Below are 499,304 nucleotides of genomic sequence, written 5' to 3' on the forward strand. Positions count from 1 at the left end.
CAGTGTGCTCTCTACTGGACCCAGGCCCCCGGAGAATGCTCAAAACTGATACCCTACCCTCTGGGTGCATTTATACTCTTTGAAACAACTAACTCTACTTGCAGCCCTGCATCCTTCAATACTGGGCTCTTGTACTGGGATATGTAAATCATGAATGCAATACAGCAGAAAGTGCCTTTTGCTAGGAGATTAATGTTCTGGATGAGATGCAGCACAGTCAGAAGTTCATTACCGATGAAAAAGTGATCGAAAGTATTAGGAGGAACAAAGAAGATGGCCTGCTAATTTATGGATCAGCACGCCTGTTCACGGATTTGTTGGCAATATAGACTGTCAAGCTTGGGAGTCTCTTTAAATTTTGACGTTTAATTACCAATATGTGCTTCTGTTCTGGCTGTCAGCCAATTAAAAGGTTTTTCATAGATCGACTCTGGCTTTTTAAAGCGACTGCTCAATCCGTTCTATTTGCATACACTTGGATGTTGATAAAGCTCAGCACAGATAGTTTTGCAAACTTCCTGGAAGAAGGAGAGGGGTGGGGACTGCATTTCACAAAAGAGGTTTGCTCACTGTGAAATACTTTCCAATGATAATTCGAGGAGTGGGGCGGGGATGCTCTCTTATTCTTAGCTATGCGCCAATTTGGATTTGCAATGCCAACAGTGTGACTCTTTCTCATGCCTACTCAGAAGTCCTACTGGTCACACTCCCGCTACAGCTCTGCACCCTGCCCAAGGGTTTTTGCCCGGCTAGAATGTGTCTTTGAACTCTGATAGTGCCTCTTTCTTGCCTACACACATGCAGAGACGTGTGTGTAGAAACCTCTTGACTTTTTGCGTGGACGGAATCTATCCCACTGTGCAAAGGAGTGACACATGCTGCTCTAACCACATTTATGTTAGGGGCTGGACTGAGGAGGAGCCTTCCCAAGAACAGGAGGACAGCATAGAATTACAACAGCCATAGTTCAGAGGCTGCAGAGGGGAAGAGCTGGGAAATATCGTAAGAGGAACAGCAGGAAACAGCAGCACCAGGGGAGAGACAGCTGACAGACTCAGTGTCTTTGGAAAACATTCCTGACCCCACCCCTCCCAGGACAAGGCGGGCATTGAGAGTAGTAGAACAGAAAGCTCAGAGGCAGAAAGCTCAGATCAGCCAACATAGGGTTGATGTATATGTTAGCAAACCAGACCTCCGAAACTGCATTATGTGATGGCCTGGGACTCGGGCTCGGACTCGGAGCCAGAGGAGACTCAGTCTGCACCGGATCCTTTGCCTCAGGCGGCATCTGAACCAAGTCTGGGCCTGATTCTGAAGAGCCCCTGCAACAAGCACCAGCTGGGCCGAGTCAGGGGCCTGAGCCTGCCCTGGCTCCAGATGCAGGGAGTACCTTGTTGCCTCCAGCTGGGCTATCACTTACAGCTGCTCCACTACCAGTTGGGTCAGGGGAGGCTGAGGTGGCCCCTGGGTCTAGTAACCCACCAACATCTCCTGAGCTGTAGAGACTGAGGTCTGAGAGAAGGAGAGACCTGAGTATTCGCAGGAGGAGTGCTTGCCTTTGGGTGAGACAGGGAGGTGAGTCACCGGAGGATCAGGACTGGCTGTTACCCCGACAGAGATAAAAGGCTGCTGGACCCCGCCCCAGGTTGTGGGAACAACATTGCTGTTTGCCAGAACCTGCCTGTGATCTTGTGACTGACCTTGCCTGGTTTCCTGCCTTGGCCCTGTTGGACTGACTCCTCGCGGAACCCTTGGATTCGCGACCGGACCTGGACCGCGTTACTTGGGTTACCCCCGGGCCCAGCACACATTGTATGCTTTGTGTGATTCACACACCTGTCTGTGAGGAGCGAGAGAAGGGAAGACAGGCTTATCTCTCTTCCGGTATGAGACTGTAAAACTGTACTTTCACTTTTATGCTGTGGATTCTTCTGCTTTCGGAGCTGAGAGAGAGCACCATGATTACTTGTCTGTATGTTCTGTAAATCTTAAGGAAATCAGCCCTGAGTGCTCACTGGAAAGACAGATTGTGAAGCTGAGGCTCCAATACTTTGGGCACCTCATGAGAAGAGAAGACTCCCTGGAAAAGCCCCTGATGTTGGGAAAGATGGAGGGCACAAGGAGAAGGGGACGACAGAGGACGAGATAGTTGGACAGTGTTCTCGAAGCTACAAACATGAGTCTGACCAAACTGCGGGAGGCAGTGGAAGACAGGAGTGCCTGGTGTGCTCTGGTCCATGGGGTCACGAAGAGTCGGACACGACTAAACAACTAAACAACAACATATTCTGTAAATAAATTAGGAGTTCAGAACTACAATGTCTCTAACTTCTTGCTGTGTTGAGCCAGAAGGATAGTGTGCTTACACCAGCTGGTGTAGGTCGCTGGGAGTGCCCTGGAAAAGAAGGAGATGCCTTTTCCAGAGCTACGCTCACCGGAGTACGTACAGAGGAATGGGGGCTGCAGGCACCCCAGGGTGTTTTCTCCCAACAGTATAATAGGAGAGACGGAGGGGGTGGTACTTGGAGCATCACCGTTATTATAAGAGAGACCACATTCCTTTGCCTCTCTCTGTGAATATTGAATAAATGACTTGGTAAGAACTCTTCTTGTTTACCTGCTTCTTGGCTGCTGCTGTGGGAGGGATAAGATTCCCTGAAGCCTGACAATTTACCTTTTCCCCTGCCTAATTTTTGCCTCTGGCCTTACCTACGCTCTCTCCTCAGGAGGTTGGCTATAAGCAGCGCCTTTTTTTCTGGGGGTACTCATGGGTACCCAGCACAGCATATATTTTTTTCCTTAGAAGAAAAGCACTGGGCTGAAGACAAAGGAGCATGGTACTTGGGCCTAAGTGAAGGCAAACAAGCCTCACCAAGCTTTACCCCAGATTTCAATGTTAGCTAGAAATAATAAGTTCTCCTCTCCTTCATCTCTTCCAAATCAGTCAACTGCTATTTCTCTTTTTTAAAAAAAATATATAAATTTTATTAGTATTTTCCACACAACAACACGAAACATATCAAAAAATAACAATACACAACACACAAAGATCAACATTCGAAAACTAAAGAAAGTAACAACAACAAAAACAAATCCATATCTTACAAGTTAATATTATAAACATTAAAACAACAAGAAGACATTCCCACAGCACCTCCTTTATCTCTCACTGCGTCTTCCTGTTTTCTTTATCATCTCTATCCTAACATCTTGATATAAATCCCTCTTTCATATCCTTTCACTTCACAAGGTTATTCCAGACTCAGCCAGATTTCTGTCCTCGAACCTTGACTTTTGAGGTATTCATTTAGGCACTCCCATTCTTTTTTTACTTCACTTTTTGGTTTTTGTCTTATTATGTCTGTCAATTTGGCTAATTCTAAGTATTCTGAAAGCTTACATAGCCACTCTCCAAACTTCTATTCATATCAGCTACTGATGGAACACCAGTGGGACATTGTAGCCTATTAACTAGCAATCAGGGATGCTTTCTTTGCATTCTGAACCGCAGATCCGGAATTGAGCAGGGGGTGTTTATAAAAGACCTCGATGTCCCTTCCAGCTCTAAAATATGCTCAGTTTTGCTGTGTCCTGCATCCATCAGGTTGGAAATCTTATTTTCTGAATTCTCGGAGAATTCTCATTATCTGAATTCACCGTGTGTCTCTCATCTGGCTGTCTGAAAAAAGCACTTAAAAAATAAATGGCATCTAATGGTTTAGATGACCCACAGGCCATTTAGATAGATGAGGTTATTCTGTGTGTCACAAAGATGATTACCATCACAGTTGGCGCTAATTAGCACCTTTGGTCCAAGCCCCAGAACCCTACCTCCACTTCAGATTTATTGCATCTAGATTTTTATCTAGCTCAGTTCCATGAGCCTGGAGCAAGGAGCAATAGCATGGAAACAAACCATTGATTAAATTCCAAATGCTGGGATTTAAGCCTCCCTGATAGACTCAGCTTTGGTAGCTATAAGATGCCAGGGGTCCAGAAACAACAGGAGCCAGGAATGCAAAGTGCAGGTTGTTTAAAACTCTTTGTAATATTGTGTTTTAATGTTGTAAACCACATTAGGGTGACGGGTGGGTAAATAACAATACTAATAATAGTATCTTAATTGTGTTTTCAGTAGCAGTGCATTAAGGAAAGGATGGGGGAAATGTAGATCTGGATCAACTGGATCTCTGGGTGATTTGTAGCAGATTGGCCAGGGTTTCTGACTCCCGGTTGTCTAATAATTCCTGCATTGCACAGGGTTGGTCTACATGACTCTTCCAACTCTTCTACAATTCTTTGAATCTCCATGTCCCAATAGAATAAAAATAGTTACGAAAATAGCAGAAGATGAGGTTAAACAATACAAGATGGGCACCTATGGAAGAGACCGGTTCATCCAGCTGGGGAAGGTTGTGTGGTCCTACCCCGCAGGGGAGGTGCCACCATTTCCCAAGTCCCTACCCCTGCTATATGAGCATAGGCAGCTGCATGATACCAAGTCAGACCATTGGCCCACCTAGATTAGTTTTGCCTACACTGGCTGGCAGGGGAGGACTTCCAAGCCTGACCTGGAGATGCCAGGAATCAAACCTGGGTCCTTCTGCATGCAAATCCAGGTCCTCTGCAATTGAGCTACAGCCCTTTCCTTGCTGGCACCACCAGCATATGAGAATCAGTGGTTAGGAGGCTCTCATTGAGTTGGATGCCCATTCTCACTTGAGCCCAGTGCAGGAGAAGGGCTAGCTGCCAACCAGCTACAGCCAACCTGTTTGATGGCCTAGACAAAACATCCAACTTCAAAGGAGAAGAAAAGAGGCCACAATTTTCTTGGCATGGGTCCCTTTTCTTTTTTAATGAAATAATTTTTATTGGTTTTATGACGTACACATAAACACAGACTAATAAAACATATCTATATATAAAGAGATTCTCCGAATCTCGAGACTTCCCCCCATCCCCTCCTTGGAGTCTCATTTTAAACATCTACAACTGCATATAATAATATAATAATATTTTATTATTTATACCCTGCCCATCTGGCTGAGTTTCCCCAGCCACTCTGGGCGGCTCCCAATCGAGTGTTAAAAACATATTCATCCGTACTCCAATTTTTACATCAAACCCTACTGTCCATAGTAATTTTACACCACAAGCGAATCAAAGTCCTGCTCTTGTTTCCATCTGCTTACTGTGGTCCCCTAAGTAACTTATGAATTTTCCCCATCCTTTTATAAAGTTTTTGTCCTCTTGGTTCCTGAGTTTTCCAGCCAGCTTTGCCATCTCAGCATAGTCCATCAGCTTCGTTTGCCATTCTTCTCTGGTAGGGACTTTATCTTCTTTCCATCGCTGGGCTAGTAACATCCGGGCGGCAGTTGTTTCATACATAAAAAGTCTTTTCTGCTCCTTTGGTATGTCGGTACCTGTAATTTCTAATAAAAAATGCTTCTGGTTTCTTAACAAAAGTTATTTTAAGCATTTTTTTCATTTCATTATATATCATCTCCCAGAAAACTTTTATTACCACTATATATGATAAAAGGCACCTTCTTTTTCTTTACATTTCCAGCAGATATTTGAGCTTGTCTTATACATTTTTCGCTAACTTCTACTAGTCAAATACCACCGGTATTTTCATTTTCATATAATTTTCTTTCAATGTAAAACATGCCATAAATTTCAAATCTGATTTCAATAACCTTTCCCAGTCTGCCATCCGAATATTACGTCCCAAATCCTTTGCCCAATGTATCATGTATTACCGACTTGACCTGTTCATCTTTTGTATGCCGTTCTAAAAGTAAACTATACATTTTGGATAATAATTTGACATTCTTTTCTAACAACCCTTTTTGAAATCTTGATCCCTTTTCTAAGCACTTCGTTGCCACATGCTGGCGATGGTCATGTTTTCAACATTGCAAAGGAGTCCCTGCAGATTTCTCCCATGAAGAATCGAGTAAGCCTCTCCAGTGACTGAGCTCTGGGGCACAGTGGAAACTCTCTCTGTACTGCTTGCCTAGGTTTATGGCTGAGATACTGCTGTGCTTTTCAATCAATAAACTCTCTGCTTATCTGATTCTTGGGCCTTGTACACATCCTGATTGCAACCTATGACATACCCCACACAGAACTAATAACTTGTTGAAGGTCAACCTTACCCCCAGCAAGAGGAGGTGGACTCAGCAAGGCTGTCCGGGACACAATAAGAAATATGATGGATACTTTTCCCTCCCTTCAGCAGCAGTCATTCAATAATATCTATTTTTTACAAAGTTTTCAACCCCCCACCCCCCAAAAAAGTGCAGCGAACGATATTGATTTTCTAGTCTAAATTTGTTTAAATGTCAATAGTTTGCTAACCTGTGGCTCTGTGGAAATGCAACTCACCCAAAGCTATTTTTGTCTACCTGTTTTGTCTCCAAATGGCACGTCAAGAAAGGCAAGGGGTTTAAGAGGGAAGAAAACAGGTATCTAAAATCAGTCGCTAAGGCCAAAGTTGAAAACCAGTTTCCTCCTCCTCCTGCTTGCTTGATGGCTTAAGTAAGGATCAGAGAACCAGCAGGTAGAAAGCTTTTAAAAATGAGCACTCACACTTTACATTGTGGGTGCCCTTACAGTTCCCAGGGAACTTACTGGCAAACAGGGACTGGCCTGCCTCTCAGTGTTAATTTTTGGAGGTTCACGCCCAGCCTCAGTAGGTGTGATGGCCTGGGACTCGGGCTCAGACTCGGAGCCAGAGGAGTCTCAGTCCGCACCGGATCCTTTGTCTCAGGCATCATATGAACCAAGTCTGGGGCCTGACCCTGAAGAGTTCCAGTCTGCACAGGTTCCCCTGCAACAAGCACCAGCTGGGCCGAGTCAGGGGCCTGAGCCTGTCCTGGCTCCAGATGCGGGGAATACCTCGTTGCCTTCAGCTGGGCCATCACTTACAGCTACTGCACTACCAGTTGGGTCAGGGGAGGCTGAGGTGGCCTCTGGGTCTAGTAACCCACCGATGTCTCCCAAGCTGCAGAGACTGAGGTCTAAGAGAAGGAGAGACCTGAGTACTCGCAGGAGGAGTGCTTGCCTTTGGGTGAGACAGGGAGGTGAGTCACCGAAGGATCAGGACCGGCTGTTACCCCGACAGAGATAAAAGGCTGCTGGACCCCGCCCCAGGTTGTGGGAGCAACGTTGCTGTTTGCTAGAACCTGCCTGTGATCTTGTGCCTGACCTTGCCTGGTTTCCTGCCTTGGCCCTGTCAGACTGACTCCTCATTGAACCCTTGGATTTGGGACCAGACCTTACGCGTTACTATCCCTGGGCCCAGCACAGTAGTCAAGTTTTATTGCTGGGAGGTGGGGCCATTCCCATATATATATCGGGGTGGAGCCGACAGTATCCAGGCAGTCGGCTTAGGAGATTCACCCTCCCTTAGTTTAATGTTTTCTTGTTTGCAGGTTAACTTTTTCTTCCTGTTTAGCGGGTGCTGCTATGGTCTGTGACTGGTTGCTGTAGTGTTGAAGGACCGGGAAGAATTTTTCCTGCATTGGCAGGTTTTGTCTTCCCTGTAGCAATTTGTCAGAACTTTGGCGGTTATGGCCCTGGGTGGAATCCTTTAGTCTTTTCTTCTCTATATGGTGTGTGTGTGAAGTGGTGACTCACCCCCCTGTGACGGCGATTCCAGGGTCCCCCTCCTAAAGCAGTTATATATATGGGTGTCACTGGCCACACACTGAAAGGTTGTCAGTGAACTACCCTGCGTGTGGGGATATGGGCTGGGCTGCCTGCTACACTTATGTCTTGCAGAGCACCCCCATATCCCATTTACCCTGATGAGCCCCAGTTCCCCCCAGCTGGGGGCCTGGGAGGGATACACGCCCAAGGCCTAAGCCAAGGTCTTTCTACATTTGGAAGTTTAATAAAGTTATGGACTATTTTTTATTCCATATAATGTTGCCAGAGTCTTTATTCCTTCCTTATGATCCCTGGGGGCTGGGGCTGTTGCCGCCTGGTCATGCAATGGTCTGGAAATCTCAGTTGGTTCAAAACAGAGTCACAGGATATTACCCGGGATGGGCCAATTTGATCACACTATGCCAGTGCTTTAAGCACTTCCAGTTAGTTTCCAGTCCATTTCCAATTTGCAGTGCTGGGATTGGGTGCAAGGGGAAATTCACATGGCAATTGTTGTTGCTTTCATTGCTTCAAAGGTCCAATATGGATATTAAATCCAGGGAACTACTTTCCTTTTAAATCACAGCAAGGGAATCTCCTTCTCCAGCTTGTCTCCAACTCTGATTTCTATGAGGCATAAATGTTAACATTCTAGCCAGCCATGCCCTTTGAAGGATACTCCATTCCATCTCCCCCACCTCTTGATTTTCCTTCCCACAACTCTGCAACCATCAGGCAATATTCTGTGGCCGCTGAACATACCCAGTGTCCATTGAGTTGGGTCTTTTTGATGGGAGAGGGGGTCCCCTTTAAGTTGTCCCCCAAAATCTTTTTTATACTTCTGTGAACCTTGACATCCCCCACCCCAACAAATTATCAGCTGATAGCCTGATACCTTCGTCTTGCACATGGATGTTACTGCATTAGCTACATATAAACCCATGCTTGTGAAATGTGTTTGCAATTAATATACAGGATAGCAACAGTAGGGGTTGACCAGTAGATGGCAGGAAAACTGCATATTCCTGTTGTCTTGTTTGACGAAGCTAAGCACAGTCTGTCCTGGGATAATGATCAACCATTCACCGAACATATGATGGCAGGATATACTTTTGTTTAAACTTAGCTCTGCTCCAATTAGTTGCAAAGGAGCGCGTGTCTGCTATGTACATGGCTGAGAGGAGCTGCAGCCTTCTGTTACTCACTGCTTCACTCCCTTCAGCCTCCCCTGCCGGATGGTATTCTCCTAGTCAGACACTTTTCTGGTACTCTGGAGAAAAGTCCCATTTGGGTAGAGACTGGGCAGAGGTCAGCACCCTGTTTGTCTGTGTTTCCTTTGTCCAGCCCCCACCCAAATCTTTCTTTGCAGATTGTTTAAACTCATACGTATCTACCTCAATAAACAGGTTCTCTCCAGCTACAGCTGGTTCACTAGCCAGAGCTGTCCTTGAACCATAATAATAATAATAATAATAATAATAATAATAATAATAATAATAATAAATTTATACCCCACCCATCTGGCTGGGTTTCCCCGGCCACTCTGGGCAGCTCCCAACAAAATATTAAAAATACAATAAAACATCAGACATTAAAAACTTCCCTAAACAGGGCTGCCTTCAGATGTCTTCCAAAAGTCAGATAGTTGTTTATTTCCTTGAAATCGGATGGGAGGGTGTTCCACAGGGCAGGCACCACTACCAAGAAGGCCCTCTGCCCAGTGCCCTGTAACTTCACTTCTTGCAGTGAGGGAACTGCCAGAAGGCCCTCAGTGCTCGACCTCAGTGTCTGGGCTGAACGATGGGGGTGGAGACGCTCCTTCAGGTATACTGGGCCAAAAACCTACAGGGAGCCAATGTAGGTCTTTCTGGACCAGTGTTATATGGTCTCGGCGGCCACTCCCAGTCACCAGTCTGGTTGCCACATTCTGGATTAGTAGTAGTTTCCAGGTAACCTTCAAAGGTAGCCCAACGCAGAGCGCATTGCAGTAGTCCAAACGGGAGATAACTAGAGCTCCAGTAAACTCTTTGTCAGACTACTGCAGTGTGCTTTTGAGGGCACTTTGAAGATGTCACCCCAAACGTCAATTAGTGCAGAATGCAGCCAACAGAATCACATAACACAAGTTCTCCACAACATGTACTCCCTGCCTGAATGCTAACAGGCCCAATTTCAGGAGTTTTTCCCAGTCAGAACTTGTTGGAACTCAGTTCCAGCAAATCTCAGGTGGGCGACATTGCCATCCCAAGAGTATGAGGGAGGTGTTTATGGGTGAGTTCTGGCACCTCCCCCCCCCAGTAAAATACCCCTGGCTGGATCTGTACCCTCCAACATTCCTCAGATGAAAATAGGGGCAAAATAGGAAGGAAGCCAGCAGTGGCGGTCCTGGAGAGACCACGGAGAGGTCATGGGAAAGTGACTGGGCAAAGGCCATGGGACCCATGGCTAGAAAACCATGGGACAAGCAGGACACTGTTCAGACCCATGCTTTATCGGGTCCTCCCTTAAAGAGGGCATGTGTTGCAGTAAGACCTGGCAACCAAACCCTGTGTTGTGGGTGGGTATGATCGGATAGCCACAACACCCAATTGGTAGGTCCCTTGATGCAGGGTTCAATCAGGCCAATGGGAAGCAGGCTAAACGGATCAAGGGACCTATTTATACCCATGCATGTGACCCAGAGCTTCCTCTTTCGGTGTGTGCATCAAAACATCCGCCCATCTCTCCCTATTTTTAGGGCTTTGCGCTTGACCTTGCTATGCTGTTGTGTGTCGTCTGTCGTTGGGACAGGGGCACAGCAGGAATTTTCCCCACTTGGCAGATTGGCTGTTGCCATTTGGATTTCGCCTGCTGCGTAGCAAATCGGCACAACTTGTAAGGTTTCAGATAGGCTCTGGTTCAGGTGATAGGGATGGGAGAACAGAGGAATGCAGTGATGGGTTCTGACCATAGCTGTCAACCGTCCCTTATTTGGTGGGGAAGTCCCTTATCCCAGCGCCGTGTCCCGCTGCTGTCCCTTATTGATGATGTCCCTTAAATTTCCCAAGTTTCAAAGGAAGCAGCTCCTCTCCCTCCCTCCCTGCCAGCCAGGGAGGAGGGAGGCTCCAACTGTGTTGCTTGGCTGCGTTGCTCACCCAATAAGGAGTCTAAGAACGACTGGGGAGTGGAGCTTGCATGCCTTGTGCCAATCAAATCGGCCACATTGCCTGGGGACTCACCTTTGCTCAGTACTTCCCAGCGGAGAGGTGACAGTGGTTTTCCTTGCTGCATCCCCTTTGCCAGGTTGCTGCGCTGTAGGAACCACCGCTTGAGGCTTCGTTTGGCTGCTGGCTGGGCTTTCTGCCTTTGGCTCAGAGGGGCTCAGAAGTTGAACATACCTGTGCCTGGAAAATCCCTTATTTTGGCTGCTGATCCCTTATTTTCGAGGCTGCTGGTCCCTTATTTTCAAATCTGTAAGTTGACAGCTATGGTTCTGACAGAGTTAGACATGGTCTCCTCTTGGAGCTATAACTCCAGCCTTTAGCTTTTTCTTGTAGTTACTCTTATTTTCCTACACAGTTGTGTGTTAACCTGCACTCCAGTAAAAAAAAAGCCTCTAGTTCTGGGTCTACAAAGCGAGTAATCTGCTGCATATGAAAAAAGGACTGAAATACTGATTGTGTTTATAAAAAGGTGCCTATCGGAATGCCCATGGGGACAGGTGTTCAACTGTGTGTTGCCCTGAAAGCTATTCGGTGCAGGTAGGTGGACATCATTGGGTTGCTGTTGTTTTTATCCTTTTCTGGAAAATATTTCAGTAAAACAAAATAAAATGAGAAATGAAAAAGAAACAAAGAGTGTGTAAAAGGGGAAAAAATAATAATATACCTTCCCACTATAATTCTATACATACTTACCTAATACAATATTTTATAAATGAAATGATTGTTCTAATACATATACAATTATTTATAACCTTCTATATTTTTTATAAATGTTTTCCAAATATCATAATATTTGTCTATATACAGTCTATGTCTGTATATGCTATCCATTTGTATGTTGCAAGAGTTGTCATATCTTCTATCCATTGCTTAAAGGGGACCATAGATTTATCTTTCAAGTGGATCAATATCCATCTTTTATCTGTAGTGAGGGCATGAAGAATCCATTTACATTGACCAGTTGTCAAATTCCATGTAGTAGGTATATAATTTAAAATAATACGATCCCTTGACAATGCATTATTCTTCAATATTATGATAAAAATACTTGACGTTCCAGTGGTATATGATTCCGAATGGGTGCACATGGACCTCTTTAGCCAGATCCGGTGGATGGAGAGGAAAGCGATAGGCGTCTGGTGTTGGCAGGGAAGGCAGCTCCACCAAGTGAACTCATGAAACACATTCATTAAAATCCAAGGGGTGGAAGAGATCCGGCAGATTTTATAAACATCAACAACTCTAACCACATTCTGATCACAAACAGTTTCTTCAGGTTGTTACAACAAACCGGAAAAACAGATATCATAGAGCACACCACATCTCAGTGGTTAAAAATGGCACGTGGGCCTTGATTATACAGTTTGAGGCAAAGTAAGGCCGAGATTATCATCTTGTGCGAAAGGGCAACATGCATGAGGGAAGGGCCTATCGTTTCGTTATGAAAGGGCCCATTTGATCTAGGAAGTGGTCTGGGCTTGGCTGCTTTCAGATGGGTTTGGAAATGTCCTCGTTATGTAAGCCTGAAATAAGATCGGATGACACAGCCCAAGAATGCAGTCGCTTTCAGAGATTTATCGCAAGCATCCAGGCCTTACGAAGAAGGGTATACTGGAACGCCAAATGCATAACTAAAGCAACAACATTGCAGCAGCATAATTGTCTGGAAATGTTGGGGTGTACCCAGCTAAGTTTTGCACAGAGCTGTCCCATTGAAATCAATGGACATGCCCATTAATTTCAATGGGTCCACCCTGAATTGGGTTAAGCACTGGAGACAACCCCCTTTTTTTTTGCAGCAAAGGCATACCCTCCAACATTTCTGCGATGAAAATAGGGACGTCCCACTCCATAATGATAATTTTGCTATTTATACCCCACACATCTTACTGGGTTGCCCTAGCCACTCTGGGCAGCTTCCAACATATATAAAAGCATAAAACATTAAAATAAAATACTTCCCTATACAGGATTGCCTTCAGACGGCTCAGGGGCCACATAACTCCATACCCTCCAACATTTCTCCAATGAAACTAGGGACATCCTAAGGAAAAATGGGACATTTTGGGATTAAATCAGAAACCAGGATGGCTTCTCTAAATCAGGGATGCCCCTGGAAAATAGGGACACTTGGAGGGTCAGCAACTGTCAGACTCCAGATTCAGTTTATTGCACATCATTTCTCAGGCACTTTGGGGGTTTGCAATGTTTCATAAACTCATTAACGAGGTGTTTAAGCTAGACAAAAAAATAGGATTCCAGGTGGAAAAATCGAAACTTGAGACAGAGTTGTTAGAACCAAAGACCAAGTTATTATCGAGAATGTATAACTTGCTGCTTAAATGGAATACTCAGGATGAGATAGTCAAATCAGCCATGATAAAATGGGCTCAGGACATTGGTTACAATATCATGTCGGAGGACTGGGAAAGGTTATGGACCACCGGTATGAAGTTTACTGCATGTAATGCTCTGAAAGAAAACATTATGAAAATGGTATACAGGTGGTACATGACCCCAGTCAAGCTTGCTAAGATATACCATTTGTCTGATAATAAATGTTGGAAATGCAAGGAGGCTGAAGGGACATTCTTTCACCTGTGGTGGACTTGTCCAAAAGTGAAGGCCTTCTGGGAAATGATCTACAATGAGTTAAAAAAGGTGTTTAAGTACACCTTTCCTAAGAAACCGGAGGCCTTCCTCTTGGGCATTGTCGGCCAAAAGGTGTCAAAGAAGGACAGAACGTTTTTTATGTATGCTACTACAGCAGCAAGAATTCTTATCGCTAAGCATTGGAAGACTCAAGATTTGCCCACACTGGAAGATTGGCAGACGCAACTGATGAACTACATGGAATTAGCCGAGATGACTGCCAGAATCCGAGACTTGGGAGAAGAGACGATGGAGGAGGACTGGGAAAAATTTAAAGATTATTTACAAAAACATTATAAGTTATATGAACTATAATATGCCGCATGATTTGGAAGGTTAGCCCCAGTAATGAAAGTGGATTTTATATGAAATTGGATAATATCTTTGAAAGAACCAATGTTTAAATAGCTAAAAGTGATAATATGTTATGTTTTTAGAGTAATTGGAAAATAAGGGATTTAAACTCAAATTCTAATTGAAAGTACAAAGAAACACGCGAAACAAGGTTACAACTTGCTGATTAAATTTATTGATAAGAATGCATTATGCGGGAGATGTGGGGAAGTCCGATAGAAGATTGAAATAAGTTGTTGGAAGGGTTTGATTTTTTTCTTTTTCTTTTTATCTTTTCTGTTTTTTCTTCTTTCTGTATTATCTGAAACTGGAAAAATGCAATAAAAATTATTATAAAAAAAAAAAAGTAGAGACATCACCTTACCAAAAAACGTCCATACAGTTAAAGCCATGGTTTTCCCAGTAGTGATGTATGGAAGTGAGAGCTGGACCATAAAGAAGGCTGGTCACCGAAGAATTGATGCTTTTGAATTATGGTGCTGGAGGAGACTCTTGAGAGTCCCATGGACTGCAAGAAGATCAAACCTCTCCATTCTGAAGGAAATCAGCCCTGAGTGCTCACTGGAAGGACAGATCCTGTAGCTGAGGCTCCAATACTTTGGCCATCTCATGAGAAGAGAAGACTCCCTGGAAAAGACCCTGATGTTGGGAAAGATTGAGGGCACAAGAAGAAGGGGACGACAGAGGACGAGATGGTTAAACAGCGTTCTCGAAGCTACAAACATGAGTCTGACCAAACTGCGGGAGGCAGTGGAAGACAGGAGTGCCTGGCGTGCTCTGGTCCATGGGGTCACGAAGAGTCGGACACGACTAAATGACTAAACAACAACTCCTCCAAGGCCAAACTCAGCATTCACTCAAGCACCACTACATACATACATACATACATACATACATACATACATACATACATGTAATTTGTATGCTGCATTTCCACAGTTCAAGCCATGCTCAAGGCTGCAACTTAACTACAACATAACAAATGTAGCCATAAACAATAAATAAAACATTTTTAGAAATGCACAACTAAACTGAACCATTTCCAGATAAATCACAAGGTCTAAAATAAAGTTACAGAAAGCCACCAGCAGCAGCGCTCCTAAATCATGGGTTTCCCCAGCCCATGATTCTGTTCAGCAGCTTCAGCTTTTGTAGCTGGAGTCAGTCAAGGCCCCACCCTCCCAGTCCAGATGGGAAAAGGCCTATAAGGCAAGGAGCAGGTATTCCAGGACTCACAGCTAAGATGGTGTTTTCTGGTGCTTTTAGGTGCAGATGCAAGGGGAGCCATTTCATTCCCTATTCTGCGTTGTGATAGAAACAGAGACACAGCAGCTTTGGCCAACCAGGTGCCTTCAAGATGTATTGGACTTCTATCAGCTCCAGCCAGTCCCTGCTGGCCGAGGCTGATAGAACACATAAACATAGAAAACTTCCTTATAATGAGTGAGACCATCAATTCATCTAGCTCGGTTCAGACAGCGCTTACTGGTAGCGGCATTCTAGGGCTTCAGGTAGGAGTCCTCCCTGGCCCTACCAGGAGATGGTGGGGATTGAATTTTGGATCCTCTACAAAGCCCAGCTCTACCGCTGAACCTCCCCCTCTCTCTTCTGTGCTTTTTGCAATCCAAAACATCTGGCGGGCACCTGGTTGGGGCAGATAAGGCAGGAATGGGAGAGATGTCCTAAGGTGGTTTAGCAGGTGGTCATTTTGGGTGGTCACGAACAATGTGGAGCCATTGCTCAGTGCCTTGGCAATGACAGCTCTGCATTAAGTGAGGAAATGTCTCACCTGGGGTGGAGGGTTGTGACGTCTCCCGTATGAGAAAGCCTAATTGTGCTTCCTTCCGATTTGACTGGGATAACAAGCACAGCTCTGGAGTGTGCTGTTTGTCTAGGAGAGCAATCTTTTCCTTGTTGTCTCGCCGCCCCTCGGCTCCTTGAACTGAAATTCTCACCAAATGCTTTCAAGTGGCTATTAGTGCTTGGAATAACTAAAGAACATTGCTAGGTTGGTATCCTTTTGGTTAGCATGACTGTGCTGTTACCCTTTTGTCTCCCGGAAAAGCAATTGTGGAGCGGGGGGAAAGGAACACTTGGGCTGTTCTCTTTTCTCTTTCCTGAGAACATTGCATGTGACTCATACAAAGATGAAGGGGCTGCCAGGGTCCCCACATCTACCAGGCTTTTCTTTTTTCGTGCTTATTTGCATATGCCTTTGGAATGAAGACTTGGATTTTTAAAAATACAATAACTGACCTTTTATACAAACTCCAGAGCATCGTATGGTGGAAGAAACCAGAGAATAGCATAACCAACAGAGCCACCTATCTGCTTTTCATACTCTATGAGTATGATAGGGTGGCAGAAAGGGGAGCCAACAGTTGGTGGCGCTAGAGCCAACGGTGCTCCATTTGCCCCAAAGACCACCTACTCTTCTGCTCTGGTCCTCTGTAAAATGAGAACAAGGTTGGCCCGTTTTCAGAGAGTTGTTGTGAAGATGAATGAGACAACTCTTCTGGAAAGCTGATGGTAACGTATCTCATAGAAGTTGGATCCTCCTAACAGAGGGTCCATGTTGTGCTCAGCCCTGGAACTCTTCCCCAACTGGCTTGTGGGCAGGGCTTGCCCCGCTCCAGCCAGTGGTGCCACAGTAATGCCAATGGCCTTTAGCCAATTGGCAGCATTGGCAAGGTTGGGGGTATTTATTTGGTAGCACGACGTGGGGACCTCCTTTTGCTTCACGCTGCTGAACACCTGCCCACCCACCCGTTAATTAGATCGTGTTTGGCCTTGCTTTGGACTTCGGTTGGTCGCCTGTTTTGGAATGGGGGCCAGGTAGGAATTTTTTCCAATGTGGCAGATTGGCTGTGGCCACTTGGTTTTTGCCTACCCCTTAGCAATCACCACAACTTTGTAAGGTTAGGCGGTTAGGCATTGATTTAGGGGAATGTGGGCAGGGAAGGTGTGGCCGTCACCTGCCCCTCCAATTAATAGGGTATTCCGTTAAAGGAATCCGGGGGTCTGGATCTCGTCCGAAGCCCGGAGAGGGGCTAGGGCCATGCCAGGACCCCCGGGAGCCCCAAGGGGTGAACACCAGTCAATATACATTGATGGATCTCCCCCTGTTGGTTGTTTACCCTTCCAGGCTTCCTGCAGGGTGGGGCAGGAGCCAGTTATAGTTTTGATACCAATGCCTAAGTCAATACCAGTCGCACTTGTGTATTTAATAAAGTTGTGGCCAAAATCTGCCCATTAACATTTAAACTAAATTCTGTCTCCACTGTGTCTTTATTTCCATGAGGGATGGGTTTTGGGGTTCGGAGCACAATGCTTTCTTCCACATGAAATTGCCTGTCTTCATAGCCCCATCTCGAGGAGCTGCCCCCCTTTAAAGGCTGAGTGGGCGGCTACTGGAGAAAGGTGAGATGCAAATGAAGTTACAAGCAAATGCCTCTCCAAGGGAGGCAATGCTAAAGAGATCCAGCAGGATGAGCAGCTTATTATGCAGCAGATCTCTGGCTCCACTGCCTGATTCTGGGATCAGGCGGGCTCATACTGTGTCAAGCCCACAACCCTGGCTCAGCTGAGGACACACCGACTGAATTTGCTGATCAAAGCCCAGCCAGGGTTCGGCTGATGGAGCCAAGTCTCCCCCAAAGGGGACATTCTGCAGCTGTGGCAGGACTCTTGCTAGAAGTCCTTTCTAAACTTAATTCTCTACAACAAAACATGCACACACCAGATATGTAAATTGTTTTGCATTGTTTGTTACTGTTATTGACATAGAAATATTGAAATACTTTATTGTCACTTGTACAACTTGTATACAGTGAGATTACACGAGCACCCCCCACTCAGCTCTCTTAGTCTTAATTCCCCTCGTTTACTGACGCACACCCACCAAACCCGAAAGTCAGTTGTCCTGTTGTTATCTTTTCATTCAGCAGCCTAACAGCCCACGGATAAAAGCTATTCTTTACCTTGTTGGTGCTTCTATATCTTCTGCCCGAGGGCAGGAGATCAAGAAAGTGCCGGCCAGGGTGTGAATCATCCCTGAGAATTTTCCTCACTCTCCTGAGGCAATGTTCTTCCATTATTTCATCCAGCGGATTCACAGGACAGCCCATAATATCTTGTGCTGTATTCACCACCCTCTGTAGGCACTTCCTATCAGTTGATGTCAAACCAGTGTACCACACCACGATGCAGTATGAAAGGACCCTTTCTATTCTTGACCAGTAGAAGGAGATCATTAAATGTTGATTGACATCATTCTTCTGCAATATTCTGAGGAGATGGAGTCTCTGTTGGGCTTTCTTAACCACCTGGGTTGTATTTATTTTCCAAGAAAGGTCTTCACTGAGATAAACTCCTAGGAATTTAAGGGAAGAGACTCTCTCTACACAGCCCTCCCTGATGTACAGCGGGGCTAGTTATGTACTAAGCTTGGATCCTAGAACAACAGGCAAGTAGAATCTTAGATTGCAACAACTGATTGGCTTGCAGGAAAAGACCAATCAGGCACCAGGAGGGAAGCAGAATCAGCCAATCAGATGGGACTCATTGTGTAAATAATGTATATAAAAGCCTGAGGTTTGGGGGACAATTCAATCACTGTTTTACAAGCAGCAATAAAGAGCATGAAATCACTACAGGACTCCCAGTATATTTCAGTTACTTACATATTCATTGATGTGTAATTACTGCTGTGCTGGTAGGTACCACATTGCTTTGCTATTTTTCCTAAAGTGTAGTTTTGTTGACTTCGGCAAATTGTTTGTTGCTAGAGGCAGCCTTTATGCGCTAAGGCTGCAAGCCTAACCCCATCTACTCACAAGTAAGGGCCATTGGATTCAATGGGGCTTACGGTACTTCCAGGTAAGTGATAGTTAGGAGTGTAGCCTTAAACTGCTTTCTACTGTGGAATTTAAAAACCAATGAATTGCATTATTCATTAATGGCTTTTTCGTATGGGAAGAAGTGATCTCTTTTGTTCCCTGTGGACTTTAGCTGTGCTCCTAAAGTCCAAGCATCTTTGTCTAATCCTCTTTTAAGGCCATTCAGGTAGGTGACCATGATTGCCTTCTGTGGGAGGAAGTTTTATAGTTTTAACTATGGGCTGCCTGAAGAGCTACTTACTTTCATCTTCTCTCTGCGCCCATAGCCTAAATCTTTGTTTTAAAATGTTGCCCAGCTTCCAGCCAAATCCCAATATTTGAAACATACATCAACGTGGACATTATGTTTCAGCAGAATCATGCTCACGACCATTTTCTGAATAAAATATGCATTTATGGGGGAGGATGTTGCAATAAAAAGGGACTTATATGTGGCGGAAAAGTATTACAAATGAGAGAAGGAGTAATTTATACAATCTATGGTGCAAAGAGCAAAATGTCAACAGGGGTCAACTGTTCCCCCATGATGCCTGAGTGATGGAAAGGAGAAAATACGAAATCAATTTAGCAAGATAGGCTGCAATCCTAATCTCATTTCTGCCAAGCAACCAGACACCCAGGACATATCTATTTTTTAAATATCAAGTTTTTATTTTTTTATTGAGTAAAATACTGCCCCTTCCAGTTATTCTGAACTACAGTGGTACCTCGGGTTAAGAACTTAATTTGTTCTGAGGTCCGTTCTTAACCTGAAACTGTTCTTAGCCTGAGGTACCACTTTAGCTAATGGGGCCTCCCACTGCCGCCGCACGATTTCTGTTCTCATCCTGAAGCAAACTTCTTAACCTGAGGTACTATTTCTGGGTTAGTGGAGTCTTTAACATGAAACATCTGTAACCCGAGGTACCACTGTACATAGAAAGGGGGATAATTTAAAAACCGGAGTGGGGGGGGGGTAAGAAGGAAACAAACTGAGAGGAAGGAACTTTGATGGGATGGAAGAATGGATGAAATTCAGACGTTGCCGAGACGGCACATAAATGAGGTTGGGGCCTCAGTTGCAGGTTGCACAGGTGTGCCCCACATACCGTATTTTTCGCTCTTTAGGACGCACTTTTCCCCCTCCAAAAATTAAGGGGAAATGTGTGTGCATCCTATGGAGCGAATGCAGGCTCCTTGGCTTCAGCGATAGCAACGCAAAGCCTCCGAAGGGCAGAGGGAGCGCTCCCTCTGCGCTTCAGAGGCTTCGCATTGCTTTCGCTGAAGCCTGGAGAGCGAGAGGGGTCAGTGCGCACTGACCCCTCTCGTTCTCCAGGCTTCAGGAATAGCCGCCTGAAGCCTTCGGAGCACAGCGCGAGAAATGAAGGGACTCCATTTCTCCTGCCGCTTCGCTGAAGGGGCGCTGAGCAGAGAGGGGGAGAATTTTTTTTCTTGTTCTCCCCCTCTAAAACAAGGTGCGTCCTATAGAGCGAAAAATTACACTATGAATTTCCTTGGCCCTCTCAACAACAAGCACAGATAAGCAGCGAGGAAAGATGACAGAGCAATGCGCTCCACTATCAGTATTGTGGTGTGTGACTGCCATAATGTCTAGCCTTGCCCTTGCAGTGTTGTGTTTCACAGATGTATCCAAGCACTTTAAACAACCACCAGAGATCTCCTTCTAGGGATAATATGGGGATTTTTCCCTCTCTCTTTCTTAACGCTCGTGAAACGTAAAACAAACACGCACGGCCTTTCCAAACCTCAGGCCATTTACTTTGGCCACCAATACACCCACAGAAAGAGGGCTTTTCGATTTATATATTTGTACTTTCCTTACTTAGTATTGATTCTAAATAAAGAGGAAACCATGCTTGACGGGAAGCCTATGAGTAAGGGCCTGCGAATTAAAGAGTTTGTTTTATCTGCCCACTTTCCTTTTACCGTTGCCAAAATAAAGACGACATCCCAGCCCCAAGCCTCTTTGTAGTAGTGAGAGGGACAGTGTTCTAGATAGAATGAGTATTTAACAGAAGTTGACTTTTCTGAAAGACTTCTTGACATGCAAGCCCTTATCCCTACACCTGAGGCTTGGTAGGGAAAAGGGGAGAAGGACAAAAACCTGAAGTCAAACTTGGAAAGGGTTGCTAAGAGAAATCTCCAGGCCAAAGAAGAGGAAGGTCACAACCCATTGAGCAGCTGGTGGGAAATCCTTTGGAACCGCAGAGCTCATTAAGCCCAAGCCTTGAAAACAATACAACAGGCACACAGGAAGTGAGGGGAAGGAGGCCAGAGTTATTCATTCTTCTGGAATCTCTGTGGCGCCGTGCAAGAGGCGAGGGTACTTTTGGGGTCTCCATGAGTTCTGCTGGATGCCTGTTTTGGTGGACAAGTCAAAACGTAGAGCTTTCACAGTGAGATCATGATCCCGGAGCAATTGCCCAGAGGAGGCAGTTTTGAGGTCTGGTGTCTCTTTGTGGGCCACAGATGTATGACCACAGCACTTTGTACGATTGAAGTGGTTCAAGGAAAGGGCTGTGCAATTGTGTGCAGACTGAAGCAGCCACAGGGCATAGTAATGGGCACCAACTTGGATGGTTTTAAGAGGGGGATTAGGAAACTTGGATGAAGGGCTATTAATCATGATGGTTATATTACCTCTGCTTTCAGAGGCAATACACCTCCTAGGGAACAAAAGTGAAAGACTGCTGCCCACTGAACTTGTTGGACTCATGTCCTGTTTGGGGTTTCCCCTAGGCATCCGATTGGCTACTGTAGGGCTTTATTTCAGCCGGAACTTACAGGAACTCAGTTCTGGCACACCTCAGGTGGGCACCATTGCCATTATAAGAGAACAAGGAAGGCGTAGTGAGTTCCGGCACCAATTTTTCTTTAAAAAAAAAAAAGGCACTGAGTAATATACTGTAAGCATTTCTCCTAATATAGGCATTTTTGCAAACGCTTTCCCTTAATATAATGCATGCTTATACAGTGGTACGTCGGGTTACAGACGCTTCAGGTTACAGACATTTCAGGTTACAGACTCCGGTAACCCAGAAATAGTACCTCGGGTTAAGAACTTTGCTTCAGGATGAGAACAGAAATCGTGCTCCACCGGCGCGGGGGCAGCGGCAGCGGGAGGCCCCATTAGCTAAAGTGGTGCTTCAGGTTAAGAATAGTTTCAGGTTAAGAATGGACCTCCAGAACAAATTAAGTTCTTAACCTGAGGTACCACTGTACATTATTTTCACTTGCATTGGTGTGTACACTTTTCCAGAACAGATGAACTGTGGATTTTGAAGGACAGCTGCTTTTCAGTTTGCATATTGGCTGAGGAAGTGCAAATTAGGTAGGTTCACATTAAAATGTGAACTGAATGGATTTGCCCCCTTTCCCTTCCCTTTTGATATGCACTGCAGCCTTGCCAGAACTATTTCAAGCTACACTAAGTCTTTTGTGTAAGCCATCTACCTACCTACCTACCTACCTACCTACCTACCTACCTATCTGCATCCAATATACACGCTGATGTGGATGATCCAAATGTGAAGCCATTCAGATCAAGCTAAAGTACAGATGGGACAAAGTATTGCATTCTGGGAGCAGACCTCAGAACAACTTTCCCAACTTGGTGCCCTCCAGATATTTTAGACTACAGGGGTACAGGTGGAGGGGAATTATAGTCCAGAACATCTAGAGGGCACCAGGTTGGGGGAAATTGCATTGAGGGGGTTTGTTACAGATCATTTGAAACTCTGCGAACAGAACCGCTGGATCTGAGTGCAGCTGCACTGCATGGTGAACTTTTGAAGAACAGTTGGTGGCATCTCAGTGAAGAGGACCGTCAGACTGACTCTGCCCACCCTGGCTGTCCATGAGGTCCACTTTTTCCAGGACATGTCCTCTTTTCAGGGGTAAAACTTTCTGGATGAGCTAGGCATAGTAAAGTTAAAGGACCCCTGGACAGTCAAGTCCAGTCAAAGGCGACTATGGAGTGTGGTGCTCTCATCTCACTTTCAGGCTGAGGGAGCCAGTGTTTGTCCACAAAAAGTTTTCCGGGTCATGTGGCCAGCATGACTAAACTGCTTCTGGTGCATGGGGGACCGTGGCGGAAGCCAGAGTGCATAGAAATGCCGTTTACCTTCCCGCTGCAGTGGTACCTATTTATCTACTTGCACTGGCGTGCTTTTGAACTGCTAGGTTGGCAGAAGCTGGGACAGAGCAACGGGAACTCACCCTGTCACGGGGATTCAATCCGCCAACCTTCCAATTGGCAAGCCCAAGAGGCTCAGTGGTTTAGACCACAGCCCTATCCGTGTCCCTTGTTGTTGTTTAGTCGTTTAGTCGTGTCTGACTCTTCGTGACCCCATGGACCAGAGCACGCCAGGCACTCCTGTCTTCCACTGCCTCCTGCAGCTTGGTCAAACTCATGTTCGTAGCTTCAATAATACTGTCCCTTACATAGACATAACTGGTGGTTGAAGACTTGCTTTCCTCTTCTCGTCTCCTACCCCCTTCAACAATATATCACAGCTTCTGCAGCCTACATACAGCAGGGGTATTTAAAATGAGAGTTGTCATAGCGTCCTCTTTTTTGCTCTTCAAAATATGGCAGGAGGGTGTCTTGTTCAAGGTGAGCCTTTCCTGAATAATAATGTCTTCCTGAGCTCTGGCGTGCTTGTTGCTTTCTTGTTGCTTCCTTGTTGTCCTTTGTTCCTGACATTTGGTTTGCTCCTTGACCCTGCCTGATACTTGGCTTTGTAGTGCTAACTTGCCCTCCGAATCTCCAAGTCTCAGACTATAAGGCTCAGAGGGTAACAAGGATGGTGGTGGTGGTGGAGAGTTAAAGCACTTGTCTCCGCTCTGCCACAGCGCATGAGGGATTTGAATGTCTGAGCACGACTTGCGTTGTCACTGTATGAACTTGGCGCACAGACCTTAAGAGGGTGCTGTTTGTTAATTTAAAAATTGCATCAGGTATGTAAGTACATACACTTGTTCCTTAAAATTGCACCAGTATATAAGGGAGGTGTCTCCTACACTTGAATCACCAACGAGTTGGTGACTCAAGCCTTGAGGGATATACACATGCAATTGGTTATCAGACCCCATTATTCTATGTGGCATTGGGATCGGGGAATAATCATTTTAATTTAAAAATCACAGATTGTCATCAATTATATAAGGCACCCACATTTGTTCAATGGATAAGTTTAAACCAATATTTTTGTTTTGTCTGTGAGATGCTATAAGAACATCAAACCAGCTCCCAGATGCAGGTTACACCATATAATTAGGTGCTCTAGATAAACATTACTGTAGCAGCTGGAACAGAACGAACTTTTAAGGGACATCATGTTGATCCATTGGTAGGAATATAATTTTGACTTCAGCCAAGTAACGACGACTTGATGATAGCTTTACTCTCTTGTTTTAGTAAACAAAATTATATGCTTAGGAAATAAGTGAGATTTTTAAAGTGGGTTACTCAACTATACAGCTGTGCATTCCAGTTTGGCAAAAGTGTGGCGAGGAGGAAGGAAAGGCAGGAGGGATGTGCAAGATAACAGTTTTAATTTAATAATTCCGTTTGCTTTCGTTTGGGGTGGGGAGCCTGTGGCCCTCAAGATGTCAGTGGACTCCCATCAGCCCAACAAAACTGGAAGGGCCAAAGGTAGTTCAACAAAATCAGAAGGGCCAAAGGTTAGCCAGCCCTGGCTTACACTAATAAAGACCTGCTTGGCCTTGTTATTCATTTGCTAAATTTATATTCAGTTGATTACTTGTATTCATATCATGTATTTGCTTTACATATAAATGTGTAAGCAATCTGTCATGGCCTGGCTGGAAGCAGAGGAGTGGTTGGAGGCACCAGCTGGGGAATCCCCCAAGGGAACCCCCAAGACAAGAAGGCTCAGAGCTAGGGGTTGGGTGGTGGGTCTGATGAGTAGAGACTATGGAGAATAGCTCTGAGCAGCTACGGTAGTAGAGAGTAATTTCTTGCTTATCTGTTTGTTGCACTTACATCACCCTTTTCTCCAAGGACCTCAAAGTGGCATACATGGTTCTCCCCTTCCTCATTTAACCCCCACAACAACCTTGTGAAGTAGGCTCGGCTGAGAGGCGGTGATTGGCCCAAGGTCACCCAGTGAGCTTCATGGCCGAGTGGGGATTTGAACCCTGATCTTTCCCAGGTCCTGGTCTGCCGCTCTAATTAGTCGGCATAGAATCTTAGGGTGCACCCCCAAGCTTGTGATTTCATTCCGTAGAGAAAAAGACTACTCTCAAGTGATCCCCAAATATCTCTTTGTTAATGGCTCTCACTGTCAAGTGTATATTTGCATGCCTAAAGAGTACAAGTCACTGGTTGCCATGGAAACTACCAGCTGGAGGATCTTCCAGAAGATGGGCTAAATAGGGCACCCACACAACTGGAGGTGATGATATTGATGAGTCTAAGAAAACAAGAGTGTGAAAGCCAATCTCATCTTGGATTGGGAAGATATGCACAGGCTTGGCTTGATTTCTGTGCTGATCCCAAAGCTATGGCTTTCCTTCCTAATGCAGTTGGGGTGGAGGGAGAGTAAGAGTTCTTGGAGTGCTCATGCTGTGAAACTTCCAACTTTTGCTCAGCTTGTGAATATAAATATATATATATATGTAAATAAAATTATATAATAGAAACACCACAGTCTCCAATGACTTTCATACCAAGGAAACCAGCCTGTGTTATGTGCTTAGACCCTTGAAATATCATGTGGAGATTGTGGCGCATGTAACACCACGAAGGCAGAAAGAGGCAATGGCAATTAATTTAATTTCTGGCTGGATAATCAGGGGTAGAATACTGAATTTCCCCAGGTGCAAACAATTACTCTTCAAGCATCCAGAAAAGGGAACCCCACAACCAAAATGCAACCTTGGAAGAGAGACATGGTTAGGTGCTTAGCCAGTGCACAAAAAATGCACATCTATTGCCCCCTAAAGTCTAAGGCTTCAAGACTGCAGAATGTTTGGGAGATGGGCTTGTAAGATCCAACATGCTTCATTGCCATGTTTATGTCTCTTTTGTTCAAGTGAAATTCGGAAGGGAAAGCAGTCCAAACCTTTATGCTCAATTGTATGCTAAGGAGTAAATAAAGCATTTTCTGGGAACAGGGATATGTCTGGTAACGCTATATTTAGGGAGCATTTAAAGAAACAGAAAATAAACAGGGCCATCATTCTGCATATGTCCAATAAACACAGCTTGGTTTTGATACCTGGGGCTATATTGACTCCAGAGCATCAGAGAACATAGCATTAATTCCAACTTTGCCAAGCCCCCTCCCCCTGAAAAGTTTGTAAGGCTTAAAAATAATGGATCTATCTAGCTATATATGTGTCACCTTACCTATATTTAGGAGTTCCTAGCGCGTGAGGACTAGACACTGCTGTGATAATAGTCGTAGTGGGTGTGCAGCAGGAAATCCATTTTTCCCCCATGGACGGAAGACTGGTCCCCACAGATGCTAAAAATGCAGGATAACTAACAAAGGAGGAAAATGCCCTTCTGAACTCCACCTGAACTTTGGTGTGTCTGCTTCATAAAAAGCAAACCTTAAAAATAATCTTGATGAATTATCTGTGCAGCCTTTTGAGACAACTGAAGAAAGGCAGGAGTGATGTGTCTGGTCGACCTGAATTCTTTTCTGGTACAAGAAACATTGTGAAGGTTGTATTCAGGTGAGCAGGCATATCACCTGGCACACTACCTTTTGAGATTGTCTCTTCCACTGTTGAACACCTCATACCACCAGGAAGTTCATCCTGATGTTTAGTCTAAAACCCTTTTTCTGGTCTTTTGAACCTACTTGTTCAGGTTCTATCTTCTGAAGCAACAAAAAACAAAGTTACTTCATTATCTATGCCAGTCTTTCTCAGCTATGGGCCCCCAGATGTTGGTGGACTACAGCTCCCATCATCCTTGTCCACTGGTCCTGCTACCTAGGGATGATGGGAGATGTAGTCCAACATCTGGGTACACAAGGTTGAGAAAGGCTGATCTTTGTGATGCTCCTTCAGATACTTGAAGAAAGCTGTCTTACTGCCTCTTCGTAGTCTATTGTCCAGGCTAAACATACCCAACCCATTTATCTCACCCCACTTTGTGGATAACCTTGTGGAGACCATCGGTTGATATCCTTCTTAACCCTTTGAGGCAATCAATCATGTATCCTTCTTGCTGGTCTGCCTTGGTTGGGGTTTGGAGGTACATGCTGTGGTGGTTTCACCTCTGCATGGTCAACCAGTTTCAGAAGATGGTGCTGGGGGGGTATTACTTGACTTGCTGGCATCTATGGTGTGGGTCTTGCAGAGTTTTATTTATCGCTCATGCATTTTAACATCTGCATGACATGGATGAGATAATATGGAGGTTTGGCATGAGGTGTCATCCATAGGCAGATGGCACCCAACTCAATTTTTCACCCATCATTTAAAAATCCAATTCATGTGAGGTGGTGATGGTGCTAAACTAGTGCCTGGGTGTGATAATAGACTGGATGAGGGCTACTTGAAAGAATCACAGGTTGGTAGATGAGGAAAGACCTTCTTCACCACCACCCTCTGGCCTCAGGTAGCTATTGCCCATCAGTATAATATAAAATGGACCATATTCTAACAGCATAAGGTTGATTCACATGGAAGACTCATGGCTTTTTAAAGCACCACCACTTTTGTCCCTGATGGTGCCAGTGCTTTGCTCCCTACCATCTCTCCACTATGTATCACTCACTGGATAGCTCAGCTGGTTAGAGCCTGCTGCTGATAACACCAAGGTTGCAGGTTCGATCCCTACACAGGACAGCTGCATATTGCAGGAGGTTGGGCTAGAATTATCCTCAGGCTCCCTTCCAACTCTACAATTCTATTATTTATTTTTATTTATTTATTAAATTTGAATACCACCCTTTACCTGTGGGTGGTTCACAACGTAAAAATACAAGATAAAAACACAAAACACAAAATAAAAACAATAGCAAATTGAAACAACAACCCCCCCAACCCCCTCCCACATTATTTCATGGTCTTCAATGAAAGCCAGCAGGTGAACAGGAATAGAGCAAGATAGCTTTGCCATATTATTCTGAGACAGGACAAAAAGCGAGGTTGTCTCGTGGAAGTGCCACACTTTGTCATTCATTATTATTTCACACCTGAGGCAGTATTCCCCCCCCCCCCAAACACTGATGTGTCTTGGGACAGTCATATGAGGTTGTCTTAGATTGAACAAAATAAAAAAAAATCCTTCCAGTAGCACCTCAGAGACCAACTAAGTTTGTTATTGGTATGAGCTTTTGTGTGCTGGAACACTTCTTCAGATACCTAGGCACACAAAAGCTCATACCATTAACAAACTTAGTTGGTCTCTAAGGTGCTACTGGAAGGAATTTTTTTTTTATTTTGTTTCGACTACTACGGCAGACCAAGATGGCTGCCTACCTGTAATTAGATCGAACAAGTTACTGGTTCATTTAGTACTCTATCAGGGGCATGCAACCTGAGGCCTGGGAACTGACTGTGGCCCTCCAGGCATTTCTATGTGGCCCTCAGAAATCTCCTTAGGCCACATCCCTCACTGGTCCTGTCTCCCACCCTCCTCAAGTGTTTTCACCGGTGACCTTGAACTTGATAATGCTTCTCACTTATCTGGATGCAGGATCGATGTGGGAGCATGTGTCTAGTTGTAATGTACACAAGTGGCCAAAATTGTGGAAACCTTTCGGAAAAAGTGTATTTCCGAGGTTTGATGGCTCATAACACCACTTTTTGGGGGGAGTAATACTATAAAAATTATATGTCAATGGAAAGATAATTTAGTGAAGAATGTAATGCAATAACTTTTATGAGGGGTTATTTATTACAACAGCAGTCATAAAGAAGAAACACGAAACGCATATAAAAATGAATGCCTTCCCATGGAGTGAACCAAGTTTTTTAGTTCTGTAGCTGTAACAATGTGAAACCAAGATTGAATTATTGCCTCTATTAACTGGGTTTTGTTGCTGGTTTGCTTCTTTCTATTGATATATAAGTTTATGGTACAATGGTACCTCAGGTTAAGAACTTAATTCGTTCTGGAGGTCTGTTCTTAACCTGAAACTTTTCTTAACCTGAGGTACCACTTTAGCTAATGGGGCCTCCCGCTGCCACCACACAATTTCTGTTCTCATCCTGAGGTAAAGTTCTTAACCCGAGGTATTATTTCTGGGTTAGCAGAGTCTGTAACCTGAAGCGTCTGTAACCTGAGGTACCACTGTATTACTAAAAAAAAAAGTGGTGTTATGAGCCATCAAACCTCGGAAATACACTTTTTCCAAAAGGTTTCCACAATTTTGGCCACTAGTGTACACTTCTTGTTGGGCCTTGACTCGGGCCCCATCCACCACCAGCCTGCGGCCCTCAGATGGTTCCCTGGAATGGAATGTGGCCCTTAGCATAAAAAGCGTCTTCTGCCCCTGCCTCACGTTGTCTTTTCAGAGAAGCAGTAGCTCTCCAGGGTCTGAAGGAGACATTTTTTATAAAGAAAGTATTGCTTCCTGAGATACTTTTAGTCAGAATGATTGAACATTGGGGCCACCCTGAGGGCACTTCGCATAAACGACTTCTCCCTTTGTTTCTGAGGACACTGTCAGGTTTATTCCATTGCCTGAGGTGCTTGTAGCAGCCTGTTTGTGGCCATTTCTCACCCCAGGCCCACGAGACTCTTCACGACAACCCAATCGAAAGAAAAGATGAAAATTGTGGAGTCCATTTCCCCCCAATCCAACACTTTTTCTCTCTCCCCCTCAACAACTCTTCTCTCACATCGCCAGTAAATGTCACTTCTCACTAAAGACATCCATTCTTCCGCTAGACAGTCTTTTAAAAACTCCCTGCAGATTAGACAGTGCCGTTTGGGGAGAAAGCAAGTCTAATGTCTTGTGACAATGAATCAATATGGATTTGATTAAAACTTTCAGAAAGGCATCTCGAAGCATCTGCACTGCGTGATGCATTCAGGGTTAAGCCGATGGCTTTTTATATCCCTCCGTCCTGCGCTCTCCCCGGGAGATGGCAGGAATGGATTCGACACCGTCTCGGAAAACTCCAAGATCAGCACTTTAAGAAAGAATTGCGCCATGCACAGAGCAGTAATTCAGAACGTCCCGAGAGAAACATTGTACCAGGTAAGTGGGTGTAGGTTTGCAGAATAAACCTATAAATAAGTATAAATAAGTTAGGGTTTAGGGCCATTACCTATGGTTTTCCCAGTAGTGATGTATGGAAGTGAGAGCTGGACCATAAAGAAGGCTGATCGCCAAAGAATTGATGCTTTTGAATTATGGTGCTGGAGGAGACTCTGGAGAGTCCCGTGGACTGCAAGAAGATCAAACCTATCCATTCTGAAGGAAATCAGCCCTGAGTGCTCACGGGAAGGACAGATCGTGAAGCTGAGGCTCCAATACTTTGGCCACCTCATGAGAAGAGAAGACTCCCTGGAAAAGACCCTGATGTTGGGAAAGATGGAGAGCACGAGGAGAAGGGGACGACAGAGAATGAGATGGTTGGATAGTGTTCTCAAAGCTACTAGCATGAGTTTGACCAAACTGCAGGAGGCAGTGGAAGACAGAAGTGCCTGGCATGCTCTGGTCCATGGGGTCACAAAGAGTCGGACATGACTAAACAACAAGAAAGGGCCATTACCTGATAGGGAACCAATATGTATTAGGGGCATTATATAGGTAGTGTCATCTGCTTCCTTTTTTGCATTTATAATTGAATTTATCAAATTCACACTTTCTGAAACAAGAACCAAAACACAGCTATCTTTTGAAAATTGTGCTTATCTGAATCGTGTGATGTAGTTCTCCGATCCGAGTTTACAAAAACGCATATATTAGGGGAAGGTGTGCGTGAAAATGAACGTATTTGTGAAAAGAACATAAAAATGCACTATGGTTGGGGAAATTGCTTGCAAAAATGTGTACATTAGCAAAAAGTGTATATACAATGGGCTTGATGGAACAATGGTCTAATTCTGTGCAGGGCATATTCACATGTTCATAACTGTTGCAGTAAAGAGGGTCAGAAGTTGCAGAACCACAGATATCTCTGAGTGAGGAACTGGTGGAAGTGAAACAGTGTGTAATTTAAGGGTTAAATCTGTTATCAGTATGTCAGCTAGGCAGGGTATACACGGAGGTGTCACTTATCAAGCAGAGTTGTATGATCTCTACTGAGAAAGCACATACGCCAATTGGCTGTGTAGTTCTGAGGGAGTTCTCCCCTGTATACTTCGTTGAATGTCTTGCTGCTCTGTACAAGGACTGAAGTCAGCAAGACAAAACCTCCCACTCTGTTTCTCCTCAAATTATAGACTCTTTACTATCCAGTTTCCTTAATAAAATATTATCAGGGGGTCTTCTTTCTCTGAAATATGCTTGCATTATTTTCGTGACTGTGCTGACAGAGATTTGCTCCAACGAAGTTTGAGGACAGACTGCAACTTTTTAAAACTTCTGCCCACCGTCTCCACCTCCTATCCAGAGAGGCATTCCTCCTCTGTTCCGCCTCTCACCTGATGTGCTTGCTGAGCCAGTGGCCTGGTGAGCTATTGAGGAAGGACTTTGGTTTCTCAGTCTTAAGGAAAGACGGCTGTTAGGGTACAGGTTCGGGTATGGGAGGTTCTTCTGAGCTGAAGTCTTGCGACCACATAACACTGGTCTTGAAAGACCTACATTGGCTCCCAGTGCCTTTCTGAGCAGAGTTCAAAGTGTTGGTGCTGACCTTTAAAGCCCTAAACAGCCTCGGTCCTGTATACCTGAAGGAGTGTCTCCTCCCTCAGCTCTGAGGGCCTTCTGGCGATTCCCTCACTGCGAGAAGCGAAGTTACAGGGAACCAGGCAGAGGGTCTTCTCGGTAGTGGCCCCCGCCCTGTAGAATGCCCTCCCACCAGATGTCAAGGAGATAACTTTCTGACGTTTAGAAGACATCTGAAGGCAGCCCTGTTTAGGGAAGTTTTTAATGACTGATGTTTTAATGTACTTTTAATCTTTTGTTGGAAGCCACCCAGAATTGTTGGGGAGACCCAGCCAGATGGGTGGGATATAAATAATAAATTTTTATTATTGACATTAACTTAGTTGTGGTTCCTGCATTGCAGGGGGTTGGACTAGATGACCCTTGCAACTCTCCACTTCTGTGTGAACGGCCCAAAAGACCACACAAGTCATATTATTGTGGGGAAAATGGTTTATAAAACATGATCAACATCCAACCTGGAAATCCACCTTTTTAAATATGGTACATTCATCTTCTAAAACAATACTTCATATACAGCTTGTTTATGATATACTTCCACCATATAACATTTTTTTTAAAAAATGAGCTGAATTAGGAAATTACATCCACGAGACCTCACAACCTATACAGACGAACCTAAGAAACAATCTTTAAAAATCCACAGAATAAGAATGAAGGGTGGGTCCAATATGAAACACCACATATGTGCAGCTTATAAATACACCTCCTCATTCCCTTTAGCTTGAAAATAGACAGTGTACAATCCATTCCTCTCTCTCCCCCCCCCTTTGAGGATGGAAACAGATGAAAAGCTTCCTAACACTGCAATTCAGTCAGCATTAAAAGTTGGCCAACGACAATCTATGCAACAATTGTTGCTGGGCCAGCCAATGTAATACCATCCAGTTGTTTTGAACTACAACTCCCATCACCCCCTGAAACATGCCCAGTGATCAGGGATGCTGGGAACTGCAGTCCACAACAGCAGGAGGTCACCCCTGCATTACTGTGTCCCTGCTCAGTTGACCTCCCCATTGCTCTACACCTGGTACCAGGGCCGTCTTACCCATAGGCACTAGGGGTGTGAGGCACCCGGGTGCCGGGCTCTCAGGGGTGCCAGGCCGAGAGGCTGGGGCCCAAGAGTTGAGTCTGGGGAAGAGACGGCCCGTCAGTTGGAGCGCCACAGTGGGCTCTTCTGTTGCTGTGAGTTCGGAGGTGACCAATCCAGCAAGACGCTGAGGTGGCCAGCTGGCTCCGCTCTCCTACACGCCTGGGAATGGGCAACTGGGGGGAGGGCTGCCAGGTGGATCTTTGCACCCCAGCGCCGCATATGCTTAAGACAGCCCTGCCTGGTACACAGGGGCACTATTTTCAATTTCGTTAAAAAGAACCAAGTATTTTACTCAGGGAGAGGGTAAGGTTTGCAGCATGGTTCAAAGGCTGACTTTTGTCAATATTCATTATTGTCATTATTAACCCCCCCAAACCCCACAAATAAACCCCAAACACACAACTTTTAAAAGGTCCATTTTAAGAATTTTTGGGGCCTGGGGCAGATTCATATCCACCATGTGTGAGCACTCACACCTAGGAGAAGGGGGGAAATCCTTTGGATGGCAATATTTCATACCTAGGAAATAGGCCCTGCTGAATCAGACCAATGGCCCATCAACTCCAGGATCCTGTTCTCACAGCGGCCACCCAAATGCTTGAGGGAAATCCACAAGCAGGATAGGAACACAAGGTTACTCACCCTTCCTGTGGTTTCCAGCAACTGGTATTCGGAAGCATTATTAATTGAGTTTAGGGGAAAGATGGTTGGTGTGTGTGTGGATGTGTTAGAGCAGCCTTTCTCAACCTGTGGGTCCCCAGATGTTGTTGAACTACAACTCCCATCACCCCTAGCTAGCAAGGCCAGAGCTCAGGGATGATGGGAGTTGTAGTCCAACAACATCTGGGGACCCACAGGTTGAGAACTGCTGCATTAGAGGTTGGGAAGGGAGGGTTTTTTTGGGGGGGCAGGGAGGCTAATGTGGAGCTGCCACTTGAAGAGGGAGCTGAAAAGCTCTTGTGCGTGAGTCAAGCAGCGCCTCACACTGCTTCGGATCCTGCTCTGCAACAGAGATAGGGGTGTTCCTGAGAAATAATCTGAAACTCAAGCTCTGTATAGGCACTGGGGGAAAAAGGCACAAGACTGCAAACTGGGGTGGGTACATTGGCGCCACAAACACAGGCCTCTGTGTCTTGCTTTTGTGTGTTGAGTGTGAAGGCCTGAAGGAGAACTGGGTTTGAATCTTGCACAACCCTAGTACCCAGTGGTGGGGAGGACCCTTCTAAGCATGTTCAACAGGACATACTTCAGTGTTCCTATTGGGGGTTCATGCTCATCATGGAAAGGCCAGGAGTGAAGGGGATGTTGGCATGGGCATGAACATTGGCCCTGCATCACCTACAATGGGGGTCAACCTGAAGATGCTGTGGACCACAGCTCCCATCATCCCTGATGCTGTGCTTGATGGGGTGATGGGAACGTACTGTATTTTTCGCTCCATAAGACACACTTTTTCCTTCCTAATTTCCTTCCTAATTTCTAGCCTTTTTTTTTTAAAGCAAAAAACTGCTCCAGCTAAGGAAAAGACACTAAGGCAAACACGAGGGAAGGGAGTGTTGAAAGGAAGCAGCTGATTGGCAAGCGATCGGGAAGGGAGATAAGGGACGCTAGAGATAAAGGAGACTGCCTGGGAGGGGGGAGGTAAAAGCCCACGGATCCTCAGGATTTTTGCATTGGGTCACCCCAAATTCACCATCAGATCACATAGCACGTCCATGGCTACAGGCTGCACCAAAAAAATCACGCACCCACTGTTGTGTGGGGCAACAATGGCACAAAAACACGGATCCACATGGATTCTTAGGATTTTTGCATTGGGCTACCCCAAACTCACCGTCAAATCACATGTCTGTGGCCACAGCATGAACCACAAAAATCATACATCCGCTGTTTCGTTTAGAATATTTTTTTTCTTGTTTTCCTCCTCTAACAACTAGGTGCGTCTTATGGTCAGGTGCGTCTTATGGAGCGAAAAATACGGTACTTCAAAGCATTTGCAGTGCACCAGTCTGGCTAGACTTGCCCTGCTCAGTTGGTGCCCTCAAACACTCTTTTGAGCATCTGAGTAAGAACTAAGTTGGGGGAGTGAGTGGAAGAGCAGCTGCCCCCAGGAAATGACACCCTTGTTCTCCACCCCACCCCACAGATTCACCATATGGGATGCTGCAGTGCTGAGCTCTCAGCAAGCGGGTCATCTGTTTCTACCCTTAATCTCAAACTGCGGCCATTCAAGTTAATAAATATGTACAACATTCTGGAGTTCAGTGAATATAAATAGCAAATATTTGTTCTGGTATTTCTCTGCACATCTGTTTGATTTCACTGGAAATCTTGGATGTCCTAAGATTCCAGATCAGGAGCTTAATGTAACAACAACAAAAATATTATTATTATTATTATTTTAAAATGATCTAGGATAGCTCTGAGCTATCCCAGTCGGACGTATAAATATAAATAAGCATAATATAGAAAAACATTCCCCCTCCCAATCCACATACAAAAATGTAATCGTTATTGCTAGCAGCAAGTGGAGTATGAAATATTGGATAGCTAAAACTATGCGCGCCTCACTTTCACCAAATGGATCTGGTTTCCGAGCATTTCTAAGAAAAGCTTCTGGTATAATTTGTACATCGAGAGGCTGTGGAGGAACTTGACCACCTTCCGGAGGCCTTGGATCGTCGTCTTGGGAAAATGGTATGTTTTCAAATGCTTCAGTGCATACGTCAAGCCCTTGATAGTGTCTTGGTCTCTATTTTTTACTCTCCACAAGCTGAGAAGCTTGAGAATCGGCTCGGAAGATTTGCACAGCCTCAGAATACGGTCGATTTCTTCCTTCCCCACTTTCTTCCCTGGCAAATTTCCCATCAGGATGCTGAGCTGCTCAAAGGTGATGTTGAGGTGGCCAATGTGTTTTGAGACACTGTTTTCGCAGTGGTCAATGCCTGCAAAAGACAAATAGAGAAGCTGGTTTGTTTCGTGGACTAACAGGGTCGTAGAGTTGGAAGGGAGCCCAACCCTCTGCAATACAGGAATCTCAGCCAAAGCATTCATGACAGATGGCCATCCAACCTCTGCTTAAAAACCTCCAAGGAAGAAGAGTTCATAAATAAATGTGAGCTTGCTCAGTGTATGCATACACCGCTCTGCTTGTATACTGGTCTTACCTTGCTTAATGTTCTTGACCGCAATGTGACCATTGTTCTGCTCCTTCCATAATTTCAGTAACTGAAAGGTCTGTTCCTGAGGACTGTGCCTTTGTTTGAGCCTTTCTGTAGTTTCTGTGTTGACCTTTATACCTGGCAGACTATCCCTTAGCATGTTCAGCCAGTTGGGCGTGAGTTTTGTTGGAACGGCAAACCTGAAGAATGCTTCCTCACATAAGGTCACATCTAAAGAAAAAGAAGAAGAAGCGTGTTGATCTTTCAAAGTCTGCCTGGTCTGGATCAGCCATCCAAATATTGCACTTGTGCCCTTTCGAAAAGTATAAAAAATCCCCAGTATTGCTCTACCAAGGCTACAGTCCTCTGCATGCTTACTTGGATGTTAGCCCTACTGAACACAATGAGACTTCCTTCCTGGGTAAATAAGCCTGGATTCTGTGAAACTACACTGTGTTATTTATTCATTAAATTTATATGATACCTTTTCCTCTAAGAACCTCAACGTAAATGGTTCCCTCTTTCCTCATTTAACCCCCACAACAACTCTGTGAGGTAGGCTCGGGTGAGAGATGGTCCATAGCTGTCAACTTTTCCCTTTCCTTGCGAGGAATCCTATTCGGAATAAGGGAATTTCCCTTAAAAAAAGGGAAACGTTGACAGCTATGATGGTGACTGGCCCAAGGGCACCCAGTGAGCTTCATGGCATGGGGAGATTTGAACCCTGGTCTCTCCCTGGTCCTGGTCCAACACTCTCATTAGTCTGCATAGAATCTTGGGGGTGCACCCCCAAGCTTGTGGCTTCATTCTGTAGAAAAAGACTGCTCAAGCGGCCCCAAACTTCCTCTTTGTTAAGTTAATGGCTCTCATGGTCAGGTGTATCTTTGCATGACTAAAGAGTGCAAGCGACTGGTTGCTATGGAAACTACCAGCTGGAGGTACTTTCCAGAGCTGGAGTCAAGCAACGCCTAGGGAGCCCAAAGGTTCCCTACCATAAGCTAATGAAGTGCTTTCAGAAGTGTCACTCTGGATGAGGAACAGAGCTGCTACACTAGCTTCACAGCCGGTGGATTGCTGTTGTTTACCAGAAAGGATGAGCGAGGCGAAAAGAGGATTAGACTCCTCCTCATGGAGGAGAGGGCTTTTGATGGCTACTAGGCATGATGGCTGTGATCTGCCTCAGCAGTTGGAGGCAGCCATGCTTCTGAATATCAGTTGCTGGTATTCACCATAAGTAGGGGAGTCCTCTTTTGCTCAGGCTCTGCTTGAGGGTTTCCTACAGGTACTGGGCTGGCCACTGTTGGAACAGGATGTTGGACTAGATGGGCTGTTGGCTGGATCCAGCAGGCTCGTCTTATGTTCTTATGGTGGTGGGAAGGTTGGCGCAGTGCAAACACAGTGGCAGAATCAATCCAGTGTTCCTGCCAGCGTGTTTGCACCATTCTAACTTCAGCTCTTCTGCATTCGCTCGGGTTAAGCAATGGTGACCCACCTGCTGGGAAGTTCTGCCCCACCCAGCAAGCTACATGGAGAACAACTTCTATTTCACATCAGTCAGCTGAAAACTATTTGTTGCTTTGAAGCACAAAACTTAACTAGTAGAAATACAACAACTGGTAAACTGGCACATACCGATTCCACACTTCTGATCTGATCTGTCGCTTTTTTCTCCCTGGCAAACATTGTCACGCGTGGCGTCTCCCTTGCGCACCATTTTGAGACCCAGCGCGCTGCAGTTGGTGTGCTTTTGACAAGCTTCCTTGGATGACGTTTCATTGGAGAAATAGCCTTCTGGGCATCTCTCGCAAACCGTGTCGCTTTCAGGGGTACCTTGGGACAAAAGAAAGAGACAATAAATACGCTTGGCAATCACTTTGTATACAGCACTTCAGGGGCTTCTTATATATATGGTGAAAGGCAGCATGAAAGACTGAGCAGAAAAGCAATCAGATAAGTGCCTGATTTGTGTGTTCCCAAAGATTCTCTTTCAAAGGGGGAAGCTCATTTCCCAGGACAGCTTCGTCAATTAATGTTTTAAATCTCATCTGCTTTGTTCTTGTAAATGGCACATTCAGAAGTCTCACACGGGACAGTGCATGCGCCAAGGCACTGAGCCACTTTCAAACGTAGGTGAAAGACCGCATTATTTATCGAACTGTAGAGCTGTAAGGGATTTTTAGGGTCATCTAGGGTCACCATGCAATGCAAGAATCATAGCTAAAGAATCCTGGACAGACAGCCGTTCAACCTCTGTTTGAAAACCTCCAATGACAGACAGTCCATCTTCCGAGGGAGAACAGCTCTTATTGCCAAAACGTACTTCCTAAAGCTCCCTACATATTTAAAACTAGCCCATTAGGCAGTTTTTAAATGGGGAATATTCAGATATGGAATCTGGACAAGCAAAAGGTTCACATGGAACTTGGTTGGCGCAACAGGACACCACATGCTGTGGGCAGGCACCCACCTTAGTTAAATGAACATGGGACTGGTGGGGAGCAGCAAAAAATAAACCTCAGAAATCCAACTCTGATATTCCAGAGCTGGTCCAAAGTCAACTCCACTCAGACAGTTGGATATAGTTGCTTGGCTACTGGGGTTGATTCCAATGGACCAGCCCAGCATATACCTGCCCTGAAGCCCCACCACATCAACACACGATGAGCTGCCATTTTATATTTCCCACAGTGACCCAGAGCAGGGGCAGCCCAAGACATTTCAGCACCTGAGGCAGCCCCTCTCCAGTGAAGATTAGGCGAGTGAAGGTCTGAGTCAGGAGCAAAGGTAGGAGGTGGACTGCCAAGGAGGAGGCAGGGTCAGGGCTGGCCCAAGCGTGAGGTGAGGTGAGCACCTTGGGTGGTAGGATCCACAGGACCAGAAGATCCAGCCTGCAAGAAATGCAGTGGCAGCAACAGCTACGGTGCACTCCCTGGAGTCCAGATCTTCTGCCCCTGCCAGGGAGGGCACCAAGGTATGGGTGGTATTTTTGCCCAAGGTCTTCTCAAACCTGGAGCAGAGCTGGCATTGCCCATAGATGATGGCATTTCTTTTCGCAAACTTTGAAGAAATTCTTTCACCAGAGCACTGAAACCAGTGCATTGGATAACTCAATGAAATGCCTTCTTTCCCTTAAAATCTGGCTTGTCACGCTCACGTTCGATGTGGCATGCCAGCCATGTGTTATAACCTGCTGGGTGGCTTAATAAACCCAGCCTGTGCAGGCAATCTGGATTTAACTCAAATGAAGGGTTTATCAAACACCTGATGGTCTGTGGTTCGTGGCTGCAAATTGGACAGGGCTGATTTAAGCCCCTTCTGAGCGGCTTCCCATTCCGACATAAATGGCGATAGAATTAAAACAGGTGTTGCATTTTTCAAATCAAGCTGGCATTTTCTGCCTTTCCTATGTAAATGAAAGCTCTTGCTTGCACTTAGTTGATATAGATTTGAGCTAGAGTATGAAAATTAGAGTTCTGTAGGTAAATTATGCTGCTGGATACACTTAAATGAGTTTCCAAAGATTTTAAAGGTAAGGAATAGCTCAGGAATGTGACACAGTGAAGAATATGCATCGATTCTCCTCTTTGGGCCTGGCTGGATTATTGTATGTGCCCTAAAACTACGATGCTAATATTTAATAAAAAATAATTCTAAAGAATGCATATTTGATTAAACTGCTGTTGTAAAGCAATCAACACAGAAGGTGTTATGTACGGGTGAAAATATTTTTAGGATCCTGGAGAGCAAGAAAGTTGGGGTTCTGTCCTTTACTAAAAGATCTACAATGATGAATTAAATGTGCAGTTAGGGAACAAATGCTGTCATGGTTATTAAGATGCATAGCTTCTCACAGAAAAGCAAGAATTGCGATCCATCCACATTCAACGCAACAGAAACTCTAGGAGTATATCACCCTGATTGCCAGTAAATTTCTAGCCTTCAATTCTAGTGTTCACTTTTAAGCTCATAAAGAGCATGGGTTGAGTGGTCCCTGTGTGAGTTACCCTCTGTTCTATATTTCTTTGTCAACGGTTATGTGCAGGAGCTAGCAGCAGGGCCTTTTCAGAACTGGCCCCACTTCTGTGGAATTTCTATGTCAGGGTAGTTCACAGCATTAGTCTGAATGCAGTCAATGGGTTGCATTCAATCTTCCAGGAATGGATCTAATGCTTGCATACTCCTTCCTTCCTATGCTCCTTCCTTCCACTCTTCAACTGAATGGCTTAACACATTAATTCCTGGTTTGATCGAACCATAGTTTCCTGTTACATCCAGGCTGGCAGATTATGGTTTCAGCAAGACCTTTGAACTAGAATTGCTTACTAGAACAAAACCAGTTTGTAATCCTGGAATGGAGGGACTGCTTAAATAACAGCCTGAAGTTTTTTGCACAGCAGCAAACAATGGATTGATCAAACCACACATGAGGGGGAGGGGAGATCAGATGTACACGGGTCTCTTTCCCAGTCCCCAAAAATGAATGAATGTATTTTGGAAGAATGCATTACATGAGCTCATGTAAATATTTTTATATTTCCTGTTTGGCATGCTGAAAGCATTTAATCCAATGTCTAAAATGTAGCTGTAGTTTAAAGTACAATTTATGAGGATTTTCACACCTCCGGGCATTCTGGAAGCCACTTTATATGCAGCTAGCTAATATTTTTGCAGTAAAAGAAATATATTAAAAACCTACACTATGCATCTGGAGTTGAAATGAATTAGGAGACTGGTTTTCACTCCTCCTTAGCTTCACAAAATGATGAAACTAGTATGTGCCGGGCCATTTTCAAGCAGATCCATAAAGTTTCTGCATATATTTTTGTTGTCGTTTCTAGACAAGGATTCCATTAGCCTTTATTTTCTAGATAGTGCTCTTTGGTGGCAGTATTAATTTCCATCAATAAAGAACATGCAACCTCTTTTATCTGTCTCCCCCCCACTCCTGAGAATTACTGGCTGTGCATATATATATATATATATATATATATATATATATATATATATACACATATATATATATGCTTTTCTAGGAGTATCTATTTGCGACATTGGTAATTAATTACTGCCACACATTTGCGATGACTTTTGCTATTACACTAATATTGTTATAATTACTCTCTGGGTGCTATATCAGTCCGCACTTCTGCTGTTTGTCAAGGCGCACAGAGGCTTGAAGCAGCACTCTTCCCCCATGAAAAATGTTATTAGTTATAACCCATAAATACTGCATCCCAGATAATGTCCCTGTGAATGAGGTCGATCCATCATGTTTCTCATTAGAAGGCAATTTGCTGGTGCCATTAAATTACCCATTACAGTAAGAGCAGAACATTTTGCTACTGTGAGCAACATCACTTTTGGCAGCAGTCCAGCGAGATGTTTAGGAGGACAACGGCTGTTTTTCACAGGCGCTGCAATAAATTTGCGACCCATGCATTGCCTCTGGGCGTACTCAAAAGTTGAAAGCTATGCAAGGGTCTATGTGTGAGAGCTACACAACTGTGTGTGTGTGTGTGTGTTGGTTTTGTAGTTGTACCCAGCAGCAAAACCAGGATGCTTTGGAAAATTTTGACTAGGCTGCCATGCACAGCTGTTGGGATACATTTGCCTTGCAATCCATGCAGGCACTTTCATAACTGTGAACCAGGGATGGGGAATCTGAGGCACCTCTGGTTTGCAGCTCCCATTACCCTGACCATCAGCTGGGGCTAATGCAAAGTTCAAGTCCAATAACATCTGGAAGGCCACAGGTTCACTATGTCTGATGTAAGCCAGCCTTGTAATAATAATAATAATAATAATAATAATAATAATAATAATAATAATAATAATAGTAATAAAGTCCACTAAAGTTAACAAACTACCAACCCCCAACCCACCTGCTGTCATTCCAAAAGGCTGTAAAGGAGCGCAAGCCAAGATGCCTTACTCTTTGCACCGTTGAGTCAGCATGACTCCATGCACCAGTGTCCTCTTAGGGCAAGGAAGGAAAGAAGAAGATGCCGATTTGCATGGAATCTGTATAGGCTGATTCATATGCACAGCTGCAAATTTAGAATTGGTAACTGCAATTTAAATAGCAAGGCAAGGCAACTTGGTGTTAGGGTTCTTGCCGTTTGCAACAGGATTTGGACGGGACAGAGGACTCCTTTAAAGAGGAGGCTGTTCTCTGAAAAGCAAGACATACACAGCCCTCATATACATCTACTTGACTGCTTTGATCTGGGGAACGGGCGCTGTTTACAGGTGCCGCAGATTTGTTCTGCATTTGTATGAAACTGACCTACTCATGTTGCATGCAGCACATGAACACTGGAACTCCCTGCCTATTGACACCTTTGCTTTGCAGTTCCTGCTAAAGACAGTTTTGTTCAGGCAAGCCTATCCAGGCATGCGGAAAGCCTGCGTGCATTTTAATCTGTTTTTATCTTAACTGTTAGTTTTACTGTAATTCTATTTCGAGTTTGTTAAATACTTGTTTGCAATTTGTCCTTTTCTTCTTTTCTCTTTTTTGGTAAGCAGTTTATAGGTTCTATTTGCAATCAAACGGTACATGCATCTTGTCTAATAAATACAACCATACAGTTGTTGCCCCAGGCTTGGACCCTTAAACTGAGCAAGTTGTCTGTGAGCGAAAGTGTTAAACAGACTCCCCTCCCTTGTTTCAGCCTCTCTGTATCCCGACCCTGCTGTCTGTCTCAGATCACATTCATCTTCCTCTGGCACTCTGGATCCTTGTTGACATGCTCCGGATCCTGACCGCCAGCCAGATTATACCACACTGACACTGAATCCAATGCACCTCAACAGGAGGTTAGCACAGCTAAAGGTGCCCCTTTGTTTGAACCTCACAACAACCCTGTAGATCAGGTTGAGAGACTGGGACTAGCCTAAGGTCACCCAGTGAGTTTCATGGCCAAGCAGGGATTTTAATCCAGCTCTCCCTGTTCCAACACAGGCTTCCACTAGCTGATCCCCCTTATATATAACGCTAGTGATCTGTGGTGCACTGAAGGTCCTGGGGGGGAAAAACCACATGCAAGAACCCACTCTTTCCCAGTACAGTGGTACCTCAAGTTAAGAACTTAATTCGTTCTGGAGGTCTGTTCTTTACCTGAAACTGTTCTTAACCTGAGGTACCACTATAGCTAATGGGGCCTCCCGCTGCCACCGCACGATTTCTGTTCTCATCCTGAAGCAAAGTTCTTAACCCGAGGTACTGTTTCTGGGTTAGCGGAGTCTGTAACTTGAAGCGTAAATAACCCAAAGTACCACTGTATACCAAAGGGTGTGTGTGTAATCTGATTTCCTGGAGAAGTTTCTTCCTCGCCCCAGGCGAACAGGCACGAGGCCATCTCTGGGAAACAGACACATACCTTTCTCAGCAACACCATATCCCGGCGGACATGCTGTGTGCTTCAAGCAGAATTCCAGTTCGAGGTACCGCCCTTCGATGCACTCGCAAACACGGTTCTGGGTGCTGCTGCATTCGACTTTCTCGTATTGCAGCTCCTTGCACACCACGTTGCAGTACTGGCACTCATCGTTGTTGTTCCATTCGTCTGCGTAGAACTGACTTGGGCAAGGGGCACACTCGGTCTTTGATGAAGCCGTGCAATGCTTCTCGACGTAGGTTCCAGGGGGACACTGGTCACACAATATCTGACGGGAGGTTTCCGAGTCGTAATGGAGGTACTTCGGGGGAAAGTCCTCCTGGAAAGTCCATTTCACAGATATGTCCAACAGCTAGCAGAAGAGACACAACACAGTGTTTTAGGTTACGTGGCTGGCAACACACTGGTGGTATCGCTGCTGCTATTTACATTTCTCAGAGGCATTGCCCTTAAAGCCGGTGCCAAACAGGTGTCAAGAGACAGGGGGACACCACTAAAAAGGCTCTGCCCCTTGTTGCCACCCTCCAAACACCTCTTGGAGAGGGAACTTGGAGAGGGTCCCCTTGTTTTGAGGGCAACTTTGAATGATGCAGTTTTATTTGTGTGTGTTTGTGTGTGCCATCTGGAAATCAGCCAAACAGTGAAGGACGTGCAACAAGGCAGAGATTCATGAGGGACAGGAAGTGGGCATCTTAGAAATGCTCATATACAGTACAGAATCCTTCACATAACCTTCATCTTCCTTTCTTAACATTAATGATTAAATAATTTTCTGCCATAGCAACTCATATAACTTATAGCATTGTTACATGGCCTGTAGTACCCTTAACAAACATTATGATGTTGTTGCAAAGTTCTGGTTAAAAAACCTACAGTTTTCATGTTTTCAAAAATATCCCAGGATCAATAGGGGGTTTATTGTCCCCCGCCCTGAGAAAAGGATTTTGAAAGGGAAATGACATTATATTGATTTCCTTTTCTATTGGATCTTTCACACCGTTCTCCAAACGGAAGTCAAATGACATTTGAGCTCTACCCACTCGTGTGAAATAAACGTGGATTTGGATGACAATTGCAAAGACAGCCAATGCTCCTACAGGCATCTTTCCCTTCAATCACAGCCTTGTGAAAGTAAAGAAACTAGTTTTTCAGCATACAAAAACATTATTATATGTCTTGGCTTTGGGGTTTCACGCAGACCGCAGAAGAATGTTTGGATTTACTGAAAGAAACAAATAAAGCAGCCTCTGTTTTGCATCACAAACACATCCTGGTGTCTTCTTTGCCTTTGAAAAGGACTGTCAAAGTCTGGATGGGATCCAAAGTCAAATCCCTAAACTGTGCTATTCACTGATTCAGGTAGGTAGCCGTGTTGGTCTGACGCAGTTGAAATATATTAAAAAATAAAAAAATAGTCCAGTGGCACCTTAGAGACCAGCTAAGTTTGTTCTTGGTATAAGCTTTCGTGTGCAAGAAGTGTGCATGCACATGAAACCTTATACCAAGAACAATCTTAGTTGGACTCTAAGGTTTTCCCAGTAGTGATGTATGGAAGTGAGAGCTGGACCATAGAGAAGGCTGATTGCAGAAGAATTGATACTTTTGACTTATGGTGCTGGAGGAGACTCTTGAGAGTCCCATGGACTGCAAGAAGATCAAACCTGTCCATTCTGAAGGAAATCAGCCCTGAGTGCTCACTAGAAGGACAGATCCTGAAGCTGAGGTTCCAATACTTTGGCCACCTCATGAGAAGAGAAGACTCCCTGGAAAAGATGTTGGGAAAGATGGAGGGCACAAGGAGAAGGGGACGACAGAGGATGAGATGGTTGGACAGTGTTCTTGAAGCTACCAGCATGAGTTTGACCAAACTGCGGGAGGCAGTGGAAGACAGGAGTGCCTGGCATGCTCTGGTCCATGGGGTCACGAAGAGTCGGACACGACTAAAGGACTAAACAACAACAAGGTGCCACTGGACAATTTCTTTAAAAAAAAATATTTCACCTTGCTATTCACTGCTCTACATAATACAAGTGCAAATGGGGCCCAAGATCCATTGGGCCACCAATGTTTTTCCAGCAGCGGGTGACTAGTGAGATCTCAGAAGCAGGACATACAGGGCGATAGTCCTTGCCCCTGTTTGTTTGTATCCAGGATCTAGTTTTCTGATATCTGTGGCTTCTAAACCTGGATCTATTTCTCACCTGGGTTTTTGCCTTCCCCTTTCCATGCCAGCATGTTACCGAAAACCCGTGAGGGGACAGAAGCCCACCCAAAACCAGTGACCCACTGGCTCCTTGCTGGAAAATGACATTTCCCCCTTCTCTGAGGGTTTATGTCTTTCCTAGGGGTTTTATGCCATTTTCCCACCACCTTTTCCCTACGCGAGTCAATGGAGAGAGGTATTTATCTGAGGGAGAAAATGCTGTGTACTTGAAAACCTGTTGTGGGGAATCTAATCCCCACTAAAGACCCTTGGGGTGACACGTTTCTTGTTGGGAGATGGATACTGTCCTCACTTTTTCTAAGAAACCATGCTCTTTTTTCTCACACACTCTGATTCCTAATGTACCCACCCCAAAACAGTTCTCTTTGAAGAGGAGCCACTGCAGCTGTCAATCTGAAATCTGTCAGGAGTCATCCCCTCAGTCAGAAGAGAGGTCCCTGTGAAAGGGATGCACCCCCCCCCCCACAATTTATATTGTTTGATCTGCTAACAAGAATTGCCAGTATTTAGAGATGGCTTTAAATCCTAACATCATTCTAATAATGAATTCAGTTTATGCAAACAACTGGGAAGGTGATTTCTGTTCTACTTTTCATATTGAGTATACTGTTGTTGTTTTTAATGGGGCACAATCCACTGAGAAGTGGGGCTTATACAGGGGAATATACCCAGTGGGCTGAGTCCCATTTTTAAGAAGCAGAAAATCCCTTTGTCCTAAGTGTTTCTATGTGATTGGCAATAATAAATCACTGAATACATGATCTACCAAATGCTCACATGAAGCAAAGTTGACAGATAAAAGGAAGCATTCACAGTTATCTGATCAGCTGTTGTTCCACGTTGCAGAACTTCTAGGTAACATCAAGCATCACTTGGGTTGATTAGTCACCAGGCAAACTATTCTCAGCTATGAGATCACTTTTAAAATATATTTGTAGGGTTGTTATCGGTGCTAATCACACTCAGAGAAGACCCTTGATGTTGATGGACACAATTCACTTAGGTCTATTGATTTCAATGGGTTTACTCAGATTATAACCTACTTGACCACTGCCCATAGATTTTGGATTCTTAGCTTTCCCAGAGTGGGGCATAAATAAATGTCTCCCTAATGTACATCTGAGAGAGGGTAAATCGGAGAAAAGGGTAAAGGAGATTGCAAAAATAACAGACATTCCAACTGATTGATTTTGGGGCACACCTGGCAGTGTCGATGTTCAGTGGATCTCCTTATGAATGAAGGAGCTGTCCCATTCTCTTTAACATACATCTCCACACATGCAATGGGAGCCAGTAAGAGACATTTGCCCAGTTGAAGAGAAGAAGAGATTGCATTTGCTATCCAGCTTTATCACTACCCTAAGGAGTCTCAAAGCGGCTAACATTCCCCTTTCCCTTCTTCCCCCACAACAAACACTCTGTGAGGTGAGTGGGGCTGCGAGACTTCAGAGAAGTGTGACTGGCCCAAGGTCACCCAGCAGCTGCATGTGGAGGAGTGGGGAATCAAACCCGGTTCACCAGATTACGAGTCTACCACTCTTAACCACTACACCACTCTGGTTGGGCACAGAAGATCCACAAACCGTGACCGTTTGCATCAGGAGAACTGGTGGCAGAGCAGAAATTGCAGTGCTCCAGAGATCTTTCTCCATACGATCATTTTATGGGAAGATTCCAGGGATTGTACCTTAAACCTTCTGCTCTGTCTGTCACCAGTACCTGTTCCACATCCAGCTACCGCCCTCAGACCATCAGAGCACCACGACAGATAATCCAGTGCTCTCTGTCTATGTGAGCCCCATATATCCATACATTTGTGCAATATATAAAATTAAACATGGTATCTGACAAACCAGTCCAGTCTCACAGATTTGCTCCTATTCTATCCAGCCCTCCTCTCCACAGACTGTCCTGACAATATTAAACAGATTTGTAACATCTGCAGTGGCCTAAGGCTCTCTTAGGAGGGGCAGAACTAGGAGATTTAGAAGGCACCTATTTCTTGAAAATGCAGCATATTAATTCCTTCCTCTACCCCCTACCCCAGAAGCCAGGAATGCCTCATCCCTTGTTAAAACTTCGCAGCCCACTACAATTTGAAAGCTAGCACGCTTACTGAAAGACCTGAAGAGGAAAAGTCAGCCAGCGGAGAACAGAGAATGATATCAACGCTCTGATCGTGTCAGTTCCAAAGCAATCGTCAGTCTCTGGGCAAGGACTTACCACAAGTGTGCAGCACAGGAACTTGTTCATTGTGGTTGCTTTCAAACCCTCAGGGATCTGGGAAAGCAATCAGGCAGTTAGGGAGTGCTCTGGTCTCGTAGCAGCTTGCGAACACTGGCCCAGCACATTAAAAGCTCGATTATATATATATCTGCAGCCCCATGCAACAGGAAACCCTGGCTCAGCTTTGAATACTCATTCCCTCCCCACGAGCAATTTCTTTTTGATATTTTTTTTAAAAAAGGAACCTGTTGATGATTTCATGCAACTCCTTTCAGCGGTATTTAACCACAAGCTGGGGAAAAAAAGGAGGGAGTGTCAGGATCCAGGCACAGCGATGGGTTAACTAATTACTGTCTGGCAGTCACCGCCTCTGCTGTGTTACTGCCCACCCCTTTTCTGGGCAAAGAGGGGGTGTCCAAAACAGACTCACCTCCAGGACAACAAGGGGAGAGTTATTCACAGCCCGGCTGTTCTAGAAACAAAAGTATAAAAATATCCTGCTGCAACCAGCTCATTCTTAAGGTGTCTTCCCTTTTGGGTAGTAAAGTGTTTTTTTGCTTCCGATGCCCTGAACTAGAGCTGAAACGAGCAATCCTTCTCACTTTCTGATACATGGTTTTACACTTTATCTCCTGATCCAGTTGACAATGCTATGAAGGTCCATATTTTTATTGATGCATTCAAGACATTTTTTCCAATTATGTTTGACCCTGCCATAAACCCTGTAAGATAGCCCATTCTTAGTCCCACAGTACAGATGGGGAAAGAGGGTTAAGACAGCTATAGCAGGTTTTCTTTGGAATTAAGTACAGTAGTACCTCGGGTTAAGTACTTAATTTCATTCCGGAGGTCTGTTCTTAACCTGAAACTGTTCTTAACCTGAAGCACCACTTTAGCTAATGGGGCCTCTTGCTGCCGCTGTGCCGCCAGAGCACGATTTCTGTTCTTATCCTGAAGCAAAGTTCTTAACCTGAAGCACTATTTCTGGGTTAGCGGAGTGTGTAACCTGAAGCGTATGTAACCCGAGGTACCACTGTATTTTTGTTTGGCGCATGTATCTTGTTTCTTTGAAATCGTCAGAATAGAAATATCATTTCAAAATGACGATGGGTAGGAACATATCAGGGAAGCTGTCTTATACCATCAGACCACTGATCCATGTAGCTTGGTATATCCAACTCTGAATGGCAGCGGCTACTTGAGAGTTTCAGGGAGGGGACATCCTTGTCCTACCTGGAGATGACAGAGATTAAACTTTCCCTTTAAACCTTTAACACTTTCAGCATATAAAGCAGATGTTCTACAACTGAGCTATAGTCTTTCTTTCTTCTGCTGAAATTGTCCCCAAAGCTGATTCAGGATGAATGTCCTATTCTCATCTCCCCCTTGGCCGTGTTTCCCTCCCCATTCACAAGGCTGAGAAATTAAGCTCACAATTTCAGCTAGGGATTAATGTAAACGTTGAGATAAAGGTTGCCTACTGCATTAGATTCGTCTAACGGTGTTTAAATTTGTTCCTTCACAAAATAACATAGACACGAACCAACTGTGGAAGATGGAAACTGTTTGAAAGTGGCATTTACAGACCTCCTCCAAACAAATGTACAGTTATCTGTCCTGAAATGTGGTTCGGGGGTCAGTGGGTTTGGGGAAGGTTCAATCTGAACTGGAGAAAAGTTGGCTGAACCAGGCACGTATTGGCTAGTGTCCATGTTAATACCAACACTCCTCTACACAGCGAAGCCTCAGAGCAGTTTTGCAAGTGTTTCGAAAACGTAAATGCATGTTTTGTTTTGGGTGTTTTGTTTTTTTTAAAAAAACACACTAAGGTGGATAAGCAAATATGCACAAAGAAATGTGTTACTTAAAAAAGAACTTGCGGACAGCTCTCTCAATGCAGAAAGGCTGAGGGCAGAGCTGTGAGCTAACACACCTCTTCAGCATGGGAAGGAACTTGCCAATTCAACTTTCATCTTGCTACTATGACTGCAAGCACAGGTTGAAGTAAAATGAACTCACTGTGACCACAAGGCTTCACAACAAGTCAGGCCGGGGGGGGGGGAGAGGGGGGAGAGGTGTTCCTCAGACTCTCTGTCACTGATTATTTATAATTCAGAAATTCTTCTCCTGCCCACCCCCCCCTGCTCTGAGTTGGTTCAAATGACCATTCACAAAAGGCAGATGATTCATATGGCCACCTTGACTCCAGCCTTGCTTTTTTTAAAAAAAATAATATTAGGAAATTCAGCAATACATTTTATCAGAAAACGTATCATCCTTAATTCCCCCCTATTTTTCCCTCCCCATAAAGCAACCCCCCCCCCCAGACTTCCCTCAGCTCCTCTCTCTGGTTTAACAACAACGGTTATTCTCTGCATGTTACAAAATTGTATAGATCCTTAATTTATCTAACTGGCTATTACCAATAAAAAGTTTGTGAGTGTTTATTCAAAACCTGCCAAGGAGTCCAGTTCATTTTGTTGTTTCTTTAAGTACTTTGTAAAAGCTTCCCATTCTTCCTTAAAATCACAGTTGTCCTTATCACGTAGTTTATGTGTCAGATTCGCCAATTCCACATTAGTGCATCAGTTTCCCTTGCCACAGTTCTTTGGTCGGGATTTCTTTATTCTTCCATCCCTGTGCTATTAGGACTCTTGCCGCCGTTGTCGCATACATGAAAATGTTTTTCAGTTTCCTTGCTAATAAGGTGGAACAACACATTGCTTGTAGGCCTGTGATACTTTAAAGGGGCTGTTTTCTTCCTTTCTTTTTTTTGCAATATGCAGCTATTGAGGCTACAATTTGAAAGGGATCTCTAGTGTGAGGTGTGTGTTTGTTTGTGCATGCATGTGTGTGTGTGTGTGTGGGGAATGCCTTCTCTACTCTCACCTCTTGCGCAATTTTCCTGCCGAATATCCTCCTCCTGCTGTTTTTTGCTCCCCAGCCCCATAAGAGGGGGGTGGGGGGAATATACAGGATCCCATATTCATTCCCCACTGGATTGGTGTGGTTGTGGGGGCAGCTTGGAAGGATTTTCCTTGGGGAAATGACCTGAGGGGAAAGGTTACAAAATCTCTCCTTCCTGCCCTCTCCTTCCAAACTCCTTCTAGGGGCTGCATTTCCAGAAAACAACAACAAGGACGCCTAAAAAGAATCACCAAGCTACACAGAACATGCAGTTCCGTCCTAAGACTTCAAACGTCATTGCTAGCTCACCTGACCACATATACCTAGGTTAGTCATTTGTGGCTAACGGATGAAAGGGAAAAAATAAGTAACTTTCTTCCAGGTTACAAAAGTGTCTTGTCTGGCTTTCCAGAGGTCTGTTCATATTTGCCATGATCAACCTGGTGTGCAGCTATTGACAACTCTGCTTATTATCACCATCATCATATCTAATCCGGATCTCTCTTTCCTTGGAAGATCACTAGCACTCACATTTGCTTCCGGCAGGAACCTTGGTTTTGGGATTCGCACCAGTTTAATGCTTTGAATTTGCTTTGACTTTCAGCTTTGATTCATTCACTTCTGTTAAAATCAAAGCAGGGCATTTTGTTCGCTGCTCTCTGGTCCCAACAGCAAACACCTGACCACAACCGCAGGTTCCGTAAACATCTTACATAAATCCCCGGATTCATAAACACCGATTCGCAAATAATGAAGCGACAGTAGTTTCTGCAACATAAAGTTTTGACAGGGAAATGCCCTTGCCTCGCCAAACTTAGCCCCCTTCCATCCAAAATGACTGAAGGAGGGCAAGTCTCAGGAGGATGGGGGCAAAGAGGAGAAATATCATATAACCACATGTGGCCATGGCTATCCCAGGTGACTCAAAGGTAGAGATGGGGGGGGGGGGAGTTTGGCTCAGTTAATATTTCAAAGGCGAACCTACCTAATTTGCACTCTCTGAAACACTGCATGAACCAAAATACAGCAATCCTTTGACATCCACATGCAAATTTTTGAATTTTGCAACGTTGTTCTCCAGCAAAGTAATGTGTTCAGAAATGAGTGTACTAGGTACAGTGGTACCTCGGGTTAAGTACTTAATTCGTTCCGGAGGTCGGTACTTAACCTGAAACTGTTCTTAACCTGAAGCACCACTTTAGCTAATGGGGCTTCCCGCTGCTGCCGCGCCGCTGGAGCACGATTTCTGTTCTCATCCTGAAGCAAAGTTCTTAACCTGAGGTAATATTTCTGGGTTAGCGGAATCTGTAACCTGAAGTGTATGTAACCTGAAGCGTATGTAACCTGAGGCACCTCTGTATTCATATAAATGCATATACTTGTGAAAAGAACATAAAAATGTGTTATGTTTGTGCATACAGTCATACCTCTGGTTATGTCCACTTCATGTTACATTCTTTCAGGTTACGTCCCGCAGCAACCCAAAAGTACTGGAAAGGGTTACTTCTGGGTTTTGCTGCTTGTTTATGCGCAGAAGCGCAAAATGATGTCATGCGCACGAGCAGATGTGCAAAATGACATCATGCGCATGCGCAGAAGCGGCGAATCGTGACTCTCGCGTGCGCAGACACGCCACTGCGGGTTGCGCTCTTTTCATGTTGCAAACGGGCCTCCGGAACAGATCCTGTTCGCAACCAGAGGTACCACTGTATTTGGCAAAACTGTATGCAAAAATATGTATATTAGTAGAAATTTGCACTGAAATATGAATGAGGACTCCCCCCCCAACTAATATGCAGATTAATTCTGCAATCCTAATGCTGCTACTGGTAGGAAATCCAAAGCCTACATGAGCAAAATGGCTGTCTATGGCTACCAGTCATGACGGCTACGCTCTGCCTCTATGGTCAGTTATGCTTCTGAATACTAGTTGCTGGAAACCACAGGAGGGGAAAGGTTTCTTTTGCTTGGGTGTCAGGGCTTGTTCAGCTGCAGGTCAACAGCTCAGAGATTGGCAATAAAGTTGATACAATACAAACAGAGAAACGTGCCAGAACTGATGATCAAGGCCTCCCACTTCCCCCCAATTCTCTTTCCCATCCGGCTGTTTCCCATGCAGTGTTAAACCCCCCCCCCACTTGGGGGGGGGCTGCGCTCTCTGTGCTTGTTGCTTTGCTACATGCAAAAGTCGCTGAGACCTTGGAGACAAGGGAGGAGGGGAGCTGAATACAGTAGGACTGGCAGGCTCCTGTGAATTTGTTGCAGCCTCAGCCTTCCCCTCTCCTTCAGCTGCCTGTCCTATATCTGCAGTGGTTTCTGCCTCTTCTTCCTCTCTCTCACTTAAGCCTACAGATAGGTAGCCGTGTTGGTCTGCCATAGTCAATATAAAAAAATTCCTTCCTGTAGCACCTTAAAGACCAACTAAGTTAGTTCTTGGTATGAGCTTTCATGTGTATCTGAAGAACTGTGCATGCACACAAAAGCTCATACCAAGAACTAACTTAGTTGGTCTTTAAGGTGCTACAGGAAGGAATTTTTTTTATTTTCACTTAAGCCTGTTGCTTGTTCAGCATCCCACCATTCTGCCCCCTCCTCTTCATCCTCTGACCTGCCTGCCATGTCCCAACACCACTCCCCTGGATCTCAGCCTTCCTCTTTTGTGCCTCTCCTCTGGGGGTTTCTCTGGCAGGAGCCTCCCACCAGTCCATCCAGTCTCTGGCACCAGGTCCAGGCATCCAGTTAGCCTCCGTGAGAACAAGATGCTGGACCAAACAAGCCCTTAGCAGGCTCTTCTTATGTTCTGTTTAACTGCCCATCCGAAGCCCTGCTGGGCTCTCAGCAGCAAGAGATAAGTGAGGTCAGCAGAGCTCTTGCTCTTGCACTCCTCCAGGCTTTTAAGTTTTATTCCCCTTTGTTAAACACTTTCCCTCCTACTGGGGACAATCAGAAGGAAATTCACAGGGCCAGCTTCTGAGAACATACTACAAAGGCCAACTGCTGAATTGCCTGGGCTGTAAGCATTCAACAGAGCTAGGTGCACAGCTGTACAGTGGTACCTCGGGTTACGTATTTAATTCGTTCCAGAGGTCCGTTCTTAACCTGAAACTGTTCTTAACCTGAAGCACCACTTTAGCTAATGGGGTCTCCCACTGTTGCTGCCTCGCCGGAGCACGATTTCTGTTCTCATCCTGAAGCAAAGTTCTTAACCTGAGGTACTATTTCTGGGTTAGTGGAGTCTGTAACCTGAAGCGTCTGTAACCTGAAGTGTATGTAACCTGAGGTACCACTGTAATGCCTTCTCAAAGGGGAAGAGACCCAGGTTGCCGAAAAAGCTAGATTTAATTTTTCGTTTTCCTGGAAATATAAGAATGCTGCTTATTTTATCATTTTGTAAAAGCAGAAGAATCGTTCTAGGAGTCAGCGCATGAGCCCATCTTGGCACAGGGCCACCACCCGAGTCTTCTTTTGGACCGTGCAGACGTTGTCAGTTTTTGGAAGAAATACTGTCACGTTTGGCTTTGTGATGCAAGATACTAATCAGGCCTGGGCACTGTCAAAAACACGAAGGATTATGGATAACTCAGTCACTGCCAAAAGCAACTGTCTCCCTTTGGGTTGTACAGTGTAGTGCCTCAGCAATCATTTTGGATGATCTAGCAGGTGTTTAAGCCATAGATTGTACTTGCGTTTGCCATTCTAGTTATCGGAATGGCTGGTGGGAGGCTTTTGCTACGGATTTCCTACCAGATTTCCGTGAGACATCACTGGTGTTTTTTAATTTTTTAATTTATTTCATGAAATGTATACAGTGGTACCTCCGGTTAAGTTCTTAATTCGTTCCAGAGGTCCGTTCTTAATCTGAAACTGTTTTTAACCTGAAGCACCACTTTAGCTAATGGGGCCTCCTGCTGCCGCCACGCCGCTGGAGCATGATTTCTGTTCTCATCCTGAAGCAAAGTTCTTAACCTGAAGCACTATTTCTGGGTTAGCAGAGTCTGTAACCTGAAGCGTATGTAACCCTGTACACTACTCGATTGCAGAAAAAAACATCAAAGTGGTTTCTGAAGGAAAAGGAAAAGATAAAACAATACCATTATGTCTACAAAACTTACCCCTGCTGAAATCCCTCATGACTCAGAGAGAATCTGAATTTTTGGAGGGTGCGTGAAGGACAGCCGCCTATAGGGTTGCCATAGTTTGAAGAGGAAAAAAAAGAGGACACATTTGCCAACTTTTAGCTATGGATTACTATGACGACTCTACCCATGAAAAAAAGAGGATGTGTCCTGGAAAAAACCAGGACAACCTGTTTCCTGGGAACCCTACTCCACATTCTAGGCAAATAAAATGGCCTGTATGGAATCTTACTGCCATGTTATCTGTGAGGGTTTGATTAGCTGCTTGTGCGTGAAAACGTGCTCCCTCAGAGTTTGTGCGCCCCCACAAACCTCCGTGTGTGACGGAGCTCCTCAGACATGTCTGCTCTAGTCACTAGTAGCGTCCGACAGTGGCTGCCTGCGGAAGCGTTTCCAGCAAAGAAGTTCCTTAACGGAAACGCGTCTCCTGGACTCACGGCGTGACAGTTTCCTGCGAGGTATGGGTCTCCCTATGTGAGACTCAGATACCTCCCCACTGTTTTCGCTGGAAGCGTCCCTGAGCCCTCCCTCCTGCTCACATTCCCTCAGAGAATCACTCCTCCCCCTGCTGGTCCCTGCTTCAGCAGTTGAGTCTCTTTCATCCTGCCTGAGTCCCTCCACCACCTGATGCTCTGATGGCAGTTCCCTGACATCCACTTCCCCTCCAGGGCCCCCCTCACCCCCTCCCAATTCCTCCCCCCTGGGAGGTGAAGGGCTAAAACCCCGAAACGAATCTTCCTCATCTTCTGACGTCTCGAACAATTCTCTCCATCGATCGTCGTCCTGGCCAGCTGAATCCTCCTCCTCTTCAGAATCTGGGAACCCCTCCAACTCCTCTTCCTCGTCGGTGGTGGCAAAGTATTCCCTTCGGAACCTCGCTACAGGCTGAGGTTTACGTGGGAACCTCTGATGAAAAGTCTCTATTAAAACCTCGTCATTGACATCCTCTGCCCTAACCCAGGTGTTTTCCGACTCCGGTTCCCCTTCCCACATTACCAAATACTCTACTTGATCTCCCTTCCACCTGGAATCGAGGATCTCCGCTACATGGTAGCTGTGTTCCTTCTCCTCCATTGCTGGTCCCCTAGTGACCCTCCCCTCACTGTCTCCTCTATACGGTGACAGCAACGACCTGTGAAAAACTGGGTGCAGCTTCATGTGGTTCGGTAACCGGAGCCTGAAAGCCACTGGATTGACCTGCTGTATGACTTCAAACGGACCCAGCCTTTTGGGTCTTAATTTCTTACAACCTCCTTTGAATGGCAACCCTTGGGTAGACAGCCACACCTGGTCCCCCACCCTGATGCTTTCACCTTCCCTTCTGTTTTTGTCTGCTTGCCTCTTATATTCCTCCTTAGCCCTGTTTAAGTTGAGTTGGAGCTGGCGATGGATCGCTTCCATTTCTTCCACGAACTGTTCTGCAGCTGGAACGCTCCAGTTCTCCCCCTCCCCCCCTGGGAAGGCTCTGGGATGGCACCCGTGATTAGCCAAAAAGGGGCTCATCCCCGTGGACACGTTCTCTGCATTGTTGTAGGCAAATTCTGCCAACGCCAGCTTCTCCACCCAATCATTCTCTCTGTCATTAACATAACACCTCAAATATTGTTGGAGAACCCCATTTGCTCTTTCCGCCTGCCCGTTGGTTTCAGGATGACGGGCCGTCGAGAAATTAACCTCTACATGCAGTAAGCTCATGAGCTTCCTCCAGAACCTGGAAGTAAATTGTTTCCCTCGGTCTGAAACCACCCTCAAGGGGGCGCCATGCAACCTAAACACATTCTCTACAAACAATTTGGCGGTTTCTTCTGCTGTAACCGCATGTGAGCAGGCTATGAAGTGGGCCATTTTAGTTAACAGGTCTACTACAACCATGATGGCTGTTTTCCCTCTAGACCTTGGCAGATCAGTCATGAAATCTATTGCCACTGCTTCCCACGGTCTCTCAGGTGTGGGCAGTGGTTCTAATAAACCAGCCGGCGCCTGCCTCTCCCCCTTGGCTCTTTGGCATTGTTCACACCCTCTCACATACTCCCGCACATCTTCCCTGACCTTGGGCCACCAAAATTCCCTGGTAACCAGCCACATGGTTTTGTGTTGCCCAAAGTGCCCTGCTGTGGGGCTATCGTGCAGCTGCTTGAGTACTTTCTCCCTCAATTCCCCTTCAGGTATATATAACGCTCCCTTATAATACAATGCCCCATTTCTCTCCTCAAAACCACCGGGTTTGTCTTCCTCCCCTCTGAGATCCCTGAGTTTCCCCTGGGCGTATGCATCCTGCACCGTACCCTCTACCAATTCCCTTTGCCCCACCAAAGTCGCCCCACACACCCAGCGGTCCTCTGGAATGATATGGGTTTCTTCGGGTGCTCCCTCCCCCTCCAAATATTCAGGTTTGCGTGAGAGAGCGTCCGCCCTAACATTCTCTGGGCCTGGCACATAACAAATCTCAAAGTTAAATTTGGAGAACTCTTGGGCCCATCTCAACTGCCTTTGGTTGAGCACTCGCGCCGTTCTCCAGTACTCTAGATTTTTATGGTCCGTGCACACTTGCACTTTATGTTGTGCACCAACTAGCAGATGCCTCCATCTCCGGAACGCCTCATGAATAGCAAGCAGTTCTCGGTCGTACACCGTGTAGTTCCTCTCGGATTTGTTCAGCTTCCGCGAGAAGAAGGCACACGGACGCCACTCCGACTCCTCCTTCCCCGGCTGCAGAAGAAGCACCGCCCCTATGGCTCTGTCAGATGCGTCTGTTTCCACCCTTAGCTTCTTTCGTAAATCCACATGCAGAAGTTGTTCTTCAGAGGCGAAGGCCCTTTTCAGTTCCTCAAACGCTCGCTCCGCCTCCGCCGTCCATACAAACTTCTTCTTACTGCTGAGACAGTCAGTGATGGGCGCCGTCAGATGGGCGAAGTTGCGGATGAACTTACGATAAAAGTTTCCAAACCCTAGGAACCTCTGCACATCCTTCTTGGTTTTGGGTGTTTTCCATTCCAGCACTGCCTGTACCTTGCCGGGATCCATGGCCAATCCCTTGTCTGACAGGCGGTACCCCAGGAATTCCACCTCCTTGGTATGGAACCGACACTTCTCCAGTTTGACCCACAGCCTGTTGGCTTGCAGTCTGCTCAACACTTCTCTGACGTCTCTCACATGTTGCTCCTCATTCTCAGAATACACCAACACATCATCTAGAAAGGCAACGCAATTCTTGTAGAGCAAAGGGCCCAGCACGTGGTTCATAAAAGATTGAAAACACGCGGAGCCTGCTTGTAATCCAAATGGCATAACGAGGTATTCAAACGCCCCCAAAGGGGTAAACATGGTGGTTTTCCATTCATCCCCTTTCCTTATGCGTATCAGGTTGTACGCCCCCCTTAGATCCAGCTTTGTGAAAATCTTTCCCTTCCTCACCATGGTCAAAATATCATCAATTCTGGGCATAGGGAACGCCACCGGTTCAGTCACTGCATTCAGCCGCCTAAAATCACATACAAGTCTCGGCTTGTCCGCATTTTTTTTGTCCACAAAGAACACTGGGCTCCCCCCTGCTGCTTTGGACTCTCTGATGAAGCCTCTCTTCAGGTTCTTGTCAATGAACCCTCGCAACTCCTGCATTTCCCTGTCTGACATGGCATACAACTTGCCCACGGGAAGCTGTGCTCCAGGGAGTAAATTGATCTGACAATCAAAGGGTCTATGAGGTGGTAGTTGGTCAGCTTCCTTCTCACTGAACACGTCGCTGAGATCTGCATACTGTGGTGGTACCTTCACCTTCCCCATTACTTCAGTCCCTGCTAGGGTGGCTTGGGCCCCTACTGAACCCTTCTGTTTTCGTGTCGGACTGCTGTGAGGGTTTGATTAGCTGCTTGTGCGTGAAAACGTGCTCCCTCAGAGTTTGTGCGCCCCCACAAACCTCCGTGTGTGACGGAGCTCCTCAGACATGTCTGCTCTAGTCACTAGTAGCGTCCGACAGTGGCTGCCTGCGGAAGCGTTTCCAGCAAAGAAGTTCCTTAACGGAAACGCGTCTCCTGGACTCACGGCGTGACAGTTTCCTGCGAGGTATGGGTCTCCCTATGTGAGACTCAGATACCTCCCCACTGTTTTCGCTGGAAGCGTCCCTGAGCCCTCCCTCCTGCTCACATTCCCTCAGAGAATCACTCCTCCCCCTGCTGGTCCCTGCTTCAGCAGTTGAGTCTCTTTCATCCTGCCTGAGTCCCTCCACCACCTGATGCTCTGATGGCAGTTCCCTGACATTATCTATGGAACAGAAAAAGCAGCCTCTCTGGGTCACATGCTGAGAGACATCATCTAAAAACTACAAGCAGTCGCTTCTGCCAAAGTTTTATTAAACATGAATCAGGCATTGTTGGTTACACCCTGAAACCACCCAGTGCACAGTTTCGGGGTGTGAGGAACTTGAATTAACAATGTAGCTGGTGTGTAAGTAGTTGGAAGTTTGAGAAATAGGAACAGATGGTTCTCCAGTTTGGTCTAGCAGGGATCCCACACGAATGTAAGGGCGGTGCTACCAGAAAATGAAACAGTTATTAACATTCACTACCATTTACTGGAATAATACATTTAGGTCGCCTCCAGATTGTCAGCATTTTACAGGAGGGATCCATATCGGAAATGTAGGTTTGCACAATTAGAGTGGATTTTAAAGCACAACAAATCCACTTTAAAAATTTAGAACTTTTTGTGCTTCAGAAAGTGATGGGGGAATGCGCTGAAAAATGTGGGGCTTCAGTTACATTTGAAATTTTATTTATGTTTTAAGTTAACTTTTTGAATGTTTTTAGGACTGAAATTTTTAAAAAGATTAAAAAGAAAAGAAAAGATAGAAATGAATGTGGGATGAATGAATGATTAATGGGAAGACACAGATAAACACCCTGCAAGTGAATCGGGATGAATTCAGTGTGAATGTTCATTGTCGTGTAACCTCCCAGCGAGCAAATCAGAGCTAATGCTCAATAAAGACCAGGCATAGTCTAACCTCAGTGTAAGCTTTGTGCAAGAAAATCAGGGTGAATACAGACTGTCTGTAGGAGCTCTTCAAATGATTTCCCTTTTCTCACAATGGCCAGAACTACCCTGACAACCCCAGGTGTCCTCTGAACAGCTTTGCAATTGAGGCTGAAGTTTGAAACAGACAATCGTTTAAGTAGAATATGATAGCAAAGCAGTAGCAGACCAGGGCTGCAAACAATTTCCAAGTAGCAGAGCAGGAAAGAGTAAGGGATGCAGCCACAGGTGGGAATGTGGAGGATGATGGCACCAAATTCTCTGCATTGCCCCAAAGGGACTAAATGCCTGAGTAAATAAAAACTGTATTTGCAAGGGACAAATCTACAAGGAGAGGGCATTCCATCATGTGACCCCGGGGTGGTTTACAAAAGAATACAGTGGTACCTTGGTTCTCAAACGCCTTGGTACTCAAACAACTTGGAACCCATACACTGCAAACCCAGACGTAAGTGTTCTGGTTTGCGGACTTTTTTTGGAAGCCGAACTTGCTCCGTTTTGAGAGTTATGCTTCCGATTCAAGTGCCACAGTTCCGTTTTGAGTGTTACGCTGAAGTCTTTCTGTTTTTGCTATTTTGTTTTTGTGGCTTTGTGTGTGTGTGTGTGTGTGTGTGTGTGTGTGTGTGACTGTGTGGAACCCAGTTCAGCTACGGATTGATTGATTGTGCGACTGCAGTACATTGTTTATTGCTTTCATTTTCTAGATCAGTGGTCTCGTTCAATAGTAAAATTCATGTTAAATTGCTATTTTAGGGGATGTTTTTAAAAGCCTGGAATGGATTAATCCATTTTGCATCACTTTCTATGGGAAAGCGTGCCTTGGTTTTGGAATGCTTTGGTTTTGGAACGGACTTTCGGAACAGATTGAGTTTGAGAACCAAGGTACCACTGTACAAAGAACACAATACATTAAGAACGTAATGATCGCAACATTGTAGATGTTCCTTCCCCCCCAAAAATTATTGATTTTAACAGATATAACATATAAAACATACAAAAGAAAACACACTACAATACTACAAAAAAGAAAGAAAAAATAAAAACACATATTCCTTCTAAAGTTCATTTTAAATTCCATTGTTAACTGACTTCCTCAAATCCCCGCTAACTGAGTTTCATTGTATCACCTTGTAACAGTTCTCCAAGATCATCTTTCTACTACAGTTAACTCCTTAAATTTACTATCTTCATCTCTTTTCTTATTGACTTAAATCCATATTACTATACAACATTCTTATTCTAATCCTAGGCCTGTTTGATACTTTCAAGTACTTTCTAATTATCTTATATTACAATATTTAGCTACGTAATCTTTAAATTTCTTCCAGTCTTCTTGGTTCCTCTTCTTTCTGATCGCGGATTCTTCCAGTCAGGTCGGCCAGCTCCAAAAACTCCAACATCTTCATCTGCCATTCTTCTACCGTTGGTATTTCTTGAGATTTCCAATTTTTAGCTAACAGCAGTCTTGCCGCTGTGGTGGCATACAAAAATAACCTAACATCTTTTTTGGGCAATTCCAATCCTAATATTCCAAGTCAAAAGGCTTCTGGTTTCTTTACAAATGTATACAGTGGTAGAATTAAGTTAAGTACTTAATTCGTTCTGGAGGTCTGTTCTTAACCTGAAACTGTTCTTAACCTGAGGTACCACTTTAGCTAATGGGGCCTCCTGCTGCTGCTGCACCGCCGGAGCATGATTTCTGTTCTCATCCTGAAGCAAAGTTCTTAACCTGAAGCACTATTTCTGGGTTAGCGGAGTCTGTAACCTGAAGCGTATGTAACCTGAAGCGTATGTAACCCGAGGTACCACTGTATTTCAACATTTTTTTCAACTCATTATAGATCTTTTCCAGAAGTCCTTAACCTTAGGACACAATGTTTTAGATGTTTCTAACTAGCTTCTTATTGATGTAACTCTATAAAACCCTACTTTCTCTTGCTTGATCACTGGATGATGTGGAGATGGGGGAGTCTGGGAAAAGGGAAGCTTTCATCAACCCACTTAACTTGTTTCTTCACACCTACCGGGATGGCTATTTGGGATGCGCAAGCGAAGGCAGAAAACAACAGAAGTATGAAAATTCCTGCTATATGTTGCTCTGAAGTGTTGTCCATAGAAGAACCTCCTTATTGATTCAGAACTATCCATGTTGCCAGCAGCCTTTTCCTTTCCTCTTCTTCTTGCTCCCAGTATTTGCCTTCTCGTCTTGCCTGTTATGATCATTAAAAAAAATCTATTTTCCGTCCGGCCTGTCATTATAATAACTGAATCTATAAATGGACCTGCGCTTTAATCCTTCCTTCGTTTGCGGTGAAGGGAATCTGGAAGCTGAAAACAGTGAGTCAATGTACGGAGGCAGGTGAATATTGTATCATCAAGGCAACTAAGTTTTTTCCCCAGAAGGATATTTCTGGAGCTCTATCAACAAGCAGCAGCCAAACAACAGCTTTCCTGAATCCGGCCGCATCCTTAAAAATAACTTAGCAAGCCAAGGCCAGCTCAGATGCTTGCGGGCCAACATGGTAACATAAGAACATAAGGAGAGTCCTGCTGGATCTGGCCAATGTACCATCTAGACCAGAATCCTGTTCTCACAGTGGCCAATCAGATGACCCTGGGAAGCTTGGAAGAAGGATCTGAAGGCATGGCATGTGGTTGGCAGGCCTGTTTCCATGGGAAGCCCTTATTGGGATTAGAACATGCAATGTTTTTTCCTTCCCAAATGGAAGCTCTGTGGCAGAGCCATACAAAAGAAGAAGAAGAGTTTGGATTTGATATCCTGTTTTATCACTACCCAAAGGAGTCTCAAAGCGGCTAACATTCTCCTTTCCCTTCCTCCCCCACAACAAACACTCTGTGAGGTGAGTGAGGCTGAGAGACTTCAGAGAAGTGTGACTGGCCCAAGGTCACCCAGCAGCTGCATGTGGAGGAGCGGAGACGCGAACCCGGTTCACCAGATTACGAGTCTATCGCTCTTAACCACTACACCACACTGGTGTAAGGTCCTTAAGTTCCGGCAAAGGTGCTTACCATTCATCTGAGGACTAAATAGAGGCTGCCTCTCCCTAGTACAGTGGTATCTCGAGTTACATATGCTTCAGGTTACATACGCTTCCGGTTACAGACTCCGCTAACCCAGAAATAGTACCTCGGGTTAAGAACTTTGCTTCAGGATGAGAACAGAAATCGCGGTGCGGCGGCAGCGGGAGGCCCCATTAGCTAAAGTGGTACCTCAGGTTAAGAACAGTTTCAGGTTAAGAATGGACCTCCATAACGAATTAAGTTCTTAACCCGAGGTACCACTGTATAGGAGATCTCCTACCATTGGCATTCTTCTGACTGAGTCCTGCTCCTAATACCATTGCTTTGCCAAGATAGTAAGTCATGAGGAGAAGACATTTTGCTGAGTGCTCACCCCATTGCTGAGACAGGCTTTCCTAAAGGAGTTTGGACCTCTTTACCCCTCTTGGCATTTTGGAGATAATAATAATAAAAAACCTTTCTTCTTTGAAAAGTCTTCAGGTGCAAAGGCCTGTTTTCCTGCTGTAATTGTGCTTTCACTTAAAAAAATAAAATCCTTGAGCTTTGGAAAGGTAGCTTAAAAATGTTTTAGAATAAATCTACGCTGGCATTTTGAACTGCTTTGAAACTGGGTTAATGATTCTTACCAGGGGTGCCAACTTGAATAAAATATTGGGGAGGGCAGGTTAGCTCTACCCCACACAACACAACACACACACACACACACACACACACACACACCATTTGAACGACAATGCATGCCCCAGAATAGTTTCTCTCCCTCCCTCATAACACTACAACTTGTAGACATCCAATGAATCTGAATCTGGAAAATTCAGGACAAATAAGAGAAAGCACTTCTCCACACTGCATAGTTAAACCATGGGATTATCCTTACCAGAGAAGAATGGCAAAATAAGCTGTTGGACTATGCCGAAATGGCAAAACTGACCAGAAAGCTCAGGAACCAAGAACACCAAAACTTCAGTAAAGAATGGGGGGAAATTATAATTTACTTGAGCAACCACTGTAAGCAGATGAAAACAGTAGCAGGACTGCAATAACACTTATAATGTAGAAGATATTATGCATAAAAAGTAGAAGCATATGCAGTTGAAAAGGTTTATAATAGGACCCATGGAGGGGATGGTGGGAAGTCTAGAGATTCGGAGTAATCTCCAAATATGGATATGTATTTTGTATTGTTATAGCTCTGTACTTGTAAAATCAAATAAAAATTATTTTAAAAAACCCCCAAACAAACATGGGATTAACTCCCACAAGATGTAGCAATGTCCACCAACTTGGTTTTCTGTAGGCACCTGGTCGGCCACTATGTGAACAGGATGTTGGACTAGATGGACCATAGACCTGAACCAGCAGGACTCTTCTTTTGTCCTTGTTATTTTCATTCTTAACTAATTCCTGGTGCAGGTTAAAATTTTGGGTTTTTTGACTGGGCAGTGCCCATTCCATTCTAGACTCAAAGTGATGGCCTACCACTTAATCCAAGAGATTGGTTATGTACGCATGGCAGGCATGAACTCTCACCCTTCAGGATCAAAGAGCTGCTCAGAGATGTTCCTCATCAAGGGGCTCAACTGATGTGGTCAACCTTGTTCTGCCATTAGAGGCTGAATTCCTAAGTGCCCTTATGGGAAAGGACCTTCTTCCAGAACATTCTTCTCCAATCTACCCATCTAGAAGGTCAAAGAGTGCATTGGCTTTGGTGAGATGGCACAAATATCCGAGAAACCCAATTCCAGGGAAACGACTGCTATGTTTGCTCAGTGCCCTCTTGATCATCTTGGCCTCGGTTTGCTTACTCTATAATGAGCACTATTGAAGTGGGCAGGAGTATTCCTGCAATATGCTTCAAAGAGTCTCCATCCATCCAGACGGCTTTAATCGCTTGCGCAAAGACCCACTTTGACACTGAAAGCTCATTATTCATGGCTGTATCTGATAAGCCAGATTTGGCTGGTGCCAGTTTCAACATCTCCTCCAGTTACAAGCCATTGATCCAAAAGAAGCAGCAAAGTGTTATCTTTTTCTAAATCTATTGCAAGTTATGGACATTGGAAGTGATACAAGATAAGCTCTGACCAGTACATTTTCCTGACAGATTTCTCCCGCCGCCACCTCCTTTCATCTCTGGCTAAATTATGCTTCATGACGCTGTGATTTGGTTAACCAGCGGCAGCAGAGTTCTGTTATTTCGAGAACAGTTATAATCTATACCTTTCTTCTTTTGGGGCATCAGATCAGCTCCATTAGGATGACGGGAGGAGCTCATTTGAGAACTGGGTTTGGAACTGAATCAGCCTTGGTCACTCTGATGGATGGCCATTATTGGGAAAGAGACCAGAGGAGCGTGGCCCTGCCTCTCTTGCTTGAAATTTTGATGGCTTTTGATACCATTGACCATGGTATCCTCCTGGGCCAGCTCTGTGGGATGAGTATTAAGGGTGCTGTTTTCAGTGGTTCCATTCTTATTTTCAGAGAGTAAAATTTGGAGACTGTTCCTTGGACCAACATCAGTTATGTCATGGCATTCCACAGGGCACTATTTTCCCCCCATTTAAAGGAAGGCTTTGGAAGTGGTCACGAAGAGGTTTGGGACAAGGTGTTATCAGTATGCTGATGAAACCTTACTCTGTTTCTCTGTTTCAGGATAGACTGTTTGGGGACTGAATGCCACTGAGCTCAGCTGTGATGGAGATCTGTTGCACCCTAAGCTGCACACAGTAGGGACGCAGGTGGCGCTGTGGTCTAAACCACAAAGCCTAGGGCTTGCCGTTCAGAAGGTTGGCGGTTCGAATCCCCGTGACGCGGTGAGCTCCCGTTGCTCGGTCCCAGCTCCTGCCAACCTAGCAGTTTGAAAGCACACCAAAAAGTGCAAGTAGATAAATAGGTACCACTCCAGCGGGAAGGTAAACGGTATTTCCGTGCGCGGCTCTGGTTTGCCAGAAGCGGCTTAGTCATGCTGGCCACATGACCCGGAAGCTGTACGCCGGCTCCCTCGGCCATTAAAGCGAGATGAGTGCTGCAACCCCAGAGTCGGTCACGACTGGACCTAATGGTCAGGGGTCCCTTTACCTTTAAAGGAAGGCTTTGGAAGTGGTCATGAAGAGGTTTGGGACAAGGTGTTATCGATATGCCAATGAAACCCTACTCTATTTCTCTGATTCAGGATAGGCTGTTTGGGGACTTAAATGCCGCTGAGCTGGAGATCTGTTGCACCCTAAGCTGCACACAAACGGGCTGCACAAAGGAAAACAGGCTAAGAACAAACCATAGCACTCACTTTGTTTTTAAGGGTCAAGGTGTAAATAATCTTTCTTGAACCATGAATCATGCGGCAGTTCTCCTGAACCCCCCAAACTGCCCTGTTACAAGGGCAGGAGAAACAGCTATGAAATGCAGTTTGCTGTCAAGCAACATCTGGCGTCTCTCCTTCTGCCTTAGGTGGAGAGAAGAAACTGGGATGCTGCATTTGCTGCAGGCATCTCCTTTTTATATGGATGCATTGAAAGCAAGATAAGAAGACACCTTTAGAAATTTCCCTTCTGCCTTCCTGTGCTATTCAAGTATATATTGCTGCATTTCCAATGAAAACTTCTTCTTCTTCCTCTTCTGTGATTTTCTTCTCTTTTCTCCTCTGTTTGTAGGGCTGGCAGGTCTAATGCCAAAGAACTCAAGGAAAGGAGAACAGATCCCTTGAAGTTGTTGATCAGCAGTTAGCAGCACCTGCAGAGGAACCCATGGTCACTATTCTGAGATGAATTTGTTTCTAAATGCACAACTATCCATGCAAATACATACATACATGCAAATACATACATCATGTATGTAGTGATGTATGGAAGTGAGAGTTGGACCGTAAAGAAGGCTGATCGCTGAAGAATTGATGCTTTTGAATTATGGTGCTGGAGGAGACTCTAGAGAGTCCCATGGACTGCAAGAAGATCAAACCTATCCATTCTTAAGGAAATCAGCCCTGAGTGTTCACTGGAAGGACAGATCCTGAAGCTGAGGCTCCAATATTTTGGCCACCTCATGAGAAGAGAAGACTCCCTGGAAAAGACCCTGATGCTGGGAAAGATGGAGGGCACAAGGAGAAGGGGACGACAGAGGACGAGATGGTTGGACAGTGTTCTCGAAGCCACCAGCATGAGTTTGACCAAACTGCGGGAGGCAGTGGAAGACAGGAGTGCCTGGTGTGCTCTGGTCCATGGGGTCACGAAGAGTCGGACACGACTAAATGACTAAACAACCACAACAATACATGGAAATTAGAACAAAATGTAAAATTTAAGCACACATGCATCTTCTTTGATCCTCTTTTTGGGTGATCCCTTTCCTTTATTTATTTTGGCAAGGCATAAGTGGTCAATCCAGTCTCTGCAGCCTGGCATTCAGAGGTCCCTTGTAGCATGCTAAGTACTCCCTGGGCTCTTTTGTGGGTGTCCCCCACCCCATCGGTATGTCTCCCCTAAGGATTTTCTGTACTTCTGCAAACCTTGGGGTTCTCCCGAGCCCAAAATGGGCGCTGTCATTTTGCATCCGCAAAGCAATAGCACTCACAGCCCGTTGCTGGTAATAGAGAGAAGGATTGTTCGTGAAAGTTTAGAAGCGGAAGAAGCAACGCAGTCATTTTGCCTCTGTTAGACAGCTATAAAAAAATGTTTGCTTTAAGCCTAATTATGTTCGGTTTCAGCTGCCTGTTGGTGGGCATGTATGTGGGTCCCTCCTACAGCAGATTTCTGTGTCTTGTGGTATACTTTGTTTTGCAGAAGAATAGCAGGAATACTTTTCATTTCCATTTGGAATAGACGAGGGAGGATATTTGTTGTGTGTGTGTGTGTGTGTGTTCTAGTATAAACTACCCAAACTGTTGGGTTGTTTTTTTTTTATTAAAGAAGGAACTGAATCTTTTGGAAAATCCCAGTGTTAAAAAGGTAGGTTTTCTCTGAAACTTCCAAGCAAAGTGGGAAAAGATGGGCAAAGATAGATCTTCATGTGGCCCATCTCATGAGGATGACAAAGAGGGAAAAACATATGTAAATTTATGGCCTCTTTCACCCCCTTCCATTTTTAAAAAAGTGGCACACTTCCTATTGTTTTTGCATACAATGCATAAATTGCTGCCTTAGCTCCCTGCATCATTGATATGGTATTCTGATCTCCAAGAACCCCTTCTGTGTAGCATTTGAGGGAGCGGGCTGGGCTGAGGACTAGCAGCACATTCAAGACAATCTACTGAGGTTCAAACTGCATGTGAGTCTTAACACATGCAAACAGCAGCCATCAGTCAGGATCATGGTCGTGATGGATTGGCAGGGGCATTCAATGTTTCATCCTTCGTCATTACCGAGGAGGCAGGTTTAGTCGTTGTTTGAAGACTATCCCTGCCTCCGGGTCTGGCCTTGACCGGATGGATACTGGAATCAACAGGGGAAACCCACATGACCTGAAGGTGTTGCTGTGTAATGCCAGGTCAATGATGAATAAAACCACTGCCATCCACGACCTGATTGTGGATGGAGGATTGGACCTGGCATGTGTGACAGAGACCTGGTTGGAGGAAGCAGATGGGCCTGTCCTTGCCACTGCTTGCCCACCAGGTTTCTCTTATGCACAGCAACCCAGGTCATGTGGACGGGGAGGGGGGGTTGCAGTGATTTTTAGGAAGTTATTAGTTTGCATCAGGCGTCCTATTGGGAAGACCCAGTTCTCTGAGTGCATGTTCTGGAAGTTGGGCAATAGGGGCAGTACAGGATTCCATTTGGTGTACCGACCTCCCCGCTGCACCAAGGATTCCCTGCCTGAGCTGCTTCAGGTTGTGGCGGATATGCTCCTGGAGACACCTAGCTTGGTTGTCCTGGGGGATTTTAACATCCATGCCGACACGACCTTACAAAGGGCCGCTCGGGACTTCGTGGAAAGCATGGCCTCCATGGGGCTGTCCCTGAATAAGTTGGGCCCAACTCATAGTCATGGACATGCCTTAGACCTGGTGTTCACCTCTAGTGACGTGGGTGATCTGACACTAAGTAAAAGTGAAACAAAAGAAGTGCCATGGTCAGATCACTTCCTGGTGCAACTGGACTTCTCCGCGACCCTTCCCCTCTGCAGGGAGGTGGGACCAATTCGGATGGTCTGCCCCTGCCACTTAATGGATCCAAATGGTTTCCAGAGAGTGGTAGGGGATGCTTTATCCCATGTTGATGGCCTTTCAGCTGATTCCCTGGTGGCCCGCTGGAATGCGGAGTTAACCAGGGCTATCGACTGTCTGGCTCCGAAGTGCCCTCTCATGGAGCCTGGACAGCCCTGTGGTTTTCTTCGGAGCTGAGGGCGATGAAACAATCGCTGAGACGGCTAGAGCGTCGGTGGCAGAAAACTCACTCTGAATCTGACCGGACACAGGTTAGAGCTCAACGTTGAGCCTACCAAGTGGCAATAGTGACGGCGAAGAAGACTTTCTTCACCGCCTCTATTGCATCTGCAGAAAATAGTAGCAGGAGACTCTTTCAGGTGGTCCGCAATTTAACGGAACCACCTTTACCACCGGGGCCTTGTAAAGCAGCCCTGTTAAGGCAGCCCTGTTCAGGGAAGTTTTTAATGTGTGATATTTTAGTGTTTTTTGGTTTCTATGGAAGCCGCCCAGAGTGGCTGGGGAAACCCAGCCAGATGGGCGGGGTACAAATAATAAATTATTATTATTATTATTATTATTATTATTATTATTATTATTATTATTATCCTCCGCTGTTGGCCGATCGGAAATCAATGCCACCTCTCAGAAACTGTCATTTGCCTTACAAGGGTATAACGGATCCTCACCAATTTTGTATATGCAGTGGTACCTTGGTTTACAAATTTAATCCGTTCCAGAAGTCCGTTCTTAAACCAAAGTACAGTGGTACCTCGGGTTAAGTACTTAATTCGTTCCAGAGGTCTGTTCTTAACCTGAAACTGTTCTTAACCTGAAGCACCACTTTAGCTAATAGGGCCTCCTGCTGCTGCTTTGCCACTGGAGCCCGATTTCTGTTCTTATCCTGAAGCAAAGTTCTTAAGCTGAAGGACTATTTCTGGGTTAGCGGAGTCTGAAATATGAAGCGTATGTACCTGAAGCGTATGTAACCTGAGGTACCACTGTATTCTTAAACCAAGGTGTGCTTTCCCATAGCAGCGGGGGACTCAATTTACAAATGGAACACACTCAACAGGAAGCAAAACATGTTCTTATTCCAAGGCAAAGTTCACAAACCAAAACACCTACTTCCGGGTTTGCAGTGTTCTTAATCCAAGTTGTTCATAAACTAAGCTGTTCTTAAACCAAGGTACCACTGTATATATAAATAGTACTACAATTTGCTCTTTGTAATTTTAAAAGGTATGCACAATGTTACCGACGCTGGAAGAGTGGCATACGCAACTGATGGACTACATGGAACTAGCTGAAATGACTGGCAGAATCCGAGACCTGGGAGAAGAGGCAGTGGAAGAGGATTGGAAAAAATTTAAGGACTATCTACAAAAACATTATAAGTTATATGAATGTTGAGAATTTGCTAAGTTTTGGGAAAAACATGCTTCAGTATTGAGATTTGAAAATGATGGAAATTAAGTTATGACTGTGAAAAGTTTAAATTTTAGAGTATATAATTAGATGAAAGTACAAAAACACACGAAATAAGGTATCAATTTGCTGTTTATTTTTTATTGCAAAGAAAACAGGGGATGGAAGATGTGGGGAAGTCCAGTTGATTACGAAAAAAGATTTGGAAAAGTAAATTTTCTTGTATTTAATTTTCTCTTTCTTTCTGTAAAATCGCTTTTGCTGTACCATTGACGATGTATTCTGACCTTGGAAAAAAAGCAAATAAAAATATTATTAAAAAAAAAAATTAAAGGTATGCACAATGTTAAGCATCGCATGGAATTTTGCCCTGAGCTCATGGTGGCGGCGGTGTTTTCATAACTTTATTTTTTAAACTGTAGTACAATAAAAAAACTGACAGTAAGGAAACAAATGGTTACAGATCCCTCATGGGTCGTTGTTAAAGTACATGATTGGAAAAGTATGCTGAAGTATATGATTGGGGAGGATGTGATGAGCATTAAAATCAGATGAGCAATATGGGAAACAGCTATCTGATACAGCCCCTCCAAAACCCAGCATGGCTAGTTGAAGGTCAGGCGCTCTCAAGAGAAGCATTTATAAAAGTTAGAAATGGAAGCCCATGTCAAATTGATTAGATGTAGTTTTGAGTTCATGGTTGAGGCAAAAATTCATTATTAGGGGCTTGGTGGTTGGCGGTTAAACCTCACTGGCTGCAGTCCAAACCTTGGCTTCCAACTATCAGAGCTCAGCAGCACAGCAGGGCCACTACCCCATCAGAAGCGCTGCCCCACACAATGGCCGGGATGGAAGGTGGGGGACTAGGAACATCACCACACCAGGCTGGAGCTGGTATAGCCGTCAGACCTGGAATGGGTCGAATGTCGTTGCACAACAGCAGTGAAAACAGCTGAGGATTTAACAGCAGAAAGCTGGCTTAGCCTAACACACGCCCCTCCAGTCCAGTGCAAGAGAAGGTTTGTATTGCTCTCTTAGCTGGTAGGCTACATCTTCCCCGAAATTGCTTCTTCTTTTATGGGCTGACATAAACTCGTTCTACCTAAAGGGGGTGGGAATATTCCACAAATGGAAAGCAAATATTGACTCTGGGCGTCTCGGTTGATGCCCATTAAAAAATAACAACGGTTCATTATTTCGCATTGTTGGTTTAGCTGTAAATAAAAAAAGGCATTTAGGGAACCGAGCAAGTCAGACGTGTAGATTTGATAGGTCTCTCTTAATGGGAAAATGTCACCAAAACCTGAAATCCACTTTTGTAGCACCCAGTTAACTTCTGCTTCCCAGGAACTTTGCTGCCTGGCATTTCAGGCCAAAAGGCACATTTCACACACCGTATTTTTCGCTCTATAAGATGCACCAGACCACAAGACACACCTAGTTTTTGGAGGAGGAAAACAAGAAAAAAAATATTCTGAATCTCAGGAGCCAGAACAGCAAGAGGGATCGCTGCGCAGTGAAAGCAGCGATCCCTCTTGCTGTTCTGGCTTCTGGGATAGCTGCACAGCCTGCAGTCGCTCCATAAGACGCACACACATTTCCCCTTACTTTTTAGGAGGGAAAAAGTGAGTCTTATAGGGCAAAAAAAAACGGTAATTCCCTGAAACTGTCATCTAATGGCTATTAGGTTATTGCCATTGGGCTATTATTGGGCAAAAAGAATCTTTGGGTAGGGGCACTTACATGCAGACCACCAGTAGAGTTGGGGGGCAGTCGCCCAGGGTTGAGAAGGGGGGTTTCCTTGGCAGCAACGGCAGCTGAGAGGCGGGAACAGCAGAACTGCAATCAAAGCTCAGAGCTGCCATTTAAATTTCCCACAATTCCCTAGGCCAATGGGGGATGCAGTGGGCAGTACATTACCAAGCCAGCTTTACAGTGCTTGTTTTTTGACATAGAAAACCTCGAAATACTACCTTGGCTCCCTGCCCACTGCTTCAGCAGATGCTCTTACATGTCAGAAAGTAAGTAAGCTTTATTCAACGCCTGCAGGCACAGATTGCATATGGCCACATTTGCACCAAGCATTTAAAGCACTGTTGATGGCACTTTAAACATTCATGGCTTCTCCCAAAGAATTCTGGGAATTGTAGTTTGTTAAGGGAGCTGAGGGTTGTTAGGAGGCTCCTTTCCCCCCCTCCCAATGTGATTTAACAATCCATTTCTCTTCACAGGGAACTCTGATAATTGTAGCTGTTTTTACATTAAGTTGTACCCTGCCTTTTAACCTTCGGACGTTTCTTGAAGACTGTTTTTATTGCCCACAGGCCCATTCAGTTGTTCAATTTTCTTTGTTTAGGTGAGTCAGTCAGTCTTGTGATAGTTTGGCATCCTTTCATGATACATTATGTCCTGCACAGCCTTGTTGTGTTCTGTGAGTGGGTGATACGTAAGTAAATAAATAAAAAGGTCAAGGTCAAGGTCAAGGACTCTTGACGGTTAAGTCCAGTCGCGGACGACTCTGGGGTTGCGGCGCTTGTCTCGCTTTACAGGCCGAGGGAGTTGGCATTTGTCCACGGACAGTTTTCCCAGGTCATGTGGCCAGCATGGCTAAGCTGCTTCTGGCGCAATGGAACACTCAAACCAGAGCAGCGCACAGAAACACTGTTTTCCTGTTCAGTTTCGGTTTCAGTTTCTGTTAATTGGTTCTCGTGGGAAACTTGCAGATTCTAGCTTCACCAATTAACTCAAGCTGGTGTCAATTTACTCTTGGCAGAAAGCCCAGGTCTGCTTGACCTAGAAACTACTCACTCTGATTGGTTAACGAGCAGCACTCAACTCTGTTATCTAGGGATTGCTAGCACAGTTTGATGTGAGGTGTGTTAGGAGTTAGAAGTGCTGTGTATGGTTATGAGAGAGAGAGAGAGAAAGGAAGGAAGGATTTATTTGCTTTTATTTGTATGCAGAAACTCTGCTGGTTTTATTTTTCCTTTTAATAAATCCTGTAAATAGTTATTCTGAGTCTAGCTGACTAGTCATTACTGCCGCAACTAGCTTCTTCGCTGTGCAGGAAAACTCTGCTACGTTTGGGCTAAAGCCAGTAGGGCTATGCCTGACACTTCAAAGTTCCATGAGGTTATGGGCATTGTGCTGCCAGCCTGAGTTGCGGTGGTGTCAGCATCAACGGTGTTGGTTCCAGTAGTTCCAGAAGTTGTTGTTCTCTGGCTGGTTCCTGACCGTGGTGAGCTGGTGACGCAGCGGACTCAAGGACAACAGCTGCAGCGTGTGAGTGCTGGGTGCTGTGGTTCCTGTTTTCTCTCTCGGTGGTCGTGAGTAGCTGGTTCCGGGTTCCAGGGACATCGCTCTCAAGATGGCCTCACAACCAGTTCAGATGGCTTTTGAGCGTCTGAATGACTCCAATTACTTGCTGTGGTCGGAACGCATGCAGGCAGTGCTGCAGAGGGATCGTCTCTGGCAGGTGGTGAGTAAGTTTCCTACGAAGCCTGATGATGAAGACCTCGATAAAGACCAAAGAGCAAGGGCCACAATTGTCTTGGGGCTGGAAGATTCCCAGTTGCCGTATGTGAGGGGAATCAAGACAGCTAGAGGTGTGTGGCAAGCACTTAAAGAACTCCATGTGCGTGAGACAGCGGTTTCCAAGCTGTTCATTCGCAAGGCATTGTACAAGGCAGTGTTACAGCCTGGGGTTACAATGCAGGAACACCTACACAGTTTACAGTTAAAGTTTTCTGCGCTCCAGGAAAGAGACTGTGCATTAGACCAGCAGGAGAAGGTGGCTATTATTTTGAGTTCTCTCCCGGAAAGCTGGGATAATTTAGTTTTGTCTCTAGAAGGCATACAGGAGCATGATTTATCAGTCAGTTACGTTACTGGGCGTTTGATTGAAGAATGGCAGAAGAGGCAAGAAAGGTCGTTGGCTGCAGAGACTTCTACTGGCGGGCGGTTTGGAAGGAGTTCTCATGCCATGCCAGAGGTGAAGCAAAAGCAGCGTACCGGTGAGGAGTCAGCGTTTGCTGTTAGGCGTTGTTTCCGATGTGGGTCTTCAGCGCATCTAAAACGACAATGTCCGGAGTTGGTCAAGTCTCAGTTGCCGGTGCAGGAGCAGAGACGAGATCAGCAGCAGCAGCAGCAGCGTAAAAAGAAATTCTTCAAACAAAAACAGTCGGCTCAGCTGGTGACCGGTGAGGTCAAGATTGCTGATGAGAAACAAGTGGTCTGGGTGGTCGATTCGGGAGCGTCTCGCCACATCGTGAATTCAGATGAATTGTTTGTTTCCAAGAACTCAGCACAGCGCAGCCAGGTGGCTCTAGCAGACGGAAGTACTTCCGAAGTGATTTCGGGGGGTGCAGTTTATGTTCCTTGTCTTCGTGAATGCCTGCAAAATGTACTTTGTGTGCCGTCATTAAGGAGCAATCTGATGTCTGTAGATTGTTTGCTAAAAGCTGGGTTTAAAGTGCATTTTGAAGGAGACAGTTGCATTATTAAGAAGGCTGGTGAGATTTTAGGCACTGCTAAGTCAGAGGGAGGCTTGTTTTGGCTTAAAGCAGGATCTCAAGTTGCAGCAGTAGTCAGTAAATCTCAGCCTGCAGTGAATAACAAAGCTATACATGACAACTGTGTGCACTTATTGCATAGGAAAATGGGGCATGCTTGCTGGAAAAGTGTACTAAAAATGTCTGAATTGGCTGATGGGGGTAATTTAAAGAGTTGTAACAAGTACCTTGATTGTAATGTGTGTAAAAAGGTTAAAACCCACAGAGTCTCTTACCCCAGAAGTGACAGAGTTAGTGAGTCACCGCTACAGCTGGTTCACATGGACGTAATTGGTCCATTTGCTGTAAGCAGGGGTGGATCGCGTTTTTCACTAACAATTGTGGATGACGCCACACGTTATTCCTGGGTTTTTCCCATGAAGAATAAGGGTGACGTGTTCACTAAGTTTAAAGGCTGGGTGGCATCTGTGGAAAGATTTCTGTCCATTAAACTCAAAAGGATTCAGACGGACAGAGGTGGCGAATTTATGTCAAATGCCTTTAGAGATTGGTTACAAAAGCGTGGCATTGGGCATAGAAAAACGAACGTTTTTTCCCCAGAGGAGAATGGCGTTGCAGAGCGAAAAAACAGATCTTTACAAGATATGATGTTTGCCATGCTTGATGATGCTGATTTACCCATGTCTTATTGGGGGGAGAGCATGCTCACCGCGTGTTATCTCCAAAATAGGCTCTTTCATCAAACAATAGGTACAACCCCATACTTTAAATTGTTTCAGAAAAAACCTAAAATTGACCACTTGCATGTGTTTGGATCAAAAGCCTGGGTATTAATTCCGAAACAAATGAGGAAGAAGGGAGATCCTAAGACCAAACAGTTAGTGTTTGTGGGTTACCAGGAGCTGGGAAAAGGTTTCCGCTTTGCTGAAGGGACAAATGGCATTGTGATCTCCAGGAATGCCAGTTTTTGTGAACATAGTGGCTGGGAGAGACTACATGCCAATTCTGAGGTTTGGTTTGAACCTTCCCAGGAGCTCCATGACGCTGAAAGTAGACACAGAGAATCAGAGTCTGAGGGGGAGGAAAGTTCAGATAAGAGCTCTCAAGAAAGTGGAGTTAGCCAGAGACCAGTTGCTAAGCAACAAAAGAGAGGTCGCAGTTCTGAGGAGGAAAGTGGGTCAGAAGAAAAATTTTCTCCCAGAAGATCTAAAAGACAAAACAAAGGAGTGCCTCCGGTGCGTTTTTCTCCTGATACTGCAAATGTGTTTAGTGTAAGTGCAGAACCCAAGAGTTTTCAGGAGGTGTTAAAGTTACCAAAAGAGGAGGCAGAGCGCTGGAAACAGGCAATGGAGGAAGAGATGTCCTCTCTGAATGAGCACAAGGTTTTTACACCAGTAGCAGCGCCTGAGGGGGCAAAGATTGTAGGCTGCAGGTGGGTGTACAAAAGACTTAGGCCCGGTTAGGACATATCTAGGGTTGGAAGTGTGCTGGGCCCAAGATGGCAGCTGCCTAATTAGTCAGCAGAACAAAGTTAAACAACTACTGACTACGTACAGGATGCAGGATTGCAAAGGGGCAGCGGTGCCTATGGATCCAGGTTTCATAAAAACACTTCATACAGATGAGAGTCCTGATTTTGAACACCCTGATGTATATCACTCTGTAATTGGAAGTTTATTGTATCTAGCACAGTGGTCCAGACCTGATATTAGCTATGCAGTAGGCATATTAAGTAGATTGGTCTCAAAACCCACACTAAATGCCTGGAAAGGGGTAAAACAAGTTCTGAGGTATCTCAAACAGACAATTGGCTATATGTTACAATTAAATTCTTCAGAGGATGAAATGTTGAGTTGCTACTGTGATAGTGACTGGGGAAATTTGCCAGATAGAAAATCTGTCACAGGACTAGTCATAAGGGTCGGTGGAGCTTTAATCAGCTGGCGGTCACGCAAGCAAGACGTTGTAAGTGTGTCATCAACAGAATCAGAGTACGCCGCATTGAGTGAATTGTGCAACGAGGTGATTTATTTCAAGCATTTGTTAACAGATTTAAATGTGAATTGTGGAGAACCAGTACAAGTTTACATTGATAATCAAGCTTGTATAACCTTAAGTAAAACAGAGGGTTTCAAATCGCGTTCCAAACATATCTCTGTAAAATACCAAAATGTACGTTGCTGTGTACAAGACAATGTAATCACCTGTACTTATGTGTCAAGTGAAGAAAATGTAGCAGATGTGTTAACTAAACCATTGGCAAAGATAAAGAACAAGCGAATGTGCAAGGGTTTAGGTTTGCTGGAAAAATAATCTCCTACATAGGTGTATTTGGTGTTAATTGTTCAGCAGAATCTGTGAGGGGGTGTTCAGTTTCGGTTTCCGTTTCTGTTAATTGGTTCTCGTGGGAAACTTGCAGATTCTAGCTTCACCAATTAACTCAAGCTGGTGTCAATTTACTCTTGGCAGAAAGCCCAGGTCTGCTTGACCTAGAAACTACTCACTCTGATTGGTTAACGAGCAGCACTCAACTCTGTTATCTAGGGATTGCTAGCACAGTTTGATGTGAGGTGTGTTAGGAGTTAGAAGTGCTGTGTATGGTTATGAGAGAGAGAGAGAGAAAGGAAGGAAGGATTTATTTGCTTTTATTTGTATGCAGAAACTCTGCTGGTTTTATTTTTCCTTTTAATAAATCCTGTAAATAGTTATTCTGAGTCTAGCTGACTAGTCATTACTGCCGCAACTAGCTTCTTCGCTGTGCAGGAAAACTCTGCTACGTTTGGGCTAAAGCCAGTAGGGCTATGCCTGACACTTCAAAGTTCCATGATTTCCTTCCTGCCGGAGTGGTACCTATTTATCTACTTGCACTTTTTGGCGTGCTTTTGAACTACTAGGTTGAAATAATAAATAATAGATATCAAAAGGAAATAACCATTTTCTTGCCTTTTAGGGTCGTTCCAGGCACTGTGGTAGTGTGAACAATGACAAATCATTTCCATAAATAGATAAATCACACGCTGACTCATACAACACCCAGCATGGTTTGCCCAGGGTAGATTTTGGCATCTCCAGAGGGGTCCTTCAAGGGTGCTGGGGAGGCTGCGGTTGTCCAAACACTTTCCCCAACTACTTTTGGCTTCTCCTGGCGCATGTTCAACTTTGCAAATATTGGGTAACAGTTCTGAGCAGCGGGAGCTATTGCTGGTTGCCATGATTTGGAGCAGGAAAACAACATTTAGGAAAAGAGGTGAGTAAATGCACCTTCGTCTCTTTTGCTTCCTGATCCTCAATTGTCCCTTCCTCAAATGGCCTCCCAGAGTATTTTTTTAAACGGGTGTCAGACCATGACTATGGGCCTTTGTATGAAATGTGTAGCTTGGCCCTCAGATTCCCACTCTATGTGGCTATTCAAATATTTGTGCAAGAGTTATACGCAGAAGATAGTTATGACTCAAAAGCTTATTATGTCTTGACAAAGGTATTTTTGCTAGTGATCTGCCTCTGCTTAGAAATGGCCAAACCATATCTTGCTATGGGGGAATTGTTTTGGCAAAATGGTTCATTTGTTTTATGCCACAGAATATTCATGTAAATGCTTTACAGCCTCTGGACTTATTCTGTCCATCCATAACTGCTGTTTCTTTTATTTCCAATGTGCTGCACACAGTTGTACTTCAAGCAGGAGCTTTGGGTATGGTGGGGCATATACCTCTAGGCAGATGAATAAGGGTTTGCATGCAAGAAAGGTGGAGACTTTGGGTGCCCGCATATTATATTATAATGCTGAATAATATTGTTGTTGGCATCTGTCTGTCCCAAAAGACAATGGAGTGCGCTTCCACGGGTGAAGTCAAACTGCTCCATTAGCAGTACTGAATTGACCTTCCATGGTACGCAAGCTTGGGCAGTGTGTAAAGAGGTCCTGGGCTGCCAAGACTGTCGGAGCCACCGTACGACTGAGCTGTAATAGCTACTCCTCCGGACGTATCTTCGGAACCCCATCCAGGCTTTCCTCCAACAGTGATTAATGACCTAAGTCTTTGAATGAGACTTCAGACATGCTCTCCATTGCGCAGAGTACTTAGCAGCAGAAGGAGCCAGAAATATGTGCTACATTGCTACTTTATTTCTAACTACGCAAGACAGAAAAGAATATGCGTCTGCTCTCTGCGAGAGACAGAAAACAACAGAACAAAGAAACAGGAAACCAGTAACTTCAACATCCGTCTCCCGTGAGACTTCCAACAGTCTGGAATGTCAACAGAGTCTTGTGACTCCAAGAACTGCACAGTGGCATAACAGAAACCTAACAAAGACAACAAGACCCCCCTCTTAGTCTCACTGATGTGGTCCAAAGGAATACATTTGGCACCAGCTTGGCTGCAGGAGTTGCCAGAAGGAGGCGCCATCCAACCGCCTTAGGGACTCCACTCTGGATTTGTGTAGGGTTTACTCCTTAACCTGAAGAAATCCCGCAAGAGCCTTCCTTCTCCTAGATGGGATAACTTCCCAGGTTGACGAGTCCCATCAGTCCCTTGCTTCCCTCTACAGCACGTCTTGACCATTGGACCCACTATTGGTCTTGTCCGGTCAATCTGCTGGAGCCTGTCTTTGCATGCAGGGGAAGTCCTTAACTCACAGAGGATTTGAGATCCATCGGCTATCCTCACCTGGTTTAGCCAGCCAGTCGAAGCCATTCCCCAGTGCGTGCCTGCTATCACACACTGACAGCTTCTAGGAACCACAGGTGAGTGCTGAGTGGGGCCCAAAGGTGGACCAACTACCCCAAAGGAGCATGACATGTCCCGCACCAGAGATACTCCTCCTCCCTAACATTCCATACACCCCATGGAATAATCAACACCATTATAACGGTTTGTATCCAAAGTAGTGTTAAGTAAATTGTATCATCAGCCAAAGTATTTCCATTTGTGCAACAGAACTTTCTTCCCTTCCCTCCCCCCTCAATCTCTAAATCTCTTCTAGAGGGTTCCCTGGGGGTTCCCTCTAGGGGATCCCCCAGCCCTCCACAGCAGATTTGCAGAGGGCATAGGGCATATGTAGGGGGAGGAGAGGTGAGAATGTTCTGTTGTGCAAGCAGAAATCCTTATGCTAATGGGACACGTTAACTGGATAACACCCAGTAGTCTTAATTATTGGGTTTTAACTGTTTTTAGAATGCTGTTTAAAAATGTTTTACATCATTGATAAGTTTGCCACCCTGGTCTCCTTCATGAGGAAGAGTGGGATATAAATTGATTGATTGATTGATTGATTGATTAAATAAATAAATAAATAAATAAATAAATAAATAACAATAGTCTAGTATTCATTTCCCACCCTATACCAAAAGTTCCTGTGGCAGGTTACATAATAAAAACAAAGCAGTGGAAAAGCAACGCCACCCATAACCTCAAACCCATCCAAGACGTTACAGAGATGACACCAAAATCAGTCCTTCAATTTTCAATACTAGGTACTGAGTAAGTCCTAGCATGTGTGGTCCTTGTAATTCAACATGTGTAATAAGGTTGATACGGCTAACATTGTCCCCCTCCGATGCTGCCAAAGCCTATTATCCATCTTCAGGGATGATGATGTCTCTAGAACTCCCTTGGTGGTCCTGACCATCCTTGGCAATGTCAGAGACAAAGGAAGAAGCAAACTAACAGCCTTCTCTCCTGGGTCTGCATCTTCTCAGAATGGTTTTGTGACTGCAGCAAATGAGTCTGCAGCTCTGAGCACCGGCAGAGGCGCACAGTAAGGCAACAACCCATTCCCAACAACCAATAATCAGGTTTAGAAAAGGCACGTGGTGCAGTACTCTTGAAAGGGGTGTCCACATGGAGCAACCCCAGAGCCCAAGTCCCTAGGTCATTTGTGCTGGTCCTTCCCTTGCACAAATCTGTGTCATGTTGGACCTGTTCCTCAGGTCTTTTAAATACCTGGCAATGTCCCTGTGTTCTTGGAACCACGCCCCAGCACAATCCAGAAAAGGGGCCACATGTTTGAATGCACCCCTGAGAAATCTAGCCTGTCAAGAAGCAGGGTTCTGGTTATCAAAACAAGAGGACAAGGTTGCTGTAGTTGCTCTGTGGAGATCCTGAGGCAACATTTCCCATTCAACCCCATTTTCATAATGATTTCCCTTTCCTTCCGCATTCTCTGGAACATTCTTATCTTATTGGCTTGCATTTAAGTCTTGCATATATTACTGTTTTCCCTACATGTTAGTTGAAGCAGTTGTTTTTTAGCCATTCCTTTTAGAATGTATTCCAAATGTGACATCTTAAGGCTAGTTCAGTATACACACACACTAGCCTGCTTCAGACATTCAGAGGAATGTGTGAAGGGTCAAAGGGATGGGAAAAGACTGCAGAGCATTGGTCTAGCATGCAGAAGACTCCCGATTCAATCTCTGGTTGGATCAATAGAACTGTGGTGGCCATGTGTCTTACCTAACAGACAACAGTCCTATATTTGTTGGTATCCTCTATCCAAAAAAGTATTTGCTCCAAATCCGCTTAGAGATAAAGAACCACAAGAAGGGAGCTGCCCACCTTCTGAACAGCAGACTGGCAAGGTGCGCTAGTCACCTGGTCAGTCTTTCTCACTATGGTGAATTTTTGCACCAACGGTGGAAAATCAGCCGTGTTGTCCTCCAGAAATATCCTCTCGCAGCATGTTGACCAGTAGGGGAGCTGTGATGGACAGCAGAGGCGGACTAGGGTCTGGTGATGCTGTTACTCTGAAACCAGGGTGCTTAGCCTCTCGCAGATCAGCTAAAGAGTCAGCTAGCCACAGAGGGGGAAAGAAACAGCACTTTGGGGGAGAATAAAAGGAGCAGTTTCTGAGGGAGAGAGATGTATAGGACTTGTCTTGGAGAGGGCAGTTAGGGAGTGAGATTGGGAGAAGCATAGGGTTTGACTGAGGGACAACTGGTTCTGAGTTAAGCTAAACGTACACACATAGGAGACTATCCATAGTGAGAGGACAGAGCCTTGCAGCTTGGATAGGGAGACCGGGGTGAGGGTCTGGGAAACACAGGAAAGTTCTGGTAGGGCTGAGTCTGAGCCAGGAGAGGTAGATCCTGTCAGAGTTCAGGCTACCTGGGTCTCAATATAGGCAAGGAGGGGAGAGTTCATATCTATCTATCTATCTATCATCTATCTATCTATCTATCTATCATCTATCATCTATCTATCTATCTATCTATCATCTATCTATCTATCATCTATCATCTATCATCTATCTATCATCTATCTATCTATCTATCTATCTATCTATCTATCTATCTATCTATCTATCATCTGTCTATCTATCTATATCTATATCTATCTATCTATCTATCATCTATCTATCTATCTATCTATCTATCTATCTATCTATCTATCTATCTATCATCTATCTATCTAATCTGTCTGTCGGTCTGTCTGTCTATCTGTCTATCTATCTGGTGTCATATTTTAATTCTTCCTCCCTCCCTTCTTCCCTTCCCATGTCCTTTATTATCTGCCCCTCGAATACCATTGGAGAGGGCGTGTCGGAGTTTGAATGCAGTAAAAAAAGGTAAAACACTACATATGAGCAGTGTTTCACCAATAGAGCAGCATAAAACGATTAAAAAATTAAGCAATAAAAAGACAAGGTAATAACACGTTATGAATGTAAAAAGTAGGACATCATGTGTCCATCTACGTTATCAAAACCATTCCTTAACCCTTCCTTAATGTTAAAAACCATGTGTATAGATCTGCCCCTGGAGACTGAATGTAGCCCTCCAGTCCTCTCTGCCCGGCCTTTAATACTCTCCCTAGGCCACTCCCCCTCTTCCCAGGCCACACCCCTTGCTGGCCCTGCATTGCACCCTGAGCATTTATTGCCTTTCTGGAATGCCTGCAGAAGAAGAAGAAGAAGAAGAAGAAGAAGAAGAAGAAGAAGAAGAAGAAGAAGAAGAAGAGGAGTTTGGATTTGATATCCCGCCTTTCACTCCCTTTAAGGAGTCTCAAAGCGGCTAACATTGTCCTTTCCCTTCCTCCCCCACAACAAACACTCTGTGAGGTGAGTGGGGCTGAGAGACTTCAAAGAAGTGTGACTAGCCCAAGGTCACCCAGCAGCTGCATGTGGAGGAGCGGAGACGCGAACCCGGTTCCCCAGATTACGAGACTACTGCTCTTAACCACTACACCACACTGAGAAGGGTGTGAAAGTGTGCGAAGTGTGTGAAGAAGCTAGGCTACGGGATAAAGGAACATTTTACATGAGTTGCTCCATCCACTTTGGCCTCTGGCTCTGGCCCTTGATAGGTTGCCCAGTGAAGAACGCGGCCCCCATCCCTGCTATATGAGCTATATCCCCTAATCAAGCACCGTCCCAGACATCCTATATTCCTCATTTCCTTAGATCAATAGAGGAACGAAAACTCCCTTTCCTGGCAAGTGTAAAGTCCGTGACAGACTACAATTAGAGCCAAAAAAAAGGTGCATTCTCAGAAGAAGAAAGAGATTTGGAAAAAAATATGACCCAGTGAACGTCAGTCTCCTTCATGCTGCTTTAAAAAAAATATTTCCCACCTGGCCACATGTATCTTGGCAACAAGAGGTTTCTGCATTCACATGGTGCAATTTGCATTCATTTGTCGGTGCCTTCGCTGTCTTCCAGGGACACCAGAGAGACATCATTATGGGATTTTCCAAAAGGCTCCTGGCTATATTTAGTGATGGTGTGCAGTGAGTCAAAGCATCCACCTGTGTCCTCCACAAATAGACGTTATAAATAGCAGGGACCGAAGTGACTAAATCCCAGCTCCTGTTCTCCAGTTTTAGCATGAATTCAAATAGTGTTCCTGGTTCCAAGAACTGTAGGCTGTAAACTAAGGGGGCGTGGATACTGGAAATCTCGCAGTTACTCTTACTACCGGCTGGGCTAGCGGAAGGAAGTTGGAAAAAGGAGACGTAACTTCACAGTGCTGTGATTCCTTTCGCTCCCCTCCCCACCATACCTGCTTTTTCACAAGTCTTTGCTTATTATTCATTAGTGCATTAGGTGCACAGCCAGACATACTGCAAGCTTAGGTTTGCACGCAAAAATCAGGCTTGGTTCAGAAGCTTAACTAATCTGGATTCCTTTGCATTTTTGCTCATTTCAAAGAACAGGCTTTTCTCTTGTCTGTCTTGAACCTTGACTACACATATCGCTAACCAACAGTTTCCTTTAAAGGGATTATATTCTGGGAGAGCTCTAATACAGGTTTAGAGTTTGTTAAGGCTGTTGGAAGTTGTAGCCCTGTGAGGGGTACAGTTCCCAGGATTCTCTCGGGGGAAGTCATGTGCTTTCAATGCGCATTAGATGTACTTCAAATGTATGGCATGGATTGCTCCTAGTTTAAGAAATGGCCACCCAACTTCTGTTTAAAAACCTCCAACGAATGACAGTCCACTAGCTTCTGAGGGAGTCCCTTCCACAGTCGAACAGCTCTTCCTGTCAGAAGGTTATTCTGAATGATTAGCCTACCTAATGAGAGAATGCAGTTATTTTACTGTGCCTTAATACAACCCCCCCCGGGACGCGGGTGGTGCTGTGGGTTAAACCACAGAGCCTAGGACTTGCCGATCAGAAGGTTGGCAGTTCAAATCCCTGCAACGGGGTGAGCTCCCTGCTCCTGCCAACCTAGCAGTTTGAAAGCACATAAAAGTGCAAGTAGATAAATAGGTACCACTCCAGCGGGAAGGTAAACAGTGTTTCCGTGCACTGCTCTGGTTCGCCAGAAGCGGCTTAGTCATGCTGGCCACATGACCCGGAAGCTGTACGCCGGCTCCCTCGGCCAATAAAGCGAGATGAGCGCCGCAACCCCAGAGTCAGCCTGGACCTAATGGTCAGGGGTCCTTTAAAACAACCCCAGAGTGGACATTTTCTTTTTGCAGTTGTGATTCTTCAAACATTCACCCAAGTGCCTCCAAATTCCATGCTTATGAGTTGACCAGGCAAATTCTTTGGAGCTGCCTGAAATCTAGGATCTGAGAAATTGTGAGGCTCCCATGTAACATTTCCACGTGGGAGGGTGTCCATGTGATGGATTAAAGCCCATCTTGTTGCTGCAGGGTAATGCTTGCTAGAAATTCTCAGCTACTGTAGAGCCTTCCCCAGCACAGAGCAAGGCTATCCTTGTTTCAGAAAGCCTGTAAGCCTGGGGGGGGGGGGAGAAACAGGGTGCCCATAAATCGCTCCACCAACTATTAAATTATAGCCAGCTACCCTTGAGAATAGCCAGGCTGTTCTAGGAACACAAGCAGCTATTATCATGGTGCCAGCAATACCACACAAATGGATGGGAAGGAAATAAAGACGAGCGAGCCCTGGCCTGCTAAAGCAATAAAAGAATTGAGGTGATTTTTCCATAGCGTAATGCTGGCCAGGAGACCAGGACAGACACTGCTATTCTTGCAAGCAGAAGTTGTCTGATCTCCTGTGAAGTGGTTTCGGAGCCAGGATCTCATTTTTCACAACTCACCTGAAAGTCGCCGCCCACCCACGGCAAAGCAAAGTAAGCTTCCATTGCTGGGTTCATGTGGTTAGCATCTGAATCACCAACAGCCTGTCCATTAGGGCAAATGAGGCACTGTCACACCAACCTGTCTGCCCTCAGCTAGCCCCCACCTGCCTGACTTCTGACCTACAACCAGTCCAGAAGGTTGCACTGCTGTCAGCACCTTCCTCCTTAGTCTCAGTGTTGCCCCCTGTAGAATTCAGCAAGGAGGGTGGGGACAAAACTAGAATTAGCTGGCTCTGCCTGCAATTGCCTCTGGCGCCACCTACTGTTCGGTTCCTGGTTTTCTGCCCTAGCAGTCCCAATGAGCAATAGCCACCAATGCCAGCAGCTCTACTTCCTGTAGCACTGTTTTCTAAACCTAGATTAAACCCTTAGCCTAGACCATGTTCCTCAAACTTGGGTCTCCAGGTGTTGTTGCACTACATACAGGGGTTGGCAAGGTTTACCTTGCCTGGGCCAGTTCACTCCATCAGAGATCCCTCTGTGGGCTGGATCGCACGCCCCCCCCCCCCCCACGATTTCTGGCATCTGTGTCTGTGCAGACGTGATTTCTGGCACCATGAAAGCGAGTCCCCATGCCGCGCTGCACCGGTTTAGCGCAGCACACAGGGACTCACTGAGCGGGCGGCTTGGTTCAGGGGCAGCTCGTGAGCCGGTTAAATGAGCCCCATTGGCCAGTGTGGTGTAGTGGTTCAGAGCGATAGACTCGTAATCTGGTGGACCGGGTTCGCGTCTCCGCTCCTCCACATGCAGCTGCTGGGTGACCTTGGGCTAGTCACACTTCTCTGAAGTCTCTCAGCCCCACTCACCTCACAGAGTGTTTGTTGTGGGGGAGGAAGGGAAAGGAGAATGTTAGCTGCTTTGAGGCTCCTTCGGGTAGTGATAAAGCTGGATATCAAATCCAAACTCCTCCTCCTCCTGTTGCCGACCCCTGGACTACAACCCCCAAAATCCCAAGCTAGCAGGACCAGTGGTCAGGTGTTATGTACTGAGTTGAATAGGATCCAAACTGCAGCAGTCTGATTGGTCCTAGAACAATAGGATCCAAATTGCAGCAGTCTGATTGGTCCTAGAACAATAGGATTCAGAATGCAGCAGTCTGATTGGTCCAAGAACAATGCAGCAGTATGATTGGTTGGCAGGAACCACCCAATCATGCTCCAGATATAAGTGAATCCACAATCTGATTGGCTTACAGTAGAATTCCAGAATTAACCAATCATGTGCAGCCCATTGTGTAAATAATGTATATAAAGCAGATACTTTGAGGGGACATTCATTTATTCCTCCTCACCACTATGAGCTGAATAAAGAGCATGAAATCACTTTGCGACTCTGAGTATATTTCACTGGCGACGAAGGTGGGATCCCGCTGAGCTGACTGCCACACACAGCACCGCAGCACCGCCACCTGCCGCACCGCTGCCTTGCACCGTGTATCCAGGCTTCAGCTCCGGGACACAAGGAACTCAGAATGGCAACAGACAGCAGCTTCTCGCCGTTCAACCCAGCATCTGGAGACTGGGAAGCGTACGCCTCCCGTTTCACCTTCCTCCTAGAAGCCAAAGGGGTCACCGATGAAGAAGACGCCAAGAAGAGGGCGATATTCTTCAGCATCTGTGGAGAGGAGACATTTGAAATCGCCCGGGCTCTCCTTGCACCTGAAGACGTCGCTACTGTTCCATACAAAACAATTATGGAACAGCTGAAGGGGCACTTTTCGCCGCAGCCCTCAGTGGTGGCTCGTCGAAATGCCTTCTACGCAAAGCGGCAAGCCCCTGGGGAAACCATAACTGGGTTTGTGACCTTTCTCCGCCAAGCTGCCCGGTTCTGCAACTTCTCAGAGCTGGAGAACATGCTTCGTGACTGCCTTGTCGGTGGCCTGAAGGATGAGAAGCTGCAACGACGCCTCTACGCCAAGAAGGACCTAACGTTCCAGGTCGCTCTGGAGGAGGCCCTGGCAACGGAAGCTGCCAAGAGGTCGATGCAAGAGGCACGGCTGAGCCTGCCACCCCAATCGAGGGTCTACCATGAAGACCTCACCGACGACTCAGGATCTGACAGGGAGGAGGTGCACCGAGTACAGCAGCGCACTCAAGCAGCCCACATACCACAGCTGCCTCGACGAGAAGGAGGAAACTGCGCAAGCTGCAGGGAAAGTCACGAGAGGAGGACCTGCCGTTTCCGCAACGCAGAGTGCAGGCAGTGCAGAAAATTGGGACACATCGCCCGGGTGTGTCGAGCTCGGCCCACCCGACGCCAGGCATCAGATGACCACTCCAAGAGCCCCAGGTCCCAGGGCCCAACGCACCAAGGCAACTCTATGGAGCTCACGGACTTCCAGGTATACCAGTTGCCCCACCCCAACGTAGAGAAAATTTATGTAGAGGTACAAATAGAGGGGGGCCCATGCCGCATGGAGCTTGACACGGGTTCAACTCTATCCATAATCTCGGCAAGGACCTTAAGGAAACTGTGTCCTACTGGGGGTCCCAAACTCAGGCCGGCCCCATTCACCCTCTGGGACTTCCAGAAACGTAAGGTCCCCACAATGGGGGTGGGGACCTTCAGGGTGCAATACCGAGGGCGGACGCGGCAACTGGACTTGCTCGTGGTCAACGGCCCCTACATTAGCTTACTGGGATTAGCATGGTTTGGACCACTGGGGCTAGCCATCACTGGGGTGAACCACACTACCTTACAAGTGGACGTGGACGCCATCTGCAAGGAATTTCCAGGGGTTTTCGATGGGAAATTGGAACAGTACACGGGGGCCCCCATTGCTCTACAGCTTGACCCCGCAGTACGACCGGTCAGGCTCAAGGCCCGCCGGGTCCCGTTCGCCCTGAAACCCCGTATAGACGAGGAATTGGACCGGCTCGTGGAGCAAGGAGTGCTGGAGCCGGTGCCTAATGCCCCCTGGGAAACCCCAATCATCACACCCGTCAAGCCTAATGGTTCAGTCTGCATCTGCGCAGACTACAAATGTACCATAAACAAGGCCCTCACGGCCCATGCATACCCAGTGCCAGTGGTCAGCCATGTCCTTGCCACCCTGGCTGGGTCGAAAATTTTTGGCAAGCTGGACTTGGCCCAAGCATATCAACAGTTGCCAGTAGATGAGGCCACAGCAGAGGCACAGACGATTGTGACGCACAGAGGAGCGTTCAGGGTAAAGCGGCTGCAATTCGGGGTCAGTGTGGCACCAGGCATATTCCAGAATCTAATGGACTCGCTCCTTAAAGGGATTCCTGGCGTCACCCCCTTCTTCGATGATGTGTTGATTGCCGGGCCCACACCAGAGGAGTTTGAGGACCGCCTCCGCACCGTTCTGCACCGTTTCCAGACGGCGGGTCTCAAGGTGAAGCGGGAAAAATGTCTACTAGGAGTGCCTCAGGTGGACTTTCTGGGATTTATGGTGGACGCAGAAGGGGCCCCAGCGCCCAAGAGCAAGACTGAACTTCAGGCCTTCTTGGGACTATTGAACTTTTACCATTCCTTCCTTCCCCACAAGGCGGCGGTAGCAGAGCCCCTACACAGACTCCTGGACAAGCGGGCCACTTGGGTGTGGGGCCAGCTCCAGGAGGCTGCATTCCAGGCAGTCAAGGACTTGCTTGTCTCAAACTCGGTCTTGGCACACTTCGACGAGAGGCTGCCGGTGGTGCTAGCATGCGACGCCTCGCCCTATGGCATTGGCGCTGTCCTGGGACACCAACTCCCGGATGGAAGAGAGGTACCGGTGGCATACTTTTCCCAGACACTCAACGCAACCGAGCGGAACTACTCGCAAATAGACAAGGAGGGTCTGGCAATCGTGAAGGGAGTAAAAAAATTCCATGATTTCTTGTACGGGCGGCCCTTCACCGTGATGACTGACCACAAGCCGTTGCTTGGCTTGTTTGCTCCCGAAAAGCAGACCCCCCAAGTGCTGTCTCCTCGCGTCCTCAGGTGGTCAATTTTCCTTGCCAGCTACCAGTATGCACTGATTCACCGCCCGGGGAAGGCAATGGGCCATGCGGACGCCCTCAGCAGGCTACCACTACCGGAAACAGGCCCAGCACCTGCACAAGAGGTTATGAGCCTGGAGCTGCTTCCCGACCGCCCCATTCAGGCACAAGAAGTTGCACACCATTCCAAGAAAGATAGGGTCATCTCCCGGGTCCTGGACTGGGTGTGGAGGGGATGGCCCAGCAGCAGCCCTGGGCCAGAATTCGCTGGCTACACAACCCGCAAACATGAACTGTCGGCCCACAAGGGGTGCCTGTTATGGGGAAGCAGGGTCGTTGTTCCCCAGCCCCTCCGCAAAAGGGTCCTCACAGGCCTACACGAGACACACCCAGGGGTAGTAAGAATGAAGGCCCTTGCCAGGAGTTATGTGTGGTGGCCAGGGATCGACGGAGAGATAGAGGCCTGGGTCAAACACTGCCAGGCCTGCCAAGAATCCCGCCCAGATCCCCCAAGGGCCCCAGTCCAGTCCTGGGAGTCCGCCCGAGCACCATGGTCACGCCTGCATGTGGACTTCGCTGGCCCCTTTCAGGGGAAAATATTCTTCATAGTGGTGGACTCCTACACCAAATGGCTGGAAGTCGCACTGGTACCGTCCACTTCTACATCCGCAGCCATCCGGGTACTACGCAGGCTGTTTGCAACCCATGGGCTCCCTGACACTCTCATCTCAGACAACAGGACTGCCTTTACGTCAGGAGAATTCCAAACCTTCACAGTGCTGAACGCCATCCGCCACATCCGTTCGGCGCCATTCCACCCTGCCACCAATGGCCAAGCAGAACGCATGGTGCGGACCACCAAGGACACCCTTCGCCGCATGATGCAAGGGGATTGGGAGTACCGCCTTGCCACATTCCTCCTAGCACAGCACAGCACCCCCAGCTCAATGACTGGCCGGAGCCCCGCTGAACTACTAATGGGTCGGCACCTTGCAATCAGATTGGACCGCCTTCACCCCGATAGAGCTCAGGATGAGGTAGTGGTGGGGGAAGGCAGGAACCCCCGGACCTTCGAGGCCCAGGACCCAGTGTACGCAAAGAATTTTGGGGCAGGCCCAGCATGGGTACCCGCCACAGTCACCAGGGTCACTGGCCCCGTGTCGTACGAGGTGCTATCGGATGGGGGGCAATGCTGGCGCCGCCACTGCGACCAGATACGGAGATGATTCCCAGGAGAAAACCAGGAGGAGGAAAGGTCAGAGGAGTCCCAAGGGAACAGAGGGGCAGTGAGGCCCATAGACCAGGAGGGGCCAGCAGGAGAGGCAGAATCAGTAAATACAGAGAGGACCCGTGAGGCCGAAAGGACACCGGAACCAGAACCACGACTGAGCGAGCCGGTTGCGCCAAACCAAACAGGCCCATCACAGCCAGCATCCTTGGAACACGAGCCAGAACCTGAACCCCGGACCAGGGAACACCACAGGCCGCAACGCACACGTAGGCCGCCGGTGTACCTCGAGGACTATGAATGCGACCTCCCGGACAGGACTGGAACTTAGAGGGGAGGGGTGTTATGTACTGAGTTGAATAGGATCCAAACTGCAGCAGTCTGATTGGTCCTAGAACAATAGGATCCAAATTGCAGCAGTCTGATTGGTCCTAGAACAATAGGATTCAGAATGCAGCAGTCTGATTGGTCCAAGAACAATGCAGCAGTATGATTGGTTGGCAGGAACCATCCAATCATGCTCCAGATATAAGTGAATCCACAACCTGATTGGCTTACAGTAGAATTCCAGAATTAACCAATCATGTGCAGCCCATTGTGTAAATAATGCATATAAAGCAGATACTTTGAGGGGACATTCATTTATTCCTCCTCACCACTATGAGCTGAATAAAGAGCATGAAATCACTTTGCGACTCTGAGTATATTTCATCAGGGATGATGGGAGTTGCTGTCCAACAACAGCTAGAGACCCAAGTTTGAGAAACACTGGTCTAGGCCCTTAGTGAATGTGGTCCTCTCTAGAAGTTGATGGACTCCAGTTCCCATTCAGCTCCAGCCAGCTTAGCTTATGACCAGGGATGATGGGTGTTACAAGCCCAACAACATTTGGAAGGAAAAGATTCATTGCCTCCTCCACCAATCCATGTAAACTATTTCAGAATAATGAGCTCCAGCCAGTTCATTCACATTAAATACCCACATCCTTAGGGACGCTTGTCCGCATTAACAATGAATGTTTTCTGCTTTTCATACCATATCAGAGCCAAAAACAAGATGTGCCTGAAAGGATGCTAAGAAGCAGGAATGCTTAAGGGAAGGAAACCGGAGGGGAGCCAATGAACTGAAACAAAGGAAAAGAAGGCTCTGTAGCCATTTGGAACACATTTGCCAGCATTTATATCTTATAAAATTAGACCTGTGCTGCAAACGCTGTAAGTCTTCTGAGAAAGCATCCCTCTTGTGAACAAATTTAATTAGCTGTGCTATATAAGTACTCCCCAGTCATCGAGAAGTCCAAAGATAATTCTGCTGGGCTTCGTTTGGATGTGGGAGAGAGAGCTTTGGAACAATGGCGCCTTTGTAATATTTGCTTAATTGGCAAATATATACAAAGAGAGCCTAAAGGAAGCAAGCAGGAAACAAGCATCGCGTTCCCAAAGCAGCTGGGTGGACCTCCTGCAGGGTCTCTGGCTCCCACCAGGCCAGCTAAGTGCTCTCAGCCTCTCCAAGTGCTTACAGTTGACTCTCTAGGCCTCCCTAAAACTCTATAACGTGTGTTGCATTTTGCAATCTGGAACGAGACTCCACCAAGACCATGAACATTATGTCCTTAAGAAGCCAATGAGAACTTTTGGAAAAGAACAAACTAAGCCCCATATCTATCTATGCTGGGATGGGTTGCTATTTTGGAGTTGGTTGCAGCTAGAGATGGAAGAGATGAACTTCCCCACAAATTGCATACCCATCCCTCAACTTTCCCAGGTTTATCCTGTTTCTTCTTGTGAGAACAGCTAGGGGAGAGGCAGCCAGCGGACCGTTTGGGCAGCATGGAGTCTGCGCGCCCAAGCCACCGAGTCTCACCATGCCTCAGGCACGCTGCAGGCCCCGCGGTGAGTGCCGCCCGACATTTTGTAACCCCCCTAGGGTGACACCTGGGGTGGCCCACCCCTACCGCACCGCCTTCCTCCATCCCTGCATGAGAGCACAGTAGCCATTTTGGGTGTTGTGATCTTGCTCTGAAAAAGCACTTTTTTGGGGGGCGTGATCTCATGTGGGTCACGTGACTCACACAGGAATGCAGCCTCGTAAGATGCGTATCCCAGTTTTTCGTTTTGGCATGTTGCAGGGTATGCAAACTGAGATCCTGTTGGAATAAGCAACAGCCTTTAATTGAAACCCACTGTACAAGGAAAGAGACAGACAGACAGAGACTGAGTAGCAAACATTGTGAGAGACAAAGCAGTATTTCACTTCCCAGTTTTTCTGTATCGTGATACTTCCCATTTAGAACAAAGTCCATTTCTATCATTTTAATGTAAACCCCACCTTTAGGACTCAAAGATCTTATCTACCTACTGGAATTACCCTTTCAGACAGCTCTAATATTTTGTTCTCCAGAGTAGACAGAATGAACAACCCCCTCGCCATTGTAGTCAGGGGCTACCTTGTTTGGGGGTGTCCCAGAGGGGACGACGACTGAGCTCCAGGTTCCATCTACTTGGGTCCCTAAACCTTTCTGGCTCCTTTTTAATTAGCTGACAGGACTGATGAACATGCTGCAAAAACAAAGTAACATGGAGAGACCCCAGCCACTCAGGGACCTTAATTTGTCTGTATGCACATAAATTAGCATATGCAAAAATTATGCAACTATGTGCCATGAGCCTGTGTCCCGAGTATTTTCTCTCTCCTTCTAGTGTTGTGATGGATTATTGTGATTTTGCTTATTGCTGGTATGTTTGTGCTGCTGTGTTATTGAGTTTGCCATACGGTTTTTGTCTTGGGATGTATTGTTATTTTTCTGATTTTATGCCAGTGCTTTCGAAATGTTCTACGTTGCTTACAGCCTTTCTATGAGTCGAGTGACTAATAAATTGAAACAACAACAACCTCTATAATATAGCATAGCATATCATTCATATCATATCTAGGGTTATAGCGTTCTTTCTAGGTCAGGAAGCTGTGGTTAAGGCAAAACAATTGAAAGATAACTATTCACTGAATGAGAAATACCAGCTGTCTGATAGAAACAGGCCTCAGTGAAGCCCAGGCTGTATTGAGCTCCTGCCCGGCTTCTAGTCATCTGACATATTCCTCTTCTAGAGGTCTTCTGGGAGCCAGCCTTACATCAGCGCGACAAACAGTATAACTGGCCTTTTTCTCAGCTGGACAGGAGCCACCTGTCTATGAAAAGCTCCTGTGTACTTGGGCAAAGGTGTAAATAACCCTTCTGAACAGGCAAGGAAGGACTGCCTATTAGGGATGGATGAATCTGTTAAATTCACTTTCTCCTGAACATTTCCAGCATATTAATGAAAATTTCTCCTACTTTTGACGAACATGTTTCTGCAAGCAACGTTGCCTAATATGCAATAAATATTTGTATGTTGCTTTCGCTAATATGTGCATTTTATGCACTTTTTACCCTTACATACACATTTTTCGTAACACACTGTTTGGTTGGAGAGATGTGAATTTGGAAGAATATTTAAATTCCGATTCACATATTAAAAAAAACAAACCGACACTTTGGAAATTTCTCCTTAAAATGCAAACAGAACTGAATTCCTCTCCCTGGTCCCTACTGGATATTCAGTTATTCTGCATAGCCTCAGGACCATTCTGCACCAGGGAGAGCAAATTCGACAAGAAAGGCCTGATGAGCATCACTTCCCAGATAACCAACTCCCATGTGTTTGGGGAAACATCTAGGATGTGCTTGCACTAGTAAGATCTGAATGCTCAAATTTGCTTAGGACAGAACGTGTACAATTTCAGTGCTGTGTTTTAGATTTTGTGGGCTGATGGTTTTTTAAATGAAAACAGGTTTTGGTTATTACTGCAGAAATGTTGCATAACTTGGCGCAGGAACCTGGAGAGGAGCAAGGAAAATGTAACACGAGTAGCTGATCCGTGAAAACGAACTGCCCCCCCCTCCAGCCCATCGCTTGTGTTAACTGCATTTTGCTGAATCCTCTGGTCATATTTATTAGGACCCCAAGTTTTAATCAAGCATCATGTGCAATTAATTAAGGCAGCAACACAACTAAGAGTTGAGCACGCTTGATGGAACAATCCTATGCTGATATTACGCCATGTATCCACTGTGTGCTCAGCCCAGAAGGTCACACAAGTAGAAAATACAAAAACCAGCACAAAAACGGGAGGCATCTCTGTAAACTTTGCCAGTGCCCACCAATCAGGGACTGAGCCAGCAATGCCACCCACATATGGAGCCAATGAACTCATAAAGACGAGGTACACACCCACACCCACTTCACCTCCATCACCGCAGAAACACCATGCAAGATGCCAGACCGACTGGTCCCCGTGCTAATCATCCCCAGGTGTCTCTCAAGCCAAGGGTTCGATTCCTCTTATGTTGTTCACAGACACTGTTTCAGGAGCATGCAGCACACAAAGGGAAGGAAGGATAGGCCATACAACATGACATTTGTATGGCTCACTGCACAAGACACCTGCAGAGCACACACACATGTTCTACGTTGCTTACAGCCTTTCTATGAGTCGGCCTAGGACCTACTGTGATGGCCTAGGACTTGGGCTTGGACTCAGAACCAGAGGAGTCTCAGTCCACACCGGATCCTTTGCCTCAGGAGGCATCTGAACCTAGTCTGGGGCCTGATTCTGAAGAGCCCCTGCAACAAGCACCAGCTGGGCCGAGTCAGGGGCCTGAGCCTGCCCTGGCTCCAGAGGTGGGGATTACCTTGTTGCCTTCAGCTGGGCCATCAATTACAGCTGCTCCACTACCAGTTGGGTCAGGAGAGGCTGAGGCGGCCTCTGGGTCTAGTAACCCACTAACATCTCCTGAGCTGCAGAGGCTGAGGTCTGAGAGAAGGAGAGACCTGAGTACTTGCAGGAGGAGTGCTCGCTTTTGGGCAAGACAGGGAGGTGAGTCACCGGGGGATCAGGACCAGCCGTTACCCCAACAAAGATAAAAGGCTGTCGGACCCTGCCCCAGGTTGTGGGAGCAACATTGCTGTTTGCCAGAATCTGCCTGAGACCCTGTGCCTGACCTAGACTGGTTTCCTGCCTTGGCCCTGTTGGACTGATTCTTTGCGGAATCCTTGGATTTGGGACCGGACCTGGACTGCTCTGCTCCGGTTAACCCCCGGGCCCAGCACACATACACTCGCTGCCCTCTTAGATCAAGGGTTCGAGGCCCACACAGGGAAGAAAAGGCCTTATCACCAAGACCAGGACACAAAATGAGAGTTTGAGGGTGCCGAAATCCCAAGGGAGCAGAAAAGACTATTTATGTATGTGACCACGGCTGCACGGATGTTATTGGTCCAGAGATGGAAAGAAGATAAAGTCCCTACCAGAGAAGAATGACAGTTCAAGTTGATGGACTGTGCTGAAATGGCTAAAAGGACAGGAAGAATCAGAAATCAGGAAGACCAACATTTTAATAAGGAATGGGGGGGGAAAATTAGCTTATCTTAAAGACGTTAAAATCGTGAGTAGGATTGGGATATTGCTTGTAGTTTAATGGTGAATTTAATGGTGAATATATATGAGAGTTTGAGCCTCACTAGAGATGTTGGGATGAGTGCCTACTCTTCAAAACACTGCTTCCAGTTATTGGGCGGAGGGGTACAGAGGAATCAGCCTTATACTGTGTCAGACCATTAAAACAGCTGCCTCGTACAAACCAGACTCTCAAAAGAAAGGCAAAACAACAAAAGATTTAACACCTGTCCTAAACTGCTCAACCATACCGTCAAAAACTGGTGGGCCTTGCCGAGAAATGAATTCAGAATTTGTGGTTTTGCAATAAGCCTTCATTGCCTGCAGTAGTGTCTGATGGGTGAAGAAGGACGCCATACATGGGGAGGTTCATGCAATAGTTGCAGACAGTCTGTATCCTGAGCCCAGCCCATTTACGGAAAGAGCATTACTGATCCGATGTCTGATGAAAATTCGCCGTGGCGAAAAGCAAATTTTGAACTCTATAATTTCAAGGAAAAACAAAAGCGAGAGCGAACATGACGCCCCATTCCGTGAAAAGGAGCTTTGATGTCTGTGGAGGCATTTTCCCAAAGGCCAGTTCTTCTTACTTGGCACATCTCTAAGGCTTGCACAGAGACTTTCATCAGACAAAGACCAAATTCAGACACAAGAAAGGAAGGGATCGTCCACATTGCCGTTCCACAGATGATGTGGATTTTCCAAAATGAAGTTTAGAGTTACGCTTTCTTTTTCCAGTGAGCTGGTAATGCTCAAATAATAGCAGGGAAGAAGAAACGTTGTGCCTGTCATTCCGGCTGGGAACATTTCAGTTCTTGCTGGGAAAGTTGCTTTTTTGGTAAGAGGATTAGCATGAGAATGCATCTCTTGCTGCCAATAGTATATGGGGTAGTGATTGAATTATAGAGGGGCAGAGCAGGGCATATACCCCACTTTTCACATGTGTCTTGAAGCGGCTTACAGCATCCCTAGTAACTGACCAGGCTAAACTGGGGTTGATGGGATTTGCAGTCCAACAACATCTGAAGGGTTGCAGGTGTTTTAAGCAGGTGGTAGGGATGTGGGGCATAGCTGTCAACTTTTCCCTTTTCTTGCAAGGAATCCTATTTGGAATGAGGGAATTTCCCTTTAAAAAAGGAAAACGTTGACAGCTATGATGTGGGGGGAAATCAGTTCAGTGTGTATTTAAAGCACACTATCAAATCTGCCGATCAGAAGGTCAGTAGATAAATAGGTACCACTCCAGCGGGAAGGTAAACGGCGTTTCCGTGCACTGCTCTGGTTCTCCAGAAGCGGCTTAGTCATGCTGGCTACATGACCCGGAAGCTGTACGCCGGCTCCCTCTGCCAATAAAGCAAGATGAGCGCCGCAACCCCAGAGTCGGCCACGACTGGACGTAATGGTCAGGGGTCCCTTTACCTTTACCTTTACCTATCAAATCTGCACTTTTTGAAACAGTATGAGAACCAAAACACAGTCATCCTTTGAAATCCACCCTTAGCTGAATTTTCCTGAATGAAGTTCTCCAAACAATTTTTATCACCTCCCATATTAGGGGGGAATGTATACAAAAAATGAACAGATTAGTGAAAATAACATACAAAAATGCATGATATTAGGACAAATAGCTAGTAAAAACGTTGACATCAGTCAAAACTCCAAAATGTTTCAGTTAGATTGAATTCACCCTAAAATGCTGAAGAAATTCCATGAACTTATTTTTTTTAAAATGCACATTGCTGCAGAAATGTTGAGAACTAAATTTAAGACTGGGGAAATGAGAAATGGAGAGAACCAAAATTAATAGATCCTTTCTGTCAGTTTGCATTTCTTAGTGCAGAAAGTATTGATCTGATGTGTAGAGATCTTTCCTATTCTAATTAATTCAAGACGGTTCTGGGAGCTTCTCTGTGTGAAAGAAGCAATCAGAAGGTTCATAATGTTTGGGTTATAGCTTTAGAGAAGCTGAGTACAGCTGATTTAAACTGGTTCTCTTATCTCTTTCTGTCAAGGTCATGCTGACTATAAAAGTAGGGCCAGAAAGAGGCTGGGTTTCACTTTCTCCTTCTCTTTTCCGTCTGGTGTGGTGTTCTATACATAGTATGCTTAGTGTTAAGGTTTAGACTTATTATAAGTCATTGTAAGTTTAAGTTCAATTCTGAAGGAAATCAGTCCTGAGCGCTCACTGGAAGGACAGATCGTGAAGCTGAGGCTCCAATACTTTGGCCACCTCATGAGAAGAGAAGACTCCCTGGAAAAGACCCTGATGTTGGGAAAGATGGAGGGCACAAGGAGAAGGGGACGACAGAGGACGAGATGGTTGGATGGTGTTCTTGAAGCTACCAGCATGAGTTTGATCAAACTGCGGGAGGCAGTGGAAGACAGGAGTGCCTGGCGTGCTCTGGTCCATGGGGTCACGAAGAGTCGGACACGACTAAACGACTAAACAACAACAAAGTTTAAGTTAAGTCTGCTGCAACTGGATTTCTTATGGACAGTGCCAATCCTGATTGTATTGGATTTGTGACCATTATGCTCATTTGCCTTCAGAAGCGGTAGAGCTCTGCTGGATGAAATACTAATTGCCTCTGGTCAATTTTTTGGGAAGCCTGCAACGTGTTTAGGTTTTTACTCTGCTGCCTATACATTGGAATCTGCTCTGGATCAATACTGAGTAGAATTCAATGACATTTACTGGTATCCCATGAGTGTGCCAAACCCATGGACAAATTTACCAATTCCCCACCCACAATTGCGGATAGCTGGTTACACACACTCTTGTTTGGGAATACATTGTTTTTCATAGGAATTGGCCTTTGGGACATCTTGTCTGGAAGCCGGCCTACATTTCTGCATTTTCCACTGGCCTCCAGAACTTCTGACCTAAACTTAACTCAGATGCATGTGCTGTGTCAATAAGGACGCTTTTAGAACTTTCTTCTAACTGGGATTCATCCAGATGATTCTCATGGGCCTTAATGTCCTGTTTGCAATAAATTCTTTATTTTTGAAAAGAAAGAAGACACACACACATATTTCAGGCTGGTCCCAGACATTATGCAGCAAACTCATGATTCCTAATGCTGTGTTTTCTACTTCATCTAAGTGGTTGGTTAGAGTGCAAATACAATATCAGTTGGTTAGAGCAGGGGTCAGCAAACTTTTTCACCAGAGAGCCAGTGTGGTGTAGTGGTTAAGAGCAGTGGACTTGTAATCTGGTGAACCAGGTTCGATTCCCCGCTCCTCCACATGCAGCTCCTGGGTGACCTTGGGCTAGTCACACTTCTCTGAAACCTCTCAGCCTCACTCACCTCACAGAGTGTTTGCTGTGGGGGAGGAAGGGAAAGGAGATTGTTAGCTGCTTTGAGACTCCTTAGGGTAGTGATAAAGCGGGATATCAAATCCAAACTACTACTACTACTACTACTACTACTACTACTACTACTACTACTCTTCTTCTTCTTCTTCTTCTTCTTCTTCTTCTTCTTCTTCTTCTTCTTCTTCTTCTTCTTCCCCCCTCAGACCTTGTGGGAGGCCAGAGTATATTTTGGGTGGGTGGGGGGGAATGAATGAATTCCTATGCCTCACAAGAGATGCATTTTAAATAAAAGGACACATTCTACTCATGTAAAAACATGCTGATTCCTGGACCGACACTGGGCCGGATTTAGAAGGCGATTGGGCCGAATCTGGCCCCCGGGTCTTAGGATTCCTATCCATGGGTTAGAGTGTGGTGCTGATAATACCAAGGTTGCAAGTTTGATCCCCGTATGGGACAGCTGCATATTGCTGCATTGCAGTGGGTCGGACTAGAGTAGGGTCCCTTCCAACTTTACAATTCCATGATTCTATGAAGAGAGGGGCATTTGCAGGGGAGAAGGGCAAGATGTAAGTTTTTACCACTCACCTCACAGAGTGTTTGTTGTGGGGGAGGAAGGGAAAGGAGAATATTAGCCACTTTGAGACTCCTTAAAGGGAGTGAAAGGCGGGATATCAAATCCAAACTCCTCCTCCTCCTCCTCCTCCTCCCCTTCTTCTTCTTCTTCTTCTTCTTCTTCTTCTTCTTCTTCTTCTTCTTCTTCAAATGCACATTTTGTTATGCAATTTTGCCTAATGGAATGCATTGTCGTATGCAATTTTTTCATCAATACCTGCATTTTTAAACTTGCATTCCTCCAATATACACACTTTTGTACACACTTCTGCACCGGGTAACTGCATCACGAAAGGAGAGCATCAAATCCACTTCTTAAAAAAAGAAAGAAAACCAGACATTGCATAGAGTAACAGTAGGGAGTTTATTGAGGACAGGCAACCTCTTGGTAGTCTTACCACATGAGAGACCCAGTGGAAAACTGAAAGCCACCAATGCAAATAGCTTTGGAACAAGTCAAAAGGGAGAAGTTGCAGCAGTAAGCAAAAATGGTCGGACCTCAGGCCTCCTAACCGAAAAGATAAAGTAGAAACAGACCAGGCCTACTGAGTGTAAGGAGCACGTCTTTCACCATCATAATGTGTTTCAGTGGTTTCCAAACAAGGCCATTTAGAGAATATTTTTTCTATGAAAGAGTTGACTCTTAAATGATGGTGATGTTATTGCTGGATGCTGAAGCCTACCAAGCCCTTGATCAGCTGGCATGAGCTCTGGACAAATCTCAAACAGACAGTGAGGAGCTTCAAAAGCATCTCTCTAAAATGGGAAACAGAAAAGAGGGTGAGGCTCAAATATGCTCCAAATGAATGTCTCCATCTGCTAGGGTCAGTCCACTTATTCGGCATTGTACTCGTCTTACTTTTGCTCAGAGCAGACCCATTGAAATGAATGAACATGGCTAAGCACTCATCCAAACTCATGTTGTGCAGATGCCTAATTATAGTCTACCAAAGCAACTACAGTGGTACCTCAGGTTACATACACTTCAGGTTACAGACTCCGCTCACCCAGAAATAGTACCTCAGGTTAAGAACTTTGCTTCAGGATGAGAACAGAAATTGTGCTCCAGCGGCGTGGCAGCAGCGGGAGTCCCCATTAGCTAAAGTGGTGCTTCAGGTTAAGAACAGTTTCAGGTTAAGAATGGACCTCCGGAACGAATTAAGTACCAAACCCGAGGTACCACTGTACTCTATTCCGAACTTAAAAATGGGAAATGTAATGCTGGTGGTCAACAAAAGAGTTTTAAAGACTCTCTCAAGTCAAATCTAAAAAAATGTACTATAAACACCGACAACTGGGAAACAATAGCCTGTAAGCGCTACAGTTGGAGAACAGCCTTTATCAAAGGTGTCATGGACTTTGAAGACACTCGAACTCAGGACTCAAGGGAGAAATATGCTAAGAGGAACGCACACTTGGCAAATCCATACCGTGATCAACTCCTGCCCAGGAACCAATGTCCCCACTGTGGAAGGACGTGTGGGTCCAGATTTGGCCTCCACAGTCACTTACAGACTCATTGTTAAAACTGTCTTTATGGAAGACAATCTTACTTGGCTACGAGTGATCACCAGAGAAAGAGGAAAGCAGACACTTTAAAGCTCTGTGTCAGAACACTCCTTTTTTCATCCCAGAGCTTTCCCCATGAAAACCCGCTTGCTAAAACTGAAGCACAACGGACAGCAATTCAGGTTTACCATGGATTGCTGTTTGCTCCGATTCAGCAGTAAAGAGCAGGGAAAAGCTCTGGAACAAAAAAGTGCTATGGTGTCAGGCTGGGAGTTTTTCTCAGCCCTATCTAGACATACCAGGAACTTCCTCAGCCTGTTATGGGCAAGATATATTTGAGAAGGAGATATGGGAATGATGTATATTGGACTGGAATAAATTTAAAAACATACTACACCTGTATAAAATGCATGTCATTGTAGTGGCTCACTAACTTGAGATGTTATTTTTTAGCATTATTGGATTGTTCCGTTCACAATGTTTGTTGTGTCTTCCTATGAATCACGATTGGTTTTCTCTCTCTGTGTATAAACTTATTTAAATAAAGCATTTTAAATATATATATATAGCTGCGTGAGCCTTTCATTGCTATAGACCTCCAGTTCTGGATATGTGTAGACCACTAGGAATTACTAGTAGCTGTGATGAGTAAAGGTTGGTCAAAGTGAGGGAACTTCTATTTGGATCAGGGTTTGTTTCCACAAAGTCTGTTGAGTCTTTGCCACTGGGACACACGGAAGCTGTTATCCACAATGCAGTGGTATTTGCTGAAAAGTAACGGTAGGGTGACTCACACTGCTCTATGTTGCGCTCCAATTAAAAGCACTATAATTTGGCTGAGCGGTAGCTGTTTCAGTGGTTACCTTTCGGGCTCAAGGGTTTGTTTTGATGCGGCAGTGAAAGTTTACCCAAGCTGCATGCAGCTACTAGTCATGCCCTAAGGGACTATGCCATCTCAACATTGATTTCTTTCCGTAATGACTCATGCAACTGACTAACTCCAGTGTCTGTCCAGGTCAAGAAAAATTCTGTTTGTTTGTTGTTGCTGTTTATTACTCTCTCTCTCTCTCTCTCTCTCTCTCTGTGAGATATATATAGCTATATATATCTATATCTGTATCTATAGATGGATAGATGGATAGATATAGATATAGATATAGATTAGATATAGATTAGATATAGATTAGATATAGATTAGATATAGATATAGATATAGATATAGATATAGATATAGATATAGATATAGATATAGATATAGATATGAAGTTGATGATCTTTTAAAGTTACTGTGTATTTTAACAATGGATGGATTTTATAGTTGTAAATGACTTCGAAGCCATTTTGGCATATAAGCAGTATATAAATTAAATAATATTACTGTACTAATCTGTCTTGAAATTGTTTTAAAGATGTTTCTAAGATGTTCTTATTGTTTTATCACTTGTTGGTTTGCTGCCCTGGGCTCCTTTGGGAGGAGGGGTGGGATGTAATTTCAACAAATAAATAATAGAAATAAATTTCATGTGGCCTCAGGCAGTCAAATCAATTTTAATTAAGTTCTGGCAAAAATTTTGTCTTTGGCTTCACTCACAGTGAAATAGAAAACTGTTCTCTAGTAGTACGAAGTAGAGATATTCTGCAGTTCATAATACTACATCTCTGACTGAGAAAAGTCAGCCATAGAGCTGAAAGTACTTAAGAACTTTTGAGGCTTCAATTTGGTGGCTGAGCAGAGAAAATATTACTAAAAGGTTTGCACAAACCATCAAAATTCCCTCTAACCCAGAAGATGCCAGAGTGAGGGAAGGATAGGGATGGGGGAGACATTTGATTCAGTTCACAGATTGTTCTGAAACAATATGTGAATGAAACTAAGTCATTCTTCTAAATTCACACTTCTCTGAATTTTGCAATGCAGTTCCCCAGCCAAGTAATGTGTGCAAAAGTGTGCACAAGAATGCATATATTAGGAAAATTCCTTTACAAAGATGTGTATACAGTGGTACCTCGGGTTAAGAACTTAATTCGTTCTGGAGGTCCGTTCTTAACTTGAAACTGTTCTTAACCTGAAGCACCACTTTAGCTAATGGGGCTGCCGGAGCATGATTTCTGTTCTCATCCTGAAACAAAGTTCTTAACCCGAGGTAATATTTCTGGGTTAGCGGAGTCTGTAACCTGAAGTGTATGTAACCTGAAGCATATGTAACCCGAGGTACCACTGTATTAGGGTAAAGTTCATACAAAAAAAATGTGTATATTGTATTTGGATAAATTTGCACTAAAATGCTAACAAATATTCACGAAGACTTAAAAAAATAAGTTTGCAAACTGCGGTGGAAATGTGGAGAGCTGAACATAAGATCGGAAAAATGAGAAACCGAATTTGACAAAATTGCCTATGCCAAGAGCAGGAAGTTTTGTGCTATTCTGAAACTAAAGCAGAGGGAGGAAAGAAGCAGGAAATGGAACTATTGCTTCCTTCCTTTCCCCTGGTGTCTTCTGGGTAGAAGAGATTCCGAAGAAAACTGGCACTCAATAGCAGCAGGGAATTTGAAGCTACCACCCCTAAGTGGGACAAAAACTTTGCCCCTTGCCATGCCCCTCCCCTCCCCATCTCCAAAAACACCTCCCCCAATTTTGCATCCCATTAAACGTGTGGTGAAATTAGGAGAGGTATTGCAATTCTACTGTCCCTGACTTTTAGACTGGGAACAATCAATCTGAAACTCTAGGGCAGCGTTCACAACCTTGGGTTGCCTGATGCCGTTGGACTACAACTCCCATCATCCCTAGTGAGAAGGGCCAGCAGTCAGGGACGATGGGAGTTGTAGTCCAATAACCTCTGGGGACCCAAGGTTCAGAAAGGCTCTCTCAGGAATATCCAAGTTATCAAACAGTCCACTGGTCTTGTGAGTTGATGCAAAATACATGTTTATGGGTTAGAGGATGGGGGCAAGGACAGAAGATGTTGTGAGGGTCCTTTCAGTAAAATATTTGCGCATCGTTGGGTAAAAGCAATGTTTAAAGGCGAGGGAAGCTGACTTCTCATTCCTGACCATATAAGTCTCAAAGTCCATGTATTGCTACATCAATTTGGAATGCTACCACAGAGGATAAAGATACAGTTTGTCAGAGTGCCCAGTCCATATGAAAGAAGTCCACATTAATGACGCTGCGATGGAGAGAAAGCAAAGTGCTGTGCTGTGGTGGGTATCCTGTCGCCCACACATGATGGGGAAAGACTCTGTGGGTTACTGACTCATGCCGGTTGTAGCTGTTACTCTGTAGAGGAGAACACACACACACACATTTGGGGAAATTCTTTCTGGTGCTGTGCTTGCTTGTGAAGCATGCAGGAGGCCGGAGAACGGTCGAGCCACAATTGGTTGCTCTCGCTGCCGGTTGCCAAGCAAAATCCATCTCTGGTGGAGATCGGCACCCTACAGGAATTGGCTTACCACACTAGCGCGAAGGCTTCATACCACGTTTCCCGCCAGGCGTGGAGTGTGCCGCTCCATAGCCATATGTGGGCATTGCTTAGCGGCATTTGGGGAAGAGTTCCAAGCCCAGAAATGTGGCTGAAGCTGCATGGATGGGTTTCGTTGCACATATATGGCCATTGACAGGACATGGTCAACAATAGCTGGGTAGCTGGATGCACATCAAAGCACAGATCCAATGTTCTGATTGGTCAGATCCACGCCACAGGCTTGCAGTGGTTTCGTGAAAAAGCTCAGTCATAGGAACTGGAGATCTCTAAGAGATAATGTGAAGGTAAAACATAGGCACCATTCTTAGCAGCTGTTGACAGCCTTATCTTCCATGGATTTGCCTAATTCACCTTGAAAGCCACGCAAGTTGGTGGCCAACACTGCCCCCTGTAGGAGCATATTCACCCCATAGTTAAATTATGCACGTATTTTCTTTTATCCATCATGAATTATCTTTTGTCCCTGCCATTTCCCCCTCTGCATATAATTTCTCCCATTGCTGTTCTGCCATCACCTCAGTCTCATGTATATCCCTGCATCCAGTCTACTGCCTCCAAATGCCTCCTTTTCCTTTGCTATCTGGCGTCAGAATTCCAAACGGAGGTCCCAGCATGGCATTGCTGAATTACAACTTATTTAGGTCTGAACAGAGACACTGGTTTACTTTTCGACACAGAGCCGGCCCACCCATGAGGCAAGGTGAGGTGATCTCCTCAGGCAGCAGGATTCCCAGGGGCAACGAGATCCTGATGTAGATCTTCCCTCACCGCTTTTTCCCTGGCATGGAGGGGGCTGCCATTTTGGGATCCACCTTGTTGTTTAGTCGTTTAGTCGTGTCCGACTCTTTGTGACCCCATGGACCAGAGCACGCCAGGCACTCCTGTCTTCCACTGCCTCCCGCAGTTTGGTCAAACTCATGCTGGTAGCTTCGAGAACACTGTCCAACCATCTTGTCCTCCATCGTCCCCTTCTCCTTGTGCCCTCCATCTTTCCCAACATCAGGGTCTTGGGATCCACCTTAGGTGCCAATTTGTCTTGGGCCAGCCTACAGATGCTAATCTGCATCGTCACATTGATTGTTTTGCCACTTAACGCTGCTGTGATCGGTTTATTACCTATCACACTGCTGCTGAAAAGTGTTGCCGCATTGTAGCTAAAACTGAATTATCACCATCTGTACTTTTTTACGTTTCCCTATGAACCTCACTACTTACCTACCATTTTATGTCTGCCACCTTTATTAATCTAAACTGAAGACATTTCAGAAGTTTCAGCTGGTGCAGAATTCAGCAACCAGGTTGCTCATTGGGACAAGATGGTTTGAGCACATTTCATTGATCCTGACCTGGTTGCACTGGCTGCCAATTTACTTACAGGCCCAATTCGAAGTGTTGGTTTTGACCTCAAGGACTGCTTCTCCCCATATAAACTGCCCCAGACTTTGCGTTCATCATCCGAGCTCCTCCTTCATGTGCCTTCTCTGTGTGAGGTCCAGAGGGTGGCAACATGAGAATGTGTCTTTTTTATATATAATAATTTTTATTATATTTTCTGTTTTACAATTTCAAACAAACATTTTACAAACTTTAAAATATCCTGTGGCTTCCTTTCTTTCCTTCCCTTGGTTCATTTTGCATATCTTACATCCCTGCATATTTTACTATATAACCATTCAAATCAATTTTCCACTATTACATCCATCAAGAATTATTCACTCTGTTGAATTTAACTTTAATGCTGCCAGCGTTTTCAGCTGTACACAGTTATTTTCCATATATTCAATAAATGTTTTCCAATCTTCTTTAAAACATATGTTCTTGCTCTCTTATTCTGTATGTTAAATCTGCAAGTTGTGCATATTCTATCAACTTGAGTTGCCAGTCCTCTTTAGTTGGGACCTCACTCGCTTTCCATTTTATGGCTAACAAAACACGGGCTGCAGTTGTTGCATACATGAATAACCTTTTCTGAAACCTGGGAATTTCAGTCTGGGTTATCCCCAACAGAAAGTACTCTCATTTGTTTTGTTTGTTTTTTGAGAACATGTCTTTTCTGTAGAGGTTTCCAGTTTGTGGAATGCTCTCCACATGGAGTTTTGCCTGGTGCCTTCATTATATATTTTCAGGTGCCAGGCGAAAATGTTCCTCTTCAACTGGTCTTTGGCTGATTACTATTATAAAGGTAAAGGTAAAGGGACCCCTGACCATTAGGTCCAGTCGTGACCGACTCTGGGGTTGCAGGACTCATCTCGCTTTATTGGCCGAGGGAGCCGGTGTACAGCTTCCGGGTCATGTGGCCAGCATGACTAAACCGCTTCTGGCGAACCAGAGCAGCGCACGGAAATGCATTTACCTTCCTGCCAGAGTGGTACCTATTTATCTACTTGCACTTTGACGTGCTTTCGAACTGCTAGGTTGGCAGGAGCAGGGACCGAGCAACGGGAGCTCACCCCGTCGTGGGGATTCGAATCGCCGACCTTCTGATCGGCAAGTCCTAGGCTCTGTGGTTTAACCCACAGTGCCACCCGCGTCCCGATTACTATTATACAGCCTTTTAAATGAGTCTGTGGGAAGGGAGGGGTTATTGTTTTGGTTTAATTATTTACTTGTGTTTTGTATTGTATTTTATTTTGCAAAACACCCTGAGATTTTCTGACGAATGGAAGTACAGTGGCACCTCAGTTCTCAAACATCTCAGTTGATGAACATTTCGGAACCCAAATGCTGAAAATCCGGAAGCAAATGCTTCTATTTTCGGACGTGCCTCGGAAGTTGAATGGCTCCTGTTGCGTGTTTTTAAATTTTCTCAATTGAAGCCCTTTGCTTTTGGAAGTCGAACGGTCTTCCAGAAAGGATTAGGTTCAAGAACCAAGGTGCCACTGGATATAAAAGCAATAAACAAATAAATGAGGTGCATCCTGGTCCACAAACGATTGTGTAGTAATAAAATGTGTTCGTCTTTTAGGGTGCCACAATCTGACCTCTGTGTGACCTTCTGAATGAGCGCTGTAATTACAAGCTTCCTCCATGAATGCTCAGAAATAGCTTGTCTTCCAGCACATAACGCTGCGCCGTGTGTGCTGATGATGCCATGACCCCTGGGAATCCCTGTGCCATTTTCCTATCCCGCCTCACACCACCAAAATGTAATTCCCAGCACCAGTCGTGGCACACAGCCAATTAGAAATTCAACCACAGGGCCACCCCTCTCCAAACATACTCGGGAACAGCGGGAGGTCAGCAAGGGTATGGAAGCTGACATTAAAAAAGAATGTTTGTGTATCGGCCTACAAAGCAGCGTTCTTTGGGCACCTAGCCTGCTGAATGTTAAAAATGCATGCACAGAACCAAGACAGAGAAGAACTTGGGGAGCGGGGAGGCGAACGACACTCTGTGCTGGACAAATTGGCGCTCCAAAGAATTGGGAACATGGGACACATCAGATAACCTTTAAATAGAGTCATGAGATCTTCAAAGGTGCTGCGAGGGACCTCAAAAGGCATGTGGTGGGATGGCTTATTAGGGGGATATGGAGACAAAACATTACATACAGAGCGGGCTGTTTATAGCACATGACTCCCCCCCCCCAAATCCTGAGAACTGTAGTTTGTTAAGGGAGCAGCGAATTGTAGCTCTGTGACAGAGAAAATACATTTCCCATGGTTCTTCGTTATGTGCTTTAAATGTATGGTGCTGTGTAGGCCCCCTCAGTCTGCACCTTACTCCCATGTTGCTGCCTGAGGCAAAGGGCAAGATTGCACCCCACCCGCCCCCCTCCATGAGTAGAAGCTGACTGGACTAGCACTTGAAATTTACTTGAATGGGATGGCATCCCACAGTACACCTGAAGGCCGCAAGCTAGTTAAGGGAATGTATGACTGGCATAGGGACGCAGGTGGCGCTGTGGGTTAAACCACAGAGCCTAGGACTTGCCGATCAGAAGGTTGGCAGTTCGAATCCCCGCCACGGGGTGAGCTCCCGTTGCTCGGTCCCTACTCCTGCCAACCTAGCAGTTCAAAAGCACGCCAAAGTGCAAAATAGATAAATAGGTACCGCTCCAGCGGGAAGGTAAACGGTGTTTCTGTGCACTGCTCTGGTTCGCCAGAAGCGGCTTTGTCATGCTGGCCACGTGACCCGGAAGCTGTCTGCAGACAAACACCGGCTCCCTCGGCCTATAGAGTGAGATGAGCACACAACCCCAGAGTCGGTCACGACTGGACCTAATGGTCAGGGGTACCTTTACCTTTATGACTGGCATAAGGCACACAGAGCCACCTGAGGGTGGTTGCCTCATCTTGTCTAATGGTAGGGCCGGCCACACAAAGCAGCAGCAAGAAATTACTTGCAGACGTCCCAGCTTGCTGCATCAACTGGCAGGTTGAAGGACATACTTATAAGTGGAACTACTTATGAAAAGGGCTCCACTTGCCCTATGGCCCGATAGCAAGAGTCTGTGGCGCTCCAGATGTTGTTGAATTCCTAACTCCCATCATCCACAGCCAACAAAGCCAATGGTCTAACATTAGGGGAGTTGTAGTCCAACAACATCTGGATTTTCATAGGTTCCCAACCCCAGCTATACATCAAATGGAGCTTTCCATCATTTGATTTGGTTTCCAGTTTCTTTGGTTTCCAGTGGAAGGAAAATTACTGTCCCTGTGGGACCTAACGAAATCTTGGCTTGTGATACATAGCTGGAAAACAGATTTAACTCTGAGCTTCTCCTGTGATCTGCTGTTGTATCATATTAATTTGACCCTTAAGGAAACATTTTGAAGTTACATCTGCTATATAAAGGGTGGACAGATTTCAGGCTTGCGGGATACATTTTGGGTTTTCTAACCCAACTAGATCCTCCAGCCAGAGCCAGGTGGAAAAGACTCCCACCCCAAAAAAGTCACCCAAAGATCTACCATTAGATTCATACCTACCTTCTGCCAACCTCTGTACTACATGGGCATTTCCAAAATGTTTTGCTTGGTCCAATGGAACTTGGTATTTGCTTAAGATTCACTCGCTAGCCTGCCTAGCTCTCTGATCTGGTAAATAAGGAAGTAAGAACTGCTTTGCTGCATCAGACAGCCTAGCCGAACGGTGGCCAGATGAACTGCAGCAACTGAGCTGGCCCCACCATTAGACAGAGTGAGGTGTCTGAATCTGTTAGTCTTGTTTAATTTAATTTTACAAATTAAGTGCTGTGGTTGCTGGTCACAAAATGGATGCAATGGGGCATAGCACAAAAGAAAGTGGCTGCTCTCAGGGGTTGTTGTTGTTTAGTCGTTTCGTCGTGTCCGACTCTTCGTGACCCCATGGACCAGAGCACGCCAGGCACTCCTGTCTTCCACTGCCTCCCGCAGTTTGGTCAAACTCATGTTGGTAGCTTCGAGAACACTGCCCAACCATGTCGTTCCCCTTCTCCTTGTGCCCTCCATCTTTCCCAACATCAGGGTCTTTTCCAGGGAGTCTTCTCTTCTCATGAGGTGGCCAAAGTACTGGAGCCTCAGCTTCCGGATCTGTCCTTCCAGTGAGCACTCAGGGCTGATTTCCTTCAGAATGGAGAGGTTTGATCTTCTTGCAGTCCATGGGACTCTCAAGAGTCTCCTCCAGCATCAGAATTCAAAAGCATCAATTCTTCGGCTCTCGGGGGTATGAGAACATAAAAAGACGCTCCCTTCTGGATCAGGCCAAAGGTCTATCTAGTCCAGCATCCTGTTCTCACAGTGGCCTACCAGATACCCCTGGGAAGCCCACAAGCAGGACCCAAGCTGGTGAATCTGGGAATCAGCCATCTGAGCTGGAGATCCTCTGCACTGTAAGCTGCTGATTCTGACAGGTCTTCCCAGAGGATTTCCCCTTTAGTGTTTACGCTGTCTTTGTATTTCTTGCATTGTTATCTATCCCTCATAAACTGAAAAAGAAGGGGATAAAAATGTGAACATGAATAACTAACACACGTTTATTATTAGATTCCCTCACACGCAACAGCCTTCCAGCACCATCGCAAAATGTCTGAACCTGTTCAAGGTGGGCATTAGCATTTGCCCCTAAATCTCCCCTCAGCCTAAGCAAACCACTTCAAATCTAAACAGTTATCTCTGCGACAGGAAGACGTGTGTTCGCTTTTCTCAAGGCGAAACGGGCGCACCAGAAGGAATTGCATAAATATTTATGAAAACGAAGCAGGAAATATTTTCCCAGGGTAGTTTTTCTCTTCAGAGCTTTATCGGGTCGTGGAAGTTAGCGTTTATTTTAAACTTAGATCTAAGAGCTCTGACACGGGAAAGGGCTGCCTTTTAACAAACGAAGCTGGGACGTGTACATTGATTACCTTACAGCAGGGGTCGGCAACCTTTTCAGGCCTGTTTTATTTCGTGAGCATGTGGTTCTTGGTGTATCCGCTTTGCTGTTGTTGGTTGTTTTGACAACTCCAGTTGGAAAGCGGGATAGAAATCGACTAAACCAGTGGTTTTCAACCAGTGTGCTGTGACACCCTGGGTTGCCTTGAATGATGGTCAGGGGTGCCATGGGCAACACTGGTCAATGTCCCTCTTTCCTTCCCTCCCTCCTCTGCTGCCCTCTCACATCTCTGGCTCCTAAAGGCTTGCACAGCTGTTTGCTGCAGAAGCCCTGGCTACTCCCCCCCCCCCATTTTTTAAAATTAATTTTCCATATTTTTTTTTAAAGACAGACAAACACTTTCTTTCTTTACAATTCAACTTTAAACATATTAATTCGTCACGTTGCATATTTTACTCCTAAGGCTATCTGGTATTTGCAAGCTTTCCAGTTAAGTTAATTTAACTAAATAGTCTTTAAACAGCAGCCCTGGCTACTGCTGCCTCTGGGGCTGGCCAGGGGGTGCTGGTTGCCAGGAGCTGAGGCGGCTCAGAGACCGGGGGGGTCCTGCAGCGACTGCTCAGAGGGCACCCAAGGAGAGGGGGCTGAGGGAGCACCCCACAAGGGAGGGTGTTTGAAAAGGCTGCCAGCTCGGCAGGCGGGGGTGACACAACTGGGCTCCTGAGCCCCACAGGGGTGCCACAGAAAGAATGTAGGGAGGAAGCCGTGGACTCAAAACGGCTGAAAACCTCTGTACTGAACCAAAAAGAGCAGTTCTCTGCCGCATGTTCCTTCCTCCCCACATGGGGAAAACCTCCCTCCCCCCTTCCATCATCACTACAGTCATACCTTGGGTTACAGACGCCTTGGGTTGCGCAATTTCAGGTCTGCGCATGTGCAGAAGCGCTGAATCACAACCCGTGCATGTGCAGACACGGCGCTGCAGGTTGTGGACGCTGCGGGTTGCGAACGTGCTTCCCGCACAGATCATGTTCGCAACCCGAGCGTCCACTGTACATCGTATGTCAACAGAAAGAACATCACATCTCCATTGGCCCTTATTTGGTTGGACTGTGTGCCTACGGAGTCTCCATTTTATGCTTCTAATGGAGAAAATAGCCCACAAGCAGAATTACGGAGGAAATGTGAACAGGCGGGCCTGGCTCAAGACATTTTGCTGTCTGAGGAACAGCAGCAAATGGAAACATGCATTAAGGGGGCATCACACCCAAGGCTGGTCAAGTTATTTTGGCAGCTGAGGCACAAAATCGCAGAAGAGGCTCCTCTCACTTCTCAGGCAATAGAAATTATATATCCATGAATTAAATGACCAACAGTTTGATACCCTGTCATGACCACCAATATCTGCTGCCTGAAGCAGCCGCCACACTCTGCTTATTTGTATGCTGATCCTGTGAACAAGGAACTAATTATATTATTGAGTCCCTAGCAACACTATTTATAATACCACTTTGAACAGTCATGGCTTCCCCCAAAGCACCCTGGGAACAGCAGTTTGTTAATGGTGTTGAGAGCTGTTAAGAGACCCTCTCCATTGCCCTCACAGAGCTACACTTCGCAGAATCTCCTGGCTAGAGGGCTTGTGAAATGCAACTCTGTGAGGGGAACAGGGGTCTCCTAACAACTCCCAGCATGCTTAGCAATCTACCAGTGGCGTAGCATGGGTTGTCAGCACCTGGGGCAAGTAATTTGCGCCCCCTAACCCGTGGATTTGCGCCCCCTAACCCGTGGATTTGCGCCCCCTAACCCTAACCCCCAGATGTTGCGCCCGGTGCACCCGGCCCCCCCTGCACCCCCCCACGCTACGCCACTGCAATCTACAACTCCCAGGATTCTTCAGTGGAAGCCATGACTATTAAAGTGTTGTTGTCGGCATCCATCTGTCTCAAGAGGCAATGGAATGTGCATCTGGGGGTGAAGGCAAACTGCTTACCAGCACCTCCCTGGGGCACAACCTGGGTAGTGTGTATGGAAGTCCTGAGCTGCCCAGATGACAAGACCCCCAAAAATATTGCTTAAAACGTATCGTGCAGATGTGGTCTGAGTTCAGCAGGGCTTCCTGGGTGGATCTACACACGGGGGGGGGGGGATGCTATAAATAAGTCAGAAATCAAATCGTTATAACAAAGGGACAGAAAACACTGTGAAAATATCGCATAGAATTTTTGTTGCATGTTTATAACGAATTCAAAACGTCGTTTTTTAACTAATGTAGCTGAGTCCCCTCAGAACCAGTCCAAGCCATTTTGCAGCCCAGGGCAGAGAGCAAGCTGGCACTGCCTTTCTCACATTCTATGCACAGATGTGGCAGAATGGCAATGGGACTTCCACTGCACTTGAGAGGCGCAGGTCACCTTAGCAGGCAATGGCATAGGCAGCTCTGTCCTCCAACACTTCATTCTGCTCCCTGACTCCCCAGCATCCTTTTTTCTGAAGTGCCCATGTCTCTCTCCGTCCAATGGTAGAGACGGCCGTGTCAGCCTTAGAGTGCAAGGTGTGCTTACACATCCTGGAGTCCCATTATCTCCAACAGGGATTACTCTCCAGGCAGTGTCTTTAGAATGGCTGCCTTAATGCCTTTTCTATTATATTTCTCTGAGGAACATAAGAAATCAGCTCTCAGATTCCAGCAGGCAAATACAGAGGCCGGCTTGTGCATTCAAGACATCTCCTCCGGCCAGTGCACTTAATTATTTCACAGCCAAGCGATAAACTTTAATAAACAACTGTCACTGCTGCATAAATATATTGCACAGTGTATGCTAGTACACACACACACACCCCACACAGGGCCTCTTGATGGTCTTTCTCTATTTAGCTCTAATCAAGCGGGATCTTCAATTGAGCTTGCTTTCCAGAGTTATATGGGAAATCTTATTTTAGCAATTATTAAGGCTGGAACGAGGAAGGGCATTTCCTGTGGAGCTGAACGGCGCAAGCAGCATGAAGAACCAACTTTGGAAACACGAAACCTCCCTGTTGCTTTTTCTTGTCCTCCTGGCGCAGATTTTTGGTTTGGATGACGACAACCGGTCAGCGACGGAGATCTGTTCCACTCATACCATTCTACCAGGACCGAAAGGTGAGCCTTCTGTGTGCTAAACATCTTTGCTGTTGCTGAAGAGACACAGTAGTGTGTGCTTCAGGGGAAACCAACACACTGCTTATGATTCTCCCCCCAGCTCTCGTGTCACATAGGATTGGGGAAGGAAGGTTGCCAACTTTTTGGCTGCTTCTGCAACTGTGCCTTTAAGAGCAGAAGACCTTGCAGGCTTCTGCAGCTAATCATGGTGAGAGCTTTTTTTTTTTTTTTTTTTTTTTGCTGCATCAGATTTGGTGCCGCTGAAGGTCCAAGCTCAGGCATTTTGCTAGTCAGTTGGCAATCCTTCACAGAACAGGCGGGAAACTTAATTGCATTTTAATCTGATAGACAATGCCTGTTGTGGAAGAATAATTCAAATGTCAGTTGTACAATGCTTAATCAGTGTTTCATTATGTAAACCAGGGGTGGGAAGCAGATGACCCTCCAGTCTTGTTCTGTTTTCTCGCTCGACTACAACTCCCATCATCTCAGATTACTGGTCATGCTAGCTGGGGCTGATGGGAGTTGGAGTCCAGCAATATCTGGAGGGACAACAGTTCCCCATCCCTGATCTAATCATCTGGTTGGGGAAAAGTAAAGTACTGTAAATTATAATGGAGCAGAAGAAATATGTAGTGTTTGTTTGGGTTATAAAGGGTTAAGCACCTCCCTGCCCCCTGTAGTTGGAAATATTTTAACTTGAATTAACGCCAGGGCTATGCCCCTGGTTTGAGGAGCAGTTACTCAGTTTGTGGTGTGCTGCAAAATATGGGACTTTTGCTGCAAAACTGTTGGCACTGGTTTGGAGTGATTTGGACACGGATGGTGTTAACTACAAACCCTGTGTTTGATGTATCAATCACCCATTTTGTGGGGTGCTGTGAAACACGGGTTTTTTAACGCTGCAAAACAACTGCAAAACTTTGGCACAGGTTTGGAGGGGACCCGAAATTCTGGGGTCCGTAGTTAATTATCCTGCCAACCCAATTGGAGGAGAGAGACAACTATTCTTTTTCCCACATTGCCTCAGTTCCAGCAGTGTTCTATGATTATGATTTCGCTTCCACCGTATAAAAAAAGCTAGTGCAGCACAGTGGTGGCAGTGGCTGTTTGGTTAGCATATGAAACATTGAGGTTGGAAATCCCTGCCCAGTTACGCCGCTTCTTGAGGAACCCCATGAATCAGTCTGCCCCGGCTTGGACTACCTCACAAGGCCGTTGTGTAGATAAAAAAAATAAGAGGGCAAAGACATGTGCTCACTGTTGCCCCACAGGGCAGGGTTGGATCAAAGGGGTCGTTCTCAGTTGAACAAGAAGAGGAGAAATTTCTGGATAGGAAGAGCAGTCCCAGAGATACACCAGCACAGCTTTGTTGTCTTGGCAAAGAAAGGACCATTCTGGGAATATGTCAGTATCAAAACCAAGCAGTGGGGCTTATGCAGGATCCTAACTCTGTTCAGCTCAGTCACATGACCTGGCAAATAGGGTGTTTTTACAGCCAAACTCTATTTTAAAGACTTGTTTTCGTTCTGAGAGGCTTGGAACTGCTTAGCCAGCAGCAGTCTTGCTCCTGAATGGGGTTTGGATACGGCACAACTTTATCCCGGCTTACTTGCTTAACGCCAACTCCTCATGAGTAGGAGCGCTCCCTTAGTCTGTCTCACTGTGGTACACATGGAACCCTCATACTTTTATTTATTTATTTGCTTATTATTTTTAAACCGCTTCACATTTTAAAATCCGGTAAGTGTATGCATAAATACAACGTAAACGCAACCGAAGTCTTGTGAAGACCGAGATACAATACCAAAACTAGAATTTCCTTCCCATTTCCCGTAAGTGCTCCAGGTTCCACGCCGCCCCAAGAGGAGCACAAGACCTCAGACGTTGAACAGCATCTTCCCCGCCAGTTTCTGATTGTAAGCTCCTTGGGGCAGGGGACCTGCCTTTTGCATACGTTTTTATTCTGCAAAGCACCCTGCAAGCTGCTAAACAAGGTGCACTTCCTCCTCAGTTCTGTGTGTTCACCCAGATGTTACGGTTGTGATAAAAGTCGTGGGCTAAAAATACACTGCAAGGATTACTCAGGGCAGGCCTGATAATCTCAGTGGCCCACGCTGGCTTTAAAAGTCAGTCCTTGATAAGAGCAAATGGCTCAGGCTGCTGTCCTAAGCACACTAACCTGGGAGTCAGCAGCACTGAATCAAATAGGACTCGCTTCTGAGAAGATATGGTTGGAATTAAAAAGTGCCTAATAAAAAGGACTGATGAAACCCCTTGCTTAATAGATATTCAAGGCTGCCCCCAGGTGGCCACGAGAGATACCTGTACTGCAGACCTTCATATCAACAGCCCTGTTTCAATATTAAATGTGCTACTCTCACTTCCTGCAGGCAAGACCAACCTTGACCTCTGCAGGCTCATACAATAATTGTGAAACGATTAAATTCTTTATCAAAGAAATAAAATGACTGAGACTCTAATAAGATGGGTTCCGCTGGTTTGATGTGTCTTTTGTACATTAGCCATAAAGGAAGCTCGGGTATTTAATGCAGGTATGCTGCAGAGGACACAGGTGGCGCTGTGGGTTAAACCACAAAGCCTAGGACTTGCTGATCAGAAGGTTGGCGGTTCGAATCCCCGCAATGGGGTGAGCTCCCATTGCTCAGTTCCTGCTCCTGCCAACCTAGCAGTTCGAAAGCACGTCAAAGTGCAAGTAGATAAATAGGTACCACTCCAGTGGGAAGGTAAACGGCGTTTCCGTGCACTGCTCTGGTTCGCCAGAAGCGGCTTAGTCTTGCTGGCCACATGACCCGGAAGCTGTACGCCGGCTCCCTCTACCAATAAAGCAAGATGAGCGCAGCAACCCCAGAGTCGGCCACGACTGGACCTAATGGTCAGGGGTCCCTTTATCTTTACCTTTGTGCTGCAGAGCACCTGAATAAAGTTTGCAGGCCACTGATGGTCTGGTGACCTCCATTGTCTTGGCCTAATTCTCAGGAATGCTATGAGCATGGAGAAATGAGTGAAGAATTGTACTTCATCCACTGAGAAGTACTTGGGAGATTATTAACACATTAAGGATTAAGCCAGAAGAGATCCAGGTCTCATTTTTTCACCTAAAAGCAGCTGCAGGAGAGTCAGTTAACCCTTTCATCCCATCTTGCTTCCCTGATCTCACTCACCCTCAACTCCAAAGTGCAGTTAGCCTCACATACAAGATTCCTTCATATGAACACACCAAGCTGCCTTGCATGGAGTCAAACTTTTGATACAGCTAGTTCAGTGTGCTCTCTGCTCTGCAAGCTAGCTGTTCCCCAAGGCCTCAGGTAAACAGCCTTGCTTGTCTCTTGTTTCTTATTATTTATTGCATTTATACCCCACCCTTTTCTCCAGGGTCTATTGTGGACTGGTAAAAGGAGTTCATCAGTTGTTTTTAGAAGACACCTGAAGGCAGCCCTTCATAGGGAAGTTTTTAATGTTTGTTGTTTTATTCTGCTTTTATATAAGTTGAAAGCCAGAGCCAACCGGCAACCCAGTCAGATGAGCGAAGTACAAGTAAAATAAAATTATCATCATCTAATGGAATAAACAATTGCCCATTGTGTGAAACAGAATGCTGGACAAGATGGGCTTTTGGTCTCATCCGGAAAGGCTTTTCTTACATTCATACGGCATCCTCAAAAGACTATAATCAATTTATTTCACAAGCCAGAGCCCCCTTTTGACAAATGCATGGCATCACCCAAAGCACAATCTCTTCCTCCGTTTTTAATGGTGCCTCACGACTCATCGCAGCGTTGTCTGTAACGAACCAGCACAGCAACACGCCTAGAACGTGTTGAAGGAGTGGTCTTGTTGTTTCAAGCACTATCCAAACTTCAACATGCTGCGTCCTCGTCGAACTCTCCTGAGGACGTAGGAGAGGTGCGACTCCGGAAACATATTGAAGTAATTGCACGATGGGTTGACCGCGTCAAAAAGAAAAGGAATGGGTGACCTCAGCCAAGGTTGGCGGGCTTGTTGCTGAGAACTTCAAAGGAATCTGAATTGGGTCCTATGTGTTCAGTAACTGGAATGGAAGGCAATTTGAAGGGGAATAATGGGAGTTCACCCTGCAGCTATGTGGTGTGTTTTGGAACGTTCCCCTTTCATTATTTTGACAAATGTCAATTATAAACTCCTTGACATCAGTCCGTGCCTCCAAGCCCTGCTTCTTGTGGTCACCACTGCTGCTGCTGACCATCTTCCAGACCTGATAGCGGCACTTGCACAGCTCTGCTTCTGGAAAAGGGCGAGCTCAGTCTGAAGAGTTTTCCACGTTCCGAGCTCCCTGTTGGAAGTGCAGAAAGACCTCACCCCACATCCTCCAGGCTGGCCGGACTCTTGTTCCTGTGGTCTCTGTCATCACTCCCTTCTCTTCTGACCTATGCGTTCTCCGTGCTAAAAATAACGATTACATAATATTTAATTAAAAATCCAAATTCTGTGCCAAATTCTGCAACGAGAAAATCCATGTTCTGCAACCTGCAGTGGAAGAGCATCTGGCTTGCACACACAAGGGCCCGGGTTCAATCTCTGGTATTGCTATGTGTCAGGGAACTGACATCAGAGCTAGAGGCGGAGGGAAGGCTCTCAAATGATGCTGGAGAAGGGCCCAGCAGGGAGAGAGGCAGCTCTGCAGATGGGGAAGCAAATCAGCGCAACACCAGGGATATAGAGGGGCTGATGGGGGAATCGGCGAGAGGGCTCCAGGACTCTTCACCGGACACCAGCGGGGAGAGCACGGGTCCTCCGCTACTACCCACGCCCACCCTGCGCAGAAGACTTCCGCGCAGAGAGAGTAGGAGGAGACTGGGTGTCAAACAACTTTTATGTTGGAAAGATTTAAGAAATGCCCACTGACGGATTCTGCTAGCGACTGAGGCAGCCACGAAGTGAAGGGCTGCCCAGACTGAAAGGTTTAGCAAGGCAACAAAGCCTGGAGAGGCGGCAACTTACGCATGAGCAACCCATACACATTACACTATGTAATAATAATAATAAATTATTTTTTAAAAAATATTTGTACCCTGCCCTTCCTGGTTCAAAAACCCGGGCTCAGGGCGGCTAACAACAAATTTAAAACAATTGATGCAACAAAAAACAGCATAAAATACAGCATAAAATGTGAATAACAATAAATTCAGAATTCAAAAATCACTTTAGGGGGGAAATCCATCCAGTAAACATTAGATGATCACCAGGGCTAGCTGGCTAAATTAGTCCTATTTGGGCCAGCGAGGAGACCAGGGGAGAATTAGCTGTGGGATCCCAGAGCGGGTAATCTTCATAAAAAGGGGAGGGGGAGGGAAGGAAGGGGAATAAAAGATCAGGCTATGTTCAATTTGAAAGCCAGGTGGAATAGCTCTGTGTTTCAGGCCCTGAAGAAGGAAGTTAAATCCTGCAGGGCCTGGTCTCATGGGACAGAGCATTCCACCAGGTTGGAGCCATCACTGAGAAGGCCCTGGCCCTGGTGGAGGATAATCTGACTTCCTTAGGGCCTGGGACCTCTAAACTATGATTATTCATGGACCTTAAGGTCCTCTGCGGTGCATACCAGGAGAGGCGGTCCCGTAAATACGAGGGCCTTAAGCCACAAAGGGCTTTAAAGATCAAAACCAGCACCTAGAGCTGGGAATATTCCTCAGTCTGAAACCCTGGAGAGTCTCTGCCAGGCAGTGTAGTCAATACCAGGCCAGATCAACCAACGCTCTGATAAGACAGCTTCTTACTCATATTTTAATAACAGTCGTCTTGGAACAAGGATGCCTGTGAAATCAACTTTCTGAATCAAGAAAAAACAAAATCAGCTTCAAAGCCAAGTACAGGTTATTCTCAACTCTTTGACTACCCTTCCACATGCCACCAGAATGGGACTTCCAGGCCACCTATGTTCTACAGATGATAGCTTGAGACCCACTGGTGCAGATGCAAGGCATAGAAGTCCCACCCTCTCTGCACTTTATCTTCACAACAATCCTGTGAGATCGGTAGGTTAGGCTGAGGCAGAAAGAGTGCAGGCCCAAAGTCACGCTGGTGACCTTTGTGGCTTCGGCCTGGGTCTCTCTCCAACTACAGAAGCCCCAAGAGCAGGTAATGAAGGCTAAGCTTTATTTTGGCTCAAGCACACACGCAAGTGCACAACACAAGAATGTGGCCTCTCTCCACAGCTGATCTGTGCAGCCTCTGTGCCTTGGGTTGGCCAAAGGCATAAAGGCAACAGTACTCCCTCAATGTCGCTGTCCCTCCTGCCCCAGGAAATGGTATTCAGTAGCATAATGGTGTTGAGATGAGCGGGGTATGTGTGTGTGTGCCTCTTGGCAGTGCAGTTGCCCTCAGAAACCATTGGGATAATTTATTTATTTAGTCTATTTATTTATTATTAATGTTGCAATACATTTATGAGATCTTTACATAGTGATACATATACATTATATCAGTAAATTCACATTTTCACATTTGATTATGTACCAACATTTTATCCATTTCTTATTTCTTGCCCTGTGTCTTCCCTCCACCCGTGCGTGACTTCTTTGTTATTATTTTGTAAATTTGTAATTTTGTATCTTAATAATTAAACATTCAATCTTATATATCTGCTTAGCTTAGCTTAACTTAACTTTGTGAAATCAGTCTATACATATCAATAAATTCTTGTTGGAGCATCTTTTGGTCATGTATTCTTCTACACGTTTCTAGTCCTGTTTGAGATGTTGATTACATTGGGTTCTATTTGTTGCCGTCATTCTGGCTAATTCAGTAATTTCAAAAAAAAACATGTTGCGAATCTTTCAATGTTGGTACTTCTGATTTCCAATTTTTTGCAATCAATAACCTTGCGGCGGCTGTTGCATATAAAAATATTCTCTTCGTGTCTTTGGGGATGTCATTTGTTATAATTCCTAAAAGGAATGTTTCTGGCTTCTTACCAATTGTCATTTTGAACATTTTTTTTCAGTTCCTCATGTATATTTCCCCAATTTTTTAAAAATTTTATCACATCCCCACCAGACATGATATAAGGATCACCAATGGGATAATTTATTATGCACCTGGAGAAATGGAGTTCTGCTACTTTCCTGCTACCAATCTGCCAGCAAAGTGGGTGCAGGCAGTGGCAGACCTACATTTGGGGGGCCCTGAAGCTTGAACTGTCATGTTGACTAGATGACCCTCATGGTCCGTTCCAACTCCACAATTCTGTGAGGACCCCTTCACAACCAGCAACGAGTTCTGGGTAACCACTGTTATCTTCTTCAATGGGGTTATACCACGACAGATCGCCACACCTTTACAACATCTGTGCTACCGACTCTCAAGCTTTGGGAATGTTGAAATATAAAGGTAAAGGGACCCCTGACCATTAGGTCCAGTTGCAGCCGACTCTGGGGTTGCGGCGCTCATCTTGCTTTATTGGCCGAGGGAGTCGGTGTACAACTTCCGGGTCATGTGGCCAGCATGACTAAGCCGCTTCTGGCGAACCAGAGCAGTGCACGGAAATGCTGTTTACCTTCCCGCTGGAGTGGTACCTATTTATCTACTTGCACTTTGGCGTGCTTTCAAACTGCTAGGTTGGCAGGATCAGGGACCGAGCAACGGGAGCTCACCCCGTCGTGGAGATTCAAACCGCTGACCTTCTGATCGGCAAGTCCTAGGCTCTGTGGTTTAACCCACAGCGCCACCCGCGTCCCTTTCTTGAAATATAGACAAAGACAAAAATTAATCTCTCGATTCAATGCGACTCAAACTGGGTCTGGTGTTGGCTTCTGTCAGTCTCGGAATACAATGGAGGACTGTGCCTTTGGGGGGTGAGGTCAAGCTGTAGGCAGACTAAAGTAACTTATGGGCCCCCTCTGAGATCAGAGGCCCTGAAGCTTAAACTTTGTTAGGCTCAAAACAAATCTACCCCTGGGTGGAGGATTTCAAGGAATAATTTTACACAGCTCTAGAAAAAGGAAATGGGTGAATTTTGGATCAACAAAAGACACCACGAGAGGGCAGCAAGAGTCAACTCTTGGTACACCTTCAAACTCTGTGTTGAGAGAATGTTCTTTGGAGAGGATAGTTTTTCAGGGACAAAAAAATCAATTCAAGGTGGTCATAGTTTAGTCTTTTTTCTTTTGCTGACAATAACAACTTGGCTAACACACTGCCAGCAGGGTTGCCACCTCCTCTGTTTGCCCTGGTCCTCTACCTTAAACCATCGCTGTCAACTTTCCCCATTTTTTAAGGGAAATTCCCTTATTCCGAATAGGATTCCTCTCAAGAAAAGGGAAAAGTTGACCGCTATGCCTTAAACAGTATGCTGGCGTGCAAGAATTAAGACAGCACTCTAAGGCATCTGATTGTTTCCTTTGCAGCTATGCCTTTACCTGTATCACACCTGACATCAGGTGTGGGGCAGGTGAGCTGTATCATATGACTTGTATCATAGTGTCTGTTTTCTCCCTCTCTGCCCACTCACCCTGTGTGTTTGTTTTGAAGGAGATGAAGGCAAAAAGGGAGACCAAGGAGAAATGGGCAAGCACGGGAAACTCGGCCCCACCGGATCCAAAGGTAAAGGTGTATGTGGTTATTTGCTGTGCCCTGGAAATGTCTTGGGCCCCCTCCACCTTCCCATATTCATCCCGTCTTTGGAATGCTCTCACAAGTGCTCAGTAATGCCTCTGGATTAATGGGGAAAAGCATAACCTCTCACCCTGCAATCATCATCTGAGGCCCTTTTCTGCGTGCATTAGGATGCAACTTCAGAACAGGACTTTTCAGCGGTGGCTCCCTGCTTGTGGAATGCTCTCCCCAAACCCGGCGCCATCATTGCTGTCATTATGCACAAGCAAAAACATTTCTTTTACACCAGCCATTTGGCTTTTAATTCTCTGTGGCCTCCTTCAGCGGGTGAGATGCTCAAATTCAGCACCAAAAGCAAGCCCTGATGGTTGAGGAACAATCAAGCACACTTTAAGCCTCCCAGATGTTTCCCTTGCAGCCATGGCTGTCCCACATCTGATGTCAGTTTGGTGTGGGGCAGGGGGGCAGGGTTTGTGGAGAACAGCCTCATTGGCCAAACTGAATGAGCCTACTGAAACTTGAGAGCAGCCTTCACCATCCTGGTGCCTTCCATTGGCATCGTGTGGGCAGGGCCACAGGGGTGGTTGCCCTGGGTGCAAAATTCTTAGGGGTGCAAAATTTCAAAAGGAAAAAAGAAGAGGGAAAATAATATTTAAAAAAATAGCGCACCCTCCCCCTCACACAGTAAACCTCCCAATATTTGCGTGGATGGACTGAGGAATGGATTTGGGTGGCAGCCAGTTGCTAGGGCGCCCTCTGCAGGGCTTTAGAAAGATACCCACTCCTGACCAACCTCCCCCCCCTCCATCTCTCTGGTGTGCTTGACATTCATGGGTCACCGCAACTGCCACTCGGGTAGGTTGCTGAGCTATTGACACTTCCTTCCAGCCTATCAGCAGGCGGCACCGAAGAGCCCCGCCCTGCTCTGTTACCCCCTTGCCAGCTGGTGCTGCTGGCAGTGCCAGCGACAACATGGAATAGGAGGAGAAGTTTGTGCCAAGAGAGAATGAGCGTCCCTGCCACACCAGAATATCTGCAAAGGGAAGCTGATTCTGGCTCTGTAGAGGAAGCTGTTGATCTCTGGGGGAGCAATACTCGTCTTGTCCCGGACTCTGGCAATCCATGCTATACCACTAGGCCAACAACGTCTGAAGGACACCAGGATGAGGAAGCAGTTTGTTTAGAGGAAGCAGCTAGCCACATGCTGGGATGCCCCACGGTGGATACAGAAAGGGAGCACCCATCAAATACATTACGCATCAAGGTGTGGGGAGGAGGTGCCACAGTTTGAGGTATTAGGAAGTTGGATAAAATAGGGCAAAGGGTGACCAAAAAACATAAGGTGCTAAACAGGCCATTTATTGTACCAATGGGCCCCATGCCAGCTCCATAGGTAAAATTTCGCGGCAAAATTGCTTCGTACTTCAGACAGCTAGTTGGGCGCAAATAATGGCTGTATAAATTCTGTCCACACATTTATAATGGCCTAAATGCTTCAGGTTTTTGATCAATAAGATTTTACGACCGAAATACGTTCAATACGCAGCTATAATAAAACACTCTCTGGTGCGACGCTGCTTCATATTGCAAAAATGGGATTTGACATGGGGGTGGGGGGAGATAGGCTGCCTGCCATACACATTTATTGGCTCTTAAAAGAACCTAAATTGCCGCCTCTACAAAAACAGGGCTGCTCCATTTATTCACATGGCTTGCAGCTTTAAGAGATGCTGAAGGAAGACGCTGGGACATTCCTCTCATGTGTTGTGAAATTGTTTGGAGCCAAACTAAGGCCCCGTCTGCACTATATGTTTAAAGCAGTACCATATTGCTCTTAAACAGTCTTGTCTCCCCCCCCCAAAGAATTCTGGGAACTGTAGTTTGTTAAAGGTGCTGAGAGTTGTGAGGAGACCCCTATCTCCCCCCTTCCCCCCGCCCCACAGAGCAATAGTTCCCAGAGCGATTTAGCAATCAATCCCTCCTCTCAGGAAACCCTGGGAATTATGAAGGGGATAGAGATCTAACAGCTCCCAGCTCCCAGCACCCTAAACAAACTACAGTTCCCAGGATTCTTGCAGGGGAAGAGCCATAACTGTTTAAAGTGGCATGATACTACTTTAAAGTACAGTGGTCCCTCAGGTTAAGAACTTAATTTGTTCCGGAGGTCCGTTCTTTACCTGAAACTGTTCTTAACCTGAGGTACCACTTTAGCTAATGGGGCCTCCCGCTGCTGCTGCGCCACCGAAGCACGATTTCTGTTCTCATCCTGAAGCAAAGTTCTTAACCCGAGGTACTATTTCTGGGTTAGCGGAGTCTGTAATCTGAAGCGTCTGTATAGTGCACATGGGGTCTAAAGTATATTTTAAAAAGACATAGAGCTGCCATGGAGTGGGGCAACCATCCCTGCATTAAGGTCTCCCTTTCCCCCTCCATACGTGAACAGAAACACAGCCAACCTTTGAAATTCACACGTATCCAGTTTTTGCAAAGGGTGGCGCAAGACTCTTTTAATCTCAGTGGGGTTTGCTTCCAAGGAGGCTTGAATAACAGCCTTCCCAACTTGGTGTCATCAAGATGCTTTTTGGACTACCAACGCCACCCATCAGCCTTGGCCATTGGCAATGCTCCTTTTACATACATACACATACACACACACACACACACACACACACACACACACAACCTGAGCATCATCATTATGGCAAGCACATTGCTGGTAATCAGTAAGCGCTGAGATTTACATTCCTAAAGGGGCTTGTGGATTAAGACTGTCACATTCTGGTTTCAGCATAGTCATTTTTTAAAAAACAAAAGCTTTATGAAACAAAAACACAACAAAACCAAAAAAAAGATGCCTCCAGGCTCCTCAACTGGGAACTTTTAGTTTGGCAAATAAGCTTTGAAATTTCATACTGTTTCTTCTGCAAGAGTGCCGCCGGCGGATGCGCAGAGCCATCTGTTGCCAGTCGGCACAGAACCTCCAGTGCCGGTGAATCAAAGACAGTCCCTCTGTTGGATTGGGCTCTCAGAGCATATGGGAAACCTACTGTTCGGCTGGGAAACAAGGGAAAGCATGAATGTTCACAGCTTCAGCTCCACAGATGGCTACAGCGTCATGGCTGAAGCCTTGGCTTGCTGGAGGAAACTAAATGTCCCCACTTCTTAAAAAAACAACAACAGTGTTGTTGTTCTTGTTGGCACCACCACCCCTTAAAGGGCCTCTGAGTGACAATCAGAAATGTAACAAGGGAAATCTTTCCCATCACTGCACTGGAGAAAGATTTGCCCTGATGAATTTCTGCCTGTCACACGGCTATTAACAAGAACAGAAGTCCTCTCGGAAGAAGGCGGTAGGGTCATCTAGTTACATAAGGTCATATGAAAATGGCGTGAGAATGAATAAAATGGGAACTTGTCGCTGTATTTCCTTCGCAGGAGACAAAGGAGCGGTTGGCGATATCGGCGACCAAGGGATCATGGGTAAAATTGGACCGATTGGCAGAAAGGGTAGGTTTGCCTTTAATACTTTTGGACTGTGTTGTGATGGCGCAGAGCAAAATGTGGAACATCTGCTATTTACGCTTCCCAAATTAAACAGATGGCTTTTATTGCCAAAGAAAAGAAGAAAAAAGAAAGTCGTGAATTACATTAGGTCTTATGCCTTCAACCCATGACTGGCAGAGTAGAAGACCCGAGATATACCGGGGTTGCCTAAAAGTTTTCGAAAATTCATCTTATATGAATTCATTTATTCATTTCTTTGGGATTTCTATGCAATGGTCAAGCACACAGTGACCATTCATGACACCAGTGATTGACAATAACACACCCTTTGTGTGTTCAGACCCAGAAACCTCCCCCCTAAATAAATTCACACTTGACTCAAGATTTTGGTTTGGTTTTTGGCAGAATTTAGGCCACAACTTTATTGATTACAGAAAGTGACTGGTTGAAAAGGCTCTGGTTTGACTAGCTCCCTGCCATGCAGGTAGTGCTGACCCAGGGCACCAGCATAGGTCAGCCAAGGGTGAACACCCGGATAAGCGGAAAGCCGGGCACAGAATAACTCTGCCACCCAAATGTCCCCCTGGACTCAGGCATGGGCACAACCCCCTCACAGGGGTTTACCATCGAGTCCCTGGATTCCTTTAACAGAATACCCTTCACATAGGGATGGCGAGAACATTCTCCCATCCCTATCACCTGAACCAGTGCCTATCCGCAACCTTACAAGTTGTGACGATTTGCTACTTGGCAGGTGAAACCCAAATGGCAACAGCCAATCAGCCAAGTGGGGGAAATTCCTGCTGTACCCCTGTCCCAACGACACACGATGGCATGGCAAGGTCAAGCACAACAAGCCCTAAAAGTAGGGTGAGGTGGGTGGGTGTTCCGAATGCACAAGCCAAAAGAGGAAGCTCTGGGTCACGTGCATGGGCATAAATAGGTCCCTTGAACCGTTTAGACTGCATCCCATTGGCCAGATTGTACCCAGCTTCGAGGGACCTACCAATCGGGTGGTGTGGCTAACCAGTTGTACCCACCCACAACACAGGGTGTCGGTTGTCCAGGTCTCGCCGCAATACTTGCCCTCTTTAAGGGAGGACCCAATTTGCTAGCTTCAGTGTGCTAATTTAATACCTGTGGTCAGAGAGAAACTCTTGGTATCGGTTGAATCCTAAATTAATAGAAACAAACTAGCTTACAATGCCCGTTCAGCACACTTAAGCTGAAGTATTCCTCTGAAGTTCTTCTCTTGGAGAGTCTTAACTTTAGAGCCACCAGTGGCATGTCCCGAGAGAGGGAAATGTTCTTCTGCTGTTTTCTGAACTTTGTCATTTTCCATGTGTTCTGCTTCCTTTCCCTTATGGGATATTTCAGACTCCCTATAGAGTCCATAAGTGGGTTCTCTATAGGTAGGAGAAAATAACAGAGGCCAACCAGAGTATATTGAGAAGCAAAGTGGCTAGTAAGCCTGATCTTTCTTCAAGGAACTGTTGCAACAGGGTTCCCACTCACCACAAGCAGGAGGGAGGAGAACCCTGAACAACTTTTGAAATTGTCCACCCTGTAGCCCAAGACCACCTCCCCCCAAAACATCATACATACATCACAGAAGGAGGCGGTCTACAGCAGAAATCCTGCCTGCCAGGATACCTGAAAATGGTCACTGATTGCATTACCTGGGCAGCCTGGCCATTCTTTTGTGATGGCTAATACTTTAGTCCCAGAATCCAGGTCACAGGCTCACCCTATTCAAACACAAATACGCCCTTAAAGACAGGATTTGCAAGCAAAAAGACAATGGGAAGGCTTTCCCCATTTGCCTCCCTTATTGCAGAGGAATATTTGAGGTTAAATGAGTCAAAATGACTTCAGGATTGCTCCCCCATACTATTTCAGACACATGGTTCATATATTTAGATATGTGTGCATTTATGGATATTTACTCTGTGTCTGAGACCTTAAAATTTATTCTGTATCTGAGACATTAAAATTCTTATAACGCATACCAGGCAAGAACTGAGCAGGAAGAGGAAGCAGTTTCTCATGCACTGTGAATTTGTGAGGGAATATTGACAGAAAGCTTTCACAGGCACCATAGGAGGTGTTACTGAGCTTCCTCATTCCACCAGGCACCACATTGACAATCCCCTTGTCAGAGGCAAAGCAGACGTGGCCCTAAGCAGGTACAAAAAACCACATCTGTCTTTCTTAAAAAATTAATAGTATGCACTAGGGTGGGGGGCAATTTCCTACAGAACACCTGTGCATCTGTGGTGCCATCCTCCTTGGGGGACGCCTTTAGGGGTACGCTTGGCACTTAAATCATCTTTCATGTCAACAGCACCAAGCGGAAAGCCTATTAGTTTGCCCAGGTATTCATAGGTTGTTAGTTTCAGGAATGAAGGATGCCTGTTTGTAGTTTGCAAGGATTTGTAGGGGTGCTGTTTTTTAAAAAATAAAAGAATTTCTGATTTTAATTACAGCTGTTTTTACCTGTTTTTGCACTTCACAGATTTCAGGTTTGTAATCATTTTAATGAGATTTATCTCATGGCATAACGCCATTGTACTCTGCCCTGAGATCAGTTCTGATGAAGGGCAGGTTCGAAATACCTTAAATAAATGACAAATAAATAAATAAATGGATACTCCTATTGGGCAAGTGGGACATTTTTACCCCAGGGCTAATAACAACTGGAGGAGGATTTTTTTCACCTGAGGTTGCAACAAGGGGGGAAAAATCTCCCCATCCCACACACTGAGGTTCCAGCAAAAAAACAAAAAGAAAAAACCTTCCCACTAGTGCCTGCTATTAATATTTTAAGAAACACAGGTGTGGTTTGCAGTCATGACACATTTAGCAACATGTCGGGTTTGGATCGGGATGCTTCAGAACTCTTCAGTTGGAAACGATAGCGAGATTCCCAAGAAATGGCTGTGTGTGTGTGTGTGTGTGCACATCACAAGCAATTGTGATTCTCTCACAATACCCCCATCAACTCCTTGAAAAACTATTATCTGTCTCCATTACTTGCTGCTCACGCTTGCAGGAAGGCAGTACCAGGCGCCATCCAGCCACGAAGCCTCTGAACTTTTAATGGGTCAGCTATTAAAAGCTCGCCGCTTTGTCCACTAAAACAAAAGCCCGAGAGAGCAATTCCACGTGTGTTTGCTCAGAAATAAGTCACACTGTGTTCGGTGGAACTTACTCCCATCCGAACGGGCCGGTAGGGTTGAAGCAGACCTGTTTAATTTGGCACATCCACTTAGCCCTGTATCGGGAAAGCTTTTACAGTGGTACCTCGCAAGACGAATGCCTCGCAAGACAAAAAACTCGCTAGACGAAAGGTTTTTCCGTTTTCGATTTGCCTCGCAAGACGAATTTCCCTATGGGCTTGTTTCGCAAGACGAAAACGTCTCGCGACTTTGTTTCCTTTGTCTAAAAACAAAGACATGTTTTGTTTATAAAGTTAATTTATTTTCCCTTCAATTTTTGAACTGCTCTTTACAGTATGTGTGACTTTAAAGAGCAGTTAATAAACTGTTGTTGTACCAAATTTGGCTTTGTTTGGACTTTTTTTGACCATAGGAACGCATTAATTGATTTTCAATGCATTCCTATGGGATTGCGTGATTCGCAAGACGAAAAATTCGCTAGACGACAAAACTTGCGGAACGAATTAATTTCGTCTTGCGGGGCACCACTGTAATGTTTGACGTTTTGCTGTGCTTTTATTATGTTGGGAGCCTCCCAGAGTGGCAGGGGCAACCCTATCAGATGGGTGGAGTATAAGTAATAAATTATTATTATTATTAGCCCTTTCCATCTCTCAAGCCCACTCAGCAAACATTACTCAACAGAGCAGTTCTGTTTTCTTATGTGTACATCCTGTGTTTTCTTCCTTTAATCAGGTGACAAAGGACTGAAGGGGTTATCTGGTGTATCTGGAGGAAAGGGCAAAGCAGGTAGGCCGTTTCGATTTATTTTTGGCTTCCCAAGCAGCTCCTGTCTGCGGGCAGTGATTCCTTGGTGCGTGTAAGCCAGGGATGGAGAATCTGTGGCTCTCCCAATCTGGCCACCCAGTTTCCATCAGCCCAGTTAGCCTGGCCAATGGTCAGTGATGAGGGGAGTTCATACCCTCCAGCATTCCTCAGATGAAAATAGAGACACTTCTCACTCCCCACAACTGAAAAATACACACCAACAAATACAGTCATACCTCGGGTTGAAGTAGCTTCGGGATGAGTATTTTTGGGTTGTGCTCCGCGGCGACCCGGAAGTAACGGAGCGCGATACTTCCGGGTTTCGCCACTCACGCATGCGCAGACACTCAAAATGACGTCGCGCGGAAGCGATGAATCGTGACCCATGCACACGCAGACGTGTGGACTCGGGTTGCGTTCGCTTCAGGATGCGAACGGGGCTCCGGAACGGATCCTGTTTGCATCCAGAGGCACCACTGTAAACTTTAGAAAGAGACAATATCAGACGCGGACACACAAAGCGTTTTAAAATAAAACGAAGACTCCTTGCGCTCCACTCTGCTCCCTTTTCTTCCTGCCCAGGGCAGTCCTGCCCTCTGCCTGGTCCTCGTAGTCATAGGGCTGGGCCTCACTGGCTACAGCCTCTCCTCCTCCTCCTTGCCCACTCTCCAGCAACTGCTACAAGTTGCCCAAGGGAGGTGGCCCTTGGCAATGGCCAGGGAGAGGCAATGGGATTGTCAGGAATGTTCCTTCCCGGAGTGACAGCGAGAGCTCTGAGGACCAAGGGGGGTGGCAGGCAGAAAGAGATGGAGGCTTGCTTTCTTCGAATGCAGAGAGTAAAGTGAGGGCCTCCCATCCAGGAATGCAGGCTGTAAATTCTCAGGACAGCGTAAGGCAGGCAGAGAAAAAGGAGAGATAGAAAACAAACAAACAGTTATATACAAAACCCCAGGTCAGTGGTGCAACATTAAAACCTGGCACACATTAAGTCCTGATTTCTGTTATCTTAACACACTGAAAACTTTTGTTAAAGAAAGACATAACTCTTTTTGTTGTTGTTGTCACACAAGGGCTTTTCTGTTCTAAATCCAGTTTTTTTCCTTCTTAAGGGCACCAAATTATTTTTTAAAGCACATATTGACATTCTCCCTAAAGCAGAGAGAGTACTATGCAAACAAAGGAAAGATCTTGCATAACGTAACTCTAATCCCTCTCCTTTCAACAGGGGAATTAGAAAGAGTTCAGGAGTACAGGTTGCCGGGGTGTTTTCGTTTTGGCCTTTTTTTGCCAGGCCCAAACAGAATCCAAGGCCAGTTTGCAAGGTTGAATATTTTGGGTGTTTCTTGCCAGCCCAGCTGAAGCACGTGCTGAGGACTAAAGCAGTCCAGCGAAACGGTCCTCAGCATTTTGCAACAAGCGTTCATCCTGAATACATGGCTGTGATAAACTGTGCGTATTTGAAATTACAGTATGCTAATAGGCCCAAGCTGCAAAATGACAGAAGCCCACTAGACAGTACAGCTGCAAGAGAGGACAGTTACCAAAGAGTCGTCAGTACCAAAAACTCTACAGCAGTGTTCCCCAATCTTGGGTCTCCAGCTGCTTTTGGACTACAATTCCCATCATCCCTGTCTAATAATAATAATAATAATAATAATAATAATAATAATAATAATTTTTTATTTATTTATTTTTTATTTATACCCCGCCCTCCCCAGCCAAGGCCGGGCTCAGGGCAGCTAACAAGCAATAATAAAAATAAGTTGAATGAATACAACTTAAAAACAAAATTAAAATACAACATTAAAATATCGAAACACTAAAATATTAAAATGTAGCCTCATTGCAGGAGGAGAAAGGAAAAGAAAAAAGAAAGAGGGGGAGGGAATCACTACAGTGGCACTTGGGTTACATACGCTTCAGGTTACAGATGCTTCAGGTTACAGACTCCGCTAACCCAGAAATAGTACCTTGGGTTAAGAACTTTGCTTCAGGATGAGAACAGAAATCGTGCTCCGGTGGCGCAGCAGCAGCAGGAGGCCCCATGAGCTAAAGTGGTGCTTCAGGTTAAGAACAGTTTCAGGTTAAGTACGGACCTCCGGAACGAATTAAGTACTTAACCTGAGGTAGCACTGTACTGGTCTTGCTAGCTAGGGATGATGGGAGTGCAGGAGACACTAGTTTGGGAAACACTGCCACAGAGGAAGAGTGAGGAACCTTTGTCCTCCCTGAGATGTTGCTGACGTGAACTGCAACTCCCATCATCCCTGGCCATTGACCATGCTTGCTCAGCCTGATGGGAATTGTAGTTCAACCGCAACATCTGGAGGGGCAAAGATTCCTCACAGCTGCTCTAGAGTGTGGTCAGTAACAGTGTACAAAGGTCACCCCCACAAAAAAAGAAATTACTTGCTCTCCTGTAGCCTCACCTGACTCCAGCAGACAGAGAAGCAAAAGTCAGCAGAACGCAGGTTGAGATTGCAGGTGGCAGAAAGCAAAGGCGCTTTCTGCATTTTCCTCCATAACAGCTTGCCTATTTTCCCAGCCCACAAAAAAAAGTATTTTTATCCTCCCTACTCCCACAGGAGCTTGAGGCAGCTTGCATTAAAAACACGACTGTAAAATAATCACGTTGAAACCTATAAAAGACAGAGGACACACAGCGGCAATAAACATGCTTTTGCCAAAACATTGACTAACACCGCTGGGCTGCTGTGGGAGTCAGGCCTACGTTAAATGTTCTGCCGTGTTTCAAGTCAGAGGCCTGGTTCATATATAATGAGAAAGCATGTTTTCCATTATGTGAACATGCTGTGATGAGCATCATGTCTTCAGGTCTGCCCCCTTCACATACCAGAGGAGAGTGGAAGTTTTTCTTGCTGCTGCTGTTGTTATGGAAGCCACGGTTTCCTGTTACGTCCAAACATTTGTAAGAACAAACCAGAATCAAACTAGCCCTATCCGGGCTTTCACTTCCGAACATGCAAAGAGGCCTATTGGAACATGTGTGATTAATTCTGCGCCTCTCAATGACATCAAGTACACTGGAAGTATTCCCAATCCAGTGTGTCGCTTGCTGAATCTGAAAGGAGAAACAGACTTTCCAACATGGGGGCAGGAATTCTGGCCAGTTGGGGTTTTGTGATAACTCTCTCATGATGGTAGCCTCCTTCAGACTTGCCCAATCATGTGTAGTTTCGGGACAGTATCACCAAAGGGGCAGAGCTAGCCCTGCACATTTCTTCAGGGCCCTTCGCATTTCAGACTGAGCACCTGAACAGGGCTCCTTTGGCTTCCGAGTCTGGTTTGCACCCTCACTAGAGTTTAAACAAACCATAGTCCCCTAACAAATTTTGGAACCATGAGTTGTTTAAAACTGGAAGCAGGAGTTTCTGATCTCCCCCTGGTGGGTAAAAGAGAAGAGTGTGGACATGTTAGCTGGAGCCTCGTCACTGCTGATTCCCAGCATGATGCTCATTCCTGAATTAAGAAGCAATGGCCGAATAAGCCACGATTGTTATGTCCAAATTATCCCATTGCACATTCTACCCCTGACCTTCCAGTGTTAAACAAAAAGGGGGCTTCCGTGTGCATTTGACTGAACACACTTAGAAGCATTATAATGATTATTTCAATTTCTTAGCTGCCCTAAGGTCCCGGATTGGGTTGCAGCAATTTAAAAATGCAATATTAAAAAGAGTTTAAAACAATTTGCAGTCACAAGATGAGTCTGGATCCTAAAAAAACATTACTTTCAGGTGTCAAAGGATGAGGTAAAAAGGTGCACATTCACCATACAACAGAAACTCCGCACTGAAAATGCCACATGCATTGTCCTGTCTAGAGGCAATTCTGCAATTTAGGAGCTGCCACAGGGAATGCCTTTTTCAGGGACACACCCACCCACAAAATCCTGAGTGTGGTGAAACTGCCACGACGGCCCCTTCTGCCAATTTTAGTGCCCAAGAGGGACTGTAGGGAAGGGGGCCTTACAAATGAGGACCTTGTGTTATAAGGGTTCCCAGTCTCAAGACTGCTTCTAAATCAAGCTTTGTCCTCTGCTTCACAGCTCATGGTTTGGCTGGGAAAATGGACAACATGCTACAACAAACTATGGCTTAGCTCAGTGTGGCACAGTACCAAAATGGCATGGGAGGAGCGAGGCGGCCTCTATTTCCCTTCCCAGAGCCTGTATGCTTCTGCATTCATGCTTCTGAGCCATAGTTTGGCTTCGCGTGGCAAAAGTCCCCTTTGTTGTTGTTGTTTAGTCGTGTCTGACAATTCGTGACCCCATGGACCAGAGCACGCCAGGCACTCCTGTCTTCCACTGCCTCCTGCAGCTTGGTCAAACTTATGCTAGTAGCTTTGAGAACACTGTCCAACCATCTCGTCCTCTCTTGTCCCCTTCTCCTTGTGCCCTCCATCTTTCCCAACATCAGGGTCTTTTCCAGGGAGTCTTCTCTTCTCATGAGATGGCCAAAGTATTGGAGCCTCAGCTTCAGGATCTGTCCTTTCAGAGACCACTCAGGGCTGATTTCCTTAAGAATGGAGAGGTTTGATCTTCTTGCAGTCCATGGGACTCTCCAGAGTCTCCTCCAGCACCATAATTCAAATGTCCCCTTTAACCTTAGTTAAAGGTTAGCCAACATGTCTCCATGCTTTGGGTGCTGCAAATGGTCAGTGCAATTCCATGGGATGGACTCAACTAACTCATTTCACTAGTGGAAATCAGCACAAGGACTTCCAGTCATGCAACAGAGGTTTTCCTCCTTTCCTTTGGGCATTACCCCTGCAACCCCAAACTGACTCAGGCGCACGGGTTGTGAGAACCTTCAGAGCAGCTTGCATGGGGAAAACTCCTTCCCGGGAGTTGTGTGGGGCATCAGACCACACCCAGGTCTTTCCTGACTTTATCATATGTATGTTTGTTTTAAACAGCTATGTAATGCTTACCCACTTTGATGCTTTGGGTAGCCTATTTGATTATATACCTATATGGGGTTAGGTGCTGTCTGTGACTGTGGGAAATATCGCAAAGTCGTTGGACAACTGGACATCAACGTTGCTCGGCTCAAGAGTTCCATCAAGTTTGTGAAAAATGGTATGTTTCATTTCCTTGGTTCTAAAACTGCCATTTGGGAAAGGTGGCATAAAAATGTAATTAGGCGCCAGGCAAAAGCATAACTCTTCTCCCAGGCCTTTGGCTAATTAATCAACTTACGGCCTTTTAAATTGTGGGTGGGAATTTATTGCTTTTGTTTGTTACTATACCATAGCCTTTCATATACTAACCTTTTATGTTCTTCCACATCCGTTCAATGCTCCTAACCCTTCTTTTACATTATTTTAGTCTCTTTTAGAATCTAATAGTCTTTTATATATACCTTCTGTTTTAATAATTTTAGCTTTCCAAAATGTTTTATAGATTTTAAATGATTGTTCCCCACCCTACTTATGCTTGTCTATGACCATAATAAATATTTGATTGATTGACATGTATCTTTTTGTTTTTACATTGTAAATCTCCCTGTTATCGTCGGATGAAGGGTCATGTAGAAATTTAATAAATCACAACAAGAATGATTTGGGGCTTTTGAGGATATCCTGAAAAAGTCTGCTTTGTTAAAACGGGCTTTTTGTTTTTCTTCCCCAAGTGTTAGCAGGTATCAGGGAAACAGAGGAGAAATACTATTACATCGTACAGGAAGAAAAGAGCTACAAGGAAGCGCTCACTCACTGCAGGATTCGAGATGGGGTTCTGGCGATGCCGAAGGATGAGGCTGCCAATGCCGTGATCTCTGACTATGTATCCCAAAGCGGCCTCTTCCGGGTCTTCATTGGCCTGAGCGACATGGAGAACGAAGGGCAGTTTGTGTATGCTGACCGTACTCCATTGCAGAACTACAGCAATTGGAAGGAAGGAGAACCTCAGGACACCTCCGGGCAGGAAGACTGCGTGGAAATGCTCAGCACCGGGCAGTGGAACGACACGGAGTGCCATCACACGATGTACTTTGTCTGCGAATTCCCAAAGAAGAGAAAGTAGGCGCCAGAGGGAATCTGTGGCACACCCTATGATCACCCTGTGCTGGTCAGCTATTGAACTAAGAGTCTAAGAGAAGAATCTGCTTCCAATACACCAGGTATACAGAACTGGTGGCCCTCCATAAATTGTTGGACTCCAAATCTCCTCATCCTTATGCTGGCTGGGGCTGATGGCCCTTGGAGTTCAACAAACTCTGGAGGGACATTAACGATGACACTATAATTTGGATATTTACTACTCAATAAATCTTTTAGTACTGGAGCTTGAGATCTGGGCCTTCTGCTAGGTCTCCTCATTATCTTCAGACACAGCATCCTAAGCTGTTGCCTCTGGTCCTTTCTCCTTGCTTCCAACATCTGGAGCTCATCCACAGGCCTGATTATAGACAACCACTGGCAAACACAATGAGTGCTAAAGTCACAAGAGATAGAAGAAAGGGCATCCTTGATGTATACATGTCCTTATCTGGCACCGACCCTCAGAATACTTACAGGCCAGTCCTAAGCAGCTTTTCTTGGAGGTATGTCCCACTGAGTTCAATAGGACTTAAGGCTTGGTCTACACCTATAGAAAAATGAGAATAGAATACAGCTTCAGAGAGCAGGTGGTGGAGTGAATGCTTATGAATTCTGCTCCCCTCTTAATTATTGTATTTTAGAAACTCCAGCAAATAGAGAACCAGTGTAACAAGTAAAGGTCTGGTTTTCTGTTTGGAGGCAGGATTGATTTTGTTTTTCTACACGGAAGCAATCAAAATTATTATCCCTTACTGGCTGTAGCACAATCTGTTCTACCACCACAACTGGAACTCATTCCCCTGCATGTAGGTTCCAGCGTAAGTATATTTAGGACTTTACCTTTCCTCCGACACAGCAGCCTGGCTGCTCCTGATAAATTTCTGTGCGATGTCAGTGAGATTATTCCTGGGGCTTCATTTCTCATGCCATGTACTATATCACAGAATTGATATAAAGACTATAGCATGGTGCACTATGATGTACTGCATGATAAGTAGTCCTCTATAGTAATCCCACTTCTTCTTCTTACAATCACCTAAAAAACAGACACCCACCTCCCACTCGTCTCCCTGTTCCAACTAGAGATGGAGGAGAAATTTTATTCAGTTCAAACTTCAAGGCAAACCAACATACTTCGCATTTTGCAAAACAATATGCAAAACTGAAACACTCCCAAAATTCACACTTCTCCGAATCTTGTGACACAGTTTTCCAACCAAGCAATGTGTACAAAAATGCATATATACTGGCAAAAAATGGTGTGCATGTTTATATACAGGTGAAAATAACACACACAAAAAATGTGTTAGGGGAAATTGCTTTGGCAATATGTATACAGCAGTACCTCCGGTTACGAACTTAATTTGTTTCAGAGATCTGTTCTTAACCCGAAACCATTCTTAACCTGAGGCGAGCTTTCGCTAATGGGGCCTCCTGCTGCTGCCATGCCGCTGGCACACAACTTCTACTCGCATCCCGGGGCAAAGTTCGCTACCAGGAGCACCTACTTCCGGGTTAGCAGAGCTCGTTACTCGAAGCATTCATAAGGAGAACAGTACATAACCTGAGGTTCCACTGTATTTGGCAAAAATCATGATTAAACCCTGATCAATTTTCACAAGGACTTCAAAAAACCAAAACTGCAGAAAGATGTGGAAATGTGGAGAAATCAAGATTGGAAAAATGAGAAACTGAGAGAAACCAAGATTGACAGACTCATCCATCCCTAATTCCAACCCTCGTGGGTGGGGAATGGGTTATTAGTTTCCTGTTCTTCTTAGGGACTTTTGCCAAGAGCTAGTTAATGAATCACAATAATTGTGAGTTTAAATGAGCAGAGAAACTTGATTCACAGGTTAGTTCAGGAGATATCACCTGAGTCACGAGCTTCCTGGGATGGGTGTTGACTAGTAGCGGGCATCTGCCTGCCAAATTAGCACCACTGGAGGTAGAGATGATGAAAGAGAAGACAGGAACGGCTCCACGGCTTGCAAAAATGACAAAATAGCAAAGGACCAAGTACTGTCCAAGTCTAGTTGTCCTTTAATCAGGAGGACCCCATTATGATGCACCAAGAAAACACAAGAGGGAGAGAAATTAATACATCGTCTTTGGATACTGAGTTGTCCATGCCTATTGCAACTGGATCTGAAGCATGTTTGCTCAGCAGAAAATCTGAGAGCTGCTTTTGTAAGTTGTGCATAAGATTTCTGCCTTGGGCTACTTTCACGTGTCATATAACTAAGAGCAGTGAAACCAAAGGTAAACCCCTAGAGGATCATGGAGCAATTCTAAGATATATAACCAAGGCCTTTACCATCCAAATATTGGAAGCTCTCTCTGATGCGTTCACCAACATGAAAAGCTTCGGATATAGCTGCACACTTTGTTCCTCAAACACAGGAGCTGCCTCTTTCGTCAAAGGCATCAGCTGTCAGTTTTGGGACAGAGTAAGAACAAGGTGTGAAGGCTCTTCAGTTTTGCACAGAGCCTTTGGTTCCAGTGAATCACACGCCTCATTTCTGCAACCATACCAATGAAATACAGTCATTCACAAACAGCAGAAACAACTGTGAGTGAATGGACTCTCAAAATTCGTATCCTATTTGTGGGCAGAGGAACTGGAGGGGCCATTTCACCAAATTTCTGCAGGAAAATGAGAAACTCTCCAAAAGTGTCCCTGGGCTAATGGCAGAAATAGCACAGCTCCTTTCTCCTCCTCCTCCTCCCTGTTTTCTTTTTCTTTTTGAGCAAATAACAGTGAAACAGCATCCTCCACAATGCCCTAGGCAAAGAAGTTTAGATGCAATTGTTTTGTGGAGTATCTTCTACTCAGTACATGAAGGCAGTCAACATGGTGTCTTCCAAATGTTGTAGACTTGTAGACTACAACTCCCATCATCCCTGACCATTAGCCATGTTGGCAGAGGCTGATGGGAGCTGTAGTCCAGAACAACTGGAGGGCAGCACCGGCAGAAGTACATATGGTACCCCTGCAATCTGTGTTCAAGCTCAAAAACACTAGGGTTGCCATATTTCAAACAGCAAAAATCTGGACAGAAAAGTTGTTGAGCTGTGTTTTTGTGTGTGGTTTTTTTGGCCAAAGTTGTTGAGCTTTTATTAGTTTTGCCCAAAGCTGTTGGGCTTTTTGGACAAAATTGCTTTAAAAACTGCCAGTCTCAAGCTATTTTTATGGGGAAATGGCACAAAACTGCACTGCCAACGTCCAGATTGTCCCGAAAATTTTCCTGATTTCTGCCCAGACACTGCTGCCAACTACAGTATTCTGGATCTGTCCGGGAAAAGCCGGAACGATGGCAACCCTGAAAAACACACTAATGCTGGGGGGGGGGGGACTCATTCCTTGGTGTTAAATATAGCCAAGAGGTCTTCCACTTCAGTGATGGTTATACAGTGGTACCTCGGGTTGCATACGCTTCAGGTTACATATGCTTTAGGTTACAGACTCTGCTAACCCAGAAATAGTGCTTCAGGTTAAGAACTTTGCTTCAGGATGAGAACAGAAATCGTGCTCTGGCAGCGCAGCGGCAGCAGGAGGCCCCATTAGCTAAAGTGGCGCTTCAGGTTAAGAAAAGTTTCAGGTTAAGTACGGACCTCCGGAACGAATTAAGTACTTAACCCCAGGTACCACTGTATTGATCTGTATTGATGCTAGATTTGTGTGGTGTGTGAGAACTCCCGGGCAGAGCAAAGGCATATTCCCCTCAAGTGTTGTTGCTGCACCTTGCCTGCCTTCCTGCCACACCCTTAGCCATCCCCAAAATATTTCCCCACTGCGATATTGCGCCATGCAGTTTCACAGCCAGTGTTTTACTCTCTTGATTTTCATTAAAAGGGTGGAATCTTGGAACGACTTGCAGAGTCCTGTTTAGCAGGAAGAAACAATGATCAACAGAGAAACCCTTAACAAATATTATAATGGAAGGCGCACAGGTCTGTACAAAGGCATGTCCATTCTTAAGAGATGATTCCGCACTTAAGCCTGTGTTTTATTTTAAGTGTGCATTTGGCATCCCAGTGCCAAACATTCCAGTCCTATACAGCCTCGGTGATTTTGACCGGAAGGTTAAACACAGGCTGAACTCTCCAACTGAAACCAACAGGACTTTAAAAAGGGCTTAATTGAGCAGGATCGTGTCCATTGTGTAGAAGTCATTCCTGCTGAAGTTTATATGGCATGCATATATAACAAAAGGTAAAAAGTTAAAGGTAAAGGACTCCTGGACAGTTAAGTCGAGTCAAAGGTGACTATGGGGTTGTGGCGCTCATCTCCCTTTCAGGCCAAGGGAGCCGGCGTTGGTCCACAGACAGTTTTCTGGGTCACGTGGCCAGCAGAACTGAACAGCTTCTGGCACAATGGAACACTGTGATGGAAACCAGAGCACACGGAAATGCCGTTTACCTTCCCGCCACAGCAGTACCTATTTGTCTACTTGCACTGGTGTGCTTTCGAACTGCTAGGTTGACAGCAGTTGGGACAGAGCAACGAACAGAGCTCACCCCATCACATGGATTTGAACAGCCAGCTTTTGATCAGCAAGCCCAAGAGGCTCAGTGGTTTAGACCACAGCACCACCCACATGTCCACTATGCTTTTAAAGAACTATGATACAGTCATGATTTCCCCGAACAAATTCTGGAAGCTGATTGCGTGGCATCTTTAAAACTTTGCTCTCCACCCCCCACCCCCAATTCCACTGCAGTCGCAATTCAGATCAGGGTCCCCATGCCTTCAATCTGCATTGCGAAAAGGTCCTTTTTTCCGGGGGGGGGGGGGTTCAACATGGACAGCATCATCTGAAAGAGCCAAAGCTTCCTCACAGCTGGGTTAAATGAAACAATGCACTTTGTATGCACAAGGAAGAAAAGTTACAGTCACAGTGAACTTTATTCATTTTAAAGGTAAAGGTAAAGGGACCCCTGACCATTAGGTCCAGTTGTGGCCGACTCTGGGGTTGCAGCACTCATCTCGCTTTATTGGCCAAGGGAGCCGGCGTACAGCTTCCGAGTCATGTGGCCAGCATGACTAAGCCACTTCTGGCGAACCAGAGCAGCGCACGGAAACGCCATTTACCTTCCCGCCGGAGCGGTACCTATTTATCTACTTACACTTGATGTGCTTTCAAACTGCTAGGTGGGCAGGAGCAGGGACCAAGCAACGGGAGCTCACCCCGTCGTGGGGATTCAAACCGCCGACCTTCTGATCGGCAAGTCCTAGGCTCTGTGGTTTAACCCACAGCGCCACCTGCGTCCCTTTATTCATTTTAGGTGTCTGCAAAATCTCAGCAGGGTACTGGGTCGCCATTAAATTTTGACGTTGATAAGACGGCTATCTTTGACGAAAGCAAAATCTGGCAGGGACTGCTTTGTGGCTGTGCCGCTTCACTGCTCCAGAGCTCCAGCCCTGCTGGATTTCAGGAGCACAAAACTGAAATTAAACAGCCGTGAATAGAAGCACGGAGGACCAGTTTTTCTGGAACACACCATCTGCATGGGACTATGGTCTGAATGCCTCAAGCAAGTGTGTTCCTGGCTTAAGTGCCCGGTTGAAAAAGACTTGCAGCTGCCGTGTGCCAGCAGAGGACCACAGAACAGCTGCCACTTGCAAGGGGAACCTGTCTAATGACATTCCTCACTTGCCTTCCTTCGTAGAAGGACATGATCCAGCAAGCATTATTGCTGAAAATCTGCAAAGATGAATTTACCGTATTTTTCGCTCTATAAGATGCACCAGACCACAAGGCGCACCTAGTTTTTGGAGGAGGAAAACAAGAAAAAAAAATCTGAATCTCAGAAGCCAGAACAGCAAGAGGGATTGCTGCGCAGTGAAAGAAGCGATCCCTCTTGCTGTTCTGGCTTCTGGGATAGCTGCGCAGCCTGCATTCGCTCCATAAGACGCACACACATTTCCCCTTACTTTTTAGGAGGGAAAAAGTGAGTCTTATACAGCAAAAAATACGGTAAATTCCATTGGAGCAACCCTTTTGCTGTTTTTGTTCTCAATAAACTGGGACTGATCAATGCAACCAACATATAGGCAACACCATAGCTGTGCATTGAGGCAGCACTCGATTCCATTTTCATGACAATTTCCTAACCTAACTTCTGTGTTCAATGTGATTTTTCACACAACACAAAGACTAGTGAAGTTTAGTGCTCATGTGCATATTAAGGGGAAGGGCAGGGGGAGTTTGCAACTTGGTTAACCTGGAAAATCATGGGAGTTTTGTGCCGCAATTTTCCCACTGCTTTTATGGACCTCGCCATGCGACAAAATTTAGGGTGGTATTCCAGCATACAGATATTTCCTGTGGGTGATTCATGGAGGCACAGAACGGTGGAGATTGATGCCCACTGATGCCCGCTGTTGCATCACAGCAAGCCCACCAGGTGGGGTAGAATGAATTTTCACTTGGAATGAATTTTATGGCAACATGGTGGCATATTGATCAAAAAGCTGCAGTTTCATAATGCAGCAGGCATTCCTGTGTAAACAGAATTATAGAAACCAGGAGAGAAGCAGCAGCACTCTAACCAGGAAAACAAACACAATAATCGCAATGTCTGAATCAGGCATAGACAAACTTAGCCCTCCAGATGTTTTGGCACTACAACTCCCACGATCCCTAGCTAACAGGATCAGTGGTCAGGGATCCAGTGGTCAGAGTTGTAGTCCCAAAACATCTGGAGGGCCGAGTTTGTCTATGCCTGGTCTGAATGCATTCTGAGTGGTGCTTTTGCAGTAGTGCATTCCAGACAATCAAGACCCATCCTATTCTCCTTTAATTCTCCCCATCCTATTCCTCCTTTGAGGTCCAGCTCTGAGGGCCTTCTAGCTGTTTCCTCTCTGCGAGAAGCAAAGTTACAGGGAACCAGGCAGAGGGTCTTCTCGGTAGTGGCACCCACCCTGTGGAACGCCCTCCCATCAGATGTCAAAGAAATTAACAACTATCTGATGTTTAGAAAACATCTAGGCAGCCCTGTTTGGGGAAGTTTTTAATGACTGATGTTTTAATGCATTTTTAATTTCTTGTTGGGAGCCGCCCAGAATGGCTGGGGAAACCCAGCCAAATGAGTGGGGTATAAATTTAAATTATGATTATGATTAGTATTATTGCTCCAAAAGGGTTGCCTTTTATCTACACATAAGTGTATTTTATAGCCTCCGCTTAAAAACATAAGAATAGCCCTGCTAAAGCAGAGCAAAGACTCATCTAGTCTGGAACAAGCTCCTTTAAATCCTTTTTCGAGCGTTGACACAATTTCGTTGTTGGCGGCTCATCTCTGAAACCCTCCTACACCAGAAACCAGAGTTTCTACGTCAGGGTAATTCCTATCCCAGTTCAGGATCAGACCTATGCTGTATCATTTTTATTACTATCAAGCACCTCTTTCATGCTTGAAAATTGCAACATGACTCCATAGCGAGTTGTAAATATGCAGTCCAACCAGAATGTGGTGTGCTGGTTTGGCACAACACGAGTAAGATGAATAAAGATTTTTTTAAAAGGATCTTGAAACCTGATACACAGTCACAGGCACTTATTATAGCTACACCTACTAGGGTGTGTGTGTGTGTATACTGGGTACAAGAATGAGAAATCCTGTTGGAGGTTTCTGAAACCTAGCAGAGTGCTGCAAACAGGATTGGAGAACAGGCCTCTGGTTATCTTCCGGAAGTCTTTTTCATTCCATTTAATGAGAAAAATAGCCCAAGGCTTTCAAATTAATCCCATTTCCTTTCATTTTGTTGAATGTGGCTAGGCAGAGTATATGCATACAGAGAGAGAAAGAGAGACACACACTCATTCCAGCTCTCTGAGTAGCAAGAAGTTCCAAGGACACAAAACTTACCCAGGTGTGGCATCCATTAGAAGATAGTGGCACCCGCCCTGTGGAACACCCTCCCATCAGATGTCAAAGAAATAAACAACTATCTGACTTTTAGAAGACATCTGAAGGCAGCCCTGTTTAGGGAAGCTTTTAATATTTGATGAATTATTGTATTTTAATATTTTGCTAGAAGCTACCCAGAGTGGCTGTGGAAACCCAGCCAGATGGGCGGGGTATTAATAATAATAATAATAATAATAATAATAATAATAATAATAATAATAATAACTACTACTACTACTACTACTACTGGAGGCTTGTTGGTGTCTTTAAATGCTTGCAAATATATCTTCTTTTTCTTCTCGCTCGTAGCTGAGTAAGATTGTCTTCAATAAACACGGTTTTAACAGTGAGTCCGTAAGTGACTGTGGAGGCCAATTCTGAATCCACATGTCCTTCCACATTGGGGACACAGGTTTCTGGGTGGGAGTTGATCACGGTGAGGGTTTGCCAAGCGTGCCTTCCTCTTAGCATGTTTCTCCCTTTCATCCTGAGTTTGAACATCTTCAAAGCCCATGACACCTTTGGTAAAGGCTGTTCTCCAATTGGAGCGCTTGCAGGCCAGGGTTTCCCAGTTGTTCGTGTTTATACTACATTTTTAAAGATTTGCCTTGAGAGAGTCTTCAAACCTCTTTTGTTTTTGCCACCAGCATTACGCTTTCCATTTTTAAGTTTGGAATAGAGTAGTTGCTTTGGAAGACGATAATCAGGCATCCGCACAACATATACAGTGGTACCTCGTGTTACAGACGCTTCAGGTTACAGACGCTTCAGGTTACAGACGCTTCAGGTTACAGACTCCGCTAACCCAGAAATAGTACCTCGGGTTAAGAACTTTGCTTCAGGATGAGAACAGATATCGCACGACGGCAGCGGGAGACCCCCTTAGCTAAAGTGGTAATCAGGTTAAGAACAGTTTCAGGTTAAGAACGGATCTCCAGAACGAATTAAGTTCTTAACCCGAGGTACCACTGTATATGCAAATATACAGGTTGTGCACAGCCTATGCAACAGAGGCACAGCTTAGAATCATAGAATCATAGAATCATAGAATCATAGAATCATAGAATCATAGAGTTGGAAGAGACCACAAGGGCCATCGAGTCCAACCCCCTGCCAAGCAGGAAACACCATCAGAGCACTCCTGACATATGGTTGTCAAGCCTCTGCTTAAAGACCTCCAAAGTAGGAGACTCCACCACACTCCTTGGCAGCAAATTCCACTGTCGAACAGCTCTTACTGTCAGGAAGTTCTTCCTAATGTTTAGGTGGAATCTTCTTTCTTGTAGTTTGAACACTTTAAAGTCTACGGCCCCCACATCAGATCTCCAGAGAGACAGTCAACACTCTAAGTTGCCCACACAGCCCAAACTCAGCCTTTGTCGCTCTCTCTCAAATTGCAATCACAAGCACAACCCACGGTGCTTCCGGATAGCCTGTTTATTGAGCATTCATTCCGATTTGTTTGTGGGGGAGATTCTTCAGTGCCTGGAGACAATCAGTCAGGTTGTGTAGCAGTGTCCAGAGAAGGAATGACCGCTGGAAGGATCGCAGAAAGAAACCCCATGGTGCACCTGCATCAGCACAACCAGATGCCCCAGCTGCAACAAAACATGTCTCTCCCACATTGGTCTCTACAACCACAGCAGGCGCTGTAACTCTTCAACACTTTGACTTCACCTCTAAAGGCACACTTCTCCATTGTCTCCCAAGGCAGATAGATGCCAACCAGTCCAGTCCAGATCACAGCAAGCATTATCCCATGCTCTCCAGAGCATTTTCCTGCCACAAATAGACCGATCTTTTGGATAAAGCAGATTTGTTGTGCATGAGTTTGCAGCCAACCATAATTGCACAACCTTAATTTGCTGCTATGTGGTTGAATCCTACCTGAAAATAGTGAAAGCCTGGAAGTACCTCTAGATAAGCGTTTCCCGAACTTGAGTCTCCAGTTTTTTTGTTGTTTTTTTGACTACAACTCCCATCATCCCTAGCTAACAAGACCAGTGGTCAGAGATGATGGGAATTGTAGTCCAATAAAAGCAGCTGGAGACCAACGTTTGGGAAACACTGCTCTAGATTATACATCATCCTTAGCAAAGGGTGGAAAGAAAAGAGAGAGGACTTAGCTATATTATTCAAAAAACAACTTTTGAATGTGTTATACACATACAACACCAGATGGAGCTGGAGAGTAAAAAAAAAATCTATGTGATTTTCCAAAGCATTTTTTTCTTTTGTTATAACAATTTTATTTCTGACTTATTTGTAGTGTTTTTTCCCCCTGTGTATAGATCCGTCCAGAGAAATGTATCCAGTTCTCAGTTATTTCCAATCCACTGAAAACAATCAGCTGATTTCCCTAAGAAAAGGAAGATACTTGGCAACTATGCTAGGGCGGTTAAAGCTGTCTCTGGCTCCATTGATCCTTACTGTCCCAGCCTCACAACAATATTAAAACATTGGTACATATCTATATAATGCTTTTGCAATCTGCTCAAAATGGCTTACAATCTTCTGAGAGTGGAACTAATGGCTGGCATTGCATTTATGGAGCGGCTCCTCATGGCTGCTCCACCTGCCTTTTTATAAGGCTGGAGGAAGTGCAAACACAGGCTGGGTGGGTGGTTTCGAAAAAAAAGGATTTACAAGCAATAATTTTTCAAAAAAATAATGGGGAAAACAAGCAATGCAGAAAAAACAAATAGTGTGGTGCATTTCAGGATTGTAGAAATCAAAAGACTCAGATGCAGGCATGGGAAACCTTCAGAAATTGGTGGGACTCCAATGGATTCCCTATCCAATGATCAGGGACGATGGATGTTGCAACACAACAATATCTGAAGATCCGCAGTGTCCCCTTCCTGCTGCTCTAATGCAAAGACAGTGGGACACAGGTGGCGCTGTGGTCTAAACTACTGAGCCCCTTGGGCTTGCCGATCAGAAGGTCAGCAGTTCGAATCCGCATTACGGGGTGAGCTCCCATTGCTCTGTCCCAGCTCCTGCCAACCTAGCAGTTCGAAAGCATGCCAGTGCAAGTAGATAAATAGGTACCACTGCAGCAGGAAGGTAAATGGTATTTCCATGTGCTCTGGTTTCCATCACGGTGTCCCGTTGCACCAGAAGCGGTTTAGTCCTGCTGGCCACATGACCCGGGAAGCTGTCTGCGGACAAACACCGGCTCCCTTGGCCTGAAAGTGAGATGAGTGCTGCAACCCCATAGTCACCTTTGACTGGACATAACCATCCAGGGGTCCTTTACTTTTACCTTTTTACCTGATGCAAAGACCCAAAGAGTTGCATGTAAGAACTGGTGGTCATGGATGAAGAGATGCATCCTGCTTCATCAGCAGAGCCCAGATGAATATCCGTAAGCCTCTAGAGCAGGAGTCAGCAAACTTTTTCAGCAGGGGGCCGGTCCACTGTCCCTCAGACCTTGGGGGGGACACTATATTTTTTGGGGGGAAATGAACGAATTCCTATGCCCCACAAATAACCCAGAGATGCATTTTAAATAAAAGCACACATTTTACTTATGTAAAAACACCAGGCAAGCCCCACAAATACAGTGGTACCTCGGGTTAAGAACTTAATTCGTTCCGGAGGTCCGTTCTTAACCTGAAACTGTTCTTAACCTGAAGCACCACTTTAGCTAATGGGGCCTCCTGCTGCCACTGCGCCACTGCCGCGCGATTTCTGTTCTCATCCTGAAGCAAAGTTCTTAACCCGAGGTACTATTTCTGGGTTAGTGGAGTCTGTAATCTGACACCTCTGTAACCTGAGGTACCACTGTAACCCAGAGATGCATTTTAAATAAAAGGACGCATTCTACTCATGTAAAAACACGCTGATTCCCGGACCATCTGCGGGCCGGATTTAGAAGGCGATCTAGCCGGATCTGGCCACTAGGCCTTAGTTTGCCTACCCATGCTAGAGGCACACTTGCGTCAGAAATGCCTGTGAGCTCACAAGCCTGCTTCTGCAGAGCACTCTTCCTTGCTGGAACATAAGGACATAAGGAGAACCTATCACCATGTCCATACACACAGAAAGGTCTGCAGTCTGAAGCAGATTCTGGAAACCTAACTTCAGTATGGACAAGAAGACTTTCCCCCATTCCCCCCATTCGTTCGAATTATGGGTGGAGTGATGGAATTCTGCTCTGCTGCTGAACCTTGAATAGTATCTGATGAATGTGAAACACATATATCTGCATGGAGCTACAATGACAACTCCCAAATCTCCATTGTGAGGAATGTGCAAAAGCTCACTTCTGTAATGTGCAAAGGGGCAGACCGAGCATCTTTTCCCCGTCCCAGGTGCATACTTGAAGAAGCATCTATGTGGATACCAGGTAACCTTTATGCATCCTGCAAGCTGCATACACAAGATGCAAGGGGAGAGATGCAAATTCCCTCATCTGTAGCATCATCCCTGTCCTCTTTTGCATCTGGTCAACCTAGTTCAGATTCCTGGCTGGCTGCTCTTCCCACCTCCTTGGCTATTTCACTCCCCTTTCAAAGGCACAATTGGAACAGGAAGAGAACGAAACAGTAAGAGATTACTGTGTTACTATTCTACTACAATAGTAACACAACAGGAGGGATGCGGGTGGCGCTGTGGGTTAAACCACAGAGCCTAGGACTTGCCGATCAGAAGGTCGGCAGTTCGAAACCCTGCGACGGGGTGAGCTCCCGTTGCTCGGTCCCTGCTCCTGCCAACCTAGCAGTTCGAAAGCATGCCAGTGCAAGTAGATAAATAGGTACTGCTCCGGCGGGAAGATAAACGGCGTTTCCCTGCGCTGCTCTAGTTCGCCAGAAGCGGCTTAGTCATGCTGGCCACATGACCCAGAAGCTGTACGCCAGCTCCCTCAGCCAATAAAGCGAGATGAGCGCCGCAACTCCAGAGTTGGCCACGACTGGTCCTAATGGTCAGGGGTCCCTTTACCTTTAACACAACAGGAACATGCATATATTTACATATCAATGGCGGCCAACACTCCATGCATCTAGGCCAGGGATGGGGACCCTTTGGCCTTCCTGATGTTGCTAAACTACAACTCCCATCCGTCTCAGCAAGCATGGCTAATGCCCAAGGATGATGGGAGCTGCATCAGGAGGCTCAAAGGTTTCCCACACCTGATTAAGGCCATGAAAGCTATCAGGCAGCAATAAAACGTGTACTAATCTTTACAGTACCACCAGGTTCTTGGCTGATTTTTGCTGCAGCTCAGAGCAAACCTGTTGAAATCAGTGCATTTCCGTAACTTTAGTCTTGATTTCAAGGGGTCTGCTCTTGAGTGTGACTTAGCTGGGGGGTGACTCAAACAGCATTTCCTTACTCAGAAGTAAGCCCCCATCGAGTTCAATCGGTCTCACTCCTAAGCAAGGGTGCACAATGCTTTTTAACAGGGGGCCTTAGCATCAGCTTTGCATGCATAAAGTTCCGGGTGCGTTCTCCGGGATGGACTGGGAGAGATCCGCGCCTGAAATCCTGGAGATTCCATGTGGCCAATGCAGAGCTAGACGGGACAACTGTGCGACTCAGTTTCCTATGCTCCTGAGCGTGTGCAAAGTGCAAAGTTCTGTTTCCTTCCTTCTTTCCTAGCCTTCCCCCAAACACAAATCGGGCACCAGGGATGCCCCCACCGGAAAAAACCCCTTAAAAAGGGCTCGGTGCTTAAAGACGGCCAAGACTGACGCAGGCCAAGTCTGTGTCAGCCTGTACAGCGCCGAGCACACGCTTTGCCCTGATTAAAGAGGCGTGTGGAAGAAGCGTGTGCATGCGCGCGCACGTGTGTTTGCGTTGCCTTGATCAAGACGGAGCCCCCTCTAGCTCGGCACCGGACGCGGGAAGGTGGGCGCCAAGGCCGCGTCGGCGATCGGCGAAAGGGGGCGGGCGATCGGCGGGGCGGCGCCCAGCGAGTACACTCTCCCGGCCCGCCACCTGCGCCTCCGCGCTTCCCTTTCTGGTCCCTCCTTCTTCCTTCCCTACCTGGCCGCGGCCACGTCAGGGGCTCCTGCTGCCGCCGCCGCCGCCGCTTCTGCTGCCTCTCTCTCTCTCTCCCTCCCTCCTTCGCCCGATCGCTCGATCCCTGCTCTGGGATCCCCCCCCCTACCCCGGAGGAACCATGATCTCCTCCCGAGGGGGCGCCATGCCGCCGCCCCCCAACGCCACCGCCTACTACCCGCCGCCGCGCATCACCCTGCCCTCCGGCTTGGAGATCCTGCGCACCTACTCGGGGGCCTTCATCTGCCTGGAGATCGTAAGTGGGGGAGCGCGGGTGGGAGGAGAGGCGACCGGGGCGGCAGCAACAAGTGGGAGGCAGAAAGAAAGCACTCCGGGATCTCTCTGCCATGATTGTGCTGGAGGGGATTTTATGCAGTTGTGTTGCCTCGCTGGGCGCTAAAAAAAAACAACCACCACCAGCTGCAGTTTTTAACATTGGTTGGAAAATATAGGTTTCCCATGCATGCTTTTTCTCTTTCTAGCACTTCCCTAGCAGAAATGCACCAGGTGACATGACTGCCCCACACCTGCCCCTCTTCCCCTCTCAAACTAGGGCACATAGTTTGCTGGAATTTAGCAGAGCTGCACCTGGTCATTGCCAAGATGGACCCCCACCTTGAGTTCTTCCATGGAAGAAAGGTGGAATACAAGTGTGTGTGTGTGTGTGTGTGTGTGAGAGAGAGAGAGAGAGAGAGAGAGAGAGAGAGAGAGAGAGAAAGAGAAATATCTAAACTGACACCAGGATGAAAGGTGTACCTGTTTGATTGCCGCTTACCAAACACAGCTGTTAGTCATGAGATTCCCTAACCACTTCTTAGAATTGTGTTTATCTATTCCGTCGAAGTCCCTCCTAGCTACAGCTTTTCGCATTTCCTCCTTGATTTGGATTTTTAAAAAAATTATATAGTCTTCAATCAATGTTCCATGTTTACTTGGTCTTTGAAATGATAGCTGCGTTAGGGCCAGTTATGCGTTTAAACGATGCGACACGGCCTCATTCGTAGAGCCCCCTTAATTGCTCACTTAATACTTATTTCTCTTCCCAACCCTACACGTCTTACTTGGACCCGTGCCATCTTAGTTAAAAGCTTCCTGTCTTGCCTGATTATGTGGCGCTCATCTGTATAAGCCCCACGCTGTCTGAATAGCAGCAGCTTCCCAGGGTCTCAAGTAAAAGAGATCTTTTAACCAGGAGCCAAGACCTTAACCTCTGACATTATGCATGCATCCAAAGCTCTGCTTCTGGGCTATGGCCCTTCCCCACAAATCCCTCTCCCCTCCCCCCCCATCCAGCCTTCCCAAGGTAGCCAGATGCAAAAGAGACAGGGCACTCAATAGAAGAGGAAATTTCAGCAGGTGTTGCATCCCTCTCCACCACAACGCTCTCATCCTGACCAGTTCATACACCCATTCCATTCAAGGTTAACTGGTTTGTTGTCAAAGCAGCCTCAGAGTATGTGGTGACAAGCCAGTCTTGGGTGTGGCTCATCGCAGCTACAGATTGCAACCTTCTTGTACCATGGATAGCGAACTCTGCCTGCCCAAATGTGGTTGGACTTAGCCCTAGCTAGGATAGCTAGTGGCCGAGGACGATGGAAATCGTGGTCCACAGGTTCTCCAGCCCTCTTCTGTGCTATCATAGACACTGCTAAGCCAGGTTTAGTTTTAGAGTTCCCCTGGCATGGCTCCTGTAACGGCATGCAAAAATTCAAGAGCTGGCATTTCCCGCAGCAACGAGAAAATTTTCTTCCTTCTATGCAGCTGTTAAAATCCATAGGAGCCCAGCCAAAAAACTGGGTTGGCAACCTTGTTTTTTTTCCCTTATTCTCACCTGTGTGGATGTACCCAGTCTGCTACACCTTCGTCAGACACACCCACATTACAGGAACACCTCTCCCTACTCTTCTCACCTGCTCTCATTATTTCTCGGGATCACGCATGCGCCTCCCTGAACTTCATTCTTCCTCATGCGCTCAGCTCCATGATGCTTTCACTCCCTGTTACCCACATCCCTGGACCTGCTAAAGACAAACACTGCCCACCTCCCAAAGGAGTTTAATGGTAGCCCGTGAAGGCGCTTTAAATCCAGAATGTGATTCACAAAATGGACAGTCAGTCATATACCATTTGCCTAACAAGCCAAATTGGAAATCCAGTCACAGGCTTCCCTCTCTTAAAACCTGCCATTTGATTGTAGGGTAGATTCATTGAGCTCTCTCCCACCACTGCACACACACAAATAATTTCAGCAATGGATTTCAATCTGTTCTCTCCCTTCTCTTTAAAAGTCATGTTTCCTGTACAAGTTTGCATGCTAATTGTTTGCTGTAGGAATTGAAAAACATTGCAACGCTTGCTGGTTCACAAGTAAATAAAGTACGTCTAGACTACAGTGGTACCTCGGGTTACATATACTTCAGGTTACATACGCTTCAGGTTACAGACTCTGCTAACCCAGAAATAGTGCTTCAGGTTAAGAACTTTGCTTCAGGATAAGAACAGAAATCGGGCTCTGGCGGTGCGGCAGCAGCAGCAGGCCCCATTAGCTAAAGTGGTGCTTCAGGTTAAGAACAGTTTCAGGTTAAGAACGGACCTCTGGAACGAATTAAGTACTTAACCCGAGGTACCACTGTATATTGAAGCGATCAATACATTATTTGTGTGGACAGTTGCCTTTTGCACTCCAGAGTTGTAACTCCTTAGAGACAGGGAAGTGGAGGAGGGAGCAATTGTGAAATGAATTGACTTTTGTGTTGCTCTCTCTTGGTAGAGATGCAGGGATATGGAGCAAGATTGCCTGCTTGAAATCCAAAGCTGCAAATTCCTATGCAAATAACCTGGGTGTAAGCCCCATTGAATGCGCTGGGACCTACTCCCAAGTAAACATGCATAGGATTATCTTGTATGTGCCTAGAGTTTTCCAGAATAATCAAGTGATTAAAAGCAGAACAGTGTTTCCCTCTTTGAGATCGAAAGTAAATTCCCTCCTTGTTTTCTTAGTAGGGTCATAAATATTTAGCGACTGGGAAGTGAAAACCTTGCAGAGCTCAAGTTAGGCAGAAGGCGTAAAACAGGAGCACAGGATCATGCAGATAGGTGGCGGAGTTAGTGAATTATCCAAGCGAGATCATGGACAGTGTCTACTGCGGTGCAGAGAACCCTTGGCCCTCCAGGCAGTGCTGAACTACAACTCCCAACAGCTCTTGACAGCATTGACCAGGGATGATGGGAGTTGTTCAGCAACAGCCAGAGAGCCAAAGGTTCCCCCGCACCTGGTCATAGAGCCATGGAATTGAAATGGTTCTCAAAAACCACCTACTTCCACCCCCTGCTCAACACAAGAAAAACAGATCTGGGGCATCCCTGACTGATGGCTTGGAGACCTATAGTGAGGTACAGCCCACCAGCTTCCTAAATAATTGGGAAGCTGCTCTTACCATTAAGAAGTTTATTACAAGGCCTAACAAACCCAGGACAGTTCTGACATACAGCAAGTATGGACAGAAGGAGCACACAGTTTGGCTGAAATTAAACAGGTGCGGTTAGTACCTGAATGGGAGACTGTCTGAGAACCCTGCGAATGTCTCCTTGAGCTCCCTGGAGGAATAGAGAGATAGAAGTATGTAATACAACGGGTTTGCGCCTGCAAAAGTGTTCTTGGTGGAAATGGTTCACCAAAATGCCCTACATTCTTTGCAGCTGGCAGGTTCCCCCTTCCCTGCTGCTCCTTCAGCTCTGCTCTTTTCTCCAACCAATCAGCTATCACACAGCGAGCACGATGACACCCCAACTCCACATAGCCCACGAGCGTATCTCCGTTGCTGAGGCAGCCAAGGCTAGGCTCCCTGGCAGGATGCAGCGATTCCTCTCACAGCACGACAAGGATCATTGGTCCAGTTGCCTTGGCAACAGGGACATTTCTTCTCATGCACACCCAAGGCACTGCTGCACCCTTTCCTGCCTTCCCTGGGAAAAAAAATCACAGGGGAAAGGTGTGCTTTTCAGGGTGTGCAGAAGCGCTAGCAAAAAACCGAGCCGTTTCGTTTTGACTTAGTCCTACAAAGTACTCCCTGTTTCCTCTTCCAAGCGTTTGCTTTGCCCTTCGGAAGGGGCTGAGAATGACCACCCTGCAGTCTGTGTCATTTGATCCCTGGCCAGGAGAGTACTGGATCCACCATAAACCAGAGGATTAGTGGGTGGTTGGGGAGTGCCAGAGGGCCCATGGCTCCAGGCGTGGATTTTTGAGGGGGCAAATCTTGGGCTTAGGTCTCCTGGGCCCAAATCGTTCAGGGCTCTGTCTATCAACACAAAAGCCTTGAACCTGGTGCATGGCATGTGCTGCCCACATCAGTTGTCTAGCTATTGCTTCCTATATTCAGAATGGAGTAGCAATGTTCCAGGAAGTGAGGGAAGCTCCACTTCTGGCAAACGGTGACTTTCTGAAGTCCGAGATGACACATATTTTGTAAATACAGTGTGATTATTGTGCACATACGTTTCGGTTTTAAGACCTTCTTTTGTTTTGTGTTTTCCTTTTGTGTTCTCAGCTGTTCGGAGCACTTGTCTGGATTTTAGTATCCGCCACCCATGTCCCTCTGCCGCTGCTGCAGGGCTGGGTGATGTTTGTGTCGGTGACGGCTTGCTTCACCTCCATCTCCTTCCTCTGCGTTTTCCTCTTCAGTTACAGAGAAAGAATCGCAATTGATTGGAACCGTTTGGTAAGCATTTAAAAGGCAGCACATTGTTGTTGTTATTGTTGTTATTAAATATAAATCAGTTAATAGTGTTTTCAGGGGCTGTAACATTCTCTGGAAAGTTGGACCCAATTTGCAGATGCAGTCTCAAGTTTGTTAGCAGGCACAAAACAACAAAGCTAGAAAAAACACATTTTATTTATTTGATTTCAACCCCACCTTTTGTCCAAGGAACTGAAGGTTCACCCCTCTCTGCATTGTTCACCCCTCTCTGCATTTTACGACATCTCTGTGGGGTAGGCTAGGATAAGAAGCAGAGAGTGGCCCTCGGCCACCCAGTAAGTTTTGAACCTTGTCCTCCCAGGTCCTGGGATCCTACAGGAGAGAGAGTGGTCTAAACTACTGAGTTTCTTGAGCTTGCCGATCAGAAGGTCAGCGGTTCAAATCCCCGTGATGGGGTGAGCTCCCGTTGCTCTGTCCCAGCTTCTGCCAACCTCGCAGTGCGAAAGCATGCCAGTGCAAGTAGATAAATAGGTACCACTGTGGTGGGAAGGTAAACGGTGTTTCCGTGCGCTATGGCTTCCGTCATGGTCTTCCATTGTGCCAGAAGCGGTTTAGTTATGCTGACCACATGACCCAGAAAGCTGTCTGTGGACAAATGCCAGCTCTCTCGGCCTGAAGCAAGATGAGCACCATACCCAATGGTCGCCTTTGACTGGGCTTAACTGTCCAGGGGTCCTTTACCTACCTTTTAGTCCCCCTAGGGCTCTTAACATTTACAGCTCAATATTTTGTATGTTTTCACTCCCAAGTAATGGATGCATAGCATTGCAGCAGTAATGTATAGGAGCAATCAGAATTTACTTAAAATGTCCCTCCAGTTAAATCAGAGCAGATAGATATAGACATAGACTTAGGGGTATAGATATAGATGTTTTATTTTGTATAAGTACCTCCCAAAGCCATGGATATTATTATTTAATACTATTCTAATGATTGTTGAATGTTACTTTTTTGATATCGGTTACCTTTTTTAAAGTTATGTTTTATTATCACATTTTTGTATTGCATTAGATTGTTATAAGATGTCCATTTTTTGTTTCTTCAGCTTGTAAACCGCCTTGGGTATTGTAAGATAGAAAGACGGTATACAAATTAAAAATGATGATAATCATGATGATGGATGATAAACTTCAATTTTTAAGAGAGGTATCCGTTCTTGTGTGAGAGGGCAGGGGACATGCTTGTTTTTATTAAAACCCCTACTGCAACATTGGAAAGAAGACTCTCCTCCCATCTTAGAGCGCCTGATTTCTTCAACAGATGTATAAATTAATGCTGAAACAATTTAGTTTATTATGATGCATGCAAATAGCTCCAAGGTGACAATGTGACAGCCACACTTTCCCATTAGCATTTTGTAAATCTCTGCTTTATTAGGAGGAAAAGTTGTGCATCTTTCACAACTAATTAGCAGTTACGCGGGGCAGAACATTTTCCATTTCATAAATTCATCAGTAACGAATAGATGTCAGTTGCAGATACAGTGCTAGGCAAGTCTTGGCCATTTCAAAGCTTTTAGCTTTGTTTACTGAGCACAAGTAAAATAAACATGCTACGTTAGATCGCTTCTAGTAGTCAAATAACGTACGAAGGGCACAGCATTGGCTACCTCTCTTCTAAGGCATCAGTGGGAGGAAACCACCCTTTCAAAGTGAAAATTTTAAAGTGCGAATTACCATATTCCAATTCAAAATTTCCTGTAAACTGCACATCACCGCTGATTCACAAGTGTGAGTTCATCACTTATCACATCATGGCTCTTTGCTGAATGTGTGAACTCTCTCAACTGGGAAAAGTGCATTTGAAATGACACTGAGTGGTATGGCTTCTCCTCCCCGTGGGGATTGTTCTGTGATGATTCATTCATACTTATGCAAGTCATAACTTGATGCTGCCATAAGGGAGTGATGAACATACATGCGTTTGGCTGGCTAGTGGATGTCCAGGAAGACTTAAAGCAGCCTTCCTGCGTCCTCAGACATTGTTGGGTTACAACTCCCATCATCCCAGACCATTGCCTATACTGGCTGGGGATGATGGGAGTTGTGGTCCAAAAACATCTGGAGACCCAGTTTTGGGGAAGGCTATATTACTATGGCTGTGAACATGATTGCTTGGGACGCTAATATTCTGGAACAAGGGTGGACAGAAATTAGCTTCTGATGCAGTTTTATGTCATCTGATCAAGTCCACAAAAATGTTTTGCTCTTAAGGAAGTCAAACCCTCCTGATGGGTAGCCAGGGTGATGTTCTCCAGATGTTGCATCCGTAATGCCCTTCATCCCTGACCACGAGCTGGGAGATGATGAGAGCTGGAGTCAAGTAACATGGAGCTTTTCAAGCAGAGGTTGGATGGTCATCTATTATGGATGCTTTAGCTGAGATTCCTCCATTGCAGGGGGTTGGTCTAAATCAGTGATGGCCAAACTTGGCCCTCCACATCTGTTTTGGGACTACAATTCCCATCATCCCTGACCACTGGTTCTGTTAGCTAGGGATGATGGGAGTTGTAGTCCCAAAACAGCTGGAGGGCCAAGTTTGGCCATCACTGGACAGAATGATTCTAGGAGTGCCTTCAGACTCTACAATTCTACGGTTCTACCATCTGGAGGGCACATAGTGTTGCTCTTGAAGTATTGTGGACACTGGATTGTCTACAATGCTGCTCCTGCTCAGAGCAGACCCAGGCAAGTTATTGAAACTGACTACTTCATGGTCATTCATCCCAGTGAGTCTACTCAGGGTAGGACTAATATGGGCGGCAACCCAGAAACTCTGTGAAGGCTGTGCAAACTAGCAGCTTTCAAGACCGCTCTATGCTGCAGGGCCACTGGAGAGATTGTAAACCTTTCAGACCCAAATCGAAGCATTTAGAAATTTTATCACTCCCGGGAGTGAACAATTCCATTAGTTTCAATGGAAGCAAATTTCAGCTGGGGATAGGCTTGTCACTGCCTACTCCTCAATGTTTATGCCATGCCTGCAGAGATGGAACCCTCGTGGTTTATCTGGGTGTTCCTTTGGTATTGTTGTGGCATTATATTCATCTCTTTCTCTGTTGTGTGTGCGCAGAGTGGGAGCACTCTGAAAGCACTTTTGATCTGGAAAGCCACAAACACCTCCATGTATGTTTGCATTCATCCTTTCCTTGCTTGCACAGCAAACAAGAAAGGCCCATGGCCAGAGCTCAGGCTTCGCCTGCACAACACACCCCAGTCGGCAGTGCCATGGGGAATTGTTTGCTCGTTTGACCTTTGTTTTACACCAGGCGCTTAATTTGTGTCAGCTAATGCAGGTCCAGGCCTGCCTGCTGTGTATCCCACAGCAGGGAACCATTCCTAAATTACGTCGGGCCTTTGCATCAATTTTGCAGCATAGAGTTTGCCATATTGCCTTTAACCCCACACTTTGGGCTCCATACAACCTGTTTGTTCAGCATTCATCCCGAACCACTTGCACAAAGCTCATGCACTGGTTAGAGAAGGCCCAGTCTGTATTCAGCATTTTTTTTTTTTATTTGTCTGTGGAGAAGATAAACAGCAATGAGCATTCATGCTCATTTGTTTGTTTGGTGGTTATACATCTTCCCATTAATCCATTGTTAATGACAGGAGGACCATAGCTTGGCGGTAGAGCATCTTCTTCGCATGCACAATCGCTGGCATCTCCAGGTGGGGCTGGACACACCTTCTCCTACCTGAAACCCTGGAAAACTGCTGCCAGCCAGAGTAAACAATGCTGAGCTAGATGGTTTGACTTGAGATAAGGCAGTTTCCTATGTTTATCCCACACTTTATAGCGCATATCCCTGTCATTTCCCTGTCTGCAAAAGGTCTTATTTAAAAAAAGCAGCTAATTTGTTATCCCAGAATCCTTTTTATGCAAACCTACATTTCCTTTGCATAAATTAAAAAGGACCTACATTTCTTTTGTAGGGACGCAGGTGGCGCTGTGGGTTAAACCACAGAGCCTAGGACTTGCCGATCAGAAGGTCGGTGGTTCAAATCCCCACGACGGGATGAGCTCCCGTTGCTCGGTCCCTGTTTCTGCCAACCTAGCAGTTCAAAAGCATGTCAAAGTGCAAGTAGATAAATAGGTACCACTCTGGCAGGAAGGTAAACGGCGTTTCCGTGAGCTGCTCTGGTTCACCAGAAGCGGCTTAGTCATGCTGGCTACATGACCCGGAAGCTGTCTGTGGACAAACGTCGGCTCCCTCAGCCTATAGAGCGAGATGAGTGCGCAACCCCAGAGTCATCCGCAACTGGACCTAACGGTCAGGGGTACCTTTACCTTACATTTCCTTTAGAGTGGCTTCACTGAAGTGGGAGCCAATCCTGGTGAGGGAGCTGTTCTCTCTGAAGTTTGGAGCTGTCAGTAGAGTCTGTCCTAGTATGAAGACTCTTCAGTGGTGCAACTGGAATAAATAAGGGAATGGGGCAAAATGTCTGGCAGTCTGGGGACTCAGCTATACAGCTGCAAATAAAACGTTTTAAGTGCAATATCCAATGTTACACTAGGTGGTCAATGGTGAGCCGTATGGAAAAATCAATGTATTTTTTATAAAATGCACAAAAAAGCATTTTCAGAATTTTTTTTGTACGTGTGCAAATTCCACCTGGGATTCCTTGTTTCTGTTACAGAGTGGAGGAGGTAGCAGCAGCGGTGGAGGAAGCCGCTTGGGCGCCTGGGGTGGCGTGCCCAGGGGCGGGGCGAGCCGCCCATAGGGGTGGGGCACACCGCAGGGCCTCCAGAGTCTGCCTGCCTCCTCCCACTCAGTCGCCTTACAGCTGGGGGAGAGGCAGTGGGCGGACTGTTTGGGCAGCGCGGAGCCTGCGTGCGCCCAAGCCACCGTGTCTCTCCCGGGAGAGATGTGTGGCTCGGTCGTGCTGCAGGCCCCACAGTGAGTGGCGCCCACTATTTGTCACCCCGGTCAAACCTGGGGCAGCCCACATCTGCCACACACCCCTTCCTCTGCCCCTGAATAGCAGCTGTGAGGGGCAAGACAGCTGAGTGGCATAGGGAAGCTAGTGCATGTGATCCAGAGGTGTCGAGGGCATCAAGAGAAAGAAGTAGTGGGCTTGCTGGCATGGCTGCCATTTTAATTGTCCCACAATGCAACACCCTTTTGGAATGGGTGAGTCCTCATTTTGTCAGTTCTGTTCCAGTGGTTTTCTGGTTTTGTCTGTGTTCAAATAATAGTGTGGGTTATTAATAATAATAATAATAATAATAAATTTTGTTTATATCCCGCCCTCCCCAGCCGAAGCCGGGCTCAGGGCGGCTAACAACAATAAAACAGTACAAAAGTACAGCACAAACAACACTCTAAAATCATTCATTATAAAATTAATTAAAAAACAAAAACATGCCTTTCCCTCTGGCAAAGGTTTCTGTCCTTCTACTAGTGACAGAGAACTTTATTGTACTGGTTGCCAAGGGGCAGAGGAAGTTCCAGGCGGGTAGAGGAAATGAGATCATCTACCTTCTGAAAACACCCACAAAGACCTGCGCACACTGGGCTACTCATACGGGATGCATGTGGTCCCTTCATTGGCCAGAAGTTTGAGCAAAGGTGTTGCCCAGTGGACATCTGAAGGTCTAGGAGATGAATGGTGGTCCTTAGTCCATGGTCACTACAAACTGCTTATTGTGCTGCTTGTTTCCTCAAAGGATCCTGGTTCCCTTGTGTGTTCCTAAGACAGGAACAGTAATTGAATTTCTGTGAATTGCCTTGTGGCTTCATCTATCATACTCCAGGAGAATGCCCTTTTATATGATGGACGGCGTGGGTGCCTGTGTGAGAAGGGAAGGCCTTATATTCAAAGAGGATATTGCAGTGGTTCTCTGTGAGATTTCACACAGAGGCACATTATGTACATATTTACACACACACACACACACAGCCTGCGTTTCCACTCACTGGAACCACAAATCTTGCCACACTCTGCTTCCAACTACCTCAAATGCAGTACACATCACTTTATCTCTGTAGGGTTGAACAGCAGCTGTTCACTCATATGAGAGAAACTAAAGAAGCAAACCTGAGGAGTTTGCTAAATGTTAGGAGGAAATCTGCCAGCCTACACCATCCCTGATCTTTTCCCTGGTGGGGGAAAAATATGCGGGACACATTTGGCATTTCCCGACAATATTGTTTGGTAGCTGCTGCAGGAGTGAGCAACTACCAAAACCCTAAGCACTGCAACATCCCATTTTTTCCTTTTGCAAAAGGTTGCCAAAGGAACATTGGTTGACAGAAGTCAACATCCCCCGTAACACAGGGTTAGGCCCTGAATTCATACCTGTTTTATTTCTACCATATAAATCAAGGTTGGGAAACTTTGGGTCTGTGGGCCGAAAGTGGCCCTCTAGGCTGCTGTCTCTGGCCCTTAGAATTCTCCCCAGGCCACAGCCCTCACTGGACCCCCAAGTGTATTTTCTTGGCTGAGTTGTGTTCTTGGACTCTGATAACATACCCTCCAATATTCTTCTGATGAAAATCAGGGAATGTGTCTTTTCGGTGCTGTGCTTCCATGCAAGTCAGCAGGCTCATGTGAGAGCACAGCTTTGAAAGATCTTCCTGAACGCAGCGGTGGCAGTGCTGGAGAGGGAGAAATTGGGACATTCTGCCATCCAATCAGAAGCCGGGATGGCCTCCGTAATTTCACTATTTCCCAGGAAAATACTGAGGGGTGTGTATAATGCCTCTTGCTTCCCTAGATGGAGCATACAGAGTGGGGGCAGGTGGGTAGGAATTAGCCTATTGCAGAAAGGAAAAACCCACGTGTGGTGCCCTGCCTGCTCCAAAAGAGAAAGGCTGTGTGGAGTAGTGGTTAGAGTGTCTGACTAGGACCTGGCAGGCTCAAGTCCTGAAGCTCACTGAGTGACCTTGGGCCAGTCCTTGTCATTCAGCCTTTCAGTGGTTGTGAGGATAAAATCGAGAGGGGAAGATGCACGTGCCTCTTCCTTGAGCTCTGTGGAGCAGAGGTGGGGTATAAATTTAATAACAAATATTAATCCTGCTTTTATTTATTTTATTGTTCCGCTCGAACCGACTCTTTGTTTTAATTTTTGTTCCTTTTCAGGATTTCATTTACCACGCAGGTGTCTTTGTCTGCTATTTTGGGACCTTTCTACTGCAAGCGGCAACCACCTCTTTGCATTCTCACCCGGTGAAGTACACCGTCAATTTCGACACCACCAGGAACATCAGTACCACTAGCTTTGAGAAGCTTCTAAGTGAACACGAATACAACTTGAGCATCGCAGCTGCCGTAAGTATTATAAAGGCACATCCTTAAAGGGAGAGGGGACATGTTTCTCCCTCCTCTTCTCTCTCCTTTGGACCTGTCTTCCTCTCCTGACCATGAGAGGGCTCTGATGGGATACAGTGGTACCTTGGGTTAAGAACTTAATTTGTTCCAGAGGTCCGTTCTTAACCTGAAACTGTTCTTCACTTGAAGCACCACTTTAGCTAACGGGGCCTCCCGCTGCCGCCGCACCGCAATTTCTGTTCTCATCCTGAATCAAAGTTCTTAACCCAAGGTACTATTTCTGGGTTAGCAGAGTCTGTAACCTGAAGCGTCTGTAACCCGAGGTACCACTGTACTGCAATGCCTTGAGGGCTTACCCAGGCTTCCTTCTGTGTTGTGTTCCTAGACAGTGGTCCACGCTTTAAAGCTCTGTGTCCGAGCAGTTACTTCTTTGTCCTGGAGGTTTCCCTGGGGAGGCTCACATTTAATCTTTTTCAGGCCAGAATAATAATAATAATAATAATAATAATAATAATAATAATAATAATAATAATTTTTATTTATATCCCACCCTCCCCAGCCAAAGCCGGGCTTAGAGCGGCTAACATCATACAAGTAAGGCAATGCATAAAAACAAGCGATCAGTACATTAAGATACATCCCACAATTAATTCAAACAAATTAAAATTAAAACTGGACAAGTGGCAATCTTCAGGTTAAAACTGAAGGCGGTTACCAGCTGTTTTCCACTGATATTATAAGCACCTGTGAGCGGGCTGGGAACCTCCTTCGTGCTTGTTCTTATACAAGGAGAAAATGAGTCAGACTGAACCCTGACCAAAGCCCCGGCGGAACAGCTCCGTCTTGCAGGCCCTGTGGAAAGATGTCAAATCCCGCAGGGCCCTAGTCTCTTGTGAGAGAGATTTCCACCAGGCCAGGGCCACAGCCAAAAAGGCCCTGGTTCTGGTCGAGGCCAGTCTGTTCTCTCCGGGGCCCGGAATCTTTAGGATGTTGTTATTTGCAGACCATAAGGTCCTCCATGGGGCATACCAGAAGAGGCGGTCCCGTAGGTATGAGGGTCCTAGGCTGTATAGGGCTTTAAAGGTTAAAACCAGCACCTTCAACCTGATCCTGTACTCCACCGGGAGTACCCTACCCAAGCTTTGCCCACTTTAAGTAGAGAGCCTCCAGTATACCTGAAGGAGCGTCTCCACCTCCATTGTTCTGCCCGGACACTGAGGTCCAGCGCCGAGGGCCTTCTGGCGGTTTCCTCGCTGTGAGAAACCAAGTTACAGGGAACCAAGCAGAGGGCCTTCTCAGTAGTGGCACCCGCCCTGTGGAACGCCCTCCCACCAGATGTCAAAGAGAAAAATAACTAACAAACTTTTAGAAGACATCTGAAGGCAGCCCTGTTTAAAAGGGAAGCTTTTAATATTTGATGAATTATTGTATTTTAATATTTTGTTGGAAGCCGCCCAGAGTGGCTGGGGAAACCCAGCTAGAGGGGCGGGGTATAAATAATAAATAATAATAATAATAATAATAATAATAATAATAATAATAATAATAATTACTACTACTACTACTACTACTACTATTATTATTATTGGAAAGCGCTCTTGGGCATCACCCGCTGAGAAGGCATCATGGAGTTTGAGGTGCTCAGTGTGCAAGGGGCAGCTTTCTCAGGGAAGAGCAACTTATTGGTTGGTGTCTCTGGTGGTTTGCAGGTGGGGGGAGGCTGCCAGGGTGATTTCCCAGGTGCATTTTTGGGGTGGGGAGGTGTACTGCTCACACCACTGTTCCCGAGCCAGCCCTGTTCTATCTTGTGAGGCTGGAATCTGATCAAAGCAGGGCTGGCTCAGGGAGGGCGGAGCAAAAAGGATGCAACAGCCTTGCGCCCTTCGATCCCAGCTCCTCAGTGGCGAAGCCACATGCAAGGGGCGCATGGCATTCTTCTCAGGCCGCCCTCTCCAAGCCGCTTTCCAAAGCTTCACAAAGTGGCACAGGCCTGGGGTCGCTCTGGCGGTGAGAGCTGGTATGTCATGCAACAGGTTCCTTCTGCTTTGCGTCCCCATCCCTGGGCACACACATGCGCTTTAGGCGCAGTTAAAGCATGCTCCACCACTGGTAGTTTGAGGGTCTTGGGTTGGAGGGGTTGTAGCTCAGGCTTGAAGTCCCGGTCCTAAACCTGGGTTCAACCCCTCTATGGCTTGCACTGCTGGTTTTCCTGATGCAGCTGGTACTTTCTGCTCTCTGTCAGAATCTTAGTTGCTATATAGCAGGCATGTCCAACAGGTAGATCACAATCTACTGGCAGATCACGGGGGTGTCCCAGGTCGATCGCCACCCCCCAGGTCGATCTCCCTCCCCCTCAAAAAAGTTCAACAACTTTTGCTTCCTAAAACAACCTTGGTAAAGGTAAAGGGCAAAGAGAGCCCTGACCATTAGGTGCAGTCGTGGCCGACTCTGGGGTTGCGGCGCTCATCTCGCTTTATTGGCCGAGGGAGCCGGCGTACAGCTTCCGGGTCATGTGGCCAGCATGACTAAGCCGCTTCTGGCGAACCAGAGCAGCACACGGAAATGCCGTTTACCTTCCCGCCAGAGCGGTACCTATTTATCTGCTAGCACTTTGACGTACTTTCGAACTGCTAGGTGGGGCAGGAGCAGGGACCGAGCAACGGGAGCTCACCGCATTGCGGGGATTTGAACCACGACCTTCTGGTCGGCAAGTCCTAGGCTCAGTGGTTTAACCCACAGCGCCACCCGCCTTCTCAAAAAAAAGCTCAACAACTCTGGTCCATTCTCCAATGACAATGGGTAGATCACTGCCAGGTTTTTTTTAATAGTGTGAGTCTCTTGGAATTTGGGCGTCCCTGCTGTATAGTGTCAGGATTATGACACTTCCTTGTTTGGGAAGCCTTGACTAGTGATGACCAGGCTTTTTTTTCGGCAAGTGTGAGTGCTATGGATGAGAGGGAAGGAGGGAAAGAGAGAGAGAGAGAACACCACACCCTGGTGGTTTTGCCTGTGGTTTCCGAAGCTGCAAAACAGGTTAACAGAGCAAGCGTGAGTAGGAAATCCATAATGTGGAGCTGAATTGATGCTGAGCTGACCCCATGGGTCAAGCTACTGCTCTTCATTACTGCTGCCTGTGCCACTTTTGCAGTGCTTAAATTGGGGGCAGGGCAGGGAGAGGAGTTGTGCCCCCTTAGGAGTTGCGACTGACCCTCTTGGCTACATAGGAAGCTGCCTTATTTTGGCCCATAGTCTTTGCCCATCAAGCCCAGTGCAGCTTGCTCGGACAGGCAGCAACCCTCCAGCATCTATCCCACCGCTTTCTATAACTCGACCCCTTTAACAGGAAGTGCCAGCTATTAAACCTGCGACCTTCTCTGAGGAAAGTCTGTGTTTCTCCACTGAGCCACACTCCTTCCCCTGAGAGGCTGTGGGAAGGGCTGGAGCATTTTTCTAATGTCCAGCCAGGCTTCTTGGGCCCCCTTCCCCATTAATGCTTGACACATGGGCCATTTCTGGTGATGTCCGGCTATCCAAACACTGACACATGACTATCCATGGTTCTCCTCCTGTTCTTTGTCTGTTTCTTCAAAGGGTCCTCTTGAGCTTTCTTCCTCCCATTATGGCTTTTATAGGACTCCAGTCCTCAATCCTCCCCTAAGGTGGACCCCTGGGGACACACAGTGCAGATTAATAATCATTTCTCCTCTCCAGGAAACCCTGAAAGCTGTAAGTCAGGGGTAGACAACATGGCGTCCTTCAGATTCTGTTGGACTACAACTCCCATCATCCCTTGCCATTGGGACTTCCCACAACATCTGAAATCCCACAACATCTGAAATGTGCTGTGTAGAGTACTCCTGTTGCAATGTTTCTGAGAATGACATGCTAGAGAATACTAATATTTCCCCAGACTACAACACCCAAGATTCTTTGGAGGGATCCATGACTAGTTAAACCTGTCTAAAATGTATGTTGTTGTTGTTTAGTCATTTAGTCGTGTCCGACTCTTCGTGACCGCAGCACGCCAGGCACTCCTGTCTTCCACTGCCTCCCATAGTTTGGTCAAACTCATGCTGGTAGCTTCAAGAACACTGTCCAACCATCTCGCCCTTTGTCATCCCCTTCTCCTTGTGCCCTCCATCTTTCCCAACATCAGGGTCTTTTCCAGAGAGTCTTCTCTTCTCATGAGGTGGCCAAAGTAAATCTAAATCCTCAATGTCTGCTTGGACACCCACTTGAGTCACTGCCCTGGTTCCTTGTGACCCAAAAGGTGCGAATATCATGCGCAATCAGGGATTAGTTATCTTTTTATAAGAACAAAACCTGGGTTGCATTGCTAAGCATGCTTACGTAAGGATACACTTTGAACTTGGTAGGGCTGGTGCTCAGATAGATCTGCTTTATTACCAAGGCATTAGGGAGACATCAAAGCCATTAAGCAATCTATGGAGCACAGTCCCAACGTTAGAAAGAAACCTGGATTACGTTTTCCCTTTAACCCTTGGAGTGGTTTCAGGTTGAGAATTAATGCCAAACTTATATAACCAAAGTTGATGCCATCCACATTATTTTAGGGTGACTCACCTTAATGGCGTTGATGAATAGGTAGATCAAAGAACATGTTATGCAGGGAATCTCCCAGCAAGATTTCTCTCTCTCTCTCTCTCTCTCTCTCTCTCTCTCTCTCTCTCTCTCACACACACACACACACACACACACACACACACACTTTTCCTTTGTGAAATCTGAGGAATACTTTACTATCCCACCGACCCAACAGGAGCAGTTTTGCAGGTCTTTAAAAATGTGTTGCTCTTCCCATTATTTTCTTTTAAAGTGATGATGTTTTAAGTGCCCTTTTAAGTGAGGGGAAATGGGAGGTTGGAGTTGGAAGAGAGCAGGCTCCTGCCTAAAGCTTGGAGAAAGAGGTGGGCCACTGGCGGAAGAAGAGGAGTGCGGGGGGGGAGCGCACCGCCCCCAGCAGCGTAATCCCAGTAGGGTGCCATCGCGGCTGTTCCCCCCCCCCCCACGCTGGGCTCCACACCCCTGCAGGCGGTGTGCCCCGACCCCACCTGCTCTCTGCCCTGGTGCCGGAGCATGAAGCTCTCCGCTGAGGTAGGCAAGCCATTGTGGCCAATGTTGGGGTCATTAATAATAATAATAATAATAACAATAATAATAATAATAATTTATTCATTCATTCATTCATTCATTCATTCATTCCCTGGCCAAAGCCAGGCTCAGTGCAGCTAACACCAATAAAATTACAATAAAACATAATGGGGGGGGGGGGACCAGTTGATTAATATACGGAACAGGTCTCGGTGTTTTGATTTCTGGGAATGGAGTTGAGAGATGACCTAACCTGGGGAGAAAACAGCAAAGACCTGATGAAGAGAGCACAGCATATTTTCTGAGAATCCTCCGGAAAAACAATCTCTCAAAGGACCTGTTGATGGCATTTTACAATTGTACTGTTGAGAGTGTATTAACTTATGGTCCGTGTGTGTGGTTTGGGAGCTGCACGGTCAGGGAGAAAACCATACTGTCCAGGGTTGTAAAGACTGCAGAGAGAATAACTGGGTGCACTCTTCCCACCTTGGATCAAATCTATGCTGCCAGGTGCCATAAGAAAGTGGCAGAGATAGCGCAGGATAGTGTGCACCCCGGAAATGATCTCTTTCAGCTTCTGCCTTCTGGAAGAAGGTATAGGGTTATGAAGACTAGGACTAGCCGCCTGAGAAACAGTTTCTACCCAAATGCAATTCTGGTTTTAAACGCAGTATAAGGAGTCTCTATAGGAGTATATTGTATTTTAAAATGGGGTTTCAGAGTTTTTAGGGGGTTTTGAATGTCTTATGTAGATTTTTCAATTTCATTGTTCATTGAAGCATTGTTCAGCTTTCAAAAATAGTTCAAAAACTGGAACACTCACTTCCGGGTTTTGATCGTTAGAGAGTCGATTTGTTTGGAAGCCAAGGCATTTGAGATCCAATGTACGACTATAATAATAATAATAATAATAATAATAATAATAATAATAATAATAATAAAAATCTCACTGCAAAAAACATTATGTTGTGGCAACCATAACCTTGATTTAAGGAGCCATGTGGTGATTAGCTTTTATATCTGAGTTTCTGACTGGGAGGAAAGAGGGATTTGAAATCTAGTGGAACAGCCAATTTTCTACAGGAAAACTCACCTGGCGCTTTCTTCCTCCCTCTGCAGATCTTTGCCTTTGCAACAACTGTGTGTTATGGGTGCAGCACTACCCTGGCTCTACGAAGATGGAAGCTATAGCACTAGAAGCAACAAGGCAGCTAAAGGGCACCCCGTCTCGTTTGCGTACTTGTTCCGATGATCAAATGATGTACTACTTGTGGAGTTGCAAAGGATGCTTGGAACACATTTATATTTTTCTAAGATGTTGACACACACAAACATACACAAGAAGTCTATGTCATAATTATATATGTGTGTATAATATATATATATATATATAATATATATTTGGACAAGGGTGGGGGAAAACTTGCTTGTTTATTTCTCCAGTTTTCAGTTGCTTATGTTAACTGATTTCCTGGGAACGTTACCCTCTGCTACAGATAGTATTATAAAGTTGAGTGATGGAATAGGGTTATCGTCGGCAGACAACTGTGTACTTTTTTTTTTGGTGCTAAACATCTGCTTGCAAGAAAAGCAAACATCTCTACAGACGGGCTGTGTCTCTCGCACACACGCAAACACAGGGAGGCAGCTATGAAACGATAACCCGCCGAGCATCCGCCTGAAAGCTAACTGTGTTCGCAGGCCTGCCAACATCAGCAGCTAAACACAACCTCCATTTATTTCAGTGCGGCATCCTTTGGCAACCTGGTTTCCTCCAGATGTTGCTTTGGTCCCGCTCCTATCAATTGTCATTCCACAACATCTGTAGGTTGGCAAAAGGTGCAGTGGGGACTGTGCTGGACTAGGGTTACCAACTCCCTGGGTTTGGCCCTGAGTTGGGTTTTGCAGTCAAATTCTCAAGGCCATTGGATAGTGTCAAACTGCTGCCTTTGAATCTTGAGTCTAGGAGGTTTTCAGTAGTATTCCTCTAAAACAGTATAAAAATAGCTCACCATTCTGAAAGAGAAAAGGTGTAAACATTTCTATCAATGTTTCCCCAGATTTCCAGTTTCTCCAGTGGAAAAACCAGGGAGGAAACTTACCCAACCCCATATTAATTTTTCCCTGTTTCCCTTCATCTTCACATCTGTAAGTGCCACCACTCTGAGCCCAATTTAGGTCTCTTCAAGAACTGGCCGCTCCATTCCAGAGATCTGTCAAAGGCATGTGGGATTTCCGTGGAAGTCTCTTAAAATCATTTAACAATTTCTCAGGAGCCATGCTAGGTGGATTCTCCTAATGCTCTTGAACTAATGTCTATCCCGGCAGTAAATGTAATATTTTTCAGAAAGTTGATTTCCCCCTTTTTTATTACTTTAAAAATAAAGTAATTCATGGAAAAGGTGGGTGGGTGGGGGAGTCTTTTAATATTCATTCAGTCCTTATATAAGGCTCTAGCTTTAGTTTTTAAACTGTACTTTTCACCTGTAATCTTCAAAGCATTTTAGAGAAAAAAATTCTTGCCCAAGAGGAAAAAATTAGGTAAGCAATGTACTCAAAGCTTTAACATTAGCAGAGAATGAAAGTGTACTTTTTTAAAAAAAGGCAAGCCAGGAATATTAATTAGTTGGATTTGAAATCATGACAACTAGCTAATTCAATAACCATATAGATCTCAAAAGTCGGGCTCTTTCTATCTGGTATTTGTTGGGCTGATAATATAAATATTTTTTACAGCTCTGAATTTAAATTGTATATCAAAATACCTTTTTGAAACGATTTGTGTTTCTTCAAGGGAAATAGTTATATTCAGTTTTAAAATACATACCTGTATTGATTAGCACTGTAGTTCATATGATCCACGCAAAAAACAGGCATATTGTTTCAACTCTGTGTGGGCTGTATAAACTTGGATTTTATTTCTTACTTCTCCTGGTCCTGCGTGTCTTACTGCAACAATATGGAGTCCCTTTCCAACTTTTGCAGGCAAGATCTGGAAAGTGCCAATGTCTAAACTCATATTATCTAATTTATAATGTAGACTCCCACACTTATTGGAGACGGCTTTAGATTTTGAAAGCCAATAGCTTCTTGCATTGACAAATTTTGTTTCAGCAACATGTATTTATATTGCAGAGCACCTCTAAAGCATTGTTCTCAGTGTGGAAAAAATGTATATTTGTGGTTAACTGTTGTGCAGATTTCTCCCTTGAATATAAATGTTTGCACTATTTCACCTGGATGAGCAAGTTCTTAACCGATTTATGCTTTCTGTAAGTGTGGCATTTACTCTTTCTTCTAACAAAAGTTTCTTAAAGATCATGTGAATGGAATTGAGCCCAGATCGCCAGCTTGATTCTTTGTATCGCCTCATTTTGTTGTGCTGCGAGACACCACGAATCAAAGGAAGGCATCGCCACTGGCTGAAACCAATGTTGAAATCGGAAAACGCAGCCAACACAGGCAACTGGTAGAGGATTAGGGGCTCTGGATAGGAGACAGGCTGGATCCAGTCTAGGCATGGCAGCCTAGACAAGATAAAGTTAGAAATTGGGTTTGGAGTGCAATTTTGAGAGGAAGCGGCAGAGTCCTATTGACTGGAGCAGGGACCTAAGCAATAAACAGCTTCACAAGTCAAGGGAAGGGCTGTAGCTCAGGGCTAGAGCATCTGCTTTTCATGCAGAAGGTCCCAAGTTCAATCCCCGATATCTCCATGCCAACCTAGCAGTTCGAAAGCACGCCAGTGCAAGTAGATAAATAAGTACCTCTGCGGCGGGAAGGTAAATGGTGTTTCTGTGCGCTGCTCTGGTTTGCCAGAAGCGGCTTAGTCATGCTGGCCACATGACCCAGAAAGCTGTCTGTGGACAAACACTGGCTCCCTCGGCCTGAAAGCGAGATGAGCACCGCAATCCCATAGTCGCCTTTGACTGGACTTAACTGTCCAGGGGTCCTTTACCTTTACCTTTTTTTTGCTCTGACTCAGTATAAGGCAGCTTCATATGTTTCACAGAGAAAGGGCAGTGGCGTAGCGTGGGGGGTGCAGGGGGGGCCGACCGCACCGGGCGCAACATCTGGGGGTTAGGGTTAGGGGGCGCAAATCCACGGGCTAGGGGGCGCAAATTACTTGCCTTGCCCCGGGTGCTGACAACCCACGCTACGCCACTGAGAAAGGGTACCGGGAAGGAGACAAAAGAGATCCACATGCATTGGCAAAAACAGAATCTCCCCTTCTTTCTTTGATTAGTGCGTTCAGGTTTCCCTCTTGCCTTTGAAGCTGGCTCTGAAGTTCTGCGACGTCGTTTGTACCTTACTTGAGTCACAAATGCCTTAAACCTGGGCTAGTAAGTTGGGTGAGGAGAAAGGGAGCTCTGTTGTCAGGAGGTTCAAACTGGATTTGTGACTCAACTAACTGAGCCACAGCTGCTGCGGGGAGACTTTCTCAAAAGGAAGAGGGGAATTAACCTTTTCGTCTGCTTTGCCTCCAGCCTGGATGGTTCAGCAGAAGCATTTCCTGTTTGGCCTGGGAGCGCCAGGAAAATAAACTGCCGAGGCCTCTCCCTCCAGTTAAATAATACTCTCCCACCTCGTAATCCTGCTGCTGAAGCATTTGTGCTTGTGGCACATTGTGCCAATGAGAAAGGAAACTTGAGGACTTGTAGGAGCTTTCCAAGCCATGGGACGGAGCTCAGTGGATAGGAAGGTTCAGGACAGGCAAAAGAAAGAGCTTTTTCACACAGCACACAGTTGATCTTTGATTCTTCTTGTGTTTTTATGCCTCAATTGCCAAGGTGAGTGTTTGCCATTAATGCTGTCACAGCTAATGCACCACCAGAGGACTGAGTTGCCATTTATTTTCCTGATTTGTATATTTAATTCACTGTGCATAACCCAGGTTTGTTGGTTTTTTTAAAAAAAATAATCCCTACAAATTCCAGCCCTACTCTCTCTCTCTCTCTTTGTGTGTGTGCATATGCATGTTGGACTGGTGTTGGGTTTTTTAAAAAAACAACAACAACAACACACCAATCTTGTGAAAAACAAGTTTTGAATGCTCACAAAGAAATTTATAAAACCAGAACTCTAAACACTGACTTTGTTTTCTGTGTTGTACAAAAATGACGTTTCGTTATATGTTCCGCACTACACACACGTTCTGAGCTCCATTAAAAAGTGACCCAAATATTTGGTGGTTGAAGCTACTGAGGAATTCAAGATGCACAAGAAAAGCGTTTTTCTTTTCTTTTTTAATGTTTTAGTTAGAAACAGTTCAGAATTTCAAGATGGAAGATGAGACTCATAGCAGCCTTTCCACAGCAGGAACCTCCTGTTGATACTGGAGAAGAAAAAGATACAGACTAGAATTAATGGGTCTTAAGTTACAGGAGGACAAACTTTGATTGCTAGGAGAATCTTCCTGAAACTTGGCAATGGGATTAGTTACCAACTGGGGTGTGGACCTCCCCCTTCCTGGAGGTCTTCAGGCAAAGGCTGGGCAGCCCTCACCCTTGTGAGATAGGCCCAGAGATAGTGGCTGGCCCCAAGGGATTTGAACGCAGGCCACTCCAACAAACTCAGCCTTCGGGCTTTCCCTGCTGCAGCTTTTGCCAATGTGGCACCCTTCGGATGTTGTTGGACTCCAATTCCCAGCACCCCCGTGGTCAGCCGCAACCTAGGCACTGTGGTTCCCATGGGTTCCTGCAGCCAGTATCTTCTCCTGTTTCTGCTTTTCATTATTGCACCACCCTAGCTTCAAACGCCTCCGGCCCGTGGATGAAGAGTTTGTTGTGATTCTCTCTAAGCAGGAGTTTGTCGGCCAAGACGCACGCCCCCTCTCAGCTCAAGTGATAGAAACTTGATTGAACCGCAGACAAGGACCTTGTCAAACTCCCTTTTCCAGCTGCCTCAAGTGGAGCTGTTAGATGAGTGCCAAGTGCACTTCAGCTCTTCCCCGAAATAAGAATCAACTTGCAGCTGTTGATCCTGGAAAAGTGCTGTTTGAGCTAGAGAGGATTCTCTCCAGCTGCACATCTCCCCCTTGCCTTATATAGCCGTACCTTGGGTTAAGAACTTAATTCGTTCTGGAGGTCCGTTCTTAACCTGAAACTGTTCTTAACCTGAAGCACCACTTTAGCTAATGGGGCCTCCCACTGCCACCGTGCTGCCGCTGCACAATTTCTGTTCTCATCCTGAAGCAAAGTTCTTAACCCGAGGTACTATTTCTGGGTTAGTGGAGTCTGTAACCTGAAGCGTATGTAACCTGAAGCATATGTAACCCAAGGTGTATTGTGAAATACACCGAGTGAAAATGTACCTCCAGGCTGGTGGAGGTTTTTGTTGTTGTTGTTGGCTTTTTGTTTTGTAGCCTGCAACTTAGGCCACATTCTCCTCATATATTTAAAGCACTATAATACCACTTTTTGGACGTGAGTGTCGCTGTGGTCTAAACCACTGAGCCTCTTGGGCTTGCCTATAGGAAGGTCAGCGGTTCGAATCCCTATGATGGGGTGAGCTCCTGTTGCTCTGTCCCTGCTCCTGCCAACCTAGCAGTTCGAAAGCACGTCAAAGTGCAAGTAGATAAATAGGTACCACTCCTGCGGGAAGGTAAACAGTGTTTCCATGCGCTCTGGTTTTGCCAGAAGCGGCTTAGTCATGCTGGCCACATGACCCGGAAAAACTGTCTGCGGACAAACGTTGGCTCCCTCGGCCAATAAAGTGAGATGAGCGCCACAAGCCCAAAGTCTTCCGCAACTGGTCTTAGCTGTCAGGGGTCCCTTTACATGTACCTAATACCACTTTAAACAGTCATGGATTCCCCCAAAGAATCATAGGAGCTGTAGTTTTGGCTCCTATGCCATTCACAGCCACGTTTCCCAGAGTGGGTTAAAAACCAATCCATCTTCATGTCTGAGAATTGTAGCTCTGTGAGAGGAATTGGGATCCCCTAACAAACTATGACTCCCAGAATTCAGAGGCAGGATTTAAACAAGGGACTTCTTGCTTCCTAGCCTTCTCATCCACAACACCTCCTCATTCTATCTGCTGCCACGCCACCAGAGCACGATTTCTGTTCTCATCCTGAAGCAAAGTTCTTAACCCGAGGTACTATTTATAGGTTAGCAGAGTCTGTAACCTGAAGCATCTGTAACCCGAAGTACCACTGTACCAAGGTTGCATCCTCTTTTCCTCCTTACTGATGTGTACTGTAGTATCTGGGCTTGCTGCTATTGTGCCATAAACATTGACATATCCACTAGTCTCATAAGCAGCCATTGGGAACAGGTAGTAGCTTCGCATGCCAGTGGTCTCAGGTGCAATCCCAGACATCTGCAGCTAGGGCTGGAAGACACCTCTGTCTGAAACCTTAGAGAGCTAATCCCAGTCAGGGTACTGTAGACAACCCTGAGCTAGCTTCCTATGTTCCTAAGGTGAAGCGATAGGTGTTGCCTGTTGCTGTGTCTTTGTAGTTGTTACTGAGGTGGGGAGCAGCCCCCTGCTCACTCTGCTAGCCAACCACAGACCACAGAAAAAGCACAGACTAAACCAGGGGTCTGCAACCCGCGGTTCTGGAGCTGCATGTGGCTCTTTTACACCTTTGCCGCGGCTCCGGGGCGGATACTAGCGAGGGGAGGAGGCGCATTGTGCGCCCCGACACTCCCCACTGTGGCGGGCGCTATACTGGCTGTGACGTCGCATGGGGGCAGTGCGTGCGTTAGTCACGCACCGTCCCAATGTCACCTTCCCGCCCGCCCGCTCGCTACATTGTAAGGGGCATGTACGCTGGTCACTGCATTGAAAGGGGGCATGTACGCTGGTCACTGTTTTGAAGGGGAGTGAAGAACACACACACACAAAAAGGTAACTTGGTAACTTGTTAATTTAACGTTTATTTCTATGAGGAGGAGTAATTCTGAGGGGTCAAACAAAGAAATAATAAAAAAGTGACAAAAAAGTTATTTTTATAATGATGAGTTTTGCGGCTCCCAGGTTTTTTTTCTTCAGAAACGGGTCCAAGTGGCTCTTTTTGTCTTAAAGGTTGCCGACCCCTGGTCTAAACTATTCATACTGGACCGGCGATAGATAGGGATAGAGAGATAGAGGTAGAGATAGAGACAGAGATACATACACTGTCCTGTGAACCACCCTGGTGAACCACTGTATATTACAGTGGTACCTCGGGTTACAGACACTTCAGGTTACAGACTCCGCTAACCTAGAAATAGTACCTTGGGTTAAGAACTTTGCTTCAGGATGAGAACAGAAATCGTGCAGCAGCGGCTCGGCAGCAGCGGGAAGCCCCATTAGCTAAAGTGGTATCTCAGGTTAAGAACAGTTTCAGGTTAAGAACGGACCTCCGGAACAAATTACCGTATTTTTCGGACTATTGGACGCACCGGTCCATAGGACGCACCTAGATTTGGGGGGGGGGGAACAAAGGCAAAAAAAAATCATCCCCCCCCCCGCCAGGCGCGGGGCTGGGGCGGGGAAGCCCGAGCTTCCCCCTCCCCCAGAACGGGACCCAGAGCCATACTGAAGCTGCGCGCAGCTTTGGCATCGCTCTGGGAGCTTGCGGGGCTGGGGGAGGAGGAAGCCCTCCGCCAGCCTCCAAACCATGTCGGGAGACAGCGGGATGGCGCGCTGCGCCTCTCCCGCTGTCCCCCAGGTTTGCGGGGCTGGGCCAGCCTTCTAACCAAGTCGGGGGCCAGCGGGAAGGGCACGCTGCGCCCCTGCCGCTGTCTCCCGAGTTTGCGGGGCTGGCGACGGGGAGGAGCAGGCTTCTCCCCCCGCCAGCCTTCTAGACAAGTCGGGGGACAGCGGCAAAGGCGCGCTGCGCCTCTCCCGCTGTCCCCCGAGTTTGCGGGGCTGGCAACGGGGAGGATCAGGCTTCTCCCCCCGCCAGCCTTCTAGCCAAGTCGGGGGACAGCGGGAAAGGCCGCTGCGCCTCTCCCGCTGTCTCCCGAGTTTGCGGGGCTGGCAACGGGGAGGAGCAGGCTTCTCCCCCCACCAGCCTTCTAGCCAAGTCGGGGGACAGCGGGAAAGGCCGCTGCGCCTCTCCCGCTGTCCCCCGAGTTTGCGGGGCTGGCGACGGGGAGGATCAGGCTTCTCCCCCCACCAGCCTTCTAGCCAAGTCGGGGGACAGCGGGAAAGGCGCGCTGTGCCTCTCCCGCTGTCTCCCGAGTTTGCGGGGCTGGCGACGGGGAGGAGCAGGCTCCCCCCCCAGCCTTCTAACCAAGTCGGGGGACAGCGGGAAGGGCGCGCTGCACCTCTCCCGCTGTCCCCCGAGCTTGTGGGGCTGGCGGTGGGGCTCTCCTGAAGCCTGGAGGTTGTGGGGCTGGTGGGGGGGAGAAGCAGGCTTGCTTCTCCCACCCCCAGCCTCCAGATCAGGTCGGGGAATAGCGGGATGGCGGAGCGCTGCCATCCCGCTATTCCCCGACCTGATCTGGAGGTTGTGGGGATGGTGGGGGGGGAGAAGCAGGCTTGCTCCCCCCCCCCGCCAGCCTCCAGATCAGGTCGGGGAATAGCGGGGTGGTGGCTCTGCGCCTCCCCGCTGTCCCCAGCCTTTGGGTGCAGGCTGCTGCCCGCAAGCCTTGCGAGCCCGCGGGACATCCCGCCGGGCTTGCAAGACTTGGGATAGCTTCCTGAAGCCTGGAGAGCGAGAGGGGTCGGTGCGCACGGACCCCTCTCGCTCTCCAGGCTTCAGCAAAAGCCTGCATTCGCACCATAGGACGCACACACATTTCCCCTTCATTTTTGGAGGGGAAAAAGTGCGTCCTATAGTGCGAAAAATACGGTAAGTACTTAACCCGGGGTACCACTGTATTATTATTATTAAAAAATAAAAATAATTATTATTTATACCCCATCCATCTGGCTGGGTTTCCCCAGCCATCCTGGGCGGCTCCCAACAGAATATTAAAAACATGATAAATGTGGTTGAGAAGGTAAACTACATCATGGTTACATCATGAAAGGGGAGCTCTGGTGGCAGTAATTTGAGCATCCTGGACCCTGCCCCATGGTTCCCCTTGCCCTCCACCAAACACCCATCAAGTGTAACAAAATAGATACCGGTACTGTATTTACATTTCCCTGTTTCCCAGCCAAGTTAATCACACCCTTTTGCCTACATCTGGGTTTGTTATTTCTGGAATGGCTACCTGTCTGGCACTCAGGTATCAGGATGCCAGGAATTACCCCTCAGGCAGAGGGGCTGCTGAGTAGCTGAGCTCACATGTCTACATGAATTTCTGAAGTTTTCCCAGTGAGCCAGTACATAGATACATTTATCAGTGAATTGTTACAGTTGGTATTGTGCAGCAGAGGCCCTTTGAATAGATAGGAAGAAACTGTGATGAAGTGTTTTGTGGGGACAAATCACAAAAGTCACAAGTGCTGGTTTTGGTAGTGGGCTGCATGTGCATGATATCTGCTGGAGGGGCAACCCCCCCAACCTATACATAAATTCCTGCAACAATTCTAAGGCCCCTTTTTACTTTCTCAAGAACATTTCTGAAGCCACCCCCTCTTTGTACCTTCACCCCGTTCCCATGCCTCCTCCTCCCTTCCCTCTTCCCATATCATCCCTCAAAATGCCTCCTTTGTTCTGCAACCATGTTCACCTGCCCCAGCCCCAGTTCCTCCTTCCCTCCAGCTTTCTCCCTCCAGAGGCCTAAAAACTGTCACACACATGCCTCCCTTTCTCCCATATTTCTCCTCATTCTTCCAAATGCCTCCTTTACCTCCCAGTCTCCTCCAGTTCCTTCTCTCTCCCTTTCCACCACCATCAAAGGACCCCTCCCTCTCATTCTCTCTCTCTCACACAGACATCTTCCACCCAGCCAGCAGGTTTTCAGTTGTCTTCCCCAGCCCTACCTGGGACCTTAAATCTTGTGTTCGAGTCCTACTTGTAGGTTTCCCATAATGGGCATCTTCTATATATATAATAAATGTTCATAACTGCATATATAAACCACATGTCTGAAACCCCACAGAAAAAGTCCTGAAACCATTTTGTCCCTCCCAAATTGACCTCAAATATTTCTCTGCAAAGTTGAAGGGAAATGGAAAAGCCTCCCCATTGTCTTTTCCTTCACAAATCCTGTCTTAAGGGTATGTCTGTGTATGAATAGGGTGAGCCTGTCACCTGGCTCAGGAACTATGTATTTATCATTACAAAAGACTGGCCAGGCTCCCCAGGGTATCCAATCAAGTGACCATCAACAGGTAACCTGCCAGACAGGAGATAAACAACGCACTCAGATTTCTGTTGTAGACCGCCCTTTCTGTGACGTAGGTATGATGTATCTGGAGGGTGGTCTTGAGCTACACCCCTTGCTGTGCTGTATGTATGATGTTTCTGGGGGTGGTCTTGAGCTCCAGGGCAAGGCAATTTTAAATGTCTATATAAAGGCAGGCACACCTTGGTTCAGGGTCCTCCTCCTTTCCTGCAGGTGAGGGGAGCACCTTGTTGCAATAGTTCAATAAAGATCAGGCTTACGAGCTGCTTTGCTTCCCAATATTCTCTGGTTGGCCTCTGTTATTTTCTCTGACTGATGGAGAACCCACAAAGGACTCTATTAGGGCTCTTGTGTCCCCCATAAGGGAATAAGGGCAGACTTTTGTTTATTACACTGGCCACTGTGAGAAAAGCATGATGGATTAAATGAGCCACTGGCATGAGGACAGGATCACACTTCAAAACGACCTTGACAGATTAGAGAACTGGGCCAAAACAAACAAGATGAACTTTAACAGGGAGAAATGTAAAGTATTGCACTTGGGCAAAAAAAAATGAGAGGCACAAATACAAGATGGGTGACACCTGGCTTGAGAGCAGTACATATGAACAGGATCTAGGAGTCTTGGTTGACCACAAACTTGACATGAGCCAACAGTGTGACGCGGCAGCTAAAAAAGCCAATGCAATTCTGGGCTGCATCAATAGGAGTATAGCATCTAGATCAGTGTTTCCCAAACGTTTTTGGGCAACGGCACACCTGTTTACCGGAAAAAAATCTCGCGGCACACCACCATTAAAGCCCCGCCCCGTGACGTCAGCGCGCAGCGTCACGCCGGGAGGGACGCACAAAAGTGAAAGTTTTTTCCCTCCCCCTTGCCGGGGTGGGAGGAGGCAGCAGAGCGAGGGACTGAAGGACGGCGGCAGCTGAGGCGGCGGCGGCTGTTGTGGTGGTGGCGGCGATAGCGGGCGGAGGAGGGGGCGGCGGCGGGAGTTGCTGCTGCTGTTGTTGCTGCTGCTGCCCGGACATGCCGGCCTCCTCCTCCTCCGCTGTCTCGCGCTCCTCCCTTTTGCGCGCGCTGCCCCGCCGCTCGGCACCACCACCGCGGAGCCGCCCCCGGCTCGACGCGGATCCTCGCCGCCGCCTCTCGCCGCCCGACTCGCCCGCCTCCCTCCCACGGCACACCAGCCGATGTCTCACGGCACAGTAGTGTGCCGCGGAACACCGGTTGGGAAACACTGATCTAGATCAAGGGAAGTAATAGTGCCACTGTATTCTGCTCTGGTCAGACCTCACCTGGAGTACTCTGTCCAGTTCTGGGCACCACAGTTCAAGAAGGACACTGACAAACTGGAACGTGTCCAGAGGAGGGCAACCAAAATGGTCAAAGGCCTGGAAACGATGCCTTATGAGGAACGGCTAAGGGAGCTGGGCATGTTTAGCCTGGAGAAGAGGAGGTTAAGGGGTGATATGATAGCCATGTTCAAATATATAAAAGGATGTCACATAGAGGAGGGAGAAAGGTTGTTTTCTGCTGCTCCAAAGAAGCGGACACGGAGCAATGGATCCAAACTACAAGAAAGAAGGTTCCACCTAAACATTAGGAAGAACTTCCTGACAGTAAGAGCTGTTCAACAGTGGAATTTGCTGCCAAGGAGTGTGGTGGAGTCTCCTTCTTTGGTGGTCTTTAAGCAGAGGCTTGACAACCATATGTCAGGAGTGCTCTGATGGTGTTTCCTGCTTGGCAGGGGGGTTGGACTCGATAGCCCTTGTGGTCTCTTCCAACTCTATGATTCTATGATTCTGCAGGCTCTCATTATGTTCTCGATGTGTTTCCTGCATCGACTGGAAAAGAGGAAGACTGCATGCTAAAAGCATGTGTTCTCTCTTCCCATTTGACAACACAAGATGGAGCTCTAACCTAGCCTAGCACTTTTTTCTGGTCACATTCAGTGTCTTTTACAGAACACTGGCTGGAAAAGAAGATTCTAAAGAGGCCTTTTCCTAAGGTGAAAGGGAAGGGCAACTTGGCCTTCCTAGAAGCGTGCCCTGCATAGGCAGAATTGCTAACTGTGGAAATGACCACTCGGCCACTTTTAGCACGTGGAGAGGAAGCAGGTGGCTTTGTACTAGCAGCCTTGAAGTTCTCCCACGCAAACTTTTTCTTCACCCACCCGGCTCTGTAGGTTTGCAGCAGCGCCTTCTCCTTCGGTGTGACGGCAGGGGCCATTGCTACAAGTTCTGCCCCTCTCTCAGGGTCCTGAAGTGACAGCGCCTCAGCCTGATGTCTTAAAGGGCAATCCGGTGGCAAGATCTGCCAGGAAGGGCAGCTAAAGATGCAGCAGATCTCCAGCATTCAATCCTTTTTTCCTTTTTTTCTTTTTTTTTAATTAACAATTTCAACATAACAAAATATCAGAACATATCATCTTCATTATTTCCCCCCTTCCCCCACCTCCCCAACAAACCCTTCCCCCTCCCAAAGACTTCCCTCAGCTCCTCTCTCTGATTTCTCAACACATACTGTTCTCTGCATACTGTAAAATTATCATAGGCGCCAACTCCATGGGGCTTGAGGGGGCTCGAGCCCCCTCAAAAAAATTTTTGGGGGGCTCAGCCCCCCAATAATCTCGGGCGCCGGGGGCGGGGGCTCCTGCCTCGCTGCTTCGCAGCAGCACCGCCACTGCCAAGGCACTGCCGGGGGGAATTTCCTTCCTCCTGGCGGTTTCAGCCCCCGCGAGAACAGGGGAATCCCGACTGGCCACACCTCCCAGCCAGCCAATCGGCTGGCTGGGGGGCGTGGCTTGCCCTATTTAGGGCCGGAGCCACTTTATTTGCATATTCACGAGCTTATTTATTATTCATGAGCTTTCCCGGGCCCCCCCAATATTTTTTATAAGTCCGCATCCCTGAAAATTATATAAATCCTTATATTATCTATCTACTATATTAACCATCAATAGATTTGTGTATGTTTATCCAAAACCTGTCAAGGAGTCTAGTTCATTTTGTTGTCTTTTTAGATAATTTGTAAAGAGTTCCCATTCTTTGAAGTCACAGTTCCCATTCTTTGAAGTCACAGTTGTCCTTATCTTGCAGTTTGTATGTCAGTTTAGCCAGTTCTGCATAGCTTATCAGTTTTTCTTGCCACTCTTCTTTTGTTGGGATGTCCTCATTCTTCCATCCTTGTGCTATCAAGACTCTTGCCGCTGTTGTAGCATACATGAATAAGCTCTTTGTTTTCCTTGGCAGGTCTTGTCCTACAATCCCTAACAAAAATGCTTCTGGGTTGCTTTTTTTTTTACAAATGTCATTTTAAACATTTTCTTCAATTCATTATATATTATTTCCCAAAAATTTTAAATTTCTCTACATTCCTACCACATATGATAAAAACCGGCATTCAATCCTCAGCCTTGGCTCAGCCAAATATTTGCTGGCATTAAGTTGCTTAGCCAGCTGAACCGAAGCTGACTGAATCAAAGCTGGTCCCCCAAAATGGGGGGGGGGTGGAGGGGGCAAGACCAGAGAGGGGAAACTGAGGCTGGGTCCTAAGCCTATTCAAATCAATCCTGTGACTGGACAACCTGGAATAGAACACTATGTTAAAGGCTTGCTTTCCCTCTGCCAGGCTTAGGTGAGAGCAGCAGCTCTGCTGTCTTCATTTACACTGACTTGCTGACACCAGTTTCTTGCTACCTAAGGGCTCGTACACACTTCTGCTTTTCTCATGGGACCAAACGGTTTTGTCTTTTCCCAGCAACTTTCCCCTGGAAAACCCACTCTTTAGCAATCTATTGGAAGGAAGGGCAATCCACAGGAAACCCAACTGCTGTTTGCTTCGATTCAGTGCTAAACCGCAGGAAGGTGGCAGGGCAAACGGAAGTGTGGATCACAGAATCATAGACTCAAGTTGAAAGGGATCCTGAGGGTCATCTAGTCCAACCCCTTGCAGCGCAAGAATGTGCAGCTGTCCTTGCAACCTTGGAGGTTAGGATGAGACCTTGGTCATGCTTGAATCCAAATAACACCTTGGTCCCAAACTCTTTTGTTTGGGATTAAATTCGCAGCTCTGTGCACACTCCCCCTGGTTTTGTTGCAGCAATCCTACTGATTTGTTTCTGAGAGGTGAGGTGTGTACCCCTCCTCTTAGGACATAAATACTCATCTGTTTGCACAGAATCATCCTGAGCTGGAGGATAAAAGGTGAGCAGTCCAAAGGTCACTGCATGCTCTACATTTATAGGCACACAGCGTACTCTGACTGTTTATGCCGTTTCATATGGGATGGCACACAGACAATTTCTTTTATGCTGAGTTGTTTTGGTGCAGTTAAATGATGTCGAGTCGGTTCCGGGGGTTAGGAATGTGCTTTATTGATGGGAAGTTGTTGCGGATATGTGTTGTTTTTTCTGAATCACCTGTGTGTCAAGGCGATTCACAAGCATTATCACAAAAGCAACTAAAAATAGTTTTTTAAACAGTGCGAAACGTAACTGAAGATAGGTTGGAAAACAATGCAGAATGAGCACCTATGGCAGAGAACTTTTCATCCAGCTGGAAAAGCTTGTTGAAACAAAAATGTCTTCCATTGTTTCTGGAAAGTGGAGGTAGTGGACACCCGTTTTATCTTGACAGGAATTCTGTTTCATAAAACAGGGGCCGCTACAGTGAAAGCCCTGCTTCAAGGTTGCGATGGAGCAAGCTTCCAATATTTTGGGGTCTTGGAGGAGCAACTCTCCTGAGGAATGCAGCAACCTACTGGGTACATAATGTGATGTGTATTTGGGTTTCTACAAGGGGAGACGCAGTGGTGACAGCAAGAGACTTTACTGAGCAGATGACTAACAGAACAGAACAGTCAAACAGGGGCAAAGCAACTGTTTCTGAAGCCCTGGGCCGCTCCCACCCTCAACACAATTGACTGTCTAAATCCCCAAGCTCCTATGCCATTCACAGCCATGTTTCCCAGAGTGGGTTAAAAACCAATCCATCTTCACGCCTGAGAATTGTAGCTCTGTGAGGGGGATTGAGATCCCCTAACAAACTATGACTCCCAGAATTGCTTCCTAGCCTTCTCAGCCACAACACTTCTTCATTCTATCTGGATGCGGCGACTGTATCTGATCCAGAGGCACATTCCCACCTGGGTAACTAGTCCCATGCCACAAAGTATGAGGAACTCCACAGAAGAAATAATCCACCCCACCCATCCTCCTTCCGATCTTCAGGCTGTGTGTGCCATTGCTTATGTAGCCAAAACAGCACCACCCATGGAGGAGAAGGCAGAAGCAGCAGGCTTGGGGAAACCCTCTTTCCATATGAACCTACCTGGACCCTGAGATCATCTTCTGAGGCCCTCTTTTGTGTGCCCCCTTCTCAAGAGGTTCAAAGGGCGGCAACATGAGAATGGGCCTTCTGTGGGATGCTCTCCCCAGGGAAGTTTGCCTGGCACCTTCATTACACACCTTTAGGCACCAGGCAAAAACGTTCCTTTTTAGCCAGGCCTTTGGTTGACCTGATCAACATCCCATACCCAGAAATAGACTGGAAAGAGAAGCTGCTGAATTGCAACTCATTACCAAACTTAAAACCATGGAGAGACCTGGTCTGAACAAAGACATTGGATTCTTATCTCATTATACATGACTAAGCCATTTCTCACCTTCTCACCCCTTGCCTTTTCCTGTAAGACCTATTACAGTCGTTAAGAGTCGTCAACAGGCTCATCTCAGCTATCTGCCAATCTCCCACTCCCACCACCCTTCTGAGTAATACCCCTCCCCACCTTCTCACTATATAGAAGGGTCTGGCAACTTCTGTTTCAGTGTATCTGAAGAAGTGTGCATGCACACGAAAGCTCATACCAAGAACTAACTTAGTTGGTCTTTAAGGTGCTACTGGAAGGATTTTTTTTATTTTGACTATGGCAGACCAACACGGCTACCTATCTGTAACTGATCCCATACCCTTTTAAACTGTGGCTTTATTTTTTTTGGGGGGGTATTATTGGGTTATTGCTTTTATTTTTATATTATATACTGTGATATTTTTTATTTCAACTGCCCTGAAACCTCTGGGTATAGGGTGATATATAAATTAAATAAACAAACAAACAAACAAAACAAAAACTGTTGGAGGTCGTGTGCCTCTGGGAAAAAGTGCTCATATCCTGCTTTTAGGCTTCTCATTTGCATCCTGTTGGGCCATTATGAGAACTTGATGCTGGACTAAACGGACAAGCTGTGCAATGTTTCCAAGCTTCTATTATTTTACTTTATTTTAGGGTGGAAATTTATCATCTTTGCTGTTATTGTATTTAGAGCCAATATGTCCCTTTGTATAGAATCTAACTTGCCTTGGTGCAACATTGTGATTCTAGTAGCATCTGGTATGAAAAGCCTTGCCCATCGTGAGATTCAACTGGGGTTTCTAGATCATAGGTAGACCTATGTCATAGTCCCAATGACATCACCATCCCAGGTAGGTGTCGTCCCCTGATGGCATCATCACCGCAGGTAAGCTCAGCCTGCACCTTTGTGGCTTTTCATAGGAACTTGTCCATAGGAGCTGGGCGTGGTTTCGAATTCCAACCATAAGATAGCTGGCGACTGCTAGCAGAGGGGAGAAGGGTGGAGTGTTATGAAGAAACATATCCAGGGAAGTCGAAAAGCAAGAATTAAAATATTTCCTATTGCTAGGATCTGAAAAAATATTGACTGTTCCCAAGGCTCAAATGTTATAGTGTGCCCCTTGTGGTTTTCTCCACAAGGCCTCTCCAACTATTTCCTTTGATGTGTTGCCTGTAGCGTAATAAACTTTAGCTAAGACATGGGAAGGGAGGAGGGTGGCACACAAAAAAACCCCATCCAGCTGGTCTCTTTGAAAGTGCAGAAGAAATTAAATGGGAAACACAGATTGAAACAATGCACTTAAGGCACAATCCTGCAGTGCAGATCCTCTGGCTGGTGGTGTTTGTTGCAATCCTAGCTCCATGTAACTGGGAGCACCATGCTTCTGAATTGCTGGGAATGACAACTGAGCAGAAGGTTGTTTCCTTCATTTTCTGTTTGCAGGCTTTTCTTCAAGCCTGTGAGATCAGGATGTTATTTACGAGGGTGTGTGTTTTTTTAGCAGGAACTTAGACTGAGTTTCCTTACCTTTTTAAAATTAAATTTTTTTTTTGTCAAGGAGACAGAAACGGATATACACCCCATGCTTGAGCCAAGAATCCACCTATATCTGTAATCAATAAAGTTGTGGCCATTTCTAATCCAGATCATTGTCAGCTAGAGTTTATTGATCACATCTTACATTTAGCCTGGGTGTGGGGCATTGCGACTGGGCCCGCAACAAACAAGCAAACAAACTTTGTGGTGAGTTCCCCCCCTCCCCCCCCAGAAAAAAAGCACTGGTATTTACTCTTGCTCTCGGTAAAAATTATGTCTCGACACACAGACATACCCTTTGCCCTTTTGGCAGGAACATGAATGCATTTGGTTTTTAACATTTTTTAAACGTTTAAGAATTTGTTCTGAATATTAATGGTTTACATTGTTTGTATTTGTGTGTTTATTCTTTGTGAGCAATCTTGGGGTTCTTTTTGGCCGAAAGGCAGCATATAAATAAACAGTAACAAAGCAAAGAATTCGGAGAAAGCCATTTCCCATTCCTGGGGAGATGACATTGCATGCTGGGAGCAAAATGTCCCGATGCACATGGGGCAGGATAGCCCCTGGGTGATTGGATGGTCCTCAGCCATGTCATCCTTAGGCCGTCCAATCCGGACAGTTTGGGGGTGTGGCGCGGGCTCTTTAAACTGCCCAGCGCCGAAGACTCACCCCTGTTTCTCTCCCTGCTCGGTCGGTTCTCCCACCCTCCCTCCCTTAGGTTAGGCTCTTTATTTCTTGACCTTGCTATGGACCTTGGTTGGTCGCCTTAGTTGTCCAAGGGGCCTGGTAGGATTTTTTTCCCACTTGGCAAATGGGCACCGGCCATTTGGTTTTTTGCCTACCTTGTAGCAAATCATCAGAACTTTGTAAGGTTTGGCAGTTAGGCATTAGGTTGAAGGTGAGGGGAGGTAATGGCCATCACCTACCCCTCCGAATTCAAGGGTATTCCATTAAAGGAATCTGGGGGTGTGGTCTCTGTCTGAAGCCCCAGACAGCTAGGGCCATGGCACGACCCCTAGCGGTGACCCTGGGGGAGTTCCTAGTTGGTGGGCATCAGCAGGGCTCCCCCTACTGGTGGTTAACCCTTCCAAGACTCCTGCAGATGGGCAGGAGTCAGATATAGTTGTGTGGTTTCCAGTGCCTAAATGACTTTTTGAGGAGGGAGCTTTGAATGTGCTTTAAGGGCATAGTGTGTACACAGAGCCCAAGACATCTCCGTGTCTCTCAATGTGCTGAGCAGAAACAGGGCTGGAATGGCCACTGGATTTCAGCCAAGGTGAAGTTTTTAAGGAGGTTTCTCCTCATATCGGAAGAATTTTGAGGAAAGCTTATTAATTGTTTTGATAGGTATGAGTGACTATCCACACACCCTTGCACTGTTCGTAGCTGAGAAAACCAGGGAGGAAATGAATCACTTAACAGCAACAAAGAGATACGCAGATAACATTATTCTCCGGAACAATAATATATTGCTCCAACATTTTGTGGAAAACCAAGTTGACTGAATTAATGCCAGCATCAGTTTCACCCTAATTTCATGAGGCTTCGCTGTAGGCTAGTTCCGTTTTGTGCGGAAGTGTTTGTTGCACCTTCTTAAGCATGGGGATTGATCAGCCTTGGGCTAATGGGACTCCACGTTGCTCAGGTGTGATTCAGCAGAGCCAAGATGCCTAATGGGGATGTTCATCAAGGTGCAAAAGCATCTAGGCATCCGGGACAGCTGCCTATTTAGCCAACAGGTTGCCAATCTGGGTTTCCACATATATCATCCCCTTCCATTTCTGATGCTCTGAGGCGAGTGCCAGTGCTTGTGTTGCCAGAATGGCACCACCCATGTCATGGAGGGAAGTATCAGCGAGCTTGGGGGGGAATTCCAAGGTTTGCATAAAACCAAAACATTGTTTCGGGGGGCAAAACCCTAAGTAGGGGGAAAACCCCAAAGAAGACTGCATGGGCTCAGCAGAAAGGAAGCAATGACTAACTGTTGATCAGGTGGAGGAGGAAAAAATGGGTGGGAAAGGCTAATGGAATGGAATAATATGCCAGAGGGCCTGGCTGGCTGTCTAGGATACCAAACAGAAGCACTCCATACTGCAAAATAAAAAATAAAAAATTTTGCAGGTCTCCCTCAGACCACAACTTCTATTTGCTATTTAGGTCTGTGTCCTTAATGCTAGTGGTGGAGGAGTGAACCCAGCCCCCCTTCATGCATGTGATACCTCAATCTAGGTAATCTTTCGACCTCAAAACAAGAAGGCAAAATATGCATGGGACAGGTGTTGATTTCTTGTTTTATTAGTGGGCAGTGGAATTGAAATATATTCAGAGTCGAGTGTGGATTTCATTCTCTTTATTCCGCTCAGAGTAGTGAGGAATGGAAGTTTCCCTGAACTGTCTGCTTTGTATACATTATTTACACAATGGACCCCACGTGATTGGCTAATTCCGGGATTCTCCTGTAGGCCAATTGGGTTGCAGATTTACTTCCACCTGGAGTTGGATTGGGTGGTTCCTGCGGACCAATCAGACTGCTGTATTCTGAATCCTATTGTTCTAGGACCAGACTGCTGCATTCTGAATCCTATTGTTCTAGGACCTATCAGACTGCTGCAATTTGCATCCTATTCAACTCAGTACATAACAGGTATTTTTCTAGAAAAGGAGGTGCCGAAACTCACCATGAATGCCTCCCTTGTTCTCTTATAATGGCTATGGTTCCTACCTGAGAGGTGCCGGAGAGTTCCATCTGGAAAAAAAAAAAGCCCCACTAGTGGGTATGTAACTGGGGAAAATAGCATTGCTGTAACTTGAGCTAACCCAATGAGGGTGTTCAGATGAGTTCCATATACCCAAGGGATGTGTGAGTGGGTTCTAGGCTAGCCCCCATGAGCTAGCCCCCGCCCCCTGCAGCCACTAGTAGCAGACCAAGTGGCAGGGCAGAGGTGCTTACAAAACTGCCCAACAGGAGAGTCACTGCTTCTTACTGGGAGAGGGAGAAGAGAGGCAGTGGCAAGGTCAGCGCAGTGCAAATGCATCAGCAGAGCCCACCTGGTGCTCCTGCTGGCAACTTTGCATGGCATTGCCCTCCCTGCTGCCAGCAAGCAGCGGACCTCCAGCTCACCCGCTACCACCTGCCATGGAAACATCCAGTGGTCACCACTTGAAGTTTGTGGAAGGGATGATTGCTCAGCCGCAGAGTACATGTCTGGCATGCAAAAGGTGCCAAGGTGAATCCCTGGCAATGAAAAGCATCAGGTCGCAGGTGGTGGGCAAGGCCTCTGCCTGGGACCCTGGAAGGACAATTCTGCACTTGACTGACAAAGCGCCTGGCCTCAGATGAGACCGTTTCCTGTGTTAAAGCGATGAACCTCCTCAGATGCCTGCAATGTGTCAAGATGCTTCCTTTTCAGCAAGAGCTTCCAGCTATCATGAAATGGAGCTGGGGCGAGTATGTGAGTTAAAGGGGCTTAGCTGATGTTATTCTTAATGAGTCACCAGCAGCCGAAATAAATCCACGTTTCCATTCCATTCACCACCAGATGATGCCTCTTTAAATGATGGTGGATTCCAAACAAAATGTCACCGGAGTGCTTGCCTTGGAGCATCTTTTGTTTAAAGTATTTCCCTATTATCTGCACGATGGCCAAAGGGTGTTTTCTCTGGAGAGCTTGGTGGGCATTCATCTGCTGACTTTGAATCTCTTCCCCAACATGGTGCCCTCTGGATGTTTTGGACGGCAAGGGCCAGTGGGAGTTGTCATCCGAAACATCTGGAGGACACTGGGTCTGAGATGGCTACCCTAACATTTTAGGAGCTGCAAGCCAGACATCATTTCCACCAGAATAACCCCACTTTGGTGGGGCAGAAACACAGCTCAATAACTAAGAAGGGGGCAGTTTGCACCCAGAAACACTATTTCCCATGCATCAATAATAGCCAGTGACCCCACAATATCTTTATAGGATTGGGGGATCTGTCTGGATGATATCCTTGGGTCTGTGCTTGTGGTTCTGTGTCCCTGAGGTTTAGAATCTAGTAGAAGAGCCTTACTTACCTGTCATTTGTTAAGGTAATGGCTGCTCAGCTAAGTATCCCTCAGCATCTTAAAGAGGTTGCCCTGCTGCCAGAGAGACAAACTGGTGTGTCTTTCCCCAGCTCACTTGGCTGGATGCCACATCATGTTAGGATGGAGAACCATAGGTGAAGGGAGGCTGTGGGGGGTTAGTTTGGCTGATGCTGGAAGCAGGAGACACAGAGGCTGGTCCTGCTTTGAGCTGAAAACCAAACTATGGCATGGAGGTCTCCCTGGAAACTTAATGAAGAAGCAAGATCTGTTGATGTGTAGATGCTGTGAGCCTCTCCATCCCATGTTTAGCTTGTATATACAGTGGTGCCTTGGGTTACAGACACTTCAGGTTACAGACGCTTCAGGTTACAGACTTCGCTAACCCAGAAATAGTACCTCAGGTTAAGAACTTTGCTTCAGGGTGAGAACAGAAATCACGGTGCAACAGCAGTGGGAGGCCCCATTAGCTAATGTGGTACCTCAGGTTAAGAACAGTTTCAGGTTAAGAAGGGACCTCCAGAATGAATTAAGTTCTTAACCCGAGGTACCACTGTATGTGTAAATGAAACCATATATCCTGAAGACACCACAGTCTCCACTGACCTTCATTCCAAGGGAACAACCTTGGAAACCCTGAAGTCTTCTACTGCTTGGAGACTGCGGTGCATGCAACATTATATGGGCCTTTGGACACTGGCAGTTCCAGGAATGCTGACATCCATCTCAACAAATAGCAAAAGTTGGAGATCACCCCCTGCAATTAGACCCATTTGCCAGTGACAGAATGCCACTTTCTGTTGTGACTAACTAATGATTAATGAGTAAAAGCAATTACAAGAATCACAACGAATGTCAAGCTCTTGGACCATTGTTAATTATTTCCATTGTATCTTGGTTGTGTGAGCAATGGTTTTCTGCCACTGCAGCTACAACAGTCTCCTGGGTGTGCATGACATTCTAGGGTAGAAAAGGACAGGTCCCTGCTGGAAGGAGCTTGCAATCTAAAATTTGACACAGGTGGAGAGGAATGGAGGGGAGGCAGGTAAGATTTGAAGTGTGAGACCACCAAAGCACCCATACTCCCAACACAACCCAAGGAACATCCATTCGTAGTCTAACAGCCAATTTATTAGATTTACTGGTCTGCAAAAGGGTTGTTCCAAGAGTAGGACAGGATCAGAGAGGGAGGACTTACTAAGCCCATCCGGTTTGGTCACGTCACCTGGAAAACTGGCCCATAACACTATTTTAAAGGCTTGTTTTCCATCCGCCAGGCTTAGGCCCTGCTGCAGAATGAGCTTTGGATCAGGTGTTAATTTTACACAAGCTTAAGTTACTTCAGCGTGCTTTATGCCAGCTTCCTGAACATGGGACTGCTCCCTTAGGTAGCTTCCCATCAAAATGGAAAGAATATCAACTTTCTCGCCCTTCCCTAGTTGAAATCCATAGTACTCTATTTTAAAAAAACAACAACACCACCAATTTGAAATTGCCTTGGCTTTGCAGCAAAGCCACTTGCCCATAGCACCTGGAAGAACAGTGCTTCCCCGAAAACATGGATGTTGTGGTCATTCTTTCCAGCACATTGGAACAGGGTGCAAAGCAAGTTTTATAAGCAAGCAAGGAGCCTGTGAGAATGAAGGGCTGGCATAGCTATGAATAAAAGGCATTCATTAAGATGCGATACCTTTCTTAGGGCTTCTTCTTTGGAGTTGACATCAAAGACCAAGTGCGGTAAGGAATGTAGGGAGTTTTCTCTTTTCTCTATGGAAAAGGCATTTTTAAAAATCAGAAACAGGAGGCGAATTGAACACGCTGTCCTCTCAAAAATAGTTTCAATCCTATCTATCAAGAGTTAAAATTTATGTGCTGTGATTCAACATATTCTCTTTTTAACAGGAAAAACCCCTATCCTTTTTATAAAAGGGGGTGGGGTGGGGGAATCAAGGCCAACAAAAGAATTAATGAATGACCACAAAGTCTCAGTTTCTGTTTCACATTGTGATGGAAGTTCTTTTTGGGGGAGGGAAACACGTGCACATTCTTCCACATCCTAGGAGGCTGTGCATTATTGGCATTAAATCTTCCTCGACGAAATTTGGGCAGATTTTTAAAAAGCGCATTTTCTGCCTCGCATGGGATTCAGATAATCGACACATGCAGAAACTTCATAGCCTGTCAGTTAGAAACTTGCTTTAGACCATGGGTAGGCAAACTAAGGCCTGGGGGCCACATCCGGCCCAATTGCCTTCTAAATCCAGCCCACGAACGGTCCAGGAATCAGTGTGTTTTTACATGAGTAGAATATGCCCTTTTATTTAAAATGCATCTCTGGGTTATTTGTGGGGCCTGCCTGGTGTTTTTACATGAGTAGAATGTGTGTTTTTATGTAAAATGCATCCCTGGGTTATTTGTGGAGCATAGGAATTTGTTCATTTCCCTCCAAAAATATAGTTCTGCCCTCCACAAGGTCTGAGGGACAGTAGACTGGCCCCCTGCTGAAAATGTTTGCTGACCCCTGCTTTAGACTGAGTCCATCTGTTGATTCCACCTAGCTCAGCATTACACAAGGCTGCCAGGGTTTTGAAGAGGAATCTGTGCCAGATCCTACCTGAAGATCCTGTGACCTTCTTGTGAAGTCTGGAGATCAGCTATTTATTCCTTACCACTGAGCTATGACTCTTCAATGACAGTGACAACTGTCAAGAGTCACGGATACCACATTCTTGTCCTTGGCCTCAGGCAGCATCCCTGAGCATCTTAAGACCATCTCGGTGGCCCATTTTGGCTCCTAGCCTGCCAGCACTGCTCAGCATCTGAGTTTGCTATCTGAGTGATGATGACTATAAGGAATCCCCATGTTCAGAGGTAGTATTCAGCTGAGTTAATATGAATCCCTGGAGGATCAACAGCAGGAGGGATCATGTCCATCTTGAGGGCTTCCTGGAGGTGATGTCTGAGATTAGGCAGGATGCTGGACAAGAAGGAACCTTCATTTGTTCTTACCTTCTCAACAGGATGTGAGAACATTGATGTCCCATGATGTTTATAATGCCTTGTCAACTCTCCAGTAACTAGCAGCATCTCTCATGAGAAGGAGAGAGGGGATAGAGGCCTTTCAGCTCGGCAACCAAAGTCAACTCCCAACTCTGGACTGAGGAGAGGCTGGTGCTCATTTGCTTATTCTGAAAACATGGCTGCTCTTCACAAACCCCTGTGCTAGGATGCACAGCCCAGGGCCTAGTTCGTTCTCTGTCATGTGCGCAACCAACGACCATGACGGAGACATTGTTCAGGCAAAATACTCTGCAAGTTTGTTTAGAGTTCCTGATTTATGATGATGGGCGTCATAGCTCAGCCAAGCCCTATCAACTAATAGCCAAGGGGTGTGCTTTTCTTTTCGTTTTAGAATCCGAGGGATTTGTTTTCCTTTGCACTTGGCTATTTATCGTGGCACCCAGAGCGCTGCCCTGACCTCTTCTAAAGGAATGGCAAGGGAGAGGGAAGGCTGTATCTGATCCCATGAAAAGGTGCTTGATATCATAGAATAGTGACAGGGAACCTCTGGCTCAGGGTCTGTATGTGGCCCTCCAGGACACTCTGCCAGGCCCTTAAGGGCCTTCCCTGGCCACAGCTCTTCTATAGGTCACCCCTCAGTCCTCTCCCATTGCCAGAAACTTCACCAGCCATGATCCACACCCCTCCTGCATGCTTTTGTTTGACAATTGCTTTTAGGGGCTTCCCAAAAATTCCTGAACCACTGTTCTCCCCCTTCCCACCACCCAGTAGTCTGTCACTTCTCTCTCTTTTGAATACCCAAGCTTTTAGTGGTTTTATTGTCCTTGATATTGTTTTATACTTGCACTCCATTGATTATTAAACGGCTTAATATTTAAAGATCTCTTAAGTAGTATGCAAAAATACTGCATAAGCAGCCATAAAACAGCATCATAAAATCTGAGCAGCAAACATAAAAACTACCAAACTGTAATGTAATGTAGCATTATGAAAACACGCACAGAGAGGTTCAGGAATAACAGAGTCCAATTTCCTGGGTCAAGCTAAAATATATGCTACGCCATTCACCCTTTTGCCATATAGGACCTCTCCTCCTTCCAGAGGGGAGGGGTTGTGAGCAGGAGCCGGTTCCTGCGTCGGCAGGGGGGGTGTATTCGGCCCCCTGCACCAGCTCTTCCCAGCTGCCACGCCAAGCCCTCCTGCCAGCCAATAGGGTTGGCGTGTGGCCGGGGTTTAGCCGCACTTAAGCGGCCACAGCAGGGATGCGGGTGGCACTGCGGGTTAAACCACAGAGCCTAAGACTTGCCGATCAGAAGGTCGGCGGTTCGAATCCCCGTGACGGGGTGAGCTCCCATTCCTTGGTCCCTGCTCCTGCCAACCTAGCAGTTCGAAAGCATGTCAAAGTGCAAGTAGATAAATAGGTACTGCTCCAGCGGGAAGGTAAACGGTGTTTCCGTGCAGTGTTCTGGTTTGCCAGAAGCAGCTTAGTCATGCTGGCCACATGACCCAGAAGCTGTAGGCTGGCTCCCTCAGCCAATAAAGCGAGATGAGCGCCGCAACCCCAGAGTCAGCCACGACTGGACCTAATGGTCAGGGGTCCCTTTACCTTTACCTTTAAGCGGCCGTGGCAGTGCTGGGGCTCCATTCCTTTTCCTGTTTCGACGGATCACCCTCCCTCTAGGTCATTTCTTTGCTTTTGACCTTGCTATGGACTTTGGTCAGTTGCCTTGGTTGCCCAAGTGGCCTGGTAGGAATTTTTATCCATTTGGCAAATTGGCACCAGCCTCTTGGTTTTCCATCTACCTCATAGCAAATCGTCACAACTTTCTGGTATTGGTGGTTAGGCATTGGAATATGTGTCATGTGTTGGAGGGCATGTTGTGACCATCACCTCCCCCTCCCCTTGTTTGGGTATTCCATTAAAGGGATCCAGCGGTCGTGGATCCTATCTGATGCCCTGCTGGTGGCTAGGGCCACGGCAGGACCCCCAGTGACATCAGGCGAAGCTTCCAGTTGTATTTGCATCAACAAGCTCCTCCCACTTTTTGTTAACCCTAAAATGACTCCCCAGTGAACGGGATGGAGTCATGCAGTGGCATAGCGTGGGTTGTCAGTACCCGGGGCAAGGCAAGTAATTTGCGCCCCCTAACCCGTGGATTTGCACCCCCTAACCTGTGGATTTGCGCCCCCTAACGCTAACCCCCAGATGTTGCGCCCGGTGAAGCCGGCCCCCCCTGCACCCCCCACGCTACGCCACTGGAGTCATGCATAGATAGTTTGATCCAGTGCTTAAGCCAATACCATTCACATGCTGTAACCAATAAAGTTGTGGTCTTATTTAGCCTATTAACCTAAAATACATGTGTCTTTGTGTCTTATTTTTCCCTCCGTGGGTGGCAGGTCCTCGACTCACAACCAAATTTCAACAACGTATACAGTGGTACCTCGGGTTACATACGCTTCAGGTTACAGACTCTGCTAACCCGGAAACAATACCTCGGGTTAAGAACTTTGCTTCAGGATGAGAATAGAAATCGTGCAGCGGCGGTGCAGTGGCAGCAGGAGGCCCCATTAGCTAAAGTGGTGCTTCAGGTTAAGAACAGTTTCAGGTTAAGAACGGACCTCCAGAACGAATTAAGTTCTTAACCCGAGGTGCCACTGTATTAACATTTGAAACAGGTTAGTTTTAAAAAATTGAATCTTGGCATTAGTATGTTCGCAATGTCGGTGAAAAACAAATATCTGAATGGCTGTCACATGGAAGATGGGGCAAGCTTTTTTCTTCAGCTCCGAACCAATGGATTTATGTTACAGGAAAGCAGATTCCAACCCAACATCAGGATGCTAGGAGTTGTTTGACAGTGGAACAGACTCCTTCAATTGGTGGTTCCTCGTTCATTGGAGGTTTTTAAGCAGAGGCATTTGTTGTGGATGCTTAAGTTGAGATTCCTGCATTGCAATTCTATGATTCATTCCTAAATAAGGTCTGGGAATGAAGCATAGGCTGATGTTCCTTAAAACCATTTCATTGAGACATCTTTGATTTAAGTAGCTCAACAAACGTGGCGCTACACTTCCAGGTTTGGAAATGTGGGTCACTTCAATCTGTCATCACCCTATGCCTCATGCCATATGCATTTTCTCGAGAAATGGTCTCTGAATACTTTGGACAAAGAGCAACGTCTGCTATTTATATTTTTGCCCAGAGTGCCAAGAGTGCGAGGCAGCTGTGTACCTACAAAGTCACCCCTGGGAACAGACTAATAACAAAGCATAAAGGCTGCAATCCTGTAACTAGTCAATTACCCTCAAGTAAATAATTGAGAAGACGCACAGGCATACACACTGATACCAAGGAAGTTCAAGGAAATGCTGGCTACCAGACATTACATTTGTACATTCAGTACTTTTGCCTCAAGATCAGGATCAAATATTGCATTAAATAAACCAGATGCATACAGATTTCTGTGTGGTTTTTTGTTTTTTAAAAAAGAAGAAGTTAAAAACTGCAAATTGATGCGTGGAGTGAGTTGAACTTAAAAGCTGGAAGAATGAGAAACTGAGAGAAATTGAAAATTCACAGATTTCTCCATCTTTACCCACAAAAGAATGCAACCTTCAAAAGAAGAATAGGTGCCCACTCCTGATGTAAATGGATGGAGGTGTGGACTTCTTATGGACTGGGAAGTTGAGGCACACATGAGCTTTATGGCTACAAGAGCAGTGGGCTGGTGACCCGAGTGAGAGATTTGTAATAGCAGAAATTGTGACAAGGCAGTAGTGTGGGATTAGCATTGGCCACAATTTTATTGATTACAGATGTGAGTAGGCTTTGGCATAGGCACTGGGTATGGATCCTTATCAACCAGCCAATCAGCTGATTGATTACTTCTTCAGGGTCAATCCTGGGTTCAGGGATCACCCCATGAAGCAGATCAAATGAGGTGATCCCGCCAGAATGTCATTAGGGTCCATCTGGACCATTGGGCAAAAGCCTCACTCTGGACCCCTGAATTTCGATCCCAGTTAGGGAGGGGGTGGGGCTCTCTCCCCAGCCCAGAACCTAGACCAGGCATCTCCAAACTCGGCCCTCCAGATGTTTAGGGACTACAACTCCCATCATCCCTAGCTAACAGGACCAGTGGTCAGGGATGATGGGAATTGTAGTCCCAAAACATCTGGAGGGCCGAGTTTGGGGGTGCCTGACTTAGACTATGGATCCAACCCAATGCCTTTTTTCCAACAAAGTTGCGACAATTGCTATCAGGAAGGCAACCCCACCCCCCGAAAGACCCGATTTGTCTGCAGACAAATTCCTTCCTGGCCTCAAATATGGTGACCAATTAATTCCACATCAAGGCCATGCTTCCTGTTTATCCCCAGGCAGCCCAAACTTATGGGGTGGGCAGGTGAGTTGTTTGATTGCCAACTGCGCTGGCCATTCCAGGAGCAGCTGGCACTTACGTTGTCTTCAGCTCCACCTTCCAAATACCATGATTGGCCAGTTCAAATAAAATTTTAGTGGGAAATCCCACGAGCCCCCTTGGTTGGCTGAAGCCAATAATGACATCAACCAGCTGTGCGAGTGACAGACCCCCTTCCCCTGGCTCCCCCCAGCTGCACCTGGCCGCAACCACCACTGTCCCCAAAGAGGTAAGGGGTCTTTGTCATAACAAGGTAACTTTCTGTACCATGGGCATCGCCAGTAATTCACAGTTCTCCCCTCAAGAAAGGCTATGCTGGCAGTGTGCTAACGTTCAGGGTGAGCTAACTTAGCAATTTAAATAACTCCGAGGGGTGGGGAAGAGATAACAACGTTCAGCAGAACTTAATTTAAGATGACATGATGCGCTTATTCCTTAGGTATGTCAGGGGAATATTTATTCAAAGGGGGGAACCCCATAAATATGAACACAACATCTGGGCCCGACTTGGCTGTACATGTAAGAAGACTGTTGCAATCCTCAAATACCAGGAACAAAAGGGAACACCTATTGGCACGTCTTGAAGGGGGGAAAGGGAACATCTTTAATAAGCAACATGCTTTTCGGCGTTTCCGTCACCTTGGCTATTTCCAGCTTCTGCGAAGGGATTCTGAACGTATCTCAGGGGTCATTCATGAGCAGAACTTTGAAGGACTTCTCTGGCTTTCCAGTGTGTTTCTGAATGCAATTTGAAGTGTTATGTTTACAGTCCTCTCAGGCTTGGGACTTGGGCGCCTGAGACAAAAGATAGTAAGAGGATACTTGGAACTGGAGTTCCAAGTACGAAAGCCAATCTCACGGGGGACTCAGTCCTACTTCAGCGCTGTTGATAAGTGGAGAAACTCAGGCTTGGGTGCCAATTATGGGCAAGTGCAGAACTCTCCTCAGGCCACACCCCTTCGCATCGCAAGTCTTTTTGCCTCGCTGGACTCTTGATCATGCCTCTTGTCTGGACGGTGGTCAGAGAGAGGTGTGTTGCTGTGGAAACTATCCTACTGTACAAAGGTGATAGTCATGTACAGTGCTTTTTTTTTTCTTAAAAAAACATTTAGGGGTACTCTCATTTTGACTCAAGAAAACCACCATTTTATAGTTCAAACTGGGAAAAATAAATACAGTAAATGGACAAAAGTACAAAGAACATGCATGACCTCGCATTACACAGCTGACAGCTCACAGTAACTTGCACATTGGCATGAGGTTGTGTGCACTAACATCTTCCCTATTCCCCCCGGAAACACCAGGAAAGGACATGAAGCCTCCATCGGAGGCGGTAACAATGAAACTGACCAATCACTGTGCTAGATTCCAACACCTACTTTTCACATTAAACGCTCGCTTCTGTCTGAGACTCAGGAAACACCGTGACAGGAAATGAGGGGTTAGCAATGGAACTGACGATTCACCGTGCTAGAGAAGAAACTTTGTTGTTGTTGTTGTTTCTTCTCCTGTTAGATTCACAAAATGTTTAGGGGTATGCGTACCCCTGGTCCACTTTTGGCAAGTGGCATTGGGAAGCAATGGAAGCCCTTGGGTGGTGGTGGGGAAATACACTCTCTCCTTGTTCTGCAGTAGCTGAGCAAAACAATAAACCTCCACAGGACCCTTGAAGGAGCTGGTGGTTGCTGCTTCACACAGGGAAAGGCATTCCACAGTACCAGGGCAACAACAGGAGGTGCCTATTTGGGGGTTGTTGCTAGGGATTGGTTGAACACAGAGGAATGGTGGGAGGAACCAGCTGGAGAACGCCAAGTGAAGAAGACTCAGAGCCAGGAGATTGGTGGTGGGATGACAAGGAGTGGTCAGAGGGAGAAGAAGGAGAAGACTGGGAGGATCATCATAGGAATATGCTCCTTTAGTCACCCAATGCATGTTCTATACTTTCAATGTTTGGATAAAAGGAAGTCTATGGTACTCTAGGTCACTTGCTGTATTGCAGTATAATATTACACTGCCTAAAGTTATATGTGTGATCTCAACTTCAAGAAAGAAAAGAAGAAGAGTTTGGATTTGATATCCCACTTTATCACTACCCGAAGGAGTCTCAAAGCGGCTAACATTCTCCTTTTCCTTCCTCCCCCACAACAAACACTCTGTGAGGTGAGTGAGGCTGACAGACTTCAGAGAAGTGTGACTGGCCCAAGGTCACCCAGCAGCTGCATGTGGAGGAGCGGAGACGCGAACCCGGTTCCCCAGATTACGAGTCTATCGCTCTTAACCACTACACCACACTGGCTCTTGAAAAGAAAAGAAATTAGGCAAAGAGGGCCACATGTGGCTGTTGGGCTGTAGGTTGTCCACCCCTCCAATAACATATGGGTTGCACTTGGCATGAAGTAAGGGGTTCCCTGGATCAATACATTCCTTTTTCTTGCAGGCGGAAAACATGTGACATGTTTCTTCTCTGCAACAACCAAACAACCGTTCCTGGTTGTTTACTGGATAATTTATAGGTCCCTTTTCAACAATGGTCTCTTTGTTCTCCAGAAGTGGGCAAGCTTTCAAGGAAATAATAAAACGCCAATAAAAATCACAGCAATAATAATAAAACCTTATAACTGGGACAGATTATTAAAAACAGAGGGGCAGCAGTAAAGCAGCATCTAATCATAAAAGGCTTGCATAGAGAGAAAGGTAGCGACAATGGCAACTCATCTGAAGGCATCAGAAGCTCAGGTCTATCACATGGAATCTGGTCATTGCTTGCAGGGCCTGAGATAGTGGAGGCTGGTCCATTAGAGTGAATGTGGCATTGCCATTACCAGTCGGAATGGACACAGGTGAAGACAATAATGCAGGCTTCCTCAGCCTCGGCCCTCCAGAAGTTTTGAGACTACAATTCCCATCATCCCTGACTACTGGTCCTGCTAGCTAGGGATCATGGGAGTTGTAGGCCAAAAACATCTGGAGCGCCAAGGTTGAGGAAGCCTGCAATAATGCTTCTGAATACCAGTTGCTGGAAGCCACAGGAGCGTAGAGCGCTTTTGTTCTCAGGTAATGCACCATCGATGCATCCCTCTGCATTCTTAGTTGCTCTGTGATGCCATCCCAGTGTTATTGCCATCTGGAAAGAGACTCCTGCACCACAGTGCAACAAAACAACAAAGCACCCAGAATATTTGTGGTAAAGAGAGTTACAGGGTTTTAGCAGGATGTTACGGGAGATGCACCAATTGGAAATGAAGCGGTATGGCCACCCTGAAAGTTTGGCAAGGAAACCAGTATTGAAAGTGGGATCACATCCAACTTCCCCAATACAGTGGTACCTCTGGTTACAAACTTAATTCATTCTGGAGGTCTGTTCTTAACCTGAAACTGTTTTTAACCTGAGGTACCACTTCAGCTAACGAGGCCTCCCGCTGCCACCGCACAATTTCTGTTCTCATCCTGGGGCAAGTTCTTAACTCGAGGTACTACTTCTGGGTTAGCGGAGTCTGTAACCTGAAGTGTTTGTAACCCAAGGTGTCTGTAACCTGAGGTACCACTGTACCTTCATTACAACAAATAATCACGAATGTGCAATATACAGTGATACATCTGGTTATGAACTTAATTTGTTCCGGAGGTCCGTTCTTAACCTGAAACTGTTCTTAACCTGAGGTACCACTTTAGGTAATGGGGCCTCCTGCAGCCGCTGCACCGCCGCCACCACATGATTTCTGTTCTCATCCTGAAGCAAAGTTCTTAATCCAAGGTACTATTTGTCTATAACCTGAAGCGTCTGTAACCCGAGGTGCCACTGTGTGTGTGTATCTGGAAGGACACCTAAGATGTTCTTTACAAAGGAATAATAGTATATATAATTACAATCTAATATAGGAAACCAGCAAATTCAGATATCAATTCTTACGTTCCATGAAGCTGTCGTTATAACAAACGGTTGGTTTGGTTACTGAGATGACAGCCATCTCTGGGAGGAGAGGAGCCAAGGGACAGTTGGCTCATAGGCCAGGCTGATGGAGGGTGCTTTGATGTCTCAGCTGTCCCACAGATGCAGCCATTGATGGAGGCTGTTCTAAGAGATGTGGTCAAATTGCAGTTGCCCTCAACTGGTAAGGGAGTGGGCTTTGCTAGCTCACCTCCCACTTCTTATGTAGCCAGGATGGGAAGGGCTAGGAGGAGTCAAGAAGCTACTGATCCCAGCTGTGAGCCAATGGAGCTGGGTTTTGCAGTCATAATTCTCCCCCTGGAAAGAAGGAGAATTTGTGTGAAATATGTTTGAAAGCACAACAAGACATCATAGTCTATATGTAACCCATAGCAGTAAACATCTGTAGGCAAATTCCACATTAAGTATTCTAAATTCAACTGAAATAGGCATCAAAGGCATACATTTGCACAGAGCTATTTATAAAGAGACCTATTGATCTTGGCATGGCAATAACATTCCAGCGAAACTCCTTTTCTCTTCTTCTTTTTCTAAAGCCAAGACAATTCCATGCTATTTCTTTTCTCTCTTTTTTTGTCCTGAAAAAAAAAATGTTGGGCCAAAACCATCATTTGGTTGGCCACATAGTTCTGGTTTATGGTCAACAAGGGTAGTAAAAAAAACTTTTACAGAAGAGGCAGCCAAGGAGACTTTTTTCCCTTGTAAATCACAGCATTTATTTTATTATTATTATTGCTGTGAGAGTTTGGGGACTGGAGGTGGAGATGGTCAAGTTCCAAATGCAACTGAACCTGTAAACTATCAATATGAAACAACATTCTTTCTGAATTAGAAGCATCTCCCCCCCTCCTCGCCCCCTGCAATTTTCCTCTGAGCACAACTCAACTTCCCTTTCCACCCCTAGCAAATACTAACAACTTGCAAAGATACAAGCAACAACTTGCTCTCACTGTGATTCTACCAAGCTCACTGTACCACAGTACCTGGACTGTACCAGTTCCCTCCATTTAGAACATCGGGGGGCTAGCTTGGCTGGAATCTACCCCTTTGCTAGTTTTCTGTGCAATGATTTGAGTTGAATTGTTGTTGTTGCTTAGTCGTTTAGTTGTGTCCGACTCTTCGTGACCCCATGGACCAGAGCACGCCAGGCACTCCTGTTTTCCACTGCCTCCCACAGTTTGGTCAAACTCATGCTGGTAGCTTTGACAACACTGTCCAACCATCTCATCCTATGTCGTCCCCTTCTCCTTGTGCCCTCAATCTTTCCCAACATCAGGGTCTTTTCCAGGGAGTCTTCTCTTCTCATGAGGTGGCACAAGTATTGGAGCCTCAGCTTCACAATCTGTCCTTCTAGTGAGCACTCAGGGCTGATTTCCTTAAGAATGGATAGGTTGGATCTTCTTGCAGTCCATGGGACTCTCAAGAGTCTCCTCCAGCACCATAATTCAAAAGCATCAATTCTTCGGCGATCAGCCTTCTTTATGGTTCAGCTCTCACTTCCATACATCACTACTGGGAAAACCATAGCTTTAACTATACGGACCTTTGTTGACAAGGTGATGTCTCTGCTTTTTAGGATGCTGTCTAGCATCCTAAAATGATTCTCATCTTCCAAAAGTTATGATGCTGGAAGATGAGCCCCTGAGTTGACTTATAAGAACATAAAAAGAACCTGCTGGACCAGGCCAAGTGGTCCACCAGATGCTGCTGGAAAACCACCAAACAAGATCCAAGCACAATGGCTTTGATCAGTGGCTTCAAGTAGCCATGAATAGCCCTCTCCTCCACAAATTCACCCAATCCTCTTTTAAAGCCATCTAAATTGGTGACTGCCACAGCCTTCTAGGGGAACGAATTCTATAGCTTAATAATGTGATGTGTGAAGAAGTGTCTACATTATGTTGGGAAATAACGGGGGGATTCCAATTAATCCTGAACTCCCACATGTGTGGGGAACGGCAAAGAAAAAACGGTTGGCTGCCTGATTTTATTTTTAAAGTGTGGACCTTGACTCACTCTTTATCCAAGACAGCCCCCCAGAGGAGTTTAGAACACAGATCTATGCAGCGTGTGCAAAGTGCAGAAAATATAGGTTGTTAAGCCTTTAAATGTCTCAGTATTAAGTGCTTAAAATGTGCTCCCTCAACTCTACCCCTCTTGGAGTGAATAGACCACAATGTTTCGTAAGTTAAAATGCTTTACTCACAGTACTCAAAGGTCTCACTCATGCATTCGTCAATGCTACAGCAGAAACAACACAGGCAAGGTATTCTTGGTTACAAAATGCAATATATCTTCAACCATGGAGTGTGGGCACAGGAGCTTCTGCCTCATGAAGTCTGCTTAACTTCTTTAGTTTGAAGGAGAGAGGGAGAGGGAGAGAGAGAGGAAGAAATAATACCTCCTCCCTCCTTGAAGAAGAGGGGATGTGACATCACAGAGTCTACTCTAGTAATTTAGAACTCTGTGGGTCTTAACCCCTTTCCATACTAACTAGCATGAATGCGCACTGTTAGATTTGACTGCATATTCCCCACACTACGAACCATCTCAAGTGGGACCTACAACAAAATGCTGCCACATTGAATTCTCCTGTCAGGGTTCTAGCCAGCCAGCTATGCCCTTTCCCACCTCAGTTTCCCATCCTGCTCTACAATAACCAGCCAGCATTTTGTGCCCACTGAGCACGCTTGGTCATCACCCCCAATTTAGCATTTCCCCACTTAAATATTGCTTCTCCTTCTGCAAAACTTGGTGTTCTCCTACCCTTCTGATACGTTCCCCTTGTGCATGGATGGTGCCATTTGAGCAGCCGAAGAACTACGTTTGCTATGTGATGATATAGCTCAATGAAACCTCCATGTTAAGAGGCAGCATACCTGTATTTTTTGCTCCATAAGACGCACTTTTTTCTTCCTAAAAAGTAAGGGGAAATGTCTGTGCGTCTTATGGAGCGAATGCGTGGTCCCTGGAGCCGGATTGCCCGGGGGCAAAAAGCAGATCGTGCTTTTTTATTTTTTTAGAAAGAGTGAAGTGGGTGTTGAAACAAAGCCGCTGATCGTTTGCTGATCGGGGAGAGAGATAAGGGATGCTAGAAATAAAGGAGGCTGCCTGGGAGGGGGAGGTAAAAGCCCATGGATCCTCAGGATTTTTGCATTGGGTCATCCCAAATTCACCATCAGATCACATAGCATGTCCATGGCTACTGCCTGCACCAAAAAAAACCCAGGCATCCACTGTTTCGTGGGGCCGCAATGGCTCAAAAACGTGGTTACAAAGCACAGGTCCACATGGATTCTCAGGATTTTTGCATTGGGCTACCCCAAACTCACTGTCAAATCAAATGTCTGTGGCCACAGCATGAACCACAAAAATCATACATCCACTGTTTCATTCAGAATATTTTTTTTCTTGTTTTCCTCCTCCAAAAACTAGGTGCGTCTTATGGTCAGGTGCGTCTTATGGAGTGAAAAATACGGTATCTCTAAATACCTGATACCGGGACAAACAACAAAGGAGGGCTGTTGGCTTTCTTGCTTTGTTTATAAGCTTTCCAAAAGTGTCTGGCTGATGTCTACTGGAAACATAGTCCTAGACTAAATCAGGGATGGAGAACCTATGGCCCTCCAGATGTTAATGGACTCCAGGTCTCATCTGCTACCACCAGCATGGCCAATGGTCAGGATTGGGGAGAGCTGTAGTCCAGCAACATCTGGAGAGCTGCAGGTTCTGTAGTCCAGCAACATCTGGAGAGCTCTTTCAAAATGCTGATTTATACCTGATATTGTGGCATTTTGGAATACGGGTCCACCTTCACCTCTTCCTCTTAGGATGTGAGGAGGAGAAAGCTTGAAAAGTTCTGAAACAGATATTTAGACCAGCAATAAATTACAGCGTGCGAGACATTTATTTCCTAAGACAGGCTAGAGAGATTTTGCTCTCTAATCCTTTGGCACGGCTTGATTCAGAACTATCACCACTAGCTCAGATGTGTTATGGATGGAGGCAAGTCAAGGAAGCAAATATTCACTTCTGGATCTAGATGGGGTTTAGGTTGGGTAAGGCAACGCTGTGGCTTGGAATCTGGATTCCCATTGCCAGGAATCTCACAAATGACTGATGCGTGATTTCCACCTCTTCTCAAAGAGGAATCTTTTAAGAAAAGGCAGTTTTTAAAGGGGGGGAAATACTTCTTGTGATTAGCAGTCCTGGCGCCATTCACTAGTTCTGAGGCTGCTCAACAGAAAATGGATGTGGAAGAGCTGTTTGGGTTTTTGTTTCCGTGCTGAGAGAAATGGCCTTGCAAAATTCTTCTTGGGTTTTATTCACCGTAGTGCTAGGGCTAGGGCTATGTCAGCAAGAGAAGTACCCTCTTGCAAGATGGAATGTTATTCCCCTCTCCACCCCCTAAATCTGTTCTGGGGTTTCCCCCAACCCACTGGAGCAGATTTGGGGGACGGTGTGGGGCATGTAAAGGGTGAGGAGAGTGGGGGGAACCCCCCTGCAGAAGCACTTAATTCTTGTACTAGTGAAAAAGGTAGTAGAATATGCTATTGGTGGGTGGCCCAATTGTATGTGCATAGGGAGCAGAGAGGCATTTTGTTGAATATTCTTGGTGGGGAGAGGTGAAATTCTCCAACTGTTTCTTTCAGAAAATTCTCTTAGAAATCTTGGATCACTTAACTCTGAACGAAACTCCATTTTTAATTCCTACTGGTAGATGAAGGAAGGCTTGTGTTAAAGGGGAGAACAGGAAGGATTAGGGGCCACGCCCATTGCTTCCACAGACAATATTAAAATAATCTGAAACAAGATTAAAACAGGACCCAAAATTCATGGAGGGTGAAATTAGGTAAACCTATTCATCAAATACTTTCTTGGGCTCCATGATCACTGCAGATGGTGACAGCAGTCACGAAATTAAAAGACGCCTGCTTCTTGGGAGAAAAGCAATGACAAACCTAGACAGCATCTTAAAAAGCAGTGACATCACCTTCCCAACCAAGGTCCGTATAGTTAAAGCTATGGTTTTCCCAGTAGTGATGTATGGAAGTGAGAGCTGGACCATAAAGAAGGCTGATCACCGAAGAATTGATGCTTTTGAATTCTGGTGCTGGAGGAGACTCTGGAGAGTCCCATGGACTGCAAGAAGATCAAACTTCTCCATTCTGAAGGAAATCAGCCCTGAGTGCTCACCGGAAGGACAGATCGTGAAGCTGAGGCTCCAATACTTTGGCCACCTCATGAGAAGAGAAGACTCTCTGGAAAAGACCCTGATGTTGGGAAAGATGGAGGGCACAAGGAGAAGGGGACGACAGAGGATGAGATGGTTGGACAGTGTTCTCGAAGCTACCAGCATGAGTTTGACCAAACTGCGGGAGGCAGTGGAAGACAGGAGTGCCTGGCGTGCTCTGGTCCATGGGGTCATGAAGAGTTGGACACGGCTAAACGACTAAACAACAACATTCATTGAATATTCTCCAGGGAAAGACTAGAAGTCTCCAGCACTTCAGCAGCATCTCCCAGAAAGGAGATTTTCAAAAAAAAGAGAGAGAGAGAGAGAGAGAGAGAGAACAAGAGAACACAGAAAATCTCCAGCAAGAGAACACTAGAAGTCTCCAGCACTTCAACAGCATCTCCCAGAAAGGAGATTTTCAAAAAGAGAGAGAGAGAACAAGAGAACACAGAAAATTATGTTCTGAGAAATTTCAGGGAGACCTACTGTTTTGTTTTGTGGTTTTGGAACCATTATGAAAGCCCACAAGATATCTTGGGACTATTGTAGGAAAGAAGGTGTGTGTGTGTGTGTGTGTGTGTGTGTGTGTGTGTGTGTGTGTGTGAAATGAATGGATAATTCTAGTTCAGTCGTACTGTCCACAAGCTTTTTCTTCTTAATTATTACATGTGAATCCACTTAAGCTCAATATTGAACAAGTGTTTCATTTGTTAGAAGACTTTTGTGCTTCCTTTCATTTGGAATGGTTTACCAAAAGGCTTAAACAATTACAAAGCAAAACATGAAACCAAATAAGCTATGAAAAAAAACGCCCCCACAAAACAGCCAGCAGGATTTAAATTGCAACTTCAAAGCCTGGGGGAAATTGCATGGTGCATTAAATATTATATATATCTAGGAGCGCGAGGAGCATAGAGGAATTTGGTCATCACTAGCTGTGCCCTGGGGCTGGTGGATTGGGGAATCATTTTGCATGTTAACATTTATTTATTAGTTTTCTATCCTACTCTCCCCCCCCCCAAAGAATCTCAGGGCAGCAAACAACCAAGTTATAAAACAAACAAAAAATCTTAAAAGCAGTTCCAATACAGTAACAGACCGTGAAAGATCTGCTCTTTGTTTTGTGTGGGGTGATGAAGAGGCCATGTGCATATACTGGTGGAAATAACACACAAACATGCATTATATTAGGGGAGATTGCTTTGCAAAAAAAAAAAAAAAAACATGTTCGTTAGGCAAAACTGCAAAGAAAGTTATGTATTTGGGGAGAAAGTCTTGTGAAAATGCTGAAGGGTTTTCACAAGGACCTTTGAACGGAGAAAATGCCCAAACTGATGTGGAATTGTGGAGAACTGAAATTTAGGTTGGAAAAAATGAGAAAGTGAGAGAAGCCTTTAACTTGACAGATTTACCCATCCCTTGTTGGGAGAATTTCCTGCCATCCTAAGTTCCTTGGCTCCCTTGTGAATTGCATCATGGGCTTGATTCCTGACGGGTTGGCACTGGTGGAGTTTGCAAGGACTGCCATTTCTGTGCCGTTTGGGGGTTTTCTGGAGTGGCCGCTGAGACCACATAACACCAGTCCTGAAAGACCTACATTGGCTCCCAATACGTTTCCGAGCACAATTCAGAGTGTTGGTGCGGGCCTTTAAAGCCCTAAACGGCCTCGGTCCAGTAAATCTGAAGCAGCGTCTCCACCTCCATCGTTCAGCCTGGACACTGAGGTCCAGTTCTGAGGGTCTTCTGGCGGTTCCTTCACTGTAAGAAGTGAGGCTACAAGCAACCAGGCAGAGTTTTTGGTAGTGGCGCCCGCCCTGTGGAACGCCCTCCCATCAGATGTCAAGGAGATAAACAACTATTTGACTTTTAGAAGACATCTGAAGGCAGCTCTGTTTAGGGAAGTTTTAAATGTTTGATGTTTTATTGTGTTTTTAATATTCTGTCGGGAGCCGCCCAGATGGGCAGAGTATAAATAATAAATTGTTATTATTCTCTGGTTGCATGTGTTTCCTTTCTCCTCTTGGGCCGACACTGTGTAGAGCAGCTTGGCCATTTCATTCACCGAGCAGGAACATCTCCCATCCTCTGGATTTCCCAGATCTTCAAACCCAACGTCTTAGCCACAGTGTACTTTCACTTTAGCTCTCAGGAACTACTCCGCCGCCTCCCCCCCTCCCCTAACGACGGACGAGCTCCCCTTTGGAAAATTAGAGGCGTCGATTCCCTGATCGCAGGTACCACGCGCGTTTCCACCGTTACACGGGAGAGCAGAACCTCTGCTGATCATTTACTGATCACCTCCCGCCCCTCCCCTCCCCCGAACTTGACACCAAGGCCTGGGATTGGACCCAAGTCGCCCCGGCACCGTCCAATGGCAGGGCGAGGAGCGCCGAGGCGCTGTATATAACCTGCCCCGACGGATGCGCGCGTGTGGCGATGCGCATCCATCGCGATGGGGGATGCGGAGCGCAGCGCGGAGCCGGAGTGCGCGGCGCCGTCGCGGGGAGTCAGGATCGCCCTGCGCCACGCCTTCCTCCCCTTCCTCTTCCTCTTCCTCCTCCCGTGCAAGGTGAATGCGGCTTGCTTGCTTGCGCGCAGCAGCGGCGCAGTCCCTCCGCTCGCTCGACGTGCGACCCGCGGGACGACGAAGGGCCTTTGCTGACGGTGCTTGTATCTCTCTCCTTCCCCGCCCCTCCCTTCCAGGTGCGCGGCCACGAGGAGCCCGAGTGCCGGCTGCCGTGCGATTGCCCCGCCGAGCCGCCCGCTTGCGCCCCCGGCGTGCCGACGGTGCTGGACGGCTGCGCTTGTTGCCCGACGTGCGCTCGGCAGCGCGGGGAGAGCTGCTCGCGGCTGATGCCCTGCGATGAGAGCAGCGCCCTCCTCTGTCACCGGGACGCAGGGAGCGAGGCTGGCTTGGGGGTCTGCGTGGGTAAGTGGCTGGTTTTTTTTTGGGGGGGGACATGTCCTCCCGCCCTCGATCTCTCTCTGTTTCCCCCCCACTGTTGTTGTTTAGTCGTTTAGTCGTGTCCGACTCTTCGTGACCCCATGGACCAGAGCACGCCAGGCACTCCTGTCTTCCACTGCCTCCTGCAGTTTGGTCAAACTCATGCTGATAGCTTCCAGAACACTATCCAACCATCTTGTCCTCTGTCATCCCCTTCTCCTTGTGCCCTCCATCTTTCCCAACATCAGGGTCTTTTCCAGGAAGTCTTCTCTTCTCATGAGGTGGCCAAAGTATTGGAGCCTCAGCTTCCAGATCTGTCCTTCCAGTGAGCACTCAGGGCTGATTTCCTTCGGAATGGATAGGTTTGATCTTCTTGCAGTCCATGGGACTCTCAAGAGTCTCCTCCAGCACCAGAATTCAAAAGCATCAATTCTTCGGTGATCAGCCTTCTTTATGGTCCAGCTCTCACTTCCATACATCACTACTTAATTTCTAAAATGATGGTGTAGCGGCCTGGGGTTGGACTAGATGACCATGGGATCCGTGATTCTAGGACCATTGGTGCTATATGGTCTTTCCTGACTGGCAATGGCTCTCAGGCAGGGTTCTCTCCCAAATCCTGCCTGGAAATGCCAGGGAATGAAACCTGGGCTTTCTGCCTTCCTCTGATGGTAGAAGATCATAGAATGGTAGAATTGGAAGGGACCCCAAGGGTCATCTAGTCCAACCCCCTGCAATGAAGGAATCTCAGCTAAAGCATCCATGGCAGATGGTCATCCAACATCTGCTTTTATGATATGGTGATCTTTATTGTCATTGTCCCATACAGAACAACGAAATTGGAAAAAGTCTACAATAGACTTTCAAAAACCAACAAGCCTCCTATCCCAGCCTGGTTAACCCCCTAAAAACTCTGATACCCCATAATTAAAAACAATATACTCCCACAGAGACTACCTTACACTGTGTTTAAAACCAAAATCGTATTTGGATAAAAACTGTTTCTCAGGCAGCTAGTCCTAGTCTTTATAACCCTGTACCTTCTTCCAGAAGGCAGAAGCTGAAAGAGATCATTTCTGGGGTGCGTACTATCCTTCTCTATGTCTGCAGCTTTCTTACGGCACCTGGAAGCATAGATTTGATCCCAGGTGGGAGGAGTGCACCCAATTATTCTCTCCGCAGTCTTTACAACCCTGGACAGCATTGTTTTTTCCTTGACCGTGCAGCTCCCAAACCACACACACGGACCATAAGTTAATACACTTTCAACAGTACAATGGTAAAATGCCATCAACAGGTCCTTTGAGAGATTGTTTTTCCAGAGGATTCTCCAAGGAAGGAGAGTCCACAACCTCCCGTGGGAGACTGTCCCCCTGTCTCTTACCTTCAGAAAGGTCTTCCTGATGTTTTGTTGGAATCTCCTTGCTTGTAAGTTGAAGCCCTTGATTCAAATCCTACCCTCCGGAGCAGGAGAAAAGAAGCTTGCTCCATCTTCCGGATGACAGCCCTTGAGAACTTTGAAGATGGATGGATCTCATATCTCCTCTCAGTAATGAGGGAAAGTGTATTTGTGTAATGAATGGTGTGACCAGGTGCAAAAGGAGACAGATTCTTAGCGGTGGACAATTTGCAACGTTAATAGCAACACTTGGCATTTGCAGAGTGTCTTGGTGAGACCCAGGTTCAAATCCTTCACCCCTTTTAGAAGTTCACCTGGTGAACTTGGGCTGATTGCTTTCTCTTGGCCTTACCTGCCTTGTAGAGTACTCAGGAGGATAGAATGGATGGGGAGCAGCAGAGGCTGGTCTGAAAGTGGGGTGGGACTCTGCCTCAGCAACCTCAGGCAACCCCTACTTTCCTGCCTCCCTACCAACAACCTGGCTGTCCGCTTCCTCTTTAATCTCAGTGTTGCCCTTGTAGGAGGCAGCTGGGGACAAAAGTAGAATCAGCTGGTTTTGTCTGTCATTTGCTCTGGCGCCACCTACTGTGGGCCTCCTTACCTGCCACCCCACCAGTCATAATGGGCACTGGTGCAGTCATTGGTGCCACTCTGAGCTGCTTGGAGCTGCAGAATATGTGTAATCTATCTATCATCTATCTATCTATCTATCTATCTATCTATCTATCTATCTATTCTTCCAGCAGCTGTCCTTATGGTCAGATAGGGGGCTGGAGCTGAGCGTGGTTTGTGTACAACTACTTGGGAGGCTGGTGCAAGAACCTAAAGTAGAACAACTTCGTGCTGAGGCTTCCTTTCCTCATTCTGTCACACAGGGATGGCTTGATGGGTTTCATTAATACCACTTAAAAGCGTCCACAGCTGAGCTTTGTATGATATGCCTTAACTGAGCAGGATCTAGTCAGATGTGGACATCCCAGTGCATAATCTAGATTCCTTCCCGGCTCCAAATACTTGATGACTTCACAACTCTGGAATGTATCTTGTGTTTGTAACATGTATTTGCTGCATGTTTTGAGGAATGTTGACCCGGTTTCCAATCTGGAGATCAAGAATTTCATGCAAAAACGCTTCAATCTGCAACTGGAACACTACAAACATGTGAGTCTAGTTAGCATCCTTAAATTCATGCTGGTTGGAAAGGAAGACAAATTGTACAAAGCTTGGGATTTGCTGAGGATGGAGGCAGAAGCAGTGACACAGCAGAGGGTGTAAAGGATAAGGAGATCCTGGGAAAAACAAGGAACTGAAAGGAATAAAAAGGAGCAGTGGGGAAGGGATTCTGAATAACCACAGATTAAATAATACAGATATTTGAAGGCATTGGCCTGGTTCACAGATAACACTAAACCGTGGCTTGTTTAACAAGCCACAAGTAAACCATGAGTTGTTCCACAGATGATCAGACAAACCATGGACACCCCCCCCCAAAAAAAGTTGGGTTTGCTTTCCAAGTGTTCATGCCTTTGTAGCTTGTTGAGCATCTGGAATGGGGAGGCCAAACAAACCAAGGTTTCTAAGTCAATAACAAACCATGGCTTCAGTACATGGTTTATTTGCAGTAAGCAAGCCATATCCTGACAAACGTTCACAAATAATGCTAATTCATAATATAATGAGCCCTGTTTTATAGTTGTGTGAACTGGGCCATATTTTAGGGATTTTATTTCATTATTTTTTTAAAAAAAACCTGATTGCATACTTAAAATCTGAACTGAACTCAAATTAGGAGGGAAATGCAGATTTCTTGATTTTGCAGAGCTGCTTCTGAGTTGGATTGGTTTTCTTATTTCAAATGCTTTGGTAAAGAAAGTGTTATACTACTTAGGAAAGGTAAAGGGACCCCTGACCATTAGGTCCAGTCGTGGCCGACCCTGGGGTTGCGGCGCTCATCTCACTTTATTGGCCGAGGGAGCCGGCGTACAGCTTCCAGGTCATGTGGCCAGCATGACTAAGCCGCTTCTGGTGAACCAGAGCAGCACACGGAAATGCCGTTTACCTTCCTGCCAGAGCAGTACCTATATATCTACTTGCACTTTGACGTGCTTTCGAACTGCTAGGTGGGCAGGAGCTGGGACCGAGCAACAGGAGCTCACCCCTCGCGGGTATTTAAACCACCAACCTTCTGATCGGCAAGTCTTAGGCTCTGTGGTTTAACCTACATACTACTTAGTGCAGGACATTTAATGGAAGGAACAATATAAGAAAACGACCTGGCTTGAAACCATCTCTGGAACCATTTGGTTAACATGACCAGTCTAATTTTGGGAACACTTTGGTTGTGTTTGTTATCAAAGACAGAGAACATGCTCATAGGCGATAGTTTGCTCTGATTTTTTCATGTTTGCAAGAGATGATGCAGAATTTAGAAAAGAAGTCAATCTCTTAGCTGTCTTGCTATCTAAACATGAGAAGGGAATTGCATTCCTTCCAGCTTGTATGCGTTGCCCCACCCTGAGGAGCAGGTACTGCCTGGCAGAAGACTTCCTGGATAGGAATATTTGCCCTAAGGTTGCACAGAGGAGAGAAGGGAAGAATGCTATTCCATCAGCTCTGCTGGGGGACCAGACGTCTTGAGAAATTTTGTTCAGTGATCACCTTGCAGTAGCTGTTTTGTTGGGGTCCAGAAGTGGAGCAGAAAGGAAGCAGGGCCACTACTGGAGATCCAGTGTGGTGTAGCGGTTAAGAGCGGTGGACTCGTAATCTGGGGAACCGGGTTCGATTCCCTGCTCCTCCACATGCAGCTGCTGGGTGACTTTGGGCTAGTCACACTTCTCTGAAGTCTCTCAGCCTCATTCACCTCACAGAGTGTTTGTTGTGGGGGAGGAAGGGAAAGGAGATTGTCAGCCGCTTTAGACTCCTTTGGGTAGTGATAAAGCAGGATATCTTCTTTCCCTGAACAGTTTCCAACTTTGTCATGAGAATATTTTTGTTATTTTAAGGTTGGGTTTCTGAGTTTGCTTTTTTTTCCTTCTCCCTCCTCATTCGCTTTTCCTTTTGATCGCAAGTCCCTGAGGGCAGGGGCTGCTTTAAAAAAAAAATCATCTGCAATCCCTTGTAGCTAAAAAGAGGGGTGGAAATTATTTATATGTAAATAAATAGTACCCATAAGCCTGGCAGCTGGAGCTCCAGAGAGTGTCCCAGAATCCTTTTGCTGCCCCATCCCCATCCAAGAGATGTTTTGTATCAAATTCTAGGGGTCCTCAGACTTTTCTCCCTCTCAGACCTCTGGAGGTCTTGGCAAACCACTTAATGATTTTTCTGCCTGTTGTAGCAATTGCAGTGCTCAGTGTTAGATGTGATATTATTTTTTAATCTCATTTTAATTGCTTTTTTATTATGTGCTATATCTTCTTGCATTACCATAATGAAAAATAAAATCAAAATCAATATGAATATTTAATACAACAGATGCACGCACCATCACTTGTCTTCAGCCACAAAGCACGTAAATGAAGCTTCATGGACCACAATTTGGGGGACCCCTAGTTTATTCTATTCTGTGCTGCTTGCGGGGTTTCCCAAACTTGGGTCTCCAGCTGTTTTTGGACTACAATCCCATCATCCCTAGCTAGCAGGACCAGTGGTCAAGGATGATGGGAATTGTAGTCCAAAAACAGCTAGATACTCCATTTGGGAGATTCTGAAGATAAAAAGTGGCATATAAATCTTTAAAATAAAATATATACACTGCAGTCCCTATTAAGATCTAAAAGAGGAAACTTTAAGTGTCCTGTATGAAAATGCTTTGAAACTCCCAAGAATGCAAATAAGGTTTTATTCATTTGAGCTATATTCCACCTTTCTTCCAAGGAACTCAAGGTGACATACATGGTTTTCCTAGTCCCCATTTTAGACTAACCCTGCCTCACAGGTTTGCTGTAAAAATAAGACAGCAACTTGCCCAAGGTCACGCAAACTGCTTCACATCTGAGTGGGGATTTGAACTCTGGTCTCCCAGGTCCTAGTCCAGCATTCTACCCACAACACCACAGTGCACCCACAGCTGGAGAAGGCCTAGGTCTGCCGTAGTTGACCTGCGAGCCTTCCAAACAAACTCTTTTCTGACTCTCTGTGTCACAGGGTTTCCTTTCATAGCTATATGCATGCTCTGGTGTGTGCTAGGTCTTCACACAGCTCGAATGTTTCCCTTCTTTGCTTCAGACCTCGAAGGAGACAACTGTGTGTTCGATGGGATTATTTACCGGAGTGGCGAAACATTCCAGCCGAGCTGCAAATACCACTGTACTTGCCAAGATGGGCAGATCGGCTGCATACCCCTCTGCAGCCTCGACTTGCTGCTTCCTGGGCCCGACTGCCCCTTCCCAAGGAAAATCGAGGTCCCCAAGGAGTGCTGTGAGCAGTGGTCGTGCGACCCCAAAGCAGATGTGGACGTAGGAGGATTTGCAATGGCAGGTGAGCTGTCTGGGAGTTCGAAAGCTAGTTCTTCTGGGTTCTTTTGCAATGGCCTAACTTAACAGTAGGGACGCGGGTGGTGCTGTGGTCTAAACCACTGAGGCTCTTGGGCTTGCCAATCAGAAGGTCGGTGGTTCGAATCCCCACGACGGGGTGAGCTCCCGTTGCTCTGTCCCAGCTCCTGTCAACCTAGCAGTTCGAAAGTGTGCTCAAAAGTGCAAGTAGATAAATAGGTACCACTCCGACGGGAAGGTAAACAGTGTTTCCGTGTGCTCCGTTGCACCAGAAGCAGCTTAGTCAAGCTGGCCACATGACCTGGGAAAACTGTCTGCAGACAAACGCCGGCTCCCTCAGCCTGAAAGCAAGATGAGAGCTGCAACCCCAGAGTCATCTGCGACTGGACTTAATCGTCAGGAGTCCTTTACCTTTACCTTTTTAACTTAACAGAAGGTGTTTCCTTTGAAATGTTTCTTTCCTAGTTTTCCAAAATCAACTCAAAGGGCAGCCGATGAACCAGGATGTCACATCAATCTTAAATATACTAAACCCCCCCCCCATTCCAAACCCACCCATGAGGTAGAAAACAAATTAAAAGATGAAAACCACAATACAGTGGTGCCTCGCAAGACGAAAATAATCCGTTCCGTGAGTCTCTTCGTCTAGCGGTTTTTTCGTCTTGCGAAACAGCCCTATTAGCGGCTTAGCGGTTTAGCGCTATTAGCGGTTTAGCGGCTATTAGAGGCTTAGCGGCTAAAAGGCTATTAGCGGCTTAGCGGCTTAGCAAAAGGGGGGGAAGCGAAAAAAATCGCAAGACTTGCAAGACGTTTTCGTCTTGCGAAGCAAGCCCATAGGGAAATTCGTCTTGCGAAGCGCATCGAAAAATGGAAAACCCTTTCGTCTAGCGGGTTTTTCGTCTTGCGAGGCATTCGTCTTGCGGGGCACCACTGTACTGCAATAACAATGACAATGGTAATAATAAATTTATTGTATCCCGCCCATCTGACTGGGTTGTTCCAGCCACCATTGGGAGAAAGGGTATCAGAACAAACCAGAAAAATAATCTGCTGCAGGCAGTTTTGAAACAGCTGCATCTTTCCCATCTGCCTAAAACAGTACAATGTTGGGGCCCGGGGCCCGGCAAGGCATCCCACACCAATTGGGCCACTCTTACGCTTGCTATTACAGTGCTCCCCACCTTGGAGAAATTCCAGCCTTATCCCCTCCTAGTGTTCTGCTTAATAATAATTTAATAATAATAATTTTATTACTTATATCCCGCCCAGCTGGCTGGGTTTCCCCAGCCACTTTTGGTGGCTTGCAGAATATATAAAAAATAATAAAGCATCAGACATTAAAAGCTTCCTGATACAGGGCTGCCTTCAGATGTCTTCTAAAAGTCAGATAGTTGTTTATTTCCTTGACATCTGATGGGAGGGTGTTCCACAGGGCGGGTGCCACTACCAAGAAGGCCCTCTGCCTGGTTCCCTGTAACTTTGCTTCTTGCAGTGAGGGAACCAGCAGAATATCCTCAGAGGAGGACCTCAGTGTCCAGGCTGAACGATGGGGATGGAGATGCTCCTTCAGGCATACAGGGCCGAGGCCGTTTAGGGCTTTCAAGGTCAGCACCCACACTTTGAATTGTGTTGGCACTGGGAGCCAGTGAAGATTCTTTAGGACTGGTGTTATATGGTGTTACATGGAGGAGTCAATTTAGGTGAGCATTCGGTTTTCCCCATCTGTAATTCAAAGTGGCACTGTTGATTATACCACTTCACTATGCTGCTTATGCTGATAACAGCCTCTGTTTTCTTGCCCCATGGAGTAAGGTACTTTATAACTTAGTAAACATCCTCCTGTGCTTTCTGAAGTCGGTCTGGGAGGCTATGGTGTTTTTGGACACCATGCTCTGTACAGGAGAATGAGGAAACATAATTTTATATTGGTTTCAGAGGAGCAAAAAAACTTTACACAAAACTTTCTCAGACTCCTTAAGAAGGCCATAAGTCCAAATGTGTCTTTTTAAAAGCCTTATGGCATCATAGCCTTCTCAAGGTCACTTCTCACGGTTGTCACATCCAGTTGGTTTCCTATCTCTTGATTCTCCTGCCCATAAAACCTTAGTAATGTTTACATTTTTTACAGCTTAAAGAGCATGCCATGATGTCAATGGGACAGTGTAATAAACCCTCTGGAAGTCCTTTCTCATCATTGGGCAAGAGTTTGCCTATATAAGTGTGCGTGGGTTTTAAAAATTGGCAAGTAATAATTTTATTTAGTGGAATTACTTTATGGCCCCAGACATAAAGAAATCAAGTTCTATTACGTTTGGGCAAACCATAAACAAGCATAGCTGAAATCCTATGATGGAAGTTTACGCAGCAGATATTGCTGGCAAAGCTGAAAGGTGAGCGTCATGCGTAGTTGCCCTGACAAAAACAGATGCAGAAGGTGGAGGTAACTGTTTATTTTATTCCTACCTTTTCCTCCAAGGAGCTGAAATGCATGGGCCTTTTCTCCCCACCTTTGACACACACTCTCCCCTTGCACCAACCTTGTGATGCGGGTTAAGCTGAGAGGTGTACCCCCACTCCTCCAAGGGGGGCCTTGAAGCTTGAGCTGTTATGGGGTCCCCCTTCACAACCAGCAGTGAGGTCTGGATTAACCACTGTTATCATCTTCAATGGGATTGTTCCACCACAGATCACCCGCCACAAATTTTCCGGGAGTTTACGTTTTTGGTATCCGCACAAGTACTTCCCTAAACTCCTTGTTATTCTTCTTGATCTCTGTTTAAAAGGTGGGGAAATGTCATTAGTCAACTTACTGCAACACTTTACACAATCTGTGCTACTGACTCAAACTCCGGGATCGCTGAAATATATGGAAGTGAGAGCTGGACCATAAAGAAGGCTGATCACCAAAGAATTGATGCTTTTGAATTATGGTGCTGGAGGAGACTCTTGAGAGTCCCATGGACTGCAAGAAGATCAAACCTATCCATTCTTAAGGAATTCAGCCCTGGAAGGACAGATTCTGAAACTGAGGCTCCAATACTTTGGCCACCTCATGAGAAGAGAAGGCTCCCTGGAAAAGACCCTGATGCTGGGAAAGATGAAGGGCACAAGGAGAAGGGGATGACAGAGGACGAGATGGTTGGACAGTGTTCTATAAGCTACCAGCATGAGTTTTACCAAGCTGCGGGAGGCAGTGGAAGACAGGAGTGCCTGGCGTGCTCTGGTCCATGGGGTCATGAAGAGTTGGACACGACTAAACGACAGACCCATTTTTTTTTAAAGCAACATGGACCCGAGTTGCATCTCGGGCCCCTCCAGATCAGGGACCTTGAAGCATAAGCTTCATTAGTTTTATAGTAGATCCGCCCCTGTCCAGGATTGAGCTTACATAAGCATTGAAACTGGTACAGAGACTTGGCTTCTTGAGAATTTACTTAAAGCAAATGGCTAACCACTGAGGCTTTGAGGACAGGCTTGGAAAACATGCGTAGTGAATATCTGAAACGAGACAATAGAATTATTATAGTCAAGAAGACACAAAACGAGCTGATATATGTTTCATGTAAATAACCTATTTAGCTGATTAAATATTGGGAATTTCCTCAAGTGGTAAGAAGCTAACTTCTTTATGCTGAATATGCACAGCCTTTAAAGGAGATGTTGGTGACAAAAGCTGTAAACGGAAATGTGGCTACTGAACTGCTATTGATACTAGCCAGGGTGGGTCCCTGCTGCCTCCATGATTAGACATGCGTGCCTCTGATGGACTATGCAGAACTGGCAAAATTGACACATAAACTACAGGACAAGGATAACTTTGACTTTAAAGAGGAATGGGAACCTTTTACAAAGTACCAAAGTAATATGGCAATGCTTGCTACAATGAACGTTTGAGCCAAAGATATATTAGGAATTTTTCAACGTCAAGCACAGGGACTGTGCTGAGGAGGACTGCAATGAGGAGGAATGGCAGTCCTCCTGACCCTGAATCTTCCCAAGAGCAGGAGGACAGTATAGATTTAGAACAGTAGTTTGCAGAGGGACATAGTTCAGAAGGCAGAAGCTGGGAAGTACTGGATGGGGAACATGCTACAAGAAGAAACACTGGAAGAGAGAGGGTTAACAGATTCACAGTCTCTGGACAGCATTCACCCCACTTCTCCAAAGTCACAGAAAGCTCAGAAAGTGGCAGAACAGAAAGCACAGAGGTGGTACAAACTCAGATTATTAGACATAAGAGTGGCGTAGATTAATAGGGATGGAGGGGTGGTAAGCCTTAATTGGGAGCACTGCCATTCCACTGAGACACTTTCTTTTGTCTCTCGCTGTGTTTATTATAGAAACTAACTGGTAAGACTTTCCTTTCGTTTGATCTACTTATTTACTGCCATGGAGGAGGAAGCCAATTCCGTGAAGCCTGGCAGTAACCCAGGTTTGTTTGTTTTCTTAACCACCACCTGCCCTTTAGCGTACAGACAAGAAGCCACCCTTGGGATCGACGCATCCGATTCGAGTTCCAACTGCATTGAGCAGACGACAGAGTGGAGTGCGTGCTCCACGAGCTGCGGAATGGGCTTCTCCACTCGGGTCACCAACAAGAACGCAGCGTGCGAGATGGTGAAACAGACCAGGCTCTGTGAAGTGCGGCCTTGCGAAAGTGCTCACCTGCCAGATAAGGTACGGATCAGACTCTCCCTGCGTACAGCCAGCCTGCTGCATGGTCCTTTTGCACTAGCTACTTCTCCCAGAAGGCAAGCACCATAAAACACTGGCTTTGGAGGGGAGAAAGGTGGACATTCTTTCTTAAGCACCCTTAGTGATATTATTATTATTATTATCATCTCCTCCCAAGGTGTTGCTAGTGGCAGATCTGTCCAAAGTCGATTTTGCCTGCCTCTTCTCCCCTCACAGCCAATCAAGCAGGGGCATTTAGTGAAATAAGTACACTTTTTTTTGCTTCTAATGCTCATTGCATGCCTAGAGCAAGGTTATCCTTGATTTTACCTCATTGCTTTTGGTAGTCTAGTAGTAGTAATAGTAATAGTAATAATAGTAATAATAGTAGTAGTAGTAATATATTATTATTATTATTATTATTATTATTATTATTATTATTATTATTATTATTACCCTCCCCATCTGGCTGGGTTTCCCCAATCACTCTGGGCAGCTCCCAACAGAATATTAAAAACACGATAAAACATCGAACATTAAAAACTTCCCTAAACAGGGCTGCCTTCAGATGTCTTCTAAAAGTCAGATAGTTGTTTATTTTCTTGACCTCTGATGGGTGGGCATTCCACAGGGCGGGTGCCACTACCAAGAAGGCCCTCTGCCTGGTTCCCTGTAACCTTGCAGTGAGGGAACCGCCAGAAGGCCCTCGGAGGTGGAGCTCAGTGTCCGGGCTGAACGATGGGGGTGGAGACGACGCTGCTTCACTCCCTCAAAGCTTCTTTCAGACATGGCGGTGCTAGGTCACTATTCACTTTTGCATGTCTGTTGTGTCATGTCTTCTTCTCCCTATTAGAAGGGGAAGAGGTGCGTCCGCACCAAGAAGTCTCCGACACCTGTCCACTTGAAGTACGACAACTGCACCAGCATCCACCTGTATAAACCCCGTTATTGTGGCATTTGCAGTGACGGACGCTGTTGCACCCCCCGGGCCACAAAAACCATCCACGTGGATTTCCGCTGTCCTGAAGGCAACATCATCAGGCACCCTGTGATGTCCGTCACGAACTGTGTGTGCCATGGCAACTGTCCTCAGGATAACAACACTTTCTATAGAAAGCTCCGCCGAGCCGGCTGATTGAAAACACAAAACAGATGACGATTTCCAAAAGGGGGTGAATATTTAATATGTGAAAAGTTCCTTAAAAGCGAAGCGTGGAAATCGGCAGCGAACAATATTACCCTGCTGGGTGTCTCTTTTTACTTTTTGGGAAAGAAAAAGTACTTTTAAGATGCAATGTGATTTCCATCTGGTTCTGTAAATGACCCAGCTCAGTTCCCTGTGGAGTCCCTTGAAATCTTTCTTCAAGCCTTGCCACCCCATCGTAATATTAGTCCCTGGGGGAGAAATGTAACAGCTCAACATGGGTTTCTTTTATTAGTATAAAGGTTTCTTAGAACCTCTGCAAGCACTAAAACTTCTTGTTCCTCAGCTTCATGTATTTGCTTGCTTGTTTCCACGTTCTTCTTGCCGAACAAACTGTTTGTAAAATTCATGGGCCAAGATGCTTGGATGAGCCTTATTGTCCCCCTGGTAACTGCAGCCAGGAATTGATCACAGCGTGTTTCTTGCAGAGTGATGGGCCAAGGATCTTAATGCTGAAACAAAACCCAAGTTAGGCACGTGAGTCCTTCTGCAGCCAGTTTTTAAGGAGGAACGTATTTTTTGCCAATCACAGTTGCAGCAGGCGAAAACATGCTTTCCTATTATTATTTCTTCTTCCTTGCAAAGCACTTGCCCCTTGAACCAGCTCATCCTTTTTCTGCTCCAACTGCAGCTGATGCACGCACAAACTTTCTCTCTCCCTCCTCCCAGCAGTGGCAGAGGAACCCTCTCCAGCACCCGGGGTGGGGCAGCCCATATGGACTGCGCATGTGCGGCATCCTGTACAGAGTGTGCATGCGCGGCGACCGCATGGGCTGCCGCTCGCGTGCCGCGGCTGTACAGGCTGCTGCTTGCAGTGTCTGTATGGGCTGCCGCTTGCACGGCGACCGGAGTGCGCATTTGCCGCAGCTCGTACGTACTGCGCATGTGTGGCATCCCATACGTACTGCAAATGTGCACGCCATATGGGCTGCCACTTGCACAGTATCCATACAGGCTGCTGCACGAGTGGGATCCCGTACTGACTGCGCATGTGTGGCATCCTGTACAGAGTGCGCATGCGCGACGGCCGCACGGGCTGCTGCTTGCTTGCCACAGCTGTACGGGCTGCCACTTGCACAGTGTCTATACAGGCTGCCACTTGCACAGTGTCTATACAGGCTGCCGCTTGCACAGCGACCATATGAAGTGAGCATGTGTAGCAGCCCATACGGAATGCGCATGTGCGGCCATTGTAGGGGTTGCCGCACATGTGCACTCCGTACGGGCTGCCACTTGCACGGTGTCCGTACAGGCTGCCGCACAAGTGGCATCCCATACGGACTGCGCATGTGCGGCAGCCCGTATGGAGTACGGATACGCAGCAGCCTGTATGGACAGCGCACGAGTGGCGCCTATACGGACTGCATGCGCCCTCGGCCGCTCTACAGCTGGGGGGAGGCAGGGGCCATCTTGTCACACACACACCCCGAGTGGTACCCAGGGTGGCCCGCCCCCTCTGCCCCCCACTTCGTACACCCCTACCTCCCAGTCTGCTACCACGTCACCTTCTTCTGCTGGTGCATGACGTTGCCAAGGGGGCGCCCCTGCCCTGAAGCAGCTGGTAATATGGCCAGGAGTGGGAGATTCTGGATCACGGACATCAGGGCCGGCCCACACATGAGGTCAGGTGAGGCGACTGCTTCAGGCAGCAGGATCCACAGAGGAAATCCCAATGCCAATCTCTGCCCCCCTCCCCATTCCTGATGTAGATCTTCATTCACCCCTTCTTCCCTAGTGAAGAGCAGGGTGCCATTTGGGGGGGTTGCTTCAGGTGCCAAAATGTCACAAGCAGGCACTGGCTGCTGTTATGCCACTTCACGGTTAGGCTAGCACTGGGTACTTGTATTCACAGGAAGATTAGTGTCTCTTTTTCTTTCTCCTGTTGGTCTCAACTTATGAACTGGTTCCTGCGGGGGTTTCAGAGTGTCCTGACAAAAGGAAAAACTTCTAATACTTAAAAAGTAGCTTGCAACAGGACAGAAGTTGTAACTGAAATGTGTGCTGCGCTAGTTAGCTAGCTGAAATCGACTTGTGTGGAGGTAAAGGTGATGTTAGGAGCTAATTCACATGAGCATTCAAAGGTTGCTCTACTTATGAAGCATATACATTGTGGAGCCCCAGTACAGAATATTTCAATGGGCTTCTGGGTGGCAAATGCCCCATTTTTGTACAGTTCTCCACTTTAAGTTTAGCCTGGACTGTTTGCATCCTGCTCTGAAGGATGTGGACTGACCCGCTTGATAGGTGAGAAAGCAAACCTTATAAATCTCTTGGTCCACCTTTCATAAAAAAGTAGTTCCACGTTTTATAGAAACAGCAAAGCAAACACAAGTCTACGCCATACAATCTAAGTCTTCTGTAAATGTTCAAACAATACTGAAGCTATAAACTTATGATTAGGAGAGTGCTGTGAAGCATCCGTAAGTCTGCCTGCTGTTACTCAGCTCGAAAGATGCTCAGTGGTTCAAGTGCAGTCTTTTAAATCGGGGTGTAGAAGCTGAGCTGGCTTTGCGATCCCTGCCAAACCATCACAGACCCCATTACTTGCTTGGGCTCAAGTGAGGAGGGGCAATTTTTTAAAGGGGGGGAATGTTTTAACACAGCTGATGGAACTGAAGTCGCTGGTGAGCTGTTTTGTAAAGGGGTTGGGAGAAAGAGTGTGTTTTTAGATATATATATATTAATGTCATTTTCAATAAATAGAACAATAAATTTACAGCGGCAGTGTCATTCTTTACAACAGTGGAAGAAAGGAAAGAAAAAGGGGGGCCTCCGCTGTGGCTGGGATGTCCGGGGATGGTAGAACCTCACACCAGTTGAGTCACTTTTGTTAACAAATTGGATAAAAGGATACCAAATCACCTTAACTTTTGATTCCACGCTCCCCATGCCTTTCTCCTCTCCTGGGTCAACTTTCCCCCCAAAGTTAGCTGCCAAAGAGTGCTGTATTTTGTTTATCTGCAAGTCTGTGAAACAGAGGCTGCACGAGGATCCCAAATTACAGGTAGGAAGTGGGATTACACACATACCCTGATGACGTCAGATTTGGGGCCATCCCTGGTGTGTTTCAATTATACGTGGGTGGCGCTGTGGTCTAAACCACTGAGTCTCTTGGGCTTGCCGATCGGAAGGTCGGCGGTTCGAATCTGTACAACAGGGTGATCTCCTGTTGCTCTGTCCCAGCTCCTGCCAACCTAGCAGTTTGAAAGCACACAAGTGCAAGCAGATAAATAGGTACCACTGCAGCAGGAAGGTAAACAGTGTTTCCATGCGCTCTGGTTTCTGTCACGGTGTTCTGTTGTGCCAGAAATGGTTTAGCCATGCTGGCCACATGACCCAGAAAGCTGTCTGTGGACAAACGCCGATTCCCTTGGCCTGAAAGCAAGATTCCATAGTGCTGCAATTCCATAGTCGCCTTTGACTGGCCTTAACTGTCCAGGGCTCCTTTACCTTTTTTGCTTTACACTCATACCCTCCAACATGTCACAGTGGAAAACCAGGAGACACATCTTCTCCCACATGAGTCATGTGACCTGTGAAAGATTGTACCCTGAATGTCTTTCGGGGCTGCAGCACTCAAAAAACAAGATGTCCCGATTTATTTGGGACCGTTGTGGGGTATGCACCCTGGGTACTCAAAATGCAAGCTGATTTTGAGTCATTGAGTGAAGCTGGCTTTGAAAAACCTGATGCAAAACACAGCTCATGCACTCTGCTGAAACATGGTTGCTCTGCTTAATTGAGAGCAGTTCTCCCTCTTCCCTTGCAGCAATGTCCAACTCATCCCACAGGAGTCCCCCCAACTCTCAAGAGAGGCTTTTAGGGGGGTTACTTTGGCCTGCACAGGTGAGGAGGAGAGGGAACGATTCCTGGCACAAACATGCTTTCACTTGCACATCACTAGACATCGCCCATTTCTAAATTTGCAGCTATATATGGTTTAAGGCACAGGTGGCGCTGTGGGTTAAACCACAGAGCCTAGGACTTGCCGTTCAGAAGGTCGGCGGTTCGAATCCCTACGACGGGGTGAGCTCCTGTTGCTCAGTCCCAGCTCCTGTCAACCTAGCAGTTCAAAAGCACGTCAAAGTGCAAGTAGATAAATAAGTACCGCTCTGGCGGGAAGGCAAACAGCGTTTCCGTGCACTGCTCTGGTTTGCCAGAAATGACTTAGTCATGCTGGCCACATGACCCGGGAGCTGTACGCCGGCTCCCTCGGCCAATAAAGCGAGATGAGTGCCGCAACCCCAGAGTCGGCCACGACTGGACCTAATGGTCTGTGGTCCATTTACCTTTACCTTTGGGTTAAGAAAACTTGATGGAAATCTGTGTTCCCTTTTCTGGCGATGCAAAGGTGACTTATTTAAAGTCTGGTGACTGGTCTAAAACAGGCATAGGCAAACTCAGCCCTCCAGGTGTTTTGGGACTACAACTCCCATCATCCCTGACTACTGGTCCTTTTAGCTAGGGATGATGGGTTTTAGTCCCAAAACATCTGGAGGGCCAAGTCTGCCCATGTCTGGTCTAGAAGGTTTTGAACCAAATCAACAATTACCCAGAGAAGCGAGGAAATTTGGTAGCATCCTTACCCTGAACTGGATTGCTGGTGCCAAGAGGGTGAATACAGGGAACTTTATAAATACTACACAGTAGAGCGTTAACAATTTACAGTTAATGGCTGCTTTGACTAATGTTTTCCTTTGTGCTGCCACTAGATGGTGCAAAATGAAAAAAGAAGTCGTCACTGGTAATGTTTTTATACAAAAAGCTTGTAAACAGGACATTTTAATTCACGTATTTGCAGAAATACTGGCCACTGCAGTGCAGTTTTAGCCCTATTGATTTCAATGGGACTTACTCCCAGGAACTTCAGCTTGTGTTATTGGGTTTGGAATGTTATTTGTTTTATATTGTAGCATTATTGCCATCTGCCTTGAGTTTCTTTGGGAAATATGGCAAGGCAGGGGTTGTTTGTTTTTTAAATGACCAAATAAATACCGTATTTACTCGGGTCTAATGTGACATCGAATCTAATGTGCACCTCAATTTTCAGAACCTTGAAGCCAAAAAAAGTATTTGCTGGCGAATGTAAATGTGCCATCGAATCTAATGCGCACCTCAATTTTCACAACATAATTTGGCCAAAAAAAGTGAGTATTAGATTCGAGTAAATACAGCATATAGGGCTAAAGCACATTGAGGAGATTATATAGGATTGTGCTGTTAATAGTCTTAAATATACTTCTACTTCCAATGATTCCAGTTATCCAGCAATTTGTTGGGTTACCGTGTATAACACACCTATGTACACACATACCAAATCCCAGCACAAGAAAGTTAACTGAGGGCCACTTTTTTGTATACAATCGCAATATGGCTACATTTGCCACCATGGGAGCAGCCAGAACAATTGACTAGTAAGGCATTCAAGTGACAACAAACATCTTATTTAAGCTGTTAGATCTGAGGACCATTGCAGTTTCTGAGAAATTTTGGACAGTAACCCTTTCTCTTCCCCACCTTATTATGTTTATGCATTCAGTAAATACTAGTGCAAAACACAGCACTGCAACATCCCACTTAAACGTTTTTTATTCCACTACTCCTCCCAAAAAAGCATGATCAAAGTGGCTTGCAATAACGTCAGTCATAATACTAATCACAATACAGTGGTACCTCAGGTTACATACGCTTCAGGTTACATACACTTCAGGTTACAGACTCCACTAACCCAGAAATAGTACCTCAGGTTAAGAACTTTGCTTCAGGATGAGAAGAGAAATCGTGCTCTGGCAGCGCGGCGGCAGCGGGAGGCCCCATTAGCTAAAGTGGTGCTTCAGGTTAAGAACAGTTTCAGGTTAAGAACGGACCTCTGGAACGAATTAAGTACTTAACCAGAGGTACCACTGTATCCTAAAACAGCAGCTTCCATAGGATATTCAAGACAGCAAGCAGCAATAAAAACAAACACCAAATGTGAAACTAGAACAGGGGCTGGGAACCTCTTATTCTCCCTCAGGGGCCGCATTCCTTGTAATTTTATTCTGTGAACTGCCCTGAGACCTGAGGGTATAGAGCGGTATTCAAATTTAATTATTCATCATCATCTTCATCAATGCAAAGTTATTGTGCATTTTCATTACGTCTTGATTTTATAGTCGCAAACTGCTTAGAAGACATTTTGGTATGCTAGTAGCATATCAATACAATAATAATAACAACAACAACATATAATGTTAAACCCAAGAGCCACAGGTTGTATCCCCACTTCTGAACTAGAGCAACAAACTCAGTGAACTGCTGCTTGCCTTCTATCACTGTGCCATTGAGAGCGTGCTCACTTATGGCTTATGTGTGTGGTACGGAAGCTGTACTGCCCAGGACAGGATGGGGTTGTGCAGGGTTCTTAAGGCAGCAGAGAGCATTGTTGGCTGCCCACTCTCCACCCTAGAGCAGATTTATGCCACAAGGTGCCATAGGAAGGCACTGGACATAGTAAAAGATCCATCGCATCCTGGTCACTGTCTCTTCGAGCTCTTGTCGTCGGGACGGAGATACAGGACGATGAAGACAAGAACGTGCCGTCTTAAGAATAGCTTCTTCTCCAGAGCGATCTCGGCCCTGAATGGGAAGTCATCTAATCTCCCTTGCTGTATTATATCGTATTGTTTAATTAGTGTTTTTATGGAGCAGTCAAGTAATTTCGTTGTCCCCAAAGGGGGCAATGACAATAAAGATATTCTTATTCTTATTCTTATCTAGGATTCAGCCAAATGCAGGAAGCAAATCAGGTGGTCACTGAACTGCATCTAAAAACAGTCAAAAAAGTTAAAGCTAGTAAAGGGGCCCCTGACCATTAGGTCCAGTCGTGGCTGACTCTGGTGTTGCGGCGCTCATCTCGCTTCACTGGCCAAGGGAGCCGGCGTACAGCTTCCAGGTCATGTGGCCAGCATGACTAAGCCACTTCTGGCGAACCAGAGCAGCGCACGGAAACGCCATTTACCTTCCTGCTGGAGTGGTACCTATTTATCTACTTGCACTTTGACATGCTTTTGAACTGCTAGGTTGGCAGGAGCAGGGATCGAGCAATGGGAGCTCACCCCGTCGTGGGGATTCGAACCACCAACCTTCTGATCGGCAAGTCCTAGGCTCTGTGGCTTAACCCACAATAACAATATTTTATTTATTTATACCCCACCCAACTGACTGGGTTGCCCCAGCCACTCTGGGTGGCTCCCAACATATGCAAAAACCTAATAAAACATTTTAAAACTTCCTTATACAGGACTGCCTTCAGTTGTCTTCTAAAGGTTGTAAAGTTACTTATCTCCTCTGCTCAGAATAACTCCATAACTTCCTTAGGGACATCCTAAGGAAAAGCAGGACCTTCTGGGATCAAATCAGAAACCGGGATGGCTTCTGTAAGTCTGGGACTGTCCCTGGAAAATAAGAATATTCTGAGGATCTGTGTATCCCTTTTATTGATGTATTGAACATCGAAGGGAGCTGTCCATCCGAATAATTGGATTGTTGCTTCATATTTTCCAAGGGGCTGCCAGTTCCAATCTGTTATGTACTGAGTTGAATAGGATCCAAAAGGCAGCCGTCTGATTGGTCCTAAAACAATAGGGCCCAGAATGCAGCAGTCTGATTGGTCCACAGGAGCCACCCAATCCAGCTCCAGGTGGAAGTGAATCCGCAACCTGATTGGCCTACAGGTGAATCCTGGAATTAGCCACTCACGTGGGGCCCATTGTGTAAATAATGTATATAAAGCAGACATTCTGGGGGAACTTCCATTTCTCCTCACTGCTATGAGCTGAATAAAGAGCATGAAATCCACTCTCGACTCCGAGTATATTTCACAATCCCTGGTGTCTCCAGGTCAGGTTGGGAATGCTCGCTGTCTGAAACCTTGGAGAGACACTGTCCGTCAGTGTTGACACGAATGAACAAGATGGGCCAATGATCTGTGCAGCTTTCTGTGCTTGAGAAGGACCTTGACTCAACAGTGGAGCATTCCTGGGCCTCTCTAGGTGACTATGAGACCTCAGCAAGCCCCGGTCATGCTAGAATGTCCCCTTGAACTCTTAATAATGCCTCTCAGTGGTTTGGATGGAGAACAGAAAGGGTTGCGTGTGTGTGTGTGTGTGTGTGTAGAAACTAGCCACCTGTGAATGGTTAAAACACAAACAAAGAAGCCCACTCACAGCCGAGCTGCCGAAACGTACAATTACTTTTCCAGACAGCAGATGCACAAAAGGCAAGTAATTTATGTGCGCTCGGGCCTCAGACCTATTTCTGAAGATCAAAGGTTGTTTTCAGCGGTATATTTTCTGCTTCTGGAAAATCAATCGGCATTATTTTTAGTGCCGGGTTAGGAGCTGTGAGCAAACGGCCGAGCCCTTTGCCAAGAACATGGTGAGACAGACAGACTTTCAAAACTGGAAACTGCGGTTCCCGTCCAAAGGCGAAGTGTATCGCAGTCAACTGCTGGCACTTTTCTGAGGGGAGCTCTGTGCTTTTAATCCATGTCTGCAAGAATCAATGCTCACTTTAATAGGAGGTCTATAATCACAGGCCCGCTGGGACGTCTCCTTTAATAAGGATTAGTCAGACCACCGAATGTCCTCAGAAATTGAGAATATTTGCACTTCCCCTATAAAACGGAGTGAAAAGGGCCGTCTAATAATATAGTTGGGCTATCAGATGGACACATCTCTTGCTGTCTGGGGCTTGTGCCTCTGCAAGGAGAGAGCCCGGAATACTCTTCAACAAATTCAACAGGGCTTTGTTTGTTTGTTTTGTTGCTATTTTGTTAATGTTTTAATACTGTTTTATAGATATGAATGCTGTCGTACTTTGTGAATCCTGTAATTGGTGTAACTGTGATGTTTAGCTTATTTTTTTAGTTGTTCTGTTAATAGTGTTACGTAGATGGCAATTGTTTTATTTGTGATTGTCTTACTGATGACTTGTTAAGTATTCTATACAATTTATGCTGTATTCGTGATGTTCCATTATGATATTTTTATCTTTTGTTTGTAAGCCGCTTTGGGATTTATTTGAATGAAAAGCGGCATAAAAACAGAATCAATCAATCAATCAATCTTCCAAAAGGGGCTGTGGAAAGGTATTATCTTAACTATCCCACATGGAGAAAAAACAGGGTAGATGCTCTATATCTTCTATAGAACATGTTGCCTCACTTCTCTGAAGACAATATAGAAGTGTTATTTTTAATAAGTCTTTATAAAAGAGTTATGTAAACTCTTTATTTGAGGGTTTAAAAAGTTGAGGCTGAAAACTATGGGAGATCGTGTGGCCTGGGAGTGTGCTTTTGCTGCACTGGACGAAGAAGTCCCTTCGCGGAGAGTGTCATGTCACCTGGGATAGGGCTGGTGCTTAGCAGCTGTTTCTGATCTTCTGAATCACGATTAGTTTGCACTGAGATGTATTAACGGTTTGATGAATTTGTATTCCATCATATTTATATAGTTACGATTGGGCTGGGCAATTTATCATCCAAAACTGATTTCAAGTCCATATTGTGATATTGGTTTCATAATTTCTGACCTGTCAATATATTGCCAGCCTTGACACAAAAATCACAATGTAGGGGAAACCATGAAGCTAGCTGTTGCTTCTACATACATAAAGGTAAAGGGACCCCTGACCGTTAAGTCCAGTCGCGGACAACTCTGGGGTTGCGGCACTCATCTCGCTTTACTGGCCAAGGGAGCTGGCATACAGCTTCCGGGTCATGTGGCCAGCATGACTAAGCCACTTCTGGCGAACCAGAGCAATGCACGGAAACGCCATTTACCTTCCCACCAGAGTGGTACCTATTTATCTACTTGCACTTTGACATGCTTTCAAATTGCTAGGTTGGCAAGAGCTGGGACTGAGCAATGAGAGCTCATCCCGTCGTGGGGATTCGAACCACCTCCCTTCTGATCAGCAAGCCCTGGGCTCAGTGGTTTACACCACAATGCCACCCGCATCTAAATACATAGCTCCATCCTTATTTCAGTCATTGTGATGTTTCATTATACAGTGGAACCTTGGTCCTAAAACTTAATCCATTCCAGGAGTCCGTTTGACTCCCAAAACTGTTAGAAAACCAAGACACGGTTTCTGATTGGCTGTGGGAGCTTCCTGCACTCAAGCAGAAGCTGTGTTGGATGTTTGGCTTCCAAAAAACGTTTGAAAACCAGAACACTTACTTCTGTGTTTTGGGTGTTCAGGAGCCAAAATGTACAAGTAACAAGGCATTTGAGAACCAAGGTACGTCTGTATTGCAATGTTTAGCTTTTGCTTTTTTAAGACGCAAAGCAGTCTTGGTGGCTGCAAATAAAAGCACAGAGGGCGGAGAGGTGTGGTTTACTCATTTTTCTTTCTGCTGTTCCCCAAGCTGTTTTTCACCAACAGGGGTCATGTGTCTTTTCCTCATATGGAAAACCAGCTTGGGAAGGGCTTTTGAATAATCAAATGATGGGAATGGAAGGGTCAAGCACAACCTCCTACCAGTGCTTTTTGTGCTCTCATTCAATGCTTCCCTCAGGACTATTTTCTTTAAAAATGTTCTGGGAAATAATGCAAATGAGCATCACTGTAAATAAGTGTGTTGCAAGTACACCCAAGAGTGTCTCTACTTTTATCTGTGAAATATTGGAAGTGTGTAATTACCTGGGTTATTTATTTATTTATTTATTTATTAATGCAGTAATTTTGCCTCTAGTGCTTTCTCTTCCAAAGAAAACTGACCTGGCTAGAGTTTCCGTGGGCAACCTTATTACTTTGGGACATGAAAACATTATTATTCATTCATTGAGTAGCACTACGAGACCCGGTCAGCATAGGTGCCAATTAAAATCTCTGTTATCCCTTGTTAAAACTAACACAGCATGCTTTAATTCGAGATGGAACTGGCCAGTATGCTAGGGAACAGAGAACAGAAAACCCTGCCTTGGTGTGGAGAATTAGGCTGCTGTGTTTATACCGTAATTCAAAGCACACGACTTCCCGCAAATATGCCTGCGAACTGTAGTTTACCCCTCACAAAACTACAATTTCCAGCACCCTTAACAAACTACTTTCCAGGATTCTTCGTGGAAAGTTATGTGCTTTAAATGTATGGTGACTACACAACCATAGATTATATAATGTTCTCCTGTATTTGGAAATGATGGAGAGTTCTTTTCTACTCTATTAAAAACACAATCCACTCATAAATGAGGGAGGGATGCCCACAAAATGTCCGACACCTATTCTCTTGTAAACACACAGACTTCTGTCAGAATATCAAGTTTATATAGTGAAGTGCTTATCAATTTGCAAGCAGGGCACATGAAACAAACCATGGTTTTCACATACTCTGAGAATGTTGGTTTGTACATTATTATTATTATTATTATTATTATTATTATTATTATTATTATTATTATTATTTTAAGGGCCTGTATCCAGTTGCTTCCTGGGCTGACAAAATGTTGAGGGTGTCAAGTACAGAAGAGAAAATGGAAACAAGTTTAAAAGGAAAAGAGGGATGGACAGTATCCTGAAGGAATTAGGGTGAAGTGGATCTGCAACATGGAGGTTATAGAGAGCACAATAGTGAGTGTGGTTGCAAGGATAAAGGGGGACAGAGATCCTATTTCCCATTCTCTAGAAAACTCCCCTTATGGCTAGCCACCATTTTGAGCCTTGAAGCACACCACAGCAGGGTAGGGCTTCAGGAGCATTGGAAAGAAATATGGGTGCTATTTCCTCACTTCTTGCATCCTCTTACCCAGGAGCCCTAAACATCACTATTCAGTTCCTTCCCCAGGTAGCTGGAGGGCTGAACTGGATCATTCCTGGTAGGACAGTGGCAAGGAATCTTTTTCAACTTGAGGTCCACATTCCCCACCTTCTGAATGCCATGGCAAGCATGGCCAGAGGAAAACGTAGGCAGGCTGGATTAGGGACACATGGCAATATAGTGCTACCTCTGGTTACGTACGTAATTCGTTCCAGAGGTCCGTTCTTAACCTGAAACTGTTCTTAACCTGAAGCACCACTTTAGCTAATGGGGCCTCCCGCTGCTGCTGCGCCGCCGGAGCACGATTTCTGTTCTCATCCTGAAGCAAAGTTCTTAACCCGAGGTACTATTTCTGGGTTAGCGGAGTCTGTAACCTGAAGCGTCTGTAACCTGAAGCATATGTAACCCAAGGTACCACTGTATATCAGGTCACGTCAAGTTCCAGCAAACCCAGGATTCGCTCTGCACGAAGGAATTAGGGTGCCCTTCTATATTAGGGATGAGTGAATTTGTCTGTCTTGGTTTGTCCGCTCTGAAATCCAGTTCTTCACATCGGTTCACAAACTTATTTTTTTATTTTTTTAAAAAAACCAAATCCCTGTGAAAATTCTTCAGCATTTTAGTACTAATTTCTCTCAACGTGCAGTTTGGCAAAGGAAAGTTTGCGTAATATAATGCATTTTTGTAGGTTCTTTTTACTAACACATGTACTTTTATGCTCACTTTACCCTAATATATTAATTTTGTAGATATTCCTTGGGCTGGATAACTTGCACCTCAGAATTCAGAGAAGTGCACATTTCAAAGATGGCTGCATTTTGGTTCACGTAATGCTTTGGGAAGTGTGAATTAGGTCGAGATTTGTCTATGAATGTGAATTGAATCAAATTTATCCCCCTATCCCTGGGCAGGGCTTCTTGAGAGTGACAGCAGCATTTCAAAGCATTTAGGGCAGGCTTCCTCAACCTCGGCCCTCCAGACGTTTTGAGACTACAATTCCCATCATCCCTGACCACTGGTCCTGCTAGCTAGGGATCATGGGAGTTGTAGGCCAAAAACATCTGGAGGGCCAAGCCTGGGTTAGGGCATTATAGCTCCAACCTCTGACCTCACCATGTTACCCGAATTAATTTAATTTTTCCACGGATGTTCAGTCTGCTGCATTTAAAACTAGAGGGTCATATTTAAGTCCATGCAGTAAGTTTACGTCCTGTTGGAGCCATAGAGTAGTAGCAGGTTGGAAACCCAACCTAAGGGAAAAGAATCTGACATCCAGAATTTCAAAACGCTGTGCGAGAAAGGAACACAAAGTAAAAAAAACCTGAATGTGTGGTTTTATTATATTTAAGTTTCTATTCTCTATGGAGCTTAAATATGTCTATCACATAGTTAACAGTAATTGTCATTTTACATGTTTGATACACAGTACAGGACTAAACAAAAAACCAAAAAAAAAAAAACCAGAAGGTAAGGGAGTGCTGGAAAATTAAAAAGGTTTCCTCCAAGTAATTAATCAACTCTGCAGCACCATTTGAAAAAGCTTTGACCAAGAGACTTGAGTGTCAGCAAGCACTCAAAAAATCTCAGCTTGGGGGCAAGGGAGGGCAGACAGGGAGAGACCAAAACATACACCCTACGTTAAAAATAAAATAAAATCAAAAACAACTGACACAAGACTTTAATATATTTTAAGATTTGATGCAAGATTAACAAACAAACAAAAAGTACGACTAATAATTTTAATGTCCTGTTTCAAATTAATAAATATAATATAAAAATATACACCGCTTCATGAGAGGATGGATGGGCTGAGTTTAAAGAGGAAGGTTAAATATCGCTTTCAAATGTATGCAGGTATGTCTTTAAAGAGAGGATTTCTGTGTAGCTTCGGCTGGTCTTCCGGAAGAAATCCAGGCTTGTGAGCTGCTCAATGTCGCGTACTCTGGCGGTGTGCATTTTCAATAGGTCTTCAACCCACCGGGACTCGTCCTCGGAGGAGTTCTGGAATTGAAAGGCAATGTGACTATTTTATTTTGTTCTGTATATACCGCAATGTTCTTTTGTTGCTATGGCCGATGGCTGACGCAAATAAAGTTTCATTCGTTCATTCAAACGTGCACTCTCCCTTCTTAAAGTGAGCGTCCCACTCTCCATAATTTATTTTACTTAAACTATGGTCTTTATAAACACAGGGTTTGCAATTTGTGAAGAAGAACCTGCAGGGAAAGTTGATGTCTCATAGAATGGTAGAGCTGTAGCAGGGGTCAGCAAACTTGGGGGCCGGTCCACTGTCCCTCAGACCTTGTGGGGGGCCGGACTATTTTTTTTTGGGGGGGGGGGAATGATCGAATTCCTATGTCCCACAAATAACCCAGAGATGCATTTTAAATAAAAGCACACATTCTACTCATGTAAAAACACTAGGCAGGCCCCACAAATACCCCAGAGATGCATTTTGAATAAAAGGACACAATCTACTCATGTAAAAACACGCTGATTCCTGGACCATCCGTGGGCTGGACTGAGAAGGCGATTGGGCCATATCCGCCCCACGGGCCTTAGTTTGCCTACCCATGAGCTGTAGACTTGGAAGGGATCACGAGGGTAATCTAGTCCAAGCTCCTGCAAATGAAGGAATTTGCAAAGGGCCTTCTTGGTAGTGGCACCCGCCCTGTGGAACGCCCTCCCACCAGATGTCAAAGAGAACAACAACTACCAGACTTTTAGAAGACATCTGAAGGCAGACGTCTGAAGGCAGACGTCTGAAGAATCTGAAGGCATTAAAAGGGAAGCTTTTAATGTTTGATGCATTACTGTATTTTAATATTTTGTTGGAAGCCACCCAGAGTGGCTGGGGAAGCCCAGCCAGATGGGCAGGGTATAAATAAATTATTATTATTATTATTATTATTATTATTATTATTATTATTATTACTCAAGGTGGAGCTAAAACACACAACCCCAAGATTGTCTCATGCTATCCCAGCCCCAGGTCGGTTTTGAATACTTCGGCTCCCATTCGCTATTCTACATTTGTTCCAGATTTTCGGTATTTCATAGCAATGTTTAATATAAGACGTTGACTAAAAAATGTAAGGATCCCTGTTTAAGGCTGCATTCTAAACCCAAATGTTGTATTTCACACAACACGTAGCATCACGCACCCTGGTTCTACATGGCTGTGAAGTGATTTCCAACCACACTGCTGTCACCAAGAGGCTAGCAAAGGTTGGTTTTACCTCTAGGCCCTACAGAAGGCAATTGGCTCCCCACATGGATGCAACTGCCATATTGGAAGGTTGTACGCAGCCACCAGGTGGTGCAGTGTCATTTGAAACTATCTTGAAAATCCAGAGCAGTTACATATTGTTATGTACCAAGCTTGGATCCTAGAACAATAGGCAAACAGGATCCTAGAATGCAACATCTGATTGGCTTGCAGGAAAAGACCAATCAGGTTCCAGGAGGGAAGCAAAATCAGCCAATCAGACGGGACTCATTGTATAACTAATGTATATAAAAGCCTGAGGTTTGGGGGGCAATTCAATCACTGTTTTACAAGCTGCAATAAAGAGCATGAAATCACTACAGGACTCCGAGTATATTTCACATAATTAAGACATTGTTTTGTGAGTCAAATATTTTCCCCCACCCGCCATTCCAGGACATCAGAATGTTAACCCTGATGCAAACTGAAAATAAAAAATTTCCACAGAAAACCTGCATCAACTGCTCCAACTACTGAGATTTTAAAACTGAGGTCTGGCAGGAAGAAAAGGGTTGCTTTGCCCTTTTTCCCTGCTTGCTGTTTTCTGCTCGCCTTCGTAAAAGCACACACAAGCAAACATATTTTTTTGGGGGGGACACACAGTTCGTTTGTGGAAGGGGGTTGTTTTAAACAACAAACCACCAGCAAATAGAACAGTTAAATACCTGCTCTTTTCTGATCCTCTGCTCAAAATATACCTTGCATACATTATACTTGTACAAGTGTGTATACACCTCTCTCTCTCACACACACACAACTTACAATTTGTTATTAGAAAGTCTATAAACTGCATTGGCCTTCATCCCTTTTTACCTCTCCTCTCCCCTTGAGAAATGACTTTACTTCTTCTCCTCTTTACTAATAGCACTCTAGAGATGATTGCTACTACTTGCAATGATTAATTGTGAAGAAGTAGCACCTCTCTAGCCAAGTATGGATGTGTTAAATGGTTCATCCAAGCCCTTAAGAGTGCTTAGAGGAGAGACACACACACCAAACTGTTCCCATCGGAAAGAAGCTGAGTGCAAATCTCTACATGTTTAAATCAACAGAAGCAGATGGCAAATCTGGCTGCCTACGCCTGTTTTCACAATGGAACTCTTCTGCTGTGTAAATAGGCTTAATAAGCATCACTTGTGAGGAACACAGGTAAGCAAGCCCAGAGCACTTACAGTGTTAAGTAGTCTGTGATTGCTTACCTGTGTTCCTTGGGAGTCTTACATCTCAAAAGCAGCCTTTCCCAATCTTGGTTCCCCAGATGTTGTTGGACTGCAACTTTCATCATTCTTGACCATTGGCCTGCTGGATGATAGAAGCTGCAGTCTAACATCTGGAAATGCATATATATATATATATATATATATATATATATATATATATATATGTTGGTCATCCCACCCGCCACAACACCCAATGTGTTTTGACTATTGGCAATTTTGGCTTTATGTACCATCCCCAAAACGTAACCCCCACGTAAATTCAGAGTTGCCTGTATATAGAAATTAATGAACTGCATACTTTTGCATAGTTCAGTGATTTAACATGCTTTACTGGGAAAGAGAAAGAGAGAAAGAGAAAGTCATTTCTTGTTGTTTTCAACCTGGTTGGCCATGTTTGTGAACATTCACAATTTATCACCCTGAATTATTCAAATTGGTGCTGGATAATTCTCAGGTTATTAGAACTTTGGGCATATAAGATTGCTGCTGTTCTTGTGGCATCAATTCTTCCCATTATTAAACCCTGCTTCTGTTTCAGTATTTGGTCATTAAATTCATTTCAAACCATGTTCACTGCAGTCACATTTGTTTCATTGTCCTCAATGATTTTCCAATTTGACAACAAATGTCAAAACAAATTAAAATTTGAAGTGGGAATAAACTTTATCTGGGATAGTTTTAATTCCGATTTATGAAATATGAATACAGCTCTTTCCTATTTCTTTTCTCTTTCAGGATTAAACGAATACACACTGGACACCAACATCTGAAAAGCAGGTGATGTGTCAGCAAATTTTGCTTCCCATCCTCTGAAATTCACCCCATATGCCCCCCCCCTGCACCAAAATGCAAGGGAGCAAAATTCCGTACCGCCAAATCATGGGCTGGAAGTTTCACTTTTTGGACTTTTAGCTTAATTACAGAATTCCTGACCTGCATCAGGTAGAACAAAGAGACAGAACATCACTGCAGCCGAACAAGACTGGAAGTTACTCCCTCTTTTCTTCCCGTTTCCTGGTTTCAGAAGGAAAAAAAGCAAAGGTATCTCTTCAAACTTACAAAGCAGCTCTCATCATTGTCTGGACGGTGTGGGAATATATATGACAGAACAGACAGTGGTCCATCACACTTGTCAGCTGGCTGAGTGAAATCTAAACAACTTGTTATAATACTATAGTAATGGGTTGGGACTGGGATTGAACTTCCTTCCACATACCTAGAAGAAAGGAGAGGGGTTTTGGTTATTTTTTAAAATTACAAACATACCTAAAGGACATGTTGAAACAGATTTTGGGTAAATAACAGCCCCCAGTTCAGCTACCTATTAAAAAGGATTTATAGTATATCAAGTTTTTGCAACAAAAGTTGGGATACTAGATTTTCCAGAATATGTTGTTGGACTTCAACAGCTATCATGGCCAGCAGGAATGCTGAGGGTTTGGGAGTTCAACAACACTTGGAAGGTTCCTTCTAGAATGATGGCAAAATCCTCTTCACACACATAAGGAAACAGGTATGTTAGAAGAAGAAGAAGAGTTTGGATTTGATATCCCGCCTTTCACTCCCTTTAAGGAGTCTCAAAGCGGCCAACATTCTCCTTTCCCTTCCTCCCCCTACAACAAACACTCTGTGAGGTGAGTGGGGCTGAGAGACTTCAAAGAAGTGTGACTAGCCCAAGGTCACCCAGCAGCAGCATGTGGAGGAGCAGAGACACGAACCCGGTTCCCCAGATTATGAGACTACTGCTCTTAACCACTACACCACACTGGCGGGAAGGTAAACGGCATTTCCATGCACTGCTCTGGTTCTCCAGAAGCGGCTTAGTCATGCTAGCCACATAACCCGGAAAAACTTTCTGCAGACAAACACCAGCTCCCTCAGCCTATAGAGCAAGATGAACACGCAACCTCAGAGTCATCCGCGACCGGACCTAATGGTCAGGGGTACTTTAACTTTATGCATGCATAGCTAAGTCCCAGTGTTCAGTTCAACTCCTAGATTGGCATTCAAAAGAGACTCCAGCCTAGAGGAGAAGATTCTTACAGCTTTATCTTGTCCGGCGTATCATGCAAACCATCGAAGTCGTAATCAAAGATCGGGCCACTTATAACATTGACTCCGTTCCGCTCAATGGCATATCTCTTCACCAAAACCCGTTGAAAGTAATTCCACACCTCTGAATTTAAGAGAGAGAGAGAGAATTATCTTTAAAAGCAATAAGAGGAAATGTGGTTTATAAAAGTCACTTCTCATGTGGATTAAGAAAGAGAAACTTCTGTTGATTCTACAGTGGTACCTCAGGTTAAGAACATAATTCGTTCTGGGGGTCCGTTCTTAACCTGAAACTGTTCTTAACCTGAGGTACCACTTTAGCTAATGGGGCCTCCCGCTGCGGCCACGCCGCCGGAGCACGATTTCTGTTCTCACCCTGAAGCAAAGTTCTTAACCCGAAGTACTATTTCTGGGTTAGCGGAGTCTGTAACCTGAAGTGTCTGTAACCCGAGGTACCACTGTATATGCATTTATTTATGCTTTGATTTTTTTGAAGTCTTCTATCTTGGATTAATGAAGATGCACACAGGAAGGGGATTGGCAGACGATGAAGAGCCCTGAATGAGGGGCAGAGCGGAGAGCACCTCCCAAGCTGGGAGAAGAGGGGGAAGCTCCCAGCTCCTCTTCTGTGTGTGGAATAAGGGTTAAGTTATAATTGTGATAAAGGGCCTTGTATTTACTTATTCTTCTTTTCTTCCTCTTCCTTTATTTTCTCCCTTTTCATATTTCTTTTCTCTAGATTAGTTTGGCTTTTATTGTATTTTACGTTGAAAACGTTTAATAAAAACCATAATTCTCAAGGACAATTATTTTTAAAAACATAGTACATAGTCCACCAATTCTGTGTTTATGCATTCATATTCAATAACCTGGCACAGTATTCAAAGATTCACTTCCCATGCTTTTGGGTCAAGTAACCAAGATCAGCAGATCATACAAATTCATTTTATTTTTTTCTGTTTTTATTTTTATTTTCCTGCTCCCATGTTTTGTTCTCTCAATTCCCTCCCTCTGGCCAGTCCAAAACAAAGGAAATACACAGTGCCACTCTGAGACTGGCATTGCAATGGGCACCACACAGATATCACATTGTTCTTGTCTACAAAAACAGGATGGGATTCTGTTGCTGTCCTTACACATGACCTTACGCATGCAAGCACACATAGATGCCAACTGCAGCTCCCCAACATTGTGCTTTTAGGTGGATCATGCTATTTGCCCTGTGCTGTTTTTTGTGTTTTTTTAGGATGCCTTCCGCAGGCAAGCAGTGCCTACAATGGCCCCATTTAGGCACCAAGGCTTTTACAGACTCGCTCATGAGTCGCTGCCAGTCTGTCGGCGTTCCTAGGGAGGGATTAAATTGCACACTGGAAACTCACGGTTTTGCAATTCAAGTGGTTTAAAAGTGCTTAGTCACATCAAATCCACTTGTAAAAAATAATAATCTAGGCTTCTTGCAGTTAGGAAAGTGATGGGGAAGCACATTAAAAAGTATGGGACGGCAACTGATTGACAGGAAGGCATATAGCTTCTGTGCAAGCAAATTAGGATGAATGCTCAAATAAACAATTCATCTGGAGGAGTGCCTCTGCTGTCTTCTTCAGCTCAGGGTGCCTCCTTCTCAGCAAACACCTTAAGGGAGCCCTGTATACAGAATTTTTTAATGTTTGATGTTCTACTGTGTATGATGTTTTAATTTGTTGGAAGCTGCCCAGAATGGCTGGGGCAACCCCGTCAGATGGGAGGCATATAAACAACAATTATTATTATTATTATTATTATTATTATTATTATTATTATTATTATTTCTGGTTTGCATGATGTTGGTTTTTGTATTCCTAGTCTGTTTCTGGGCCCAATTTAAAGCCATTAAGAGCTTGGGAAAAGGTTACTTAAAGACTGCCTTCTCTCAGATATACCTACCCAAACCTTAAGATCCTCTTCCTAGGTTGTGCTCTGGGTGGAGCTCCCAAGAAAAGCGAGGCAGATAGTTACCAGGGAGAGGGCCTTTTCAGTAATGGCACCTTGGTTATAGAATAGCTTTCCTAGGGAGCCTTGCCTCGTGCCATTTCTGTGGTCTTTTCAGTGGCACATAAAGACCAGGCCTTGTACACAAACTTATGAGAAGGTTTGTGAACGGTACTGTTAAAACGTAACATTAAAAGTACTGATTTAAAACATGCACGCACAATCTGATCTTTCCCTGCTTCCTGGTGCACACTGAAATTATCAGGTAGATGAAATTACCAGGTAGACTCATTTCCCCAAGGATTCTGCCCTGGCATTGAAAGCAGATGCTGGGGCTTAAGACCTAGTAAGTTCTCATACAGCTTTTAAGCCCTGTGGAGAGAACTTGCACCCTAAATGAGTTATTTTCCTTATTCACTGCCTCTCTGAAGAGAGACACATGCGCCGAAGAGCCAGAAGCAGAGTTTTACCAATGCAGGTCAGAACCAGGTACGTACTTTTGAAGGCAGGATACATCGGAATGACATTCGTTATTAGAAAAGCATCGTATTTTGCATCTGCTGAGGAACTGAGTTCTGAAAGAGAAAAAGATACCTTCTGTCGGGATTACTTTATATTGGTGGATATGGTATCTACTGAGACGCTGCAAGGACAGATATCCCCTGTACTTGGAGAAAGCATTGAATGGGGAGAGCGTTGATCTAGCCCTCTTCCCCCTCACACCCACAAATAGTGATGGTCTCTTGAGCATCCCTCTACCCTTCATAAGGTCCCAGAACAGGCTACAACAATAGAAAAAAATGCAGTATAAAAATCTGTTAAAAACAAATAGATAAATGAGTTGTTAAAGGACAGGACAAACGTCATATGAAAACTACGTAAGGAAGGTGTCAGATACACATCTGTGGGGCAGGGACTCCACAGCTCAGAGGCTGCCACAGAAAATGCCCTGGGCAACAGCCACTACTTCCAGAAATTCCTGGGTGCAACCACCAAGAGAACCCCCTCTGATGACCTTAACACCTGAGATGACACTCTTTCCGATATTTGGTTATGCATGCATGCTTCTCTATGACTTCTGTGTGCTTTTCCTAAGACAAGAGGACACTACAGCCATTTAATCCCAGGGGCTAGTAGGTAATGCCTTAGCAAGTAGAGATTCTCTTCCTTTAACTCATTCAATGAGTTGCCCTGTGGGAAGACTCTGGCCTAAGTGCCAACTCCCTGGGGCTCTGGGTACCTGCCCACCCACAAAAATCCCCATGAAGGGTCCGGGCAACCACAAATTTCGGCGCCAGGGCAATGCATGCAGTGTGGCATCCCAGGTATCCACAGTCGCGGGGCCAAGTTGGCACACCTGGACTCTATAAAGGCCAGGCCTCTGCACACACAGTACTGGCTGGTTCTTGGTCCACTGGAAAAGGACTCCTTTTGGCCACAAAACACAGACAGCCAAACTAAATGCAATGTTTGCCATAGTAAAAAGGTAAAGGGACCCCTGACCATTAGGTCCAATTGTGGCCGACTCTGGGGTTGCAGTGCTCATCTCGCTTTATTGGCTGAGGGAGCCGGCGTACAGCTTCCGGGCCATGTGGTCATCAGAACTAAGCCGCTTCTGGCGAACCAGAGCAGCGCACGGAAATGCCGTTTACCTTCCCGCTGGAGTGGTACCTATTTATCTACTTGCACTTTGACGTGCTTTCAACTGCTAGGTTGGCAGGAGCAGGGACCGAGCAACGGGAGCTCACCCCATTGTGGGGATTCGAACTGCCAACCTTCTGATCAGCAAGTCCTAGGCTCTGTGGTTTAACCCACAGCGCCACAGTAGAAGGGACTAAAATTCACACCTAAATAGTTGGGGCTATTGACAGGGGGAGGTGGAGCTGGACTGTGGAAGGGGGGGTTAATCCTTTGCCCCCATCACATATCCAGTTAGAAACCCCCTCTTTTCCCCAATACATTAGTTCCTTTTAGTCCCCAGTATAGGAACTGCAAGATCAGCAAAAGCGTGTATGTACCCAATACAACCAGCATAGTATCTTAAAATTTTGGGGGGAAGGGATCCTAAGGACTTATCTTTCCACCTTCTACCTGTGCGAAGGCAATTTTTTTGAATAAAATGTGGGGTAGACCCTAATAAGCAAAGGATTTTAGGTATACGAAAAACAGACCACCAAATTTGTGATATTACCACACAAAAATGACAAAGATTTAGTTGGGGGGGGGGTCAGTTCACTGTGCAATTAACAAGATAAGTGAGTCCCCTGGCAGGTGGTGGTGTGGTGGTGATGATGATGATGGTGATGATAAGTACCCCGCCCATCTGACTGGGTTGCCCTGACGCCATGGACCCCCTGGGTGCGTTTTTCTGGGTTCAGGTTTTTCTGCCACTGCATGGAATCTGCACCTCCCTACTTCTCCCTTTCTGTGGCATGTACCTGGGTCTGACTGCAGAATAGATTTTTGCACACCACCAGCAAAACAATAGTATAATATCGAAATAATATCGTATCCCTAAAGGGACAGTGCTAAATATACCTTGGTACCAAGGAACAGAAGACCGAGAGGTAATATAAAATAAATCAGATTTCCATTTGGTAAATTAACATCATCTCAAGTTAGTGTTAGAGGATGCAGGGTTAAAGTTTCACAGAACTCTGCATTGGGAAGAGTATGTGCGTGCTCAGCATCACCTGAGATCACTTGGGAGGATATTAAACTGAAAGAGACCTGCTGCTGCTGCCCAAGCTTATGAAGCAGCTTGCCTCTTCAGCGGTGGGAACAGCAGCAACCAAAAGCAGCAAGTTCTCTCCCATATGCATTTGCTTCCCCTTGTTTGGAGCCCTGTTCAGGTTCCATCACCATCATTCGGACTGGCACAGATGGCCAGCAAGCGTCAGAATCTGTAGCCGCTGTGCCCTATATCCAAATTTAAGCTTACGGGGAGGGAAAAGGAATCCGTAAGACATTTGTCTGTCCACTCTGTAGGCCGTGCAGCTCTGACTATTGCTTGGAGAGATGCGTAGGTCAGGCCTCACACAGTTGGCCAGCTGCTCTGTGGCTCCAGGCACCTCTGCCTGCATTGAAAGAAGAAGGAGAAGGAGAAGGAGAAGGAGAAGGAGAAGGAGAAGGAGAAGGAGAAGGAGAAGGAGAAGGAGAAGGAGAAGGAGGAGGAGAAATACTTCTGTTTATTTCATTTACTTAGATGCTGCTTACTATTCAGAATTTCTCAGCAGGAAAATATGGAGCTTCTGGATCCCCTAGCAAGCACAGAAATCTAATGCCTACTCTTCCATTGTTGTTCAGAAAAAGACCGACCCAAGTGCACCACTTCTTAAAAGAGCCTATTTCCTTGCATGTTTCGTACTTAGATATGCAATGCATACCCAATTCCCCATCTCACACCCTGGAGTAAAGGAGGAGAGCCCTGTTGGATTAGACTGAAAACCCAGAAACCTGTTACCCACAAATTTATTCATTTATCAGATCCATAGCTGCCAACTTACAGATTTGAAAATAAGGGACCAGCAGCCTTGAAAATAAGGGATCAGCAGCCAAAATAAGGGATTTTCCGGGCACAGGTATGTTCGACTTCTGAGCCCCTCCGAGCCAAAGGCAGAAAGCCCAGCCAGCAGCCAAATGAAGCCTCAAGCGGTGGTTCCTACAGCGCAGCAACCCAGCAAAGGGGATGCAGCAAAGAAAACCACCGTCACCTTTCCGTTGGGAAGCGCTGAGCAAAGGCAACGCGGCCAATTTGATCGGCACAAGGCATGCAAGCTCCACCCCCCAGTCGTTCTTAGACTCCTTATTGGGTGAGCAACGCAGCCAAGCAACACAGTTGGAGCCTCCCTCCTCCCTGGCTGGCAGGGAGGGAGGGAGAGGAGCTGCTTCCTTTGAAACCCGGGAAATTTAAGGGACATCATCAATAAGGGACAGCAGTGGGACACGGCGCTGGGATAAGGGAGTTTCCCACCAAATAAGGGATGGTTGACAGCTATGATCAGATCCCTATACTGCCCTTCATTCAAGGATCACACGGCGGTTTACAATGTTAAAATGGGGTGAAAAATGTAACATAGTAACAAACAAAAATGATACCCCACCCCAAACCCACACACGCACACAGAGTTTAAAAGGCCATAGATTCTGTAATTAGCCAAAGGCCTGGGAGAAGAGGAATGTTTTCACTTGGAGCCTAAAGGTATGCAATGAAGGTGCCCGTTGAGCCTCTTTGGGGAGAGCATTCCCCAAACGGGAAGCCACCACAGAAAAGGCCCTGTTCTTGTGTTGCCACCCTCTGGACTTCCACCCTCGTGGAAGAGGCACATGAAGAAGGGCCTCAGAGGATGATTGCAGGGCCCGTGTGTTGGTTCATAAGGGGAGAGGCAGTTGCTAGCTAAATGCTTCCAAGGAGGGCAAACCCTTTCAGTCGCGTTCTGCTTACAGAAATGGAGGGTAGTCTTTGGGGGAAGGGGGCCATAGCTTAGTGGCAGAGCATCTCCTTTGCATGCAGAAGGTCCCAGGTTCAATCCCCGGAATCTCCCAGGTAGGGCTGGCAAAGACTCCCTGCCTGAAACCCTGGGCAGCCTCTGCCAATCAGTGCGGACAATATTGAGCCATATACACCAATCGTCTGACTCTGTAAATGGGGGCCTCCTTCTAGCTTTGTTCCTGAAGTCCATGGAACCAGTGATCAGGGCACACACAATGGGGTGTTCCTGTGCTTTGGACCCCAGTAGGCATCCTAACCCCTTCATGGATCACTGCCTTGTCTTGGCAAAGGGGCTTGAATAACTCAGAGAAACTATGAGCTATGCCATACAGGGCCACCCAAGATGGACAGGTCATAGCCGAGAGTTTAGACTAAATGTGATCCACCTGGAGAAGGAACTGGCAAACCACTCCAGTATTTTGCCAAGAAAACTCCATGGACATAAAAAAGGAGAAACTTTGAGAAGAAAGTGAGAGTTTCCAAGGCATGCTCTGGTTCATGGGGTCACGGAGAGTCAAACACGACTCTGGACCGTCTAGAGGGGCTGGGAGCTGGGGGCACTGTTATACGGTGGTTCCGCTCCTTTCTCCTGGGCCGTGTCCAGAAAGTGGTGGTGGGGGATGAGTGTTCTCAGTTGTGGGGTGCCTCAGGGTTCCGTCCTCTCCCCCATGCTTTTTAATATCTATATGAAGCCGCTGGGAGAGATCATCAGGGGGTTTGGGCTGGGTGTTCATCAGTATGCAGATGACACCCAGCTCTACCTCTCCTTTAAATCAGAACCAGTGAAGGCAGTGAAAGTCCTGTGTGAGTGCCTGGAGGCTGTTGGAGGATGGATGGCGGCTAACAGATTGAGGTTGAATCCTGACAAGACAGAAGTACTGTTTTTGGGGGACAGGGGGCGGGCGGGTGTGGGGGATTCCCTGGTCCTGAATGGCATAACTGTGCCCCTGAAGGAACAGGTGCGTAGCCTGGGAGTCATTTTGGACTCACAGCTGTCCATGGAGGCACAGATTAATTCTGTGTCCAGGGCAGCTGTCTACCAGCTCCACCTGGTACGCAGGCTAAGACCCTACCTGCCCGCGGACTGTCTTGCCAGAGTGGTGCATGCTCTAGTTATCTCCCGCTTGGACTACTGCAACGCGCTCTACGTGGGGCTACCTTTGAAGGTGACCCGGAAACTGCAATTAATCCAGAATGCGGCAGCTAGACTGGTGACTGGGAGTGGCCGCCGAGACCACATAACACCGGTTCTGAGAGATCTGCATTGGCTCCCAGTACGTTTCCGAGCACAATTCAAAGTGTTGGTGCTGACCTTTAAAGCCCTAAATGGCCTCGGTCCAGTATACCTGAAGGAGCGTCTCCATCCCCATCGTTCAGCCCGGACACTGAGATCCAGCACCGAGGGCCTTCTGGCGGTTCCCTCATTGCGAGAAGTAAGGTTACAGGGAACCAGGCAGAGGGCCTTCTCGGTAGTGGCGCCTGCCCTGTGGAACGCCCTCCCAGCAGATGTCAAAGCAATAAACAACTATTTTACTTTTAAAAGTCATCTGAAGGCAGCCCTCTTTAGGGAAGTTTTTAATGTTTGAAGCTGTACTGTTTTAAATATTCAGTTGGAAGCCACCCAGAGTGGCTGGGGAAACCCAGCCAGATGGGCGGGGTATAAATAATAAATTATTATTATTATTATTATTATTATTATTATTATTATTATTATTATTAGACGACTAAACAACAAAAGGCATTTTAAAAAACCCTCAAGGTGGAAATATGCCCTTTGAATGGCATTGTGTCCTTCAAAAGCTCCCTCCCTATTACTCCTTGCCTCTGTCCTCCCATCCTCCCTTGTCCTTTTCTCTGTCAAAATGTGGACTCAACGCTGCTCAGGCCAGAGGGCGACCTCTGTGCTATTCAGTAAAGTTCTACCTAGGCAGAAGGTGCTGTACAAATCCATTGTGCCAACTAATCTCTCTCTCTCAATGCAAAACATGCCTTCATTATTTGCTCATTTGCAATGTTCGCCTTCAGGACTTTGGCAATGGCATAAAGGTCCACAATTCAAATGTAATATTGTATGGAAGAAAAAAATATTCTCCTGCCGCATGCAGGTCCATTAGTATTCAGAGGGCTGTCTTACTATGGGAAAACCACTTAAACATGGGCTGGATTTCGACACATCAAAGAAGCGTTTCAGTTTAAAGCGTTGTAAATTTAAACAGGGAAAATAGGTAGAGAAAAACAGGGCTCCACGTCACCATCTGGTGGCACAATGTTATATCACATATACAACACGTATAAATTGTTTTTTCTTTACCAATCCAGCCAAGTCAATGATGTGTCTGATAGGATGCATTAAGAGATACAGGAAAACAGTCACCTGCTTTGAAATAGTGTAGGACGTCCAGAGAGGCATCAGGAATGTTTCGCTGTAGCCGCTTTCAAAGTCGTGGTGGTGCAAAATGCTGTATTTTGTACGGTAAAGAACAGCTGGGCGACCGTAGAGGAGGTGCTTGTTATCTGCAACGTACAGAAGATTGTGCGTGGGACCCACGCAATACAATACATACATTTCATAAATGTATAAAAGCCACTTTGCAAAGAAATATATATATATATAAATTAAACCCCTCCAAACCACAATAATCAGCCACACCTATGATCTCTGCACCACTACCCAATACTAGGCAGCTTTTCCACATTAATTTGGGGAGCAGAATTGCAAAGCAGCATAAAGTATGACTGGGTAGTCCTCTCTGCTGCAAGCTGACTAGAAGAAGAAGAAGAGTTTGGATTTGATATCCCGCTTTATCACTACCCGAAGGAGTCTCAAAGCGGCTAACATTCTCCTTTCCCTTCCTCCCCCACAACAAACACTCTGTGATGTGAGTGGGGCTGAGAGACTTCTTTGAAGTGTGACTAGCCCAAGATCACCCAGCAGCTGCATGTGGAGGAGCGGGGAAGCGAACTCAGTTCACCAGATTACGAGTCTACCGCTCTTAACCACTACACCACACTGGACTAGGGGGCGTTTCAGGCCAGCGAACCTGTGGCTGAGTTAATGGATTGCAACTCCCATCATCCCAGCCCATGCCGGTTGGGGCAGGTTGGAGTTAGAGCCCAACACCTGGAGGACCACAGATTCTCCACCCCTGCTCAAACATTATGTCATGGCAAACCTAGGTTAGCCAGCCACTGAGTGTATACTCATCAGAGAGCTACAACCAACCTCGTGGTCTAATCAACGTCTGCAAGACCCTGCTTGCAAGCACACTGAACTTGTGTACACCTTAAAGAAAAATACAAGATACACACAGCTGTCTTTAAGCACACTGGAAGTAAAATCAGTCTGCTTTCCGGGGTTGAAAGCTTTCACGCAACAGCATGGGGGTTCCCTCTGAACATTAAGAAGGGCTCTAAAGATAGCCAGCGTTGCTGCAACTTGCATTCCCGGGTTCCCACACCTCAAATAAGAAACAAGTATTACAACACCCCAAAAATTCTCATCTGGTTCAGGCTCTGCTCACTCAACCCCCCCACCCCGATTCTCCACATGTGCACATACACGCAAGAACTGCTCCATCAGTGACAGGCTTCCAGGCAAGGCATCTCCCCAGCACCTAGTATTAGAAAACTACATTTCCCAGGGGAATCACAGTGCCCTGCCCTTTGGCTCATGCCTGCTGCTACCATAGCACTGCAGCCACGGCAGCTATTAAGTGTGGCAGAAGAGATGGGACCAGATAGTTAGCAAGGGATTTGGGTGAGGGGTGCATAAGCTCCCTAAACAACTTCTAGCAAAATTTGCCTGGTTAGAAATGCACAAGATGCTGGGCTGGTTTCTTATCATGTTAAACTGGCAGTTTAGTAAAGCTAAGCTTGAGAAATAAAATGGTTCATTTTACTGAGTCGGCCCCCGTGTCCTCACCTTCCGTTCCTTTGACATAAAGACGCCGATTGAGTTCGTCCAGCTTATTCTATTAAAAAAAGAGAAAGCACATACAGAGAGCACATAGGAGATGGGCAGCTGAACTAAAAGATCGGCATCTGGGCTAAGAGAACATTCTCTTATTCCCATTCTCAATATTTACCTTGCAAAGCAAGACTAGTCCCGTCAGAAGGGCTCTGGGTAAGATTTCCTAATTTGTAAGGAAACGTCTCTGCTATACCCCTTTGCAAGCAACTACTGACAAGAAAGAATTTGCTAAAGTTCTGCATGCATGCCAAATCCGCTCAGTTCTTTGTCTCTTGATGAGTGTCTGAACAGTCCTCTACTTGGTAGGATGCCCAGGCCAATTCATACAGCTAAACTGAGAAGATTGACCATACGGGTTGGATGGATTTGTGCAAGGTTCAAGCTGCAGTCAAGTCAACTGCTTTGCCCTGCAGGCCTCCTTATAGCAGAACCTTTCATTGGGCAGGACTCCAGGCCCCATCTCTCCAGGAATCTGCATGCCACATCATCTCAGCATTTGAAAACTGGCTCCCTTTGCAGCAAAAAAACATACAAAGGCTTAGATTTTTAAAAACCAAAGGGTTACCAACCTTTGGGGGCTTACTGTGACATTTGGATTTTTCAGCAAGTGCTGTAAGCCCCAGCTGCTTTTGTGACTACTCTCCCCTTCCCCTTGATCGCCTCCCTTGCTCCCGCCGAAACAAAAACACACACACAGGGAACACTTTTCCAATGAACTTGGGTAAAAGTCAGATCCAGTAGAATTAACCTGATCATTGAAAGGCACATAGAGCTGAAACAGGAAGCGGAGAAAAGAATCACTCTTCCATCTACCTCCTTCAGCTCCATGTATTTTTTAAGGGAGAAAAACTGAGGAAAAACTCAGTGAGGTTCCCGGGGAAGGGGTGCAGCTTGGAGGTTTCTTGGGTGCCACTGGACCCAGCAAGATCGACCTCAGCCAGCGCCCATCTCCTTACAACCAGTCTACGGATTGGAACTTGCTTTCTGCCTCCTACTCATCATCATGAGACTCTGTCCCATGAGACTAGGGCCGTTCAGGATTTAACCTCCTTCCACTGGGCCTGTAAGACAGAGCTATTCCACCTGACCTTTAATTTGAATTCAGCCTGATCTTTTATCTCCCTTCTCTTCCCTCCCCCTCCCCTTTTATGAAGATCACCCGCTCTGAGACCCCACAGCTAATTCTCCCTTGGCCTCCTCGCTGGCCCAAGTAGGACCAATTCAGCCAGCTAGCCCTGGAGATTATCTAATTGATTTCTGAATTTTATTGTTATTCATGTTTTTATACTGTATTTTATGCTGCTTTTATAATTAAGTGTTTTAAATTTGTTGTTAGCCACCCGGAGCCCGGTTTTTGAACCGGGAAGGGCGGGGTATAAATAAAAAATTGTTGTTGTTGTTGTTGTTGTTGTTGTTATCAGTAGCGGCAGGGAGGAGACCAGTTCAGAGTATTGCTCATTGCAAGGGGGGAAATTAGCCTACTACAGGCAACCTAAGACACATTCAATGGCGGTCCAGGAGAGAATGATTCGTATCACTTGTCAGGTCACATTACACACTGGTCACCATTTCAGACATTGCTAGCAGACATTCAAAGAGGCAATTGCCTGGTGGACCTTCCCGGTAGCTAGAGCTTCCCACGGCCTTACCTTGTCCTCACAGGTGCATCCCAGGTCATAGTCAGATGAAGGTGTTGTAGCCACAGGATAGAGCGGCCGAGTAACTTCTTCTGGCATGACTGGCTTATACGTGTTGCTCCGCAGGAGGTGATTTAAGCTTCCGTGGGTCCCGTTGTTAGGAGCAGGCTTTAATCCAAGAAGATCTGGAAGGTGCATAGAATGAAACTAAGTTCCGCATGCCAGCTCGTTGTGGCACTAGAAAGACTGCAAACTGAATGGCCCCTTGTCTCCCAAGGCAGCGACTCATGGTGTGTCGCCAGGAAATTGTTCTTTAGGAGAGCTTTCTGCCATGGCTGTTACTTCGCATTGTTTTTAAATTCATCTGCTGTTATTGCTTGTGATGTTTTTAACTGGTTTTATTGCATGTCACACAATGCCTAGAGGCATGTGTGGAAAGGGATAGATGATGGAGAGACGGGCAGAGAGACAGAAACAGTCTTCCCAGCATCAGGGGAATATCTTTTCAATCTCTGCTTAAGCCAATTTCACCTGGCCACCATGTTTTACTCCTGGCCGTTGTGACATTATCTGAATTTTAATTATTGCTTGGGTATTGTTGTTGTTGTTGTTGTTGTTGTTGTTGTTAGTCAGCCACACAGAAAGCACTTTTGCTGAAGGGCAGGTAAAGGTAAAGGTAAAGGTAAAGGTAAAGGACCACTGGACAGTTACATCCAGTCAAAGGCGACTATGGGGTTATGGCACTCATATCACTTTCAGGCCAAGGGACCCGGCGCTTGTCCACAGACAGCTTTCCAGGTCATGTGGCCAGCAGGATTAAACCACTTCTGGCGCAATGGGACACCGTGACGGAAACCAGAGTGCACGGAAACACCATTTACCTTCCCGCCACAGCGATACCTATTTATCTACTTGCACTGGTGTACTTTCAAACTGCTAGGTTGGCAGGAGCTGGGACAGAGTAATGGGAGTTAAGGAAGCATGGCAGATCGCCCTGCGAGAGGCAACAATATTGGATTCTGCTCTTTAGCCTGCAACAGAACTGCTGAAAAGAAAAATGCAGTCCTAGAGCAGAAGGAAGGAAGGAAGGAAGGAAGGAAGGAAGGAAGGAAGGAAGGAAGGAAGGAAGGAAGAAAGAAGGAAAGAGAGAGAGAGAGAGAAAGAGAGAGAGAGAGAGAGAGAGAGAGAGAGAGAGAGAGAGAGAGAGAGGGTTTCCACTTACCACACATCACATTGTAAAGTTCTATATTCTCAAAAGGAGGCACTTTTGCCCTGAATTTAAACGAAGGTCCGTAGCCTACAAAGACCGTCTAAGAGAGAAAGACAGAAAAGAAGAAACAGTAGCGTCATTGTCTAGAGGGCCACGCTGATGTTCAAGCCAGTCTTCCGAGGGCCACATGCCAGCTGCTTGTGGCCCATGTCTGCGCGTAAACACACAATGTCCACACACGCTCACCAGACCTGTAGTCTTCCCTCTGTCACAAACACAAGCAGCCAGATGCTCCTACACATAAACACACACCCCCCATAACCAGCCTTGTCCACTCCAGTGCTTGAGTGAAACGTCTGGAAATGCTGTCTTCTACTTTGAGACTTCCCACCTACTTCCACTCCTGTGCTGGAATAGGGATTAGGAAGGTAATGTCGGCTTCTCATCTCAAACAGCAGCCAGAGGCTTCATTTCCAATCTCAGCCCCATGCTGTTTAGCACCAAGAATGGAAATACGTACACAATCCCTCTGAACCTCTAATGAGAAGGGAGAGCAATATTACTACCCAGCTGGGAGACAAAGCATTCTGCCTACCCTTTAAGCTAATTCAGGAACGTTACTTTTGTGCTAACAACACCTGCCATGCCACCTCCGAGTATTCTGCTACCGCTTACCTGCATGCTATTGATCTTGTTATCGTAGCCGTGGTCTCCGTGGAAATAGCATTTTCCTGATATTTTCTTAAACACGTCTCCAGGTCTCCTAGAGGTTTTAAGAATATGTTGTTGTTCTTTTACTGCCACAAAGGAGTTCAAACGCAGCTTAAGGTTCGGTTCCCCACAGAGGGCACCTTTATAGACTGCCCACTTTTTTTACTGGTGGGATTCAATCACAGACCAGCAAATTCAGGTTGCAGGACTGAAGCGGATTTGGTCTGGCTGTGAATCAAGCCTGCTCCCCAACCCCGCCAAAACCCCCCACAAACCTAACTTTTAGCAGCAAGGGAAACGTTGCAACATTGCACTAAAATGTGGGATAACAATGGCTTGATGCAAGGTTGTGGAACCATTGGATAAACTTTGTGCAAATAAATCAGGTTGAATGCTCAATTAGCAGGTCATCTGGAAATGACCAGAATGCAGAAAGACAACTATTTACGCAAAGGTAGGGGGTAAAAGGATCTGTTAGTTTTGACTCTCTCTCTGTTTCTCATTTTCAATTCAAATTCAGTTCTTCACATTTCTGCAGCAATTTGCAATTTTTAAAAAACCCAAACCTCATGAAAATTCTTCAACATTTTTGTGCGAATTTAAACCCAACACACACGCTTTTGTATGGCGTTTTGACATGTATATATATGCAAGCAATTTATCCTAATACCACATGTTTTTGCATGTTATTTTCACCAATATATTTGCTTTCACTTGCATTTCCCCGCTAATATATGCATTTTTGTAAACATTCTTTTGACTGGGCAGCTAAAAATTCAGATAGGTGTGAATTTCAAAAGACAGCTGCATTTCTGTTTTCATATTGTTCCAGGAACTGCAAATTTGAAAGATTCAACTTTAATTGTGAACTGAATCAACCTGCCCCCAGACAGACAGACAGACAGACAGCCACCCTAGTTAAATGTTAATGAAAATCTAACACACCATTAGAATTTTTTTTAGCAAGAAACCTCTTTTCAACTCTTGAAAAACTAAGGCTGCAATCCTAACAACAGCTACTCACAAGTAAACCACAAATAAGCAGGGCTAGGATTGCAGCCTTAGTATAAGCAATATTATTTTATAATTCTGAGGGTCCTTCATGCTGTTATAGCTGTGACGCTAAGGAAATCAAAGAAAAATTATTGTGATAAGAAACTCTTCAATATTCTCGAGTCCAGCTTGCAAGATGTACGTTTTTATAATTCTCTATAGGACTCTCTTTTTGAGACTAATGAGTAACCATGCAGCAATTCTGTGTGTCAACAGCCACTGATATAGACATGGCTGGTTTCTTTAGCTATGGATAAGAAACCAAGCTCAATTCACTGCTTTTTTTTTTTACAGGCGTTAGATCTAGTTCATTGGAAATCTCGAAAGGCAAAAAGTCATAAGCGGAAGAAGACGTCTGCTTACTTGGCCACATGCCATCTTCTTTCCACCAGCAAATGAATATCCTCGATCCTTCGGTTATTGGCGTAATGCAAACGCTTAGGGAGATGCTGCTTCAAATACGGCTTGAAGTGCTGGTCAGGCTTCCTGCACTGAAACACAGAATTGTAGAGTTGTAGAGGGGACCACGAGGATCATCAAGCTCAACCCGCTGCAGTGCAGGAAGCTTTTTGCCCAGTCCAGGGCTCAAACTCACGACCCTGAGATTAAGAGTACCAACTGAGCTAGGGAGTTTATAACAGGGAATGGCAGGTCATTGTCCAAGTCATCTGCCGCCAGAAGCAGGAACCCTTTCTAAACCTATCCTTACTTAATAGCAGTGCACCCTCTATCTCTTATAAAGCTTATATCAAGTCAGATAATTTGCCCACCTCTACTAGTATTGTCGGGACGCAGGTGGTGCTGTGGGTTAAACTATAGAGCCTAGGGCTTGCCAATCAGAAGGTCGGCAGTTTGAATCCCCACAATGGGGTGAGCTCCCGTTGCTCGGTCCCTGCTCCTGCCAACCTAGCAGTTCGAAAGCACGTCAAAGTGCAAGTAGATAAATAGGTACCACTCCAGCGGAAAGGGAAATGGTCTTTCCGTGAGCTGTTCTGAAGTGGCTTAGTCATGCTGGCCACATGATCTGGAAGCTGTACGCTGGCTCCCTTGGCCAATAAAGCAAGATGAGCACTGCAACCCTAGAGTCGTCCACGACTGGACCTAATGATCAGGGGTCCCTTTACCTTTACTAGTATTGTCTACTCTGATTGGCAGCAGCTCCACAGCGTTTCAGGCAGCAGTCTTGCCAAGCACCCATGCTCAGGTGAGAACTTAACTTGAGGCTACAGGCACATAAGCAGCGAGCTGAGGCTTCATGACCCAAACACCTATAGTAACATCTAATGTAGGGCTGTCAGAGAATTCCAGTAGGAAACAGAAGCACAAATTGACCATCTCAGGTCTAGAAAGAAAATTAATCCAGTGAATATGATCGGTATCAATCCAGCTAATATGATTTGTATTCGCTGAAAACCATGTTGGTTTTTTAAAGCCCGCATCCGATACACAATGAATGACTTTTTCCCACTTTGTTTTGATGCTTCCTTCACAATGAAATGAACAGTGTGCAAATAATTACATAACTGATTACGCTAAATTTGTAAGGTGCAGAAGTGACACTAAACAGCAGGCAGCAATGTGAAAAGTTTAGTGTTGAGTGGAAACTGAACTGTGGCAAAACAGAAACAGCACCAATTGTGATGAAGAAAGAGCAGAAGGGAAATGGCAGCCTTCTTACAACCCAAATCCAATGTTAGAGTCATTGAAAATAGTGGGCATACCTACTTTAGATCCATTAATTTAAATGGGTCTCCTATGAGTATAACTTGGTTGGATACAAACACCACAGTTTGGGCTCTGAGAGTTTGTCATCTGCAATTGATTGCAGTGGGTTGTAGACTGTTTGCTTAATTTCTTCCACCAAAATCTTTAAGATTGGGGAGCTGAGGGTGGAAAGAAATTGTGTTAACACAATGCTGAGATGACTTCCATTTTCCAAAGATCCAAATTCCAAGTCTAAACTCTTTTTTCTTCTTCACTTTTTAAAAACAGAGATGTCAATTCTTTCAATGGAGTACTAGCAAAATATTTACTTGGAAAAGAGTTTTTTTTTTCCATTTCCAAAGGGATGGGATAAAGGGACTGTGTTCAGAGAATTAAGGCATTAAGTTGGTGCATGTTATCCAGAAAAGCTATAAAAATCTGTTAGCAGCAACAAAACAGTGGAAATCATGATGAGTTTTCTTCCACACCCATGAACGATCCTATTTAGAAGGCTTTATGATGGTCTGATCAGCATCCTCTTGACCAAGTTCACTGTTAGTTAAGCACTGTAAATGCTCAGCCCATAATTAGAAGCCACAAGAGTGTGTGCTAAGCAAATACTTACTGTGAGATTAGCAACGATGGCTTTTGGATCATCTGTTGGAGAAAGGGGGGGGGAGAGAGAAATCAACTGAACCTTCAGCTAGAGAAAAAGTTTTCAGAACAAGAATTAGCTTTCATATTAAAAATGCTTTTATTTTGAATTCTGGCATGGATACAAACCTTGCATTTAGATGTGTGGAAAGGGTCTCCTGCTTGTGGAAGAAACATTTATGCTTTGTGCTAGAGCACTGCACAAGAAAAGTGAAACAAAGAAGGCAGGATGATGTTCTACTTGTGTAAGCATAACTACTCTAAAACTTAATGGTTTATGGTATTGTGGGGACTCTTGCCTATTTGCAGAATAATACTACCTGCTCCCCCATTTCTATTCTCAGCTCCATGGATCCAACCCACTGGATGAAATATTATAATGACATCTGTTAGGACTACAACAACCAATGACTGATGGGATAGCTCATCAGTCTTGATATCAGGGTTGTAGGTTTGAGCCTCACGTTGGACAAAGAATTCCTGTATTGCAGGGTTTGGGGCGACATGAACTTTGTGGTCCCTTCCAACTCTGATTCTATCAGCTCCAACCAGCAGAGCCACCATTGTTCAGCCCAGACACTGAGGTCCAGCGCTGAGGGCCTTCTGGTGGTTCCCTCACTGCAAGAAGTGAGGTTGCAGGGAACCAGGCAGAGGGCCTTCTCGGTAGTGGCGCCCACCCTGTGGAACACCCTCCCTTCAAATGTGAAGAAAATAAGCAGCTATCCTATCTTTAAAGGACATCGGAAGGCAGCCCTGTTCAGGGAAGTTTTTAATGTTTGATGTTTTCTCATGATTTTAATATTCTATTGGGAGTCGCCCAGAGAGGCTGGGGAAACCCAGCCAGATGGGCGGGGTATAAATAATAAATTATATTATATATGAAAATTGTAACTCAGCAACACCTGTTGGACTATTGGTTCCCCATTCCTTGTCAAACAACAGGCAGCAGGTTATGGTTTGAAGGCACTCAAGGCTTGCTACAGCTTGCTACAGCAAAGCAAGTCTGAGTCTGGTCAGTACTGGGATGGGCGATCATCCGAGAATTAAATGTGAGCCCCCTTGTGTTCCATGGAGAAAGTAAAGTGGAAGATAAATGCAAGAAAATAAATAGGGAATTTGTCATTCCTAAACATCACTGGCAGGACACGGGTGGCGCTGTGGGTTAAACCACAGAGCCTAGGACCTGCCGATCAAAAGGTCAGCGGTTCAAATTCCCATGACGGGGTGAGCTCCCATTGCTTGGTCCCTGCTCCTGCCAACCTAGCAGTTCGAAAGCACGTCAAAGTGCAAGTAGATAAATAGGTACCACTCCAGTGGGAAGGTAAACGACGTTTGCGTGCGCTGCTCTGGTTCGCCAGAAGCGGCTTAGTCATGCTGGCCACATGACCCGGAAGCTGTACGCCGGCTCCCTCGGCCAATAAAAGCGAGATGAGCGCCGCAACCCCAGAGTTGGCCACGACTGAACCAAATGGTCAGGGGTCCCTTTACCTTTACCTTTACCTTTAAACATCACTGGTATCTCAAAATCCCTGAATTAGGAAGTGTCTCTTAAAACAAGATTACTCTCAGCAAGAGTGTTATCTTCATGCTACCATCATTTCTGGCAGCAGGAAAAGTATATATATCGGGACACACGCAAAGTTGCAAGGTGAACACTGCTAAGATCAACTTACATCTGACATTGCTGTTAGCTTTGGCACGAATTCGCCCCAGTGTTCCTGGTATCAGAATTATGTCATCCACATTAGACAGGTAGTTGTTCAAATATTCAGTTCTTTCACAAGCGGCATCCTCCATCCCTGCACCAAGAAACATGACTTAAAAGGGGGTAGGGAGACTCTGGCATCAATATTTTTTACTTGAGAGCAAACTGATGGAGAGGTTAAGACTCTGGGAGCCCTTAACAGTTTACTTCTTTAACTTCACAGCATGTACCCCCCCCATCCAATGGCAACTTCCCTGAGAACACCCCTAGTCATAAATAAGACCCACCAGAAGTGTCTAAGATTTTGTGAAGATGGTGATTGTGGTGAAGATAAAGGCATAAAATCAGGCTTAGAAATAAACTGCAGTTAGAATATCAAAGAACTATGACAAGCACAGTAAACCTCTGCTAAGGAATTCAAGCAAATTTAAGAACAGAGACTTCAGCATGTTTACTCAGAGCTTAGGTTCCACTGACTTGCATGATTCTTCTCTCTAGAATGTATACTTAAGACTGCAACCTGAACACTGAAAATGTTACTTTTAAAAGTAAACTAGCCCTACAAAACACCTGTTAGCAATAAGAGTTGGCTTAATACACCTGAGGTTCATAACTAAATTATCAACCTTGTCAAGGTTTCTGTAGTTATAGTTGTAGCTTCTTGGCGTTATTCTTGTCTGTCTTCTTGTCATACTCTTAGAAATGATTGATTGCACATTGCCCTGGCCAGACTTCAGTAAAAAGAATTCACGCACACTCACCAAAACTTAAAGAATCAAAAAATTGTATGAGGTCATCCTATCTGCCTAGAATAAGTTCAAACTGGTTTTGACATTCACTTTTGTGGGCTGCAGCCCTGACCCATCAACAACCTATGCTCAAATAAGGAATTAGATGGCCATTATCTCTGTCCCAGACTGAACTTGTATTGTGTGGGCTTGTTCCAACAGTTGTTCCAGCAGCACAAGCCGAACCTCAGTTCTTATGACTAAATTAATAGGTTTGCGAGACAAGCAGTGAACCCTTCAGGCGGGTGACATCTGAACTATCCTTCTTTGGTCGGATTGTTTTGTTGTTGTTTTTAACCTTTCAGTAGTTCATCTCTCAGCAAACTGTTTGACACATTAGTGATAAATGTGATAAAGTCAAATACAAATTGCCAAACGAGACTAGACTTCAGAAGGCCTGAAGTGGGAACAAACCACTGCAAGACAACACCTCATCCTCTTCCTTCCTTTAGATATTTGTGTTTGCACTCATTTCACATGTTTCTCCCTATTCTCCACTGAAGACACAACGATATGTGTATGCCTTAAAAACATGAAGACACATGCTGGAAGCTTTACAACTCCTAAAGAAGCAGCTCTCTCATTTACCAACACTCCCTTGACATCTTTTGCTTAACTGGATACCTTTAGATATTCAGAAAAAATTAGCTGAGACTTTTGCATAAAGTTTGAAAAATAAAATAAAATAAATAATTACCATGATCACCAACGAAGATAATGTTGACACATCGGTGCAGGTTCAACTGCTTCAGCCCATCCATTAGTTGTCCCAGGATCTTGTCAATCTCTCTTAGCGGATGCAACATCTAAATATGCATATATTTACACAAAGGGTGAAAATCAACTCTTTCCCACCCAATTCCCACACTTTGGTTCATTTTCCAGCTCAATTTTACACAGCCAGACCCCAGCTTTGGACTTGGGGCATTATCACCATACCTTCAAATGTATAGTGTCAGTAAAATAAAGTCCAGAAAGATAAAGAACATAGTCTAATCCGGTGTTGGAGCAGAGCAAGGGACTAGCAAGCCCAGCGTTCCATTTTCCATATGTTTAGTAGTCACTGATAAGGTTTACGGTGCAATCCTACACATATCTACTAAAAAGTAAGCCCCATTGAGTTCAATGGGACTTACTTCCAGATAAGTGTGTATAGGACTATAAACTTCATCTCCACTAATTTGCACTCCCCGTGATGTTATCCTTCCACGTTTTTCACATGAGCGTTATCATATTTGACACTCAAAGTGATAGTAAGATTTTCTGCGAAATCCCTCAAATGGTGGTGAAGCTTGAGCCCCTGTATGGAAATCACTGATCTAAGAAACTGGGATGATCATATGGAAATACCAACCAGCTTGTGAAGTATGCTAGAACGCAGGTCTTTTGTAGACTCGTATTCTTAAGTAACATAACAGAAGACTTCAAATTTTAAGTGAGACCCTAGTCCACTTGCTTAAACTGTTTAAAAAGGCCTTGGCTAAACATATTAAAGATGCCTGAAATCCATACTTTTAAACAATAGACATATACAATCAAAATATTCAAGCACCACGCAATGCACTACCAAGACCTAGCATGGAGGATTTTTGCCAATACCTTTCTCCAAACAAATACAATGCCTGTATTTAATAAAATATACTTCCCTCAGATTCCTCGTGGGACAATGCAAGCAGAGGACTGCATAGCCTTCATGTTTGACCATCTGACAATTTAGTTTTAGAGCAAAGTTGAGCGGCTGTCTATTTAAGAATGAAAGCTACTGGGCAAATGCTTCTTTTCCTACACAACACTGCATTTTGCCTATTTATTAGTGAACCACAGAAACAGCCCCCCCCCCTTAAACTTGGGAGTTCGGACTTGGAGTACTCATGAATTTCAAATGAGCGGCTTGGGGTGGGTTTTGCTTGTTTGCTTTTGTGGGAATATTTGCCTCTGAGGAAACCTGAAGCAGTGGTATTGGCAAGATGAAAAAGACAACTAGTCACATACATTTACGTCCAGATTGACTGAAATAATCCGAAGCTAGGCATTTTTAATACTGTAAAATAAAGCACACACAAACATCAACTTCAGTCTACTTCTGCAGGTTCAAAAGTTAGGGAACCTTCGGCAAGCCTCCACAATGTCAAACCAAGTCATTTCTATGACCTATGAAGAACCTAAAGTTTGAGTGAAGACATCCCACAGATGTCCAAGTACAGATTGCTAATCCTGGGCTGTGATTGCTCAAACAAAGAGATGCCCCAATATCAATTGCCAATTTTCACCACCTCAAAACATTCCTCAAGTTCCGAGGAGGCATTTTAGGCCTCCAAAACAAATGGCTGACATCAAATATTAAGCTGATGGACATGAAATTGAAAAGATTTTACAAACCAATTCTTGTGACCCAGCTTTTCCTCTGATGCCCCATTGTAAGGGGATGCTAATAACAGCCTTGTGCCATGCTAAGAAAGGAAGTCAACTGGTAATATTTCCTCAGTAACCCTCAGGCACTACTGGTAAGACTATTCCAGATGGAAATACACCCAGTTTCAAGAAATGATCTTTAGCCGAAAAGGATGATATGAAGTCTGGTAAAAAGCTTGACTCTAAGGGCTTGTCTAGACATTTCTATCTGTGGACAGAGAACTTTGGATGAACTTTTTTCCAGCAGGATTTATTTGCTGGGGTACCCTGTCTGTACCATTTATACACATATTTTGTAACAGTTAAGATGATTGGGCTTGTACAAGGAGAACACAAGTCCAAAAAAGAGGGAGACGAGACAGACTACCGTTGCTGATTAAACAGTAGCAGACTGTTGACATATTTTCAAGATGGTCGCAATGGAAGTTCCACTCTGAAGAAGAGAATTCCAAAGTTGAAAAAAGAGAGAATCAGACAAGAGCTTCAGAATTTGGCGCGTGTCAATTTTGTAAACTTACTTTGTTCCGACGGGATTCCGCAGAGTATTGTTCCGCTCTTGGTGCTTTTCTTCTTTTCTTGGAAGAGTCAACACGTCTTTTCTGTCTCCTCTTGGGAGTGATCTTTCTCTTAGGTCTTTTAGATGGAGTAAGAGGTGAGCCAAAACTACTCTCCTGTACTGGCCGAGAGAGATGCCTGGACTCAGAAAAAGCTCATCTCGGCTAACACCAGATGGTTAAAACCACCTGTGCCAGCAGCAGATTTAGGAATCAGTACACCAAGTCTTGGTTAAGGCCACCAGAGGTAGTTCAGAGGTCAAGTCAGGACAAAGTTACTTCAGTCAGTTACTTATAAGAATAGAACTAGAGCTCATCAGAAACAACAATTCCCTGAAGCAGAGGTTTATTTTCTAGTGGGAAAAGGGCTGTGGCTCAGTGGTAGAGGATCTGCTTTGAAGGCAGAAGGTTCCAAGTTCAATCCCTGGCATGAAAAGACTCCTGTCCTGTCTGAAACTCTGGAGAGCCACTTTCAGTCAATACTGAGCTATAGTCTCAGTAAACAGCTTTCTGTGTTCATACAGGGCCCCATTTTATGCTCTAAAATTTTATTTCATCAATTTTTTAATGAGTTTGTGCCTTAAAATATTGATAATCCACAAAATGGGAGCCAAATGTATAAGAGGCCACAAAAATGATTCTCGTTGTATTTCCATGTGGCCAGCATGCTAGTCTGTATCTATCTGTTCCATGCGCCAAGAGGCATGCCCATTTTTTTTTTTAAAGCCACTAGAAGGCACAATATTCTTGGCAGGAAGTAGCGCTACACTATTGATATTTTCTGTAAATATTGATCTTTTTTGTAAAAGAAACCCCAAACCAACCCCACACATATTTCTGAATGAGACGTAATCCCACAGTTTCCACCTGTAGGGTACCATTTTGTTTTTAGCCAGGTAGTTTTCATCAACATTGGACTTATTTTTGTTGCTGGGCAAAATCACCGTGGCACCTGTTGGGAAAGGGCCTAAAGATAGATGCCAGAGACAGGAGGTAACAGTGAATGGTCCATTGCGTTAAGAAGAGGGAGAAAACCATTTGGGGGAAAAGAACAGCCTCAGAGGCAAGCAATGCGCAGTTGTCCGAGACGACTTTAAATTGATCTTTAAAAGAAGCCACATGGCATGCAACTCCAATTGACTACTCCAATGAGAGTTTCTGGCATCTTTTAGGATCAGCTTCTCAGAAGAGTGCAAGATGACACATACAAGGAGATAGTGCAGTGCAGCTCATTTAAAAAAATAAAAAAAAGATGAAGAAAGGAAACGCAGCGAAGGAGGTTCAGACTCGGCAGTGATTTACAACGCCGTTTGTTCCTATCCGCTTAGCCATCCGCCGTCTTTGTTGTTTCAGTCGCAGACCCGCATTCTTTGAAGGAAAAACAGTGTTACCATCTGCCATGCTGTTTCATTGCTTCCCAGGCAAGCAGCTGGAAGGGAGATGCTAATCCAATTCCATTTGTCTCTCTTCAAAAAGCAACTTCAGAGTTTCTTTTTTTAAAATATATATATATATAGAAGAGGAGGAAGAGTTCAAGCTTCGTGCAGTCTTGATGAAGAGAGGAGCAGAGGAGGGAGGAAAGGAAGGATTCTCATAGTTTACTCGCTCTTTCTAAAAGAAGCACAGCCAGAGCTTTAAACTGGGCCACCAAGTGGTTCTGAATAAATCAGAATTGCCATCCCAGGGTAGCATGTTAGAGGTGCAGCAGAACAGTCCTTAAGCACATGAGTTTGTTGTCTGGTTCGCAGCTCACCTAGTAGACCGCGCATTTCGTACATACATTCGCAAAGTGATAGCTTCTCCTTCCAAAGAAGTTAGAGCTAGGAAGAAAGCCAAGTCTCTATTAACCAGCCAGGGCATCACTTCAAAAGAGGAAGAACAAGGACTATCAGTACAAGGGGTGAAAGATGGATGCATAAGATCTCTAGCTTTGTCATTAAGAGTTATAGGATCACACGCACAAAGGAGGCAGAATCTGATCAGCCAAGGGTCTACCTCAAAGGATAACTTCCCACAACAGTAGACAACATTATGGCTATGTTCCCGTCCCACCTTCTCCTGCTAGATAGCCAGAACATCAACTTTTGGCAGCTTAGTTTCACTTTCCATGAATCTTGGCTCTGGTTTACAACAAGCTCTGGTTAGTTAAACGAACCCGCTTCATAAACCATGGTTTGCCGATGAATTGTGTGAAAGCTGGTCAGAATTAGTTTTATGCTGCTCTGCCAAAGTCCTCCACTTGGATACATGCAAGGAGAACAGGGTCAGAAGTGTGCTAGCTCAAGGTCCATGGCAGCTCCTTCCCAACTGTGTGTGTAACACTAAACCATGGTTTAGTGTTACATGCAAATATGACGATTGTGATGGAAAGGGCAAGCACATGGTTTGGGGATGCTTCTCAGATGATGGAGGGTTTTTTTTAAGAGTGCAGCTAAGCAAACAAAAGAGATCTGTGACCAGATCTCTCAACATTTCCCCTCACTGGGGTCTCAGTTCAGATCAATTGCTTAAAAAAATACTCTGGAAGAACCAGTCGTGCATCCTCTGCATCAATTCTGTTTCTGGCACACTAATTCATTGGGCCTTGTCATCTACAAGCCATGTGGCAACTGGCAACCCAGTACTGATGGCTGGGGTCCAGCAGGATCACTAGGGGCAATGCACTACCAAGCCTGGAGTTCTAGGACAAAGATACCACTTCCTCACATCCCCAAGACTTACCTCTTGGATTACCAGTGAACTCAACCACAAGGGAGGAATTTACTCTCTGCATGCTGCTGTTCTAGAGAGCTGTCAGAGTCCTCACGCCCCCTTCCCAAAGCGCCTTGCTTTCCGGGCATTGAGACTGCTCCCCCTCAACTCAGTGCCTAGTGTGCACCATTCACACAGCCCTAAATCTGCCCCTTCAAGCACTTTGAACTTGAGCTCAGAAATTCGCAGAGAGTCGATGACTCTGGGTTAGCACTAGTGAGATATGATCCCGCCACAGTTTTAAAGCCAAGCAGTTTGGATCTTCCTATGAGTAAAATCTGTACTGGAAAGCCAGTATCTTAATGAAGGCATCAGTCTTAAGCACCTATTGCACTGATTACTAGAACCGTAGAGTTGGGACGGACCACGGGTTTCATATAGTCCAACCCCCTGCAATGGAGTATTCTGCCCCACATGAAGCTCAAACCCATGACCCTGATATTAAGGGTCTCATGCTTTACCCACTGAGCTATCTCCTTGAGCCAAGCAACAAGAATCTCTTGGAGCCCAGTGTGTTGCATGTATCGATGAAGGATAACTTCTTTCCGTCTGAATATTGAGGCAAACGGACCCAGTTCACACCTTCCAGACTGTAACACGCAGATCAGAATGTATTGATGCTACCGACTTCACACTTCTCCAATGCAGTTCTCTGCTGAAGAAAGTCCCCAAAAATGTGCATGCAGAAATAAGTTTGAAATAAAAAAATTCCTTCCAGTAGCACCTTAAAGACCAACTAAGTTAGTTCTTGGTATGAGCTTTCGTGTGCATGCACACTTCTTCAGAAGAAGTGTGCATGCACACGAAAGCTCATACCAAGAACTAACTTAGTTGGTCTTTAAGGTGCTACTGGAAGGAATTTTTTTATTTTGACTATGGCAGACCAACACGGCTACCTATCTGTAAGTTTGAAATGTGTGTGTCTCAACCCATGCCTTTCTAAACTTAACAAAACAAAACAAAGACCAGTGATTAATGCCAAAATGGTCAAAACATAATCATGAAATGAACACATGCAAGAATGAAATGGGTCAGAAATAGATTAATTGCCCCACCCCTGCTTGTATGTGTTTCCAAAACTCAAAACTCCCTAATGGCATTATGGGGGATAGCTCAATTGGGAGAGCATGAGACTTAATTTCAGGGCTGTGGGTTCAAGCGCCACATCGAGCAAAATATCCCTGCATTGCAGGGGGGTTGGACTAGATGATTCTCATGGTCCTTCCAACTCTATGATCAATTATCTACTATATTATCTGTTCTGCAGAGTCACACACAACCCCAATATCTTAAATAAATTGTGTAAATATACAGGAGCAACACTGGGGTCAAATACATACTGAAATTTCACCAGCTTCTTATATAACTGCAGCATGAACACAATGCAGCTATTGTGTTAACTGTTTTTACTAGGCACGAGAGATCCTTTACAACCAATATACTGGATGCAACAGTTTCCACCTGCAATCACTTAAAGTGGGGTCTAATGTACACCCCCCCCAATACCTCTCGCACACAATGAGTCAGAGGCTGAAACGTCACAGAACAGCTGGGTCCTTTATTATGCAGAGAATACATGAAGTGTCACTTGGTTAGGTGGGCTTCCTCCAAGATGGGGCCTTTCCAGCTGTTTTGTACTCTAGTTCCCACCACAGCCAGCGCAGGGATAAAGCGAATAGGAGTCAAATAGGACCCGGAGCACAATAGGTTGGGAAATGTTGGATTAGGAGGAGAAGTTTTACATAATTGTTTGAGTCTCTCTTTACGATTACCCCGAATCCGTAGGCAGGTTAAAAGCTGAACACATGATTTCCATCCCTCTAACGTTTGCCTCCAAGCTCTAATGTGCTGCTCAAACACCATATGGACAGAAAAGGCCCAGATCTGTTCCAAGTGTTTAAAGAGCAGCCAGCTCTGTACAAAGGAAGCGTTGGGGGTGGGGAGAAAGCGGTTTGCATGCAATAGCCAAACTACTATGATTGCTAAGCAAGCAACCCTGAGGGGTCCCCAATGAGGTCTTCCTCCCAGCTGATTTATGAGACATTCACAACTCTTTAAAAAAAGCAAAAAAAACCTGAAAAGGAGAAACATTAAATGCTTCCTATCCCTTTTGTAAAAGAGGGGGGAAAACATCCTGCCCCTAGTAAATCTTGACATCTGTACAGCATGCACAGCTGTACTGACTTCTTGAAATATTCATTTAGAAAATTCAGGCCAAACTTAGAGCGATATGGGAGATCTGGGGACCTGTCTTCTCCCTCCCTCCCTCCCTCCCTCCCTCTCTCACATACACACACACAAACAACAAGGAAAGTAGCAGCATGTTTTTTTGGGGGGGTGATTAAATGGGGGGTGTGGAAGCATGTGAAAGGTTAAACCCCTCTCTCAATATGAAGCCTTCACAAACTTTGCTTGTAAATAAAGGCAACTCCTCATTTAAGCGTGTTCAATATGTGCGCAACTGCGCACAAATGCATCACACCAAACCCGGAAGCATCACAAAAAGGGGCGGTGAAGGGGCACAACGGGGTGTTTGCAGGCTTTTCCAATGGTGTTTCAAATATACACAATTTCACTTAAACGTGTGGTGCCTTGGAGCCCCCATGTAAATGGGGTGCTGCCTGTAAAAGAAAGATGAAGGGGGGGGGATTTCCATGACTGATCTCGAGTGTCACGTCTAGGTTTGACCCTCTGCTACTTTAATTGCCTGTAAAGGTAAAGGTAAAGGGACCCATGACCATTAGGTCCAGTCGTGGCCGACTCTGGGGTTGTGGCGCTCATCTCGCTTTATTGGCCGAGGGGGCCGGCATACAGCTTCCGGGTCATGTGGCCAGCATGACTAAGCCACTTCTGGCAAACCAGAGCAGCGCACGGAAACGCTGTTTACCTTCCTGCCAGAGCGGTACCTATTTATCTATTTGCACTTGATGTGCTTTTGAACTGCTAGGTTGGCAGGAGCAGGGACCGATCAACGGGAGCTCATCCCGTCACGGGGATTCGAACCGCTGACCTTCTGATCAGCAAGTCCTAGGTTCTGTGGTTTAACCCACGGTGCCACCCGTGGGCTGATATATGCAGGGTTCCACACATTTTGGTTGGAGTTGGTGTCACCCAATCAAGATTGTGCATTAATCAGGACACCACCCATCTCCTGAGAGCATGGCATAAAAAATATAAAGGTATTCTATACTTCAGAACAAGGCTCTCATCCCCTGAGACTCACAGCCACAGGAAAACAGGAAGCTATCTTATGCCACTGGTCTATCTAATCCAACACTGTCTGCTGTGTCTGCCAGAATCCCTCTATTGTCTTAGGCAGAGAAGGCCCATCTCCCATCCCCCACCTACCTGCTAGTTGATCGTATCTTAATTTGGCACTTCCAGAGCGGTAAATTGTGGTGGCAGTGTACAAATTTCCCACCCTCATTCTGCCACCTGGAGCAAAGCCCTCACTGTGACTAGCAGTGAGAAAACGGATTCAAAGCACTGTATGAAACAGCGAGTGTCATTATCGTTTAAAGAGACCCTGTTATATCAAAGCACTTGTGAAACTCTAAATTTCACAAGCGGTTTGACATGCAAAGGAAAGCAGTCATTCGAAACACACAAAAACCCATTGCTGGAGCTAGCTGAGTGGTTCTGTGGATTGCGGTCAGAGAGGGGGTTTCCAGAAACACAATCTAAAAGAGGGTTGCGCTGCATTTTTAAACATCTAGTTGCTCATCAGGAGCACCAATATTTCTGGCCAACTTACTGATTCTATCTATTGAGTGATGCTCTTTATTAACAATTAAAATGGGCCTGATTATTAGGTACACATCTGCCAAATGCAAAAAATGAAGCAAAGCCATTTCCTTAAAAATGAAATGGAGGGAACCTCAGAGAGCTGCTATAGCATTAACTGCTATAGTTATTATATAGCAGAAAACATAACCTAACCACAAGAAATGCTGTTTTCCACACACTGCTCTTTAAAACTGTTTAACTTTGAATATATCCAAGAGGTGGCCTGTCAATGATAAATTTTGCTCCTGCCTAAAGCCACACGTCTATGATTTTATGACACTCCAGGAAGGACTTCTTAGAGCTGGAAGTTCTCAGGATTGTTTTCCTGCCCTTTTACATATATAGCTTTTCTATTTTCCAGAAACAGATGTGCAGATTAAACCATCAGCTTCCAACAGACACAATTCAGACAAAGGTTAGCCTTTCTATGGCTTTTGCTGTAATGCAAATTGTAAGGAAGTTGCGGCCCTCCAGATGTTCATGGCCTCCAACTAGCCAATGACCAAGGAGGATGGAGTGTAGCAACATCTGGAGAGCAACAGGCTCCCCCAACTCTGGAGTATTGGCAAAGCACTGAGCTCAGAGCCATGCTATTTACGGAAGAGGAACTATACTAACCTCAGAGCTAAAGGGGCCATATCTGTGGCCAGCGATATCTGGTTGCTCAGAGTAGAACGCATAAGCATAAGGCCTGAAAAGAAAAGAAAAATGTTTTTAAAAACCAGAAGCTTTCTTATAAGGTATTATAGGAGTGGACCTATCAAAATCACAAAATAACTTGTTTATGTATGCAACAACGGCTGCACGGACCTTATTAGCACAACATTGGGAAGAATAAGGTGTCCCATCAAAAGAAGATTGGCAAGTTAAATTAATGGAATATGCTGAAATGGCAAAATTGACTATGAAACTAAGAGGAAGAGACAACAACGAATTTAAGGAAGAATGGAAGATGTTTATTGCATATTTACAGAAGCAATGTACACAGGTCAATACATTAGCAGGGTTTTAAACTTACTTGTAATTTTGTTATGAATGGATAGGTTAAAAGTTAACAATAGACATGCAGTATGTTGATAAATAATAGAACCAAGGAAGGGATTAGAGGGAAGTCAATTTGTTTTGTTTTTGTATTGTTGTTGTTGTTATTTTTGGAAAATCAATAAAATGTTATTAAAAGAAAAGAAAATTGTTGTCTGAACAGTTTTCCCATAGCAGGTTAGCTCATACAAACCCTTTCAAACAAAGCTTGCCTTCAAAAGGAGAGAAACAAGAGGACTGCAACTCTGTCACAAGTTTTTCACAGTCCGATTAAGCCCTTCGTTGTACCACAACTTCATTAAAAATATTAGAAGGGATGCTGAGAGGTGCTGAGCAAAGACTAAGGAAGAAACATTCCACAGTTGTGTAACAGAGGTCGGGAGAAAGGGACAACAACAACAACAGCCAAAGACTGTGTCTGCTGGCAGAGTCTAGAGCTGTGTGTACTCAGCAACACAATTAAAAATCTTGACATCGGCCCAAATCGCAGGGTGCAACACTCATTAAGCCACATTAGACGAAACAGCATTTCAAACACACAGACACTCTGTGCCAACCGACCCTAGCCCATGTCATTAATAACAAGAGCGTCCACGTCCACAATAACAGGGCATTCACGTCATGGGCTGGTCAACAAGGGGCAACACAGTGGATCAAAGCTTGCGATCTACAGAGAATATTGGCAACGCTGGCATTCAGCCGCACTTAGAAGGGAAAAGAAAATATGACTTACCTTTCATTGTCTGGCAGGGTTAGCCATTGCAGGATTGTTAATATTCTGCGCTCGTGAGGGATCATACTAGAACAGAACAGAGCAAACTGAGTAAGAAACAGCTGCACAATTTTATTTTATTTTTGGCCCGTATTCACACGCAAAACTGTTGCAAAGCACGGGTGTTCTATACTGTGGTTCACATTGAGAGCACATAGACACTGCTGCTAATAATCATGGCTATGGTTCTCCCATAACAAAGCCTGTTAAATGATAGAATAGGCTTACCGTTGCTTAGGGGGTGGCTCCTATTTGCTGCCCAGTGCAGCTTGGGCCTGAGAATTGGGGAAGGAGGGGCCCTAGCGGTTAGTCAGAGGAGGCTTGGCCTCTTTGTCCAGCCACATGAATCTGGGCCACCCTCTTGGCCAATCAGGAGGGAGCTGGGGGTGGGCAAAGGGCCAGTGGCATAGCGTGGGGGGTGCCAGGGGTGCCGGCCGCACCGGGCGCAACATCTGGGGGGGCGCGAGTCCAGAGGGAAGGGACAAGTTCCTTCCTCCGCCGGGCTCCCCGCCGCCACCGCCAGCCTTGCGCCCTCGCGCGCACGCCCCGCCGCTGCTGCGGCTGCGCTCCACTCACTGCTCGCAGGAGGAGCAGCCGCTGCAGCAGCGCCGACACCGCCACCGACGCCTGGCCGGGCACGGGCAGCCTCCGCACCCGCCGCCATCCCCTCGGCCCAGCCACAGGCGGCAGCTGCTTCTGCCGACTGGGAGGGAGGAGAGCTCCGAGGGGCCTCGCTGCGCCCTGCGCTCCCCAAAACCCTCCGAGAGGAAGCCGGCGGGCGGGCAAGGGTCTCCCGGCAGAAGGGGCACCGCTGGCTCCAGCTCTCAGCACAAGTCTCAGCCGCGGGGGGGGGGGGGCGAGGACGGAGCATGGCTGGAAGCCCCCGGACCCGGCCGGGAGGAGGAGAGGCGCTCGCCAAGCCCGGATCTGGAGCTCCACCTACAGCCCAAGGAGAGGAGGGGGCGGGGAGGTGCTCGAGGGGAGGGGGCTTCGGCTGCCTCGGCCCGCGGGGGCTCCGCAAATAATAAATTTAATAAATTCCTGCTGAGCCTTTGGGGGGGGTCCTTGGCTCCTTCGCTCGCCCCCAGCCCAGTGGCGTAGCGTGGGGGGTGCAGGGGGGCCGGGCGCAACATCTGGGGGGGCGCGCGCTCGCACTCGAGTGCTAAAATCCACGGGTTAGGGGGCGCAAATTACTTGCCTTGCCCCGGGTGCTGACAACCCACGCTACGCCACTGCAAAGGGCAGAGGCCGGGGCAGTAAAGGGGAGTGGTGCCCAGTGCCCAGCATGTACCTGATTGTCGGTGGGTAACCTGCCCTCCCACCCATGTGTTTCAGCCAAATGGTACGTGGGCTGAGGTGGCATGAACCGTACTATGGATTATTTGGTCACCCTATTGAAAGCCAGGGAGCAGGGCCATCTTTACCCGGGGGGGGGGGGGCAAGGGGTGCAGGGCACCCAGGCACCGAATTCGGGGGGGGGGGGGCTGTTATGAAAGAATACATAATAGAAAAACAAAATACAAATATACCTAGGTATTACCGAAATGTATACAGTCATAGCTCATGTTACGTTTGCTTCATGTTATGTTCTTTCAGGTTATGTCCCGTGGCGACCCGGAAGTACCAGAAAGGGTTACTTTCGGGTTTTGCTGCTCGCACATGTGCAGACGTGCAAAATGACGTCACGCGCATGTGCAGAAGCGGCGAATCGCAACCCGCGTGTGCACAGGCGCGCCGCTGCGGATTGCACTCTTTTCACGTTGTGAACGGGCCTCTGGAACGGATTCCATTCCCAACCAGAGGTACCCCTGTACCTGCTGTTTCACTAAAGAACTTTCGACTTTGTGTGCTCATTTACCAAAGACGCGCCGTGCCAGTAGTGGCGCTTGTCATTCACAACAGGGGGGCTGGGCAGATCTTTGCACCCCGGTGGTGCATATGCCAAAGACAGCGCCACCAGGGAGGAATATTTCCTGCAGACAAATGGGCCCTTCTGCAACTTTTCGCCTGCCCCAGAGCAAACGTCAAGACTTGGGCAATTAAGGCAGCCTTTAAACAGCTGGGTACCCTGCTAAAAGGGTCCTGGAAGGGGTAGAACTGTTTGGGTGCCCACACCAAGGCAAATGGGCCATAGCAGCAGACAACACTGTCAGGGATGCCCCACTTGATCCATGCCTAGGGGTAGCTGTCAAGCCAGGTCCAACTCACCCTGGGTGCAACCAGCAGGCAGACTGGTTGAGGGCAGATCCTTACCCAATGCCTTATGCCAAACTGGCTTACACCTGTCGTCAATAAAGTTGCATCCTAATTTGACCCATCCAATGGTCTCCTGTGTCATATTTACACTGCCACATCCCCACCAGCCAGCAGTGCACCTTATGCGCCTTGACTATGCATATGGGGAACCTGCAGCTCTCCAGATGTTGCTGGGATTCCCAATTCCCATCAGCCTTAGTCAGCATGACCAGTGGTCTGGGCTGAAGGCAGCTATAGCTCAGTAAATGCCTGGAGGATCCCAGGCTCCCCTATGTTAAAACCACCTCGGAAGCATTAAGCTAGAAACAGACATTTGCTGTTAATGTTAAAATAATAAATGGGACTTTTCTATCTGTTCTGACCCAATTTCAGCAGGTTACTTTCATCCTACTTTAATGCTATTCTGTACACCAAGTTGCTAAGGAAAAGCACAATAACTTTTGGGGTTATCGTAGGTGGGTTTAGTCCCACAGATAGAGCCTCCACCATCTACTCCAGCTGCACTGGCTCCCGGTGGAGTACAGGATCAGGTTTAAGGTTTAACCTTCAAAGGTTTAAGGTTTTAACCTTCAAAGCCCTATACGGCCTAGGACCCTCGTACCTACGGGACCGCCTCTCCTGGTATGTCCCACAATGGAACTTACGGTCTTCAAACAAAAACATCTTGAAGGTCCCAGGCCACAGAGAAGTTAGGCTGGCCTCAACTAGAGCCAGGGCTTTTTCGGCTGTGGCCCCGATCTGGTGAAACGCTCTGTCACAAGAGACTAGGGCCCTGCGGGAATTGACATCTTTCCGCTGGGCCTGCAAGACAGAGCTGTTCCATCAGGCCTTTGGCCAGGGCACAGCCTGACTCCCTCCTTTGGCAATCATCAGAGAACCCTAGCCCAATTGGTTGCCATTAATCTGATTTGAATTAATTTTAGAATGAAATGATTTTAGAATGTTTTATCATTTTACTGTTTTTAGCCGCTCTGAACCCGGCTTCGGCTGGCAGGGCGGGATATAAATAAATTTTTTATTATTATTATTATTATTATTATTATTATTATTATTATTATTATTATTATTTACCAGTAACTTCTGAAGTGTCAATGGTGTAAAGCAGGGGTAGGCAACAGGTTTTCCAGATATGGCAGTCCATAATGCCTGACCACTGCAGTGCAACATCTGGAAGGCCACGCAGATTGCATTCCCCTCCTCACTTGATTTTTTTACTTTATCTTTCTAGTGTATCCTCTACATTGGTTCTTAGTTAATAGTTACTTATACAGTGCTTTTCGAAAACACTTCATCACATGTATCAGTGGTGGGCAAATTGGAAAACAGATGTTGCCTGAATTGAAAGCTCTCAAGAGATGAAGCCAAGGACATTTTCTAGCCCGATTCTATCCTTCCTTAGAAATTAAGACCTGTCTATTTCTGTAGCATTTGCTTCCCAGTTCTTGTTTAATGCGGTTAAGTTACTAATTCTGTCTTGAGCGGGTATACTTACGTAGACCAAAAGAATGAACCAGCTCTCACCCCTTGCTTGGCAGCCGTAATCCATATCTAATTAGGAAAATATAAGGCGATTACAAAGAGCTACATGACGGTACATTTATTAAAACAAAATGTCATAAATAAAACCTTCCCCAACCCTCAGCCCCAAACATTGGCTTCCAGTTCTACAGATTAGAATTTGAGCATTTGCATCCAACCGGGCTAGCAGCAGAAATCTGAATAGTTTCCTTGATTAACAGGTTAGAGAATCAGGGTCACGGTTATTTAATAACTGGAAAAAAATTAAAAGGAGAACAGAGGTAAAATCCTGATTGTGCAAGTTGGCGCCTTTTTCCGGATGCTGAAAATTTCAATCTCTGAAGTCACCGGTATAATGTACACACACACACACACACACACACACACACACACTGAACATCTGAAGTACAATGTTAGCTCCCAGGCTCACAACAGCAAGCCGGTTGCATATGTGAGTATTCACTGTCATGCAAAGAATTCAGCTTTTAACACAGATTGTGGAATGGCATTTTCATCACTGGGCACAAGTTAAGATCACCACACAGGCTGAGGACCACCACATGAAGGCTCTACTCCATCTCATGTTCTGAATTATCATGTGACCAGACTCTGCAAGAGATTTGCAGCCTTGGTCTGTGTTGAACATTGTACAGTCCTTAACACCCACATGCCACCTACGCAGGGATGAAAAACATAGAGGAAAAAATATATCTTGCAGTGGAACAATATTATAGGACAGAAGTGTGTGAGGCACACAGTGGTTGAGACTATCATCAACCATTTATCCTCTGTGATCTACCCATTAGCAGTTGCTGCCCAGTTAAACCCCCAGCTTGCAATTCTAAGTTAGAAGGTTCAGCTTCAAACCATCTTAAGGACCCCTCTTGGGAGTCTGGCAAAAAACACAGGACCTCCAGCCACAGTGGTACCTTGGGTTAAGAACTTAATTCATTCTGGAGGTCCATTCTTAACCTGAAACTGTTCTTAACCTGACGTACCACTTTAGCTAATGGGGCCTCCCGCTGCTGCCATGCCGCCGCCACACGATTTCTGTTTTTATCATGAAGCAAAAGTTCTTAACCCGAGGTACTATTTCTGGGTTAGCAAAGTCTATAACCTGAAGCGTCTGTAACCTGCAGTGTCTGTAACTCGAGGTACCACTGTATTTTGCTGCTGAAGGCCAAGGATACAATGACTCCCCACCCCACATACGGAAGCCAATCAGAATTGCGGTTGAATCTTTTCCGCTGCCTGACTTTTGCCTAACAGTAGGGCTGGGCCATGGGAGCAACAAGAGACTCAATAGGAGCTCAATGTCATCTCTGGGAACACTGCACAAGAAAAATGCTTCCTTTTGCCTTATTGCCTGTAGGAGCACCATGTTCCTTTTGGACACTGTACTAACAAGAACCATAGATCAATCTCCCCGGGTGAACGGATCCCTTGCATTTGCTTTCACTTTTTGAAAGTGTAAAACACCTTTTTGATGTTTCTAATAAGACTCTGTTTACAAGAGCAGGATCCTGCCATGGTGGTGTCTTAAATTATTCAAAAAGCTTTTGACCCATAGCACTCTTGGCATTGCCAGGTGGAATTGGCAATAGAAGGGCTGTAACCAGCTGCTTCCGTCCAAGTTCTATTGTTAAGTGTTAAAATGAAGGAGGGTGGGGACTGCATTTTATAGCTATAGAAACACACTGCCACAGGGATACAGTCATACCTCGGGCTACAGACACTTCAGGTTGCGTATTTTCAGGCTGCGGACCACCGAAATCCAGAAGTACTGGGACAGGTTACTTCCGGGTTTCGGCAGTCGTGCACGCGCAGAAGCATTAAATCACGCTTTGCGCCTAAGTGCCGAATCGCAACCTGCACATGCACAACTGCGGGTTGCGGGCGCTGCAGGTTGCAAACGTGCATCCCGCAAGGATCACATTTGCAACCCGAGCGTCCACTGTATTTCTAAAAATAATTAAAGAGCATTTAAACCAAATTTTAAACCAGAGTATCATTATGATGGGCACCCCAGCCTTTTGCTAAAGCCATATTTAGCAGTGAAGGGACGTGGGTGGCGCTGTGGGTTAAACCACAGAGCCTAGGGCTTGCTGATCAGAAGGTCGGCGGTTCGAATCCCCACGACGGGGTGAGCTCCCGTTGCTCCCAGGTCCTGCCCACCTAGCAGTTCAAAAGCACGTCAAATTGCAAGTCGATAAATAGGTACCACTCTGGCGGGAAGGTAAACGGTGTTTCCGTGCACTGCTCTGGTTTGCCAGAAGCGGCTTAGTCATGCTGGCCACATGACCCGGAAGCTGCACGCCGGCTCCCTCAGCCAATAAAGCGAGATGAGCACCGCAACCCCAGAGTCGGCCACAACTGGACCTAATGGTCAGGGGGCCCTTTACCTTTACCTTTATATTTAGCAGTATCAGAACCAATTTTCAGCAAGGACTTAATAGGCTTTTCTGCATAACCAATCCAGCAACCCTGATCCGGCTAGAAGTTAGCCACGACAAAGTCTCACTCAAAAACAATGGAGTAAAAGTGACATTATCCCCGACTCCCACTGGAGCCGAGTCATGACTAATTTTTGACATAGCTGGCCCCAATCATGCCAACATAAAAGCCAGAAGATTTAATACCACACACACACACAAAATGTCCATTATTTTTATTGATTCACTTTCGCTAAGGCAAACAAAACAGAAACTTACCGGCTGACCTCCCCACCACCTGTGATTGAATTTTTCTCGGCCACGGAGGCTGAAAGCAGCATCAAATACAGGATCGTACATTGAATTGCCAATGATTCCATGGGATTCAGGATAGAGGCCCTTTGTGTTGGAAATGTTGAAAAATAAAACAGATTATTAACTATTATTCAATATGACCGTATAACGAGGAAAAAAATAGCAGTTTCAGTGGAAATCATAGTACGTGGGAGGACTTCTATTTTTTTTGTTGAAGTGCTAAAAACTTGTCTTCCAAGTTAAGGTCTCCATCTCACTATGCTAATCTGCTGACTAATCTTGTGCAATACAGTACAATCACATCTTACATGGGGGTTTTGTTCTGGGGATGACACATTTATGCAAAATGTATATACTCAAATACAGTGCAAGCATCCCTAGCCTTCCAGAGCTGGCACGCCAAGGGGGCCTTGCCTCCCAAGCAAGACAGAGAACTTAAAAGCTCTTTTCTGTTGGGTTTCCCCAACATTAGTGCTTTCCCCATCACTGCTTACACCAGTGTAAGCAACACATGAATCAGGACACGGCCCAAGAGTTAAGAAAGAGCAGGAGAGATAATGCAGTTAATGGTTACTTGATTGCTGCCCTAACAAAGTCCAAATCTAGTTATATGCAATATTGCCAGCTGTATCCCTAATCACTAACTGACTTCCAGCCAGTCTAGAATGGAAGTCTTGTAATACCATTTGAAGCTGGCAGTGGATCCCTCAAACCCTTTTCCTTCCACGTGCAAAAGAGTAATGGAGAGGGGCGAGCTGTGAATTCTGAACAAGAGTGCTTTCGAAGTGAGTTTAACCTCAGGGCATGCCTCCTCCACAGTCATAATCTTACCTCCAGAACACTGTTAACTATTATGCTCCCTCAATTTCATTGTTCCCCTTTAAAAGAAATGGGTTTAACAATCCATGGCTCAACCATAGACTTCCATTTCCAGACTCACAATTTTTCAGAACCCAGTTCCTCCAGACCCCATTTTACACCACCTCTTCCCTAGTATGGAAGACAGCGTGCTGCTCATAGCAAACTCTACTCAACATTTAAGCATAGCTGTAGTTGAGAAGTAGCTTGGCCTTGCCCCCCACCCCACCCCCCAAAATGGAGCAAAGAGTGGAGTTTTGCTTCGGAGTCCAAGGTGATTCCTGAAGTTCCTTCTCCAGACAATAAGATTAGTTACTCTAATCTCTTTACTCTCAGTGATCCGAAAGACTGAAATCAAACAGATCCTGGAAGTTGACAGAGAGGTGGAGTGTTGTTGTTTTTCAGTGTTTGTGTGTGTGTGAAATTTCTCCTTTTAAATTTAGCAACACAACACCTATGACGGGTACCAACGAGTCCAAGTATGTAGAAGGGCATGAACCCAATTCACTTCTAAACTGATAGCAAATACGGAGGGTCAAATGCCTGCTAGAGGGGATGATAGCTCAGGTCAAAAGTTTTTTATACTCTCACGAAGCTCAACAGGTTAAATGCCAGCTTCTCACTTGAGCCTTCCTGGATGCAAAATCGTTCATGTTGTTTGAGCCCTAACCATGGTCTTTTTCACATGACACAGGTATATGCAAATCTGCCCTTAGGCTCGGTGAACATTCCCTTCCCCGCATCAAAGCAGGACAACAACATATCTCAGATGCTTTCCTCGTCACCAACCACCACTCATTTGATATATACAGAAAAGCAGGAGGTTTCCTATATACGCATAAAACCAGCAGCAAAACTTACCGTCGCCAGGGTATACAAGTTAGGGAAGGTTTTTGTAGGGTAGACAGGCCTCATATATGGCGCATGTGTCCCACAGGACCCTGAAAATGAAGTTTGTGGTGTGGTTTTAATATAGATCGGTGCGGTGATGTTTCCATACAGCAGATGCCATTAAAGTCAATCATGAAACATGGTGTTTCGCTGGACTAACTGTGCAATCCTGTACATGTTTATCATAATAATATTAATTTATTATTTATACCCTTCCCACCTGGCTGGGCTTCCCCAGCCACTCTGGGAGGCTTCCAACAAAATATTAAAATACAGCAATGCATCAAACATTAAAAGCTTCCCTAAACAGGGCTGCCTTAAGATGTCTCCTGAATGTCAGGTAGTTGTTTATCGCTTTGACATCTGCTGGAAGGGCGTTCCACAGGGCGGGCGCCACTACCGAGAAGGCCCTCTGCCTGGTTCCCTGTAGCTTTGCTTCTCACAATGAGGGAACCGCCAGAAGGCCCTCGGCACTGGACCTCAGTGTCCGGGCAGAATGATGGGGGTGGAGACACTCCTTCAGATATACTGGACAGAGGCCGTTTAGGGCTTTAAAGGTCAGCACCAACACTTTGAATTGTTCTCGGAAACGTACTGGGAGCCAATGTAGGTCTTTCAAGACCGCTGTTATGTGGTCTCGGCAACCGCTCCCAGTCACTAGTCTCCAGTCTCCAGCTTATCTCTGTTCAGTAGGGCTTACTAAATACATTTAAAATTGCAGTTTAAGAAGGGACGGAGACAAAAAAGGGCTTTTGTCCCAACAAAGCACATGCACTTACTTAGTTTTTCAATGTTGCGCATCACTTTGTCACCTTTCTTCATGTACGATGCACGGAAGCCATCGACCGAAAATATTATCAATGGGGGGCGAACAAAACTGTGGGAGGCAAAGCATGTTACTAATGAACTTAAAAGCTGGAGTAAAGATGTGGCAAAACAAATTGGGAAAGAAAGTCTCTTCTTTGTGGTTTCAGGACAACTTCACCTTGTGTCAAAGTGACCTAGGACAACGTTTATGCCTGAGCAGAGCCAAAAATCCCAGGCACACATGCCCTTCACTCATTTGAGTTATATAAATAAACAAGGCATCATCTTATAATTATTTTTAAAATTTATTTGTTACCTTTGTGTTTCCACGCAGATAAGTTATCTTTCGTTAAAAATCCACAGGGAAACTTAGTCCCATTGCCATCAGAAAATGGTGTTGTTATAAGTTTATAATATATGGGTAGTATTCACTGCTGGTTCGACTCAGAGCCAACACATTGAGGTTAATAAACACGACTTAGATTCATTATTTTTATTTATTAAACTTATATACTGCCCTTCTCCTGACGATCACAGGGTAGATTTACAGTGTAAAACAGTGATTTCAGAGGGTCTACTAAAAGTAGGACTTAGTTGAATACAACCCTATATTTTGATATTTTTACATTTCTCTTGGGAAGACAGGCAAACTAATGCCAGTGTACTGAAAGAAGCAAAGATCACCAGTGTTGAAGCAATGATTCTTCAACATCAGGTTCATTGGACTGGTCATGTTGTTTGGATGCGTGATTATCGTCTTCCAAAGCAACTACTATACTGTATTCCGAACTTAAAAATGGAAAGCGTAATGCTGGTGGTCAACAAAAGAGGTTTAAAGACTCTCTCAAGGCAAATCTTAAAAAATGTAGTATAAACACTGACAATAGGGAAGCACGGGCTTGCGAGCGCTCCAGTTGGAGAGAAGCCTTTACCAAAGGTGCCATGGGCTTTGAAGACACTTGAACTCAGGACGAAAGGAAGAAACATGCTAAGAAGAAGGCATGCTTGGCAAACCCTCACCGTGATCAACTCCCGCCCGGAAACCAATGTCCCCACTATAGAAGGATGTGTGGATCCAGAATTGGCCTCCACAGTCACTTACGGTCTCACTGTTAAGACCATGTTCATGGAAGACAATCTTACTTGGCTACGAGTGATTGCCAGAGAAGAAGAACAACAAGAAGATTTTGGTGTAAAGGCATGGAGAGAGAGAGAGCCAATGCAATCTTAGCACCATGTTGTGCAAGAGTCTGTGCTGTTGTGCAAGCAGTAGCAGCACAAAGCTAAATTGACAAAGAGTATAATAGTAGCTGCTGCACTATGGGCTGAACAATGCATTTTGCAAGCGAAAGACATCCATTTGATTTGGCTATTGTATATAATCGTAAATAAGTGCTCTCACTAGCAGAATGGTTGTTGTACAAATGGGCTGCTGCAACTGGATATCGTCCAGAAAATGTACACGGTATGATGGTTCTCCTTTCTTTAGATGCTTGCAACAAGCCTCGGTTTTCACAACAGGACACAAAAACGAACCGCTTAGTTGATCTGACCACCAGTGGCAGCCGACGCTTAATAGATCTCCTACAGGTGATAAAAATAAGCACATAAAACAAAGCACTTACTTTGCTGGGCATTCTGGTGTCCGTGTATCCTCACATTCATCCGCAACCCAGTGAGTCTCTCCTAAAGAGGGATGATAATAAAAACCATTTTGTACACGACCTATACAGTTGCAAGTTCCATTTACAGCAAAGGTGAGGCAGGCAACCAGATCCGATATGTTTCTGCAGGAGTCAGTCCTACTGATCACCAGGGCTTGTTCTCGAGTAAAGAGCACATCAGATTGCAGCTGCACTGCCTTGTTTGTTTTCATGAATCCTTGAATGATCATAGCCAATCTTAGAATCTTTTATTGTCTACAGATGTAGGGTGCAGGTTTGCCAAACTGTGTGTGTGTTTTAACTCAACACTTCTTTCTGGCTGCATGTTCATTGTCCAGTGTGTGCTCAGTGCACCTTTGGATGCTTAATCTCATGGTGACAAAATCCTGAAAAGAATTATTTCATCGTTTCACAATCCAAGGCCCCTTTTTTAACAGTTTAAAATTTCATCAGCGTCTTTAACAACAATATACTCTGCCTGACTAGTATGGCTGGAAGCATATATAAACAATGCCCCTCTGTTGCTATTTTCAGATGAGATTCAATCACACCCCAGCAAATTCAGGTTGGGCAATTAAAGTGTGTTTGGAGCAATACAAATAAAGTGTGGTGGGGTTTTTTGCAAGATGCAAAGGGGTGGGGAAATGCCCCAGAAACTGTTGGGTAGCATTTGCTGCATACCCATCATCTAACCTCCCCGCAAACAAATCAGGATGGATGCTCAACAAACAGGTCATCAAGTCATAGAAACCTTTTGTTATTGGCTGCTCACAAGGAAAAAGATGGGAGGCCACTTGGGAGATCCTATTTCACCTATAGAACAGCATGACTATCATTCTTGTTGTTGTTATTCTTTTACTAAGTACAAAAATATCTGAACCGTCTCATGAAAAAAAATAAGGACTTGTTAACCAGTTTCTACATGGGCACACATCTACAAAGTGGTGTCTTTAATTGGACTTTTTAAAAACCACTCTCAATATTATTTGTGCCCGCAAATGTTTTGGGGTGGCCATATTGCTTCATTTCCAATTGGTGCAAGTTCTGTAACTTCCTGCTGAAACCCATAACTAGTAACACCAAAAATGTCCCAGAAGTTTTCTCCCACTTTTGTCGCACTATAGCCTCTCCAGATAGCAGTGCGCTAACTTAGGGGAAGCATCGCAGAAGGAATGAAGCATCAGTCAGCTTGGACTAGGTGACTCACATCTCCCTTCCAAAACATGTTTAGGAGAAGCATGATCCAGAATGGTTAGATTTCTTTTGCAGATAGAAGAACGAAAACAAGTACCTTTACAAACAACTTGGTAGTTAGTACAACAGTCCCCTCTGGATAAGCAGTCTTCAGAACAGTGACAGGCATGATCTTCATTTCTCGTCTCTCCGCATCGCTCTTTCGTACATTCCCAGCCTCCAGCTAACATTATCACAAAAACAAAAAACATGAAGACAGTGGTTTCTTAAAGACAACTATGCACATGTGCCCCACACCTTTGGGGCAAAACAATTCCACAGCAATTTTCACCTTATTGGATGTTTTCATTTTGAACCTGGAGTGGCTGTAGTCCAACAATGTCTGGAGGGTCCAAGTTTAGCCACTGATGCTTTAGTTGCGCTCAAAAGGTAGCAGGGTCCAGGACATGGATGGCCTTATCCCCCAAAATCATGGGGGTTTCAGTTTGTTAGATACATGCTGTCCACCCCCCACAGAAGGGCTCACTGTTGAACCAGTTTAAATATGTACTTTTAAATGTATCCAGAGACTCAGAACTTTGAGAGAGCTATTTCAATCCCAGCTCAGCCATGCTCATTGAGAAGATTGACACTTCCTCCAATCTATAAAATGTTATGTTAGAAGAAGCAATGGAGTAAAGACTGTAAAGCATTCCATACTTGTACTTCTTTTCTTTCATAAGAACATGTTTGAGCAGTTCTATCAAGTTGGGTGTATTATGTACACTGGCTGCATCTGGCTACAATGAACATCAAACCATAGTTAAGTGTTACAAATGAGACCAGGCTAGCCATGGACTCACATACCTTTCCCTCCCTTCTCTAGCACATCCATACAAAGAGATGGGAAGCTTCAGCTAAATTCTAAACTCTGGTTAATCTGTTATTAAACTATGGTACATAGATGCCAGCTCCCTGGGGCCCTGAGCACCCACCAAATTCCCCATGTGGGGCACCCACAAATTTTGGCACACTGCATGACACCTACGGCCCTGGGCACCCACAGTTGCAGTGCCAAGCTGGCCCTCCTGCTATGGTTAGTGACAACAAACCAGTTTTATGGGCTGGAATTTGGCTCGTTTCCACCAACCATCATTAAGATTACATGGTGGTCTAAAACAGAAGTGAATGCTTCTGAATTCCACCTGGTGATTATGCCACAGGAGGGGTGACTGTGCAAGAATGGCGCTCGCTTTGACTTGTTCTTGCAATGCTGGATTGTAGTTTAGCATTATGTCCACGCCAAGGCTCCCTCCTCAACATGTGGTATGGAGTGAAGAATTGCCCCAAACCTTTCCAAGCTTTGGACAGTTTCACCTCCCCTCCCCTCTGCCTATGCCTCATTCATGATTGTTCAGGAGGGAGCCACCTTTTCCTCCAAAGAGGGTGTGTGTGTGTGTTGTTTTTTTGAAGAGGCAGTCAACCGAAGGGGGGGGGAGGAAAATGGGGCCATTTTCCTCCTGTGAACTTCACATACAATCCAAGCCATGTTGTGGTATAACTCCAAGGAAACACACAAAAGGAAAAAAAGATGGAAGAGATTGCTTATATTCTGCTTGCATACAATTCTTAACACACACGTGTATACACACACACACACACACACACACACACACCACTGTCCTACTACAAGTTGGTTATTAAGTGATTATGAACCAATCCTGCAACCAGAGTGTAAGGTCAAGTGGATCGGTAGGCACTGAATGCCAAACAAGGACACAATTCAAGCAACTTCAAGGACCTTCAACAGGAGAGGCTTAAAGGCGACACATGCTTAATTCTTTCCCCCACTGAAATCTAGGATCGTGCCCATATGAAATAGTAGCAAAAATGAGTCCTAAGATTTCAACAAGCTGCATTTCCCACTGTGTTAAAAGATGCTCAGTTCTGTGAGACGTGGACAGAAGCAATGGTTGAGCTCTCACCGAGGTGCTGAAACTGTACCTGAACTGTACCACCTCAGATTACAGACAGGTGCTCTTTTGACTCTTTGGATAGGAGCCTAACTGAAAGACATGGGCTGGGATGCAAGATTGTGGTTAGAGACTGGAGGTGATGGAGAGCAGGTAACCCGTTCCTTCAGGATGCTAAACGTGTGTTGTCAAGTGTTTTGGTTTTAGTGCTGGGAATCTTTTCCCAGACATAAAAAGGTCTGGAGATGTACTTCCCACTGTTAGTGCTCTGGCTCCTATTTCTGAGAAAACTTAGGTTAAATTTCCCAAACTGTTATGGAGAAGAATCCACAACCATGCATTTGAGAAGTCTTAAAAGCGTGTCAGCGCACATGGAGAGGTAGAAAAGGCCACGATAACGCTCATCAGCAGTAGCGATTTGTACAAAGCAGGCACTTAAGAGCTCTCCTACCTGTCTTTAAACACAGTTCGTCAAAGTCTGCACAACAACTGAAGTAGCTCTTGCACAAGTTGTCGCAGCGGCAACCTGGAGGCTCTGCCTCGTCAAGTTCAAAGCACCTGTTTTTGCAGGATCCAGAAGGACTGGTCCAAGAGGAATCGGATAAGACTGTGTTGGGGGCAAAAAAGAGAAAGAGGAAACCATGAGTCAAGCAACCAGTAGCTGGCTAAAGATAACTACTTACTGCCAATCTGAGCTAACAGGCCCACTGCATTGCCCAATAAAAGAGAGGAGAAAAGAGACTGTTTAAGTCTCGTCAAACAATCTAAGAGCTGGTGTGTTCTCCAGTCACATTTTCTTATCCTGGATTAACCTGCAATGAATCAAAGCTGTATGGATTTTGTGCCAAACCAAAAATCCAAGTTTTGCATTGAAACCCCCACAGTTTCACCAAACTTATGGTAACTGGAAACTCCGGATACTGGACATAAAACAAACTGTCGAAGACCTGAGAATTATTTTGCAAAGACAGGAGGAATGGAAGGCGAGAATAGCATGGAGATGGGGACCTAGTTGTAGACAGGAGAACAGGCAAGGCCCTGGAAGGCGTCAAGGCTCAAACCCTCTAGAAGTCTTGGCCAGCCAGTCACATGGACCATCTATGAGGAAGGTAGGATGCAGGTTTACAGCACAGCAAAACCAACCCTGGCTGCTTGTAGCAAATTTCAGTGGTGGTGTGAGGGACAGAGAGGGAGATGGTGGGCAATGTGAGTTGGAGACAAGGAAGAAGCATGTTAAATGGATCATAGCATAAAACACTGAAAACTGGGTATTCAAGCAAAAGAGTCAGTCGAGTTAAACCAAGAGCAGAAGCATTCAGCTGAAGTCATTCTTGACTTGCCATGACTAAAATGAACAGGGAAAGTAATCTAACTCATTTATACCATGTGCTGGCTAAGAAACTTTGCTCTTTACTTTCAGGTTGTCCTGCACAGGGGTGGATAACGTGCACCTCCCCGACATTTTGGACAACAACTCATCAGCCTTAGCCAAAACAGTGTCACTACCATGATCTAAAGGCACAGTTTCGCAGTAGTCTGTTAGGCTAAATTTGTGTTTCAAAAAAGATTTGAGAATCCCGCAACTACTGGTTTATGTAGTGTATAATCCAGCAACTTTTGTTACATATTCCCTAGGGAGCATCCTACCAGTTTCACAGAAATCAATTGCTAAGCTTAGCATCGCCATCCCTTATCTGGATGGTACCACATTAGACAAAATAGCACCAGAACCAAAATGGAAGTGGGTGCTCCATCGCTGGGTTCGTTAGGTTACCCCTTTGGCTTTTAGTCTCCCTTGCATCATCTCCTGCCAAATTACAGTGTGACATTTCACAAGACGATGACACGGTGTGCCATTTCGCTGTCTTTCAAGGGTTAGTTCAATGGTTTCATTTATCCATTTCATTTGGCTTACTGGCAAACCTTGAGCAGCAGAGGTCTTTGCACTTGGAACCCAGCCAGCCTGATTTTACAGCTAAGAACACCTCAAACACCCTCGGCTTAGAGGGGGGGGGTGTCCCGTTGAAATCCATGCACAATTGTTTATTTTAGGAAGCAAAACTCAGCAAGTGTTATTGCATTTCATGTAAGTGACAGCCTTGTTGCTTGTGACACTCACACAAACTAGCTATGTGTGAAGAATGGTTTTTAACATTTTCCATGTCAGAAATATTGTGCGGCCAACAGGTCGGACAGCTGTGCATCCACTTGATAAAGGATTTTAAAACCAAGTGACAAAAAGCAGCTGTGGTCTGTAGGTTCCCAGTGTTTGCTACATGGATGTACCAGGAAAAGTGCAATACCACGGGAGGAATCCCAGCAAAGCAGCTGGTCTGGATGGGTTGCTATGGAAAGTGGTAAAAAACTGCGCTGATCAACTAGCAGGGGTTCTGACATGGATTTTTAACATCTCCCTGCAGACTGCTTGTGTACCATCATGTTTGAAAGCAGCCACCATTGTCCCAGTCCCAAAGAAAACAGCAATTAACTGTCTAAATGACTACAGACCCATTGCATTAACATCTGTAGTGATGAAATGCTTTGAGAAATTGGTTTTTCAACACCTTAGGACATGTTTTTACCACCAGATTTTGATGAAGACCAGTTCGCTTACAGGAGAAATAGGTCAACTGACGATGCCATAGCCACAGCTTTTCACCTTGCAGCGAGTCATCTGGAGAGACGGGGGAATTATGTCAGATTGCTGTTTATTGATTATAGCTCAGCTTTTAATACCATCCTTCCGGACATTCTTATTAAAAAGCTGATGGACCTGGACTTTCCCCCTACCATCTGTGATTGGATTAAAGACTTTCTGAGGGATCACACATAAATAGTGAGGATTGGGCCTGTCACATCTACTTTCTAAAGCTCAGCACTGGCACCCCACAGGGATGCGCGCTGAGTCCCTACCTGTACTCGTTGTATCCATATGACTGCATTTCATCTGATCGATCCACTGCAATTATTAGGTTTGCAGATGATATCACCATAATGGGTCTAATTACAGGTGGAGATGAATCAGCATATAGGGAGGAAGTTCAAAAAGTCTCCACATGGTGCCTAGAGAACAACTTGCATCTAAATATCAGCAAGACAAAGGAGATGGTGTTGGACTTTCGGAGGAAGAGAGAGGAACTTGCCGCGTTGTGTGTGTGTGTGGAGAGAGTCTCTTCCTTTAAATTCCTGGGAGTTCACCTTAGTGAAGACCTCACTTGGAAAATCAATACAACCCAGGTGGTTAGTAAGGCCCAACAGAGACTCCATTTCCCTAGGGTCTTGCATAAGAACAATGTCAAACAAAAAATGATGACCTCCTTCTACCGGGCTACAATAGAAAGTGTACTTTCATACTGTATAACAGTGTGGTACACTGGTTTGACAGCCACGGACAGGAAGTCCCTACAGAGGGTGGCGAATACAGCATATGACATCATGGGTTGTCCTCAGAGTTCACTAGATGACATTGTGGGTACCACTTTAGCTAATGGGGCCTCCCACCGCCGCCGCGCGATTTCTGTTCTCATCCTGAAGCAAAGTTCTTAACCCAAAGTACTATTTCTGGGTTAGGGGAGTCTGTAACCTGAAACATCTGTAACCTGAAGCGTCTGTAACCCGGGGTACCACTGTACTTCTGTAAGGGAGTAGGGTCTGTGGCAGCAGCAGCAGCCATGAAGGTAACATATGAATTGAGCCCAACATACATGGGTTCGGTAAAAGAAAAGTGCTATTCATTCATAACAAACATTCTTAACAGCTCTAGTTCTCTAGTACATGCAATGGTCTATACCAAGGCTTTGGGTGAGCCAAAAGATTCTGCAAGATCTAGACTGCCCATGCTGCTAAATGGCAATATTCTGCTGGCAGAGAAAACCCAAGCCCCACTCCTGGCAATGCAAAGTGGTTTAACGACACAAATCAATCCTTTTAATAATGCCTCCTTGGTTTTATGGTAGGGAAGGGGCCGAAACAGTAAGAATCGCTCCTTTTAATAACAGCTACTTGCTTTTTACTGACAAATGGGCTCTGTGAGGAGGGGGTCCTGGTTCAATCTCCAGTTTAAAGGCTGGGAGATGCCTGCTCCCAAGACCTTGGAGAGCTGCAGGCCGTCAGCAAAGACAAAATATGAGGCTAGATGGGCCCAAGGAGCTGACTATATACGGTAGCTACATAAGCTTTAAATAGCATTGCTTGGTCTCCTTCTCCCACCTAGGGCGATTGTGTAATATCGGTTTACCTTACAGGACTAGGGCACAAGAAATCAACTGCTGTGCACAAACATCCACAGTATGAATACTGCTGAACATTACAGTCTCCTGTATCACCACAGAGGGAAAAGTCAAGGGCAAAACTACGGCTGGTTTCACAAACGTATAGATCAGCAGTTTCCTATCTGCAAAAATGCAGTAAAAAAAAGACAGGTAAGGTCATGATGCATGGCATAAAAAAAGCACCACTATAATTTGCATACTGATAATAATGCAGCGCCAGTAAGGCACATACTTTCAAGCAGCAGAGATTACTATTTTGCTCCAAAGCACGCAGGAGAGACACAAAGATCCAGGTTCGCTTTGGTGTTCAAAACTTCCCAGTACTTAAGAATATGTTTTGAGGTGCTAACCACAATAAAACTACTCATCTGGCGGCCATGAAAATGTAGGTTTAACAAGCCAATATAATGCCTATATCTAAATGAGTGACTTTAAAGGGAGAGAGAGTCAAAAAGGCTGTTCGGTCGCATTGTCCTTTACCAGTAAATGTAACAGACAAACGAGAAACTTGGAAAATCTCACCCACAACATGTGCAAGTCAAGAAAACTGCTCAAGGTAGATTGCAAGCCATGCCAAGCTGCCGCAACCTTTCAAAACACATTTCACACAGCTCAGACTTTGTTAGCAAAAAGAGTAGCAAAATGCAGCTGGGGGTACTGTTTAAAAGCCCCTTTACGAAAGGTGGTTAGCATCCAGAAAGCAGTAACCTTCCAATGTCAGCTGGGCTGTTTTAATAACTCTGGCCATATGCTTGGGTGTTTTGTGTGTGTGTGTGTTTTGCAAGCACTGTATCCAGCACCTGCAAGGACGGTGCAGGCTATCTTCTGCAACAGCTGGAGAAAACATTTTCCATGTTAGCTTAGAAAACAGATGGATCAGACAGCAGAATTTGGTCAAAAGGGATGTTAAGCACTTAAATGCACAAGCCAACTCAGCAGAGGCGCAGGAGGCCTCTTGCCGCAAACGTCCAACTTGCCGTTTATAAGAGGCTCTGGCCCATCTGCAACTTCCATTACTAATAATAGGAATCATATGTGCTTATCAGAGCCTGAAGAAGGCTCCTTTGATCAGAGCATTTGTTACCAGTTAGACGCAAGTCATCCAGCAGAACAGCACGCCCTCCTTTTCACAGACCATCGTTCAGTTCTCCCATTTATGATGCTAGAACGCAAGGCTTTCTGATCTCGGGTTTTCTACATCCTGCTTCCATTACTTTGATACGTTAGAAACAACCTTGGCAAGGAAAGCGCACAAACCTACACTTACACACCACTGCAATATAAACAGCAACTTGGCTGCAGTTTCTGCTTCTCAAATGCAAACAGGCTTGGGGTAGTTTAAAAAACGAAAGAGGATGCTGCAGCTGAAACGAGGGCATGTTTGTGTGCACCGGAAAGGTCCGCAAGGGAACATTTAAGATCTAAGGACACTATAGACATTTGTAATCACATTGGTAGTTGACAGCCAGAAATTCCCCCACAAAACTTTTTATGTATGAAACAATCCATCTTCAGCTTCTCTAATTATTAACACTGACCACTCTAAATAACAGCGAATTCTGTGAAACTTTAAAGTCACTTTCAGGTAATATACTCAAAAGTTAAAGCTATGAGTTTAACAGGTTGAAGAAAAGTGACAGCAGTATGGAGTCAACAGTTCTGAAAAACACTGAGAACTGCAGATCTGAAAGGATGGAAACACGTGACTAGAATGAGATGCTGTGTGTTGTGAGCTGGTCTCACACCCAAGAGACCAGAATTTAAATCCCCATTCAGTTATGAAGTTTATCTCTCAGCCTACCGTACATCTCACAGGATTGATGCAAGGATAAAATTAAGGAGGAGAACCATGAGTGCCACCTTGGGCTCCTCGAAGGAAGGGCAGATATGTAATCTTAGAACCTTAGAAATGTAGAATTGGAAGGGACCGTGAGGGTCATCTAGTCCAACCCCCCTGCAATGCAGGGGTGTTTTTTTTTGCCCAATGTGAAACTCAAACCCACAACCCTGAGATTTAGAGTCTCATGCTCTACTGACTGAGCCATGTGGGCATAAAGGTCTGAAATCTACAAGGAAACATAGGCTGAGCTTCTAACAGTGGTCAACAAAAGCTTCTCGGAAGCTGATAAGCATAAGCCTCCATGTACCTCCAAATACCAGCTGCTGGGGTCAGACAAAAGGGGGTGGCAGAGGGTTCCCCAATGACATCTGACTAGCCATCGTTAGAAACAAGATGACAAGTTTGATAGGTCCTTGGTCTGACCCGGTCCTTAAGGTAAACAGCCCTCCCTGCCTCATGTTTCCCCTAGCAAAAATGATATTCAGCAGTACGCTGCTTTTAACCATGGAGATTCTATTTGATTGCCATGCTCCCATTGTGTTTTCTAGTACAGCTTTTAGCTAAAAGAACAAACACCCTTTCAAATCAGTGTGGACAGACTACTGGAAACACAGAGTATTCAACATCCAGCAATGAGCCATTAGCAGTATGTAATAGGGGAGGGCAATGATCAAGATAGTGCCAAGATAGTGCCGATTCGATCCCCATATAGGAAAGCTACATATTTCTGCACTGCATGGGGTTGGACTAGATGATCCTTGAGGTCACTTCCAACGCTGCAATTTTATGAGATTTAGGGTGCTTACAAACACCCCATTTTCACTTGCTGGAGGGTATGCAGAATGCAATCCTAGGCAGTTACCTGGGAATAAGCCTCATTGTACACACCAGGTCCTACTTCCAAGTAAACATGCACATGGCTGCAGTCACAGCACAGAGAAGGCAAAGCACACCCACTGACCCATTTTCCACATCTGAAATATGTATCGCGTGCATCCTAACAGGGTTGAGGTCCCAACATACCTCCATTTTTTATCCCTCTTGAAATTTAACACCATGCAACTTTAAACGAAAACCTAACCATTAGAGAACATCTGTTTCATGCAGCACCTGTTTTCCTCAGTCCCCCTTCCTCTCCCCCACCCCGGCCTCCCAAAATTTCCTCTGCTAGTTCAGAAGTCAGCGTGATTCGCTGATAATAGGAAATCTCTTTCCATCAGTAAACACAAACTGGTCTCAATCAAACAAGAATTGCAGCGCCAGAGGGATAGACGGCGCATATCTTTAAATAAACCACCCCTCTTAACTTTTATTTTCTGCTGCAGTCGGTGTATGTATAATTTTTTTTTTGTTAAGTGACAGAATGCATTGTTCCATGTAACCACACACACAAAACCCTATATCACCCCAGACCATAATTAAATATGGTCTCATTCTCTCTCTCTCTCTCTTTCTCTATGTCACACACGCAGAGAGAGAAGTAAATAGGTTACCTATAAGCAAGAATGTCAACAGACTCAGGCTTTTTCACATAACCTTTGCTATAATCCAGAACGGGAGTGGGGGGGGGGGGAAGACACAGGAAAACTACATTTTGGAGCCATTTGCTCCTCCACCCCGATACATCAAGGCGTTGCAAAACGGGCAAATTAAATCATCATTGTACCTGGAAATGGGAACTCTTCCCCTTCGCCAGATCTCCGGACTCTATTGGCCGTAAATCCAATGCACACGTTCACCCCAACAGCAAAAGTGAAGAAGGATATTACCTGGGAACAAGGCGAGAGAGAGAGAGAGCTGGAGTTAATAAACCAGCCAGGAGCCAATCTGTTTTTGTTTGTTTTTTAAAGACATTTACAATTAAAATAGAATAAACCAGCAGTTTCAACATATTCCCCTTTGCCCACAATTCCTAACTGCTGGAAAAGCAAGCTGGCCGAGTCTGAAACTTCAGAATATTAACCATCTCGGACTTCCCTGAGTGCGTTTTCTTTTCGCGCAAGGTCTCCCCAAACCAGCACCCTCAAGAGAGAGAGACATCGCTTTACTCCTCCTTAAAGAAAACCCGCTCCTACCTGATGTAACTGGAGACCGTTTTTCTTAGCCATGCTCAAGAGGATTCTTGAAAAGCCTCCACAGTGGGTTCTCTTTTTCTTTAAAACTGAGCGCAGGACTCTGTTTGCTCAGTCTATTAGCTGCAGCTAATCCCACCTGGAGTGGCTGACAGCCTCGATGTGATTTGTCCAGGGGGAGATTTCATCATGTTCCACGCACAAATCGCAGCTCTCCAGTGCAAGGAGCTGAAGGCATCCTCCTTCTCGATTCCCCACCCCCCTCCCTCCCCAAACACACACACACACACACACACACACACTTTCATGTGGCCTCTTCTGGCAACGCACGGATTTCTTATGTTACTGTAGCCAATAAGCCCATATTCATTTTATTCTTCTCACTAATATATGGGTTGAGAGAGAGAGAGAGAGACCAAATGTGTGTGCCTATCCTGGCCAAACTGCAGAGAGAAAAACCTCTTGCGCTACAACTTTAATAATATAATTACAATACAATAAACGTTTTTTAAAGTTTGCCCACAGTGCAACCCACAAGCATGTTTTCTCAGAGGTAAGTCTTGGAGTAAGCCCCGTTGAAGATATTGTGCATTGGGTTGCACACTCATGCCCTTTTTATTCATAGAATTGTGGAGTTGGAAGGGACCTCAAAAAGTCATCTAGTCGAACTGAAGCATCCATGACTGTTGGCCATCCGACCTCTGCTGATAACCTCCAAGGAAGGAGAGTCTACAATCTCCCAAGTGTAAATGTTTTAGGTATGTTTAGTCGGAATCTCCTTTCTTGTAACACCTACAACTTTCTCATACCCGCCAGCGAATGAACATTTCCCCAGTTCTCATATCAAAAGGTCATTGTTGCCTCCCCTGTTACATATTGCTGAAGACTCCTTGCTAAATGTCGGCTACTGTCATGTGTTTACAAGAGCTTATCCACACTTGATTGAAAGCCAAGAGGTGTTTATTCTTTTTGATAAAAGCCACACTACAAACACAGCTACAGTGGTACCTCGGCTTAAGAACTTAATTCGTTCTGGAGGTCCCTTCTTAACCTGAAACTGTTCTTAACCTGAGGTACCACTTTAGCTAATGGGGCCCCTCGCTGCCACCACACGATTTCTATTCTCATCCTGAAGCAAAGTTCTTAACCCGAGGTACTATTTCTGGGTTAGCAGAGTCTGTAATCTGAAGCACCTGTAACCCGAGGTACCACTGTACTGTTCTCCACACGAGACATTTCCTACAACGTGTTATCAAACCTACCTTGGTACCTGCAATACACGAGCAAGGTGTGCACTGCTTGGTGAGGTAATGGTGGACTAGAACCTGCTAGACCTGGTTCAAGCCCCTGCTCAGCCACGAAGCTCTCTCAACTCAACCTCTCGCTGGGTTGTGAGGAGAAGAACCATGTTTGCCACCTTGACCTTCATTAGAGGTCAACCGAACAATTAACAAAGAAAAATGTGTGCTTGTCTCTAGCATCTATCCTAAATTGCTGAAGACCACAATACCTCAAAGACCGCCTCTCTCCACATGAACCAACCCAGAACCTGTGATGATCATCTGAGGGTCTTCTTCATGTGCCCCCTTCATGAGAGGGTGACAACAGGAGAACTAGCCTTTTCTGTTGTGGCTCCCCATTTGTAGATTGCTCTCTCCAGGGAGGCTTGTCTGGCACCTTCATTAATAAATAATAATAATAATAATAATAATAATAATAATAATAATAATAATAATAATAAAAAATAAATAAATAAATAAATAAATAAATAAATAAATAAATAAATAAATAATATATTATTTATACTCTGCCCACCTGGCTGGGTTTCCCCAGCCACTCGGTGCGGCTCCCAACAGAAAAAAACTTCCAACATTAAAAACTTCCCTAAACAGGGCTGCCTTCAGATGTCTTCTAAAAGCCAGATAGTTGTTTATTTCCTTGACATCTGATGGGAGGGTGTTCCAAAGGGCCGGCGCCACTACCGAGAAGGCCCTCTCTTGCATATATTTAGGTGTCAGGCAGAAACATTCCTCTTCTCTCAGGCTTTTGGCTGATTAATAATAATAATAATAATAAAAATAAAAATAATAAAAAAAAATTATTTATACCCCGCCCTTCCCGGTTCAGGAAACCAGGCTCAGGGTGGCTAACAACAAATTTAAAACACTTAATTGATGCTACAAAAAAAAACCAGCATAAACAATCTATGGCCTTTTAAACTGGAGCAGGGCTATTGTTAGTTTTGTTTGTAGTTTGTAGTATGTATTTTTCATGAATCCTACGATCCTCGAATGAAGCGTGGCATATAACGTTAATAGATAAAATAATCAAATCAAATAAATATTTGAAGTACTACACCACTTTAATAATGATGATGAGGATGATGTCACCCATCCGATCTTGGGTTGCCCCAGCCACTCCAGACAGCTCCCAACAAAATATTAAAAACACAGTAAGACATCAACCATTAAAAACTTCCCTGGCAAGCATAGTTTGTTAATGGTGCAGTGAGTTGTTAGGAGAGCTACAGTAAGCAAGTTGGTGTGATAGTCAATAGGAATCTACTAACAACTCTCAGCACCCCTGACAAACTACACAGCACACCAGATTCTTTGTGGGAAACATTTGTGAATGGAGTCCTGTTGCACATCTCAACCCTGACAAATGGCAAACTGAACAACTCTCCCCAGCAGATATTCCATAGCTATGTGGCCTGCCTACCAACATGGATCGGAATCGCAATGCCACACACAACCGTGTATTAAAAGAAATGGATTTTGTGAGAGAGCATCCCATGCTTTCAAAACACTGCTATTCGTCCTTAAAGAAAGAAAGAAAACCTGCCTTTGATAAGCAATCCTATGCACAAAGCTGATCGTCACTGATGAACACAGTTGCTGCCCAAACTGTCAGTTATGAAATTTATTTGCTCAGGCAAATTTACCAAGGTAGTGGCAGCTTTTTCTTCCCGGCCTGATGAAAACATCTTTCACTAAACTGTTTACCAACAACCACACTTAAGAAGGGACAGACTTGTGATTGTCGAGCCTGCAGGGAGGAAAGGCTACTTTCCCAAATTATTTAATAATAATTATCAGGCGTGGAGCTTGTGCTAGTGAACCCGGTACAATCGGCTTGTGTGCTTTCAATCGAAGTCAATTGCAGCTTCTGCAATGCATAGGCAGGCACCCAGTCTGGCCCACCGAAGTCAAAGGGAGCTTTGATAATGATTGCAACGAGCCCAAGGTCAAGATCATACCATGCAGCTTCATTAACCAGGTAGGTAGCCCACGATATTTCAAAGACTCGCCACTACCCCCAGCCCTGAACCGAACACACTCGTGCAACCCTGCCAAACTCAAGACGCCTGTGACTTTCAGAGCAGGCACGGGCAGAAGCCATCTGCTGGCTTCTTCCAAACGGCAATTAACAGAAGCTGCTCCGGCTTGACAAGTCATTCCCCCCCCCCCCCATCCTCAGGCAGCTCTTAGTATATACGTATATATTTTATACACAGACAAATCCACATTGTGCAGCTGTGCCTTTGCCCTGTGGTTTATGTGGCAAAGCAATTACAATTCAGCAGAGGCCAAGATTTCTCGCCCAAATGATACGTTGCGTTCTACAAAGAGATGCCCAGTTTATTCTAAACCATTCGTATTTGCTTATACTGGATGGCACAGCCTAAAAACACATATAGTTAAAAGCAGCACAAGCCTCTGCAGAGGCTCAGCAAGGCATAAACCGTTTTCTCACATCCTAGAAGAGCCTCTATACCCAGGATGAGGCGAGGAACCTGTGCCCTTAAGGCACTAGGCTGAACCCAACAGCAATCAGATGATGGAGGGCAACAAGAACCCCAAGCCTGCTTTATATCTCTTTCACACCGTGTATGTCTATGTTTTAGGGCAGAAGGGAGCCATTTTGAAAAATATTCACCCTTGGCATCGAATCACACAGAACAACTGGTGTCAATTGGCTTGCCAGGGAAAGAGACCAGCTATAGGTGGTCCAAGCCATTTGATATCACACCCTCCAACATTTCTCCGCTGAAAATAGGGGCATCCTGTATAATCATCATCATCATCATCATCATCATCATCTTATTATTTATACACTACCTATCTGATTGGGTTGCCCCAGCCACTCTGGACAGCTTCCAATATACTCAGTCCTTCAGAGTGTGGTGCCAAGGTTGCAGGTTCGATCCCCGTATGGGACAGCCACATAATCCTACATTTCAGGGGGTTGGTCTAGATGATCCTCAGCGCCCCTTAATTCTAAAATTCTATGATTCTATGATATAAAAACACAGTAAAACATTTTTTTAAAAAACCTTCCCTATATAGCAGTACCTCGGGTTACAGACGCTTCAGGTTACTGATGCTTCAGGTTACAGACTCCGCTAACCCAGAAATAGTACCTCGGGTTAAGAACTTTACCTCAGGATGAGAACAGAAATCATGCAGCGGCAGCGGGAGGCCCCATTACCTCAGGTTAAGAACAGTTTCAGATTAAGAACGGACCTCCAGAACGAATTAAGTTCTTAACCCGAGGTACCACTGTGCAGGACTGCCTTCAGTCATCTTCCTTGGCTCAGGAGTAGCACAACTGCATACCCTTCAACATTTCTCTGGTGGAAATAGGGTCGTCCTAAGTAAAAGTGGGGAATTCTGGGATCAAACCAGGAACCAGGACGGCGTCTGTAAATCCAGGGCTGTCTCTGGCAAAGCAGGGGGACTTGGAGGGTCTGTGATATCAGAAATCCTCCTCAGGTGCTACCACGGTGAATTGATGATTTGTCGCTCCTTTCTATGCAAGGTTGAGCGAACTTCAGGCCTAGGGACCAAATACGGCCCCCAAGCCTCTCGGTTTGGCCCTTAAGACACTCCTCAAGTCACATCACTCTCTGGCTGGAATGGCTCCATGAATTATGACAACGCCTCTGGCTTGTCTAAGTAGTGGATGGGGAAGAATGTGCGAGTGCATATAGAGATTAGCCTACTACTGTACCTGCATAAAGCTTACACTACGGCTCCACCCACTTTTGCCTCTGACCCCATCCCTCAGTGAAATGTGGCCCCTAGGAGATTTCCCAGAAATGAATGTGGCCCTCGGGTTCTTCGCCCCTGCTCAGGCGGTATTGCAGAATCTCCCAGCTAAGCGAGAGCATCTCAATGCTGGCTTTAGAAAAGACCACCGGTCCGCCTGGCTGTTGTTGCATTTAACAAACTGAAAGTACTCTGGGTATATTCTGAGTTATCCCAACAAGAACCCTGTGAGGTAGATCACTACAACTAGCACAAAGAAAGTGGGAATTTGCTATAAGGTGCATTTGTCGGCAAGAAGAAATTTGAAGCAGGGACAGCTCATAGCTGCTCTCTGCTGGGCTCTTATATGGGAATGCGCTGAAAACCCATTCTCTTTGGCAAGCTGATCCTAAACGGCACGTTGGCAGAAAATGCTGTTTACTTTCAGATGACCCGTTTGCAGGAGCTCTCATGTTAAACAATGTGGCTCTTGATGTTTCATAGGCGAGGACGAACTCCTAAATAGAAGTGGAGTGGCCTGCTAAGGTCTATCCAATCACAAAAGCTACAATCCCTTGAGGGCAGTCATGTGTCCATTGCAGGAAGGAAAGGACCTCCTTTGGGGGGGGGGGCGTAACTGCCCCAGTTGCTGTTCACCCACCGTAAGACCCATAGCTGCATAAACACCATACACTTAAAGCACATGCAGAGAGAGAGAGAGAGTGAGAGAGCTTGAAGAATCCTGGAAGCTGTAGTTTCCCCCTACAGAGCTACAATTCCCAGCAGCCTTAACAAACTATAGTTCTCAGGGTTCTTGGGTGTGGGGAGGCATGTACAGTGGACGCTCGGGTTGCGAACGTGATCCGTGCAGGAGGAACGTTCGCAACCTGCAGCATTCGCAACCTGCAGCGCCGCATCTGTGCATGCGCGGGTTGCGAATCGGCGATTCGGCACTTCTGCGCATGCGCGACCGCCAAAACCTGGAAGTAACCCGTTCCAGTACTTCTGGCTTTTGGCATGTCCATAACCCAAAAAAACGCAACCTGAAGCATCTGTAACCCGGGGTATGACTGTACTTTAAATCCACAGTATGTAGGCAGCCCGTGTCAACAAAAATACAGTGCCAAGATTCACTTTGAGCAAGATTATATGCTAGACATGTAAAAGGTGATTCATAAATTGACGAATAAACAACTTCTCATTTTGCTTCCCCCACCTGAGAAAAAGGCAACATTGACCCAGGCCAGGGCGTACTGCTCAAAGGGTGGGCTCCTAGTCCTAGCAATATATAGACGCTGGCTTATACCAGTTGGGCCACTAGCCCATTTATCTCAGTACTGTACTGTCAGCTCTGGCTAGCAGCTCACCTCCAGGGTCTCAGATGCCAGGGGTTGAATTTAGGACCTTTTAAATGCAAGCGTGTGCTCTTCAGCAATGCTCAGCCCCCACCCAGCCTTCTTAGGGTTTTATAGTGCCTAAAATTTGCTGCGCATCTTCTTCTGAAGTGGCCTTCTTGTTTCTGCTAATTCGGCAGCATGAATTAAGCTGAGAAAAAATCAGCACCCAAAAGCACGGTCTTCTTTCCTCCCTGAAGTAAAACAAAAACGCTCTCACTTATATCCAGCTGTGAAGGTGGTGGTGGAAATGGTAAAGGCTAGTTTTCTGAGGGCTGCTTTTGGATAAAACGCCACCGTTCGATGCATTTGTGTGATTTAAAGAGCATTTGCTACCTCTTTGGACATGGATAGCAGTTTCAGGATCTATAACTGCACATGGCCTGAAACAGGGGTCAGCAAACTGAAGGAGCATCTTCACCCCCATTGTTCTACCCAGACACTGAGGTCCAGCGCCAAGGGCCTTCTGGTGGTTCCCTCACTGCGAGAAGCCAAGTCACAGGGAACCAGGCAGAGGGCCTTCTCAGTAGTGGCACCCGTCCTGTGGAACGCCCTCCCATCAGATGTCAAAGAGAACAACTACTACCAGACTTTTAGAAGACATCTGAAGGCAGCCCTGTTTAGGGAAGCTTTTAATGTTTGATGCATTACTGTATTTTAATATTTTGTTGGAAGCCTCCCAGAGTGGCTGAGGAAGCCCAGCCAGATGGGCAGGGTATAAATAAGTTGTTGTTGTTGTTGTTGTTGTTGTCGTCGTCGTCGTCATCATCATCATCATCATCATGGCTTCCTCCCCGAAGAATCCTAGAAACTGGGATTTGTTAAGGGCACTGGGAGTTGTTTGAAGAACCCTATTTCTCCCACAATTTTCAGAATTCAGAATTAAACCACTGTGGAAGGCCTCGCTGAGGTCACATCCATACCATACATTTAGAGTGCATTTATTATACTTTAACAGTCATGGCTTCCACTGCAAAAATCCTGGTAACTGTGGCAGCGGCAATGAGACTGTCATCCTTCTCCTTAATCTTGGGTCACAGCAAACGTTTAAAGAACATGACTTCACCCAAAGTAGTGAACTGTAGTTTGTTACGTGTTCTTGGGTTGTAGCTCTATTAGGTGTCATCTACAGAGTCTAGGACTTGCCGATCAGAAGGTTGGCGGTTCGAATCCCTGCGACGGGGTGAGCTCCCGTTGCTCAGTCCCAGCTCCTGCCAACCTAGCAGTTTGAAAGAATGTCAAAGTGCAAGTAGATAAATAGGTACCGCTCTGGCAGGAAGGTAAACGGCGCTGCTCTGGTTCGCCAGAAGCGGCTTAGTCATGCTGGCCACATGACCCGGAAGCTGTATGCCGGCTCCCTCAGCCAATAAAGCAAGATGAGCGCCGCAACCCCAGAGTCGTCTGCGACTGGACCTAACGGTCAGGGGTCCCTTTACCTTTATCTTTACAGTTCTCAGGATTCATTAGGGCGAAGTCATGTGCTTTAATTGTATCGTGTGCAAACATGGCGAGTGAAACAAGCGCAGCAGTTCCAAATGCCTGGTGTGAAAGTACCCTTGCTCTCCTCAAAGGTACGGAATAGCATGATTTGTGCTTTAGAAGGCCCCAATGAGGATACAGCTGAAGACATCTCAGCAATACAGAAGGAATTCATTAAACATGAGTCCGACTAGTGCTAATTCTTATGTAAGCAGACTTTTACTGCAGGGGGTTGCATTACTAATGAACTGGCCCTTTACTGGAAGCAGGGAATGATTTAACTTTCCAAATCATTCATAGCAATCCAAAACTTTCTCGTTTGTTGTCATTTCACATAGATGATGAATTGGCCAACATTGTTTAAATGGAAGCTCTTGTTTCGTTGAATAATCAGTAAGAATGTATATTTTATTGTATTTATCTACATCATCTGTGCTCTATAATAAATGTTTCCTGTCATCTGCACTGACCTTCTCCCCCCACCCACTGGCGCCCTCCACATATTTTGGACAATGGCCATCATACCCAATCATTAACCATACTGGCTTGGATGATGGAAGTTTCACTTTAAAACATCTGGATGGCACCAGATTGGAGAACGCTGGTCAAAAAATATATTTGTATATAAGTAACTAAAAATGAAAAGTGTGATTTGAGTAAAAGGAAGGGATAGAGAGGTGGAGCGGCGGAGAAGAAGATGTCTTCCAGCTCTGGGGTTGCCTTTCTGTAGGATATGAAGCGCGGCTGTGGATTTGCTGGTCTGCAAAAGTGCTATGTAGTTTGCTTCCACAAACACTTGACTTGTTTATTTAACAATAAAAACCCCAAGTACTGCAGAAAGGCCTCAAGTCTCCAATAATCTCTCCTCCAAAATGAAACCAAACCTAACAGAGCTTGTGGGAGAGCTTAGGGCAGGGGTCAACCGTGGGCCAGTCCACCTCAGACCATGTGGGTGGCCGGACTATATTTTTTTGGGGGGAAATACCCCACAAATAACCCAGAGATGAATTTTAAATAAAAGCACACATTCTACTCATGTAAAAACATGCTGATTCCCAGACCATCCATGGGCCGGATTTAGAAGGTGATTAGGCCGCATCCAGCCCACTGGCCTTAGGTTGCCTACCCCTGGCTTAGTGGGTAGAGCATAAGATTGTTAGTATTAGTATTTGCATTTGCATTGTAAATAATTGCACAAAGAATAAAGGGTACTGGGGAAAGGGTATGGCAGTTGGCAGATGAGAGAATATGGAAGTGTGGTGACTTCAAGCAGACGCTGTCCGGAGGAGTTTGTGAGGACAAGCAAGCTATGTATTAATAACTCGGGCACTGCTATGAAGGAGTTTTGAAAACAAAATGGATTAAACCCTCTCTTGCACTCAAAAGAAAGAAACGCATTGTATATACACACACACACATGAATAATACTTGTTCTTAAAAGACATCTGAAGGCAGCCCTGTTCAGGGAAGTTTCTAGTGTATGATGCTGTATTGTGTTTTTACTACAGTGGTACCTTGGGTTAAGAACTTAATTCATTCTGGAGGTCTGAAACTGTTCTTAACCTGAAGCACCACTTTAGCTAATGGGGCCTCCTGCTGCCATTGTGCCGCCGCTGCACGATTTCTGCTCTCATCCTGAAGCAAAGTTCTTAACCCGAGGTACTATTTCTGGGTTAGCGGAGTCTGTAACCTGAAGCGAATGTAACCTGAAGCATCTGTAACCCAAGGTACCACTGTATTTCTTTTGTTGGAAGCTGCCAAGAAGAGTGGCTGGGGCAACCCTGTCAGATGGGCGGTGTATACCGTATTTTTCGCTCTATAACACGCACCAGACCATAACACGCACGTAGTTTTTAAAGGAGGAAAATCTGTAGGCATGCCACCTGTAGGCATTCCCTCCATAACACGCACAGATATTTCCCCTTACTTTGTAGGAGGAAAAAAGTGAGTGTTGTGGTGCAAAAAATACGGTAAATAAATTATGAGAAGACAAAAATTTTGGTCTTCTCGAATGGTTGGAAATTAGAGAAATGGAAAATAAGAGGGCAAGAAATCCAACAAGTGAAAATCTATAGGTATCTGGGAATCTTATTCCAGAGCAATTTAGGGTGGGCAAATCATCGCACAAATGCCATAAAACAGGCAAAGTGCACCTCATCAGCAGTTGCCCGTTTTTATTTTCAGAAAGGTAATCAATTTATTCCTGCGGCCAATCAGATATTTCAAACAAAAGTGCAAGCCCAGATATTCTATGGAATCCCGCTATGGGTCCAAGCATGTAACAGTGATCTAAAAAAGATTGACTCCAGCTTTCTGAGACGTATTCTTGGACTCCCAGCTGTGATCAAATATGAAACAATGTGTGCAGAAATAGGCATACACACAATGGAATACTGGGCCTGGTCCACCTCAATAAAGTACTGGTTACGCTGCCACTTTCGCTGCTCTCCATCAAGCCTGCTCACTGATTTGCTCAAAGACTCCTACAAATCAAGATGGTATCAGTACCTCGAAAAAAAGATTGAATCTTTAGGCATCGAGCTGGAGCCCCTGTACAATTCTAATGAGCAACACATCTTCCATAATATCCTAACTAGACTAAAGGATGTCGAGAGACAAAATATTATGCCAGCTGTAAACAAAATTTGCTCCCCCATATTCTATGATTTAAATATCTTAGATAGCAGAGCCAATTACGTCACTAAATTAATAATCCCAGTCCAACGTAGGGCTTTTATGCTGGCCCGGTTGAATGTTTTTCCCTCAGCATTTGTCTGGGGAAGATATCAAAACATCCCTAGAAACAAGAGATTCTGCAGATGCTCTATGAATGTCCCGGACACTGTAGAGCATATTCTCTTTCATTGCCCACTGTACAGTACGCTCCGTCAACGCGTGCTGTCCCCTCTTTTGGGTGGTCTGGAACCCCAGCAAGGTGAATGTGTGGCATTCTGCCTATCCGATGTTGACCAAAGGGTAACGGCGGGGGTAGCCGAGTTTTTGGTAGGAGTCCTCCAAGGAGCAGGTTAACAAGGAAAACCACTGATTCTATATGTATGTATATATATATATATGTATGTAGCCAACTGCTGCCTTTTTATATATATTCCAAGGCTTTTACATGTTATTTTCTCTTCTATGGTTTTATTTGCATAATGCCTAATAAAGGTTTGATTGAAAAAAAATATACGGTAAATAATATATTATTAGTATCGTCGTCATCGTCGTCGTCGTCAACTGTTGCCAACCTGACAAGTAAAGATATATCTTCAAGTCCTGTGTCAGGTGTCTATTTTATCACAAATAGCTAGCACCAATGTCAATAAGGATTTTGGCAAATCACGGAGCAAGCAGAAGAAAACAAGGGACAAATGGAAGTGTAGCTTTGCCCTCACCCCAAAACAGTGCCAGCCCTACCATTCCACAAGATGAAGATTTTTGCTGTGTGCCTTTGAGACCCTATCAGTGTAACGCTTCTGGTGACGGGACCAGCAACTCTTCTTGTATTGAACTTGCCGACCCTGGATTCTCCATACAGTCCTGCTGCAGCTGTTGCGTAACTGTGAACACAAAACTCCCATTTCCCCTATAATTTCTGCAACATCTGATGAAAGGTTGCACATGTAGCAGCTTCAGAAGCAAAGCCTTGCAAAGTGGGGCACTGCTAGGGAGCTCATTCCTAAAGAGCCCCACAACCGCCAGAAACCTCGCTCAAGGTCATGGGGAAATCTGTAATTTTTGTGCCACTTCTACCGCAATAAGAAACTTGAAGGAGGGGATAAAACTGAAACTTTGTTTTGAAAGAGGGGAGTAAAAGTTACATTAAAAAGTGTGCTAAGAACTAGCATTGGTTTTGGATGCAATAAATCGCCCTTTGTCTAAACATCTCACAAAAAGTGTTGCTGCAGATTGCTTGCCACTTCTGCATATTCATCTGCTGATTTTTTTTCTTTATTGCGAAAAACAAAACATAACAAAAGCAAATACAGTGGTACCTCGGGTTAAGTACTTAATCCGTTCTGGAGGTCCATACTTAACCTGAAACTGTTCTTAACCTGAAGCACCACTTTAGCTAATGGGGCCTCCCGCTGCCGCCACGCCGCCGGAACACGATTTCTATTCTCATCCTGAAGCAAAGTTCTTAACCTGAAGCACTATGTCTGGGTTAGCAGAGTCTGTAACCTGAAGCGTATGTAACCTGAAGCGCATGTAACCCGAGGTACCACTGTACCTTAAACAAAGATTAATCACACTACAACTTTGACAACCTAAAATTCCTTTCAATTCTTCACATAGTCCTTGTTCTTAAAAGATCTAATGTAAAAGAAATACATACAATCTTGACTCCCCTCCACCTATGTGTGACTTCAATCTTTCATTTTTATCTTGGTTGTTGTGTTCTCAGCCTTGATTTTCCTTATGTCTCTTGTATCCATTTCTTCCTTCTCTTAACCCTGCAAGCATTATGTATCGATATGTTTAACCCAGAACAATGTTTTTTCATATACGCTTTTACACAATCCCATTCTTTTATTAATTTGTGATCTAATTGTCCTCATAGCGCTACCGCTAATCTTGCCAAATCTATATATTCACAAAGTTTAATTTGCCACTCTCTTATTGATGGTTTATTTGGTCTATTAAAACAAGTCTCTTCGTAAGGAATGGCCCTGGAACCTGGTGGTCCTTCCTTAGCACAGAATAGGGTTTCCTAAACTTGGATCTTGGACTACAGTCCCCATCATCCCTGACCACTGGTCCTGCTAGCTAGGGATGATGGGAGTTGTAGTCCAACAACAGCTGGAAAACCTGGTATAGACCTTGATTGGAAAACCTGCAGCCCTCCAAGGTGCTGTTGGACTCCAACTTCCATCAACCCCAGCCCCACCCACCATGACCAGTGATAGAGGTTGATGGGAGTTGTCATTGAGGCATCTGAAGGGCTTCACATTCCCTAGGCAATCAGACACAGCAGTCCCCTATCAAAAACTTCCTTTCTTTCTGGGACACGCAGACTCTATGGAAGAACCTGAATGACTCTCAGAGGCTTATCTACAAGTGTGCATTGGTTTTATACTATGGCATGATCTGAAGGCATGTGAGGCTACCATGTTGCTGAAGCTAAACACATCTGGACTTGTTCAGTGCTTGGATGTGGAAGATCAACTGAGGTTCCAGGTATACAAAATCAGGTTCCATGGTGGGATATAAATAAACACCTGTTATGTTCACCCCTCACCTGTATCTAAGAAACCTACAATGTCTAACTTGGTAAAGGTGCTTAGAGTTCTATTAAGAAATCCCTAACCTCTCCTCCATATCCAAAATTTAGTTGCCATTAAAGAGGGGCCGACTATTAAACAAAATTTCAAAGGATGGCTGTGTTTCGGTTCATATGTAATTTCAGAAACTAAGAATTGGATAGTTTCACCTTCATGGCACAAACTGAACTGAATTCCCCTGGCCCTAAAGCAGAAGGATCACTCTTTGCAAACATCACAGTCACCATGACTCAGTTTATCTTTGTGTTATATATGTGGGGTTTGTTTTTTCCCCAATTACTGCAAAGCTTAGAAGAGGGAGATGTATGCATGCCTCTTGCTGGTTAGAACAATACTTTTTGTTTTCTCCCAGAAAGAAAAATAACTGAAACATTGTTGGCAAAAACAATAGATAATGTTTCCTTATTTGGTTTTTAAAATAATTTGTAACAGAGAATCTACTCAATTGTATTTCATATCCCGAAGAAGAGATGGTGCACACATGGAAGTAACTAAGAGACAAGCTGTGTGGTTTTTATTGTATCCCAGCAAGTCCCCAGAATTTACATCCAAGGACACCAGAGCTTCTTATAACTGCATACTGCCAAGATGAAGAATGGCAGGGTGCCTGCAGATGTTATTCTATTAAATAAAAAGAAACAAAAGTGACACCTTTTCAGTCCTAGTTTAAGAGCTGAGTCATTTGGTCACTGAAACAGTTGATCTTAATGTTGTTGTACAAACCATACATTTAAAGAACATTTTCACCTCCAAATAATCATGGGAACTGCAGTTTGCTAACCACAGAGCTACAATTCTCAATAGACTACAGTTCCCAGTATTCTTTTTTTTTGGGGGGGGGGTTGGGGAGATGCTGTAAATGTCCACAGCCCAAGATTTGCTGCCCAGTTAAGCGCATATATATATATATATATATATATATATATATATATATATATGCAAAACAAATGGAACTGTTTCTTTACATAATTGACCTGGGATTCTACCATTGGCTGGTTTTGGGAACCAAATGTCTTTGTTTTTAAAGACACAGACAATAGAGCAGTTGCGCCATATCAAACCTGTTTATTGTCATAGGAGAAACTGAGAAATTGAAAGAGAAATCTAGAACAGTATGTCAACAGGGTGCAAGAATAGTTAAAGAGACTGTACTGTTTCATAGAATCATAGAATTGTAGAGTTGGAAGGGACCCCAACAGTAGTAGTAGTAGTAGTAGTAGTAATAATAATAATAATAATAATAATAATAATAATAATAATAATAATAATAATAATAATTTATTATTTATACCCCACCCATCTGGCTGGGTTTCTCCAGCCACTCTGGGTGGCTTCCAATGGAATATTAAAATACAATAACCTATTAAACATTAAAAGCTTCCCTAAACAGGGCCGCCTTCTTCTAAAAATTTAGTCTAGTCCAACCCCCTGCAATGCAGGGATCTCAACTAAAGCATCCATGCCAGATGACCATCCAACCTCTGCTTAAAAACCTCCAAGGAAGGAGAACCCACAACCTCCAAAGAGAGACCATTCCACTGTTGAGCAGCTCTTGCTGTCATAAAGTTCTTCCTGATGTTGGGTAAGAACCTCCTTTCTTCTAACTTGAAGCCACTGCCATGAGTCCCACCCTCCAGAGCAGGAGAAAACAAGCATGCTCCATCTTCCATGTGACAGCCCTTAAGGTATTTGAAGATGGCTCTCCTATCTCCACTCATTCCTCTTTTCCAAGCTAAACATATGCAGCTCCTTCAACCTTTTTTTTATTTCACAAATAAAAAAAAGCAAAGCATTTTAAAAACTTCAGTTTTCCTGGGGAAAATTCCGAAATCTCTCACCCGATTCTGCCCCCAAACAGATGGCTGTTTCTTGGCACAAGCCTTCCCCAAGCTGGTGTCCTCCAGATGTTTTAGACTACAACTTCCATCAGCCCCAGCCAGCAGAGTTATGGAACGGGTCGGGGAACACTGGCGTAAACAAACACGTGTCGCTTTCCTCCACATCAGCAGATAGCGTTCCAAGCCCATCTGCACCAGGCATTTAAAGCACCACTTTAACAGTGATGGCTTTCCCCAAAGGACCTTGGGAACTGTGGTTTGCTAAGAGTGCTTAGAGTTCTTAAAGGTAAAGGGACCCCTGACCGTTAGGTCCAGTCGCAGACGACTCTGGGGTTGCGGCGCTCATCTCGCTTTATTGGCCAAAGGAGCCAGCGTACAGCTTCCAGGTCATGTGGCCAGCATGACTAAGCCATTTCTGGCAAACCAGAGCAGCACATGGAAACACTGTTTACCTTCCCGCCAGAGCGGTACCTATTTATCTACTTGCACTTTGACATGCTTTCGAACTGCTAGGTTGACAGGAGCAGGGACCAAGCAACGGGAACTCACCCCATTGCGGGGATTTGAACTGCTGACCTTCTGATCGGCAAGCCCTAGGCTCTGTGGTTTAGACAACAGTGCCACCTGCATCCCATTGCTTAGAGTTCTTAGGAGACCCATATTCTCTTCCTTGGGGAGCTCTAGGAATAGTGGTTTCTGTAAGGGAAATATACAGATACCACACAACACTTAGGGTCCAAAAAAGGTTTTGTATTAGGAGGCTTACTTCAGCCTTTTTGCAGCATGGGCTGCATACAACCTATGGGCTACTGCTTCCCTGCCCCCCAGCTTTAAATGGTGCCCCCGCTAACCACAACCCCCTAACGGAGGCCAGCTCCCACCAGGCAGGCAATGGAGAGCACAGACACCTTTGTTGGTAAGTCCTGGACACTCCTATTGGCACCAAACTCTCATGGCTCACTCTTCCTTCCAGGATCAAAGCCAGTGGACAAAGCAGAAAGAAAGAAAAACCATCTGGCGGCAACAGCTCGAACAATACTGCTTCTCTTGGATAAACAAGCATTATCTTCATGATGACATTACTTCCACCAACGTAGACATCAGAGGAGGTTGGGCTGGGGCACGCAGGATGGCAAAAGAACCTGGGTGATGTCATCCTCTCTCAATTCCTCATTCAGCTGGTTCGCGATCACATGCACTTGCAGCTGTTAGCCATTGTGCTTCACACAATCCTCATGTTTCTACTGCCCTGCTCCAGCAACTAGGCAGACATCCAATGCTAACAGGCCAAAAGATGCCCCACAAAGACAGCATCATGCAACCCACAAGCAAGGCCTATGGCAGAACCAGTTCCGGCACAGGGCTGCCACGATTTCCTCCTGTGCATTTCAAAAAGGTGCAAGTCAGATGAGGATATTAGTGGAAACAGGGAAACTTAGGATGAAAGTTCAGTAGTGATGAAGTAGCTTTGCCATACGCCCAGAATTTCCCCAGTTCAAACGGCAAAATTAGTGCAAGAACAGAAGAGAATGGGGAGGAAGCTGGCAACCCAATTCCTACACGACGCTGTCAGAACCCATTCTACGCTTCACTTCCTGTTCAATAAAAGCCACCTCCCTTCTTCCACTGGAAGGCACAGCCTTCCCAAATCATGACACCCTCTAGATCAGCCTTTCTCAACTTGTGGGTCCCCAAATGTTGTTGAACTACAACTCCCGTCACCCCTAGCTAGCAAGGCCAGAGCTCAGGGATGATGGGAGTTGTACTCCAACAACATCTGGGGACCCACAGGTTGAGAACCGCTGCTGTAGATGTTGCAAATTACAATCCCCATCATCCCTAAGCGTTGGCCATTCTGGCTGAGGCTCATGGGAACTGCAGTTCAACAACATCTAGAAGGCAACAAGCTGGAGAGGCTGGTGTAGCAGATCTCTTCATGATGCTGCTGCAGCAGCAGGAGAAGTAAGTTCATTACACAACCTAACACTGGCGCAGAACATCTGCATCTTGACCATAAGAGAGATCGAGAGATTCTATTCCTTTTCTATTCCTTTATTGCTCAGATGTTCACATAAATAGAAAGGGGGGAGGCAGGTGAAGAACACTTCTGAGCCTACTCCAGAGGTCCATTTACACCAGGGGTAGGCAACCTAAGGCCCATGGGCCACAAGCAGCCCATGGGGGTCGTTTAACCAGCTCATGAGCCACCCCCAAACCAAGCTGCCACTCAGCGAGTCCCTGTGTGCTGCGCTAAACCGGTACAGCGTGGCACTGGGACTCGCTTCCACAGTGCCAGAAATCGTGTCTGTGCATGCTCAGATGGTGAAAATCGTGTCTGCGCAGACACAGATGCCAGAAATCACAGCCGTGCGTGTTCACGTGCGCTCGCAATACAGCCCACGGAGGGATCTCCTCTGGAGTGCACTGGCCCAGGAGAGATAAACCTTGCCAACCCCTGATTTACACCCATCCCCACCCATTATGGTGCTGGAGCAGAGTCTTGAGAGTCCCATGGACTGCAAGAAGATCAAACATGTCCATTCTGAAGGAAATCAGCCCTGAGTGCTCACTGGAAGGACAGATCATGAAGCACAAGGAGAAGGGGACGACAGAGGATGAGATGGTTGAGCAGTGTTCTCGAAGCTACCAGCATGAGTTTGACCAAACTGCTGGAGGCAGTGGAAGACAGGAGTGCCTGGCGTGTTCTGATCCATGGGGTCACGAAGAGTCAGACACGACTAAACGACAACAACACCCATCCCCCAGCTGCCCTGTGGGAAATATCCCAGTACTGAAAACATCAAGAGAGACCTGCTGGGGCAAGCCAGAGACCCAACTAGCCCAGCTTCTTGCTCTCACAGTCAGATGCCCCTGGGCAGAAGCATATTTAGGCTCCCTTGAACCCTCAGCAAGGGCTTTACTGGCTCCTTCAAAGCCGGGAGGGACCATGAACCAGTCTGCTTCTTGATGCCTTTCCTGCTCTGCCATTGCTGCCATCGGGGTCAGATCTGCTCTACTCCACCTTCCTTCCTTCCTTCCTTCCTTCCTTCCTTCCTTCCTTCCTTCCTTCCTTCCTCCTCCTCCTTTGGCCCATCTGTCCGAGTGCACAGGCGGATGGGCTCCTAACCCACTCCTAGCTACGCCCTGCTTTTGGGGAGGCTGCAAGCAGGACCTGAGTGCAACGGCACTCTCCTTTTTTGTGACTTCCAGGAACTGGTATTCAGAGGAAGGAGGGCAGAGATGCCAAGTCCAGCCAGACTGGCCCCTGGCACACATGGGGTCCTCTACCACCAGCTGTTCCGTGGGGAGGATACAAAATCCCTTTTTATATATGTGGCTTTAAAGAATGCATTTTGAAGTTACTCAGCCTGCCTTAAAAGGATTGGTATCCTGAAAGGAGAGATATAAATAACTCAGATTAATTCCTCCTTGGTGATGGAAGGAGGATGGAAGTGAGAGCTGGACCATAAAGAAGGCTGATCGCCGAAGAATTGATGCTTTTGAATTATGGTGCTGGAGGAGACTCTAGAGAGTCCCATGGACTGCAAGAAGATCAAACCTATCCATTCTGAAGGAAATCAGCCCAGAGTGCTCACTGGAGGGACAGATCCTGAAGCTGAGGCTCCAAGACTTTGGCCACCTCATGAGAAGAGAAGACTCCCTGGAAAAGACCCTGATGTTGGGAAAGATGGAGGGCACAAGGAGAAGGGGACAGCAGAGGACGAGATGGTTGGATAGTGTTCTTGAAGCTACCAGCATGAGTTTGACCAAACTGCGAGAGGCCTGGCGTGCTCTGGTCCATGGGGTCACGAAGAGTTGGACATGGCTAAACGACTAAACAGCTACAACAACAACTCCTCTTTGAACTCTCCTGCACACCATTCCTCAGGAACACCAGTTTGGGAATTTCAAAACTAGGTCCAAAATTGGGGCATGGACAGCTTTCAGCTCCTTTGCATCTTTTACAACCCCCTCTACTTTTCCTTAAAAATAACCCATTCCAATTGGCTACAGTGCTGTACTGTCTCAGTGCAGCTTTTGCAGGCACCTTCTCCTTGGAGACCAACCCTGGAAGTTGAGCCTGGAGCCTCCCATAGCTATGCTATCTTGGATGCTGTGCTAATGAACCACAGTGCCACCTAGGGCTACTTCACTACTGGGCTTTATGGCTGAGAACCATCAGAAACTACCTTATACAAAGTCAGCCCATCAGTCTAGCTCAGGATCAAAGAATCCCAGGAGCTGCCAAGAGTGCATGTGCAGCAGCACAACCAGATGCCCTCATTTGCCCCAGCTGCAACAAAACATCTCTCTCCTGTATCAGTCTCGACAGCCACAGCAGGCGCCGTAACCTTCCAAGAGTTTGACTTCACTCCTCCTTCAAGGATCCTGAGATTACATTAAGGGTAGCCAAATTCTGTGTGATTGCCATAAAACTTAGGGAACAAGCTGTGCTATCATAATGATTAAGACCTTAATTTAACATATAACCTAATTTTAGGTTATATGTTAGTGACTAAGTTTTAATTTATATATTTTTAACTGTTGCTATATCTGTATTGTCCCTGTTATACCTAATTGCAAATTCAAATGTATCCCTATCGTGTTTTATGACATCCTTGATACTGTATGTGGGCTGGAACTAGTCTGTGGCCGAAATAATAAAATTCATTCCTTCACTCCTCCTTTGTCTACTGAAACAGGATAGCTCAGCTGGTTGGAGCCATGGTTGCAGGTCTGATCCCCGTATGGAACACCAGCATGCTCCTGCATTGCTGGGGGGTTGAACTAGATGATTGCCAGGGTACCTTCCAACTTTAGAATTTGATGGTTCTAGGAAAAAGACGAATGCCAACTGCTTCTCTTCAGCCTACTGTTGCTGGATGGTTACAGCATTGCTCTCTCTGGAATGGGAGGCGTTTGGTTCTGGCCTCCTTTCAGTCTAGAACACCAAGGCCCCATCTGCCCCAATCTGCCCCATCATCCCCTTTAAACAGTCATGGCTTTCCTAAAGATTCCTGGGATCTGTAGTTTGTCAAGAGTAAAGGCAAAGGTAAAGGGACCCCTGACCATTAGGTCCAGTCACGGACAACTCTGGGGTTGCGGTGCTCATCTCGCTTTATTGGCCGAGGGAGCCGGCGTACAGCTTCCGGGTCATGTGGCCAGCATGACTAAGCTGCTTCTGGCGAACCAGAGCAGCGCACGGAAACGCCGTTTACCTTCCCACCGGAGTGGCACCTATTTATCTACTTTCACTTTGACGTGCTTTCGAACTGCTAGGATGGCAGGAGAGTTTGTCAAGAGTGCTGAGATTTATTAGGAGATCCAGATTCCCCTCCCAGAGCTACAATTCCCAGAGTTCTCTGGGAAGAGAATAGTGGTCTCCTAACAACTCACCTTAACAATGAATCTGAAGATTAACTGGGGGGAACACAGCTGTTTAAAGTGGCATGGTACTGTTTTATATGTATAGTGCAGATGGTCCTTAGTTACAGGATTATCTGAAGCTTGCCTTTACATTGAGGAGGTTACCTCAAGGCTACCCAGCTGTGTGACCACTGGTGTTGTGGTCAGCTTTGATGTACAGTATAGGCAATTTTTTGTGACTGCCCCCATAGCTACAACCCTCCACAGAGAGTCCAAGAAATGCAGCTGTGTTGATCCATTGCATAGCCACTCACATCAAAGAACAGCAACACATAGCATAGTACCCAATTTATTAGGATAAGCTGACGGTCCTGGAATAGTATAAAATTTGTTGCTGTACAACAGCACAGGATTGTTGGCCAGGTTGTGAGAAGAAAGGGACTTTTTTCCACTTATGGTGGGAATGTCCCCTGGTTTCATCATTTTGGTCTGATTTCTATCAGGAAATATAATCAAATCAAGTCTCTCCTTTGCTGAACATGTGGGATGATCAAATGCAAGTTTCTCCTTCTAAAGAACTTTCGGCAGGGTGTTGGCTGCAGCCAGAGTTTCCATAGCTCAACAATGGAAAACACTACAAAATGTGCACCTTTCTTTATGGTTCAAAAACTTGTGGGGTTTGGCTAATGCAGAAAAAAAGCCCCAAACCATAAGCTGCAGGTCTGAAGAGGGATGGAAATCCCAGAATGTTTATATGACTTTATTTCCTGTTTTGCATTCAGATGCACAACACTCACTATCTGTACCATCTTAGGAAATATGGCTTTCTTGAGTTATTCTTGTGTGTACCTATGGTACTAGATGTCCTGTGCTTCTAATGTAATTTAATTTTCCAGTAATTTAATTTTCCAGTATGGTTTATTTGTATTTGTTGCTATATGTCAATAAATAAACATGATTGCACTACGTCAACAGATTTTTAATTGCTCAAACCCAAATTTCCTCTATGCACTCCTGCAAAATAGTGACAGTCTGGAGGCAGAATTGTTGTGCTATTTAAGGATGCTTGTAAGTCCCCCTAGTGTTAAAACGACACCTGTGCACTTCACCTGTGCATTCCCCTCCAAGCTCACCTACCTACAGATGACTTAATAGGCAGGTAGGTTAAGAAACCTCCCCCCTACTCTCCAAGATACACATTGGTGGAACCAGCCATATGCTCAAATGCCGTGATGTCACCCAGTTAATATCACCCCCTTTTCACTTTTCGGGGATAAATTAACCGATGATCTCGTGCATAGCTGTGAGGTGGCTCAGCCTTGACATTTGGGTGGTTTGACCTTTAAAATTCAGAAAAATTTGTGGGTTTTGCTTATAAAACAAGTATGGTCAAAGGACTAATTAATTTGCTCACCTGGTGAGGGACTCCCTGGGTAAATGAGCGCAGCTATCCATTTGCAATGAGTAAACTGTTTTATATTCCACTTGGCCAAGCCAAGAAAAGAATGTATCTTCTTTTGAAGTAAATAGTTGCTTCTTCTTTTTTGCATTTTCGCTTTATAACAATTGTCAGCTTCAGGTTGTTCCTATAGCCTTGTCATCTCCCAGTTTACCCCTTTTTTTGGATTATCGCTCATTGGTTTTATTAAAGTTTTCTGCACGTTCCAGTGTTTTGTATTGTAAAGAACTATCCTACCTGTCAAGACGCCTGCTTCTTGGGAGAAAAGCAATGACAAACCTAGACAGCATCTTAAAAAAATGCAGAGACATCACCTTGCCAACAAAGGTCCATATAGTTAAAGCTATGGTTTTCCCAGTAGTGATGTATGGAAGTGAGAGCTGGACCATAAAAAAGGCTGATCGCCGAAGAATTGATGCTTTTGAATTATGGTACTGGAGGAGACTCTAGAGAGTCCCATGGACTGCAAGAAGATCAAACCTATCCATTCTTAAGGAAATCAGCCCGGAGTGCTCACAGGAAGGACAGATCCTGAAGCTGAGGCTCCAATACTTTGGCCACCTCATGAGAAGAGAAGACTCCCTGGAAAAGACTCTGATGTTGGGAAAGATGGAAGGCATAAGGAGAAGGGGACAACAGAGGAAGAGATGGTGGGACAGTGTTCTCGAAGCTACCAGCACGAGTTTGACCAAACTGCGAGAGGCAGTGGAAGACAGGAGTGCCTGGTGTGCTCTGGTCCATGGGGTTACGAAGACTCGGACGCGACTAAACAACTAAACAACAACATCCTACTTGTCATTTTACTTGGTTGCATGGTGCCACTGATATGCAGAAACAGAACTAAACTTTGTTTGAATTCTACATTGTTATGTTGTTCTGAAGCACACTTGTACTGGAGAAAATGGGGAGCCTAACCAGGCTAGAAGCACCCACACAACCACTTGACCCCCCCCTTTTTCTTCATACACTGCTACTTCCCTCTGAGTTACTAAGCTGGGTCCATATTTTCTCCTATGCCCATGTGCTTGTAATGCGCTTTCCTCCTTGCCCATGTGGCTCCCACCCCTCTCTCCCTTCCATATGAGTGGATGTATTTGAACCACAGTGGGGCTTGCACTGCTGTCGGAGATGCCTGTAGTTCAGGGGTCAGCAAACTTTTTCAGCAGTGGGCCGGTCCACTGTCCCTCAAACCTTGTGGGGGCCCGGACTATATTTTGAAAAAAAAATATATGAATGAATCCCTATGCCCCACAAATAACCCAGAGATGCATTTTAAATAAAAGGACACAATCTACTCATGTAAAAACACACTGATTCCCAGACCATTCGTGGGCCGGATTTAGAAGGCAATTGAGCTGGATCCGGGCCCCCGGCCTTAGTTTGCCTACCTATGCTGTAGTTGTTCGAATTTGTGTGCACTGTACCTTTAGAACACATTCAAATCATATTCTGTTCCTCAAAGAATTCTGGGTACTGCAGCCCTTAAACTACAGCGCTCAGAGTTCTTTGAAGGAAATAAGTTGATTCAAATGCTTTGAAGTTAAAATGTGTATAGAGCCCATGCTGGGGTATGCCAGTGGGCATAACGTAGGCTCTTAGCTCATTGGTAAAGCACCTGCTTTGCATACAGAAGGTCCCAGGCTCAATCCCCAGTCATCTTCAGGCACAGGAGAGAATGCCCCATACCTGAAACCTTGGAGGGCCACTGCCAATGAGTGTAAACAATACTAAGCTAGAGAGAACCAGTGGTTTTACTCAGATTAAGGCAGTTTCCTTCTTCCTGGCAGCATACTTGTGGAGCAGTGTTTCTCAAACTTGATCCCCAGGAGGGCCAGTGGTGGACAGGTGAGGACATGGTACCCAGTTCCATCTTTCTCCCCAAAATGTTTTCCCTTTCTGACTTTCATGGGCATGTGAATGTCAGTCTGTCCCCGTGCGGGGTCAGATAGTTGCAACCACTCACATTGCTTGTAATTTTAATAAAGTTGTGGCCAAAATTATGCCAAAAATCTTAAACTAAAATGATGTGTCAATTGAGTTTTATTTGGGGGGTGTCTTGGTGACCTCAACACGCAAACACTGCATGGACTGTGTGGAAGAGGTATGGATGAAACAGGAACTCCAACATCTCCACAGCTTTCCTCCCATCACCATGTATTGATTGGTGCTTCCTAGGCACCCTCAGCAAGTGCCATTGTGATCAGTGGAAACACACAGCTGCCCTTTGCAGCCTACACTGGAAACTGTGGCTATTGGGCTTTCACATAGCTGCTAGAGCAGCACGGGAAGCAGCAATTCTTGCTAGCATAAACTCTGGTATAATAGCAGTCTTCCGAGGTAAAAGACTGCATGCCGTTTTGGGAACAAGTCCCACTGAATTCCTAAAAAAATAAACATGCGAAGAATCACTCATACTGTACGATTCCTTTATGAGAGTAATAAATATTTTAAAGACCCAGTTCCACTAAGAACTAAGTTAGACTTGCTGAAACTAATCTACCTAATGTAGATGTGCCTGTTAATTTTAATTTTAATTGCTGTTTTTTTGCTCAGGATTTCCTTCTCTCCCATGCCATGTGGTTTTATCTGGTAGCAAAAAGTCATGACAAATTAGGCCGCTTATTATTTAGCTGCTGAGGAAAGAAATAATCAGGTAAAGTCCTCACACCCACACCCCAAAAAAATCCATCCAGTAAAAAACATACAGCACCCCTAGAGTTGGGAGTTTTTAAAAAATTACTCTTTGTGGATCAAACTCATGTTTATTGTGAAACACAATCTACTTCTGAGGGTAACTAGGAGTTTCCTGGATATGATTCATAGCTTTTAACCGAAGTGCTGCATTGCATCTTTCAGGACAAGGGCTCCAAGAGAACAATGGAAAAGGCATTATTTAAGAACTGGGTAACAGAGCAAACCAGTCCCTTAGCAAGAAGCAATTTGGAGTTCCCCTTCCTAAGGAATTTTCCTATGATGGAAAATACCAAGGGAGTAGTAGACACTATGTCAGCACAGCTTACCAGTGAGGTACCCACCAGACAGGGGCAGCTCCTGCATGTTGTGCTGCTGGAGGCAAAATGCCTTGCTGCTGCCTCCCGCCCCCTTCTCCATCACCACAAGCTTGCCCTGCCAAAGCCATGCCACTGCTGCCACCGCCCACAGCAAAGGAGGAGGCGGCGGCAGTGAGCTGTGTGCTCCTCAGGCCCAGATCTGCCCCCTGAGGCAATTGCCTCAACTCGCCTCATGGGTGGGCCGGCACTACACCCAGTGATGGGCCATGAAAATGGGTGGTTAAGAACTCTGCAGCGACTTCACCGAGATGGAAAAATCAACATGTTTAAATCAGCGGAAAGTCACAGTTAACATTTGTTAAAGATTGGAAACCTCTCATAGACTTTTTGAGTGGGGAAAAAAATGGAAATAATGATATCTGGATTGGAGGAGTGGAGATCATGTTTGTTTATAGGAAGCGCCTTTGTTGGGGGTTGCAATGGATTGGATGAAGTGATTAATTTTTTTAAAATAGTGGACACATAAAGAATCAGAAGTTCTTTGTTTTTTGAATCTTATTTTTCTATCTTGATCTTTTAACCTCTTTTCTACACTTTTCAAAAATTTCTTTCTTTTTCTATTTCCCACCACTGGCTTTATCAGGTTCTCAGGTTTTGCTGATAAATAGCTTTTGAAGCTATCCTTGGCCTTCTCCTGTAATGAAAGGAGGGGACACACATCACCACTGCTAATTACTTAAGCAGTGTGTTGGCGAGAAACCGCAATTTAAGGACAGAAGCAAATGTTGACAGATTCTCCCTACATGGGTACCTATGTGAAAAAAACTTTAGAATAAGGATTCCTGTGCTTCCTAGCAATCAGAGGAGCACAATATTAGGGTAGGTTTGGGTATCGTTTTTTACAAAGCTAGCCAGCCCAAGATATCATCTCCATAAAATATCTCATTAGGAAATACATGCAATGATCTGTAAGGTATTTTTTATCATCGTGGTGCTCTAAACAGCAGCTCCTATTTTGTAAGCAGCAGGAAAGAGGCTTAACTGCTGTTTGAAGGCATTATCGCTTTGGGAAGGAAGTCCGCAGAAATTTCTCTGATAAAATAAGCTTAACTACAAGGGATCACAGACCCAGCGCTTGCGCAAATTAAACCCTCCAAGATCAGACATAGCAGATATAGGACGACCACCTTTAAAGCAATTTTACTCCAGAACAATGCCTCCAAATTCTTTGTGCTCTGCAAGAAAGTTGTTTCGAAGCCAGTGACATAAATCTGAAAGCCGCAATCAACTCGGAAAAGATTAATTTCTCTCCAATAGTTTGGACTCCGTCCCTAATAAGCCTGCTTAGGCTTGCGACATTCACTGTATCCAACATGGAATGCTTTTCTGACTACTGCTCTTAATACTACGCTACAATTAGATGTGGCTTGCCTTAAATTCTCCACATATTCGTGATGCAATAAGCAATCCCCACAATTGTAAATGCTTCCTGCCTTGCCTCTTAGCCTAAAACCATTTCTGCCTATGCAGAGGTCTGCTTGCAAGCCACCTAACATCTCCTCAAAAGTAAATCCCAAAGTAGGGGTGTAATAAGAGTGCAGCTTCAAAGCAGTAAAACAGGCAATATCCCTCCCCCCCCCAGCATCACATATTCATGGTGTAGCAATTAAACGAAAAACAGAACAAGGCAAAAGACATATGTGTGTCTTACCAGTTTGCTTTTCTTATCCATGGGTTGAACAAAAGGCTGATCAGGCCTATTTTCTCTTTCTGGTGGTCTCTGAAAGCTTTCCCTCTCCTGGTGTGAGATGCGGCCACCCTGAGTCTGGCTTCTGTTGTTTTGTCCAGTGTATCGTTTGCGTTTGAGACTGGTCCGGTGCAGATGAACTCAGGGTGCCAGCTGTCCCCGAAGGACAATGGTTCAATGGGAAGATGTCTTTCAAACAAAGGAGCTGCTTGCAGGATTGATTCACTCGCTCTCCCCAGACCCACACCACACACAACCTTTCCCTGAAATGACTCCGTGGAAAAAAGTGTCATCGCTTCCCACCCCCCACAGAGGCCGGCTTTTGAAAGCATAAGCTGGCTAGGCAAGTTTAATGAGTTTGACCACCACCAGCAACAGCAGCAGGAGCAAAACTCAAGGGAGGGTCTCTTATCCAGAGGTAACACAATGCATAGCTAGCCGGATTCCACTGGAATAGTTTCACGGGATGACCTTTGGTAGAATTGCTCAAAGCCCTTTTTTGTGGTAAAATGTCCTCAACTTATCAACAGCCCAGACTGAAAAATGCAAAGACTGCTTTATAGCAGACCCTCCCTGTAGAGGGAACCCAAAGTACCTGAACAGCACAACCCTACGCGTGTTTACTCAGGCCACGCACACACCATACATTTAGAGCATCCCCTCCCTGCAAAAAAAAACCCCAAACACACTGGGGAACTGTAGCACGGTGAGGGGTAAACTGCAGTTCCCCGCATTTTAGCAGCAGGCGACCTGGTTTAAACGTAGGGTGTGCTCTCTTTAAGTTGCACTCTGTTCAGTGGTATTTACTACCAGGTAAGGCTTAAGGCTACAACCCTATGCACACAGAAATGTGATGAGGCAGATCTGATAATGCCCCTAGGATTGCAAGCGTTTTATAACAGCCACCTGCCCCTGGGTCTTAGTCGCAGTCGGACCTGCACCTGCAGAAAATAAGCAGGTGGTGCTTTTTGCTGGTGCAGAGATGGATTTTTTCCCTACCCCCTTACCACCTGGCTTTCTACCTGCCAAGCTGTTCTTAAAAGCACAGGAGCTGGACCTGTATAGAAAAGGGGGGAGGATGAGAGGAGATGCTCCATGCATTCGCCTCTTGATGCGTTAGCAAGTACCAGACAGAAACTAAAAGCGTGGGTGAGGTTAACTTTAGGGGCAGACTAGGCTCAGTAAATGTTTTGTTGTGCTTTTGTGATGCTTCAGGGGCACTGTTTTCTTCTAGCTGCATAACCGATAGATAGATAGATGATAGATAGATAGATTAATTAAATTTATATCCCACCCTTCCTTCCCAAAAGAAACCAATTCTGCACAATCCCGGTTCTGCAGAGAAGTTGGAATTCTGCAACCTGCATAAATTAGGCAAAAGGAAGGGGTTTGTTTGCCAGTCATGGATAGAGGCAAGCAGCCATGTATGGCATCGAAGCCCCAATCCCTGGAAACCTCGTTCGTCCATGCCTCTCTGGCTTTTGAGGTTTCAACAGGCACTACTAGCTTTGCAAACATGAGAGCTAGAAACTTGCTATCTTAAAAAGGAAAAACATGAAAGCTGAATGAACATCGCATTTGTACCCAGTTTCAGTACATGGCGGCTGCTGGTTTTCCAGGGACTTGTGAGTTAAACGTGGAACTAAATTCCAACCCCTGCCTTATCTTGTTTTTATTTATGAGTCACCAACTCATTGTGATATTTTGAGAAGCAGAGCGAAATATACTCAGAGCTGCATATTTGGAGAAGGCATCACAAGGTCAGTTTCTTTCTGAAAACTGCTTACATGTGAAATTTGAGTGGCGTGGATGTCTTTCCGCAGAAATCGTTTAACAGCCAATCCCTCTTCCAAGGAAACTCTGGGAATTGTAGTTCTGTTAGGGGAATGGGGGTCTCCTAACATCTCCCAGCACTCTTAGCATACTGGGAGATGGTTTGGGGGAAGCCATAGAGTGGCATGATCCTGCTTTAATCCTATAGTGCAGATGGGGCCCAAGTTATCCCTTCAACTTGTGAAGTATGACAGGGCTGGCAACACTGGGTGAAGCTAGGATGCTCATCCTCTCCCTCTGAGGCACCTAGGACGCCTGCATGGGGCTATAGAATCATTTAGAAGACATCTGAAGTCAGCCCTGTTTAGGGAAGTTTTTAATAATTCAAAGTTTTATCGTATTTTTAAAATTCTGTTGGGAGCCACCCAGAGTGGCTGGGAAACCCCCGTCAGATGTGCAACATACAGTGGTGCCTCGCAAGACGAAATTAATCTGTTCCGCGAGTGTCTTTGTCTAGCGGTTTTTTCGTCTTGCGAAGCAACCCTATTAGCGGCTTAGCGGATTAGCGCTATTAGCGGTTTAGCGGCTATTAAAGGCTTAGCAGCTTAGCGGCTTAGCTGCTAAAAGGCTATTAGCGGCTTAGCAAAAGGGGGGGAGCGGAAAAAAAATCTCAAGACTCGCAAGACATTTTCGTCTTGCAAAGAAAGCCCATAGGGAAATTCGTCCTGCGAAGCAACTCAAAAACGGAAAACCCTTTCGTCTAGCGGGTTTTCCGTCTTGCGAGGCATTCGTCTTGCGGGGCACCACTATACAAATAAAATTATTGTTATTAGGGACCTGCAGCAATATTGTAACTCGAATCCAACTGTTTATTAGGAAGCCTTATACAGACTTGGGAATATAGTAGTTGTGGTCTGCAAAACCATGAAGAGCAAACAAAGAGTCCAGCCTCGAGCTGGTGCTTGAAAGTTGCCATTTGTTTTGTTAATTGGTCATACTGCACGGGACAATTTTCACATAAAAGTATCACCCCATTGCTTTTGTCATTGTTGTCCCCCCCCCCCAAATGTTTATCCTCATGTTTTCATAACACAGGCCTCGGAAATGCCTTCCGCCTCTCGAATATTTAATTCAAAAAACGAATTAACAGAGCTGGTCCTACCATTTGGCAGAGCGAAGCATCTGCCTCAGGCGGCAGTTGGTGGGAGGTGACAGGCCACTTCCCGTAATTCCCCTAAGTTAGTCTGCTCTGCATCTCCTAAGCTAGCCTACTGTCTCAGGTGAGGTGGAAATGGCTGCCCCATCACCAGTGTCGAAATAAAATTCAATTGCCAGTCTAGTCAGATTCTGTAGGAGGTTGTGATTGTATTCTGTATGTATCTTCTCCTTTGCCTCAGGCAGCAAAATACCAGAGCGGAGCCTTACTTCCCAAAGTACAGTGGTTAAGTACTTAATTCATTCCGGAGGTCCGTTCTTAACCTGAAACTGTTCTTAACCTGAAGCACCACTTTAGCTAATGGGGCCTCCCGCTGCCGCCGCGCTGCTGGAGCACGATTTCTGTTCTCATCCTGAAGCAAAGTTCTTAACCTGAGGTAATATTTCTGGGTTAGTGGAGTATGTAACCTGAAGCGTGTGTAACCTGAAGCGTATGTAACCCGAGGTACCACTGTAGTGGAGTAAACCAAGCCTGTGTCTTACAGTCAATGCATATTCTTCCAGTGTTATGGAACAATTCCGTATTCAATTTTCCAGTGTGAATCATCGTTCGAATATATTCATATTATGTTGTTAAGTCCACCCATAAACATGCCCTCGGTGTGCCAAAATTGCACAGCCGCTCATTTTACAGTAAACAAATCCTTCCTTGAAACTGATCTTTCCCACAAAGCCTTTGGTTTAACACTTTTTGACTTTGTCCCATCCCAGGAATGAAATCGTAAATACTTTTAACTGCAATTGCACACATCCAGTCTCTCTCTGTGTTTCCATTCCTTCTTTCATGGTCTTCCTGACTACTGAAATTTATACTGTAAACGTATTGGGGCATCTATTTCCTTTTGCCCCACTTACTTTGTTAAAATGCCATGTGGACTGATGACACTATACAGTATAAACAAACAACCTCATCTTATAGATATTGCGGATTATCCCTCCTAGTAGGAAACTGTTCTGCTACTATCGTGGCAGCAAGACCCTTTATCTATAGATCCCAGGGTGGTGGAACATTAAAAACACATTACAGAACATCAGTGATAAAAACATAATAAAAAGCATTCTGACAAACAGCCTTATAATATAATACTTTTGTGTGTGTGTGTGCAATTGCACGGCTAAGGGAGCTGGGCATGTTTAGCCTGGAGAAGAGGAGGTTAAGGGGTGATATGATAGCCATGTTCAAATATATAAAAGGATGTCACATAGAGGAGGGAGAAAGGTTGTTTTCTGCTGCTCCAGAGAAGCGGACACGGAGCAATGGATCCAAACTACAAGAGGGAAGATTCCACCTAAACATTAGGAAGAACTTTCTGACAGTAAGAGCAGTTCGACAGTGGAATTTGCTGCCAAGGAGTGTGGTGGAGTCTCCTACTTTGGAGGTCTTTAAGCAGAGGCTTGACAACCATATGTCAGGAGTGCTCTGATGGTGTTTCCTGCTTGGCAGGGGGTTGGACTCGATGGCCCTTGTGGTCTCTTCCAACTCTATGATTCTATGATTCTATGGTGTGCCCTAATATGTGCGCTGTAGTACAAAATTCAGAGAAGGGCAAATTTTGAAGGATAGATGAGTTTCAGTTTGCATATTGTTTCAGAAAGTGCAAATTTGGTAGATCCACTTTTAAAAATGCGACCTGAATTCAAGTTCTTCCCTATCCCTACTCATGAGTAACCATTCCCTTCTACTTCCTCAGTGTCAGCAGCTGTGGTTAGGTTGTGGTTTAGGTCGCCCACTTGTGTATCCTAGATGTTGGAAATGTTGCAGGTCCCTGGCTCGTAGTTCCTGATGCTACTCTCCCTGCCTTGCTGTGTTGTACCTTGCCCGAACTCCCTGCGATATTGACCTTGGACGGTTGCCTGGCTGCCTTGGGATCACGTTGGGACATAGATGGATTCTCTGTGCTTGGCATTGGTTTGTTTGGAGGGTGCTGCCTCTGTGAGTGGACACATACATCTTCTGCAACTGGGACCCTACTCCCTGAGGGTATCTGTCAGGGATTGGCTGGATGAGGAAGAGTGGTGGGAGCCACCAGCCCAAGAGCTCCCCAGGGAGGGCTCAAAAGACGACACCTTAAAGCCCGGTGCCTGGTGGTGGGAAACTGAAGACCATTCTGAAGAAGGGATGAGCTGGGAACTGCTAGAAGCAGTGGGGTTGAGCGATCAAGGGGCGTCAGGAGAAGGAGGGCCTTCCAGAACAGAGTTACAAGCCATTAGCCATGGTGTGAGTGCAGACACTCCCAGTCCTGCTGACTCCCCTCCCCTCCCACTTGAGGAGAGTCATGCACATTGCTGAGCAACAGACCAAACAGGCCCAGAGTAGGAGCCCACTCCCACGACACAGTCTTCGTCCGCTTGGGAGGGATCCAGAATGAAAGGGTCTGTTTCAGCAATGTCGCAGCTATATTAAGACAAACTGAGAGACTCTGCTGTGTTGTTATTTTCTGCCCCACGGAAGACGTTAAGGTCCATATATAGCAACCCCCTAGTGGTCCCGGGCCCTAAGGAAGTCAGATTAGCCTCAACCAGAGCCAGGGCCATCTCAACACTGGCTCCAGCCTGGTGGAACGCTCTGTCTCATGAGACCAGGGCCCTGCAGGACCTGATTTCTTTCCACAGGGCCTGTAAGACAAAGTTGTTCCGCCTGGCCTTTGGCTTGGAATTAACTTGATCCCCTCCCCCTCTTTCTTTTTCCTTCTGTGACGGAACTCCTACTTGGGCTTTTTCTGGCCCACATAGGACTAGTCTGGATAGTTAGCCTTGGTGAAGACTTGACATTTTCATCCCCCAAAAAGTTTTTGAGTTTCTGCTGAAATGAGGCTGCATTTTAATGTTGTATTAATCTTGTTTTTTAAGTTCTATTTCAATCAACTGTTTTATATTTGGTGTTAGCTGCCCTGAGCCTGGTCTTGGCTGGGGAGGGCAGGGTATAAATGAAAATTATTATTATTATTACTATTAATTGCATTCCATGCCCCGTGTGTGTGTGTGTGTGTGTGTGTGTGTGTGTGTGTGTGTGCCTGCCCTGTGGTTGACCTGGCTCCTTGACAGCTCCTTGACAATATCTCCTGCGACATTACAGAAGGTTCCCTGGGCTGGTAGTCAACCGCTGATTGCTGTAACAACCTTGGTTGGGGCCCAGAAGTGTTGACCCCTGAGGTGGGCCCTGCCAACATTGATCAATTATTTCTATCCCTGGTTTCCCAAGCAAGGCCCCATCTAATGTTCTGTCCCCTCGGACACTGGGAGGTAGAGGTGCTTACTGAAATGCAAGAGATTTGCTTTTCCATGTATGCATAGTCAACCTCTGAAATCCCTCCTGGAGGACAGCCAACTATCCCCAGCCAACTCGCCAACACTGCCAGCCTCCTGTGACTCAACTGATAGTTGCAACCCATCATTTGGCAATTGCTGCCTTAGATGAATGTGGCTTGAACTGGACAGCAGTACTGTGGTGCCCACTGAAGCCCAAAGGTTCAATTAGCAGAAAAAGTTTACTCTGAGATGGTATTTGAGAGGTTCGGCCTTGTGTCGCATCCCACAATCAGAATGTATGCTTTTGAGCTGCGTCTATAATTTAGCTTTTTTGGCATAGCTTCGTCGAGTTCACTTTCAAGGGGGGTGGGGAGAAAGAGGAGGAGCTTTCGTTACTGCGCTTTGATCGTCAACTCGGCAATGTCCTGCATTTTCCAAGGGATTTATTGGTAAACAAAACAAAAAAACCTCATGCAAACCAGAGACTGCAAAACAGAAAAGAAGCTTGCTAACTAACTCATTATCCTTAATGAAAGAGATTGGCAGTCCAGTCACCTGCAGAGTTAAGGAAGCTTGCCGAGTCAAAACGGTTTGAGCATATTACACCGATCCTAGCCCAATTGCACTGGCTGCCAATTAGTTTCTGGGCCCATTTCAAAGCGCTGGTTTTGACCTATAAAGCTTTAGACAGCTCAGGACCACAATACCCTAAAGGACTGCTTCTCCCCATATGAACCTACCCAGACCATGCAATTATCCTCTGAGGCCCTTCTTCATGTGCCTCCTCCATGAGAGATCCAGAGGGTGGCAACAGGATAAGGGGCCTTTTCTGTGGTGGCTCCCCATTGGTGGAATTCTCTCCCCAGGGAGATTCGCCTAGTGCCTTCATTATCCACTTTTAGGCGCCAAGCGAAACATTCCTCTTCCATCAAGCCTTTAACATCCTATAAATGTTTGAGGCAGGAGGGGAGGTTATTGTTTTGTTATTGTTTCTGTTATGTCTTTTGTAATTTTATCTTGTATTTTTACACTGTGAACTGCCCTGAAATGAAGGGCAGTACAAAAATGTAATAAATAGATAATAAATACCGAAGGTTACAGCTATAAATCTCAGGTATGTAGGCCTGGCTGGAGCTCTGTGCATGCTTAAGAAAAAGCATACTGTAATGGAGCTCACTTTGACTTTCTCTCAAATAAACATGCATATGACCAGGAGTCCAAACTTCAGTAACAACCTCCAGCCTGTGTACTGCGATTTAGGCTTATAAGTGCACATGTTAAGGTTTGTTTACAGGTGTATGTGATCTTGTGATCCTTAAACAAACTCTCCTTGTCAGGGTGCAAAGAGAAGAGCTCAGATTTTCCAGGGAATCCAATGGGAATCTCTTATTTTATTCTCTTGCTACCGGTAATTATGCTGTTTTAAATGTGTATTTTTATAGTTGACTTCCCTTAGCAATGTTTTCTTTTGTAAGATTTAAGATTTTAAAAAATATTGTTAACTTTGCTGCATTAAATGTGCATCCAGCTGTTGTCCTCCTTGGTAATGTTTTCTTTCGACATCTTTATGACAATATTTTGGTTTCCTGTTAATTATGTTGCTTTGAACCCATATTTTGACTTTCTTCAGGATTGGTTTTATTTGGGATTGTTTTATTTGCTGTTTTAATGTAGGTTGTAAACAGCTTTGAGATCCTTCAAAATATAACAGAAATGATAATAATAATAATAATAATAATAATAATAATAATAATAATAATAATAATATCACACTGCATTTTTGTATCAGATCTATGATCGCAGGGCACCTTGGTCAAAGAACCAAGCTATTTTGTAGATATGCAGGATTTTGAACCATCCACATGTATCGGAAAGACAATAGCCTACCCTTGCATATGTGAGTGGCTCTTTTATCCTCTCTTGTGTGTGTGATCTTGTAACATGCAATTGCACATAGAAAAATAAACATGAGCCAGTGTGCGCATGTGCAGTGCACAAGCATGTATGCACATATGTGCAAAGAGAGATGGCCATTGCCATAAAAAGTATAGCTGCAGGAAAGAACCAAAGCTGAGTGATGGAGCAACAGGTATTTTTTCATGCTGAAGATCTCAGGTTCAGTCCTTAGTGCAGGTGTGGGGAACTGAACACCCTCTCTGTGTGGCCCTTGGAACTTTTATCAGGCCATGCCCCTCACTGGCCCTGATTCTTGCCTAACTGGGCATGTGCTCTTGAACTCTGATAATGGGGTTTGAATATGTGTCGAAGGGGAATATTTACATTTGTTGCTGTGTGAGCAATTTGCCTTAGGCCCTGTCTATCACTTACCGTATTTTTCACTCTATAAGACGCACCAGACCACAAGATGCACCTAGTTTTTGGAGGAGGAAAACAAGAAAAAAATATTCTGAATCTCAGAAGCCAGAACAACAAGAAGGATCGCTGCACAGCGAAAGCAGCGATCCCTCTTGCTGTTCTGGCTTCTGGGATAGCTGTGCAGCCTGCATTCACTCCATAAGACGCACACACATTTCCCCTTACTTTTTAGGAGGGAAAAAGTGAGTCTTATAGAGCAAAAAATACGGTACATGCGGCCCTCAAAAGGTTGCCCAGAAGCTAATGTGGCTCTGAGGCTGAAAAAGGTTTCCCGCCGCTGTCCTAGGGTCTTCCCATCTCAGATAGCGGAGGTAGGAAAAATCTCTGCGAAACAGTATGGAGAGATAGTCAGATAATACTGAGCTCAGGCAGACCAAGGGTCTGATGTCTTTTCAGGCTGTTTCATTGATAGGAGCCATATAGCTATTACCCAGATGGCCTGTGCACTATGGCTCTCTCCTGTATATTTGCTGAGCATTAATGCTGGGGCTGTGGCGCGATTTGCTGTTGGTGAAATTGTATTTTGCAGTCGTTGCATATCCTTCTCTGGGATTGTTGGAAACAATGAGGAGCAGGTAACGAGTGCTTTAAAAAAATAAAGATTTTTTAAAAAATACTGGTCTAGTAATGCTGACAGGGCAATGCTGACATGAGAAGAGATTACATCAGTTTGCCCCACCCATGTGAGAGCTCCCCTTCAAATGTTATTGGCAGCAAGCCCTCTGCGGTGATTCTTGTTCTGTTCAGGTATTAAAGACTCTGTAATATAGGCCAGTAATCACAGGTCACAACTGGCATCTTAAATACTACTAAAGAACCAAGTATGTAATTTTTATGGATTGTTCCTGTTCAGCAAGCCCTTTTCCATAAGGACCAAACTTTCAATGAGCAACGAGCTTTGCACCAAGGACAAATCTCGGTCCAGTATATCTGAAGGAGCGTCTCCACCCCCATCGTTCTACCCGGACACTGAGGTCCAGCAAGTTACAGGGAAGCCAAGTTACAGGGAACCAGGAAGAGGGGCTTCTCGGTAGTGGTGTCCTGTGGAACGCCCTCCCACCAGATGTCAAAGAGAACAACTACCAGACTTTTAGAAGAAATCTGAAGACAGCCCTGTTTAGAGAAGCTTTTAATGTTTGATGTATTACAGTATTTTAATGGTTTTTTGGAAGCCACCCAGAGTGGCTGGGGAAGCCCAGCCAGATGGGCGGGGTATAAATAAATAATAATAATAATAATAATAATAATAATAATAATAATAATAATAATTAATTATTATTAATAATAATTATTTTTATTATTATTATTATTATTATTATTATTATTATTATTATTATTATATCATTTGGAAACCTGCGGCCACCAGTTGCTGTTGACTGCATTCCCGGTCAGTCGCAACCTCCCCTCATAGCTCACCCAAACCTTTTAAAGGAGAGGCGAGGCACTTTATAGAATGGTTTGCCACAACCCCAGCTCACTCGCCTGCCTGTTTCTGTTGTCATATTGGAGTTGGTGTGGTCGCCTATGGGCAGACACATGAACTGCAGCATGGTGACAGCCTTACATTTTTATATACAGGCAACTCCCCATTCATGCATGTTCAAGGTGCGCGCACATTGCTGCAAACCTGGAAGTGGCACGAGAAGAGAAAAAAAAACAGCCCTAAATGTGTGTGAAAGTGACAAAAATGGCACAAAACAGCATCTAGCAATCCCAGAGGCCTTTGCAAGTGCAATCCCAGGAGCCCTTGCATTGACCTTTGAGGCCAATGAAGAGTTGGGTTTTGAGCAAGGAGGTTTGGAAAGAGTGATTGTGGGTGGATCTTGTAAGTGCTGCTGGTTTTTCAAGGGTTCCCAGAGATTTAGAGGGTGTTTGCAAGCTTTTTCAATGGTGTTCCCAATATACAAAATTTCGCTTAAATGTGTGGTGCCTGGGAATGTTAATGGGGAGGATTGCCTCTCCTGGTATGTCCGACGGAGGACCTTACGGTCTTCAAACAAAAACATCTTGGAGGTCCCAGGCCACAGGGAGGTTAGGCTGGCCTCAACCAGAGCCAGGGCTTTTTCGGCTGTGGCCCCGATCTGGTAGAACGCTCTATCACGAGAGACTAGGGACCTGCGGGACTTGACATCTTTCTGAAGGGCCTGCAAGACAGCTGTTCCACCAGGCCTTTGGCCAGGGCACAGTCTGACCCTCTTCTTTGGTAATCCTCACAGAACTCTAGCCCAATGGTTGCCATTAATTTGATTTTGAATTGATTTTAAAATGAATTGATTTTAGAATGCTGTGTTACTTTTATTGTTGTTAGCTGCTCTGAGCCCGGCTTTGGCTGGGGAGGGCAGGATATAAGTAAAAATTATTATTATTATTATTATTATTATTATTATTATTAAGATGAAAGTGCTGTTGCACCTACGGGCATCTACTGGTTGCCCACTGTGAGAACAGGATGCTGCAACAGATAGTCCTTTGGCTGAATTCAGCAGGGCTCCTCTTACATTCATACCAGGTATAAATTGCTTTACTTTGTTTATTTTAAGCTGCTAAGGGAACCTTGCATTTTGGGGCAGTCCACAGATGCTGCAAATCAATAAATAGGAGCAATAAATGGGGATCGTCCAAGGCATCCTGGAGCTTGTACTGTGCAGAGTTTAACCCTCGATGTTCTAGGTCAGGAAGTGGGTCAGAAGAAACAGAGACAGTCCACAGCATCTCTGAGAGAGTGGAATAGTACTGGGATCTGATAAGCTCTGGGATGCTCAATGCACCCAAATCCAGTTCTACTTTTATCTAATCTTTCCCCACTCTCATCCGCTAATCCATATTATACCCCTAGATTCAGAAGGGGGCCTCCCAGTCAAAACATAAACCCTTATCTCCAATGCTAAGTCTAAACCTTTAGCTCAGTGGCACCTTCCCAAGCACTGCCACCCCCCCCCCAGCACCCATCCAACTTGTTCCCCCCAGCAATTCGCAATCAGTTGCAGGCTTGAGCAAACACAAGACCATGCTTTGCCACAAATTCTCATTCTTGGACATTGTGTACAAGTTTCCTGAAGGAGATAATGCCCTTCCTTGCCTCAGAACCGTAGCTAGGGGATCCTGTAAACAAAACAGTCAACTTGAGCTTTCGCATGGAGAACGGTGCCAAAACAGCCACGTCACAAACTCCAAGGTTGCGTGTTATCGGGAGCGGTGAAGCCAGCATAAAGGAACATTTGTAACTGCTGTGTGACAACAGTAATTGCCATCTTTCGAGAACAGCTGAGGGGAAAACAAAGGAAATACAGAGCCGAGATGTAACCGCATGACTAGACTTCTGTTGGCGAAGGTTGGCTGAATAGGCCCAAGATGAAGTGGACACATCCACAGAGGAATTTATCCTGCTTTCATTGGAAGGGTTTAATCGTGAACTGCCCTCTCCTTCTTCTTTTCGCCACTGGTTCCCTCTTATTTAGGTTATGTGAAAGTGGACAGCCTAGAGTAACCTGGTATCTCAGAAACTGGGTCTCTGCTGGCACAGACGTGGGTCACATCCGCACAATACATGGGAGCATAAGGTTGAGGGACACTGGCGTAAATAAACTTGCTTCCATTGGAGATTGCAAGTGGTCCCCTCCTCCAAACCAGCAAATACTATTCCAAGTAAGGCCAGTTTCACAGTCAAGATTTTGTGGAAAGAATTCTGGGAACTGCTGTTTGTTAAGAGTCTCTTAGCACCCTTAACAAACTATCGTTCCCAGAATGTTGGAGAGGGGTGGAGATCAGATCTATTAAAGCGGCATTAAATATTTGGTGTGGGTGTGAGCTTTCAACTGCAATTTCCATCTTAGACCTAGTGACTTTAACAACCACCCTAATTTTTCTACTTTTTTGCTGTTTTTTCCCCTCATTCAGCCACCTCCTGCTTTGTGAAACATCTTTGCCTGAAGAAGAGTTCTGGAGACCCTGAAAGCTCGCCACATTTTTGTGACTTTTTGGTTGGTCTTAATAAAAGCATTGCCCAACTTACTTTCTTTTACAATTACCAATGTTCCCTTAAGGCAAAGAAATGACTGGAAATTATTATTTTTTAATGATGTCCTAGCAGAATTTCAAGGAAAACATATGCACATTTTAAACCAGGGTTGCTTTACACACACAGCACACATTTAAAGCACATTTAAAACACATTCCCTGAAGACACCCGGGGAACTGTAGTACACTCCTCACAAAGCTACAAATCCCAGCACCCTTAACAATCTCACCCCCCCCCCAGCATCCTTTGGGGCAAGTCATGCACTTTAAATGTATGATATGTACACAGCCCTGGTTTTAACATTTGCTGTGCTGTGAAACAGAAAATGTGTACCTTGGTTACAGTAAGCCTGCAACTTATAGGGATTGCACCTAAAGCCAAAATTGTGTATAGTCAAAACACATTGGGTTCAATGGCAGGTGCGGTTGCCAAAGTAATTGCTCCCAGAATCCCCACCCCTTTCTATTTTTTTTCTCTTTTTGCCATGCATGTAAAGCTGAATGCACACAAGTCAAATGTGCTTAAGTTGTGGGCTTACTGAACTTAATATTCTAGATGTGGTGGAAATGCAATGGAAGGGAGACGGCAAACTTTCTTAGGCTTGGTGTAAGCAAACATGTGAGGGCTTTCATGAGCATCTGCACATCCAGTTGACAAGTCACGGTAAAAGTAAACTTGCCTGCTCTTTCTCATCATCCTCTCTCCACTATGATACAAAACAGGAATTAGTACGCTTGCTCTGACACCTCAGGGGTCAGATGAGTAGCACAAAAGGTTCCCAAACACTTTCGTAGCAAGTGAAGTCACAAAGAACCTTGCGGGCTTCCTTCCTCTCAGCTTATGTGTCTCCTCAGTTTATTTTATTACTCCTTTTAAATCCCCTCCCCTTTCCTTGTCAAGTTGTATGTGCTTCTGGAGAGTTAGGAAGATTATGGTTTTGTTCTCTCTAAAAAATAAAGATAGAGAGCGCTGTTTGGGATGGGTAACCATCGAAACTAGAGTGGAGACCAAAATTCCCCTTCAAGCCAAATTCACAGGAGTTGTCCTGAGGTAAAAATTCTGAGGGAAGCCAGCCGTGTTTTAAAAATAAAGATTATTAACAGTCCTCAAGGCAGGGCAGGGCAGAGATTGCCCTCAACTGTAAAGTTAACCACTAGATTTCGCCTCAGGCAAAGTTCACAGCAACTTACTTCAAGGACGCTGGACTGGAGAACTAATTTTCCAGGTGGCCTAGCGACATAGAATCTCTCAGGGCCAAAACGGACACAGTATGGGCTAAAGACCATATCAGCAATTTCCATGCACGTTTAAATGCGGTTACCCAGCTGGGCACAAGGTTCACACAAAAATGGCATGTGGCTGAGAGCAGGGGCAGAGCTTTGGCTCTAGGACCCAACCATAACCCTTATGCTTCCTTCCCAAAGCTGGGCACCTCCTTCTGCCTATGGGAAAGCAGCATGAGGGCTTGGGGTGGGGGTGGCAAAATTTTGGCCTTGCGCAAGGCACCATAGTGCCCAAGTCCACCGCTACTGAGAGGATAGGGCCATCAATGACAGCTGTGGTAGCTTTTTACTGCATCCATTGTTAGAGGTAGTTTGCCTCTGAATACCAGTGAGGAGAGTGCTATGGTCCTCGTGTCAAAGCTTGCAGGCTTCCTCATGGAGCTGTTTTTGGATTTCCCCTCCCTTAGGATTCCTTTTCTAAATATTTTTTGTGTGTTTCTGCAAAGCATAAAAATTAGGGTTCCAGCCAAGCCTGTTGATATCTCCTCCTTGTGCATGAATGGTTCTGTTTTGGCTGCATGACCTTCTCCACTTGGGAAGCTTCCTTATACAGCCATACCATACAGATGCTTCAGGTAGCATTTTTTTTGGGTTGCGGACCGCCACAACCTGGAAGTACCGGAACAAGTTACTTCTGAGTTTCGGTGGTCACGCATGCACAAAAGAAGAAGAGTTTGGATTTGATATCCCGCTTTATCACTACCCGAAGGAGTCTCAAAGCGGCTAACATTCTCCTTTCCCTTCCTCCCCCACAACAAACACTCTGTGAGGTGAGTGGGGCTGAGAGACTTCAGAGAAGTGTGACTAGCCCAAGGTCACCCAGCAGCTGCATGTGGGGGAGCGGGGAATTGAAGCCGGTTCACCAGATTACGAGTCCACCACTCTTAACCACTACACCACACTGGCTCTCAAAAGCACCAAAAGCAACCCATGCGTGCCCAGACGCGCCGCTGCGGGTTGCGAACGTGCATCCCCCACAGATCACGTTCGCAACCCAAGCGTCCACTGTACCGATTCAGACTCTTGGTCCATGTAGCCCCATATCGTCTGCACTGACGTGCAGTGGCTATCCAGGGTTTCAGGCAGGGGTCTCCCTACCTGGAGATGTTGTAGATTGAACTTCGTGCCTTCTGCATGCAAAGCAGATGTTCTGCCACCGAATCATGGCCCCATTCTGCACTCGCAGCCTGAACATTAGAAACAGAGGGAATGAATTTGCACCCTGTGTTTGTTATAGATAGTGTTTGTGATGTGTGGATGCTGCAAAGGGTGACTTTTAGGGTTAGGGGTTAGCAGGGTCAGAGCTGGTGTTGAGAGATGAACACCAAAATAAATAAATAAATAAATAAATAAATCTGAAGCCTTGTGATGTTCTTATCGTGGGGGTTGCTGTTGAACTGCAAAGTCCACAGAAAGTGTTGCCTCGAGTGAACTAAAGGAGTTTCACTTCTTGGCTGCTTTTCTACCAGTGACATTACTGCTCTGTCAGCTAGGGCCCAAAATACGCAGCAATTTGTTTCCCACATTGTTTATCAGGAAATGGACCCGGAACAGGAAGAACAGGTCAAAGGTCAGCATTAGAACGAACGGGAAAACTTCACACATCAACAAACATTTTCTGCCTCTTTTTTTATTCATAAAAAAGTCACTGCTCTTCCATCTTATAAATTATTTTGCCAAATGCTTCCTGCTGCATATTGACTAAATGCTTCATCTAATGTTTAGAGATAGAAAGAAGAAATAGGACCGAAATGTATTGTGAAAGTTTCCCAGTTGCTCATTTAGAGGCATACAAGTTGTTCTTTTTCCTGGGGGCACTCAAGGGTACAGAGGACCGGCACTTTTTCTTTTTCTTCCGGATGTTAAATGTGTGGCACTTACTGTAAAAGCTTCATGGGGGAGTACAGGTACCGTTGTTTTTTTCTAAAACAAAAAAGCATATCTGACGCTCAGATGAACACAGTGCCTAGGATACTGGAAGGAGTACATAAGCATCATAACTAGTAGACATTTATGGCCTTCTTATTAATCCTCCTCCTCCTTTTCCTCTCCTCCTGCAGTGTCCCACATCCCTGTTTGGATATACCATATATTAGACGCCTCTTCAAGTTTTCTCCGTATTTCTATGATGTTTACTTCTTGCATTCACATAAGCTCGGCTGTAAGTTTTGGATCGTCCAGCCATCATGCGATGGGTAGTTGTCCTCTTGGTCTTATGAAATCGCAGGCTCTCTATACCAACAGCTTTATTCCATCTGTCTGAATCACCTCTTGTCAAATGTCCTGCTCATGTCCATTTTATAACCTTATCTTCCATGAATATATCTAATCCCATGGCAGCAAATACTGTGGTGGCGTTTATGAGCAGACATTTAAATACAGTGGTACCTTGGGGTAAGTACTTCATTCATTCTGGAGGTCCGTTCTTAACCTGAAACCAGGTTTCATTACCAAAATTTAGACTTTTAGCTGTTTGCAGTTAACAAATCAAACAAAAGCAATTGAAATAGCTCAACGCAACTGACGCTTCAAGTGATTCCCCCAAATTCAGCTGAAAATGCAGGTGACAACCAAGGTACATATTTGAAGACATGAAATACAACTAATGTTAAAGGTTTTACATTAAGATAGTACAGGAAAATGTAAAGCTTTATATAATAGTATGTGTTGCATTGTATTATATTATATTATATTATATTATATATTATATTCTTGGTAATATTCGGATTATCATGACTGTGTATGGCATGTGTAATGCACACACACACACAAACAAACCACAGTGGTACCTCCAGTTACAGACGGGATCTGTTCTGGAGCTCCAGTCGGATCCCGAGGTTTCTGCAACCAGAGGGACCGCTTCTGCGCATGCGTGCGGCACGATAGAGCGCTTCTGCGCATGCGGCGAAACCCGGGAAAATACTTCCGGGTTTGCCGCATTCACATCCTAATGGATACAAAACCGGAGGTGTGCGTATCCAGAGGTACCACTGTATCATGGTAGTACATGCCATGTAAAGAATTTGTCCGTCCTGAATTTCCCATTATTCACCTTCACTGGATGGAGTCATTGGGGGTTTGTAATATGATAGAACAAAAAGAAGTTCTCTTTCTCTACACTGTGCAAAAAAAAATTCACCTTTGCAACATTCTCTTTTACTAAAGCCCTGGATGTTGTAACCTTTCCTCATGGGGAGTTGCTTGACGGAAGGCTTCAGCATTTGGGAGTCTTTAGTTCCACTTAATCCGAGCCACACACACTGAATAACGCGAAACAATAAATAAAGAGGGGTGAAGGGAGGGTTTGGCTGTCATTCTAACACAGTTTGGCTCAGGGACTCCCAGAGAAGCAAATAAACATGCTCTCTCAAGAGAGAGGCAAGAGATTACAGTCCATTCGGAAAAAAGGAACTACTAAGATATAGGGAGTATAAATCATAAGCGCATAAACTGCAATAAATGTCTCCAGGACAAAGGTCTGTCTGAACTACATTTGCAGTTTCCAGTTTGTTTCTGAGATCGTTTCAGAGCTTTAAAAAGTGCTAAACAGCTTTAGACCAGGGCTGCCCTCATTCCGTAATATGAGCCTGCCCAAGCATTAAATCGTGGTAATAATAATAATAATAATAATAATAATAATAATAATAATAATAATATTTATACCCCGCCCATCTGGTTGGGCTTCGCTAGCCACTCTGGGCGGCTTCCAGCAAAATATTAAAATACAGTAATGCTTCAAACATTAAAAGCTTCCCCAAACAGGTAGCCTACATTGTGCCCTGCAGATCACAGATTGCAGGAATTTCAACTAAAGCATCCTGGACAGATGGCCATCCAACCTCTGCTCAAAAACTTCCAATGAAGGAGATTTCACCACTTCTTGTAGGAGTCTGTTCCTCTGCTCTTACTGTCAAAAAGTTTTCCGACTGTTTAGTCAGAATCTCCTTTCTTGTGACTTGAAGCCAATGGTTCGAGTCCTACCCTCCAGAGCAGGCTAGGATGGAAGACAATCTTCCCTTTTTATGTTTCATTTAGTGGGGCCCTGTAACAAAATCCCGCAGCTTGCAGTGCTTCTGTTCAAGGAGCCAGGTCTTCCCCTCTCCCATTTGGTCCCCAACAACATCTTACGCTCACTGAACATGCTCAGTCCTCACTGAGGCGGTTGTGAGCCCCTCTGCCCCCCATTTTGACAGGGGCATAGGACAGATTGCCTATTTTATGCTGATATACACAGGAAGGATATACAATACAATACACAACAGCAGATTGTATAAAAGCATTTTTTTTATTAACTAATTACCTTCTCTTTTAAAAAAATCCTTATTGGGTCCCTCTCATTAAGTATCTTCTCGCGGATCAGAATTGTCTCTTTCCACTATCAATAAGCTATGTAACTAAAAGTATCTATGCACACAATTTGTTGTTGTCTTTTTAAAGGAATCTTAACCTAAAGACTGATAGGGAAGAAGGGAAGCACCAACAAAACATAGAAATTAAATAAAAATGTTTTTAAAAAGCAGTCCCATTTCACATAATTAAGCTCAGCAATGCAAAACTTGGATATTATTGTTTTATGTAATAAAGCAACCTGTCACAGTTTCATGTTTGAGTTCACTCACTGTACATTTAAAAATACTTTTTTTAAAAAAAATCAGAGTTTCTAAACAAATTTACTAGAAATCAGAAGAGTTCAAGAAGTTTTGCAACAACTATTTCACCCCAAGGAGTGTTTCTAATTGAGATTCTATGGGGGAAAGTAACCTTTCCCACTTTTAAGGATTTGCTTTTGCACGAACTTTATTATACACAATTCTGATTCTGATTCTGATTAGAGGGCACAGTGACATGTGTACACAGTGGCATTTTTCCCTTGTGAAGAACAGTTAAGGAAAAGGATTGCTGAGTGTTCCGCTCAAACGTGTTTTAAAAATTCCAGACATCTTAAAATAAAAAAATGAAGCTTTTAACTGAGTATGCTTTAAAAAAACACAGAGAGCGACAACTGCAATGGTTAAATATGTGGAAAAGAGATTGTACAAAAGCCTCAGGAAGTCTTACATTATGTTATAGAACACTGTACAGTGAACCCCAGCTTTCCCAAGTTTGGCAGTCAGCTTATGCTTAACACACACTTCACTTCACGACAGCTACCAAACATTTAAAATATAGTTTGTTCTGGCAAGATAAACGGATAGCCACTGCCGGGCTGTGGATAGGCGACATTTGCATCTGAAATGAGCTGCTTCTCTCTTTGCAAAGGTACTGTAAGGCAGGTGCACGGTGAACGATCACGGAGTTCATGCATGGTTGCGGCTGGACAACAGATACCACGGGATTTCGATCTGAATGCGCCTTCTGAGCCACTGCAGTGACATGCGCTTAACCATAAAGCAATGGTAGCATGCACACCGCTTCCATATGCTATATCAGCTCTGGAGTGGCTAGCTTCAGTCTGACAGGGATGGCGAGCGAATGGAACGTCCGCTGGCAGGGCTGTTGGAGAAGGTGAAAGGCTCTTTCTCCTTCTCTTTGGTGTCGTGCTTGTGTTTGTGCTTGTGTTTGTGCTTGTGCTTCTTCTTCTTCTTCTTGTGGTGGTGGTGGTGCTCGCTGTGCTTGGAAGAGCTGGACTCTTTTGTAAAACCGGGCAGCGTGGGCACCGGAATCGGCAGCATGCTTAGCTCCTGCGATGACTGTTCTTTGCCTGAAACAGAAAGGCAGACGTTCCATTGTAGAACAACACAACACACAGAATTTGCCGTTCTGAGGCCCTGGGGGACCACGTGCATTATTATATCCAAGCTTTGCAGGTTTCCCCACTGCAGGCCTCTTTATGTGGTGCTTTCGAGATGGCAAAGTGTTTGAGAACGTTTTTGCAAGAGATGCTATAGCATCCCTGAGATCGTAAGCAAAGCAGAGGGCCTTCTCAGTAGTGGCACCTGCCCCGTGGAACTCCCTCCCATCAGATGTCAAAGAGATAAACAACTATCTGACGTTTAGAAGACATCTGAAGGCAGCCCTGTTCAGGGAAGTTTTTAATGTGTGACATTTTAATGTATTTTTAATCTTTGTTGGAAGCCGCCCAGAGTGGCTGGGGAAACCCAGCTAGATGGGCGGGGTACAAATAATTAATTATTATTATTATAAGGGTTGCTTTGAAATCACATCATATGACTGTCCATGAAGCTTTCTAAATGTACAACTGATTCTTAAGAAGCCTTTGCCAACCTTAGACAATTCAAGATAAATAAGTAGCATGGGGGTGGGCCTATTGCTTGTCAACAGTGCATCCAGTTGTATGTGGATGATATCAGGCCTAAACGATAGCATCTTGAGTAAAGGACTCTAGACAGCAAGGCTGATAAGCACCTCTGACTCATAACGTGAATAATTGCTATCAACCAAAAGGTACACGTTAATGGGCTAGAGAAATCAGTCGCTAAAGAAAAGGTAGGTAAACTGGTTTCTTTTGAAAAATATACCCCTTTTTTACAGATGGGAACCTGAGGTCGGCAAGAGCCCGAATCTTCCAGAGTCCAACATCCTGTTTACTGTCTCACACCAACCCTCTGAGCCAAAGATGATCCAAGGAACTATAGCCAAAGCACCCACACAGTGTCTGAATATACAGAGAGAGCCTGGAGCAGTGGCTTTTGAATGACAGTCTGAATGGAAAAGGAAACTTAAGCATCATTCAAGATTTGGTACGTGGGACGTTGAGGGGGGGAAGAAAATTTATTTCCACTGTTGAGAACTGCAACACGTTAAACAGGAAAATGGGTGGCAATAGTTCCCTCTCGAAATGGGGCCAATAATTATTTTGGAAGAGTAAATATCTGAACAGGACAACAGAGGGGAAGGGGCAGAAACATGGGACACAGGAAGGCGCTGAAACTACATCCATGAAGGTCACGGTCTTTGGCCCATTTATGCCCAGTCTGCCTCAATACAAATATCGTTGGGACTACTCTAGAACAAATCGATTGTGGCCTAAATCCCACACACCAGAAGATAACTTATCTCTCACTGAGATAAACAGGAGTCATACAAAAGATTGCAGGGATCTACTGTTCTAAAATTTGCCCCCAGCCTGCACAGCTTAGTAATTGATCCTTCTTCCTCACATGAGTTCAGTATCTTCATTTATGCTTCCAACACAAATATCATTTGTCCTCTTGACCCTGGACTAATGAATCACACCAGCTCTTTTCTTTTACAGCTACAGCGCATGCTGGTGATTATGTACAAACTTTCTGAGTGTCTAATCCCAGTTAAGAAAGTGTTTGCTTAACCCAAAGAGGACCTCCCTAAACCAGAGGTGGCCAAGCTTTCTTGGTCTGAGGGCCACACTGAGAGTTGGCCAACCATTTGGAGGCCACTTGCCAGACACCGGTGTAGCCAAAATATACTCAAGTCACTCACGCATGTACACACACTCAACGCGTTCAGATCACACACATACATACCACAAATGCATTGCACACAAGCAAAGACGAAGAAGAGGAAGAAAAAGAGTTTGGATTTGATATCCCGCTTTATCACTACCCAAAAGGAGTCTCAAAGCGGCTAACATTCTCCTTTCCCTTCCTCCCCCACAACAAACACTCTGTGAGGTGAGTGAGGCTGAGAGACTTCAGAGAAGTGTGACTGGCCCAAGGTCACCCAGCAGCTGCATGTGGAGGAGCAGAGAAGCAAACCCGGCTCCCCAGATTACAAGACTACCGCTCTTAACCACTACACCACATTGGCTCTCAAACCATAGTTTCCACACATTCAGGTGGACAGGCACACAGAGTCCACTTCCTCTTCTGGCAATCAGCAAAGGCATCCCACCATTGTAAGAAAAACTCAGAAAACAGGTGGAAGTGCTCAGAGAGGCTCAAGAAACAAAGGGAAACGAGACACTACTTTTCCAAGGTGAGAGGAGCCCAATCTGCGGGTTGGATCTGGCCTGCAGGCTCGCCACCCCTGCCTTGAACTTTAGGTCACAATTCTGCAAAGTTATTAAAAGCAACTGCTCCAAATGCCCCTTTACCTTCCCTGTGCATCCCAGGGAAGGACAACATGTGGACCTCATTCAGCTCCTGACCACAGACTCATCTGCTACAGATTTTGGGGACTTCAGAGGTTCCTAACTATTTTCCTTCCATGGATAGCAGAAATGATGGCTCTCTCTGTGGTGACACCCCATGTGAGGAACCTGTTTTAGGGCAGGAGCTGTCTTACCCCCGATTTTTATAAGCTGCTCTGGGAGTCTTCTGAGCTAAATGATGGGGTATTGCTGCTTCAAACAAAACAAAAAATAATGGATGTTGGGATTTTGGGGAGATAAAGTTGTTATACCGGATTGGAGGAAAACTATTCTTGACATTTAGCAGTAATAGTAACTGGAGAGTCCCATTAGACTTTTTGTGTGGAAAGGAAAATGAAGGGACTTGAGAAGTCTGGGGTCAAAGATTGGGAAAACATTGCCAAACAGATCAAGGAACAGCTGGATATCATCCTGGAGTGACACTCTGAATAATCTCTATATATAGACGTACCTTGGAAGTTGAACAGAATCCATTCCAGAAGTCCGTTCGACTTCCAAAACGTTCAACTTCCAAGGCGCTACTTCTGATTGGCTGCAGGAAGCTCCTGCAGCCAATGGGAAGCTGCAGAAGCCCTGCTGAACATTTGGTTTCCAAAAGAATGTTCCAAAACCGGAACAATCACTTCCAGTTTCCGATCGTTTGGGAGCCAAAATGTTCAGCAACTAAGCTGTTCGAATTCCAAGGTACAACTGTATACATAATTGACAGATAGAGAATCTGAAGTCCTCTTTACCTTTTACCTTCCTGTTTTATTATTGTTTTCTTCCTGTCTTTTCTCTTTTAATTTCTTCCTTTATTAATTTGCTCTTGCTTTGTTTTGTTTTTTGATGTTCTCTATTCTGGGTCAATGAAAGTATGCACAGGAAGGTGATGGATGAAATAACCTGTGTGAGAGAGGCAGGGAAGGGAGGCTGGGAGAAGAAAGGGAAGCTCCCAGGTGAGAGCTGGGAGGGTTCATCCACTTTTGTGTGAGACGAGGGTTAATATCTACCTTTGAGAAAGAGCTTTGTGTATTTTCTTTTCTCCTTCTTTGGTTTTTTTCTTTTTCTTTTTACTTAGATTTGATTGTTTTTTATTGTATTATATAAAGAAAAGTTTCAAAAAAATTCTTTACAAAGAACCCCAAAAACGTAGCAAAGGTCTCCCTAGGAATCTCAACTATATTGTGTCTTCAGCATTACCATCTCTTTAATGTGCTGGATTTCTTGACTTGTTCTATTCCCAGACAAGCCTCTGACCACATAATTACAGCTTCTGCATTACAGGCTTACGTTGTAACTATGAAACTGTCATCCACAATTCACTGCGTGAACATAAAAAGTGCACCCCTGATGATTTGGGTACACACATCTAACACACTCTAAACCATACCAGATTTCAGAGTCATTTCAAAACACAAGTTTTAAAAACCAAATGCAGAAGTACAAAATGAACTTTGCAGCCTATCAAAAGGAAATAACACAATGGGGACTATGAGAGAGCGGGCAAACCCAGGGATATACTGAAGTTTAAACTAAGACCTCCAAGTTGCCACAATCATAAAGAAACGCTTGGTTTTTTAAGTTCCTAAACAATCATGTAACTTTTCACAGAAGTAGCTTATAATGTGTTCAGTGGGTCTTATTCCTAGGAAAGCCAGTTTAGGACTGCAGCCTAACATACAGTGGTGCCCCGCAAGACGAATGCCTCGCAAGACAAAAAACTCGCTAGACGAAAGGGTTTTGCAGTTTTCGAGCTGCTTCGCAAGACGAATTTCCCTATGGGCTTGCTTCGCAAGACGAAAACCTCTTGCGTTTTTTGCAAGTTTGTTTCCTTTTTCTTAACACCGTTAATACAGTTGCGACTTGACTTCTAGGAGCAACTCATAGAACGCGGTGTGGTAGCCTTTTTTGAGGTTTTTGGTGATTTTTGAAGCTTTTCCAAAACTCTTCCGACACCGTGCTTCGCAAGACGAAAAATTCGCTAGACGAAAAAACTCGCGGAACGAATTAATTTCGTCTTGCGAGGCACCACTGTATTACAAAGGAAGGTGAACCCCAGGTCCGCAGCTTTGCAGTTTTTGCCTCGAGGAAACACAATACCGTAAGCTTCAGAGTTGAAAACTGGGGCTGAAATTCTCGGTTACTACCATGGTTTTAAATCTTCCACTAATGAATGCATCAGATTTCAAATGATGCCAAAGTACGTGTGCATTTAATAGAGGAACAAAATACATACGCTGCAAATAAAAATAAACTTGTTTAAAACATTATCCCTCTTTGTTAATTCCAGGGATTGGAAAACAGCCAGCTCAGATGTTTTGTACTACAACAGGGCCTCCGTGGGCACAAAAGGTTCCCCACTGCACAGAGCTGATTTCCACAAGACGGAAAGCAACTGAAACAGCGATAGGCTTATCCTTTCTGCTCCCCCTCACCTCTTTATTAACACCACATCTAAAAAAATAAATTTAGAAAAATACATAGAGCAGAATGCAAAATAGATATAGGAACTGCCTTACTCTGAGCCAGACCATTAGCACATCTAGGGTCAGTACTGTCTACACTGGCTGCCAGGAGATCTCCAGAGTTTCAGCTGGGACCAGGACAACCCCAGTCCTACCAAGAGATGCTATGGACTGAACCTGGGACCTTCTGCCTGCAGAGGAGATAGATGCTCTGCCATTGAGCTACAGCCCTTCCACAACAGACATGTGTGAGATGAAAGGTTCGCAGATGATGCCCACTTCAACCCAGAACTGCTCAAGATACATAAATTATCAGTATTAAAGTCTCACTAGGATGTGAGCAAGGGACGCGGGTGGCGCTGTGGGTTAAACAACAGAGCCTAGGACTTGCCGATCAGAAGGTCGAATCCCCGCGACGGGGTGAGCTCCCGTTGCTCGGTCCCTGCTCCTGCCAACCTAGCAGTTCAAAAGCATGTCAAAGTGCAAGTAGATAAATAGGTACCGCTCCGGCGGGAAGGTAAACGGCGTTTCCGTGCGCTGCTCTGGTTCACCAGAAGCGGCTTAGTCATGCTGGCGGGCTCCCTAGGCCATTAAAGCGAGATGAGCGCCGCAACCCCAGAGTCGACCATGACTGGACCCAATGGTCCTTTACCTTTACCTAGGGTGTGAGCATTCACCACCCATAAAGTTTGATCCCTTTTATTTTGAAGTTCCGTTAACCCACCGAGGATGCACTATAGTCAGAAAAATGAACATGCCCGTGAGACAGAGATGGCACCCATTTCCTTATGCTTCTACTCCCTCGCCGGAAGTCCATTTTCTGCCTCAAATGTATTTCCAAGGTTGCTTATAAACCCTGGGCCTTGGCATCCTGCTTCTCAACATGCATAAACTGTTCCACTTTATCACCCACCATTCTCTGTGATTAATCACAACTTGTGCCTTCGTATTGTTCTGGAGAGAAAGCACTGGCAGTGCATGCCCTGCTGTCCGCAAGGGTATTCTGCTCTCCTTATGGCTTGAGGGACTGAATCAGGCTCTCTCAGTAACTGGCTGAACCAACCGCAGAGGGGTGAGGTCCTTCTGAGTTTGCTTTTGAAGTGATTACTAATATTTCTTGGAAGAGAACATGCATTATACTAGCCTATTCACTTGGCACCTTCCTCTGGTTTTGGATGTTCAGAGGCCAACGTAATTATTAGTTTCACTGTGAAACAGATGTTTAGAATCAGAGAGGGACGGCTCTCCCTGGGGATAAGGCCAAGTGCTTCCCATAGACCTGACATTGTAAGCCACTACACACACAAAAATAAAAATAAAAGCAGAGAAGGGGGACCCTGTAGGATTTACCACCATTTCCCTTAATTCTGGGGCTGGCTGAGGACTCTTGCTGGAGGTGCTTACACTGACCCTGCAAACCAAGCGAACACATTTTAGCATTACTGCAACAACTGGAATGCTTTTCCATAGCAACCTAAGTAATAAATCAATCCTGAAGATAGTGTGGATTCAGACATCATAATGCACCAGGAAGTAGATTGAGGTGTGTGCTTGCTTGTACGTCAAGGCTCTTAAGTTTCCTTGCAATGCACGCTGTTTGAAGCCAAGTGCAAATAGTCTGAACTTCACCTGCCATATGGTTTACTCTCATTCCCAACTGGAAGTTTTCAGTACAGGCAACTTCCAATTTACGCGGGGGTTACGTTCCAAGGCACTGCATGTTTAAGTGAAATCACATGAAAATGCCTGCAACCCCCCCCCCATTCTTCCCTTTTTGCGACATTTTTGGCTCACTTCCGGGTTCAGTGTGCAGTTATGCACATATTGGATGTGCCAGCTATGGTTTTCCCAGTAGTGATGTATGGAAGTGAGAGCTGGACCATAAAGAAGGCTGATCGCCGAAGAATTGATGCTTTTGAATTATAGTGCTGGAGGAGACTCTTGAGAGTCCCGTGGACTGCAAGAAGATCAAACATGTCCATTCTTAAGGAAATCAACCCTGAGTGCTCGCTGCAAGGACAGATTGTGAAACTGAGAATCCAATACTTTAGCCACCTCATGAGAAGAAAAGACTCCCTGGAAAAGGCCCTGATGTTGGGAAAGATGGAGGGCACAAGGAGAAGGGGACGACAGAGGACGAGATGGTTGGATAGTGTTCTCAAAGCTACCAGCATGAGTTTGACTAAACTGCGGGAGGCAGTGGAAGACAGAAGTGCCTGGCGTGCTCTGGTCCAGGGGGTCACAAAGAGTTGAACACGACTAAACAACTAAACAACAACAACAACAAAACAGCTCCTTCCTGTACGTGGATTGGCATTTGCCCGCAATCTTTCCTCTCTACCTCTTGTCTGTCCATCTCTCTCACAGTTGTTTCTCTACTGTCCAGTTGAGATGGCAACATCCTCGCCCTCAGGGACTCTCAATGTGCCAACACAACTCATACAGCACCATGTGCACTGGTGGCACAATAGATTATTATCTAGGTCGGTGCAATCAACAGGGTTTGGGGTTTAATCGGAGACACTTGTCTTCAAACCCCTAACTCAGCTATGAACAGATGATGGTGCTTTAGTTATTCTCAGGCTAGCCTGCCTCACAAGGCAATTGTGGGGATAAATGGGAAGGTGTGGGGAGCCACAAACCCTGTATGCTGTCCTGTGTCCTTGGACAAAGGCCAGGATAAAGATAAATTCCTAAGTATGAAAAGGATAAATTCTTAAATAATGCTAAGTCTTCCAAGTTAACGGTGCTCAGACATGAGCTATGAAATGCATGCAATCCTACAATTTGCAACATGACCTAAAAGCTGGAGCTCTCAATTAAGATGAGAATACAGCCTGGCCTTTGGGTTCTTTTGATCCCTGCAAGGCAGAGGGTGGAACACTCCCTACTGTTTTTGAAGATTTAATAGCAAATAAAATCTGCTTTTCATATTAGAAGTCAGATCCCGGATGACATCAGAGACTTTAAAAGGTCTTGTTCTGATGCCTTCAAAGCTACTGCGCTTAGAGCAGAGTTATAATTAACGGGCCAACATCAGAGTGGACAGACAGACAACAAGGGGCATTTTTTCTTTGCTTTTTGAAGAATCCAGGGTTTCTTTTGTAAAGGAGAAAAAAAAAGTTACAAGCTTGTAAAAAAACTTCTTCATTAATAAGAATTAGGAACTCTACTCTTGGCTCTTTGCCTAAAGCTACAGTATCCATTTTCCATGAAGTGATGACAGAACAGAAACAGCTTGAAAATGAATTAACATGGACCAAAAAGAAGAGAGGGAGGGAATCACCCCACCCAGCCTTTCTTAAAGCCACAATTAAGACTTGATATAAAACAAGATTTACTTATACGTGTTGATACACTTACCACTATCATTTTGGAAATGATGTATTTGTTTGCTTATTAGGCTAAGGCTCGTCGCCTGATAAAACAACTCTTAGCTGGTAAACTGAGTTTTTTTGTCAATTGATTTCAGCTACCTGCAAGGATGATTATTATTTACATGCGGATAAAAACGGCGGCTCTAAAGCAAGAAGCATGCTTTTTTTAAAAAGGTAATGTCCACATGTGCCATAATAGGCATCATTTCATAAGAGGCATTCCTTAGAAGAGAAAATGCCTTCTTTAAGTTAGTGTTTGCCATTGGCAGTTTTCAATGAGTACTTATGAAATTGTATCTATCGGTCCAGCTTCTATCTGAATAATCAGGATTAGACACTGAATCAATTAAGAGATTGATTAAAAAACAGGAGGCAATGTTCAGTCATCTGACCTCTTGCTCAGTCCTTCCCCTTAAATTATCTCTCTCTCTCTCTCTCTCTCTGTACACACACACACACACACACACACACACACACACACATATTCACACACCTTTTTGCAACTCAGGGCTGAACTCCCAAGAGAAAGCATTTACCCACTAAGTGCAAGAACGGCTTTGTGAAAATCAACAGCACGTGCAGGGGGGCTTATCCGGTCCCACTCCAGACCAACCCCAAAAGCTCCCTCTGGCCCAGTCCTATGAATCAGCTTGATCACACACACACACACACACACACACACACACACACACACAACCCACACTCTCAGAAATACAGAGACAGAGCATTTCAGAGAGATAGAGGCAGCTCCCTCTCCTCTAATCACAGTAGTGTGATGGGAAAGAGAGCTTTCACAGAACAATCTTTTACACGATCTGCAAGGTTTTCTGAGTCTGCCCATTCCCCAGTCAAAGATGCTAGAAACTCCCCAAAACACCCTCTGCTGTCTTCCTTCAGTGAAGACTTGGGTAGAAAAGTACTCCAGAATTGGGAAGCTCTGGCCTCCTTGATTCCGTGTCCCCTCAGTACCTACTAATAGGAGACTGAGAACAGGAAGACAAAGGTTTCCAAGCACTCCTGAACTGCTCTGTAATACAGAAGCAGCAGAAAGCTCACCAGATGTAGCTTTGCTATCGCTTACAACTCTAGGACAAACCCCACTGAATCACAGCATTGCAGCAGGGGATCGGGGGGACGGGGACGGGACGGGGACCTGCGGGAGCCATCTCTCTCTCTCTCTCTCTCTCTCTCTCTCTCTCTCTCTCTCTTTCTTTCTTTCTTTCTTTCTTTCGACAGTTTGCAAGGCAAAGCACAAAAAAACTTGGGGGGGGGGGTGCATACGTCCCATAGGCCAGAATCTTATACAGGCAAGAAAGCACTGTTTCAGACATAGACACTACAGCCAGCTGCCTCTGTATTCCTCTAGCGCTGAAGCCGTCAGTCTAAGTGACATACAATCTTATGAACGCAGAAGCTTCAGCTCCGAGTCTTCAAAAAACGTTCTCAAATCCTAAACCTTTCTGGAAAGAGCAGCACACTGTTGCTTAAAAGAAGAAGAAGTTAGAAGTGGGTAGAGCATATTTTTAGGGTCTATCAGTGGATCTGAGTAATTAGCAGTAGATAAGCAAGGATTCAAACAGCCAGCTTTTTTTAGGACCAGCATCAACAAAAAGCTTTACTCCCCCTTCTAACTTAGGCTGCTGAGATGAAGAAAGTTGGTTGGGGTGAATTAAACTGTATGCGGAGCTGTGTGTAGCAGGACTGTGAGCTCAGTTCTGGTACTGAGAACAAATTCCTGGGCTGTGCCTTAATCCTGCAAGCTTGTCCCTACCCCATTATCTTACACATGGCTCCAGTTGGTAAGCTTTCGGGTTCTTAAATAAAAAATAAGTAGATTCTGCAAGTCTGGAATATACTCTCGTCTTTAAAGTTTAAAGGAGAGTCAGAATAGGTTCGCTTTGACAGGTAAGAAGTTGCCTTGCAGTGCTCGGTGGTCATCCAGCGCACATGTGAATCCTAAAAATAGCTCCCTTGCCTGATGCAGATTTTATATGCATACTGGCCAGAACTCCAGATACTGAACCGCACCCACTAACATCCCAGCATATTTGACGCAGAACGATCCAGAGTGTGCAGCTGCTGATACAAGGGTCCCTTAAGAAACATCTGTTAACTTCCTGGCACCATTATCCAGAATTTCTTGTTTATAACTTTATACCCCCCATTAGGGTGTATAAGAATAGCACAAAACCAGTATTACGAAATGCTAGGGAAGAGCTATAAATATGGACTTCATGGGCTTGTTTCGTTGCTGGAAACCTCATTTTATTATTATCACATGGAGCAATTAATTGCTGTTTTTAATTATGTAATATTTAAATTAAAACTCCTATGATCCTATCGGCTCATGTTTATTGGATATTTGATTTAAAACCTTAGCACATGGTACTATTATTATTTTTAGGAACACCTAGTGTGTGCAATGCTATACCAAATGTAAAGGGGGGGGGGTGGAACTAGTAATGACCAGTACTGCATGGTGGTGGTGGTGGGTTTTTTAATTATTATTATTATAAAAAAGTATGTTTTCTGAATTTCCCAGATATAATCAGAATCTGTGTTGCAGCCCATTCTCTGAAATGAACTTCGGAACTCACCACCTCAAGATGGGAGTGCAGCCTGGATCAGATGCCAAGTCTCACTTAGGACAGTGTGGACAGTGGGTCACTGGGATTAGCCACCAGAGAACAAATTTCAAATCCTCCCCCCCAGCTACCAAAGAGCAAGTCACATTCCCAGCAAAACCAGCCTCACAGGACCGTTTTGAGGACTGATGAGCTGTATTAGAACATGCCCTCGGTTCTCTGGGATAAGCCAGAAAATAAACCCTGGTAACAGATTCAAAGTACAGTGGTGCCTCGCAAGATGAAAAGAATCCGTTCTGTGATTCTCTTCGTTTAGCGGTTTTTTCGTCTTGCGAAGCAAGCCCATTGATGGATTAGCAGATTAGCGCTATTAGCGGCTTTTAGCGGCTTATCGGATCAGCTGATAAGTGGCTTAGCGGCTTAGAAAAAGGGGGGGAAGGAAAAAAAACCAGCAGGAACTCGCAAGACATTTTCGTCTTGCGAAGCAAGCCCATAGAAGATTCGTTTTGCGAAGCACCTCCAAAACGGAAAACTCTTTCGTCTAGCGAGTTTTCCGTCTTGCGAGGCATTCGTCTTGCGGGGCACCACTGTACACCATGGGGCAAAGTGCACAGGCAGCTTCACTTAAAAATAAAAAAATGCATTGTTAGGTATGAAGAGCCTCCTTGAGCACATGCTGACAGGACTCTTGCCACATCTGTTGGGACCACTCTCGTGCTACAAGACAGCTACATCCCCATTTGTATCCATAAGGATAAGAACTGGACATGGAAACCGGCAATACAGCTCCATCAGTAAGGCTTCAAAAAGGACTGCATGGGTTGCCCTGTTACACTACAGTTTAAATATCTGAACACCAACACTCTTTCACAAGACTCACAACTTTAAAACCCTGTCACTTATTTGACATTCCACTTTTGGGGAACAATCTGGGTGCGTTTGGAAATCTCCAGTTTTGGATTTTGGTTCTGATGCATCTCTTAAGAACTTTTAAGATACGGACAGCATTCCCTCTCTGCAACCTTGAGATGATCAGAAGCTTCAAGTAAAAATCGCAGAGGCCGCCCGTAGCTTGAAAGTTACAATGGTCCACTATGTTATAAGGGCCTGAGGGAAAGCCAGTCAATATGTGGCCACAAAGCATCGGAGATAAAGGAAGCTCTGTCGATATAGGAAACTGTGTTTAAGACTTCCCAGAATGAAATGTGCTAAGTATTCTTAGCAAAATAAAACAATCATTATTATTATTATTTTTAAAAAAGAACCCAATGGAAACAGTACAAGAGTGTGCTAGAAAACTGGCTTAAGAACAGGAAAAACACTAGTCATAGCTGGAAACTGGTCAAATCTGGAAAGTCATAAGCATCCCAGAGGCCACTTTTGGGTCTTCATGACAAAAACTCGATTCATTTGCAGATCGTTCAGGTGAGGTGAATAAGGTGACCTTTTGTCACTTGACAAATTAGGAAATGGAATTAGCAAGATACTTGTATTAAAGACACACCTTTGAATCCAAGCAGTGCTGGACATTTAACTCAGGAGACAGCTGTCAAAGCTGTGCTCCTTGCCACATGTTCTAACCTCCCAGAGAGTAGGAATATGAAGCTGGGTTGTATTAGATGAGTGGGTAAGACTGGGAATGCAGCAATTGCAAACACATACAACCCATTCACACCTTCTGCATGAGAAATCAGATCAAATTCTCAGCTTGAACTTAACCAAGGTAGAAGACAGCATGAGCTAAAGGGCAATGGGACTGCTGAGAGCCATACCTAGGAGGAACATGGCGCTTATGAACTGCAAACTATCCAAGCCTTGCCATGGGTTTAACTGACCTGGTGTTGATGGTCTTTCCAGCATATTCAAATGATGGTAGATAAAGGCTTGGCTGTCATGAACCGTGTCCATATCAATCTCTTCTTCCTCCTGAGAGTTTGAGAACTGTGACAATGGAAAAACAAACAAAATTAAGAGTTAGGGAATGCTAAAGGATCTCTCTCTATATATATATATATATCTCGCTTCTGAAGCATGAACCATTTTTACTATAGAAAATAATTTGAAAGAAAATACACATGAATACACCACCACTGTATATTAACAGCCAGATCCTACCCAGGTTGAGGCACCCCTAGTTAGGCAGAATAAAAACCGAAGAGGAGCAGCTTATGGCATTTCTTAAGATGCGATTGCTAAAAAGAACGTAATAGAGAGTGGGCAGCCAGGTGTGGGGTACTCATTCACAACCAGCGGGTTATGGTGGTTCCCCATCACTGTGATGCAGAGAGAACTAGATTACAGTGGTGCCCCGCAAGACGAAAAGAATTCGTTCCGCGAGTCTTTTCGTCTTGCAATTTTTTCGTCTTGCAAAGCACGGTCCGTCGCAACTGCGCCTCTTCAAGCGGCTTTTTAAAAAAAGCGCAAGACGTTTTCGTCTTGCGAAGCATGCCCATACCATAGGGAAATTTGTCTAGCGAAGCAACGCAAAAACGGAAAACCCTTTTGTCTAGCGAGTTTTTCGTCTTGCGAGGCATTCATCTTGCGGGGCACCCCTGTAGCACCAAATGTATTTTTCACTCAATAAGACGCATCTGACCATAAGACGCACCTAGTTTTTAGAGGAGGAAAACAAGAAAAAAAAAATTCTGACCGAAACAGTGGGTGTATGATTTTTGTGGTTCATGCTGTGGCCACAGACGCTTTGTAACCACGTTTTTGCACCACTGCGGCCCCACAAAACAGTGGATGTGTGTTTTTTTGGTGCAGGCTGTAGCCGTGGACATGTTATGTGATCCAATGGTGAATTTGGGGTGACCCAATGCAAAAATCTTGAGGATCCATGTGCTTTTACCCCCCCCTCCCAGGCAGCCTCCTTTATCGCTAGTGTCCCTTATCTCCCTCCTGATCGCTTGCTGATCAGCTAATCAGTGGCTTCGTTTCAACACCCCCTTCCCTCTTTCTCAAAAAAGAAGCACAATCTGCTTTTTGCCCCTCAGCAATTCGGCTCCAGGGACCACGCATTCACTCCATAAGATGCACAGACATTTCCCCTTACTTTTTAGGAGGAAAAAAGTGTGTCTTATGGAGCGAAAAATACGGCACTTTGTTGCTCTGTCCCTTTTGCAAAGCATGTTCCAAAGGTACGGGATTCCTCAACCACAGGGATGGGCTGGCAGTATCAGCAGGTGCTTAAGGGTGGAGCTGACTGGCTACTTCCGCCTTTCTCGCCTTTGCAGGGAGAGTCCCATCACACCATGGAAGACTTTCAGTCACTGTCTCTCCAAGACACTCTTGGGCCCGAGGAAAGCGCAGCGTAATCTCTTCAACTGCCTATAATTCACTCACTCTTATTTTGAGTTTGACTTTACTGTCTTCATTCTTCTCGAGTATCTGGCCTGGTTCTAGCGGGGACCCAAGAGGCGTGTCGGCCTTCCTCTTCAACCCCTGCTGATGAGGTAGGGGAATAACTGCTGCTTCCTTGGCAAGGTGATCATCGTCCTAAAGAAGCAATTTTAAAAACCTGATTTAAAATCTTTACATCCCCCCCCCCCAAAGAAAGATGTTAAAAGCACAGGAACATAAACAGCAATAATTACCGTATTTTCCCGTCTATAAGACGCCCCCATGTATAAGATGCTCCCTATTTTTGGGGACTCAGATTTAAGAAAATGGGGGGGGGGAGATGGCCCAGAGTATAAGATGCCCCCTAATTTTTGGCATTATTTTTTAGGGGGAAAACCTAGTCTTATACACTGAAAAATACGGTATTCTTTTGGGAACCAGAAAAACAAATCATATATTATCCTTCGTCATATCAGCAGCTGGTGTCACTCCTGAGAATACAGCTCTCATTTCTTCTTATCAAATACAGTGAAAAAGGCTGCTGCCCTCCAGACATGCCATATAACCAATATGTTTCGAAACAATGATTTATATTTGTTACAGACCAAGGTTTGGGATATTAGATCCCGGCCTGAGCAAGCATAAGGGTAGGTGGGATTGGGTGGGAGAATATTTTTAATGCTGCATTGTGACTTGAAAGTAGATAGGTTCAGGCTTGAATACCTTTGCACAATCCAACAAGTAGCATAGCCTTTTTTGAGAGGCGAATTTTTCACCTGCCATACATAAACATGTCAGTTTAAAAGGCTACGGCCCCACTCCTTTGGGACAACCTCCATCACTCATCTATGAGGCAAAATTCACCCCACAAGCAGACACCACTGAAATCTGTGTCGCTGGCTGAGATTCCACCCCCCAAAAAAAAATAATATTACATATTGTAGGAGAGACAGGCAAAATTAAACTCTGAGAAATATGAATGAGGAACTGCCTGTGGCTTCATGAATAAGTGGGGATGGGGAGGAGGCATATACTACTTCAAGACAGATTTTCCCAGCAAGTGGAAGCAGATCAGATTTGCAGTACAAGGTCGAGGATAGAAGCATGAGACTAGGCAAGAGAGCAAGGCCTGAAAACTGGTTGCATTGTGTTAAACTCCACTACTGTGAGTCTTGGGGAGGCTGTGAAAGAATAAGGAAATTGCTTACAGTGCTTTGGAAGCCAACTATTTGACCCAGATTGTTTGGATTGTTAGGCGGTTCCGGACCACTTGCCCCTGCCTCAGGAATGATGGTAGGATTCAGCACAGCTTTCTTTTCTTTTAGGTTAAGGACCAGCCCAAGTTCTGGCAGAGGCAAGCAGGAAGGCCTGCTGAGGCCAAACAGCGTGAAGTACAGGTCGACAGCCCCACAGCGCAGCCTCCAGTCGTGGGATGTACCTATGGAGTAAGGAAAAAAGCAACCATCTTTCCACACTGTCTGTGTGCCTTTTGAAGCAGGTTCTACTGCAAACTGTAGGAAATGAAGCAATTCTTCCTGAACCTGCCGGCTGCTTTGCATCAACAGGAGCACAACCCCTAACAGAGACCGATAGGAGATGCCTCATCACTCCGTAATAATAGCATGCATTCTGCTAGCAATTTTCAATCGCCGCCACCACCACCATTTCAGCAAAGGCAAATTAAGTGTATCGTCATGCCTTCCAGTGGACCAACCTGGGATTTAAAAACTAGGTCAACTCCCAAATAAAGGGAATTGCATGGAACAGGATGACATAAATCTATATACACGGGCCTACAACAAAATGCAGCGCTTGTTCCAGCACAGTTAGTATCAGGGGAGAAAAGCCTGCCCTGCTGGAGAAGGATAAGCTTAGAAATATTATTAGCAACAACCTACGCCTTGCCAAATTCTATCCTGAGCCAGCTGCTTGTGTTCCATAGTACAAATAGCCATTTATAATTCTGAAGTTGTTAAATCAAGCTGGACCAAGCAACAGTTTCACCACCTGGCTATTCCACAGCTATTCTACAGAAAACGCAGTGAATTAAGTCGACAGTATGTTTTCCCCCTCCTCAGAAGAAGGGTAATGTTTGCCCCCGAAAAATCCCAAATCATCTTTCTGCAAGAGACAGGCTTTTCTAAAAACACCAGCAGCCAGCACTCATCCTAGGCCATTTTTCCCCCAGTCACCAAGAAAAGAAGATGTTGGACCTTTGCTCTGAACCAGGACAGCTCTTCCGAGCTCCTGACGTTCAGCCTATCCAATGCCAAAGCCTTGTCCCAGATGTTCCCTAAGCTCCCCAAAACTCAAAAACATATTGAATGTCACAAGCTTTAGTTAAAAAACAAAAACCCAGTGCTAGGGAGTTTGCTGGACTGACACCTCTGTAAGTATTTTTATTCCATAGAATGGAGTCTCTTTTATGTATAAGATTGTAACACAATAAGCACAATACGGTACTCTCATTGAAACAAAAAAGCCTAGTTTCTATTGCCTTCTTATTCCATATACAGCACTGGCATTAAGCTTGATGAAAGTTTTAGTTCCTGTACACAGATGACTTTAAAGAGAAACAGTTTTAACAAGTCATAAATGAGTAGAAATCCGAATTATTACACTGGCAACTGAGGACCACACCTCTGGTCCACAACAGCTGATGCCAGGACAACAAATGTATTAATCTTTAAGGTGTCACAAGACAAAATTATGCTTTTCTTGTAGGCAGGCAGAGTTGCAGTGCACACCGTCTCTCTCGGCCTGCCAGGAAGTCCACCATCAACATCCAGCCACTGCCACTAAAGACTCACCAGCAAGCCTCTTCTTCACTTCCTTGAGCCTCCAGTCCCAGTCTCTCTGCACCAGCCTGAAATGCAGCTGTGCTCCCAAAGGGAGCACAAACAGTGAGACTAGCACCAAAGTCCTCAGCTGTCAAGACAGCAAGGCAGGCAGCTGAGGTAGAACTGGGCTGCCCTGGTGCTTACGCTTTCCCTGAACCCAGTTCTACTGTGAGCACAACAACTAAGCCAAACAGGCTGGTTTGCCACACTATCCCCTACGCCACCTCAGGCTGCCCAGAACAACTAACTGGTGTTTTCGTCAGCACGGCAGACAGCCTGCATTTGAACATGCCCATTAGGGCTGGGCGATACCTGGTTTTCAACATTGCAATATATCACTGGCTAAACATCACAATATGCTGATGTGCCATGATGTCTGAAATAAGGATGGAGCTATGTAGAGACTGTATGGGACGCGGGTGGCGCTGTGGGTTAAACCACTGAACCTAGGGCTTGCCAATCAGAAGGTCGGTGGTTCGAATCCCCGCGACAGGGTGAGCTCCTGTTCAGTCCCTGCTCCTGCCAACCAAGCAGTTCGAAAGCACGTCATACTGCAAGTAGATAAATAGATACCACTGCGGTGGGAAGGTAAACGGTGTTTCCGTGCGCTGCTTTGGTTCGCCAGAAGTGGCTTAGTCATGCTGGCTACATGACCCGGAATCTGTACACCGGCTCCCTTGGCCAATAAAGCGAGATGAGCGCCGCAACCCCAGAGTCGTCCGCGACTGGACCTAACGGTGAGGGGTCCCTTTACCTTTATGTAGAGACATTGACTGGCTTCACGGTTTTTCATGAATTGTGTTTTTTGCTGGTGCATGATCTTGTGATTCATTGCCCCCTGCATGAGGCAGGGGAGAGCTGAGCTGGCAAAGTTAACAGGGACTGCAGGAATCCAGAGACACAGCGGGCTGGCTTTATGGCTTTCCCCACATTGTGATTTTTACATAGCATGTGCACACACACACACACACATCATGATTTGTGATATAATGCCAGGTCAAAAATTATGAAACAGACATAATGATATCGACTTCAAACTGGTTTTGGAAAATATATTGATATATCGCCCAGCCCTAATGCCCATAATGCCAAACAAAGGCAATCATATTCTCTCTCTCTCTCTCTCTCACACACACACATTTGAGCTGTTTTAGAACAAATGATGTGGGGGTTTTTTAAGATCTGTTAGGATATATGTTTGTTTTCTCTGTCATAACTGGCTTGCGTTTTTAAAGGGTAGTTAACACAGAAGGACTATAACCCCCAAACGGCCTATAAATAATTTCCTAAATGAAATAAACAAAATAAAATCTCCAGTTGGTAATCAGTTTGCGAGCTTCAATGAAAACCACAAACAATGGTGCTGAGTCTTAACTCACAGATAAACGGAAGGTCGCACAATTTGCCAGTGAACAGCAGCTGCACCCCACAAGCTGATCTGTTTACTGCATGAGTAGCTAAAATGGACAGATTTTGGTCATCTGAAAGCACGTGACTCCAGTAAGTTTACAGAGTAGGCGATTTCCAGAAAGGAAAAAGATGTTTAAGTAGCAAACAAAGCAAAAGGCACATGTCTCAAAGGAAACTGAGCAAATAGGAAAATTACAAGACAAGATTCCCATGGATGCAACTGTCACGAGGGCCCACAGCATATGATACTCAGGGTTGCCTACGGAGATGCAGACCCCTTTGCCCTGATAAGACTTTTCGGAATAGCTGGGAAAACACAATGAAACAAAAGCCCAGCTGTTCATGTCATCCAAACTTGAACAAGTCTTACAGGAGATAAGAAACTAGGGATTCCCCCCCACCCCCACCCCCATTTTATTTCACAAATTATGTCATCACTAAATATACATTGGTTTTTACAGCACCTGGAAAATAACAAAATGTTACTAAAGGGTTAAGTTGTTCATTTGCAAAGGCAGTTTTCTATCTGAAGAAGTGTGCATGCACACAAAAGCTTACACCCAGAACAAGCTTAGTTGGTCTCTAAGGTGCTACTAGACAATTTATTTATTTATTTATTTTGACTGCGTCAGACCAACACGGCTGCCTACCTGAATCTAGAAACTAGCACTGTTATCTTAACTTAAAAACTGATCAGTGAAAATCTGAGCTGCTATTGAAACAAATATTATTTTTTTAAAAAAAATTCAAACTTAAGTATAGTTGAGTATCATCTCTCATTTGAAAAAGGTTTGGAGTTCTCTAGCTTTAGTTTTCTAGAGTCTGGCATTTCACTCTTTCTCTCCAAAAAGCAACAAAAACATTTGTCCTCCTTTATGGAGTTATAGGCATCAGCAAGTTTCAAATCATTAAACCTGAATGGGTGGTTTACTCTAACGAATATTCTTACTGGCACACTGAGATTTTGTAATTGCTCTTTACAGAAAGTAAATTTTGAGTAAAGCGTTCACATGATTTGCACAGAGATTTATGCCGTTAACACCCCCCCCCCCCAAATAAATAAATAGAGAAGGGAACATATCTCCTATTATGACTCCTTTTGTTACCACAAGGTCAATGAGTTAAAGACTAGCTTTGTACACTCAATTCTCTCGAGGAAAAGAAAAGGGAACATGAACTCCCCGGTGGGTAGATGTAAACTGTTTACTTCCTGAGTATGACATCTGGTTAAATCTTTCCAAAAAATTAAGTAAGGCGGATCCCATTCCCCCCCAGGTTGCTTCAGCCCCTTGTGGAGCTGAAAGCTTCCAGGCTCTAAAAATAATATGATGCATAGAGAGCACACAGCCATTAATGTCCCCTAGAAGAATACAAATAAAAGTTTGTATGCAAGCACTGTAAGCAACATGCCAGATTTTGAAGACAGTGCTGGATAAGGCTGATCTGCTAAACGAAAACAGATTAATAGCAATTGGATGTTGATTCTTGGGTAACTTCCCCAGCCCCCCACGAAGGAATAAGCATTGGGTTGGGAACGTCTAGAACCTATAGGAAAAGGCACATGAATATTCTGCTCAATGACTTTCCCCTGCAAAATTCACACAGATTTAAAGAACTAACAAACGTAAGGTTTTTCTGTATGGCCCAATTCAGACATAACAATGAATCACAGTTTGTTATAAGCAGGAGCACTGGTACTGAACATCAGCTACACAAGACAAACTAGCAACCAGGTACTAGGGCAGGTGAGTTTGCGGAGGCTCCTGTTAATGTATCATAGCTGTCAACTTTTCCCTTTACTTGCGAGAAATCCTATTCGGAATAAGGGAATTTCCCTTTAAAAAAGGGAAAAGTTGACAGTTATGAATGTATACAGCATTAGGGTTGATCTAGTCCTGACCAAAACGCAAGCCTGGATGTTAGGGAAATGCTTCAATAAAATGCAAAATACAAAGAATTTCAATTTGCGTGCCTTAATCTGCAATCCAGTGCAATATGTCTTGAAGGCATGCAGGATATAGCAACCATGATCGAAACTACATAGGTTTGGCTTTGGGTAGTGCCTGGATGGAAAACTGCTTGGGAATCATGTATGCTGCCTTGAGAACTATGTAAGAAAGGCAGGGTATAAATGAAGAATAAATCAAACAACCCAGTCTCTAACCAGGGTGACTTATTTTCAAGCAAACATGCATACAGCCAGGCTGATTTGTGTTTTTAATTTTTTAAAAAAATGAGTAGCAAGAATAATAATAAATTATAATAGCAATAATCATATTTAACCTGAATTCATAAGTTTCCAGAGCTGATCCACCAGCGCTTCATTGCACAAAGGAGATTCCATGTTCTTGGTAAATGGAGGGTTCTTTGTCAACATGTTCAATATCTTATGTCTAAAAAAAAGGACAACAGTCAGCTCCTAATCCATATACAATCTGGCTTCCCAGTTATTAGGCTCTGCGTCTTCGCCAATCTTTTTTTGGCTCCATAGTTATACATCAGGATTACAAGGGTTGAACGTAAACTCAAAACATGTTCCCTGGTGCTTGCCTCATCGCAGGAAATCAAGATCAATGACCTTACACAGGATTCTAAAAATGTATCAAACAGCCATTTTTGTGAAAAGGCCTGGGGGCAGTAAAAGTCAGTGGAAAAGAAACCGAGAGGGGGGAAACCTGAAAAGAGGCAGCAGTGTTCAAAGTTGTCACTATCTAGGTCACCAGGGGTACTGACTTGTACTGGCAAAGTCTAACTTAAAGCAAACAGGCAAAAAGTTCAACTACAAATGTATCATTTATAATCTTTGTCCCTCAGCTACAAACAAGAAACCAATTTATATTTTCTTTGGTATCTAAACATAACGAAGCCTGGTTCTACTCTAGATACACTGGGCCCCAGTGTGGATTTTGATTTTATTTTTAAAGAAAGATGTAAAGAAAGATCCTGCATCTATGGCCAAGAATTGAAAAGTACAGTGGTACCTCGGGTTACAGACGCTTCAGGTTACATTTGCTTCAGGTTACAGACTCCACGAACCCAGAAATAGTACCTTGGGTTAAGAACTTTGCTTCAGGATGAGAACAGAAATCGTGCTCCGGCAGCAGGAGGCCCCATTAGCTGAAGTGGTGCTTCAGGTTAAGAACAGTTTCAGGTTAAGAACAGACCTCCGGAACATATTAAGTACTTAACCCAAGGTACCACTGTAGATGCAAGGCCTTCATAAAGAAGTATGAACGACTGCAAGGAAAAGCACAAGACCTTCCCCTTGACCTCTAAGGGCTTTGCCATGAATAGTTCTCATCTCTTAAGGAAGTGGGAGAGTGCTGCCCTCTTGCTTAATAGCCACAGATTACCCTCTGCTCCAGAATGCAACCAGTCTCTTGATTCAGGCAGAAACAAAGTACTGATATTCTGGTGGGAAGGATTGCCATGCTAACCTGTAGCCACTGAGATGTTGTTCCACCACAACTCTCATCAGTGACAGCCAGCACAGCCAATGCTCAGAGATGGTGCAACTCAACTGAAGTGTCGTAAGTGCCTCGTATATTTCCATCATCTGAAGCTGAGGGTCAACTGTTACCTGAAAACCCCATGCATGCTTCTCAGAAGAAAAGCAACATAGCAATAGGCGATTTTAAATCCTTCCCACTAGAATATACAGCACAAGATGGTTTGAAATCTATAACCTAAATGAAACACCTTTCAAGCTGCCAGCAAGGAAGACTAACCTGACATAAGGCACAGGGTCATTCTGGACCATATTGAGCAGCCACTGTAGTTCCTCGTAGCTTCTGTCAACTACGAAGACAAAATGAATCTCTTTTTGAGTAAGATGTTGGAACTGCACCAACTAGAAGTCAGAAGTTATTAGAAAAAATATCGACAAAAATACATAAAAGCCTTTAAGAAATAGAATAGAACTGATGCATTATAATGTGTCACTGTTATAATTTTGGGAAGGTGGGTAGGATGGATGGACTCTACAAATCTTGCTCTTTGTGACACACGAATTCCCATTTTCTCTCAATTCTTCTCTCTTGTATTTGGATGCAGTTGCTTAAACTTCTGGAATTTAACTGTGAAACCTGTTTGGGGTTTTTTCATTTTGGGTGCCACACTGTGGGAGTCCACCCTGTGTATAACAGCTCATTTGGGATTCTGACTATTCCCTCCTAGCAAAGTGCATTTATTCTATATATACTCCCAACACTTTGCCTGTACATCTAAAACATTTCTCATTGCAAATCAATTGCCTACACACAAAACCCTCCTGCTACAAGACGGCATCATACTCAAGAAACTGAGCAATCAAACAAATTTTGCCCAATCCAGACAGCGATGAGGTTGCCTCATTTCCCAGCTCATACTACATTTGTTTTCAAACTAAATTTCATGGCAGTCTTCCATGGAAGCTCATCTGATTCCTCAATGAGAAGATCAGTAATGGCAAACAAGTTTCCTTGAAAAAGAGCTCACAAAGCACTACTTGTCTGTCCCAAATATTCAGAGCTTAGCGAAGTAGCCATGGTCTAGGGTGCACAGGTCTAGATATTAAAGGCCAAATAATTGTTCAGCGCAACAACTTTTCTTTACCTTTTGTATAATCAACCACTGCCTCCAGAGCTGCTATTCGGATATCCACAAAGTGCCCGTATTCCGCATAGGACTTAAAGACAGCAGGATCACTTGGGACGTGCCCGTTCTTCTGTAGTATGCGAATGGCATTCAAGCAACTAGGCACATAGAGAAGGGGGAAGGAAGAAAAAATCTGTTATAAAACCTGCATTCCCAGTCACTGGAAACAGAAACTTACTTTAGCATTATCACAGCAAGTTGTTGATGAATTTCACAAACTCTGAATTACACCAAATTCATGTGAATTCTTTTTTTTTTTTTAAGGTGCCTATTAATTTTTTTACGAAACAGCAACACCAATAAAATATCATTCTTGACTTCCGAAGAGTTCTAAAGAAACCTGAGCTGAAAGGAGAGTCCTAAAGAAACCATTTCCTTTCTTCTGTTGGATATTTCACCCAACACAACATACACTAGTAGAGAATTTCAAACCCGTAAGAGCAGGGGTAGGGAACCTTTTCCAGCACAAGGGCCACATTCCCTTCTCGGCAATGTTCCAGGGGCCATGTGTACCAGTGATGGATGGGGGCAGAAACAAAAGAGAGCGGAGTAAGAAATGTACATGTTAAATGTAAAGGGACCCCTGACCATTAGGTCCAGTCGTGGCTCTGGGGTTGTGGCGCTCATCTCGCTTTATTGGCCGAGGGAGTCGGCGTACAGCCTCCGGGTCATGTGGCCAGCATGACTAAGCCTCTTCTGGCGAACCAGAGCAGCACACGGAAACGCCATTTACCTTCCCGCCGGAGCGGTACCTATTTATCTACTTGCACTTTGAGGTGCTTTCGAACTGCTTGGTTGGCAGGAGCAGGGACCGAGCAACGGGAGCTCACCCCGTCGCGGGGATTCGAACCACCAATCTTCTGATCAGCAAGTCCTAGGCTCTGTGGTTTAACCCACAGCGCCACCCACGTCCCTAATATAAATGTTACCTTTGCACAATAATTTGTTTCTGCGCACACCCCTCTATCCGGGCAAACAAAAGGCATTTTATTAGAGTCAGAGCGAGGATTTCAACATCATGTTCTTCTGATAGTTCCGTCACGCAAGCATTTCTGCTTGCAGACGGAATGATCCTCCTTCTCTTCTCCCTGCATGCTGTTCTGAGGATTCAGAGGGGATTTGGGGGAGTCATGGCAGGGGAAGCCTCGCTGGACTAGCAGGAGCCCTTGCACTAGCTTCTACGAATGCAATGGGTTCAAAAGTGAATCTGGCCCAGAGGGCACACTTCCGACAGACAAAAACGTTTAAGGGACTGTTTGTAAACACTGGCTACAGGTAATGAATCATACGTCTATGGTGTTACAGCAAACCTAACACACCTCACTGTATCATATCTGAATGATACAAGACTGTCTCGGCTTGCTTATTTGTTGTTGCTGGCATCCTTCTGTAATGAGAGACAATGGAGTGCGCCATCGGGGGTAAAGTCAAACCGCTGTGTTAGCGGCACCGAAGTGGCGTCCCTGAGGAGCAAGCCTGGGCAGTGTGTATGGAAGTCCTGAGCTGCTCAGACGACAGGACCTCCCTCTTGGCCTTGCTGATACTTCTCCTAGATGAGCTACCTTCCCAAGCTGATGAGCCCCATCTGCTCCTATTATCTGCATTTTCTTTATAAAAGCCCAATAAGAAGTTATAGAATAAAGGAGGGTACAAAGCAAGGCTGGTGAGTGGCATGGATTGGGTGAGAATCCCGAGGGCCAAGTAGAGAGGCCCAGAGGGACATATTTTGTCTCCAGGCCTGAGTTCCTCCACTCCTGCATAAGACACCAAGATTAGCAGGTAGGTAAGAGGACGCGGGTGGTGCTGTAGGTTAAACCACAGAGCCTAGGACTAGCTGATCAGAATGTCAGCGGTTTGAATCCCTGCCACGGGGTGAGCTCCCGTTGCTCGGTCCCTACTCCAGCCAACCTAGCAGTTCGAAAGCACATCAAAGTGCAAGTAGATAAATAGGTACTGCTCCGGAGGGAAGGTAAGCAGCATTTCCGTGCAGTGCTCTGGTTCGCCAGAAGCAGCTTCACCCGGAAGCTCCCTTGGCCAATAAAGCGAGATGAGTGCCGCAACCCCAGAGATGGCCATGGCAGTACCTAATGGTCAGGGGTCCCTTTACCTTTTAAGAGGACAGTCCAGATACGTTATCAGAAAAATCTAGTCCCTTGCAGCATCCTTCCCAAGTGCATGGCTCCTTGTTTAGGATTCCCCTACTGCTGACCAGCATCAACCCTCTCTGGAGAGCTGTGCACATGAAGAGGCTGAACATGTGCATTGCCTTGAACACAGACATGTGATACGCAAAACACACTTAACTCAGTGTTACGCCATCATAAACAGTAGATTTTATCTTCCCTTTGTTGCATAAGATCAAAAGAAAAAGAGAAAGCTGTGGTTTCAAGTCCTACAAACATTCTGTTTTTAGAAGAGTATTTTCTCTTAAAGCCTTTGCACAATTTACAAAAGGACTTTCTCGGCACCCGTTAAATCTCCCCACTCTCTTTCTCGTGTTTATTGAACACAGTGAGAATATTATGAACAGCTACATTGTGCAAGAACAGTACGAGTGCATCAGGATCAACAGCAAAGTAGGAAGAAGCGAAAAAAAGATGGGAGTGTACTGTGCTTTTAGATTTGTATTTGCAGGGATTAAATACATTTTTTAAAAAACCATACCTGACCGTAATGGTGTGCCTATAGCTGGGAAGTAGCTTTTCCATGTTTAAGAACCTGGTAATTTCCTCAAGAATGAGGCGAACATCAGGATTTAAGTTATCAAGCGTCCGGGCTTCATTGTTCACACTGACGGCAGGAGTTACAGAGTTTGCTAGTGCATCTATCAGCTCTGCACGGTAATAGTTGTCTGAAAACTAAAGCCAAAGACCAAAATACGAGATAACAATCATTACCAAAAAATAAATAAAATTGAGAAGAAGAGCACTGCTCTTTTAGACAAATTCAAGTCTAAAAATGAATGGAAGAGGGTAAAAGTATTCCACGTCACAACATTTAGCTGCAGGTCCTGTTCCTATTACAAGCCATTTTGCCTTAAAGTAGTTCTCTGCACATCAAAAGGGCAGGATCATGGATAGAAAACTGCAATGCTCTGAGACAACTTTTTTTACCTTGTTTTTTCTATTGTCGTTGTACTTGATTAGATCTAAAATGAACGTCAAAACCTCTTTGGGACATAGATTATGGACATCTCTCAGCAAGGCCATTGCGACAGGCATCGTCTGCAAAAAAAGGGACCAAGATTAAACAAGCAACTGCTTTCGTTTAAATATTAAATGAGAATCGACAGCTTTTGCTTTGCCATATGATGTTCTGCAGTCTACCAGTCCGTATTTCCTCCACCCTATAATTCAGGAGGTAGAAGCATGAAAATCAACATAAGAACATGCTAGCTAGCTGTTAATAAAACCCAGTTTGTGAAGTTATCAGGTGCTTTTTAAAGTCATTTGGGCAGGTGGTCATCACGATAGGTCACAGCAATGAACTCCCTTAACTTGTGTGCTATTTACAGATAGGTAGCCGTGTTGGTCTGCCATAGTCAAAATATTTTTATTTTGTGTGCTATTGTAAAGGTGGGATTCCTTTTGTCAGTCCCAAACCTCTCTCTGCCTCATTTCATTAAATGGCCTTCAGCTCTAATAATTTCACAAATAGAATGGATATTGCCTTCTATTCAATATTCTGCACGCATAATTTTATAAGTCTCCCCGCCCCCAATTTCTCCCCTCCTGATTTCTTTAGCTTCTCTTCGTAGGGAAAATACTTTTGTACTTTTTTTCCTTTCATTTTTTTGAGGCGGATGGGACTTAGGACATCTATCTCCAAAAGAGTGCTGCCACTCTTCAAGCGAATACATCCAATACCTACAACTATTTCTCTTTTGCATCCATCACTGTAGACCAGCCTTGAACAAGCTGTAAGAGAAGCTGCTACGTTTAGAAAAAGCTAAATTAGACAGCAAGTGGCCTTTTACCTTCTGCAGAAAGTAGCTCTGGTAGTTCATGAAGTTATTGGTTTTCACAATGTTTGGGCAACTTTTGCAACAGAACATCCGGGTGAAGAGCGACTTCATGGCTGGTGGTCCTGTCCACGTGCTCACCATGAAATTTGCAATCTACATAATTAGGGAGCAAGAGAGAAGCTACATTATTAGCAAGACTGCAAAGTTTGATCTGTTGCCCTCTCCCAAACCCCGACTCCTCTCTTTCTTACTTTCATTTCCAAAGGACTGAGGAGAAGAGAAAGCTGTAGTGAGTGAACAAGATCCGTAACTCTTTAACAGACAGAAACTTTAAATCAGCATTCCCCCCCCCCCAAAAAAACCTTTCCTAACTCTGAGTTGCCTCTTAAGGTGCTTTTGTGGAATCACTGCATTGCAGAAGATACTGAAACCTATCTTAGGACCTGGATTCCCAATGTGGTGCCCACGGGCACCACAATGCCCTCAGACAACCCCATAATACCTACCTAGCTCCCCTGCCCCTTGTCTTTTTTTTAAAAAAATGAACGGGTTTGACGGAGGGCGATTGGGTAGGTGGGGGAGTTATCTAGGGGGGTTTTTTTTGGGGGGGCTATTTTTCTCCGATGTTTTTGGACATATGCAGGTATTTTGCCTGTTTTTGTGTTTGGGGTGGGGGAATGGTTTTGAGCAAGACTTTTATTCTTATTCATGAGACTTTCTTAGATTTCTCAATGGACTCTTAAGTCCCAAAAGGGTTGGGAATCCCTGTCCCAGGACATGCAGTCAATGGTGTGTAGGGTAAAAGCCATGTTTCTGTGCCCTAGAATACAACTAATGCCATCATACAGCTGGGGAGAGCAAGGAAGGGTTTCCAGCAGTGAGTAACAGCTGTCAGGCAGCTTCTTTGCCATTATCATTCTGGTTAATTCAGGAATGCTGATGAGCTCGCAAGGAATCCCGTGGTTCAAACACAGTTTGAAAACCAAAATATACTACCTAAAACCAGACAGTCTCTCACCACCACCGCTTCTATAAATTGGAACTATAGTATATGGAAATGGTTTTTACAGGTCATCTGCAACTAATTATCTTCCCACCATCGCGATCTGGTTTTAATTGTTTTCCTCCCATTTACATTTCAGACAGTCTCCCCCACCCCAGTTACTAAAGCCACATATTCATTCAGTCTCTGCGGAAGACAGTCGTGGAAGTGGCCTGAGCACTACCAGTTATCTCAATTTACCATGCCAATAACCTCAGTGCAGATTTCAAACATGCCTTAGCCGCCCTGGGAGTACGAGACCACCCGAAGAGAAACAGACAATTCTGAACCTTGTCTAGCTTTTAAGATACGGTTGGACAGCTGAAATCAAGTTAACAATCAATATAACACAGGAAAGTTTGCCCAGCTTCCCCAGTGCAAAAGCCTATTTTGCTCTAGCTAGCTTTCTCATCAGTTTTTGATACAATGAACCATGGTATCCTCCTGGACCGTCTATAGGAGATGGGTTTCAAGGGTTCTATAGGGGTTACGTCTAATCTCCGGGGATGGTTCCAGAAAGTAGCGTTGGAGCACTGCTTCTCAGTCCCCTTTGAGCTACAAAATGCCACAGAGCACTATACTGTCTCCAATGCATTTAATATCTACACAAAACCATTAGGAGCGGTCATTCAGGGGATATAGAGCAAGGTTTCATCAGCATGCTAATGATACCCAGTTCTATTTCTCTACAAGATCTGACTTGGGAATGGCTGAGAAGACCCTGGATGCAGTAGTAAGCTGGATGAAGACTAATGAATTGAGTATGAATCCTGGCAAGATGGAGGCTCTGTGAGACAGTGGATCTGACAACTAAGGAGGTCAGCAGATTGTTAAGCTTGAAGTGAAAATTTCACCACTCCCCTAGATTTCTAAGGCGCCAGAAGAGATTCAAAGAAAAACCTAACATACACTTTGGCTGTCTTTTAAAATGTTAGAACAGCAAACTTCCTTTAGGCCTCAGGATTAATGCAAAAATAAAACTGTTGGTTCAAATGTCTCGTCCACGGGAAACGTTTTTCTCGTTTCCTTTTACAGACAAAAACCTATGTTGCTTTGTTTTGACATCAGTCACTTAAAAGCACTTGATAAATATTTCCATAAGGCTGGACGCCAAACCAGTTTAGGAGACGTGGTGAAGTTTTAACCCTTATTCAACTGTGTGAAAATAAGTAAAAGAGCCTGATATTTGGCAAAACCACTTAAAACTAGAAAAGACACATTCACCAAACTTCATAGAAATTGCACCCATTTAGCCTGCCGCCGCCCGCCCCCCTTGACAGTGAACATCAAGCTATATAAGGCTGAAACCTGAAACATCTGCCACTCTATTCAATATGGCAATTCAACACCTGGTCAGATCAAGGCAGGGGGAACCACTGTGGGGTCACACAGTTTCACAAACATGGGGAAGGAATTGCTACACAGGTAAATAAATATAGGAACTCAAGCCCATGGGAGGAGCTAGAGCTTTTTTTGGATAAGGTAAGTCCTCTTTGCTATAGAGTTTTCAAGTAACCAGAGGTGGAAAACTGTACATGCATTTTTCTCCTATTCTTCAAGTTTAGATTCTCTTCGAGCTGCCCAATTTACATGTTGCAAATGCTGCTGTGCAGATTTCCAGCAATGACAAACCTAGACAGCATTTTAAAAAGCAGAGACATCACCTTGCCGACAAAGGTCCATATAGTTAAAGCTATGGTTTTCCCAGTAGTGATCGCCGAAGAATTGATGCTTTTGAATTCTGGTGCTGGAGGAGACTCTTGAGAGTCCCGTGGACTGCAAGAAGATCAAACCTATCCATTCTGAAGGAAATCAGCCCTGAGTGCTCACTGGAAGGACAGATCGTGAAGCTGAGGCTTTGGCCACCTCATGAGAAGAGAAGACTCCCTGGAAAAGAACCTGATGTTGGGAAAGATGGAGGGCACAAGGAGAAGGGGATGACAGAGGATGAGATGGTTGGACAGTGTTCTCGAAGCTACCAGCATGAGTTTGACCAAACTGCAGGAGGCAGTGGAAGACAGGAGTGCCTGGCGTGCTCTGGTCCATGGGGTCACGAAGAGTCGGACATGACTAAACAACAACAACACATTTCCAGAACCTTTGATTGCATCTGTCCAAATTATCTCATGAAGTTTGTCTGGCATGGCCCATTCCTACCTTTGCAAGGCAGAAGCATGCCATTATCCTCACTCGGTAGAAGCACTGCTCTTGTTCAAGTATATCAGTCAGCGCAAGTCGTGAAGCTGGAGTAGGGAACTTCTGGAGGGCCAAAATGGATTCTTCCTGTGCAACCACATCTCTCTCGTATCGGAGCTGGTACTGCCACATGAAGTCAGCCTGTTCGAATTCTACCTTCCTCAGTACAGACATATCTGGGTCTATTCTGATCCAGAGTAAGGGAGAATCAGCACTGAAAGAGAGGACCAGATTTTGTACCAGCACTTAAAATACAGCAAATGTGTGCAGACATTTTAACATGGGACTGTGAAAACATGGCACCTTAAAAAGAAACCGGACTCTTGTTTACTTCTTTTTGCACAAAACCAACAGTTCTCGGTTAATACTGTCTGAACAATCATGCAGCTGCTGACAAACTGATAATATCAATCTGAACAAGCTTGATGACAGCTTTGCACTTCATAAATTTCTCAGTGGAAGGGGCTTCAGCGTAGAAACAATGAACAACAGCCATCTCTGCAATTAAATCTTTCCCTGGTTTCCTTGCCTCCACTTCCAATTGCTGCACTTCAAGAACTTGCCCTACCTTCCCCTGCATGTTCAGCACTGTAATAAAGAGACTGGGGCTCATATGGACAGTGTAGGAAGAAAGGCAGCATCTCCTAACAGAGCAGATACGTGAAACTAAGCTTCTGCATTCACAATGCTGCTGTTGGGACTGCGGCCAGTATGCTTCTGTGTGGCTGGGACAATCCTATATAAGAGCTTCAGGGAAAGCAACAGCCACACGTTACTTTTCAAAATTAACTTACTCCATGGCAGAAAGATCCATGTCAACTTCCTCCCCATTCATCAGAGGAATCTTTTTCTTCTTATTTCTGCATTTCAAAAAAAAAGAAGGTGTCTATTAAAATAATTTTCTCTTTTTCTTATTCTGCAAAAATGTATTAAATGATGTTTAAATACAAGCAAGTTAACAAGGTCACAAAGTAAATCCTCGATGATGATATTATGAATACCTTCATTTAATCATATGAACTGTCTCCAAATATTTTGCCCATCCCCATTTCAGAGGTTTATCCTTTTCCCAAGCTTCATACTTTCTACGCCCTGGAGACAGAAGGCATAATAATGCATCCTGAAAACCCCTTTATTTGGGAGGGGGAATAATACTTAGCTGTTTATATTGTTCAATCACCAAGGGAAATCTATCACTAGAGTGGTTGAACAGTAGCAGAATGGTGGATTATTACAACACACCTTTATCCCTGAAGTAAGGATTCAAGGTCATATTAGTGACTATGGGTTGTATCCAACTCTGTTGCTTGGATCACAAAGCAGATTTCCACTCGCACACTGAAGCTTCCCCTCCTCTCCTCCACAGACCCCTGCATATCCTGCAAATCTACTCCGGAGAGTTTGGGAGGGGGGTTGCTCTGGAGCAGCCTTTGGGGGTACACAGGCAAAGGAAGGAAGTCCCATGCTGCACTGGATACAACAGTCAGATCTTCTTACAAATATGATTCCTGCGTTAAAACAGTGGCCACAACAACACTAATCACCCCCAACCTGTCGGTGCAATTTTAGAAGCCACGATCCACATGGGAAGGAACCCACACAGCATTACCTATTTCTGGAGAATGAAACTGGCACTGGGAGGAGCCAGAGGGTGGGGACCCCCCCCCCGGTGGCTTGTTAGTTGTACAAGTGACAATAAAGTATTTCAATTCAATTTGGGCAGGTGTAGCACAGTAGCGGGACAGGGTGGCGCTGTGGGTTAAACCACAGAGCCTAGGGCTTGCCAATCAGAAGGTTTGCGGTTCGAATCCCTGTGATGGGGTGACCTCCGGTTGCTCGGTCCCTGCTCCTGCCAACCTAGCAGTTCGAAAGACGTCAAAGTGCAAGTAGATAAATAGGTACCGCTCCGGCGGGAAGGTAAACGCCGTTTCCGTGCGCTGCATTGGTTCACCAGAAGCGGCTTAGTCATGCTGGCCACATGACCTGGAAGCTGTACACCGGCTCCCTCGGCCAATAAAGCGAGATGAGCGCCGCAACCCCAGAGTCAGCCACGACTGGATCTAATGGTCAGGGGTCCCTTTACCTTTACCTAGCACAGTAGCAGCTACCATACTGCTGACGTTAACAAGAGGAGTAAGCCAGAGAATACGAAAAACAAGAAAGCAGTAGTTATTTCAGGTGTATGTTTCACAAGGAAAGCCTACAAATAGCCTAAAAACCTACCGTCTGCTTTTCGAGTGGCAAGGTATGTCGTGTTTAAGGCTGTTTTCTTCTATCTGAAGCGTGTGGTTGAAAGATCCATCCAGCTCTTGCACCGTCACTTTCAAAGGGCCCTTAGAGGGAAAATGTATTATATTACCAGAACAAATGTTTAAAATGGCTGACAGTAGCAATGATTTAACCTGAAGGAACATCTCCACTCCCATCGTTCAGCCCAGTCACTGTGGTCCAGCCTCTACAATTCTATGATTCTATGAAAGTAGGTTTCTAGATCTCAAAGAGTATGTTTGCCATCTCATTTTAAAATGTATTTCTGTAGTGAACAATAGGAAACGACGAAGTCAGGAGTTCACTGAATATTGTGTCTAAATGCCAGTTGATTCAAAGTTTACTTTAGATGAACACTGCAAATGAGTAAGTTAAAAGCATCACTATAATTTATATTGATTCAAAATAATCTAATAATAAACATGATGCCCAGCTACAGAAATTACATGCAAATTTCTGTATCCAAAGTAACCAGAGGCAACTATCTTTCTACCAGATAAGGTTCAGAGCTCCAAGCAAGTTGCCCACCAAAGGTTGACAGTATAAATATGTACAGTAAAATGTAAAAGTCACAGAAAATATGTAGCAATTTTGACAAATTTCAGGAAAAAGAGAAAAACAAACTCACCACATATTTCTGTGTCCCAGGAGATGTATAGTCTTGCTTTATTTCTAACTCTAATACATTTCGTTTTCTATTAAATGCAAAGCTGCCATAAAACTTTACCACACCACTCTGATCTCTGTGAGACTGAATAGGATAATAACAGATAGGTTTACAAATATGCAAAAACTAAATTCCTCAAATTTACAGAATTGCAACAGCACATCCAAAACAACCACAACTGTCTTGCTTCAATCAGGCTTGTGACGGAAATTCTGATGGACTGTGTCCATAATTTGCAATTTGATGTATAACATAAATGCAGATTTTGAAAATACTGCACAATTCCTTCAATTCCGACCCTAATGGAGATCATTCAACTTCTGAGCTTTCCCTCCCTTTATGCATTTCGAAGCTCATAGCTTGCTGCTCTTGCATGAAAGCTGAGATTAAGTCTCACGACTTGGTCATATTGGGAGCTGCGCATATGGGAATGCTGAATTCCACCCCGTGTCACATACAACGATACACAGCGGGATCCATTCAGAGTCAGGTGAGTCATCACAAATTAGGGATGGGAAAGCATGTGTGGAACTGGTCCTTACTATCCTCCTCCAGACTTTCACTACAGCCCTAATCCGTGTGTTCAAAATAACACATAGAAGCCAGGGAAAGGAAGTGGATGTGTGCGTGCCTGCTCCACTCCAACTTTCCCACACTCAGCAGAAAGTTGTGAAAGGGACTCATTTCATAAAATGTATGAATTGCTTGACTGGTTAAGCACATTTGGCTGAACACACAAGGTTCCCTGCAACCAGGAACCCTGTATTATCAGAGTAAAGGCTTATAGCACAATCTACACACAAAAAATGCTTACAAGCCCCTTTCAAACCTACGTGCTGAACATGAGAGCGTGTCTGCTCTCCCTTCCCCACCTGAACCCCTGACCCATTCTTGTATTTTGAAGAAATTCCATGGCGTTTTCATTAATTAGGGTTTTATGTCTCTCGCCAGGACTTTTATTTAAAGCATTTGGTCTAACACAAAAAGAAGAGGGCATTTTAGTAGCAAAAGAGAGGTTTTGTGAAAGTCAAATAATGAACGTTTGGAAGCAAAAGCTTTGCTTTGATTAGCAAAGCCTTCAGTGTATCCTAACTCCTAAAAGGGAATGATGAATCCATACTACTGAACTGCTTATTTGTGTCTGCGTATTTACTACAAAAGACTCCCTTTTCCAGGGTGCCTCTGTCCACCATACAGGACTTTGTGGAAACTTGGAAACTGACTTCAGGATGCACAATTCTCCTTGTGAAAAAAATCTACTACCATATATAAAGTATGTGAGAATGAAATCCACAGTTCTGAATGTGCCCCTATAGAAATACCAGACACTGATTGCATTTGTTTCTGTGAACTTCACTCCGTATAACTCTATTTTGCCTTTATCAAGGTGGACTGAAATATTATTGAAAGCACCAGATCAGTATTGCCAGGCAGCTTTGCAACTGCCAACTGAGTTCTGCACCAGCCAATCTCTCTGCTATTCATTTGGGTGATTTAAACGACTTGTACATAGACCCAAGTGTTTTGGTGCCAGGGTGAAATTTTTGGAATTCACTTATAAGAATGCACCAGACTGTGGCATTTTCCATATCTGCCTTAAGAATGTTTTTGAAAATCCTCTGGATCCTTGCTGTGTAGCTTGGCTCTGTGGTTTGTCTTTCAGAACAGCGCACACTGGTACGAAATGCGGCATTTCTCCTCCGACAGTAGCATCTTGAAAACTAAACAATCAGCCACAACAAGATGCAATTCAAAAGGAACAACAGCAATCTGAGCTAAATCTTAAACTCCACTATTTGAAACTCTCTAGACAAATTCAGGGTGCTTCTTATGTCCCGGTGTATTCATTTAACGGGCCAAAGAACAGCTATTTTTCATCTCCTTTGTTACGAAAAAGGATACACCCATTGCTTTATTAACGGTTGAATGTCTTTGCCAGAGACATTGGAGATGGATTTCAAAAATCCAGATGTGGAAACCAGCATCTGACTCCACATATGAGACTGGAACTTCTGAGATGAGGCAGTGCTCGCCAGGCTCAAGAGCTTGTTGAAAACCTACGGTGAAATTAGCCTCGGTTAGCAATCAAAACAGGCCCAGTGATCATAAACTTTAAAGAAATATCAGTGATGGTAATATCATAGGTACAGTTCATTGGAAACAAAATCAGATAGGACCCGAGGTGATTCAGACATTAAGTTCAAACTGTGCACTGCTAGATGGGCTAGAGGATTTCAAACCACATCTCTACCAAAGGGGATGGTCGCATTTCCTGCAACTATTTTGAAATGAAGACGCGACACAAAAGATGAGGGGTTTTTTTTGCAAGCAGATGTGGTGCCTTGTTGGATAAACCCATGTCCCATGTTATACAGCACCCTACTTTCCACAGCGGGTGGGACGCGGGTGGCGATGTGGGTAAAACCTCAGTGCCTAGGACTTGCTGATCGTAAGGTCGGTGGTTTGAATCCCCACGGCGGGGTGAGCTCCCGCCATTCGGTCCCAGCTCCTGCCCACCTAGCAGTTCAAAAGCACCCCTAAGTGCAAGTAGATAAATAGGTACCGCTTTATAGCGGGAAGGTAAACGGCGTTTCTGTGTGCGGCACTGGTGCTGGCTCGCCAGTTGCAGCTTCGTCACGCTGGCCACGTGACCCGGAAGTGTCTTTGGATAGTGCCGGCTCCCGGCCTCTTGAGCGAGATGAGCGTGCAACCCTAGAGTCGGTCACGACTGGCCCGTACGGGCAGGGGTACCTTTACCTTTTACTTTCCACAGCAGCCAGCCAATGCCTCTCGAAGTTGGAAAGAATACCATAAGTTGGTGGCCTCTTCTGATGGGACCTGTGGCCCTCCAGATGTTGTGAGTTCGAATCTCTTAAGCCTCAGCCAGTATGGCCAATGGTCAGGGATTATGAGAGATGAAGCCCAGCAGCCTCCAAAGGGTCACAAGATCTTCAGCTCTGTCTTATTGCATTTACTAGCACTGTCTCTATACTGGAAATCACATTTAGCTGTGAAGGTTCATAACTTTTGATATAGTCACTGTCTGCAAGTGGCTTCCTTTACCATATGCAGAAATTAAGCTGCTGAAAGTGTTTGCCTAAAATGTTTCCATTGAACAAAACGGTTCTCTGCAGGAAACAGATTGAATCATTTAAGTAAATGGTGAGTACCCTAGTTTTTGTAAGCCGCGGCCTAATTTCCATGACATGTGATCCATGACACAAAGAGGAAACCTCGCTTCCCGGGTGTGGTTATAAATCGGCCCAAACCACACCAATCAATTATACAAACAGCTAACCATGCTGAGAGGTGCCCGTGCAGTCTGGGCTGCAGAGAAAGTAAGGTTAAGGCAATATGATACAGCCATAACGCTGAAGTGGAGCAGATGCAGGCCTCTTAACACTATCTGACAACTTCATATGTGATGCTCTGACTCAGGGTTCAAATGTAACAAATAAATACAAATTGATCTTTTTTAAAAAAAAATTATTAAAAGTTTAAGAATTAAAGAAAAAGGTAAAAAAGTAAAAAGTAAAAAAGAAAGGGAAAAAATAAATAATACAAATCAATACATTACAATACATATAAAAAAGAAAAAGACACAATACAACAAAACAAAAACAAAAGCAAAAACAGTTAAAACACATCCAATATTTCCATATCTATCTTTCATTAACTTGTTTCATCGACCTCCTCACACCTTCCTTTTTGTGTTCTAGTTATTAATTATTACAGCAAATCCTTTCCATCTTTCACTGTTTTCTGTCATTTAATTATCTTAATTTATTTTAACCTTATCTTACCATAAAAACCCTAAAACTTATTTATACTTAACTCCTTATAACATTTCTACTAAAGCCATATAATTTCATTCCAACATTTTTCTAACACTCATTAATTTTGCAACATTTCTCTAAATAAAAATTTATTTTTTATAAACTTTTTTTCAATCTTCTTCCACCGTCTCTTCTCCCTGGTCTCGGATTCTGTCAGTCCTTTCTATCAATATCATATAGTCCATCAACCTGGTGACCTTCTGTCCAAGGCTCTTAACTCTCTTCCATGTCCCTTCTGCAGGTCTTCTTCATATTTATACATGCACTTTACTTTATCTTCTGCTGATCTTGTTCTTAATTTCCTTCCTTTGGCACTGAGGAGTAGATCTCGGGGAAACTCCAACCTAACAATGTCTTTATTCCTTCTCGACAGGTCAGCCCACTCTCCATAGTCAGAACTGAAGTCCAAAAGATATTTCAGAGCGCCACTCTCCCCCTGACCCAAATCCAGATCCCAAAGGCCAGAGCATCCCTGCTCAACTTTCCTTCTCCAATCCAAGCAGGGCTCCATCCCACCAAATCTAACTTTCTCTAGATTCAATCATAAAGGGCAACAGCTTATGTTCATCAAATTGCCTCTGTGAGGCCGGGGCTCTGTCCACTTGAGTTACTTGAGGTTCAACAACAACTTTCTCCTTCGTCTTCTCCACAGCTTGCCATGTCAAAACAGATTCCTGGGTCAATTCCTGGGTAATTTCTGTATAGGTATTCCCTTTTTGTCCCAATTCAGTCATTTTTTGTCCCAAATTGTCAATTTTAATAATCATCACATCCATCTTCTCATGAAGCTGTTCCAATAAGGCACTTGTCTTGCAAAATGCAATCACTAAGGCTTCTTCTGTCAACATTCTTGTCCAAGGTCAGACTCTGATTCTCACGCTCTTTAATCTCTGCAGCTGGAAAATTCCCCAGCTCCACTCCACAACAGTTTCAAAAGCTCCCTCTAGGGGAAACAATTTCTATTTGTATCCATCCTTTTAAACGCAGATCCAGCGACAGAGTTGGTTTCGATTTTCAGTTACTTTTTTTTTAACTCCTTTTTAAGTGCAAAAGGAAACAATTGAAACAATATATTTCTCTTATTTAACTATCTGTCAACATACGTTTTATTCACAATCAATGAACTTTCCCAAAACGTCAATCTTACTGGCAGCCCGTTCCCAGGTTCGAAACGGTGGTGATTTATCTTCCTTCACTCTCTCTCCTGCAGGCTTAAACGATCTAAAATTTCCCCCCTCTTCTCCTGCTTCCAAGGGGGGTTTAGTAATTTTAACCGATGGAGATTTAATCCTTTACAAAAGACTTTCCAGGCTTTAGCTTGCAACGTCTTTGCTTCAATCTATTTACAAAAGAGGAAGGCGGACTTCCTGTTTGAAACCTTCCCGTTTCGATGCCAAATTAAGAAGTTTAGAGATCCAATTTTCCGTTCTACTCACGGGTAGTTGTTTATAGTCCAAAAAGTCAGCGCTCTCCGGCAACAGCAATGCGGCTTCACTCCGTGAAAGAAGCAGTCGATTCAAAGCACCGCGCCACTCACCTCACGTTGCTCCGGATCCCCGAAACCAGGTTTCCCCGCAAGTAGGGGAGGTGCAAAAGGTGCCAGCCGAATCCCACGTCCACAGGCTTCTCCCGCCTGTGGTTTTTAGTGGGTCTTCGCCTCGCCGTGGCGGTCCAGACCCTGATTTCCACGGAGCGGATTCCTCCAGATCAGAGGAAATCCGCCATTGCCGGAGGCGCTAACCCGGAAGTCACCCAAATAAATACAAATTGATCAGGGCACGAAAAACAGAATGCTGGCTCTCCCTTAACCATGGTTCGGTAGATAATCAAGGGCAGTCAGTGGGATCACACACTCTATGGAGAAAAATTCCACCTTCCTGCAGTGACATGAAAAACAATGCATTCCTACACAAGCCTATGTAAAAGTAAGTCTCAGTGAGTCCATTGTGGCTTACTCTCAAGGTTAAGTATGCATGGGATTGAAGCTTAATGGATAGCTCATTACCAATGTCAGCTCTGGTTAAAGGCTAAATCAGGCTCCCTCTTAACTAGGTTTTGTTAAGCATGTTCTTGTTTACAAACCCTGGTTAAGCAAGTCAGAGGTAGCTGTAACATAAAAGATATTCCAAGTTTGTTTTGATGCCATGTGGATGACATTATACAAGATTTAACACCTGTACATGTATTTATCTTGGATGACAACACTTTGGTCATTAAAAAAAAAAAACAATCAATAAAGCTTGTTTTAAAAAAGGCGAGAGGGGGAAGAGGTTGCTAACCCATGATTCTCTAGATGTTGCAGGACTACTCCCACAGTCACACTGGCTAGGGCTGGTGGGAACTGTAGTCCAAAAACCTGGAGTGCCAAATCTTAGTCACCCCTGTTGAAAGCCATTAATTGAAGATGGTGCTGATGTCAGTACAGACATTAATTAGGTAGGGGGAAGGGGGGGGGAGTCTGCTCTAGAAAGAGAGCCCACAATTATGGTTGGCATAAAACTTACCGTAGTTTTCGCTCCATAACACGCGCTTTTTTCCTCCTAGAAAGTAAGGGGAAATGTCTGTGCGTGTTACGGAGCGAATGCTTCCCTCCTCCGTGGTTTCCAGCGGGAGAAGAGCCGCTGAGTGGGGAGGAGAGAGGGACAGAGTGCCTGCTTCTTTAAAGGAGCAAAGCGAGAGGGGAGAGGAGCCACTTACACGAGTGTAAACGGCTCCTGTCCGGTTGGCTCCTTTAAAGCAAGCAGGTTCTACTTCTCTCCCTCCTCCCCACTCAGCGGCTCTTCTCCCCTCTCGCTCCTTCAGCTCGCTAAGGTGGGGGCGGAGAGAGAGAGAAGCAGAGCCTGCTTGCTTTAAAGGAGCAAAGTGGGAGAGGAGCCGCTTACACGAGTGTAAGCGGCTCCTGTCCGGTTGGCTCCTTTAAAGCAAGCTGGCTCTCTGTATCTCTTTCCTCCCGCTTTGCTGGAAATAGCAGGCAAGATTTTCAGTGTCCTCCCGCTTTGCTTTTCAGCTCGCTAAGGGTGGGGGGGGAGGGGGAGGAGGGAGAGAAGCAGAATCTGCTTGCTTTAAAGGAGCCTACCGGACAGGAGCCGCTTACACTCGTGTAAGTGGCTCCTGTCCGGTAGGCTCCTTTAAAGCAAGCAGGCTCTCTGTCCCTCCAGCAAAGTTTTTCAGCTCGCTAAGGAGGGAGAGAAGCAGAACCTGCTTGCTTTAAAGGAGCCTACCGGACAGGAGCCGCTTACACTCGTGTAAGCAGCTCCTGTCTGGTAGGCTCCTTTAAAGCAAGCAGGCTCTCTGTCCCTTCAGCAAAGTTTTTCAGCTTGCTAAGGGGGGGGGGAGAGAGAAGCAGAGCCTGCTCCACGCTTGCTCCTTGTCCCTTAAGTGCTTTTCCTTCCCTCCCCACTTAAAACGTGGTTACAAAGCACAGATCCACATGGATCCTCAGGATTTTTGCACTGGGTCACCCCAAATTCACCATCAGGTCACATAGCATGTCCATGGCTACAGTTTGTACCAAAAAAATTTACGCACCCACTGTTGCCTGGGGCTGCAGTGGTGCAAAAACATCGTTACAAACATGGATCCACATGGATCCTCAGGATTTTTGCATTGGGCTACCCCAAACTCACCGTCAGATCACATGTCTGTGGCCACAGTATGAACCACAAAAATCATACATCCACTGTTTCGTTTAGAATATTTTTTTCTTGTTTTCCTCCTCTAAAAACTACATGCGTGTTATGGTCGGGTGTGTGTTATAGAGCGAAAAATACGGTATGTGGCCACGAGGAAATTCATGGTCTGTGGGCACCATCCATTTGTGTATAACGGTAATAAGCTTCATAGTCTGCTTTTAGGGTCACATCAGTGGAAGGCACTGAAATTCAAGTATTTAATTATTTATTTTTTAAAAAGTAATTATAAATAGGAAATTTTAAAAGTGTCCAAACACTTACTTGTAACATGAACTCCATGCTTATTCTGTTTTCTATGAGTCTCATGACTAGGTGGGCTTTGCACTGGAACATAGTGTAGTACTCCCATGATAATGTGTGAGGATGCTTTATAGAAAAATGCAGGTGTGATGCAGGGCTGGAAAACAAAAATCAAGATCATTGCAGGAATATTTAATTTTGCATTTTAAGGGAAAGTCCCACATACAGCAGAAAGTTCAAAAGTAAAAATTCAAAGAGTCAGACAGGATTTTCCTAATCCAGCAATTAAAAACTATTAATTAAAACTCTGATTAAATTAAGAACAGGGGCTCAAGAAGTACACTTACAAATTGTACTCAGTGTTTTTTAAAAAATATTCTCAGGTAAACTTTGGGTAAAACTAAAACTATCTGGGTAAATTGCAAACATCGGCAGTTTGCTTCTGCCTGTAACAATCTATGAACAGTTCAGACAGGAGCACAGAAGGGAGGAAAGAGGAGAAATAATGACTATCCTATATTCTCTTTCATGGAGTACTTTAAAAAAAGATATGAGTAGACTCTTTTGGCTAAGGAAGACAGCAGTAATTACAATGGGGTGGTATTCAATTAAGTTTACTCAGAAGAAAGGTAAAGGTAAAGGGGCCCCTGACCATTAGGTCCAGTTGTGGCCAACTCTGGGGTTGCGGTGCTCATCTCAATTTATTGGCCGAGGGAGCCGGCATACAGCTTCCGGGTCATGTGGCCAGCATGACTAAGCCGCTTCTGGCGAACCAGAGCAGCGCACGGAAAAGCCGTTTACCTTCCCACTGGAGCAGTACCTATTTATCTACTTGCAGTATGACATGCTTTCGAACTGCTAGGTTGGCAGAAGCAGGGACCAAGCAACGGGAGCTCACCCTGTCGCGGGGATTCGAATCGCCGACCTTCTGATCAGAAAGTCCTAGGCTCTGTGGTTTAACCCACAGCGCCACCCGCGTCCCTCCTTACTCAGAGTAGAAACAATTAAATTAATGGACCTATCTTAGAGACATTCATTAATATCAATGGGTCTACTCTGAATAGCATGTGTTACTCCTCTCCTTTGAGTCACCAAAAGCAGTCATCTCGCTGCTGGACCTTAGCCATCACTGGGCACCTCCAAACTGCCTAGCCAGCAGTGCTTCAAGCAGCAAACCAGTGGTAAGGAGCCAGTGAAAAGGATCTATAACTTACTGGAGAAGAGGTATTTAAGCAGCCTTTTGCTTTCAATTATAGCCTCTTTAATAAAACTATTCTCGGACACTTGAATTAGGCAACTCAAGTTGAACAACTGTTCCCTTTCATCTCATATTGCTTATAAATCCATGTTGCCATCCCAATATTACCAGTTTAAGACTTTGAATGTAGTATTTCAGCACCATTTAATGAGCAATAAAGTCACCTCCTTCCATATGGCTACACAGAATGAGGTTCGTCAGCCATATGCTCTAATTTATTTATTTTTAAACTGCAGTTTGCTCAAAGCTGATGTGCATCAGTCATTAGAAGGACTCTAGTGCTTGTAAAAATAGCAGAATGTGTGTTTTAAAGTGATTTTCACACCTGTAGCAAAATAGTTTCCCTTTCCTTGGAAAGGTTTTTACTCTACTTAGCATATATTTTGTTAATATACTTCCATTCTGTAATTCAAACAAGGCAAATGTTTACCAAGGATGTCCTTTATGGGACCATTAGGTAGCTGAGGTAATGAAGCCTTTGGCCAAATGTCTCATTACTCACCTGAAGAGAGAGAGAGAGAGAGAGAGAGAGAGAGAGAGAGAGAGTGTGTTCGGGTGTGTATTATTGGTCCTATAAATCTACTAAACATACTTGTCCTTTTCTTTTCCTCCACCAAAGATTGGATGAAGTAAGACTCCACCGGTCTTCAGTTCATACACCACTATTTTGTCCAGTTCCTGAAATGCAAATAATAATAACAATAATAATATTGCAACGGTGTATTTGGCTATAAAGAGAAGACAAGCTGTACACGGTCTTGTTGAAGCATATTAAAATTATGAGCATATTCAATTTGGTTTCCATCATTTCCCCTCCTTACAAATGTACCCATCAGGGGAATACTGTGCATTCAGATCACAAACCCTTCCCCTTTAAACTCAACTTCCAATACTTCACATCAAAGATAAGCAGGGACAAACATTATCTGCAAAGAGCAGAATTGCAAACCACTGTGGTTTTTCAAGTGCATTTCAGATAATCCTTGGGCAGCTTGGGCACTACTATTAGTTGCCCCTGCAATGTGTGATTGCCAGAGAGCGCTGAATGCATCATAAGACAAACACACACACACACACACACACACACAAACATACACACACACTTTTCTACACAACCCTTGAAAAGAGAGGCATTTTGCCTTCCTTTCCCTCTGCTGCTTGGTACCTTACTCTCAGTGAACAGGGTGAACAGTTACTGAAAAAAATGGATGCGTTTTTTGGGGGGGCAGATTTGTAAAAAACACAGTGCAATATTCTGATGACAACATATGAGGCTATTTAAAAGGGGAAATGAAGACAGGGTGCAGGGTTAGAAAATTAAATCAAGATCACTTGAAAGCTTTTTATGGCAAAATCCATCACACTTGTTGATAGATGTAATAAAGACACACAAGGAAAAGAGGCAGATGGTCTGGACTAATTCATAAACCATGCACTTGGCAGAAGGGTGTAAAGGTAAAGGTAAGGGGACCCTTGACTATTAGGTCCAGTAGTGGCCAACTCTGGGGTTGCGGCGCTCATCTCGCTTTATTGGCCGAGGGAGCCGGTGTACAGCTTCCGGGTCATGTGGCCAGCATGACCAAGCTGCTTCTGGCAAACCAGAGCAGCACACGGAAACGCCGTTTACATTCCCACCGGAGCGGTACCTATTTATCTACTGGCACTTTGATGTGCTTTCGAACTGCTAGGTGGGCAGGAGCAGGGACCGAGCAACGGGAGCTCACCCCGTCGCGGGGATTCGAACCGCCGACCTTCTGATCAGCAAGTCCTAGGCTCTGTGGTTTAACCCACAGTGCCACCTGCATCCCGGCAGAAGGGTGTAGAACCCCCTAAAACAGAGGCCTAATTCTCACTAAGGTAGAAAACCAGTATCTGGGCTCTTCTTTCCTTAGACAGCAAGTCAGGGCTCACATGACTGGATGCTCATCTGCAGGGGTGGGGAAAGAACTGCTGGGTCCTACCTGAATGGCTGTTCTGTGTCACTACACCAGAGCATCACTGAGGGGGTTTAGTGCCACCCTGTGGCCTGCAAGGGTGGGTAATTACCTTTAACCCGAGGGTGGCATGGTGGATTGCTAACACACTTCCAGAGAGAGAGAGAAACCTGTTCTGTTAATGCTTATGTAGCCAACCCAATATAACATAATGCTTCCTCAAACAGAGGAACAAATTGAGGTTGAATCCTGTTTTTGGGGGACAGGAGGCAGGCAGGTGTGGAGAACTCCCTGGTCCTGAATGGGGTAACAGTGCCCCTGAAGGACCAGGTGCGCAGCCTGGGAGTCATTTTGGACTCACAGCAGTCAATGGAGGCACAGGTCAATTCTGTGTCCAGGGTGGCTGTCTACCAGCTCCACCTGGTACGCAGGCTGAGACCTACCTGCCCGCAGACTGTCTTGCCAGAGTGGTACATGCTCTAGTTATCTGCTGCTTGGACTACTGCAATTCGCTCTACGTGGGGCTACCTTCGAAAGTGACCCAGAAATGACAACTAATCCAGAATGCGGCAGCTAGACTGGTGACTAGGAGCGGCCATAAGAACACACAACACTGGTCTTGAAAGACCTACATTGGCTCCCAGTACGTTTCTGAGCACAATTCAAAGTGTTGGTGCTGACCTTGAAAGCCTTAAACAGCCTCGGTCCAGTATACCTGAAGGAGCGTCTCCACCCCCATCATTCTGCCTGGACACTGAGGTCCAGCGCTGAGGGCCTTCTGGTAGTTCCCTCAGGGAACCTGGCAGAGGGCCTTCTCAGTAGTGGCGCCCACCCTGTGGAACGCCCACCCCCCCATCAGATGTCAAAGAAATAAACAACTATCTGACGTTTAGAAGACATCTGAAGGCAGCCCTGTTTAGGGAAGTTTTTAATGACGGATGTTTTAATGTATTTCTAATCTTTTGTTGGAAGCCGCCTAGAGTGGCCGGGGAAACCCAGCCAGATTGGGAGGCTATAAATAATAAATTATTATTAATAATAATGATGATGATGATGTCACCCAAAGCAGCTTCACTGGTCAGTTACCCAGGGAACACTGTTTTGCCAAATATTTCTAGAACTGCACACATAGGTATTGTGTAATCTCCCACTTAATTGTGTCAGCTTCATCCTAAAATGCATCAATGGAAATGATAGCTCCATTCGTGCATCCCCTTGTGTATCTGTGTAAAAGGATAAAGATGCTTTCAAAATCCATCGGGGTTCATTACCTCCTTGATCCAGTGCCGATATTCATTTACACCAAAGGTTTTCTTCATCCAGAGGCCATAAATATAGCCAGAGATTCCTTTCAACACCCACTCATCTGACCTGTAAGCGAAGAAGCAATGCAAGAAAAAACCCTCTTGATTTACAGAATCTCCGTGCTGAATGCACTCCTAGTGAAAATACTTTAAAAGCTAACAACTCTAACCATCTAAATAAATAAAGGACTAATGAACCAAGAACAGATGTATATATCCTGGCAGTGAAAGAAAGCCTTAAGTGTAATTAAAATTTAGGCAACTACATCTTTCGGTATTTTTATTTAAAATATTCTCTATTATACAGAAACTTAAAAATCTATGTAAGTAAATAGATGTTATGAGCTTGTAGGTTATCTTGCACATTTAAGAAACCCCAAATGTGCTATGATTGCTGTAATAGCTATAGAATTTATCTGCATTTATGCTTTATAATGATTCTCATACTCAGAGCCAAAATTCGACGTGGGAGTTATCTATTTTAAGATGTACTCACCAAGACATTCTAGATATGAAACAGCCAAAAAACTGCTGGGCCAGAGCCTGAGCCAAACATCTCCTGGTCAGCGGGGTCTCATCTATTATCATTGCACTGTGCAAAAGGTTTGTGCTAAATGAAAAACACAAACAAGCATATGCACAACGGTGGCAAACAAAATCTTCAGGAGAAACAAAACCCTCCACCTCAGTTTAATCAAGTAAACATGAACAAATAATAGCAGAATTTTAACAAGAGAAGTATAAAACAGCTTTCTTAAGTCTTATACGGGCCAGCTTCACATGCAACATGAAGCCAAACAATCACTAAGTGTGAACCAACAGGTTTGTGTACTCAGAGTAAAAATCACGGCTGCATCCCTCCTTTGCCAAATGCACTTTGGACTGTGGTCGCAAAATTAAAATTGGGAACATTTTAAAACGCCCTATGTTTCTAAAACTGGCTGTTAGTGGCACCCACCCTGTGGAACGCCCTCCCATCAGATGTCAAAGAGAAAACTTTTAGAAAACAGCTGAAGGCAGCCCTGTTCAGGGAAGCTTTTAATGTTTACTAGGCTATTGTATTTTAATATTCAGCTGGAAGCCGCTCAGAGTGGCTGGGGAAACCCAGCCAGATGGGCGGGGTATAAATAATAAATTGTTGTTGTTGTTACTATTATTATTGTTATTACTATGCATTGGATTGAAGTCAATCTGGCAACTCTTATCTCATCAGTCGATTCTATGGCAACCTTTGGCATCATTTTATAAGCTGGAAACTGAACTGAAACGTGGAGCTAGCTCAAAGGCATCCCTTGCAAGTACGCAACTGAGTTTCAGCCAAAAGCCCAGGTCCCAGTATAACGCTATCCTTGGTCTTATGAACTTAAATGATGGCACTGAGTTTCCTTTAAAAAGACAAAACAGCAAAAAACCTCTAGTGATTTGGACTGAAGTATCTCTCTACCAGCATGAGATACGATGAAGTGTGATGGATATCTGTGCAGTTCTCAAATCACTTCTTTTTAGATGGGCTAGTTCTAAGTAAAGGTAAAGGGTAAGGTGAAGGTAAAGGTAAAGGGACCCCTGACCATTAGGTCCAGTCGCAGACGACTCTGGGGTTGCGGCACTCATCTCGCTTTATTGGCCGAGGGAGCTGGCGTTTGTCTGCAGACAGCTTCCAAGTCATGTAGCCAGCATGACTAAGCTGCTTCTGGCGAACCAGAGCAGCGCACGGAAATGCCGTTTACCTTCCCACCGGAGCGGTACCTATTTACTTGCACTTTGACGTGCTTTTGAACTGCTATGTGGGCAGGAGCAGGGACCAAGCAATGGGAGCTCACCCCGTCGCAGGGATTCAAACTGGCAACCTTCTGATTAGCAAGCCCTGGGCTCTGTGGTTTAACCCACAGCGCCACCCACGTCCCAGTTAGTTATAAGTACTTACCTAAAAATGCTCATGGAAGCGTAAGCAGCTACTTCAACGTAGGCCTCGTCAACGAAAACCGTCTTGAAACAGGAGTAAGGATAGCGGCACGTAAGTATCTCTTCATAGAATTCAAATACTTCATGGAGGTAAGATGTGGTGTGTTTGAGCAGCGGGAGAAGCTGGGGTAAACAGAAATGAGTCACCTACAACAACAAGGGAGAAAACCTTTTTAAAAAACAAAACCAAATTCAAGTTAGCAAATAGCTAAAAGTGAACATTAGAAAATGCTGCCAATGGAAAATATAAAGATTAGCAAGTTTGACCCTGAGGTCACCATCACTGCATGCATACAGCTTAGAGATGCAGAAGATGTGGTGAACTGGCTATGCAAGTGTGTGCAGCTTTGCTAGTCCTCCACAGCTTTTCAGAGATCCAGGAAAACAGTTAACGTGAGGCACGGCCTGAGGCTATGTACAACAGCCTAGCTGCAGTATGAAGTGTCATAAAGTAGCAAGCTTTCAAGTGGGTGTTCACGGTACTTCCAGCCATTGGAATCGACTGCAAATTACTGTATTTTTTGCTCTATAAGACTCACTTTTTCCCTCCTAAAAAGTAAGGGGAAATGTGTGTGCGTCTTATGGAGCAAATGCAGGCTGCGCAGCTATCCCAGAAGCCAGAACAGCAAGAGGGATTGTTGCTTTCGCTGCGCAGTGATCCCTCTTGCTGTTCTGGCTTCTGGGATTCAGAATATTCTTTTCTTGTTTTCCTCCTCCAAAAACTAGGTGCGTCTTGTGGTCTGGTGCATCTTATAGAGCGAAAAATATGCTACGTCAAGAATTGGTACTTCCAAAGATAAGGCAACAGACTTACGACAACACACGAAACTTTTATAAAGCAATAGTGAGGGGAAATAATAATATAAATAGAGCAATAAATTTATATTCAGACATTATGATTCTGGCTGTTGAGAACTTATTTTAGCTATTATTCTATCTCTGGGCATTCAGGACAGGGAACATGATTTCTTAAGAACTAAGAAATATAACAGGACAAATAAAAAAATCACTGAAAAATCCTATATGACCAATATAGCAAGAGTAAAACTCTAATCATAGGGACGTGGGTGGCGCTGTGGGTTAAACCACAGAGCCTAGGACTTGCTGATCAGAAGGTCGAAGGTTCAAATCCCCACGACGGGGTGAGCTCCTGTTGCTCGGTCCCTGCTCCTGCCAACCTAGCAGTTCGAAAGCATGTCATACTACAAGTAGATAAATAGGTACTGCTCCAGCGGGAAGGTAAACGGCGTTTCCATGCGCTGCTCTGGTTCGCCAGAAGCGGCTTAGTCATGCTGGCCACATGACCTGGAAGCTGTACGCTGGCTCCCTCGGCCAATAAAGTGAGATGAGCGCCGCAACCCCAGAGTCGGCCACGACTGGACCTAATGGTCAGGAGTCCCTTTACCTTTACAATCCTAATCAATAACCACCCAAGAACCTCACACCAGGACAAATCATGTGGAATAGGAGAAGTGCCACACAGAGGCTGCCTATGAAAAGAATTACCTCATGCATGTAGGGATCAACAAGGATTTCAAATGGTCCAATGGCCAAGGAGATGTTAGATGCTGCAGTTGGAATTGTCAGCATATAATGGAAGGTCTTTTTTCTCATATCATGAGTATACACCGTTTCCACCAGGTCTCCATTTGAGACCGCCACCATTGTGGCATCCACAGTATATTCCAGTTTCCATGTGCATAGTTCGGAGTATGAATCAACACACGGAAACCAAAACCTGGAGAGAAAGTGAAGTCATTAAAAACCGTAATCATCTTCCCAATCCAAGACAAATGTTGCAGTACTTGATGTGTAGGCATCTGGGGCCTTAGCTTTACCAAAACAGTACAATCCTGCAAGCAGCTGACCCTTCCCAAATCTTTGATAACTGCATTCTGCCAATGCATAAACACAAAGAACTACAAAAAGCTAGCCAGGTTAGGACTCCCATGAGGCTGCTACTCCAAGTTAAGAAGTTCAGTTCTACAATACTGAAAGACTGACTAGTCTGGGGAGGCTTCGAAAGTTCTGCTTCAGAAAAGTACACTGCAAGGCACACTTGAAATATGTTTGCACCTTTGCAAGAGAGCTCCCGGGGTCCAACAGTGATATCTTCAGTCCTTTGTTTTTTGTTCTTCTTGTTGTTGATACAGGAATGTATAGATTCATTCCTCCACCAACCCACCTCCAAAAAACAGGGGTGGGGATGTGGAATCTATTCCAGTTCTCTTGAAGTGGTATAACATATGGAAAGCTAAACAGGTAAAATGCTAAGATTTTTCCTTTTCTATTCAGACAGACCACCAGTCTCATTCATTTTAACAATGACAAATGAGACTCTGATAGCTCTGGAAATTAAATATACATTATTCAAAAGAGAAGATGGAGGGTAATGAAGCACCACAGGTCAACTGACCCTATATTTACTGAGCAACACGTAAAATATCTATTTTACTGAATGACCATCAATTGAAAAGCTGCCAATTGGCAATGAGTGCACACATGGGCTATTTGTTTTCTTCCATGTAAGGAAAACGCCATGTCTGAATGGTCTTAAAATATTCTGAAATGACCGTAAAGCAAAATAGGACCTCATTTCCAACTCTCATAGCACTCTTAATTTCAAGGCCCATGGGAAATGGGAGCATAAGACTCTGCAACTCTCACCTTGTAGAATTTTGATACCCGCAAGAGAAGGCATGGGCTCCTCTTTCTGCTAAGCTTCCTTCCACGTTGGGTACCACAAAATGAAGGCCTCCTTTTGGCTGGTCCAGAGAAAAGTTGATATGTACCTTCAAGACTTTTAATTCTGCAGCAGTAAAAGAACAACCACGTAATAAAATATGTATTAATCTGGTATTTCTGGGAGAAACTTGGCAAACCCACCATTAACTATTCATTAACTTGCAAAACCACTTTGTACTCAGAACTTCAATGAACTAAGCAAGAGAAAAAGATGAAAGAATGAAGGTGAGATCTTCGATGATGACCCAGGACTCTCAAAGCGAAACAGAATTTTCTATTATAAAACACATTTTACTGAGAATACGCGCGGGAGATTATTTTCTGTACACAGAAGCTAGTCTGTGAGGCTTGAAGTAACTCCTAAGAACTTGCCATAATTCACATAATTAAACAGCTTGCCTGATCTACGCCTCAAAATCAAAAGCGCTGCACCAGCATTGCAGGGCCATTGAAGCCCTGCCAAAGCGCAGCACGCCTGGAAAACTATTCTAGATTGCTAGCAAGTCTGTAGCACTTTCATTTTAAGGGTTTCTGGTCCTTACCATCGACATGCTTCCAAAGCTCTGACGGCACCTTGATGCACAGCTCTCCATTTCCAGCATCTGGGTCCACAGCACTGACTGCAGCAGCATACGCATTGGAAAAGTAGTTGAGATTTCTCCTGCAACACAAAGGACTCAGAGTTCAAATTCAAAAAGAGGATTTGGGGGGTGAAGGGACTTCACATGCTGCAAAAAAGCAGATGAAAAATGCTCAGAAGAGAAGTGCTTAAAATTGTCACCTTTAACAGTAACCACTTCGAAATGCCAACTCAACACTCATGGGCAGATTGTACACCTTCTTTGAAATGTCACAAGAAAAGCTTTAAGCTTAACTGAGAAAGTCATTTGATAAGCTTGAGACAACTGCAGTGAAAATCCTCTCCATCGCTCCACTTATCTTGACTTCATGTGGCAAGGGCACACTGGAGACTTAAGCATGTATGGAGAAAGAGAGTCTCCAAAATATGCCAGTCCCAGGCCACAAAAGACGCCGAAAGGGTAGGATCCAGCACCATCAATTGGGCCAGGAAACTAAATCAGCAGCCAGCACGATTGCCAGAAAGTAGGCTGAATATTATTCTGCCTCCTCACATTTGACAAAATAATGGTCTGAATAACTATAGCAGGGGTCAGCAAACTACAGCCCCTGGGGTCCTAAATCTGGCCCGCCCGGCCATTTAGGAACCTGCCACGAAGCCAAGACTCCCGGGAATGAAAGCAGGAGGAAGAGGCTGAGCGACGGCAGCTCTGCCAATCACAATGCCGTGCCTGGTTTACCTCTGCGAGGCGCAGGGACGTCTCTGCCAATCAAACACCGCGCCTGGTTTACCTCAGCAGCATTTGATTGGCAGAGGCGTCCCCGCGCCGCGCTGAGGTAAACCAGGTGTGGCGTTGGATTGGCAGAGCTGCCGCCGCTCGGCCTCTTCCTCCCGTTGCTGCCCTGGTGCTCCTGTGGGCCAGAGGGTGGAGCAGAGGAGCTCGCTCTGCCTACCTGCCATCATGAGAAGCAGCGGTGGCAACCCCTGGGAAGGTAAGAGCAGCACCCTCTTTCTCTAGGCGGGGAGAAAGCCTGTTTTGTGCCACCGCTGCCAGCACTTTGGCAAATGAGGCAGGCGGCAAACTGAGAAGGCGGCTGGGGCTGGGAGGAGGACTACTTTGCCCCCCTTGCCTCTTCTTCTAGCTCCCCACCCCGGTGCCGCTTCTCCGGAGCCACCACCCCTCCTTCACCTCGGCCGTTCTTTGCATATTGAACTTGCCACCCTTATTTCCATGGGGCAATTGTGGGTCTGTGTGTGTTTTGGGGGGTTGCGGGAGGATGAGCAGCATGGTGGTGGGTGAGCTTGTCTGTTGAGGAGCCTTCTCCACCCCGCTTTAATGCACACTATTTTATTTTATTTTATTTTATTTTATTTTATTATGCCTGCCCTTCCCCTGCCCATTCTTCCCAGTGTGCATAGGAATTCATTCACCCCCCCCCCCCAAAAAATATATATCATCACAGTATGTCGCCGAACCGTGATGTCTGGCTGGTAATACACTGTGATGTTGAAAATCTAACATCACCCATCCCTACTATAAAGGTAAAGGTAAAGGTAAAGGTAAAGGGACCCTGACCATTAGGTCCAGTCATGGACGACTCTGGGATTGTGGCGCTCATCTCGTTTTACTGGCCGAGGGAGCCAGCGTCATGTGGCCAGCATGACTAAGCCGCTTCTGGCCAACCAGAGCAGTGCACAGAAACGCCGTTTACCTTCCTGCCGGAGCAGTACCTATATATCTACTTGCACTTTGACGTGCTTTCAAACTGCTAGGTTGGCAGGAGCAGGGACCGAGCAACGGGAGCTCACCCCGTCATAGGGATTCGAACTGCCAACCTTCTGATCAGCAAGCCCCAGGCTATGTGGTTTAGACCACAGCGCCACCCACTGTCTACTATAGACTGCCTTATATTACTGAAACCATTCTTATTGTGGTGCTGATCTTTTCCTAAATGGATGATAATACACAATGTGCGAGCTGTATGTTCAGTTTTAACTTTTTGCATATTACATTTCAGGCCGCAAACGCTTGGAAACTCAGAGTTAAAAAAGCAACCTTCCAAAACCAAGCCACAACGAATCCCATTCATTACCGCCAACTCATCTACATCCTGTTGCACTCTAATGGTGGTGATTTCACAGTCAATTGAGCTCCTTGGCTGGGTGGCTTTGCACCATACCCTTAACAGTCTTTTAAAGGCTGATCTAATGAAGAACAGAGAATACCTTTCTTAGTTGGAGTCCTACAGCAAGTTCTTCACAGAACTAGTTCTACAAATATGTAGCATTGCTTTCTTTCGTCAATGAGCTCAAGTTCATCTCCTAAGAGATACTTTTCAAAACTAGCAATATCATGCCTGAAACGAGTCAATAAAATTCAGCGACTAAAAGGAGGGAATAAAATTGCCCTTTCTTTCCCCGTTTGACTTAAAGGTTTATTAGACGTCTCAATATAGCTTACTTTTTTACAATATGCCCAACATGAGAACTATCCACAAGGTTCAAACACAAAAAAGAAGTCACAATACTTTCTTTCCCACACCAACTCATCTTCCACAGAAAAAGGAGGGTTTTGTACAATGAAAGGGTTTGAGCCAAATTAAAACCTCACAAAAATCAGACATGACCTCATTTCAAAGCTTTCCTTCCACCTCATTCCCTACCCACCACATACTGAGTAAACTTCATTTTGAATTTTTGAAATCTAACGTGGAAAACTCAAGAGGCTAAACTGATTATTCATGAATAGCCCAGAGATTATTCATGCATAGTCCAGAGGATGTAAACACCTCAGTCCTGAAGGGCAAACTTCAAGCCTGAAAGAATTTTTGACCATTTATTAAGAAAACATGTTAGCTCAGTTTTTAGCCTTTGATAATACTATGGCTGGTGCACAAGTGGTGACTTGCATGTATAAATAAGCAATTCCCGCTCAAACATCACAGGCAGAACTTTCACTACCATCTCACGCCTTCATAAAACATGGTACGCTTCCATGGAGTCAATTCATACACTCAGAAAGGAGTCATTGAGTGAGATGATCAACAACAATCAATGTTCATGGTGTGCAAATTAGCCCTAGCTTTTCAATTTTGCTTTTTTAGTTGTTGAAATCTATCTGAATCTGAAGGCTTGGAGCATGTTACTACCAGCTAAGTAGCAAGAGGAACAACAAGAGGATACCCACTACAATTTTCGAACAGCTTAGTTCCCAAACAACTCAGTACCCGTACACTGCAAACTCGGAAGTAAGTGTTCCGGTTTCCGAACTTTGCCTCGGAAGCCGAACATGCTCCTGAGCTTCCGTTTTTACTGTTGTGCAGCTCATTTGAGTCCCCTGCATAGTAATTAAGGCTTTTTTCATCCCATTTGTATCCTTGAGCAGCTAATTTAAGTCCTCCCCCCCCAATCATAATTAAAGCCTTCCGTTTCTGATTGCAGAGTTTTGAGGTGATATTTGGTCTTTTGTTCTTGCTATTTTTTGCGTTTTTTGTGTGTGGCTTTTTCATTTTTGTGACTGTGGCCTGTTAATTGATTGATTGTGTGACTGCAAAAAGGGATAAAAGCCCCCCATCCAAACAATAACTAATCAGTGCAGGTAAGGATTTTTTTTAAAAAATTTTTTATCATCTACAATACTGTCTTATTTATAGTACAGAACATTGATTACTGCTTTCATTTTATGGATCAATGATCTTGTTAGATAGTAAAATTCATGTTCAATTGCTGTTTTAGGGGTTGTTTTTAAGTCTGGAACAGATTAATCCATTTTGCATTACTTTCTATGGGAAAGTGCGCCTTGGTTTGGCAACACTTTGGTTTTGGAACAGACTTCCGGAACCAATTAAGTTTGAGAACCAAGGTACCACTATATTTCAAGTCAGAACTACCACATGCTAACTTATCACTTTACACTTTACATTTGATATTTTACTGCCACTTTGGGGAGGTCCTTTTGAAGCTCCTTGCAGTCCTTTTTGTTTTATTTTGTTTTAACCATCTTTAACAAATCGTATGCTAGGCCAGTAAATGCAGTCTATCTGTACACTTAATTCTTTCCAGAATCAGACGCAAGCCCAGCAAAAATAAACCATCCGTAAAGCGATTCTTAATTTGTGCCTTGCCCTAATGGCATTTTCATATTTTAAATCTTTTAGTGATTATCACACATAATAAGCACCAGAAATAATAAACAACACAAGTCTCAACTTCAATATGAATTTCAGGGATATTCAAATCAATTTACTTTAAAGTAAATATGATACAGGAATATTCTGCCTCTAATTATCACCAAGGGGCAGCTTTCCAAAATGTCTGTATCTAGAGGGAACTTGTGGTTAGATACTAAATACCAGTGGGTTCACAGACAGAAATGGGCCATATTTTATGTAATGAGAGGTAGACTCCTTGGAACAGAGGCTAGTATTTAGTTTGTTCTCTTTTTCACATGTGCATTGGTCCTGTTCAAATATGTGACTCACTGTAGAGGAATCTATTTAGAGGACCATTATGCTGGAGGGGGTGTCTTATGGGTATGCTTACTTTCCATACAAATGGTAGCAGCTGAGAAGTGGAGATCTGGATTGACATCCTTTCACTATATATTCCTTTGTATTTAACACTAAAGCTCTGTGGCACTTACTGATACTGAAGGTCCAAGTCTCAACGTAAAACCAGTGCAAGCCTGTTAGAAGCTTCTTGAATACTGCTGAAAATGGAGTTTGTTAGGCACATGTAGTCTTTTATTAAAAATAAAAATGTATCAAAAATAAAGATGTACTTTGACCAGGGGTACTGTTTGCTAAGAGAGACTCTGGCCTTTGTTGTGACAAAACAAAAAACCTTTCTCTGGGTTGTACATCTGTAATAGAATTATTTGGCAAGATGCATAGTTAATCTAGACTATTCCAGCAAACTATTATTTCAGCTAGTTAAACTAGTTGGGGCCTCTTTCACCACACCCTTAATATATAAAGATGCTACATAGAAGAAATCTGTTTTAGGCGTCTTACTCAAAAATACACGTATTTGTGAATTGTGGGTCTAAGAGTTGGTTGTTTCCTGTTGGCTCAGATATGCAACATTACTATGTATAGTGGTACCTCGGGTTAAGTACTTAATTTGTTCCGGAGGTCCATTCTTAACCTGAAACTGTTCTTAACCGGAAGCACCACTTCAGCTAATGGGGCTGCCCGCTGCCGCCGTACCACCGGAGCACGATTTCTGTTCTCATCCTGAAGCAAAGTTCATAACCTGAAGCACTATTTCTGGGTTAGCGGAGTCTTTAACCTGAAGCGTATGTAACCCGAGGTACCACTGTATCCAGAATGGCAATTCTTGCTATTGCAAACCAGGATAGTTGGTAGACCACGAGACTCTTAATCTCGGTTGTGGGTTCATGCTCCATGTTGGGCCAGATTCCTGGATTGTAGGGGGTTGAACTAAATGATCCTGGTGGTCCATTCCAACTCCACAGTTCTATGATTTGGTGGGAAAGCACTGTCTCCCTCCACAAAGACATGTCTTAAATAAATCCAGCAAAGCTTTAATTGTACCACCCAGAGTCTCTGCTTGCACGTGCATCCTTTTTATACAAGAGGGTATGGTGTTGTTGGGAGTCAGGCAGGCAGCAGGATCCTAAAGTGTAAGAATGTGCCATCATTTCCCAACAATGTCCACTAAAAGAAATACTTAGCATCATTGTAACATTTTCCCTAAATAGTCAAAGCACTTCACATACTTTATCTCAATAATCTTTCCAACCATCCTGCAAGACAGGCCAATGCTATCGTTCTCATCAGTGCTATTTTTCTTGAAAATGAGGTGCTGGAACTCACTATGAACACCTCCTTCATTCTCTCAGAATGGCAATGGTGCACAGTTGAGAGATGCCAGAACTGAGTTCCAGTGAGTTCCGCCTGAAAAAAAGCCCTAGTTATCATATTTCAGAGTGAGGCTGCAATCTGAAACATGCTTCACTGGAACCATTTCATTGAAATCCATGTCATATCATTTTGGGTCAGTATGGTTAGGATCAGGCCATGAGACAGTAGGATCTGGCCGCTAGGTTGAATTCAAACGTTCCTCCAAACCATGGGCCCCTTTGACAGCTGGGTAAGGCTGCCCAATTGTGGCATTATCAAGATGTCAAGTGCAGCATTTTCTTTTGCCTGCGAATTGTCTGAAAGTGAGCAATGCAGGCCACTGTGAGAACAGGATGCTAGACTAGATGGATTTTTGGCTTGATCCCGGACTCTTCGTATGTTCTATCTCAAAAACTTCAGATTTGCGAAATACTTCCCATCATTACTTCACTTTTGACACCTATTAAATGTGTTGATCAATCTTGTGCTTCAAGAACACTCATGACTCAAAGCCCACTTCATACCCTATCCAAAAAAGATATTGATCACTATTCCAGAGACGGTAGCAACTATGAACTATTTACTTACTGTTTTGACTCATGGTGACAAACCTCCAGCGTGGGGTCATTATAAATAAAAGCTGCTTCCAGATCGTTGACTCTAACTCTGTATATCCTACATTGTTTACTGTTCAGCTTTATTCTATTCAGATTCGCAACTGTGGGAAATATTGTCAGCTCCACGTAACCCTGCACAGATTTAAAAGAACAACATCAGGGACACATATATATTTTCTTCTTAACCTGCAGAAGTTTACACTCCAAAGCAATTTAGCTTTATAAATACTATTATAGCTTCAAAATGAGTTTCCTTTTGCATCAACTGAAAGGTTTAAAAAGTGCACCAGCTCTCACCGGGTTGCTTCTCATACTGCTTGTTAAGGACACACTCGGTGTCAGAAGTGAGAAAGTAACAAGAGGAGTGCAACGTTCCCTTCAATCAATGAAGAAAGTCCTAGGTACAGCTAGGCTGACCAGATGCAAATGAGGACAGTGCTCTTACATCTTTAGCAGCTGTGCAGAAGGAGGAATTTCACCAGGTGCAGCTTGTCATTGTTGCAACTATTAAAGCAGAGGTGAGAAGCCTGTAGTCTTCCAGATGTCCTTGGACTCTAGCCCCCATCAGTCCCAGCTAGCATAGCCAATGCTCAGGGAAGATGGGAGCTATAATGCAACATCTGAAATCACCAGCACCCTATCCCTATATTAAAGGTACAGGAGCCCTGTTTGTGTGTTTGTTTTTTGGCCACCCTACATCCAGCATGAGGTGCCATGATTCTCCTTCACAGGAGAACTCTCCTTCACAGAAACTAGGGGGCACATTCCTACACTTTTCAAGACTTGAAAATGCTGCTTGTCCTGAGACACAACCAGTCCTTTTGGTCTCTGGTTCTCCCCTTCCTATTTGTTCACAATTTTAACACCAAGCTCACAGCAGCATTTATGAGAGCGTCCCGCATTTCCTCACAACTACCCTGCGAGTTAGGTGCCTGGCCCAACGTCATGGAGCGAGTTTCATAACTGAGCACTAAATTTTTGTCCATGTTCCCGGAGAAGCTACTCAGACACTAAACCCAACCACAGCTCCTTCACAGTAAATATGAAGGTATAGCAACAAACAACTGGAGGCAGGATCACAATCCCATCAAAGCAAGTATGCCTTCTTCGCTTTGACCTAAAAAACAAAACCCCACCATAACATAACTATTCAGTTCTCCCCCGTGAAACCAAGAAACAAGAGACACAACTTGGTTGGTGGCACTCATTCATCTGCAGCCGGGGGGTAAGCACATAAAAACAGAGCATGTGGAATATATTACGGGTTCCTGGGAACACAAAAGCTCATGAAAAATGAAAGAATTTAGCACTGAAATCCATCAATCTCCAGCAACACAAGGATGTTGCGCTAGAACCTCCAAACAAGAATTCAGTCATTCATGTTTTATTTGCTCGATAACTCCTTTCAGGAGACAGGAATTTTCTTCCCTCTATTTGTAAACATCGGGATTGACTACTGCAATGTGCTCTTTGGGACTGCTCATAAACGGCTTTCAGCACACAGCAACCTACCCTGTCAAGTGTGGAACAGTACTTATATGTTGATATCGTTCCACATTTTTTATGTAAGTATCAATAAAAATAGACCTATATAAAAAGGTGTGGAACAGTATCATCATATAAAACCTGAGTAAAACTGCATCCTTTGCCTTTTAGCTTTTCAGTGTGATGGCACTGACTTTTAACACTATTTATAAACTACCGTATCTACAATTTGTAGATGAAGTGGAATCATCTCCTTGCCCCCCCCCCCCATTAAAGAATTATGCAATGGCTTTGATGTTTCATATCTCAGGAAACACTTTTCCTATTAAGAGCCAATCTGGCTATTAAGATCAAACACAAAAATCCTGTCAAAAACCAGCCATCTCAAATATCAATTATACCAGAAAGTGGAACAAGGTTTTCTCCATAATGGTTTTGGAGTTGTGGAATTCCCTTTCAACAGAAACATACCTGAGCCTCCCTGTGGCAGCTTTTGGAAAAGACCACAATATTTTCTCTTTTAAGTGGGTATTGCATGTTAAGTGAATTTTATTATTTTCTTTTTATGATGTGTTTTGAAGATTTTATTTTCAGAAATAAATTTTGCTGTTTATTAACCTGAGCCCATCTTAAACAAATAAATAACCAATGGGTAAATGCAAAATTTATCTGGCTTTAATATTTTAAATATTTGAATGGTTTATGCCTAACCTATCCTTGAGGTCTTGGCGGTGAAGCTGATCCTTCACACTTCTTAGGTGTGGCTTTTTTTGGCTCCATAAACAATTCCCTGCTGTTGTGATTGCAATCATTTTAACAGCTTTCAGTTCAGGGTAAACTCTCACTATTGTCAATTGAGGTAGCATGAAACCTTTGAGCACTTCTGCAAGCAAGCTGTAAAATTGTCAGTCAGTGGCAGTTGCAGGCCAGCTTAATGGTAAAGAACAAAAGGATAGGCCAGGCAGCTAAAGAAAAGGATAAAACTCCTCTAGAATAACCTCTCTGGCCACTGGTATTTTGTAAATATTACAGCAGAAATGTGAGGTTGTTTGTTGTCACAAAATGGGTTGCATGGCATACATAGCATGAAGAAAACACAATTAACCAACTATAAAAGTGAATCCCTTAATAGCCAGAAGAGTAGAGGCTTATGACGTAGACTTTCACTACGTTAATTAAACAGGAACATGGGAAGCTGGCTTATACCAGGTCACGCTATTTGTTCATCTAGTTCAGGACTGCCTGGTCCAACTAGCAGTGGCTTTCTGGGGTCTTGGGCAGAAAATATTTTTCATCACCTGGTACCTGGTTCTTTTTGTTGGAGATTCTAGGGACTGAGCCTGGGACCTCCTGTACACAAAACATGTACTCTTCCTTTGAGCTCTATAGTCCCTTCCCCTCAATACAGTGGTACCTTGGGTTAAGAACTTAATTCGTTTTGGAGGTCCATTCTTAACCTGAAACTGTTCTTAACCTGAGGTACCACTTTAGCTAATGGGGCCTCCCGCTGCCGCTGTGCCCCCACCACACGATTTCTGCTCTTATCCTGAAGCAAAGTTCTTAACCTGAGGTACTATTTCTGGGTTTGCGGAGTCTGTAACCTGAAGCGTCTGTAACCCGAGGTACCACTGTATACTTACAACAACAGATTTTCTCTGGAAATTTATGTTGTTGATACAGACCACCTGGTGGGTTGTGCTGGGGAAAGGAAGAAAAAAATCAAAATAAAGATCTTGATGTGTATAAGCTTGCAGAGAACTAGAAAATAAGTTATCAGACCATCTGTCTGCTTGCACTCATGTGTCACATAACAGATTTTAGACACAGGCCATCCTGGGCACTTCATCATAAAGAATTATGGCACCCCCCATAAGTGGCCAAGTATCAAGCTGGTATCAAGTAAACAACACCTATATTGTATGTGTGAGTATGCACCACATTTAACACTGCAACAAACAGAGAAGATTCCTTCTATATATACTGAGAAAATATTATCTGCATTAATAGAAAACAATTTATAACATCAGTTGTGGGATCAGAAATATCAGTAAATTTTCTAATATTCCATTATATACTCAAGCAGCTAGACATGTACAACTGAAGCTTCTCTCCTGGGTGGGATTCTAGTTAAAACACATCTACCCCAGCAATTCCAACCTAAAGAGGCCAACTACAATCATGCAAGTGTTTTAGCACCCTTTTTCCTCTATAGTTCTCAGCTTGTTTGGCACTTCACATCACAATTAGCCATCACCAGAAACAAATGTAGGTAATTTCCAGTATTTTCTGTATCAAAAGTACAGTATTCTGAACTCAATGCAATAGCATAACATGAGAAGTTAAGCTGAGATAAAAAAATATATTCTTAAAGAGCCTCAAACCAATAGGAATAATTGACAGTGGTTGAGGCAACCCAGGCCGATGGAAGACGTATTTCATTGTTGTTGTTGTTACATAAAAATATTTCAGTTCAACTTGCTTGTGGATCATGCATGGTACTTTCATGTTCCAAGCAAATTTTGATGCCTAAGGAACTAAGGCCACAAGTCTAATTCTATGTACCTGAAAGTAGGCCTCACTGAATTCAACAAGACTTACCGTACTTTCAAGTTGAAATAGTTAGGAGTGCACTGTACATATTTACATGTATCAGGGGGAAACCAAAAATGCAGTTTCCCACATTTTAATGGAACTGATTTATATTACCAAACTAGTTGTTAAAATGCAACTTCAATTTCTCTCCAGTTTCCTGAACACAATGTAGTTGTTTTTTTAAAAAACAACCTGCAGCTTTCTGGACTCCAAAGGCCTATTGCTTCAGTTTACAAACATCAACCTATGGTCATAAGAAAAGAAACAGTAGCGGATACTTATAATTTATAAGGTCTTGGGCTCTCAAACCCCTTGTCTCCTTTCTTCCTGTTCATCATAAATAGTAGTACTGAACCTTGATGAAAATCAAATACACATCACAAGCCTCATTAGCAGTCTTTTCAAAGGTAACTTTAATTCTTCCTTTCTTGGCTGATTTCTTCCCATTAAAGATCTTCCACCAGAAAATTTTAGAATAGTCCAAAGAAATGTCCAAAGAGGCAACATTGCCCATAAAGCATTTTCGGAGTGTGAATACTTTAGATTTCGGGAGACCTAACCTACTAATACTGACCTCTTAAATTAGGGAGAATTATATATGTATTAAACTTAGTATCTGTTGTGCAACTTACTGACATTTAGTAAGGTAAGGGGATGCTTCCTAGAAAGAGAACTTCTCCTACCCCAGGTTAAAAGATGACAACTTCTGAATCCTCTAAAGACCTACCAAAGCAAACTAGATACATCTCTCTTTTTTGTGTAGGCATTTAGCTATTTACAACTTTTTTTAAAAAGAGAGATCTCTTGTCTTGTAGTCTATTTACTAAAGTTGTCAGTGATTCCTGGCTAACTTGATAGACGCACTTTTAGAACAAAAACTGGTTACTGACTAGGTTTCTATCTGGGAGAAGGAATCCCGGGGTAATGCAGTATGCAACCTTCCCAATTTGCGGGGGCAGCATCTGGACCTAGGAGCAGCCGAGGCTGCTGCCGAGCTGCCCCCAAACTATCCTATGGGTATGTAGTTACCCTTCCTCGAGCCAGGGCTGGGTACAGCCTTTCTCTACAAAGGAGATGCCAACAAGGGGACTCCAGATCTGCGAGGTCGCGTCTGGTTTAAGCAGGTGCGTTGGCAGCTGTCAGGGCTTCTGGCCAGGTATCTAGGGGTATCTAGCCAGCATGGAGCCGGCTCCCTTTTGGAGCGTGTCTAGGAAGAGGGCGCTTTTCCTGTGGGTCTCCCAGGAGGATTCCCGTTTCACGGCGGGGATGTGTTGCTAGAAATGAGGTGGGCATGAGGGCTACTGAAGCTCCGACTAGGAATTTGGGGCGAGGGGGGAAGAGCTTGTTCTGAGGCGAGGAGCTGCCGCAACTTCAACTCTCGAGGGGCGATTCTTCACGGGCGCGGCTGCCTAGTTGAGGGGACCGTCGCTAGTCCTCATGAAAAGCGAGTTGCTTTAGGGAGGCGGTACGTGTCCTGTGAGGAAGAACGACGTCCGAGGGAGGCAGCGGCTGCAGCTCGGGGGCCTCCTCTTAGAGGGGTCCCGCCGGGGCCTGAGGGCGAAGTCCGGGCGGACAGCGGCTCCCAGGAGGCGAGGCGTCTCTCTCCACGGCCGGCGGCTCCCCTCAGGCCCGCTTCCAAGTACACAATCAGCGGCTCCGTTCTGGCGAGGCGGCCGCCATTTTGCTCGCAACCTTTGACCTCACGTCGAAGTGGGCGGGAAGGTCGTCGACGCGTCAGGTTTGTTAAACCCCACCTCTCCCCGTTTCGCATTCGTCAGCGCGCCAATCGAGAGGCCGCACCTCACGCGTACGCGCGTAGGCGAGAATGCGCATGCGGAGCGAAACGAAGCCGCCTATTGGTGGAGCCCGTTACCACGACGACCTGGATTTGCTTTGGGGAAGCGGCTGGCGCCCGTTGGGAAGCTTGAAGGTGGTTTGCCGGAAGAGCTTCGCGCTCGCGCGCAGGCGCAGTGATTCCTCCCTCAGGCTGTCCTAAGGGAGCGGGGAGGAGCCAGTTGGGAAATAATTCTCGTTTTCAGAGCTTTTTTTAGTGACCCTCCCTTAAGTTAGAAGGGGCATGTCTAGGTTTTGTAACTTTCCGGCATGGGCTTCTTCGTTTTGCAGAAAACACCAACCTCAGGCTGCGTCCCCTTTGGGAACAAAATTAATATTTTTGTTTGCATTTAGAAACAAAATAAAATATAGCAGCACTCCTAGTGCTTCCCAGAGAAACAGTCTATGATCTGATTTGCAGATGTGCTTCTGAGCAGATTGTGCCTTTTCCCTTTGCATAGAGGAAATCTTCCCACTGACCGTTCATAAGGATAAACCTTCCATGTAAACGCCAAGAGTCCTGCTAGATCAGACTGTTGCTGTTGGCATCGTCTGGCGGGACAATGGATGAAGTCAAACCGCTGCACTACCAGTACCAAAGTGACCTTCCCGGGGTGCAAGCCTAGGCAGTGTGTCTGGAGGTCCTAGGCTGCCCAATTGATAAGACCCTCCTCTCGGCATCACTGATGTGGTCCAAAGGAAAGCAGAGCAAGATATTTGACATCTGCACCATCTAAGGGGCTCCACTCTGGAAGTGTGGAGGGTTTACTCCAGAGCCTTTTCTGTCGGAAGTGCCGGGGGGGGGGAGGAGCGCAGCCCTGGACGTTCATAACCCTTCAGTCCCGGTGCGCAGCAGCGACACATATCTGAAAATACGCGCACACTCAAACAGCAGAGTAAAGCTGGAAGCTGAGGCAATGAGGTGTGACATCTAAGTTATATTTATTAAGCAATATATTCAGGACAAAGCAATCGTGGCGTCCTCTCACATCTTCTCCAAGAGAGAGTAAATAGTACAAATGTACAATCCAACAGAAGAGATAGGACTGGCTTCCGTTCCCACACTTTCCAATAATGGAATGTAAACACAGACATGTAACAATCACACATCCAGCAACAGGAGAATGAAAATGCTGACATCCTCCCCCTGGTAACCATTGCTGCATTAACGCAGCCATACACAATCTAACCCAGTGGTTTAGGATCAGCGTCTTCCTTCTAGATGGCCTACCTTCCCTAGTTGATAAGCCTCATCTGCCCCTTACTTCCCTCTGCTGCACATGCAGAAACCACCTGCTTGAACATTTGATCCCACTATTGGTCTCTTCCGCTCAACCTGCCGGAGTCTGCCTTCTTCGCATACAGGGTCAAACTAAATGCCCATCAAATTCAGCATCCTGTTTCCCACAGAGGCTGATCATTCCCATAAGGGAATGAAGGAAATAGCCCTCTCCCATCATTGCTCCCTGAAACAGTAACAAGTTGCACCTGAACCTGTAATTGTCATACAGCTATCATTGTAACACATGTACTGAGGCATGGATAAAGTTACCCATGTAAACCTGTCAACACCCTGTCATGTTCAAATGCACTTAGCATGCGAGTCAACATTACCTGTAGCATGCTGCCACAGTGCAAAGTGTGTTTAAAATGTGACAGGGCATGAGTGACGTGCTGCTACACAGGAGCATTTTAGCTGTAACTCACATCCAACGTGTTTCATCCACAGCAAGGAGTCTACAAATAGGGCAAGACCTGTTTAGATATCATTGGCCAAGTCCAAAGAGATAGCATGGTGACCTGTCTCCCATCCCATCCCAGCCCTGTATCACAAGCAGGTTTTAAAATTTGATTTTAATATGCCTTCTGTGACTTGAGATGGGTTGCAGTGCATGGGCAAGAAATATATAAACACCCCACATGTACGCATATCTCAATTTCTTTCTTTCAGTAGGTTTTGTTACTGGCCCCTCTACATATTACAATATGATACTACTATATGCTTTAATATACGTAAGTCCAAGAGATTTTTACCTCTGAGATTCCAACACAGCTTTATGAATAAGGTTTTAATAATAACTAGAGACAGTTGCAGAACGTTTAAAGAAAGTATTTGTACACTGCATTTTTAGCTTTTCAAAACACTTCAGTTTTATCTATAAAATAATTCCAATTCATTTCAACATTGTTACATGATTAACAGAAAATTCCTAGGATTTTAACCATTGCTGAGAAAATCCCAACAACCCCATTCCAAATTTGAGCCACCAATCTGTATGTTCTCTTCAGTCAGTAATCAGTATTACTTCTTATGAAACGGGTCTTCTAGAATTATAAACTTTAAGTCCATTCTGCACTGAAGAACGAGCATATTTTGTCAGCAACGTACCAATTGTTTGCTTCTCTGAACATAAGTCCCTGAAAAAGAGAATACAAGCACTATTCATGCAACTTCAAAGACCACACAGAAGGACCATTTGCTTCAGTTACTTTTAAAACACTCCAAATCAAATTATGGATTTATCCCTAGTATTACAGTGCATCATATCAAATGCCACACACTCTGGATAGAAGAACAGCAGTAGAAACAAAGAACAAAGTAATAGGAAAAGGTGCAGAAGGAAATGAGAAAAGTTGGGTTGTGAACAGCTTCGAAAGCAAGGAGACTTAAGTTTATGCTGCAAAAAGTGAAGTCATTCCATTAAAGGATAGGAAGATGTTCATGATGAATTGTGCCCTGTGAAACAAAAAATGAGGTATGTTTGTGATTCTGTAACATTCAGTATTTTTATTACTTACTGTATATATGGAGCTATATCAGCTTCTGTCCATTTCTCCCTAATAGCGAATAAACTGTTAAATCTTTCCTGGTTATCTTCTGGTAAGTCTTCAACATTTAGCAAGGAAATGGTTTCTGGTCTGGAGGATTTGTCCACAAGAGCCAACCCCTTGAAAGAAGAAGATATAGAAAACAGAATCATTGCATTTTGTCCTGCTCTTACTTTGAAGAGCTCAGGGTTGGTGAACCCAGCCCTCACCTTTCCTCATCCTCACAAAAACCATAAAAGGTGGGTTTTGAACTCTGGCCTGATCCACTCAAACACAGTGAGTCTCCTCCTGCAGAGCAGTTCCATTTTCTCCTGCCTTGAGAGACCAGTTCTACACCTGACACACGCCGTTTCCATGGATGTAAATTGCTGGCTTTATTTTACCTTTAACTGGTCCTGTCTAGTCGTCATTCCTTCAGGGACGCTCTGCTGCCATACTTCTTGGAATTCTGCGAGACTGAATTTGACTGCGTTTTGTAAGAGCATCTGTGCTGTTGCTCTGCATATCTTCTCTTCATTCATTTCAAAGTAAGTCTCGCCTAGGAATGAGTATTAAGAACACAAGAAATTATGGGTGGTAGTCAACTAAATTTTACTCACAGCAGACCCACTGAAATAAATGAACATGATTAAATTAGGTTCATTAATTTCAGTGGGTCCACTCTCAGTAAAACATAATTAAATACAGTGGTGCCCCGTAAGACGAATGCCTCGCAAGACGAAAAACTCGCTAGACGAAAGAGTTTTCCGTTTTTTGAGTCGTTCCGCAAGACGAATTTCCCTATGGGCTTGCTTCGCAAGACAAAACGTCTTGTGAGTTCTTGCGAGTTTGTTTCCTTTTTCTTAAAGCTGCTAAGCCGCTAAGCCGTTAATAGCCGCTAAGCCGCTAATAGCTGTGCTTCGCAAGACGAAAAAACCGCAAGACGAAGAGACTCGTGGAACAGATTAATTTTGTCTTGCGAGGCACCACTGTACCATCCTTTATCTGAATTCTTAAAAAAAACAGTCACTTTAAAAATTATGCAGTTTGGGCAAATTTGGATATATCGTAAGTGTGCGCTAACAATGTATATTCACCAGGGAGTATGCTGTCAGTTTTAGAGTAAAATGACTCCACAAGTTAGGGACCCAACCACTGCCACTCTCCTTCTCCCTCACCCTATGTCCTTTTCTCCGTGACTGAGGCTTGGCTGCAAGCAAAGCATGTGGCACAAACCTGGATTTAAACTGGATGATACAATGACCTATGTAGTGTACATGAGAAGGTTTAAACTTCTAGGCAAGAATTTTAGATTTGCGTAACAGCAACTGTGTTTCACGGCATAGGTATAAACAAACAGATTGTCTCTATTACAGCTAATTTGGCAACAATGTTTCTGTTACTCAAATCTGAACAGGTACACTGTCTTCACTTTTGTCAACCCCTGCCTACAACTACTTACCGTATTTTTCGCCCTATAGGACGCACTTTTTCCCCTCCAGAAATGAAGGGGAAATCTGGGTGCGTCCTATGGGGCGAATGCAGGCTTTTGCTGAAGCTTGGAGAGCGAGAGGGGTCGGTGCGCACCGACCCCTCTCGCTCTCCAGGCTTCAGGAACACATCCGCAGCCTAGGCAGCCCTACGGGAGGTCCGGCAGGGATGTCTAGGCTGCGGATAGCAGCCTGCCGCCCAGCGCGAGGGGCGCCCTGAAGCAGAGCGCCCCCCGCGCCAGGCAGACAACCGCAGCGTGGGGAGCCTTGCCGGAGTTCCCGGCAAGGCTCCCCACGCTGCGGTTAGCAGCCTGCCGCCCCGCGGGGGGGGGGGGGCGCCCTGATGCAGAGCGCCCCTCGTGCGGGGCAGACATCAGCCAGCCCCACAAGCTCGGGGGACAGCAGGGAGGCGCAGCGCCAACATCCCGCTGTTCCTCGACCTGGTTCTGTTTCCCCGACCAGCTTTTGGGGGGGAAATAAAGGGAAATTTTTTTTCCTTTATTCCCCCCCCAAAAAAACTAGGTGCGTCCTATGGGACGGAGTGTCCTATGGGGCGAAAAATACGGTAATCAGTTGCTTTAACATTATTACTTTAAAACAACATGCACTCATGGAACTAACTTACCTTCATCAATGTATCTCTTTCCATAACTCACAAGAATGTGTTCTATCATTTCCCTGAAACAAATGTTTTGTCTACTTTTAGTATATGAACAAAAATTATATTACCATATGTTACAGAATTTGGCCATCTCAGTTGATCCTCATATTTCTTCAGGTTTGAAAAAAAACACCTGTACTTAAATTTGTAAATAGCAACTGGGTATTCCCCATTCTCCTACTGTTTTCCAGAAACTGTGCCTGTATTCCATTTGTTATGGTGCCAATGGGAACTCTTTTTGTCTGTTTGGGGATCATAGCTGCATAATTGGGGATAGGGTTAAGCATCCCCATGTGTTGATGCTCCACTCATAGCGGTCAACCTTCCCTTTTTTGCGGGAAATTCCCTTATTCCAGCGCCGTTTCCCGCTGCTATCCCGGATTGTTAGATATTCCGTAGACTGTCCCCGGGACAGGTGAGGCTGCTGATCCCTTATTTTTGAGGCTGCTGATCCCTTATTTTCAAATCTGAAAGTTGACAGCTATGGTTCCACTGAACATCCCCTCCAGCACCTGTTGATATTTTATGTATCTGAAGTGGTCCAGAGGATGGAGCTGTTATAACAAACAGAACAAGAGCACCTTCAGAATGAAACATGGGGTTGAGGGTGGGCCCTTCTATTCTGGACTAAAATTCTGGACCTTACATTTTTACGCAAGGGCTAACAAAAGAACTTACTTGGGCTCTAAAGGTCCGAGTTCTTGAAGACATATGCTTAAAGGGACCTTGCTGAATGGCCAGGACTCGGTATATATCAATTGTGTCACATGATTCAACAATTTCATCTCATAATCAAAGTCTAGAATCCGCCAACAACCTGCCAAGCAGAGAAGCAAGGTCATAATCAAAAACCAGCAGAAATGGTAAAACTTATTCTATGGAAAGTAGACTAAGATCTTCCACATCTTTTTAAACAAGAGGCACTTGTCACATGCTAGCCAAGTACCCATTGTTATGATACTGGGGACAATTCATACACAGCAATTTGTTTTGCATAGTTGTCCAAAAAAAGGTTCTCTTCTATGCACACACACACACACACACACACATGTGCTCCTCTACATGCACACCCAAATGGTGTTCAAGATTACAGCCTGTTACTTTGTCTCATAGAACTCAATGGGAGCCCCTGAAAATGGAACCCAATCTTATCTGCACAGCCTCTGTCCTGAAAAATGGAGTGCCACACAAACAGAGCACAAAAATTGGCTTTTAATAAAAACTGAGGAAAGTAGGCTAGAGTAGGAACAAGAAAATGCTGTGCTACTTTTCTGGAAAAAAGCGCTTCCTACAGTCACCATAGCCACCGTGGTCAGTCAAAAGAAGATACGCCCATAATTATCCATCAAAATCCTTGCAAGTAATTTTAATCCACTCCTTTTCATGTTACAATACAGTAGAATCAAGTAAATCAACCTTTAAAGCTCAGAAACCTTTAGATAAGAAGGAATTCTAAGAGACAGGGAGAAAACAATGCAAATAGACCCCCCACATTAAAAATATGAGCTCCAGATTATCTCTAAATACCTTCAATTTGGCATGCTTTTAGAACCTTCAGTTGATCCATTATTTCTTCCTCACTTGCTTGGACTTGATCTAGTAACTCTTCTGTTGTGTACTGTAAAAGACACACAAAAGTATTAAGCCAATATTTATTCTCATACTAGACTTTATGACTATCTGTCTGTAAGGGTTATAGCCAATGAATTTATACTGTTAGCATGCAATGGGACTTATTCTCCTCTCCTGTGACTACCCCCTTCTCTTTTGTTAGGTTGGGGAAACCCCAGAACATATTGAGAGGGATGTGGGGAAGGTGAAAGTACTTGCACTAATGGGACAACTACATTTCCTTGGATACAACCCTGAATCTCCATTGACATTGATAATGCTACATCCCACAGTGGGAACGGGGTGTAGGAAAGAGAGATAATGTATATTACTCTCAAACTGGACAAGTATACACTGCACCAATCCCAAGTGCTTGCAGCATACAAGTCCTATCTCAGCACATGCCTCACTTATCATAATGACAGATACTTAAGTAACAATGTCAAAAAGAGGAAACGGGAAAAAACCCATCAACTTATTTTTAAGATTTGTGAAGTAATTCAAACTCTTCAAAATATATTTTTTCTGACCACCTTAATTGTTTTGAATTATGTGTTAAATAGAAGTAGATTCCCATCTTCTTGAACATGATATCCACTAATCTATTGGTTATAGAGAAGCCAAAAGGAATGAACCTTCTGGTACTCTTGGAGCTAGCTTTATGTTTTGAAACATAAGCCTTGATAACTAGCATTGGGTAACAGAGAAGATGAAGCAGAGGATTCAAAGTTCATCTCTGCTGTGAGCTCGTTAGGTGACCTTAGCCAAGTCTCTCTCTCTCTCCCTTCCTATTCAGCTCACTTCCACCAACAGGGAGAGAATAATACACACTTTTACCTTACAGGATTGGTGTAAGGTAGGGCAGTGTTTAATATCACTTGGTATTCACCAGTTACACTCATTACCTTGCAATCATTTAATAGCTTCATTTCTATTCTTTCACAAGAGCAATCTAAACTATGCATTTTTTAAAAGCTGATGCCAAAGAAGCTTTTCCACCAACTCCTCTCCCGTTTTTACCTTTGATTTAGTCGAACTTCTCTCGTTTTCACTGTCTGGTCCTTCATAAGGATTTTCCATCAGAAGTTTCTTGAGTTTCTTTAACTTAGGTCGGCATCTTCTTAGTTCCCAGTAATTATTGGAGAAGCCTGCAATCTATAGCAATAGCCTTAATTGGAATTTGCCATGACTAATATTTAAATCTGTCAGTCGCAGACAGAGATCCCCTGATCAGCATCAGACCTTGTAATGAAAATATCAGGATGCCCCTCTGTTTGGCATATCAGATGCTCCTTCGGAGGGCACCTTTCCAGTTTCCAACGGAAGGTAGCCATTGAGGTGGTGAGAAGAAGAATGATTGCAAAAAGGAGAAACATGTCCCGAAAAGCACCAACTAAGAAGATTTATAAGCTCAATGTGTTGCAGAACACAAGTTCCATCTGTGGGAGCAATCTTAAAACTTCAAAATGTTGTAGAACAGCTGAAGCTGCTTGCACAAACATTGTTGCCTAGTAGGTACTGTAGGGAAGACCCTTTTGCAGAACACATTTCTCCTTTTTGCATTATTTATGGTTCCGTGCCTCCTTCCTCTTCTTTTTGCATTTGGGCGATGGCCAATGAAAAACAAACAGGACTTGCCCTATGAACGTGCAGGGCTATAATAACTCCTGTATCTGCTTCATGGTCTTCTTGCCACCAAAATGGCAACTTTCAAATAGGAAAAGAATTCATGCTAGTGTTCTGTCACATACACTTTTTCTTTAAGAAAAGTAAGACTCTTATAAATCATGCAGCTAGAAATGGGGAAAAAATAATGCTATGTATGGCACCTGGGTCATCCAACCACCAACCACCAATACCAGCCCTGTGTTCTAATTCCTGTTCAGCCATTAACTTTTTTATGTTATCTTGGATCAATCCTCCTTATTCCGCTAACCCAAATCATAGAATTGCACTAAGCATAAGACAGGACCACCCCTTATAAACCACTTTGAATGCCATGGAAGGAAGGAAGGAGGGATATAAATGTGATAGATTTTTTTAAAAGAGTATATAAATGGGAGTGGGTTAGAACCTACATTTTCAAAGATAGTTAGCCATTTGCAGTTGGCTTCAGAAAAGTCTCTCTCTCTCTCACTCACACACAAAATACCTGAGTGTAAAGTATATTAGAAGCTGTCTTGTTTATACCAAGCTGCTCTGGAGTTTCACAGCCAGGTATGAAAAGCAATGTATTAGAGGTATCTGCTATTTTCATGTCATAGGTTTTATCTTTACTGCATAACACAGCATGTTCATCGCGGTCTCCACGGATCACCAGGCTGCAGAACAAAACAAAACAAGACAATTAAATACAGAGTCACTGCAGCAATGGTTTGTTTCGGTTTTTAAAGCAGCATTTACTTCTGAATAGCAAGGAAACTTTTAAATAATGAATGGATGCTAGGTTTCAATTGTTACTAATGTTACTATATATCAGGATGTTATGTATAAAAACAGTGAGTCTGACTTGCTCAATGTTAAAAACAAGCAAGCAAAAAACCCAGCCAAACTCTAACTTCATTCTCCCCATTTGATTCACAACATTTGGGCCCTAGTTCAACACATGCTTCACTGTGTTGTTGTTATTTTTAACAACCCAGAAGTGCAGACAATAAGGCAGGCCACAAGTCTTTGCTATTTCAGTACACTTTGTTGTGCATACAGACTGTACAAATATGTCCTGCAAGTCTAAGGCTGCACCACTCTGCAATCCACTAAGGTGTAACCAGAAGTATAAATGCTTACAATCCTGCATACAGGATGCATCCAACGGAAGTCACTAACCATCAGGACTTATTGAAGAGCAATCTGATAAAACATGAATGCATTCCAACCCACAATTTCTAAATGTTGATCATCCTGCTTTGACATAAAGGCAGGTACAGTAGTTCTCTGTTTTCATCTGTAGTCCAGCCTTGAATCCCACCAGGGGGAAAAGACTGGGTAAAATTAATGCATAATGAGAATAATAAAATAAGTTTAATAAAAGTTTAAAATGTTTTTTTTAAAAAAACTGGCTGTCAGTTAAAGTGGGGCACACTTTCAAAGCGGTCTTTTCAAGCGGCAAATGTTTATTGCTCCAAAATCTGAAAAGCCAGTCAGCCAGTCATCCTGATTTGGGGGGGGGGTCTCCTGGTAAGGAAGGGACGTCTCTGGACTTGTATAAAAACCGTGATGAGCTCTCCACGTGGGAGCTCCCTAGGAAATGCTATTAACCCTCCAAGCCGCCTGGGGTCGCTGTAGACTAGAGCCAAGCCCAACCACAGAGCCGAGTGCTAGAAAGTACCGTTTTACCCGCTCTCCCCCCCCCCGGCAGCGTGCGCATGCGTACCTCCGCCCCGCTTCCAACTCGGCGCAAAGCTCCGGCTCCAGCTGCAAGAGGCGGCACTCCCCGGCGTCCGCCGCCTCGGCGCTGAAGCTGAGGCACTGCGCCGCGGGGAGCAGCTCCGCCGGGTCCAACTTGGCGACGTGCAGGGTGGCATCTACTTCCTCGCGGCTCCTCATCCTCGGGGCGGGGGGGGGAGCGGCCCGTAACGGAAATAACGGCCTCCTCCGACGTCTCCTAGCAACGGCGCGCGGGGGAAAAGAGGCCCGCTCCAAAAGCGCGCCAAAAACCGCTCGGAGTGGGTGGGGCCTGGCGATCGACGTGTCTGATTGGTAGGTGGGAGGGGGCTTAAAGCGACAAGGCTGTGATTGGGCGCGAAGGTAAAATTTGCTGGCGCTCTTGCGGGTGTACTGAGCGCGCGGCTTTTACTTAAGGGTTGATTCTGTGGTTCTTGTGCATGTTCGGTGAAATAGAAGGTGGGAGGGAGGGAAGGTTTTTTTTATTTATTTTAATCCCTGTAAAATTTTAAGCTTCTGTGTTCTCTGTTTAAAAAAATTACTCCTAATCCAGGATTATTTCACTAGTGTTTAGTTGAGATTCCTGCATTCCCCTATGGTATTCTCCAACTGTACAATTCTGATTCTGTGTTGGATTATTTGCGATTAGCTTTCCTATTTCTACAGTATTCAAAACGCAATGCTCTTCGCAGTTTACAGTATCTTTAACTATTTGCACCACACAAGCAAAAATAAAAAAAGAGCATGGAAGGGTTTTTGCTTTTTTAAAAAAAGAAAAGGAAAAGGTTTTTCCATCTAGACTTGTGCATATTTATGCAAATGTTTAGTTGGGCTTCAACTTTGCCCATTGACTTTGTGTGGCCTCAGCCCCACAAATATATTATAGTGGGTTCCAAAGCATCCATGGCCTCCAGTGCTCACAGCTTAGCCTTGTGGGGTGGTCACACAGATGTGAAAGCAACAAGGGAAGTCTTGGGATGGGCAGAAGTGTCTTGCTGTTCCTTTGTTGCTGCCCACTTGCAGATTGCTGTGCCCTTCCTAGCCACACTGTTGAGGAAAATAGCAACTGCCTGACCGTTTGTGACCAACTAGGCAACCCTTTGTCCATCATTGAAGATCTTCTATTTCTCAAGGGGAGACCATTATAGTGCAGGGATAACCTTTGGCCTTCCAGTTGCTGTTGAACCCTCACTTTTTACTTCTCCCAGCCAGTATTACTAATGGGAAGGAATAGAGTGGTCTGAGAACATCTGTAAGACCACACATTCCCCACCCCTATTGAAAGGCACTCCTCAGTCTCATTCTATGCCCAAATAAAGCCACATGGGGGCAGACTGTCACAGCACATACAAAGTGAAACCTGTTGCATTGACAAACGTGATACACAACTAGAAATATACTCCAGAAAGCTCAGCAGATACTGACTATTCATTTCCTGCTTGCTTTCACTGCTGGAGAAAGTTTGTGGCATGTACCTCCTCCTAAAAACATTACTGACTCTAGCAGCTGGATTCACTCTTGCAAATGGAGCACATTATTTGGGAATGGGATCACACACTGGCTTGTGGTCTTCAACATGTGATTGTCTCACTGTCTTAATTCATCTTTTTGCAGAACTGTAACTGAGCACTGACCTATTGCAGAAGGGTGTGGGAAGGATAAGTGATGGCAAATACTTGTGCGGTCTGTGCATGTTTCAAGTGCTACTATGGCTTGAGTTTGCAGGATCACATTTGGTACACAGCTCCTTGCATGTACTTGTAGCATACTGTGATGCAGGTGGTGTAGAATACTTTGAAGGTTAAGTATGACTTAACATGTAGCATGTTTGTGGACTGCTGTGAAATGTACACATAGATATTTGGTTTGGATTTGGTTAGCAGCCACCAAAATGAAAGAACCAACTTTAATAATAATTTTCAGACTTTTAAAAGGCTTGGTGGTGCTATAAAAAACAGGGTTTTTGCCTCTTTTGGTTTCTGATCATATCAGTCAAGGCTGTTTGTGGCAAAAATGGAAGATGACTAGCACAGATAACCGTCATAAATTGAGGCAATTATAACGGGGCAGATTGACTTCTAGAGAAAGGGGGTGCTGAAAATTGCCCACAAACATATTGTGGGTTTGTCAATTGCCTAGTGTAGCTTGGCCTAAAAAGCTAGTTGCATTTGTTCTTTTAACCACAGGATGTCTCTTGTTTAGGTGTGACGAGTTTGTGAATTGTGTGTGACGTTAAACATGTTTTGGAAATAGAGCAGAGTGGACACAACCAGTGTGGTGGTCCTTGGTATTAGTAGGTATTGATGTGTATAGAATTAAAACTCTAAATTTCTAGAGCAGCACAGAATGGTTAGATAAGATATCCTCTTAAATAGCAATATAAACCACAAGCTATCCTCTTCAATAGCAATATAAACTACAACAACTAACGCATGGGGACCATAATATCTACTGAGCAGATCCGAAATGCAGCAGAGACAACCAGCCCCACCCATCCAATATACAAGTATGTATTTGTAGATAGCAACTGAAGTGAGAAGGGTGCTGCTATCTCCCCAACTTAAGCTCACATTAGAAGGTAACTAAATATAAGGCTTATTTGCACATAATTGCATACTGAGGGTATGATGGAAGGTTCACAGCATTAGCACTCTCAACAGATCCTGCAACCCTCATTAGATTTCTAGTGGGACCACCAAAGCCATAGATTTGTATTTTGCACAGAGTAAGTCACACTTTTGTCTCATGCAGGCCTAGTTCAAGACTGCCAATCTCTTGTCAGGGACTGGCTGGGCGAAAATTCTATTTCTCTTTTCCTAAACGTACGTCATAAAATGGCCTAGTTTGCACATAATGCTAAGCCATGGTTTGTTAAATTACTTCTCTGAAGCCATTATTTGTTGTTGGTTTATAATCCTTTGTTTGTTTTAGCTCTTGTGGCTTGGAGTTAAGTGCTATCCAAGCATCTTTTCTTGATTTGTTTAGCCATTCCTCAGATCCTTACTGAGCTACAAAGGAACAAGGCAAGAGCAGCTGGAAAACAAAACAAAAAATGGAGATAAAGCTGTGGTTTATTTGATCATCTGAGGGACAACTAGTGGTTAACTCATGGTCTTTTAAAGAAACCATGGCTGGACATTAAGTGTGAATCAGGCCAGTGAAGTGACACTGTAACAACCAAATTAGGTAGTTGCAAAGTTGTGATTATCTCCCTCGCCCCCAAATTGCTTTTCCTAGGAGATAATCTCACATACATAAGGTTTGTTGTTTTGTAATAGGCAGAATAAAATAAAAGCTAAACATAATTGAAACTGGGGGAAAATCAAGTTCTAGTTGCACCTGATCAAAATGAAAACTAAACATTACATTTGATAGACTTCAAGTAAAAACAAAACTAGAGAACTGACATGATTTCATTAGATAAATGGAAGCAAAGCAAATAGACACATGGCAGAGAGTCTTATTTCTTTTGCTGAGCTGTCGTGCAATTACTTGCAACTGGTAAGTTTTTGAAGCGTTGGCACCAGCTTAATACATTTTGCTGCCTGTTGAGAAGGGTGATTTCTCCTACCCCAATCCAAAAACTGATTGAGTGGCAGTTGAATCTTGCTTGCATGCTATTGATGGACCACAGTCTTCCACGGCACTTGGAGGTAGTCAGCTTGCTTAGGTAATGTATTTTTTTTTTTTAATTTTTTATTAGTTTTACAGAATTTTAAAGAACAAACAAACAATCAAAAAGACAAACACACACGCATAATTTCATAACATAATTTCATAAACCTCTTTTCTGGGACTTCCCCATACCCCCCCTTTCTGCATCCCAATGTCCATGATTTTAAGCAACTCCCAATTGTTACTTTCCAACCTCTGTCATCTTAGTCATCTCTATATTCTGACCTTATATCACTGTATCCCTTTGTTCCAGGAAACCACAACACTCTAACATTCATTGAGTTTATAATAGTCCTTAAGATAACTTTTGAATTTTCTCCACTCTTCTTCCGCTGTCTCTTTTCCTTGGTCACGGATTCTGCCTGTCATCTCGGCCAATGTCATATAGTCCATCACTTTCATCTGCCATTCTTCCAGAGTGGGTAGATCTTGTGTCTTCCAGTATTTTGCGATGAGTATTCTTGCTGCTGTTGTAGCATACATAAAGAAAGTTCTATCCTTCTTTGGCACCAATTGGCCGACAATGCCCAGGAGAAAGGCCTCTGGTTTTTTAGGAAAAGTACATTTAAGTACCTTTTTCATTTCATTATAGATCATTGCTTGCTTAGGTAATGTAAGGTAGTCCACAGGGCCAGGGCAGGGAAGAGACCACTTGCCTCCACATTACCCTTCATCTGCTCCCTGGGACAGTCACTCTACTTTGACTGACGACAGAGTTACTCAGGGATCTTACATTGGACCAGGAAATAAGGCAGAAATAAGCAATGGGTTCTGGCTGCAGAGTAGTGAAGCCACGGAAGGAAGGAAGGGAGTAAACTGTGAACATTTTGAGCAGCAACAATAAGAAAAGGACATATGACAATACTCGGGGGGGAAATCAAATTATTTCTCATTAGTACAGGAAGTTTGAAACTGGTTGTGGATTCCCAAAATACAACCCTTCTGGAACTCAGTTTGTCAAGAAATAGTTAAATTGTTAACCGTGTAGTCACTTCCCCACCTCAGTTTGTCTGAAGCTGGAGACACTGCAGAGAGATGGTGTCTCATTCAACGTTCGCTGCCAGTGGAATTATTACCAAACACTGGAAAGATTTAAATGGGGCTACCCTCTTAACCTGGTACAACAAACCGTGGGAGATAGCCTTATTGGGGAAAACTCACTTGCACTTTAAGAGTAGCAAGAGGGCAAAACAAATTATTTGTAATATGTTATGATGTTATTAATTATGTAAAGGATGACTTGCACAATTTTAACCTGTGACCAGCATTCAGATCCATGGTTGCTCTTAAGATGACAATCTTCCCTCCCCCTTCCCAATATGCTCTCTGTATACATCAATGCATAAATCCAAGACAAATCTTTCTGTTTTCTGTTTATAGTTAAGAAATGTGTAAATAAACTCCTAATCGGTACCCTTCCTACCCCTGCACCCTGAATTTTTCTTTCGTCTATTGCATATTTCTGTATTAGTTATTTCTTGAACTAAGTGCCTTCCACATTGTATGGTTATTCTGAATCTTTGTATTCCTTAAAATCAATAAAATTACTTTTTAGAGACCCAACATCTGGGAATAGTTACCTTAATAGCTTTACTCCAGCCATGCCAGCTGTAAGGCACCACTGAATTCATTAAACGTCAGAACAGCCATGGTGGGTCTAAAATGGATGACCGCAATTTAAAAGTCCAGCTGCGTGCAAGGTGCTTGGGAGTTTGAACCTTGAACCGAAGAGAATTGACAGCCAATGTGTGACTTTGGCACCTGAGTTGACGCTACTTGATAAGAAAAGCATGTCTGGTAAGATGCCAAGGAGACCATCATCAGACAGCACTGCTGATGGCAAAACCATAACAAACTTTGATTGTTTTGGGGGGAAATGTAGATATCTAATGTGTCTGCAACAGGAGCAGGGAACCTTACACCCAAGGCCAAATGTAGCCCTCCTAGAAAGTTTCTGGACTGATCGTTGTGAATCAATAAACCATTTCGTTACAATCATCTCTTTTCCACTAGGGCAGGAACATGTGTAAATTCAAACCCAGGTTAACTATTGGCACATGAGCTTTGTGCGAGAAAATCAGGATAAATGTGAAATACACAGGTTGTCTGCAAGAGCTCCCCAAACGCTTTTGTTATCCTTGTTGTACTTTCTGTATTTCATTTCCCTCTGGTCACACTGTTTACAATTCTGCCCCCCCCCCCCCAGTGTAACTCAGGATAACATTTTATGCATCTGATGAAAGGCAGTTTACTCCATGAAAGCTTGTGCCATAATAATAAATGTGCTAGGATTCATAGAATCGTAGAGTTTGAAGGGACACCAAGGGTCATTTATTCCAACCCCTTGCAGTGCAGGAATCTCAGCTAAAGCATCCATGGCAGGTGGCCAGCCAACCTCTGCTTAAAACCTCCAAGGAAGGAGAGTCATCACTTCCCAAGGTAGACCATTCCACTGGCAAATGGCTCTTGCTGTCAGAAAGGTGGTATTCGGTTATTCCCCCCCCCCTTAAATAAGACACATCAAAATTAATGCACCTAAATCAGTCCTAATCATTTCACTAGGTCTACTGTGAGTAGGACTACTGTGGGACACAACCCCTAGTATTTAAGGTGCTGCAAGGTCTTTGTTGTTTGGTTCTATTTGGTGTGGTTATTTTCTCACAACGGTGTGCAGTGTGGCACAAGCGTACCAGGATGAGTAGAAATGCATGCTGGCACTCAGAAGTCTACCTAAGCCAATGGACCTGTGTAATGCAGAGAGAATTAAAAGAAGCAGAGATAAAGGCAAGACTATGGCGCTGTGGGTTAAACCACAGAGCCTAGGACTTGCCGATCAGAAGGTTGGCGGTTCAAATCCCCGCGAAGGGGTGAGCTCCCATTGCTTGGTCCCTGCTCCTGCCAACCTAACAGTTCGAAAGCACGTGAAAGTGCAAGTAGATAAATAGGTACCGCTCCGGCGGGAATGTAAACGGCGTTCCTGTGCGCTGCTCTGGTTCACCAGAAGCGGCTTAGTCATGCCAGCCACATAACCCGGAAGCTGTACGCCTGTTCCCTCGGCCAATAAAGCGAGATGAGCACCACAACCCCAGAGTCGGTCACGACTGGACCTAATGGTCAGGGTCCCTTTACCTTTTATGCAGTGGAGCAGAGCATGTAATCACAGGACACCTCTGACAAACATCTGGAATTAGAGGGCAGGAACCTTCAGAGCAGAGGTTGGTTCAAAAGTTTATATACTGTATATCAGGGATGTCCAAGGGACTGTGATCTACTCCCAGTATAAAAAAAACAACTGGTAGTGATTTACCCATTGTCATTGGAGGGAGGAGGAGCATGCGTGGGGTGGGTGGGTGGAAGGGGAGGGTTGCCAAGAAGAGTTTGGATTTGATATCCCGCTTTATCATTATCCTAAGGAGTCTCAAAGAGGTTAACAATCTCCTTTCCCTTCCTCTCCCACAACAAACACACTGTGAGGTGAGTGAGGCTGAGAGACTTCCTTCAGAGAAGTGTGACTGGCCCAAGGTCACCCAGCAGCTGCATGTGGAGGAGCAGAGACGCGAACCCGGTTCACCTAATTATGAGTCCACCGCTCTTAACCACTACACCACACTGACTGCCAAGGGTTGCTGAGCTTTTTGGGGGGAGGACTGAGCAGAGTTGTTGACCCTTTTGGGGGGGATGATCCCGCGATCTACCAGGAACAGCCAGGGATCTACCGGTAGATCATGATCTACTGGTTGGACGTGCCTGAGTATATATTACTGATGTACACACCCCAATCTCCAAGCAGTGCGAGATTCCAGATGTTTACCCAGCCCTCTGCTTCCTTGGAATGGGGCATATATATTTCATGATAAATGGTTTACATATAAACAACCTGAGCTTATGGAGGAGGCACTCACAGCATGAAGGTCTTGCTTGCAAAGTAGGCATTGGCCTATGGGGCTCCACAACAACTGATCAAAGTAATATTGATTTGACCTTGAAAGAAGATTAGAAAAATGTATTAGGAGATCATTTGTGAGGGCCCCCCAAGATTTTGACTGCCCTCTGATTTGATCCTGGAATGTTCCGCGTTTCCATCGGATGTCCCTATTTTCATCAGAGAAATGTTGGAGGGTATGTGACCCCTAGCCAAAGATAAATAACTATACAACCTTTAGAAGACATCAGAAGGCAGCCCTGTATAGGGGGCTTTTTTAATGTTATCCCTGGGGGATGGGTTGGTGGTTGGGTCATGTTTGTTGTTGTTATCTTTAGTGTAAAAGGAGTTTTTGTTTTGTTATTAAAACCTTGTTAAAGTTATTTTTGAGTTCCTTGTTATGCATGGTCTCCCCAGCAAGCTCTCTGCAGCGCTACTAAACTCCAAACAGCCAACATATAGTATCATAGGAATGTGTGCTTTTAGAGAAGAGAGACCTACTTCAGTTCTAAGCAATGCACGAGCTGTACAATATGGAACTCAAAGTAGTCCATGTAGGAACTGATTTTAGATTATATCATATCCAAATTGTCCCATATAAATTTTTTTATCATCAGTTCTAACAGACAATGACCCAAAGCATAATAAAGTTTCTTTGCATACAGACCAAATAAACATAGCTCTGGGAAGGAAAAGTAAGGAGAATCCACACTTATGACGGTGAATGTGGGATCCCCACTTGAATGCCAACTTTTAGTCTTGATGGTAATGATTTTGCTTTCCCTGGTTTATTGTTGGGATGTTCTTTTGTTGTATTAGACTTCAATTTTATTATTATTTTACTCTGGAAGCTGCTTTGAGCCTAGATAGATATATTTGCACCAGCCAGCATATTACAACCCCAGTAACTCTTCCATCGTCATCAGCCTCTCCCTAAACAGTTCATTATCAATATCACAGTATTTTAATATTCTTTTGGAAGCCGCCCAGAGTGGCTGGGGAAACCCAGCCAGATGGGCGGGGTATAAATAAATTATTATTATTATTATTATTATTATTATTATTATTATTATTATTATTATTATTATTAATGTTAGAAGCTGCCCAGAGTGGCTGGGGCAACCCAGTCAGATGGGCAGGGTACAAATAATAAAATTATTGTGGAATAAATGTCCTCCCCCTTTTGCTCCACAACAGCCCTGCGAGGTAGAGGCAGATAAGCGTATGGCCCACGGTCACCCAGGGAGAGCTGAACGTGGACCATAGCTGTCAACTTTCAGATTTGAAAATAAGGGATCAGCAGCCTCGAAAATAAGGGATCAGCAGCCTCACCTGTCCCGGGGACAGTCTACGGGATATCTAACAATCCGGGATAGCAGCGGGAAACGGCGCTGGAATAAGGGAATTTCCCGCAAAAAAAGGGAAGGTTGACAGCTATGACCTGGACCTTGCCAGCTCATGAGCTCCCATTCTGCACCACCGCACTTGGCTGGCTGGCGGAGCCCCGATTGCCTTTCTGTTACTTATTCTTAGGAAGAAGAAACGCAGCGCAGCTTCTTAATCGACCGCGATCCCCCTTTGACCCATTTTTCTTTCCTCCTCCTCCCCCCCCCAGCTGTTGTGGAAGGAAGAAGAACAGGAAGAACTCAGTTAAGTCGAGGGGGGAGGGGAGGGGGGGACCCAAGCAGCTGGAGTTGCTTCCCCTGTTCGGCAGAAAGGCAGGAGCGCAGAAAGAAGCGCCGCCTCTCCATTTCGCTAGCCCGCTCTGCAATCTTGTGAAAGGTCGCTGGTGGTAAATGAAGAGGGGAGCCCTCTCTCTCTCTCTCCACCTCCCCTTTTAAGCCTTCCCAGCAGCCCCCCCCCCCCGCCGCCGCCCTTGCCCTGAACTGGATAATTCTGCGCCACAGCTGACATTGAGCGCACGCTTTGCGCAAGCAGCGCCTGTCCCCAGCCAGTGCCGGACGGAGGGGGTCGCTGGTGCCTCGGCTGGATCGCCTCTGCTGCAACCACGTGTCTGCCTCGCCAGCTGCCTGTCACACACCACAACAAGAAAGCCAGCGGGGGGATCTTTTTTGATCGCCTGCGGAAGGAACGCACGACTTTCCCCCAGCCCAGGTGAGTGGAAAGCCCGGGGTGGGTGGTGGTAGTTTCTGTTTGAGCTTGGAGAGCCTCCGATGGCTTTTCCTCCCGTGACTGATGATGCAAGAATGCAATTCTCCGGAGACAGAGAATCTGCTGTTATATTTCTCCCTGCGGCAGGATTAGAGGCGAAGGGAGAAAGGCTGCGTTCCCTTCGACCCGTCCGCAGCTAACATTCCCAAACTGCCGCATGCAAAATTATTGCAACGTGAAATGAAGGGGGGAGAAGGGGGTGGGAGGAATCTGCCCAAGAGCGCTTGAATGCAAGGCTTGCAGGACGGATCGGAGCGAGGCAGCTCCTCGGTTCCTGCAAAGAAGAGAGGAGCGCGCGAGGAGAAAAGGGAAACTTGTGAAAGCCAGGAATAAAACGCGTTTGCGCGTTGCCAGTTGCGAAAGAGCTCAAGGGCGGGAGGTGAAACAGAGATGCAGCGAGCCAAAGGGCGACAGAAGTTTTAACTGAAGCGGGGCAGAAATGGTCTCTGGAGAGCGCAAAGCTCAGAGTGGAAGATGCCACCGTGAGGGACGGAGGGGAGGGGTTAGGCACAGAACTGGGCTGCTGGAGGGGGACTCAGGGTAATGTTGAGGTTTCTCAGAGTTGAAAGGGACCCCGAGGGACATTTAGCCCAACCCCCTGCAATGCAGGTATATCAAGGTGGCCCATGTAGGGATCAAACCCACGGCCTTGACGCTATCAGCACCACGCCCTAACCCACTGAGCAAACTGGTGTTTGGGAGGTTAGATTGCAAAGCTTCAGCTTTGAGTACTGGAGAGGCTGAGGAAGGAATCCAAATCTGCTCCCTGTTAACCTTCTGGCTCTTGTGTGCACCTGGCCAGGTTAGTGGCGAGATGGAAGAAAGCAGCCTGGGCACCATGCAGCAGAGAGCGACCGAGCTGGAGCACATGGCCGAGGTCCTGCTTACAGGGGAGCAGTTACGGTAGGAGACCTGGACTTTTCCCTTTGCAAAAATGTCGTGAAAGTGAACTGGGGAGTGGGAGATCTTTTTGCTGATGGGGACAGGTGGGAGGAACCACTACTTGGGGGGCCTAACCACTACTTGGGGGGCTGCAGCGGGTTTCAGGGAGAGTTGCATGTGCCACTGCCCTGTACTCCCTAACCTCAGATGCACTGGACAGGGCTGGCCCAAGACATTTCGGCCCCCAAGGTGCCCTCCCCTTCCCATCAGGGAAGACAGGGTGGATGACAGTGGTTACATACGCTTCAGGTTACATACGCTTCAGGTTACAGACTCCACTAACCCAGAAATAGTACCTCGGGTTAAGAACTTTGCTTCAGAAATCGTACTCCAGCGGTGCGGCGGCAGCAGGAGGCCCCATTAGCTAAAATGGTGCTTCAGGTTAAGAACACTTTCAGGTTAAGAACGGACCTCTGGAACGAATTAAGTACTTAACCCGAGGTACCACTGTACATCAGGAACAGGGGGTGAGGAAAGATTGACATCAGGATATGCTGGCCCTGGGGACCCTGCCACCTGAGGCGGTCACCTCCCTTGGCCTCATGGGTGGGCCAGCCCTGAGGCGGCATTGAAATTGGGAAACAGAAGAAGAAGAAGAAGATGATAAACCTGCACCTTTGAGAATACAGTGGTACCTCGGGTTAAGTACTTAATTCATTCCGGAGGTCCATTCTTAACCTGAAACTGTTCTTAACCTGAAGCAGCACTTTATCTAATGGGGCCTCCTGCTGCTGCCGCGCTGCCGGAGCACGATTTCTGTTCTCATCCTGAAGCAATGTTCTTAACCCGAGGTACTATTTCAGGGTTAGCGGAGTCTGTAACCTGAAGCGTCTGTAACCTGAAGCGTATGTAACCCGAGGTACCACTGTCCTGTCCTGTCGCTTATGTCTTTTTATAAGGTTCACAGAGAAAATGAACACTCTCGTGCATCCAGTTTCATATGTGCATTCTTCAACGGCATGAATCACCATAGGCAAAACTTTTCAGGGTAGAGAAATGTCTTGCCGCGTCCTTCAGTATCTGTAATCTACTGTAATTTTGTGCAATTTTCAGTTCAGTTCAGTGAATTATTGCTGCATGGGTTATTTGACAGCAGGTCAGCCAACGAATTCAAAAAGGCAAAGGGAGGAGGAGGAGGAAGAGTAAGAAAGGAAAGATAGTGACTGAATTTCTTGTATGCCCTGAGTGTTTAGCATGGGCAGCTGCTTATATCAGACCAAACCTGTTAATCATGCTGAGCTCCCGTCAGGCTGCATAAAGTCCAGGTCATAAGATAAGACAGGAAAGCGAGTAATCAGAATGCAGCTCTTAGCATCTCTTGGGCATTAAACTCATTATGGAAACTCTATTCGTCTTTCATGCGGTCCCAAATTAATTAATTCCCCCAAAGAATGAATGGGAAAGTGCCAATACCACAGCAGTACATTTAATTTTGGAAGATTGTTCCCTTAAACCCAATCCTGAACACGTTTCCTGAAAAGTAAATTCTGTTGATCTCAGTAGGATTTACTTCCAAGGAAGAAGGATCACATCTTAAGCAGAATGATGATGTTTTTCCCCACCCATTTCCTTCCCTATTTTTAAGAACTAGCGTGTAACGGTGGTGGTGGTAGATTCTGCAGGCGCAGAAGTCATTATAATACAACTTTCTAACATGTGGTTCGAGGGGAAATGATTGTGTGTTTCTATGAATTAGGGGGAAAGCACATATCCAGACTCCCCTTATCTGTATAATAATGTGTGGTTTGGGCCTTTCCATATATATATTTTTAAAAAACTTCACTTCTCTTTAAGCAATTAAATACTGATCCTTTCTCTCTTATCAATGTAAATCTCCTTAGGAGAGCCCTCCTGGATCAAACCAAAGCCCATATAGTCCAGCATCCTAATATCTCAGTGGCCAATCAGATGCCTACAGAAAGTTTGCAAGCAGGACAGGAGTGCAGCAACACTCTTCCCACTTGAACTCCCCAGAAACTGGGTGTTCAAAGAAGAGGCATACTGGAACTCGTTCTTGGCCACCATGGTCAGAAGCTATTATCCTCCATGAATTTGCCAAATTCATCTTAAAGCCATCTTGGTTGGTGGCCGGCCATCACTACCTCTTGCGGCAGTGAATAGAATAGAATACAATAGAATAGAATAGAATAGAATAGAATAGAATAGAATTTATTATTTTTACCTCGTCCTTCTGGCTGGGTTTCCCCAGCCACTCTGAGCGGCTTCCAACAGAGTATTAAAATACAGTGGTCTGTTAAACATTAAAAGCTTCCCTAAACAGGGTGTCTTCTAAAAGTCTGGTAGTTGTTCTTCTCTTTGACATCTGGTGGGAGGGCGTTCCACAGGGTGGGTGCCACTACCGAGAAGGCCCTCTGCCTGGTTCCCTGTAACTTGGCTTCTCGCAGTGAGGGAACTGCCAGAAGGACCTCAGCACTGGACCTCAGTGTCCAGGTAGAACGATGGGGGTGGAGACGCTCCTTCAGGTATACTGTTCCATAGTTTAAGTATTATATGAAGAAGTACTTTGTTTTGTCTGCCCTGAATTAAGTTTCAACATTCAGCTTCGTTGGATGGACCCCAGTTCTAGTATCATGACAGAGAGGTTTTTAGCGTCCATCTTCTCCAACCTCAGTGCATATCCTTTTAGAAAATACTTGTGTAAATACAGGCCCTTTGCCAGTAGCCTGTACAGATAATAGATGGAGAGAAATCCATTTGTTGCCTTTCATTTTCCGAAGGAAGAGGTATGTGCTACAGTACGGAGGAGAGGATGGGGAAGGACACAGCCTAAAAATAAATACATACACATAACATACACATCTAAAGAGCAAAAGCTCCACAGAATGGCAGGGGACCAGAAATAGCCTTTGTTGGGGAGGGAATCAAAAGCTCTGAATATTTATAGGAGTCGGCAGAGGAAGAACCAAAAGTTCACAAAATGGCAAAGGGAAGGAATTGTGTTACCAAGGGCAAAAGCCGATAGGTGTCTTTGACCCTTACCTGCCATTTTCCTGGCAATAAAAAAAAGATGAATAACCACGTAAGAAAAAGTATCATATCTATTGCTATGTCCTCTAGTTCCTGAGAAATGAAGGTATAAACTTTGTAAGCTAAATTAACAGCTTCTAGGGATTATCATAAAGAAACCGTTGTGGGAAGAACTTTATAACACTACTAAATTTTGCATCCACTGCAAGGAAATATGCTTGGGGATGGCTGAGGAATTTGATCGTTGCAGATTTTAATATGAACTGTGCTTTCTTGTTTAATGTGTGGTTGCAAAATACTGTGACAACAGGATGAAATGGATTTATGAAAAATCTATAAGAAACTGATCTGGGCCTGAAATAGTCTGATCCGTCCATCCCTAAATTTATTTCAAAACTCTGTGGCGCATACGTTGATTTTTACAAAAAAGATTCAAGGACAGCTTGTTGACATGCTGTAGTGAGGCAGGTGGACTGATGTCTATAAGTGGTTAAAGGTGTTTTAACCAGTGTTGCATTTTTAATATGAGTGGCATGGTGGAATAAGCAATGGAATTGGGTAGGGCAGAACAGGTGTACAATTTGCCTTGGGCATCAGTGGCCACAAGGTAGAATAGTTTCTACTAGTAAACTTCTGGCTGATTGAAAGGCAAGGATTTCTGACTCCCAGTCATTGAACAGTGGTTTTTCAAGCTTAATTCAAGCAAAATTCAAGCTTAAACTGAAGAAAGTAGGAAAAACCACTGAACAGGTAAGATACAATCTAAACCAAATCCCTTATGAATACACAGTGGAAGTGAGGAACAGGTTTAAGGATTTAGATTTGGTGGACAGAGTGCCTGAAGAACTATGGGTGGAGGCTCGCAACATTATACAGGAGGCAGCAACTAAAACCATCCCAATGAAAAAGAAATGCAAGAAAGCAAAGTGGCTGTCCAACGAGGCCTTACAAATAGCGGGGGAGAGAAGGCAAGCAAAATGCGAGGGAGATAATGAAAGATACAAGAAATTGAATGCAGATTTCCAAAGAATAGCAAGGAGAGACAAGAAGGCCTTCTTAAACGAGCAATGCAAAGAAATAGAGGAAAGCAGCAGAATGGGAAGAACCAGAGATCTGTTCAAGAAAATTGGAAATATGAAAGGAACATTTCGTACAAAGATTACCATAATAAAGGACAAAAGTGGTAAAGACCTAACTGAAGCAGAAGACATCAAGAAGAGGTGGCAAGAATACACAGAGGAATTATACCAGAAAGATATGGATGTCTCATACACCCCAGGTAGTGTGGTTGCTGACCTTGAGCCAGACATCCTGGAGAGTGAAGTCAAATGGGCCTTAGAAAGCACTGCAAATAACAAGGCCAGTGGAAGTGATGGTATTCCAGCTGAACTGTTTAAAATTTTAAAAGATGATGCTGTTAAGGTGCTACACTCAATATGCCAGCAAGTTTGGAAAACTCAGCAGTGGCCAGAGGATTGGAGAAGATCAGTCTACATCCCAATCCCAAAGAAAGGCAGTGCCAAAGAATGCTCCAACTACCGCACAATTGCACTCATTTCACACGCTAGCAAGGTTATGCTTAAAATTCTACAAGGAAGGCTCAAGCAGTATGTGGACCGAGAACTCCCAGAAGTGCAAGCTGGATTTAGAAGAGGCAGAGGAACCAGAGACCAAATTGCAAACATGCGCTGGATAATGGAGAAAGCTAGAGAGTTCCAGAAAGACATCTACTTCTGCTTCATTGACTATGCAAAAGCCTTTGACTGTGTTGACCACAGCAAACTATGGCAAGTTCTTAAAGAAATGGGAGTGCCTGATCACCTCATCTGTCTCCTGAGAAATCTCTATGTGGGACAAGAAGCTACAGTTAGAACTGGATATGGAACAACTGATTGGTCATAAAGAAGGCTGATCGCCGAAGAATTGATGCTTTTGAATTATGGTGCTGGAGGAGACTCTTGAGAGTCCCATGGACTGCAAGAAGATCAAACCTCTCCATTCTGAAGGAAATCAGCCCTGAGCGCTCACTGGAAGGACAGATCGTGAAGCTGAGGCTCCAATACTTTGGCTACCTCATGAGAAGAGAAGACTCCCTGGAAAAGACCCTGATGTTGGGAAAGATGGAGGGCACAAGGAGAAGGGGACGACAGAGAATGAGATGGTTGGATGGTGTTCTTGAAGCTACCAGCATGAGTTTGATCAAACTGCGGGAGGCAGTGGAGGACAGAAGTGCCTGGCGTGCTCTGGTCCATGGGGTCACGAAGAGTCGGACACGACTAAACGACTAAACAACAACAACAACAACAAAAATACACCTCTCTTTTGTTTTAATTCTCTGGAACGGTTAATCTTTTGCTAACCGTTTATTTCTGAGATTCAAGGCTGGCACAAGAGATTGTGCCATAGACTCCTCTTTGTGGCAATAGCAGCAACACGGCTATTCTCTTCCTTCCACCCCATTTCTTCTCCTCCTCTCTCTCTCCCCCCCATCCCTCTCCCCCCTCCCCATTTTTGGGGTGGAGAGCTATTCCATTATCTGCAGCAACACAGGTATCTTCTCTGCCACCTTCTCTTCCTTGCCTCTCTCTGAGAAACGGGGTCCAGGCATTCCAGACAAGTTTGCAACAGTCCATAGAAAGGCTTTTAAAAACAAATTTAAAAGCTTTAAAATGATTCTAAGTTTGAAAAAGCCGCAGCAGTGCCACAGGTATTCTCTTGACCATCTTGCCCAGAATGCCTGTATCCAAAGATCTTGTTAAATCTTGTTTTGCTTTGTTATGGAAACTGTGCATCTTTGGAAAGAGGAACATGGGAAGAAGAGAGGAAGTGTCAAAGCCTTTTTTTTTTTTTTTAGTATATGTGCTGCCGAAGCGAGCACGTCAAAGACTAGCCACTCAAGCGTATCAATAATCAGTGGAGATTTTTATACTGAAGTCAACAAACTGTCTGCATCAGGATTCTGGAGTCATTCTATACCCTTCAACAGGACACCACTAACATTCCAACCCCATAGAGAATTGTTTGGAAGTAAAGTCCACCCCAAAGTATTTAAAAACAGATCATAGTGTGCATAGTCAGCAATAGAAATAAATGCAAACATGCCGAATTAGCATATTTTGAGTGTCAAAGTGCTTCATAAACTCCTTTATTTGAAGGAGTTTTCTATCTGAAGGGTCAAGGCCAAGTCTGGTTTAACAACAACAACAAAAAAGAACCATTAAAAGGGAGAGAAGAGGCTTTGAGTTTTTCCCATCTACAGTGATCACCTGTTTGTCGGACTGAGGAGGCTCACAGCTCACCTGGTCACAGGTGATCCCACTGTGGTCTTTCCATTTAAATTTGAGCGATTGTTTCTAACTTTTCATCTGTGCATTTTAACTAGCACATAGAAATTTCGTTCAACTGTTTTGTTACCTTGTTGTTTTTTGGTGGAGCATTTCCTCTTTATCATATTTTAAAGTGTTGTTATTTACACAAGTTCACATGGAACCAGCGACTGCCATTTTGCCAACTTGTTTGGGCTCATTTGGAAGGTTTTCAAGGGGGTGGGAAGCTTCTTCACAGTTCGCCTGTTGTTTGATCTCTGCCAGACTGATAGCTTTAGATATCGTGGTGGAGAAATATATTCAAATGGGGTTGTGTGGTGCTGTTTTATCAGCGGTCTCCATCTGTAGGGTAAGAGTGAAATTCTTTAAGGAACGAGGTGATAGTGTTACCGTTGCATTTTAAAAGCACTTGGCTCAACAAGCATAGCCACATGCCTGTGGACCTCCCAATAATTAAAAAAAACCCAGGCATTTGCAAGTGATCGATAAAATTCTTGACTGAGCTTAACAAATCATTTTCAAGGAAAGGGTGGCTATTAGAAAACTGTTCCTTAATTGCAAGCAATCCACTACCCAATCAGAATAGTTAACAGCAAGAATCTCCTCTTCAATATGTTGAAAAACCACATTCCACGTAGCATTTATAATCCCAATTGACATGCAACCAGCCCTCGTTTACAACAGGTTTTATTACAACTAGATTTATACTTCACCTTAAATTGAATTGAATTTTGCTGGCAAGCAACACGGGGTCAAGTTTGTTCTAATGAAGGTCTTGTAAAATGGCTGGCATTAAGTTTCTCTCTCTCTCCCTGTGTCTATCTCTCTCTCCCTGTGTCTGTCTGTCTGTCTGTCTGTCTCTCTCTCTCTCTCTCTCTCTCTCTCTCTCTCTGTGTGTGTGTGTCTGTCTGTCTGTCTGTCTGTCTGTCTGACATAAGAATGAGTTCGTGCATATGTGAATTTCACTGCTCCCTGAACATCCTCCTCATTTCTTCCCATCCTCATACAGCATGGGGTTTTGCCCCATCTCGTTCTCATGTGGTCGGGTGTGGAGGACTCCCTGGTCCTGAATGGGGCAACTGTGCCCCTGAAGGACTAGATGCGCAGCCTGGGAGTCATTTTGGACTCACAGCTGTCCATGGAGGCACAGGTCAAATCTGTGTCCAGGGCAGCTGTTTACCAGCTCCATCTGGTACGCAGGCTGAGACCCTACCTGCCCGCAGACTGTCTTGCCAGAGTGGTGCATGCTCTAGTTATCTCCCGCTTGGACTACTGCAATGCGCTCTACGTGGGGCTACCTTTGAAGGTGACCCGGAAACTACAATTAATACAGAATGCGGCAGCTAGACTGGTGTTTGGGATTGGCCGCCGGGACCATATAACACCGGTCCTAAAAGAGCTAATTTGGCTTCCAGTTCATTTCCGAGCACAATTCAAAGTGTTGGTGCTGACCTTTAAAGCCCTAAACGGCCTCAGTTCTGTATACCTGAAGGACCATCTCCACCTCCATCGTTCAGCCCGAACACTGAGGTCCAGCTCTGAGGGTCTTCTGACTGCGAGAAGTGAGGTTTCAGGGAACCAGGCAGAGGGCCTTCTCAGTAGTGGCGCCCGCCTTGTGGAACGCCCTCCCATCAGATGTCAAGGCAATAAACAAACATCACTTTCTACTGCTATCTAAACAACTTTGGAAAGGTGCTAAATTCTTTGCCGTCATGTTTTCCTCACAGCAAGGAGTTCCATGGCTCAGCTTTCCTCAAATTTGTATTGTGACTCAGCTGCCCCGTTTTAGGCAGAATTTGCAGAGCCAGGTATTCTAAGTGGAGAAGACTTTGAAATATATATTTTCCCTTGCAATCCCTTGAAGTATTTTACCCATCTCCTGTCATTTCTTCTCCCATTCCCCTTTCGTACTCAAATTGTACCTTATTCCCACCCTCCAAATGGCCAATTTCACCCCTCCTCCTCGGTCCAATTTCTTACTATAAGAGTTTCCCTCTCTTTATTTCTCTCTCCTTTCCCTACCCTGTTTGCTTGGTGATTAAATATTAACTTTTATTTCACTTTCTGATTTCCTTCCACTTCTCCTTTGGCCCTTTCCCCTCCAGGGAGGGAGAACTTCATTTCCACCTCCCTCCTTGAGCATCTGTCTCCCAGGCACCTCTGCACAGCATATAAGGAGCTGCTGGTACTGACATTCATCAGAAGACACTGAGTCAGTGGTGGCACTGAAGCTCATCTGGAAGCAGCTCAAGGCTCACCTGTGGTGGGTCCTGGCTCACTGTTTGAGGAACACAGAGTATCTCCATGGCTGAGACTCAGCTAGAAAGAGGAACGTGGTGTGAGAAAGCATCAAACACCAGCTGCAGTCAGCTGCCAGAACTATGTAACTAGTTTTTCCTAAGCAAGGAGCATTGTGTCTTTGAAATGCCTCTTCCTAAAGCTCCTAGACGGTGTGTTTTCTGCCAGCTGGCTTTTGTGTGTCAAATAAAAGGCCACACAAAATCTGGGATGCCATCTTCCTGTTTTTCGTTGTGAGAGCGTGGCAGCCATTTTGGTTGCTGCGATTTCACGCCATGGTTCCCCCTCCCCCAAAAAAGACCCCCACACTTTTTCAGGCATGGCACCCTAAAACGCACAATCGGGTAAAAAGCATGTTGCGAAATTGTGGCAACCAAAATGGCCGACGTATTCTTGCGATAAAAAACAGGATGCCCCGGTTTTCCTGGGACACTTGTGGGGTATATTAAAACTTTGTCACTGAAAATATATTGGGGCTTATGGGCTAAGGGTTTGCCATACCTCTTCTAACACAATTCAGTTAATACCGTAGCTCCAAACCAAAATGGCTGCACTGCTTCATCTGTGAAATAACTTAAAAGCAAACTTCTTCCAAATAACCTAAGTGCTTTCTGGTGTCACTTTACTCTTCTGTGAACAGTTAGGAACACATGAAGCATCTTCTTCTGAGTCAGAACATTGGTTCATCGAACTGTGCAGGATTTTGGACAGGTGACTTTCTCAACTCCCCACTTTGAGATGCCAGGGATATTGAAACTTGGACCTTCTCTGGAACTGAGCCAAAGCCCTTCTTCAAATTATCCAAGCATTACCCAGTCTTGCTTTATTTTAAAATACATTTTCTAGAACACCTATTTCAAGGTCTAGGCTGAAATCCTATCTCTTTCCGTACAGCCAAAAGTACTTTAAAAAGCTGCAAAGAACCGTGGTCCAAGCCTCTTGCCTTTCGTACGCAAAAATAGATGTGGAAACATTTATACGGTGTCCATACAGTCTGCTTAGCACCAGCACTAATTTTAATGTGTCAATTCCTTGTTTGGGTCCAAACTGACAGTGATCTAACTGCATGTAACATGCTGATCACATAGCAAGTGACACTCATGAGAACTATATTCTCCTTGTCTCTTCCTCAGAAGCCAGTTATGGCTTGGGATAATAAGAAGTTCCAGTCATGGTCGTGGGATATGTAGCTAGAAGCCTGAGCTATATATACTGTACATAGTGACAGTTCAGATCCCGGTTGCTCTTCAGAAAATGTTGCTAGAGAGCAGAGGGTCAACTTGGATTCCCTAGTCAGGAGTGAGTGGATGTCATGGACTGGCTGGAAGCAGAGGAGTGGTGGGAGGCAACAGCTGGGGAACCCCCTAGGGAAGAAGGCTCAGTTCCAGGGGGTTGGTGGTGGGACAACAATGAGTGGTCAGAGGGAGAAGAGGGGGCAGACGGGGAAGAGGTGGTGTCGGAAGCTGAAGAGGCAACAGGGTTTAGTGAGCAGGAAGAGGCTGTGGCAGAGAGCAGTCCAGACTCAGAGGCAGGAGAGGAGAAGGGCCAGAAGACAGAGATGGTATGGCCTGCAATATGAGCAGGCCTGCAATGCTCTGGGACAGCCTTGTAGCTGCCACGAAGTCCTGATGTGCTGGTCCCGGGGGCTAACTGAGAGGCGAGGTCCGATTCCAGTCTGAGGTCGATGGTGCGGTATGGAGGCTGTCCATCAAAGCTGTAGCTGGGTCCAAGGCAGGGAGTCGGGTGGGGTCAGGAACTCTGGCAGAAGAGCAGGACAGGGCGCAGGCGGGAACAGGCTAGCAACAACGTTGCTCCGGCAACCTGAGACTGGGGCTGACTGGCTTTTATCTGCCCCGAGGCATAGGGCGACCCCAGTCCACAGGTGACTCGTCTCTCCTGGCCTGGAGGCGAGCACTCCTCCTGCAGGAACTTAGTTCCCTCCGCCTTTCTGCCCTGAGCCTCTGCAGTTCAGGAGAGGCTGGAGGGTTACCGGACCCAGAGGCAACCTCCTCTTCCCCTGATGGGGCTGAGAGTGGAGCACCTGCAGGCAATGGGTCCTCCATCACCTCAGGGGCCAGAGCAGACTCAGCTGGTGCCTGCACCTGAGATCCAGCACAGGTGAGGACCCTTCAGGCTCAGGCCCCAGCCCCGGCTCAGCTGGTTCTAGAGGCGATGAATCCTGTGCAGGCTGGGATTCCTCAGGTTCAGCCTCTGAGTCTGAATCCCAGGCCATCACACCTGAGCCCAGTCCTGATGTAACGCTGCAGTCCCCCAATAAAATAACACAAGGGTACTCCACCATGTTCAAGACCTCCTCCACCAGCCTAGGCAGGAAAACTATAGGGCAACTACAATGTAGTTCAAGCAGATATTGAGGGGAAGGCCTTTTGAGTTCCTCACTGTAGTGCTTCGGCTATGGAGCATATTTGGCAGAAGAGGAAAATCCCAGGCCAGGAAGCTCATACCAACAGATCCTGAAGAGCCCTCAGCATCCATCCTCCCGATTCCCCATGCTTGCTTGGGCTGGTGACAATTGTACTTCAGCAACATCTGCAGGGCCAAAGGTTCCCCAGCCTTGCTAGAAATATATAGGGACAGTAAAAAAAAAAAAAGTCTTAGATACCAGTCACCACATTTGCACCTCAGATCATGATGTTTGAACCTCCTGCTATACTTACCTGTGCATGTATATATTACAGCATACATCCACAACGTTTTCCTGTAGCTCTGGATGTAGTTAACGTAACTTTTGGCAGCTGGGTATCACAAATAATGTGGTAATGAGAAGCTTGTTAACACTTATGTGGAAGAATTATTCCTGGCTGCTGCCGACATTCAAACTCATTTAATAGACACACTGGAGTGTGTTTATTTGTTTTAACATATGGCACTGGAAAACTGATTCCGTGTTTCCTCGTGTTTTTATTTTCCGTCAGGCCAAGAACCAGTTTCACCATCTGCCAGGCCTACAACAGTTTTTTTTAAGTACTTTGAGTGTGTCTCTGTTGGAGAGTTAAACTTGTGTAACCATCATCTCTCCTTTGCAAGTAACTCCGGTCATTTTAGTTCTGTGAGGGGACCTAGAGATCTCTAGCAGAGGATACATTGGCTGAAGCAAGGACAGTTAAGCTGGAATAAAATCAAAATTCTAAGGACGTTCACACTCAGTATGTGTGTACAGTCATACCTCGGGTTACAGACACTTCAGGTTGCGTTTTTTTCGGGTTACGAACTGCTGCTGTGGGTTGTGAACACTGCGGGTTGCGAACATGCATCGCGCACATATCACGTTCGCAACCTGAGCATCCACTGCACTTGAATACTTGAGCTGAAACGCTTGTATAGTTATTCACATGAGAGTACACTCCGAGTACCTGTGTACACAGTACCTGAGCTGTGCAAACTAACAAGTGTGTGTTCTTTCACGCAAACACTTGTACATGGGTAGAGACAGCTGTGTTCAGTGTGATGTGTGAAGAAGCCTATTGTCTGCCCTCCTTTTTCCATTCTCAGACTGTCCTTGTGTTTTCTTTATTAAATTTTCCTATTCAGGTCTATATTTGCTGCTGCTTCCATGATCTCCAGACACCAGAGAGCGAGCTACTTTTTAAATGAAAGGGGGAAAGGGGGGAACAGGGCCTGGAAATTCTCCGAAAGAAGACCTCCACCACATCTGGCCTCCCTGTGGCTCCCGTCTTGTGTATACAGTGGTGCCCCGCAAGACGAATGCCTCGCAAGACGAAAAACTCGCTAGATGAAAGGGTTTTGCGTTTTTTGAGTCGTTCCGCAAGACGAATTTCCCTATGGGCTTGCTTTGCAAGACGAAAAAACCGCAAGACGAAGAGACTCGCGGAACGGATTAATTTCGTCCTGTGAGGCACCACTGTAATTGTGTTTTCCTAGTAGTGTCAGGGGAAGCGGGGACATTGCTCACTTTCCAAAAGAGATGCCAAGGCTCAGGCCTGTGTGGGAGTCTTGCCATCTTCCCTGGAAGGAAGCCTGCTTGCTTCTTAATTCTAAATGCTTCTAATTCTTAGTTGTTGCTTTTTTAAGGCTAGCGTATTTCAAATGGAAAGATGCTTCTTCTGGAACCCCCTATCCAACGTTGCTCCCCATGCATTTCTAGACCTTTGATGGGCAGGCACCTGCTCATGCAAATTATAACTGAACCATAAGGTGGAAATCAAAATAAGCGCCGGCCCTACTATTAGGCAACTGATTTTGTGTGTCGTGAAAGAGCAGGACATTTTTAGTTGTAATAATAATAATAATAATGTTATATTTTTACTGACAGGGCACGGGAAAAACACTAGTGGGATGTCCTGCCTCAGGTGCCAAAATAACTTGACTATTTTGCTGCCTTGGATATTACATACCTTGACTTTGCCTCAGGCGAAAATGTCTCTTGAGCCAGCCCTGAATCCAAAGTATGCTTACCTGAAAGTTTAACTCCATCCAAATCTATAGGACTTATCAGAGGATGCGAGACTGTGAAATATGACATCCCCCCCCCCACATTTTAATACAAAGGGCAAAACTCCCTCTCCCACTCTGAAAATCCAGCTTGCAACTCCTGTGCCACCTTCATATTGTTTACACACACACACACACACACCGATGTAGCCGAAGCAACTATCGTCCTATCCATACAAACATTCAAAGCACATGGCTTTCCCCAAAGAATCCTGGGAACTGTAGTTTATCCCTCACAGAGCCACGATTCTCAGTACCTTTAAGAAACTACAGCTCCCAGGTGTCTTTGGGGGAAAGATGGTGCCTTAAACGTACGATCTTTATGCACTTGAGCAAATATGCGGTCAGCACAGTACAGTAGTGCCTCGCAAGACGAAAAGAATCTGTTCTGTGATTCTCTTCGTCTAGCGGTTTTTCCGTCTTGCAAAGCAAGCCCATTGACGGATTAGCGGATTAGCGCTATTAGAGGCTTTTAGAGGCTTTTAGCGGCTTATCTGCTGATCAGATCAGCTGATAAGCGGCTTAGCCTATTAGCGGCTTTTAGCTGCTTTTAGCGGCTTATCTGCTGATCGGATCAGCTGATAAGAGGCTTACCGTCTTAGAAAAGGGGGGGAAGGGGGAAAAAAACCAGCAGGAACTCGCAAGACATTGTCGTCTTGCGAAGCAAGCCCGTAGGAGATTCGTTTTGCGAAACACCTCCAAAACGGAAAACTCTTTCGTCTAGCGAGTTTTCCGTCTTGCGAGGCATTCGTCTTGCGGGGCACCACTGTATATTCTAGTTGTATTGTTTTACAGTGCAATACTATGCATATCTACTTGGATATCTGTTCACTTTAATGGGACTTAATTCCAGGCAAGTGATTGTAATATTGCAGTCTTGGGCACTAAAATACCAAATGTCAGCCGCAAAAGAATAACATGGCAGGGCATGTGAAATAAAACTGAGTAAACAACATTAAAATTATGGTATAAGGAGAAACTGTATGGGGGCAATATAATATTTTACATCTCTAGTAATGCTAACATGTACTGACACAAACTTCAGTTTCGGGGGGGGGGGACAGAGAGACGAAGGGAAAGGCACTTTGTAGATGCTGTGAGGTAATTCTGTTCTGTTAAAAAGGGGTGTGGCTACAGATAGCAGAGGGAAGTGTTAAATGGAAGTGAGGATACAAGGCCAGCGATACCTTCAAAAGATGTTTTTTATTATTATTATTTAGCTGACACCACTCGGATACGAGCTTTTTCTTTCCAGCTTGTAATGTTGAGGCAGATGCTATGCAAAGATTTCTCACGGCGTGATATTGTTTGGTTCACAGGCTCAGACTGCATGAAGAAAAGATAATTAAAGATCGGAGACATCACCTGAAGACGTATCCAAACTGCTTCGTTGCCAAAGAACTGATTGACTGGCTGATTGATCACAAGGAGGCCTCTGACAGGGAGACTGCAATTAAACTGGTGCAAAAATTACTGGATCGTAGCATCATTCACCACGGTGAGTGGAAAGAATCAGCACACCCGAGCCCATAGCCAGAAACTATAGTTAAGGGTGCAGGGAGGTCTGACCCGGTGATCATTGTGTGTTGTTAGTCAATATGAAAGAACAAAAACCTAAAGAATGATCGTGAAGAATGCTTAACTATTATAATAGCATTTATATTTGGAGTGTTTGGCATGCGTTATTTTAGGGCCAAACCAAACATTGCATTATTCACATTTTTTTAAAGAAATAAAAGCCCTGTTTATTTTGAAGAAAAAGCAGCTGGATTAAATCATCATTTATTTATTTTTAAATTTTATGTTCTTTATTGAAAAAGTATAAAATTATAAGTGAACAAGGTAAAATAAGGCAAGACGTTTCAAGCATAATAAAGATAAAATAAACCCATGTAGAAAACATTTTTAAAATAAACATTACATGATTGTTATTGTAGTTACCTTAAACACACATTATAAAGCACACATTATAAAAATGAATTCCAAAAATCATTAAATTTGTCCATGACAAGTCTACGTTTGTACATGACTTGTTCATGTGTTGCAAGTTTGTGCATATTTTCTATCCATTTGTTGAAGGGAGTGTGTGTGTGTGTGTATATATATATATATTTGCTTTCGTATATATATATATATATATATGTGTGTGTGTGTGTGTGTGTGTATATATATATATGTATATGTGTGTGTGTGTATATATATATATATACAGTACCGGTGTGTGTGTGTGTGTGTGTGTGTGTGTGTGTGTGTGTATATATATATATATATATACACACACACACACACACACACACACACACACACACACCCCGGTACTGTATATATATATATACACACACACACACATATACATATATATATACACACACACACACATATATATATATATATATATATATATATATATATATATATATATATATACATACATACACAGTATATATGTGTGTGTGTGTGTGTTTAATTACTTAAACCCAGGGCTAGCCAATGTTTTGTTCTCCAGATGATGTTGGACTACAACTCCCATCAGCCTCAGCTAACATTTTCAGGGGTCAGAAATTATGGCAGTTGAAGCATAGCTGTCAACGTTTCCCTTTTTTAAAGGGAAATTCCCTTATTCAGAATAGGATTCCTCGCAAGAAAAGGGAAACGTTGACAGCTATGAGTTGAAGTCCAGCAACATATGGTGAGCCACATGTTGGACACAATATCAGACCCCATGCACAGATAAAATCCATAGGTCTCTCTTACCCACAGTCTCAAAATCTGAATAAAAATAAGAGACTGAACACTAGTTTGATAGGAGTACAAGAAAGCAAAAAATAAAATTTGCAGAAAATTAAAATAAGATGTGTTAATTAACCTAACGACAATAAAAGGAGCAAAGGGAGCAAAGCAGAGAAAAACAAAAAAAGGGGTCATAAATGATGAAAAACATGAAATTGCATAAGGGGGTTTAATGAAGGAAGATAAGAAGGGGTAGAACTCTGAAGATAGTTGAAACTTATGAGACGTTTTGAATAAATATTGGACAATGGAGGGAACTGTTAAAGAGAAATATACAGAGATTTAAGTGCATAAAAGAAAATGAAATAAGTGGACAAACAGAGATAGGCTGCAGCTGAGAGATAAAAAGACCAGTAATTGATTGGCCATGTTCACATGTTGTAGCACCCTGCTTGTGGTTAACGCTTAGCTGGAATGAAATATTCAACGCAGCAATAGAGAAATTAAAATAATTATTTATTTGTCAGACAAATAAATGAGAGGCACAGTGGTATATGGTTACCAAGCTCTGGCCTGGCTCCTGCCATTATGGCCAGCCCTTATATTCCCTTAATCCAGCCCCCTTTGCTCCTCCTTTGGCTGCCTCTGTCCAATCAGCCTAGTTGGATTTCCTATTGGCTGATTGCTATATCCAATCCTAAAAGATACACCCACATCCTCCTGTCCTTATATGGAACACAAACAGCTATATATTGTTACATCTATAAATGACAAATAAGTAGTAATATATCTTACATGTGTCTCAACAAGGAATCTTAATTACCAGCTCACCTCTTGCCCTCCCTGCCCTATTGCCTTCTAAAACAAATGGTTAATCTTAAATTTTTATCTTAAACATATGTCAAGGATCTTGAGTTTCACATCAACATTGAAAGATATCCTTCATTTGAAGGTTTCCAAACAAATGTCTGACAGCTAATATATCAGGACAACATTTGATGGCGTCTTCCTGTCTAGCAGGAGGGCTAAACTGCTGGCTGACTTAATTCCAGGATAAATACAACTCTTCTAGCATTTGTTAAATCCTTTGCATAATTATATTTAAGACAATATATTTAATACACAACACAGGTAGCCTCTTAAAAGGAATAAGGTCTTTGTAAAGTAGAAAAGGGAACTCAGTATAAAACAGTTTCAGAAGAAACCTCTTTAGTTTACATCCCCCCCCCCTTCTCCAGCCAGTTGCTTTGTTTCCATTAGCTCTTCCCAAACTCTCTCAGTTTAAGAAAGAAACAGTTTTAAAAAGACTTCCCAAAAAAAAGCCTCTCTTTCTCTGTCAGCTAGATGCTTCTCCCCATTTGCCTCTGGCCTTAGAAAATACAGCTCAAGGTTTAAGAGAGGCCCATGGTATCATTTTACTATTTGCCCATTCCTAATTATATTTATCTCTGCCTTTGTTATCTTCTGTAACATGTAGGGTCAGTGTCATTACTCAGTCTGTAATTTCAGCTTTTACGACTTTGAGAATTGTTTTCTGCTATCAATCAAAGGGGGGGCCCCTTGTCTTAGGAGAATGGCCAAGGTTTTCTCTGCCTGGCATGAAACATTTGAAAATCTTTTAGGCTCTCTCTAATATACAAGTCCTGATCAAACATTAATAAAATGCAGGCTTATGCCTGATGCCTCAATGTAACAATAAACTGGGGTTTGTAGCTTATGCTAAATAAAGATCTAGCCACTGCATGCTGCCCACTTGCTTCGACTTCACTCCTCCCCTGGTGTAAGCAGGATAAACAAACTGGGAATTGTGGTTTGTTGCTTCTGAACAAGATGCCATTGGTAAGTCGGCAACAAACTATGGTTTCAGGTTGGCCAGCAATCATGAATCTCTAGATAGCAACGATTCAGGATCTCATCTTTGAACGTAAGGGGGGAAGCCAAGTTTTCCTGGTTTGTTTAGCCTGCGCACACCAAAGGAGGCTCAAAGTGGGAGCAATTGGGCAGATTGCTTATTCGTCATAAACCACAATAAGCCAGAAACCTATCAATACCTGTGAACATGGCCATTGATCACAAGATAGAAAGAGAGTTTTGATAAGTGGTGCAAACCTATGGCGGGGCCCTGTTTGTGGATTGCCCTCACTTCTAAGAAATGGCTGGTGCTGATTCTTATTAGTTCACAATGCAAGCTGAAGGTCCACTTGTTCACTTAGGTTTTTGTTTGGTGTTGCAGTTTAAAACAGGAATGAGTTTGACGTTCACATATGAGAGTGCTGGAGGTGAAATAGTTAAACAGGTTACCCAATCAGAACCCGGGGGGGGTGGAGTCAGAGGGACTATAAAACCAGCTCTGGGAGGGGTGAAAGGGGGAGTTTGTTGGGAGTTGGGTCGTGGGTAGGTTGAGTTAGTGCAGCAAAATAAGCTGAGTCAGGAACAGTTAGGAGCTAGGAATACAAGTAAATATCTGAGAGGTGGGTTAGTGAGTGAGAGCAGGTAGCGGAAGTTATAGGTCACCCTATAGGCACCCCATGATTGTAATTGACCGATACCGTTTATGAAACCACACACTTGTTAAACTGCAATAAATAAACAGAAGTTTGTGTTCCAATTTAACCCTGACTGGACTCAGTATTGTCCCGGGTAGGGCTGGGTGGTGGCAGCGAGAAATAAAGTGGTGGCACAGGGATCAATAGACGGTGAAACGTCCGGGGACCCTGTGTGATCGCCACAATGAGGATTAGATGTTATTCTGTTTCCGTGTTATGCTGGTTTTAATATGTGTTATTTATTTATTGTTGTATGCTGCTTTGAGTTACTTTTATGGGGGGACTTATAGGTTTAATAAATAAATAAAGTGAAATGCAACTGTTGCTTCTCCTTCTCTTTCAGCCTGTAAACTTTGCACAAATTACTATTTGTGGGTTACCGGAGTCAGTGTAGTGGTTAGAGGATCAGGGAGACTTAAACTTAAGTCCCCACTCAACTACAAAGCTCTGTTATCCTTCAGCTTAACTTATCACACAGGGCGCTATGAAGATAAAATGGTGGGGGACACAGAACAATGAAACACCACCCCATGCTCCTTAGAGGAAGGGTGGGGTAAAAATGCAATAAACTATAACTAACAGATTTTTTTTAAAAAAAGGTCAGTAATTCCCCCCACCTATAAATGGCTGCTGATAATACAATAAAGTAGGAGTATGTGCAGAGCTTCACAAACTAAGGTTTTTTTTAACGAAGTACAATAAAAGGTCAATCGTTTTTGTGGTTTATCTGAAGCCTGTTTTTTTTTTTTTTTTGTAAAGGAAAACAATGATTTAGTATCTGCATTGCTTCTAGATTCATAATGATTGCTTCAAGTTCTTGATGTGGTGTTTACTATTTCTTCTTCTTCTGGGTTTTGCACTTCAGTTTGCGATGAGCATAAGGAATTCAAGGACCTCAAACTTTTCTACCGCTTTCGGAAAGATGATGGAACGTTCCCACTTGACAACGAAGTGAAGGCCTTCATGAGAGGACAGAGGCTCTATGAAAAGTAGGTTGCACACAGAAGGTTGACAGTGTTAGCTGCTCTTTATCGGCTTGCGTTGATTAACAACTAGAAAAATGGTCTTACATTCGTAGGATCTTGCTGAATTACATTATCCTTTATTAAGAACGGCATCTTCCGTCTCCTCAGTTTTCCCAAGAGAAAGGTTATACTGACAGAGATGAGTCCTGAGCATATAATTAAGATTTGAAACAGATGGTTGGATAGAGATTCTGAATATCCTGTCAGATTATATGGGTCAAATAACAGAGGAGTTTGCCACCTGCGACGAGGTCCGTGTCATATTTGCTCAGACTGAAGGGGTTGTTTGCAGCATGCCTGATTTAGGCGCAAGTAGCAACAAGTACAACATGTGAGCTGACATTTACTGGAAATGGATATGCAAAAGGTGAACAGATTGGTCAATTCATGAGGGGTGTTGTGGTACAAAACACTAGCATCCATGAGCAGCACACGTGGCTCTTTCAGGTGCAAGGAACAGAGTGAAATGTGTTTTTATTTGTCTGACTGCAGCTAGGAATGGACCAACGTGTCAGCTTTGTTTCCTCTCATTTTCTCGTTTCCACAAGCTTAAGTTCTGTCCCCTGCATTACTCTGCAATTTTTCTAAGTCCTCAAGACAATGCACCAGCATTTTAGTGTGAATTTCTCATTAACATGCACGTTTGTATGGAATTTTGCCTAATATATGCACTTCTGCAAAATAATTTCCCCTGAAACAAAGCATTTTTCTGTGTTACTCTTACCAATAAACCAAAAGATACCTCAGGTCCCAAATGCCATATATAACCAACTTAAAGGTAAAGGTAAAGGTACCCCTCACGGTTAGGTCCAGTCGCAGACAACTCTGGGGTTGTGGCGCTCATCTCGCTTTATAGGCCGAGGGAGCCAGCATTTGTCCCCTGACAGTTTTTCCGAGTCATGTGGCCAGCATGACTAAGCCGCTTTTGGCGAACCAGAGCAGTGCACGGAAATGCCGTTTACCTTACCGCTGGAGCGGTACCTATTTGTCTACTTGCACTCTGAGGTGCTTTCAAACTGCTAGGTTGGCAGCAGCTGGGACCAAACAACGGAAGCTCAACCCGCCACAGGGATTCGAACCGCTGACCTTCCAATTGGCAAGCCCTAGGCTCTGTGGTTTAGACCACAGTGCCACCCACGTCCATAACCAACTTAGCAAAACAGCGAAGGGCCTTCACTTTGGCCCGATGCCAGGCCCCTCCCCCTCAGCTATCCAGGAAGGCCGTTTTAGGAAGGTACCATACGAGGAGAGGAAATGCCCCTGTGGCTCAGGGGAACTAGAAACTACAGAACATGTCTTTCTTCCACTGTCAATATTATGCAGACGTACGAGTCAGGTTCTTCCTGCCAATACTACACAAATTCTCTGGACAGACAGAGCGACTCTATACCCGATCTTGCTACTTCAAGATGCAAACCCAGCAGATTTTGCACTGCTATGATGGACATTCGCCGAAGAATGGTTTGGGTCATGCGCCTGACCTAAACTGAAGGCTCATACGCAAGACCCATGCCCTCTCTTGCACCCTCCTTTCTATAGTTATTTTAGCAACTGCTTGCTTTCAACCTTCTAGCTGATTTAAAGTCTCCCTCACACATCCCTGCCCCTTCTTTGAGTCACCCCTTTTACCCCCTTTACCTGTTTTATTTCCTAAATTATTGTGTTTTCTGTTTTAACTTATGCTGGTCTGTGACCGTCATAAAGTTGTTGATGATGATGATATTCGTACCAATATATGCATTTTCATGGACTCTTTACCCCAGTTTTTGCATTCTTGTACATGTTACTTGCTTGGGGAACTGCATGGCATGTACTTGCCCTCAGAGGGGAAAAATGCACGTGAGAAATGAAAGAAAGTAGGTGCTTTGTAACACTGAGAATTGCATTCCAGAGCTGTCTCAAATAGTGGTTTGTCTGTCAGGTGTCCTCAGGAATCTTACCTAGCATAACAGAAATGGCTAATCCGTGTAATGATGGGCGATATACAAATTTTAATAATAAGGATGTTTGCCCCTAGTAAGGGACTGTAGGAGATCAGAATAGGGCTTGGGAAATACAGTGGTACCTCGAGTTAAGAACTTAATTCGTTCTGGAGGTCCGTTCTTAACCTGAAACTGTTCTTAACGTGAGGTACAACTTTAGCTAATGGGGCCTCCTGCTACCACCGTACGATTTCTGTTCTCATCCTGAAGCAAAGTTCTTAACCCGAGGTACTGTTTCTGTGTTAGCGAAGTCTGTAACCTGAAGCGTCTGTAACCCAAGGTACTATTGTAAAAGCAAGAAGCTGTGGCCTTTACCAGATGTTGTTGTTGTTTAGTCGTTTAGTCGTGTCCGACTTTTCATGACCCCATGGACCAGAGCACGCCAGGCACTCCTATCTTCCACTGCCTTCCGTAGTTTGGTCAAACTCATGCTGGTAGCTTTGATAGCGCTGTCCAACCATCTCATCTTCTGTCATCCCCTTCTCCTTGTGCTCTCCATCTTTCCCAACATCAGGTCTTTTCCAGAGAGTCTTCTCTTCTCATGAGGTGGCCAAAGTATTGGAGCCTCAGCTTCAGGATCTGTCCTTCCAGTGAGCACTCAGGGCTGATTTCCTTCAGAATAGATAGGTTTTATCTTCTTGCAGTCCATGGGACTCTCAAGAGTCTCCTCCAGCACCATAATTCCAAAGCATCAATTCTTCGGCGATCAGCCTTCTTTATGGTCCAGCTCTCACTTCCATACATCACTACTGGGTGATACAGTCACCAGATAGGGGATTGTAAATCTTTAGGCACAGAGACAGAAAACAAGTACGGTAGGTCAGTTGTTATTCATCTGGTCACCAGTGGTAAGTAAATATCTTTGTCAGGCCACCAGGTAACAAAGCCATGATCAATTGGATGTAAGCTGGCTGTCAGGTTTAGCGTTTCTCCCACACAAGACATGGAACACTGGCAGTTTAAGTAGATGAGGTTTATTTCTCAATAACAGGCTTATAGCAGTCCAAGCTTCCACAACACATCCTTCACTGTCGGAGTCAGTTGACTCGACTAGCTTCTCTTAAGGCCAGATATACGCCATGTCCTTCCCACCTTCTGCTCTAATCGCTTGCTCCGCCTCCTACTTCTTGACAACTCAGGTGCAGCCAATTCCTCCTCCTCTGGAGATTCCTCTCTGCTGGGCGTGTCCCTGATACTGACTGTATTTTTCAGGTGGTTTCTGTTCTTTCAGGTAGTTGACTCACAGCAGATGGTAAACAAATAAGTGGCTAGTAAAACACTGAGAAGGATAGTGACTTTTTGGATATATGTGTGAGGCAGACAGAAGAGTCGGGTAGCTGTTGTTTTTATTTTGTTTTCATTTAGATTATGAATTTCATGGTTTTATGTTCTGATTTTATTCTGTGAACTGCCCTGAGACCTGCGGGTATAGGGTGGTATATAAATTCAGTGAATAATATAATAAGAAGAGCATGAGGAAACTGCGATAATGGTTCCTCAGTCCAAGTAGGATTGATGTGCTTTTTGTTTGTTTGTTTGTTTTAAATTTCCCTTCTTTTTGTGTTTGTCTTCTTGTTCCATTTGTTTGCAGCAGCCAGTGAAACAAATTTCCCTTGCTTTTCAAATGTCAAACACAGCAAATGGAAGAACATGCTGTGTTTTCAATACACTTCCCTAATGCCATAGAAGAATGTTTTCATAAACAGAGGGAAATTGCAAGGCTTAATGGCTGTGGTTAAAGTTAGATGTTCCAACTTGGAACTCAGCCTAAAATAGATGGGAAAGATGCTCTCTGCCCCAGTGCTAAAAGGCAGAAAGATCCTTCAGATTCTCCCTTCCCCACCTACTTCAAATAGCAGTGCTCTAAATAGTGCATGGCGACCACGGAAATTTTTAATGTAAAGGAAGGCCTGTGTGTTCTCCATAGGTTTTAAGACAAGCCAAATTCTACAGCAAGGAAACGTGTTTTCTGCACTCAGAATAAATGCATACATGTTATGTTAGCATTAATTTCATTCATATGAACTAATATTGAATTCATATTCAATAAACTAATATTAACTAATATTTAAATAAACGAATTATTTGTTTCAATGTGATCAGTCCAACCACTGATTTGTCTAGCCCATTAACTGGTATCCCAAGGTCTAAGAAAGAGTTTTTTCCTATGCTATGTGGGCCCTTTTTAAAAAAGGAGATCAAACCTACAACCTTTCATATGTTGTAAACTGCCCTGTGGTCTTTCTTTTTTGAAGGGCAGTCCTGTTTAGGAACGATTCGGTTTACGAACTCTGCAAAACCGGAAGTAGTGTCGCTGTTTGAGAACTTTACTTTGGTCTAAGAACGGAATCCGAACAGTGGAAGGGCACCGGTGGCGGGAGGCCTCATTAGGGAAAGTGCGCCTTGGTTTAAGAATGGTTTCGGTTTAAGAACGGACTTCCGGAACGGATTAAGTTCGTAAACCGAGGTACCACTGTATATGCATTTTAAAGCTAGAGTAAATAATAACAAAATAGTGGAAAACCATCTCAGGTTTAGTCTTTGAGTGCCAGTAAATACTGTGATAGTGTGTGTCTTTAATAAAATTTTCTGTTTCAGTTAGTTTATTTCCTTTCTACACAGACCCCCCAGGACTGCAAACTACCCATGTGTAGTCATTACATTCTCTGTTTTTGTGGCAGTCAGCTTTCTTTTGGTTGCTGTTCTATGCCCTATCTGGTGACGTGAGGCTTTAAAGACTACACTGGATGAAATAAAAAAATTCCTTCCAGTAGCACCTTAAAGACCAACTAAGTTAGTTTTTGGTATGAGCTTTCGTGTGCATGCACACTTCTTCAGATACACTGAAACAGAAGTTGCCAGATCCTTCTATCCAATGTCTTTGTTCAAACCAGGTCTCTCCATGGTTTTAAGTTTGGTAATGAGTTGCAATTCAGCAGCTTCTCTTTTCCAGACTGGAAAGAGAAGCTGCTGAATTGCAACTCATTACCAAACTTAAAACCATGGAGAGACCTGGTTTGAACAAAGACATTGGATTCTTATCTCATTATACATGACTTAGCCATTTTTCACCTTCTCACCCCTTGCCTTTTCCTGTAAGACCTACTGCAGTCGTTAAGAGTCGTCAACAGGCTCATCTCAGCTATCTGCCAATCTCCCATTCCCACCACCCTTCTGAGTAATACCCCTCCCCACCTTCTCACTATATAGAAGAGTCTGGCAACTTCTGTTTCAGTGTATCTGAAGAAGTGTGCATGCACACGAAAGCTCATACCAAGAACTAACTTAGTTGGTCTTTAAGGTGCTACTGGAAGGAATTTTTTTATTTTGACTATGGCAGACCAACACGGCTACCTATCTGTAACTGGTACACTGGATGAAACAGTCATTAGGGAATAACTGTGTGTTAAAAGGGGAAGTAGACAGGATGACTTAACAGGCTTCTCCATTTGAAAGATTCCCATGATGCTGTTTTATCATCTGAGACTGTACAAAATCTGCTTACTAACAGCACTTTTAAATCCACTTTGTCAGGCTACCTGCAAACACTTTATCAAGGCAGATGAAGCAGAGCTGTCTAACATACAAAAATCCCATGTATCTCCTGTTATACGTTAGAGCTGTGGCTACAGGTGGCCTTCAGCCTAATTTCATGCAGGCCCTTGCAGGTGGTCAGTTCAGTTCAGGTTTGTGTGAGCTATGCCGTCAGCACCCATTAATGCCACTCCACACCACTGGATGTGACCCCCAAGCAAACTTTTAATGCGAGTCAAGAGTGCTTCATAACAAGAAGGTTTCCCACTCCTGCTCTAGAATGACCAAAAATTAAAAGCAGAATGAAGATGGGATCCTGCTTGATTTTTAATTATTGGGATCACTGGGGGGTGGGGGGTGGGAACAGGTTTTGTGCGGTACTGAAGCATACACTGATGGTCTCCAAGTGTATATCCCTTGATTTCCTACAAAAGTCTTAACTAAGTCTCAACTAGGGCCAGGGCCTTTTCAGTACTGGCCCCGATTTGGTGGAATGCTCTGTCACAAGAGACTAGGGCCCCCAGGGGACTTGACATCTTTCCGCAGGGCCTGCAAGACAGAGCTGTTCCGCCTGGCCTTTGGTTTGGACTCAGTCTGACCCTTATGTTTTCCCTCCCCTTACGGTTTTGATCCATGGGCTACTTTTTAAATGAGGCTGCATTTTAAATTGCATTTTGACCTGTATTTTAAATTGTCCCCCCCCCAATTATGTTTTTACTGTAATTTTACTGGTGTTAGCCACCCTGAGCCCGGCTCTGGCCAGGGAGGGAGGTGTATAAATAAAAATTATTATTATTATTATTGTTATTATTATTATTATTATTATTATTATTAAAAAATAAGTAATTTCTTGCCATTCACCCCTATGTGCATGAAATGTGAGATGAAAAGCACTGCATTTGGGGGGGGCAGTTTAACGTTAAGGGCAAACCTGCCCCCCTCCCTGCCCCGTACTGACACTTGCAAGAGTTCCCATGGGAAATGCAACAGGTCTGCCTGTGCTCCAAGCACAACACAATGCCCATTCAGCCTTACAGATGCAAGCCCTCCCTACCCATCTACCCCTGCAAAACTAAACATAAAAGAGAGTGTGTGTTCTAACATTGCACCTGTTTCTTAAAATTGCTTATAGAACCTGTTAGGTGGTCTGCTCAGGATCAAGATCAAGACAGGCAGAGAGGGGGAACTGAAGCCTTTCCTTCTTCCATTCCACTTTCAGTGAGAGTCAACACTCCAAAACTGATGTTGCTGTGAATACCAATGGGATGTGTTTAACATTGTTTATAGTTTGATAGACACACACATGTGAACACACACACACATGTTTATCATGATGGGCATATTTCTACCAATTTTAATTACAGGGCTCATTTGCACAGTGTGCTTGTGTCTGGACAATAAAATCTCCCTGTTGCACCTTGTTTTTTATTTCCTGTTACCATGGCGAGACCATGCATGCTTGAGTAGCTAAAAATTAAACTCTGTTTAAACTCTTTGTCCACTGTTTGGATGTGTCCCCTGTGTGGATAAAACACAGTCAAAACAAGATAGCTTTTGATAATGTTTATTGGATTTACACATCACTCTCCAGTTTGCCCCCTGGCAAGATCCTTGTTTTTCCTCCCCTCTTTTCTAAACCCCAGAACATTTTGTCCCTGCCAAAAATTAAGGAGGCATTAGCTATCATCGCATGCAGATGCGTAGCTTCCGAGAGTTTGTGTCTGTGTGTGAAGTACATGAATTACATGGGGTAAACAACCTGGATACATGATGCAAGCAGCTAACTAGATTTGCTCAGTAAAGAGGTTTCAAATCACAGTTGATTGTGCTACCTTTCTGGCCTCAGTTTAGCTTCTCCCCAGAACAGGGACTGTTGAAAGGTGTAATTATCAGACCCCAGCTTCCTCCTGCTGATGGAATAAGAAGGAGAACCGGGGAATCTTGAGGTTACAAAATCAGATAGCAAGCACGGTCACATCCATAGGGGGAGGGTAGCTGGTTGTAAGGAAGCCTTAAAGGTAAAGGTAAAGGGACCCCTGACCATTAGGTCCAGTAATGGCCGACTCTGGGGTTGTGGCGCTCATGTCGCTTTATTGGCTGAGGGAGCCGGCGTACAGCTTCCAGGTCATGGGGCCAGCATGACTAAGCCGCTTCTGGCAAACCAGAGCAGCACACGGAAACGCTGTTTACCTTCCCGCTGGAGCGGTACCTATTTACCTACTTGCACTTTGACGTGCTTTCGAACTGCTAGGTTGGCAGGAGCAGGGACCGAGCAACGGGAGCTCACTCCGTCATGGGGATTCGAACCGCCAACCTTCTGATCGGCAAGTCCTAGGCTCTGTGGTTTAACCCACAGCGCCACCCGCGTCCCTCTTGGTACCATTAGAATTATAAAAATGCCTACAGCAGAGTTTGTTCCATTCACAGGATTTCGCCCCTTTCACAAACAGAAGAAGTACTTCTGTTTAGCCATTAGTGAACCTGAAAGGAATCTGGAAAATCGTCAAGTGTGAATGGTGGAAGCCTGTTATTTCACGTTGTAGGCCAGGAAGAGAAGAACTAAGGAGAAGGAACAAGTGAATTTATTCTACAGTTCACGTAACATGAAGTTTCGGATGAGTTCATTGACCTATTACTTGGTTAGCAACCGTCAGTTCCCACCCCCCACTGAAGCAACTGACATAGGTCTAATTTTAGCTTTCACTGTGGAATTATTATGTTGCAAGCTTTCTCCACTAGGTTCCTGGTCATATATTTCATAAGGAAGTTGGGTAGATAAGCCTGATTTATCAGACCTGCAAGGCAGTTAAGAGGAACATTTTTAAGGAGACTGTAGCAATATAGTTATAGATTGGCTGTTTAATGTGATGGGTGTGGTGCCTCATGTCTTCCACCACCAACATGCTGCAGACCACCTGTATGAATCTTGCAGAGCACTGGCATCTTTCCTAGCCCTACAGGGAGATCCTGGGGATTGATCCTGGAAGCTTTCGAATGCAAAGCAGATAGATGCTTTGGTATGGATGATGAGGGGCCCTTACAGGGAAGAACTGGGTGCTGTGTTTGGACAAAAACATCCTTGTTTCATTACTATATGGCTCAGTCTGCGCAGATGCTGTTGATTGTATGCAGGACCTTTTGCATACAAAGCATGTCCTCACCCTCTGATCTATGTGTAAAAAGGTAAAGGGACCCCTGACCATAAGGTCCAGTCGTGACCAACTCTGGGGTTGTGGTGCTCATCTCGCTTTATTGGCCGAGTGAGCCGGCGTACAGCTTCCGGGTCATGTGGCCAGCATGACTAAGCCACTTCTGGCGAACCAGAGCAGTGCACGGGTGGCACTGTGGGTTAAACCACAGAGCCTTGGACTTGCCGATCAGAAGGTCGGTGGTTCGAATCCCCGCGATGGGGTGAGCTCCCATTGCTCAGTCCCTGCTCCTGCCTACCTAGCAGTTCGAAAGCACGTCAAAGTGCAAGTAGATGAATAGGTACCACTCCAGCGGGAAGGTAAACGGTTTTCCGTGCACTGCTCTGATTTGCCAGAAGCGGCTTAGTCATGCTGGCCACATGACCCGGAAGCTGTACGCCGGCTCCTTTCTTAAATGCTCCCAACTGGAAGCAACTACTTGTGTTATTTGCAATGTCCTTGCTCCATCCTTGGGTAAACCTGGACCAAGGTGGAATTAGAACACATTTCTGCAGATTAACCTTCATGTGCTCACATTGCGTCTCCCTCCCTTCTTTCGTCGCAGGCTGATGAATACTGAAAATGCACTTTTACAAGCCAGGGAAGAGGAAGGAATAAAATATGAACGCACTTTCATGGCATCTCAGCTGATTGACTGGTTGATCCAGGAAGGAGAGGCCACCACAAGGTCTGAAGCTGAACAACTTGGTCGCAGGCTGCTGGAGCACGGAATTATACAGCATGGTGAGAAATGTTCACTGCTTTAGCGAGCTCTGTCTAGATGCGAAGGATCTCATAAGGTGGTTGCATGTTTGAACATGGACTGCTTAACCCTACATATTTTTAAGTGGTGAGCATATATATTGTGAATGCTCCTCACTTTTGCAATCCCAGACAGGAAGCAAAACAGAAAGTTATATTAAGTAACTATACTTAGTAGTTAGTGGTCAGCTTGGTGGGTCACAATTTGTGTAGTTCTGGCATCATTAGGTTGGTCATTTTGACCCATGTCCTATTGAGCAGCTTATATTTCTTTTTCTGAGAAGAGTATATCCTTCTTTCTTTTTTCAGCTGTACCCAAGAAGGGTTTGGTTGTGGTGGTTTCTCCTCCTTGTGGAAAACCTGTGATTCAGAGTTCAGCACAAGCTGCCAACCGTGAGAGCCCAAAGTTGGAAAAGTTAGTTGTGACCTGAGTCCAGTTTAAAACAACGGCATAGGAATTGGGCTGTGCACACATCGCCAGCTCAGAACACAGCAAGGTTTTCCTTTTTGTATATTTTGATTGAAGCTGGGCAAGCCCATCATAATGCAGTATTTCCTAAGGAGCGACAGGGCAGATACAGGGCAGGTAGGGATTGTGGCTGATGTCAGGTGTGCACTGCTTTCCAAACCAGTGTGGGAGTGCACTGAATGCAGAATAACCAGGAGTGTGTGTGCAACCTTAGTGCTCATCCATACTCTGCATTTACTGTGCATAGGAAGCAGGAGTCTGAGCAGTTTTCCCCTTGCCCTGCTCCTTTCCAAAGAAGAACCCACTCTTTAGTGATCGATCGGAACAAATGCCAATCCAGGGGGAAACCCAAATTGCTGTTTGGTCTGATTGAGCACTGAAGAGTGACTTTCTCCAGGGGAAAGCAGCAGGACAAAACAAACTGTGGATAAGCCCTTAGTCTTGACTATCTTTTAAGTCCAGTTGATTTTAAAAGCTTCAAACTGTGAGAGCAGCAAAGGTTAATTACTTCTTAAGTCCAATTCTGCCTGGTTGTTGCCAGCAGAAGGTAATTTTCAGGGGAGAGTTGGGTAGTGTAGGGCTTGGGCCACATCATCCGTCATTTCTTATTGTCCTGTAGCGATCTGCTCACTCCTTGTTGTCCCTTGGCAATGCCAACCCTCAAAGGGATTGAATTACAACTGGCTCTGAGGGTTTTCGCTTTGGTTTTTTAATCTTATTGCTCTTCAACTTGGGCTGGAAATAACGCAATGAATGACTTTTTGCCAGCTTACATCATAGTTGTGCAATTAATCTTGCTGCCAGAGAGTAATTTATAGGGTGCCAGCTGCTAAGGGCACAACACACAAGTAAAGTATACTCCCTTGGCCTCTGAAGTGGCAAGAACATGCTATAGGTAAGGACTGGGAGATAAAAGGGAGAGGTAGAACAGGGTGAAGATAAGATAATGCAGAGAGAGAGAGAGAGAGGCCACTGCAGGTTCTTATTCTGCCACATCACACAGACAGATATACCTCACATTGGATACTGGTTCAGCCATCAGCCTTGGCCCCTTCAGGCCCCCATCTGCTTCAGGCGGGCTGTCCATCTTTTAAAAAATGAAAGTATCACAGCACCACTTTTACCAGCTTTCTCTAGACAGTAGATTCTCCTCATTCTAACTGGATTCTGCAGACCCTCCTGCCACCTTTGTTAAGAACTTGCACTAGAGCTTTGGAGGGGAAAAGTATGTGGCTGATGTTCAGTTAGGTTTCACTCAGACCTACTGAAATTAATGGACCTAGCTTAGTTGAGCTTATTGATTTTAATGGGCCTACCCTTGAGTAAAACATAGTTGAATATCACCCAGAGCCTTTACGCAGCAGTGAAACTGTCTCTTCCACTTCCTTCTCCTTCTGCCCTCGATCTTTCCCAGCATCAGGGTCTTTTCCAGGGAGTCTTCTCTTCTCATGAGGTGGCCAAAGTATTGGAGCCTCAGCTTCAGGATCTGTCCTTCCAGTGAGCATTCAGGGCTGATTTCCTTCAGAATGGATAGGTTTGATCTTCTTGCAGTCCATGGGACCCTCAAGAGTCTCCTCCAGCACCATAATTCAAAAGCATCCATTCTTCGGTGATCAGCCTTTTTTATGGTCCAGCTCTCACTTCCATACATCACTACTGGGAAAACCATAGCTTAAACTATACGGACCTTTGTTGGCAAGGTGATGTCTCTGCTTTTTAAGATGCTACCTAGGTTTGTCATTGCTTTTCTCCCAAGAAGCAGGAGTCTTTTAATTTCGTGACTACTGCATTTGTCATTAAAAAGCTAAAGCAGGCTGAAGAGCTTTTGTTAAAGTTCAAAGTGTGTTATGAGTTAAACCATCCTCTGCAGTCAGAAGAAAGCACCTCTGGGTTCAATGGAACTGCTGCCCAGCTAATTCTGAGCAGGACTGAGCCTGGAGTGTCTCTTCCAAAATCTGCCAGCCCTGTTTGTCCTGTCAACAAGCCGTATCTTTTCTTGCCAGATTCTCTGTATCAATTGAAGGCATACCTTTTCCATTGGTCCTTTGAGAGGTCAAGGATGTGTGAAGCCCAATTTAGTCTTCTGTCTGCTGCTGTGCTGTAATTGTTATGGCTGAAATTTCAATACATTATCGAAGGGTGTTTTTTTTTAAAAAAAGATTTTAATAATTGTGTGATTGCATGTTGTGTTTTATTCGAATACTTTATCTGGATGACCTGGAATCCTATGGGATGAAGGTGATTAAAAATTAAAAGAAGCAAAGAAACAAAAAATGGAACAGGGCTGCAACCCAGGTTTCCCCGATCAAATCAAAACATGCTAATGCACCACCTGAAAACAAGCAACTTCCTCCCACTGGCAACCATAATTTTTGGCCGGCTACCAAGGGCACTGATGGGCTAATCCGACAGTGTTCTGACCCAGTCATGCAAGATTTCCCCTGAGGAACTGAACCAGATTGGAATTGCAGCCAGGGAAAATGTATGCAACTCCCTTGTTCCTGTTTAATGTTAGAAATGGAGTGTTCTTCTTGACTTTCCAAGAACTTAGGATGAAAAGGACTGGTGTAAAATCTGATTAAAGCCCAGAGAGGCTAAGCTCTTTATTTATAATACTTTGCCAGTAGGAGATTTGGTTTAGAGACTTAGTTTCTATAGATTTCATTGTGTTTCACCCGAGTTAGAAACGATATTGGTTACACTCAGCTGAGATGGAATGATTATGGATTTTAGCTGTAGCAAACAAAAATAACATCTGTTTTGACTGCATCTGTACTTATACTGAAACTAGCATAGCTAAAAAATTAGAAATCTTCCCTTCTCACCTCCCCCCCATCCTGTTTCCAAATTGCAAGCTAACTTTGAAATAACAACAGCTGCCTGCTTTTCACTCCGTTGTCTGTTTATTGCAATCTTTATAGAGTCTGCTCAGTTTGCAAGTAAATACCATGGATCCGCTGGCAAGTTTCCTCTGCTTTCCAAGGGCCGAGCCATTCTTTGTGACTTATATGTCAGCATTGTCAATACAGTTTCAATTAACACTAATTGGCATTCTGCTGTAGCCTGGCAAGAGCTGAATGAGATATTTGGCTGACGATTGAGTGTAGGATAAAATACCTTTGTGCCTCATTGGTTGTCTTTATAAACTGCTGTCACAGTTTATAATAGAACTCGACTACCCTTATTGCTGAATAAGCACAAAGAATAATGACATGCAGTTTCCTTCTCTAGTTAATTTATTGTCATAGAAAAGGGCCTGACTGTCAACTTTAGTTCAGATCCTAGCATTGAGGCAAGAGCTTTCATATCTAAATGCCTTTCTGAATTATAATAAATGTTTTGTGTTTCTATAATGCTTTTGAGTGTGTATAGCATTTCATGTGCATTACTTTGTCATAAACTTTACAACAACCCTTGCAGTACTATTATCCCAGTTTTGCAGGTACAGTAGGTACGACTAAGGGGACAGACATCTGCGGAGTTGATGGCAGAGACATGGTTCCAACCAGAATTTTAGGTTAACCACTATGTTACACCAGCTCCCTCTCTAACTAGAACCTTCTGTTTCCTCTTGAACTTCTATCTGAAAATGCCACCCCTTTCTGGCAGTGCTCTGTGCCTTATGTTGGTCCTGGTCTTTCCCAATTTGGTAAACTTTGAGATGTATGCATATCATGTACTGAATGACTGCATGCAGAGCTTGGCTGCAGGAATTGTTGGAAGGAAATGTGCAAGGCACCATCCAATGGTCTTAGGGACTCCACCCTGGATTTGTGTAGGCCCAAAGATCTTCTCCCAAAGATCTCCTGCAAGGCAGCAGAGTTTTAGGACCAGAGTTTCCCTTCTTCTAGATGGGCTACCTTCCCAGGTTGATGAGCCCCATCTGCTCCTCACTTCCCTCTGCAGCCCATGCAGAAACTTCCTTCTTGACCATTGGACCCACTACTGGTCTTGTCCACTCATTGTGCCAGAGCCTGTCTTTGTATGCAGGGGAAGTCTAACTCATCAATGGTTTGAGATCCATTGGCTGCCCTCACTTGGTTTAGCTTGGCCAGTCAAAGCCATTCCCAGGGTGTAGCTGCTGTCTCATGCTGACAGCCCCGCTATACATCTGCATATAATCCCACCCAGGGATCTATATCTTGGTATGACACTAGATGGGGTTATGGAATGCAGCACAAGCATTTTAGAAATGTAGACTAGCTAAAGATCTGTCACCTTCGCTGAGACTGGGTAGCAATGCCCCTTTCCCTAATATTTCGGCTACCTTCGGAAGGGAGAGGAGTACAGGCTGTGTCTCTCCCATGGTGGAATGGATGGCAAAAGTAAAAGCATCTGTAGACACAGATTGGGACAAACTGTTCCTTGCCTTTAGAGATCAAACTGTCATAGAATTGGAAGGTCCCTCAAAAGTAATCTATTCTAACTGCCTGCCTCTACAGGAAGTTCAACAAACGCCGGCTCCCTCAGCCTGAAAGTGAGATGAGCACCACAACCTCATAGCCTTTGACTGGACTTAACCATTCAGGAGTCCTTTACCTTTTCACCTTTAAAGCATAGATGATAGATGGCCATTCACTCTTTGCTTAAAATAATCTAACAAAGAAGAGTCCACCACCTTCCAAGGTGGTCCATTTCCATTGGTGAACCACTCATATCTTCAGAAAACTCTTCCTAATGTTTTGTCTAGATCCTTTTTCTTGTAATTTGAACCCATTGGTTTAAGTCCAACCCCCTGGAACAACCAAAAGTCTCTTTTCTTGAGCCCAGTAAAACATGATGAAATGTTAGGAGAGCGGGATATAATATTGGGAATTGGCTTGGATAGAAAGATAGATGAACACCAGTAACTGAACGTCTGGATTTTTAATGACAGGGTAGATGTTCTGAATTGATGCTACCATTAAAGCACATTTACAGATGCCAGATTAGCTCTGAAGACCAAAAAGCCTTTGGAAGGAATGGGGGGAAAGCTCTCTGCAATATCATATGTTTTTGTCTTGCGGTATTTATTCTCCACTGGGAGGAAAATTGGAAGGGAAGCCCTTCTGCTATTGTACTTAGTGGGGCAGTGTGTGACACATCAGGGTTATGCAGAGATGAAAGGTACACATTTAACGTGAAAATCAGGTCATCAATCTCTAGGAAATATGGGCAGGGCAGAAAAACACAGGATTTTGCAAATGCAAAAGAAATGAGTAATTTTTTTATTTTTTAAAATTGGTCACTATCCTAAAGCATTTATAGAAGATTCATGTGCCAAATGTTCAAAAGATGAGGAGTTAAAGATTTGGAAATCTGTGGTGCTTTCCATAATGACAGTGATTTCTTCAAAATCTTTTTTATTCAGTTCTCGGAAGATTCTTGGAAGTGGATGTAGGAAAATAAAGTGGACTTTATTCAGATATTTTCTTTGTGAGCTGGGCCAAGCTTGAATATAATGTAGCTGGCGAAAGTGGATATTCAGTGCACATGGTGGGTGGGGGGAATCAGACTTAGGAGACAGCTAGCCTTATGTTCTCTACTACTGAGTTTGGTTTTTACTTACAGCGCTGATGCTCTGTTTCACTCTCACCCACTCACTCAGTTATCACTGCATATATTTAAAACCATGAGATCACCTGCTTTCTGCATAATGAAGTCAGACACCATCCATGGTGTAATTAGAATCTAGGAACCAGGAAATGAATTGCTACAAAATGTAACATCCTCTGCAATTTTAAATTTAAAACTATTCAGCTTAATGAAGGCCTTGGGGGGGGGGAATTGGAAAGCACACCTGGTGGGGCGAGCCAATAAAGTTGCCACTGAAATAAACCAGAAAGCTGAAATAAAGCAGGCTGAGATGGAATCTCTTTAATAACAATAATTGCAAGCGGCAGTTGAAGAAGCGAATGACAGGAAGCGCAGCAATTTGTCTTTTTGTCAGTGCTTGGAATAATGAAATTTTGGCAGATCAGGTCCTCCCTTAAAGAGGGCACGTATTGCAGTGAGACCTGGAAAACTGACACCCTGTGTTGTGGGTGGGTACGATTGGTCAGCCACAACACCCGATTGGTAGGTCCCTCGAAGCTGGGTGCAATCTGGCCAATGGGACGCAGTCCAAACAGTTTGAGGGACCTGTTTATGCCCATGCACGTGACCCAGAGCTTACTCTTTCGGCGTGTGCATTCGGAGCACCCGCCCACCTTTCCCTACTTTTAGGACTTGTTCGCTTGACCTTGCTATGCCATCATGTGTCGTCTGTCGTAGGGACAGGGGCACGGCAGGAATTTTCCACACCTGGATAAGCGGAAAGCCGGGAACAGGCTATCTCCACCACCCAAATGTCCCTATCCCTATCACCTTAACCAGAGCCTATCCGCAACCTTACAAGTTGTGACGATTTGGTACGCGGTAGGCAAAACCCAAATGGCAACAACCAATCAGCCAAATTTTTAATGTTACCTATTTGGTACTTTCACAGTGAATCATTATCCAGAGCATATTTTTATTCTTATGAAGTTACTGACTGTAGAAACATTGCCTACCATTCCGTCACACCACTCCATTTAAAAAATACTCTATGGCTGTGCTCACACATGCTCTTGGCTTGTGTGAGCACAGCCATTGTTTGGAGTTAAACAACACCTTTATTCTTAATATTTGATTTGATAGCTCCTCTACACTTGCAAGTCGTCACTCAATGTTTGAGTCATCAAGCAAAGAGCATGTGTGAGCACAGCCATAGCGTCTTTTTAAAATGGAGTGGTGTGACGGAATGGTAGGCGATGTTTCTACGGTCAGTAACTTCATAAGAATAAAAATATGCTCTGGATAATGATTCACTGTGAAAGTACCAAATAGGTAATATTCGAAATTATATATTTAATGCTGATGTTGTAGTTGTTGTCCAAAATTTGGTGAATTGTGGATGTTCAGGTTATATTATCAAATTACTATGCAGTAAGGGATGTGGGTGGCGCTGTGGGTTAAACCACAGAGCCTAGGACTTGCCGATCAGAAGGTTGACGGTTCGAATCCCTGCGACAGGGTGAGCTCCCGTTGCTCGGTCCCTGCTCCTGCCAACCATTAGTTCGAAAGCATGTCAAAGTGCAAGTAGATAAATAGGTACCGCTCCAGCAGGAAGGTAAACGGCGTTTCCATGCGCTGCTCTGGTTTGCCAGAAGCGGCTTAGTCATGCTGGCCACATGACCTGGAAACTGTACGCCGGCTCCCTCGGCCAATAAAGTGAGATGAGCGCCGCAACCCCAGAGTCGGCCACGACTGGACCTAATGGTCAGGGGTCCCTTTACCTTTTTAAGGTACATTCTTACGAGCATTTTTTATTCATTACAGGTACATTTATTCATTTATTCGTTAAGGTACATTCTTACGAGCATTTTTTATTCATTACTTTTGATTTTTATCTGCTTTTCATGCTTTTGCTTATAAGATGTTTTGTTTTGCATAGCGTTTTGCAATATTGTGTACAAAACTTCTGTTTGAAAAATTGACATCACACACAGATACTGTGAAGGAATCTTGACAACCCCAAGCAAACTAATAAATGTCCAAAAACATACAGATGTGAATGCTGACAGTAACCTAAATGTGACTTTCAGTGTTCTTTGGTGCATGTCCAATGAGAATTGAGGAACAGGTATCTTTAGACAGTCACAAAATTCATCTAGGATGGTTAGCATTCACATGAGTCTCAATATTCAGCAGTTTTGGACATTCCTTGCAATAGAAATGAACCCCACTCTGTATTCTTTCTTCAAGTCCATCATTCGCTCATATATATATATGTGTGTATATATATATATATATATATATATATATATATATATTTGCTTTCGTAGATTTTCACGGGTACAGGAATGTAGGTTTTGGTGTCTTCGGGTGTCTTCCCGTGTAAGAGTTGGGGTGTCTAGGCGACGTTTCGACGAGGTCTCACTCGTCATCTTCAGGCTGGTGCTTTCGGCTTCTTGTTACTAGAACAGAGCTCTGTTCTAGTAACAAGAAGCCGAAAGCACCAGCCTGAAGATGACGAGTGAGACCTCGTCGAAACGCCGCCTAGACACCCCAACTCTTACACGGGAAGACACCCGAAGACACCAAAACCTACATATATATATATATATATATATATATATATATATATATGCTTTCGTAGATTTTCACGGGTACAGGAATGCAGGTTTTGGTGTCTTCGGGTGTCTTCCCGTGTAAGAGTTGGGGTGTCTAGGCGACGTTTCGACGAGGTCTCACTCGTCATCTTCAGGCTGGTGCTTTCGGCTTCTTGTTACTAGAACAGAGCAGAATCTCAGTGTTTGAGTTCCTATAAATACTGTTGAGGGGGTGTGGTGTATAGCCTCCAACGTTCTGGGCAGAGAGGGAGTTCCCAGGTTAGTGTGCCTTTTCTTCTTTTGTTCCTTAATTACTTGAGGGATATCTTGAGTGATTTCTTGAGTGATATTCTGAGTACCACTTAGGAGGGTCATTAGGTGTGGATTAGTTGCTAAAGCTTTCGTGTCTTGACCTCTTGAGCTTGTGAAGAGTTTTTCTGAGAAGATGGCTGTACTGCACTTAGTTGTGCTCTGGCTTGGCTTCGTGTATAGGGGCGAGCTGTGGTTTTGTGCCCTGTGCCAGCCAGATCTGTGTAGGGATTGCAGGGGGGTGCAGCATCCGGAGGTGCCACTATGGTTTGGCTACTGGATGGTGTCTGTACTTTATCTGTGGAGAGGGTCTGGGTTTGGGTCTGGTGTGGTTGATTGGAGATGGCGTTCTGTGTGTCTCTGGTTCTGGTGTCGGTTTTTGTGGGGAGGGCTAATTTCAACAGCCTACACCCCAAAATACAATTCACTATGGAAATAGAAGCCAACAACCAACTTCCCTTCCTTGACGTCCTAATCTACAAAAAACCTGATGGCTCCCTAGGACACACTATCTACCGGAAAAAAACACACACCAACCGCTACTTACATGCACAATCACACCACCACCCTGCACAAATAAACTCCGTAGCCAAGACTCTCATCTCCAGAACCAAACGCCTGGCTGACAAAGACCACTTGACAACTGAGTTACAGAATCTCTCAAATGTGTTAATCGCCAACGGATACCAACAAAACAGGGTTACGAAGCTAATCCAAAAAGAAACACCCCCCAAAAACCAAGACACAGAAGAAAACAATGGCATGGCCCTCCTTCCTTATATCAAGGGCACTACAGATAAAATTAGCAAAATCCTCCATAAACACAATATCAAAACAGCCTTTTGCACCAACCAAAAAATAGCCAATATCCTCAGAAACCCAAAAGATAAAATCCAGTTAGAAAACCAAGGGGTCTATGAAATACCCTGCAAAGTCTGCCCAGCCACGTACATTGGACAAACAAACAGACGAATAAATGCATGTATCGCAGAACACAAGAATGCCGTCAAAAAAGAAGAAAAAACTTCCTCTCTTTACCAACACATGAAAGAAACAGGACACGAAATTAATTTTGCAGATTCCAAATTGCTCTTTAACATGGAACATCACCACAAGAGAATAATCATGGAAGCCATCGAGATAGAGAAACACCCTCACAACATGAACAAGCGTGACGACACGTCCCGCCTGCCAGACATCTGGAAATTAGCCCTCCCCACAAAAACCGACACCAGAACCAGAGACACACAGAACGCCATCTCCAATCAACCACACCAGACCCAAACCCAGACCCTCTCCACAGATAAAGTACAGACACCATCCAGTAGCCAAACCATAGTGGCACCTCCGGATGCTGCACCCCCCTGCAATCCCTACACAGATCTGGCTGGCACAGGGCACAAAACCACAGCTCGCCCCTATACACGAAGCCAAGCCAGAGCACAACTAAGTGCAGTACAGCCATCTTCTCAGAAAAACTCTTCACAAGCTCAAGAGGTCAAGACACGAAAGCTTTAGCAACTAATCCACACCTAATGACCCTCCTAAGTGGTACTCAGAATATCACTCAAGAAATCACTCAAGATATCCCTCAAGTAATTAAGGAACAAAAGAAGAAAAGGCACACTAACCTGGGAACTCCCTCTCTGCCCAGAACGTTGGAGGCTATACACCACACCCCCTCAACAGTATTTATAGGAACTCAAACACTGAGATCCTGCTCTGTTCTAGTAACAAGAAGCCGAAAGCACCAGCCTGAAGATGACGAGTGAGACCTCGTCGAAACGTCGCCTAGACACCCCAACTCTTACACGGGAAGACACCCGAAGACACCAAAACCTGCATATATATATATATATATATATATATATATATATATATATATATAGGCGAATGTCCAACACATTTATTTCCATTATTAATTACAATGCTTTTAGGAAATGGAAGTTTATCCTCCTTGTTACCTAAGATATTCAGGGACTGCAGCTTCTAAGAACTAGTGGTTCTGGACAATTACTGCTACAATAATAACGTAGATGCATTTATTATACTGCAGCTACTTCTGGGTGCAGAGTTGAGCCTGGCATTCTCATTCAATATCAAAGCATGTCGTGTAAAGTTTTGCAAAAAGTAAAGAGATCATTGCTGCCCTGGGCAACTTGGGGAGGAAGGATGGGATATAAATTCAGTCCGTCTTGGCACCAAACATGTTCTCAAACCTGGCATAGACCTTTCCAGAAGTTACAACAGCAGATAGATAGGAAACACACCTGATTGTAAGTAGCTCTTGCTGCCTTAAGGGCGTGGAGTGAGAATGAACTGATGTCTCTGTTGAGAGAGTGCATGTTGAAAATGTAATATAGCAAAGCCTGTCCTGACTTATCAAGGCTGATCTAAATAATAAATACCAGGTTTTGTGGTCCTGGGGCCCTGTTAGCGCAGAGACATACTATGAGTGTGTACAGGAGCAGAGACTGGTATTACCAAGGAGTTCCAGGAGCCAGACGTTCAGAACATATTGTGGAATGGGAAGTCCAAAACTCACGTTGGCTGGCGACACTCAAAAGGAAAGCATCTGTCTAAATGGAGTGGGAGATGGGAAGGTTGTGAGTTAGATACATATCACTAACACTTACCTGGAAATATTTATAGGCGCATCAGTACATAGAGACTGTTCTCTGGGGGATGGCGCCACTTTGTAGCCTAAAGACAAACAATGTTGATCTTTCCTCCATTCATTCTATAGCCTCCAATGGCTGACAAAGGCATTAGTATGCAAACCAAAAAACACCCAGTTCGAGTCTTGGTTCATCTTGATAGACCCATAATGCCAAACATAACAGGTTTTTTTTAAAAAAGTTTCCCCACTCCAAATGGGTAAGTTCTAATATACGGCTTGGAAGACTCTACAGAGAGCAATGACATCTGAGTCTGTGGCCTGTCCAGATGACCTGTTTATTGAGCATTCATCCTTTCCTTGCACAAAGCTTACACTGAAGAAGTGTGCATGCACACGAAAGCTCATACCAAGAACTAACTTAGTTGGTCTTTAAGGTGCTATTGGAAGGAATTTTTTTATTTTGACTATGGCAGACCAACATGGCTACCTATCTGTAAATGGAGGTTATATTATATCTTGTCTTCACTGATCATCCATTCTGATTTGTTTGTGGGGCACCTGTACACCAAAGCGTGTTCTCCATAATAGAGAGCACGTGTTGCGGTGGGGGCCAAAAAGGCCACCCCACTGTTGTTGGGCAAATTGGCCTCATGCTGTGATTGGGCAAGGAGTGTTGCTGGGGAGAATACAGGAATCCAGGGGCTTGCCATCCCTTTCATCCTAGTCCCTGTCATCGGACTTGGGCTGTGCAAGCCCCAGGGGGCATGAGGGTGAGAGATGGGGGACTGATGCCCAGCTTCATTTCTCCCCAATATGGCTCTCCCTGACTGGCTTCCACTGGAATCTGGAGGTCAGTCCTGTCCCCCTGCCTGGCTTCCGCTGGAATCCGGAAGTCAGTTCTGTCTCTGGGGCAAGGACAGATAGTCGTAACCAATGCCTAAGCAACCACTCACGTGTGTGTATTTAAATAAAGTTGTGGCCAAATTCATGCCAAAAACCTTAAACAAAAAATTGATGTGTGAAGTGTGAGTTATTGGGGTGGCTTGGGGGACCTCGATGCGCAATAAGCGTTTCTCTTGCGTTCATCCCAATCTGCTTGCGTCTTCCCATTTTTGCCGATGACCTCTCCACCCCAGTTCAAGTAGCTTACTGCAAGCATTGTCCCCTTATTCCTGACACATTCTGTGTTCTCTATCCCACTAAAAAGGCCTTTCCACTTCTCTCTCCCTCTCACCTACCTTCCTTCCCAGTGTGCAACAAACACCATTTTATAGACAGCAATCTGCTGTTCCAGTTCCGAATGAATTTCCGCCGGAGGAGGAGATTGATGGAGCTGCTCGCTGAGAAGTCCCGCTTGATGCCAGAGAGTCACGACAGTCCCTTTTGTCTACGAAAGCAGAACCATGACAATAAAAAGCACACCAGTTTCCTCTCAGGTATCTGAGTACCAAGGTAGAAGGAAGTCTTCGTGGTATTAGTAGGAAAAAATAGTAGTTTATCCATTTCTATAGTACTTTCAACCAAGATTCAACAAGATTCACTGCAGCTCACTCACAGAACCTGGAATATGTGCCTCTGAGCACTTGCAGACTGCCTTGAGGGGAGGGAAGTGTATGCATTAAATGCTGTTTGAAAAGGAGGGGTTAAAGTAATAGAGTTCTTGAGAGGAGAAGAATAAATGGTTAGAGCACAATCTATGCGAGTCATTGCCACCTTGGATTAGCTGTGTGCTAGGTCATCTGTCCCTGAGGAAATTGTTCAGCTGTTCCATTTTTTTCCAGAAGTTGGGTTTTCTGTGCCCTGGAAAAAAATCCAGAAGCTGAAAAGGGGAAGTATGGGAGGAGAATGTTTCAATCATTACATTATGCAGGTGCCCAGTAAACAATCTAGTGCAAGACGGCAGCTTCCCATATTGAAGTTGATCCTCTTTTGTGCTATTTATGAAAGCATAAATCTTTTCTTAATTTAGAAGAGAAGGCAGAAGAAAAACGTTAGTAATGTGAGTGAGCATTCTAGCCAGTTTTGGTTTTGTATTGTGCAACTGACTTATAGCACAATCCTATACAGTGGTACCTCGGGTTAAGTACTTAATTCGTTCCGGAGGTCCGTACTTAACCTGAAACTGTTCTTAACCTGACGCACCACTTTAGCTAATGGGGCCTCCTGCTGCTGCCGTGCCGCTGGAGCACGATTTCTCTTCTCATCCTGAAGCAAAGTTCTTAACTCGAGGTAATATTTCTGGGTTAGCGGAGTCTGTAACCTGAAGCGTATGTAACCCGAGGTACCACTGTACATACCTAGCCAAAAGTTAGTCCCATTGGGTTCACACGGCATTGCAGCCTGAAGCAAAAAAAACCAAATTAAAAAAAAAAACATTTGTGTATGGAAGTACCCTAAAGATGTAGCTGTTTATGAATGGGCAACACAAGTTTTAGAAATTTAGGTGACCTCTGGATATAAAATCAGAGCAGTGGCATTTCTGATACAACAATATAAAGGTGAAATGGACTTAGAAGGCCATCCAAAAAACTAATAATGCTTTGCTTATTTGTTTTGAAAAGCACTATTGTACTAAATGAGCAGTTCGTCATCAAAGTGATGGGACTATTGAAGGTGACAAGATGCACTAGAACAGGCATCCCCAAACTCGGCCCTCCAGATGTTTTGGGACTACAACTCCCATCTTCCCTAGTGAACAGGACCAGTGGTCAGGGATGATGGGAATTGTAGTCGCAAAACATCTGGAGGGCCGAGTTTAGGGATGCCTGCACTAGAAACTTCTGAAGTTATGAATCATGGGTAGGCAAACTAAGGTCCGGGGACCAGATCCGGCCCAATCGCCTTCTAAATCCGGCCCATGGACAGTCCAGGAATCAGCGTATTTTTATATGAGTAGAATGTGTCCTTTTATTTAAAATGCATCTCTGGGTTATTTTGGGGGCATAGGAATTTGTTCATTGTTTTCCCCAAAATATAGTCCAGCCCCCCACAAGGTGTGAGGGACAGTGGACCGGCCCCCGGCTGAAAAAGTTTGCTGGCCCCTCTTATGAATGACGGTAAAGAGAATTGTAAGAGAGAGAGAAATTAATTTATGACCTCCTGCCTATTTCCCTTCCTCCTCCTCCTCTGCTTGGGAAAGTGAGCCCCACCAAGGAGATAAAGATTGTCTCAGCAGTCAGACGGAGCAGTATGAGTAGCTGTAGCAGCAGTGGGTACTTCAGCAGCAGCCCAACGATCAGCGGCAGTCCTCCAGTTCTGTGCAACCCCAAATCTGGTAAGGATCGCTAAGACTTGTTTCATTGGCGAATGTTGGAGCCAAGTTAGACACCATGCACTTTTTTAGATGCACCTTCGCATTGCACATGCATGCTTTAAAAACAAAACAAACCAGAAATAGCAACTGCTGATATGATAATTGGAATGACTGTAAAAGGACGGGGCTGCAGTCTGGATGACGCTTGCTCCTCCAAAGCTGCTATTAGCTTTCCTACCAATGCAAATAGCAGCTTTCGAGGAATGATTTTCCTACCAATGCAAATAGCAGCTTTTGAGGGGGAAGAAATGATTAAACGCACCCCCCGCCCTGTCAGCCTTCTGTAATTCCCTACCCTCAGCACCCACTGTTAGTATTTTTGTAAACTGCATTATAAATGCACATATGCATTTAAATCCACATATACTTTACCCCTTAGAAGACATCCAGGCAATTTAGCTTTGAGATAGCAGGAGTGTATTTGTTTTTAATGAAGGGTCATGCCTTTGCAAAACCAAATACCCTTTCAAAGCACATTATTTCCCTCAAAGAATTTTGGGCACCGTTGTTTCTTATGGGTTGCCAGAAACTGTAACTCTCTGAGGGGTAAACTACAGTGCCCAGAATTCTTTGAGGGAAATATTGTGCTTTGAATGTGCTTTAAATGTACAATGTGTATATGGCCTAAACTAATTAAGGAGAAGGGGACAAGATGGTTGGACAGTGTTCTCGAAGCTACCAGCATGAGTCTGACCAAACTGCGGGAGGCAGTGGAAGACAGGAGTGCCTGGCGTGCTCTGGTCCAGGGGGTCACGAAGAGTCGGACATGACTAAATGACTAAACAACAACAAAATTTACATTTAAGGAGGGGAGGACTAAGTGTTTGCATGTTCCCTCATCTTAAAAAATAATATTTTTTTTTGTACATTGAAAACTAAGGAAAGGCTAGACCAGAGTTCTAATAGGCTATGTTTGAATATACAGGAGTTTAACACGTGAAAGCGTTCGTCTTCAAAGCTTAATTGGTCTAGCCCAGCCACAGACCTCTCAAAAGCTGTCCAAGTTTTCCTGTACTCCTGGATTCCTAATTCTTAAGCTTTTCTGTGCAAGACTCAGGTTTTAATCAATGGCGTATAGTTTTATTCCATTTTTATTCCAAGTTTTGAAAGCTTCGGTTTGATTGTTGTTGCGCTTTGTGAATTTCCTCCGCTTTCCTCCACATTGCCTCTTACGTAAACTGCTCAGAGCTTTCTTTTTATATTAAGCGGTTTCTAAATTATATACGTGAATGAATCAGGCCAGTTCCCTTTTTAAAAAATGGATGGAATATTTGCGTATTCCTTAGACCTAATATAGCCAGAATTCAGCAACCGGCTAAAAGTAAACATGGAAGGGAATTATGTACCTTGTCAGCTTAGGCATATGAAACCAGCTGCTCGACCAAGCGCTTTCACACCCCCACTGGTTGTGGCAACCAGCCCTAAATTGGCTGACAATCCAAGTTTTCTGACCCGCTTAGCAACAGTTTATAGATCAATCTGTCATTCTTCTCCATTACGCAGAGAGAACAGTGACAGCAGTGGCCCACATGTGAAGACATTTACTTTATTCAAGCCGTTAATAAATGAGGTCAGCACAGGAAAGGGGATAGTAACGATGCGATCCAGCTGTTTGCTAAGAGGAATTAGGAATACTTCAGCTATGATAGATGAAAACCGTCGGCTTCCAAGCTTGTTTTCTTTCTAAGCTATTTCCTGTGCCTCTAGAAAGATGAAACATCCCCCCCTTTGTGCCCTTCCGACTGATATTAAAAGGCGGAGGAGGGCAGTAAAGAAATATGCATTTTCCCATCCACACTGTTATCTGCTTCAAAGGGAGAACGGAATGTCAAAGGGAATTCTCACGCTCTCCTTTCTCACTTCAGTCTTCCCTTCAGTTACGTATAAATATACTTGGCGTGTTCTGAAGATGATTTCAGTAGCTCTGCAAAGGCATTAACCTGCGAATACGAGGGCTCCAGCTCAAGTGAGCAGCGATAGGATTGAAGCCTTGCCCTGTGTACAACACGGTGCAGGCGTGTCTTCGGCAACTATAGGACAGCGCTTGTGATGTCACACATGATTAATGGTGCAATTCCCTCTCCTTTCCCCCTCGTCGTGGTTTTATTTAAAATTTGTTTATCTGCGTTCTTTAGAATCCGGGCACGTCCTGGCTGCACAGTTAAGTGTGGGAGTGAATACGCTGGCCTCTGAAAAGTGAGCAAAAATCAGAAACTGTACCTGTCAGCGATGCTCTGCTGTTTTATATCTTGTGGCGGGGAAGTGCACCTAAAAGGAACACAAAAGCACAAATTATTTATTTAGCAGTAAGCAATCATTCCTTTATTGCCTACTGCAATCCACCCTTGTGCCAAGAAACAAGGGTATAGCATTCATTTTAGATCCAAAGATTAGATTGCAAGTGTTTAATTGAGAGAAAAGATCTTTGCAGATAGATAGATAGATGATAGATAGATAGATAGATAGATGATAGATAGATAGGTAAGAGAGCTGAAAATAACGCCAGTGTATTCCACACCTGGCAACCCATGTGCCCCTTTGGTTCCATATAGTACATAGGTAAAAGGTAAAGGTAAAAGGACCCCTGACCAGTCGCGTACGACTCTGGGGTTGCGGCGCTCATCTCGCTTTATTGGCCGAGGGAGCCAGTGTACAGCTTCCGGGTCATGTGGCCAGCATGACTAAGCCGCTTCTGGTGAACCAGAGCATCTCACGGAAACGCCGTTTACCTTCCTGCTGGAGTGGTACCTATTTATCTACTTGCACTTCATACTTTCGAACTGCTAGGTTGGCAGTAGCAGGGACCGAGCAACAGGCGCTCACCCCGTTGCGGGGATTCGAACTGCCGGCCTTCTGATTGGCAAGCCCTAGGCTCTGTGGTTTAACCTACAGCGCCACCCACATAGGCGAGTCTAAAAAGCCTGGGACACAAATTTTCACAGCCCTCTAGTAGCTGGGGGGGCTCATTTACCAGAAATAATGTATTTAGCATTAACTCTGGAAGTGTATACTTGATTCTGACCATACTAAGCCTCCCTGATGTATATTGTATTCTAGGAGGCTGAAACCCAAAGCGAGCATTGGTTGCCAGGTGTGTTGGTGTGTTTTCCCCGCTCTCCTACCCCACCAATATTGCAGCAATAGTTTTTCATTTCAGCAATATTTTGCTAATATTTTAATGTTCCAGTGATAATTAGAAGATTGGTTTTTGTTTTTTTAATGTGGAAGCAACATAGGAGAATCACAACTGGATGACAATGTCGTTGACAATGTGAGTAAAGGAGACATGGCGATTCCAGACTAAGCAATCCCAGCTCTTGTGAAAGTCTTTACTTAACATCCTCCTTGTGTATTTGCAGTACTGAAGAGACCAGTGACTCCTGATGAACTTCTGATGCCTGGGGCACCATATGCCAGAAGAACCTTCACAGTATGTCTCCAATTATCTCAATTATCTTCTGTTGTGTAGTGCACTTTATGACATTTTGATCCATTATTCAGACATAATAACGGATGCAAAAATAGATAAAGGAATATTTTCATTCGCATTTTGGTACAATTTTGAGCCCAGGGTTTTTAATCACAAAATCTGAAGGACTGTGAAAACAGCGTTACTATTAGTCCAGGAAGTGTGTGAATCAGGCCAGCTTTCTTAAAATTGTGGCTTGGTTTGCCTAAAATCCCTGAGCGACCCTAGAATCCGGTGAATCACGGTGGATTCACAAGAATGTGCTTGGGTTGTTTTGGCTTGCTATCAAAACAGCAACAAAGAGAATTGCTAAAGCATTCGTTGTCGCACCTTCTTGTTCCCTCTCAAGATTGTAGGCGATGCCGTCGGGTGGGGATTTGTGGTGCGTGGGAACAAGCCTTGCCACGTCCAAGCTGTGGATCCCAGCGGCCCTGCAGCTGCAGCAGGAATGAAGGTAATTTTAACGAATGCAGGTTAAGTACTTTAAAAAGGGGGAGGGGATGTGTTGACATGAAGTCAGGACTACTTCATGGACTACGTCAGGACTACACCACGCAACACAGCTCTATACACCTGGTGTGGGGACATAAACTCCAGTGTTCCTCTGATGAGAATCAGGACGCATGTCTTTTCCTGACATGCTCTTGTGGAAGCCAGCTGACTTTTGTGAAAGCGCAGCATCACAGCAAGCACCATCTTGTCCTCCTCCCTGAGCTTGGCAGCGACACTGGAGGGGAAAACGGGCGGAGGAAGGAGGGTGCGGTGGGGGTGAACAGCCCCGGGTGACATTTGGCGCGCCGCCTGTCCGCGACTCCCAAGCCTCCCCCGAGCCGTCGGGGGAAGGAGGGAACTGCGCCGCTTTGCCAGCAGCATTCCCACCTTCCCCCTTCGTTTTGACAGCTGGGGGAGGCTTGGGAGTCGCGGGTGGGCAGCGCACCGAATGTCCACCATTGGTGGCTCGCTCTGCCCCTGGCTGCAGGGCGCATGTGCCACTCTGTGGACCCGAGTGGCTATCCCGTGCCTGGGAGGGCACCCTCCACGCCCCGCCCCCCTTGGGAGTGCACCCGTCCTGGGCAGTGTGGACATATGTTCCGCCACTGGTGGGAAACAGGACATTCTGGGATCAAATCAGGAACTGGGATGGTTTCTGTAATTCCAGGACTGTCCTGGGGAAATCGGCACACTTGAAGCATATATAAGGATTTCCATGAGTAATTAGGTAAAGGTAAAGGGACTATTCATCGCTTCTGTGCATGCGTGTGACGTCATTTTGTGCATGCGCGAGTGGTGAAACCCTGAAAAAACGCAACCTGAAAAAACGTATCATGAAGCAAACGTAACAAGAGGTATGAGTGTAATTACAGTGGTACCTCGGGTTACAGGCGCTTCAGGTTACAGACTCCGCTAACCCAGAAATAGTACCTCAGGTTAAGAACTTTGCTTCAGGATATGAACAGAAATCGTGTTCCGGCGGCGTGGCGGCAGCAGGAAGCTCCATTAGCTAAAGTGGTGCTTCAGGTTAAGAACAGTTTCAGGTTAAGAACAGACCTCCAGAACGAATTAAGTACTTAACCCGAGGTACCACTGTACATATTGCCACACAGGACGTTGTTTTATGCTGACTCAGACCATTGCACTATCTCGCCCAGTGCTGCCTGCACTGCCTGACAGCAGTTCACTAGGGTCTTTTCTCAGCCCTGCCTTAAAGGTGTTGGGGACTCAACCTTCTGCATGCAATGCAGATATTTTCCCACTGAGCTACAGCCCTTCCCCATCATTCTGTGTCACTATCTACGTGGGATCTTCACACTCCTTCCTGGCAGAAATGTATTCCTGTAGGAGTTTTAAGCTGGCCTAGGACATTGCCAGGTTTGCGTCTTCCTTTCCTGACGCGAGTCTCCTTTAGGCTTCTTTATGCTCAGCGCAACAGTAATAAGAGCTGGCAGCGAAGAAGAATCCGTCCTGCTCTAAGAAGCTTTGTCTGCCAGAATTGCTTGGAGCAACCAACCAAAAGAGACCAGACCAAGAATACTTGGCGAAGAGGGAAAGGGCAAGAATTTGAAGAGCAGCCAAAGCTCAGCGTTTTGCTTTCTAGAAGTGTCCTTGGCACTGCGGCAACACCCTCTTCCCTGCCTTGTTGAGATGCACCCAGAAGTCTACACATTTCTGGACGTTGGCTGCATGCTGCGGTTGTTTAGAAAACTTGCAGTCTTCGTTCCCTCCACGCTCCGCATGTTACGCTTCTCTCCTTTGCACTGCGTGGAGCAAACTCCTGGGGCAGGACTTTTGGCCCGCCGCTCCGCATGTGTACTCGAAGGCCTTTTGTTCCAGAAAGCTGTAAGGAAGATATACTTACAAAGCCAGCGCTGTGTGTCTTGCATTCCATAAGACGACTTATTCAAAAGCCATCAATCTCAGTGGATTCCAAAGAGAGAGGCCTGAACCAAGCCTTTGTGACGGCGAGGAAAATTGCCAGGATTTTAATTTCAAGAAAAATGAGTCTTGGGTCTGTCTGGAAGGCCTTCATTTGTGGTGTGTGCACAACTCTGTAGTAGCCTAGTGGTGATAGAAATGTGCTCTGTACTTTCTCGGTGGGGTGGCTTTTCATAAGGATGAGAGCGAGTCTTTGGCATTGAAAGCAGATTCTGGATCCTTAGCAATTGCTGGCATTGCTCCTGCATAGCCCCTCCTCTTCCCTTTCTGCTCATGGGCTATGTGGCCAGAGGAGTGAAAAAACCATGGCAGAAGGACAGCATTTGCCTTCTGCTGTTGGCAATGGAGTGGATCTACTGCTTCTTGCAGAAAGAAGTTCAGAGGAGGTTGGGCAGGTCTGGAAAGGCTCTTTGGCTGTCTTCCCACCAGGTCCTTGCAAGCTCTTTGAAAATAAGTCTGGTGAGAAGTGGAAAACTCTCTTTGTTTTCCTCCTTCACTTTACAGGGTTGGGCGTTATATCACAAGACTGAAACTGAAGTGGGGTAAATATTGACACAGCGATAACATTGTGATTGCAGCAAACACCAGCAACTGACTCCCTATGTTAAAGACACACCATGTAAAGATTGCACAGAAATAGACACGATAAGGCCTGCCGTCTGTTTCCAGCATGAAAACTGTGAAACCACCTGCTCAGGGTTTAGTTTTGGGCTATTTTAATCTCATTGTGTTGCTAAATATGGCCAATATGCTAGCTGTACAATGAAAAACAGCATTGGTTCTTACTTTGGAGACAGAGCAGATAGTGTAAGCTGGGTGACACATCTCTCCTACTTTTTGGTTGTTGTCTGGGAGTTTGAACAAACATCAGCTGTTTTCCAATACGGTTTTACTCGATGGCTTTTCTTTAAATAGTATGACAGATGAAACAGAACGGGCATTGGTCTAGTAACACTTTTGCAGCTGGTTTGAGGACCAAAGTGGAGCTTTGGCAGAAGTTCTGAGTCTGCAAATCGTATACACACCCCACACATTTAAGAAGCTCCAGAGAATCATGCATCAGAGACAGAAACATCTGCTGAAGGGAGATGCAGGTGGACTGTGGAAGATGGAAGAAGGATTGCTCACTTCTATTTTCCACTGCTACTTCTCCTTTCTAAATGGCACCTTCCCTCCATCCCTTTTTTTGATATTTAATGTCTCCAGATTACTGCTGACTGTGCAGTTTGGCTCTGAATTTCTTCTATCAGTTGTATTCTCTGCCAAGAGTATAATAGATTTCACCTGCTGTTACACTAGAGAATGAGCACAGCCGAAGAATCTTTATAAGTGTTCTTTGATATATAGCTACAACACTATTAATCAGCAAAGTGCTACTGAGTCATGTCCTTCCTCCGGTGACATCATATTCTTGCAAAGAAGCTGGGAAAAGGTGGGCTGGACGAGGTAACTGTTAGGTGGATTTGCAGCTGGTTAATGGACCGAACCCAAACTGTACTTGCTAATGATTCCTTGTCATCCTGGAAAAAAGTTACAAGTGGAGTGTTGCAGGGTTCTGTCCTAGGCCGTTGTTGTTTGTCTTTATAAACAACTTGGATGAAGGAATTGAGGGGATGCTCATCGAATTTGCAAACTGGGAGGGGTAGCTAATGCCACCTCGTATTTACGGGACCGCCTCTCCTGGTATGCCCCGCAGAGACCTTAAGGTCCATGAATAATCACAGTTTAGAGGTCCTGGGCCCTAAGGATTATCCTCCACCAGGGCCAGGGCCTTCTCAGTGATGGCTCCGACCTGGTGGAATGCTCTGTCCCATGAGACCAGGGCCCTGCAGGATTTAACTTCCTTCCGCAGAGCCTGTAAGACAGAGCTATTCTGCCTGGTTTTCAATTTGAACCTAGCCTGATCTTTTATTCCACTTCCTTCCCTCCCCCTCCCCTTTTTATGAAGATTACCCGCTCTGGGATCCCACAGCTAATTCTTCCCTGGTCTCCTCGCTGGCCCAAATAGAACTAATTTAGCCAGCTAGTCCTGGTGATCATCTAATGTTTATTGGATGGATTTCCCTCTGTAGTGGTTTGGAGTTACTCGTGCGTAAACTGTCCCCGTCGGGGAGCTTAACTGCCTGGGTTAAACCGTCTTGAATGCACAGCCCATCTCAGCGTGGCTGCCTCAGTCGCTAGCAGAATCTGTCTGTGGGCGTTTCTTAAACCTTTGCCAGCATAAAAGCTGTTTGACACCCAATCGTCTCCGCCTCTCATTGCGCGGGAGTCTCCTGCGCAGGGAAGGCGTGGGTAGTGGAGGACCAGTGCTCTCCTCACTGACTTCCAAGGAAGAATCCCGGAGCCCTTCCACCTCTTCCCCCGTTTGCTCTCCTGGATCCTTGGTGTTACGCTGATTTCCTTCCCCCTCTATCAAGCTGCGTCTCCCCCTAGTGCTGGTACCTTCCCCTGCAGAATCGGAGAGCCTCTCCTTCTCCTGTTGCTCTGATGTCAGTTTCCTGACACCCCCCTAAATTGATTTTTGATTATTGAATTCTGAATTTATTGTTATTCACATTTTATAACATTTTTTATGCTGCTTTTTATTGCATCAATTGTTTTAAATTTCTTGTTAGCTGCCCTGAGCCCGGTTTTCTGAACTGGGAAGGGCAGGGTATAAATAAAAAATTATTATTATTTTATTATGAAGTCCAGGGGCATAGGGCGGTGCTCCCCGGGTGTCATCCGTGAGGGGGTGACCAAATGGCACACCGTGGGGGGGGGGCAGCACTTAATGGGGGGCCTGGCCTGCAGCTCGCCCAAGCCACGCATCTCTCCAGTGTGGTGTAGTGGTTAAGAGCGGTAGTCACGTAATCTGGGAAACCGGGTTCGAGTCTCCGCTCCTCCACATGCAGCTGCTGGGTGACCTTGGGCCAGTCACACTTCTGTGAAGTCTCTCAGCCCCACTCACCTCATAGAGTGTTTGTTGTGGGGGAGGAAGGGAAAGGAGAATGTTAGCCGCTTTGAGACTCCTTAAAGGGAGTGAAAGGCGGGATATCAAATCCAAACTCTTCTTCTTCTTCTTCTTCTTCCTGGGAGTGATGCAGTGACTCAGGGCCCCACGCTGCTCAAAACAGCAGCGTGGGGCTTGCGTCTGCCAGGCAGACGCTGTGGGCAGCTTGCTGCAGTGCCCCCGGGCGCGGATCACAGTGGGGCCCCCGTGTGTGGATCACAGCGGTGCCCCTCTTTTAAAAAAACCTTTAAAAGCATAACAATTCTGATAAACCCACCATTTTGGCTTGCTTATGTCAAACCAACAGGACTGTTACTAGCCACTTATCTTTTTCAGATTAGTTTTAAACAAGGACAATCTCAAGGCTACAGTACTTTTTCTAAAAGTTTTTGTAAGAAGATGCTTGGAGGGCCATTTAGATTAGGAATGCATAAGATATGAAGGCATGTCGGGCTGTTTGTCGTCATGAGTTCTGGGAGCCGCAACAGCCGTACCTATTCAAATTGCAGCGAAGCTGCTCCGAGTGCATAAGCCAGCGCAGAAACAGTGCTGCGCTTATGTGTTAATTCAGCTTGTAAATTCCTGCCTGAGCCGCAGCCCAATTACAGATGCATCGTGTTGCCAGACTGCACAGCTGAGACCTTTTGCCCTTTCGGAGCATTTGCTGACTACTTAAAATAGCCCTTGGCCAACAGCTTTTGCTGCAATGGTGAAAAATACTCGGAGTCGAGTGTGGATTACATGCTCTTTATTCAGCTCATAGTAGTGAGGAGGAATGGGAGTTCCCCCAGAATGTCTGCTTTATATACATTATTTACACAATGGGCCTCACGTGATTGGCTAATTCCGGGATTCTCCTGTAGGCCAATCAGGTTGCGGATTCACTTCCACCTGGAGCTGGATTGGGTGGCTCCTGTGGTCCAATCAGACTGCTGCATTCTGGATCCTATTGTTCTAGGACCAATCAGACTGCTGCAATTTGGATCCTATTCAACTCAGTACATAACAAACGGGAAGACAATTTGGACACTGGAAGTTTGGGAAGAGTGTTGTTCTCATGCAGAAACTTAATAGCGTTGTAGACAACCCCGGTTTCTTTGGCCCTGCTGTTGCTGTCCTTGAGTTATGGTTGCCACCTCTTGTTTCCTGAAGTCCTGCTATGCCAGGCAAAAATTCTACTGGTATAGCTTTGAGAGCCAGTGTGGTGTAGTGGTTAAGAGCGGTAGACTCGTAATCTGGGGAACTGGGTTCGCGTCTCCGCTCCTCCACATGCAGCTGCTGGGTGACCTTGGGCCAGTCACACTTCTCTGAAATCTCTCAGCCCCACTCACCTCACAGAGTGTTTGTTGTGGGGGAGGAAGGGAAAGGAGAATGTGATCCGCTTTGAGACTCCTTCGGGTAGTGATAAAGTGGGATATCAAATCCAAACTCTTCTTCTTCTCTTTACCCACCATGTAGATGGGGAGAATTTCACCTGTTCCCTTTCTACATGCAGGTGTTCACAGCGGCGTAGCGTGGGTTGTCAGCACCCAGGGCAAGGCAAGTAATTTGCGCCCCCTAACCCCTAACCTGCCGCCGCTGCCAGCTTCTTCTTGCTGCTGCCTGGTCTGGTCTGGTGTGGTTCTCTCCCGTGCTCAGCGCTGCGCTGGGCGGCCGCTGCACTGTCCCTCCCCCAGATAGTCCCTCGCTCTCTCTCCGCACCGCACGCCTGGCACCCACCCCCTCCACAGTGGGTGGATTCGCACAGCCAGCACTGCAGTGAGAGAGAGTGAGTGAGCCAGGTAGGGGCAGAGAGCTGCGAGTGCGAGCGCACCCCCACTCAGATGTTGCGCCCGGTGCGGCCGGCACCCCCTGCACCCCCCACGCTACGCCACTGGGTGTTCAGCCCTCAGGAGAATCAGCAAAGGTTGAAAATGTACCTTGTGTGGAGGTCCACCTGCTGGGCTTTTGCCAAAGAGGTAGGAGGATACAGCCTTCTCCTCTGTGCCACATCATGATGTGCTGCATGATGTACTGGTGGCTCTGAACTGATGGTGGCTAAGCAGAATCATAGCGTTGGAAGGGACCCCAAGGCCATCTAGCCCAGCCCCCCTGCAGTGCAGATCTTGAGGCTGGAGCAAATAACTCAATGAGAATAGCAACACAGTGTGAATCGGTTATGAAGTAAAGGGGGAATTACCTGCTACAGCTTATTAAAAAGGAACCAAAAGCTTAATTATTTATTACAATTATTTCAGGGTTAGTCTTATCATAAACTGTGGGTGTTGTTAATGCCCACTGGAAAGGAGAAATGAACTAGTGTGTATGAAATGGATGCTGTGATCCATTTGGGTCTTCCCACCCGCTTCATTCACATGTGCAGGAAATGAAAACAACAATTCTCGTAGTCATTTCTCTGAAAAAAACAACCCAAAGACTAACCATTACGCCGTCAAATTTACAACCTGCGCATTAAATTAGGTCAACAGGTTTACGGCTCATGTTCTGTTTACCTGACATGTTTACTTCCCCAAATTGTTAACTTGGAAATCAATGTCGGCGAACTTCAAGGAGCCTCATTAGCCTTACTGTTCTAATCTGAGAAACTCTGGTTTGGCGTCATATCAATTAACTAAACAATAGTATTAACAAAATTGCTTGATCTTTAAAGTAGAAAGTGCCAGGCTTACCCCTGCTTAGAACTGGCGTCCTCTGACCTGTAAATCTTCCCTTATAATCCCAGATGTGTGGGTTCTGTTGTGACTGTTGAGTGTATGGGAGAAGGCATTTTTCACATGTTTAAAGGCACCCTTGCCATTAGGATTATTTAATTAGGCTTTTACATTGAAATGAAATTCTGGGGCGTCAGAAGTTTGCACTGGTTACCCGCAATATCCAGGAAGGATCATGAAGCGGTGAGCTTTTCAACAGGTTACAGTGGTACCTCGGGTTACAGACTCTTCAGATTACAGACGCTGCAGGTTACAGACTCCTCTAACCTAGAAATAGTACCTCGGGTTAAGAACTTTGCTTCAGGTTGAGAACAGAAATCGCGCAGCAGCAGCAGCGGGAGACCCCATTAGCTAAAGTGGTACCTCAGGTTAAGAACAGTTTCAGGTTAAGAACGGACCTCCAGAACGAATTAAGTTCTTAACCCAAGGTACCACTGTAGTTGGATCTTTCCCTCAGCTGAAGGAGTGGCAAACCTCAGGAGGAGGGGGCAGGTGCTAGGCTGATGGGGCAAGAGCAACTATTACAATGGGAGTGTGTGAAATCCTTAGTGCAGGATATCTTGAGCCTGGGAAGTCAGGTAAACTCATCAGATCCTTTGAAGTCTACGCATTGAGTAAGGACATTCCTGAGTTATCTTCCGAATCTCCTCCTCCAGGAGAAACAGTTGGTCCGGTCTGGTATCTATGTGATCTCCCAGATGCTTGATGCTCCGGGAGGGAGAGAGGCAGCAGTTCTGGAGATTTATCAGAAAGCCGTGACTCATGGCACATGGCAGCTAGATCCCAAGGCGCCCTGTAAAGAATGGTGCTCAGATAGGCGTAGTAACCAACCCCTGCAGAAGAAGATGGACTACTTCTCTGAATGGCTGGTACTCCAGCTAATGAATGGCTGGTGCAGCATTCTAGGATAGCCACCTGTCATGTGCTTCCAATGAAGCTTTGTTTAAAGGTAAAGGTACCCCCTGACCGTTAGTTCCAGTCACAGACGAATCTGGGGTTGCGTGCTCATCTTGCTCTATAGGCGGAGGGAGCCGACGTTTGTCCACAGACAGCTTCTGGGTCATGTGGCCAGCATGACTAAGCCGCTTCTGGCGAACCAGAGCAGTGCACAGAAACGCCGTTTACCTTCCCACCAGAGTGGTACCTATTTATCTACTTGCACTACGTGCTTTCGAACTGCTAGGTGGGAAGGAGCTGGGTCCGAACAACGGGAGCTCACCCCATCGCAGGGATTCGAACCACCGACCTTCCGATCGGCAAGCCCTAGGCTCAGTGGTTTAGACCACAGTGCCACCCGCATCGCACCCGAAGCTTCGTTTAGGCAAGTTCTAAACATCCTGCCCTACCCACCCTATACAGGTGGTTGAATACGGACTTGACTACCAGCATTTGGTTTGTGCCACGTTTGTTCAGAGGGATTACTTCCTCCTCGCTTCTTTCTTAGGCTGTCTTCTTGCCTTTGTCCACCTGTACTTCTCTGCCTGCTCTGTCTCTGGCTCAGATATGTTCAGAACAGGAGGCGGAAACTCAGGGCAGTGGGGGTGTTGTCCGATGGTTTATTGGATGCTTCCTCTATGCCCCTGTTGAGAATGTTCGTGGTAAATAACCATTGTTTTGTTCTAACCTGTCTATGCATATTCCCTCCCCATTTGGCACTCCAACATTGCCTTGACTCAGCAAACTGGATGCAAACTGTAGACGTTTTAGCTCTCAATGCGGCTTTCCTACAAACAGGCTGCTTTCTCTTCCCTTTTACCAAAGCAGTAGGCACTCAGTGATGGGTTTTATCTGAATGAAAATAGCACCTCGGGACAGAAGGAGTAATAATACAGGAGTTTATTTATTTCTCCTTAGACAAAGTTTTTTTCTCACCTCCACAAATTGAAACCTGGTTTGCAGCAAGGGTTCTGCAGAAAGTCTCGAACATGACACTAGGCATGTTTTGAGCCTTAAAGGCTGAAAGCGAATGCCAGTTCTCTGGAGATGCAATCTTGTGTTTATGCAAGAGCTGGATTGCTGCCTGCACCCACACCACCCACTCTTTTTAGCCAATGGCGCATTAGCTAGACATACTCACATACACAGTAAAATGTAGTATGCAGAAAAAGATTCCTCCTAAGGGTGGATTTTAAAGGAATGGGGAGCAAAATATGTTACTGGTGTAGAACATGGCGAATGAGCCCCTGTCTGCAGAAAGTTTCACTCTGCAGATGAGGAAGAAGGAAGGAGTTCTCTGCAGACTAATCAGATTAGACCTTTGGCACACACACAAAAGGTTTATATGATGCTTTAGACAAGCATATAAGTCTCTTTCACATATTACTTGCCAGAGAGTGGGGCCATGCTCCTGCCCCACTCATTTATTTATTGCTTTAGGATCCACACTTTGAGAACTATGGTCAACAAAGTGGTATCACAACAGATATAAAATGTAATTGAGATTCAAATGAGCTCTAGTAATTTTTAAACAGCCATTTCCTGACATTAAAAGCCTAACAACCCACAAAGGAAAGCAAAGGCCTTAGGGAAGAGAGAGGCCTTCAAGGCCTAGGCAGCTATGGATGAGCCCTGTGGGGCCACCACCAAAAAGGCCCTGTGAGCAATGCCACCCACCCACCCACCCACAGCTCTTCTTCACTGGCAGACACTTCAGTTGAGACCTTCTGATGTCAATCTTAGGGTCCTAACAGACTGATCTGGAGAAACAGGGAAGATCATGTTAGTGTTTCATGCAGCCGATGCTTCAAATGTGACTGGTGTGAATCACACGCCTGTCTGAGAAGACTGTGGGAACGGAAGACAGCCTTATCTCTCTTCTGCTGTGTGTACTTTGTAACGAACTTTCACTTTTTTGTGTTTTCTCGGAGCTGAGGAGAACGGTCGCCATTATGCTGTAGTCTGTATATAGTGTGTAAATAAATAGTAGTTTAGATCTACGATGTCTCGCTCTTCTTGCTGTTATGCCAGAAAATTAGTGTGCATATATCAAGCTGATACAGTGGTACCTCAGGTTACATACGCTTCAGGTTACAGACGCTTCAGGTTACAGACTCCGCTAACCCAGAAATAGTACCTCGGGTTAAGAACTTTGCTTCAGGATGAGAATAGAAATCGCGTGGTGGCAGCACAGCGGCAGCAGGAGGCCCCATTAGCTAAAGTGGTGCTTCAGGTTAAGAATAGTTTCAGGTTAAGAACGGACCTCTGGTAACCAGAGGTACCACTGTATATCACGCTGAGCTCCCTGGAGAAGAAGGGAGATGCCTTTTCCAGTGCTGCGCACATTGGAGGATGCTCGGAGTTCTGGGGGGTTTGCAGGCGACCCCAGGGCGTTTCCCAACAAATCATGTCCAGCATTTTGAATTGAGCCCAGGAACATATCTGCAATGAGCACAAACAGGTGCAAACTGGCGTAATATGTTCCAACAACCTGGCGTCCAGAGTGGAGTCCCTAAGGTGGTTGGATGGTGCCTTGTATGCCTCCTTCTGGAAACTCCTGCTAAAGGGGTGCCCAATGTATTGTTCTTCTTTCCTTTGCACCACGGCGGCAAGGTCAAGAGTGGGGCCTTGTCATCTGGACAGCCCAGGACCTACATACACACTGCACAGCTTTAAGCCAACAAAAACAACGTGGGAGGCAGCATTCACGAATTGCCGGTCTCTGCAGCCACAGCAGGCGCTGTGATTCTCCAGCACAGCAGGCGCTGTGATTCTCCAGCCACAGCAGGCGCTGTGACTTCACCCCTGGAAGCACACTCCATTGTCTCTCAAGACAGATGGGTGCCAACAACAAACTGGCATCAATTAGTAGTCAATATTTTTCTCCAGATGATATTTCTGGGCAACCATTGTCAGTCACACTGCCTGATCCCTGCCTCCAGAGAACCACAAATTAGTGTATTTGTGAAATAGCTGTGGTGTGCCCTGTTTCTCCATCAGTCCCCTTTCCCCCCTCACTGTAGCAGTAATTTTTAAATAAAATAAGGAGTCAGATTTTTGCCCCATAACAAGTTGGGGGAAGGGCAGGCAAGGGGACCAGTAGAAGAACAGGGCAGGAGAAGCTGCAGTACTTAAAATTTACAGAACTAATAACACCACCCTGATATTTCGTGAGATGCTGGTATATAAATACATTTAGTTATTCATTCATTCATTAATGAAACTTTCATAGGAAATGCACAGCATCCCAGATTTGCAAGCTGACCATTCTGTTGGAGAGGAAGACGTTAAAAATAATATATTTTTGTTGGCCTTGAGGTTTTCTACAGCCAGTTCTAATAAGAGGCCCTCCGGGAATAACCAAGGCGGTGGTGGGAATTGCTTCCTTGTTGCATATAATGGGAAATCAGCGTTAGGTTTACAGACATTTGTTCAGGTTCCACAGTCAGTAACTTTGAAGCTTCTCCGACAGAAGTGCTCGCGTTCTGAATTGTAATAAGGTTGTGTCCGATTCCTCCCTTTCTCCACCTGACTTGCTGTACAAGAAAACAACCAGGTGCTCTTGTTGACAGTAGTTCATGCTGACATTGGTGACTATCGTTTGGCTCACTGTAATGATTTATTATTATTATTATTATTATTATTATTATTATTATTATTATTATTATTATTATTTATACCCCACCCATCTGGCTGGGTTTCCCCAGCCACTCTGGGCGGCTCCCAACCGAATATTAAAAAGTTATGGGTTAAGATTTGCCCAAAAGCTTTGTAAAATTACGTGCTTTGGGTTTGTTCCAGTTAAATGATGCAATGCTGCAGCCTTGCCCTTTCCAAGGACTTCCACATTCCTAGCCTTTGTTTTGTTTCATTTTATTGCCATTATAAACTCTCATGCTTAGCACATTGAACTTATTAACAATTTTCAGAGGGGTAGCCCATGTAGCAAAAAGAATCTTGTGGCACTATGTAGACTAACAAATTTATTACAGGAGCATAAGTTTCCTTTTTTTTAAAAAAGGAGCGAAAGTTTAAATTCACAGGGTTCTTTGAGTAAGCAGTGTATCACATTAAATGGCATGTAATGTTAATGGGTTTCAAATGGCCAGAAGTGCTTGGGATTTAAGATTACGGCAGACGTTTTGCTGACATGGTTCATCCCGCACTGTCTGTGAGTTTCGAAGTGTTTTCTGCTGCATTTGGTGTTGGGCCCATGGAGCAGAATGTGTTGCCTTCGCCCATCACTAAGAGCATCCTTGCATTCCCCCCCCCCCCATTTCTTTTAGGTCTGCCAGTTTGTGGTTTCGGTGAATGGGCTGAACGTCCTCCATGCAGACTACAGGACAGTGAGCAACCTCATCCTGACTGGTCCTCGAACCATCGTCATGGAAGTGATGGAGGAGATAGAGCCTTGAGGAGGACACTTTGAGATGAGGACATATACCTTGTGCAAAACAATTATCCTGCCTTCGAAGTACTTTCCTCCCTCCCCTCCACCCCCAGTTTACCAGTAATAAATACTTGAGTGGATACGCTCTTCAGGCAATGTTTGTGCCCATGGTACTGATGTGCAGACTCACCTGCGCTATGCTGTGGGCCAACTGCATATCCGGGATGTAGCCAGCTCAGGTGGCTTGCATCACAGATGGCTGTGGTACCAACAGAAGGGTCAGAATCATGTCAGGAATTGCATCCTTGCAGGTTTCCCCAATGCTATGCCGCTCCTCTTTTCCTTCACAATTTTATTGCTGTGACGGAGCCGCCGCTGAGATCATCCGAAGGACTTTCACCTTAGTAACTGGGCAGCATCGTATATTTTCATTCGCACTTGTAATGTGCCAATTGAAAGCATTGCCAGGTGGTGTGTGTGCATTGCTTCAGGATGCTGTAACAGAACATCAAATTCTAATAAATTAAAAGGAGGTGTAAAGGTAAAGGGACCCCTGACCATTAGGTTCAGTCGTGACCGACTCTGGGGTTGCGCCACTCATCTCACTTTATTGACCAAGGGAGCCGGCATACAGCTTCCGGGTCATGTGGCCAGCATGACTAAGCCGCTTCTGGTGAACCAGAGCAGCGCACGGAAACGCCATTTACCTACCCGCCGGAGTGGTACCTATTTATCTACTTGCACTTTGACGTGCTTTTGAACTGCTAGGTTGGCAGGAGCAGGGACCGAGCAACGGGAGCTCACCCGTCGCAGGGATTCGAACCGCCAACCTTCTGATCAGCAAGTCCTAGGCTCTGTGGTTTAACCCACAGCGCCATACAGCAAATGTGGCCTAAGTGAACAATTTGGATACATCCCGTGCATTTTTCTGGCATTGTTAAGTCTTAAGTTGCAGAATCGGTCCGAGAGTCATCTAGTCCAACACTCTGCAATGCAGGAAACATTTGCCCAATGTGGGGCCTTGAACCCACGTCCTTGAGACCAAGTGTCCCATACTATATCCACTGACCATTGTTCAATGACAGAGCACATGCTTTGTATGTAGAAGGTCCCAGACTCAACTCTTGGCAGCTACAGCCAAGCAAATAGCGATGAGAAAAGCTTCTGGCAGAGACCCTAGAGATCCACTGCAAGGATCTGGGTTTGCATCTCTCCTCAAGCTTCCTGGGCAAGTCACTATCTCTCATCCTAGCCCATGTCAATGCATCATTGTGTGGCTAAGATGGGATAACTCCCTTGCGTGTTACCCTGAGCTCTGGAGAAGTGGCAGGATGTAAATATGAGCAAATAAAATATTTTTCAGTCTCAATGCCGCATCTTAAAAATGAGGACAATAACGATCTACCTCCCGGGATTGTGGTGAATGTAAAAATCCTTCAAACTCGTGCATTATCTGAGCTTTCACAGGCCATATAGTTCCTTGAAAAGCGTGGCTTTAATAGCACATCGATAACTAACAGTATGATGCTCAGTGGCTTAAAAGAGCCTATTACGTATACGGTTTGGGTGGAATGACTGGATCTGAGGGGCTTTGTTTAGCCTCGTTTTCGAAACGCTAAAAATAGAGGAAGCTGCAGCCATACCTGCATTAAAATGTGCTTCTCTCACTGTTGAGTAATACGCGCTTGCTTTTAAAAGAGCAGAGCTTTCACTTTTTGTAAACTCACATCCGAATCATTGTTTTGGAGAATGCTGAATGAGCTACGTCAAACCACGGAGCCAATCCTACCTTAGAGCCAATTTTGCAAAATGTTAAGGGGGTTAGGCAACAGGATTTGGAGGTTGTTGTTTTTTCAGGGTGTTGAAGGTAGTTTGGGGGGGGGGATGAATTATTTCTCATGATGTGGAAACTTCTGCTGCAATAAGCAGGTTTTTCACATTAGGTCCAAATCCAAAATATTGTCTATTTTCAGCATAAATTCGGATTCACAGATCATGATGAAGCCCCTAGATTGAAATGTCTGAATCCCCCTTTTAAAACCCAATTTCTGGTTGAAGCTTTTAGAAAGGGGTGTGTGTGTGTGTGTTTAAAATTTGGCAGCGTATCTTCAATAGCAAAATTCAAACACTTAATACTTGTACTTGACCCTTTCAAATGTGACTTTAGAGAAATTCACTCCTGTTTGTGCAGGGAAAATGCACATTTGGATATAGGGTTGCTTTGAGCTACGGTAAAATGTGATAAATTTCAAAAGGGGGAAATATTTGCGCCAGCGTTGTAATTTCTCGCTCCGATGAGGAAAGGTGTGCCATACTTTTTTTGAATGTATACATATTTATATGTTTTCCACAAGACCGTGTAAGCTATACATAGCAAAGGTATTCTGGTACTGTTCGATTTATATATGTTAGCTGAGTTTTTGAATAAACCTTTTTAAAAACGTGATTTGTTTGTGGCCACGTGCAAAAGAAAACGTTACTATCTCAGCATTCTTCTCTAGCAAAGGAGATCTTTGGCTCATGGGCCAAACTTGGCACACCGGGACATTGGAGGCAACCCACACCCTTTGCAAGCCACACCCTGTGGGGCAGGATTCGGCCAAAAAGGGTTTTGCAGACACCAGTTGCCAGGAGCTTCTGAAGCATTGTGCAAAGCAGGGTTGACCATGCATTGGCTGGTGTGTGGGGAGGTTCAATCCTGTTCAGTTTGGGTGCACAAGAATTGTGCATGAATTTTTCTGCTTGTCAAATTTGGCCTCATTCTGATAAGCCAGAAGGCTTCTCCACCCTCAGTCACACAGCAACTTTATTGTGTATATGTGCAAAGGGTGAACGCAAAATTAGTAGCTAAAATGCCATGTTGATACACGGCCATGTTCATCAATAAATTTTTAACAAGGCCCAACTTTTTGTAATAAGTAAGAGCTCAAGGTTAAAGTGGCCTTAATTTCACCCACTGTTTTGCTCACATATAAGCAAAGATCTCTTGTATATTCATATTACCGTGACCAAGAAGCTTTTGTCAAGAGTGCTCTGTATACTCACTGACCCCCTCTTTTTGGGGGGTGGGGTGGTCCGTGTTGTGGCTACCTGTGGCAGTGCTTGAGTGACAGGTGTATTGGGTGACAGGAGACCTTGCGCCTGAATGCGTATCGCAGCGCAAATGGGCATGGACTCCTGGCCCACTGGTTTTATTTATTTATTTAAGCGGTAAGTGATCCCAGAGAAGGTTTCGATAAAAACCATTTTTTTTAAAAAAAATGGAACCATTTCATCAAAACATCGGAAAGCAAGGTCATCGGTAGCTGACAGCAACCAGAGCAACAATAAAACCAAATAAATAAAAAATAAAAGCCAAATAAAAATAAATAAATCAGAAAACAACCCAAAACTCTTAACCAGGAAAATGCTTGTGTGAAAGAAACTGTTTTCAGCTGGTAACTAATGTTCATAAGGATCAGTGATAACGCCTCTTTGAGGTTTTGTGTCGGTGTTTTTACAGTCATTTGCAGGTTTGTATTTGTTTCTTCCTACACGTTTTTGTTCTTTGTTTTCTTTCTTGCTTTCTTTTTTTTCTGTATCCCTTTTTTTCTTCATAATCAAAATGCTTTTGATAAAATATTAATACCAAATTGAAAATGAAAATAAATAAAATAAAGCAGTATAGAATTTTTTTATGAAATAAGTAAAAAAAGGGGGGGGGTAATGTATTTGCCTGCTGCTGAAAGGCAAGTGAGCCTGTCTGGGTCCTCATTCTACTCTTGGTGCCATCACTGAGAAGGTCCTCTCTCTATAGTAGCCATCGGCTACACCTCCCATAGGATGTCTTCCCATGAGTGAGGAATTATCATTTCATTATTTACTATATTTATTAGTCACTTTTTTTTCAGAAAAGCAAAACACAAAGGCACGAAAAAATATGAACATTAAAAACATGGACAGACAACACACCCACCCAAAATCCAACTCAATCCCATCCCACTAAAATGTAATAAAAGAAAATCAGATTCAAATACATGACAGAACAATATTGTTTTTGCCTGCCCCCCCCCCAAAAAATATACTGATGGCACCAGGCATGAAGGTAAAAGGTAAAAAGGACCCCTTTTATGGTTAAAGATAAAGGTAAAGGGACCCCTGACCATTAGGTCCAGTCGCGGATGACTCTGGGGTTGCGGCGCTCATCTCGCTTTACTGGCCGAGGGAGCCGGCGTACAGCTTCTGGGTCATGTGGGCAGCATGACTAAGCCGCTTCTGGCCAACCAGAGCAGCACACGGAAACGCTGTTTACCTTCCCGCCTTAGCAGTACCTATTTATCTACTTGCACTTCGTGCTTTCGAACTGCTAGGTTAGCAGGAGCAGGGACCGAGCAACGGGAGCTCACCCCATCGCGGGGATTCAAACCGCCGACCTTCTGATCGGCAAGTCCTAAGCTCTGTGGTTTAACCCACAGCACCACCCGCGTCCCTTTTATGGTTAAGTTCACTCAAAGGCAACTATGGGATTGCAGCGCTCATCTCGCTTTCAGGCCAAGGGAGCCAGCGTTTGTCCACACACAGCTTTCCGGGTCATGTGACCAGCATGACTAAACCACTTCTGGCTCAACAGGACACTGTGACGGAAACCAGAGCACATGGAAACAGTGTTGACCTATTTGTCTACTTGCACTGGCATTCTTTTGAACTGCTAGGTTGGCAGGAGCTGGGATGGAGCAGCTGGAGCTCACCCCATCGCTGGGATTCGAACCGCCGACCTTCCGATCAGCAAGCCCAAGAGACTCAGTGGTTTAGACCACATCGCCACCAGCATCCCAGCACAAGACGTGCCTCCCTGGGGAGTGCATTCCATAAAGGGTGAGTTTGCCACTAGGAAGGTCTGGACTGTTGTCACCACCTCCACACCTCCCTCAGAGGGGACACACAAAGTAGGGCCTCTGATGATGAACGCAGGTCCATGTTCGTTCATGGGGGGAGAGGCGGTCTTTGAAGTACTGGGGTCCTGATATACTTATGAGGTACATACCGGGCCATTCAAGACATTTGGGCACCTGAGGTGGACTCCAAAATGGTGCTTCTCTCAGTGGAAGGGGGAGTGAGGGAATATCTACATCAGGAACAAGGGCGGAAGGAGATTGACATTGGGATCTGCTGTTCCAGTGGATCCTGCCGCCTGAGGCAGTTGCCTAATGGGTGGGTCGGCCCTGGGTTACATAGAAGGGATAATAAGATAAAATGACAGGAAGGATTTGAAACCTGCGGGACCAGAGATTTACAGAAGATTGGAAGAAATACACGAACTATTTGAAGAGCAACTGTAATCAGCAAATTACGCTAGTAGGACTACAAGAAGTTTTGTAAGGAGAAATGTATGAAGCATTGGAAAGTAGAGAAAGAATAGAGATATCAGTTATGAGTTAAATGTAATTGTGGAAGTAAGAAATGTATATTTAGTGAACAGATTGGAAAATTTTCAGATGTGATTGATGGAAGTCAAAAAAAGATATGGAAGTATGTTTAATTATTGTTGAAAATGATATGTTGAAAACTAATAAAAATTTATATATATATATTAAAAAAAACATAGAAGGGATAATAACACAGTTAAGCCCATGGAGGTTGGTGCGTGTGAAAATGAAGTGACCAGTTCTTCAGCTATTGGGCTGATTTCCTCTGCAATTGCACACACCCTGAACAATTTATTATTTTCATTTTATTTTATTTATTGGATTTCTATACCGCCCTATACCCGGACTCTCAGGGCAGTTCACAGAATAGATAACAAATAAATTAATAATAATAATAATAATAATAATAATAATAATAATAATAATAATAATATTTATACCCCGCCCATCTAGCTGAGTTTCCCCTGACACTCTAGGCGGCTCCCAATCAAGTGTTAAAAACAATACAGCGTTAAATATTAAAAACTTCCCTAAACAGGGCTGCCTTCAGATGTCTTTTAAAGATAGGATAGCTGCTTATTTCCTTCACTTCTGAAGGGAGGGTGTTCCACAGGGTGGGCACCACTACCAAGAAGGCCCTCTGCCTGGTTCCCTGTAACCTCACTTCTCGCAATGAGGGAACCGCCAGAAGGCCCTCGGTGCTGGATCTCAGTGTCCAGGCTGGACGATGGGGGTGGAGACGCTCCTTCAGGTATACTGTGCCGAGGCCGTTTAGGGCTTTAAAGGTCAGCACCAACACTTTGAATTGTGCTCGGAAACGTACTGGGAGCCAATGCAGATCTCTCAGAACTGGTGTTATGTGGTCCTGGCGGCCACAGTATATAAGATCACAATATATAAAATCAAACTAAAAACAATAACCCAATAACACACACACACGCCAAAAATAAGAGCCACTGAAAGAGGTGGATGCAACCTTTCCTCTGCTGCTCAAGCCAGTGGCAAAATCTGCAACGGTTTCAGGAAACGGCATTCTCTGTGACACGACGAAGCGTCGCTCTTTGCATTGCAAAGGAATCCATCCCAGCGCTGTCACAGCAGCGAAACAGTTTGATGTGTGCAGCACCTTCTTCCAAGTACATTTTACGGCTTAAAAAGAGCTTAAGCAAAGGGGCTTTCACAGAGTCAGCTGCCTGATGGTTGATGCCTATGTGAGATGACATCTTTATGAAGTATTTAGGGGCTTGGTACTGTTCCCACTGCATTCCATTAAGGGAAACTGCACAGTGCAAGGGCATGGATAATGCTTATCTCAGCATATTCTTTCTGGCGTCTCTTAATTTATTCTCCGGCATAAAATCTTCCGGCTTTCTTTGTTCCTGAGACAATCTAGCATTTTCCTCCAACTCTCAGTTTGGCTCTTGTATTTATTTATTTCTTTTTAGGTAATATCATCCAGTGACTTACTTAATAATCTCTTGCCATTCCCCCTCCCCCTCTGCTGCTCAGGGAAAATGGGTCACAATTTAGCTTTGCAGTGCCATAAAGTGAGGGTGAGTGAATTTGTGCATGTTATTATAGGTCCTTGTATAATTCCCTCTGGGAATTATCTGCTTGCCTGCTGATTCACGTTATACTGTACCTCGTTCTGTGTTCTCAGATAGGGCAGAAATTAAACTTTCTTTGCATTTCAACGAGAAACTGTTTAATTCACATTTTCCCCCCAAACACAGCCAGCCTTTGAAATTCACACACCTACGAATTTTGCAGTGCAGTTTTCCAGTCAAGTACTGTGTACAAACATGCATATTCTGAGCTACGGTGTACATAATAATGCATATATTAGTGATAATAATATATCAAATTTCCTTATATGTGGGCCCCCCAAAATGTAAGCCTCCAAAAATGCAAATAAAGCAAACTGCATATAAAATATGTTTATTTGGAAAAAACATATTAAAATGCTGACGAATTTTCATAATTTATAATATAAATTTGAAAATGGTCTCTCGTATAAAGTTGGGCTATGCAGGTGTTGGCTGAGGAGTAAAGTCATGTAGAAGCAGAGAAGTAAATGTGCATAATTATTATTTTTTTCCAGTTGTCGGAAGTAAAATGGAGGCTAAAACTCCAGTTTCACTCTCACCTGCCTGAGGTTAAAGACAGACTGGGGAAAGTATATGGGAAAAACGCATGCAGGATCGAAGCCATTCCTGCCTATAGTGCTAATAAAATCAGATGGTTATTTCGCAAGGAAATCCACAGCGAAAGAAACAATGCAATAAGTAAATAATAATAATCATACAGTAGAGTGAAAAGGGACGCGGGTGGCGCTGTGGGTTAAACCACAGAGCCTAGGAGTTGCTGATCAGAAGGTTGGCAGTTTGAATTCCCGCGACGGGGTGAGCTCCTGTTGCTCAGTCCCAGCTCCTTCCAACCTAGCAGTTCGAAAACACGTCAAAGTGCAAGTAGATAAATAGGTACCGCTCTGGCGGGAAGGTAAACGGTGTTTCCGTGCGCTGCTCTGGTTCGCAGAAGCAGCTTAGTCATGCTGGCCACATGACCTGGAAGCTGTACGCTGGCTCCCTCGGCCAATAAAGCAAGATGAGCGCCGCAACCCCAGAGTCAGCCACGACTGGACCTAATGGTCAGGGGTCCCTTTACCTTTACCTTAGAGTGAAATTTACACATAAATATGCACATGCAAGTGAAAATAACATACCCAAATGCATTATGCTAGTGGAAATTGCTTTGCAAAAAATGTCACGATAGGCAAAATTGCATAGAACAGTATATCGTGAAATTTTTACCAAAATGCTGCTGAATTTTCACGAGGACTGTGCTAAATTCACAAACAGATGTGGCAATGTGAGGAAGTGAACACAGGAACTGAGGAATTAGAAAGTGAGAGAAACAATCATTGACAGGTGCACCCCTCCCTGTGTGAAATCACACACAAAGGTGTGTTTGTTTGCATGACTTAAAAAGGAATGGGGAGGCACGGGACCTCTCACGTGACATGGGACCGGCTCTCTGTTACAGAGAGAACATTGTGAGATTTAAAGAGAAGAAAGGGCACTGCTTTCTTATTCCGGTAGATCCCTGGTTGTGATTGTGCCTTCATTTGCTGGTCTTCCAGCATTGCTTCAGTAGCTGTAAAAGGTTAGATCTCGCATGGGTGGCAGGGCAGGCAGGCCACTCCGCTAAACAGAAGATCCCTTGGACTGACTTTTCTGTCTGCTGACTTTTCTGGATTCAACTTCACAGTGCCACAAGACAACAGCACTGCGACCCATAAATGACCCTTTTCTCAACAATGTTTTTCTTCAGCCAAACCCTGTTTCTTTAGACAATGGCAGCTATTTACAAGCTCTGAATCTGAATGCATGAACAAACTCCTTTTTTTTAAAAAAACAAAACCAAACCCCTCACAATTACGATAGATTGTCGCGATGTGACTTTTATAAACGAAACACTCCTGCTTTCTGTTTACACAAAGTGCAAGTAACCCTCTCTTATTTGCGGTAGTTCTATTTGAAAATGTGTGACTTGGAATTTGCCTTTGTGGTAAATGCACAGTTTTTAACTGTGGGACTACTGCAACGCGCTCTACGTGGGGCTACCTTTGAAGGTGACCCGGAAACTGCAATTAATCCAGAATGTGGCAGCTAGACTGGTGAGAGAGATCTGCATTGGCTCCCAGTACGTTTCTGGGCACGATTCAAAGTGTTGGTGCTGACCTTTAAAGCCCTAAACGGCCTTGGTCCTGTATACCTGAAGGAGCATCTCCACCCCCATCGTTCAGCCTGGACACTGAGGTCCAGCGCCAAGGGCCTTCTGGCGGTTCCCTCATTGTGAGAAGTGAGGCTACAGGGAACCAGACAGAGGGCCTTCTCGGTAGTGGCGCCCGCCCTGTGGAACGCCCTCCCATTAGATGTCAAAGAGATAAATAATTACCTGGCATTCAGAAGACATCTTAAGGCAGCCCTGTTCAGGGAAGTTTTTAATATGTAACACTGTACTGTTTTTAACACTGATTGGGAGCCGCCCAGAGTAGCTGGGGAAACTCAGCCAGATGGGCGGGGTATAAATAAAATATTATTATTATTATTATTATTATTATTATTATTATTATTATTATTATTATTATTATTATTATTATTATTTCATAAGAGCTGGTTTCACTACATAGACTCTATGGCCTGTTTTCTAGGCAGTTGCATTTTATTTGGTCTCATCCCAAAGAGCATCTGATCAGCAGTGAGATGTTTATCTTGCCTTAAAGGCATGGCCCTTCAGGATAGGCCCCAGACTCCAGAAATGTGTAATAAACAAAAATTTGCCCTTATTCCCTTATGGGGAACACAAGAGCCCTTACAGAGTCCTTTGTAGGTTCTCTATCGGTCGGAGAATATAACAGAGGCCAGCCAGAGAATATTGAGAAGCAAAGCAGCTCGTAAGCCTGATCTTTATTGAACTGTTGCAACAGGGTGCCCCTTCACATGCAGGAAAAAGGAGGAGGACCCAGAACCAAGGTGTGCCCGCCCTTATATAGACATTTTAAATTGCCCACCCTGGAGTCCAAGACCACCCCCAGAAACATCATACCTACATCACAGAAAGGGTGGTCTACAACAGAAATCTGAGTGACTTGTTTATCTCGTCTGACAGGTTACCTGTTTAATGGTCACTTGATTGGATTGCCTGCTTATTTGATTGGATACGGTGGGGAGCCTGGCCAGTCTTTTGTAATGATAAATACTTAGTTCCTGAGCCAGGTGACAGGCTCACCCTATTCATACACAGACATACCCTTAAGACAGGATTTGTGAAGGAGGAGACCATGGGGAGGCTTTTCCATTTTCCTTCGACCTTGCAGAGAAATGTTTGAGGTCAATTTGGGAGGGACAAAATGGTTTCAGGACTTTCTGTGGGGTTTCAGACATGTGGTTTATATATTGATGTACGTGCTTGGTTGGTATATTTATGAATATATATATATATATATATATATATATATATATATATATATATACACACACACACACACACACACACACACACACACACACACACGTAATTATTTCAGATGAAATGACTCCTGGGAGGAGCGCAGAGAGAAAAAATACCACAGTACACCTGTAACAGCGAAACTGGATGCTTCCATCTGCCCCAGCTACAATAAAACAGGTGTCTCCTGTATTGGTTTCTACAGCCACAGCAGCTGCTGTAACTCTCCAACAGTTTGACTTCACCTGCAAAGGCACATTCTTCCATTGTCTTCTGAGACAGACAAACGCCAACAAAAGACATGGCACTCCGGGATGAACCCTGAACTCCAGATATGCAATTCCCCTCTTCTCCCTTCCTCAGAATGTGGGCTTTGAACCAAAACTGAGGGTGGGAGGAGAGAGCAATGTCCCACATTTCTCAACAACCTTTGCTATACTGTGCAGACTTTCAACAAATCACATAACCCAGCCAGCAATTGCAGGGCAAATATGGGTTTTCGTGAGTCTAAGCTCATAGGGTGCATCCAGACTCTTGCTGTTTAGGGGTTGGAGTCAATCGCATATTTGCAAATTCAGATTGCACGGGAGGTCTTGCACCACAAACCCGCTTCCCTAAAAGATCAGACTTTTGGTGACCCGGAAAGTGATGGGTTGCTTTGATGCAACCAGCATCTAACCTCCCTGCAAACAAATCAGAATGAATGCTCAATAAACAGGTTGTCTGAAAGCACCTATTGCCTTCAACATTCACCCATGGGAACAGAGTACAATAACCACGCACCCAGCTTTAAAGAGGACAGTCCTCTATTTCAAGGACTGTCAGAGAACAGTCCTCTCTTTGAAGGAGTCTGGTTTAAAGACGAAGAAGCATCAGACGGTGGGCCCACACCCAAAAGGCCCCGTCCTTGATAGTTGCTAACCTAGCATCTCTTCCCAACGAAGCAGAGAGCAGGGTCTCAGTCAATGACCGTAAAGCCCAGGTTTTCAAAACTGGGTAAATATAAGGACAATCTTTACCAACGAGAGGCAAGTCCTGGGACCATCAGCGCATAGACCTCACGTCACCCATTTCTCAAGCTGTTTTATAACTCATGCAACTTTCTACTTTATATCGGTTGTTTTCAACTCTGACTGCATGCCAGGAAGCATGTACTGAACTGGCGCTTGACCTGGTTGTTATCCAAGCTATGGTCCTTTTCTGCTTACAGAGACGCAATCTAAAATAAACATCGCAGGGCAACCCCAACGGCCTCAAATGTATTTTCAGCGGATCAGCTCTGAAACCTGATAACCCCAGTTGCTTTCACCCGAGCCAAGCTGCTTCCACAACACTTCTTCCTGGCTTGCCAAATGTTCAGAAAAATCAGCCCCTAAGCTGCTCCAGAAACTTTCAAAGCAGTAATCCATACGTGACTCCCCCCCTGTCCCCCGTCACCTGCTAATGTCAGCAGATTGAGCTGGGGAAAGATTGGCAATCTTCACTTCTAGCAATAATGTGATTAATATCATGTTTTAAATTGAAGGCCAGGGGTCATGGCTGGTTGTTAGAAGGCATACGCATTGCATGCCCAAGGTTCTTGGTTCAGCCTCTTAGATCCCCAGCTCAAAAATCTCAGGAGACAGAGGTTCAAAACAGACCTTTTGCCAGCCAGAACAGACAGCACCGTGCCAGGTAGGCAAAAGGCTGTACAAGACAGTTTTCGTGTAAAATATGTGGAGATCTGCTTCGTTTGAAAATCCTGGTTTCTCCTGCACCCCATTTTTTTCTTGCTTGTTCCACTCCAGATATAGATCAGTGGAGATGCCAGGGATCAAACTATGGGCCTTCTACATGCAAGCTGATGATCATTGGCTGAGCTGTGGTCCTCCCACTTCCCATTTATGGTGTGTTTGCTGCTTTCTAGACAAATACAGGACACAGATAAACAGTTTCTTGAGTGCCCACTAGTGGTATCAAACCAAAAAACGTTGACTGACCTAGTGCTTTATTTAAAGCAGACCTAACAAACAATTGGGACGCGGGAGGCACTGTGGGTTAAACCACAGAGCCTAGGACTTGCCAATCAGAAGGTCAGCGGTTTGAATCCCCGTGACGGGGTGAGCTCCCATTGCTCGGTCCCTGCTCCTGCCAACCTAGCAGTTCAAAAGCACGTCAAAGTGCAAGTAGATAAATAGGTACCACTCTGGCGGGAAGGTAAACAGCGTTTCTGTGCGCTGCTCTGGTTCGCCATTAGCGGCTTAGTCATGCTGGGCACATGACCCGGAAGCTGTACGCTGGCTCCCTCGGCCAGTAAAGCAAGATGAGCGCCACAACCCCAGAGTCGGCCACGACTGGACCTAACGGTCAGGGGTCCCTTTAACAAACAATTGTGCTTTCACCAATCAGAAAAGCTCCCTACTAATCAACAGATCGATTAAAGTGGATTAGTTGATTCATCTACTAAAGTTCGCAGCCCCATATGTTAGATCTGCTTTTATTGAATTGCTAAGGATACTTTTTACAAATATGCATTGTGGTGGTTGTTTTAAGTACACCACCTTCTGGAGGAATCCATTCCGCTGTGAAGCATCACTTACTGCCAGAAAGTTCTTCCTAATGTTTAGTAGGAATGTCCTTCCTTGTCATTTGGAATCTATTGGTTTGGCTCCTAGCCTTGGGAGAAGCAGAAAACAAGCTTGCTCTAGCCTCCATGTGACAACCCTATAGATATTTGAAGATGTTTCCATGCGCTGGTCTGGTTCGCCAGAAGCGGCTTAGTCATGCTGGCCACATGACCCGGAAGCTGTATGCTGGCTCCCTCGGCCTATAGAGCGAGATGAGCGCCGCAACCCCAGAGTTGGTCACGACTGGACCTAATGATCAGGGGTCCCTTTACCCCTTTACCTTTATCATATTTACCTTAACCTTTTGCCTGCCCAGTGGAAAGCAAAGAGCTTCTCTCTTTTTCTTTTTCTTTTTGAAAAATTACTTTTCAGAATCTTGTTGCATATTCCCAGCACAGAACTTTAACAATGAAGTTAGAGCCCTTGGGAGGGTGTTACCCCTACATACACTTACCCCACTGAGCTTAGTGAGCCTTATAGGACTGCATTGTTAATAACCTGAATATCAGATTTTACACAATGCTGCCCTCTGCTGCTTTAAAATGCTTCTGAACTTTTACAAATGCAACGACTTTTCAAAAGCTTAGAGCCCAGCCACACTTTCACATGACCTGCATTTTGATCGCGTTGCGTACCGATTGATTTCTCTGGGTCTACAAGCTTTTCTTGCTGTTCTATGGCTTTGCCTTGAGAAAACCCAATCTTACCTGCTGAACTGAAGCTCAGTTAAGCAAAAAGCTCTCTTCAGATTTTCTGAGCATCTGATAATATCCGATTGAGCGGATAAGATCGGATTTTTGCTAGGTGCAACTGTGGAACAATGAGAAAAGCTCTTGGAAATTAATTGGTACATAATAATCAAGATCAGGGTAAAGAGGAATTGTGGACAAATGCTTTGTTTTCGTAAACAGCCTTTAGGTAAAGGGACCCCTGACCATTAGGTCCAGTCGTGGCCGACTCTGGGGTTGTGTCGCTCATCTCGCTTTATTGGCCAAGGGAGCCGGTGTACAGCTTCCAGGTCATGTGGCCAGCATGGCTAAGCCACTTCTGGCGAACCAGAGCAGGGCACGGAAACGCCGTTTACCTTCCCGCCGGAGCGGTACCTATTTATCTACTTGCACTTTGATGTGCTTTCGAACTGCTAGGTTGGCAGCAGCAGGGACCGAGCAACGGGAGCTCACCCCGTCGCGGGGATTCGAACCGCCAACCTTCTGATCGGCAAGTCCTAGGCTCTGTGGTTTAACCCACAGCGCCACCCGCGTCCCAAACAGCCTTTAGTTTTTCTAAAACTATATTGATTCCCTGGCAGAGCCGGTCCTACCATTAGGCAGAGCCAAGTGGCCATTTCAAGCATCAGGTGATGGGATGTTTGGGAAGGCAATAGTGGCAAGACACACATGCACACCAGTTTCTCCTGATAGGAAAGGAGGAGAAATTTTCAACTCAATTCGCATCTTCCAAAACAATATGCAAACTGAAACACAGTGATCTATCAAAATGTGCACATCTCTGAATTTTGCAACACAATGCTCCAGTCAAGTGAAGGAATACTATTCAGCTACCACATCCCTAGATGGTTGGTGGAAAGACCCTGAGTGAGAGGTGGGGAAGGGAAGATCTCCTGGGATGAGAGACTGGGAGAAGAAAGAAAGCTCCCCAGTTAGAGCTGGGAGGGCTCACTTTCTGTGGGTTACAAGGGTTAAGACAGCAAACTTTTTCAGCAGGGGGCTGGTCCACTGTCCCTCAGACCTTGTGGGGGGGGGGGAGACTATATTTTCTTTTGGGGGGGGAATGAACAGTGTGGTGTAGTGGTTAAGAGCGGTAGTCTCATAATCTGGGGAACCGGGTTCGCGTCTCCGCTCCTCCCCATGCAGCTGCTGGGTGACCTTGGGCCAGTCACACTTCTGTGAAGTCTCTCAGCCTCACTCACCTCACAGAGTGTTTGTTGTGGGGGAGGAAGGGAAAGGAGAATGCTAGCCGCTTTGAGACTCCTTAAAGGGAGTGAAAGGCGGGATATCAAATCCAAACTCTTCTTCTTCTTCTTCTTCTATGCCCCACAAATAACCTAGAGATGCATTTTAAATAAAATCACACATTCTACTAATGTAAAAACACCAGGCAGGCCCCACAAATAACCCAGAGTTGCATTTTGAATAAAAGGACACATTGTACTCATGTAATAACAGGCTGATTCCCGGACCGTCCACGGGCAGGATTTAGAAGGCGATTGGGCTGGATCTGGCCCCCGGGCCTTAGTTTGCCTACCCATGGGTTAAGAGCTAACTTTGAGAGAGGGCTCTGCCTTTTCTTTTCTTTTTCTCTGCATTTGTTTTTATTTAAATTAGCTTCTTTTACAGTACAGTAGTACCTCGGGTTACAGACTCCGCTAACTCAGAAATAGTACCTCAGGTTAAGAACTTTGCTTCAAGAAGAGAACAGAAATTGCGTGACGGCAGCAGGGCAGCAGCAGGAGGCCCTATTAGCTAAAGTGGTACCTCAGGTTAAGAACAGTTTCAGGTTAAGAACGGACCTCCAGAACGAATTAAGTTCTTAACCCGAGGTA

At 45.0% G+C, this 499,304-nt stretch overlaps 8 protein-coding genes and 2 long non-coding RNA genes across 15 annotated transcripts; 5 read left to right on the forward strand and 5 right to left on the reverse strand.

Annotated features, from left to right (window-relative positions):
- Positions 1-34,171: 34,171 nt before the first annotated feature.
- TNFRSF11B (TNF receptor superfamily member 11b) lies at positions 34,172-150,627 on the reverse strand. 2 transcript variants are annotated; one of them, XM_081204884.1, is made up of 6 exons: positions 150,540-150,627; positions 47,686-47,742; positions 43,221-43,590; positions 37,474-37,671; positions 35,848-36,072; positions 34,172-35,625 (listed from the first exon to the last, which is right to left on the reverse strand). In XM_081204884.1, the coding sequence occupies exons 2-6, from the start codon at positions 47,713-47,715 to the stop codon at positions 35,237-35,239; spliced, it is 1,212 nt and encodes a 403-aa protein (XP_081061010.1). In that variant the 5' UTR covers positions 47,716-47,742; positions 150,540-150,627; the 3' UTR covers positions 34,172-35,236. The 2 variants fall into 2 exon arrangements, with proteins under 2 accessions (XP_081061010.1, XP_081061011.1); XM_081204885.1 differs by lacking the exon at positions 150,540-150,627 and adding an exon at positions 54,708-54,725.
- Positions 114,136-136,875, forward strand: COLEC10 (collectin subfamily member 10). The gene is made up of 6 exons (XM_081205143.1): positions 114,136-114,468; positions 122,995-123,066; positions 126,514-126,585; positions 130,497-130,550; positions 135,574-135,669; positions 136,223-136,875. The coding sequence occupies exons 1-6, from the start codon at positions 114,330-114,332 to the stop codon at positions 136,612-136,614; spliced, it is 825 nt and encodes a 274-aa protein (XP_081061269.1). The 5' UTR covers positions 114,136-114,329; the 3' UTR covers positions 136,615-136,875.
- On the forward strand, positions 150,412-171,033 carry MAL2 (mal, T cell differentiation protein 2). Its single transcript, XM_081205086.1, has 4 exons — positions 150,412-150,810; positions 155,102-155,272; positions 162,397-162,585; positions 168,817-171,033. The coding sequence occupies exons 1-4, from the start codon at positions 150,676-150,678 to the stop codon at positions 168,886-168,888; spliced, it is 567 nt and encodes a 188-aa protein (XP_081061212.1). The 5' UTR covers positions 150,412-150,675; the 3' UTR covers positions 168,889-171,033.
- A 30,497-nt stretch (positions 171,034-201,530) lies between these two features.
- On the reverse strand, positions 201,531-211,824 carry LOC308593144. Its single transcript, XR_014010779.1, has 4 exons — positions 211,492-211,824; positions 205,339-205,419; positions 203,767-203,910; positions 201,531-201,857 (listed from the first exon to the last, which is right to left on the reverse strand). It is a non-coding gene; the product is annotated as an uncharacterized lncRNA (long non-coding RNA).
- CCN3 (cellular communication network factor 3) lies at positions 209,227-224,223 on the forward strand. Its single transcript, XM_081204962.1, has 5 exons — positions 209,227-209,365; positions 209,500-209,725; positions 215,364-215,615; positions 220,098-220,306; positions 221,157-224,223. Exons 1-5 carry the CDS (start codon positions 209,249-209,251, stop codon positions 221,436-221,438), a joined length of 1,086 nt encoding a protein of 361 aa, XP_081061088.1. The 5' UTR covers positions 209,227-209,248; the 3' UTR covers positions 221,439-224,223.
- Positions 224,224-234,623: 10,400 nt separating this feature from the next.
- On the reverse strand, positions 234,624-319,972 carry ENPP2 (ectonucleotide pyrophosphatase/phosphodiesterase 2). Of its 4 annotated transcripts, none has more exons than XM_081204483.1 (26): positions 319,697-319,972; positions 292,720-292,822; positions 285,394-285,549; positions 283,088-283,213; positions 281,758-281,818; positions 280,105-280,202; positions 279,296-279,375; positions 277,541-277,660; positions 274,804-274,859; positions 271,017-271,082; positions 269,861-269,933; positions 262,670-262,822; positions 260,437-260,545; positions 258,920-259,045; positions 257,218-257,249; positions 255,252-255,379; positions 253,800-253,887; positions 253,137-253,224; positions 251,927-252,099; positions 250,230-250,278; positions 248,682-248,821; positions 244,757-244,892; positions 242,313-242,390; positions 239,839-239,971; positions 238,855-239,011; positions 234,624-235,308 (listed from the first exon to the last, which is right to left on the reverse strand). In XM_081204483.1, the coding sequence occupies exons 1-26, from the start codon at positions 319,715-319,717 to the stop codon at positions 235,135-235,137; spliced, it is 2,724 nt and encodes a 907-aa protein (XP_081060609.1). In that variant the 5' UTR covers positions 319,718-319,972; the 3' UTR covers positions 234,624-235,134. The 4 variants fall into 4 exon arrangements, with proteins under 4 accessions (XP_081060609.1, XP_081060608.1, XP_081060611.1 ...); XM_081204482.1 differs by lacking the exon at positions 319,697-319,972 and adding an exon at positions 293,129-293,286; XM_081204485.1 differs by lacking the exons at positions 285,394-285,549; positions 319,697-319,972 and adding an exon at positions 293,129-293,286.
- Positions 319,973-337,912: 17,940 nt separating this feature from the next.
- TAF2 (TATA-box binding protein associated factor 2) lies at positions 337,913-402,328 on the reverse strand. The gene is made up of 26 exons (XM_081204373.1): positions 400,899-402,328; positions 399,666-399,719; positions 396,512-396,672; positions 390,022-390,140; positions 389,402-389,543; positions 388,241-388,472; positions 386,697-386,881; positions 385,269-385,382; positions 384,740-384,839; positions 382,127-382,212; positions 380,298-380,433; positions 374,411-374,565; positions 372,470-372,584; positions 371,797-371,906; positions 370,368-370,433; positions 369,535-369,787; positions 366,348-366,488; positions 365,485-365,595; positions 365,036-365,229; positions 362,330-362,469; positions 361,465-361,534; positions 360,020-360,129; positions 354,695-354,924; positions 353,490-353,642; positions 351,980-352,085; positions 337,913-339,347 (listed from the first exon to the last, which is right to left on the reverse strand). Exons 1-26 carry the CDS (start codon positions 400,953-400,955, stop codon positions 339,094-339,096), a joined length of 3,594 nt encoding a protein of 1,197 aa, XP_081060499.1. The 5' UTR covers positions 400,956-402,328; the 3' UTR covers positions 337,913-339,093.
- A 1,047-nt stretch (positions 402,329-403,375) lies between these two features.
- DSCC1 (DNA replication and sister chromatid cohesion 1) lies at positions 403,376-412,981 on the reverse strand. Its single transcript, XM_081205352.1, has 9 exons — positions 412,394-412,981; positions 411,173-411,341; positions 410,041-410,175; positions 408,937-409,027; positions 408,088-408,226; positions 407,374-407,426; positions 405,663-405,817; positions 405,250-405,398; positions 403,376-404,868 (listed from the first exon to the last, which is right to left on the reverse strand). The coding sequence occupies exons 1-9, from the start codon at positions 412,564-412,566 to the stop codon at positions 404,760-404,762; spliced, it is 1,173 nt and encodes a 390-aa protein (XP_081061478.1). The 5' UTR covers positions 412,567-412,981; the 3' UTR covers positions 403,376-404,759.
- A 258-nt stretch (positions 412,982-413,239) lies between these two features.
- On the forward strand, positions 413,240-418,074 carry LOC308593258. Its single transcript, XR_014010880.1, has 2 exons — positions 413,240-416,074; positions 416,688-418,074. It is a non-coding gene; the product is annotated as an uncharacterized lncRNA (long non-coding RNA).
- Positions 418,075-421,716: 3,642 nt separating this feature from the next.
- Positions 421,717-487,073, forward strand: DEPTOR (DEP domain containing MTOR interacting protein). Of its 2 annotated transcripts, none has more exons than XM_081204889.1 (10): positions 421,717-422,116; positions 422,976-423,076; positions 437,520-437,698; positions 442,342-442,465; positions 451,771-451,949; positions 464,727-464,912; positions 466,616-466,750; positions 470,149-470,219; positions 470,608-470,712; positions 483,617-487,073. In XM_081204889.1, exons 2-10 carry the CDS (start codon positions 422,988-422,990, stop codon positions 483,743-483,745), a joined length of 1,197 nt encoding a protein of 398 aa, XP_081061015.1. In that variant the 5' UTR covers positions 421,717-422,116; positions 422,976-422,987; the 3' UTR covers positions 483,746-487,073. The 2 variants fall into 2 exon arrangements, with proteins under 2 accessions (XP_081061015.1, XP_081061016.1); XM_081204890.1 differs by having other exon boundaries at positions 422,981-423,076.
- Positions 487,074-499,304: the final 12,231 nt, after the last annotated feature.

This window comes from Podarcis bocagei (genome assembly GCF_964188305.1).
Source record: "Podarcis bocagei genome assembly, chromosome: 8".
In the NCBI taxonomy this organism is placed as follows: Eukaryota; Metazoa; Chordata; class Lepidosauria; order Squamata; family Lacertidae; genus Podarcis; species Podarcis bocagei.

Bases quoted from the DNA above. Each gene is read 5' to 3' on its own strand.
- TNFRSF11B (XM_081204884.1), bottom strand. From the start codon at position 47,715: ATGAACAAGTTCCTGTGCTGCACACTTGTG. The intron at 36,073-37,473 runs GTATGTGCCAGT...CTTTTTCTTTAG, and splicing joins AGATCAGAAGTGTGGAATCG to ATGTGACCTTATGTGAGGAA. The intron at 35,626-35,847 runs GTAAGACCAGTA...TGTCTTTTGCAG, and splicing joins GGTCAAGAACATTAAGCAAG to GCATTGACCACTGCGAAAAC.
- COLEC10 (XM_081205143.1), top strand. From the start codon at position 114,330: ATGAAGAACCAACTTTGGAAACACGAAACCTCCCTGTTGCTTTTTCTT. The intron at 114,469-122,994 runs GTGAGCCTTCTG...TTTGTTTTGAAG, and splicing joins CATTCTACCAGGACCGAAAG to GAGATGAAGGCAAAAAGGGA. The intron at 130,551-135,573 runs GTAGGCCGTTTC...ATATGGGGTTAG, and splicing joins TGGAGGAAAGGGCAAAGCAG to GTGCTGTCTGTGACTGTGGG.
- MAL2 (XM_081205086.1), top strand. From the start codon at position 150,676: ATGATCTCCTCCCGAGGGGGCGCCATGCCGCCGCCCCCCAACGCCACC. The intron at 150,811-155,101 runs GTAAGTGGGGGA...TTGTGTTCTCAG, and splicing joins CCTTCATCTGCCTGGAGATC to CTGTTCGGAGCACTTGTCTG. The intron at 162,586-168,816 runs GTAAGTATTATA...CTCCCTCTGCAG, and splicing joins ACTTGAGCATCGCAGCTGCC to ATCTTTGCCTTTGCAACAAC.
- CCN3 (XM_081204962.1), top strand. From the start codon at position 209,249: ATGGGGGATGCGGAGCGCAGCGCGGAGCCGGAGTGCGCGGCGCCGTCG. The intron at 215,616-220,097 runs GTGAGCTGTCTG...CCTGCCCTTTAG, and splicing joins AGGAGGATTTGCAATGGCAG to CGTACAGACAAGAAGCCACC. The intron at 220,307-221,156 runs GTACGGATCAGA...TCTCCCTATTAG, and splicing joins GTGCTCACCTGCCAGATAAG to AAGGGGAAGAGGTGCGTCCG.
- ENPP2 (XM_081204482.1), bottom strand. From the start codon at position 293,161: ATGGCTAAGAAAAACGGTCTCCAGTTACATCAG. The intron at 253,225-253,799 runs GTAAGCGGTAGC...TTTCTCTCTTAG, and splicing joins ACAAGATCAATAGCATGCAG to ACGGTCTTTGTAGGCTACGG. The intron at 248,822-250,229 runs GTGAGGACACGG...TGTACGTTGCAG, and splicing joins TTATGTCAAAGGAACGGAAG to ATAACAAGCACCTCCTCTAC.
- TAF2 (XM_081204373.1), bottom strand. From the start codon at position 400,955: ATGATGAACAGGAAGAAAGGAGACAAGGGGTTTGAGAGCCCAAGACCT. The intron at 396,673-399,665 runs GTAAGTATACAG...AAATCTGTGCAG, and splicing joins TCCAGAGAAAATCTGTTGTT to GGTTACGTGGAGCTGACAAT. The intron at 385,383-386,696 runs GTAAGTACTTAT...TTTTTCATTTAG, and splicing joins GCTTCCATGAGCATTTTTAG to CACAAACCTTTTGCACAGTG.
- DSCC1 (XM_081205352.1), bottom strand. From the start codon at position 412,566: ATGAGGAGCCGCGAGGAAGTAGATGCCACCCTGCACGTCGCCAAGTTG. The intron at 409,028-410,040 runs GTAAAAACGGGA...TGTCTTTTACAG, and splicing joins GAAGTTCGACTAAATCAAAG to TACACAACAGAAGAGTTACT. The intron at 405,818-407,373 runs GTAAGTTAGTTC...ACTCATTCCTAG, and splicing joins AAAGAGATACATTGATGAAG to GCGAGACTTACTTTGAAATG.
- DEPTOR (XM_081204889.1), top strand. From the start codon at position 422,988: ATGGAAGAAAGCAGCCTGGGCACCATGCAGCAGAGAGCGACCGAGCTG. The intron at 423,077-437,519 runs GTAGGAGACCTG...TTTGGTTCACAG, and splicing joins CTTACAGGGGAGCAGTTACG to GCTCAGACTGCATGAAGAAA. The intron at 451,950-464,726 runs GTGAGAAATGTT...CTTCCTTCCCAG, and splicing joins GCACGGAATTATACAGCATG to TGTGCAACAAACACCATTTT.